General features: G+C 41.1%; 33 protein-coding genes, 1 long non-coding RNA gene and 1 other non-coding gene across 63 annotated transcripts; 16 read left to right on the plus strand and 19 right to left on the minus strand.

Annotated features, from left to right (window-relative positions):
• Positions 1–3,473: 3,473 nt before the first annotated feature.
• LOC119737175 (ubiquitin carboxyl-terminal hydrolase CYLD-like) lies at positions 3,474–32,361 on the minus strand. 4 transcript variants are annotated; one of them, XM_038211348.1, is made up of 20 exons: positions 32,311–32,361; positions 29,493–30,367; positions 28,698–29,021; positions 27,481–27,604; positions 25,836–26,054; positions 25,416–25,544; positions 24,517–24,747; positions 23,497–23,751; positions 21,602–21,859; positions 21,175–21,423; positions 20,146–20,484; positions 19,119–19,363; positions 18,421–18,589; positions 14,410–14,668; positions 13,711–13,869; positions 12,924–13,059; positions 8,887–8,995; positions 8,191–8,312; positions 7,508–7,775; positions 3,474–6,165 (listed from the first exon to the last, which is right to left on the minus strand). In XM_038211348.1, the coding sequence occupies exons 2-20, from the start codon at positions 29,994–29,996 to the stop codon at positions 5,978–5,980; spliced, it is 4,287 nt and encodes a 1,428-aa protein (XP_038067276.1). In that variant the 5' UTR covers positions 29,997–30,367; positions 32,311–32,361; the 3' UTR covers positions 3,474–5,977. The 4 variants fall into 4 exon arrangements, with proteins under 4 accessions (XP_038067276.1, XP_038067275.1, XP_038067277.1 ...); XM_038211347.1 differs by having other exon boundaries at positions 32,053–32,312; XM_038211349.1 differs by lacking the exon at positions 25,416–25,544 and having other exon boundaries at positions 32,053–32,311.
• A 624-nt stretch (positions 32,362–32,985) lies between these two features.
• Positions 32,986–33,714, plus strand: LOC119736555 (protein transport protein sec31-like). The gene has a single exon (XM_038210569.1). The coding sequence runs from the start codon at positions 32,986–32,988 to the stop codon at positions 33,712–33,714; it is 729 nt and encodes a 242-aa protein (XP_038066497.1).
• A 1,176-nt stretch (positions 33,715–34,890) lies between these two features.
• Positions 34,891–36,303, plus strand: LOC119736556. Its single transcript, XM_038210570.1, has one exon. It carries the CDS (start codon positions 34,891–34,893, stop codon positions 36,301–36,303), a length of 1,413 nt encoding a protein of 470 aa, XP_038066498.1.
• Positions 36,304–41,246: 4,943 nt separating this feature from the next.
• On the minus strand, positions 41,247–46,958 carry LOC119738225 (peptidase M20 domain-containing protein 2-like). Its single transcript, XM_038213010.1, has 3 exons — positions 46,485–46,958; positions 43,058–43,349; positions 41,247–41,911 (listed from the first exon to the last, which is right to left on the minus strand). Exons 1-3 carry the CDS (start codon positions 46,866–46,868, stop codon positions 41,358–41,360), a joined length of 1,230 nt encoding a protein of 409 aa, XP_038068938.1. The 5' UTR covers positions 46,869–46,958; the 3' UTR covers positions 41,247–41,357.
• Positions 46,959–50,664: 3,706 nt separating this feature from the next.
• LOC119737375 (ubiquitin carboxyl-terminal hydrolase CYLD-like) lies at positions 50,665–79,182 on the plus strand. 2 transcript variants are annotated; one of them, XM_038211687.1, is made up of 21 exons: positions 50,666–50,805; positions 52,733–53,658; positions 54,437–54,760; positions 56,114–56,234; positions 57,275–57,481; positions 57,768–57,896; positions 58,566–58,769; positions 59,319–59,579; positions 60,306–60,563; positions 60,748–60,996; positions 61,691–62,026; positions 62,829–63,101; positions 71,186–71,418; positions 71,944–72,112; positions 72,435–72,693; positions 73,197–73,355; positions 74,077–74,212; positions 74,694–74,802; positions 75,447–75,571; positions 75,824–76,091; positions 76,425–79,182. In XM_038211687.1, the coding sequence occupies exons 2-21, from the start codon at positions 52,777–52,779 to the stop codon at positions 76,610–76,612; spliced, it is 4,890 nt and encodes a 1,629-aa protein (XP_038067615.1). In that variant the 5' UTR covers positions 50,666–50,805; positions 52,733–52,776; the 3' UTR covers positions 76,613–79,182. The 2 variants fall into 2 exon arrangements, with proteins under 2 accessions (XP_038067617.1, XP_038067615.1); XM_038211689.1 differs by lacking the exon at positions 57,768–57,896 and having other exon boundaries at positions 50,665–50,805.
• Positions 79,183–81,320: 2,138 nt separating this feature from the next.
• On the minus strand, positions 81,321–89,318 carry LOC119737377 (repressor of RNA polymerase III transcription MAF1 homolog). Of its 2 annotated transcripts, none has more exons than XM_038211696.1 (6): positions 88,632–89,312; positions 87,234–87,524; positions 86,513–86,683; positions 85,709–85,828; positions 84,997–85,146; positions 81,321–84,196 (listed from the first exon to the last, which is right to left on the minus strand). In XM_038211696.1, exons 1-6 carry the CDS (start codon positions 88,712–88,714, stop codon positions 84,175–84,177), a joined length of 837 nt encoding a protein of 278 aa, XP_038067624.1. In that variant the 5' UTR covers positions 88,715–89,312; the 3' UTR covers positions 81,321–84,174. The 2 variants fall into 2 exon arrangements, with proteins under 2 accessions (XP_038067624.1, XP_038067623.1); XM_038211695.1 differs by having other exon boundaries at positions 84,182–84,225; positions 88,632–89,318.
• Positions 89,319–89,795: 477 nt separating this feature from the next.
• LOC119737376 (ranBP-type and C3HC4-type zinc finger-containing protein 1-like) lies at positions 89,796–116,501 on the plus strand. 5 transcript variants are annotated; one of them, XM_038211691.1, is made up of 16 exons: positions 89,796–90,472; positions 91,001–91,261; positions 94,124–94,307; positions 97,819–97,899; positions 101,236–101,325; positions 104,122–104,214; positions 105,285–105,435; positions 105,740–105,836; positions 106,164–106,368; positions 107,282–107,478; positions 108,361–108,540; positions 112,342–112,523; positions 113,148–113,259; positions 113,700–113,978; positions 115,104–115,247; positions 116,040–116,501. In XM_038211691.1, exons 2-16 carry the CDS (start codon positions 91,085–91,087, stop codon positions 116,118–116,120), a joined length of 2,253 nt encoding a protein of 750 aa, XP_038067619.1. In that variant the 5' UTR covers positions 89,796–90,472; positions 91,001–91,084; the 3' UTR covers positions 116,121–116,501. The 5 variants fall into 5 exon arrangements, with proteins under 5 accessions (XP_038067619.1, XP_038067620.1, XP_038067621.1 ...); XM_038211690.1 differs by lacking the exon at positions 89,796–90,472 and adding an exon at positions 90,511–90,802 and having other exon boundaries at positions 116,040–116,177; XM_038211692.1 differs by lacking the exon at positions 101,236–101,325 and having other exon boundaries at positions 116,040–116,177.
• A 2,348-nt stretch (positions 116,502–118,849) lies between these two features.
• Positions 118,850–124,268, plus strand: LOC119738463. The gene is made up of 3 exons (XM_038213363.1): positions 118,850–119,417; positions 119,818–120,155; positions 121,742–124,268. Exons 2-3 carry the CDS (start codon positions 119,933–119,935, stop codon positions 123,649–123,651), a joined length of 2,133 nt encoding a protein of 710 aa, XP_038069291.1. The 5' UTR covers positions 118,850–119,417; positions 119,818–119,932; the 3' UTR covers positions 123,652–124,268.
• Positions 124,269–124,580: 312 nt separating this feature from the next.
• Positions 124,581–142,122, minus strand: LOC119737890 (differentially expressed in FDCP 8-like). The gene is given in 16 exon segments (XM_038212535.1): positions 124,581–127,129; positions 127,131–127,179; positions 128,041–128,150; positions 129,169–129,309; positions 130,134–130,214; positions 131,122–131,235; positions 132,153–132,280; positions 132,434–132,530; positions 135,010–135,066; positions 135,768–135,794; positions 136,780–136,844; positions 137,784–137,925; positions 138,572–138,721; positions 138,960–139,096; positions 140,891–141,568; positions 141,958–142,122. Coding segments are annotated over 16 exon segments (2,055 nt in total). The 5' UTR covers positions 141,977–142,122; the 3' UTR covers positions 124,581–127,069.
• A 6,665-nt stretch (positions 142,123–148,787) lies between these two features.
• Positions 148,788–153,794, minus strand: LOC119737891 (tubulin beta-4B chain). The gene is made up of 3 exons (XM_038212536.1): positions 153,626–153,794; positions 150,321–150,656; positions 148,788–150,190 (listed from the first exon to the last, which is right to left on the minus strand). Exons 1-3 carry the CDS (start codon positions 153,680–153,682, stop codon positions 149,240–149,242), a joined length of 1,344 nt encoding a protein of 447 aa, XP_038068464.1. The 5' UTR covers positions 153,683–153,794; the 3' UTR covers positions 148,788–149,239.
• LOC119737893 lies at positions 149,593–158,449 on the plus strand. The gene is made up of 2 exons (XR_005272413.1): positions 149,593–149,653; positions 158,318–158,449. It is a non-coding gene; the product is annotated as an uncharacterized LOC119737893 (long non-coding RNA).
• LOC119737892 (tubulin beta chain-like) lies at positions 157,269–161,272 on the minus strand. The gene is made up of 3 exons (XM_038212538.1): positions 161,104–161,272; positions 159,017–159,352; positions 157,269–158,854 (listed from the first exon to the last, which is right to left on the minus strand). Exons 1-3 carry the CDS (start codon positions 161,158–161,160, stop codon positions 157,907–157,909), a joined length of 1,341 nt encoding a protein of 446 aa, XP_038068466.1. The 5' UTR covers positions 161,161–161,272; the 3' UTR covers positions 157,269–157,906.
• Positions 161,273–163,316: 2,044 nt separating this feature from the next.
• Positions 163,317–186,572, minus strand: LOC119737894 (tubulin beta-4 chain-like). Of its 2 annotated transcripts, none has more exons than XM_038212540.1 (3): positions 186,428–186,572; positions 166,281–166,616; positions 163,317–165,822 (listed from the first exon to the last, which is right to left on the minus strand). In XM_038212540.1, exons 1-3 carry the CDS (start codon positions 186,482–186,484, stop codon positions 164,875–164,877), a joined length of 1,341 nt encoding a protein of 446 aa, XP_038068468.1. In that variant the 5' UTR covers positions 186,485–186,572; the 3' UTR covers positions 163,317–164,874. The 2 variants fall into 2 exon arrangements, with proteins under 2 accessions (XP_038068468.1, XP_038068467.1); XM_038212539.1 differs by lacking the exon at positions 186,428–186,572 and adding an exon at positions 167,465–167,623.
• On the minus strand, positions 169,516–178,967 carry LOC119737898 (putative aldolase class 2 protein CC_1201). Its single transcript, XM_038212546.1, has 5 exons — positions 178,845–178,967; positions 173,900–174,086; positions 173,227–173,392; positions 172,572–172,816; positions 169,516–169,921 (listed from the first exon to the last, which is right to left on the minus strand). Exons 1-5 carry the CDS (start codon positions 178,862–178,864, stop codon positions 169,760–169,762), a joined length of 780 nt encoding a protein of 259 aa, XP_038068474.1. The 5' UTR covers positions 178,865–178,967; the 3' UTR covers positions 169,516–169,759.
• On the minus strand, positions 180,653–201,513 carry LOC119737897 (tubulin beta-4B chain-like). Of its 2 annotated transcripts, none has more exons than XM_038212543.1 (3): positions 201,382–201,508; positions 182,601–182,936; positions 180,653–182,447 (listed from the first exon to the last, which is right to left on the minus strand). In XM_038212543.1, the coding sequence occupies exons 1-3, from the start codon at positions 201,436–201,438 to the stop codon at positions 181,497–181,499; spliced, it is 1,344 nt and encodes a 447-aa protein (XP_038068471.1). In that variant the 5' UTR covers positions 201,439–201,508; the 3' UTR covers positions 180,653–181,496. The 2 variants fall into 2 exon arrangements, with proteins under 2 accessions (XP_038068471.1, XP_038068472.1); XM_038212544.1 differs by lacking the exons at positions 180,653–182,447; positions 182,601–182,936 and adding exons at positions 196,172–197,406; positions 197,560–197,895 and having other exon boundaries at positions 201,382–201,513.
• Positions 201,514–202,984: 1,471 nt separating this feature from the next.
• Positions 202,985–204,795, plus strand: LOC119737895. The gene is made up of 2 exons (XM_038212541.1): positions 202,985–204,258; positions 204,366–204,795. Exons 1-2 carry the CDS (start codon positions 203,497–203,499, stop codon positions 204,708–204,710), a joined length of 1,107 nt encoding a protein of 368 aa, XP_038068469.1. The 5' UTR covers positions 202,985–203,496; the 3' UTR covers positions 204,711–204,795.
• An 889-nt stretch (positions 204,796–205,684) lies between these two features.
• LOC119737896 (tubulin beta chain-like) lies at positions 205,685–209,916 on the minus strand. The gene is made up of 3 exons (XM_038212542.1): positions 209,765–209,916; positions 207,908–208,243; positions 205,685–207,798 (listed from the first exon to the last, which is right to left on the minus strand). The coding sequence occupies exons 1-3, from the start codon at positions 209,819–209,821 to the stop codon at positions 206,848–206,850; spliced, it is 1,344 nt and encodes a 447-aa protein (XP_038068470.1). The 5' UTR covers positions 209,822–209,916; the 3' UTR covers positions 205,685–206,847.
• Positions 209,917–212,704: 2,788 nt separating this feature from the next.
• Positions 212,705–227,218, minus strand: LOC119737866 (tubulin beta chain-like). Of its 2 annotated transcripts, XM_038212497.1 has the most exons (7): positions 227,129–227,218; positions 225,501–225,742; positions 223,891–223,973; positions 222,913–223,021; positions 216,630–216,856; positions 213,061–214,069; positions 212,705–213,017 (listed from the first exon to the last, which is right to left on the minus strand). In XM_038212497.1, exons 3-6 carry the CDS (start codon positions 223,945–223,947, stop codon positions 213,104–213,106), a joined length of 1,359 nt encoding a protein of 452 aa, XP_038068425.1. In that variant the 5' UTR covers positions 223,948–223,973; positions 225,501–225,742; positions 227,129–227,218; the 3' UTR covers positions 212,705–213,017; positions 213,061–213,103. The 2 variants fall into 2 exon arrangements, with proteins under 2 accessions (XP_038068425.1, XP_038068424.1); XM_038212496.1 differs by having other exon boundaries at positions 212,705–214,069.
• A 239-nt stretch (positions 227,219–227,457) lies between these two features.
• LOC119737686 (proteasome assembly chaperone 4-like) lies at positions 227,458–230,783 on the plus strand. The gene is made up of 4 exons (XM_038212223.1): positions 227,458–227,586; positions 228,650–228,866; positions 229,039–229,114; positions 229,703–230,783. The coding sequence occupies exons 2-4, from the start codon at positions 228,663–228,665 to the stop codon at positions 229,825–229,827; spliced, it is 405 nt and encodes a 134-aa protein (XP_038068151.1). The 5' UTR covers positions 227,458–227,586; positions 228,650–228,662; the 3' UTR covers positions 229,828–230,783.
• Positions 230,784–230,994: 211 nt separating this feature from the next.
• Positions 230,995–237,209, minus strand: LOC119737685. The gene is made up of 5 exons (XM_038212222.1): positions 236,592–237,209; positions 234,775–234,917; positions 234,162–234,393; positions 233,622–233,756; positions 230,995–232,273 (listed from the first exon to the last, which is right to left on the minus strand). The coding sequence occupies exons 1-5, from the start codon at positions 236,671–236,673 to the stop codon at positions 231,342–231,344; spliced, it is 1,524 nt and encodes a 507-aa protein (XP_038068150.1). The 5' UTR covers positions 236,674–237,209; the 3' UTR covers positions 230,995–231,341.
• An 8,139-nt stretch (positions 237,210–245,348) lies between these two features.
• Positions 245,349–258,484, plus strand: LOC119737687 (trace amine-associated receptor 8b-like). Its single transcript, XM_038212224.1, has 2 exons — positions 245,349–245,657; positions 255,563–258,484. The coding sequence occupies exon 2, from the start codon at positions 255,866–255,868 to the stop codon at positions 257,015–257,017; it is 1,152 nt and encodes a 383-aa protein (XP_038068152.1). The 5' UTR covers positions 245,349–245,657; positions 255,563–255,865; the 3' UTR covers positions 257,018–258,484.
• A 3,540-nt stretch (positions 258,485–262,024) lies between these two features.
• LOC119737908 (zinc finger protein ZFAT-like) lies at positions 262,025–271,141 on the plus strand. Of its 3 annotated transcripts, none has more exons than XM_038212557.1 (7): positions 262,025–262,119; positions 263,414–263,506; positions 263,726–263,915; positions 265,180–268,136; positions 268,992–269,066; positions 269,545–269,711; positions 270,362–271,141. In XM_038212557.1, the coding sequence occupies exons 2-7, from the start codon at positions 263,417–263,419 to the stop codon at positions 270,474–270,476; spliced, it is 3,594 nt and encodes a 1,197-aa protein (XP_038068485.1). In that variant the 5' UTR covers positions 262,025–262,119; positions 263,414–263,416; the 3' UTR covers positions 270,477–271,141. The 3 variants fall into 3 exon arrangements, with proteins under 3 accessions (XP_038068485.1, XP_038068483.1, XP_038068484.1); XM_038212555.1 differs by lacking the exon at positions 262,025–262,119 and adding an exon at positions 262,555–262,644; XM_038212556.1 differs by lacking the exon at positions 262,025–262,119 and adding an exon at positions 262,555–262,644 and having other exon boundaries at positions 265,183–268,136.
• A 409-nt stretch (positions 271,142–271,550) lies between these two features.
• LOC119738300 (phenylalanine--tRNA ligase, mitochondrial-like) lies at positions 271,551–277,795 on the plus strand. 2 transcript variants are annotated; one of them, XM_038213143.1, is made up of 8 exons: positions 271,551–271,640; positions 272,626–273,124; positions 273,789–273,957; positions 274,550–274,712; positions 274,929–275,060; positions 276,041–276,198; positions 277,122–277,288; positions 277,487–277,795. In XM_038213143.1, the coding sequence occupies exons 2-8, from the start codon at positions 272,661–272,663 to the stop codon at positions 277,608–277,610; spliced, it is 1,377 nt and encodes a 458-aa protein (XP_038069071.1). In that variant the 5' UTR covers positions 271,551–271,640; positions 272,626–272,660; the 3' UTR covers positions 277,611–277,795. The 2 variants fall into 2 exon arrangements, with proteins under 2 accessions (XP_038069071.1, XP_038069072.1); XM_038213144.1 differs by lacking the exon at positions 271,551–271,640 and adding an exon at positions 272,248–272,340.
• A 2,496-nt stretch (positions 277,796–280,291) lies between these two features.
• Positions 280,292–285,341, minus strand: LOC119737553 (enoyl-CoA delta isomerase 2, peroxisomal-like). Of its 2 annotated transcripts, none has more exons than XM_038211996.1 (6): positions 285,316–285,341; positions 284,447–284,599; positions 283,434–283,612; positions 282,740–282,875; positions 281,515–281,699; positions 280,292–280,674 (listed from the first exon to the last, which is right to left on the minus strand). In XM_038211996.1, exons 2-6 carry the CDS (start codon positions 284,581–284,583, stop codon positions 280,505–280,507), a joined length of 807 nt encoding a protein of 268 aa, XP_038067924.1. In that variant the 5' UTR covers positions 284,584–284,599; positions 285,316–285,341; the 3' UTR covers positions 280,292–280,504. The 2 variants fall into 2 exon arrangements, with proteins under 2 accessions (XP_038067924.1, XP_038067925.1); XM_038211997.1 differs by having other exon boundaries at positions 280,294–280,674; positions 281,515–281,669.
• An 890-nt stretch (positions 285,342–286,231) lies between these two features.
• On the minus strand, positions 286,232–296,272 carry LOC119737554 (beta-catenin-like protein 1). The gene is made up of 12 exons (XM_038211998.1): positions 296,151–296,272; positions 294,665–294,859; positions 294,008–294,114; positions 293,001–293,238; positions 292,211–292,304; positions 291,379–291,543; positions 290,576–290,634; positions 290,142–290,290; positions 289,372–289,550; positions 288,957–289,135; positions 287,774–287,987; positions 286,232–287,288 (listed from the first exon to the last, which is right to left on the minus strand). The coding sequence occupies exons 1-12, from the start codon at positions 296,178–296,180 to the stop codon at positions 287,200–287,202; spliced, it is 1,698 nt and encodes a 565-aa protein (XP_038067926.1). The 5' UTR covers positions 296,181–296,272; the 3' UTR covers positions 286,232–287,199.
• A 26-nt stretch (positions 296,273–296,298) lies between these two features.
• LOC119737555 (transcription and mRNA export factor ENY2-like) lies at positions 296,299–299,707 on the plus strand. Its single transcript, XM_038211999.1, has 5 exons — positions 296,299–296,378; positions 296,734–296,854; positions 297,652–297,722; positions 297,824–297,898; positions 298,177–299,707. The coding sequence occupies exons 1-5, from the start codon at positions 296,354–296,356 to the stop codon at positions 298,251–298,253; spliced, it is 369 nt and encodes a 122-aa protein (XP_038067927.1). The 5' UTR covers positions 296,299–296,353; the 3' UTR covers positions 298,254–299,707.
• A 1,608-nt stretch (positions 299,708–301,315) lies between these two features.
• On the minus strand, positions 301,316–322,663 carry LOC119738083 (protein FAN-like). 2 transcript variants are annotated; one of them, XM_038212817.1, is made up of 24 exons: positions 322,584–322,663; positions 321,092–321,190; positions 320,503–320,581; positions 317,799–317,854; positions 317,213–317,306; positions 316,726–316,839; positions 315,711–315,896; positions 315,140–315,211; positions 314,884–314,992; positions 314,106–314,199; positions 313,343–313,505; positions 312,822–312,976; positions 311,852–312,027; positions 310,884–311,015; positions 310,215–310,353; positions 309,752–309,912; positions 308,390–308,483; positions 307,482–307,540; positions 307,210–307,345; positions 305,730–305,946; positions 304,709–304,859; positions 304,087–304,189; positions 303,088–303,197; positions 301,316–302,356 (listed from the first exon to the last, which is right to left on the minus strand). In XM_038212817.1, the coding sequence occupies exons 1-24, from the start codon at positions 322,619–322,621 to the stop codon at positions 302,265–302,267; spliced, it is 2,829 nt and encodes a 942-aa protein (XP_038068745.1). In that variant the 5' UTR covers positions 322,622–322,663; the 3' UTR covers positions 301,316–302,264. The 2 variants fall into 2 exon arrangements, with proteins under 2 accessions (XP_038068745.1, XP_038068746.1); XM_038212818.1 differs by lacking the exon at positions 321,092–321,190 and having other exon boundaries at positions 322,584–322,636.
• Positions 322,654–326,403, plus strand: LOC119738084 (COX assembly mitochondrial protein 2 homolog). Its single transcript, XM_038212819.1, has 4 exons — positions 322,654–322,720; positions 323,628–323,858; positions 324,416–324,487; positions 324,978–326,403. The coding sequence occupies exons 2-4, from the start codon at positions 323,778–323,780 to the stop codon at positions 325,053–325,055; spliced, it is 231 nt and encodes a 76-aa protein (XP_038068747.1). The 5' UTR covers positions 322,654–322,720; positions 323,628–323,777; the 3' UTR covers positions 325,056–326,403.
• On the minus strand, positions 326,161–416,351 carry LOC119738081 (zonadhesin-like). Of its 9 annotated transcripts, none has more exons than XM_038212810.1 (70): positions 416,107–416,351; positions 414,211–414,330; positions 412,786–413,151; positions 412,017–412,100; positions 411,353–411,448; positions 407,854–407,916; positions 406,588–406,782; positions 404,887–405,139; positions 403,342–403,520; positions 402,375–402,575; positions 401,544–401,678; positions 399,587–399,766; positions 397,650–397,847; positions 396,174–396,377; positions 395,025–395,210; positions 392,686–392,886; positions 391,552–391,740; positions 390,111–390,305; positions 389,548–389,739; positions 388,250–388,435; positions 387,843–388,016; positions 385,872–386,054; positions 384,777–384,959; positions 383,030–383,212; positions 381,702–381,887; positions 380,457–380,645; positions 379,461–379,643; positions 378,524–378,730; positions 377,518–377,700; positions 376,420–376,611; positions 374,595–374,783; positions 373,676–373,861; positions 372,731–372,922; positions 371,290–371,469; positions 369,431–369,613; positions 368,584–368,766; positions 367,193–367,375; positions 366,215–366,409; positions 364,554–364,736; positions 363,716–363,910; positions 362,938–363,120; positions 362,427–362,624; positions 361,646–361,825; positions 360,696–360,884; positions 359,853–360,047; positions 359,515–359,703; positions 356,684–356,872; positions 355,377–355,577; positions 354,825–355,010; positions 354,059–354,247; positions 353,184–353,369; positions 352,587–352,778; positions 351,547–351,732; positions 350,907–351,095; positions 350,203–350,388; positions 348,983–349,171; positions 348,054–348,239; positions 347,085–347,273; positions 345,644–345,829; positions 345,085–345,282; positions 342,944–343,141; positions 341,733–341,909; positions 340,979–341,167; positions 339,438–339,626; positions 338,409–338,609; positions 337,488–337,667; positions 335,961–336,152; positions 334,996–335,181; positions 333,774–333,950; positions 326,161–327,939 (listed from the first exon to the last, which is right to left on the minus strand). In XM_038212810.1, the coding sequence occupies exons 1-70, from the start codon at positions 416,261–416,263 to the stop codon at positions 327,536–327,538; spliced, it is 13,191 nt and encodes a 4,396-aa protein (XP_038068738.1). In that variant the 5' UTR covers positions 416,264–416,351; the 3' UTR covers positions 326,161–327,535. The 9 variants fall into 9 exon arrangements, with proteins under 9 accessions (XP_038068738.1, XP_038068737.1, XP_038068736.1 ...); XM_038212809.1 differs by having other exon boundaries at positions 350,203–350,393; positions 350,912–351,095; positions 378,524–378,733; XM_038212808.1 differs by having other exon boundaries at positions 378,524–378,733.
• Positions 362,033–362,105, plus strand: Trnaa-ggc. Its single transcript has one exon. It is a non-coding gene; the product is annotated as a tRNA-Ala (tRNA).
• Positions 416,352–431,302: 14,951 nt separating the features above from the next.
• LOC119738195 (L-methionine gamma-lyase-like) lies at positions 431,303–443,114 on the minus strand. 3 transcript variants are annotated; one of them, XM_038212953.1, is made up of 10 exons: positions 443,037–443,114; positions 440,866–441,169; positions 439,036–439,194; positions 437,715–437,849; positions 436,357–436,529; positions 435,727–435,838; positions 434,904–435,017; positions 434,664–434,798; positions 434,188–434,333; positions 433,463–433,526 (listed from the first exon to the last, which is right to left on the minus strand). In XM_038212953.1, the coding sequence occupies exons 2-10, from the start codon at positions 441,118–441,120 to the stop codon at positions 433,463–433,465; spliced, it is 1,293 nt and encodes a 430-aa protein (XP_038068881.1). In that variant the 5' UTR covers positions 441,121–441,169; positions 443,037–443,114. The 3 variants fall into 3 exon arrangements, with proteins under 3 accessions (XP_038068880.1, XP_038068881.1, XP_038068882.1); XM_038212952.1 differs by lacking the exon at positions 443,037–443,114 and having other exon boundaries at positions 431,303–433,526; positions 440,866–441,120; XM_038212954.1 differs by lacking the exon at positions 433,463–433,526 and having other exon boundaries at positions 434,242–434,356.
• Positions 443,115–479,825: 36,711 nt separating this feature from the next.
• Positions 479,826–499,612, plus strand: LOC119736558. The gene is made up of 4 exons (XM_038210571.1): positions 479,826–480,056; positions 480,554–480,754; positions 490,160–490,373; positions 499,168–499,612. The coding sequence occupies exons 1-4, from the start codon at positions 479,826–479,828 to the stop codon at positions 499,350–499,352; spliced, it is 831 nt and encodes a 276-aa protein (XP_038066499.1). The 3' UTR covers positions 499,353–499,612.
• A 2,406-nt stretch (positions 499,613–502,018) lies between these two features.
• On the minus strand, positions 502,019–506,405 carry LOC119737141 (60S ribosomal protein L13-like). 2 transcript variants are annotated; one of them, XM_038211258.1, is made up of 4 exons: positions 506,277–506,405; positions 504,527–504,780; positions 503,532–503,705; positions 502,019–502,595 (listed from the first exon to the last, which is right to left on the minus strand). In XM_038211258.1, exons 2-4 carry the CDS (start codon positions 504,770–504,772, stop codon positions 502,371–502,373), a joined length of 645 nt encoding a protein of 214 aa, XP_038067186.1. In that variant the 5' UTR covers positions 504,773–504,780; positions 506,277–506,405; the 3' UTR covers positions 502,019–502,370. The 2 variants fall into 2 exon arrangements, with proteins under 2 accessions (XP_038067186.1, XP_038067187.1); XM_038211259.1 differs by lacking the exon at positions 506,277–506,405 and adding an exon at positions 506,218–506,242.
• A 176-nt stretch (positions 506,406–506,581) lies between these two features.
• Positions 506,582–520,519, plus strand: LOC119736559 (probable leucine--tRNA ligase, mitochondrial). Its single transcript, XM_038210572.1, has 19 exons — positions 506,582–506,653; positions 507,626–507,746; positions 507,956–508,051; positions 508,665–508,793; positions 509,714–509,805; positions 510,294–510,354; positions 510,460–510,600; positions 511,390–511,482; positions 511,722–511,832; positions 512,609–512,789; positions 514,465–514,682; positions 514,957–515,121; positions 515,250–515,535; positions 516,661–516,834; positions 517,509–517,691; positions 518,013–518,173; positions 518,524–518,754; positions 519,773–519,856; positions 520,212–520,519. Exons 2-19 carry the CDS (start codon positions 507,636–507,638, stop codon positions 520,395–520,397), a joined length of 2,703 nt encoding a protein of 900 aa, XP_038066500.1. The 5' UTR covers positions 506,582–506,653; positions 507,626–507,635; the 3' UTR covers positions 520,398–520,519.
• On the minus strand, positions 520,428–529,302 carry LOC119737140 (RNA pseudouridylate synthase domain-containing protein 2-like). Its single transcript, XM_038211257.1, has 11 exons — positions 528,864–529,302; positions 527,833–527,920; positions 526,919–527,040; positions 525,590–525,778; positions 524,624–524,702; positions 523,775–523,823; positions 523,473–523,565; positions 523,142–523,278; positions 522,599–522,744; positions 521,311–521,955; positions 520,428–520,874 (listed from the first exon to the last, which is right to left on the minus strand). The coding sequence occupies exons 1-11, from the start codon at positions 529,185–529,187 to the stop codon at positions 520,797–520,799; spliced, it is 1,950 nt and encodes a 649-aa protein (XP_038067185.1). The 5' UTR covers positions 529,188–529,302; the 3' UTR covers positions 520,428–520,796.
• Positions 529,303–532,667: the final 3,365 nt, after the last annotated feature.

Genomic DNA, 532,667 nt, shown 5'->3' on the forward strand with positions numbered 1-532,667 from the left:
ATTTAAAAGTAATAAAATTAACATGTAACAGTACAACTGGCCATTGCATCAAGTTTACACTAAAATCATTTGTGCGTTTACCTTTATCCAGAATCCTGGAAATGTTTATCCTGAATTTGTTCCTGCATGTACACTCCATTCAAGTTCTTATTAAATATATGGCCACAACTGAAAAATACTTCAGACGGCCTAGGAAATATTCATTATTTTAAAAGATAACAGGTTCGGAGTTGGCCTGCAACTCTTCTTATTTGTCAATGTAAAAACATGAAGCGAATCAAATAATCCAGGATTATAGCTTTGTAAAGGTTTTTTATTTTAGGATAATGGGGCAGCCATAAAATAAATCGAAGTCTTAAACAAAATCAGGTTTTCCTCAATTGAGAGACTGAGATTTTTTTCTCTTCCATAGAATTAACATGGATTGTTTTTCATGATAGTGGAGAAGAGTTCAAACCAAGGATTTTTTTCAAGTAAACTGTATTCCCCAACAGTAATCAAAATCAATATTTTTTTAGTTTTAGCCCTTTTAAAAAACAAACAAAAAAACAGCATTATTTCCTTTAGAAACTTATTTCACCCTTCCTATAGAGACTAACATTACAGAGAGAAATATGATGCAAGTATTGAATGAGGTCACTGAAAGCCATCAGCCTTATTTTTAGTATAATAATTGTTCAATTATTAGATTAATTAATCTTAAACAGGCCAATTAAATATGTTAGAGATTCAACATGAATGAAATGCACTTATTGTGATGTACGTGATACCCCCGTCACACTGGAGGCGCGGTGCCACTACGGTTTTTGGTCAAAACCGCCATCACCGTAGTGACACCGGCAGTAGTTTTTCATAGTTTTCCCCTACCCGTCATACCCCCATCACACCGGAGGTGCGGTGCCACTGGGGTGCTTGTACTGCATAAACCGCAGTCGCCAATTAAATATGTTAGAGATTCAACATAAAATGCACTTATTGTGATGTACGTGAGTAACCACTTGCATGTCACTTCCTCAACATGCTCAACGTCCGAAATATTTAAACACCTAGCCTTAAGTTTGGAAATCTCAGATCTACGGTAAATGGCGATTGCGTATTTATGGGCCCAGTTCCAAAGGGAACAAAACCCACTTAAAATTTTTGACCTATCAAACTAGTTGGCGACATTGAAAATATAGATGTAGAGGGCAGGGTTTTGAATTTTCTATGGCGATCACCGCGTGATATACCGTGAATGCGCCAGTCGCGCTTCACAGCACCAACCGGACTGTAAACTTGGTAGGAAAATCGTAATTTCTACCCCAAGAAACTGTTTAAAAATGTAAAAATGGTGTCATTGCATTGAGAGAAGTCTGCTTTAGGCTGACATAAACAATGTCAGTTTTTAGTAATTAAAAAAAAATCTTGATTCTAGTTTGATAGAAAAAACAAACAAACATGGGCCCTACACTACACGATCGCCCAGTTTACGCGACAGGATTGGTAATGCTTTGCATGCGATTGCGAACACCGGGCTTTGTGAATCAATGCACATCGCCATGATCGCAACCGTATGCGCTTCTTTCCCAGCTAAATACTCACGACCGGACCATGGCATGGACGTCTTGCAGTTTTTCAGGTTTTTATAACATTGGGTTGACGGCGGACAAAACCACCTCACAGGTCAGCAGAAATACAACCATAACAACAGCTCCAGTTCCATGACATTAATCATTATTAACATGGCGACAGTGCGGCGAGACAACCTTTAAAAAATGGCGGGCTTCAGCATGACAGCCATTCCATTGTAGTCGTAATCTGTTCGTAGCACACGTGCAATGCAGAACAGATCCCATTCATTTCGCATGCCTCTCACAAAACAGCAACACCTGTGCGCACGACAGGTGTAGTGTGAATATCCGACTCCATGAAATGTGGACTCATTGGTAGTACTGCGCACGCGCGAGTCCGATACTATGCTATTTTTAGGATCGTTTTCGGAGAGTGACCTGTCACGTGCGAGGGATCAACCAATAATAGGGAAATAGGGGTCCGATTTTCATAGGAGTCGGATTTTCATGTGACAACGGCAGTGGACAGTGTGATGCGCATACCTTCGGATTTTGAGCAAACGTGGGTTTCGTTTGAAACTGGGCTTTCACTTCCAGAGTATTTGTCACTTTCGCGATATACTGGTATTGGTTTTTGTTCTGCTTTGAAAGCATTGAATAATTGTTGACAGTCCAAATGTTACAGTTGCTAATCCATTTTTCTTCTTGGTTCAAATCAAACAAACTTTCTCGTAATCCAGGTAAAACCAAATTCATGCTCTTCAGTAAATCCAATACTCACCTTATTCTTCCTCTTCCTGTTTGCATTGACGGCGAACCTCTTTCGCAGGTACATTCAACTAAATTTCTTGGAGTTCTAATCAATGATAAATTGACGTGGAATGACCATATCTCTTCTATTACTAAAATCACTTCTAGGTACACTGGTGTTCTCTCCAAACTTCGATCGTTTCTTCCCGCCTCTTACTCTCCATCTACAATGCTCTCATTCTTATCTCAACTACTCCAACATTGTCTGGGCGCGCTCTAGTAAGTCAACTGTATTCTCTTATTACCATCCAAAAAAAAACAAGCCATTACAATCTGCACCCTCTCTTCTCCCAGTTTGCTCCTCAGTTTAATGTTATTTTTTTAATGGACTCATTGTGCATTTTGTGTCAGCAATATTGAAATAAATGTTTGTATGAATGAATGAATGAATGAATGAATGAATGAATGAATGAATGAATAAGACATCTGGTGCACTAGAAAGCAGGAGGTCGTGGGTTCGAGTCCCACCCGAATGATTTCTCCAACTTTCACTCGGGAGGTAACACAGTAAACAGTGTCTAAACGTCGGTGAAGGGCAAACCTTAATTTGATTTATCTAGAGCTATCGTCTAGGGCTCTGGCAATAAGTACATGTACACGGACAAATGCTGACAATAGACGTAGCCGTAGCTCTGGATGCCTGTTTTAGACACTGCGCCTTATTTTACATCTAGGGAGGTGCAAAAAGAAGAAAACCCACTTTTGACAGGAATTTTAACCTACTGTATTAATACCTAACTTATTTGAACTGGTGTTTTTTTTTATAACGTAGTGAAGTACAACTCTTCAACCATACGAAACTTCAAAAGGTTAGATTTTGAACATTCTTCTTTTGGATTTGAGTGGTGCTATTATTGGAAAAGAACAAAATGCATGAAAAGCAAATGAGGTTTAAGGATTGAGCTGATGGTTTCATAGCACCTTTACAGAAAAATATTGATATTTTTTTTTGGTAATTTGGTTGCTACACAGTTCTGCAGTTGTGTCTGCTGTGTGAAGTGAAGGACTGAGGGGAGAGAGTTGTTAGCGATAGAAAGGCTGGTGGTGATAACGGAAAAGCCTTGAGAACTGAAGACATGCAGTTGATGTAATAAAACAGACTTTTGAAGTTGATATAAGTATGCACTAGAATGGTTTAATTTGTTTTGTTTGCCTGTCTGGGACAGCAAGAGGGTTAATTATACATTTTCATATAATTATACAGTTTTTAAAATGTCATTTAATGACAAGATACAAAAAGTTATTGATAAATTTCATGCAGTTTTTTTAGGAAACAGTTTACAGTAGTGATTGACTGATTTTTTATCCTCATCTGCTTTAAGTAAGTACTGTAACTCCAAACTCATTCTTTCTTGCAGCATTGTCAGCTATTTCATACACCACCTCATTTCAGTAATTGTAAATATGCTCTACATTGTCTTGCTTATGTAAATAAAGCTTAATTGATATTTTAAACCGAGGCAGTAGTTTGTTGGTTTTTTTCTCCATACAATTGCAACACAAATGATATTTGACTGATATAAGCTCTATAGAATAACTTTACCTGGTACATTTTTAAAAAATTAAAGGAGACAATATTAATTACCCTCCCTCTCTTAGTGACAATCTGTAGTGAGTAACCCAACAAGTCAAAATCTATCAGGTTACAGTTTTGAACAGGTCTGTAAACTGGCTTCATGTTGGTACAATTGACAGGTTAAATTACTGCAACACAAGCTGTACCAGTATTAATAGTCACCCTATCTATCAAACCACTTAAACAGGTTTTGGCAGTTATACGGTGCAATCCTGAGGGATTTGTGGCAGTTGTTGACCAGCCTGTACAAAAGCTACCCAGATGAGGTAGGCGTTAGATTATTTGGCAGTTTGTGAAAGTTATAAGTACAGGAGGGTTTTAAAAGCACAAACAGAATCGGAATTTATGCTTCATTTCCCTGGACAAGAAAATCAGCAGAACAGTGACAAAATAAGAATGGAGGGCAACGGAACAGGACAATACGATTTCAACAGCAAAAACTAAACAAAAACAGAAAATTAACATCAAAACAGGACAATCAGTAGAATAAACGTACCGGTACATGTTTTGATAAGTATCAAAATTAGGTTTTCTATCAACTTCTGCTATTTGTAAATGATGATAGCCAAGAAAATATTAAAGGGGGAAGGTTTCCCTTGTCTGAGTATCCGATAAAAGTATACAAAACCGATTACCCATCAGAAACATCAAAACCAGTTTGGCCCTTGACCTCAACTTGACCAATCTCAATGTGGTAAAAAAACACATATAAATCCAACAATATGTGAGCAATGGTCGTTACAGTAATAAAGATTTGCATTTCTAAGACACTTTTCATGTATCACCTTTAACTCTATCAAATACACCAATAACTCAAGAAAAACAAAAACAATACCACCACCAACGCATAATACATGTACAGGTACATGTACGTGAGATCTTTTTAACACAAAAACATAAAGTTCTGACAAAATGTGGATCTGAAACTAATTTGTAGGATACTGCAACTGCTATCAACAAAAGTATCCAGCCCTAAGTTGGCACTCCTCGATTTTCTTTTCAAGGCAATCTGTGTAACTTACAAGTAAAGAAATGTAATGAGTACATATAATATCAAGTATTTCAGTATTACAAGTATTTCAAACTATAATGTAAACGTGGATTACTTGATTCATTAATTCAATTCTTAAGTCAGTTAAGAAAAAAAGTGTTTCAGATCAATGGGAGTGGAACGCTATAAATGTACATTACCAAACTGTTGAAACATCTACTTTTTTGTGTGGCCTGCTGAACAGGGGTAATATTGAGTTATATAGAGAAAATGTTGTGTGTGACTGCATGCGCCTATGAGATGTATGCTTCACTGGTTGCAAATATGCCACGCAGTGTCATCAACAGTTCCTATGCAGCACTCCCACAATACAGTGGTGTAGCTAGGAGGGGGAATGCGGGGATGGGGGTATCATGTCAACCCACCCCCCCCCCCCTCCCCTTTTAACTTATGCCCTACCCAGATTTTGGGGAAGATGATCCAGCCGTTAACTGCAGTAACGACCGAGGTGATTGGCTGAGTACGTAGCAGCACCTTCAGCTCCCCTATATTTACATAAAGGTCCTTGGATAGGTTGCTAAACTGTGTCCATTATTTGAACAACTAGTAGAGAATTACAGCTTCAAAAAACTTGCACTTTACGCCAATCATTTGCTAAACTCCAAACCAAATTTCTGCAATTTGAGCCTATCTGAGCTGGAGCAAATTATTTGCAATGCTTCCCGGCCTTAGACACTGCAGTAACATTTCAGTGACCTTAACCCGATTTCTTGGCTCTGCTTACCGCTGGGGAAAAACTCCGCTTACTGTAGCAGAAAATTCAAAGCTTACAGTCAGCATATTTCACGGGTAAGCGAGGAATTTTGGCTTCTGCGCATGCGTACATCCCGTAGATAAGGATTTTGTGCTTACAGGGTGAGCGCAGAATTTATCGGCTAGCGCTGTTAGTGCGAAATGGTGATCGTAAGCGGGGAATTCTGTGGTTGGCAGAGCCTTGAAATTGGGCCTAGATTGGGCCTAGATTCATTCATTGACCAATCAACGGGGCAGTTATACGTAAGTCTGGTGGCATTGCTCGCTATCTGAGTACATGCAGATGTATGCGTCTCCCAGTAACCTCTCCATAATCTCAGTCAGTTGCTTGGCCTCGATGCGGGCCTTGATGTGATCCACGTCCACCCATTTCCGGAAATCCTTGAGGAGTGTGATCTGAGGGATGTAATAACCCTGCTGGTCACCTTAAAAAGAAAAAAATACATAAACAAAAAAAATCAATAAATAAAATATTTTTTCTACACATGTTACGACTAACCCTATTTTTTTACCATCAGTTGCAGCTATCCAAAAAGTAAATGACCAATTTATTGTTAAAAAGCTTACTTGGTTTAAAGATAGTAATGGCACTAAACTCCCTGTGAAATTATTCCTTCTGGCATGCTGTCATTTTGAAGAAAACCATTAAAAAAGGTCATTTCCAATGATTGGAAATTCCATTAGTAGTTGGTTTTGTAATTGGGTGAACCTGCATGTGAATGGGTGCGTGCAAGCGATGACAGGACACGTGTGCATGTGGTTCCTATTATTTGTCGATTCAGTGCGTAATATCATTCACGTACATTCTCAATCGGTTGAATGAGAACGTGTTCCCGATGCTGATTTTGGGCGCAATTCAAAATATGGCTCGATCGGCGACTATTGAATTAAAATCTAGATCTTAAAATAATGTTTTCTCAGAATATACAACATTCACAGAGTTAAAACTTCATCAGGTTAGTTGTTAAGTACCCTTTAGACTTGGAGCCCTTTTGTTGCTTTAAACAAAACATATGCACAAATGACAAATGATCTTCTCTACCTTTAAAGCTAAAATTGTGATTGGTTATAAGGACATTTAGAAATAATTTTCATGATGTCTGTGAACATTTCTTTATGAAAAAAATAAGTGCTTTAATAACCAAATTCTAAAACATGGTTCCACAGTACCCTGATGTACTGAATCTGAGTACTGAACAAAAAGTGCTGAAACAATTCAAAAGAATACCCAGATGTGACTCCAGCCCATGACCTCTTACTTACAAGTACAGTAATTAAAAAACGTCGGTGAAGGGCAAAACCTAATTTGAAGTACAGTAATTGTTATACGCATCTGCACATTTTTATGCAAATCTGCACATTATAAATGTTTTCATTATTATACTCGCAAAAAGTACCATTCGAGAAACGCCTTAGCATCAGAAGTTATACCTTTGGGAGACGGGGGCAATATGGAGACAATTCAATGTCGCCCTAATACCTGAGCTCCTAATTAGAGGAAAAATGTTACTGTCACAAATACGCTAGATCGATTGCTCATGGTCCAATACATAAATGTACCAAAGTGTTTGGGGGTAGGATAAGGTAACATTGGGGTTAGAGGTCATTAAAGTTGGAAAACTTTACAGCAAAACTCTATGGGAATGTCCCCCTAAGGTACATCTTCGGCATTATTATTATCATTATGCCTGAATCTAACCACTGAGCTATCCCGCTGCTGCTTGGCAGATTCCTAGTCCAATTTTTTTTTTTTTGTCACATGCTTACCCTGCCGATCGGCCATACTGTCAAAGAACACCCATTCCGAATCCTTCTCCCTTCCAGCTTTGACAAACGCTACGTAGTGACTGGTCCGGATGCAGATGACTGCAAACAGGTCCATCAGCTTGGTAGGCAGTAGTCTCTGACGGTGCTGGTCCACTACCAATTCCGAGAAACCTTTCTCCATTGTCTTGGAGAAGAATTCCTTCAGGAAATGGTCTGGGACGGTCAGGAAGCTGGGCTTGTGGTGTTCTCGATGGGTGCCTCCATGCATCTGGTTTGTGGGAAAGAAGATATGAATACGAGGATTCACAATACAGAATGGAAATCTGCTTTATCCGCTAAAAAGTATACTTCACAATTCATAAAATTTACAATTTGAAAAAGAAATTGAGACACAGTGGTTTTTTTCCATGTCATAGGTATTTAAATTTTTATCCAGCCGGAAAAGCTCCAATCAGTGTTGGCCTAGGTGTTTCTACCATAGCGACACTCCATTAACGACTGGTGAAAGAGATTAAAATGTATTATTTAAATAAAATCACAAATTGTGGAAAATCATTAAAACATATTTTGTGGGACAAATTGTAAAGCAATCGGATAGTTCATTGGAAAAGTCAAATAGTTGGATTTCCGACTAAAATCGGAAACGTTTCATCTCTGTGTAAAGGCCATTGACTGTGACTTACCATGAGGAAACAGTTTTCACAGAAGTTCTTGATAAGTGTGGTATCTTCCAAAGCTTCCTCCGTTTTGCACTCACTGCACTCAAAGACAGCCAGGTTGCCGCACACTAAACACTGCCTGGGATCTGTCATGCAAAACAGTAAAATGATGACAGTTTTGAAACAACCATGTTGTCCTATCCAATTCTGGCATTCAAGCCAATCAATTTTAAGTCTGATCACATGTAATAAGGGATAAACAAGGACACAGAAATGCTTTTGTCGCGGTTCATTTGAATTGCATGTGACTTGACTTCGGACGAGATGACTAGTGATGGACTTGTGATGGACTTTCAATGACTAACATCAAGTTGTGATCAAACTCCATTATGACTGCTACCTGTGAAGAAAGACCAACAGACTGAAAGACTGGAACGTCTTATTGTTCAGAATCAGAAATATGCTTTACATCACATTCTGCTGCCCAAACTTTTTTTTTCACAAAATTCCAGAGCATAATATAGCCAGAACATGAATTCCTGTGTTCAAGACAGAAAGCTTTGGTGGTTGTGTTGCTAAAAGTCATCTGTACTTCCAAGTGGCAAATCATGGGTTTGAACCCCCCCCCCCCCAAGCCATGAGTGATTTTCTGGAGTAAGCAACTTTACCCTTTATACCAAGAGACATACACAAATTTGCAGAGGTTGAGTCTTTACTTACATTCTTCAATGATATTAGTGACATCGAGCTGAAGCGATGGCAAAATGCGATTGTACATTTTGTAGTCTTTGCCAAATCTTGGCATCTGCACAATCAAGCATGACGGGGCCTGCAAAGAGAAAAACATACAGAAATATGGAATGACTACATAGATTCTTTGCTTAAACTTGACCTCATAATACCAGGTACATATCACCACACTTGTTCTGTTATGTCAGCCATGTGTCCCAGAGTTGTGCTGAACAATATTTTTTATGAATATTAGAATTTATTAGAAACGACTACACGTGAACGATCAACCGTCGCAGTTCTTTGAATTGACTCCAACTTCAGAAAGCATAAAGCCTAAATCCTCCCAGATCTTTCAAAATGCACCAGGGATTCCGAAGGATTATGCAGGATACAGGAAAGAAGAGCTCAGTCACAATTACTTGATGAAGAGGTGGATGTACCTTTTATCCACAAATAATGTGCCATTTGGGTTCCTACAAAGTGTTTTTTTTTTGTTTTGAGGATGCATAAAAGAAAGATTCCCATATCTGACCACCACTTGTCACCCTGAGCACATTCGTATGAGACTGGTCTGAAAATGTCTAAGGGTGCATACCTGCAAATAAACTCCCATAGACACTAGTGCTAAATGACCATACTTCAAAATTCTTTTAAAAATACTCAAAACTCTCACAGGTATTCAAGCTGCACAGAAAAATGATGATCAATGTGTCATCTTTCATTTTCTTTTCAATTTATGGTGGGTTGACCATTGACTTTTCGAGATATTTTCACGCAAAGAAGACGACCCCTATTTTCCCCAAAGTGGAAAAGTAGCCATCTTGAAAAACGATCCCTCCACAACATGGCAAAATAGCACCACTTTCGAGCCCAATAGCATCCAAAATGCTCAGAATTGGAAGCCCCAAGTCCGGGCCAGAGGTTCACTACCATATCTCTTCAATTCCCCAATTTTACGGCGCTCAGAACTCTCTAATATAGAATATTTTGAGGGTATAACTTTTATTCATGAGCTTGGCGGATCGATTTACCGGTGTGCACCCTTTAATAGCAGGCAACTTTTAAATTTTAGCACAAAATCACATTCAGGACAAGCAGAATATCTCCAAAGTCAATATTTTGAAAAAAAAAATGAAAGAAAAATATTATCCGAGGTCGATATTAAGCCCGAAAATAGTGATTGTTTTGCCCCTGCTAAGCTGTAGAGCGCCCCCAGCGACAATAAATTGAGTTCCAGCTACTTTTAAGCTCAAAATGCCCCCCCCCCCTTTTCAACTATCAATTGTTGTAATCGGGTGATAGCCTACTGCTCCCTTATGATTTGGAAGCATCCGTTACGGAAACAAACCTTGTTGATACCTTTAAAACACTTTGTCCCCCTCCCCGTAGGTTCCGCCCACTGAAAAGACCACTGCCGCGGCACAGCGCATGCGCGAAACGGCCATCTTTGTGATTCTTTATAGGGTGCATACCTGCAAATAAACTCCCATAGACACTAGTGCTAAATGACCATACTTCAAAATTCTTTTAAAAATACTCAAAACTCTCACAGGTATTCAAGCTGCACAGAAAAATGATGATCAATGTGTCATCTTTCATTTTCTTTTCAATTTATGGTGGGTTGACCATTGACTTTTCGAGATATTTTCACGCAAAGAAGACGACCCCTATTTTCCCCAAAGTGGAAAAGTAGCCATCTTGAAAAACGATCCCTCCACAACATGGCAAAATAGCGCCACTTTCGAGCCCAATAGCATCCAAAATGCTCAGAATTGGAAGCCCCAAGTCCGGGCCAGAGGTTCACTACCATATCTCTTCAATTCCCCAATTTTACGGCGCTCAGAACTCTCTAATATAGAATATTTTGAGGGTATAACTTTTATTCATGAGCTTGGCGGATCGATTTACCGGTGTGCACCCTTTAATAGCAGGCAACTTTTAAATTTTAGCACAAAATCACATTCAGGACAAGCAGAATATCTCCAAAGTCAATATTTTGAAAAAAAAAAATGAAAGAAAAATATTATCCGAGGTCGATATTAAGCCCGAAAATAGTGATTGTTTTGCCCCTGCTAAGCTGTAGAGCGCCCCCAGCGACAATAAATTGAGTTCCAGCTACTTTTAAGCTCAAAATGCCCCCCCCCCCCTTTTCAACTATCAATTGTTGTAATCGGGTGATAGCCTACTGCTCCCTTATGATTTGGAAGCATCCGTTACGGAAACAAACCTTGTTGATACCTTTAAAACACTTTGTCCCCCTCCCCGTAGGTTCCGCCCACTGAAAAGACCACTGCCGCGGCACAGCGCATGCGCGAAACGGCCATCTTTGTGATTCTTTATAGGGTGCATACCTGCAAATAAACTCCCATAGACACTAGTGCTAAATGACCATACTTCAAAATTCTTTTAAAAATACTCAAAACTCTCACAGGTATTCAAGCTGCACAGAAAAATGATGATCAATGTGTCATCTTTCATTTTCTTTTCAATTTATGGTGGGTTGACCATTGACTTTTCGAGATATTTTCACGCAAAGAAGACGACCCCTATTTTCCCCAAAGTGGAAAAGTAGCCATCTTGAAAAACGATCCCTCCACAACATGGCAAAATAGCGCCACTTTCGAGCCCAATAGCATCCAAAATGCTCAGAATTGGAAGCCCCAAGTCCGGGCCAGAGGTTCACTACCATATCTCTTCAATTCCCCAATTTTACGGCGCTCAGAACTCTCTAATATAGAATATTTTGAGGGTATAACTTTTATTCATGAGCTTGGCGGATCGATTTACCGGTGTGCACCCCTAAGTGTTTTCTCAGTATGTCCCTGCTAAAGTCGACTTTTTAGGACATATTATCACTTTCTGATGGCTGATAGGTCCCTGAAGGGAAAAATTAGTGGTGACCAGATATGGGAATCTTTCCTGCAGAAAGTTTCTTAGAACAAAGTCAGGGATAAGGGATCAATCTGAGCTCAGTGGCGTAGCCACCGGGGGGGCATGGGGGGGGGGGGGGGCCGACCGCCCCCCCATGAAACCTTGTCGCCCCCCCACTGAGATTTTGAGTTTCTCAAAAAAATTATCATTGATCTACATGACGCCATGGGCCCTATTATGTACTACAATGTATCTTTTGCTTAGAAAATATTGGTTAAAGTGGTCAGAAATTGCCTCAGATAGCACCAAAATTTTTCGGGGCCCTTAAGCGGGCCCCGAACCCCACGCCTATAGCTCAGAATTCTGGTAGCTGATTCAATGACTCCAACCTCGAAAACAATGTTCACAAAATTTTCTTGTGCCTTTAGCTGAGAAAACCTCGAAAATTATGTTTAAATTATTATCTTTTGTGCTAAGATAATTATTGGTTAAAGTGGTAAGAAATTGCCTCAGATCACACCACAGAGCATCAAAAATCCATTTTTTTTTTCGGGGCCCTTAAACGGGCCCCGAACCCCACGCCAATAGCTCAGAATACTGATAGCTGATTCAATGCCTCCAACCTCGAAAACGATGTTCAAATAATTATCTTTTGCCATGAAAATATTAGTTAAAGCATGGAGGAAAGTCGTAAGAAATTGCTTCAAATCACACCACAGAGCATCGAAAATCCAATTTTGTTTGGGCCCCTTAAGCGGGCCCCGAACCCCACGCCGTAAGGGCTTCGCGCTTCGCGCTTGCATCAGTTATGATCAAGGTATGTCCCCCCCCCCCCACTTTTGAGAAGCGAGTGACGCCCCTGCTTGATGCCCCCCCATGAAATGTTCCAGCCCCCCCAGCGCCCCCCCACTAAAAAATTCCTGGCTACCCCACTGTCTGAGCTTGAGGTTAAACTTTTGAATTCAACTTTCTGAAGTACTGGGGAGGTGTCCTTAAAACAATTAGGTAGGAAAATTGTTCTGAAAGCAGTAGCACATGCCTATCAATGCAGCCCCTCCTCACATCCAAAGCTGGATCTGCACCTGACATTTGATGACCCACCAGCTGCGACAACTGACCAAGGCAAGAGGCCCCTTATGACTTGATTGACTTACCTCTACTAGTTTGAGGTCATGTTCCTGAAATGACTGCAGTAATAGCTGCTCTACCGTCGGGAGTGTCAAGGACTCATCTTTCTCTAGGAATATCTGATGAATGTTGGACTCATCCACTTCTTCGTTAGCCCCGTGCCTTTGTAATAAAATGGTTTAAGCAATCAATAAGGGGTTATTTTATTAGAAGTTGGTCACAGTCACCTCATCACAGTCATCTCGTCCCAGTCACCTTGTCACATTAACCTCATCAGTCGCCTTGTAACAGTCACCTCATCACAGTAACTTTGTCACAGTCACCTCATCACAGTCACCTCGCCACAGTCACCTTGTCACAGTCAACTCGTCACAGTCACCTCATCACAGTAACCTCGTGATAGTAACTTAGTCAGTCACTTCGTCATAGTCATCTCATCGAAGTTACCTCGTTACAGCCACCTCGTCACAGTCACCTCATCAAAGTCAAATTGTCACAGTCACCTCTTAGAAGTCACCTCGTCACAGTAACAGTTGTTTCATCACAGCCTCCGAGACACAGTCTTCTCTTCATGTCACAGTAACCTTGTCAAAGTCATTGCATCACAGTCACCTAATCACAATCACCTTGTAACAGTCACCTCATCACAATCATCTAGTAACAGTCACCTTGTCACAGTAACCTTGTCACAGTCATCTCATCACAGTCACCTAATCACAATCACCTTGTAACAGTCACCTTGTCACAGTCATCTTGTCCCAGCCACCTTGCCACAGTGCTTGATGCAACTCACTCCAAATAGATGCAACTCACCTGATCTTCAGGAGGGGTCGAGACTTGAAGACCTCTGACAGCAAGGTATGTAGGAACTCTTCCGGATCTTTCTCTTCACTCATGAGACCCTTGGTTGTGCCTAACTGATCCAGGTGCTCCCTCAGCTGAAGAATACGATCAGCTCGAACGAAGCCATTCCTGTTATCAAAATCAAGTATAAGGTTGACAACATTATATACAACCAAGGCAGTAAATAAGTTGTTCATGTGTATGGCAGCGATTATTATGTCAAGCTTATTATTGTTTGATCCAAACCAGATAGACTTTTGCTCTTGACCTTGAAGAAATCAAAATCCGTCAGTCAAATTTCAGCCCAATTTTATAACTCGACCTGATGCATATTCATTGCGACAGGTCAGCCAATCTGCCTAAGCACTTTGACTTCTAAGTTTTTCAGTTTAGCAGATCCATAAATTTCTTGGTACGGACTTAAACCTTCAAACCATTGTCAAGAGGTAGACTAAGACTGAAAACTGAAAATCCTCTCAAAATGGACCTAAATCTTTCCAATTTTGGTCCTGTGTTGGCAAAGTAAAGGCATTCAAGTTTAGGTTAATTGTTATGTAAAACTCTCAAAATCAGTCATAGAATTCACTTAGAGGATTCAATTCACTTTGTTACGTCAGAATTCCTTCTCATCGAAACGTCCCATCCTTCCCGATACAAAACGAGACTCACTTTCTCAAGGGGTTGACAATGCTCTCTCTGAGAGTCTTCTGGACTTTCTCGTACTCCTGAAGATCGCCCTGGCCCTGCATGCGTTGCAGGAGCGGATCGAAGACGCCGTTGTAGGCAAACATACTGAAGAGTGTGCTGTCCAGGTAGCAAGAGTTCTGATCCCCCTGGATGCCCTTCTGCATGCCCACGAACTCCGGTCTGAGATGGAGTGGGGGGTCGACGAAACCCTCCACTAACGGCGACGCAAAACCCCCAAAATCTTTAGAAGGGCAAAATCAGGAATAATAATAATAACATTGCATTTTTATAAAGCGCATGTATCCACAATTATTGTATTACCCATGCTCAACGGGCCAATAAAACATCCCGAGCCCGTCTCAGTTCCCTGAGGGGGAGTACAAGAACTGATTTTAACTGACTATTTTGTTCAGTTATCTTTTCTTCTTCGTTGTTGAAATCAACTTCTGCAAGATGTTTCTTTTCTTCAAATATTTCAAGATCAAATATTTCAGGGATGTGTTTATCAACAAAGGAATAATATAAGCGGAGCAATGGTTAAGATTGTGAGTATAAGAAGCTTAATATGCGAGAAAGAAGGGTTAAGATTATATACAGGAAAGCCAGGTTAATGTGAGCCAAATTTTCCACCATAGAATAATGGGACACACAAATCGGGATGCGTTGGCAATCTCCTTTTTTGTTTACTTTTATAACAGAACAGGTCTGATGATTGGCGTCACACGGTTAAGCCCCTGTCACACCTTTGCGTACCTTAATTCCTTATGAGTTCCTTATCAAAAATTTTCAATACGCAGCCGTACGCTCAATTAACGTTGAAATGTTTTGAGATGCGTATGAGTTGCGTATGCAGTGCACAACATTATTTTTCGGGCTGCAAATAGGTCAGTATGCAGTGCGCATGCCGAGCGTATTCCGGACGCACCCGACTTATGCTGACCGCATGCTTGACGCACTTCTGAGCGTATTTCCGCCGCTCGCCGTTCAGCGTGCGCCTCATCTGCGCTGCAAGTACGCTATGTATACGTCCAATACAGGCGGCTCATATGCTGACAGGGTGCGTCACGAACACATAGCGTACTCGTAACGCACTCGACCGATGCGGGACCGATGCGCTGCGTATTTATAACCTATGACCTGCGTAACAGGGTACGCAGCGTAGTTTTGTGCATGCCCAAAACTATCCTGCGTACTGGGCCGTACCATGCGTATATCTGCGTACATAAAACCTACACAAAACGATAGAGATGCATATGAGGTGAGTATTGTGCGTACGACTGCGTATGAAAAAAATGTCAATGCGCAACTCATAAGGAATTAATTACGCAGAAGTGTGACAGGGCCCTTACACCAAAAACCCTGTAAAAAAACATACGAAAAACAAAATTACAATAAAATAATAAAAATCAACAGAATTGGTATCACTTAAGAATTTCATTTTAACAATTGATCATTTACTGATCTGTCCCTGTTAAAATGTAACATCAATACAAATCATGACTTCAATCAACCAGATACATAAACATGATCTCAGAACAAAGAGTCAATTTTCACTGGCCAAAGCAATATTCTGACACTGCATCAACAACAACATCAGCTGGAACAGTTTAAGTTTTTCAGTGAAAGTCTTGTCCTCAACCACAGGTCAAAAGCATAAATCACAATTAAGCATAAAACAAAGAAATAATTAAGTACACAGAGTACTTAATCAGTTAGAAGACTAAACATACCCCATTCAGCCTCTAGGGGTACTTTTACGACCCTCCCAGGCCAGTGGCACCAAGGCCAACTGGTTGGCTTGCCTGCCTGAGCTTACTCTCCACCTGTTCTCAGGTCTCACCCTATTATAAGGTCAAAAGATTCACAAACAAACCACAATAAAGGTCTAGCTTGTAACCTACGAAATACGCAGAAATAACATATGACTGGCAAAATGAGTCAACTTTACAATTGATTTCGTCATCTGACCAATTCAGTCAAATCTTTCAGGCAAATCCCCCTTATTACGACACTTAAACCATAACAAACAAAAGTACCTATCGAGTACCTATAGACCAATATAGCAAAGAAAAGGGAGAATTTCCTCAGCAATGAAGCTGAAATTCAACAACTGTTACATATACATTGTGCCATTTAATCTTAATCACCGGCTCCACCGTAAGAACTTAAGAGCAACAATTATATTTTATACTCAAAAAGCCTCTTTCTCCTTGCAATACTCTCATCAGATCAAAATTAAATTTATCCTTGTTTTTCATATTCAGCAATCCAAATACCATGACATAAACTATAGATAAAACGTGAAAACAAAATGATTTCGGGCGCTCTCTTTCTTTGTCAAAGAATTCTGAGAACTACCACTTATAAAGCATAAATCTCACTGCTGCTTTATAGAACTAAAAGTATCAAAAGATATGGACATTATTTACCTTATCCGTTGATTAATACAAATCCGGAAAACTTGAAAACCCAGCGCTTAGCTTTGAAGAGGTGGTTCAAGGGCTGGAACATGGTGCTTGCATAGAGAATGGCTGATCCCAAAGTGGTCTGCTGAGTCTGGACTTATTGCCCACGCCCAGTAACAGAGGCAAGCACGTACCCTGAGGTCTCCCATCACACGTGACACCAGACCTGCAGTGGCCAAGGCTGCATGCTCATGAAATTTATGGAAACTGCACAAATTTGACTGCATCCAGGGATCTGGGCGAGACCATGAGGTTTTACAGCACACAACTGAGGTAAATTGGAGAAAACTTTACAGGTTAGTATGTTAGTAAGATATGGAAATGCAACAGACTATATAGGGACTAACTACACAAATACAGCAGTAACACTTGCGCATCCCCCTGGCATGCTGCCAGTTTGCATATGTACAGGCATGACAGGCAGTTAGTACGGACAATTTTCAGTGTTCCTAACCAAAACATAAATCATTTGCTACCTATAGGACCAAGGTCTGTGGAGGTCATGACCATGTTGCCTGATGAGTCTAATCACTTTACCAGATATAATAACCTCATATCAAGTTTGGTTGAGATTGATGACTGAGCTTACAGTGAACCTTACCAAAGCTGCATGGCTGGCTCCATTCTGCAGTTGGTACTGCATGCATACACACACGGACATGCAGTCGTGAATTTCTATACGCTCGAGGACAATGCTTTGTGTTTCCCTTTGTCTCTGTAATATAAAACTCTCCCATAGACTAAGCGCATAACCGTACGATCGAGGACCGGTTTCAACAAAAGACCCAACTCCCGAGGACTGAAAGGATCTTTTGTTCTTTTGTGTGTCTGTCCTCTATTGTAAAGCCATACAAGAGCACACACACAAACGTGTGTTCACCGTCTATCGTGGACGTCCTATTGTCCCTCTTTTGTTTGTAACCCATAGGTTTTGTACACGACCCCAATCACGAACGTATGCTGGGAATCGTGGACGATATTGTTCTCTTTTGTTCTCTGGTATTTTTCGTCCACAGTTTGAAAAGATGAACACATACACCCACCCACGGAAGGGCAAGGCGGAAAAAGTAAACACAATAAGATACAAGGGGCTCTAATTCACCCCGTTACATTAAGATTGCGGGAAAGGAGGTTAAGATTGCGGGAAAGGAAGGTTAAGATTGCAGGAATGGAAGGTTAAAATTACGGGAAACGAAGGTTAAGATTGCGGGAAAGTATGGTTAAGATTGCGGGAAAGGAAGGTTAAGATTATGGGAAAGGAAGGTTAAGATTATGGGAAAGGAAAAGATGCAAGTCAGTTGTCATATCTGGGCTCTGACCTTACATGTTGCATGTGTCTTATTAGAGGATATTCTTTGTCATTTTAATGTGTTAACAATGATGCCTATCCTAGCGTAGTGCTACAAAACCATTGCCCTCTAACTTCGTCTCTGTGCATATGGTCTGTCCATTTGCGTGACGTGTGTTAAGGCTGAAGACCATACACATTAAGGCAGAGTTAGAGGGCAGGGGGGATCAAAATACCCACCTTGGCTAGTCTGGCACTTCGTCGAGCTGAAAGTCTGCGCCTGAGACAGGACGTGAGAATCGGGTCGGCATTTGGATAAGTAGACAAATATGGCCTTGTTAGGCTCACACTGGAAGTAGCGCTGCTTGTTGAAAGTGCCGTCTGTTGCTCCGTAGTCAATCGAAGACTCCTTGTTTTCATTAAAAAAGCACAAACAATAGCACAATAGGAAAGCTTGAACCAATTAGAAATCATACAAGTGATAAATGTTTACCATTCTGGATAAATTTACTCTCTGCGCATTTTACCTTCCTAAATTCTCCAAAGTTATGACCCTGGCAAAAGCTGATGGCACATTATTTGTTCTTAAATTTCAAGGGATATCAAGCATCATGAAAAGCATTAGTAGCTGGATTCAACTACCTTCCTTGATCCTACAAAATCCTTAAAAAAAAAATTCTTGGTTGGTTTCGACAAATCTGCATGCGCAAAAAAAAGTAAGAAAAAGTGGCAAATTTCATGGAGCAAAGGCATAGAAATTAGCTTACTGAAAAAAACCCATTTACTTAGCAGAAACAGGTTACCAACCAAAATGCCATACTTTGTATATTGCTTGTGACAGGTTACCAGTGAATGTTTTGTTACAACTTAAGATTTGGTAAGCAATCTTTTCTGCTTAATAGCTCGGTGAAGTTGGGCCCTGGTGTTTATCCACCTACCAGTTCAATGCCGGCAACAGGCTTGTTACTCTTGCTTACTGCTGGCACACCTATCCAGCGTATGACCCCAAACAGGGTCTTGTCTGAGGGCTTAACCTCAACCATAGAGTTGACCTCGAGGTCAGGGTAACAGGGTTCGTCCTGGGGTTCGTCCTGGGGCTCATCAGGCAGGGTGGGGAAGGTGAAACTGGTGTACTCTGATGGGAGTTGCTTCATTGGATTGACTTCCTCCTTGTCATCGGCAGCTGCCAAATGTCATCAGAGACAAAGATAATCAATGGTTTGCCGAAATAATTTTTAAGAATTAAATTTCTCGGTTGACGGTTCCTGCCAAACTATCTACGATATCAATCAAAAATGTGAAGCTTAAAAACAACACATCCACTTTTTCGTCTGAAATGTGCTTTCCTCATGTAAATTCTTCCTGTAATTTGTGAATTTTTATGTTGTCATATTTCATATCTGACAATTGTAGACGATAATAATGTAAAAGTTCATAAAAGTAGAATGAAACGTTAACATATCAATCAATGCATGTACAGCATGTATACATGTATTCCTATCTACTGACAGAAATTCTCACGAAATATCAATGGAAAAACACAACATCTTTTTTCTACATTAATAAAAGTAGCTGATGTGAATGATGTGAAGGTTACAACAAAAAGGAATAAACAGAGATGGGCAGGACACCTGGCAAGAAAAGAGGATGACAGATGGAGCCGACTTACAAGAGAATGGCAAGCACTATATGGCAAAGAGAGGGAGGCTTCAGTCAAGATGTTGGTGTTGGTTGTGAAAATGAGGACAGCAGCCTGGCAGAGACATACATGTACCAGAGATAAAGAGATATGGCTTGCAATGACAGAGACCTTTGCCAAGCAGTGGGATTATAAAGGCTGATCATGATGATGATGAGCAAATAATTTTTTTAAACAGAGGCCACTTCAATATCTAAGTTTGTTGACAAGAATTCTGACAAATGACATTAATAATTCATTATAAAGACAAGCTACAGAAACTTTACCTTTGTCTTTGGCATATCCAGGGTATTCTTCTGTCTTTGCACAAGGAGCAACCTTCTTAGACTGCTCCACTCTACGTCTATCTTCTTCCATTGACTCGGCGAGGTTGCCCAAGTCACAAGCCCTCAGTGCCTCCATGAGGAAACCAAACCGGTCCCTGGTGTAGTCATGGCGCTCCCTCCATTTGGTAAGCATGTTGAGGATGGTGGTGGTGGTTTCAGAAAACTTGTCACTTTTGAGTTCCGCGAGTTCCTCCTCAGTGAATCCCAGATGCAGAGCGATGACCTCCCACTTGTCTCCTATCATCATAGCTAGCTTGTAGAGCATTTCATCAGTGACTCCTGCCACATCACATAAACAAATATACAAAGCCACTTTGTGGTTTATGTGGTTTACATGGTAAAGATGTTAAAACAGACTCAACAGTGTTGAAGTAAAGTCCATCACAAGAAGTCTGTTGCAATCAAATCCCCCAGATACTAAATCCTACAGACACTAATTGCGAAATACTAAGATGCTGCCTTCTTTACTTGCTTCAAAAGGGAATATGAATGTTTAAGTTTATATGATTTGTGTTGTAGTCAGGTCCATCACAACTCTGATGACAAGTCCAGGCATAAGTAAATCTATAGTCAATTCACAAGTCTGGCAGCGACAGGACCTGTGCAATAACAAAGGAACGCCTGAGTTGCAGCTGCAACTTGACATGGGGCTGGAGGGCTAGTGATTGACTTGTAATGGACTTATGACTTCTTGTGATCCATCATAATCACATCAAGTCTACAACTACTTCATTGAGCATTACATGGTCTCCGTGCACAATTACCATCCTCAATGGTAAGAAATAGAGAGTTGAGGAGACCACTGGGAGAGACATTTGAACCCATTACTGATGAGGCCTGATGCTGTCATAAACAACACGCAATAGCTATGTGCACATTCAGAATAAAATAAGTTGAGCTACTTCAGGCCCTCGAAAGTGGAAATAAAGTTCCTTCTCTTGTTCACGCATAGAGCCCATAAGCATGTACCTTGCACGAGGCCGTATGCTAGATCAAGGAGTCCACTCTCCCGTAGTCCCTTGGCCAGAGCACCCAGCACATCCACGCTGCGATGTTGTCTCCTCCGCCACAACATCAGCATCTGATAGGGCTGCTTGTCCTCAGAGAAATCCTCCAACTGCTGGATGTCTTTGACGTCGAGACGAAGAGTCTTTGCAAGATTCTTCCAGCCTTGGCCAATTTGGACGGCAAACGAGAGCATGATGTCGTCATCCAGGCCTTAAATGGAGTGCAAAATAGAGGGTTTGCATTAGTCAAGGCATTTTGCTACTAGTCCCAACTGCCAAAACCAATGGGGACCTGTGGTTTAGGGGCTATTAAATCGGTAAATAGCAGTAAATCTTCAATATAAATCTGCAGGAATGTTTAATATATTTTTGTTTTCATTCTAGCTCACCTCTGGCAACCTCCAGCGCCAACTGCCTGAGCCCACAGCTCTGCAGTGTGTTACTCAGCAGCATGATCTTGTCCGAGTTATGAGACTGCCTGGTCCGCCATTTGGCCAGCATGAAGCGCACACGGGCCAGTGTGTGCGGTGCCTTGGCATCAAAATAGTCTAGTTCCTCATCGGAGAAATTCAGGAACGTGCCAAATGGTCGGGCTTTCTCCGGGGGTATGCCACATGCTATCTTGCACAACAATGTCTCGTCCAAGCCTGTTGGGATTTGTTTATAATACTTTCAATGCCATCACTTGGTATGACAGTTCACAACAAACTCAACATAAACTTAAGCAAAAGCTTTCAGACCATTTTAGGCAAGTGTTCCACACAGGTGGTTCAGACAGGTGAATTTAATTTTTTTCTAAGATATAAATCAGGTTAAACATTTCAATAAATTTGAAGTAACTTCCCATACAAGTCTTCAAAAGATTGACTTTTGCAGTCATATGGAACCACACAAAGTCAACTGAAAATTAATATTTGCCTGTCTGAAATGGGTAAAAGACACAACAGCACAACTTAAAGGAATAAATGTGTTTGGCTGGTTTTAAATACTCTGTTTAAGACTGGTTGGAGTCTGGATGCTGATAATTACTCAAGCTGAAGGCATGAGTAATTATCAGTATCCAGACTCCAACCGGTCTTAAACAAAGTGTTCAATACATATTTATTCCAATTCATAAAAAATAACTTTTTGGTTAAATAATCAAAACGTTTCAGTCCATAAGTCAAACAAGTAAAAATTATACATTTCTAACGATTTTGTTCAACAACTGTACCTCAGGTTTTTCAGGCCTCCCTCTAATTATATTATGGTATGTCCAGTGTTGCGAGCGTCGTAAACAACTCCACATTGGCATCCACATCGCACATACTGGGCAATGTGGCATACTCAATACTGGTAGTATTGAGTATGCCTACATGAGAATTGTGAACGTTCAACCAATGGCAAAAGGCACCAGCACCCGATTTCACGAAGCGCTGTGACGCGTCTCAACTCGAGTTACGATGTGTAACACGTCGCAACTCGCGACGCGTCGTATCTTCCATTTCATGAAAGTTGCGATGTGTTGAACCATTTCTCCATGGTTGAACGCGTCGTAAGTTCCTTGACAACGGCTTAAAACACGTCGCAAGTTAAGACGTGCCTTGTGGTCGTCGCAAAATAAGAAGAGTCATTTCTAAGCCAGTTTTATGCCATAAACACTACATTAACGAGATTATAATACCGAGGCAATGTGTGTAAAGTTGTAAATAGAAAATTCATTGAATAATTATGAATTAGACCGGAATATTAGAATTTAAATTTCAAAGTAGTTATACAGTCCAATGTGAGTTTGTTTTCCTTCAAAATAGCATCGCACGGCCGCCATTTTGTTTTACGTTTTAACAAATTTTGAGCTGAGATCCGACGACTCTTTGTTGATTTACTGTACGCTGACTAAATACATAAAACAGTCACCGAGTTGTGCTATAAATACACCTACGATGCGTCGCACTTACGACGTGTTTTGTGAAATGGATCGCAGGACGCGTCGCAGCTGCGAGGCATCGTAGAGATACGACGCGTCGCATCGCTGCCATGCATCGTAAGTTACGAAGAGTTTGATGAAATCGGGTGCTGATATCATAGGAGTCCAAATTTCAAGTGACACTTGAAAAGTGTTTAAGTCCAGCCAGCTGGTCTTTATTAACTATATAAGACCGGCCACGTGACCGAAAAGCATTCATCAGCCATTTAAGGCCAGCCACGTGACGGGCCCTCAACCAATATGAATGGGTAAACTGTCTTCGGTATTTATGAATATTTGAAAATGGTACATATAATTGCAAACCAGATAATATATTACCTTGTTCCAATTTATTGGCAAGTTCATCAAAGTGACAGCTCCGACAAGCCTCAGCCAGTCGGGAAATATTATTATATCCAGTTGTTTTCCTCTGCCAGGCTCTGAGCATTTCTGCTGTGCGGTCTTTCTCCGTCTCACAGTCTGCTGCAATTCTGTCAATTTCTTCTCTGCTCAGATATAGAGAAAAGCCAACTGTCCTCCAGTCCTTGTAAATTGTCTTCGCGACTTCTTCAACCACATCCTCCTCAAGAAAATCTGTTTTATGAATAAAGCAGCTGACTGTAATTGAGTTCATGTCTTATTTGTTTAAACAGTGCCAATGTGAAAAAAACATTTGTGCACATTCTGTTGAAAAACATTGTCTCATGTGAACCCTGCATTAGTTGGTCTACAAAATCTCAGTGACCAGGATGTGAAGTTTGAGTTTCAAGAAAACAGAAGTAAAGTTCAACAGAAGTGGCTTCCCATCAACTATGCATGCACGTCAAGTGTCTCTGTGCACTTGCCGTGTTGTAGTCAAGTGCATTACAAGTCTGTCTGAAGTTCCGGCAAAAGTAAATCACAAAACCTTTCACAAGGCCAGTCATAGGTAGCAGGGGATGAACTTGAACAATAACAAAGGAATGTCTTTGTTCTAGTTCACTTGAATAGCTTGTGACTTGACTTGACTTGAGATTGGAGGACTTGTGCTGGACTTGTGAGGATATCTGATGGACTTGACTACAACGCTCATGTACCGAGCACACTAGGGTTCCAGACCAGTAAATAAACTTCCATTGACCCCAACGATACATGCTCCCAGTCCTGTACACGGCTTCCACCCATATTTTTTACAAACCTTCCAGTGCATGGCCCACAGTATGCTCAAATACTGAAGATTTTGAGGGCATGCAAATCGTGATTTGGCCGGCGTAGGCAATTTCGGACCGATTTACTGGTCTGCAACCCTAGGGCTCTCATGAGTGTTCTCACAGAGCCATCTAGTGTTCCCAAGCAGAGTTGACTGGATGCCAGACTCACTTGTGTCTAGGTAGCTTCCTCGAGCCACATCTCCCGGCCCGTTGTAGTTCTCCGTGTACCAGGAGGTTTTGGTAGTTTCCTCATCTTTGCCCCCACTGCTCCATTTGCTCTTCATCTTGTTCACGAATCCAGAAAAGCTCTTGCGTTTGGATTTGCTTCCTTCGTGACCTGAGGCAAATTGGAGGTCGTCAGATGAATCCTGATGCATATCTGTCTTGCGTGCTTGGGATGCTGACAATGATACAAAAACATTAGGAAAGTGTGAAAGATAAAATGTGGAGGCTAGGTACACATGCAATAGAACGTGCAAAGAGAAGTCTTTCAAGGATGATAACTTTCCCAAATAAGTTTGTCCCACTGATATTTCAGTTGATTACTTGTGTGAAAAGAATTTGAAAATTGTTATTATCACTTTGAACCAAAACTGAGTCTGAAACGCTTTGGTTCTGGACAAACTGTCTGAGACTTGTTGGGGATTAAATTTTAGACATTTGGTCACCGTTTCAAACATTTTGTTTAAAATCCTTTTACAAATCTGATTTTTCGAAGGTCTGAAACAAAAACCTGTTACAACTTCTCACTTTTTAGACATTCTGTTCACCTCAAAATATCTTAAATGTCAGCCTATGTCAAGAAACCTGCTAGGTTTCAGAAATTTCCATTTAAAGGCTTAAATTTCAGACCATCAAAATGTCCGAAACGTAAGAAGGGATTAAAACAAATCTGGCATTTGGTCCAAAACAAAAGCATTTTGACACTTCTGGTTCACAGGGTTTTGCTAGTATAATTTATGGTAACAAAAACAAGGATTTTTTTTAAACCCAAAGTAAACATAACAAATCCAAGGGCCTTGGTTAAAATAAATACAAGTTCAAACATTTCTGTTGTGTTTTACTGACCTGGATAAAAGCTATCGCTCACATCACGTTTGCCACCAGATGGATTGTGGCTTCCCTTATCAAGCTTTTCGCTGCTACCGTACGGAGAGGGTGTCTTACGTGGCTTGTTGTTGGCTGCAAAGAACGATTCTGGGCAAAAAAAAGGCAAGTTAACATATTTCCTGTCCAGGCAAAAATTCCAGTTGAAACCAGCTGTACTGGAAATTGGTGACTGCTTTTGAACTAGTTTACCTAGTTTTAAACTGGATTACCTGGTTTGAACTAGTTTAACTGGTTCAAAACCAGTTCGTACCAGTTCAAAACCAGTAAAACTAGTTGAAACCAGTCATCAATTGCCAATCTAACTGGTCCAATTGAAACCACATGAACCAGTTGAACTAGTTTTGAGTTGAATTTTCACCTGGGTAATGTCTCACTGACCTGGGTTATAGTTATCGCTCACATCACGGCTGCCACCAGATGGCTTGTGGCTTCTTTTATCTAGCTTCTCGCTGCTACCGTACGGAGAGGGTGTCTTGCGTGGCTTGGCGTTGGCTGCCCAGAACGGTTCTGAAGATTTCTTTCCTTTGTTTTTCGCCTTCGAAGGCGGAGTTTGGGATGGCTCCTTTGGGATGGCTCCTGTGTATAAATCCTGGTATTCTAGCATCAAGACAAAAGAACAATGTCCACTGTATTGTTGTGTAGAAACCCTGTCTAATGCAACAACACACAGATCCAACAAGTCAATAATTCCATAGCCCAAACTGCCTCAGAGTCTGTAGTTGCCAACTGCAGCAGGATTCAACTGTGGCATTGTTCAATGGGACTAGCTCTCATTGAATCAGAACTGGCCGTTCATACTTGGTGTTGACAGCCTAATGCAACAAGGTGTCATAGACTTTTACACCTGTCGTATTGTGTTAAATGGAAGGGTTTGGATTTCTGGTTGGATATTTACAGACAGTCAAATAGTGAGTTCACTTTCTTTTCATTGTCTTATACACACGCTACCTAGTCACCAAACTAAGCAACACACGTATACAGTAGTATGACTTAGTCAGATTCAGTCAACATTCAGCAGGCAACCGGTACATTTAAAGCTTGCATACCAATCGCCTGGAGTCAAAGCATGGCTGTATCAAGTAACATCAACAACCACAGCCAGTCTATCTCGCTCATGTAGGCTTAGCAATTCTAACAAGCAAAACCAGTCACTCGAGTGAAATCTGACTATACAGACAGATTCGTTCCTCTTTGTCAGAGAGCAAGTGAAAGTAAATATTTTGGAACAATTTAATAAGTCACAAGTCTTCGGACTAGAAGAAAACTTGGTTACGAGCAAATATTGTATCAGTGGCTTCTTTCACCAGGACTTTTGGAAATATTGTAGAAAAAGACAAGACAACCTAGTAAAGCAGGTCTCACAGTGCACAAACTTGTATTCAATCGATTCGGGAATTTCTACTCAATGCAAGTCTTTTCATGCATCTGGTCTACACAATGGGCCGGTTTTAGCCCATTCATTGGCATTATGGGGGTAATCCTATACAACAGAACTGCCCGGCCCACAAGCAACAGTCAATGGGGGAGTGAGTCAATCATTCAGTCAGTCAGGTAACAAGGCTGACCCTCTGGGACTATCGGTCGCATAGCTATGGACTGGTTACCGCATTTTCATCATGTCTTCGAAATTGGCCCCTGCGCGGCGCGGCGGGAACCAGTCGTCGCCACGTGATTATAGTCGCCGTGACATCGCATTGCGAAGTAGCTATATCGCGAAGCGAATTTGTAAAAATAACGGAGGTTTCTTTTGAAATAAAGCGAATGTAAGTAAGAAAACAAATAAATACAAGCATTTTTTTATGCAAAAGGGTTGTTGAGAGGTATTTTGTGAAGACAGAAAAGACAACAAAATTTTATTTTTATTTATTCAATCTTTTTTTTTTTTTTTTTTTTTAATTGCCGATAAAATTTTTAGGGTCGTAGCCTAAAAATAGGGTCGGTCGGGTAACCGGAAGCAGAACTATTCTTTTTTTTTGCCTAACCTTAATTAGGCTCATTTTTAATGATTTCAGTAGGAACTTACCTTCGGGGGCACGTGTTGTCAAATTGTTGACCGGTACAAACGTTGTGAAGACATCATTTCTAGGAGTGAACACACGATACCCCCTGTGTATTCCATTCCACATCATATCACCCTCTTGTTTGGGCTTTAAAAATGCCAAAGAAAAACATACATGACATTGTATTACATGCTTAGGTTAAACTTTTTTTTTTTTTAAATTCCACTTTTAAAATGAAAAATCGAAGGGCTCCATGCTAAGTGACGTGCCACATTAAGTATTACAACACCTCAACCCTATTATTGACAGTCACTGTGACCGCAGCCCATTGTGGTGTGGCCAACGTACGTACTATCAAGTTCCCACGGTATTAATTTCTCCAGTCGGAACGGGACTGACAGTGAAATAGATCGTAACAGTTTTCATGATACTAAACGGAGTTACTCTCGATCAACCCACTGAGTATGATAGATAGAGACGATGGTTTTGCATAAGAATTCATGCCACGTGGGTAAAGGCAGGCACAAAAAAGTAATCACTTTGTCCAAGCCAGATATTCAGGGTTTTTTTCGGGTCGGTTCGGGTTCTGGTCGGTTTTACCTTATTTTTTGTCGGGTCGGGTAGGGTCGGTTTAAGGGAGTTAAGATCGGTTTCGGTTCGGATTCGGTTTATATCTCTAATGTTTCGGGTCAGTTTGGCCTGGTAAACCCGACCCAAAGCACATCATTATTGCGCCCGTATTGTTCCCAAGCGCTAGTGCACTACAGAGACGGGTTCAAACATTGCGTGAAGGGGTGGTTTGGAAAAGTGCAGGTAATTTTTCAACTGATTTCGTATTTATCAAATTAGGTTTTGCTCTTCACCGACGTTTCAACACTGTATACATGTACTCAGTGTGTTACCTCCCGAGTGAAAGTTGGAAAAAATCACTCGGGTGGGACTCGAACCCACGACCTCCTGCTTTCTAGTGCAGATGTCTTACCACTCGACCACCGAGCTAACGGGATCGGTTGGCTGGTTCGAATCTGACGTACATAGCAGCGGGTACCGCATAAACTATTATAAGATGGAATTTTGCATCGAGGTATTTTTTTACTATCAACGATATTGTACAAAATATTTACAACTGGAAAAATGCATGTGTACTCCGTCGTGTCTGATGTAAACAACCGGGTTTTTTTTTTTAATCTTTTCTCGGATACGGTAAGACAAAAATGCACATACGAATACATTTATGTACCATTTCCACGACAGCATAAGGCTCAGTCTCCTTATGCGGGACAATCATATAGACCACTCTTCCCCTTCTCGTGCCGTTACCGACTTGCAAGTATACAGTCGTCCCCTTTATAATATCCCCGACACTCGGCAGTTCTGATGGCTGATTGGGCAGCTCCTGTTTGGATCGTGGGACATTCTCGTACAAATGAGTGGTTCCCTGCGACGTGGACGGTGGGACCAGTTTGCTGATGGGCACAAAGACGGCACAATCAGGATCTGTCTGGAAGTAACGGCACTTTCCAAAGACACCATCTGATGTTCCTTGGCCTCTATAAGCATTATCCTGAAAGTATGACCACATGGAGAAGATTTTTTAAATATCTAAAAAAGGTTTTGACTGTTCTGTTGTCAGACGTTTGACACAGAGGTAAAAGGAAAACATGCCTTATTGGGTTAAAATGGCTCTCTGTTGATCAAAGCTCCTACGCAACAATCCATTTGTTGTCAATAATAGTAATAAATGTGAGTGAAAAATGAAGTTTTGGAAATAACGTATACACTAACCGCAAATGGAAAAATTATGCAGACTTGTGTGAAATCCCAATTTGTAAAAAAAAACATCATCAGTAATTACACAAAGTTTCATACAAAAAACTTGGCTATGTTGGCCACAACGCTTCAATTCTCTTTGAACTCAAGAGTTGTGATTTCATTGACTTTCTGTGACTTCAGGTAAAAGTAAGCAATGGTTGGAAGAATATACTCATTTAACACACAAAAATTACTTGATAGATGCATGTGCATATGGACTTACCATCAGCTCCAAACCAAAATATGTTCCCATTTCCGTTTCAGACAATGGTCCGATGTACCGAACGAGGGCAGCAACTTCCTCATAGGGTGAGGTGCTGTCGTTTCTATGTCTCACTATCACCGACGACCCTTCCTTCAGGCCTAATGCATACGGTATGAGGTCCTCATCCTGGTAAATATTAAAACGATCTGAGTTCGTGGAAATAGCTCGCAGAAGATCCCTCTCTGGAACTGTGATTCGGCCGATTTCCCAGCTTCTGCATTGAAACTGCATGTCCCCACTGAGCGGTTTGACTACAAATCGTTTCGCATCTGCCCTCTTACTGCCTTTGACTACGTCTCCATAACTCTGGCCTCCTCCTGGCAACACCTCGTTACCTTGAAGCAAGGAGCCTTTGAGAATTCTCTTGGAAGAAGGTGCATGACGCTGATTTAAAAGCGAGTCGCTTGCCGAGCCTTGTACTTCTTTGTCCACAAGAAGAATGAAGCATATTGGTTCAGCCATTGCAGAGGCTTCAGAGATGGTGGCAGAAGTGGTAAACAGATGAGATGGCTTGGTTGTTAGTGTTGAGGTGACATTTCCTGTGACTCCTTGAGTGGCTACGGGTGTTGAGCCAGTGGCTCTAGCATATCTCTGCTACTGCCTGGCCCAGTAGCTGAAGACCCTTTACCAGTCATCGGATATCCACCTGCCTTGCCACTCCGACTAGAATGCGCAGCTAATTCTGGTAACTCTGCCTGTTGCTGTTACGCTTGTTGCTGCAGTATTTCTGCCAAGATTCATTACATTTCTGCTGTCAAGTGCTGCCGCTGTTGCGAGCTGCCATGTTGCCAGCAGGGTACATGGTGTACATTTGTATGTAATTCAACTTTCATCTGCAGGAGAAAAAAAGAAGAAAAAAAGATGACTTGATTTTCATTCATTAAAACCTACTGCAGTGTTGGCGTTTAATGTATCAAAGCAAAATGGCTGATACAAGGGGATTCTTAATAATGTTTTTACAGCATTAAGTCCCAGTTTATTTCATTTAATATATCTTTCTGTTTCATAAAGACTAACAAATTTGATTATTTCATTACTTGTCACACGGCAAGGTCTTTGTCATGTCAAAACAAGGACAGACATCCAAATAACGAAAACTTCAGTGTTAAATCATTTCATTTATTCATTTAAAATTTTCCACATTTCAAAATGGCAGTGTATATTTAACTGTGAACAAGTTCCCGATTACTTTTTCTTTCTACAAGCCGGCACTGCACTAAACATGCATGTTTAATGTTTTTAGGACTTGAACATTTTTGCCATGACTAATCTTGACGAATCATCCAACATTTAACAAAATGAAATCTCTTTAATTGTGGCGACAATCAGGGAATTCCAAAGTGTGCAGTTTTGGCGATGTAGAAAAAAAATCCTGCCTAATTCTACGCAGTGGATGCTTCATGGAAAATCTGTGCTGCCTGGGCTGGATGTTCCTCAAGATAATTTTTTTTTTAATAACTTAGACTTCTTGGCTTTAGGAAAATATATGTCCTTGAGCTTTTCAAACATATTTTCTTTCTTTTTCCCTTCTTTTTTTTCAATACCAATACACTTTTCATAATTTCAAGATTATTTTCAATATACTAATGGTTGAATCATTACAAAGGTCTATATTTTCATTTACATAAGGCCAAAAAAAAAATCTCCGGTTTCTGGTATGGAGCTTGCCCAAAAAGTGGTGTGGCGACGCGGCTTTTTTTTTTTTTATCTGATTTTTTTTCGCTTCAAATGTCGGCTGATGACTGCAAATGGTGCCGGACTAAACTTAGTGCAAATATATGGGAGTCCAGAGAGGCCACATAAAGCTTTTTCTCGACCACAACCCCATCTAAAAACACGTTAATATTGTGCAGCAGCAGGATTCCAGTCAAACCAGTGAGTTTGGCGGGTTTGAGACATCATCTTTTAAAAAAAATTTCCTAAATACATTTTATACATATTTACCTATTAAATGTAGAGGAAAGATTTCCATATACGAAGTTCACTCAACACCCTGTGTACAAACCCTATGAGATTGGACAGAAAAATTCTAAGTGTTTTCTAAGAAAATGCTTGTATTTTCTCACTGCTCAAATTGACTTTGATGACATGAAATTGCTATCTGGGGGCTTGTTAGTCAATATAGAGGAAAATTAATGAACTTCGTATATGGAAATCTTTCCAAAAAGACTGTAAGTTTTACATCCGTGAGAAAATGCAAAATATTATCTATGACATCTTAACTTTGATACTGATGACAGTGGTAGACCAAGAAAAGCCACCGTACGGTCATATTTTCGACTTCTGCAGGCCCGGAAGCATCTGTCTGCATTTGTACTTGTAAAAGTTGTACTATTGTAGTAAAATACCGGTAGCTTTAAAAAGCAGATTGTTTTCATTTTTTGCCTGAATTCCAGGGAAAGCCATCAATGTCCACATTTGCTCGGCTGCTGGTTAAAGTTCGTGCATCAAAGTATACCATCCCAGTGAAACTTTGTCATTTTTTTTTAAGATGCATACCTTGCAAAAAATAACTTACACTACGGGCGAGTGCGCAGAAATAGAAGCGCGTTGCTACTTCAAGGGATTTCCGGATGTCCGACGACAAATTGTAAAATAGACAAAGTGTGTGGTATTTTTTCATTGCTGACTACTGTTAACGATTTAAAACTCCTCTAAAACGTCCATGCTGACAGATAGAAATGATTCAAATCTATGTCTTAGTCTTACAGGTTCATGACCCAAAATCTTCATGTTTCGCACAAACCATGGAGGAATAAGGAACACAGAAACTCACCTGATGAATCTGGACTCCACAGGGGAATACCCTGAAGTAATACATTTAATAGAGGGCGCTATTCGGATAATGTGATGGGATGGGCGCACAGCGGTAGTCGAAGTTGAACTTTGATTATATTACGCCAATTCCGGAGAGACTCACCCTGTATAATTGTACCTTGTATTGCAATCTAACCACCCTTTGAAGCTAATGGAATAGTCCTCATTAGGTATTCAAAGTTCGAAGAATAGCGCTCTATTCAAACTTGAAGAATAGCTTGCTATGTGCATGTGTACTCCTCGCTCGAGTGCTGGATCGTCTTTTGTTTTTTGTGTCGCAATCTGATCACATCGTATACGTATACACGCCCGTATAGTGCTTTTCGTTGGATTTTTACCGTGATTCGTAGGAAATGTCAACCCGTCGCCCTCGATTTTCCACGGCTCCAGCCACCGTCTCGAGGCCCCCAGATGAGCCTCCAGCATCTGTAGACATCCTAGCCATGGCTACCAGAGAAATAGGAGACGAGGAGGACCTAGCGGTCCGGGTGAAGGGTCGTCATGCCCGAAACCCACGACTGACCGCCATGCCTCAGCACCGTTATGGGCTGATGGCAGTTCGGGTGGAGGGTTATTATACCCAAAACCCAATGCAGGCTCCGGTCCAGCTCCGAAGTCGACTCCGTCCAGCGACATGCATCAACCAGTATCTGCCGATCCTACTCCAACAAGAGCAGAGCCTACTCCATCGGCACCGCCATACGGTACCGGCACCGCCCATGGCCCGTCGTTCGGGCCTACAGGAAACCCGGCTGGGTATATTTCAGCCTGGTCGCAGCCGCAGACATTTTTCAGTCCGGCCACGCCGGCCTGGAACCCGGGCCCCTGGGGTAATCCTCGGTTTCCCACGACTGCAAACTCGGCACCTATGCCGCCATGCTACTACAACTCCTGGGGTTTTCCTACCCAGTGGTTTCCACAGATGCCTCCATCGGCATATCCGCAATCGTCAGGCGCTGTCCCGACAACTGCACCTACTGGTTCACGAGCACAGTCATCATCTGCTGGTAGCGTGCCGTCTCACACCGACGCCGTTATTACGGTCGTCAGTGACATCAGCGACGAGGAGAGCTCGGAAATTTCTAACGCAGGAACTTCAACGAGTTCCCTTCCTGCTTCGAAGGGGATCCTCCGTAACCCCCACAAAAAGGACAAAGGAAATCCCATTTCGGATGAGGTGATGAAATGGTGGGAAGAACTTAGAACTCATAAACTTTCACCGGAAGACCACAAAGAGGAGTTGTCATCCTTTGCGGTTCCCGAAGAGCAGGATAAATATTTCTCTGCTCCGGAGTTGCCTGCCGGTATCAAGAAAGTATTCAAACAGGTAAATCCGTCCATGTTGCTCAAGATGACAGACTAAAAACTGCTCAAGGTTACGCCCTGAAGGCAGCTTTGCCACTTCTTCACTTATTTGAGGCAGCTGCCGATCCCGAAGGTCCCAGTGAAATGAACAAGGATATGATTATGGACGTAATTTCTTCAGGCCTAATTCTGTTAGGTTCTGCCAACCAAGGCCTCGCAACAACCCGCCAACGTGCCTTTGATGACATCGTTGATAAGAAATTCGACGCCCTTAAGCGGAACCAACCTTCCATGGGTGATCTCTTCGGTTCTTCGCTGATGAAAGATATCGAGGAGATGGAGAAAGCCAATAAGCTAGCCGCGAAAGTTACCAGTGGTAAGAGCCATCCTACAAATTCCTCCAAAGAGAAGCGCTTCTCGCCTTACCAAGCTGTGTATAGAGCGTCAAGAAACCGCCGATTTTCGACACCCTACAAGCCGACATACAAGGGGTTTGCTGGTCGACAATCTTACAAGTCGTCTTCAAACCGAGGAAGAGCGGGTAGGCAGCTTAATGCTTCAGATAACGCATCCTCTAAAAACTAACTGTGTTTAATTTTCCAGTCAGTTCCCCAGCATCTTCTGCAAATCTACTTCTCGCAGGTCGTCTTCAACACTTCCAGCACCATTGGTTACTTGTTACACATGACCCATGGATCATTGATTCCATTTCAGGCTACCGCTTGGAATTTTTGTCAGAGCCCTTTCAGAGTAAAGTCCCCATTACACGAGCCCAATCTCGTCATCACGCGAGTATTTTTGATATAGAGGTGCAGAAGATGCTGGAGAAAGGAGCGATAACTGTTGTACAGCCACTAAAAGGTCAGTTTCTGTCTTCACTTTTCATGGTACCCAAGAAAAACGGAGATCTCCGTCCCGTCATCAACCTCAGACCGTTAAATCGGTTCATTCCATACCAACACTTCAAAATGGAGAACATTACAGCAGTCAAACATCTGTTAATTTCGGACGACTGGTTAACGACCATCGATCTCAAGGATGCCTATTTTACAGTGCCGATTCATCAGTCTCACAGAAAGTTCCTCCGCTTCTGTTGGAAAGACGTCATTTACCAGTTTTCATGCATGGCCTGTGCAGTGCACCGAGAACATTTACCAAAATCCTGAAACCAGTTGCATCGTCACTCCGGGAAAAAGGGATTCGTTGCGTCTTTTATCTGGACGACATCTTAATCATGGGAACTTCAGCCCGGGATTGTTTGAACAGTACCAATCTTGCCGTCAACTTGCTCCAGGACTTGGGATTTATCGTGAACAAGGAGAAATCCAATCTGATTCCAACACAGCAAGTCGAGTACCTGGGATTTGTTATAAATTCCAAGAACATGACTCTTTCCCTAAATCAGGGGAAGATAAACAACATCATCAGCCACTGCAGAGAGGTTTTGTCAGCACACACAACTTCAGTCCGCGATCTTGCCAGTTTGATCGGGAAGATGTCAGCGACCATACAAGCAGTATTCCCAGCCCCGTTATTCTACCGGCACCTTCAGTTGGAAAAGATAGCGTCCCTGCGGGAACACTACAACTACGAGACAGAGGTCACCTTGTCAAAAGAGGCAAGGGACGAGCTCCGGACATGGACTCAATACCTACAGGCATGGAACGGTCGGGGGATCGTTCTGCAGACTCCAGATCTAACTATCCAAACAGACGCGTCATTGAGCGGTTGGGGAGCCTGCCTGGGAAATCAACGAGTCGGGGGTCGCTGGACACCGCAGGAAAAGATAAATCACATCAATTATCTCGAAGTGTTGGCAGCCTTTTATGCACTCAGAACACTACTAAAGGACCGTCAAAATGTGCATGTTCGGCTACAGATGGACAACTCTACGGCGATTTCTTACATAAACCACAAGGGTGGAACACGCTCCGTAAGTCTTGTTCAACTTGCACTCAAGATTTGGTTATGGTGTCTCCAAAGAAGTCTCATCTTGACGGCAGAACACCTGCCAGGCTCGATGAATGTCACAGCGGACAACCTATCCCGTGTGTTCAACGATCGGTCGGAATGGCAGCTAAACGTTCGGATATTTCGCAGGATTATGAACAGACTAGGTTTCTCCCCAGACGTGGATCTGTTTGCAACTCGACTCAACACTCAACTCCAGATGTTCGTGTCATGGCAACCAGATCCCATGGCATGGAGAGTAGACGCTCTACTTCTGAACTGGAGGGAGATAAAGGGTTATGCCTTTCCTCCCTTTGCGCTTCTGCCCAGGTGTTTGAGCAAGATCAGCGAGGAACAGGCCACGATTGTGCTCATCGCCCCCGTCTGGCGCACGCAGATCTGGTACCCCAGACTTCTGGAGATGGCCGTTCAAAATCCCGTTATTCTACCCAGGGGAAGAGATCTTCTCCAATTGCCTCACAACCGAACACTTGTCCATCCATTGGCAGATCTAATGTTGTTAGCCGCGTGGAAGCTGTCAGGGAAAACCTTCGCTCAGAGGGAATTTCTCAGTCAGTGTCCTTCACAGTCATGTCATCATGGAGGGACAAGTCCAAGAAGCAGTATGATTCAGCTTGGAATCGATGGGCCAGCTGGTGTCTTCAGAGGCAAGCAGATCCTGTTCGAGCACCTATAGCGGTATGTTTATCCTTTCTTCAAGATTTGTTAGATTCAGGGTTGCTATACAGAACTATCAATGTATACAGATCGGCAATTTCCTCAGCCCACGTCTTTATAGACGGAGCACCAGTTGGACAACATCACTTAGTTAAACGTTTCTTCAAGGGTGTTCTTAATTTGCGTCCTCCACAGCCACGATACAATGCAACATGGAATGTGGCAACTGTGTTGACTTATTTCAAGTCTTTACCTGACAATCGTAGATTATCTATCAGACAGTTAACTCTTAAATTAACTATGCTAATTGCACTAGTTACAGCTAGTCGCTGTTCGTCACTCACAGCTATCGATATCGATCATATGTCAAGGTCCTCAGATGGCAGTTTTTATTTTTGGTTGGTAAAACCTTCTAAACGTGTGTCAGTTAACAAACCCTTCCACGATATAGAAATTGCTCGCTTTCAAGCTAACAGAAACCTTTGCCCAGTACGCACTTTGCAGGAATACCTCAACAGGACTTCTCATATTAGAACAAATGGGAACTCTAGCATGACTCAGCTCCTGCTGTCACACTCCAAACCCTACCACCCGGTAGTGTCATCCACAGTCTCCAGATGGTTAAAAGATGTACTCAAAGAAGCTGGCGTTGATACTTCATGTTTCAAGGCCCATTCAACCAGGGGTGCATCTACCTCTGCAGCTGCAAGTGCAGGGGTAACAACTCAAGACATCCTGAAAACGGCAGACTGGTCATCCGTGACTACTTTTGCCAACTTCTACAACAGAAGATCATCTCAGATGGAGTTTGGTCAAGCAGTTCTGGCATCGGCACCTTGATGACCGGCTTTGAAGTATACAGGGTGAGTCTCTCCGGAATTGGCGTAATATAATTCCCCAATTATGTAAAGTACTTACCTGCAATATAATTGGAATTATATAAGACAATGGAGGAGAGACTCAGTCTCCCTCCCTTTTTATGTTTTGTGTGCATTTTTACAGGCACTTTGACTCCCGCCCGAGAACTAAATCAGGTCACAGGTCGCCTCCGCCAGTCATCATTGCTCCTCAAGCTTCAAAAAGACGATCCAGCACTCGAGCGAGGGGTACACATGCACATAGCAAGCTATTCTTCAAGTTTGAATAGAGCGCTATTCTTCGAACTTTGAATACCTAATGAGGACTATTCCATTAGCTTCAAAGGGTGGTTAGATTGCAATACAAGGTACAATTATACAGGGTGAGTCTCTCCTCCATTGTCTTATATAATTCCAATTATATTGCAGGTAAGTACTTTACATAATTGGGGAATTTGTAGGTATACCACCAGTACCAACAGATCCGCTATACCCTGTTCAAAATGTCTTGTAAGTTGTATTCAACCACAATCCCCAACTAACTCTGCTTTTATTAAATTTGGAACTCCGGAAAAATCCTGACAAGTCTTGCACTCTGGGAAAATGCTATTCTTGAGAATGCAGGGTTGGAGAATTGATTTTTTTTTTACGGAATTTATTGCGCCTGCTTGCCCCTTTCTATAACCAACCTAGAATCTGGGACATTCAATTCATATGGAGCTGGAAAAACACAAATAAAGGAAAACAAACAAATGTTACTTTTTTTCTGGTATTTTTTTTGCCAATGAAGTATCTATCTACACGACTTTAATAACAATTTCAGATTATTATTATAAAATGTTTAATTTCGCGCAAATAATTATTTTGTTAAATTAGTATTAAATTAATTTTTGGTTGGTCTATGTATTTTGAGAATTGTCAACATCTGTCTGAGTAATGCCGCATCCAAATAAATGTCAACAAATGCAAACTAAAAGTAATAAAACTCAATGAAACAAATGTTCACTTATCTTTACATATATACTGCTGCTAAGATTAGGAAAGTTATACTCCACAGAATCTCTTGCCAAAATGCAAACTTCAAGTCTGCATCCAAATGTCTTATCTAGAGCTGTCGTCTAGGGCTTTGGCAATAAGCCTTTGTACTAATGACGTCACACTTTGTTTACATGTGCACTTTCTTATGGAGCCAGTGGGGGCCCATGGTCCACTGAGCACCATAGGAAAGCACACACGTAAACAAAGTGTGACGTCATTAGTAATCAGGCTTATAATGCACCTGCACGGGATACATCGTGCTGACTTGGCCGTAGCTCTGGAAGCCTGTTTTAGACACCGTGCCTTATTCTATACTGATCTGTGCAAACTTCTGCTCACCAAATAGTGAGGCACAAAGTAGTTAGGGCCAAGCCACACAAGACAAAAATTCACAGGCCACTTATATGCAATCCCATAGACTACGATCTAGGAACCTTCGCCATGAACAAATTACAGTTTCCCAACAGGTCATGGCTAATCCATACAACATTACATAAAATTTCGAAATTTCCCCTTCGTTTACTTCTGGGAGATTGCCCTGATCAAGTTGCCTGTAAATTGCCTCGGGTGTCATGGCCCTTAGATTAAATTTGGTCAAAGTGATACGGGTAACACAGTACTATCACCCAAGTCCAAAAATTGTGGACTTTCAATTCTGTGTATGAGAGTCCCCCAACTTTAGGTACTGAAAACATACATTGCAAGAAAATAGACCGGCACATGAAACAACCAGTCCAACAACTCTTCAGTACTGCGGCACTAATCAACCGTTTCACCAAAAACTTTTGGTACCGGTCTATATTTCTACACATCTCTCCATAGTCTGACACCAGACTACTGAAGAGGTCAGTCTCTTCAAAAGTTGAACATGTACCAATCTAGCCTCGGAAATGACTCTGAAATCACTTGGCTTCACTGTTGGGTGCAAAATTTTGCAAAATACTGAAGAAAAGTCTACTTAAATATCTGAATTGAGATTTCAAACTTGGCTGGTGAAATACTGCGGATCTTGCCTTTGCCTCATGAAAATTTTGGAGAATTCTGTCTGCTAAAGATTGAGTAAAGTTGGCCTGATCTTGTTTTGCATGCTTTTTTTCTGCTCTCAAGCTCCCAGTCTGCCATCACCTGTGCATGAAAAACATATCACGGCAGAGACTATGAATTGACTTATATTTCAGTGCAAAAACCAAAATGTGCTTTAAGCAAAATATGCTTGAATATATACTTTTTACGTTCATCTCTTTTCTCTCTCTCTCTGATGAAATATTCTTTTATGTCATCAATTACAACTTGTTTTACTGAAGTAGTTTTAGCTGCATAATTTTGACTAGCTTAGGAGGTTTAAAGTTGTATGTTTTTCCATCTGTTTCTAACTTCAACTTCAGTTGACATGTCTTTGTGTTGCAAAGCTTACGCTTTAAGGTTTGCTCATTCTGATTTTGCTTATTTGGTAATCAAATACACAATAACATAATTTCAAAACAATTCTAACATGGATAAATGAACATTTAGAAAACACTGCAGCAGTTCTTAGAATACTTATATATAATATAAACATTATATGCATGTGCATGTATTGATTCTGCTTTCACGTCCTGTAGGAGCATTTCATATTTTGCACTTTTAACACACTTTTTATGATCTTGACTTCCTCAGCTTTTGTAGTCACAAGAACCTTTCAAAATCCACCCAAACCCAATACAGTTTTGTGACAAAATGGTAATTTCTTCGTGCTAAATGAAACTGGAGCACCAAGCTGTATTGAAGGTAACAGCAACATCCCCAAATTAAAATCCACCCAAATTAAGCAGAACAACGTGATGGATTTTAGAAAAAAATTAGGCAATGTACAACTTTGTCTCCACAATAAGAGGATTAGCATAATGCTGAAATGGGAAGCCTATTACTGTGCAAATTAGCTTCTATCACTAAACATAGTTTTTTTGGGAATAATTTCATTATTTAGTAACTCCACCATGCAAAGCCTCAAATCTTACTTATAGTTTTTTTGGTTAAGAGTGTATATATTACTTAAGACAAAGAATGAAAGCAATGGAAAAATTAATTTGTACATAATTGTCCAATTACTTCTTTTAGCAATCAAAAGAATAAACGTGAATTTATAATAATTTTGCAAATAATCTGCAGCATATATACTGGAAATATTGGACATACGCTTGGATAAACATCATCAAACCTTTTGTTGTTTTCGCACTAGTTATTAAACATGCAATGATATATAATACCTGACCTGTATTATACTTAAGCAACTGTGTAAATATTTTCAGTGGTCACTTTTTAAAACTTGAAAAACTGTTATTCCATAGATGTATTTGGTAGCAGAAAAATCTGAGAATGAAGTATGTAAACTTATACATACATGTATGTATGAAGTATTGTCAGGTAGCCTTTACATCCAGGGTAAAAAGTGCTTCAAACAATAGTAGTGTACATCATTTGCAGCTATTCAAAAAGTAACTGACAAAATTATAGTTGAAAAGCATACTTGGTTTAAAGATAGCAATGGCACTTACTCCCTGTGAAATTATTCTTTCTGGCATTGCTGTCATTTTGAAAAAAACATTAAACGAAGGTCATTTCCAAAGATGCGTCTAAAGACGCATTTTTTTCTGGAAATTTCCGTTAGTAGTTCGTTTTTAATTTGAAGAAGCCACGAATGGGTGAGCGCTAGCGTTGACACGACGCACACGCGCCATGTGTGCTGTTGCTATAACTCTTCCGTTCAGAGTGTGACATCGCGTAGCTGCAATTGGCTGAATGAGAACGTGTCCCTGACGCTGATTTTTGGTGCAATTCAAAACATGACTCAGCAACTTTTGAATTGAAACCGAGATCTTAGAATATTGTTTTTTCGGAATTTACAGCATTCACTGAGCTAAAACTTCACCAGATTAGTCATGTTAGTTGTTAAGCAGCTGTCTTTAGATTTTGAGCACTTTTTTTGCTTCAAACGAAAAAAATGCACAAATGACAAATGATGTACTCTACCTTTAAGGTTTGAGTAAATTTACTCCACCCACAAATAAACTGTTATTTCCTTTCTTTCTGGCTTCCTCATTTTCCTGAGGCAATCTATTGACTGCAAACACTGTTCCAAGAAAATAGAAGGAATATTTGGTGAAATTTGGATGTCCACATTGTAGGTCAAACATTGCATTCAGTTCCAACTGGTCAGAGCAGTGGAATCCCCATGAACAGCTGTGAAGTCTTCCCTGACTTTGTTTATTACAGCTATGTCATTCATAGCCTCAATGGCCGTCATGGCTAAGGCTTTGGCTACACGTATTGAGCTGGAGTGGGCAGCCTCCTCCCCTGCAGCCGCTGTGAATTCCGAGGTGTGGTTGACAACACCGCCCTCTACGTCGAAGGCTGGCACGATGCAGGGCACGACATGGGAGACGTTGCCGGCGTCGGAGGAGCCAACGGGCGTGGTCAGAAGATCGCATTTTGTTGTGAACTCCACACCCATGGACTCGGCGTGTTTTTGGTAAGACTTGGCCAAAGCGTCGTTGGAGAGAAGATTGGAGTAGGGGTGGTCGGTGAAGTTGAACTCGATCTCGCAGTGGGTGGCCTTGGCCGCCGCGACGAAGGCAGCATTTGCTCGCTGTTGGAGGAAGGCCATGTCAATGTGGTCCCTGGCCCGCAGGTAGAACTTCATCTCTGTGTTCTCAGGGATGATGTTTGGTTTGACGCCCCCACTGGTGATCACACCTGCAATGAAACGACAACCAATGTAAATCCAGCTTGAGATGCTCAGCTTAACTAAATATTTCAAGAGTTTAGCCGCAAGAGTCTGTGATTGGAAAGGAATGACCCACTGACGTAAATTGATTTAGCAGACAAAACAAAGCTACAAGTTAAATGTAGAGATAGCTCAAATGATCAATAAATGCCATTGTTGACTGAAGCACAACAATTTAAATCTATCCACATCATTTTACATAAGGCTTGATTCCCAATTAAGCCAAATTCAATATGGGTTTTGCCCTTCACCAACGTATTTCTTAAACACTGTGGTCCGAAGTGATTGTGAGAAAAAAAAATCACTCGGGCGGGACTCGAACTTACGACCTCCTGCTTACAAGTGCAGACATTTTAACACTCAACCGCTGAGCGTGCCGGGAATGGCTGGCTGGTTGCAATCTGATATAGCAACAGGTACTGCAACCAACTATTCATAAGATGGACTTTGCGACAGAGTGATGTAAATTCATCAACCTGAGGCAAATTCCATCTTGTGAAAAATAAGAAGCAAAAGGAATGTGCCATGTTTTTGCTGCACAGTGTTCATTCTAGAGCATTAAGGTTTCTCCCTGGCAAAAAAGTGCAGAGTTTGGCTAAACCCTTGTATTTTGGTTAGAAACCCTGCCCAACACGACGACAGGTTAGAAGCCTGCCCAATGTCACAAGATCCAAGGGTAAACAATTCTAACTGTCTAAATCCTAACCGTCAAACTGCCTGTAAGTCTGAGGTTGCCTATTTGAACACGATCAAACAATGACATCGTTCAATTGGTCTAGCTCTCATTGCCTGCAGCAAGGGGCCCCAGACGTTTACACCAGGGCCCAATTTCACGGCGCTGCTAAGCACAAACATTTGCTAGGCACAAAAAACGTCTGGCTTAAAAGCAGGTTACAAGCCAAAACTCCATGTAATTTTCATGCTAAGCAAACAACAGCTGAATACTAATCACAAGCAATATACATCACGTGGAGTTTTGGCTGGTAAACTGCTTTTATATTAAAGCCAGAATAATGTTTTGCTAAGCACATTTTTGTGCTTAGCAGCGCCGTGAAGTTGGCCCTGGGTCCACTGAGGTGCCCCTGGCAGGGTTTAGGGTTAGGGTTAATCCTTACCATGGATCTGCATGTGGGGTTTCAGCTGCTGCCGCATAACGGATATATTGTTATAGCACAGCACGGCCGCGTCCAGGGCGTTGCGGCCTTCCCAGGGCTGGGCTGAGGCGTGCGCCGTTTTCCCGTGGTACGACAACGTGACACGCATGATGGTCAGCATGGTGGGCTTGCTGATGTTGGCGCTGTAAGGTGTGACAGTCATGGCGAGGTCGATGTCCTTGAAGAAGTCCTGGTTGATTGCATCGATTTTGGTGCCGTTGCCTTCTTGGTCGGGGCATCCCAGGACAGTCACCTGGAGATAATTTGGAAATTAGAAAAATTGATTGAAGGGAATATAAATCATTTGCTTTTGCTGTAATTTTCAGAAATGGATGGAATTGGGGGGTTGGAAATATATAGCAAATATAGTTACATTGACTTTTTTGAGGTTTTGGGTTCGAAAATGCTATAAAAACCAAGAAAGACAATCATTTTCCTGTAGTCTGGTTCCCTGACTCCATATTAGAAGAAACAGAGCAGTTTACATACATTGGGAATTGTAAGGTCAGGGAACCAGTCTAGCTGGCTCGTACCCGTTCATAGGTTTGTAATCGATTGCAAACAAGTGCGATGGTCAATTGGGGCCAGTATTTGAAAAAAAAACACAGTTTTTTCCAACGCAGATGGGCCGATCAGCGTTGGAAATTGATACAAAAATACCACTTTTCTTGAAAATGACAGTATACCAGGTGCCATGATTTTACAGGATGCTTTACACTGTCATTCACTAACAGTCCAGCAAGGTATTTCGAAATGATTTTGTAGTTTTACTTTTTGATGTTTGCAATGAATCTTTTCTGTTGAACATATTTTGTGCAATTTTCTACTCCTCCTAAATGTATGAAACCTATTTGATATCCCTTTTTGGTTAATTTTATTGAAAAAGGCACTTTTTGAAACATTACAAATTTCCCATGCGTTTTCTGACAAATGAGGGCGCTATTGCTGTGATGTCATTTCAGGAAGACACTGTTCACTTTAGGGGTTTTCTGTTCAAATTGCAAACCCAAAATTTGCTCATTGAAAACATTTGAGAGAAAACTTTGCTCACTGGCTTTAACTGAAACAATGAATCACCAAAAGGAATCAAAAATTTACGCCAGCAAATTATCTAAAATTTTGACAAATTTTTTTACTGAAATACATAACATTGAAGTTTCCGCCTGTAATGACATCACACTTTTAGTCATGAATATGGAAATTTACATTAGCATTAAAACCAAAAAAAAGTACCAAAATGCCCTTTAAAAATGACAAAATGAAAATTGAAAGTATGGTTAAATAGGACACAAAGGTGCATTTTCAAAATGTTTGGGATAATCAAAAAATGTATTTGAAACCTTGTTCAACCCTGCTATTTGTAAACCATATCATATTTCTTTCCTTTGAAATTTTGGAAAGAATTCCATACCTGGACATCACTTGACACCCTGTGTACAAACCCTATGAGACTGGTGTGAAAAATTCTTATTTTAAGTGTTTTCTCAGTAAGGCCCCACAACAACAAAAATAGTCGGTCTCTGGTCAGACTGAAGTTCCGGAATTGATGCGGCGACGCGGTTCTTGGGGTTTTTTTGTGGCTTTTTTTGTTTGTTTCAAGCTTGAATTGCACAGACAAGGTGGGTACTATGCTTTTTTTGTGTCCTCACTATACATTGGTGTCCTCCATAATTTGCCTTGGTGCCCTTTATCATTTTCCTTGGTACAATTTCCCCATTCCTTGGTGCTCCTTGGTACAAAAATTTGAGGAAGTGCGGCAATAGAGGGCGCTGTTGTAGCTTCCGTGTTAATTTGAAGAAAAAAAAGGTTGACGCGCATGATTAAAATCAACGCATGCGCTGATCAGAGAACGAGTATTTTTTTTTGGGGGGGGGGCCTAAATGCTTCAATATTTTCCCTGCTAAAGTTGAATTTTTAAGGACATGTTATCGCTTTCTGATGGCTGTTAGTAACTGCAGGGAAAAATTAGTGCTGTCCATGTACGGAATCCTTTCCAAATTCTTTATGGAAAAATATATTAGGGTGGTTGTTGTCGTATGCGTTCAGCACGCTCTCTCCGCCAGCCACTCCAGGGCAGCTTCCTCGCAGTTGTGTAGGGCTTCGATTCCTCTGTCTAGTCTGGTAATGGGACAGTCATTCACTATGTGATTAATTGTTTGAATCTCTCCACAATCACAGCTTGGAGATTGTGGAGAGATTCAAACAATGAATAATATAGACATTGTATGGCTGATTGTGACAAACAATTTACATTCATTTTCATAAACACCTGAGCAGCACCCTTTTTTGTCATGGTGGAAAATTTTCCCCCACGTGGTGACATTTGCTTGTTGCATCCATGATCATGCTGGAAACACGTGAAATCACTTTCCACATTCAACCCTCTACTGAGTTGAGGTCACCTTCAGTGCATTGTGAGTCCACACGACAGCTCGTGAATACTGTATTCAGAGCTATGTGTGTATGCAATGGTACAAAAGGAACTAGTTCACAAAAGGCAGGATGTGAATTGAAAATTAGCAGACCGCAAATCTGACCTCAGCCCAAACGTTCCCGCTAAATTTCAAAGATGAAGCAAATGCACAAAGCACGACTGCATGTGTGCTGCAGTGCAGTTTCATTTGTAATCAATGAGTGGTTCAGCGCAAATAATTGGGATGATAGAATTTTGACAAAGCAGTATTTTTCCAAGCAAATGCTTTTTAAACAATTGAATTATGCTGAAATTACTACAGTACAGCTAGATATATGCTACAATACATGACTAGTCATGATATTAACTATTGTTATTGGGTTGCCCCACTAGTAAGAAAGTAAATCAGTTATCACTTTTGAGATTACAAACACAGCAGAACATGCAGAATAACAATAATCTGACAAAATTTGCAACGGAAAAAATCCATACGCCTACTGGGCCACCACTCATATTCCTTAATATGACCTGAAAAGTACCAAAAGTTGTAAATCTGATGAAGAAACACTGTTCAAGGAGTGCAAAAATTCTTTGATAATAATACTTTAAAATGTTCTGTCATGGCCCATAGACTTTGTGCAGGAGCTCTGAGTGGTGGCCCGGTATGGATTTTTTTCCTCAGATGATATCACATGTATCACAATAATTATAAAATATATATTTCAATAAACACATTTTTGGGAGGAGGGCTAGTTTGTCCTTGCTGCCTTTAATATTATGATTCATGACATTACCAAATCATGTTCATATGTTTTTAGTTTAACAACAGAAATACACGTACTCCTAGAACTATGAGGCTCCGCGGAGCCTCAGTTCTAGGAGTAGCCTCGTACAGAAAAATTAGCTTCGCCAAAATTTCCCCCCGAATTTGGTTTTTACACTTTTAGGCCGACCTAAAATTTAAGTTTTACACACCTTTCCCAGTCGTTTGCCGTTGCTGTTCTTCTCGATCACCGCCTTGATTCCCAAAGCGGCAGCCACAGTGGCCTCAGCGATGAGATTCCTGCCCGATGCATGACCCAGCTCCGGCAAAGCATCGTACTCGCACAGCAGACAGACGTGGAGTTTGCCCGTGGACTCCCGGTCCACCGCACCAAACGACGCGCGGAAGCCCGTCGGGGCGATGTACTGCTCCTCCACCTCGAAACCACGCTCCCGTAAGAACGACGTCAACAGTCGGTGAGCGTGGAACTCCTGGCGGCCCAGCTCGGGATTCCGCCAGATTTCGTGGCCCAGGTCCCACAGCTGCTTTTCCTGGTCATCGATGGACTGTTTGGCGTTTTCGAAATAAACCTCCATGATTTCTTCGGTACTTTCAGACCAAAAAATCGCCAAATGTCTTCACCGCACTGCTGACAAGTTCAGTTGCACTGCATATAGCGCTGTCAACTCAATCCCCGCGTAATTTTCCATTCACGCGCGATATTACAGAGTCGACTTGATGAGTAGTCGCATGACATAACCATTTAGTATAGCACGCCAATTCTACCATATCTGATGGGATTCTCCCATAGAGCTTAAAGCTTTTACAAAGATTTTTCCTTCTGATGCAGTATCCACATCACCTTTATCATTTATTATGGCTCAAAATAAATTAAAATGGACAGGTGTTGATCAGTACAATGTCAAAAAGATGAATAATTAAACTGCAAGGTTGTCATGCTGAATCTTTGCTGCATTTGCTCTCCATACAAATTCAGAAACAGGATCCACGTGCATGTTGCAGGTGGAACGTACCATAACAAGTGGTGGGGTCCGGCCACGTAATGAACAATCGGCTCACCTATGATTTTGTACCATGTATTACAATCTAACCACCCTAAGATAATAGAATGGTCCTCATTGGGTATTGATATAAAATAATATATAAAGTTCGAAGAGTAGCGCTCTATTCAAAGTTGAAAAAAAGAGCCTTGTGTACGTGATCTGTTAATGTACACGGTATCCTCTAGAGACGCATGTGCAGCCCCAGGGAACAAAAGATTGTACATGAATTTCAGTATGGGTGTACAACCCAGATATATAGTTTATAGCTCCATGATCTATTGAAAATGAAGCTTGTGAATTATGAAGAGAATGACTGGCGAAGCTTAGGCGACCATGGGCGTCAATGGGGGGGGGGGGGGGGGACCAAGTCCCCCACTTTTTTTGGGGGGGGGGATATCATATCGTTCCCCCCCCCCTACTGTTTTCGTCCCCCAATAAAAATTGTAGCCAACTTAATGGTTCTATATCTCAGAATAGCTGATTCAATTACTTCAAACTCAAAAATAATATAAAAAGATGATCTTTTGCTCACCAAAAAAATAGCTCCATTGTTTAAGTGGTCAGAAATTGCCTCAGATCGCACCACGGAGCGTCTATCTAGACCCCACGCCGTTATGGCTTAGCGCTAGCTTCGCACTCGCATTAGTGATGATCAAGGTATGTCCCCCCCCCCCCCACACACACACACACTTTTGAGAAGAGATTGACGCCCTTGAAGGCGACACACGTTTAGAAGGTTCTAGTCAACCAGTGAAAACTTCCATCTGAAGATCTTGACATAATGATTGATAATCGATTAATTGAGTGACGAACAGCGGTTAGCTGTAAGAAGTGAGATAAGCACAGTAAATACATTTCTATTGAATAAAATTCCATATTTAAAAGTTCTAAACAACACAAATATTGTAGTCCACACATCTGGATTTAACTCGTGAAACTATGGACAGATTGAAGGTCTCAAGCTTTTTTTCCTGAATAAAGTCACGAAATGGATATAATAATGCCTCATGAAACTTGTGTCCATTTACAAGTGATTTATATTTCATTCACTTACTCATCTGTGCTTGATAACTTTGATCTTCAATTAATTTATTGAACTGTGTCATTTTAGACTTTTTCCAATCAGTGCAAATATAAACTGTAAGTAGCGGTCATTTTGAGGTTTGAAATGGCTCCAGTTTGAGAGTACTGTCAAGGAGGTCATCATTGTATTCAGGATACAGTAAAAAAGATCAAAACATAAATGTCTCAAAAGCCGATGGATTATTTTGCCAATTTACATGTGTACAATATGTAAGATAAATGTTTAAATGGCTGCCATTTGGAAATTCAACATGGCAACCCCAGGGGCGTTGCAAAAATTGGACTATTTTGCGGGTTTTTTTGGACTTGTGGAGGCATCCATAAATTAATTAGGCCCTATGTGATCCTGAGAGTTTCAAAGAATAAATGTGTGCCTGAGTGCATATTGGCTCCCGCAAGCCTAATTTTGGAATATGCCCCTTTTTATGAAAAAAAGTGAGACAAAACCCCAAAGAGGAACAGTTTCTTTGATGATTGACAGGTAAACATTCTGTCGACCCGGTTAACTGTACTGGATGGAAACAAAAAAACCCAAACACCAAAACAACACCAAAACAAAAACAAACAAAAAACGCTGCAGGTTGATTTTTTGTTAATGACAGTTCCCTCCGCTTTTTTAAATGTGACCCAACCCCCAAAGAGGCAAAAATCTGGATTTTTTCCTCCTCATGTAGCTCTTGGATGAGCTGTCCAAACGCTTCAAAGAAAAGAGAAGTTATCTGAATCATATTTTTGGCACACGAAGCCCCCACATGGCCCCGTCCATAAATGGGTCAGAAAAATGGCATCAACTGGTTTTGTACTTCTTGATATATCTATTAGTGATCCTGAGAGTTTCAAAGAAAATGCATATAATGAGATGTTTAATTCGGACATTTTTAAGTAATTTGAACTGGTAACATGCAATATTCCTTACGTTACTAATTTCCAGGCTTAGAAAGTACAAGCCGGCAACCCAGTCGGTAGAGTGACGTTCTTCGATCATCAATCTTGGGGTCGGAGGTTCGTCTGCGCCAAGGTTATCAACAACGACATTTTTTCCGTCAGAGCGAAGGCGGTGGGTTGGGAACTGACGATGACACGTTACTTTTGACGTCACCACAATTTGCAATCGGAGATATTATAAATTCCCTGCTTGGTAAGTTCCGGCCGGTAGCTCAGTCAGTAGAGTGACGTTCTTCAATCGTCAGTCGTGGGGTTGGAGGTTTGAGCCCCAGCATGCATGTCTCTTCCGACATTTATTTTTTCTTTTTTTCGTCAGAGCGAAGGGAATGGGGTGGAGAACTGACGACGACACGTGACTTTTGACGCCACCCTTTGCAATCGGAGCTTTATTAAATATTCCAACTTTGGTAAGTGCGAGCCGCCAGCCCAGTCAGTAGATTGACGTTAATTATTCGATCGTCAGTCTTGGGGTTGGAGGTTCGAGCCCCAGCATGTCTCTTTGGACATCTATTTTTTTCGTCAGGGGGTGGGCTGGAGCACTGACGACGACACGTGACTTTTGACGTCACCACCCATTGCAATCGGAGGTATATATATATTATAAATTCCCTGTTTGGTAAGTTCTGGCCGGTAGCTCATAGAGTAACGTTCTTCGATCGTCAGTCGTGGGTTGTTTTTTTTCGTCAGAGCGAAGGGGTGGGCTGGAGGACTGAAGACGACACGTGACTTTTAACGTCACCACCCTTTGTAATCAGAGGTATATATTATAAATTCCATGCTTGGTGAGTGCGAGCCGGTAGCTCAGTCAGTAGAGTAACGTTCTCCGATCGTCAGTCGTGGGGTTGGACGTTCGAGCCCCAGCATGCATGTCTCTTTGGACATTTATATGTATTTTCGTCAGGGGGTGGGCTGGAGGGCTGGAGGGCTGACGATGACACGTGACCTTTGACGTCACCACCCTTTGCAATTGGATAAATTCCCTGCTTGGTAAGTGCAGGCCGTTCGCTCAGACAATGGAGTGACGTTCTTCGATCGTCAGTCGTGGGGTTGGAGGTTCGAGCCCCAGCATGTGTCTTTGGACATTTTTTTTTTTCGTCAGGGGGTGGGGTGGAGGACTGAAGACGACACGTGACCTTTAGGGGGTACGAAGTTACAAACAAACTTTGCAGGGCGGGGGTACGAGAAAAAAAAAATAGCGCCCTCGACCGATTCAAACTGCGCAGCGAGTGCCGAGTGGTGGCAACCTCGTACCCAGGGTACGGTACGAGCGCCCTCGACCGATTCAAGCTACTGCGCAGCGAGTGCCGAGTGGTGGCGCATCACATCTGATAGCGCCCTCTGTCTGGCAAATGCATTACATCAGGGTCTTCCCCTGTGGGGAAATTTTTTTGGAGTAGATTTTTGGCTTATATTTAGTAAAACAGTTGTTTTCCGTATTCAGGTGAGTTTCTTCGAAATATCAAGATTTTGGGTCATGAACACTGTAAGAGATTGATGGGAAAGCATATAGGGAAAGGGAATGTTGCATCCTGACGCCACTTCAGCAGTTGTGTACAAAATCTATGGAGAGTCTAGACTAGAAAAAAGTAGAATAATTTCTAAGAAAAGTATTTTATTAACAAAATTAGAAATGTTTCCCAGTCCCATAGGCCCAGATTCATGTCATTTCAAAATGTTTGCAAATGACTGACCTTAATTGAGATGATATATGAAGAAAAAATGGCGTCACTCGGGTTGCAGCATTCTTTCCACGTTTTAGTTTTAGTTTTACCCCTCTAACATGTCTAATGTCATGAATGTGTTACAAGTTCCGTTCATTAAATCAAAACTTGTAACTCTTTCCACAAATTGATGCTTGCTGATATTTGAACATGGTATCTTATAAATTTAGTGAACTGTTTATTCCAAACACATAAACGCATCTCCTGCTTGTTGTATCATCGCCAAATGTGATGCGATCAAGCTAGATGAGTCGTTTGTCGGGAATTTTTATTTGGAGATGCAGGCCAAAAGAGGGCCACTTCATCACATCACTTACTCATAGTTAATGTCATCTCTTGGTTTTCCAACTTTCATAATTTTGAACTAAAGATGGTATCAGCATGCAGTTTTCACAGCAGTGATGCTGAGATGGTGCTCTTTTTAATCTGTTATAAAACATTTTTTGACCAGGGTCAACAAACGACTCGTGTAGCTTGATAGCATCACAAATGTTTTATTGAGATGTTATTATTAAGTCCCAAAACATAACAGAGTCTTTTCATTCTCTTAAAATAGGAACAGGATCCTAAACTACACCATTACCACAACTGCAGACTGTATTTTCCTATAAAAATAATCATGCAGAGCAAAAGCAGGCAAATAATAAAAGAAGACCATTCTTATTTCAATACGGATTTCAAAAACATCAGTCACATTGGGACTCGAACTCGATCCGCGTTGCTTGTTTGATGGGTGCACTATCCACTTGGCCTCACGTTTGCTTGACGAAATATGGTAATTTAATATCTTAAATATAGTGTAGACCTGCTGGTACCCATGCATTAGGGTGCCATATGATCTGCCGACTTAACATGCTTAAAAACGGAGAAAAATGCGAGACCGGTTTACAGCTAAATGAACACTTGGTACATGATTCCCTTCACAAATTTTCCAAACCTTTAGACATTTCAGATCATCAATTCGACATTTATTTTCACATTGACATCCTCGGTAACAATTCAGACAGAAAACAGTATATATATGTATAAACAAAACATTCTTCAGAGACAGTATGTAATTAAGTGTAAATATTAAATGATGTCAACATAAAGGGAAAAGGTGAAGCACTGCTTTTGTACCTTTCCCTGGGACAGGACAAAACTTAAATAACTACAAACGGACTAAGATATTGGCACATAGCTTAAAACATGACAATTGGAACTTGGCATCATCCTATTGTTACATATAATGTGGTCTATCTCAACTGAAAACCCAATGTAGATTGAATTGTGGAAAATATGGAATGAATGAATGAAAGGTTTTATCACATTTGTTTTTATCATGTGGACATCTGTCATTTTTGGCCACGACCTATTACCTTGCCATTAGACAAGTAATGAAATAATCTAATTTCATTAAAAATATAAAACTGAGGAAAATCTGAACTGAAAATTACAAACTCAAATTTAAAATAGATGCAAAATGTGAGAACTCTTTTTTTCAGTTTACCATGGTTTGAACTACGAAACTTCGACTTCAACAGCTGTGTATAAAAACATTAAGAATTCCCAAAATTTAAACTCCAACACTTTCTGCATTTTGTTTGTATTTGTTTTGATAATAGGTCTAGGTTTAGGTTTTTTCTGTTCTTCTTTTTTCACGTACAGATGAGGAAAATTAAACTACGTACATGCGGCCTCCTTAATTAGAGATGTTCTCTGCAAGCAACATGGCAGGTCGCAACAGTGGCAGCAGTGCCAGCAGAAATGTAACAAATACTGGCAGAAACACTGCAGCAACAAGCACAGCAGCAACAGGCAGAGTTACCAGAAGTAAAGCAGCAGCACCTTCAGCTGCTGCGCATTATGGTCGGAGTGACCAGGGAGGTGGATATACGATGACTGGGGAGGCTTTAGCAGCCACTGGTAAAGGGTCTTCAGCTACTGGGCCAGGCAGTGGCAGAGATGCTAGAGCCACTGGCTCAACAGCCCTGGCCACCCAAGGAGGCACAAGGAATGTTACCTCAACACTAACAAACATGCCGTCTCGTTTGTATACAACTACTGCCACCATCTCTGAACCCTCTACACCGGCTGAACCAACATGCTTCATTCTTCTTGTGGACAAAGAAGTACAAATCTCGGGGAGCGACTCCCTTCTATATCAGCGTCATGCACCTTCTTCCAAGAGAATTCTCAAAGGCTCCTTGCTTCAAGGTCATGAGGTGCCGCCAGCTGGAGGCCAGAGTTATGGAGACGTAGTCAAAGGCAGTAAGAGGGCAGATGCGAAACGATATGTAGTCAAACCGCTCAGTGGGGACATGCAGTTTCAATGCAGCAGCTCAGAAATCGCCCGAATCACAGGTGCAGAGAGGGAGCTTCTGCGAGCCCTTTCCACAGACTCACAACGCTTGAATATTTACCAGGATAGAGACCTCATACAGTATGCACTCGGCCTGAAGGAAGGGTCGCCGGTGATTGTGAGACATAGAAACGACAGCACCTCACCCTATGAGGAAGTTGCTGCCATCGTTCGGTACATCGGACCGTTGTCTGAAACTGAGATGGGAACACAATTTGGTTTGGAACTGATAGTAAGTCCATTATGTCCCTATCAAGTCGTTTTATTGTTTGTAACAAGTATTCTTTCAAACCCTTGCTTACTTCCGTAAGTCACAACTCTCAATTCAAAGATAATTGAAGAGTTATTGCCAAGCTTTTTTGTATGAAACTTTAAATTTGTGTAATTACTGAGAATGCACATGTAATTGACAGAACCAATATGAAGGAAATCTGATGCTTTGCATTCACCTCTGTTGATGATATGTTTTATGGTCATATCAAAAAGATATCAAACAAAATTGCACTTCAGTCTCATCAAATCCGGGTTTCCATTATTAAGTTTGTATATTTGTCAATTTGCAGTAGGTAAGTGTATAGTTTTTTCCCCAAGACTTCATGTTTCACGTAGATGAACTGCCAAACCGAAGTAAAATTCGCTGAACATAACACTCCAAAATGAAATCCACGTAGGCCTACATGTACGTGCAGTCATTCAGTAATGGCAGCAATCATGGATGAGCTAGCAACTAGCATGGTTGATCATTGACTGAGCAACAATGTGGCAATGTGCACTGAGCGCTCACTTTCAGCACTAGTTTCACTCACATATGTTAACATTATTGACATGATTATTTATGGATTGTTGCGTAGAAACTAAGATCAGCAGAGAGCCATTTTACCCCAGTAAGGCACGTTTTCCTTTCCCTTTATGTGTTTAACGTCTTGCAACAAAACAGTCCAACACTTCATAACTTTTCAGACATTTTATGGCTGATTTTAAATATCTTCTCTATGTGGTCATACTTTCAGGATAATGCTTACAGAGGCCAAGGAACGTCAGATGGGGTCTTTGGAAAGTACCGTTACTTCCAGACAGATCCTGATTGTGCCCTCTTTGTACCAATCAGCAAACTGGTCCCACGGCCCACATCGCAGGAAACCACCTATTTGTACGAGAACGTCTCACTACAAAAACAGGAGCTGCCCAATCAGCCATCAGAACTGACGAGTGTCGGTGATATTAAAAAGGGGACAACTGTATACTTGCAAGTCGGTAACGGCACACGAAGGGGAAGAGTGGTGTACATGACTGTCCCGCATAAGGAGACCGAGCCTTATGCTGTCGTGGAAATGGTATGTTCCAGTGTTGTGGTACTTGTACTCGGAACTCTTGACCTACCATGGCCGTATTAAATTTATCGATACTTTCAGTTTAAAATGGTTGATTGGCTTGCGGAGAAATTGAAGTTTCTTGATTTTCCTCTGTGCATGTCTGGATAAACACATTTAACAGCTAGCCGTGAGTGGGTCTGTATATTGGTCCGACTGGGCCTGGGCTCATACTCGTACTCGGAAGTACATGCACAAGTACTAGTACTCTGAGACCTGTACTTGTACTCAAAAGTACAAGTACTCGTACTCGGTTACCTAAGTACTCGGCATTACTCTGGTACATTCACGTATATTTGTATATATGCACAGTTTTTTTCCATGAAGTTTTAAGCAATTTACGCATTAATTTTTTTTTCAACCGTAAGCAGAAGAAAAAGTCAACTTAACACGTAAATGGAGATAAGAGTGAAAATAAATCGTAGACATAAAATGAAATTGGAAGAAACAAGACCCAACCACACAATTGAAAATTAATTACCAGTCATAGGTAGCCTTGGCTTGTTGATTGTAGATACTGAAATTGAACTTTGGATCAAAAGTAAATATCAGGTAAACATTAACCCTAACCCTTGGGTATTTGTACTAGAGAGTATGCTGAATCCACCAAAATCCATCATTTTTTTTCATGCCAAAAAATGCTGGTGTCCTGAGTCCATCAGAATTTCCCCGTGTAGTACATACATGTATGTATACCCCATACACACCAAACATATAGCCAAAGAGTTAAACTGTCGAGATTCTGAATCCATGAAGTCCCCCAACTGCTTCATATGGAGGTATCCTGAATCCATCAAATCCTGCAGTGCCGCTATGTTTACTGTCTGAATCCATCAAAATCTCCCAATTTGTTCAATATGGAGGTATCCTGATTCCGCCGAAATACTCCAAAACAGGCTATGGATTTTAATGACTTCATGAATTCAAAGACCTTATGCAATATGGCGCAGTTAAAGGGAATGGTTATTGCGTGGATAGTAAACATTTTGCACAATCGTTGATACTGAATAAATATTCCAAATAATACCCTCTGGGACACCTGTATTTCATAAGGTCTATTAGGGAACAAAACAGTATTCTCTACATAAAAATAGTAAAAGAAAAATATTTATGAATACACAATGTACTTTTTCCGTGTATTATTAATGACACTTCTAAACGTAACATGAAGGCCGTTTGATTTCACTATTTTAATCAAAGGTGAAATGAAAAAAGAGATGTTTTAATTTTGACCCAAGCTTAATATTAAAGAACTTCATTGTTTCTTGTACATGTTGTGTAATAAAACATGTATGTTTTTCTTTGTATTTTTTAAAGCCCAAACAAGATGGCCCAATGTGGAATGGAATGCATAAGGGGTATTATGTGTACACTCCTAGAAATGATGTCTTCACAACGTTTGTACCGGTCAACAATTTGACAACACGTGCCCCTGAAGGTAAGTTTTTACGGAAATCATTAAAATGAGCCTCATTAAGGCTGGTCCTAGAGGGTCAGCCTAGTGTCCTCTTGTTACCTGACTCACTGATTGACTGACTCACTGTTGACTGTTGCTTGTGGGCCGGGCAGTTCTGTTGTATAGGATTACCCCCATAATGCCAATGAATGGGCTGAAACCGGCCCATTGTGTAGACCAAATGCGTGAAAAGACTTGCATTGAGTAGAAATTCCTGAATCAATTGAATACAAGTTTGTGCACTTTGGGACCTGCTTTACTAGGTTGCCTTGTCTTTTTCTACAATATTTCTAAAAGTCCTGGTAAAAGAAGCCACTGATACCATATTTGCTCTGACTGAGCCAAGTTTTCTTCTAGTCCGAAGACTTGTGACTTATATTACACTTTTCCAAAATGTTTACTTTCACTTGCTCTCTCACATAAAGGAACGAATCTGTCTATCCAGTCAGATTTCACTCAAGTGACTGGGTTTGATTGTTAGAATTGCTAAGCCTACATGAGGGAGATAGACTGGCTGTGGTTGTTGATGTTACTTGATGCTGCCATGCTTTGACTCCAGGCGATTGGTATGCCAGCTTTAAATGTACCGATTGCCTGCTGAATGTTGACTGAATCTGACTAAGTCATACAACTGTATACGAATGTTGCTTAATTTGGTGACTAGGTAGCTTGTGTGTAAGGCAATGCTAAGAAAATGAACTGACTATTTGACTGTCTGTAAATATCCAACCAGAAACCCAAACCCTTCCATTTAACACAGTACGACAGGTGTAAAAGTCTGTGGGACCTTGCTTCATTGGGCCATCAATACCAAGTATAAAAGGCCAGTTCTGATTCAATGAGATCTAGTCCCATTGAACAATGCCACAGTTGCATTCTGCTGCAGTTGGCAACTACAGACTCTGAGGCAGTTTGGCCTATGGAATAATTGACTTGTTGGATCTTGTTACACTGTGTGTTGTTGCATTAGGCAGGGTTTCTATACAAAAGTACAGTGGACATTGTTTTTTGTCTGATGCTAGAATACCAGGATTTATACACAAAGGAGCCATCCCCAAATCTGCCATCGAAGGCGAAAAACAAGGGAAAGAAATCCTCAGAGCCATACTGGGCAGCCAACAACAAGCAACACAAGACACCTTCTCCGTACGGTAGCAGCGAGAAGCTTGATAAGGGAAGCCACAAGCCATCTGGTGGCAGACGTGATGTGAGCGATAACTATAACCCAGGTCAGTGAGACATCACCCAGGTGAAAATTCCACTCAAAACTAGTTCAACTGGTTCAACTGGTTTCAACTGGACTAGTTGAATTGGCAGTTGATGACTGGTTTCAACTAGTTTTACTGGTTTTGAAATGGTACAACCTGGTTTTGAACCAGTTAAACCAGTTCAAAACCTGGTAAACTAGTTTAAAACTAGGTAAACTAGGTCAAAGCAATCACCAATTTCCAATGAAACTGGTTTGAACTGTAATGGTAAAAAAGGAAATTATTTAACTTGCTATTTTTTACCCAGAATCGTTCTTTGAAGCCAACAACAAGCCCCGCAAGACACGCTCTCCGTATGCCAGTAGCGAGAAGCTTGATAAAGGAAGCCACAAGCCATCTGGTGGCAAACGTGATGTGAGCGATAACTATAACCCAGGTCAGTGAAACATCACCCAGGTGAAAATTCAACTCAAAACTAGTTCAACTGGTTCAATTGGTTTTAATTGGACCAGATGAATCGGCAATTGATGGCTGGTTTTGAAATAGTTTTACTGGTTTGTTCAAAACCAGGTAAACCAGTTTAAAACTAGGTAAACCAGTTCAAAAGCAGTCACCAATTTCCAGTACAGCTGGTTTCAACTGGAATTTTTGCCACGGCAAGGAATTTTTTAACTTGGCTTTTGTTTTTGCCCAGGGCCTTTGGAGAACCGTTTTAAGGGTCAGTACAGGGCATGCATGGTAACAGGATTGTGTGCGGGTCTAAAAATACCCAAAACAGGTCTTGGTTCAATAGGCTAGTTTTCACTGCTCGCTTACAGTATTCACGTACAAGAAGTTTCACCTCTCTACGGGTTCCTTCATGCTTGCTGGTACCACAGGCCCTTTTAAAGAATCCTTGGTTTCATTACCGGAATAACAACAACAATATAACATTGTCAAGCACTTTTCACTCAGGTTATCAAATGGAATATCAGTGGGACACATTATGGTGGAAGTTATCATCCCTGAAAGACTTTACTCTTTACTTGCTTACGGAAATGTATCTTCCATTGCCCAGCGTACAAATATCTTTCACACATTCTTCATGTTTTTGTATCATTTTCAGCATCCCACGCACACAAGACATTTAGTCGTCAGGATACATCAGAAGACCTCCAATTTGCCTCGGGCCACTACAGCGAGGGAAGTAAATCCAAACACGACAGCTTGGTTGGCATCATGAAGGGGAAATATGACAAGTTCAAAAACAAATTGAACAATGGGAGCAAAGATGAGGAAACTTCCAGATCCTCCTGGTTCACGGACACAAGTGAGTCATGTATCATGTGAACTCAGATTGGGAACACTAGATGTCTCTGTAAGAGCATCATTGGGAGCTGTAGTGTGCTCGGTACCTGGCGTTGTAGTCAAGTCCATCAGATAGTCTCACAAGTCCTGCACAAGTCCTGCAATCTCAAGTCAGGTCACAAGCTGTTCGAGTGAATTATGACAAAAGCATTCTTCTGTTATTGTTCAAGTTCATCCCCTGCTAACTATGACTGGACCTGTGAAAGAATTTGGGATTAACTTTTGACAGACTTGTAATGGACTTGACTACAATACAGCAACTGCAGAGAGACACTTGACATGCAGGATTTATGGGAAACCACTTTTGTTGACTTGTACTTCTGTTTTCTTGAAACTCAAACTTCACATCCGGGTCACTGAGATTTTTGTAGACCAACTTGCAGGGTTCACATGAGACCATGTTTTACATCAGAATGTGCACAAACATTTTTGCACATCCATGGGTACTGTTTAAATAATTAAGGCATAAACTCAATTACAATCAGCTGCTCTATTCATAATTTTTTTACAGAAGCAGATTTTCTTGAGGAGGACCTGGTTAAAGAAGTCGTTAACAAAATTTACAAGGACTGGAGGACAGTTGGCTATTGTCTGTATCTGACCAAAGAAGAAATAAGCAGAATTGAGGCAAAGTGTCCAATGGAGAAAGACCGCACAGCAGAAATGCTGAGAGCCTGGCAGAGGAAAGGAACTGGATATGATAATATTACCCGACTGGCTGAGGCTTGTCGGAGATGTAACTTAAGTGAACTTGCCAATGAGTTGGAACAAGGTAATTAATACCCTAACAATCACCACCTTCCTTTTTGAGCCCGTGGGAGGACAGGTACTGTTAAAATCTAGACAAAGCTCCTTGAGGTTGGGTTGAGATGAGCCTCTGTTCTGATGATGTCACACTTTGTTTACATATGTACTTTTTTATTGAAGCCTGGTGGAGGCCTGAGGGTTCGTACCTCCTTAAAAAAAGCGCACTTGTAAACAAAGTGTGATGTCGTCAGTACAGAGGCTTATTCCTTCACCAAAGTGTCAAAAGAAAATTTGAATTTTTTTTGGGGGGGGGGGGATCAATACGGGCGATTCCCAATAGTGCGCCTCCAAGAGTTTGCAATGCGTTGGCCAATCACAATGCGCAAAATTTGTCGACCCAATGCGCGTTTGGAAAAGGTCAACTGATTTCGCGCATTGTGATTGGCCAACGCGTTGCAAACTCTTGGAGGCGCACTATTGGGAATCGCCCGTATTACCTGGTTTACAGGTATGGATACACATGATAAAGTAAGAAAACCAAGTGACTGCAAAAGTCAATCGATGACTTGTATGGGAAGTCGCTTCAAATTGATTCAAACATCCACCCTAATTTGAATATTAGGAAGAATTTTGATTTGCGTGAACACCTGTCTGAAACGGTCTGAAAGCTTTGCTTAAAATAATTTTGATTTTGTTGTGAGCGGTCAAAACAAGTGGTGGCATTTAAACTCTGATAAATAAATCTCAACAGGCTTGGATGAGACATTACTGTTTAAGATAGCCAGTGGCATACCCCAAGGGAAAGCCCGACCTTTTGGCACGTTCCTGAATTTCTCTGAAGAAGAAATGGATCTGTTTGAGGCTGAGACACCACACACGCTGCCCCGTGTGCGCTTCATGCTGGCCAAATGGCGGACCAGGCAGTCTCATAACTCAGACAAGATCATGCTGCTGAGTAACGCACTGCAGACCTGTGGGCTCAGGCAGTTGGCGCTGGAGGTTGCTAGAGGTGAGCTAGAATGAAAACAAAAATATATTAAACCTTTCCATAGATTGATATTGAAGATTTACTGCTATTTATTAGTTTGGTGGCCCCTAAACTAGATGTCCCCAGCCCCGTTGGATTTGGCAGTTGAGACTAGTAGCAAAATGCCTTGTATAATGCTGCCCTCTTTTTTTGCGCTCCATTTAAGGCCTGGATGACGACATCATGCTCTCGTTTGCCGTCCAAATCGGCCACAACTGGAAGATTCTTGCCACAATGCTGCGTCTAGACGTCGAAGACATCCAGCAGTTGGAGGATTTCTCTGCGGACAAGCAGCCCTATCAGATGCTGATGTTGTGGCGGAGGAGACAGAATCGCAGGGTGGATGTGCTGGGTGCTCTGGCCAAGGGACTACGGGAGAGTGGGCTCCCTGATCTAGCATACGGCCTGGTGCAAGGTACATGCTTATGGGCTCCCTGCTTGAACAAGAGAAAGAACTTTATTTCCACTTTCGAGGGCCCGAAGTAGCTCAACTTATTTTATTCTGAATGTGCACATAGCTATTGCGTTTTTATGACAGCATCAGGCCTCATCAGTAATGGGTTCAAATGTCTCTCCCAGTGGTCTCCTCAACTCTCTATTTCTTACCATTGAGGGTGGTAATTGTGCACGGAGACCATGTAATGCTCAATGAAGTAGTTGTAGACTTGAGGTGATTATGATGATCACAAGAAGTCATAAGTTCATCACAAGTCAATCACTAGCCCTCCAGTCCCAAGTCAAGTTGCAGCTGCAACTAAGGCGTTCCTTTGTTATTGCACAGGTCCTGTCGCTGCCAGACTTGTGAATTGACTTTAGATTTACTTGTGTCTGGACTTGTCATCAGAGTTGTGATGGACCTGACTACAACACAGATCATATAAACTTACACATTCATATTATTAACTTTCCACCTGAAGCAAGTAAAGAAGGCAGCATCTTAGTATTTTGCAATTAGTGTCTGTAGGATTTAGAATCTGGGGGATTTGATTGCAACAGACTTCTTGTGATGGACTTTACTTCAATACTGTTGAGTCTGTTTTAACATCTTTACCATGTAAACCACATAAACCACAAATTGGCTTTGTTTTTTTGTTTATGTGATGTGGCAGGTGTCACTGATGAAATGCTCTACAAGCTAGCCATAATGATAGGAGACAAGTGGGAGGCCATTGCTCTGCATCTGGGATTCACTGAGGAGGAACTCAAGGAACTCAAGAGTGAAACAAATTCTGAAACTGTCATCATCACCAACATGTTAACAAAGTGGAGGGAGCGCCATGACTACACCAAGGAACGGTTTGGCTTCCTCATGGAGGCACTGAGGGCCTGCGGCCTGGGCAACCTCGCCGAGTCAATGGAAGAAGATAGACGTGGAGTGGAGCAGTCTAACAAGGTTGCGCCTAATGTGAAGATGGAAGAGTACCCTGAAAATGCCAAAGACAAAGGTGAACTTTTATTTACTTGTGTATTTAATGAAATATTTATTATTATTTGTCAGAATTCTTGTCAATAAACTTAGATATGGAGAAAGGTCCATGTTGAATGTCAAAAAGGTGGTAAATGGAAACAAATGTTGCCATATTTTCCATTTTTTGGTCTCGCCTGAACTTTGTTGAGGAAAGCGACTATGCATTCACTATGTCTGTCCGCATGTATGTCTGTGGTATTTTGGTTAAAGTTTCGTAAAATTGGTCTCATTTCAAAAGTTGAAGTCCCATTGGAACCAGACCTGGGTCATAGATGCAACATGGGAACCTTCATATGATAATGATGTCAAAGGTTACATACCAAGGTCAAAGGTCACCTGAGGTCAAGTTGAAAAATAGGCTGAACATGTAAAATTGGTCTCATTTCAAAAATTGAAGTCCCATTGGAACCAGACCTGGGTCATATATGCAACATGGCAACCTCCAAATGATAATGATGTCAAAGGTCACACACCAAGGTCAAAGGTCACTCTTTACAGATAATGGTGAAAGCAGGCGAGACGCATGGTTCAAGAACCATCTTATTTATTAAGAATTTCTGTCGGTCGATACGAAAACATTTATACAAGCTGTATCGATTGATATGTTAATGTTTCAATCAACTTGTATGAACGTTTACATTATTTATTCTTGTGCATATTGTCTGCAATTGTAAGAGGAAAATGAAACTTAATTCTTAACATTAGAAAAGGAATTTCCAAACAAAACAAGTGGATGTGTTGTTTTTAAACTTACGTCACATATTTTGTTGATATTGTAGATTGTTTGGCAGGAACCGTCGACCGAGAAATCCTGGTGAAAGTCTCCCAGCATGTTAAGTTCAGTGAGTTGTGTAGGGTCTTTGCCTTACCCACGGCAGATGTGATTGAAATTGAAAACTCCTACTATCGAAATGAGCAGAGAGTTTTCCAAGTGCTGGACTGTTGGAAACGCCGCGGGGAGGGAGGAAATCGAAGCATCAGTGAACTGTATCAAGTCCTAGCTCACCTGGAATGCAAACCAGCTGTCATTGATGAAATCATGAGGAAAGATGGTAAGGTTTTTTAAATTCTTTTGCACTTGACTAGGGCTGTCCCAAATATACCGAATATTCAAATATTCAAATATTCGTTCATCAACTGTTTGAGTATTCAAAAACAAAAAAAACCTACGCAAATACACACAGACTATGATGCTATTTTATTGTAAAGTTGCGACGTTCTATTTTCAGGTGCCAACTTTTTTTTGATATTACAATTTTTGTCAACGGCGGTTCATTGTTCCGATCCTTTTAGCAAGTTAAAGCCCTTGACAGTCATAAAATACTTAACTGCAAACAAACACTCCAGCGGCCCACATCGATAGCCGCACGCAAACTTAACTGGCACGATCGGCGTGCAACTTTTGACAGGTGTGGCACGCAGAACTGGCAGTTCGAATATCCCAATATTCGGTCAAGTGCAGTTTTGAGTAATCGAATGCTAAATTATTTGAAAATTGGCAGCCCTACACTAAACCAATCTTGAAAGATTAAAGATGTATTGTTAGTGCTCTTCGACAAATACAATTTTTGTTCCTAATGATGAATGTTCAACTTGTACATGTGTGTTCTTGTTTTTAAAAAGAGACTCCTTCTTTCCTTCAATTTGTGGCTTCTGCAACCATTAACGCAGGCTTTTATTTGGGTTGCTTTTGCGTGCATACAGATTCACCCTGTAAGCAGGCTGGTTCCTTGTCCGTATCAGTCCTGATAGGGGGCAGGAACCACGCCTTGAATTATTGTTGGGCTACAGATATTGAAATAATTATTCCACAACTAAGGGCGTCCCTTCTTATTCTATGGTTCTCGTATTATTTTTCATATGAAGATCTGTTTATCGTTGTGTAAAATATCATGAGTTGATATAACTGAACAAAATAATGAAGCCATTAAGATGTAGTTGACATAATTATGGTACATGTAAACTATAGACCCTTAATATGATGAGAGGCAACACCCTCACATTGTCTGGGACTGCATTGGTTACACTTTATGCCGTAAACTTGGATATTATTTTCCATAACTTTTCATATAAAACAGAACCTGATTACCTGAATGTGGTATTCTTTTTTTCCCTTTCTTTTATCTATATTTTGTTTGTTTGTGGGGGAGTTCAGACAGGGTCGGCAGAAATAAAGAAGTTTTTTGCTTGGGTCAGGAGTCCAAAAATTACGTCGTTCAGAAATAAGAACCAAAGAATAAAAATAGATGCTCTAACATTGGCAATAATTTTTTTGTACCGGTAATTATTCTTTTTTTTTTTTTTTCAACTGTCAAATTTTGTTCAGTTTTAAATATTATTATAGATAATGCACCTAGTCAGTTACCCTTTGTGGTTTATTCAAAAATTCATTCAAAACTTAAAATTTTGAAGTACTTAAAAAAAGTAAAATTAAAAAAATAAATCAATACCTTTCGGGATGAAAAAATAGGCATGGACAGAACAGCTTTAAGACCAATCCTTGAAGTCTTTACCCATGATGATGGACCAGTCAAGCCACGATTGCACAACCAATTAGGTATCTGACGAGTTTTTGACATGCCTTTTGGCTGGGAAATTTGGGCTGAGAAAGTGTAATGTTTTTGCAAACGTGTGTGTGAGTTTGTTTCTGCATTCAATAGGGGCCGTTGAACAATAGAGGACAATAGGGTCCCCAATTCCCGAAGGTCCCCAATTTGGCGATGTGTACAAAACATATGGGAGGTCTTTCTAAAAAGTTACAGTTTAAGTACAAACAAAAGAGGGACAATAGGGGGTCCCTGATTGCAGGCAAATACACACTTGCGTGAGTGCGTTTTCATTTACCAGCGTTTTCAACCTTAATGACATTTTTAGGGGTGTTGTCAGTTAAGGCTTTTGCAATTTCATTGTGTTGTTTTCTTTTTTATGGGGGGGGGGGGGAGGGAGGGGGACAGGCTTCTTTTAAATTTTAAAATTGCCGTAGTTTCAGAACAGCTGTGACATTGTCAAGTGAACTTAGCTACAGTGCCATTCTAGCTCTTTTTTTTTTTACATCTCTGTATTCCTGTTTTCTGTATTCCTGTTTCAGCAGAAAATCATTAAAAATGTATATTTGAAATCCGGGTTTTTTTTTATTGCAATGAAACACTTTCTAATATGTTCAGCTGGATGGAGGCACACTTTTAATCAGATTTTTAAACATTATGTTAAAAAAAACCCACAATTATACGTAAATTATTTCAGCATTGCCTATTGCACAATCTAGAAACCTCTGTATGTTTAGGTAATCGGTTTCGAATGTATAATCATCCATGATGTGTGTTTCATGGCATATGCCTTTCAAGTTCAAAGGTCACCATGTTGCTGAGGCTTCAAAAACAATGAACAGGAAATGATAAAGACTATTGTTGATGTGTTATGCTGTTGCTGCGGACACAATTTCTCAAGCATAACGTATACGTAGCCAACGTTGTAGAAATACCTAATGGAGATATTTTGGGTGCCAAAAATCCCCAGATCTGAAGTTATTGCCCAATGTTGTTGTGATTTACACAATTTATGCACCATTTCATGGGCACCTCGGCCCAAAAGTGGGCCCACGTACAGTTTTTCAAAGCAAAATCCACCCACTTGCATTTGAAAGAAAGCTGGCATCTACAGTACATGTAGCACCCACACAGTGCATTGAATTTGTTCACAAATATTGTGCATGCAGATCGTGTAAACGTGTACATACATGTATGTACATGTACATGTACACTGTGCCCTTGAACCTGTTGGACCATGCATGAATGACTCACTGTTGTTAAGATTTGCATAATTCATGCCTCTCTTCCTTCATGGCCAATCAGCATGGCTTCCACCCTTCCAACTATTGAATATTCATGACATGCACTACATTAAGCAATCATGCATTGGCCTTGCTCCTCTGCCCAGTGCATATTCAGTGTTAAGTTCAGGGATGTGTACACTCAGCTATTTTGGCCCCGCCTTCATGTATTGTCACGTATGATGAATGAATTTGATCGCGTAGGTCATGTGGGTGTGAATTGCACAGGGTTTACGTGACATGAAGTGTATGTGTTTAATCCCAGACACACTCATCCATGACTGTACCATTTTCCAAGTATATCGCTTGTCAAGTCCGTACATGTATGTACTTGTATGGTAAAGGATTTCCCAGTTGTTGTGCAGGACCCAAAGTTATTGCAGAATTTATTTCGTCCACCCACATGTCTCCCACACAGATTTCCAGGCATATTTCTCTGCTTAATATGCCCCAGCATTTCATAGACAATAATTTTCCCACTAATAAACTTTAGAACATGGCAAAATATATTCAATCCAAAAATGGATGGTTGGGAAAACCCAACATGTCTCAGCGTTCCTCGTGGGTGAACAAGATGGATATAAATGAAATGAGGATGGAGAGAGAGTGGCATTTGGTTTCTGGAGAACAGACAAGCAACAGAGAATTTGGGAATTATCGTCGGATAAAAAGCCTGAACTACACTCGAAGGATGAGATTGTTTTTCTCACACATCCAGTCCTTAAACTGTGGAGTCATGTCCAAGACTGGGCCTAGGGAAACTTGTGGTATGTGAAAACTTGAAATATGACCAAAATGGGAATCCCTCCTTTTTATTGAAATATTTGATTACTGTTTTGTTGCTGTGGCTTCACTTTAAATAATTGTTCTTTAAAAAAAAAAAAAAAAATAACATGATAATTTCACATTTAATTTTTAAAAAAAGTGTTAGATATTTTCATGAGTTTTGTGTGCATGTGTTCATAGTTGCATGTTTCTTCTTTAGGCTTCTTAACCAAAATGTAAACAAACAAACAATCCCAACAAACAAACAAAATAAATGTTTACTAGAACTTTCAAGCTGTGTCTGACCAATGATGGCATAAGCTTGGAAATTTCAAGAATGCTGAACAGCTGCAAACATGTGTACTTTATTGTTTGTATCATGGAGGGAATATTCTAGAAACAGAATCTGGTATGACATTGTCATGAGATTGTGATTTCTAATGACTTCATTGTCTGAAATTCAAGCCATTGGTTACGTCACTGTCGCCGTGATCATGTGACTATGTAGTCAGAGAATATAGTCGCCAGTCATCGCGTCCTGGAAACTGATATGGTCATACTTCCTACAACTTCCTGTGGTATCTATGGTGATGGTGTTGTCTTTGTATCTGTGTGGAATGCTGTGATAAGTTGTTGGAGTTAGGCGGTTTCCTTTTTGGGGAATCAAAAGTGATATACCGACAATAGCATGACAGTACATCTTCTTTGCATACAATTTATGTGTAGTCTGATCAAGGCAACGTCATTTTGTTTAACTATCGGATTCGATTTCGACTTCAAGCAATACCTTGGCCTGCTGGAATTGCTTTTGATTTCATTGTGAAATACATCATAGCAACTTGGAATATTTATTGTGTAGAGTTGCTATTTCTGTTGGAATTGAGGATTATATAGTAGGGGACAGTTTTGATCGGAGAAAGCTTCACAATTCAGGATGCCGATTCACAGGAAGGGTCCGTGGCCGCATGCCGTACTGAAATATTTAATGTCTGGCATATGTAAGTAGCAAGGACCATTATACAATTGAAACACACACATTTGTGGTTTTTAATTGCAAGCAAGTCTTTTAAGGGGACTGCTTAAACATGCATTTTAAACACCAACTTAAAAAAAATTGAAACTTGCGCTTTTCTGTGACACTTTAAACCAATGACATTGTACTCGGGTCACTCTATAAATTTAGGGTCCAAGGTGTGACATTTTTGTTCCTATCCCTGTTACATATGATACTCTGTAATTCTGTCATTAAAGTATCATTAATTAAGAATGACTTCAAACTTTTTATTTATTTGTTGGGTAGATAATTTTCTATTTATAATCAAAGTTGGAGGAGTTAACCAGTTAACACTGGAGGATATGTAAATACTATCTAGCAATGTAAATTTGCAGGGGGCAGGTGACGCGTTAAATCATCAAGCTATTATAAGATGGAATTGTGCGTGTCGGGGTGATATAAATCAAATTAGGTTTTGCCCTTCATCGACGTTTAAACGCTGTATACTCAGAGTATACAGACTGAGTATACAGTGTATAAACGTCGGTGAAGGGCAAAACCTAATTTGATTGATATCACCCCGGCGTAAAATTCCATCTTATAATAGTTTATGCGGTACCCGCTGCTATGTAGCTCAGATTCGAACCAGCCAAACGATCCTAGTAGCTCGGTGGTCGAGTGGTTAGACATCTGCACTAGAAAGCAGGAGGTCGTGGGTTCGAGTCCCACCCGAGTGATTTTTTTTTTCAACTTTCACTCGGGAGGTAACACACTGAGTATACAGTGTTTAAACGTCGGTGAAGGGCAAAACCTAATATGATTTAAATCATCAAGCTTTCCTCGAGTCTCCGCTGGTGGACGTGTATACACGTCAGTGGTTCTCATTGATGTTCTCATTTATGTACATGTACACACTGTGTTTTGAACTTGAACTTGGCAATCATCCACGGTGTCGTAGTAAATATCACTCCATGGCTGGGAGGGCTTCAGAGTACTAAATATGAAATTACGATTAGAAGGAATCAATCTGGTACAAATATTTTACAAATGACTCTCAAGATTCAGTTTTTGTTGTGTTTGACTTGAGTTTGTAATTTGGCCGATATCTTTTGTCTTTGTTCAAAAATGGTGTTATTGCCGGCCAAAAATAAAATTATAGACGCCAGATGTACACGTTATGTAGGAACAGGAGAAACAAAATGGACCCAAAATTCTATGTACATGTAATTATGAAATACACCATTGGCACAATGAAAGAAACAATACATGTACAAACAAAACAGTGAACAACCAGATAAAAAACAGGGATAATCAAATCCTGGTTTGAAACTTAGAGATCGTCTATTAGGTGCACATGTACCGGTAGATATGTACAGTGAAGCCAAATTGTTCACCACTTCAGTATCATGGTTTTACCTTGATGAGTTTGTGTTATTTTCTATACTGAAGTTGACTGCAGGTTTTCTCAGTACATTGGATGCATTCCAGCAGTTTACATGTTTGGAAAAATCCAGAAAGGCATTCAATTGTGCCTAATTCCATTTTTTTTCTCTCTTGAAATGTGACTCCATATTCATTAAATCTAATTTTTTTTTGTTGAAAATTACTTTTCAAGATGTACACGTGTAGTGAGACATTACATAATTCATACATGTATACTTAGAATGGGGAAGTACCATATGATGAAACACTTAAATCTCACTGCAGTGAGAAATACCTTTGTCATATGTTTCCCGCATGCAGAAAGATCACCTGATCAACCTTTTAACTGCCCCTCCATATACAGTTGACTAAATTTGGCTGAATTTTGGACCATACAGCCTGGCCACCAAATCTTACTGTACATTGGTCTTCATTCTCAAATTTTGTTTAAATGCAAATAATACCCCTGGATGACTGCATAGTGTTCAAGTTTGGCTGATTCGGGAATGTGTCCTTACAAAAAAAAAAAATTGGATTTTAGGGATAACTAGACATGCCATGTAAGTCATACTTTTTCTAATATATGAAAGGAATATGTTGCTTATGAATTGAGGTTTTTGAAACTATTATTATGGAATGCATTTGTTTGTTATGCATAAGTGAAAGATTTAGTCTCTGTTTATTATTAACATAATTTCATAGGATGAGAAAGGACAGTCACAGTTTATGTAAATGCCATTTTTTTTAAACGAATATTTATTCATTATAAACATGTTACTCATCAGTGTGGATTGCATTTCATCATTTTGCTCATTATGTTACCGTGTGTGAATATACATGTAAGACTACAGTGTTGTTTAGAAATGAGCCTCGGTTCTAAATAAAGATTGATGCAGTGTGCGTATGAATGAGGAGGTTGACCAGTGAATCACAGTGTGCAATAAGATGCTTGGTTGTAGTAAAGAATTGATTTGGTCTTTTCCAATCTTCAACTAGGGTGTTCTTTGTCCTAGAATGCTGAGGTCACAGCTGAACAAACTTGAAGGCGTGCATTCTTTGGGTTACAAAACTAACACTAAAAGTTGTAATTGGTAAGGGTTTTTTTGGTCTCAGTGATATCATCTCTCTGTTATACCAATTCATGGTGGCATTCCAGAACTTGGTTATTCAAAAAATGTTAATACATTGGATGTTTGAGCGAAAGGCAATGTGGTGCGCTCATGTGATGAGACAGGGATGTCTGACCTGTGCAATTATAGACGGTCTGCCTATGGGTACGAGACGTGGCAGAGGTCGGCCAAGCTGTGCAGGGTAGAAAATGTGACGAAGTGGAGTGGCAGCAGTGTGGAAGAGCTGAGAATAGCAGCAATTGAAAGAGAACAGGTGATGGCAGCGACCCATGGGATGCACCCCCATTACAATCTGAGGACAAAGCGGCCACGGATGCAAGTGTATACATGGGGAATTATGATATGGTGATGATGTTTGAAACCGTTTGTCTGACTTGCTGTGGTGGACTCTTCTGATGAGTGGATGGATGAGTAGGCAGGCAGGCGAGTATCTGCGATGAGTCGGATGTGCGAGGCACATTGTCTGCCACAGGTGCTACATGGCAAACTCTCCCTGGGTTGCATGTGCCCTGTTTCCTTCTCTTCTCTCCTCTCTCAGAAAAAAAAAATCGACAACCTCTTGGGGGGCTCAAGCCCCCCCCCCCCCCCTTGGGTGCACCACTGAAATCCAGGTATCGTCCATGCGAACAACAAAGCCTGATACACATGAAAGATTGACAATTTTAGTGGTGTAGGTGCCGGTGTTGCCCCCCCCCTCCCCCCCCTCCCCCCCCCCCCTTCCCCCCCCCCCCAAAAAAAAATTCCAACCTAACCCCAACCCTGCTCCATTATTAATATCCCCGCCCGAGTAAAAGATAAGATCAATATTAGGTTTTGCCCTTCACAAAACCTAATATTGATTTACATCACCGAAATTCCATATTATCAAAAGAAAATTAAGAAAAATTGAATATGAACAAAACACAATGATGTAAACAATGTTAAAAAGATGTGAAAAAAAAAAGAACTTAATTTTTGACAACACTGAATTATCTCTCTCTCTCTCTGATTTGGCAGCTGCCGATGACAAGGAGGAAGTCAATCCAATGAAGCAACTCCCAGCAGAGTACACCAATTTCAACTTCCCATCCCTGCCTGATGAGCCCCAGGATGAACCCTGTTACCCTGACCTCGAGGTCAACTCTATGGTTGAGGTCAAGCCCTCGGACAAGACCCTGTTTGGGGTCATACGCTGGATAGGTGTGCCAGCAGTAAGCAAGAGTAACAAGCCTGTTGCCGGCATTGAACTGGTAGGTGGATAAATACCAGGGGCCAATTTCACCGAGCTATTGAGCAGAAAAGATTGCTTACCAAATTTTAAGTGGTAACAAAACATTCGCTGGTAACCAGTCACAAGCAATATACAAAGCATGGCATTTTGGCTGGTAACCCGTTTCTGCTCAGCAAATTTTGTTGCTGAGCTTATTTTTGTGCTTAGCTTCTCCATAATCTGCCCCTGATTCTTACATTTTCAGCCCAAATCTTTCAAAATCCACCCGAGAGGTGTTTAAAAAAATGGATCGAGGAAGGTAGTTGAGCCCAACAACTATTAATTTTTGTGATTCTTGATGGCCCTGGAAAGTTTCGGACCAAAACATGTTCCATCCGCTTTGGCCTGTTTGATGATTGTAGAGAATTTTAATAGGAAGGTAAAACGCATGAGGAGTTTACACACGCAAATGTAGAGCAGTAAAAATTTTTTCACTTGTGTGATTTCTAATTGGTTCAGCGTTTCTTATTGTACGATTGTTTATGCTTTTCTTAATGAAAACAAGGAGTCTTCAATTGACCACGGAGCGACAGACGGCACTTTCAACAAGCAGCGCTGCTTCCAGTGTGAGCCTAACAAGGCCATTTTTGTCTACTTATCCAAATGCCGACCCGATTCCCGCTTCCCATCTCAGGCGCAAACTTTCAGCTCGACGAAGCGTCAGACTAGCGAAGGTAGGTATTTTCCTGATTGGAGGAATAAAGGCCTTATACAAAACAGAGAGTTAGAGGGCAACGGTTTTGTGTCGCTGGGATAGGCATATATACCTTGTGTGCATTCAATGTCAATAAATTACAATGATCTCGGAAGAAAGTGCTTGCAAACTTGATTGAAACAAAGACAATCGATCAAAAAAAACAATCGAACAAAACAGTCAGTTAAAATCGGTTCTTCACAGTATTCCACTCGCCGTTTCTACCCCAGAGAACTGAGATAGTCTTAGAATGTTTTAATATTACTTGTACTATTATTCTTCCCTATTGTGTCGTTCTAAAGATTTTGGGGGTTTTGCGTCACCATTAGTTGAAGGTTTCATCGACCCCCCACCCTGCCTCAGAACGGAGTTCGTGGGCATGCAGAAGGGCATCCAGGGGGATCAGAACTCTTGCTACCTGGACAGCACACTCTTCAGTATGTTTGCCTACAACGGCGTCTTCGATCCGCTCTTGCGACGCACGCAGGGTCAGGGCGATCTGCAGGAGTATGAGAAAGTCCAGAAGACTCTCAGAGAGAGCATTGTCAACCCCTTGAGAAAGTGAGTCTGGTTTTGTATCAGGAAGAATGAGAGAACTGCATGGGAAGGACTTTTGATTAAATGAACTGAACTGAATTTTTCTGAATTAATTCTGTGATTGATTTCGAGTTTCATGGAGCAAAATTGACCTTAACAAAAATGTCTCTGATTTATCAACATAGAACCAAAACAGTATTAAGAAAATGGGAAACATCTCCAGGGCTGCCTTTTTAAATTCAGGGGTCTTTAAAATTTCCAAGTTTTAAGTCTTCATTAGCAGTCTACCAATTGAAAACTGTTTAAAGTTTTAAGTTGATACCAAGATTTTCATTGATGGGTCTACTAAAGAGCTCATTAAAATGGGGCTGAAGGATTCTGTTTCTTTCAAGGTCCAGAGTAAAAGTGTGTATGGTTTTGGTCGAACAATGCTAATAACGAACAATGCTTATAATGCGACATAAATAACAACTTATTTACTGCCTTGGTTGTAACGTTGTCCACTTTGTGCTTGATTTTGATAACAGGAATGGTTTTGTTCGAGCTGATCGTATTCTTCAGCTGAGGGAGCACCTGGATCAGTTAGGCACAACCAAGGGTCTCATGAGTGAAGAGAAAGATCCGGAAGAGTTCCTACATACCTTGCTGTCAGAGGTCTTCAAGTCTCGACCACTCCTGAAAATCAGGTGAGTTGCATCAATTGGGAGTGAGTTGCATCACTGAGACGAGGTGACTGTGACCGTGACAGTAATTGTGACAATGACTTTGTCATAGTGACTGGAACTATGACTTTGACAAAGCGACTGGGACAATGACCATGACAAGGTGACCATGACAAGGTGACCATGACATCGACTATGACAAGGTGACGGTGACAATGATTTTGACAAGGGTACAGTGACCATGACTTTGACAAATTGACTGTGACAATGACTATGACAAGGTGACTGTAAAAATGACTTTGACAAGGTAACTGAAAAGGTAAAAATGACAGTGACAGGTTACGGTGACAATGACTTTGTCAAAGTGACTGTAACATTGACTTTGACCCAGGTGACTGACAAATATTACAAGGTGACTTATAGAGTGACAGTGGAGGTGACAATGACAGTGAGGAGCTATGACGGTGACAATGAAGCATTGTATTGTATCACAGTAATGATGACATTGATGGTGACCATAACCATGATTGTGACAGTGACTATCACAGTGATGCTGACAATAAAAGGTTGGATGTAATTGACAATAATTACAATAATAGGAGTGATAACGATGATGAAAAGGATGTCTACGATGACAATGATGAAAAAAATATAAAGAAATAAAAACATGTGTCAAACAGGCCAGACCAACTTCCTTAGAATAAATATGTGATTGATTGCTTATTTTAATGATTCTCTCCCCAAGGCACGGTGGTAACCAAGCAGTGGATGAGTCCAACATTCATCAGATATTCCTAGACAAAGACGAGTCGTTCACACTCCCGACGGTAGAGCAGCTATTACTGCAGTCATTTCAGGAACATGACCTCAAACTAGTAGAGGTAAGTCAATCAAGTCATTGGCTGCCTCTTTCCTTGGCTGCTTGTTGCAGCTGTTTGATTGTAAAAAGTTGAACCTTAACCGTGACTTTGATTTGCATCGAATCCTCTGAAAACAACCACTTTTCAGAAAGCTAGTTGCATATACTTTGTGCACAAACTTCAAGGTCATGAAGCCCCAAATTAAGTAATTGTGACTTAGCTCCGCCTTCCTGAATCCTGCAGAATCCTTTGGAATCCCTGGTGGATTTTGTAGGATCTGGGACGATAAGGCTTTAGACTGGTTTCTCAAGTTGGAGTCATTTCAAAGAACTGCAATAGTCTCTCCTAGTAATTTTCAATATTCACAAAAATTTTGTTCAGCACATCTCTGGGACGCATGGCTGACACGACAGAACAAGTGTGGTGATATGTATCGTCAGGTTTAAGTTAAAGCAAAGAATCTATGTAGTCATTCCATATTTCTGTGTTTTTCTCTTTGCAGGCACCGTCATGCTTGATTGTGCAGATGCCAAGATTTGGCAAAGACTACAAAATGTACAATCGCATTTTGCCATCGCTTCAGCTTGACGTCACAAATATCATTGAAGAATGTAAGTAAAGACTCAACCTCTGCAAATTTGTTTATTTCTCTTGGTATAAATAAGGGTTAATTTGCTTACACTATGAAATCACTCATAGGCTACTCAGTAGGGTTGCGAACCCATGATTTGCCCCTTGCAAGTACAGATGTCTTAGCAACACAACCACCAAAGCTTGCTGTCTTAAACACAGGAATATGGTCATATTTTGGACACTCTAAGCTCTGGTAATTTTAGAAAAACCTTTTAGGCACCAGAATGGGATTTAAAGCTTTTTAGAATGGGATTTAAAGCGTTAAGACATTCAGGATTTAATACTTGAATGGCTTAACAATAAGATATTCAAGTATTTCTGTCTTTCTTCACGAGACGCAGTTATAATTGAGGTTGATCACAAGTTAAGGCGAGTCATAAAAACGCCATCACAAGTCCATCACAAGTCATTCAGTCCCATGTGAACTCACAAGCTACTCAGATGAACTGTCACAAAAAACATTCCTTTGTCATTGTTTATCCCTTGTCACGTGTGATCTGACTTACAATTGGACTTATGATTGACTTGAATATCAGAACTGGATTGGACGACATTAATGTAAGGTCGTTTCAAAACTGCCACATTTTATCGTTTTGCATATGTGTGTGTATCTGTCTAACAGATCCTAGGACATGTACAGTGTGTGGCAACCTGGCTGTCTTTGAATGTAGTGAGTGCAAGTCAGAGGAAGCTTTAGAAGATGATACCATACCAATCAAGAACTTCTGTGATGACTGTTTCAATGTGGTAAGTCACATTCCATGATCTTTACTGTGAATCACACTGTCAATTACTGATTTTGTGCTGATTTGGATAGAACATCATAGGATATCAGTACTGGCGCTGGGTCAAACCCTGCTCCGGTCAAATTTCTTCTCTTTTTTTAATTTTAAATTTTTATGAATGTTGTTATAGCAAAGTCTACTTTTAGCAGAAAAGGTTTGATTTCTATTCTGTATTGTGAATCCTTGTATTCATTTCTTCTTTCCCACAAACCAGATGCATGTAGGTACCCGACGGGAACACCACAAGCCCACCCTTCTGACCGTCCCAGACTATTTCCTGAAGGATTTCTTCTCCAAGACAATGGAGAAAGGTTTCCCGGAACATGAAGTGGACGAGCACCGTCAGAGATTACTGACCCCCAAGCTGATGGACCTGTTTGCCGTCATCTGCATCCGGACCAGTCACTACGTAGCGTTTGTCAAAGCCGGAAGGGAGAAGGATTCGGAATGGGTGTTCTTTGACAGTATGGCCGATCGGCAGGGTAAGCATGAGACAAAAAGAATTGGACTAGGAATCGGCCAAGCGACAGCGAGATAGCTCAGTGGGGCATCTGTACTTGTAAGCAAGAGGTCATGGGTTCGAGCCCCACCTATGTATTGTTTTGAAATTTTGTCGCAGAAGTTCTCAGACAACATTCAGCACTCAGATCCGTCACGTCAGTGAAGAAGAAAACCCGTATTATGTTTTTCATAAAGAATTGTTCACAGACATCATGAAAATGATTTCTAAGTGTCCCCATGTCCAATCACAATTTTAGCTTGAAAATATGGTTTGAAATTTAATTTGTTGTTTATGTTTTTGTTTTTGTTTTTAGGTGACCTTCAGGGCTACAACATCCCTCAGATCACACACCTCAAGGATTTCCGGAAATGGGTGGACGCGGATCACATCAAGGCCCGCATCGAGGCCAAGCAACTGACTGAGATTATGGAGAGGTTACTGGGAGACGCATACATCTGCATGTACTCCGATAGCGAGCAATGCAACCAGACTTATGTATAAACTGCCCCGTTGATTGGTCAATGAATTAATAAAGACTGAAGTTGCTGCTACGTACTTCGGCCAATCAGCTGAGATGTTACTGAAGTGTCTAAGGCCGGGAAGCATTGCAAATATTTTGCTTGATGCTAGGGCTCAGGTTGTAGGAATTTGGTTTGGAGTTTGGCGGATGGTTTGCGTAAAGTGCAAGTTATATGAAGCTGTAATTCTCTACTTGCAAATGGGTGTCCATGTTTCTTCTGAAAGTACACACAAACGTACCCCAGCATGGGTGCACCCCAGATATGGTGCCCAGGTGTCGGTCAATGACAGTAAACTGGCCCGATGTAAATCAAGATTCCTAGGTATTCAAGAAATCATTCAATTTGGAAACTTCTGCATTGTTCTGATTGTTACTCTCGTGATAAAATAGATATGTTAGTTATCCTTCTTGCATCTTCTTGCAAGTTTCAAGTGCCACAAAGATCCAGCATACAAGCCGTGATCACCAATGAGTTGTTACCACTACACATGCTTGATCGATGCCGGAAAACGGCGCATCTTGGAATTGCTAGCAATATATGCATCATGCATATGTATTGTGCAATCCATAATTTTGACACCCCCTTGTTGCCATGGATCAACCAATCAGGCTCGAGGATTCAAGTTTGCTTGGAGATAAAAATTTTGCTATATGCACAGTGTACATACACACATTTGCATGCTATCTCTGAATACCACAATATTACCCATGTTCAGCAGGCCACGCAAAAAACCAAAAAGTTACAATAGTTAAAAAAAGTACATTTATAGAGTTGCTCTCCCATTAATCAGAAACACTTTTATTTGACCGAAATTAAAAATTAAGACATCAGAATTTAATTTATGATCGCAGCAGTCCATTTGTTTACATGATAGTTTATGATGAAGCACGAACTGAAATACATGTAAATAGAATCGTGAAGTTCACAAAAGATATAACACGTACTCAGTATATCGTTTTACTTGCAGTTACACAGATTTACTTGAGAAAAAAAATCAAGAAGTGCCAACTTGGGTCTGGATACCTCGGTTGGTACCAGTAAAGGTATCCCACAAATGACAGTTTCTCGGAGATCCATAATTTGTCAAGATTTCTTTGTTCGTATGTGTTGGTTGTGTAATTTTTGTAATTTTGAGAAATTGATGTATTTGGTTTATAGGTGATACCTCAGAAATGTCCTAAAAATGCTTTTATGTTGGGGGTGGGGGGGGGGGGGGGATATTCCCCGCCCCCATGTGTAGCTTTTGAGCCATTTTTCTGTTTGTAAACTATAGTATTCAAAACGGATCTTTGAGAAATAAGGCAATCTTTATTAATGTAATGACCATTGGCCACAGATTTTTTGCCTACACACATGTTATTTACCAGGTTGTGATTGGTTAGTCAAGCTGAGTTCAAAGGTCAAATAGGTTCTGATTTTTCTGCAGTTAATCAGTTTTGTATATTTTTATCAGATACTGAGAATAGGAAAAACCTTTCCCCTTTTGATATTTTCTTGGCTATCATCATAATTTACATATAAGGGGAAGTTGATGGAAAATCTAATTATGATAATTCTCAAAATATGTACAAGTTACAATTTATTTTACCAATGTCTAGTTAAATTTTCAATTTTTTGGGTGGTGTTTGGCCAAGTTATTTTACAGTTTGGGTAATTGTATTGTCCTGTCCTATTGTCATTTATCCTAATTATGTAGCTGTTTCATTGTTTGTCTGGCCGAATAGAAAGCATCAGAAGTTCTGCTTAACCTATTCCCCTCAGTCTGCTTACCATATTCCCTTCAGTCTGCTTACCATATTCCCTTCAGTCTGTTTACCATATTCCCTTCAGTCTGCTTACCATATTCCCTTCAGTCTGCTTACCATATTCCCTTTAGTCTGCTTAACATGTTCCCTTCAGTCTGCTTACCATATTCTATAAACATATTCTCTTCAGTTTGCGTAACATATTCCCTTCAATCACATTTTGAATACTCCAGATAATGTCCTGTTCAACTTAATGTTAAATGTACGGCAACGCTAGTATATAAAGCTTAGCAACAACAAAATTGCTCATTTTGCAATGAAACGAAAAAAAAAAATTCAAGCTACGTTTAGAAAGCCAGAGTTGATGACAAACATGATGTATGAAAAGGCCAACTGTAGTATTGTATAGAAATTGTGTACAAAAACAAATCTCTTTGTTTATTAAAGGTAATTTGGCATAAATTGTCTCAGATGGAAATCATCACCCAGTCGACAAGATGTATGAATTGTTTTGTAAATATTTAAATTTAGCCCATGTGATTGTATTAATAATGTACTGATACATGAATGGATGTGTATGCTACATGTACATGAATGAAAGGTCCTATATTTTGTGAAAATGATTTTTGTTAAAAAATATCATTTTAATAGTTTTTAGTTTTTCAGATTAAATTGAAATACCCCAAAAATAAGTCCTTTTTTTTTTGCATTTTTTTCATTTCAAGATATTCAATAAATGCTTGTAAATATCCATGTATATGCACCACGTGTGAAAAAAGTAAAATTATAATGGAGTTTCAATTAACATGTTAGAATGTTCCGTATTTCTAATTAACATTGACAAAACATTGACTGTTGATGATTTACCAATACATCATAAAAAAAGGACTGTTCTTTTCAATAAGCAAAAAAAAAGAGCTAAATTTCAAAAGTATTTCATTTTTTTTCAGTACACAGATTGGCTGACTGCACAATCAATTATTTTTTAACACTTTGCTCATGGACGGTACAATTTTCACAGTTAGACATGGATTCAGTTTTTAGAGGGAGGTGCCAGTGATGGGGGTGAGGGGGGGGGGGGGGGGGGGGGAGAGGGTGGAATGCACTTCTCAAACATGCAGATGCATACATTCACCAAAAATTCACAAATAAAAACCCAAAATGAATGTGGGTCAATTTTATGATCGGGGGTCACAGTAAACACTATGGCACTTGTAGTACACTTTAAATCCTTCAAGAATCCATAGGGCCATGTAGTGCTTGGGCAGCTAGTTTGGGGTGGTACAGGGACTAACACTGGCAGGGCAGTTTTGGGGTGACACAGGAAGTAACGGGCAGGGCAGTTTTGGGCAGTATAGGGTGTACCAGGCAGGGTATAGTACTGGGAGTAATGGACAGCGCAGTTTGGGGCAGTACATTGAGTAATAGGCAGGGTGGTTTGGGGCAGTACAGGGAGTAACAGGCAGGGCAGTTTTGGGCGGTACATGAAGTAACAGGCAGGGCAGTTTTGGGCGGTACATGAAGTAACGGGCTGGGTGGATGGGGCAGTATAGGGAGTGATGGGCAGGGGTTTTGGGCAGTACTGGGAGTAATGGGCAACGCGGTTTGGGGCAGTACATTGAGTAATAGGCAGGGCAGTTTTGGATGGTACAGGAAGTAACAGGCTAGGTGATTAGGGGCAGTATAGGGAGTGACAGGCAGGGCTGTTTGGGCAGTACAGGCAGTAATAGGCAGCGTGGTTTGGGCAGTACAGGCAGTAATAGGCAGTGTGGTTTGGGCAATACATTGAGTAATAGGCAGGGCGGTTTGGGGCGGTACAGGGACTAACAGGCAGGGCAGTTTTGGGCGGTACAGGAAATAATGGGTTGGGTGGTTTGGGGCAGTACATCAGAGACTAAGGGGTTTCAGCACTGCAATCTTACTGCAAAGATTATCGAAAATGCCATTCATGTTTCCAGTATTATTACATGTACTTTTGCAAGAGTTAGTTTTTGGGCAGGTTTTGCCAACTACAAAATAGTCACTCATGCTAACTACAGGACAAGATGGCAAAAACTATGGGCAGTGTTGTACGTATTTGTAATTCAGATGTTGTGGATACACATCTTGTATATGGCTTAAAGGCGCAGTAGTTAGGCAGAAGTCCAAAATGTGTAATGTAAAATCAAATGGCTTTATCAGCATGCAATGCTGTATGGACAGTTCACCTGATAGATTAAATGTTTGGGAGAAATTCCCCAAAATCTAGTGTCATTGCTTCAGATGGTTGTAACTTCTTTCAGTTTGTCTGGAGCTTTTAAGTTTCTGCCGTTTCCAATAAACATCCTCGCCACGTGAACACTGTACACTCTTTGAGGCCCCCTTCAATGGAGAAACCGTTGTGTACACTATTATACAAAGCAACTGCCCTGTGACAGATTATCTGTACAATAGCTGGCACAATGCTTGCGCCATTGAAGGGGGCCTCGGTGATAGAATGGACAGCAGGCCTGGATTTGTCTGCATGAAATCTGACAAGACAATTACTCATACATGTAAATGCTGCTTTTTCAAGTGTTAACTTGGTGTTGGACAGACAAAATGGTTTCAGTTATTTTCTCTTAGTTTAACTTCCAGTTGTTTTTTTTTAATCACTGAGGGAGAATTATTTACGTAAGGCCACAAATAAAATTATAGTTCTTCCGGTTACCCTACCTACCCTATTTTGACAGCCCCATCCCAATTTTTTTTTTCTGGGAAAAAAAAAGGGGAAAAAAAAGAGGGGAAAAACCCCCTAGAAAACCATTAATTACTACCTCTTGCCCTAGACTACACGGAGACTCCATATGATCAACACAAAAAAAATGCCTCGCCTCGGGGAAAAAAAAATGCCATGTAATCGGAAGTAGAGCTGGGTTGTTTTTTGCCTAATTGTTTTTAAAAAAAGGAGAAAACAATCTCATGTCGAACAACCATTTTCACTGTTTTTCACTTGAAAACCAAGTTTATTGTCATCTATCTGTAATGTACTTCTCAAACTGTCAACACTTCTGCATGTACATGTATAAACCGTCGTGAAAATGATCATGATACTATTTACACTGATTGTTTAACTTCTATACATTTTAAAACAATACAACACACCAACATTAACAATCATAATGGCAACAAACTAATATTCCAATTTCCCTTCAAGAACATTTCCCCAATATCATTTTACAATATTTTGTCCCAGTAAGGATGCATAACCCCTTAATATTTTCCTTCTTAACAAAATTATTTCAGATATATAAAGTCTACCACTTTCCCTGCACAAATATCTAGCACTTTCACTAGATAATGGCACTAACACAGAACCATAGTAAGGCTTGAATACACTTAAAAAGGAAACTAAAAAAACTGACACAATAACAACATTTACTGAACATTTTCTAAAACGTTCTAATAAAATAAGTGGATTTTTGTGTGCTTTACAAAAAGGTAGAATATGTCATTTTGAATTCTGATGGACTTCTATAATCACTATTTAGAAAGCACTTGCTAAGTTGAACAGTACATTAATGTTAAAGTAAAAAAAATCTTTTTCAAAAAAAATAATAACACAACGTTGGATGCATCTTAAATTAAAAAAACAATGCATACTGGCAATCTTTAATTCTACAAAATGCTTTGCCATGTATCTTGCAAACACAGCAAAACCTAATTATCAGGCATGCAACTTTCCTCAGATCCGCTGATTTCCTCGTTTGTTTACTTCTCACGAATGCCATTACAAATTGAAAAACACTGTACAAAGTCTTGAGTGGTTTAGAGTCATTTTCCCCTAAATTCCCCCAGTTGCATGTCCGAATTTTGTATTTCTTATTAAGCGCAGAAACTAAAGACAGACTTTTCATGGCAAGTATCTAAGCTTACGTCCCGAAACTTTCAACAGCTCGACAATTTTTAGCAGCCAGAGCTGTAAAAACAAAACGAAGACGACAATCTTTGGAAAGAATGTTGCAACCTGAGGCTACTTCAGTGGTTGTGTACAAAGTCTATGGAGAGTCAAGACAGAAGTACATTGTACTTCTTAACAAAATTGGAAATGTTTCTCAGTCCCAGATTCGTGTCTTATCATCATTTTTGCAACGACTGACCTTCACTGAGATGATTTATGAAGAATAAAGCAGCGTCAGGTTGCAACATTCTTTCCCAATCTTTCCCCCAACTTTGTTTCTTCAAAAGTTGGCTTTAAAACACACCAATTCAGAAACATTTGTCTGACTTACAAAGTGTCTCACAACTTTGAGTACATGCATTTGGGAAATTCTACTTCGCTGTTTGTTCAATTGTGCCTGTTCGCCTGTACACAACACCCTATCTATTTGTACATGGATGGGGTGATGGCAATTCTGTTTTCAGCTCGTACTGGATAGATTTTTTTGTTTTAACTGGCAACAAAAAGTCAACATAACATGTTCACACGGAATTTATGTGCATTGATCACGTTATTAAGTCATCTACAATGTTAAGTGTTTCCTTCACATTATTTTTATGAGTGAGATTAGCTATTACCAGCACTCCCATACAGTCAGTGGGTATGTGATCAGATTCTGTTTATTCAGAACAGTCTGGTAGTCCCCCTTGGAAACATTGGCTTGTAATTATGAACACTAACTGAACAAATCAAAGATTAGCCTTTCCCTGCTTGGAATATTCTGGAAACAGGGAGCCTTTCTATCAACAGCAAGACAGGTTTTTAAGAGCAGCAGTCCAATTTAAACAGAACTTTCCATGTTTTGAGACCCTTCAATAAGGGAAGAAATGTGTGCTTTGCTGGCTTTGAACACTATAAAGACTGGTTGGAGTCCGGATGCTGATAATTACGTGAGCCGAAGGCGAGGGATTTCATAGGAGTCAAAATTTCATGTGACACTGGAAAAGTTTTTAAGACCAGCCAGCCGGTCTTTATCAACCGTTTAAAACCGGCCATGTGACAGGCTCTTGACCAATAGGAATGGGTAAACTGTCTTACATGCATGTATTTATGCATCATTAAAAAAAACAACGTTAACACACTCTTTTTATTATATAATCTAAGAAACTAGAGATTCATCTGTTTAATTTATGTCTGTGATTATATACACTGTACACATAGGAATATTGATTATTGCAACCGGAAAGAGAAGAACGTTTAAAATTGGGAAGAAATAGCGACTCAATTTAATAAGCCCAATCGTAAGAGTTTTGTAAATTTATGGACTGGATAAAAGGAATTTCACAGCACAGAAAACTCTGAATGGTTTTGGATTGTTTTCGACACACTTGAAGCAGTTGGTTTTCGACTGTTGCTGAAGGGTGAATAAGAAAACCTTTTTGTGATAAGGGAATAGTGAAATGCTGATTGTGTTCAATCATGCAGTACAAAGTGCACCTGTCAAAAGCATGAACGAACATATTTTTGAGCAAAGGTAAAACCTTGATTCAACCAAATGGCAATGAAAGAATAACGACGAGTGAATTTGTATTATTTGTACAAGTACTATTAAAGCTGAAACTCAATTTTAATGTCATGTAAAAACAATACTTAAACACTGCAAGCGAAATCCAAAGGACTATTTTAACTCAATCCAAATGCAACGGTTATGAGCAAAATCAATCACCAAAAACGTTCTAATTTTCTGTTAGCTAGGATTACAAATACATTTTTTTTTAGCCAACCCTTACCATAGTCTGTGTTATAGGCCTTAACTGACATTCCTTGAAAATGGCTGTTCTGCTGACATGACTGCAACGCATACAGTAACTCACTGTAGAATCCATACAGCACTTGCATTCAGAACATCAATGGTGTTACACTAAACAAAGAAACATCAATGGTGTTACACTAAACAAAGAAAATGATGACAAAGTTATACTCCAACTTATAATATGATTTTAGGCTTTGCACGGTGGATTAGTTTCGGTTCGCGGTAACACCATGTGGTAATAAATACTGTTGCTTAGTAGAATTAGTTCTGATAAGAACATTCCTGTTTAGTTCTAAAAAAACTTGTCCTGCTTATAATTTACTTTCGCTGAGTAGGTTGGAAGGTGGTGGGACTTCTCGCAATTTTCTTCACTGAGGCTGAGAGATGAGTTTTGGTCTCAACGTTTTGACTAGCCTGCTTTTTCCCAATCCTTGCACAGCCTACTTAAGGAGCAGCATCTCCAACTCTCCTCAGTCTCCTGACGATGACTAGAGCAGGCTACAACTTGCTAGGTATTTTTGAGCAAGGGACTTCCTGAATCCTCCAAATTCACTACTATGTAAAACCCAATGGCACATCCTTTGTATTACTAATTGTCAAGAAGGCATCCAGGCCCATGTAAACCAATAATGACTTGGCTTTACTTTCTGGAAGATTTTGAAGGGTCGAGTAGGGAGGGGGGGGGGGAGGGTAAGATAATGGTTTGAGAGAAAACTAGAACAAAGCTCTTCATTACAAACACAGTTTAACCTTTCACATCTCTTCAGCTGAAGGGGTATGGAGGGTAAACAGTTCCGTTGAGACTTGAGCACAGTGTATGATGCTTTATGATCTTAGAATTAAAAGCTAGGTTTGGAAAACCAAACCTAGAGTGAAAATTTTAAACATGCGATAAAATGTTGAGTTACCTCTCATGCCTGTAGGCATCCTGCACGTACATGCTGTTGTCTTCTTCATCATCTTCATCGTTGTCATCGTAATCATCAGATATCTCTTCATCCAGCATCATGTCAAAGTCACCACCAATGCCAGAATCAGCACCAGCAGCCGAGGTTTTGCTGTTACCCAACATACAAACAAATCTTCAGTGGTTATTACTGGTAAAACAGCCAAATATCTTACATTTATATAGCAATTTTGTTTTGGTTAGCCAAGAAACAAAAACGTCTAAAGATGTTAACTATTATTGAATCCAAATTTTTGTTGTTAAGAATTCATTTTAAGTACACAAACTACAGTGTGGCCTAGCGATTAGAGTTTGTGACTCATGATCAGAAGGTCAGGGTTCGAATCCAGCTGCTGGCCATATGTTGTGTCCTTGGGCCAGCCACTTCACCACCACTTGCCTCTCTCCACCCAGGAGTATAACTGGGTACTGACATTAGCTGGAGAGTAACCTGCGATGGACTGGCATCCCATCCCGAGGGAGTAGATATATTCTCAGTCGTTTTATGCCAATGAAACCAGCCATAAACGTCAGCCTGACGGGCCATATTGGCTTACTTACACCCACTAAATGAAGTGCTTTACTTTCAAATTTTTGTGTAAAAATCATGAGCCACAATTGTGTGATGTCACTGGTTTCTTTTTAATGAAGAAAACCACAAAGCTCTCTCTTACCTACTGGCCTTGCAAGCAAAGAAAAGTATCCTCTTGAGCTTCTTGTTGAAGAAGAAGTAGTTGAAGGACCACAGGACACCCTCCTCACCAAATGGGTCTGATTCCAAGTCAGGGTTGTAGCTGATGTAATGAGATGGAGAAGTAAAATGAAAAATAACAAGACTCCATGTACTTCAAAAATCTCAGTTTAGTTCGGTCTGTTTTCTTGTTGTTTATACTTACATGACTTAACCCTCCTGCTCTTTGAACAGTCACAGACAGTAAAAAAAAACCCAATCCCTTCCCCTGCCACGCCTTTTACACAGGCTGGTCACCAACAGTCCGCTCATATTTCAAGCAAGCACTGTGACTAGTCAAATTCAGTCAACAGACAAAAGCAGGCAAGAAGTAGGCACAGCTGGCCTATCTATCACCTACAGTCAAAGCATAGCTGTATCAAGTTACATAAACAGTCACAGCTAGTCAATCCCGCTTTATGTAGGCTGGGAGCTCTTAACTATTGAAAACAGTCACTTGATTGATTTTGACTGAAAGGACAACTTGGCACAGAATGTATGTTTGCACAGGAGGGTTAATAGACAGACAGTTGGTCAGTGTCACAAAACAGAAGTCTATAGACCAAAATCTTTGTGTAGTTGGTGAGATAACAAGACTATGGCCTGTTTTTCTACCGTGTGAAAATCCCTCTATGTATCCCTGTTAGTCTCACTTTACAGAAAGATTCAGTTCAGAAAGATTTTTTAGCAAAACGGCTTCTGAGTCCGGGGTAAATACAACTTGATATTCAACAGAAGGTACATGTACCTGTAAATTTCGCACTCGTTGGGTGAGATCTCATCATTGATAGCGGCCCACAGTTTGGGGCGAATCTGAGCAGCGTAGGCGTCACCAGCCGTAGAGAACATGTTACTATCCACGGCATTGATGGTCCAATCCAGGCTGGGCTCTCGGCTAAACTCATGACTCTTTGCATCACTAAGGATTTGGTGACAAAGTCATTAAAATTTACTGAGTGTTTACAATCAATTTGGAGGAACGACACAAAGTCTTTGGTTGCTTTTAATATCAATAAATCAACTGTTTGTCAGAGGACACTCGGTATTTTGGCCATCCCATATTTGTATGCAAATGTTTTAAAAAGTAAAATCCTTCAGTAACTTTAGATGCCCTGTTTTTCAATTCATGGGAAAATTGTAAGCCGGCCACATTTTCAAATGTTCACTTTAATCCCCGAGTCAGAAATCAATTGTCAATAATGAGACTCTCAAAATGTGTTCTATTTTTTGAAAAGTTTTAAAATAATTACTTGCCCTCAGTTTTCAAAAGACGTTATACATGTACACCAGTACAAAAGTAGGGGAAAAAAATCTTCTGTTCAGAAGCAGTGCTGGTGTTTATCTAGTACACTGCACATTGTTGTTGCATTTGATGCATTCACAAGGGTCCACATTTCAGCTTTGCTGGATTTTTGTTGCAAAAAAACCCAACAAGGTCAGGGTTAAGGCCTTAATACTCGAAGAAATACCTGAAATCATAGTCTGGCTGGAACGAGGCGTTCAGCGTAGAAATGAGGTAGAAGATCATCTTGCGGCTGCAAGTGTGACAGAGAGGACCCTGGGTCTCCTCCCCGGAGCTGGTACCATAGGGACCCCCGGCCTGGGGACTGAACCCACCCCGGGGGCTCAGAGACAGTTGGCTCTGGGTCTGGGGAGGGGAGAGGGCCTGCAAGTCTTCAGGGGTGTGGCCGTTCTCCTGGCTGAGCAGCTTGAACAGGCGTTTGTCGTTGCCTGCCATCTTGCAAGAGTAACTCTCTAACCTTTATGTTCAAATGGTAATGAATGATGCTCATTGCTGGACTGAAAAAAAAACCTGCAAACTTTTGCATGTAATTGTCTCAATCAGTTTAAAATACTGTTGTTTCAATGCTAGTGTAGTATTATTTATTCTTATTATTCTTCAAGAATATTACATTTCTGTGTATTCTTAATATTTTATAAGTAGTAAGTACAATGAAAGTTTACAAAAATTTTAAAAACGTGAAAAAAGCACCACAGACTACATTCAAATGAAAAACATCTGTTTGACTGGTTAAAAACGGATGAAATTACTAAAAACATGAAAAACATATCTTCATTTTAAAAATTTTAATTTCAAAATAATAGTTTTTATCACCATTTTCTTCTCATTTATCATGTTTATATATTTTTATTATTATCACTCAGTTAAAAATAAAATTGTACTCCCTTACAGTTACAAACAAACAAACCAACCAAATTGAATAAAAATTAGATAGTGGATATTTTGCCGGAGGTAATGACGGCAAACTAACGATTACTAAAGGTTTGCCGGCGGCAATCCATATCAACAGAGGGCGCTGCACTCTTTAAAATAGGGCTGAATTATAACATGTATTAAATTCCCACCAAAAGTTGTGTAGCACGTTTGGTGTAGTGGTTAAGCAAAGGCTCTAGTAAGCGCGATGACTCGCGTTCGATTCCTACCGCACCACATTTTAAATTTTTTTTTTCATCCCCAAATAAATAAGAATATTCTTCTTTTATTATTTTAACATATCTCAAACATTTTTTGCAGAGTATTCCATTTTCTTTTTCAGATTTGTGGCTCTGAAGGATTTTTTTTAAAAGGGAAATAAAGTCCGAAATTATAAAATGGTCTGAATCCCATCTTGGGAATACGAGGTAACAACGATAATTTTGGCATGGAGCCAGACTAAAACTTGTCACCGGAAAATGTTTAAGTACAAAAAAACAGTAACTGCGCATGTTCAGTGCATATCTGGCAAACTAACGTTTACTAAAGGTTTGCCGTCTCCGGCAAAATATACACTGTCTAAAAATTATAAACAGGGTGATAAAGTGGGAAACAGAAAAATATTATAAAACTAGTAAAGAAACATATTTACCTTCCTGAAATCTTGCAATCACCAGTTTCGATGGTAAGGGCATTGCCAATGGCGTCAAGATTTGGATTTTCCAAAAGCTTCATTTTGCAGACGAGTCGACCAACTTCCGCAATACAGTAACAATTGACAGTCAGTGAGACGGCCTTGATTTATTTGCTTAGCCAGTCAGCTGATTCTGATTGACTGATTCCACTTAAATTTCCTCCTTTTCAAGCAAAAAATGACGCTCTACTACTCAAACACAAGTGACTGTTTGTAACTGCGATGACACAAATCGGTTGATGGGGGCAGTTCGATGGTGAGGATGGAGGTAAATCGAAGCAAGGATCGGACATTGACGTCGAGTTTCGTGTGTCAACAATCAACAAGCCCTCCATTGAAATTGCACAGTGACAGTAGCAGTTCAAAAACACAAACTGAACGACTAAAATATCGCTAAGAAATCCGCTTTGATACTATCCTTATCCCTCCAAATATAATATCCACAACCGCAGCGTACCTTGAAGCTCAATGCTATCGTACCTTGATGTACATGAGACGGCGAAAACGATGAATATAAGCCACTTTTCAATAGGAAGATATTCCTGTTCATACAAACATGACAAACCAAAATAGATTTTTGTTTCCTGAATACAAGTGTTGCCTGGTTGTCTGCTTGCGGTACCAGTAAAGCGTACGTGACGATATGGACGTACGCAGGATACCAGTGCCGATTGCCAAATTTAGTCTTCATTTCTAATAGGCTACATCTTGTGCAACCAAATCATTTAAAATTAAACTGGTAATGGTAAAACCAAAATACATTTACCCAAACGTTTGTTTTAATAGTTTCAAAATCATATGATATTTATGGAGATGATTATAATACTCCATTCTGTCGGTGTCTCACGAAGTTGGCACCTTGTAATGCCGGAGGGCAAAGCTGAAATGAAGCCAAGTTTTAAAAAACTAATTGCCCGAGTTCTTTTTAAATGCAATTTAGAAACAATTTCCCAAAATATAGAACAGTATCACGTTATTTAAAAGCAAAAGAGTTTATGCCATACCTTTGATGGACTTTTAACGAACGTATAGAATAATTCAGTGCTGGACAGTGCTTTTATTAGTTTTAATGGCAACTTGCTCCAAATCTCGCGCGAAATGACGAGAAACATTTGCACATGGCACGTCACGTCATTGGGGAATGCCCAAACCAAAGGCCTGTGATTGTGAAATCAGGGAATTTCCGGAACTCCTCTCATATGCAAATTATATATATTTATATGCAAATTATACGATTTCGACATTGTTCACTGTATTTCAAATATTTGTATAACTTGCGGGCCGGCTGGGTTTTAGTTCGTCAATGCGTCATCGTGCGCTGGCACTGCATACAGTGCATGATGAGCGCTCAGTCAGTGCATGCAGTGTATGAAGATTGCACAATTTGAATTCGCAAGATGGTGATTTGCAACATCATGTGACATATCTCTGTTGATCTCCGTTGATGCTTGTCAGCAGTTTTGTTTCCTGAAAATTGGGTGGACGGGAAATAGAAGCAAAAAAGCTTTTGAAATCAACATTTAAACTTTGAACTCTGGTGTTTTTAAGAAATATATTCCTCATCTGCAAGTGGTACATCTTTTGACTCTGAATGAAGTGACAAGATCTTAATATGGAGACAAGGACATACATGTACTTGATTGTGTGGACAAACTAAATCGAACGTGTTTACTCCAGTCCTGGTTTTTAGAATAGAACTTCAGGATTTGCTTCAAGTTCACCGTTTATTACATCAGCAAAATCAAGAAAGAACGTCGTATCAGCTTGAATTTGGAGAATGGATATGACTCGATCATCAGGTGTGTGTTCGTGGAGTCAAGATGGAGTTGAACCATTTGTCTTGCAAATGTATAATTTCCGTGGAAAAGAGGGATCACTGGAAATTAAACTTAGCTGCAGTACGTTATGTAAATTGTGTTCAAAAGGCACAAAGTCAAAGGCTGCAATCAACAATACAGCATAGCCGCACCCAACCTGATTTGATTGGCTGAATCAAGTGACCAATAAGGAGAGCTGGTCCCAACAAGCTGGCATTTTGCCAAGAATTTTGAATGCGCATGTGGTCACCATATGCGTGGTGTTATGTGTATTTAACCTGGAGGAATTGGCCAAGTGCCAAGTTTGGCTGGGTATTTATGGGTACCACTTGACAGAGTCAACATGTGTACCCAGTTGGCAAAATGCCAATTTTTTTATGGGTACCAAGTTGGCAAGGAGCCAATTCACTGTGTACACCCATTTTTTAACTGATTTTCAGTTTGACTTGAGATTGTCTTTGCTCAACTTATCTTATTTTTCATGAAAATCAAATGTTTCATTTTTTTCAGGTCAATGTCTGTGACACCTGCAGACAAGCCTACTGATAACTGAGAAAAACAAATTGTATTTAACAGTCAAGTGAACTGTTTAACATGAACACACCAACCAGGGAAGAAATTCTTCTGGTTTTGAGAGGATCATTTTGTGAATCATTCGACGAGTCCCTTGGAAAATGGAAAGGTCCCTTCACACCCGCCAAGTTCCAAATTTTGCAGAGTGAAAATGACTTTATGTTGAGAATTTCTACTGATATCGACAAACAGTCAGATGTGAGTATATGCCCCCCCCCCCCACCCCAACCAAAAAAAAAATCACCCACTATATTGCAATCTGTAAGGGTCAAAATATATTGCATTTATTTATGTTTGCACATGACCTATCCATCACAAGTCGTCCAGTACCAAGTCAAGTCACAAACTAAACGGTGACAAAGACAGTCCTCCTACTTGTAGATGCATGTTTATTTCATCCTGTTCCTTGTGGTCTGACATGTGAATTGACTTGTAACTAGTTATGAGTGGACATATGTGATGCATTCAACAACATAATAAATATAATTTAATAGTAAAACACTTAATTTTCACAAGGAAAAAGAACATGCTTCTCCTCGTGCTCAATAGAAGCATCAGAAGATGTAAAAGGTTCAAAGTTTCCTCAATCCTGGTAAGTTGTGCTTCCTACAAACGAAAGCAATGCCGTTACGTCCCCTTCTAACAAATTGATTGTTATCATCAGTCAGCAAGTTTCGGGCGAGGACCAGTAGTCGACTAGTGGTTGCATTTGTGAAGTAACGTTATCGCAACGTGCTCCATTGGTGGTTATGAACGTGTACGGCTAGTGCATGGTAACCACCAATGGAACCATGCCCCAAGCTCCGGCTCCATAAATAATCGACTCTAGTAGTTCACCCATCCTTTGTTCAAGTAACCGTTGTTGAACTATGAAGTTTGGGCGCAAACTTGCTCGGTACAAAGTCGTATTGTCAAAGGTAAACCAATCCCTGACCCAAACCATTCATGCGCATCACTCGCATACATTCATTCCAAAAAGTTTGCGGTTGCACAATATGACTTCACCATGCATACCTGATAAAGGGTTGTGCGTTCGCGGTGCTGTGAAGTGTGATGGTTCGTAACATGTGACAAGCACACCACATGCACATAACAGATCTGTGTTGGTTTCTGTTACTGTTAGCTCCAAAGCTGCCAAAATAAGGAGTGGCAGGACCAGGAACAAGTCTACGGTCACGCACTGCTCTTGAGCTTGGTCGGGAAATTCCAACCATTCCAATCCTGTTCAGTTGGATTGTCGAGACTATTAATAGCACCATAGAGCTAGGACCATTTGCTACATTAATTTGGGTGACATCATCTGTACAATTTACAAGGTTGTTAAAATCATTTCACCAGATCTCTGTCGATAGCAGCAATGGCCGTGTTCAACAATTGCAAGGGCCCGGATTGCGGACACCGACTTTTGATTGAACAAAAATTAAATGGATTGGTTGCAGAGCTAAAACCAAATAATGAACTCTGATAAACAATTTAACGTACCCTTGTACAGAACTGACAAGCATGTGCCTGTTGCTGCAGCATACTTCAATATGAGTAGAACAAGGTCCACACTACAGAAAATACATACATGTACCAGTTCATGGGTGATTCTCTAAATTTAGGGTCCAAATATATGTGAGTTTTTTCCCCGTCCCTGTTACCGGTTGGTACTTTTGTAATTTGCCATTCAAGTATCATTAAGAATGACTTCAAACGATGTTTTATCTGTTGGGTAGGTAGTTTGCGATTCATAATTAGCGGCGTAACTAGGGTTAAACTTCTGGGGGGGGGGGGGAGCACCTAGGGATACACCAATTTTTCAAGGGGGGCACTGAAGGCAATTGGTATCTTGTTTTTGTGCAATTCAAGATTTTAAGTTGGGGGGGGGGGAGTTGCACGAACCTCCCTTTTGACCCCTGTAATTACGTCACTATTCATAATCACTCTTGGAAGATGACTGCAGTAACCTTAACTTTAGTGTCTTTTACTAAGTAATGGACCAAGTCTGCCAAAATCCATCTCTGACCCTGCTTCACATAATGCTTCAGGACCAAATCCGCTGCACAAAATGGATTTTGATGGACTTGATACTCGTGGCTTGCCTGCCAAAATCCCCCAAATTGGGGAATAGATTTTGATCTAAGGAAGGTTAAGGTTATAAGGAGTGCGTCTGAGAATTACAAAATAAAAGACGTCAAAATGTAACAGGGACAGGAAAAAACTAGACCTTCAGTTTATAGAATGACCCACATGTAGTTGCATTGTAAATGGTATAAAACAAATTGTAAAGGTGTGAATTTTCGGGTACTACGGAATCCAGGTACCTGAATTAAAAAGAACAGGGATACCAGGGTACCCGTTAAAGAAACCCAACCTTTAAACTCAAATCTAGGTAGTTGCCATTCAGATTGTTGGTTAAGGTCCATAATACCACATCGGTGCGTCAATATGGCAATTGTTACAAGTGTACACATTTTAAGTGAACTTTATAGCTTATCTGTGTAAACTGCAACTTTTTCGAGCATCATAAATGTGAATATGTTTTATTTTCCATGTAGTCTGGTTTTCATTTTGAAAAATCCTCACAAACGACATTCAAAACCTTTAGTTTCAATTGTCTGAGAAGTTACTAAGTAATTCCTAAAGTTGGTTATGGGTACCTGATCCAGTGATCAGGAGCATGTTCTTGACAACAATGGCCGGGTACTCGAGTACCCGGTTCTGATGCACAGCCCTAAAACATTTTCTTTGCTACATACCCACCTTGAACATGTAGAACTTCATTTTTTTTTTCTTTCCCAGGATAAGTTCAGGGCATTGGCTTTTTTTTTTTTTTTTTCGTGCATGGGGTGGATTTAAGAAAAGTTCAACGGCTAGTCTAGTACTAGTAGTCTTTGTGGCAAATTTCAAGGCACAAAGGCAATGCAAGAAAGTTGTGTTGTTAGTGCACTTAAAATGATGATAACTTAAGGATAAAAATAACAATTTACACGAACCTTTACAGATGAAACTTCTTTTTGTGTGTGTCAGGAGTTTGCTCCTTATACGTTTCCATGTTTTTCCTTTTTTTCTGTATAGCCTCTGGTTTTCGTAAGCTGCAGGAAAATCAGTTCCGTCAAGAAACTCACTGAGGTACTGCTTCAGATCAACCTGAGGGGCACCCCCATCAGCGTCGCCTTCTGCATTCAGTTCACCGTTGCTAAAGACCAGAACCATTTCTTCCTTATCCTCAAGAATGCGGCCGAAGAACTCAAGTCCAGGGGTGAGTTCAGCAGAAAATATTAATTCGCAAAATTTTGTTTACGCTTAGCAAAATTCAGCTGGTAACCGGTGGCAAGCAATAGACAATCTTATGGAATTTCAACTGGAAACTTGCTTTTGCTGAGCCATTTTGTTTTTAGTTTCTTGAGGTAAGGTACACATGTAAGCTAATTGCAGACACACAACTTCAGGTAAAGGGACCTGTAATTTGGGAAAGTAGCTTGGGTGGCCTACCCATATTCTGCCTGACCATTTGAATTATTGACGCATAAATGAAACAAAAAATCCGAAATTTGCCATCCTTCCTAAACTTCTTAAACAATGTGTGCTAGCGCAATCCCATTGAGTTGTTTCATGCAGGGTGTTAAATTCCTTCAATAACTTAAATTATACTGTGTGTTTTGGGGGGAAAAGGGTACCCAGTCTCCTGATGATGAACAGAGCATATACTGTTTGAAACGTCGAGTTCATTACCAACTGGTTCTTCTCCGAACCACACATGTTACCGCATACCTCCCATTCATTGATCATGTCCACCATGCAAACCCAGAGTAAGTCTCATTTAACTACAATATTAGTGTGGATATTGTAGTCATCCAGGCATTTTAACCCATTGTGATGGTTCCGTTTGAAGTCAAGAGCGTAGAAACTCACACTTGTTAAAAAGTCAACCAGACGCGCCCGTGTGCATGCAGGGTACATACATGTATGTACCCACTGTTTGTCAAGCGGCGCGAAATGGGCTTCGGTGATATATCGGTGAACAAAGAATCTTATGAAGTAAAGATGCTGAAAATACCTTGAAAGCAATCAAGATAACAGTAAATATTTTGGGATCGTATCTGGTTGACAAGAATTTACCAAAGGATTTTGAGACGCTGTAAAAGCTTTTGCAAACTGGTATTTTGTTGAACTACTTACATTGGAAGTGAGAAAAGCAGACAGCGATTATAGTCCTATTACAAGAAGGCATCATAAGATTTCTTTCTTTCTGATCAAGTCAGCCTGATAAAAATACATGTAATAATAATACTATTGGATGGCTTTTTTTAAGGGATTAAAAAAAATATTGCACTCACTATAACAATATTACACTTGTGTTAGAGCACGTGCGATAGATTCTTGTAACTCCCTCAAAGCCATCCAATATTATACATGTACTTACATGTACAGTAGAACATTCATCCAAAAGAGTGTATTTTGTTACCGAAAACAGGAAATGAAATTTAACAAAAATTGCCGCATGTGTCATTCCAGCTGATACACTTGCAGATAAACATGGTTTTATAACCATATGTTAAATGACATGATATAGTCCCTTTACTGTACTTTGTTCATCTTGCAGCTCTTGGCTTCGACTGGCATTCACAGATTTCTGTCAAAAAGAAAAGCATGCATGTTGACTCCGCGGCCAAAAATCACTGCACATTTCCCTAATCGTAATGAATACCTTTGCATCCGGATTGTGCTTGCGTTAACACCCATTCAACCCTTATGTTCATGTCACTTGTACAAGTACAATGTACATGGATGTGCTGCACTTTATTTCTTACTTTCTTTTGGGGATTTTTGGAAGGTACTTCCTCATTTGCCTTACAGTGCATTTTTAAACAAGGAAATGACACACCGTGGGCTTATAAAGTCTTGTTTACTTCAAACAGGAACTTTTTAGAAAGTCATCAATTACATTTCTTCGTATCAAATAAACATTTTTTGTTACCAAAGTTTGCTTTTGTAGCTCCCAAGCATTTTTTCCTTACATTTTTCAGAGGATACATGTACATGTGTATGTTGTACAAAAGAGGACACAAATTGCAATATAAATCAAAGACATTGAACAAGCACTTTTCTGATTTGTTTGCACAAGGTGAACATATCACTGCACTTGGATTTCCAGGAAATTCTCTTGTACCGTACCAGCTCTAAACAAACATATTAAGCTGGGTTTTTTTTTAAGTTATGAACATAGAATTATCAGACACCACTACATGTACAGTTATTTGAACAACAAAAAAATACGCATTCCCCAAATTCTTCATTTTGTGTTTTTTTGTTTGTTTGTGCTCTGTTTGTGGAGTTATGATCTTTTCAAAGCCTTGTGTATTGAGATGTCTTTTGTGGTAAGAATCATTTCTCGATGAACTAACAGGAAAAAAAAACCCAACCAAACAACAAACAACAACGACGTCACTTCAGTCATTTCAGTGAGTGGGCGTAATAGTATTTATTGTTGGCTGGAAATCCCCAGGACCTAGCTTTTACATAGATATGCGCATTGATATGACGGCATTACATGTACCTGTAACTAGTACACTGCACGTAGATACTGTAAGGCTATAATTAGCAGCCAATCGGGGACGTCTCTTGAACTTGGAATGGTCCATTAAACAGGGTGAGTTTTCCACCAGAGGGGTTAATATTATTTGTGCATAGGTAACTGTATGGCTATACATGTAGTTATTAGCCAATATGACGTCCCTTGAACTTGGAAGGTCCACGAGAGGGTTTGACTTCATGATAAATGCTGCACACTTACCCAGCATGTGGGTTTGGCCAAACGGGTGCAAGCTTACACATCAGTTGTAAAATCTCGAACTGACAGCGCAGTCGTGGTTGCAGAAATATCAGTGTATACTTGTGCATGTGATTTGGAGTACCAGGGTTGTTTAGATGACTATATTTTGTTCTGTGTATTGGAGGTAAGCCAGCTATTTTGGACACATTTTTCACAGAGTGGATGATGGGTACATGTATACATACAGATGCCAGAATTTTGTATTTTGTACCACCTGATGAATGAAGTAAGCATTGTTAGTAAATAGTTGGAAATATGCGTGCAAGTTTTAAAACTTTTTATGTAAAGTTTGGAGATTCTTTTAGTGAATTGGATGTGTTTGGAATTTGGTAAATTTTCTTTTGTTAGGATATAATAGAAAAAATGTCATGTTTATGTCATAAATGTGTGTCTTCGTCGGAGTAAGATTCCCGTAAAGTTTGCAACACATTACCACATTATGCGGGTATGTGTTAGTGAAAAAAACCCTGTTCTGCTGCATAATTGTAAGATATCTGTTCTGCTTGCAGAGAATGTGAACAGTTTTTATCATGTAGCCTACAGTATTACTGTTCAAGCTTTCTAAATTAAGCTGTTGCACAGGTTCCTATATTCCAGTGAATTAGTTTATTAAAATGTAGAAGAACATTTTCTGATATACTCTTGAAGCACGAAGGAAAAGTTGATGCCACTGCATGTCTGGCCTAAATGTACATGTAACTCTTGAGAGCACATAGGTTTGACACGCAGTGTGTGCACCGGTCCTTGTGTGTGATTTTCTTGTATGTACATGCAGGGCCTACCACGTCACATTCAGAAAGTTTTAGTTTATCAGAATTTTGTTATTTTATCTGTAGGCCCTAAGCATAGGAAAGCAGTACAACAACTTGGAGGCACTATATTCAGACAGTTTGATTTTAATTTTGTTTTCTTGGGAATCACAAATGCATGCTTACAGCTTATGATCGAGGCATGTCAAACCAGCAACCAAACTCACCAGGATCAGCAGCAAAACCCAAACCCACTGATCAACTAGAAGGTACGCATGATCCTGTACTTTTAAGCCATTCAACCTGTTATTTATTATTTGTTTATTTGTTTATTTATTTGTTTCTGGTGATGAAACCAAAGATTCCTCAAAAGCGCCCTGGGCACTGTAGCTAGCAAGCCTGAAGAAACCTGTAGCGAGAATACAATATGAGAAGAAATTACAGTTTTAGAGGTGGGAGGAAAACCCCAGAAGAATATTTCTGAGTGGGGAAAACCCATGGAATCATCAGGTAGGGACGACTGAAACCAATCCTCATTTGGCCAGGGCGGGAATCAAACCAGGGTCACACATTAGAAGGCGAGGAAAGTACCGCTGCGCCGCCAGCCTGACTCCCATGTACCGCCCAATACTGCCCTGCCTGTTATTACCTGTACTGCCCCAACCCCAAACTTCCCGGCTTTATGGATTCATCACGGAATAAATACACTGTTGTACAACTGTGGATAGCCTTGGTCAAGGCGCTAGTTATTATTCATCCGGCCGTATCGCGGTAAATGATATCTTCGCTAGCGCTGTGCATGCAGTCATGTCTATGCATGCAGTGCATTAAAAATACAGCACGAACAGCGACCTCACGCGGCCACTATTTTTAAGCAAATCAGTTGGACCCAATCCAGCGCCTTGGTTCAGTCGTCCATGTGAGGTTTTGGGGGTGGTGCTCATTATGTTAATAGCCTTAGCTGACCTTAAATGTCGTTTTTTTATTGGTCGATCGTTGCGTGGAAACTTGCATAGTGAAACGTGGCACCATACATAATCCATACACGTACACGTTGTGTGTCTCTGCACACGGCACCAATGCACAAAAACTGTGGTTCCTGTCATGTCCGCAAAAGGCGAATAGCTGCAAATAATTTGATGACGTTCGGATTTACCAAGGTGTGATTGGACACTCCACATATTAGCCCCACCTACACTTATCTGTATTCGCATACGAGTTGTGCACTAGAAATCCAGCGCAAAATAAAGAAAAACATAAGCTTTTGCCGACGATTGAACCAAGGTGCTAGATTGGGTCCAACTGATTTGCATAGAAATGGTGGCCGTGTGAGGTCGCTGTTTGCACTGTATTTTTTAATGCACCGCATGCATAGCGCTAGTGAGGATACTCGTTTACTACGGCCGGGATGAATAACAACTAGCGCCTTGACCAAGGCTAAACTGTGGAGGAATAATATATACATGTATGTACTACGGTTATTTTGGGGTCAATTGTTCTGAACTGCAGATGTTTCACAACCATTTCCCCATTCTGCAACAAATTGTAAAGTACAATTAGATAGGCCTATATGTCACTTTTTTCTGTAAAATTACAGTTGTTTTTTGTTTTTGTTTTTGTTTTTGGGGGATTGTTTTGTTGAGTGGTCGGGCACAACCCGACCACTCTTTGGATTTGTTGCGATTAATCTTTCTTTCTTTCTTTCTTTTTTTTCTGCATAGCACGTTTCCGCGGGTTTTCTCCTAAACGGTATAAGATATGAACTTGTAACTTTAAACATATATTGACCCTCACTCGGAGTGGTGCATATTACACTGACGTCATAATGACGTCATCGGGTGTCAAATTACAAGCGATTTTCTTTGAATAAATGACGATCTTCTTTCATCTATAACTCTTCAACAAAATGATCAATTTTGCTCCAATCTTGTAAACAGATAGACCATATATTGATTAACATTTTTATCTCCTGTACATGAACTCACTTGACCTTTACTTCCGGGTCTACCGGAAGGTCAAAGTTAGGTGAATTCAAAATGAAGACATTAGCCTGAAATCAAAACAAAGCACAATTTCTTCCAAACGGTTTACGGTATGATCATAAAACCTTGTGTGAACTTGTACCTTGTTACGGAGATGTTATACATGTAACTGCTGTAACGTCATCATGACGTCATCAGGTATCAAATTACAAGCGATTTGATTGCACGATTTGACAAAATACTTTGACCTATATCTCTTGAACTAAATAGAGTATCATGTTCGTTTTTTTCGTGAGGTTGTAGACGGGGCCTTGAGCAACATTTCTTATTCCCGGGCACAAAACTGCTTGACCTTTACTTCCGGTGTTACCGGAAGTGCAATAGAAACTGAATCTAACTCTAAAACGGAAGCATTTTACTACAGACAAATACATTATGGAAGTGTTAAGTGAGGAATGCCAATCACAAAAACATTATTTTGACGTCATCCTCGAAAGGGCGCCCTTCAGCGGCACATAGAAAACAGTTTAATCTTTTAAAATGTTAAAACCCTTAATCAAATTTTTATGATATATTGCCCCTATGTATCCCGTGAGCAACCGCAAATGAATTCGCAAGGTTTCATAATCATGATGTCATCAGACCGGAAGTTACTGTAGGGAGAATTCAACAATAACCATGATTATTATTTTTAATTTATATCCATCATTTGATCCCTGTCTCATGACTATGTTTTTTGCCCCCCAAAAATGACATCTGTTACACTTAATATTGACCTTTTGCTTCCAAATACTGTGACATCATCAAACTGGAAGTTAGTATATTACATTCTCTTAATTTCCATATTTCCATACGTTATTTTTACTTAATGATAAACAAGTGTCCTCCCTTCCCTGTTTGACTGATGACGCCATCAAACCGGAAATAACTTGTACGCGTACCCAACTGTTTACTAAAATTTATCACACCTTAAAAGACGCATTCTTTTTGTACAAAATAATTGGTACTGGAAATGTTGAAGTTCTTGGTCCTTTTTTTCTGACATAAACATATTCATAACTTAATTGGACAATGTCTAATGAAATGGTTGTCTACCCGACCACTCTGCGTTTGTAACAACAAACGCGAACCTCTAGTTTTGTTTTGTTTTCTTTTGGGGGGGGGGGTGTTAGATAAGCAATACAAATTTTAAACAGTTTTGGGTCTGATGTGGTATTGGTTTTGAGATTATAGGTTTTTGATTTTTTTTTATATATTGCATTTTTAGCATTTTCTGCTGGGAGTTATTTGAAGAAAACGAAACGTTGGAAATAAAATGTATTAACAAGCAAAACAAATTATGCATTGCAAAGATCGGATAAAAGCAAACCAATTACAAGCTTTGCAACTGAATTGCAGAGGGACAAAATGGAATTACTCGAATTCGGATCATGCAACAAGATTCTTTGGGATCTCATGCTGCTGAGATTCGGTACTTAACTGTTCGCCATGGAACAGTTTTAAATTAGACAAACAAACAATTTGATATGAAGTCTTTTGGCCTACTTTGGTATGGAAACCTTGATCACTATTAATGCAACCTTTTGGGAGTTTGATCTAGTTAATTTGCAACAATGATTCCAGATCCACTATATTGTGATCGAATCGGCCCGTCGAGTCCTCAGCATCCGTTGCTTCCACCACTGCCACCAAGATCTCCTAGATATAAAACTGGTATAAATTGTGTTTGTTTGGAATTTTGTTTGTTTTTTTTTGTAAGATTTGATATCCTGAGCTAACTGCCTAATAATAATTCTGTTTATATTCAGACCCGAGAAATGAATGCTTGAAAAGATGCATGGGGCCCAGGGGAATTTATATGCTGTACATGTAATGGAGATCATCAGTTCACATGGGTGCATACCTACATTGTATGTTCCCCAATACCGATGTTCCCCGAAATCCTTACCATGTAACCCTAACCTTAACCCTAACCCTAATCCTAAGGATTTCGGGGAGCATCGGCATTGGAGAACATAGGTATTGGGGAACATCAGGTACCGGTAGACCCCGTTCACATTATCACTGCATTGCAATTAACCAACTGCTTTCTGCAATGAAACCTAGAGGACATGCTCACTTTAGCTATGCCAATTTATTGCTAATCAAGGGCGGACTTTGATGGAGGGTGTTTAGGAGACTAACCACTATCCTTCGCATTACATCTGATTAAATTTTATTGTTTACATATACTTTATATTGGGAAGAAAATGCCAAATTTCCCTTCTGGAAAACAAAGTCATAAATCTTGGTTGACTGCTTGAAAGGCCATATATTGTAGGTTGGTCTTTGTATATACCAGTATGTGTTTACAAGAATGTATGTACTTCACTCTCTCTCTCCCCCCCCCCCCCCTCCACCCCCCCCTCTCCACCCCCCCCCCCCCCCCCCCCCCCTTAGAAATCATGAACTTCAACACCTCAGCCTTTAGTCTTTAAAATTCCGGGATTTTTTTTTATGTCAATAAAACGTCCATGTTTAGATGCTCAAAAGCATCGTACAAAGTCCGGAAATTTGTACAAAGTCCGGGATTCGTTGTTTGGTTTGTCTATACATAAAAATTGTCTACATGTAGCATCATAAATTTTGTCGTAAACTGAATAAATGGACTTGTCTAAAATCACACTCTTAACTTGTTCCTGTAATGATAGTACATGTACATCATGTAAGTCATCTTTTATTGTTGTAAATTGCTTTTGGGTATAGAACCAAAGCAGTGCATGTGGCAAATTCAACCTTTCAGGCCATGTGTTATTATAATTCACAAGTTGAATTTATGAGAACCGACATGCTTGTCTGTATGTATTCAGTAATGTACTGTATAGCATGTTGTACGCTCCACTTTTACCCTACACAACCACCATTTTTCCAATTGGAAAATGTAGGCTTTAGTTTGAAATGTGGTGCTTGGACTACTTATTAGCTAGACGCCATGCATGTCACAGTAGATTGCGCTTTTGTGACCACTTCCAAGAGCCCCATAGCAGGGAGGGTACGGTGCATGGCGCATGCGCGTCCTGGTTTGTGCGTGTGGGCCTATACATGTATGTAGCACAAAGTCTAATTATAGTCTGAATGTGCACCAGCCCGTAACATATCTTCACGTGAACAATAAAGCGCTTTCAGCATAATTGCGTGCAGATGCCCCATCCAGTGTGGTTTTTCCCTTTCTCTCATTGGAACCGGTGACGGGGTACTTATTGTGCCGTGTCCACTCATGTAACCTATATAAAGGTACTTTTTTAGCCTCCACATTGCTTGCTGTTGGTGTCGCGTATGATCATCACATCAATGTGCATATTTTTACCTGTGTAACCTGTGACATCTTCACTTGATACATGTAGATAAATTCAATTCAAAAGTTTCTGTCTGCTTTCTGCACGGATGTTTTCAGCTTATGATTTTCCTCCCAGCAGATTAAGGTGCAGATTAAAAAGAGGTTCCCATTTTGAAATGGAAGTCAGCAAACATGACAGTGTGGGCGAGCCGTCATCCGGTTATGGGGAAGTTTTTTGTTTTTAGGCAAATTAGGACCGAGTTATGGGGACTTTCTGCTGTCCCCATTGGGTCTGTGGTCCCCATGTAGCACCATGGGGCAACTCGTGTGTAGTCCCCATAGCTACGGAACAAGTATGTGTGTATAAATACACTAAAGAACTTTAAAAAAAAAATAATAATAATATTAAACATTAAATTCTGGACCAGATTTGTTGGTTTTGAGCATTTTTGGTGCTTTTAAAAACAACATTAGCAGAAATGTTTGAGTAAAGAGTTTGTTCAGCAATTTTCAGTTGACATCCTTGACATGACATCAACACATAATGTGTTTGCGGTGTAACATTATACAGTGTAAAGTGTGTACAATTGCCTGTGAAAACAAGAGTAGGATTGCCATGTCAAAATGGACCCAGTGATCTCCAATTTAGGACATACACATGTATAATATATACTCAGTGACTCAGTTAGTGAAAGGACAATAAACTGGCTATAATGTGGCGTGCAGGAAGTGGAGAATTTTGACATGGAATATATTATGCTCGTCACGTACTATATAGGTCCCCTGTATTGGCAAAATGAAAGCTATTCATCAGCTGGGCGTGTGGGGCAAAGTGCGACATCTTGTTCCTGGAATAACGTGCAATATCTCTGTGCTAATCCTGTACATTGGTGCTCAGATGACTTACGTGTATGCTGTTGTGCTAACAAGCTCCATATATAACTGTGTAACATTTCGGAAAGAAGGCTGATTTTGTTCTCACCATAGCTAGATGTAGAGTAAAAAAATTTACAATATGTATAATTTGTAATTCTTTCTTTACAAGTGCAATAATGCCAAGATATTTATTTTCAAAAATGCATTTCTTTTCCATGCAATAATACTGCTCACCTTATTTAAACATCAGCTTAAATGGAAATAGGTAACTCAATACATTTATGTCACATGTTCTACTTATTCTTTTTTTTGCCTAGAAACATCACGAGCACCCATGGCAACCATGGTAGCTACTCATTTTGCCGGCGTGAGCAGCGGTTCGGAATCACCAGTAAAAGGGGCAGAAATGGGTATGTGAAATTAAGAATAGTAAAAATGCTTATAAATGTGACGTTATGAAGCATCGGGTCCATTGGCTCATATAAGCTGATTTTACTGCTGAGAGCAGCAATTGACCTATCCCGGTAGAATCGCGTCAACGCAGCTTGTGAAATATTGCCCAATTACATGTACATGACAAATGGACGTGGAACGTGAAACATCTGAGACAAACAAAACGTAGCGTACAAAAATTCCATAGGGTTGTCTAAGGGGCGTGGCTAACTCGCAAATGGCGATAGGTCAATTGATATGGGACTGGATTAAAGCCCTTTCACACTATCCAAAATCTCCCCCGGGTTGAACACAGGTCAAACCTGGGTGTTTTTGTAACCCCTTTCACACTAAAACAAGAAGCTACATGGCTTCTACACTGGCACTGTGTTCTACGCAGTGGCAGAAGATATTGGGCCCAGCCGGGGACAATTTCATAGCTCATGCTTTACAGATAGCAGAAAAGTTGAAAAGCTGCATATTGTAACCTACATGTAAGCACTATTTCATGGCGTGGATGTGCTAACGGTTGCGTGTGCATGAAGATTTCTGTTGTTACATCACTGATTTAAGCAAATTTTTCCTCTGAGGTAAGCGTGCCTTTGCTGTGCTTACTGCTTATGTCTCCATGAAATATACAGAGGCTCTGTTAGCAGAAAATTGTGTGCTTCAGTAGCAGAGCGCCGTGAAATCGGGCCCTAATTGGTTCCAGTGTTGAGTAGTTGTACCAGGATTAGTGCAAACTGTGTGTTTGTTTGATGGGTGTTCAATATGGGACCCAGTTCCGTTCACGGTGGGCCCATGTTGATTCCAACACAGGAAGGCAAGAGAATGGTTTGAATATAGGCTTCTTCAGGGTAATAGGGGGATTTGCTATTTGTTGGTGGAATTGTACATGTGCCTTTTTTTAAGTGTACTGACTAAATTATATATTACTGCTCCCTTAAAGGTAGAGAAGACCGTGTGTAATTTGTGATTTTTGGGGGTTAGATTTTTTTGTTTTTTTGATATCCACTTTAATTTGAATGTGCCACCTTTTGTCGGCCAGATGCTTTGATTGCCAACCTGCAGCGGCAAGTAGCCGCGGGTGACTCTGCAGGGGCCTGCGAAACCATCACAATCCTTGCGCAGAAGAAGACCAAACTCAGCATGAGTGTGGACGAGATTGGCGACTTGCCAGGAATTCGCAGTAAATTCAAGTGAGTGTGGCCCAATGTCATTGATTAACATAGCCTGAACGATTTGTGAAATGACTCAGATTTGTTAACTGTTTTTGATCAAATATCTATTTGGAAAGGGCAACAATAAAAAAAAAAAGACACCTCTTTTGAATACGTTCTTTTGAAGAGCACCATAGTAGAAGAAATGGTTTTTCATTTTTCCTGTATTTGAAAAATTATAGGCGATTAAAAACATGTTTGTTACAACAGCATGCATAAAAATATTTTAAAGTTGATCTTGTACGGAATGTGTTTTTAATTTTCCCTCTTTTTACTGTACTAGGCTTGAGGTGCATGTGGAGGATATTCAGTCATCGGGTGCCAAGATCAAACTGTCAGACGTGACCCCAAACATGACCATCGGATACCTCAAGAAACTGGTAAGAGTCAAACCTGCCCCACGGAAGAGACACAACAAAACTGGTGCAGTTTTCTTGAAATTGAGTTATGCATTTCTTGAACGGCTAGGTCTTTACAGATCATCAAAAAAAAAATCACCTCTAGAGGCAAAATTAGGGTCTAGAACTTTAACAGTATATTTTAAGCATATTTTTCATAGAATTGAAAAAAAATCTTCTTTTCTAGTTTTATGGTTGTATCTGGTAGTTCTGCCCAAAAGTTTTGTTTGGACAGAATACATTACAAATGGTGCAGGTGATAAAAAACAAAAAAACGAAACAGTAAAGATTTCTGTCTATCCTCAAAAGGTTTTCACGCAGTACAACTTCCCTGTGGAGGTCCAGTGTTGGATCATTGGCCGTAGGATCATCCGGGATTTTGAGACACTGATGGCGTGTCGTATCAACTCCAGCACGCCGGTCTTCCTATACCTGATCTCTGCTGAGAAGGCGGGGATCACACAGCAGCAAGCACAGATGAGCCGACAGGCCATGATGGCACAACCGATGCAGAGTGAGTATGGACCATAGAGTACCCCCACGGTAGGCACAGAACGGAAAGTTAGGGGACACCACAGCGGAGAGACATTGTATGCATTGGTGACAACGCCTGACGCTCACGTGGAGACTACATAGCTTTGTGCACTTTAAGAATAACATAGATGTGCAGACTTCAGAATATGCACACAAATCAGCATCCGCGCAGTGTATCCAGTTCACTGGGCTCCCTAAAGTGGTAAAAAGGCACCCCCTCTTGTTCGCGTACGCAGCCCATAAAAAAAACGAGATAATGTTGAGTTCAAAGTAATGGGAAGGGTTCGTATCCTCGTTATCCCGTTGCAGTGCTGTAGTCAAGTCCATCACAAGTCCATTCACAAGTCTGGTCACAGCAAGGGGAGATGAACATTAAATAGAAGACTGCTTTGTCACAGTTCATTTGCATAGCTTGTGACTTGACTTGGGCCTGATGACTAGTGAGGAACTTGTGAGGACTTATGATGGACTCGGCTACAGCATAACACTGCCTCTAAAGCCGGCTTTAGGTTAACCTTGCGACGACTCGGATCAGTCGGCGACTGACTTTTCAGGATCAAGCTGCGTCTGAGTTTGACCGTCGGGAACAACTCAGTCGCCGATTTTGGGCGACCTGAGTGTAACTGCGACGATATTAAAATGATCGGCATCAGTTGGCGCTAAAAAAAATCAAAAGTCGCAAGAGTAGAAAAATTCCAACTTCTGCGACGTGTTCCGCGACCATCACACGATTTCTCAGTTTTGTGAACTGGGCATTGTTTTTCTGCTTGATGCCGACGGTTCCGTCGTGGCGCAAGCAAATCATGGGTTGACCTGAGGCCGGCTTTAGTGTCTTATAAAAAATGCCTTCTGTGACTTCACCCTTTCTGAGCAAAAGACCCTTCATTTTTCAGTGGGGATGATGAGACAAGTCCCGGCCCCAATACCACCAAGGGATGCCCATCCAATACTAGCTGCTACTGCCAACCCCGGCCTCAGCCTACCTAGCAGATCCTCACAACGAGAACCAACCAGAGACATGCCTGTATTTTCTGCTGTCCCTCCGATCCCTCAGCCGCTACTGGCGCCTAGGAAGCCTACAGCCGAACAGGTTTGATAGAATTGTGAATTCTGCTAAACTAAAAAACAATTATGTGGTGCTTATATCATATAGCAAACTCTCACAGCTCTTTACAGGTCATTCATCAGGCCATGAGACTAGTTTTCTGCAGCAGCCCAAGGGTCGATTTAATCAATTCCGGATCGGATCAAAAACTGCTTCGCTCAAAAAATCACGCGAGAAAATTAATTTGTAGTCAGAACAACTCCGAATCAAGCATATTTTATTACATTTTTCGAAAAACAGTTAATTCAAGAGAATTCCAGCAAATTTTAAAAAGAAAATTAAAGTAAATGTTTTTGAAATTTTCTTCTTCATTGTGACTGCATGAACACACACAGACCGATAAAACCTTTGACCCATCACAGAACATGTCACATAAAATTGATTACTAGCATGTAGTTGGGTCCTATACGCACGTGATCCAGAACTACACAAAGACATACGTTCATTTTTTTGGCGAATTTTCAAATATTAGAGACTCTAACATTATTTTGATGCAAGAGTTCGTACAACTGTAGAGTACGAACAAAATTATTTGAAAACACATGTTCTGAGTGATGTTCGGAGCAGAAATTGTCAATTCCTGGCTCCCGTGATTTTCTACAAACCGTCCAAATAAATCAAAGTGCAAGTTAGAAATCTGGCTAAATTTCCTTTCCTATAGATTTATCAAAAAGATCTTTGTGTATCAAGAAGCTTACATTTTCCTTTTCAAAACAAACTTTGTCAGAAAAGATAGTATTGTTGACCAATCTAAAAGCTTAAGGTTTTTATTTGAAGCGATCCAGAACTTGGGAAAAATCCAGATCTAGAAAAACGACTGTACTATTACAACTGAAGTTATTTCCTTGTGATTGCTACCGGTGTTAGGTTGGATGGCATTGCCCCGCCTGTACCCTGATCAACCCCCCTACTGTGCCAGGCTGCAGGGTCTGCATGGAAGGAAGGCCCGCTAGTTACCAGGTACCTGCCCCAGACTCCTACATCATGGACCCAGAAGAGAAGGCTAAACAGGACGAGCTACTTCGCAACGAGAGACTCATCGAAGAGGTCAGTATAAATCAGCAGTGTTTTCAGCAGGTAAACCTTGATTTCTGGTCTGGTTCCAACACTCAAAAACAAAAACGTTTACCCAGCTTCTTAGCTGGATAACTAAAAAAAAAAGGGGAAGCAGATCAAATTTGGAGAGCATTTTTGGACTGATCCTGAATTTGTTTTTCTTGTTTTTGCTTTGTCCAGAGCCTTGCAATTGGTGGACTCCCGGAACCAGACCAGACAGGGTCCCTTGATGTATCCTTGGAGCCGCAGAATGATTGGACCTATAATGATCTTGAAAGTGACTAGTGACCTATTAAAAGGCCAGATATTGTACCTAATGATATTTAAAAAAAAAAAAAAAAACCACATTTCTCAATGTGCAATGGTCTATTCCCAGAGTAACTCCTAAATAAGGCAACATGTTATTTGCTACTTTTGAAAAAAGAATTACTCAACTTCATGTAAAACAACGTACATGAAATGTCAAGTATTTAAGCTTGGACATATTAAAGCCTCAACTTTAGGCTGAAGTGGGCAGGAAGAAGACTGTTTTGCCTTTCGGTAAAAAAAAAAGAGTTGGAAAGTGCACATTGCCTTCGATTTTGATTGTGTAGAACTTTCAACACCCAGTTCTGAAAAGTAACTCCTTGTTATATTTTGCTTTCAACCTACCTGCCTGGGCATTTTTGCGTGACAGTTTGCTGTCATCAAAATCTAAAACAAACAAATGGTATATTAATTTCTGTACACTTAAAATCAAAGTTGGACATCGGGTTTTGTGTAAAGAAGGCATGGCTAACAGGGCTTGATTAAGTCTTTCGTAGGCCCTAGGCACCAGTGTTCCGTAGGCCCTACTCCCCAGGCACCGGCTACAATTTCACGTTGGTGCTAAGGCCAAGTTCGGGCAAGGACCATTAGTCGACTAGTGGTTGATTTGTGACGTACCTTACGCCTGCGCACTAATAGCAAAGTGCGAACGTCTCTAGTCGAACGCTGGTCAAAATGTCATTGCAAAACGTCTGGATCCTGGCTCCCTGCTGTACGTTATGAACGCGCACGGCTATGGTTACCAGCGAAGCAACCAACCCCAGTAGGTTGGTTCCAAATAGTCGACTAGCGTAGTTAACCATCGTCGACTAGACAGAGTTCGGGCAAGCGTTAGTCGACCAATGGTTAACTATAGTCCTTGTGCGAACTTGCCCTAAGCTGAACAGAGCAAGCAAGGCCAAACTGGTAGCTCTAAATCCTGTTGGCACCGTGCTTCACAACAACAAATGTCACATGTTAATTTTATACGTTCATGTACATGCAGCTAAAGTGGAATCTTGATAAGTCAAAGCTCAAGGGAATTGGCTCAAAGTTTGAGTAAAGCAGAGTTTTGAGTTATCCAATGGATTTCTGTTCATCAGCAATTGACGGAAATAAGTTTTTACTTTCAGTTGGAAGGGTTTTGAGTTAACAGGTTTTGAATTACCTAGATATCACTGTACATCAGTGTCAGTTGGTAAAATCGAAAACTCTGAGAGAGACGCTAAACCTTTTAAAAAAATTTCTTGCGTTTGTGTGGGTGTTGGTGTAGTTGTGGCCTGTGTGTTTTATGGGACACTGCGGTATTTTTGTAGGCCCTCCGATTTTTCAGGCCCTAGACACAGTACCTACTGTGCTTATTGGATAATCTGGGCCTGATGGCTAGAATACACATGTACAGCCCTGATCATATCAATTTAACTGCAAAACCTAATGTTATATTTTGGAATATATAGGGAAGATCATGATAAATAAATAAGTTTTGGACTGGGGAACTATTATTTTCCCTTGACATCCAAAAATTGTGCTTTTACATGTTAACATTTTTGAAAATCAATTACGATGAACCATGTGTACATATATTCATGTAAGATGAAAACCTACGTGTATGCAAAAGGTTTAGATAACTTTGCTTATCCTCAAGTTAACTTGAATCCTCGATCCTGATTGGTTGATCCATGGCAACAAGCCATGCTATATATAACCATGTAGCATGGCCACGGTCCACACCGCACTCCGCGTATTGTGCTATTCTAAGATGCAAGGGCCATTCGGTACAACACGCACGTACGTGTAATAGAATAACCGCTGAAAGGTTTGTGTACTAGCTGCATGCGTGTTTAATTTGTTAAGTGCGTCAAGTTTGCTTGAAGATAAATTTGTTATCGCGCTCCCGCACATGGAACACGGAAAATGTAGTGCATCTGTGTGCTTCATATCCGTATTCCACTCACACTCGTGGAATAATTATATAATATTCCATCAATGCAGTGTGAAAAGTTTAATTGTGTACTGCTTTGGTCATTGGTACGTACTAGGTGCAATACGGATGAGATGTATTTTCCACTTCTTACTGGAAAACACTTTAAGAAAAATAAAAGCTGAAATTGCTAAATACTAAATTGAAAAATTGAAGCGTTCAGTATTTAGCAGCAGCAATTTAAGACTTTTGTTAAGGAAAATAAAGGTGTTAGTCAGATAAATACAGGTGAAATGTAAATTCTGGAACGATTCTAATGCATAAATTATCCGTATATTTATTGTTGATTTTCCATTTTGTTAAAAGCATTACACATTCTTAAAAATAAACTTACATCTCATGAGTTTTATATGAATAGCCCTTTCCTTGCTACATTCAACCTGGGCAAGACCTGTTTTAGCCATTGGATTTTGTTGTGCTGAGCAGGACTATCATATACACAAGTGTATTGGTTTTAGGATTCTGTTGTGTTAACCAGACTCTTAGAAGTAGTGTAAATACTGAAGTTTAAAACAAATGAGAAAACTTGAGAGTACATGTATAACTGGGGACCAAATAAAGCCTGCTGGACCCGAATTTCACGTACGTGTATTTTACTCTGATCAACATTTCCAAATACAACTTTTTTTCTGTGTACCGGAAATTGTATCCCCCCCCCCCCCATCCTGAAAAGAAAATAAATGCCACATGGATGTCTGACGTAGGAATGAAATACATGTATTGTAATGGTGTTGGGAGATAATCTCGCTCATTCAGATGTCACCAGCTTTGGATCTGTTGCATCGATAGCCCATGTTCATCCGTCCTCACAAGTCCTCACCCGTCCTGCAATTAAAGTCGATCACAACTCACTTACCATTAATAAGTCATAGTTTGTCAAGACAAGTGACAGGCTATTCGAATGACAAGGGCATTCCTTTGTCACTGTTCATCGCCTGTTACTTGATGTAAACTGACTTGTGATGGACTTGTTACATATGTCTATCCACTCCACACTGTTTGACCTGATCCCAAGCACTAGTGAGTATACACTCAGATCACCATTTTACTCAATAAAATCACAATGGAAAACGGAGGGTGGGGGAGGGGGGGGGGGGGGGGTAATGTACCTCTACAGCTATAAATTGTGTATTGCAACCATGAGATCACTGGTACACTGGGGGAGGGGGAGGCTTCAGGCTTCTTCCTGCCCCCCCCCCCCCCAAAAAAAAAAGGAGGTGGGAGAAAAAGAAAATAAGGAAAGAAGGAAACCTTAGCCAACAGAGTAATTGTTGTAAATTGCACAATAGAAAACACTGAAAATAGGGGCTAAAAGCATGACCATGGACAGTACATATTATCATAAACACTACCCCCCAGTGTCAGATTAGGTTGAGCTGGTTGAAAAATGAACTAAATGATGTCCCCAACGGAGACTTTTGGGTCTAGCCCAACAAGACCAGCCTACTCTTGTTTTCAAGGCTCAATTAAGGAGAAGTTAACATCCCTGGCACGATTTTCCCAGCTGTGTACAATAATTTCCTCAGATGGAGAGAAAACAGAAGTTGGACGCCGAGCTGAACCGAGACACCAACTACCAAGCCCTCCTGATGGCAGACACACCGGGTCTGATCCCCAATGCTGAGGAGTTTGAGTGTCTAATCTGTTATAGCGAAGTACCTGCAGGGGAAGGGGTCTTACTCAGAGAGTGCCTGCATACGTTCTGCAAGTGAGTCTTTGGATCAAGGCTAGAGTTGGTATTGTCCTGTCCTTGTTAAAGACTGCGTAAAGTGCAGCCTTTAGAGGGCACTATCAACAATATCAATCAGATCTTTTGGAAGTTTGACACCCTGAACTTAATTCATGAGTATCCCTCATAGGGGCGGATCTTTCGGGGGGGGGGGGGGTGATATGAAGGGGGGGGGGGTGAGTGGAGGCATGCCAAATGTATGCCCTAGCTGTTAGGGGGTGTGGGGTATGCCCCCCAGATAATTTTGAAATCTACGATACTTTGTCCTGCATTCTATGGAAATTTGAGAATATATTTAGAAACTTGGGGGGGGGGGGGCTGCAACACCCAAACCCTATCCCCCCCCATCAACTATAATACGTATGATCGGACTGTCTTCCAAAGATGGGAGTTTGAATCTAGCTGCTGGCTACTGTGTTGTGTCCTTTGGCAAGCCACTTTACCCCTAATTGTTCAACTCCAGGAGTACAGACTGGACTGGCATCCCATGATGGGGACAGAAATATTCTCAGCTGTCATTCTCAGTTTTACTGTTCGAGTGGTACTGTGGGGCCTTTTCAAACAGTCCGTTATGACCTTGTGATTTTTGTCTCTTTCAAACAGAGATTGTCTACAGGGCCATATATCTCACAACAGGGAACCAGTGATAATGTGTCCCTACAATGATGGAACATACACCTGCCCAGAGGCACTATTAGAGAGAGAAATAAAAGCGGTAGGTCAAGTTATCCAAAACAAACTAGTTTTCTTGAGATGGAACATTTTGCTGAACGGCTTTGGATGAATAACACAACTTTGTCAGATAGACATCAGAAAGATGTTATCATACAAAAATGAGCAGTACTTTTTTCTCAATTTTTCTTAAACAGTTTGTAGATCCTGAAGATTTATATTTCCACCTCGAGCAAAGGAATAGTAAAGTTTTTGTAACAAGTTTTAGTCTAGGGAAGTTGCATACAAAATATTTTTATACTGAAAAGAGCAATACAGCAGGCACTAAATGTTTCTAATGCTTGTTATTTTCTTTCAAACAGCTCACTATTCAATAAGTTTGGCCTCTACCTTAAGCATTAGAAGATTTATCAGAAATGGTTCTGTTGAGAAAAGAGAAACATTTCAGGAAACCAACTCTTTTGTGGTATTTATTCCAACCAGCTGGCCAGTCCAGAAGAGTTTGCCCACTACCTCCAGCGCGGTCTGACAGTGGCCGAGAGTCAAGACCCAAACAGCTTCCACTGTAAGACGCCGGACTGTGCTGGCTTCTGTTTCTACGACGACAACATCAACTTCTTCCAGTGTCCCATCTGCGGTAAGGAGAACTGCCTGACCTGCAAAGCCATCCACCAGGGATTGAACTGTAAGGAATATCAAGATGATCTGCAGAGGAGAGCGGCTAACGACAAGGCGGCGCTGATGACCAAAATGATGCTGGAGGTAATCAGACAGAGCGACAGACTGACAGACAAGTAGACAGGCAAAGAACTAGTGGTAGGGACAAACAGACTGCAATGAGTACCAAGAACATGCTGGAGGTAATCAGACAGAGCGACAGACTGACAGACAAGTAGACAGGCAAAGAACTAGTGGTAGAGACAAACAGACTGCAATGAGTACCAAGAACATGCTGGAGGTAATCAGACAGAGCGACAGACTGACAGACAATAGACAGACAAAGAACTAGTGGTAGGGACAAACAGACTGCAATGAGTTCCAAGAACATGCTGGAGGTAATCAGACAGAGGGACAGACTGACAAACAAGTAGACAGACAAAGAACTACTGATAGGGACAAACAGACTGCAATGGGTACCAAGAACATGCTGGAGGTAATCAGACAGAGCGACAGACTGACAGACAAGTAGACAGACAAAGAACTACTGATAGGGACAAACAGACTGCAATGAGTACCAAGAATATGCTAGAGGTAATCAGACAGAGCGACAGACTGACAGACAAGTAGACAGACAAAGAACTACTGATAGGGACAAACAGACTGGACGGACTACCAAGAACATACTATAAGTAATCAAACAGAGCGAAAAATGAGATTGAGTAAAAAGAATACCCCAACAATGAGAAAATATTGCCAAAAAAATTAGCATGGATGTAATAGAGATGAATTGATGAGGTCAGTCTTTAGGGGTCTCCTGAATATAAACAAAACAAAACAAAAACAAAATAACATTGACCAAATGTGTTCTGGCGTTTCGTAGTGACTAGGATCAATCATCTCTATAAGCAGAAGTCAACCTGCAATAGTTGTTCAGTCCGTTACACAGTACAGTTACCAAGGGCGGATCCAGGGGGGGGGGCTAAAGGGGGCCATGGCCCCCCCCAAAACGAAACCAATTTTTTTTTTTTTATGTGACATCGCAATAAAGGCAGGCAATGAGTACACCACCATCTTTTCCTCAAAAAAACATTGGTTAAAGTGGTCAGAAATTGCCTCAGATCGCACCACAGAGCATCTAGAATCCAAAATTTTTTTGGGCCCCCCCCAAAAAAATTGTGTTCTGGATCCGCCCTTGACAGTTACCGGTTAATGGATTTCTTTCAACAGAAAATGATTTCTAGCGGAGAAGCCATGAAATGTCCGCAGTGCAGTATCATCATGGTCAAGAAGGAGGGATGTGATTGGATCATGTGCTCCATGTGTAAACTGGAAGTGTGCTGGGTAACCAAGGGGCCGCGATGGGGACCAGCGGTAAGTCACTGGTACCCGGTGTCATCTATGTGTTCTAGCAAGACCTATGGTAAACCATCATTCCGGCACCTTTGCTTGAAACCCAAGTTAGTCAACTGTAGTTGGACGAGTCTAGTCTACTATTGAGGACCAGCTTAGAATTGTGTCAAGAACTTGTACTCGCTGAATGTAGTTATTGTACAACAGTGAAGCCCAAAACTCATCGGAAAAAAGTCAACAGATGAATACTGCAGAAAGCTTGATAGTCGACTTGAACTTGAACTTGTTGTGCCTCTGTAGGATTGGAGCAAGGCACCCGTAGGTGCAGGGCATATCTAGTTCTCGATTGATTTGTTGTTTTTTATAACCACTTCCCACTGGGATTATTTTTGCCGAAAATTTTGATTTTCACAAAAGGCAAAATTTTCCAGCCAACTTCTGATATACAGTCAAACGCCACAAATGCTGATTCGCAAGAGTCATTTCAACAGTATTTGTATGATATTTCTTGCCGAAACCTCATGTGTTTCAACACCCTGGAGAGTAAATTGTCAAACAATAAGTCGTGCACAACGGCCAATTAGAGATCAACTCACGGTCCGTCTCCACAGATTTCATGGATTTTGTGTGTGCATGTACAAAAGGCACAAGAGATTAGCGTGGTTAGACGTCACCCGGAGGCGAGTCGAGGCAATCTTGATGTTTTAACCCCTCAGCCGTGCCTGTGTATAAAAACAGCCAGTGTGTGTAACTGCATCCCCCGATGCGAACTGGTTAAACATATCTGTTGATTGTATTTTTTTCTGTCACCAGGGTAACGGAGACACAACCGGTGGATGCAAATGCCGTTTAAATGCCAAGCGATGTCATCCCAAGTGTCAGAATTGCCACTGATGTCAGGCAAGCAGTTTGCCTAGAGTGAGCTTCTCGTGCAAAAATACTACACTTCTAGCTGTCTGTCTTCTGTGAGATTTGCTGTGGATTTTGACACTCACATGACTGGTGCCTTGCGTTAATATTTGCGCACATTCAAGTGATATTTGGTCCTTCATGCTTGAACCTGCAGTCACATGAAGACTGGACTTCACCACAAACTGCTCTTGGATCCATATGAATTATCAGCTCACAAGCCAACCAAATATTTTGGTGTCCAACTTCAAAATACTAAGTACAAATAATTTAGTTATTATTAATTATTATTTCTGGTAATGAAACCAATCATTCCTAAAAAAGTGCCCTACGCACTGTAGCTCGCAAGCCTGAAAAATCCTGTAGCGAGGACACAATGAGAAGAAATTACACTTTGGTAGGAGGAAAACCCACAGAATCAGGCAGGGACTGAAAACCCAATCCACATATTGGCCCAGGCGGGATTCGAACCCAGGCCACAGCGATGGAAGGCGAGGAAAGTACCGCTTCGCCAACCTGATTCGCCATGAAAACATTTACAGGCAACTCAGAAATTATTTGTATAAATACTTTTCTTTTGGGCAATGGATCAGATGGTTTGGTACTTACACAGTTCAGATTTGTTTTTTGCTTCAACCAATTTAACTTTTCAGTTTATCGCTTTTTAATCTTGATCATTGAATTGCATAGAAAAATATTTTATCTAATTTTTTCCGTTGAAAATGCACCCAAAAATCTTCTTTTTCTTTGCAACAGTCATTTTTGATTAACGAACGCATTTCCATGATAGATCTGCTTTAAGAAAAACAATTGCTTTGATTTTTGTTTCAGACGAAAAAGGTAGTGGGGACGACGGTAAAAAAAATTCGACATAATTTTGTAATGAAGTTAGCAACCATCCAACAAAGTATTAGAGGAAACAATATTATCTTTAATATAAATTTTCTTGTAGGTTCTTTACAACTTTGCGATTTAAAGTTTTGCATTTGATGCTGCTGTTAAATATGTTTGATATTCATTAAACTTTACTTCTTGAACACTTCTTATTTCTTTTGGGGAATGTAAGCAAAGTAAAATCAGATGGGGTTAGATACTTGTGATTTTTAAACAGATAATACAAACGCATGTAAAAAAAAATCCCTCAATTCGGCGAAATTGAAAGAAATTACACAATTCCATGGTACATTCTGCTCATCCTACTACATGTACATGTATATGCGCAAAGCCTTTGCAAATGTTCCTCTCATGAATGCAAACAAATTATAAAATGTGATTCGCAAACATTTCTTGAATAAACTTACGCTTCAGAGTTCATGCAGTCATTCTGTTGTCTCGGCTGTGTTTTGAGCTAGTATAATTTAGGGAATTTTGGAGCCTTTCTCTTCGGGGGCACCAAGTTGTGTTTCGAGATTTGTCCAGACCTGTACTCTTGAGTCTCATTTGCTTTTGTTACATTTTGTTTACACATACTCTCAGTTTATGACGGATGTGCTACTGTTGCAATGTTACATGTAACTAGAATACCAGCATTGACCGGAGCTAGTATAATTTAGGGAATTTTGGAGCCTTTCTCTTCGGGGGCACCAAGTTGTGTTTTGAGATTTATTCAGGCCTGTACTCTTGTTGAGTCTCATTTGCTTTTGTTACATTTTGTTTACACATTTTACAGTGCTCCTTGCTGACTTAAGTTCGTTGGTTTGATAACGTTTGGTTTAAATTGTTTGAATGTTGCTTTGTAACTTTCTAAGCATGGAACGAAAATGGAACTGCTGTTTTTATCAAGATGCCGTCTTATCAGTCATTACACTATTACAATTATAATAAATTAAATAAGTTTGAATAAACCTCCTGCTACTTATATAAGAAACGTTTTTTTTAGAACAAATACAAGGCAACATTTAATAGCTTATATAAGATTTGAGGCTTTGCATGGTGGGGTATCAGTATCGTTTCGGTTTGCTTCTTTCTTCGTTCTGAAGGTAGTCAGTTCAGGCGCGGTTCTAGGGGGGGCTTTAGCCCCCCCAAAAATTTGTCTAGCCCCCCCAAAAAAATCCATGAAAAAAAAAATGCACTAGCAAAATGTAAGAATTTGACGTACATGGGAACGTTCTCCCCCTAAATGAGAAGGGTGCATTTGTACACTTTTAGTTAATATAGTGTGCCCCATTGTAGGATTTTATCAGCGCTCCCCATAGAAATATGACACGAGCCCGGTGTCGCAAGGTTGTTTTTTTTTCTAGAGGGGGCAAAGCACATTTTCCCCAAAAATCCCTGCTCTTTTCCAGCATATTCTCAGTTTATAATTTTTCGAGGGTGTTTTGGGGGGACGTTTGCCCACCCATTAAATTACCAGCAATATGACTTCGCACCTCTTTTTTTTCTTTCTTTTTCCCCTCCTTTTTTTAGGTGCTTTCCCGGGGGGGGGGGGGGGGGGCGTCCCCTTGACACCCCCTCCTCGAGACGCCCATGCCCATCCATCCCAACTTTAGATACTGACAACGGGTGACACTGAACCATTCCAACTTCACCGTCGGTCTAAATTTGCTATTTCAAATCCCGCTCTGCACCCTCCCCGACCAAACTGCTGGCTGACCAGCTTAGGTCAATGCAAGCACCGGTAACTTAGCAATGGTCGACGCTATTGATCCCCTTGTAACACAATTGATCTCTTCTATATACAAACCATTACTCTCATTGTGCGCCTGCAAGGTCTCACTAGTCTCACCGACCACTCTCAAAAAGTTCGATATTTGTCTTCTTTATTTGCTCCCCATTCAGTTGAATTTCATTCTCTTTGTTGCGACACGTTGAGCACGATCCATCGTGTAGTTTTGCTTGTTTGGCGGGTTGCCACCAGTTCGTCTACGGGAATATGACTTGCTCATGGAGACCGGTTATCGCCAACAATCTTCGGCACAGTACTCTCAGTTTATGACGGATGTGCTACTGTTCCAATGTTACATGTAACTAGAATACCAGCATTGACCGGAGCTAGTATAATTTAGGGAATTTTGGAACCTTTCTCTTCGGGGGCACCAAGTTGTTGTCTTGCGGTTTTTTTTTTATTGAATTGAATCTCCGATATATTGATCATTTGACTTTGAGTGAGTACCACCCATGGTACCAGCCGGCAAGAGCTTTAGAACACTCGATCGGTTAATCTGACCAGAAGTCGATGCATCTTGGAGGAGTTTTTATATTTGATCGGCGCCATACTCATAGTCATTTTGGCTAGATGATGGAGGATGCGGAACTTAATACCGTCTTCGTCTGAAAATCTTGGTAAGTTTATAATTTTACTTTACATGTGCGCGAGTGAGAACTCTGATCAAAGTTTTTTTAAGTTCCAAAAACAAAAAGTCATCCTTCGTGCAACTTGCAAGGTTTGTTTTCTTCAATCTGCTATCACACGAAAAGGAACCCTTCGTTGTGGGGTGCCATTGAGTAGGGTTTAAAACGGACAACTTTTTGGTCGTGTTTGTGTTCGCGTATGCATCAACTTCTCTATAGGAAATGCCAATAAAAAAAAACAATTTTTATTTCATGTAATCATTTTTACTTCGGCTTCAAACCTGTATAAGGGTAACCCGGTAATTTACATTTTGATTAAAATTATTCCGCCCTAAAACATTTATAGTTACCCTTTCAATTTTTTGTTCACAAAAAAATGTACCATTTATAGCACCGACTGGAACTCCGGGAACTTTATCTGACATGACTCTCCAACCGCACTACCCACCGCCCGGACTTCCTTAACAAGATGCACTGTTCATGCCTTCTCTCTCGGCAATGCCACGATGCCATGGACGACTAAGCAGACAAGCAGGAATTCCGAGAAAATACCGTGGACAGATGAGGCAAAGAACACCGGGAAAAGATCTGGGAGGGACCGGTATCGGTTGGACACAGGGCCCGTCTTAAGGCGGCGAAGTGAGACAAGAGTGGCCGCATTGGGGCCCATGACTAGATGGGCTGTAATGGTGTGGGTTTGCTGCGAGATGGCTGGCCCAACACAAGCAGGTGAGTGTCATTTATTTTTGTTGCAAGAAAGAAAGAAAAGAATGTTGCAATATTCTCATTATATTATATTGTATCAATAAAGGTCAGTCGTTGCAAAAATGTTGAAAAGACATTAAGCTGGGGCTGAGAAATATTTCCAATAAAACTCTGAAAATGCACTCGACTCTCCATACTTTGAGAAGTGGCGGCTAGATCTTACTACATTCTTTTCGGAAGAAAATATTTGTTCCCCATTTTCCTCGTATTTTTTTTCGGAAAGACTATTGACAGATTCATTTTTACAATTTATAGTTTGTTTATTGGAATAAGGTGTCAATTTTGTTGCCTCTATTTGTTTCATGGGGAAGACTGTAGGCCTACTGAAACAGCCATAGCAAAGGAAGGGAGAAAAAAAAGAGAGGAAAAATAGGAGTTTTGTAGGATCATTTCAGACTGAATATCAAGCTTGGGGACTCGACACCGTTTTTGTCCCCTTGTTCAAAGTACCCCACTTTCCCCCGACCGACCATTCATTACAATTTAAAGTTGCATCTTGTAAATTTATGCTAGGTTTGCCCTCCACTTATATTCACAAAAAAATTGAACCATAGACAAAATTGACATGTCTTTGATTAATTTTGTTGAAGAAAAACTCACTCGTTTCATTTACGCGGTTTTGCTTGGAAGCACTCTATAACGGATTAACAGGAATGTATCGGCGTTTTACCGAAGAAGTGTGTTATCCCACTGTCCCACCATTCACGACAAGAGACTTACAACGTGTAAAGATGCTTGTAAACCCTTTTCTTATAAGCTAAGCCTAAAATAAATCTTTCCACAGACCGAACAAACAGCAGTAGTAAGGTCGATTTAGGAAGCCTCACGCGTGAGGAAGAACGTCTGAAGATTTAAGCGCTAGGGACGACTATCTTGTTCGTCCACTCTCGACACGGGATCTGTGTAGTTTGGTTGTGTAAAGGAGATTTTCCGCCTGCTCACACAAACAGAATAAATCGCCGAATGAAACCCTAGAATTACCTTGGTGGATTTCGGGAAGTAAAGGGAATTTGCAAGTTTCAAATTTGGAGATCTAAGATGTTTTCTCCTTCATTCTAGTAAGGCAATTTGAAAATAAATTTGAGAACTTCAGCAGCACCAACCCCCCTCTCACTACTGGGCAGTCACGTCAATGAACACCACATGATTCTGAGGTTTTCCTCTCTATGTCCAACGAAATGATCTATTGCAAAAACTGAACGAAATGACGATTTTTTTTTAAACAAAGTAAATAACTTCTGGATACAAGTCAAAGGAGTGTAAAAATACAACACGCTAATTTAATTCGGTGAAAAAAAAATCCTTGAACTTTCTACCCTTTGTGAGAGCCTTGCGTCCAACAAAGGCATTCATAACTACAAACCTTTAAACATTCCTCAGCCATTTTTAATTGTTTTCTCTTGAAAGATGTAGAATAATGATAATAATATGCGCATTACAAGTACATGTAGATAGATTGCTTTGCTTGATATGTCATCAACAAAGATCATAAAACTCTAATCAACCGCGATTGAAGTTTGATTGAATTCTTCTTTTTCGCTTAAACCCAGATGCCGCACCGACAACTCCAACCGGTGATGTCTCATCCACATCCCAACCTGAAGGTGCCACCAACCCCTCCAACTACACGGAAGACAGATACAACAAGGCCTTCTTCACTATGCTCTTAGTCCTACTGGTGCCGCTGATCGCCTACGTGACGGCGATCATGATCAAGATCGTTTGTCCCGTGGACAAGGACCCCAGTACTTGGTGTGGCCGTGGGAGGGGGACTCACCCACGGATCGGTCCGGACAGCGCAGGGGGAGAGGATGAAACCGACAAGACATGGGGAGAGGAAAGAAGACTTAGAAATGCCGTCTTCATGCTGTTCTCTCTGGATAAGACTGAGGAGGAAGAACGCGAAGAAGAGCAAGAGAGCCAACAGATCGAGGCAGCCATGAGACGGCTACAGGCTAGGAGGATGAGCATGGCTGCTAGGCAGAGGTCTAGGGATGACATCCTGGGTGTAAATGGGCGGAGTGCAAAGACAGACAGTCTGTTGGGCCTTCTACCGGGAACGGCCGAACGCATACTGGAGGGTGATGCGGAGGATCTTGGAGATTCAGATGACAGGAGACAAGAGGGAGGGACAGGTGAGGACACAACCAGTGAGAAACCATCAAAGTCTGAAGATGATACTGATGAAAACGGGGATGTAGTGAAAAGCAACCCAAATGCAGTCTTGGAGGTAAACGGCTGTTGTGCTCACTCGACCAATTCGTCCCAAGAAAATCCCACGGCGACTGGACAAACAATTGTTGTCGTCAAAAGAGAAGACACACGTGCAGAAAAGACACCGGATTATGTTGAGGGCGTCACGCATAAGCAGCAGAGAGCAAATATTGACGCAGATCGGGTAAACATGGATGACACAAACACTGGGGAAAGTGCTGCCGATGATTCTGTAAAGCCGGCTTTGCCAGAGATGAGCAGCACGTTCGCTCATCATGACAGCTGTTCAAATGTTGGTGAAATCACCGGCAGCAAACAAGAGCTGAATAAACATGTTTGTTGTCCTGGTGCTAAGAACGTAGACGAAGCCGAGGTGAAGACTAGTGCTACCACGAATGTTTTACTTTTCTCACGAAGGCCCAACCGCTCTTCGACTGATGTTGATAATTGTGTCGAGAGTGCCTCAAAACAACCACACGAAAAGGTTTCAGAAGGTCCATCTTGCCCCGATTTGAAACAGAGTTTGGATGGATCGTTTAATAGCTCTTCTAATGTCGATCCTACCACCGTTAATGCAAAACAGTCACAGGGAAGGGCAAATGAAAATGTATCTTGCCTTGATTTAGAAGAGCCAAATGTTCCGTTAGAAAATCATCCAAGTGCATCAGTTACATTTGATTCCTTGGCTGATGATGATGATGATGATGATGACATCCCAACGTGTTCCGAAATCAAACAAGACTCAGGCGAATCCTTAAAAAGATATTGCAATGTTGTTACTAAAGTGAACAATGATAGTAAACCGCCACAGGAAAGGACTGCCAAAAAATCATCTTGCCTTGATGCGAAAGAACAGGATCCGAATGCGAGACCACTGCAAGACAATTCTCGTGCGGGTATCATTAATTATTGTAATGCCGACGTCTGTCATGAGAATAAACTTGCAGATGCTGACGAGTACAGCATCGGCAGTGACCGGCGGACTGACCACTCGGATGCTATGTCCACCGAGCAATCATCTCATGGCAACGCTGACCTGCAGAGCTGGGGATCGTATGGGGAGTTGGCTATCAGTCGACAACCGCCTGGGACCGCACCTCCGAGGAACGATAACCATGACGACCGGTCGTCCGTCGCATCACCAGGAGAGCAGTCCAGTAGCCCCGGAAGTCAACAGGCGCTACTTGGAGACAGGCGGTCGTCTCCTGCCAGTTTGAAGGGGTCTTTAGAAATCATCAGAATCTGATGAAGTAGAGGATTTGCTGAGATTTAGTTGTCCCGGGGTTATCTTTACATATCGGCTCTATTTACAAAGCTAAAAAGCAATATAAATGCTTTGTGTGCTTTTTTCGTAACAATGCCAGCGTTGAATTATTATTTGTCATCCGTAAGAAGAATTATTAAGTCTCATAATTTTTGTTTTCTGCTTCACGGCAAATTAAAAGTCAGCTGTCAATGGAAGGCATTTGTCTTGAAGCTTGCAGCGCCCTTTTTTGGCATGTATTGGACAATGACAGGCAAATAATGTATCCTCTTTGCATAAACGGTTCCATGTTTCATTCGTACTTATACCGTAGAATATAATTCTCATTCGTGCTTCATGAACAATTTTTTAGATGGCATAATACCAAAATATTCATGACACCAGATTTTTCCAGATTCCCCTGGAAAACGAACTTATTTTTTCATTCATATGTTGCTTCAAAATATTTACAGTGGCCCAAATACTACGATTTATGAATATCTTAACTCTATAACTGCTGCATCGAATCTATGCTGAATATAAATATATGCTCTATATTCCCAAGGTTATTTAGTTTCTACCATTAATTAAATATGTAAAAAAGAATATTTCATGAATTTGTGTATATACATTGCAGAAATAAATATTTAGAAGTATTCCGTCTTTGAAAAAAAAAAGTTCTATGGAATATCATTTGTTGTCCTTTTCATCTTCAATAAATCATGTTTTATAGGCGTCTCCCTTCACGCATTACAAGTCATGGAAATTCATCTTGGAAATTCATCGGAAAAGATTTTTTTCAGCCGACAAAGAAACAATTCTTACAACTGGGATTCGGACATGCAACCTTCAGAAAACTGCACAATGCTTTAACATGGATTACAGGGGAAAACAACTAGAGGCAAAAACAATATCAAACGGACTGCAAAACATCTGATAGATTCAGGAAACGGTTTATTCATCAGCACCAAAAACCACACCAATTTTGTTGTAACAATATAATACTGGAAATTCAAATATTTACGACAAAATTGTACAGATAACATGGACCAAGGAAGCAACATGATTGGTCAAGGGTTGAAATCACGCCGCAGAAATCACTTGATTATACTGCATCATTGCTTAAAACATGTATAAATATTGACTTCGTAAAAATGGATACTGAATCTAAAAAGATCCGTGATAAATAAATTAATCTTTAAGGTAAAAACAAATTACAGGGAAGGTTTTACACGAGTTGGAAAACATTGGTGAAAAGAAATTGTTCCCTTTCCCGTTTCATTGGCACCAAACCTCTCTGGAAAAGATCAAAACAAACACCCCCACCCAAAAATAAACCCCACCCAAATAACAAGTTCAAATTCAATCCAAATATTCACTACTTTGCCATTCCTGAGAACACTTGCAAGTAGTCAATAAATAATTGTAGATTAAAAGATATGTAAAAAAATAATTAAAATTAAAATTTCAAACACTTGTTCTGGCGATTTGTAAATAAGCTGGCATTCATTAATAAAAGTCTATTTTATAATTTACAATCCCTTCCCAAAAAAGGATAATTATTTTTGTTCACAGCATACGGTTGAAAACTGTTGGATCAAAAACATTATGCACTATCCACTTTTGAGCTGGTTCTATTTTTCTTAGCCTTCTTACAGACCTGGAAACATAGATTAAGGTACAAGAATTTTTAAAACCACAATGCAACAGATCGGCATCAAATTCAGAGAAAAATCACGAACATTTCTCATGCAACTAGATATTTTACTGTATTGGGAATAACATCAGATTGGCATCACAAGGGACATGGAATGTTACCTAAAAGATTCAATCCTTGTGTGTTTTTTTCCATCTCGAGAAAAAAAAGTCTTTTTTTCAATTGCCATTTTCCTAGCAATATATTTAAGTTATTAATTTGTGTACGAGACATCAAACGAAAAAAAATTGCACCAGCATTTACTGAGACCCCAATACACAGGGCTGCGACCTTTGGGCCTCCTTTGTGCGACCATAAAACTGGCCAGGTCGCCGTTGGAGGCTCAAAGGAGGCCGAATGGTTGCCGTCGATCTTGGCGATGCTTCTGCCTCCCTTGAGCCTCCTTTGGCCGATCAATATCGTGCATTGAACGATGACTGTGGCGACCGCTGTGCCTCCATTTGGCGACCACGAGCCACCATGGCCGTAGGTTGCACAATGGAAGCACAGCGGAGGCAGGCAAGTGGCTCAGTGGACGCACAGGTCGCTCGTAGCTCGACATGAAAATGCCCGAAAATTGCAGTTTTGGTGGTTCAAGGGAGGCACAAGGATCGCTGGAGCAGTTACATAGAAACAGGATTTTCTGGGTTTAGGCGACCATTGAGCGTCCTGGCCATTTTTGGTCGCTCATAGGTGGTACAAAGGTCGCAGCCCTGTGTAAAGGGGGCCTTATTGAATACTTTCTTCACAACCTTGAAATTTTTAGATGCCAGACAACAATTCTGCTCTCGCAGGGAGGGGGGGCATATGTGCACAAAATTAAAGAAGATTCCTGCTAAGAGGGTTGCAGACGCCCCAAAAAAGGGGGAAAAGTATTATTTTTTTTCTTGTTAAAACAAAACATACAAATTGAAACTTTATTAGGAGAACAAATCCTATGGGGCATGCATCTTTATTTGTAAAGTTTGGCTTTACATAATCACAAAGTTTCTTCAGATGATTGAAATCCCATTCAATAATTTACTGTTATCTAAATCATTTTGATTTTTTTTACATTTAAATACTCTCATGGACTAGGAAAAAAAGCTGGGGGTAAATACATTCTCGACTCTTTAAATCCAGCCTGATTGCGTGAATGCATAAAATAGAAGTAAATGTTTAAAAAGCCAAATGCTTTATAATTAGTATTGGTAAAAATGTAGTCAGCAAAAATACAGTTTTGGTACTGAGGTATTCCAAAAAAGAAATAAAAAAGGTATATAGTTTTTATTTTTTAAAATCCTAAATTACGTTAGCTTTTATACATGTGTACAACTTAAACAAATGCTTAGGTTTAAATCAAGCAGATAGGAAATATTGTTACACTCTTTAGGAAGTAAAAAGGGATTTCTGTTGCACTAAAATCCATTTATAAATCGGGGAGAAATTAAACAAAAGAACATTTGAAAACACTCCTCACGTTTGAAATTATAATAGAAAAAGGCAATTTAAAATATGAAGCTCTCAGCTCATTAGAAGAAAGGTTGACTCAGCTCAAACAATTAAAATTTCCAAATAACTTTTCGAGAATTTCAATATATCCCCATTTTTTTTTAATTTCTGATTAACTCTTTTTTTGGAGATTCATAAAAAATTAGTTTTGTTCATTCTATTGATGAGCTCAAGCTTGAAAAGATTTGGCATATAGTTTGGAATAATACATTTATTGATATACCGATATAAATGTCAGATTACATCATCTTGTCGCATCTTACTCTTATCTCCCCTCAGGCGACGTTCTTTTAGACAAGCGCTCGCACTTGGGGCATTCTCCAGAACACTTGTAGAAGCAATCCCTGCAAAAGAACCAATCCAAAGAGATGCAATGCGGAGAACAATCACAAATTGACACTCAGCGATTTGTGCAACTTTTTTTCCTGAAAATAAAGTTCACCTTCTGATGAAAAGATGGCAAATTTCAATTCACAAACTTGAATTCTAACAAGATTTTTTCAGAAAAATGAAAATTAATAGGAAAGCTGAAAACTGCTTGCCGACTGGATTGACCTGAAATAAAGGAATTATTGCGGCCAGACGTTGCAAACATAACAAGTTCTTCTTCAGAGGCAAAATGACGGAGGTACAAGAAACAAACATGTAGAAATTGACTGGAGCGGGATAATGTAGATTCAAACCCTGCTACAGTTAATTTCTTTGTTCAATCCGAAGGTGGCAGGTTCAAACCCCGCTCCGGTCAATTTCTTTGTTCAACTAAGAAACAATTACTACAATGCACCTAGTCATTTCCCTTCGTGGTTAAGTTGAAAGGATTTTTTTCAGGACATTTTACAACTAAACATTACATTCTGTGTAAGAAACATTACATTTTGAAGGATTTTGATCTCAAGCAAAATTAGCTGATGTTTTACAACATTAAGGTTGCATTCGTTATGGAAACATCGCAATGTCCTTACCTATGGAATACTTCTGAACAGTGTGAGCAGATGGTGGAATCATTATCAAATGGATACAGGACTTCATTAGAGTTTCAACATTAGGGTTGCATTTGTTATGGAAGCATCACAATGCTCTTACCTATGGAATACTGCTGAACAGTGTGAGCAGACGGTGGCAATCATATCAAAACAAGTACAGGACTTCATTAGAGTTGCAACATTAAGGTTGCATTTGTTATAGGAACATCGCAATGCCCTTACCTATGGAATACTGCTGAACAATGTGAGCAGACAGTGGCAATCATATCAAATGGGTACAGGACTTCATTAGAGTTGCACAACTCACAGATAAACCCTCTGGCTTGGCAAAGCTAGAATCAGATAGGAAATACAAGCAAGAAAGACAGAGTCTAAATTCTTCAGTTTTTGGTTCCAACTTTAAAAAATACTGCAAGTCAAACTTGCATGATCCCCCTGGCACGCTGGCAGTATTCATACAGTCAGTTAGTAAGCACACTTTTCAGTTGACCTAACCAAAATCAACAATGACCTAATTTGACCCCTAGATGACCTTTGACCTCAAATGTCGCAAGTCATCTGAAGTCCCCCTATCCAAAGATTATTGTCACCAAGTTTGGTTTTTAAGCCAAGAAAGTGGGATCTTTTCATATGACAGCACTAAACAGTTAACTTAACCAAAATGGAACACACACGGACACACACAGTCTTGTTGTGGGGACATACATTTGTCTCTACGAGGTATTTGTGGGGACTGAAAACGCTGTGGGGACAGCAGAAAGTCCCCATAACTCGGTCCTATTTTGCCTTACCATAAAATACTTCCCATAACGCGATGTAAGCCTACCCATACACATGGACACACAGAAGGAATACACTATTGCCAGATCCCCCTTTCTTGGCTTAAAAGTCAGGGGGATCAAAATAAAAGATATTGCCAGAGGTGAGATTGGGTGAAACGAAAAATCCACAAAACAATCGGCAGAGGGTTTGAGAATTGCTAAGGGCCCCAGAGCAACGTAGGGTCTATGGGTATAGGTTTGTATTTGCCTAAAGGCACCGCTTGCAATTCACATTTCTTTTGCTATATATAAAAATCCTAAAATCAGGAAAAATCCTGACACAAAAATAGCAACATCAGGCATAATCCAGAAAAAAAAATTCTGAAAAATCACTCCTGATTTGCGGCAACAAATATTCTTTGTTTCTTTGTCACAATAATTACACAAGACTCTTTCAAAGAAAGGACCAGTAATGATTCCTCAATGGTCAAGGAAATTTATTCTTTGTTGTTTTTCAGGTCAACTTAAAAAAGGTCACCAAGGATCGTATTTTCAGTAGTGAATTTCAAATTGTTATAGCAGTTCTTACCGGGCATTCTATCTTGATGTGGACAGCATAGTTGCCATGGATACCAGACAGTGTCCCTAAGAGAGTACCATCCTTAGCATCGATGAGATCCTGTAAGGAGTAGGTGTCTGGATTGTCTACAAAGTGAGGTCTGTTCTGCAACTGCGGGAGGAAATACAGGCCAAATTATACTCAACGTCTCAAGACATTTGCCAATGTTGAAATGTGTTTAACTGTTGTAAACTTGATAAACTTCCCAAGATTTCAATGATTCACGTTTGCAATGACTTTTGCGCCAAGCATGAATCTCATAAAAGAGTTGTATTAACCATAACCCTTAAGGCTTCATTTGAATTATCCAGAATCTTTGAAGTGAGCATGGTTAGGGTTAACGAGAGTTATAACAAACCTCACAGTTATCTTTAAGTCAGAATTTTGAGAGCACTTCACAAGAAACTATTACCCCAGATTGATAGGGATATACATTCCTGGATCCACCTCAAATTCCTAAGAAATACCAACAGAAGTCTTTAACCCTAACCCTGCCAGATGCAACACAGTGCATCCAGTGGAAAATCCTGGTGCACTTTGATGCATTCAGCTACCAACACCAGTGCATAAATGGCCACTTCTGAGACACTGAGAGCTAAGTCCCATTGAACATGCCACAGTTGTATCCTGCTGCATTCGGTGACCACAGACTCTGAGGCAGTTTGGCCTTTAGACTTTTGGCCTGATGGATCTTGCTACACTGGGCAGGCTTGTCATTTTGACAAGTGTTGCATGTTGCTGCGTTTAGCAGGGTTTCGAGCTAAAATGCCCTGGAGGGTTAGGGGTAAGGAATACTTTGAAAATCTGCCCAAACCATGTTCCCATGGTAATCCTCTGAACAGAAGAAACCCACATTCTCAAAGACTCGACCTGCGCCAGACACTTATTGATAGAGTTTCAGGAAAGCTAAGAAGTTGAATGAGTGCAGACCATACCTGCAGTAAGAGTTTGTCCTCCATGGCCTTCCTACAGGACAGAAAGTACATCTTCATGATAAGAATCTCCTCACGTAACTTCTGCAGGGAAAAATATTGAACATTGGCGTGATGATGAATTTTTTTATGGACTCCGGACGCAAGTGGTGAAAAAGAGTGCTAAAAGGACACTTAGTTTTCACTGCTGCTTTGTGTCTAACCTAAGGTGCATCTCATCTGCGAAGATGTTATGGGTTTGTGTACATTCAGCACCCAATTTCAAGAAGCCCTGCGACGCGAAACACATCTCAACTTGCAATGCATCGTATGATCCATTTCACAAACCTTAACGATGTGTTGAATGCGTCATAAGTTCCTTGACAACGGCTTAAAACATGTCGCAAGTTATGATGTATCTTGTGGTCATTGCAAAATAAGAAGCGTCATTTTCTTAGCCAGTTTTATGCCAATAAAATTACATAAACGAGACTATAAAACTGAGACAATGTGTGTGAAGTTGTAAATGGAAATGCATTGAAGTAACTATGAATTAGCCTGGAATATTACAGTTGAAATTGCAAAGTAGCTATACAGTCCATCGCAAGCTTGTTTTCCTTTAAACTACATCATATGTCTGCCATTTTGTTTTACGTTTTAACAACTTTTTGAGAGGAGACCCAACCACTCTTCTTTGCTGATAATCAGACAACTATTACTGTACGTTGAATAAATACATATAACAGTTACTGTGTTGTGCTATAAATACCCATACCATGCGTCACACTTACAACATGTTTTGTGAAATGAATCGCAGGATGCGTCGCAGCTTTGACGCATCGTAGGGATGTGACGCGTCGCAGCACTGCAATGCATCATAAGTTACAATGAGATTCATGAAATTGGGTGCAGATGAAGTGCACTCGGCGCCAAAAAGCACATGAACTTTTAGTCCAATGTAGTTGAAACAAACAAGTTCTGTGGTCCAGTCATTAGACACTGCACAACCCACCTTAATCTGACTGAGTTCTTCCACATAGTTAAACAGCATGGGGTTGAGGTCCTGTACACACAGTACTGCTCGCCGCTGCATCAGCTTCAGGTATTGCTTGGACTGCCGACACACCTATACCAACACACAAACAACAGTGGTTTAGCATAATCTTCTTGTTTTGGTTCTCAAGCTTATGAAACCATTAAACCTCCAATTTTAGCTCTCAAATTCTTTCAAAAAGTCCATTCATTCGTGTAGGTTGCTGGAGGGTGGGCCGATAATCCAAGAGGTCTGATTTCCTAAAGATAACTTTACTTGGCCTTATCCCTCCAAATCCCGGTTTTGGAAGATTGGGCAAGATTGAGGACAGTAGAGCTCAGCCACTCATCAATTAACAGTTCAAGTACAACGAACATGTCTTAGGCACAATGGTGGAGGATACAGAACATGTCTTGGGAGTTAGGTATATGGGGAGTTCACTAAACGGACACGGCAATTTTACCTTGACCTTTAATCCCCGAGAGTTTGAGATTGATTGAGGACGGTAGAGCTCAGCCACTCATCAATTAACAGTTCAAGTACAACGAACATGTCTTAGGCACAATCGTGGAGGATGCAGAACATGTCTTGGGAGTTAGGTATATGGGGAGTTCACTAAACGGACACGGCAATTTTACCTTGACCGTTAATCCCCGAGAGTTTCTGCTAGAAACCATCCTGCAAAATCCACCACTGTGGAAGAGCCCCATGGCAAATTCTTGATATTTACACTTTTAACGGGGCATCAAGCCCAATGTAAGGCAACAGTGACATGGCTGTACCTTCCTTCCACAACCTAACGGTGGATTTTGAAGGATTTTGAAGGGTAAGGTTCAATTAAGAGCATTATTAGCGGAAAGGTCACTTCAAGAGAGCATCCAGACAAAGATCACAGGGAATTAGGAAACTTTGTCTTTGCAGCACCAGAGACGTTGTCAAGAAAGTCTTGGAAAAAAAAAACCAAAACAAAGAGGATTGCAACAAGTTGATTCTTTGTAGAGAAAACTGACCTTTCTCGTGTCAAAGTCCCAGTTGTGGATGACCCTGGCAGGAATGACCTCCGTGTCATTCCAATGACACAGACTGCAGTAGTAATGACCGTCATAGTCACATTGCCTCGGCTCTGAGACGTCACCCTCTGATTAAAACCAATCAGGGAAATGAAACGAATCACAGAATATCTACTGTGGCTTGACACAAATGCATAATCAAGGAGAGCAGCAGGTTTGATTATTCCTAGTTATTCTTTCACAGGAAGATTGGATTGAAGTTGAACGTTCATATGACTTACTGAAAGACAGTTGCGTTCTGCATTCTGCGCAGCGATAATTCTGAGCTGCTAACCCTGATTCCGGACAAATATCCACGATATAACCGCGTTTAGATATCTGCCAACAAAACACAAAAATAATACAGCACATTTGAAATCTAGCAATGTCAATATGCATTTGTCCATTTGTTATTAGAAATGTTGTGTACAAGGTGAGTAAAAAAATACGAAACCCAAATGTTGGGACCATTGTTTTAGGGAAGTTTTGCATGTAGCATTTTCAAAATCTAGGATGTGAAAGCCCAATTCATAAGCTTTCTTTAAGTACAAGAATCATTCAAATCACTCATGTACTTTTGAAATTACGGAATTTTAAACACAACCACCATTTTAAGGTTCTGTCCACGGATCACAAAAAAGTTCATTGTTCTTTCAGCAAAACAAAAACAAATCACATAAGGATATGTGTGAATTGTTTTTGTTTTGCTGAAAGAACGCACACCTTTTTTGTGATCCATGGACAGAACCTGAAAACGCTGGTTGTGTTCAAAATTCTGTAACTGAAAAGTACAGGAGTGATTTGAATAATTCTTGTACTAAAAGAAAGCTTTTGAATTGGGCTTTCATATCCTAGATTTTGAAAGTGCTACATGCAGAACTTCACTAAAACATATTGGGTTTCGTTTTTTTTTTTTACTCACCCTGCAGTTAGTTTTACTATAAGAGACTACTACATGAGAGAAAATAGCCACAGGGAAGATTTGGCGACATCAAATATTGATATCAGGTCAAATACACACCAAAATTACTTTACTGATTAATTTACAATTTTAAAAATATTTTCTTTGCATTATCTTATGTGCCTCTTTTTCAAAACTCACATTAACTATTAATTATCTAATCCTGATTATAAACTTCCTTGTTCCCTTTTTTTTTTTTAAATCAAGCTCAGATTAACATAAAAACTGCACTTTTTCTTTCCGTTTCTTTTGCCTTGCTTTCACTTGTATCACTCTAATGACGGGAAGAAATAAAGAAAGCCAAAACATTTCCTTAGTCACTTAAATGATTATTATTATACCGGGGTGTCTTCCACTTTCACAACAATAGATATTACTATCGATTTCAGTACAGTACATTGTTAGCCATAATGTAACGGTGTTAGCCAAAATGTAAGGGATATATAGGTTCACTAGGAAAGTACTTTCAATTTTCTGTAGAACTTGAAATAAGAAAGGGGAAAAAATTGACTATTACAGTATATGTTACTGTACAAGACTATGAAATAGAGTGTTGCAACAGAGCTCATTTAACATAAATAAAATACATTGCTTGATTAAATTTATGAAAGTAGAAATATGGCTGCATAGTGAACATCCTTGCCATGACAATGAGATTGTGATTTCTACATTTTTCGCATAATGAGATGTGAACATTTAGTGCATGTCGTTTTTTTTCTTTGACCGAAATAATGTTGAAAAAGTTATTTAAAGTATCTAGTGAATCATATTCATATCCTTGCAAAATATTTTTACTTTTTTCAATTTTTTTTTTTTGGTAAGCCCCCTCGCAGTCTCGCACCCTCGCATAGCAAAATCATTTTCTCAAACAGAATAAGCTTATAATTGTATGTAGCAGCGCTGTTTTTTAAAATTTATTATGCATTTGGTTTCTTGCAAGAAAGGTTGAAGCATGAGTACCAGACATGGAGGGGTTTTACACATTCATGGTCATTCTAGTCAGTAACCAGAAATTAAAGTGTTCTGAACTGCTATTGAATAGTGTTGATGGATCCATTAATGTTAGGCCCGTTCCAGACACTGTGCTACTGCCATGCCTAACTCAATTAGTTTGCCTTTTTTTAAATTCGGCACGGCGATATCACAGCGTTTAGAACCACTTGGCTCGGTGAATTGAGTTCGGCACGGCACCATCCTTTGGCTCGACAGGGCTGCCGCGCTATCGTCATTCCGAACGGCAGTGGCACAGCAATATTCTAAACATCATGCCATTGCCGTGCCGAACTCAATTCAATTAGAAGTTGGGGGAAACAATTTAGGAATGCGCATGCTCACAATACCCTCTCTCACGTCTGTATCATGGGGAGTGAAATTGGCGGGTCTATTTTGATCGCGCTGAGGGTTCATTGAACTGCTTGAACTGCTTTCACCTGGCCCATTACTCCAGATGAAGATTCGACTAATACGTTCGGCATTTAGAGTACCTGCAGTGCTTTGACGAGCTGTTGCCACACTCTTTTCAATTAAGTTTGGCGCGGCGGTAGCACGGCGTCTAGAACGGGCATTAGTATAAGGTACAATTTTCCATGGCTTACGAGGCCGGATGTAATTTCTTGTGATTAGTTTCAATGGTTGATTGATACTAATTGCATATTAATTATTATTATGAATTTAGTTTTGTGCCAAAATTTGTTAATTTGTGCCAATGTAATGGAAAAATTATGATTTGAAGGTTGATTAAGTATTAGTATATATGCACGTTAATCCAAGAGTAGCGCAAGATGAAAATGACTTATGCTTGAAATACTTGAAATGATGAGAGCTTGGAACAGTGTAGGCATTCTACACAATTACTACCTGTGCTTTTGCAAGTGTGTTTTTGTTATCCATGGTAACGCTGGGTACTGGCCTAGCCTTTGTAATGCAATGCAAAATAAATACATTATAAAGCTATTAGAACATATGTTATGGTGTTGATAAAACAGTTCATTTTTCTGAAGCGTGCTGCAATTCATGGTTTTAGAGAGTTTTCATAGACATATGATACAAAGCTTCAGTTCACATCCGGGATGCGGACAAGTTGCAGATATTGTATCGGGTATAAGTTGCAGGATTCTGAACAACTTCCTTGCAATCTTCCTGCAATGAAGTTATCAGTATTGGTTAGTCAAGCAGTTGCTAATGAAAATGTCCCCGGAACATGTCGGGGACAAATGCAGAGCTTCTTTCAGACAAAGTGAATTATTCTACCCATAACTTGTCCAGAACTCGTCCCGGGTATGAACTGAGACGGGCCCTCACAATCCCTGAGTGGACAACAATCGTTAATTGCACAAGTATTGTGATCAGCAGAATTAAAAAGAATTATGATTAGTAAATGGTAAAGCAAATCTGTGATATTCGCTTTTATTACTATTGGTGTAAGGGAATATCACGTGACATTAGCCTTTTAATTTGATTGGTGGACAGCAAGCCATGTGACATTATCCTTTAGTGGGATTAGCGTACAGCATGTCATGTGACATGTCCTTCATAACAACAGGTGTGTATTTTTAAATGCAAAATGCTTAAAGGAATTAACACTGCAAAAACTCATCTGAACAAACCGCATTTACATGTGTTGTTAAAACTGGGTGCGTCACCTGAAATACAATTGACACACAAAGCATCCAGGTTTGGATTAAAAAAGCAACATGTAAACACTCACAGGTTGTTAAAGGTAGGTTAGATCACTTGTCATTTGTGCATTTTTGTTTGTTTGAAGCAACAAAAGTGCTCACAATCTGTAGACGGGTGCTTAATAACCTGATGAAGTTTTAGCTCAGTGAATGCTGTATATTCCGAGAAAACAATATTCTAGGATCTCGATTTCAATTCAAAAGTTGCCGAGTCATGTTTTGAATTGCGCCCGAAATCAGCATCCGGGACACGTTCTCCTTCAGCCGATTGTCACGCACTGAACCGACGAATGATGGCAACTGCGCGTGTGTGCGCATTGAATCAACGCTTGCGCACAACCATTCACAGATTTGCCGAATGACATACCAACTACTGATGGAAATTTCCAAAAATGTGTCAATTGACGCATCTTTGGAAATGGCCTTCTTTTATTTTTTTCTTCAAAATGACAGCATGCCAGAAAGAAAAATTTCACAGGGAGTTTATTGCCATTACTATCTTTAAACCAAGTCAGCTTTTCAACAATAATTGTGTCAGTTACTTTGTGGATAGCTGCAATGATCTAACTCTACCTTTAAAGAAAGCAAACTTTCTAACTGCAACATTTGGTTTTGAGTACATTGTTATTCTAGTAGAGTCAGGGTGGATAAAATCTGCCATAAATTTGTCTTGCTAAATTGTGTGGAAACACCCCCCATCCCCACCCTCAAAGCCCCCCCCCCAACCCCCTCCCCACCCCACCCCCTTCCCTAATGTTGGAACTTGTTTATAGTGTTTGCAAATATACATTGCCATAACCAAGTTTCAACTGCATATGTGCACATATCCATTGCATATGATTATTCGTTTTACTGTTTCCCAACAAAATAGCTTGCTCCATGAAATGCACAGAGACAACGAAAGCGCCTTCCATTGGGAAATGGTTGACCCACCCTACAAGGTACCCACCTTGGTGCTGGCACACTGCCGCTTGACGAAGTTGAGACATTTACTGTGGCAGCTGAACCCACATTCTGGTGAGGAAAGCAGGGGACAAAAAATAGGATTAGTATCTCAATTGTATAAATCTCAAGCCTGATTCATGCTTGCGATACTGTAAAACAGTTATTAGCAAAAAATTGCCAGAGTTAAACACAGGCATGCAACTGGGAATTTAGAAAAAAACGGAACCACACAAGACTTTGTACAGTGTTTTTCAATTTGTAATGGCATTCATGAGAAGGAAAAAACGAGAATATCAGCGGATCCGAAGAAAAGTTGCATGCCTGTAAACAGTGTTAAAGTGTAATCAATGTTTACATGTGCCTTCGACGTAAATCCATATTTCTATTCATAATCAGGGCTCAGGCTTACAATAACCCTAACCTTCCCAACTCCATCAAAATCCATCCCCCAATTTGGGCATTTTGGCAGATGAGCCATGATGAGTACCAAGTCCATCAAAATCCACCTATAGCAGTGGAAGATTTGTGGTGGATTTTGGCAGATTTGGTCCTGAAGCATTATTTGAAGCACAGTCGACGATGGATTTCGATGGACTTGGTACCGTTCTTAGTCAAACTCAGTAGGCAGGTAGGGTTAAGAGGGTGGGGTATACAAGATAACCAATGACTATCTCTTGGTTAACTTATTCATATATTCACGTACACTTTTTTTTTCAAAATACGGAGCACATCTGTTCAATTCTGAAAGCTTTTCAAACACACACAAAAATAAAGATGGAAAAATCTGACGAATCATTCAAGTATTGAAGTTGGCTACCAACAAATGGTTAATGCTAAAAATGGCTGAGAAACCATAGGCTTCTTCTCTTTAAATATTTGATGAGGAAAGGAGGCTACTTTTAGGATGGGTTTAGAATCTTGGCCATATTTCAGGTAGTTGATGAAAGCCCTTTTCTTAAACCCAATTTGTTTCTAGAGGTCAAGACAATTTTCCATGAGATTCCTCACCTATGCACCTGTGCCAGCTCTGCAGCATGCCCCAGATGATTGAGTTACAGGTCTCACATTGGTGGTTGGAACTCTTGCCTTTCCTCTTGACAAACTTGTGGCCTAGGACCTGCTTGATGTCGGGGTCGTCCTCGGGACCTTCCTAGAAAATACAAATCATAAGAGTAGTCGTAAGCTCTGGAAAGGCCGAGCTACAATGTAGTTCTGGACAGACAGTAGCAGAAACTGTCGATTTGTAGTAAAGTCTATCAAAAGTGACATCAAAAGCCAATTCGCAAAGTTCAGATCACAAATAACAATGGATATATCTACGGCAAAGAAATGTAATAATTTATCACCTGACTTGAGACTGGGTGACTTTTGATTGACTTGTGATTACTTGTCATAATTCGCCTTTGACTTAAGTTACTTGAGATCAGGGCCTTATTTCACGTCGCTGCTGACCAGTTTAGCAGAAAAGTTGTGCTTACTACAGTTGAAAATTGTATTAACCTTGAGCTCTTTTTCTTAGCGTGGATGTGCTAGCGGTCACGCACACATGGAGATTTCTATTACATTACTAAGTTAAGCACATATTTTCTCTGAGCTAAGCGTGCCTTTTGCTGTGCTTACTGCTTAAGGTCTCCATGAAATAGACGGAGGCTCTGTTAGCAGCAAATCATGTGCTTAGCAGAGCCATGAAATTGGGCCTCGACTTGTGACTGGACTTGTGATGGACTCTACTACACCACTGGTTGTGACCACTGGACGCTGAGGACAATATGAAGGGGAGTCTTGAATGATCTAACCTTGATTTCTAGTAGTTTCATGCGTAGCTGGACCAGCCTACTGATGAGTTCCCGCCGCTGCTCTGAATGCTCTCTAGTCTCCTTGACTGACTCCTTGCACAGCTCTATGGCAACCTCCAGCTCCTCAACCCGGGAGAACCCAAAACATCCCTGACCAAACAAACAAACAAATAAACAAACAAACAAATAAACAAATTCAGGACAGAATAAAACCCCAAATTATAAAGACAAGTCTGACCCTACAGTCCCTACAAAATACAACACACAGAGTGTCATGTTACATTCTTTTGTATACAAGAAAAGTAACATTTTTTCCCCAAACCATCAACCCGTTTTTTTTAACCATTACAAGGAATTTAAGGGACAAAAATAACAAACAAAGCCACACCTCGGGCTGTGAGAAGTGGTCTTCCGTGATGCCGAGATCTTCGTTGGTGATCAGTGCAAGATCCAGATCCTTGGATGGGAGACTGACTTCAGTGTCAGTGTCACTGGAGGTAGACTGATTCTCATGCCGTGGGGTACCTGGGAGAAAAAAAAAAGACTCTTTAAGTACCACATCAAAGCTGCTAGTCACTTTCTTTTCCTGCACTAGGGACACACATTTGTTCCAAAAAAAAGAGAGACTTGGTTAATGGTTCATAGAAAAGAAATAAGACAAAATGCTGTAAATGGTTATAAAATAGTGATAACAAAAAATTTGATGCATTTTGTTGAAGATAATTATTAACAATAATAAGGACAAAATAATGTGTCTTTATTTGTGCCCCTGGCCACACAAAAAATACCCCTCATCATTGATTCAACACCATTCACTCATAGAACAAGCGATCTGCGATCGCAAGTGTAGACTTTTTCCGCGGTCAATCCCTAGGCCTACATGTACATGTATATGTTTTGTGTTATTCTTGTTTCAAAAGGCCTAACCTCTAATGACCCCTACATGACCTTTGACCTCAGTAATCAGATGCACAATTGTGTCTTCCCACCCAAGTGTCACTGCATCCAAGTTTCATCAAAATCCATGAAAGCATGTAGAAGTTAGACAAAGGTCAAAATGTGAACAACATTTATATTAAATAAAAACTACATGTGTATGTATAGTCTGCATTGCTTAACAATAACACTTCAAAAGGGGTTTTTGAAACTTAAGTTTTGTGACCAGCTTCAGCTTTTAAAGGGAGATTTTTAGGCTCCTTATTTGGAGGAAATTTAGGTCCTTGTTCTGCATGAACATTAAATCCTATAACCTGAGGCTAATGTTTAGAATATTTCCGTTTGGTTTAGACACTGAAGGCTTTTTGTGATTCTTGAGCCAGAGATACCAGCTGATTTCTTCCCCAGAAAGTGAAAAAAGGATGATTAATTTTTATTACAGCTTTGAGGAAAGGCCAATGGTATCGCTGATGCTTTGCAGCAACCAGCATTTAAACACTATTCAAATTTACCATGCTTAAACAACACGGTCAAAGTAATAACGCTGTCAATATGAATGTGAATGCAAGGTCTGTCGGTAAAATGTGTACTTCAATAGAAGAGAAACACTTAAAAAAAAGTATTTTTGGCATAAAAGTTATTATATTTGACCATGTCTTTGTTTTGTGCAGAAAAAAAGAAATACATTTACATGTGTGAACACTTAAATATTCAAAACAGTCAGAACATTACACCTGCCCCCCCCCCCCTTTGGGTAATTTTTTGATGGGAACTTTATTGAGTCTACCAAGGTCTCATCCCATTGCTGTCTCCAAGAAGTTGGTTTATTTTAGGGTTAACATTATCTTCCCAATAAATAGCTTTTTTCCCAAAACAATTTACATTAACATGTGTGTGTTGCAAAGGTGAACATTTTTTTTTCTCAGGATTCCCACCGGAATTATAAAATGATATTCCACGACTTTTCCCTGGACTTTTCCAGGACAAAATTACGGCTTTCCATGACCAATTCCTACATGTACATGTACGTTGTTTTGGCATTTTTGTTTTGGAGCTTATTTACAATACACTAGCCAGTCATCACACTGAGGCAAGGGGTGCCACTCCCAACCAGCCTCCCAGTTTGACACAAGACCACTGAGCACCACAAAAGCATCACAATGGTGCAGTGAACATGCAACAAGTATAGAGCATACATAGTTAACTGGAATGCAAACTGGAAGACCCCCCCCCCAGGATTTTCCATGACTGTGAGAACTCTGTTTTATATTAGATCCAAAAAAGAATTCTCCTTTTAATTCAGCAAATGTGTAGGCAACCTCCTTCATATAAGATTAATTCAATTATATTTTCCAGGCATCAAGAATGGGTCTTTGAACTCACCAAAGTCGTCTCTATCTCCTGAAAAACTGGTGCCAGAGACGGACGGAAAACTAGACATGTTGTCAAAGTGGTCATCGTGGATGTAAGGGACCCTGTTGAATGGATTAAATCTCTCCCGATGTGTGCCCCTATCACTGCCTGTGCTTCGTGGAGAACCCTCAGCCTGCGATGAAACATTCTCTTTGGGTGAGGACGATAAGGAATTACCAGAAACTGTTTCTGCAGATGTTTCGGGAATGCAATCATTGCCTATAGTTGATTCTAGAACTGACGTTTTATTGAGTACTACTTGATTGGGACTACGTTCATTATCAGGCCTGATATCTGTTGATTCCTGTCCCGTTTCCGATACTCCATGGTTCTCCTCCCTTCTGAGACTCTGGGCTGTCTGTGAGTCGCTGTTGAACCCCGAGTCACTCTTCCAGCTTTCCTCCGTCCAGTTAGCTGTCGGCGTTGATTCCAAATCTGTCCTACTAGCGTTGGATTTGGAAGTGTCTGGTTGGCTTCCGTCAGGAAAGCTCTCCTCGTTAATTGGTTCGTCGTCTTCTTCTTCTTCGTCATTTTCCGAGGAGAAGCTGTCGGAGTCTGATCCGAGGCACGTCCCACTGAATTTGATCACAGCAGTAGAAGACTCAAAGGTCTGCGTGATCTGCGCAGGCGATGGAGTGTCTTCCTGATCTGGAGTTGTTTGAAATATAATGTGGCGAATGGTGAATTTTATGACAGGCCCATAACAAAATTTTGTCAATGTTCAAAGATGGAATTTGCGTTCGCCAGACCATGTCCAAATGTTAAAAAAGGCGATAAGTTGGGTCCAAGCTACTCGGACTAGTCATATTAAGGAATATGAGTGGTGGCCCAGTATGGAATTGTTCCACCTCTGCAATTTTGATATCATAGGAATGATGGTAACCAAATAATGAAATATGATGCATGGATCTGGAGGAAAGTATGGGCGGCCGGCAAAATGTAAACATAAAAAAGACAGTCAACACAAACAATGAAAAACAAAACTTAATTCACAAGTAGCCTACTCCATCATCATCATCAACAATCAGGATTTTTACCCTTTGTTTCTGCTTCCATTTTCACAGCAGTCCATGGAACATATTCTCAAAACAGGTCCATCGTCAGGTCCGGGATTTTCCAGTTCACTGTACCGTTTCATAAAAACAAATTTTATGCTGCCCCATGACATGAATGTCACTGAATGTTATTTATCAATTTGCAATAGCGCCCTCTAGGTTTTTTAATGAGTCACTTGACAACAGAGGGCGTGTGTCACTAAATCGACCTCCAGCCAGTTTCTACATTTTGGGAACGCAGTGTTCATATCATTTCTCATTTTAATTTTCGCGGTTTCTCACATTTGTAACAAAAACTCATCAAAACAAATTCAAATATGGTTGCTGCGTGGCGTCAAGCAGGAATGAGGTAGTATTTTGTGAATTAATGTTCATAATAAAACAATAAAAATTGCAATTTTCATGAGGACTTTTTTTTCAGCCGTCTCTCTCAAACTCAAAGTAACCTAGCCCTAGCTGAACCCCCTAGCTTGAGTAACTCCAGCTGATTCACCCTCCAGCTGACATGTTCCATATTCATTCACATGTGAATGAATATGGAACATGTCAGCTGGAGTTACTCAAGCTAACCTAGCCCCATAATGTGGCCAATTTATTACTGGACTACCTCCATAAATAAAGGCCACACTTCCACCATGTACAAAAACATGTCAAACTTTGTCAAATTTTGATTTACACATGATAGGCTTAGTTTGTAGTTTATTTTTACTTTAGAAGCATACTCGCCCTCTTTCTTCTTCTTCTTCCTTCTTACTAGTGCTGCCTTCATATGTTGAAGATAAACGCACTGGCTAATCAGAAAGTGCTGCCTTTTTCAGATGTCTAATTTTTGTAAAATTTCACATTGAAATTTTTGATACGCAAACGTGTGCAAACGAATCTGGAAATTTCACAAAAAAGAGACATCTGAAAAAGGAAGCACTTCCTGATTAGCCTATGAAGAGGGTGAGTATGCTTCTAAAGCAAAAATAAACTACAAACTAAGCCTAAATGTGAAAATCAAAATTTGACAAAGTTCTACATATTTTTGTACGTGGTGGAAGTGTGGTCTTTATTTACGGAGGTAGTCCAGTAAATTGGCCACATTTTATCTCAACCATGGAGCAAGGAACAGGAGTCAGAACTCCCCTACTTAAGTTATTATGATTGTGATACATTTTATACATGAATCCAAGACCATTGCTGAGACTGATGACTGAGAAACACTTAAGAAATGACTCTCCATAGACTTTGTACACAATCGCGGAAGTGGCGTCAGGTTGCAACATTTTTTCCTCGTACGTCAGTTTGGCCAAAAAAAATAATAGTTGTGCTTCCGATTACATGGCATTCCAAAATAGGGTAGGTAGGTAGGGATTTTAAATTTTTTTTGGCCAATTTTTGTTTGTGTACGATCATATGGAGGCGTCTGCGTGCAGTCAAGGGTAAAAGGTAGAAATTTGTGGGTTTGGATGGGTTTTTTTCCTCATTTTTCCCATAAAAAAAATTAGTGTCAAAATACGGTAGGTAGGGAAACCGGAAGCAGAACTATTATTTTGTTTGGCCTTATCTGCCAGTGGCAGTGCCACTAAATACTGTCATTGTTCACCTAATCTTGTGATTTTACCCAAGGCGAATCCAGGAAGCTCCGGCAATGTGAAGACATTTCAGGAAAAAATGTGTTTTTGGATACTGTAATTTCATTGGTCGAGAATGGCCATGTGCCCAGTCTGTAAAAACTCATGACCCATGTAGTGATGTACAATGGTCAACCTCATATACAACGCGCATTGCATATGCGCGCGTGTTGAGCCTGCACGCGCGCAGAGCCTGCACGCACGCTCGCGACTGAGAACTGCATGCAATGTGCAACCGCTCAGCCTCATGTCTGGCAGGAAAAGCTGCACTAAGGGTTACACAGCCCTGACAAATAACTGATTTAATTTCTTAGAACCATTATTCTTTTGACATATTGGCACGATTGTTTTTGCACCCTCGGTGTTAAAAACGGCATATCCCACATCACAGTAGTCAACATTTGTTAATTGTGTAGAAATAGAGACTGGGTACCAGATGCTTCTTTGGACACAGTTGATTGATGCAGCATAGTAATAAAGGGTGTTGGACTGGTTGTTTCATGCGCTAATTAACAATTGTTGACTGCTGTGATTTAAAACATGACTTTTTAAACACCTGAGGGGTGCTATGCGCCCCGCGGGGGTTAACAACGGCATATTCCACATCACAGCAGTCAACAGTTGTTTTGTATATCATGCCAATAACTCAGTAAAGATAAATGATTGTAACTTACTGTGTGAGAAATAAGTTTAATCACTGCGATGTAACCGTTGGTAACTGAAGGCGCAAAGCTATAGCATGTCGGTAGGCTCCACGCGCGTGCGCAATGCGAGCAATACACAGAATTAAGTGACCCAAATTTTCGGACTTAGTGCAGCCCAGTTAAAGAGGTTGTGGAATGCTCGAAGACATTTCCGTCATTTTTCGGGTATATGTAGCCTAAGGTGTGATGAAATAAAAACGACTATTGTGTCTGTCATGAAATGAGTAATGAGTACAAAAGGTACTTTTGAGAGCTGTTTTTCAGGTCCTGTTTCGAACCGAACGTGCAATTTGTGTAAAAGTCGTCGTTGGGGGCAGCAAACAAAACATAGTAAATCGTGACGTAATAAACAGGACTCCCGATGCAGCGTAGTATAAACGAGTCCTGTTTATTACGTCACGATTTACTATGTTTTGTTTGCTGCTCCCAACGACGACTTTTACACAAACTGCACATTCGGGTCGAAACAAGACCTGAAAAACAGCTCTCAAAAGTACCTTTTGTACTTGTTTCATGACAGAAACAATAGTCGTTTTTATTTCATCACACCTTAGGCTACATATACCCGAAAAATGACAGAAATGTCTTCGAGCATTCCACAACCTCTTTAACTAAGAGCATGTACATGTAGTATACTGGCATGGGCTGAATGCAACCCTCCAAAAAAGAAATTTAAGGGGCTGATCATTGAAAACTCTGAAATCCAGAGACTGATAGTGATAACCTTTCAGTATGCTTAACTGTTTTAGTTTTGTCACATTGTTAAACGAGATTGATCTTTCTTATTTTGCAGCTATATCCAGTACTCAGCGCTGTGTGCTCGACTACTGAGGCGTGCTCTGAAGCCTGAATACAAAGCCGAGGCGCTGAAGATAGAGGACACCGCTATGCGTGTCACGCAGTGGGAGAAAGGTGTACCCAGTAAGTATCATCTGCCACTGGATCATTGGTCGAGTCATGACAGGTGTCCCAAAATAACTATTGTGATTTGGACTGATTTTGAAGGATTGAAGATAAAAATTTGGTTGGTTTTGGAGGCATGGGAGCACTCTCAATAATTGTAGTTGAGTTGCAGATTGCAGGTCAAAGCACAAGTCCAATGCAATTCAAAATACTTGTCAACCACCAAAATTGTTTGTCTTCTATGCTGAATTTTTTTATCTTGATTATTTAATTTAGGTTACGAATGAAAGTAACGGAAAATGAAGGGATTAAATGAGAACTTACCTGGGCCCAATTTCACGGCGCTGCTTAACAGTTAGCAGAAAAGTTGTGTTTAGCATAGCAGAAAAATGTGCTAACCTTAAGCACTATTGCACAGCGTGTGTGTGCTAACGGTCGCACGTGCATGGAGATTTCTATTGTTACGTCACTAAGTTAAGCAAATTTTTCCTCCAAAGTAAGCGTGCCTTTTGCTGTGATTATGCTTATGGTCTCCATGAAATAGACGGAGGCTGTATTACCAGAAAATCGTGTGCTTAGCAGCGCCGTTGAAATTGGGCCCTATTTTTAATTTAACCCTAACTCCCTAGGCCTTTTTGCTAGGATGTAGCCTCAATCCTGCAAAATCCTCCAATTGGCCTCATGGAAAAATAGCATATAGCCTCAATCCTGCAAATTCCTCCGCTATTTCTTGAATATGGTCCATGGAGGGGTGACCACTGCCTGAATCCTGCAAAATCCTCCGGCTATGACTGTCAATAGGCTGAGGCAGAGGCAGTGACATCCTGGAGCAGTGTGGAGGATGTCAAGTATAATCAAGGGCTAAATTTATGCACGGCTGAGCATAAACAACACAAGGTCCGGCCCAAGACCTTGACACAGTGCGTACTCCGAAATCAGCAACCCACTTTTGCCATGTAACCTCAATCCTGCAAATTCCTCCAATTTGCAAAAAGGATTTTGGAGGATTCAGGGCGGTTAGAGTTAATCCTGATTTTGTGAGAAAGGGCGAGTGAGAGATTACGTGAAATCCTGCCACGCACATGCACAATCATTAAAATTATCAAAGTGAATCATGTGTGTGTAAATTTAGCCCATGTTGTTTAATGTGTTTTGCCTCTGTTGTCTTGATGCATATAATAAAAAAAAAATTAAAAAAACCATCTATGGGCTCCGTGCGCCAACAAAAGAGGGTGCGTTTTTACCTCTTTTGAGAGCTCCATGGACGGGACACACAGTGTGCGGCGGGTACTGTACGAGTACTGTACGCATGAGCATCAAGCGTCATCGGCGCGCAAATACGTTTGAATTGAACTTGCGATGGTCTCCCAGACTAATCCCCGCCTCCAAATAACTTTGGATCATTCGAAATACACAGTGCATGGACAAAGAACCAGTCTAGGTCACCCCCAACTCTCTTTTTTCTGGCTGTTGAAGGGGTACTTGTGCACGGATCTGTGCACGGATCCCATACAGTGTGCTAACCAAGTAAATTGTGTTCTTTATTTTCCTCTACATAAACTGTAGAACAGCTGAAAAGCCTGTGAATTTGGCTTTCTAACATTTGGTCTTTACTTTCTGTTATTTCAGAGGGACAAGCCAAGAAAGATTAGCCAGTTAGGACATTCGGACCTCCACACCTCCAACCTCAGATCAGGTCAAGCCAGGACAACATGGGATGTTCAATAAGTGACCTCACCGGCCATGTTTTCTTCTGTCTTGGGCACAGATGGATGTTCAGTGAATTGGATCTTTTGTACAGTGAATAATGGACTGATTGCGTGACTACATTTTTTGATGCTGTGAGGTTTTTACGTAGTTTTTGTGTTGTAAAAGAATGTTGCAATAAGATAATTATTGGATAGGACTAATCGGTTGCACAGGTGTCTCTAAAATGCCCTCTGCTCTGTCACTAGGCAACAAAATTCCATCTGCTATTCATGCAATTTCCACAATTTTGCAAATAATAGAAGAAATTCATATTTGTTTAAAATCAGTTTAATTTTAAAAAACAAATGTGGTTAATTGTTACCAGAAAAACTTTCTGTGGGTGAATTTTGCCAACTTGTTCCTTCCTGGGCCTGGGATGTTGAGGGGTAATGTTTTTTTGGTTAAAGCTGTATTTAACCCTTTAGTCACTGTAGCACCCAAAAACCACCCTGCCTGTTACTCACTGTATCGCCCGAAACCGCCCAAGCACTCTATGGTTTTGTTGATTCTGCAGTGAAAAAATACAGTGTAATACAATGAAGTTCAGGGGCTAATGGGTCAAGTTGACAAAATGAGAAAAATACAACATTCTTTTTGAACGAATTTTGGGAACCGTTTTCCCTTTCTGAGTGGCAAACTTCCGACATAATGTACTCCTGGAAAACTATAAAGGATGCAAGGAATAAACAGCCTTTGTGAAGTCATGGCTGCCATTAAACATGCAGGAGTGGAATGCCCTAAAAGTGGGCAAGACAAGTTGAAGCAAAATGCCTCACACAACAGCTTATAGGAAGCTTTTCCTTGGATATCTTCACTAAACATCAAACGGCTGTATGCAAGTTAATTTACAAGAAGCAAACACTTATTTGACACTGTTTGAATTTGTGCTGGAAAAATCTGAGTTACACATCCATGTTGTTTTACATTTGGTCATAGTGTTGCTGAATAAAACTTTCAAAGGAACAAGGTTTTCCTTTGAAATTATTGTTGTCAGTTGTCAGGAAATTTCATGACACAAAAATGTGTTTATTGTATGCAGGCCATTCATTTGTTAATTTTCCTCAAGATCCTGCTGTTAGCGATTGGCTTTCCAAAAAAAATGTTAGTTGTTGATATCATGCAGTGCTATTCATAATGTCCACCTTCCCAACAATTACTTTGCTTGCCAACTAATGGTCGAAAATACACAATAGGTTTACTCATGCCTATCCTAGCGATACAAAAGTTGCCCTCGAACTCTGCCTTTAAGCTATAGTCCATCATTTGCAGCTATCCGAAAAGTAACTGGCGTAATTATTGTTGAAAAACATACTTGGTTGAAAGATAGTAAGGGGACTAAACTCCCTGTGAAATTATTCTTTCTGGCAAGCTGTCATTTTGAAGTAATCAACGAAAGAAGGCCTTTCCAACGGTGCTTCTTAAGACGCACCGTAGGAAATTTAAATTAGTAGTTCGTTTTGTTATTCGGCGAAGCACGTGCAAGCATTGGCACGACGCACATGCGGTTGCTATAATTTGTCGGATCAGTGCGCGACATCGCGTAGCTGCAATCGGCTCAGTGAGAACGCGTCTCGGACGCTGAATTCGGGCCGAATTCAAAACATGATTGAGCAACTTTTGATTTGAAATTAAGATCCTAGAATGCTGTTTTTCTCGGAATATACAGCTGAAGCTGAGCCGACACTTCATCAGGTTAACTGTTCAGAACCCTTCTTTAGATTTTGAGCTCTTTTGTTGCTTCAAAAGAACTAAATACACAAATGATGGACTATATCTTTAATGCCCAAGGTCCATATTATAGGAAACATACAAACTAAATGATCACATGTGAATCATGCTGTTGAATTTTCATCACTTCTTGTTTTATTGTTTCAAACGTTTCAGGAACTTTCTGTAAGGCAAGACAACGGCAAGACAGAGTGGCATAAGTGAATACAATGGGACACACTGACAATTTTGATGTGCAGAAATACCAGTCATATTAGTGGCTGTTTTTCCCCAAGATGAACCAAAACTGGTAGAAATTGAGTTTTTGTGGTCTTTTGGTGCAAGTGTGTCCCATTGTATTAAGGGTCACTTTGACCCCCTTTTTTCAGTTGAAGTTATTTTTTGAATTTTGTTTCACTTTTCTGCAGAACAAAGTTTAGTTGAATTAAAAACAGTCCAATTTCTTTTACATTAACATTGACCACACTAAGTAATGAGCTGTTTGGTCCTAAACTTGTTTGTTTGATCCTAAACTTTTGTAGTATTTTTTGTTTAAGTGTGAGTTCCTGTTGTCAATCTGGATGTCTACTGCTCCTGGTCACCTTCTTCCTCTTCTTCATCAAACTCGCCTTCCTCCTCGGCTGTTGCATCCTGGTACTGCTGGTATTCAGACACCAAGTCGTTCATGTTGCTCTCAGCCTCAGTGAACTCCATCTCATCCATACCCTCACCGGTGTACCAATGCAAGAAAGCCTTCCGCCTGAACATAGCGGTGAATTGCTCAGAGATGCGCTTAAACAGCTCCTGGATGGCGGTGCTGTTCCCGATGAAGGTGACGGACATCTTGAGGCCTCGTGGTGGGATGTCGCAGACAGCGGTCTTGACGTTGTTGGGGATCCATTCCACGAAGTAGCTGCTGTTCTTGTTCTGCACGTTCAGCATCTGCTCATCAACTTCCTTCATGGACATGCGGCCACGGAACATAGCTGCAACGGTCAAGTAGCGGCCGTGACGCGGGTCGCAAGCAGCCATCATATTCTTGGCATCGAACATCTGCTGGGTCAGCTCGGGAACAGTCAGGGCACGGTACTGCTGGCTGCCTCTGCTGGTCAGAGGAGCAAAGCCAGGCATGAAGAAGTGGAGTCGTGGGAAAGGTACCATGTTAACTGCCAGCTTGCGAAGATCAGCATTGAGTTGACCAGGGAACCTCAGGCAGGTGGTAACACCACTCATGGTAGCAGACACAAGATGGTTGAGATCGCCATATGTTGGGGTGGTCAACTTCAAGGTGCGGAAACAGATGTCATACAGAGCTTCGTTATCAATGCAGTAGGTCTCATCTGTGTTCTCTACGAGCTGGTGGACAGAGAGAGTGGCATTGTAGGGCTCGACCACAGTGTCAGATACCTTGGGAGAAGGTACGACACTGAAGGTATTCATGATGCGGTCTGGGTACTCCTCACGGATCTTGCTGATGAGAAGTGTTCCCATTCCTGAGCCAGTGCCACCACCAAGGGAGTGTGTCAGTTGGAATCCCTGCAAGCAAAAAAAAGATCTATTTTAATTCTGCTACCTTATAATTTATCAAGTCTATAATTTATCACATCTCATTTTATACCAGCTATAAGCAAATAAAATATAATCTAAGGCATGCTGTATTACCCACCTGTAGGCAATCACAGCTCTCTGCCTCCTTGCGGACAACATCAAGAACCGAGTCTACCAGCTCAGCCCCCTCGGTGTAGTGACCCTTGGCCCAGTTGTTTCCAGCTCCACTCTGTCCGAAGACAAAGTTGTCTGGTCTGAAGATCTGACCAAATGGACCAGAGCGGACAGAGTCCATGGTGCCTGGCTCCAGGTCGACCAGTACAGCTCGGGGTACATATTTGCCTCCAGTAGCTTCATTGTAGTAAACGTTGATTCTCTCCAACTGCAAGTCGGAGTCGCCATGGTATGTGCCCGTTGGGTCGATGCCATGCTCATCAGAGATCACCTCCCAGAACTGCAAGTAATTATGAAATGAAATACATATAGGCCTACTGTTTGTATTATTTTGGGCTATTTCCACGAAAGGGCTCCATAATGTGTTTTTCATCAGTTACGGAATTGCAACATAACATTTATGAGGTTAAACATTTTCATAGCAATCGAAGCTCTTTGGTAGCTCAGGACAGTAGGATAGACCAAGTAAATGAGTTATCATTAAAGGGGCACTAGGTCCTGAAATCCCCGGAAATTTTATGTTTTGGATTATTTACTTATCCTATTTCAAACATCTGGTTGAAAGGAAACCAACCTAATGTCTTACCGTTCCCGAGAAAAGACGAAAAAAACCCGGTTGTTTACATCGGACACGACGGAGTACGAATACGTTTTTCGTGTCGTTCTCAGTGTACGATATACACATTGTGTGTCTCGGGAACAGCGGTGACCAATCACCAATGCAAAAATAGTGGTTTCTTCAACGTCCGCAAAAGTCGAATTCTTTTATGAATGAAATCACAACTAGCATCCAAACAGCTCGAATTTATGGGGTCGCAAAAGTGGACCCCGAATTTCGTTCTCGCACGCATAATACAGGAATAACACAAAAACGCCCAGTTTTGAAAGGATAGTTGTGTGGATGTTTATATCCTACTTTTAAATGTTATTTCCGATTAACATCATCTCGTTAAAAGCGCATTTTGTAGCCCAATTGGGCTGTTCCAGGACCTAGTGTCCCTTTTAATGACTTCTTTTTTTGGGGGGGGGGCATGGGCATAATGAAGGGCAACAGCGGATTGGGGGGGGGGGGGAGTGACGTCGCAAAAAAGGCAGCCACTGCATTCACCACCATCTTTTCCAAAAAAAAAAAGTTAAAGTGGTCAGAAATTGCCTCAGATCACACCACAGAGCATCTAGAATGAAAACAAATTCCGGGACCCTTAAGCCTAGGCTTGGACCCGAACCCCACACCGTACTTTTTTGGACGAAATTTTTTGGCGACCCACATTTTTTTGGCCCCCCCAAAAATTGTGTTCTGGATCCGCCCTGGGGGGGGGGGCATTTTTAAGTTGGTTTGTTTTCTTTTTAAATTTGGCTGAACAAAAATTTACAAATAAAACAAAAACAGTTAAAACACAACCATGACAACCCCCCCCCCCAAAAAAAACCTCAACTGACTAAGGCAAAGGCAGCTATTGCTAAGCATGCTATGACTGAGGCCCCTACTGAGTTTTAGGATCCAAAGAATGAGTTTTTAAACAAATCTTAACTTTTTCTGATCTCTCTTCTTTATTTGAAAAAAGGTCCCGGGGGGGGGGGGGGGGGGGGGGGGGGGGGGGGTAGGTCTAGCCCTGAATAAAGTTATCTAGGCTTTGCATGGTTGGTAAACAAATTGTAGGCTAGCTGTCATGGCTCATGCTGTACAGGGCCCACGGCCTATATACAAATCCATTCCTTCGTAAAATTGCAAGCAGAGGAAAGATGTCAGCTATTTTAGTTGAATGAATTAGGCACTAAGGCAGGTAGGCCTATAGCCCCACTAGTGTGGCCGTCGGTATGCTGCGCTGAACCTAAGGCCACACACCGTGGTCCGCGCACTACTGAGGACGTTTTCATAAAATTTGCAGGGAATTTCTTACATATGGTTGTATTCTACGATGTCCCATCTATCACTTCTGGGATGCTTAGGTGTAATGATGTTCAATTTTCCGAGATATTCTTGAATCTTTCTGGAGCCCATATGCACTCGTGAAACGTCCGGTGATGGCAGCCATTTTGAATGTGACAAGAGATGACCTCAAGCTGTGACGTCGCGTTTATGCAAATTGCTTGTCGAGCGAGGGCGCGAGTTGCAAATGCGACGGCTGTTTCCTGTGCCGTAGATCCTGAATAGAGATCAGTGCACGTGGCCCCCAGACGATAAATGCATGGTACAGGAAACAGCCATCGCATTTGCAACTCGCGCCCTCGCTCGACAAGCAATTTGCATAAACGCGACGTCACAGCTTGAGGTCATCTCTTGTCACATTCAAAATGGCTGCCATCACCGGACGTTTCACGAGTGCATATGGGCTCCAGAAAGATTCAAGAATATCTCGGAAAATTGAACATCATTACACCTAAGCATCCCAGAAGTGATAGATGGGACATCGTAGAATACAACCATATGTAAGAAATTCCCTGCAAATTTTATGAAAACGTCCTCAGTAGTGCGCGGACCACGGTGTGTGGCCTTGGGTTCAGCGCAGCATACCGACGGCCACACTAGTGGGGCTAGTACTGCCTAGGGCTAGCTGGAGTTACCCAGCCCTGAGTTTTATCATTGGGTTGTCTATAAAACTCAGGGCTGGGTAACTCCAGCTAGCCTAGGGCTAGGATTAGGAATTAGGAATGCAACAAAGAATGCAACATGCATGGAATCGGGCCCCGAACTTATCCTAAGCAGCATGCTAGGCCCCCTATTGCAAGACGTGACATGACCCTGTTGAATTTTATTTTGCCATTCTGACAATGTCTGACCACAGATTGCACAGTCATGAAAGTGTTCATATCCCTAACGTCATGATGAACGTTAAAATCAAAACACAAATATGAAGTCGAACTAAAACTTTAACTCCGACCTAACGTTCGTTGGGACAAAATGATCAGAATAAAACGTTTTATTCACATTGATTTGGCCCATGAGTGAGTGAGTGAGGATGAGCCTGGCCCTCGGACAAATGCTTTAAGCCCCCCTAATCAAAATTAACGTTAGGGCCTATTCCGTATTCGCGTTTTGTGCTGTCACAGTGTCAAACTCAATTCTCATCCTCAATCTCCAGATCTCAGTCATTCATGTCATTGACATTGTCACTGTCTAGGCCTATGTCATGACTGTCATGACTGTGGTCAGTGTCAAAAGTTCAACTTCAGCCTCAGCTCAGGAAAATTAGGGCTTACTTAGCCTACTGCCAAAAAAAAAGGCTTATGCAATAATGTATAGCTTACCTTGGCTCCAATCTGATTGCCGCACTGGCCTGCTTGGATGTGAACGATTTCACGCATTGTATGGTTTGGTGGATTTTATTTGTTAAGTTGAAAATTTCACAATGGTTGGAAGGTGCATGCACTTGCTGATTTGTCGAATGTTCGATGTGACGCGATTTTTCGAAGGCGGTCAAATTTAAAAACTTTTGTGCGTGTTCTTCCGCGTAACGCGCGACGTAAAGAGGGAACTACACTCCCAAATAACTTTAGTTTTATGTTTTTTCACAGTTAAAATTCAACATTTTCTAATTTATGCAGATGACTTGTGTTATCATTAATTATTTCAAAATCTTTAAAAGTTAGGAACAAAAATGCCCCCAAAACTTGAGATTGAAAATTGTTGACATTATTCTTCCGCGTTGTACACGGGTTGTTGGCTGGTTCCGAGAAACAGCCTTACGATTAATCAACCATTGTTTTTTTTATTGACGAGAACCAAGTAGATAACGCACCATATACAAATTGGCGGTGAAAAGGCTAACCTAGATACGCTGCCGCGCGCGCGGGAGAACTAGTGTTCTGTAAACAATACGCGTCGTTAGGCGCGCTCAATCTTGCGATTGGCTGATGACTTGTTCTTGTCGTTATCAGTGCTAGATAGTCCAGCGGATATGGGGAAAAAAATTGTGCACTTGCATCGATAGCATGAAATAACTTGCCACATGCGAGAAAATGTTTTAGATGTGGAGCCATCGCAAATTTACCCTTTTAGGGGCGTGGCAGCCATGTAAAAAAGGGGAGGGGGACTCATCATGCCCGCAGTGAAAACGGTTCTCAAAGACAAAATTACATGTATATAGATTATAAGTGTTTTCCAGATGTGGAGCCACCACAAAAGCACCTTTTGGGGGCGTGGCAGCCATTTAAAAAAAGAGGGGGGTAATTATTATGCCCACCTTGGGAAAAATTGTTCCCACATTTCATGAACAAATAAAACGTCCCACCAGACGTTTATATTCGTGGGAAAAAAAATCCAGATGTGGAGCCATCTCGAACACACTCTTTTACCGGCGTGGCACTTATAATCTTTATAATTATGTCTTTGTGAAGTTTCCTGCTTCTGTGACAAGTGGGAACAACCGTTTTCACTGCGGACATGATGAGTCCCGCCCCCTTTTTTTTTAAATGGATGCCACGCCCCTAAAAGGGTGACTTTGCAATGGCTCCACATCTAAAACATTTTCTGGCATGAATATGAACATCTGTGCCAAGTTTCACGCTTTATGCAAAAGTGCACAATTCATCAATATTTTGTCACATATCCGCTGGACTAAGAGGGCTAGGGATGTCCAATCAGTCAATGGTGACGTATGTGACTATGGGATGAACGGTGATGACTTTGGCTGCTTCATCATACCTGTTTGTTTTATAGGGGGGGGGGTAAGGGGGTATTTACCCCCCAATATTTTGTAACGACTGCCCTTTTCCATTCAAATGCCCTTTTTTTCACCAACGTTTACCCCCCCCCCTCCAAAAAAAAAGTTTTGTAAAGAGTGCCCCTTTTTTAAAGAAGTGCCTTTTTTCTGAACAAGTGCCCTTGTTAAAAAGAAGTTGTGCCCTTTGACATCGGCCGTCCCGGGTGCCTTTAAAAAAAAAAAAGAATTTCACGGATGTATCGCCCTGAAAAGCACCATACATGTATATTGTTCGTTAGTGTGCATAATCGTCGGTTTTAAACAGCGCCCCTATCCACAGATGGTAACCCCCCCCCCCCCCGTTTTTTGATTATACGGAGCCCAAGTGTACGGAGATAAAAATGTGTCTACATTTAACCGTGACGGATGTTACAACGCTACTAGAAGCAGTTACTGATGTACAATTTTTACATCATGTCAGTAACTTAACTGCTTTAGTAGCGTTGTAAAAGTGCAGCAGCACTTTATTATCAGCGTTTGAAAATAAGCTTTCATTACAAGTTGAAGGTGTGCAGGCGTGGATCCGGGGGGGGGGGGGAACCAGCTCCGTCGATTGTTAATTTTTTTTATAGAAATATAGCAAAACAAAAGTTGGGTTCTTTTTTTGGGGGGGGGGGGAGGGGCGGACAAGAAGTTTCATGTATGAGAAAGAAATTTCATATTTTGGGAAATGAGGAAGTCGGTTGAAATCGAACGCCGCCTACAAGGTTCCCATATCAAAAATCGGCAATCACCCGCACAGGAAATCGCCTCAACACTCCCTAGATTTAGGACACATGCTCCGTCTTGAAATTAATTCCAAACATCACATGGCAAAATAAAAGGAAATCATGGCTATCCTGCTGCAGTGGCTGACATTTGTTTATTTTTTAGAAGTCAATTTTTTTTTCAAAACATTTTGCCCAACATTTTTGGCCGCAGATTTTTTTTTTTTTTTTTTTTTTTTGGGGGGGGGGAACTATTTTGACATTGGTGGCGCCACTTGCACCCCTATTATACTACTCGGAAATAGGCCACATATCGCCAAGGTCAAATCGTGGGACTGGGACTAAAAAAAATATAAAAAGTTATATTTTGAAGATCTTAAATTTTTAGATGGTGCGGCAACTAAATAATTGCTTCATTTATAATGTGACATAACCCCCCCCCCCTATACACGCACATCGCCCTCATTTTTTGAATAATATTTCGCACGCATGACTCTTAATTAATTTGCTGGTGAAATGTGCATTTGGGTTATTCTGGAAATTTGGTACATCAGTCCCCGTTAACATGGTTGTAGTGGCGTAACTATACGGGGGCGGGGAGGGGAACCGGGCGGATGTGCCCCCCCCCCCCCCCGATGCCCCCATTCAAAATCTGGAATTGAACAAAAATATACACCACCCCCGCCACACCCCCCCTCAAATGACACATTAGTGCACCCCAAGTTGCCCCCCCCCCCAAGAAATTGAATAGTTACGCCACTGCATGGTTCTTTGTATTTGCTATTCAAATACAAGATGTATTGCATCACTAAAATTGACCTCAAACGATTTGGGTTTTGGAGGGTGGTTGGTAGTTTGCTATACATGTACAGTCGAGTCTCGTTAATACAAACTCGTTTGGACCTAGCCAACATGTTTGTTATATCAGAATTTCGTATTAAGAGGAACATCAGTCCCATTCATTGTGCATATAAATGCACAGTCGGGACCAAGGCCTTATGTTTGTTATAACCAGAATTTTGTATTAACAGAGTCTGTACTAACGAGAGTCGACTGTACTCATAATCACTCTTGAAGGACGACTCCAATGACAAGAGCATCCGAATTATAAAATCATAAAGTAAAATGTCACAGGGAAAGGACAAAAAGTGGACCCCAACTTTATAGAATGACCCATTTTATGAGTAATAAAGCTGAGGAAAGTTGTCCAGCTACTCAGGTCGCGCTATATTCACAATTTCACATTCGAAAGAAATCCGAAATCATATCGCCATAATTATGTGCTTCTGAATGATTTTTTTTTGGCAAATAGCAAAGTTTATTTCCCAAACCATGCGTCGATAAAAAAAAACCACCCCACAAATACCCACTAGCAGAAAATTGCAAAGCAGATGGTCCCGATAGCAATGAACACAAGCCGGCGAGACTTATTGATTATTGCGGGTACTAAAAGCGAGGGTATCGCCCACGTTTCATAAAACATAATTAGAAGGCAATGGCCGTCATTATCACCCGTATTTTTTCCAAATAAAACAATCGCGATGCATATCGCATATGCATTGCCGTCAACAACATAATGGTTTCTGTACTTATTTGTTCCAGGGTGTAAATACATTTTAAAAAAGTTTGCAAAAATTGGGGAATCAAGCATACTCTTTGGCAAAGAGGCAGTACTGACTTTAATTTAAAGTTACAGCACACTACATGTATAGTTTAATTTGCTTTTATTTGGTTAAAAACCTGAAGTTATAAGTTGCGGTAGATTTCAATATGTTGCAATAAAAACGATCAACGTTAATGTCTTTATTTATATACGTTATCTGAAATAACGTATATAAATATGTACGTTATCTGAAATACATGTATATACGTTATCTGAAATATATAGATTGGAGCTATAAAATCACTCATGATATAAGTCCAACGAGCCAGTTTGTTTGATTGAGTTTCTTGGTTGCGTATCCAACGCCGAAGCATGTGGGCGCAAAATTAATTTTCTTCATCCTCTTAAATATTTATAGAGATCTGAAGTATGGGTGATGAAAGCATGTACAAAGTAAAAATGCAGTTATCAGTCCAGTGAATTTTGTTTATTAATTTAGAGTGTCTTTGGTTGAAGTTTAGTTCTCTTCCTCCCCTTCTTCCTCCTCATCAAACTCGCCCTCCTCCTCGGCTGTCGCATCCTGGTACTGCTGGTACTCAGACACCAAGTCATTCATGTTGCTCTCGGCCTCAGTGAACTCCATCTCATCCATACCCTCACCGGTGTACCAATGCAAGAAAGCCTTGCGCCTGAACATAGCAGTGAACTGCTCAGAGATGCGCTTGAACAGCTCCTGGATGGCGGTGCTGTTGCCGACGAAGGTGGCAGACATCTTGAGGCCTCGTGGTGGGATGTCGCAGACAGCGATCTTGACGTTGTTAGGGATCCATTCCACGAAGTAGCTGCTGTTCTTGTTCTGCACGTTCAGCATCTGCTCATCAACTTCCTTCATGGACATACGTCCACGGAAGAGGGTAGCAACAGTCAGGTAGCGGCCATGACGAGGGTCGCAAGCAGCCATCATGTTCTTGGCATCGAACATCTGCTGGGTCAGCTCGGGAACGGTTAGGGCACGGTACTGCTGGCTGCCTCTGCTGGTCAGGGGAGCAAAGCCAGGCATGAAGAAGTGGAGACGTGGGAAAGGCACCATGTTGACTGCCAGCTTGCGAAGATCAGCATTGAGTTGACCAGGGAACCTCAGGCAAGTGGTAACACCACTCATGGTAGCGGACACAAGATGGTTGAGATCACCATATGTTGGGGTGGTCAACTTCAGGGTACGGAAACAGATGTCATACAGAGCTTCGTTGTCGATGCAGTAGGACTCATCAGTGTTTTCTACGAGCTGATGGACAGAGAGGGTAGCGTTGTATGGCTCAACAACAGTGTCAGATACTTTGGGAGAAGGCACTACACTGAAGGTGCACATCATGCGGTCTGGGTACTCCTCACGGATCTTGCTGATGAGAAGTGTTCCCATGCCTGAGCCAGTGCCTCCACCGAGGGAATGTGTGAGTTGAAAACCCTGCGGGGAAAAAAATCATTTTAATTAGTTCGGCAACACAATCAAACAGTTGAATAAAGTAATAAGCTGACTGTCCCTTCGTCTGTTTTTATTCTTCCCACTTAATCCTTTCAACCCTAAAAACATCTGTTTTAAGACCATCAATCATCGATCGCGACTTACCTGTAAACAGTCACAGCCCTCAGCCTCCTTGCGTACAACGTCCAAAACTGAGTCTACCAGCTCAGCCCCCTCGGTGTAGTGACCCTTGGCCCAGTTGTTTCCAGCTCCACTCTGTCCGAAGACAAAGTTGTCTGGTCTGAAGATCTGTCCAAATGGACCAGAGCGGACAGAGTCCATGGTGCCTGGCTCCAAGTCGACCAGTACAGCTCGGGGTACATATTTGCCTCCGGTAGCTTCATTGTAGTAAACGTTGATTCTCTCCAACTGCAAGTCGGAGTCGCCGTGGTATGTGCCGGTTGGGTCGACGCCATGCTCGTCAGAGATCACCTCCCAAAACTGTTTGTGAGAAACGAAGAAAATTTAATTTGCTTTGCTCATACAGAACTGAAAGAAGGGATCCTCAAGGGAATGTCTATCTATAAAAAATATACATAACATGTACTGGAAAATCTTTCTTATCATTTTTCGTTAGCAACTGAGATCTTTACAACAGCTGATAATTTAAATTTTGGGACATGTATTATGTTCTTGCACATTATGTTTTTCTTTCAGAAGGGCGATTCACAGAATAAACCTCAATGCCAAAATTGAAAAATAGTTTAAATGCCACAAACTGAAAAGTATATAATTCTGAAGCTTATTAGCTTTATTTCATTGAAATGTACATGAAGAGTTTATTTCTAACTATGTTCAACAGTTCGGCTGTTACTTCCAACTGAAAAAATAATTAATGGGTACAAAATAATTCAATTTGTTTGAGTACGTCCGACACCGTGGTGTTTCAAGCTGATTTCTACAACAGCAAACTAACGTCGGATGAATTCATTGTATTGTGAGTTACTGGTACTTTCTGATTATAACAGTTGCAATTATTTCCACTCTTGACCCGCAAAGACAATGATGAAATGCCTAGAAACTTTCATTAATATCATCACTTTATAGATGAACTGCAGGTCCGAGGTTTTCAAATTCGATAGTTCTGACTGTTCTCCCATTCGAAATTCCGCAAATTTGGAGCTTTTATTTCGACGAAAAAAAAATCCCTATACTTTAACAAAATTTGGGGACCTGAATTGTCGAATCGCGAATAATTCAAAATGTGTATACATGTAGGCTACAATACCTTTTTTTTATATAATACGCCGACGGATTATTTTCGTTCGAAACTACCATGGGACAGTCACTTTAAATTTATTTGCACTATTTGAATTTTGTACAGTCTTTTTTAATCCGTTCGGTTGGTACTGTTATCATTCACGAACGGCCACTAAGTCACTAAGTAAATATGAACTGGCCGACCCACGCAATAAGCGTCAGTTCGGTAGTTCAAATCTCGCTGCGTAGGCCTAACCATGTAGGGGCCTAACCGTTACATTCCACTGCGGATTATGGATACAAAGGTTGTCCGAAACGTGGACGGCCATTCTATTAATACAGTCCTTTGCAAGATCATTATTCCTCCATGAATACGTAGAAATGTCAAGCCCATAAACCCATGGTAAAATTACGTACATGAAAATGATGAATTTTTTTCATGCACACGAGTCACGTCATCTATGCCTAGCCTATGATCGTATATCGATCGATTCGACCGTACATCATCCTGACGAAAAATGACGGTCAGTAAAAAACTACAGTTCAAGGACACGCTAGCAAAATTTAATGTAGTTGCTTAGATGGTACGAACATGGACATGATGGATGAAGTTTTATTCCTACATGGTACAAAATAATTTTTTTTCGAAGTTCTACGTTCCGAAGTAGTGCACGGCATTTCGCACGGTAATCACGGCTCGGCAAAGTGCTCGGGAAATTCGCCAAACATGTCAAGTTTTTATGCAAGGATTGATGGATGTCATTATAGCCCGGGCCCATGATGTCATTATATGAAATAATCGTCAACATAGGGAGAACAGGCTGCATTAAAAAAAATACTAAAACAGTTTCTTCTATACAAATCAGTAATCATGATGTCCAGAGCAGCTATAGCTCCATGGTCTGATGGTATAGATCATGCAATCATGCAATTGACATAATTGATCAACTTCTGGTTCTGGTTGTGACATGACAGATTTTTGCCTCACTCACCTTAGCACCGATCTGGTTACCACACTGGCCGGCTTGCAGATGCACGATTTCACGCATTTTGTTAATTTATGGAATGTAATGTAATATAGAAATTTCACAGATCCTTCTCTGGTGGATGTTTAGTTGATACTGACGACAAGTCCTAACGGTCGTCAAGTATTAAATGAACATGAGTATTTGACTTACTGAGGCGTCCGCGACCAATAAAGTAGTGCGATCGAAACTTCAATGCATTTGGTCATTAACTCACCTGGATTTGATGGCAGCAACAAAAACCAAATTCGATTTTTGTTTGAAGTGAAGAATTTTAGACCGAAAAGTCTTGTATTTGGCATTAATTTTATATTTTGGGGTTTATTCATGCACGAAGAATAATATCAATCCGCATTGCTAACCGGTAAGGAGATGGTTCCCTGTCGATACGCTGTGTACTGTTCTTGCGGGGAACCAAGGAAATTTCTTGGAGTGACCCAGGCGGTTAATAGTCCCCCACACGGACTGCGGGTAGTGATACGTACAACAAATATTTTGTCGTCACAGTAACGCTCAGCCTAGTGCTTTGACAACGTGGTTGTTATATGCTTCAGTGATCTTCAAGGCTTTTGGTTACCCGTCGATCCTCTTCATAATGCATGCCGTTCATAGTGCTGGACCAACAACAGATCAATCAATCATTTATTGACACAACTGTTTGTCCAGGACTTTAAAAGAAAAACCAACGGCTCGGAGGCATGCAAAACATTTTTGAAAACTCTTTTAACCGACTCATGCTTTCACATTATCGTCTTTACTTTTTAAATATAAGTGTAAATTGTTTTGTCTACATTTTATTATTTTACACATGTTGTTATTTTGTTTTAGTTTTCATCTTCCCTTGTTGTCTTGAATTAAAAAGGAACACCTTTTAATATTTTTTTTTAAAGTTTGGATTTCATTGTTTTTGTCGTTGGTTTCATTGATTTTACTTATTTATTAATATATTGCAGTACAGCGGATTATTTTAAATATGTAAATAACTTTTTTTAAAGTTTAGATTGTTTATTTCTTTCTCATTTGATAAATAATTTTCCGGTTGTTTCAATAAATTCTGCCATGATTTAGTTCTATTTTCCCCCTTTTTTCCCCTTTTCTTTTTCCTCTCACTTACCGTGATACATTTTTTTTCTATTTTTTTTCTTCAGTTTATTGCAGTCTGATATCACTTTGCCATTGTCACTCATTATAATTTGTTCTTTCTTCTTTTTCTTCTGCTACAATATTAATCCATTTGAAAATGTATTTGTTTCGCTAGCTCTTCGCGTCGCCCAATCATTTAAAAAAAATTATTTGTTTGAGTATTTTTGTTTATTATCTTAACTATTCTTAAGTGTTTTTACAGAGACCTTAAAGATGTACGGACACCTTTAAGTGCTTAGGCCACCCTGTTAAAATAACACTGACAGTAAATTTCAATTGCTCATCCACATATTCAATTCCTTCTCCAAACTTTTGCAATCTGGAAACATCTTTGTTAATTTTGAATGATCATTTTTATTACCACTTTTTTAATACTACGCATCCGTTCAGTTCATTTTATACAAGCAGTACAAATTAATATGTTGATGAGTTAAATTATAAAATGATAGGGCTAGAAGATCCCCTAACCTTCAGTGAATAAATTATCAAGTCCAGATGAAACCCCACTTGCACTGAATCGCCATCTTGGAACAACAGTGAGCTATCATGGGCGTCGCTAGGACGGGGCAAGGGGGAGGGCGCTTGTTCCCCCTTTAAAAAGCCACACAAAAGAGGAAGAGAAAAAAAGGAGAGGTGTGAAGTCATATATTTGCTATTAATTTATGGGCGTCTGCAGGGGTGTCAATGGGGTGGGTAAATTTCCCCCGCCTTCCCTCGAAAAAATGGTAAATTGAGAATATGCTAGAGAAAGTACAAGGATTGGGGTGGGGGAAAGTGCTTTGCCCCCCCCCCCCGAAAAAAAATCCTGGCGACGCCCATGTGAGCTTTACAGGATAAAACATTCGAGTTGTTACGTACATGTTGCTTAGCCGTTACGTAAGATCCATTCTAGTTTGTCATCTCTATAGTATACTTCCACGTAGGCAACACTGATAAGACGGATTGCCGCGAATATACGCGTGATGAAGGGATAAGGGCAGTTCACCGCTCAGTCAAACTTCAGTACCAGTGATGCTATGTGGCATAATATGACATGATTTTGGATTTCCTTTCATTTAATTTTAAATAACAAAGGCAAAAAGAGGCTAATGTATGCTATTTTGAAAAAATAAAATATAATCCATTAATTTCCCCACGGAAATAGAAGCATTTTGTTCGCCCAAAACCGTGCGTATACAATGTATTTCCTACAAGCCTATATTACGATTTCTTTGACGACATTCGCGTTCAGCACGCACCAGATTCAAACACATGATAAGTTCATTGCAGCCACAACATTCGTTGTCGTCAAAATTAAGATGACTCGACACAGACTGACCGTCATTGTGACGTAATTTTAGTGGTTTCGAGGCTCTCAGAACACGTACGACAGACAACGGTACATGTATCGCATTACTATATCATTTCTTGTAAAGTATCTTTTTGTCCTTATTCTAAATAAAAATGGAATTAATGCTTGAATTTTACACAATATGCCAAAGCCCTCAACTTCAAATCCGAGACTTACTGTAGCCTACTGAAGCTCTCTGGTACATTGAAAATGAATAAGCTCGATCCCACCGGTGACATGGAAACGCAGAGGATTATGGGTAAACCTAGCTAACCTATGTATACTTCAACATAAAATAAAAAAAGAAAGCATTGAACGGCTCTTTTTTCTCGTATACTACAAGTGCCGTAATATCTAAAAAAAGAAAAAAAGAAATGAAAGACAGTGCCTTCATCTGTAAAAGCATTTTGTCATCACACACTGACTGGTGCCCTATCCCATAGGATCGATGATTTAGGGAGAAGGACCGAGAACCATTATAGCTGCAATGCATTTTGGGACTGTGATTTTGATGAGGCGCTCGGTCCAATTAGTAATTTGTCAGACTTCTGGGATAGTATCCCCCTCGCCTGTCCATCTACACCGCGAATAATGTATCATTTCCAGATATGGAGAGATAATGTAAATGAAAAAGCATGAGCAGGATAAAGTCCACTGATGACAGAAGATTAGTGAAGTCCAAACTTGTTTTTGTCGGTAGCCTACGCCTTAACAATTAAGCTGCCTTTAGTGAATGGCATTTTTCATCAAAACCTGAATTGCATACAAATATACGGCAATCGGTTTTTAAAGCCTCTCGCGGTATACAGATAAATTGAATTTTACTAAAGAATCTCAAGTCTGGTTACAAAATGAGCTATAGTGCAATCTTAACACCTGAACATCATGGGCGATAACATTCAAGATGAATGACGCATTCAAATTCAGCTTTTGAATATTTTTATCCAAGGTCTACGTCTCAGTACCATGTATTTTAGAGAAATATTCTGAAATTATCATTTTTCGAAGGAAATATTTTGTGACTTCCATTGATACTGTAGGGTTAAATGACAATAAGGGTTTGGATATAATAAATAGGCAAATCACAGCACGTTTCCACAAGATCTAAAGTATAGATCAGATCCAAAAAATAAGATCACAAATATACGGTCAACGAGTTTTGTTGATCAATTTCAGATACATGTTCCGTTTAAACACTGAAGAACAACGTTGGCACAAACCAATGTTCCTTTGATTTATTTTGCTGACTGTGGTTTCAATTATGGTTACGGCTCAACCTCCCCCTCTTCCCCCTCATCAAACTCGCCCTCCTCCTCAGCTGTTGCATCCTGGTACTGCTGGTACTCAGACACCAAGTCGTTCATGTTGCTCTCAGCCTCAGTGAACTCCATCTCATCCATACCCTCACCGGTGTACCAATGCAAGAAAGCCTTGCGCCTGAACATAGCGGTGAACTGCTCAGAGATGCGTTTGAACAGCTCCTGGATGGCGGTGCTGTTGCCGATGAAGGTGGCAGACATCTTGAGGCCTCGTGGTGGGATGTCGCAGACAGCGATCTTGACGTTGTTGGGGATCCATTCCACGAAGTAGCTGCTGTTCTTGTTCTGCACGTTCAGCATCTGCTCATCGACTTCCTTCATGGACATGCGACCGCGGAAAATTGCAGCGACGGTCAGGTAGCGGCCGTGACGAGGGTCGCAAGCAGCCATCATGTTCTTGGCATCGAAAATCTGCTGGGTCAACTCGGGAACAGTCACGGCACGGTACTGCTGGCTTCCTCTGCTGGTCAGGGGAGCAAAGCCAGGCATGAAGAAGTGGAGACGTGGGAAAGGTACCATGTTGACTGCTAGCTTGCGAAGATCAGCGTTGAGTTGACCAGGGAACCTCAGACAAGTGGTGACACCACTCATGGTAATCGACACGAGATGATTGAGATCACCGTATGTTGGGGTGGTCAATTTGAGTGTGCGGAAGCAGATGTCATACAGGGCCTCGTTGTCGATACAGAATGTCTCATCTGTATTCTCTACGAGCTGGTGGACAGAGAGGGTTGCGTTGTATGGCTCCACCACCGTGTCGGACACCTTGGGAGAAGGTACGACACTGAAGGTGCACATCATGCGGTCTGGGTACTCCTCACGGATCTTGCTGATGAGAAGTGTTCCCATTCCTGAACCAGTGCCACCACCAAGGGAGTGTGTCATTTGGAATCCCTGCATGGAGAAAAATAGGATTTATAAAAATATTATTTACTAACAGCTTCTTACCTTCTGTCCGGTAACACACTTACAGTGTTTATACGTCGGTAAAGGGCAAAACCTAATATTGAATTGACGCAAATTCCATCTTATGAATAGTTTCATTGCGGTACCCGCTGCTACATCTGATTCGAACCTGCCAACCGATCCCACAAGCTCGGTGGTCGAGTGGTAAGACGTCTGCACTAGAAAGCAGGAGGTCGTGGGTCCACCCGAGGGACTTTTTCTCACTTTCACTCGGGAGGTATAACACACTGAGTATACAGCGTTTATACGTCGGTGAAGGGCATACCTAATATTGAACTTTTGTCCGCGGTCATCATTATTGCATTTTCGCTAACACTAAAAGAAGCAAATGCGTCTCCATTTTTTTTTAAGATTAGGGAAGATCGAACTGAGCACACAATACTAACCTGTAGGCAATCACAGCTCTCTGCCTCCTTACGTACAACGTCCAATACGGTGTCTATGAGCTCAGCCCCCTCAGTGTAGTGACCCTTGGCCCAGTTGTTTCCAGCTCCACTCTGTCCGAAGACAAAGTTGTCTGGTCTGAAGATCTGACCAAATGGACCAGAGCGGACAGAGTCCATGGTGCCTGGCTCCAGGTCGATAAGCACAGCTCGGGGTACATATTTGCCTCCGGTAGCTTCATTGAAGTAAACGTTGATTCTCTCCAACTGCAAGTCGGAGTCACCGTGGTATGTGCCGGTTGGGTCGACGCCATGCTCGTCAGAGATCACCTCCCAGAACTATTGTAAAAAAGAAAGACAGAAAAAAGATATTTAGGAATAAAAAAAAAAAGCAATATGGAGAGTCTTGGAAAGCAGAAAAAAATAGGCCTACTATAAAAATATTTGGGGATGGATATTAATATTCCCGGTTGTCATGCAGTTTATTAAGTTGCTTCGTGAACTTTCATAAGATAAATTATGCTTTGAATCATTCCACAATACCATGTATATGTTGACATTCGTATGAAATTCTGGTGTTTAGGTCCCCGCGTCTGTTTAATAATTTTGTGTGCGGCTGCGCACGTTTTCGTTCCTATTGCCACTGCAAGTGCAACGCTGTTCGTATGATGTGCGCAGTCGATCCGTACGGCTGATGTACGGGTGACGTAAGTGCGCACACAGCGACAGAGCGGCATTGCCACTGTCATCGGCATAATTATAGATGTAGGCCTACATCAGGGGTTGTATTGTACACGAGAATGTCATTGCATACATGCAGACATAAAATTCCTGATAATCCTTTATGCTGCGACCCGTAACCTTACGGCAAATCACACGAGTTTTAAAATATTCCCACGGGTCGATCGCGTCTTAAAAAAACCTTTGTGATATGAAAACCATTGGGAAAACACGGAAATGCAGGTCATATAAACATAACACGTTCGTGCATGAACGTGTATTTCTGGTCAATTATTTATACACGATAGACAATTGAATAATTGAGTTTTGTATATTTTTTCATCATGCGACGACGAATATCTGGTTGATTTAATGGACATGCTGTATTGTGTTATAATCGTTTGTTTTTTGGCGGAAATTAATTAGTCCAGTTTGACCGAATTTTAATTTAAATCAAATCATCTTACCTTTGCACCGATCTGGTTGCCACACTGTCCGGCTTGAAGATGTACGATTTCACGCATTTTGAGATTAAGAATGTATCCTACACTCAAAATCACACGAGAGAAAAGGCCAACAGTTTGTCAATATAGACCTCAGTTCACCGAGGGATGCGGCGTTGTCACTGAAGGGAGCGGCCGTTAAAGAAAGATGATTTAGCCCGTTTGTGAAAAAAATCAAGACGTCCTCAGCCTGAAAAAATAGGGCGGTCGAAACAGTGATTGTTCATAAACACATTTTCACATTTCCAAGATTCAGGGCCTAATATCGGATTAATTAGATTTAACGATATATTAATGTTCCAGGAAGAAGGTTGATAGTGAATGTTATTCTTTATGTTGAAAATATATTATTTTGTCTCATGAGACTGATGACGAATTTTGAAGCCAAGAGTTTATTAATCCGCGCTGTAAGGCGGTGGTTCAGATGGGGACTCCTCGATGGTGCAGTGTCCCTGCTGCGAACAATGGAAGCTCCCTGCATGAAGCAAATTGCTGATGTCCCGCACGCTACACGCGCCTACTGAGCAACAGCCCTGCATGTCGGCAATACTCATTGTAGACAGATGCTTTTTTCTTGAAAATGTGTATTTATTTTCTGTATTAAATTGAAAAAAATATGGTTGCTAGTGTCTTGGAAAAATGGACACTGCACTATAGCACAGCGCAGAATAATAATCGTTGAGTCAAATACTATTGACCTTGAATGAGATTATATTTACATAAATAATTCAATTGCAGATCTGCGTGAAGGGTTTGCAGACAGCACCGAGCAAAAAAGTGTCATTGAATCAACACTATATTTAGGCAACACAATTAAGTCTCTGCCTCTGTGACCATCCTTCCAGCCTGTAGTACAAAAACAAAGTTTAGAATATAATAACAATATGATATAATTATTCAAATATTAAATAGAAACTCTCAACCTGCCTTCATCATATCCCAATACATTTGGGCCCACTGTGAATAAGTGCTTAATTTATGAGATCGAATAATAATAATAATAATAATAATAATAATGGCATTTACTATTGCGGAAAATGCATAAACTTATGTCATAATGCGCATTACAATACAAATTACTTGAAGAATAAAACCGTACTATGATAATGGTACTTTGGAAATTAACCCACAAGACACAAGTCATCGTAAATTGCGTATTAATAGCTTCAAGCTGATGAGGAGAATTCCCGCCTGCTATGTATTATCATAATGAGGTAAGGTCTGCAACGAATAAACATGCATAATGAGAAGTGAGCAATTACTTTCGGCATAAATTCACTGACCTGCTCAATTTGGACAAAAACCCCGAAAGATGCCAATTACATCGCAAAGCGCTAGGTGACGCCATATCGATAACGACGATGAGGCATAAACTCAACGCTACATTGATGAGTACGATTTGAGGCTATATTGATGCATAGAGCAGGGAACAGATACCACTTTTATGAACAGGGTATATAAACACTGGGATGGTATGATGAGACCCACTACTATAATATTTCGAACAGAACATTTTCATCGAACCTTTATCATTTCATTGTTGAGGTCACATGGTTGTATTAATGCGGTTTGCCTTTAATCGTGCGTTGGCAATTTCTGCCTCTAGAATGAATTTTAGCATGCAAAGAACGGTTGGTAATAGTTCCGGCTCAGCCCCTCCGGCAAGGTACGTGTACGACTTCGTAGATTGCTTGCATGTGTACGCTCTCGCTTTGCAATGCGGCTTGCGTCACTGACGGAGAGCACGAGCAAGACGCGTGCGTGATCATGCACGTACGTCCAAGCTGACTGGTGAGGTGTGTGTAAGTTTGCAATGCGTAAATTAATACAGAATCTGGAAAAGACTGTTGATTAAATCATTGTAGTAACTACATGTACATGCATGTACATGTATACAACATGTGAAAACGAACCCACTCCAAGAAAGCTCAACGGTGTGGTTCTAAGTAATATCAGAGATAATCAACCAACTTAAGCGGCCAGGATAGAAAGAAGGATGGTATTAACACATACACTTTAGGAAGGTTTTACTGATTTTAATGGACCTAATAATACATAGGAAACAAAACATTTTAACCTTAGCAAAGATTTCAGAATAAGAATTCATCTTATGGATCTTTACCTGTAATTAAAACCAGTCTGTGATATATTACTGGCTTAAGACAATATGACCGGTATTTAGATAAAAATGACTTTTTAAAAAAATATCCAGTCGTCTTCCCTGAACAAAGTGAAGCCACCGTTACATGTCTTGTTATCTTAAGAACGAAAATCGGGTTCCTTCTTTTCCAACACTTTCTTGATAGCCTCAAGGTGGTCAATTTTGAAGGAGTCCCCACAACTGTCAAAGTACTCGGCCACGCCCTTAGCAACCTCGTCGCTCACCTCGGCAAGCTCTTTTCCTGTTGCATCCGCTAGCATCTGTTCATGAGAGCAAAACGGGAAAATGCGGTATACAGGGTGGGTAACATAAAAAGGAAACCCAAATGGCAGGACCAAGTATTTAATGAAGTTCTGCATGTAGTACACTTTACAAATCTAGGAGTAATTCAATCCACTCATGTACTTTTGAAGTTACGAAATTTTGAACCCAAAAACCGTTTTAAAGTTCTGTCCACGGATAAAAAAAAAAGGTATTAAGTGTTCTTTCGGGAAAACGAAAACAATTCACACAGGAAATGGTCCTGACATTTGGGTTTCCTTTTTTTTTTTTACTCACCCTGTATTGCGAGAGTTTGGTAGTTCGTCAGTCCCCAGAAGAACGTTATAAATGAGAGTGTTATATTTATTAAACAATGGAAAACAAAATAGACATTTTATGGTGGGAAGGGTGCATGATGTTATAAGAGGATCAGGTTTTTTTTTTATTCCTCTACCTCTGTAATGAGCTGATGGCGGGCTCTGGATTGTTTTAAAGAACGTTCAAAGGTTCTTAGGTATTTATTCATAGATCTTAATTTTTGAATACCTGATTTCGTATAGGATTTGATTAATATAAAGAAGGGTTACAGGGACACAACAATTCCAGGTAATAATACAGAAATTGGAGCTATTTAAATTATTTACGGAATCTTGGGAAAATGTTGGGAATGGTTTTAAAAAAGAAACACTCCATCCCAACCGTTTTTAGAAGCGCTCCTCTCATGTGGAAGAAAACACTGAAGTTCTATAACGCTCCGAAACGCGTGCCATTCTCAAGGGTCATGAGATGATGTTTTCTTAGGAACTCATTTTGTGCAACTTTCTACTCCTAAAAGAATTTGACATCCCTTTTCGGTTAATTTAATTAAAAAGTGCACTTCTTTAAAAAAAAAAAAAAAAAAAAAAAATTCCACGCTTTCTGCATGGACAACTGAGGACGCTGTTGCTGTGATGTCATTTCAGGAAGACAGTGTTCAGTTAAGGAGTTTTCTGTTCAAAATGTGAACCCACAAATTTGATCATTGAAAACATTTTGGAGAAAGATGTGCTCATTGGTTTACTGCCTTTTACTGACACAACAACAAATCACCAATGAAAAGAAAATCTAGGATATGAAACCCCAAATAATAAGCTTTCTTGTAGTACAAGAGTAATTCAAATCACTCATGTACTTTTGAAGTTACGAAATTTTGAACCCAAAAACCGTTTTAAAGTTCTGTCCACGGATAAAAAAAAAAGGTAAGTGTTCTTTCGGCAAAACGAAAACAATTCACACAGGAAATGGTCCTGACATTTGGGTTTCCTTTTTTTTTTTTTTTACGCACCCTGTATTGCGAGAGTTTGGTAGTTCGTCAGTCCCCAGAAGAACGTTATAAATGAGAGTGTTATATTTATTAAACAATGGAAAACAAAATAGACTTTTTATGGTGGGAAGGGTGCATGATGTTATAAGAGGATCAGGTTTTTTTTTTATTCCTCTACCTCTGTAATGAGCTGATGGCGGGCTCTGGATTGTTTTTAAGAACGTTCAAAGGTTCTTAGGTATTTATTCATAGATCTTAATTTTTGAATACCTGATTGCGTATAGGATTTGATTAATATAAAGAAGGGTTACAGGGACACAACAATTCCAGGAAATAATACAGAAATTGGAGCTATTTAAATTATTTACGGAAACTTGGGAAAATGTTGGGAATGGTTTTAAAAAAGAAACACTCCATCCCAACCGTTTTTAGAAGCGCTCCTCTCATGTGGAAGAAAACACTGGAAGTTCTATAACGCTCCGAAACGCGGGCCATTCTCAAGGGTCATGAGATGATGTTTTCTTAGGAACTCATTTTGTGCAACTTTCTACTCCTAAAAGAATTTGACATCCCTTTTCGGTTAATTTAATTAAAAAGTGCACTTCTTTAAAAAAAAAAAAAAAAAAAATTCCACGCTTTCTGCATGGACAACTGAGGACGCTGTTGCTGTGATGTCATTTCAGGAAGACAGTGTTCAGTTAAGGAGTTTTCTGTTCAAAATGTGAACCCACAAATTTGATCATTGAAAACATTTTGGAGAAAGATGTGCTCATTGGTTTACTGCCTTTTACTGACACAACAACAAATCACCAATGAAAAGAAAGAAAATTCACGACAGCAAAATATCTAAAATTTTGGCAACTTTTGGAGCTGTTGTAACATTGAAGTTTCTGCCTGAAATGAGATCACACTTTTGCTAATGAATGTGGAAATTCTCATTAGCAAAAAAAAGAAAGAAAGTTACCAAAAATACTCCTGAATTGGCAAAAAGTTGAAAATAAGGTTGAATGCATGGGACACAAAGGTGCATTTTCAAGGATTGCATTAAAACAGTACATTTCATGGTCCCTGTAATTGCATGAGCCCTGTATGGGGGGCAAGGGGGCACTTGCCCCCCCCCCCCGGAAAACGAACAAAAAAAAGGAAAAAGGAAAAAGACGTGCGAAGCCATATTGCTGTTAATTTGATGGGGGGGGGGGTAGGGCAAATGCTCCCCTGCTCACGCTCGGAAAATGATAAATTGAGAATATAATGAAAAAGTTAAGGAATTTTGGGGGAACATTTGCTTCCCCCCGGAAAAAAATCCTGGCGACGCCCATGGCTACAAAGGGGATTTGTTTCCTCACCTGAGTCATGGCAGCCCTCTCAAAGTAGTAAAGATTATCGAAGACGGCGGCGGCCGACTTGCCGATTCCCATTATGCCGTGGTTGCCCATAACGAGGATCTGCTTTCCCGCCATCTTGCTAGCCAGCCTGACGCTTTCGTCACCCATGCAACCCGCGCCCCCGTACTCGGAGTCGTAGGCAACTTTGCCGTAGAATCGCATGCAGGTCTGGTGGATCATTTTCAGCCGAGGTTCCTTTAAGCAGCCTGCATAAAATGAAAGAAATAAAAAACCCATCGTTTGATTAATTGCTCATCAGCAACACAAAAATCAAACCTTCTTTTCAAGCACTTTACGGTATAAAACTACACACAAAAATAAGGGTTTAAAACAGAAAAACTCGTGACCTCATTAAGTTGTACTATACATCAAGCGTTCTGAATTCAGGAGAGCACTATTTGAAGAAAAGTTAAGAGCAGAAAATTAAAGCACATCTATTCTTGCTGCGTTTTTAATTCACTATGGGACCATTAATTTTCATCGGTTAATGAGAATCTTCTAATGGATGCCCCTTTTTCCAGCGGAAGCTACCAAGACCTGAAATCCAACTGTCAACGTACTCACATCGCAACATTGAAATGAATTTTTTATTTGGCTTTCAGGAAAAGTTACTCACAGAGAGCAGTGGCGTAAGGTGCGTGGATGTGCATAACGCAATTGATATCCTTCATAGCTCTGTGAATAGGCACGTGAATGGAGACGGCATTTTCTTCTCCAATTCCCTCACCCTCGACGACTTCTTCCGTTTGCATGTCAATACCTATCAGGCTGCTTGCCGTCATCTTCAGTACACATTTGTAAGAGGTGCAAATAAAAGGTGATCATAAAACACTATCAAGTTCCCAATAAATTGACAGACAGAATATCAGAATACGTCCAGTCATCGGTGACATCACTGTACAGAGGCACATACACATCAACAAATGTTCCAAGTAATTTTGTTATAAGGATAAGGATCAGTCCTTTGCAAGAAAAGGACTGGTTCGGATTCGATTTGTAATAGTAAACATTGTAGCATTATTTTAAAATTTGATTAATTATGGACTACGTGGCCGTGCATGAACAGTTAGATGATCTTTGGTGACCACTCTCGACAGCCCTAGTGGGAGGGGGAACGGCATTGGAGGGTGCTATGAGTACGTGACGTATTCTGAATGTGCACAGTGGTCTCCCCCAATCCTCCCTTTGTAACGATGGAGGAGGTACTTGTATACAAGGAGTCCATACAGAAGTCTGCCTTTCACTAAACTTCGAATCCTCCATGGTTCCTGAAAGGCATTGAGACCCACCTGGCTCCAATGTATCCCATACGGTACAAGCAGCATGACATCTCCCTTGCCATTGCGTGCCGGTGCCCTTAGTGATAGGTGATTGCATATGCCTTCTGCCAGCCCGTAGTATTCTAGACCACGATAGCTGGCCGCGAGGTTCTCTCTGGCCCGCTGGTTTGCTCGCTCCGCCTCGGTCTTCTGAAGGCTGTAGACAAATCATCAGTGCATGGATTTATCGACTCCGTGCATACACTAGAGGGCGTTTCGTCACCACACACGAGATAACTGCTATTATATACACTGACTGGATAGTTCATGACGGGAAGACAGCGTCTAAAAAGGACAACTTTACGTTTTCTAAAGGTTACATAATTTAGCAATATGTGACAGAGGGACAGTGGACACCCCCCTCTTTTGCGTTGGTCATTGTGTTACTCAGGAATTCTTTTGAGATATCGGGGGGGGGGGGGGTAGGTAGCAATGGTCTGGAGGTGTGTATGTGGAATGCGAACAACAGAACTTCCATGGACGGAGCATCACATGCACAAGAGAAAAAGATTAAAAAGATAAGACAGTTCCTTTTGGGAGCCTGACATGGTGAGGGAAAATTTGCAAGATAAGGAAAAAGTACAACTTTATCAAATATTAGTAAAAAGAACCAAAATGCGCGACATTTTTTACCCTTCTCTTTGTACAACTCGGCAGATGGTTCTTAGTTACGAAGTTCTTAGTTACGGAGTTGCGAAGACCCGAAGCGACTGGAGCAAAGCAGCCACGCACGAGTGACAAAGCCACGAGGCCTTTCCCAACTTGATTTTGTTGAATTATTCATAGTTTGTATGCAAATAAGAAGAGTGTTGAAGGCTAACCAATCACAATGCGGATTTTGCCTAGTCGCATCCATTTTTAAAAGAAGGACGAGTAAGGAAAACGTAAGTCAGAGCAAATATTACTGTAAGTTCAGATGAAAAATAAGTTCATACTCTCAAACAATTTCTTGAAATACTTTTATAAGTAAAGTTAAAATGAGATAATGTAAGAACAATTACGCGGTCACGATCTCGTGGAAAACTATAGACTCGCATTTTTTGTTTTTACTAAAAACGAATTCCTTTGGGGAACTTTTAGGGTTTTTGGTTGATGGAATAATGGAATACACACGATGTTGGTCGTACAGCAACTTTATTCTAACAATCGAACAACTAGACTACCGTATTTACAAGAGAGGATTTGGAGACATGTGTCTCGTTTGATGGTTGAAAGAAGAGTGAGCGAAGAAAGTAATAAAGGAGAGTGAGTGAAGAATCTAATAAGTAATGTGGGGCTGACTATCCAATTTAAAAGCAATAAAAACTAGAGACTGAAGGAATGTACTAATGGACTTTGTGGTTAGGTGATAAAATGTGGTAAGAGGGACAAAGTAATAAAAGTGGGGCTTGGCTCAGTAATAGTAATCAATCAATTAGGGAGATTGATACCATAGGGTCATAACTTTTACCCACCACTGGACTGTTGCTGGGGGCAATGTACGAGGGGTTAAAAGTTCACAAATTAAGCTATAATTATATGGAAGAAAACGCTACAGGAGCCCCCTTCCAGTGAGTGAGAAGTAACAAAAATTGATAAAACACTTAAGAACGAACGAATGTGACATAGCGTTTGGGCCAATGAACTGTGCGGCCTGAGCGGGTTGTACGAGGAGGTGGAATGTCTGAGGTTGGGATATTCTGCTCGGTATTTACAGGATTGGTTTGAACTATTGGGATAGAGTGGTTGGGTTTGGGAAGAGCAGAATGTGTAGCATGACCTATATCCAAATGGGCAGATTTAAGGCGATCTATGCTAACTGTGTCCTGACGATTGTTCAGTTCAATGACGAAATGTTTAGCTGAACGACTGAGTACTTTGAAAGGTCCGTCGTAAGGCGGTTGTAGAGGTTTGCGCACTGCGTCACGACGAACGAAAACATGAGTGCATGTCTGAAGTTCCTCGGGAACATGCACTGTGGGACGCTGCTGTGCGCGGGTTGTTGGTGGCTGAAGATCCTGCATGGCGCGTTTCAAGCGATGAACATAGTTCGTAGGCTCTAAGGCAGTGGCATCAGTGGTGTTGTCAAAGAATTCGCCAGGCAGGCGAAGTGTGGTGCCATAGACGCGTTCGGCAACACAGTGACCGAAGTCGGACTTGACCGCAGTTCGGATTCCCAAGAGAATCAGCGGCAAAGTCTCTGTCCATAGGCTTGCGTCTGGTTGTGCCCGTAGTGATGACTTCAGTTGGCGATGAAAACGTTCCACTAGTCCATTCGCGATTGGGTGATAGGCTGTGGTACGTATGCGGGTGGTACCAAGCAGATTTGTGAGTGCGCGAAAAAGTGCGGATTCAAACTGGGCACCGCGATCAGTGGTGATAACCGATGGAACACCAAATGAGGCAACCCATCGCGTTACAAAGGCACGAGCGACTGTTTCAGCTGTGATGTCCGGTAGAGGGATGGCTTCTGGCCAACGTGTGAAACGGTCAATACAGGTCAACATGTATACACATCCATTGGATGTGGGTAATTGTCCAACAAGATCAATGTGAACATGCGAAAATCGGGCATCTGGAGTAGAAAACTCAGACAGGGGTGCAAAGGTATGGCGATGGACCTTTGAGCGCTGACACTGTATGCATGATTTTGCCCATTGTCGCACATCACGGTTAACACATGGCCAAATGTAGCGGTCCGTGATGAGGCGTTGCGTAGCGCGAATTCCAGGGTGAGATAGGGAGTGTAGAGCGTCAAACACTGCACGACGCATCTCCACTGGAACAAATGGACGTGCGTTTGCAGTAGAAATGTCACAAGTTAATGTAATGTCACATGATGGTAGGGGAACTTGTTTGAACGTGAGCGAGGATGACGATGTGCGCAAGCGTTGAAGTTCCTCGCTGGTGTTCTGCAATTCCGCCATTTTGTGGAAATCGATGAGTGCAGTATGATCCGTGCGAAGAGCATTGAGTTCGACACGAGATAGGGCATCTGCGGCAGGGTTATCTCCACCTTTAACATGTCTGATATCACAGGTAAACTGGGAAACAAAATCGAGGTGGCGAATTTCGCGAGGGGAGTGTCTGTCCGTTGTGGTGCCGTGAGCATATGTGAGCGGTTTGTGGTCCGTTAGCACATGAAATTGACGACCCTCGAGTGAGTGACGAAAATGGCGGATGGCAAGGTATATGGCCAAAAGTTCGCGACCAAATGTGCTGTAACGTGTCTCTGCTGGTTGAAGTCGCTTTGAGAAGAAAGCGAGTGGTTGCCATGCATTGTCAATTCGTTGTTGAAGAACAGCTCCCACTGCGACATCCGAAGCGTCCGTCATGACGCACAGAGGCGCGTCTGGCTTTGGATGTGCAAGGAGAGTGGCGTTAGCGAGGGCAACTTTGATAGCGTGAAATGAAGCGGTGGCAGAGTCATTCCAAGGGAGTGGTGCCGACTTCTTTCCGGCATTAGAAAGTAGATCGGTGAGTGGTTGGAGGACCTGGGAACACTGGGGAATGAAACGGCGGTAGAAGTTGACGAGACCGAGAAATTCCCTGAGTTTGGTGAGAGTTGTAGTAATCAATCAATTAGGGAGATTGATACCATAGGGTCATAACTTTTACCCACCACTGGACTGTTGCTGGGGGCAATGTACGAGGGGTTAAAAGTTCACAAATTAAGCTATAATTATATGGAAGAAAACGCTACAAACTAACCCACCGGGCCGGTTTTTATGTGCAACCTCTATGAGAGAATGCGGCGAAAAATCATTAAAAACGGGCCTTTTTTCACATCTGTCGCCACCACTTCATTATTCTACAAGGTATACCTTAGATCTCACTACAGTGTGACCCTAACAATATACTCTTTCAGAAAATGAAAGAAAAACTGAATAAAACACTGAGTTTTACTCGCGTATTGATGTTAAACATTGAATTTTTAGTCAAAAATCTCCCTGTTTTGTGTGTAAACCACGCGTTCAGCCAAGAACTGGTCCATTAACATCATCATAACGTTAAATAGCGCCACCTGGGAGCTTAGATCTCTCGAGTCATTTTTCTTCGTCTCATCAGCTTTCCAACAATATAACCCTTATTGTGATTGGTTAAGGTTTAGGCTCGCGTGTATTCATTTACTAAAGAATTGTACATCTAAACTCCAATAAAATTTGCCGTTGCTCAATGGCTCAGCGCGTAGGGTCTGTTTATTGTACACGTGCTAGGCAGCGCTACTGTATATACACAGAGCCCGGGAGCTCTTATCTCTGTGTCCAAGGTCATCTGGCTGTGCGCTTTTGCCAGTTTACATGGGGGTCCTTTTGACCACAAAGGATTTGATATGAATTTTGTGCAAGCACCCAGGCGCGTCGACGCGTCCGGGTAATAGCCATGCACGCACGAAAAGGCTGATGATTGGTTGGAATTTTGCTACCCTTTTGGGGTAGCAAAAATCAAGATTATAAAGAAAAACATAAGAATTTCTCGACAAGTTAGGAAAGGTCCTCGCGGCTTCGCCACTCGCATGTGTGGTCTCCATCTCCAGTCACTTCGCTATTTCGCCACTTTGAATGCGGGCAAGTTAAGCCACGATGGCCTTGGTAAAAGGCTAGGGGCGTACTTCGCTATTTCGCCACTTTGAATGCGGGCAAGTTAAGCCACGATGGCCTTGGTAAAAGGCTAGGGGCGTACTGGCAACGTTAAAAGAGAAATTCCTGATACCGTAAATAATAGAGTTGCCGTCCTAGTAGAGTCGGGGAGGCCTACACCACACACGGCTACGGGTCAGCGAGGTCAGAGGTGGATGCATGGGCCACGTCAAATACTAATCGTCGGCAGTCGGCACACACACACACCGACTTAATTGACGAACCCAGCACCTGTGTCCTTTTTTCAATGACCGAGCATGAAGGAATAATCCACAGTTAACGAGTTAACATATTACCTGTCCAAACCGGTCGCCATGTCAAATATCTAGGAGTATGTGAAACTGTTTTTCATGCGGATGAGCGCAGCGAAGTAGCATGAAAATGTGCATGCGGTGTGGTCTGAACCGGTGTGCCGGTCACCATACGTATATCTGTTCTAGACTTGAACTCAAGTCGGTAATTGGCCGGGTTTTGTTCACCCTCTCCAAAGGGCATTTTCGAGTGCTTCTGCAGGGTAAAATGACTTAGATGTTTTCGTTTACAAATTGTAAAAAATGTACACAACAAGAAGCCTATACAAATACATTAAATTACATTTTTAAGAGCTTTTGTGTTTAACTCTAAAGTCTGAAAAACTTGTGTGCATTAAAACAAAGCGCTTGTCGATTTTACCTCAAAATGTGCATGCGGTGTGGTCTGAACCGGTGTGCCGGTCACCGTACGTATATCTGTTCTAGACTTGAACTCAAGTCGGTAATTGGCCGGGTTTTGTTCACCCTCTCCAAAGGGCATTTTCGAGTGCTTCTGCAGGGTAAAATGACTTAGATGTTTTCGTTTACAAATTGTAAAAAATGTACACAACAAGAAGCCTATACAAATACATTAAATTACATTTTTAAGAGCTTTTGTGTTTAACTCTAAAGTCTGAAAAACTTGTGTGCATTAAAACAAAGCGCTTGTCGATTTTACCTCAATTCTGCCTCGATATTGAATAAGCCCAATAACAAGGTGTTATGTGTGAGTAGTATATTTTGTATGCCAGGGTTTAAACCGGGGACGTTAAGCAAAATTTTGTGAAAGTTGAGTGTATACATGTTTGACGAGGGTACATTCGGAACGCAACGGTGCAGTGCATCGTTTAAGTACTGTGAGGTACAGAGAGAATTCCATCCCATCCCATCCCATCCTATCCCATCCCACCCATCCCACCCATACCATCCACTCCATCTCATCCCACCCACCCCATCCCATTCCATCTCATCCCACCTCACCCCACACTTCATCCCACCCTGCACCCCATCCCATTCCATCCCACCTCATCCCATCCCACCCCATCCCATCCCACCTCATCCCATCCCACCCCATCCCATCCCATCCCATTCCATCCCACCTCACCCCATTCCACCCCATCCCATCCCATCTCACCTCATCCCATCCCACCCCACACCATCCCATCCCATCCCATCCCATCCCACCTCATCCCATCCCACCCCATCCCACCCCACCCCACCCCATCCCATCCCACCCCACCCATCCCACCCCATCCCACCCCATCCCATCCCACCCACCCCATCCCATCCCATCTCATCCCACCTCACCCCACACCCCATTTCACCCCACCCCATCCCATCCCACCTCATCCCATCCCATCCCACCCCATCCCATCCCATCCCATCCCATCCCATCCTATCCCATCCCATCCCATCCCATCCCATCCCATCCCATCCCATCCCATCCCATCCCATCCCATCCCATCCCATCCCATCCTATCCCACCCACCCCATCCCATTCCATCTCATCCCACCTCACCCCACACCCCATTTCACCCCACCCCATCCCATCCCACCTCATCCCATCCCATCCCACCCCATCCCATCCCATCCCATCCCATCCCATCCCATCCCATCCCATCCCATCCCATCCCATCCCATCCCATCCTATCCCATCCCAACCCATCCCACCCCATCTCATCCCACCCCACCCATCCCACCCCAGAAATGGATATTTTCAAAATTGATATTAATTAAGCCAATTTAAAGTTGTAGCTTGCTGTCGATGTCATTTTATTTATCCACACATTCGCCACAAATACATTGAAAAATAAAATTTGACATTGATAGAAACACCTCAATCACATAATTAAAAAAATTATAAAAAAGTACACTTAAAAGTAAATTGCAGATTCCTGAAATGTTTGTTCTTTGGGCCTGAAGTCCGATTTGGGTAGGGGCGTAAATCCCAGGGGAGGGGGCCCGCTTTTCTTTTTTCTACGGCCGGGCAATTTTTTTTATTATGGTCATCCCCCATCCCCCCACTCGCTTGCACAGATTTACGCCACTGGATTTGGGGCTATTAAGACTGCTATGAAGAAATGTCAAGTTTTAAAAAAAAATTATTAGTCTTTACTAAAGGATGACGGATAATTACCTTGGGTAATCTTGGCTTGGCAGACTTTGCTTGAATTGAATAAAATCGGCAATGAATTGTGAAATACGTTTTGATGCCTTTGGTAGCAGCAGTTCGGGCTGAACCGTCGTTACTGAGTTTTTAAGTATTCATTACACAATCAAGTGATAACGTGCACTAAAGAATGATGACTTGAGAACCTGCTCCAATTTAAGTATTATTGTAGCATGTGGATAAGGTAATGGTATTCTTTAACGAACTGTCACTCTTCTTACTCACTTTTTCATTTTTTTTTAACAAACAAGGGACAAAACCTGAAGCTTGGACTTCAGGGCAATTACATATTGGGATACACCTATAACACCCATGCTCGTCTGTTGCCAATGAAAGGCTTGTACTTTTTTGTTTCATTAATTGATGTCAAGGAAGGCAAAGACGAGTGAGTTTTTGTATGTATTATGCAGATCATCGAAGCTAGTTTATGCTTAATTTAATGTATGCCATCGAAATTGAGTTCCATGTTGGTAATGCTTGATCAAGTTTTAAGCGTCTGCATCTTCGCCTTCTTCCTCCTCTTCGAAATCTCCCTCCTCCTCAGCTGTTGCATCCTGATACTGCTGGTACTCAGATACCAAGTCGTTCATGTTGCTCTCAGCCTCAGTGAACTCCATCTCATCCATACCCTCACCGGTGTACCAATGCAAGAAAGCCTTGCGCCTGAACATAGCAGTGAACTGCTCAGAGATGCGCTTGAACAGCTCCTGGATGGCGGTGCTGTTACCGATGAAGGTGACAGACATCTTTAGGCCTCGTGGTGGGATGTCGCAGACAGCGGTCTTGACGTTGTTGGGGATCCATTCCACGAAGTAGCTGCTGTTCTTGTTCTGCACGTTCAGCATCTGCTCATCAACCTCCTTCATGGACATACGTCCACGGAAGACGGCAGCAACGGTCAGGTAGCGGCCATGACGGGGGTCGCAAGCAGCCATCATGTTCTTAGAATCGAACATCTGCTGGGTCAGCTCTGGGACACTCAATGCACGGTACTGCTGGCTGCCTCTGCTGGTCAGGGGAGCAAAGCCAGGCATGAAGAAGTGGAGACGTGGGAAAGGTACCATGTTGACTGCCAGCTTGCGAAGATCAGCATTGAGTTGACCAGGGAACCTCAGACAAGTGGTGACACCACTCATGGTAATCGACACGAGATGATTGAGATCACCGTATGTTGGGGTGGTCAATTTTAGGGTGCGGAAGCAGATGTCATACAGGGCCTCGTTGTCGATACAGAATGTCTCGTCTGTATTCTCTACGAGCTGGTGGACTGATAGGGTGGCGTTGTATGGCTCCACCACGGTGTCGGACACCTTGGGAGAAGGTACGACACTGAAAGTTGCCATGATGCGGTCAGGGTACTCCTCACGGATCTTGCTGATGAGAAGTGTTCCCATTCCTGAGCCAGTGCCACCACCAAGGGAGTGTGTCAGTTGGAATCCCTGGGGAAAAAGAAGTCGAATACTTCAATTGAGGTATTTTTTCATTAATTGGTTCTGGCAACGATATTTGGGGGAGGGGGTTCTTTTAGGTTCCTCGTAATACTCGCTACAGGCCTAGTCTTTAAAAGAGACTCAGCCCATCCTTTAACTTACCTGTAGGCAATCGCACCCTTCAGCCTCTTTGCGCACAACATCAAGCACAGAGTCAACCAGCTCAGCCCCCTCGGTGTAGTGACCCTTGGCCCAGTTGTTTCCAGCTCCACTCTGTCCGAAGACAAAGTTGTCTGGTCTGAAGATCTGTCCAAATGGACCAGAGCGGACAGAGTCCATGGTGCCTGGCTCCAAGTCGACCAGTACAGCTCGGGGTACATATTTGCCTCCAGTAGCTTCATTATAGTAAACGTTGATTCGCTCCAACTGCAAGTCGGAGTCACCATGGTATGTGCCAGTTGGGTCGATGCCATGCTCGTCCGAGATCACCTCCCAGAACTGTCGAGATAAAGAAACGGGAGAGCGAAAGGTGAATGACCTCGGCACAGGGGTGAGGCACATCTTCCGTTCTATTTCTTCTGTTTTTATTTTAAGTCATTTTGCACATAGTATAGACTCATGGAGTTAAGAGTAGATGGCGTTAATGCTACGTGGATTCATAACGGCAGTCAGTGGAGGACACTCTTGCGCACCTTTGTGGTGTCGATCATAACACTACCAAGCAGCAATTGAAAAGTCCCGTATATAGCGTCCAGCTCCGTAGAGTGACCTGAGCAGTGCGAACACGGACACTATCAATGGCGATCAAGTGACCTGCAATATCGCCGTCCTTTTCTTAACCTTTGAATTGGATTGGACGGAATTTAAGAGGTTTCATTGAACCACAAAGAATAATAAAAATACACCTGCATAATTATAATGGTACAGTGCCTAGGACAGAAGTACTTATTCGGCTTAAAGGGAAAGTACATCATTGGCTTTTGCAGTAATTTTCAGAAATGAACTTTTTGAGGGGTTAGTATAATAGATCAAATATTGTTACACTGACATGTTTGAAGTTTTGTGTTCGAAAATGCTGGAAAAACCGAGAAAAACAAAAACGTTCAGATGGTCTGGTCTCTGACTCCACTAAAGATGAAATGGATCAATTTATAAATGCCGGAAAATTGTAAGGTAAGGGAACCAGTCTAGCTGGCCTGCACCCGTTCATGAACATGTAACCAATAGCAAACAAAATTTGGACAGAAAAAAAGTATATTTGGAGCAGTGGTTGAAAAATAGTTAGGTTTTTCCAACGGTGGTCGGCCGACCACTGTTCGGGAAATTTATACAAAAATACTACTTTTCTTGAAAATGAGTTCACACCAGGTGCCATAATTTTACAGGATACCTTAGATTGCCATTTACCAACATCCTAGTAAGGTATTTCTTTACAATTTGGTAGTTTTGTTTTTCGATGTTTGCAAATGTTGTATATTTCCTTTAACGATGAATTAGAATGATTAGCGAGCGCAGGTCGGTCACTTCATAATCGACACTGTTCCCACAAACTGGGGCTTATGCCTGTATCAATATTAAATTAATGTCAACCGGAAGCAGGTGAGCGGACAAATATTTTTCTTCGGTCTCTTTTAATGGAAATTAAGATGGATCTTCCTTTTAAGCCTTGTTTTTATTTCAGTGTTTTATTGGGGAGTCAGGTTGGCGCAGTGGTTACTGTCCTCGATTTCTGTAGCCTGGGTTCGATTGTCCTGGTCTACATGTTGATTTGGTTTTCAGTCCCTACCTGATTCCGTGTTTTTTCCCGAATATCTTCTGGGTTTTTACTCCCACCTCTAAGACTTTAATTTCTTCCCATTGTGTTCTCCCTACATGTTTCATCAGGCTTCCGAGCTATAGTGCTTGTAGCGGCACTTTTGAGCCTCTTGGTTTAATTACCAGAAATAAATAAATAAAGAAAAGAAAATAGAATAAAAATATTATGCCTCAGTCTCTGAATATAGTGGTTTTTAGGCCTGCCAAATCCTTTAACAAGTAAAGGATGCGTAAACGTATAAGCGCAAGCCTTAATTAGATAAATGTCCTGTCCGTACATTTTCCACTATGGGATAAAACCAGCATACTCTGTATATAGTACCCAGACGTTTTTTTCAAAACCCGACAAGAATTTCTATTCATTGTCGAAGAACTCTCTTCAAATGTTTTCTCACGAAAAAAACCCAGGTTATATTTTCACAAGCCCACCCAAAAAGAGTTGTGTTAACATTACAAGTAAAAACACCTAGATTTGACTAGAAAACAGTCAGACGCGCACCCAGCTGACTACAACAAGGGTCGGCTGTGAGCAACTTGGACTGATTTCTATAGTCAAATTTAACTAGAGTGTTTTAGAGTGTAGAAGCTGCATTGTGCACGATGCAGTCAACGTCATTGGAATTTCGCAGCAGCATGAATGCCGACGTACTCAACAGAAAATAATATTGAAAGTATCCCAGAACTGTGTCCTTTTTTGGCTACGATTCATTGCGAGAAGTTCTGCAAAAACATTCTTGGAGACTCGAGGCATGTTTCCCTGACAATGTGATCGAACATCGTTCCCCAATTTCTCATAATGTACACGCCGTATAAACAGTCTACACTCTACAAACACCTTTCTCAAAAATTGACTGGTTTTCCTAGTTACTGAAAATTGACTAGAAATGAGTTTAACATTAAAGTTTCATACTATGAATAGAAAAAGTAGTTGGGTTCGACTCCAATTTTAGTTATTTGCATAACTATTTTTCCAAAGTCAATTATATTGACTCGAAAAATCTAGTCAGATTGACTGAATTTCAGTTGCACCCAGCTGACCCTGAATGGCTAGTCAAATGTAACTGGTTTCTATTGTCAAATCTGACAGATGCTTTTTTTAGGCCCATATCTTTTTAAATGCTCTTCGAATATGTTAAACGCATCAGTATGATGTGTTTCATCTAGTCTCGACTTGCTGCTGCCTCAACCATAGAGAAATAAATGAATGCAGGCTGTCGTCTTCTGATCAGTTCCCAAACGAAAACAAGGAGGAGCCAGCGTGGTGCTCCATATGTTACATTTTATTGCACATGCATTGCTTTGTCATCCATTAAACACGTCTCAACGAGAGGACGAACAACCAAAAATGGTAACTGTACAGGAAAAAACTACAGTGCGTCTGTTCTTGATTACTCTATTTGCCATTTAGAAAATTTGTTTCCATTAAAGTATTCTCCAAAATCAACATAATTGCGAAATTTTGCTTAATTTTCATTGCATGCTTGTTCAATTTCATTATAATTGTTTGAACACGCTTCAGGTTATTACACACATTTTCTTATTCATCACCTATTAAACCGTAACCTAATTCAATCGTTATTCGAAATGGTAATTTAAAATTTCAAAAAATAGAGAACGTGGAAATACCCATATTCTTACACCTTTTTTTCAAATTAATGTGCCTGTACATGTCGTTTGACTCAATTTGGTCCTTTTACTAAATATAACACTATATCTGAATGTGGATGAATCGACAAAAATAGTTTACATATATTAAGCAACTGATATTCTTAAAGACATCAAGAGGGACAAGAAAATACTATCCCCTTTACTCAATCGATGACGGAGAATGCATGACAAACGCTGATGACTCACTCGATATACTTGTCAAGTAATGAATGTTAAATTATGCGGGATGGGCATAACCACAGTAAGAAACATGTCAAGATGGAAATAATCAGGTATTCTTAAATTCACAGTCTGGGCATCTTGCTGTATATCGGATCAAGTAATAAATTCAACTTCTTTCATCGAGAAATAAATTCAACTTCTTTCAAATTTTAAGCTTTCTGGGTTTTGTTCATGGGTTTCAAGCCACTAATTTACAACCAGTTGAAATATCTTTTACTATCAGATTTTCCCCCCCCAAAAAAAAAAATTCAAAAGAGGGATAAGTTTACAGGTTTTATACTCACCTTAGCACCGATCTGGTTTCCACACTGGCCGGCTTGGAGATGTACAATTTCGCGCATTTTGCTGATTTCTTTTCGGAGGGGAATGAAGTGATTGCCTTGGTCCACGCGCGAGCTCTGAGTCCCGAGTACTGATTTTGTCCTCCGCCGGCTTCTGAATCGTTAATGAAAGGAACGTCCCATGCGAACCGACTTGCGCAGTGATGACGTTGACCCTCCGCGCGGAATAAAGCAGTGCGCCGAACTACCATAAAAGGCAATTTATTATTCTTCTTTATTTTGATTTTTCTTAATCATTGTACATGCTTAAGGACATTTTGGGGAAAAAAAATACAAAAAAAATGATGATAGCATATAACGACTTTTTGAGATGCCTATAGCTTTGGCTTAGCTCTGTAACTATCAACAACAGTTTTGCTGATGTAAGAGTTCATCCGCGAGGATTCCACGGTCATCTTAGATGGTTCCCCATGATACAGCGGATACGAAATGTGCACAGTTGTCGACAGAGAGCCATGGAAACGTTGCCTCCGAGGAGGATTCTAATTTATCCCAGATGGGACAGGCGTGCCCATGGGCGTCACCAGGATTTTTTCTAGAGGGGGGCAAAAAAAAAAATTTGCCAAAAAAATGCTTGTATTTCTCAACACATTCTCGATTTATCAGTTTTAGAGGGGGGCAGGGACATTTCCCCCCCCCCCAACTCGTTACATTTACACCACTTTGTCTTCTCGCCTCTTTTTCTTTTCTTTTTTTCCCTTTTTTTTTTTTTTTTTTTTTGCTTTTCCAAGGGGGGGGGCAAGTGCCCCCCCTTGCCCCCCCCCCCTTGCGACGCCCATGGGCGTGCCTGCGCGATGCGGTCGCTGGACAGATTGGACCGTGCTATGTGCCTTCTTCAGCAAAATGTAGGGCCTTATAACAATGACGTAAAAGGGCTGGGGTGGGGCAAAAACATAATTTTCTCAGGAAAGTAAGGAATGGTACCAAATGTTAAAGGGAAAATACAACATTTGCAAACATCAAAAAATAAAACTACCAAATCATTTTGAAATACCTTGCTGGACTGTTAGTGAATGACAGTGTAAAGCATCCTGTAAAATCATGGCACCTGGTCTACTGTCATTTTCAAGAAAAGTGGTATTTTTGTATCAATTTCCAACGCTGATCGGCCGACCAGCGTTGGAAAAAAACTGGCTTTTTTTCAAATACTGGCCCCAGTTGACCATCGCACTTGTTTGCAATCGATTACACACCTATGAACGGTTACAAGCCAGCTAGATTGGTTCCCTGACCTTACAATTCCCCAATGTATGTACACTGCTTTGTTTCTTCTTAAATGGAGTCAGAGAAACCAGACTACAGGAAAATGATTGTTTTTCTTGGTTTTTATAGCATTTTCGAACCCAAAACCTCAAAAAAGTCAGTGTAACTATAGTTGCTTTAAATTTCCAACCCCCCAATTCCATCCATTTCTGAAAATTACAGCAAAAGCAAATGATGTTTATTCCCTTTAAATATATGCGATTTTTCGAAAATCTTAAGCTTGTTGAAAATTCAGTTCTATTTGTCAGTGAAACCATGGAGGTAGTCTACCTCCGTGGTGAAACCAAACTCGGCGTATGCGTAGAGCTGACGTCCCATTTATGAGCTTTGATTTTCTCTATACAAAATACCGCATTAGCAACTAATAAACCGTAAGCCAATGGATAGGCGATGTTCTCGAAATTTAAGTGTCTTTTGTAGACTTGGATGCAGGCGCGTACGCAGGGGGGGGGGGTGTTTTGGCTGTTCAACACCCCCCTTTGCCATGTAAAAATATGGAGGGAAAAGAGAGTTATGTGACTGAGCACGGAACAATTACAAATTATGTGCATGTTCTCAACTTTAAGCTTTGAATACAGAAGACACTTTATAAGAGCAAGAGTATATAGGCCTATATGTATTTGAAACAAATGAAACAAAATATCCCCTCATAATTTAAAAAACTTCTGCTAAAAAAACGGGGGAAAGTGGCCAGGAAACGCCTCAGGTTGCACCACAGAGCATCTACGATCCAAAATTTCCCGGGGCCCTTAAGCGGGCCCCGGACCCCACGCCGTAAGTGCTTCGCGCTCCGCGCTCGCATTGGTCCTCCGGCCAAATTAATCCCGGGACATACCGTTATTTCGTTTTATGTCTTTCTGGTCATTTATTCACCAAATAATTAATTTTGAATTACAGCATGACTTGTGGGGTTAAGGAGTCCTTTCCTAATTATTAAATATAACTTTCACTACATTAATACCTTAATGTTATCACATCTTTTGCTTTTGCTTTTTTAATACATAGAATACATACATAATTTAATCTGATTTATAAGATTATTCACCATTGTTAATCATCAAGTTTCTTCTGTTTACTTTCATCTCGATAGTTTGAAAATACCAGATGACAATTTTATTTGGTTAAAGACCTGTTGACGTTATGCCTTGTCAACTACCAAAACGTTTTAAATCAAGTAATTATTGTCGTGAGCTTTAATTATAATATTTAATTTAACCTTTATCTGTCATTTCCTTTGCACTTATTTTTCCTCGCATATTCATTGCAACTTAATTCATTATAAATTTACACCTTAAGAACTCCTGCCCCCAGGTGATGCTGTTTATAAAAGCTTTTGTGAGTGGACGGTGGGGCGGCGGCGGTGAAAATTTGAATCTGCAAAGCAGAAAATGGCTGCTGTCTTGTTGCAGGCACAACTATTACTGAAGCTTCACATGTCTCCCTGTACGTCTTGGTTGTACAGGCTTCAGTGCATTTTCCATTGTACTTATGATTTGCATTTTTCATGGTTATGTAACCACGTACTAAATGGGATTCAGCTTTCTGCTTTGTTCCCTGTGATTCTTTTGTAAGTACCATGTGCAGCCCACAACTCCTGTTGGGTTGTGGCGCACTCAATTGAATGACCGTTCATCCATAAATTTCATTAAGTGTTACTTAATATATTTATACTGTTTTGGATTTCCTCAAAAACAAAAACAGTAAACGAACCATTGACCGTTTTGTCGTTTTACAGTTTTGTAAAAAGGTCAAACGGTATTAAGTCACACACAAAAAATACTTTGTGTTGTTGTTTTTAATTGTAGAAAGCGTTAAACGGTTAGTTGCTTTATTTTTAGAGTGTTGTTTTACAAAATCATGACAATGACACAACGGTCAATAGTCTTGCCGACCATTTTTTTGATTTTAGGTTCGGCAATTAAGCAATGCACCGGAATGTTAATTAATGCGTCCTTGGGATCGAGTCATTGCCTGGGCCCCGCTCCTTACATTTCGTTCTCACGACAAAATTTGCGAATTGGCTATTGAAGAGCCGCGTCGACTTGAACCCCAGTTTCCTTCAAAATGTCTGCAACTTCATCAAACGTCTTATTACCATCCTGCTTCCATTGTGAAAAGTAATGTCCTCCCTTGAAGTTTTCCAGCGCCATTTTGCTTGGAACTCTTTAAGCCCCACCAACTTGACTGAATCGCATGAGAAAGGGGTCAGGGTCCGCGCTAGGAATCACATCACGCATTAATTATGCCGAGGTAACACTTCTTCGTGTAAAACATGGTCCCCCTCCACCCCCTTGCCCACCGCCACAAAATGCACCACGGACTGTTAACCATGACACTGGAATAAAAAAACAGTCTGTATTTGTGTAATCTGTAAAACAAAAATCATTGATCGTTATGCTATAATGAATTTTACTAAATTTATAAAACGGAGAAACCGTATTTATCTTAATACCGCTTGTCGTTTTATAACACTGTAAAACGACAAAACGGTCGATGATTCGTTTACTGTTTTTGTTTTTGAGGAAATCCAAAACGGTAAAACGAAATAACGGTATGTCCCGGGATTCAAATTCCCTCTATGCTATAATTTCACCCTAGCGGTGCCCCCACCATTTTGTACCTTCAGCAGCGAATGGCTCTACAAGTGGCATAAATCCCTTTCCAAAATAGAAAATTGTGAAAAAATACGGAGATGGAACATGGTTCTCAACTTTGAGTACGTAACAAACTTTATAAAAAAAAAAAAAAAAATAACAAATTTAAATGGAATTTTCGATGTTTAAAACGTTTTCTAAACGGTGGAAGTGGCCAGGAATCGCCTCAGATTGCGCCACAGAGCATCTAAAATCCAATTTTTTTCCGGGGCCCTTAAGCGGGCCCCGGACCCCACGCCGTAAGGGCTTCGCAGGTCCTGGACCCTTCATTACAATAATTCTAGGCCCCCCGGCAAATGGCAGTCTGAATCCGCTCCTGTGTCCAGAGCGCATATGTATCCTGTATCTGAAGTTTGGCCTTAGGGGTGGGGCGGTTTACACAAAGATTCCCAACGGATGAGAATCATGAGATCCAGGGGACGAAGCTGAGTGATTTTAGCCAATAACAAGAACAGATCCTAGCACTTCCGCAGCCAGTGTCACTTTTTTTCTTGAATTTCTTCTTTTTTTTGGTTTAAATGCTGTTGAGGGAGGGGACTGCCCACATTGACCCCTTTACTCATATGTTCATCATACTCTAAAGACACAGAACATTTTTTTCCCCGATTTACTATGCTTTAGCTCAAAAAGATAACTGATGGTCGTGGGTTCCCGGCCCTTCGAGTTTAACCCGTCCAAATATACCCTCTTTTATTTCTGGCGCCAACACAAACTCCTGACTTTTATTTTAGCGTAAAGTTTAGCCCACTGATACTATTTTTTATTTCTGGCGCCAACACAATTTACCATCTTCATTTCTAGCGTCATAAATGACGACATCCAATTTTGAAACACCCCCCTTGAAAAAATCCTGCGTACGCCACTGGTAGCCGATAAATTCGTGAAAGAGTTTGTGAGCCGGTATGGTGTGCCCGAGGTTCTACACTCCGACCAAGGTCGTAATTTTGAGTCCCAGGTCTTCGCGGAAATGTGTCGCCTACTAGGCATCGAGAAAACGCGAACGACGCCGTACAATCCGAAGAGTGATGGGATGATTGAGCGATTCAATCGCACACTGGTCACAATGGTTTCTATGATGATAGAGCCCCACAGACGACAGCGAGATTGGGATGAAAAGATTCCACTGGCAATGTTTGCCTATCGTGCCTCACCACAGGAGTCGACAGGTGAATCACCTAATATGCTGATGCTCGGACGCGAGGTGCGCCTTCCCATCGACTTGGCTGTTGAACAACCCCGTGACGACCAACAAGAGGTTGAAGGCGAAGAGACTGACTATGCGCAACAACTGAGGGAGCAGTTTAGACTCGCGCACGGTAGGGCACGTGAGTGTCTGAAGCGGAGCGCCAGAAGGCAGAAGACTCATTACGACAGACGATCTGTGAAGTATAACTTGGTGGCTGGAGATTTCGTGTGGCTGCACAATCCGGCAAAGAGGAAAGGCTTGTCGCCTAAATTGCAGTGCCGATGGGAGGGTCCGTATCTCATCGTGCACAAGCTGTCCGATGTCATCTTCCGAATTCAACGTAAAAAGGGTGGAAAGATGAAAGTTGTGCATCGGGACCGCTTGAAGTCCTACATAGGAAATCCCCTAGTCTCATGGATTGAGAACACAACAGAAGCCAATGCAGATAATACCAGCCAACAGCAGGAAACGAGCGTTCCAGCACAAGCGGAAGACAATTCCAGCGGGCAAATGGAGACGCCTACGACAGGGAGGCGAATTCCAAACCCAACCGCCCGTCCTTTCACCCCCAGAGTGTCACCAGAGGGCAATCACCCTACCCAGGAGACACCACCGATTGTGATTCCAAGTCCCAAAACCCCATTGAGGCCTGAAAACTTGGAAGGACAATCATGCCATACTGAGACCCCATTACCGCGTCGGAATCCCCCAGGCATCGCAGGGTGCCCCAGAGATATCGCTAGATGTGAAAGATTGTTGTGAGAGCGAGAGAAGGTGAAACACACATTAATGAAATGCACCACTTTTGCATTTTCCCTACAGAGTCTGTACATACTCGCCATGGGCCGAGACAGTCAAGAGAAGTCCAGAGATGAGGTGGACCAGGACCACACTAGGTGCCCCAAGTGCCACGTGAGACTTCACAAGAAAAGCCTAGAACGCCACCTAATTACCGAGCATGGGCAGCGATTGTACTACTGGTGTAGGCGCTGCGCCCACAAGAACAATCGCCGTACAATTTGAAGGCGCACTACCGCGACTCCCCCCCGACCGCATGGATGAAGTGGGCGAGATAAAGGGCGAGTCTCACGAGACCCGCGAAGACAGACGCCGAAGGGAAAGCAATGCCGAATCCAAGGACAAGGCCACATGCATCGGACAAGAAACGCAAGTATGAACAGGCAGAGGACTTTCCCAGCAAAGGTCGTGGCAAGGCTACGAAGAAGGCGAAGACTCCACAAAGCACGGTATCGAAGGCGCCAGCTGACGATGAACAGCCAAAGCTAGGCGAGGCTACGAAGAAGGCGAAGACTCCACAAAGCACGGTATCGAAGGCGCCAGCTGACGATGAACAGCCAAAGCTAGGCGAGGCTACGAAGAAGGCGAAGACTCCACAAAGAACGGTATCGAAGGCGCCAGCAGACGATGTACAGCCAAAGCTAGGCGAGGCTACGAAGAAGGCGAATACTCCACCTAGCACGGTATCGAAGGCGCCAGCTGACGAAGTAGGGCCAAAGCTAGGCAAGGCGACGCTTCACCCATTGGAGACAGTGTCCTCAGGCGAGCATGGAGAGCCTGCAGGGCAGGGCTCTTCCCAGCCAGAGTTTGATGCGGGACCGCTCCTAGCAAGTGAGGACATCCTCGAGATAGCGGTTTCGCCTACCTTATCCATGCTGTGGGACAGCATGCCGGAGGAAAATACGCCTAAGCCACAGACAGGAGGAAACCTTTGAGCCTGGTCCGGCAACTGCAGCAGGGCCCCGATGATGTCGAGTCGATGTGTAGCACTGCCACCAATTCAGAGGAGCCGATACGGCAACCAGGAGAGGTACCCCTTGGGAAGTGCTTTGCCGGGCAAGTCGTGAGGATCACCGAGAAGGAGAAGACAGATACTTACCTTGGTGAGATGCGTACCCTGCACGATTCTGCATCCTGTCACTACGATGTAGTCGTACTGAGAGAGGCAAGTGAGCCTGAGAAGGCGAGCCACACTTTTGAGTCGCCACCCCCGGTGAAGATTCGTAGGATCATCGTGGATAAGGACTCGAGGTCAGAAGGCGTGGGACCCTCCATGAACAACGCACAACTGGAAGGCTCCATGATTGGCAACGTGACAAAGATCACCGAGAGGAAGACCCGTAGTCTGTACCATGGAGGACTTTTGGGAAACCGAGCACGTTTTTGATGTTAATTTTAAAGCTGGGTTTTAAGTCCACAAGTTAACAGAAACCAGGAGTTTCACCTTAAACGCCTTTACATCTTTATAAGTTCACAAGTTAACAGAAACCAGGAGTTTCACCTTAAACGCCTTACACCTTGAAGTTTGCAAGTTGTTTAATTTAGTTTATCGATTAAGCTTAGGAGTTGTTTAAACTTAGTGTTTACATGTTAACTTTATTGAGGCCATAAGTTTAAGAAGTGTTTATAAAAGTCGAACAGTTTGAAGTTTAATGTTTATTGAAGTTATGCTGTATAGCTAGGAACCTATCTAGGACAAGGAAGTCCAGTAGAGATCACCTTATGTCAAAATTTAAGAGACTTTAGGTGGACCAATGTTTCTTTTATTTATTTGTGTATAAGTTTATTGGTCAAAGGGACTGACCAAACTTAAGGCGAGGGTGTGTAACGAAACATTGGACATAGTGCCATTCTAGGGTACTGGTACCCGCATCGGTGGTCTCCGCGCTGCTACTGTCTATGCACGCGCTGCCCGCGGGTATAAAAGTGTGCGTCAGCCGCGCGCGCGATACTCACTCACTCTGTCAGTCACAAGCTGAGTCACAAGCTGAAGCGCATGATACGAGTGAGTCGTCAGTCAGTTGCATGCAGGTCTGACAGCGCTGCGATTGATTATCTGCTAGCGAGTTAATCCAGAAGAGGGACCCACCGGATGGGCTGCCTTTACATCACTAGTTGGTGAGTTAACTGGCCAGGAAGAGTTAGAATAAGCAGCCAACATTGTGTCCACGTTAGAGTTAGCGATAGACGCCTATATAGGAGTCGCCTGTTAAGGCGCACACAATAAAACACCATTGTTAAGTTATATAAAGAGGACTGTGACTTAATCATTGTCTCCTGTGAGTTATTGAGCCAAATAGGGTGAGAGTGATTGATTGCGAGTATCTCTGGTCCACTGCAATGCCTGGGGGTATACTTCCTCCAAACGAAGTAACGTCCCGGGTTTCCCGGTAACCGCTCATCGGGAAAGCCTAATCCTGTCAGCGTCCGTCTGGCGGCATCTCCCGGCTGGAGGCAGGGACGAAGGGTCGGCGGACCGTTACAATATTAATTAAGCCAATTTAAAGTTGTAGCTTGCTGCCCATCCCACCCCACCCCATCCCATCCCACCCCATCCCATCTCATCCCACCTCACCCCACACCCCATTTCACCCCACCCCATCCCACCCCACCCCACCCCACCCCATCCCATCCCATCCCATCCCATCCCATCCCATCCCACCCCACCCCATCCCATACCATACCACCCCATCCCATCCCATTCCATCCCATCCCATCCCATCCCATCCCATCCCACACCCCATTTCACCCCACCCCATCCCACCCCACCCCACCCCATCCCATCCCATCCCATCCCATCCCATCCCATCCCATCCCATCCCATCCCATCCCATCCCATCCCATACCATACCACCCCATCCCATCCCATCCCATCCCATCCCATCCCATCCCATCCCATCCCATCCCATCCCATCCCATCCCATCCCATCCCATCCCATCCCATCCCACCTCATCCCATCCCATCCCATCCCACCCAACCCATCCCACCCCATCTCATCCCACCCCACCCCATCCCATCCCATCCCACCCACACCCATCCCACCCCAGAAATGGATATTTTCAAAATTGATATTAATTAAGCCAATTTAAAGTTGTAGCTTGCTGTCGATGTCATTTTATTTATCCACACATTCGCCACAAATACATTGAAAAATAAAAATTGACATTGATAGAAACACCTTAATCACATAATTAAAAAAATTATAAAAAAGTACACTTAAAAGTAAATTGCAATTCCTGAAATGTTTGTTCTTTGGGCCTGAAGTCCGATTTGGGTAGGGGCGTAAATCCCAGGGGAGGGGGCCCGCTTTTCTTTTTTCTACGGCCGGGCAATTTGTTTTTATTATGGTCATCCCCCATCCCCCCCCCCCCCCCCCCCCCCCCACTCGCTTGCACAGATTTACGCCACTGGATTCGGGGCTATTAAGACTGCTATGAAGAAATGTCAAGTTTAAAAAAAAAATTATTAGTCTTAACTAAAGGATGACGGATAATTACCTTGGGTATAAAAAATCTTGGCTGTGCAGACTTTGCTTGAATTGAATAAAATCGGCAGTTTTACGTTTTTAAATTTGACTTGTGAAATACGTTTTGATGCCTTTGGTAGCAGCAGTTCGGGCTGAACCGTCGTTACTGAGTTTTTAAGTATTCATTACACAATCAAGTGATAACGTGCACTAAAGAATGATGACTTGAGAACCTGCTCCAATTTAAGTATTATTGTAGCATGTGGATAAGGTAATAGTATTCTTTAACGAACTGTCACTCTTCTTATTCACTTGTTCATTTTTTTTTTACAAAAAAGGGACAAAACCTGAAGCTTGCTGCTTGCTTAGGGCCTTTCATGCTTGCAGACTTCAGAGCAATAACATATTGGGATACACCTATAACACCCATGCTCGTCTGTTGCCAATGAAAGGCTTGTACTTTTTTGTTTCATTAATTGATGTCAAGGAAGGCAAAGACGAGTGAGTTTTGTATGTATTATGCAGATCATCGAAGCTAGTTTATGCTTAATTTAATGTATGCCATCGAAATTGAGTTGCATGTGGGTAATGCTTGATCAAGTTTTAAGCGTCTGCATCTTCGCCTTCTTCCTCCTCTTCGAAATCTCCCTCCTCCTCAGCTGTTGCATCCTGATACTGCTGGTATTCAGATACCAAGTCATTCATGTTGCTCTCAGCCTCAGTGAACTCCATCTCATCCATACCCTCACCGGTGTACCAATGCAAGAAAGCCTTGCGCCTGAACATAGCAGTGAACTGCTCAGAGATGCGCTTGAACAGCTCCTGGATGGCGGTGCTGTTACCGATGAAGGTGACAGACATCTTTAGGCCTCGTGGTGGGATGTCGCAGACAGCGGTCTTGACGTTGTTGGGGATCCACTCCACGAAGTAGCTGCTGTTCTTGTTCTGCACGTTCAGCATCTGCTCATCAACCTCCTTCATGGACATACGTCCACGGAAGACGGCAGCAACGGTCAGGTAGCGGCCATGACGGGGGTCGCAAGCAGCCATCATGTTCTTAGAATCGAACATCTGCTGGGTCAGCTCTGGGACACTCAATGCACGGTACTGCTGGCTGCCTCTGCTGGTCAGGGGAGCAAAGCCAGGCATGAAGAAGTGGAGACGTGGGAAAGGTACCATGTTGACTGCTAGCTTGCGAAGATCAGCATTGAGTTGACCAGGGAACCTCAGACAAGTGGTGACACCACTCATGGTAATCGACACGAGATGATTGAGATCACCGTATGTTGGGGTGGTCAATTTTAGGGTGCGGAAGCAGATGTCATACAGGGCCTCGTTGTCGATACAGAATGTCTCATCTGTATTCTCTACGAGCTGGTGGACTGATAGGGTGGCGTTGTATGGCTCCACCACGGTGTCGGATACCTTGGGAGAAGGTACGACACTGAAAGTGCTCATGATGCGGTCTGGGTACTCCTCACGGATCTTGCTGATTAGAAGTGTTCCCATTCCTGAGCCAGTGCCACCACCAAGGGACTGTGTCAGTTGGAATCCCTGGGAAAAAAGAAGTCGAATACTTCAATTGAGGGATGTTTTCATTAATTGGTTCTGGCAACGATATTGGGGGGGGGGGGGTTCTTTTAGGTTCCTCGTAATACTTGCTACAGGCCTAGTCTTAAAAGAGACTCAGCCCATCCTTTAACTTACCTGTAGGCAATCGCACCCTTCAGCCTCTTTGCGCACAACATCAAGCACAGAGTCAACCAGCTCAGCCCCCTCGGTATAGTGACCCTTGGCCCAGTTGTTTCCTGCTCCACTCTGTCCGAAGACAAAGTTGTCTGGTCTGAAGATCTGTCCAAATGGACCAGAGCGGACAGAGTCCATGGTGCCTGGCTCCAAGTCGACCAGTACAGCTCGGGGTACATATTTGCCTCCAGTAGCTTCATTATAGTAAACGTTGATTCTCTCCAACTGCAAGTCGGAGTCACCATGGTATGTGCCGGTTGGGTCGATGCCATGCTCATCAGAGATCACCTCCCAGAACTGTCAAGATAAAGAAACAGAAGAGCGAAAGGTGAATGACCTCGGCACAGAAGGCACATCTTCAGTTCTATTTCTTCTGTATTTATTTTAAGTCATTTTGCACATAGTATAGACTCATGAAGTTAAGAGTAGATGGCGTTAATGTTACGTGGATTCATTGCGGCACAAGTGAAGGACACTGTTGCGCATTTTGCGGTGTCGATCATAATACTGCCAAGCAGCAATTGAAAAGTCCCGTATATAGCGTCCAGCTCCGTAGAGTGGACCTGAGCAGTGCGAACACGGACACTATGGCGATTAACCTGCAATATCGCCGTCCTTTTTTTAACCGTTGAATTTGATTGGATGGAATTTAAGAGATTTCATTGAGCCACAAAGAATTATAAACATACGCCTGCATATTTATAATGGTACAGTGCAGAAGTACTTATTCGGCTTAAAGGGAAAGTACATCATTGGCTTTTGCAGTAATTTTCAGAAATGAACTATTTGAGGGGTTAGTATAATAGATTAAATATTGTTACACTGACATGTTTGAAGTTTTGTGTTCGAAAATGCTGGAAAAACCGAGAAAACAAACGCTCAGATGGTCTGGTTCTCTGACTCCACTAAAGATGAAATGGATCAATTTATAAATGCCGGAAAATTGTAAGGTAAGGGAACCAGTCTAGCTGGCCTGCACCCGTTCATGAACATGTAACCAATAGCAAACAAAATTTGGACAGAAAAAAAAAGTATATTTGGAGCAGTGGTTGAAAAATAGTTAGGTTTTTCCAACGGTGGTCGGCCGACCACTGTTCGGGAAATTTATACAAAAATACTACTTTCTTGAAAATGAGTTCACACCAGGTGCCATAATTTTACATGATCCCTTAGATTGCCATTTACCAACATCCTAGTAAGGTATTTCTTTACAATTTGGTAGTTTTGTTTTTCGATGTTTGCAAATGTTGTATATTTCCTTTAACGAAGAATTAGAATGATTAGCGAGCGCAGGTCGGTCACTTCATAATCGACACTGGTCCCACAAACTGGGGCTTATGCCTGTATCAATATTAAATTAATGTCAATCGGAAGCAGGTGAGCGGATGAAAATTTGTCTTCGGTCTCTTTTAATGGAAATTAAGATGGATTTCCTTTTAAGCCTTGTTTTTATTTCAGTGTTTTATTGGGGAGTCAGGTTGGCGCAGTGGTTACTGTCCTCGATTTCTGTAGCCTGGGTTCGATTGTCCTGGTCTACATGTTGATTTGGTTTTCAGTCCCTACCTGATTCCGTGTTTTTTCCCGAATATCTTCTGGGGTTTTACTCCCACCTCTAAGACTTTAATTTCTTCCCATTGTGTTCTCCCTACATGTTTCGTCAGGCTTTCGAGCTATAGTGCTTGTAGCGGCACTTTTGAGCCTCTTGGTTTAATTACCAGAAATAAATAAAGAAAGAAAAGAAAATAGAATAAAAATATTATGCCTCAGTGAGGCTCAGTCTCTGAATATAGTGGTTTTTAGGCCTGCCAAATCATTTAACAAGTAAAGGATGCGTAAACGTATATAAGCGCAAGCCTTAATTAGATAAATGTCCTGTCCGTACATTTTCCACTATGGGATAAAACCAGCATACTCTGTATATAGTACCCAGACGTGTTTTTTTTTCAAAAACCGCACAAGTATTTCTTTTCATTGTCGAAGAACTCTCTTCAAATGTTTTCTCACGAAAAAAAATAAAACACCAAGGTTATATTTTCACAAGCCCACCCAAAAAGAGTTGTGGTAACATTGCAAGTCATGCATACACTGTAAAAACACCTAGTTAGATTTGACTAGAAAACAGTCAAACGCGCACCAAGCTGACTACAGCAAGGGTCAGCTGGGAGAAAATTTGAGTGATTTAGTCAAATTTAACTAGAGTGTTTTAGAGTGTAGAAGCTGCATTGTGCACGATGCAGTCAACGTCATTGGAATTTCGCAGCAGCATGAATGCCGACGTACTCAAACAGAAACTTATATTGAATAGCATCCCAGAATTGTGTCCTTTTTGGGCTACGATTCATTGCGAGAAGTTTTGCAAAAACATTCTTGGATACTCAGTTTCCGTGACAATGTGATCGAATATCGTTCCCCAATTTCTCATAATGTACACGCCGTATAAACAGTCTACACTCTACAAACAACTTTCTCAAAAATTGACTGGTTTTCCTAGTTACTGAAAATTGACTAGAAATGAGTTTAACTTTAAAGTTTCATACTATGAATAGAAAAAGTAGTTGGGTTCGACTCCAATTTCAGTTATTTGCATAACTATTTTTCCAAAGTCAATTATATTGACTCGAAAAATCTAGTCAGATTGATTGAATTTCAGTTGCACCCAGCTGACCCTGAATGGCTAGTCAAATGTAACCGTTCTATTGTCAAATCTGACAGATGCTTTTTTTAGGCCCATATCTTTTTAATTGCTCTTCGAATATGTTAAACGCATCAGTATGATGTGTTTCATCATCTAGTCTCGACTTGCTGCTGCCTCAACAATGGAGAAATAAATGAATGCAGGCTGTCGTCTTCTGATCAGTTCCCAAACGAAAACAAGGAGGAGCCAGCGTGGTGCTCCATATGTTACATTTTATTGCACATGCATGGCTTTGTCATCCATTAAACACGTCTCAACGAGGGGACGAACAACCAAAAAAGGTAACTGTACAGGAAAAAACTAACAGTGCGTCTGTTCTTGATTACTCTATTTGCTATTTAGAAAATTTGTTTCCATTAAAGTATTCTCCAAAATCAACATAATTGCGAAATTTTGCTTAATTTTCATTGCATGCTTGTTCAATTTCATTATAATTGAACACGCTTCATTATTACACACATTTTCTTATTTATAACCTATTAAACCGTAACCTAATTCATTCGTTATTCGAAATGGTAATTTTAACTTTCAAAAAATAGAGAACGTGGAAATACCCAAATTTTTACACTTTTTTTAAATTGATGTACATGTCGTTTGACTCAATTTGATCATTTTACTAAATATAACACTATATTTTGAATGTGGGTGAATCGACAAAAATAGTTTACATATATTAAGCAACTGATATTCTTAAAGACATCAAGAGGGACAAGAAAATACTTTCCCCTTTACTCAATCGATGACGGAGAATGCATGACAAATGCTGATGACTCACTCGATATACTTGTCAAGTAATGAATGTTAAATTATGCGGGATGGGCACAACCACAGTAAGAAACATGTCAAGATGGAAAGATTAAGCTTTTCTTAAATCCACAGTCTGGGCATCTTGCTCGTACATCAGATCAGATAATAAATTTAACTTCTTTCATCGAGAAATAAATTCAACTTCTTTCAAATATTAACCTTTCTGGATTTTGTTCATGGGTTTCAAGGTACTAATTTACAACCAGTTGAAATATCTTTTACTATCAGATTTCCCCCAAAAAAAATCAAAAGAGGGATAATTTTACAGATTTTAGACTCACCTTAGCACCGATCTGGTTGCCACACTGGCCGGCTTGGAGATGTACAATTTCACGCATTTTGGTGATTTCTTTTCGGAGGGGAATGTAGTGATTGCCTTGGTCCTTCTCCGCCGGCTTCTGAATCGTTAATGAAAGGAACGGCCCATGCGAACCGACTTGCGCAGTGATGACGTTGACCCTCCGCGCGGAATAAAGCAGTGCGCCGAAGTACCATAAAAGGCAATTTATTATTTTTCTTTATTTAGATTTTTCTCAATCATCCTACATCCTTAAAGACATTTTGGAAAAAATAATACCAAAAAAAAATGACAGTATATAACGACTTTTTGAGATGCCTATAGCTTTGGCTTAGCTCTGTAATTATCAACAACAGTTTTGCTGATGTAAGAGTTCATCCGCGAGGATTCCACGGTCATCTTAGATGGTTCCCCATGATACAGTGGATACGAAATGTGCACAGTTGTCGACAGAGAGCCATGGAAACGTTGCCTCCGAGGAGGATTCTAATTTATCCCAGATGGGACAGGCGTGCCTGCGCGATGCGGTCGCTGGACAGATTGGACCGTGCTATGTGCCTTCTTCAGCAAAATGTAGGGCCTAATAACAATGTAAAAGGGCTGGGGTGGGGCAAACACATGATTTTCTCAGGATAGTAAGGAATGGTACCAAATGTTAAATATATATGCAATTTTTAAAAATTCTTAAGCTTGTTCAAAATTCAGTTCTAATATTTGTCAGCGAGACCATGGAGGTAGTCTACCTCCATGGTGAAACCAAAGTCGGCGTATGCGTAGAGCTGACGTCCCATTTACAAGCTTTGATTTGCTCTATACAAAAGACCGCACTAGCAACTAATAAACCGTGAGCCGACGGACAGGCGATGTTCTTGAAATTTGAGTGTCTTTTGTAGCTTTCTTTCATCCGACTATATCGAAACGATTGATTGGATGTAACAACTGGCAGTATTTTCTTCTTTTTTTGTAGACAAAGGACATAATTTTTGAAGGAGCATGTCGGTATATATTATCCTATAAAAGGCAGACTTTGCACTGTCAAAGCATTATGCATAACATGAACACTGTAGGCCTATAGACCCGTATGGATTGAATTCTATGAGTCATCGCCCCGGTTATATTCATGAATGATTTCATTGGGCCGGGATGCATGTCTGCGTGGCCGGCAATGTGCAAGGCGTGCTATGATTGAATGAATGAGACACGTGCCGTGACCAAGATGCGAAATCATTTAGTGCGGATTGCATACATTATGGCCTATACTGGTGTCTATATTTGCAATAGTTTTCAGAGCGCTAGGAATATTGACTATGAAGCAAGCTGACAGAAGCGACAAACCTAAAAAAACAGCTTTTTTTTTTTTTTTTTTTACAGTCAACAGCTGCAGGTTAGTGAACTCGAAGGATGGACAATCTTTCAAGTTCCTTCACGATGTTTGTAGATGTCACCTGCAGAAATAATCGCCATGCAATTTTGACTTGGTCATTTAATTAGAAAACAAATTATTAATATGGAAACAATGCCTGCGTCTGGGCCTATATGCATTAGACCAATCTCAGTTTTTGTAAGACTCTGATGAGTGGCGTAAACTAGAGTTAAACTTCTCTGACCCTAGTCACACTAGAGGCGGAATGAGCCGGAATGCCGTCGGAATGAAAATTCTTTGTATATTCCTGAATGTTCGAAGTGCATTCTTAAACTTCTGACTGCATTCTGAGTGCATTCCAAATATTCGGGCCCATTTTTGTGGCCAGCCCGAATGTTTTGCTCATGCTCAAAACTTTCGAGGTGCATTCGAAGTGGAGAAATATCGAACGGCATTCGAAGTGTATTCTAACTGCACTCTGACTGCATTCTAAATATTCTTACGGCATTCCAACAGCATTCGAAACATTCTGATCGCATTCGAGGGAGAATCGAAAGGCCAAGCCACTTCAAATCCTGCCAGAATGTCCCGAATGCGCCTCGAATGAGCCGGAATGCACCTCGAATGCATCTCGATTGCTGCCGGAATCTATTTCGATATTAAAAGAATTCAGCTGGAATGCACTTCGAATGCCGTCAGAATTAATCTCTCGATTGCCGCTCGAATGCGGCTCGAATGCAGTCGGAACGTCCCGATTGGCCCTCGAATGAGTCCGGACGTAATTCAACGCCGAATCGCATAAAAACGCGGCCAGCTGCCGCTGGAACGTCAGTCTGCATTGAGAAGTCGCCTGGTCAACATCACGTCATGCCACCAAGGAAGAAGGGAGCCAAGGTCAAGAAATCCACCACTGGCCGCGGCCATGGACGGGGCAGGGGTGCTGCAGCCCAAGAAGCACATGAAGAGCCAGCTCCTGTTGTTGAAGATGCTCCAGCACCTTCAGAGTCTGAAGCTGAGTACACAGCCCCTGCCCTAGCTGCTTCCCAGATGGACATAGTGGCCGAGGTCCATCAGCCAGCAGCACAGTCCTCCTCTGACAGTGATGATGAGCTTCCTCCCAGTGAGGCTGCCAAGTCCCAGAAGAAGCTCAAGAGGGAGATGGTGACGGCTGACTTCACCGAGGAGCAGGAGCAGGAGATGGTTGACTGGCTCCAGGCCCCCGAGCAAGATTGCCTCCTCAACAAGAAGCACTCCAACTACATCAAGAAGGGCCTGAAGGACGCACTGTGGGAGCAGAAGGCCAGGGAGATGGGCAAGACCAGTGACCAGCTGAAGAAGTGGTACGCCAACATGAGATCAAGGTTTGGCAAGCTGAAGCAGACTCCCTCAGGTTCTGGCAACACTGAACTGACTGCAAGGGACCGCTGGATCCTGCGCCACTTCGAATTTCTCAGGCCCCACCTCATCGTCCAGGGCAAAAAGAGGGTCACTGTCAGTGTAAGTATTTTATTTCATTATTTTCGTGTTTTCATTTTGATGTTCCTGATGAAATTGCAACCATTGTCCACATGTTTTCACATTACTTATGATTGTTTCTTCTCCAGATGAAGGTCAAGGTCCAAGCCAGGGCAGCTCCGGCTGCAGCAGCAGGAGCTCCCCAGTCTGAGTCTGAGTCTGATGCCGCTGATCATCACCCCCCTGCAGCCGTTCAGTCTGATGCAGACACTTCCTTGGGGTCCAGGTCCAGGGCTACTGATAACAAGCTCTCCAAGGCTGAGAAGTCACCCCTGCAACGCCAGAAGGACACCTTTGCTGACTTCATGAAGGAGGTCACCTACACATTCCCTCCCCCCATGTGGCTGAGGTTCCAGAGTGAAGTCAACAGCCTGTTGCAGAAGTACCAGTTTGAGCTTCACCAGCAGCCTCCCATGCATACTCAGGGACACTAAAGGTGCATACATTTTTCAAGGGGGAACTGGAGGAAAATGATATACCTTTTTGTTCAATTCAATATTTAAAATGGGGTGAGGTGGGGGCAGCAGCTGGGGGGGGGGGGGGGGGGGGGGGCACGTGGTTTTCATATTTTGCAAAATTTACCAACAAAATTTAGCCGGATTACCAAATAGTACAATTTACACTCGAGGAAAAAATGATTTCATATGTATACGGTTTTTTTAAATTTAGTCCCACGATTTGACCTTGATGATATGTATGTGGCCTATTTTGAGTAATATAATAGGGGTATAAGTGGCGCCACCAACGTCAAAATAGTCCCCCCCCAAAAAAAAAAAATAAATAAATAAAATAAAAATAAATTCTATGGCAAAACATTTTGGGCAACATTTTTTGAAAAAAACTTTGAAAAAAATTGGGAAAAAAATTGTACCAGTTTGAGCTTCACCAGCAGCCTCCCATGCATACTCAGGGACACTAAAGGTGCATACATTTTTCAAGGGGGAACTGGAGGAAAATGATATACCTTTTTGCTCAATTCAATATTTAAAAAAAAAAATTCTATGGCAAAACATTTTGGGCAACATTTTTTGAAAAAAACTTTGAAAAAAATTGGAAAAAAAATTGTGATCCCCCGAAAGCTAAATCCTGGGTGCGCCATTGATGCAGGGAGCATGTGTCCTACTATTCCGGGGAGTGGCGATAAAAACGCTTACTGCACCATCCAAAATCTGACTGAATCAATATATAGGCTAGGCATCCAACTTCTTTTACATGTATATCAAACACGTTGGAATCAATCAAAGGCATACAGAGAATGTGCTCAAATTTGTTTTATGGGAAAAGGCGAGTCAAAAAAGTTTCATTCAAAATAGGACCGACAATCTCCACCAGTCGTTCATAAGGGGTTTGCGATCCGGGCTGGATATACTGCTCCTTAAAGTGTATGAGAAATTGTGCAACGTCAACATGCCATCTTTGAGTTGTTTTTATTTATTTATAACCCTCCACCACATCTTTCCATTATTAATAGCGTTGATCAGTATAATATTCCGACGCTTTTGTGTTTTTAAACTACACTGTCAAATGGTGCTATAGTTTAAACACTTTTGTACCCACTTTTATCACATGTTTAGTCTGAGACATGTTAGGATTTTGCACAATACGAAAGCTTGATAGTGCCAGTAACAATATCTTATGAAAAAAAGTTAACTATATGGTTTAATGTTCGTTTTTCTTAGACAAATAATGAAAGTGTGATAGAAGTGTGTAATTAGCCTGTCATTTACTTTTACAATTTATAGGCTACTTGATGGTACTGAATAAACGGATTTCGTGCGATGCCTAAACATGTCACAGACATCCCTAAACATAAGCATGTAGATTCAAACATAGACAAAAGTGAGTTCAATTAAATGTTTAGAGAGTTTAAGCTCTAAACACAGTTTTTACAGCTTACTCGAGGAAATACCAAAAAAGACGGCTGATTATACGTGTAGTCTGGAAATCATAACAGGTGAACTGCAGTTAATCTAAACATTGATTAAATCATAAAATATTTCACGGGCGACTACGTCAAGAAGAGTGAAATGTTCTTGCACAGCAATTTTTAACATTTTGAAACAATCAATAACAGCATTTAAGATATTGATAACGGATCATTATTTTGTTTAACATTATTTTGCTTACATCACCAATTGAAAGCACAAAAATAGCGTACATCAGGCCCTATATAGACCATTATCGTCTTTCAGCAATCTTGATTTTTCCCATTCAAATCAACGTATAACCAAAGCGAGACTGGAAGGAAAACTGGGTCTGGTTCCTTTTTGCACAAAAACCATTATCATTCAGTGATGTTATTGGATACAGGGAACATGACTGAAATGGTGGCATCATGATAAAGGTTTATAGGGTCTTTGGTTTTGAAAACAACAGAAAATGCTGTACACACTCGCAACACAACTCAAGACAGGCAACAATAATGCTTTGTTATTTGGAGGTTGTGCAGTTAGAAATGGTTATTATGTTATTATTGCTTGTGTCCCCACTACTATTATCATTAATCGTCATTTTAAAGTCTCGCATATTGTCCACGTTCTGGTTGATGTTTTTTGTTGGCTTTGGTTTCAGCTATTCCGGCTCACCCTCCCCCTCTTCCTCCTCATCAAACTCGCCCTCCTCCTCAGCTGTTGCGTCCTGGTACTGCTGGTACTCAGACACCAAGTCGTTCATGTTGCTCTCAGCCTCAGTGAACTCCATCTCATCCATACCCTCACCGGTGTACCAATGCAAGAAAGCCTTGCGCCTGAACATAGCGGTGAACTGCTCAGAGATGCGCTTGAACAGCTCCTGGATGGCAGTGCTGTTGCCGATGAAGGTGACAGCCATTTTAAGACCTCGTGGTGGGATGTCGCAGACAGCGGTCTTGACGTTGTTGGGGATCCATTCCACGAAGTAGCTGCTGTTCTTGTTCTGCACGTTCAGCATCTGCTCATCGACTTCCTTCATGGACATGCGACCACGAAACATAGCTGCTACAGTCAGGTAGCGGCCGTGACGAGGATCGCAGGCAGCCATCATATTCTTGGCATCGAACATCTGCTGGGTCAGCTCGGGAACGGTCAGGGCACGGTACTGCTGGCTGCCTCTACTGGTCAGGGGAGCAAAGCCAGGTATGAAGAAGTGGAGACGTGGGAAAGGTACCATGTTGACTGCCAGCTTGCGAAGATCAGCGTTGAGTTGGCCAGGGAACCTCAGACAAGTGGTGACACCACTCATGGTAGCGGACACAAGATGGTTGAGATCACCGTACGTTGGGGTGGTCAACTTCAAGGTGCGGAAACAGATGTCATACAGGGCCTCGTTGTCGATGCAGAATGTCTCATCTGTGTTTTCTACGAGCTGGTGGACAGACAGAGTGGCATTGTAGGGCTCAACGACAGTGTCCGATACTTTTGGAGATGGTACAACGCTGAAAGTTGCCATGATGCGGTCTGGGTACTCCTCACGGATCTTGCTGATGAGAAGTGTTCCCATGCCGGAGCCAGTGCCACCACCAAGGGAGTGTGTCAATTGAAACCCCTAAAAAATGAATACAAAATGCGTTGAGTAAAATGACTGTACCTATAGAGGTTTTGACTTGAATTGAATTTTGCCAAATTTTGGAAACTTTAAAGGATCGTAATATTACCTGTAGGCAATCACAGCTCTCTGCCTCCTTGCGCACAACGTCCAAAACCGAATCTACCAGCTCAGCCCCCTCGGTGTAGTGACCCTTGGCCCAGTTGTTTCCAGCTCCACTCTGCCCGAAGATAAAGTTGTCTGGTCTGAAGATCTGTCCGAATGGACCAGAGCGGACAGAGTCCATGGTGCCTGGCTCCAGGTCGATAAGTACAGCTCGGGGTACATATTTGCCTCCGGTAGCTTCATTGTAGTAAACGTTGATTCTCTCCAACTGCAAGTCGGAGTCGCCATGGTATGTGCCGGTTGGATCAATGCCATGCTCATCAGAGATCACCTCCCAGAACTGTCGGAGAAAAAAAGAAGAAAAGTTCGATTCGTAAAAGGCTATGCTTATCCAGAAAGTTATAAGTTTGAAGACCTTACCACAGAGGTTTATACCTTTGCCGATAAAATACCGGGAAAGGGTGTGTCAGACGACGGCGGCGCTTCGGCGATTAGCCGGCTACATAAAAAAGAGCCGCACAGGCAGCTCTCAACCTACCCTATGGTTTAGATTTCCGGGTGCACAATATAGGTCGCATAGGTCGTAGGTAACTAAAGGAAAATCAGTCCATTCTGCTTGCACCTGCAGTGCAGTGATACGGCTGAACTGTACACGATGGAATGAATTCCAAACATGGACTTTCCGTGTCTTTGCCCAAGAATTATGGTTGGGTTTCATTAAAGGCATGATGATTTACGTTGTATGCATTTTGTTCGTTTCCAATGACAACACCGCTCAAAATCCAAAGAAGAATTATCAAAACCTAACCTGCGTTCAGTGGATACTACACTTATTGAGGAAACAGTGAATAATCATGCGCAACGTTGATCACGAAACACAATTTCTTCTATAGATATGGGCGTCGCCATGATTTTTGTAGAGGGGTGGCAAAGCATGCACATCTCCCCCCCCCCCCCAAATCCCTGTACTTTTCCAGCATGTTCTCGATTGATAATTTTTCGAGGGTGGACAGGGACATTTGCCCCCCCCCCCCCCACCCATTAAATTAACAGCAATATGACTTCGCATCTCTTTTTATTTTTGTTTTTGTTTTGTTTTGCTTTTCCAGGGGGCACCCCCTTCCCCCCTCGCAACGCCCATGTCTATAGACATAGGTATATTTATTTCCAACTAAATTCAGTCAAGTGACTGATCGCTGGAAATTGGGTACATTTCTTGATTTCTTCTAAATGACTGCTAGCCAGAGGGAATAATAATTATCTCACGGGGTGTGTAGTAACAGAACGATCTCCAATCCAAGTAAGATTTTGATAATAATTCGGTAGGTTACTTTTGGGTCAATTGCAAATACATGTGATATGCCTTTAAGGTTAGTTAGAACCAACGTACTCTTTTTTCAGGGTTTGTTTCTATTTATTCTAATTCATTTCCTGGAGAATCAACTGTGTTTGCTAGGTTAAACAACTGTGACGATCGCGTGTGGGGGTGTTAAACCGAAATCTCAACATTATAGAAATAGAAATACGGGTCCGACCGCCCGACAGAATTAACAATTATTGCTTGTGATGGGGAAAACCGTCACACCAACCATTGGGGCAAAACGTACAAAATAACGTGAAGGTGTTTAGCTCTTTTTGCACTTTGGAAAAAAAAAAAGTCAATGCAATCATACCATTGGCAAATCGCATGCTCCAAACTCCAAAGTTGAATAAATTATGTTCTGCAGCGATACAGCAACACAGCACTGATGGCGGTATACATAGTACATGTACGTGTACACTCAATGTCATGGTTAATCATAACATGAAACAATATACGACTTTCCTCAGACTGTGATGCCGATATAAAAAGTGCACCTACCTTAGCACCGATCTGATTGCCACACTGCCCAGCTTGGAGATGCACAATTTCACGCATTTTGCTGATTTTAAAATTTCTGTCTGAAATATATAAGCTCGAAAAAATATCTTTCGACGACGTCAGTCTGCCAGGTTGGGAATGTTGAAACGCGAATGCATGACGTGCGGGGCGATTGCTTATTAGAATATGCACAACGATATAATTTCTTAAGTGCAAATCCGCATGAAGTAAAGTAGTGCATAGCGATTGCTTAAAACATCATTACTTTTAAATAGAGATAATGAAACACAGACGAATGAATAAAGAGACTCGTTGTAGGTCTATCGTGTGTTAAAAACAGAGAGGAGTTTTTACTAATAACACTGAGTAATAATGCGATAGATGTATTCATCCGCTCTGCTAGACGCCAAGGCATCCGCGCTTTAAAGATACACGCACAGACGAGTAGTAATGAAGATTCACATTGTGCACATTCCTAATAAGTGCGTATTTCGAGACTTTCCATGCTCAGATTGGTACAAAAACATCACTAGTCGCCAACGAGCAAGAGTGAGGTTTGAGTAAATGGTCCAAATTTTGTCTTTTTGATCAAACATGGTTCAAAATAGCGTCATCCGATGCTCACAATTGATGCATATTTTTCATTGACCTAAGACAATATTATAGCACTCAAGAATTTGATTGTCTATCTGTATGGTTTCTCTTTTAAGATTACAAATCCCCATAATTGAAAGTGAAAAGTAATCGACGATCGTGGAATTTATGCGCACAACGCTCGTTCACTGACTGAAATTTCCCTTTATGACCCACTGAAAGTAGAGACAAGATGAAGACAGTGTTTGCAAAAAGAATGTCTATTCGATATTAAAGAAATTTGTTAACAGAGTGATTTTCAGTTTCACTATTTGGAAAGAAAAAACACAATTATAAAACTGACAAAGTGCGGGGTATTTTGCAATTACTCCATTTTGAAGGAGGAAAAGGGGAAATCCCATCTTGGCCTCAATTTGGCTACCGCATCTGTGTCCAGCTTGAATGCGAAGAATTTCACGCATTTTTTGCCCCACATCATTCTTGCCTCCGTCTGAAAACTACTTTTCCTTCACGAAGACAAACGGGTGTACTCTCGCACTGTCTCCCTATGATCCCGTGTGTTATTGTGCGATGTGTTTCATGCATATGCCGTCTTGAGGCCGGGTTAGGATGCGGTGTAGCACAGGTAGTTGTGTTTTCCCGCAGAACGAAAATCTTCAAATTAGGAAAACACAGATCAAAAGGGACATCATAATGTCACTATTATGTGATACCCTCTAGTACGTTGACTGATCATGCAGCTAATGTGGAAGTAAAGTGCAACTTTACACATGGGCGTAGCCAGCGAGGGGGGGGGGGGAGTATTTACCCCCCCCCCCCCCAATATTTTGTACTTTTTAATTAATAGAAACCAAACCCCCACCCTAAAAACTCTACGATTGGGCAGACAATTCTTGTGAAGTAATGAATGCAGGTAGAACTATTTGCCTTTCACGTCGCACCGCCTCGTGCCAGGACCAGCAGTGGAACTATATAGAGTTAAACTCATATAGGGCGCACTTGGTGTGCACCAATTTTTCAAGGGGGCACTGAGACAATGTATATTGTTTGTGTGAAATTCAAGATTTCAAGGGGGGGGGGGCACGGGAGGGGGGTAATAAACTTATGTAGATCAACAAAATTGTGTTTCCCAAGTCCACTGTTGAAGGACTATCGAAGTTATTTCGGGCACCAGGCCGGCTGCGATGAGTCACTGAAACACGCAGCGTTGGCCACGCTGGAAACACCAACGTGTCTTTATTGTATGCGCGAACAATGCTGCCTCAGATCTTACAAACGGTCATTGGGCCAAAGTTCGTCGCTCCGATTTGGATATGACGTCGTGTGTCTCTTTCATTTTCACAACGATCAGCAACACTGTGGTAAAGTATCGCCAGAACGTTCCTGTAATTCGGGGGCATAGAGTCCGTGCTAGCAAATATACTTGATTTTCGTAGAATACATGTTTATTTTTCTAGAAGACCAGTACATATTTGTTTCTCATGGGGATAGATTCTGAAAAGCTAATGTTTGCAGGTTTTTTTTTTTTTTTTGCACATCATGAAGTCAAAGAAAATAGGAACACCGAAACATCAATTATACTCGGACTTTTGTTTACTCATTTCTTGGCACCAAGACTCTCTTGATTATTAAAGACTTTATATTAATTTGAAAAATATTTGTTATTGCACAGAAGATTATCATTGAAACAAAAGAAACCTCTTCAAATGGGCACAGCTCTCAGTTTTACAAGGAACTTGGTTTTGAAAGGCGGCATCAAAACAAAACTTGAACGTTTCCTATCAAAAGGAATTTATTTTGCTAAAACTTAATCCGGTCAAATTTAATTAAAACTGTTGAAAACATTTCTGGGTTGAATTGAAGAAGCATAATTCAATATCAAAAAGCTGAATTGAACACTATTATTGCACCAAATAATTGTGGCAAGCATTAATTCACCTCATCCATATCTTCAACCAATGGATGTCTATCTGGGGGTAAAATTATCAAGCTGGCAAAATACAATTGAACTGCATAAAGGAAAAATGAATTCCTGGAGTTGACCCTTGGTCAACGAACTCATGATTTTAGTTGTGCGTGTCAGATGTAGTAAAAATTGAATAGTCATTTCATTTCTGAAAACAAAAAAATAGATACAGTGGCGTATCCAGGGGGGGGGGGGGGGGTCCAAAACGATTGCAATGCGCCGTAAAAATTGGCGTATATTTTTCAGCATACATAATACGGGTCAGTTTTGAAAAGAGCCCCCCCCCCCTGGCTGTTTGAGTTTACGGAGGCCAAGTGTCTGGAGAAAAAAAACATGTCTACATTTCGGGGAAGCTGTGCGAGTGCAGTTGCCCCCCCCCCCCCCCCCTTGACATCAAAAGCTGGATACACCACTGCTTTGGGCACACCTTACTCAAAACCAACTGCTCTCACAAATTGCTTTCAAAGAGAAAATTTGCATTGCACATGCATCATACATTTTGGGGTTAAATGGCAAGGGTACTGCTCTGGCATCTAATAGATTTGTAGCTTCATTTTTAGTGATAAGTAATAGCGGTATTACACACTTCTTAATGTAACAGCGGAATGAAGAGCAAACAAATACATTTAAGAGGTCTAATAAGTTTGCAGAATTTATGTTTATAGAACCAATAGAGTCCATATTTCTTGATATGTGGATTACTGATCCATAACTGGATGATGGCATTTCTTGATATGTGGATTACTGATCCATAACTGGATGATGGCATCAAGAAGCGCTTAAGCCAAATCTTCATTCTCATCTTCCTCTTCTTCTTCTTCATCTTCGTAATCCCCGTCATCATCATCAGCTGTTGCTTCTTGATACTGCTGGTATTCAGACACCAAGTCGTTCATGTTGCTCTCAGCCTCAGTGAACTCCATCTCATCCATACCCTCACCTGTGTACCAATGCAAGAAAGCCTTGCGCCTGAACATAGCGGTGAACTGCTCAGAGATGCGCTTAAACAGCTCCTGGATGGCGGTGCTGTTGCCGATGAAGGTGGCAGACATCTTGAGGCCTCGTGGCGGGATGTCGCAGACAGCGGTCTTGACGTTGTTGGGGATCCATTCCACGAAGTAGCTGCTGTTCTTGTTCTGCACGTTCAGCATCTGCTCATCGACTTCCTTCATGGACATAATACCACGAAAGACGGCAGCAACTGTCAGGTAGCGGCCATGACGAGGGTCGCAAGCAGCCATCATGTTCTTGGCATCAAACATCTGCTGGGTCAGTTCTGAAACGGTCAGGGCACGATACTGCTGGCTGCCTCTGCTGGTTAGGGGAGCAAAGCCAGGCATGAAGAAGTGGAGACGTGGGAAAGGTACCATGTTGACTGCCAGCTTGCGAAGATCAGCATTGAGTTGACCAGGAAACCTCAGGCAGGTGGTAACACCACTCATGGTAGCAGACACAAGATGGTTGAGATCGCCATATGTTGGGGTGGTCAACTTCAAGGTGCGGAAACAGATGTCATACAGAGCTTCGTTGTCGATGCAGTAGGTCTCATCTGTGTTCTCTACCAGCTGGTGGACAGACAAAGTGGCATTGTAGGGCTCAACCACAGTGTCGGATACCTTAGGAGAAGGTACGACACTGAAGGTATTCATGATGCGGTCTGGATACTCCTCACGGATCTTGCTGATGAGAAGTGTTCCCATTCCTGAGCCAGTGCCACCACCAAGGGAGTGTGTCAGTTGGAATCCCTGCATGAAAAAAATAAGAAAAGTGCATTTTTAGGGCACTTCCTTAAACGAAACAAAAGTTGATCAAAAATGTGTTTACACTGTACTTGTACCTGGTCCTCCATCTGACCAGGTCTCATCTCTTCAAATTAATAAGTATACATGCATTATAAGACATCCACTGTTCATCTTTCTTAGCCAAGTGAGGTACAGGTTTGTGTAAACTCTGCACTACTTTTGTCCCCACTGAAGATGAACATCACTGTAAACTGGGCTGTTGGTACTGCCCTAAATGTATGCTGATAAACAGATGTTTTTAGATGGGGTTACGATCGAGTATATTTTTATGTGGCCTCTCTGGTCTCCCATATATTTTGTACTAAATTTAGTCTGGCACCATTTGCAGTCATCAGCCGACATTTGAATAAAAAAAAAGCAAAAAAAAAAAGAAGCTGCGTCGCCGCACCACTTTTGGGGCAAGCTCCATACCAGAAACCGGAGACTTTTTTTGGGCCTTATAGTCTCTTTCCTTTAATATCAAAAGGTCATGTGGGCAAATCATAATGTTGGAAAATATCATTGCACACGACTTCACTGAACATGACTTCATTGAAAAGGCAATGTCCAAAGTGCTTATTCTCTTGTGATATGGAAGCTATTTGAGAGATGATACAGTACTTTGAAACATTCTTGGAGAGGAATTTTGACAGTGTTCTATCCTGGGGCAAGGATGGCATCTTATGACTATGCAGGCATGTGACAGATAACATTGTTTGGGATCACATCATGAAACAGTTACTTTTTGGACTGACATTCCTGCATACTAAGACCATTGATCATTTCTGTGTGGAGGAATAGAAAAGTTCGAAGCAACCCTGAATATGTTCTTAAAAACATACATTTTCAGCAAGTGGCACAATCTACCATATTTTACGTGGATTTTAGCAAACTGACAATAGAGGAAATACACATGTTGTTTTTACAGCAGGAAATCCAATGACTTTTTTTTTAAATCTCTGCTTTATGTCACTTTTTTGTAAAAATCTTATTTTTGGCAAATTTATTGATTGAGGGCCATTTTAATAATTTAAATCAACTGATTCCACTTCATTGCCAAATGTAACATGTTGTTAACACATTCAAACACCCCTACTTCATCAGTATCAACTCAACTTAGGTTTTGCATAATTACACAAAATCATTGTTTTGATTAAAGTCAAGATCTGAGTTTCAAAGTTTTCTTCGAAGTTTGAACTTCAAAGACAGCACACTCATGTTTGCTTTAATCAATCCTTGGTCTGTTTACAGTAATATTGTGAATCAACTATAATAAAAAATATATAAAATAACTTTTAAAGGTGCAAGGCCTGATTTCTGTTCTGCACCTTGTATGAAGGACCATCAATCAAACACTATAAGTTACACAAGGATCAGTGCTGCCAGTTTTGAAATTAGAAGCATTCTTATGAAATCAACCTGCCCATGGAGAACTGTACTCTTATTTTTTTGTACCATAAATCAAGTTTTTCATTCATATCCACACACAACGTATCTCAGCTGTATCAATCATGCAATGCAACTTTAAAGTGTCTTCAGTATTAATGTACCCTTGAACCAATGATGCAGACTACATGTGGAAGGAATCAAGTGATTTTTTTTATAATCACCGATTCAAAAAAAAAAAATTCAAAAGCATTTATCAATTTATTGATTTTTGTGGATGATGGGCATTATAGGAACAGGTCTGTAAACTCCTTAGTGATGGGTGCAAGGGTGCACGGGGCAATTTAGACACATTTTTAGACATCAATATTTTGGAAGTTAAAAACATACAAAAAAAACCTGATTTAAATATAAACACATCTGATTTAAATCGTATGGATCCGTTTTTTTCCAATTTTAAAAAAAAATAAAAACAAATCGCAAACCCTGTTTTACAGAAGCTCTAAAATTCAAGCTTATTGAAAGCATCTTTATCTTTTTGAAGCTACAAATGTATGAGATTCACAATTTCATATGTACAAATTCCCAGGAGCTTTGTTTTATTAAAGATGATTCTACTCAAAATTCGATCATATTACAAAACAATACCCCAGCCTGCCGTACCGCATATGTAGGGATAAATTGAAACAATCAATATTGGGATACAAGCAAAACCAACAACATTGCAATTTTAAGGTAACAATGAGTCATAAATCAATGAAATCCAGGACCTTGCATCAATAGACATTTCATACAACAATAATGTTCTGACAGTATAACAACAATGACCAACAGCTTGGGACAAAAAAAAGCAGGGCTAACCTCTACCACAAACTGGCAAAATGCCAATACATGTAGTTCCATTCAGTTTGCTTTTAAAATGCAAATTTATTCTGTTCAAAAGACTTAACAATGAGAACAATTTCGAAGATTTATTCAAGGCAGTAAAAAAAAACAAGTGTCGAAAGAAACCAAACATAGTTGAAACATGAAAATTATTTGAAATTTACATCAACACGTTTCTATATAATCATTATTCCTTCTCCAAAAATCAAAAGAAATGAGTTTGATGAAAAAAATTCTTAATGACTTTTGCTACCTGTAGGCAGTCACAGCCTTCGGCCTCTTTGCGGACAACATCCAGAACCGAGTCGACCAGCTCAGCCCCCTCGGTGTAGTGACCCTTGGCCCAGTTGTTTCCAGCTCCACTCTGTCCGAAGACAAAGTTGTCTGGTCTGAAGATCTGTCCAAATGGACCAGAGCGGACAGAGTCCATGGTGCCTGGCTCCAGGTCGACCAGTACAGCTCGGGGTACATATTTGCCACCTACATGTGAAAGCGAAAAAGACAATTGTTAGGTTTTTAAATAATACTTAGGAAACTCTGAAATGTGAAACTTGAAATTATAACATTCTGTGATGATAAAATTATCAACTTCAATCCTACAAAGCAGGCGCAGAATTAGGGGGGGGGGGTGGTTTGGGGGTCGGAACCCCCCTCCCTGCTCTGACACTCAACACATTTTTAAAAATTATAAACAATTATAGTAATTATAATCAACTAGTATTATGTCTGCAACAATCGGACACAATTTTTTTAAGGAGCCCCCCCCCCCCCTGCAAAAATTCTGGGATCTGCTCCTGCAAAGACTCTAGAAAAAGATAACTTTGCTCTAGAAAAGTTTCCTTTTTCCTAGGAAAATCTAAAGCAAATTTAGAGAAATCTTGACTGGCTATATTCACATGCAGGATCTGTATTTAACCGAACATTTCAATTTACTCCACTTGACAAAGCTCAAAAGGCTACACCATTTTTTTTTTGTACATTAACAAATCTTTCACAAAATCTTATAAAACAATAAGGAATGCATAAATATTTCCCATGACCCTTCTTAAAAATATTCTTATATCTTACATTTTACTGTCTTAGACTTACAGTATTATCTCAGTATTCATAATTTTTCAGCCCACAATAACTGCACTAAGAGATCATAATCCTCATTAGTTTGGCCACATTGAAGGTTTTGTACCACAGGCTACTGTAAGTATAATAACAGATGGACCCCATCCCATCCCACAGACATATCATTATGCTTCAAAGATGCCCCTCATTCCTTCCGCAATGTCTTCCATAAATTCCCCCAAGTCACTTCAGATACATCAACCATACCTTAGGCCAAAAAAAAAAAGTCTCCGGTTTCTGGTATGGAGCTTGCCCAAAAAGTGGTGCGGCGACGCGGCTTTTTTTTTTTTACCTGATTTTTTTTGCTTCAAATGTCGGCTGATGACTGCAAATGGTGCCCGACTAAACTTAGTGCAAATATATGGGAGTCCAGAGAGGCCACATAAAGCTTTTTCTCGACCATAACCCAATCTAAAAATACGTTAAAATTGTGCAGCAGCAGGATTCCAGTCAAACCAGTGAGTTTGGCGGTTTTGAGACATCATCTTTCATTGAAAAAAAAACTGTTTCATTTTGCCGACGCGTATGGCTATGGCGACACGCGCGCATACCAGAAACCGGAATTTTTTTTTTTTTGGCCTTATTACATTATTTTTTTTCACTGCAGCCACACAGCCACATGGCTACAGGGAAAGCCTAACATAGCAACTAGGATTGCATCTCAATGATGCCTCATCAATGATGCGGCGCAGCATTCCCAATCCCTTCTCATCACAGTGATGTGGTCCGTGTCAGAGCATCATTCGATGACAGGACGATGAGTCATCAGGACACTGACTTGAGCTATCATGTTTCTTAATCTTCATGGCCTCATGTCTCCTCACACTACTCTTGCACTCCAGGCACTGTAATACATCTGCTCTATGCTACAAATTATTCACATGTTTAGGGTGAATAATTACCCAGTTATGCTTCAGCTGTTTTAATCTGGCTTTTTAATTCAATTTACCTTTAAAGTAGATAATTTATACTAAAGGTGTTCATCAGAGTTCAAAATACACACACACAAAAACTGAATAGAAACCATTTCATGCTTTGACAATGTGGTAATTACATGTACTTAGAACAAACATTTGCACACAAACAGCATGACCGTAAATATGCGATTTAAAATTTTCGTGGACATGTTCACGAAACACTGTGTAGAGCAATGACTCTTCTTTTAATAAAATTTCTTGATACGATATGTTTGAATTATTTAACAAATCAATTAGACACTTCAAAAGCTATTTTGCCCAAAATAAAAAATGGCATTTGCCATTATTCCGCAAGACTTGTAGTAGGGTGATTACTACAATTTTAATTGCCTGTTCATGGTCATGGGCAGGCTGAATATACAATCAAGTTCACAGCACTATATTTGTGTGTGTATTCACAAATAAGTGCGGCTGACGGTGAAGTTGCCATTAAAAAGTCATTATTATTTATCACGTGAGCAGGAGGCTTATATATTGCACGAAAAGAAATTCATCTGCATAATTGGGAATTCAGGGGCTACATATTATTAAGGACTAATCATTGTCAGGGAATTGACATCATCTGAAAAAAATACAGTAGTTTAAACAAATTTTGAAAAACACACACTAGATACAAACACCATACTGTACTAATGTAAAAAATAGCTGGGCTATAATAGCTGGGCAAACACATACATTATACATATACATTATCATATTTCACTTGTGATGCACGCAAATGTGCTGTCATTTGTGTGTATAAAAAAGCCACTTGCATAAGTTGCAGGCTTGTGGGTATAGTGTGCCCCCATGCGCTTCTGAAGTACCTTGCCCTTACAAAATAGAAGGTTATTGGAAGCGATATTGTGTAGAGTCATCATTTGTGTACAAAATATAGCCACTGTGGATATGGCATGGTTCACTCCAATTTCTGTTATTTTGAATAGCAAATCAAGCATAACACAAACAAACTGTAGTGTACTTCCATGGTAATAATGATATCTTCATTGTAATAATGACTGTGAGGATTTACAGGTGCATGTACATGACCTTCTTAAGTTCTACAATCATCAAGTTTTATGGCAATGACAATTTTTCTTCATCACAGTGCAAAATAACTGCAAAATATGATTGCGAAAATGAACGATGGCATTTCAAAACAGCTCAAGTGTATATTATGAGTTCACAAAATATCAGTAAGGGGTCATAGTCATACATGTATAACCCACAATATCAAAAGTAAACACTGACTCTACATTTAACTAGCTGTCTGCACACATACTTGAACCTTGCCACGGTGTTGATACCTAATCCAGTCCATTGTAATTTTACACAATGCCTGTCCCGGTATTTTATTTTCATGGAAAAAGGTGCGAGGAACATGTGTTAAGGGTTAGGCAAATATATGCAGTTGGGCTGCAAGAGTTCTCAGTTCTTTGAGCATTATAGCAAAGAACACCTTTTTTTTTTTAATTTTTTTTTTTTTACTAAATCCACTGCCAGGAAAACTTGAATGACTCACTAAACAAACATCATTATGTTAATTCAAACAGGCTTTGTAGTCTAGTAAACCCTGTCTGGATATTGATTACACGCCTCATTAGATTGTGCAATACAGTCTTCTCAAGAGAAATTTGAATTTTAATTGAATACAACACCACAGTTGATGATTACTGTCAAGTAACAAATACTTATGATACAAATAAAGCAGGAGGATTAGTTTGAATATTCTCATAATCTGTTTTTGGCCAGACATTTTGACACCGTATTTTCAGTTTTGGACATCTATTTACCATACATGTACATGTGACAACATGGGAACCAAATTTGTATTATGGTTTTCATTAAGTTTATATCGGTTAAAAAACACAGCATAACAATTTCATTGTCTGATACTTTATTTTATCAACTTATGACATGTATGAGGATCGAATTTGCAAAGTGCACTGTTTTTCATCCATGGTCTGTGATGCACAATGTCAGGTCATCGTGCGCAAATGCCTGCCACTCATGTTTGAACATAGTCATGATAATAAAAAGCACCCTCGCCAACTCTGAACACATCAAGTTAGGATACTTAGTTATGAACTGCGCATTATGATGAGTCATATGTCTACGTGCAGTAAGCATGTCCCATGAGATGTTGCACAGTTGACCTGGATATCTGAATAGATCATTTGCAAGCCTCTGCTCTGACTATACAGCCAAGCCTAGCATGACATGTCACAGCTTGTAAAATCTTTCCTAGTTTGGATAGATGTACTGTAAAACTTGATGACAATAACACATGTGTAAGGCATTAGATTTCTATGGTCTGTGAGTCTCTGGTACCCGTACATATCAGCTCATGAAATATGACAGACAACATTTTGAGAAGGTTTTGAAATTTATTGAGTGCACATTATTTCAAGGGTGTGTTACATTATTTCAAAGGATACAGGGCAGGGCCATTTGAAAGATTTCTTTCTTCCCTAAAAATGGCAGTTTAACCATTAAGTTCTCACACAATGTAAACACATTAATAGTGAGTAATACACATTATAAATATGATCATTCATTTGACTTTACGGTATACCACCCTTTCTCTATCAATGGGTCTCTTTTCAGAATTCTGAAAATTCTCTTGAAAATGGCAATTAAATGTACCAAATTGCTAAAAATCAAGGGCATAATTCCACTTTTGGCACAGTTATACGTGTAAACGGCAGGGTGCATAAATGATGTGTGGCCCATTATTGGAGAATTGTTTTTCTTGGCAAGTACATTTCACTCGTATTTTCACCATAAGAGGGCTTAAAGTGTCATTGTGTGAAAACAGTTGCTGAATATTCTTCATAGAAATCTTTTTTTATAAATGAATGAAGTGGGTTTGGGGGGGGGGGGGAGGAAGACAAAACAACCAGGTGTTATAACTGTGACACTGTGGCCACAGAATTAAGTGTGCCCTTGGGTCCCTAGAATGCCATACAATAGACATGCTGAGCCTTTGTCGACATTTCCAGATAAACTTTGTGTGTGACTGTACTGATTCAAACGCTGGTGGGAAAATATTTGGAGTTTTAAATCATCATTTCTGTATGTAAGGCATAGTAAAAAAAAAAGCATGTTTAGCATCCGTTTTTTTGAAGAAAAATTTATAGGTGGGTTTTATTTTTCCTTTTTTTTTCTCAAGATAGCGGACACATCCGTTGGTTTTTACACTGTTCAAAGATACAAAAAATGAAACAGACATGCTGGACAAGAGAATTAAACATATTTACAGTGTTTTTAATACTTTTCCAGCACGGTTTTAAAAGAATTAAAAAACACTGTCGCGTGGACATTCTTGTCGACGTCGAGGGTGGTTTGGAGATCGCAGGGTCGGTGTGGGAAGTGACCAATAGAGTCTAGAATTAGAAGTTCCGACTTGCAAGTATTTGATTTTACGATGGATCAGTTGACATATTTGCTTTTTTTTTCAATTTTTTTTTTTTTAAATGAGGCGGCCTCCAGAAAGGAAGTGGGTGGGGATGCTAAACATATATATTTTTTTAATTTATTCGCAATTGTCACAGTGTTTTGTTTTAAATTCATCAAATTAAGAAAATGATTAATTTTGTTTGCCTAAATGAGTCTAGTTCAGTATATCAATGTATCCACACACATCTACAGGAATAATTTAGTCTTTGCATAGGAAGATACTACATTATGCATGTCACTATAAATTGCACAATAACATGGCATGATAGACTGATATTATTGCAACCAGCTGACCAACAGAGGGCGCACTTCACTTTTTACTACATCATCTGTATAACCCACTATTTTGGGTAAGTGGCTTCCAGTTATTGCCTTAAAAACAGTTTACACTTCTACAACAGTTATCAACTTTTTTATGAGTGAAAAGTGTTTTAGCTGGGAACTATACGTCGTGCAATTGAAGACAAACTTTGATGTACTTGAACTAGAAATCAACTTTCTGAATATTTCATTCCACATTCTTCAACCTTATTTTCAGGGAAAAAAGCTGAAAATAAAATATTCATGCGAAAGGCCTGCTGTAGAAAAAAAAAACGTTTTTTTTTTTCAATTCTCTGATTTCGTTTTAACTACAAATGTATATGATACAGTGTAGGCTGTACTTATTTGAGGTCAAATTCTTGGAATTATGTAACTGCAAGCACATACATTTTGGCCACAAAATTTTTTTTTTTTAGGAAAACAAGATTAAAAGTGTGTTTGAGACTGTTTTTTTTTATCAATTTGCCAATCAGTATTATTTGATAAAGTGCTACATAGTTTGATAGCCCAATTGATAGGTACATATGTGAACATGCAGGTAAGTTGGGACACGTCCTAATGACTTGGCTATGGCTCGCGGTAACACATGGGTCTATGGGAAGTGGCTTCATCCGCTTCCATAGGCACATGTGTAATTGCAAGCCACAGCCAAGTCATTTGGATGTAAGCCTTAGACAGACCTACCTGTAGCTTGGTTGTAATAGACAGAGATTCGTTCTAGTTGTAATTTTGAGTCACCCACGTAGGTGCCGGTTGGGTCGATGCCGTGCTCATCAGAAATCACCTCCCAGAACTGTTAATATGACAACAATAAATGATAATGGATTTAAGAATGACTAGTAAAAACAAAGCAATCGAAAATCTATTATAAATGGGGGTGCCGAGAATGTTTTAGGCTCAAGAGGAGATAAAGAGTGGATTTACTTTCAACAAAAAACAGTTTGACCCAAGTTCTTTTGTTTAACTTTATGGATTTATAACATGTGCCGATCCAGGTTTGGATGAATAGGGGCGGTCAGCTCCCAAGAGGGGATTTTGGCATGTTCACATATTTGCTGAGTTTTTCTGCACGATTTTTCCTATTTTTTACGGCCCTAGACGTAGAGGAAGGTTGAGGCCCACCCCGCCCTGAAAATCAGCCACCCAGGGGGAAGGAGGAGGAGAGAAATATTTCCAAAATAAAAAGTGGATTACAAAGTGTTTTCTGTTGGGGGTGAATATGCTGTTCTTCAGCTGCAGTTTTAGTGGTGCATTTATAAAGTTACAAACAAACAGCAATCCTCATTTGAAGCAATCCTCAGTTCCTCAGCTCCAAGCTGAGGAACTGTACTGAACGGTGTCAAAGTCAGGACAACAGAATGGGTCGTCGAAATATCACTGAATTCTCACCAGTCACGGTCATGTTTGTAACACACACATCACATTTTCAGACATTTAAGTCTTGATACAATTTTGAGAATGCAGGCATGCAACTGGGAATAAGAAAAAAACGAGGAAACTCCAAATCACACAAGACTTTGTACAGTATTTTTTAAGTAAAAAAAAAAGACAATGAAATAAGCGGATCTGAGGAAAGGTTGCATGCCTGAGAAAGACTTTAGTTGAGTTTGGATCAGAAAATAAAAATTCTAAAAAAGGTTCAAGGAAGGTTTTTCTTCTCACCTTGGCTCCGATCTGGTTCCCGCACTGCCCAGCCTGAAGGTGCACAATCTCACGCATGATGAGGAGCAGCCACCGACTATCGACTACAAAAACAGACAAAGCAGTGGAATAACAAGCCCAAAAAACAATGAAAATCTTGAAGACGAACTAAGCAACCGACCCGAACCAACTGAGGGAGAATGTAAGAAAGAGCGAGTTCTGTGACGTGATCCAGGGTAGGGGGTTGCATGTCTGCCAGGAAGTGGTTTAATATTCTCTTGGTGTCAACAGGATGAGCGTGTTATCGTCTGATTGGTTGAGGAGCTAACAGTCGATGAGTCGTCCGTTTTCTAGGGCAGGAGGGCACGCTGGCTCACTTTCATTTTTTGAGCTTTGGTTTTTCATCTTTTATGTTTGATCATGTTCAATTTTAAAGTTAACACAAAAGTAATTTTATGGTAATTTGAAAGTGCTAGAAATGTGGGAATGACACTTAAACATTAAATGTGAGAATGAAACTTGGCATAAAACATCTGTAAAAAATATCAAACTAGTTTTCTTGCCAGCTGGATCCAATTTCAAAAACATGCCGAGCACCCAACTTTAGTGTTTTTGTGGGAACTTTAGTTTTGTGAAATTTGCATCGATTCCAGACCACTAGGATTGCTGCATATGTGTGCTTGTATTGAACAGACACTTTGTCACTAATTGCTTGTTCTACACATCTGCATGATGGGTTGTTGTCTTTGGGCGGTCATGTGCACTTCATACCTTCTTATTATTAAATGAGTAATGAAGAAAAAACAATTTGAAAAAAAAACCACCATTATACATAAAGTTGAATCTCGATCTATCAAACATAAAAATTACAAGTTGCATTTGTACAAAATTTGTCAATATCCTATCACCGGAAGTATGTTTGTTCAATTCAATTAAGTTTGATTATGTTATTAACCTCCTGCAGGGCAGACTGTACCATGATATATTGTTCAATATCACTTAGTCCTATTAAAAGCTAATGGGCCAAGCAGACTCAACATCACTTACTGATCAATACGAGCACCGAGTCTGAGGGAAAATAAATGAAAATCAATATGGGAAATAGGCAGGACGGCAGGGTTGGTTGTGTTTTCATTAGATCCCTGATGTGATGAGTGCTAGACATGATGAAGGCTTTGGATAGGATTGTTTAGATGATCTGGATTTAGCAGTCATTGCCCCTGCAATCAAAATGCTCTGTTTGCATGGAGACAACTAAAATTCTCTCAGAGTGAAATTGCTTTATCTGAAACCTAGTCAAGTTTGAAAGCTAAAATACTGTTTCCTTTTGATTATTAAGGAAAGGAAACGAGCTAATACGATTACAATAGAGAATGCCTGACTTTAGCAGATTGTCATCGTCAAAAAAGAAATATAGAATTTTTCAGGCCAACAAGCATGGCAAACTGACAGTGACACTCTTTCAAATCAATTTCCTCTGCATAAACTGTGATTGGATAACAAGGTCATACACATGTGAAGACAAACTCAAATGACAGATAACTTTGAGTTTTAAATCCCAAATCACTATTAGTATTACTGGGGGGGGGGGGGGGCCTACTGGGAATTGTGTCAATGTCTTTCAAGTATACCTGTGTCATTTTGAAGACCCTTTTATAGACCAGGTGAGTGGGGTGGAAGTCACATTTTTGGTGATGATATCCCATTTTTGACCCTTTTGTTGCGGCAAGATGTTGGTTCCAATTTTGCTGAATATTTCTCACAATGGTGGGTGCCAACTTTGCTTTCTGAGATCGAAGATCTTCAGTTTACGGTACCGTACTATTAAAGTACGTCATATATCCATGATTCATCCTTGTCCACTGAGCATTTCCTGCAAAACATAAAATTAAACATGGCATTTGGCAACATTTCATAGCAAGGAATAGTTAGTTTCTAGTATTAATGAAATGTTACTTGTAATTACTCCAATTTCTCCGTCTATTACGAGTGAGTTGTATGTGAGTCATTGAAATATTTACTCCAACAATTCATGGAAACATGAAGTCCAAGTAACTAGGACTCTACGGATCGCTTTTTTAACATTTGGACATGGTCGGGCAATAGTATCGCGATAGTATCGCCCGACCATGTCCAAATGTTAAAAAAGCGATCCGTAGAGTCCTAGTTACTCGGACTAGGAAACATGATGAAAAATTCTAATGCCAAACTGGACAAAGGCAAATAGATCTGGGTAAAAAGTGCATTGTACCATGAGGTGGAATAAAGTAAAGTAAAAAAGTAAAAAACTTGCTCCAGCGAAGAAACCTGGGGCATGACCATCTCGGTTTTTTTTTACCAGTACAACAACAGGTCTGGTAAAAAAAATACAATTGCCCATGCCATGGGGGATGGCCACAACCTTTTGACGTAGTTACGCCCCAACTATCGCATCGGTCCCAACTATATTTGGGACTGTCCCAACTATAGTGCGGCAGTTGGGTCCCCCAATTCCAACTGGAGTTGCGCCGGACGCTCGATAGAGGGTGTTAATGTTCCGAGGTGCTGGCACCATGTATTCGTCGTGCATGCATAGCGCATGCCGCAGGGCTGGCCGGCCACGTGGTACTGCCTAGTTGGATGAGTTGTCCAGCCAGCTGGGTTTTATAGTCCCTGCAGCAACATTTTTCATGCAAAATTCAAAGATTGGCTTGGCCCAGCTATAGATGGGTGCCACCCATAGCTAATGTCAAAGGTCCCAAGTAAAGTCGGACATGTAACAGAGCTGTAGGGAATGTTTTATAGTCGTACATCAATGTAAACTATAGTTGGGACCACAAAATAAATATATTAGAGTGGCCCAACTATAGATTGGCCCCATCAATAGCTAATTTCAATAGTAAAGTCTGACGTGTATCAGAGCTGTAGAGAATGTAAAGTTGTACATCAATCTAAACTATAGTTGGGACACCGCAAAATAAAAAGATTGGAGCGGCCCAACTATAGATGGGCCCCATTGATGACTCCCAACTATAGTTGGGCCAACGTCAATGAACTTCAATTTGGAGCACCTGGGCCTAGACCCAAGGGTCCACTGAATGTTTATGTTTGAAGAGTGCATGGTCGAGTGAACTGTAAAGATACTCTATGATCACACTGATAGTGATACAAAAACAAGCTCCCATGTTATTTTTCACAAGACAACAATTAATCAAGTCAAGACTGAGTTTTTGAATGTTATTCAAAATGAACTTTACGATAAAAATTCACATTTTCGTACCATCGATGGCCCAAACTTTTCAAATGTTTACGGTCTCTCAGTATAGCGCCCTCATATACAATTTTGAAAGTGATGAAATTTTACAGTCTTTGAGAATAGCGCCCTCTTGCGACATTTGGAATTGCGCCCTCTTGTGACATTTAAAAAAAAATCCATTTAGAGAAATAGCGTCCTCTCGTGACAATTTTGGGCGACTACAATAGCGCCCTCTTTTTTCCTTCGATTTTTGGCTGTTTTATGAATAGCGCCCTCTTCTCTCAATTTTTTTCACCGGTCTTTAAGTAGAGCGCCCTCTACGATTGAAGTCTGAAGAATTTTAACTTGTAGTTCGTACAACCAATCATTGCATTGGAACTATGCACAAATTCTACCTTTTTTACTGTCTGCTTAAAAATAAAAATATGCAAGATGGCTGCGCCCATGACTGTCATGTGAATTTCACCAAGGATAAGGTTCAGGTTTGTAGGCCTAGTACTCAACTTTGAATTATTTAAAGGAACTTAGGAAGACAATTTAATGTTGGCGAAACTGATTAATATCGTCCTAATTTTGGCATTTCCATGTATAGAGATGACCATGAGCTTGAGGCAGAGTGGTTGCAGAAACAAAGGCGATAGTGAAGTGTAGGTGTAGGGCCCCTGTTTGTTTGGGTTTGATCAAATTAGAGTCAAAAATGTTTATTATTGCTCAAAAATCACCTTTACAATCAAAAGCAGACTTTTCTCAATTCTAATGACACCCGTTTTGCAATTTTGAACAGATTCTTGGGGTAGAAATCACGATTTTCCTGCGTGGTTTGTGCCTTGCGATTCAGAGCGCTGTGCGTGCTCACGGTACATCGCGCGGTGATCGCCATCTTTATTTTCGGGTCTCGTGTTGTCACCGCGCTGTCATCGTCATTTTACCCCCAAATTTCTCTCAAAAAATCAAAACCCTGCCCTCTATCTATGACATACCTGTTTATTGTGAATGTCGCCAACTAGTTTGGTAGGTCCAATAATTATAAAGTGGATTTTGTTCCCTTATTATAGGAACCGGGGCCTACACTACACGATCGCCGAAACAAAAGGCACAAAATTGATTTTTACGCAGTGGAAATTTGACCGTGACCCGGTCTCCGATTTTTTTCTTTTTTAGTTATTTTAAACACTGCCTAGTAGTAGAACTGTGACCCTATGTGTATGAGGCTAAGTTAAATAAACCTGGTGACAGTGGTGAAAAATATAAAGATAAATGTTTGTGAAATAATTATTATTTTTTAGTTTTAATGAAATGTTAGGCAACTTATAGGCGGTAGCTTCTAGCACGTCTAGGCAATGTGGGCTGGGCAGAGCCTAGGATGAAAATCTAGAAAAGAAAAAAATTCTCATGCAATTAATGGTCTTATCATTCCCAAATGACTAATGCAACCTCAAGTATTATTAGTAATCTTCTTTTAAGTTTTATCTTTATCTCCAACGACCCTAGTTTTTGTAGTCTTGAACAGTGAGTTATTGTGAGAGGTGTATCATCTGTGCTTAGATCATCAATAAGGATGTCCTCAGAGCCAGAGACAGCCACCGGTACCGCCCCTAAGGAACCGTCACAATCTAGACTGTGTGTCCATAACTTCACTGAGACGATTTGCGAGCAGCAGATTCACTTCCATGTTCTCCGCCTGAAAGACAGCTTTTTGCTGTGGATCGGACAGCAGCCAGCAAACATGTCCAATCTAGCTGTTGCGCTTCACACAAATGTTGTAAGTATTATTTCAAATTTCCTCTAAAATTTAACAGGAAAATTGTTGTCACAAGAACTGAAGCTTGTGAGGGTGCATCTTTTGACATTCCAAATTTCAAAAACTACGTTGAGAATTTATAATTATGTGCTTAATGTTGTCACTTTACTTGTTGATTTTTAAATAATAACAGGACCCTATTCCAAGTGCATCGCTGTTAATGGGAGAAATAGCAGATCCGGTTTCAACAACACTAGCCCAGAAACTAGGTAAGTTAATTAATAATTATAGTAGAGTTTGTAATTAACTCGTGATTTTGTGTGAATACTAATGTGCAGAATATTGTTGTGGTATAGACTCAAAAGAAACCAGACACTTCACTTTTAAATATGGGATATTTTTTCTTTAGAACAAGTCGATAGTGTCCAACCAAACTATACTTGGGCCCAAAAAAATAACAGTTCTGTTTCCAATTACCCTACCTACCCTATTTCGACAGCCCCTACCATAATTTTTTTTTTGGGGGGGGGAGGGGGGAAACAAGGGGAAAAACCCGAAAACCATCAATTACTACCTTTTGCCCTTTACTTCACCTCCATATGATCGTACACAAAAAAAATTTGGCCCCCCCAAAAAAAAATCCCTACCTACCTACCCTATTTTCAAATGCCATGTAATCGGAAGGCGAAGTAATTTTTGTTTGGCCTTATTAGAGATCACTTCATTAGAATGCTCTATTGATGGGAAATCAATTTACATTGTACAAACTACAGGTCACACTAGAGGCAGCTGGGGGGGGGGGGGGGGGCTCCTCAATGGAAATGCACATTATTATTCATAATGTGGTGTTTTTGCAGCCAAACTCACCGGGAAACAAGTGTTTGTGAGCTGTGACCTGCCACAGGACCGGATGTTACTACCATTAGTGGAGGCAAGAATCACCAACGAACTCAAGGCTGCCCCGGACAAGTTCTACTTTTGATTGCCCGGCATGGACCAAACTTGAAAGATATCACAGGATTTAGCCTCTGGAAGGCCCCAATGGGTAGGTGGAACAATGGGGAAGGTAGTGGGAGCAGTGGTGTAACTAGGGTTAAGCTTCTAGGGGGAACCTCCCCCCCCCCCCCTCTTGGAGGCCAAACCCACTCAAATATTCTCGCCCATTTTTTTGCACCTTCTTGTATAGGGAGATATGCCCCTCCCACCAAAGTGAAAAAGATAACACTCCATTTCTGAATGTTTTCTCAGTGTTTGGGAATTCGCTATAAAGCAGAATCTGGGATCCATTTACACATTGGCGCCAGAACCTTTCGATGGCTGACAAACATTCCCACATAACATTTGACAAAATGGAAAATCCTTTTGTTGCTGTTAACAAATCAATTGTGTACATAAAAAGAAATAAGTAAATCATGGTTTGGTAAGAATTCCATACATGGACATCACTAATTTCTCCCTGCAGTGACCTATCAGCTATCAGAAAGCAATAAATGTCCTTTAAATTCAAATTTAGCAGGGAATATATTGAAGCGTTTACTGAGAAAACACTTTGAATTTTTCAGACCAGTCTCATAGGGTTTGTGCACAGGGTGTCAAGTGATGTCCAGGTATGGCACTCTTTCCCATGGTTCTGTTACTTTCAATACTTTCATGTTATACTCTCGTGAGTACTTTGAATATCATCAAGAAAGCAAGAGTTACGTGTTTTAAGTGTTTATTGTCATTTAACCTTCAAATGAAGTTACTGCAAAGGCTGCCGAGAAAACTAGGAGAAATTATTTCCCATCAAAACATTTCACCCCAAAGCACATCACACTGGAGTATTCTCTAATGCTGTCCTGAAAAAAAAGCTAACTTTGAGAGATTTTTATTTATAATTATCAGTTATTCTACTGAAATTCAAAATAAATAAACTTGTTAGAATGTTGTTTCTTAAAACGTCCTTGAATTGTATTTTTTATATATTATTGTTACCTGAGACAAGATAAATTGATCACACACATCAAATAATGCAGATGATGTCAATATTGTACATCTCTGCAGTGCTCTCACCAGCATTTTTTTCAACAGTGGTGGAAATCCATTGCAAATGTTTTTTTTTTAATTAAAAAGTAGTGGTAAATTTTTGAAGTGACCCAATTAGCAGTAACTTGACGACAACAAAAATGTTGATCCACCGTGTCAAGGGAGCTGTTAATTTTGAACATATCCTTTCAAAAACTGATTGATATCATGAAAAGTTACACACGGATGAGAGAGCCTCTCATTATATGTCTCATAATCAACAATAACAGTTGGAAAAAACAATACCAAGTCCAACTTTATGTTAATCCTTATTTTTGGTTGATTTATTTAAACTGAAAATGTTAATAACTGTGGCTGGCATAGTGACACTTAAAAGGAAACTTTTCAGGCACTCATTGTTCTGTAATGTGTACTCCAACTTGTCTATGATGCTAGTCACAGTCTTATCTCGGCATCCTCATTCCAAAGAACTTAATCATTACTCGCATCAGTGTCATTTGTTGTATCACTCCACTGAGACGATAATTCGTCATCAGAGGAACTTGGCTCACTCCTAAAACTCAGAGTGAGTTTGGACTTGTAGCTTTGGAGATCGGGGTACTTTGGGTCCTTCTTCAGGATTGAGCCCTGTCGCATTGAGGGTGTCTGGGCCACAGAGGAGTTGGGGGAGGAAGTGTCATCTTCATTGTGGAGCACAAATTTGACTTTTGACATGCGTCTGTCCAGGTCCTTGCCCCCTGTGTTCAAGACAAAGCCGACTTTAGGTCGTTTGATACTCTTTGTAGGGTCGGTGATGGCAAAAGATGTGACAGGAAATTGCAAGTTGCTGTTTTTGCTGGTAGTGTGGTCTTGAATTTTCTGTACATTGAATCGTCCAATGCTAACCCTCCGAGGCTCATTCTCAGCTTTTCCACTTGTTGCTTCTCCCCCCTCAATGGACACACTTTTTTGACTATTGTCTCTATCCTTTTGTTTTACATCATGTTCTATAGTGTTCTCATTAGCCTTGCTACTGTGAACTTTTTGCACGCTAAATCTTCCCAAAGTCATATTTGTTGTATTATTCTCAATTTTGTGCTCTTCTGTCGTCTGCTCTTCCTCCCTGCTACATGCCTCTGAAATCTGTCCTTTGTCATTTGAATAGAAAAAGTCGTTATTGCTTATATCTCGATCAACAATCTGTGTATCAACTTCCAGCGTCGAATCATCATGTCTGTTTTCCATTAATGAAACTTCCTCCCTCTGGGGTGGTTTGGATTGCCGGCACTTTTGCCATATGTAAGCACAGCTTTGCCAGAGTATCACTCCAAGGAGTAGACCAGTAAACAGAACACCCACGGTGCTGAAAACAGTCTTTGCAAGGTTCAATTCGTATGTGGATATTGCAGCACCTCCGTAAATATCTATAAAAAAAAATCAAATATAAATCAAATTGTATAATCAGTTTCATTTTTTACAAAGATATTTACTTGGGCTGGCCCATCTACAAAACTTGATTTTCCATTAAATTCTTTGTCAATCTGCATTTTGAGTTATTTCTATGGTTAGTGTCTTTAATTGTAGTTTATTAAAGCTTGGAGGAAGCGCAAGGATTGGGTCTGGATTGAAAAACTTTTTAAAGCTCTGGCAGGAGCTTCTACGTGTCACTTGGTGGTTGGTCGGTCAGTCGAATGGCCTGTCTGTCTGTCTGTCCCGAAAATTTACTCAAAGTATGATGTTCCATATGTGCCATCGGCGTCGTATGTTTCGGCGTCGCATTTTTCAGCTCTGGCAGGGATAATTTTGATCGATTTCATGCAAGACTTTCATGCAAGACTTCTCGCAATTGTGTGCTTGCACTTGTTTTAGATGTGGTAGCTCTATTAATTCTCAGTTGTCTGTGCCTGTTACCCTCCAAATAGCATCTGTTGCAATTTTGTTGGGCAAGTTTTGGTAGACATTCAGCCATAGTGTTTTCAATGGATTTGGGGTGTTTTTTAAAGGGGCATTGACCAATCAGTGACAGACCCTTAAGGCAAGTAAATATAGGCCTAGTAATGGAACAAACATCCTGTGAATAAATTCCTGGTAAGAATCGTGTAAATTCCTAGAAATCTGGGATTTTGGGCCGAAAATCCAGATCTCTTAAGGACTCAGATTCAGGTTTCAATGACGGAGCGGAAATGAGCACATAATATTTTATCCGCTTTGTCTAATTACAAGTAACATCGTATAAAACAGTGAGGTTGGCGGTCAATATCTGACGCAAACTATTAGAACGTTAATCCGGTATACTGAATGGTGCCCCCTTTACCATTATTCGATCATTTTCACCTTCGCACGTACGTATTCAAAACCCCGCTTTCGAGGAACTCCCGAACGGTGTTTTCGACCGCCGATCGATTACGATCAGAACGCCAAGTGCGTGCACCGAGTGCTGCTGCCCGCGAATTCAAGACGCCGAATTAAAGAAGAGAAAACTAATGATCTTATGAAAATAATTTAAAACCTGGAACACCCATTAAAAATGGCAAAGACAAGCCCACTCTAGTATTCATTACTTGCTCTTAATGAGTGTTTTCAATTTTGTGCACAAATTATGCAAATTGCGGTAAGTCCGCCATCTTTGTTCTTGACGTTCTTCATCTACTCCCCAATAATCGGGAGTTAAAATCCTGTTCGCGAACACCTTTCGCGTGTTGGCCCCGTCATTCGGAACCCCGTTCTGGTGTTGAATGAACACGCCCCATCGATGAACAACGAAGACACTACCTGTGCACGTGGCGTACGCAGTCTGCGCCTCATCCGATCCGTCTCCGCAGTGATCCACCGAATCGCACCTCAGACGTGATGAAATGCAGTCCCCGTTGGCGCATTTGAACATCCCAGGCTCGGTGCACGAAGTACCTAGCGGGACAGTGCAAACTGTCATGTTTATGTTTTTTAAAGGTTAGACATACAACTACAGATCTTTTTGCACACTGTGTACTCGAGAAGTAAGGCCGTGAGAATTCAAGGTGGTACATGTACTTTGGAAGAGTTCCTTGAAAAATACAAACAAACGAACAAATAACCCCCACCACCATCACCACCAACAAAAAAGACCCCCAAAACAAAACAGTTTTAAAAATTGTAGTCATTTTCCTCAGAGTTATCGCACAGACCGTCTTTTTTGAGGGGGAGGGGTTCTTATTGAACCAAATATGTCAACAAGGGCCGTTCTAGAAATTGCCTCAACTTTTTAGGTGAACCTATACTATTTTAGCAGAAGCTACACGATGTCGAAATGGTTGAGGTTTCGACAAAACAAACCTTGATAGATCGCAGTGAAAACCACGCGAAAACCTCTGCCGTGCTGTGCACCGTCGGACTTGAACTCGAGCTCAAGCCACGCCCCCGATGACGTCACATCATCACGTGGAGCTACCCGCCCACATAATACACGCCCTCGGCCTCCATGTGTTGCATGGGTTTTAGCTGCGCCACGAACCTCCAGGAAATTCTGTTTGCATGAATCGTCTGATGTTATGTCGAGATCCTTGAACTGTTGAGAAAAACCGACCAACAGTAGTTTTAAAAACACACCGTTTTTTAAAGAAAAAAGTTTAACTGTGTTCCACAAAGACAAGATTGTAAATCTAAAAAGAGACTTTTTCTTTTAAAATTGTATGTTCAATGATTGGAACATCGTAACAGTGCTTAAAACAATGCCGGACTCAAAAAAGCTCAAATTATCTCTTTATGAAAATTATGCAAAATGCCTCCGACGGCTCTTGATTGTTGCTAAAGTAACCAGGATTATATTCTGTAATTCTTCCATAAATGCACACTTTTTTTAGGAGTTTTAGCTGGGTGTTTCAGCCACGGCGCCCATTATTTCACAAACTCTGTCTTAAAACAAGAATCCTGACATTGTGATATTCACCTTTAGCCTGACTTTCTGGCGGCTGTCCGGTGCCACTAATTTTAGTGAGCATTCCGTTCTAGATTGGTAGTACAGCGACGTCTGCGAGATGATGACGTCACCATGTGACGTCACAGTATGGCCACATTGAGACTGCATGTATACTGGACGAGGCAAAAACAAAATGGTAGCGACAATTAAGCTTTGTTCTGTGATATTAAAGTTGCTGTAAAGAAATTACACATGTATACTACATAATGCATTTGTCATTATGTAAATTATTGTTGTTGGTTAAAAAACAAGGCTTAGGCAATGTGGATGTATGTGATAAGGCAGTGGTCCCAAATATAAAAAATACAAGGTCTCTGTTGGACAAAATATACCCTTAAAATTTGGCCAAACACTGCAATGGTGTTTTAAGGACTCCCATGCAGCTCCGAGTTGTTCCAAATGCAATAAAATTTGGTAAAATGGAAAGTGTATAGCGAAGAAAACGCCACATAACCACAGCGCCGTTATAGACATAATACTTAGGTATATTATCGTCCAATTTGCGCATTTTAAACCTATTGTTGGCGCTTAAAGTCTCGTTTTAAGTTTGATACAACAACATTTTTCCCCATCGAACACGACCCATGCATGTCACTTTAGATTCACATCATCCCAAGATATCTTTGAAGTAGCTTTAAGCTCTTCATTTAGGCCCTGCGTCATTTCATCCTAATGGCAATTATTGATGAGCGTTTTGTGTGTGTTTGTCTTGTCAATAGATTACCAAAGGTCGTTGGTACTTTTGACAGCATCGATGTATCGCACCCTAATGAGTTCCCGCCTGGAATATCATCAATTACTCCTTTTCTTCTTATGCAGTACATACAGTGCGCGTTCTTAAAGTGTGTGATGGAGTACATGTCTGAATGTTTCGCCGAGCTCGTACGTTCTTGAGATGAGGCAGCTCTGTCAAGCTTTGCGAGTAGCCAGTTTTCTGGTGTGGGATTATCACGAAGGTTATGGATGCGTTACAGACGATAAATGTGATTGTGACTGATAGACGATAACTCCGTATTTATAGCGACTATCCACAACATAAAGTCATGACTCTGCGTAGTTTTGCAAGAAGCTTTAACTCTGGCTGGAGGCAATGTGCATGTTGTAGACCTCTGGTCTAGCAACTTTTAAAATGTAAGAATATAAGTTGCGGAGTAATTGATTTTCTAAGCCGCAAGAGGGCGTTCCTACATGTATCCAGGGGCACGTTTTGGCGCTGTGACTGTAAACATGTTTCAGGTCACGGCTGTGACGTCAGAAACATGTTCCAGTTCAAGGGCCGCCAAAACGTGCTCCTGCTGTAGCCTAGACCAATTCCGAGCACGCTGCCAATTCTATCGCGAAACCCCCGCCGTTCCCCTACTGTGGCGAAAGCAGTGTGCTGGCAGACAGTTTGCACAACAGCCATTGATGGGGGCCGTAATGTGTGTGCGCCTCCCTTGATCACGTGCCCGGAATCTTTTATTGAGAATGAGATACAGGAGTGCACGGTTATAGTGGGAGCGAGAAAGGGGAAATCCCCATGTAACAAAGTACATGTATTCATAATGTTACACCTTGGTAATTGCATGACGGTAATGTAAATTTACCAGGTTCGTCTTATTTCCTATATTTTACGCGAGTTATAGGCCTACATTAATAGGCAAAAAGTTAGACTGAGCAATTTTAATACAATAAGGGGTTACCAAGTCATGTTGTTTTGTGATCCAAAGTTGGGTTCATTCTAAACTTTTCCCAACACCGCACTAGTCCGACTAATCACCGGGCGTAGCGAGGCGTGTCATACCTACCGATGGCCTCGCACCCCTGGGTCACTATCAGCACCGCCACGGTCAGCTGAAAAGAAGTACGGTACCACGGTAAATCACACATGCTGGCATCGTAACTATTGAGTCGCACAAAATGGACTTTCAAAAACTCGGGTCAGTTGGAAAGAAACAAGCGCAAGAATTCATCATTGTAGAGAATGACTATAAATGACCGTATAATGTAATGAATGCTAGTTCACTGTACTTGTGCAAGGCATGTTTTTGCTACTGGCTGTGTGAGAGAATCAATGTTGGACTTTGACATTCTGATAAGGACGCACAGCTGATGGACCGATGATTTCAAACACAAACGATTATTGACAACAAACAAGTCAACATGTTGTTCCCAAATGCGGTCAGCAACTTAATGCCATGATACCGCCCTCATTTTTATTCAGATACCCCCGAAAATGGGTTGGAGTAGGCCTACATAACGCGTATCTGGAAGTAGCATCTGTGAAGAGACCATTGTAAAGCTCTTCTCGTGTATTTTTCCTGCATTAGACATTAAATGTCAACCCTTTTAAAACACCCACGCGGTGCTGATTATGGAAACAGTTTGCTTAAAGTTGGCATCCAACACGCAATTCGATTCAAGTTAACAAAACTAATAATGAGTGTGACCAAACAGGGGTCAATCTCAACTGAAATGTCCAAAAAACTTTACCTGTCGTTGGCGTATTAGGCCTAGCAAGTAAAAATGTCATCACATGATGCAACAGGGTCGAACAAGCCTGCGAACATGTTGAAATGGTGTAGCTTTAGTATATTCAGTATCAATATCGCAATTTGGATGCACTTCGTGTAAGTCTATTTTGATTCCCATTGTATGTCATTGTCATTTGCGCACAGCATGTCCGTAGTTTTGTGCAATAAAATCAGACGTGATGAGTTCATTAATAATTGTCACGAGAAAAAACTGTGCACATGTCGCCAGTTTCATTAACGGAAACATGTGTATAATTCATTCTAAATTAAATATTTCCAGGCCTAATAATTTAATTAATCAACAATTGAGCCAGATAAGTCTGTATACGTATTCTCGTTCACCCTGGAAAGCTGACATATGGTGTACAAAATGTTCTTTTGGGTTTTTCCCCCAGGTACATATTTCACTTGATAACGGAACCAGATGCATACCAGATAACTCGCTGCCAGATAAGTTACTAATTATGAGTTCATCACGCCAGTCTCACAATGACGTGGCACAAACGCGAACAGCTTCATGATGTGTATGTCTGAATTTTATACCGTGTTCAAAATATACTTATACTGGGGGGAGTTCTTTTTCAATGACATCAAATTATTGATGAGACGAGCTGATTTACCCGATCATAGATCGGGTATAGGGCGTATTTGTGTTGGGGTTGAAAATGTGGGGAGTAATGTTAATCGGGGATTTACTTGAGAAGACATTCAGTTGTAGAAATGATGTTGTCTATAGGTACTAAAAGCATCTATTGGTAAGGCTATTGTTTAAGGTGTGTACATTTAAAACTGGTTCTATTCAATCAAATCTGGCGAAATCCTAATATTAAATAAATCAAATCTGGTTTGTTAAAAAGTAGCGGGTTTCTTTTTGCTCCATGTTTTTGAAGAATTATAGGTCGTGATGTGGAATGTCCTTTACGAATTCTTTGTGATTGACATGCACTATAAATTCTGAGCTTCAACTGGAACACTAAATGGAGATTATTTCATGCAAATGACACTCAAAAAAAGGATGACACCTGGACGGGTTGGGCAAAGTGAACTCCGTCCCTTATTGCTTTGGGTGCGCAGTGCCAGCTCGCATATGTACATGCTTGGCTCGACTCCTTAGTACATTTTACTCGTTGAACAAAAGTCCAGTCAGAAGCAGTCACATGATATAGTGTTGGGTTACTTATTTTGGACAAGCAACTATATCGCGTGCTTGGCAAATGATTGTGCTGATCCGTTCAATGAAATTGGCGCCAGCATTCACCTGTAGATGTCTTTACCGACAGGACATAGACCTATACCATCGAGCAGGGCCCGCGTGCCTATTTAGGTCGCAAGCAGTTGATGACGCGTTCCGTGACATTGGCCAGTCGGTTTTCTGAATTCCGTGGTTTCATTCACCGTGAACAGGTGCGGAAAGGTTCGGCGATTGTCAAAACTTATTGACTCAATGTTGAGTGTCCCCTGTCATCGTTCCTTTATAAAACATGATACGTGTACTAACTTTCCACAAGTGACTGCAACGATTTTGCGTTTAGGCGAAGTCCATCACGATGCACAAGTCCATCACAAGTCCGTTCGAAAGTATATCAGAAGTCTGTCCAGTCTAAAGTAACTGGGGATGAACAACAGAGTGGTGTTGAATATATAGAGTGGTTTTGAATATAGCTGTTGCCAGAGTGGTTTTGAATATAGCTGTGGCTTCATTCGAAAATGCAGGCATTGCCATTGATTTGTGAAGGACCTTAAAGACTTGACTTGTGATAGACTCTACAATGAAATCTATAAGATATTCTTTGCCCAGATTCTCAATTTCAGTTTTTAGGTTCATTTTTGTTTGCAAACCAGACAGTCTGCAGAGTAAAGTTATAACTGGATTCTCCAATTATAGGTGCCCCCCCCCCTTTAAACACATTTACCATTACGCATGCGCAGCTGAATGGTCGTGCTCCTGGAAGTAATTACATGAGAACAAGTTGAAGTCAGTCCGTACCCGTTGGTACCTGACTAAACCTTTAACCACGTGTACTTTTTTTCACAAAACCATCATTGCCAGGAAGAACAACGGACGCTTTACTGTATGTGCGAGTAAGAACTCATATATTATCCATTTACACTTTGAACAAGAGTATACAATATAGAGACAGCTGCTACGGGACTCGATTTTTTTTTTATCACAGATGACTTGTAAATGTTTACAAGAAAAACGAAAACAGCTGATTTGTCTGGTCCGTCTTCAGTCCCCGCGGGAAACCTCATTGAGTAAATGCAAAAAGATCCAAATATGTGCGCATTGTTTGAGTTGTGGGGTCTGTATGGAGACTTGGTGGCAGGTTCATGTTTGCGAGCAGGCGACAAAGACAGCGAATACACACATGTAAAGAGTGACACGTGAATTTGGAAATCGAAGATTCCCTGTCCCTTGGTGAGTAAAAAGTTCTAGTGAAGTTCTGCATGTAGCACTTTCAAAATCCAGGATATGAAAGCCCAATTCATAAGCTTTCTTTTAGTACAAGATTCATTCAAATCACCCATGTACTTTCCAAGTTAAGGAATTTTAAACAAAACCACCGCTTTAAGGTTCTGTCCACGGATTAGAAAAAAAGTTGAGTGTTCTTTCAGCAAAACGAAAACAAATCACATAGGGATGTGTGTGAATTCAAATGGGTGAAAGCGATGGGGAGCCGTGAACTCAACCCACATATTTTATTTTCTCTGCCCTTTCCACGTACAGTTTACTGCCGATTCTAAAACTTTAATGTTAGTACAGTTTCAACCTAAGAAAAACCCGAAGATTCGGAAAGAATTTGAAAGTGTCTTGCTGATGTACGTGTGTTATAGTTTTGAAAATCTTTTGTTATAAAAATTACACGTGGCCATTTTTTTCTGTTCAATACCCGTCTTTCCTTATACCTAGCTTGATTCAAGACGGGATAATTAGATTTTTTTTCTGAGACTTGTCAACATTCTTAAAACTTTTTATCCTCATCTGATCATCTCATAAAATATATTGAGATGATAAAATGAATATACAAAGTTGTAAGATTGAAGATAAAAAGTTTTAAGAATATTTTTTTTATTGTGCGCTCCAAAAATCCTTCAGATTACCGCGCTATGACCATCGACCCGCACCAGAAATATGAAACTGATTGATAGAGACGATAGTCGCGTGTCGTAATCCGATATGGATGTAATGGAAATATGAACGTCCTGTTCCCTGTGACGGTAATGCACGCATAACGTGCAACGGGGAAGGTCGTTTTATTGTAGACGTGATCGTGGGAACACGGATTCAGCTTTGGATTGGTGGTGGATGACGTGAATCGTCACAGCACATTTTTAAGTTGAGTGTTAATTGGTGTCAGGAGAGCATGTCGCGGTATAACTCAGTGGCGTAGAAGCGGGGATAAAGGGGGGGGGGGGTATTTACCCCCTCCCCCCCCAAAAAAAAAACCCAATTGTATTGTAGAGAGTGCCCTTTTTAACAAGTGCCCTTTAAAAAAAAATGCCCTTTTTTTACCAGCGGCCTTATAAACGAGTGCCTTTTTTTGCAATTTCGCGCGACCGTCGTAGTTGTGCCGCCCTGAAAAGCGCCACCCATTGCATGTCCGACAGTGTCCATCATGATCGTCCGGTTTAAACAGCCCCCCCCCTTACAAACAAACTTGTTGATTTGTTGGAGGCCACTTGTCTACATTTAGCACGGATGTGCCAGTGCCCTTTTCACGAACTTTTTACCCCCCCCCCCCATTAACAATGACCTTCTGTAAATTCCACCCAACATCAGTTCAGTATTAAAGTTCCATGGCCCTATAGAAAGGTAAGAATTGAAATTTCACCGTAACGAAATTTTTTTGTTGATTTTCACATGAATATGTATAGATCAATTAAAGTTTGTGTGATTTCACCATGATACAATGCCAGGGGCGGATGGAGGTTTTAACCATGGAGGGGATATAATCGCCAAGAGGGAGGTTTACTGTGTTTATCTGTACGATTTTCCTAATTTGTTTTTGCGTCTAAAGAGGGAGGGTTTAGAACACCCCCACCCTCCCATAACACCCCGTATTATAGATCCACCACTGCAGGCTTTTTCTCGCCACTGTCTTATGAAAGCTTGTCCAGAAAATTGTCCCATTTATAATTGAACTTGCCTTGTATTATCATAGTATTACAAAATACTGTCGCGACCTTGGCGGAGTGCAAATGACAAAGGCCCACGTTTTCCGAAGGGGAAACCGGCCTGGCGTCGAGAGAGACCAGAGTTGATGAAGGAATGTTCCGTCCTTGATCTCTCGGGTGTTGTATAGCTAAAGACGAATCCAGGCACTTAATATATCACTGTATGCACGCACAAGGCCCCCTTCAATGGTGAAAACATTGTGCAAGCTATAATTGTGCAAAGATAGCACAATGCTTTCGCCATTGAGGGGGGCCTTCCCAGCGTGCCCGCTTTAGTCTGCAGGGTTTAGCCTACTCCAACAAGACTGTGTTCCTCCCGAGATCTTCCGTGGCGTGGCGCGCTTTTACACGCTCGGTGTTCAAAGAAACAAAACTCAAAACTCCACAGACTGTGTAATATGAAACAAATAATGAATGTTTCACGTCCGTACAATGGAAAGAATCATTTCATTCGGTGACGATGAAATGTTCCATTCCACTCACATTTCATCTGTCACCTCATTGTTACCATTGCACTCACAATCATTCATTATTGTATACTATTGTTAATGTAAGTCAACATTTTGCTTTGTAGAGACTGGAGTTCGTGTGTTATAAACTCTTCGTATTTCGACCGAAAGACGTAGCAAGGGTATTAAAGGGTCAACGTATTTTGTATAGCATCCATCGCCGAAACCATGAATCCATCATGTTTGCCTTTTGTTGTGTGAGAAGGAAATATAGCATCAAACAGTTAAATTTGCTGGTTCATCTGGTAAAAAAAAAGAAAATAAATGAAGAGAAGTCTATAACTCAAAGTGAAATGAGAAACCCTGCAGGCTTACATCCGCAACACAAAATTAATTCCATCTTAGAAGATTTGTGAGAAATGTCCGCTGATGAAAATGCAATACCTGTTGGTGGTTTGTTTTCATTTTGGCCATGAATTTGATCCCTGGATACATGATTGTTACCTGATTGTATTCTTCTGTTGTTTTCAGTCTGTTGTTTCCGCAAGGTCGTGTATATCGGCGTCCAGGAAACATTTCTTGCAATCTGATACCCTCAGAGTGCGCCTGGACGTCAGGCCCGCGCGTGTCGTTCCGGAATGTGGTCAAAATGTGCACTTTCTCTTCTGTCAAAGTATTTAGTTGGGAGATCAAATTCTTCAAACAAACCAATCGGTTGGAAATCGATCAATCGATCCATTTTTAATATATAATCGATAAAACAGTTGAAAAGGACACCGGAGTAGAATCGACAGACGAACTGGCCACCCTCATGCTGGACCGAATTACTTGGAAAATCCATACTCGAGCCCGCCTGTGGGCGACCGAGTGAGTGAGAGAGTGAGGTCAAAGTCAATGTTTATGGTCGTTTCTCTCGATTGGTTGGCGAGTTGGTCGGTTCAAGTCATTTTAATCTGTCTCAGTGTTCCCTGTTCCCGATTCGTCGGTTTGTCGGTGTGTGGGTAATGGGTCGGCATTTGGTTGCTAGGCAATTGGCTACTGAAAATAATCAATAAGCATCAGTCAGATTAAAGTACTTTTGCTATCGTCTGCGTCACCGGTTAACCGATCACGTTTTTTAATCGCTTTTCACTTGCATCACACTGAAAGTCCAAAAGTCAAATGTTGCGTGTAGACCCACTCATTTCCGCTGCTTCAGTGAAGTGAATAGTTGTTTTTACAAATCATTTACTACGGTTTTCAAGGTGACATTAATATCCCCCGTAATTTCCTGTGCACAACATTTTGGCAGGAGATGCAAGGCCATGTCCTTGTATTTTGATGACTGAAATGTATTTTCAAACAAATGCGGAGAAATTACTTTCCCTAAGATATATATATATTTTAGTCGATATTTAAACGGCATCAGAATATTTTAAGTTCGGGACAAACGCCCATTCGTCCCAATTCATGCATTTCTTCTCGTATAGCGTCGCCCGTTTCTGCCTAAGACAGTTGCCCAAAAATTTAAACATTCAGTTTTTTTTCCCGCTGACGCAGTCTAGTTGTTGACCATCTTATATAATTACCCCCCCCCCCCCCGCATACAGAGGATCTCAAGAGGCACAATTCATCTCCATTATCCCCGCGAGCACTATCCCCCACAATCCAAAACTGTATTGTGAAACTATTTCCACCATCTCAAACTGTATACGGTCGTCCTCTGAGCACCATTGAGGCAAATAAATGTCATGATTTGGAGCGCCTTCAAGAAAATTTATGGGCTTGGATTTTTATTTTACACTATTGGTACAGTATGATTGGTTTTATTTTTAGACACGGATTTTTTTAAAATTTGGGCAATACATCACAAGAATGTGATCACGGCTGGCGTTTAAAGTGGCATAATTTGCGAGAGTCAATTTTCATTACCCATGTCGGTTCGAGACTACTCCGTATTTTATGTAGGGTCTTAACTTTTTTGGAAAGAAGCTGCATACTTGACAGTTCCCTAACTGGATTCCAATTTGGAGGAAGGTTAGCGAACAACAGACACCTGAAAAAGACCCACATTTTACAAAACAGCATGATTTTGCAAATTGCTATAATTCTGAGACTTTCACGCACGACAGCATTTAATCACAAATTCCTCGGGTCCAGCTGGTTAATGAGTAAATGCTTCAGCGCAAATTGGGAACTCAATTCGATTGGTTGATTATTTTTTTTAACGGTAATACGTCTTGCGTTCAGCGGGAGCCTGTCCAAACCTTCGCCCGGTAAACAAGCTGTATCGCCCGGCGGAGGGGTCCGATGCCTGTGATGGATTCACGGACGAAGTCCAACCCATACGTTGCAGCTTGATGATTTTATCGGCTCAAGTTGATTTGATAGGCCTGCGCCTCCTTCCGAAGTTTGGGCCAGGGCCTATACATTTGGTGGAGCTGATCACAAAATATAGTGTTTATCAATTTGTTTGAGTTACGATAAAAGGTCATTGTACCTGTCCAAAACTCTGAGTGTGGGAGGGGGACACAGGGAGGGGGAACACGTCTCGAAAGGAAGGTGAGTGTGGGAGGGGGCCCACAGGGAGGGGGAGGGGAGGAAAAGGGGCCGTGCCCCCCCCCCCCCCAAAAAAAAACCCCACCCCAATTGTTGTTTAAGTGACGTCGTAATAAAGGCAGGCAATCCATCTTTTCCTTAAAAAAAACATTGGATGAAGTGGTGAGAATTTGCCTCATATCAGATCGCACCACAGAGCAATCCACATTTTTTTTCGGGGCCCTTAAGCGAGCCCCGAACCCCACGCCATGATTTTTTACAAACTTTTTGGGTACAACAAAAATTGGATCCGACCTTGCCATAACTTTTCGGGCAGTATACTCTGCCCGTCGTCGTGAGACTTTCGGGTGTGGCTTCCCACTCCACCCCGGCCCCCTAGCCACTGGCCCTCGGCTTATTCCTCGCTCTATGGTTCGCGCACGGACCATTTACACAAGCTAGGATTTCTTTAAGCCTTTTGATAATGTAACCGTAAAAGATGAAGAAAAGATGGCTTCGCTCATTTCGCGGACTTGCCATGACTGGACCCAAAAAAAGGGCCGCACTTGCATTACAAAGACTCTTTTTTGATCTTGTCCTCGCGGTGATTCAGTGATATGAACCATTCAGGTTACCGTACCGTAATTGGCTAGTACGGCTCTTTTTGTTCCAACCCAAAATGTTCCGTTTGTCCAAATCAATAGACAAAACTTCCGGTTCAGTTTTACTTTGATGGGTCAGTGTCTGTTGTTGAAGTCTTAACAATGACGTGCCTCTATCTATAGTGCAAGGTTCTTCTTTGATGTTGACCGCAGTGTCGCCATGCAGGATGTAAATAAACCACGCCATCTGGCTATCGTAAGTTTCATTAATTAACTATTGAGAGAGAGAGAGAGAGATCTCAGCTTATTTGTGAAGCAACGCTGCTGGCGAAGTTACCGTAACGTTCGCTACACGAAAATGGACTCGTCCATTTTGGAGTGTGTGTGCTGTGGATGTGTGTAGCGTCACGGACAAGACTTTCTTGAATGAATGAGCCATCTCACCCCTTGCGCTGTGTGTGCGCAATGCGGATGCGTCGTTTTCTTTGTACACAATACACATTGCGTTTATACGACGTTCGATTAGGTACTCGCTGCCACAATACGGACCACGCAACGTCGACTGTATCTGCAAGCTGAGGAATTTCGAAAAAGTGGTAAGTTCAACTTTAGTTTTGATTAAAAGTGATTTTTCAATTTCCCGGGGTTTTGGCTCGTTGGATAAATTGGAAAGTCAATTTAGCAAGTTTTCATAAAACCAGTTGTTGAAGCTTGCGTTACATTCCCCCCCTTTTTTTTTGCTAAGAATAACCATGGAGGAATCCTCAATGGAATAACTGATATCCGACTTGGCTCTTATTCCTCATATTACCCCAAAGCAATACGGAGCTATAACTACAGCAAACCAGGCGCAGTTCTAGAGCCAATATTTGTTTTAGGGTGGGTGGGGGGAGGGGGCAGTAGGGCGGGGCAGCAGGGTAAATCCATAATTTTTTTCAGGGAGGCGTACTGAAATGTATTTTATACGGACACTTAAGCCTCCGAAAATCAATAGGTGGGGCCGGGGGGGGGGTTGCCATATTTTCAATGGGAAGCGATGATAAAATCCTGCAAACAGGCACACTATATTAAGTAAAAGTGTACAAATGCACCCTTCTCGCGACTATTTATTTAGGGGGAGACAATTCGCATGTACGTCACATTCTTATATTTTGCTAGTGCACTTTTTTGGGGGGTGGGTGGGCTAGACAATGCTAGACAATATTAAGCCCCCCCCCCCCCTCTAACCGCCAATGCAGCCAACTATAAGAGTAGATAATTCGGGATCGTCGATGAGTACAAGTATTGTCAGAAATGAAAGTAGGCCTATCCATGTAGTGCATCTTCAGAAGATTTGAAGCTTTGTGGCGGATGTGTCAACTTTTTAGAGGATTATCTGGGGAAAGTTCTCAGGAAGAATCGTTGTGCATGATAAACATCTTCTTACCGGGATGAGATTTTTCAGACTTTTGTCTTAAATCCGATTTTTTTTCGAGAAGGACATTATCAGTATAGAAAGAAATGCATCTGTCAGACCTTTCATTCAATGTTTCAGATTTTTGTGTTTATAAATTGACAATCTTATACCTGTTCCTAGTCTTGAGTTCATCTTTGGTTACTCCCTGACCGGTTCCCTATTCAACCCGACCGTGGCAATAACTCGGTGTCACCGCCACCCAAGACTTATAAAGTCTCACATTAATTGTTGTCTTGCCTTGAATTCTCCATCACCCAAGATTACCCGTCTTTGATCTTCCCGCGGATATCCCCATTAACAACCACGAACCCAAGCCCATGCAGTCCGCATTGTGACGGATTTTCAATAGCGCATTATATACTAAAGAATTGGCGGCGATTCTTCAAAGACCTTTTTTTTTTAAAGATGGGGTGAAGTTTTTCAACGATGGGATGTATTTCCTAGGAAGTCAGGTATGTGAACAGTGTAGTCTTGGGCCTAGTCTATTCCTACCTCCATGGTCAATATAAAGGGGTGCTTTTTGTAAGTGTGTTCTAAACAACTGTTTTATCTGTATATCCGAATAGAGGAGATGGCGGGTTGCAACTATTGAATGATTTTTTTCATCTTGACTCTAAATGTTCGATCTATATCCACCCGGATTTAAATCACAATTTTACGATTCGGCAACTTCTTGACAACAGCCTCACATGCCAGTTCTGGTTTAAAATGTCTAATTTTTTAAAGGATTCTGGTAGCATGCACGATCGAAGACGTCAGTGAAGCGTATATTACTGTTAATTATCCACCGTCAGACAGATCGGTGCAGGTCAACTCGGTCCCAAACCAATTCGCCGGTCTCGACCCGAGTCAACTCGGTCCCAAGTCAACTCAGTTGCAAGTCATCTCGGTCCCATAGTTATGTTCAACTAGGTCCCGAGTCAACTCGGTCCCAAGTCAACTCGTTCCTAGTTAAGTTAAATTCAACTCGGTCAAGTCAACTCGGTCCCTAGTAAGGAAATATTGTTCATGTACCCTAACGTAGCGCGACCCCTAGCTACTATGGCACAATTTGAATTTCGTCCCTAGTTTCTTGTTAGAGCATTTTCCTCTATGTATTTCACAGTTGACCTGGGAACAGAATTGCCGGCCAATGAACTAAAACAAAGTACAAATGTATAACGACGCCAAAACCACAAGAACAATCATACATATATAATGTTCCGTGTCATCATAAACAAACTTACACTAACATCTGTTTTTGTCATTATAACGGAACTAAAATAGATCTTGCGCATTGTGTATCACTGCGTGGATACCAAATTTTGGTTTGTTATTTTTTACAGGAAATTTGTCAGCGGACCGGTCAAGGCCTGGCCTGCCGCCTTCAGCGGCCATGTCTCTCTGTAATGTTGTGAAATATCGAGCTTATACGTTAAGAAATCATGAAAAATAAATCGCATATTTTATATTCAACTTAAATTTGTGATTTTAGTAAAGGCAGTGCCCCCCCCCCATAGAGGTCCTCGTCCATCTTTTCCTGCTCAGAATTTGGGAAAGGGAAAAACTTGTTATTTAATAATGTTAAAAAACCCCATTGAGTACCCCCTCCTAAAAACAAATGTAAACTTGACCACCTATGCAGTTACGATACTGCTTTGGATAATTTCAAGCATGAGATATAAGTCGCTAGTAATAGTATTTAGCTTGAAGAATTGAAACAGATTAAGAGTCCGCTGAACATTGGCAACACATATTCTAGGTTCGGAGACGTGAAAAGAAAACAAAATTGTAATATCTACGGCTAGTCAAACGTCATTTTGAAATGTTATATGCATCCATGACGTTTCTTTACGCCCACAGAAGAGTATTACTCAAATGGCCTTGTTGAACCGCAAAAAGGCCCCAAACGCTACGTACGCTCGAATAGTTACACTTTTTATTTAGAAATGATTTCACCATTTTCTTCACACGTTGCTCAACGTACCCGAGGTTGTTATTCTGATTCTTATTATTTCGGACAATGACAGATGGTACGTGTGAGAGTGACAGTTATTCAAGGTTGACCTTCGATAACCCTCACGCTAACTGGCCACGTGATTGCCATTCTTTCGACACAGTAATATTAGATTTCCTAATGAAGTAATCAGATATTCTCGTTTTATTAAAAATGAAAATTGTCAATTCAGGAATCAGCTCACATACAGACGCCAGATGTGTGTCTTTTAATCAATGTCACATCTGTCAGTATTTTGATATTGGCAGATTTGTGACTACCTGACTTCCTTCTGAATTGGACGATAAGCCCAAGTAAAAAGAAAAGTTGATCATTCGAGTTTTTTTCTCATAAGAGGAGGATGAGGGCCTTTCTATTTTGTATTTTTATTTGTTTCCAAGATGGCCGCCAAGTATTTAAATTCAAAATGGCCGCCAACCTCGGTTCAAAATGACAGCTAGCTTTTAATTAGCTATCCTAATAGTAATAGTCAAAATATTCATGTCAAACAAGCTCTATGTATTTTATTAAAGCCAAGTACAAGAAAAAGTTGCTTTTTGAGGTGAGGGGAAAAAACCCAAAAAGGATGCGGCTTCAAAAAAGGATGCGGGCGGGGACGATCAACTGGGTTTTTTTTGGCCTACGGAATTTTATGAAAATCAATTATAAGTGGACATTTTTACCCTTTGCTTGACCAGCTGTGGTGAAACAGTAGTTTTGTGAGAATGCAAAGTTGAAAGATTGGAACGTTTCTAATCAGTTTTGATAGCCCCCAATTATCAGAGTCGGTCGGGGTACTAGCTTGTCTGTGACGTCATTGGGACCATGGAAACCAAAATGTAATGGCGATTAAATTGTACCAGAAATGTAGTATACATTCTTAGTTCATAATAGTGGTGAGTAGCCGTGTAATAGTCAGGCAGATCACATGGGAAAGTACAACCATAAAAGTACAAATAATTTTTGGGTCATTCACTCTGTGTCTGCACTCTGTCTGAATTCGCCGCCTGCTCCATTCGCGTGTTACGTCAGAATGAAATTATTTTGTTACCAAACAACATAAATAACCTAATGCTTTGTGTCTTCCCTAAGAAATGGTATGTTAATCGAGTGAAATGCAAACACTTTGCGAGAGAAACTCAGTCACGATGATTGATGTTGTGAAAATGAGCAGGTTTAGGCCCCTACGCCAGTGCGAAAACTAATGTTGATTATTGCACACTTATTGTCATGGAAATCGTTTGACTCACTTTGTTTGAACCAAGAAATTGACGTGCCGGAGGATTCAGATTCAAACCCCGAACCAGGGAATTTCTTGTTTTGACTTGGCCTCATGTTTTTCGAATTCAGCAGTCATTCCACCTCCCACCACGATTACAACATGGAGGAATGTTAAACAAAAGAGCCAGTTAGTTGCTCCTATATCCAACATGATGAGGGTGTCATCTATTTCATCTCGGATGAATGTATTTCATTTTCGCGCCGTTCACCTCTTTCGATCATGACCAGGGACGTGGTCGCAGAATGTCAAGCCCAAACGCCATTTTGTCAGTAAAGACAGAAGTATGTCCAAGTCGTTTGCTTGTCAGAATGTCAGAAATGTTCATCGGCGTCGCCGGGGCGTGATCTATGCGCTAGGGTGAATTAAGTTCGTCCCTGGTGCGTGGCCATTTCTGATGCACCCTGCAAGAGATTAAAAGGGTTCTCCAGGCAAAATATTTATTCAACACTTCGGTTCCTGTGTTGGAAGTGTGCGGACACATCACTCATCGCAGTTATTTTTGGTCGGTTATGATTTTAGTTGGCAGGCTCACAGGCTTTTAAGTCGGGTAGATGACAAGATATGCGTGGTAGTTCACAATATCTCAAGTGCTTTAAAAGTAGCTTTCCTTCTAACTAGGCCAGATAATGTGTGGTTTCAATGCTGTTAAAACGTTACTGTTATGTGTAAGAGAGAAAATGCGGAGAATAGGAAAATAATTCTCGTGTGTGGTCACTGCAGTTATGACAATTCGCGTCAAACCATTTAGATTGGAATGAAGTTGCATCATTTTAGTGGAACACACTGCATGCATTCATCTGCTGAAGATGAATCTTCAGGAAATGAGTTCGGAAATACTGCCATCATTGTCAAACGCAAACTCTTGACCAATAGAGCGGAGGCTGTGAGTCATGTGACTTTCAAGGAAACCGTGTAATCACTCCACTGGAAAAAAAAAAACGTATAATAAACACCCTCGGCAAAATATTTTGGTAAAGTTACTGACAACAGCCAATGTAAATGGTTCAATTTTGGTAGTGTCTTCGATCCTGCGTGACATTTCTCATTTGGTTTATTTTGGTTTGGTCAATGTCTATAGTATGTCTCCGTCTCTCCGAAGTATGACAAGTTTTTATATACAACCGGATATTTAATAATTTGATGAGCCATATTAAAATATATTTGTACTTTGATTTTATATGATGGAGAGTAGGTTGATTGACCCACGTCACGTGAGGATAATATCCAGATGCAATTGTTTTTAATAAGTGATGAACCATTATACAATTAACAGATACGTTTCAAAATTGAGTGTTGACAATTTTGAGGTTTTGGGACGCAGTGAATATACTGACGGTTCAGTTAAGACGCACTTTGAATGGAATTGCGTTATTATTCAAGCAATAAGCTGATGCATTGGTACGACTTGTCGGAGGTTCAATGACAGGTGGCATGTTTGAACCGTGTCCTTTCAGATTTTCTTTTCGGTTTATTTTTTGCCCCGCACCTCAGTTACGTTTTTATCGTCAAAAGCTTATGAAAGCGAACACTTTTGACAAATGAAGAAAAATATTGGATGCATATAAGCGTCCGCATTTTCTTGTACATTTCACAGCGTAAATTCAGCAGAATGAATGAAAGTAGAAATTAACGTGACATCACAATTTGGTCACTCACCTCGTTAACCCATCGCAACTTGAAGCCCGGGTATTTTTTTTTTTTTACGATATGTGTGTTTTCATAGAACAAAGGACAATGTGTAGGTTCTATATAAAAAGGTAACGTTTTAAAATCATATTATCGATTTCACTTTTGTTTAAGATTATTTCAAATGTATTATCATTACAATATTTTAGCACTATTTTTTAAGTTAGTGTCGATGGAGTTATGGTTATTTGCGTTTCTTAAAAGCTCATTATTTTCTGCGCCTCCTCCGGTCGTTGTCTTCAAAAGAATCCTCTCCTTCGCTCCGTTCTTCCCCACCGGAAGCAGAGTTTGTTTTCTTAACCGAATCCAAAGAATGCGGCGAGATATTCTTAGAATAGCACCCAATCCGTCAGCAGATCCCTCCTCTTAAAGTCTCAAGGAGTCTTCCATGCTTCATCTTGCATCAAGTTGACAAGTCCAAACATCTGGCAAATTAAGAGAACTTGTGTTTTTGACTCTCGACCTGAGAGGCGTTCACCGCGCGTCCTTGTCCGTTCACGCAATTCAATTTCACGACTCTTTTTTTCTGATTCCCCTAAATCCGACTAATCGAAAGATGTGTTTTTAAATTGAGAGTTGTCAGCAGTTGCTAACAGAGTTCTTCTTTCACAGCTGTTTTCTCTCCGTGAACTTCGTTTTTGGTTCCGCGAATCCAATATAATGAGGTTGATTGAGGATAGTTGAAATGTCAACATCTGGGTTTTTTTTTCATTGAATGATATTGGTTTCAAAGTTATTTGCCGTCAAACGAAGAGTTGAGAGATTTCTAAAAAAAAACACACACCACAACCTGAGCATCAAGGCATCAAGCCATGAGAATATCTAACTGAGATTTCCGGAGAAAACAAATTAGTTGATCGCGCATAGCGACATTTCGGCGAAGACTTAAGAAAAAACGTCTGCATGTCACCCTTTTTCTCATCATTGCATCCTGTCATAGTAATGTAGAGAACATCTCTTACGTTTTCAATATGAGTCTTTACTTCTTTTCACGTTTCCTTACTATTGCACAAGACTGATGCAGTTCATGATATTCTCGAAAAAACAAAATGTCGTGGGCAGCAAATTAAATGTTAAGAGGACCGACTGATACCATAACATGGCCCGTGTTTTCGGCAGCTCATCCTGAATGACCAATATCAAGTCCATGTGTAATACTTAATCCATCAGAGTAACTTGATCTGATACCTCGAGTTAAGCTTTACTCGAAACAGCTGTCCCAATTTTAGGTTCCATGAAGTCTCATTAAATCAGGATCGTCAGGAAAATTGTCTTTGAAATGCCTTCCCTGAACCCATGGTATACCGTTGTTCGGGTGACGGTGGTGGGGAAAATATGAGTCGTCAAAATTGAAATCCCTTCGAGGAATCACCTATTACATGTCCCCTCCTTTTTTTTTGGGGGGGGGGGGGTAAGACTCATCTGAAAAGGTATAAACTGCTTCCCAATTGTGCATTTCAAACGTCCAATAGAAGAGCCGTCAAAGTAGCACTACTGCTGTCCTATATGGGTCAAATTAGCGTCCAAAGTGTGATTTCGTTCCTGTCCCTGTTACCTTGGTACTTTGTAATTTGCCATTCTTGCAAGTATCATTAATAGAATGACTTAAATGTTGGGTAGGCAGTTTGCTACGTTCATAATCACTCTTTGAGGACGGCTGCATTTCAGAATGACAGCCGGAAATCGAAATTCTAACAGCATTGTCATTGTTATAAACTTTCTGATGATACGTCAAACCAAAAGCTTGGAATAAACAATACACAAAGTATGTGCACCTTTTTCGGTACGTTAAAAAAATTCGTTAGCAGGAAGAAATCCGTCTTATTTTTTTAAATAAGTAATTGTTGTAGATCATGCTGCAACCTTTTCACGGAAGTGTACCCCTTCCCGGAAGTATTTTAATTGGTAACCAAGGTGAAATTCTTGCCCACATTTTCCGCTGCAATTGGCGCGTCTTCAATGCCGTTCTAAGATGGGCGCCTGATGATTGACCTATATCGGTGTCGCATCCATCTTCAGATCGTCTGTCTTCCGTTGCTCATTAAATTGGGTCGCCCAGGCGTCTTCCTTGCTTCCTTCGTAGATGCGTTTCCAAGGTGATGTTCATTTTGGCTACATATTATATGACCCATTTTGATGCCTCTCGTTCTCATTGAGTTCCTGTTGTGATTTAGTGTATGATGCAGACGTGGGACGGTGAGATCGAATTAAAGTAAAACAATTTTGAAAGATGACTTAATAATTGTATTGCCGGGGTGGACGATGGGCGGTATAATTTTGGCTCAGGCTGTCTGAAATGAGTTTGTTTCTGCATTCAATATGGGACGTTGAACAATAGAGGACAATAGGGTCCCCAATTCCTGAAGGTCCCCAATTTGGAGATCGTGCATCATAAGTATGAGAGATCTTCCCAAGAATTTGAAGTACAAACCACAGAGGGACAATAGGGGATCCCCGATTGCAGGCAAATACACACTTGCGTGCATCTGAACTGGTGGGTGAATATAGATATGATTTTGATGTTGAGTCTGAAATACTTCAAGTCGGCCATTAAAATGTTCCTGTTGCACGCCTCTGATCATCATTTCCCACGCACACCTCTTCCAGCAGTATAAGGGTACAAATTGTCTTTATTTGGGGCCACATGCCCCCTCCCCCCCCCCCCCCCGTGTACAACAGCTGAAAATTCTCAAAGAGAAAAAGTTCCTTCCGTTATCTCTGAATGCTGAGCCGATTGCCTCTCCAAGAATTTCTTGATGTCTTCTAAATGTCCTCCTATACTTGTGTTGTATACCCGTCAGGTTCATCAAACTTTTATTCTTCAAAAAATGTAAACCTCCCTGTCTTGTCAATTATCCGCTGTTCCGCTTTCCCATCCCATTTTCCGAAGAACAACCCCCCCCCCCCCAAAAAAAACACATCACATGCCTTATTAGCGCGTTTCCTGTGAATTGGTCAATTGGGCTGTTGTTTTTTCAGATAACGCATATCACGAGCTTTCCGACGTACAGTCCTGATAGTATAGTTTGGCCGACAGCTGGTTTTCCATTTTGACATTGTATATAAATTGAAATGGATGGGACCCGATTGAGACCGGCGACTATATCGATGGAGATACACGCGGTCGTTCACTCTGTCAGCTCCGTATATACACAGTCACCAAGTTGATTTGTTTACGAAAATGTTTTAAAAATAGCCGCTCTTGAAATAAATTTTGCCTTTGATAAATGTTGGAGGTTTAGATATACAGTGTAGCTTTTTTGTAGATGATAAAAGACGGGCTTTTTTAAGAAAAAGAAATCTGTCTTGGGTAAGTAAGTTCAAGAAACTGCTAAAGTCTGTAGTTACACTGTCATCATTGATAGGCCAATTGCTACCAACAAATCCTGATTGGTCAGTGGTCTCTAGTTACCTTTTATTCCGCACAGTCATTCAATTGTCCTCTGAATTCTGAACTTTTGCGCATGCGCGGTTTTAAGTACATTTGTGTAACCCGACTGGCTGTTTATCCTGCCCGAACATGTTTCGCAATGCAAGGCCGATGAAATGCACTATATGGGGTGTTTAGTCACCGAGAATGAATAAACATGACATTAAAAGTACTTTAGCAATCGCGTTTCAGCCCTGCGTGTTGTTTTGCTTGACTACATAACCTTGTTTTGTACCAAACAATTCTATCCAATAACACCCTCAGTTGTCAGCGATATTGGTCAATCCTCAACTTTCTTTCATCAACCTTTGAAATTTGCAGTCGAACTTGGTAAACAAGGTCATTTCACACTTACTATGGTAATTAATTAAGTTATTAATTTTCCCTGATCTTGGCATTCCGAAGACTCGATACACAGAAGAACCTTCACTTTGCCGCGTCACGCGCGTTCTTAAATCCTTCCACACCGTCACTTACCATCCGTGCTGACCCCATAAACACCTTCCGTCTTTCGGCCAAATTAAAATCAAATTAAACATAAACGATTGTCATGCCTGATTCCATCTATGGATCCCCAGGGGCCAAAGTACAAACTCACAAACAGGAAAGATCCCGCTGCAATACATATATTTTTTTGTTTCAATTTTTTTTCTTTTACTTGTTCCTCTTCAGGAAAGCTTGCGTGGTGACAAGGAGAGAGTACATTTCCTGTTGATATCACCTAACTGGCGCTATGACCGCAAGGTCATGATCTCTCACGGTGTTGACGCAGTCAGCCAATAACATTTGAACAGTCTGTCGATGACTGATCACGTTTCATCACACCGTGCAAGTATCGAGCGGACTATATAAAATATCCCCTGCACAGTGAGCTCACCATAAAAGCTGTGTCGGAGAAGAGTAACGCTGTGTTACTCAGGAAGCCTAACTTGAGACATCTTGCCATCGTTCAAAATTGTGTTCCGCACTGACAAAATGGAACTTGTTTCCAACGCATCTCCGTTCGGGGGTGTACTCACATCATCTAATACGTCTGGGAATGCATCTGGAGGCATGGGCCTACTGGTTGAATCAGAGTACGCAGGCCGATTCACTTACGGAGAACGGATCGTCCTGGCGGTCGCTATGAGCATCATCGCCGTGGTAGGCAGCGTGGGCAACGGCCTAGTCATCCTCTCCGTCGCGCTGAGTCGCAAACTCCGGACTGCCACCAACGTGTACGTGGTCAGCCTTAGCACTACGGACTTGCTCACCTGCCTGTGCTTACCGTGGCATGTCTTGGGAGCAGTAAGCATAGACGGCTGGCCCATCGGTATGTGGATCTGCTCGGCTTTTGGAGGCTTGACCATCATTTTCGTCGGGTCCAGCATCATCACCCTTGCCTTCATCGCTGTGAACAGACTCTTCCTAATCACTCAGCCGAGCACCAGATACCGAACCCTCTACACCCGTAAGATGCTCTTGGTGACCACGCTCGTGGCCTGGCTGCTACCGTTCGTGACGGTTACTCTCCCCCCTCTACTCGGAGTCGGTAAACTCGGCTATGATGAGAAGTACCTGCGATGCGGCCCTGTGCAGACATCGGGCGGCCCCCTATCCAACCCTTACGACATGATAGTCTCTGCGGTCCTGTACCCAATCCCCATGCTCGTCATCGTAGTAAGCTACGTTAAGATCTTCCTATACATCAAGCATCACACGAAAACTATCTTGACACCAAACATTGCACCGAGTGACCACTCCTCTTCCTCCTACCCCAAGAGCCCCACCGCCAACAACAACGGCACCCCGCACCCAGGGACACTCTCTCCTGTCAATTCAACCCGTAGACGTCTCAGCAGACGACAGGTCGAGATCACTAAGAACCTCTTCTACGTAGTCTGTGCCTTCGTCCTCTGCTTGACACCATACAGCGTGGGTCTTATGATACCAGCAGCCGATCACTTCACTCCGTACGCCGGTGTGATTCTCCTCCTAAACAGCTGCGTCAACCCGGTCATCTACGCAGCCAAACACCCGTACTTCAGGACCGTATTTGTCTGCATCGTCACCCTCAAGTTCTCCAAAATACCCGAGCCTTCGAGTTTTCTTCGATACGCACTTTCTCGTGATGACTTTTCGAAATGAAAGGAATTGTACTGTAGACAAGACGAAAGCTGTTATTAGCTGTGAAACACATGTAGGCGTTGAAGTTTGAACCACCGTCTTAAATTTGATTCCGTCACGCCAATATTGAAGAAGAGGCCGTGTTACAATAATGTAGTAACCAACGGATAACGTATCACCAACCGATAGGCCTAATGTCACAAAAATTTACCGATACTGTATCACTTACCGATAATGTAACAAACAGTTGACTGATATAGTGTACAGTAGTAAAATGAACGCTACATGATATCAGTCAATCGTTGTAACATTATTATAGTCCCAACCGATAATGCAACACAAATTTACCGATAAAGAGTGTAGTAAAAGTAACTACACTATCAGTTAATTTTGTGTGACCTTATTGGTTGGTGATACGTTATCCATCGGCGACTACATCAGTTGTAACATGCCGCTTTACTTCCAAACTTCTGAGCCCTAACGGAACGCCAAAAATACTGCGCTTGTACAAAGTGCCTTAACTGTAGCTTTGCCTTATTGCAATACCAATGATGATTTAAACCTTGAAATACCAAAGGGACCATCCATAATTATGCCAAATTGTACAAAATGTTTTCGTGTTAAAAGTAAGTTTTTCGATTTTCTTAATGCTTTGTAGATTTTTTCTACATTTCGGTTGAATATGAATTTGTGTCATTGTTATGTGCCTCTGTCAATGGATGATTGATCGCCAGATCATCGCCCGAACCCATTATAATTGGACCAAGAATAAAGGTTTTGAAATTGTATTATTATGATCGATAAAATAATTTTAGAAGTCAAACCCTGTACATACAAAGCTCTCGTTTTTACACCTTGTCTTTTTGAAAATGTGATATGCTACTGTTACGATTTTGCCTATACATGTAATGTGCTATATGCTCGAGCTGTTATCATTATTAACTTGAACATCAGAAGTCTTAGGTGTAAGGAGGGAAGGAAATCAGGTCCAAGTATCGTGAGAGGAACATGAACATTCTTGATTGGCATAAGTTGACAGACAGATAAGTCAATCTTTTTCAAATCTAGACAATCTAGAAGAGTACTGAATGTATTGCTTATGATGCGCTGGGGCGCATGCGCCCTATCCGTAATTGTATACAGTAGTATAAAAACTAAACTTAAAGCAACTTGTTTTGTTTATAACCCATGTAGGCTACCTCTTTAATAGAAAACCATGAGTTCTAGACAAGCCAAAGCCGTAAGAAATAAGACTCTGAAACTTATTAATACAATGTACATGTAAGAAATGAAAGTAGATTTACTGTACGTAAAAGTCGGAAGCTATTGGGATACACCTTTAAACGAGAGACAGTACTATCGCTAGGGTAATCTGTAACGACTGCGGTTTTAGCGTATTAAAACGTGGACAATAATAGTTGTGTGATTAAAATTATTTTGGTCTGTTTAAGCAACAATAAACCATGAGGATGTTCTTTGTTCAAATTATGTCTGTACGTTGTGGTTTTTCTAGTGTTACATTCATTTCAATGGTTCCCTGACTGGTTCACTCTGAATAATTGGCATGTCAAAGCAAGGAACATGCTCTGTGGTTTAACATAATTGTAAAGGACATTATTTCCGCATTTTGTTTTTCGGATAGAATTTTCTGCATGGTCATTGGTTTACAGCAAAGTTTGTTTTAAAGCCAAGACCACAACATAATCCCGATAAAATATAGCACATTAAAATTATTTCCAGAATTAAGAAGGAAAGTGTTCTAAATATTAAAGGGCAGCGATTATATATTATATAGGCCTGGTTGGGGTGCACATCAGACCAAAAAAAATTAGAAAATTTACATTGTATGTACAATTATTGCCTTTCAAAACTAAATTCAAGAAAACTGTCGTGCCTTTAGACTTCAACGGGTTTTATACAAAGCAAATATGATTTTGTGTGTGAATCCAGCGAATGACAAAAAGTTGAGGGATAACGCCCCTCGAAAAGCGCTAAAAGTGCCGTCGTGTCAAAACTTTGGGCCCTTCGAGCTTCTTTTTTTCATTTTGCGCATCTCACACATTCACTTTAATACTTTGACCTTGCCTCCGTCTTTTCCTGTTTTGTTAAACCCAAAACTTTAAAGAAGGATTAACATAGTCACATAGTTTTTAGTTTTAACATATATTTTTTTTGGGGGGGGGGGACAATTTTTTTTACCACCCTGTCATAAAAAGTAAAACCGACATTTACATATAGGGTTGGATCATTGGCGTCTCACATGATGATTGTGAAAATTTGCACATTGAGTAGTATGGCAATACAAATGGCAGCTAATAATGTTTTAAGGGATAATACTTAGGAAAACATCCTACTTGAGAAATACAAGATCGTATCATGGGTTTAAGATAAAAAAAGAAAAAAGAATATCACAATACTCAAAAATGTACTTCCTCGTGTGTCGTGTTGTTTGATTTGACCCACATTGCTTGGATGGTTTGGTCGATTTCCTGCGCGCGTTGTCATTCACTTATCGGTCCGATCTCAACTTCCTTTATCATATTCCTTTTATCGGGGGAGATGTTGGCTCAAATTTCAAGATTATGGTGTCATATGAGTTTGATCAGGGGTTCAGTTTAGTAACAGACACCAGTGGTTGAGTTCAGCATGAATGATACAATAAGATTTGATATGTTGATGCCAAGTACATGTACTGGTGATGAGATGACCGTGAGGCTAATGAGGAAGTAGCCTTTCACCAAGGCCACTTCGTGACTTCGAGATCGTGACCGCGCGTACTTGTTCTTACATTTTCTTATTTTAAGTTTACATATAAAAGTATTACAAGAAATTATTTGAGTGTATGAACTTATTTTTCATCTGAACTTATAGTTATTTGCTCTTACGTTTTCCTTACTCACCTTTCTTTTAAAAATGGAAGCGACTAGGCAAAATCCGCGTTGTGATTAGTTAACCTTCAGCACTCTTCTTATTTGCATAAAAACTATGAATAATTCAACAAAATCAAGTTGGGAAAGGCCTCGGTGGCTTTGCCACTCGTGCGTGCTGACTTAATCTTTGCTCCAGTCGCTTCGGGTCTTCGCAACTTCGCCTTTCTAAGCCACGATGGCCTTGGCGAAAGGCTAATGTGGAAGCCGCCAGTCCTTCTACAGACGCCCGCTTCGTTTGCTCAGCCGATCTCGCGTCATTTCGATCCGACTGATTGTAGAAGGCTCATTTACTCAAATAAGACGTTGTATTTCAAGACATCAAAGACTCGCAGAGTTAATTAAATTTAGTCTTGGCTTACTGTACACAGTTCAGCTATCAACCTACATTGTCAAATATTAATGCAAAAGCGCTCCCATGTTATTTGGACAAGACCTTTGGATCGTCAGTCTAAAACTTTGACTTTTAAACAAACTTCGTGTTTCAATTACATTGAAAAACGTGCAAGCACTATATAATTTCTCAATAAGAACAGTCTTGCAGAGAAGGTTTTTTAAAGGGAATATACATCATTTGCTTTTGCTGTAATTTTCAGAAATGGATGGAATTGGGGGGTTGGAAATATATAGCAAATATAGTTACACTGACTTTTTTGAGGTTTTGGGTTCGAGAATGCTATAAAAACCAAGAAAAACTATCATTTTCCTGTAGTCTGGTTCCCTGACTCCATATAAGAAGAAACAGATCAGTTTACATACATTGGGGAATTGTAAGGTCAGGGAACCAGTCTAGCTGGCTCGTACCCGTTCATAGGTTTGTAATCGATTGCAAACAAGTGCGATGGTCAATTGGGGCCAGTACTTGAAAAAAAGCCAGTTGTTTCCAACGCTGATCGGCCGATCAGCGTTGGAAATTGATACAAAAATACCACTTTTCTTGAAAATGACAGTATACCAAGTGCCATGATTTTACAGGATGCTTTACACTGTCATTCACTAACAGTCCAGCAAGGTATTTCAAAATGATTTGGTAGTTTTATTTTTGATGTTTGCAAATGTTGTATTTTCCCTTTAAATCATTAATTAAACTATTTGGTCCTGGTCAACACGAGGGACATATTATAAAGCAAACTGAACTTGAAGTTGACATCAGGAAGATTTTTTTTATGATTTCCTAATTAATAATATCGAGGACAAAGTACTTTATAAGCGAAAAGGCGGAGGGGGGGGGGCGGAAATTAATATCGGAGAGGGTTTGTATAATTTTTTTTTATTTAACCAAAGTATGTTCGAAATAATTTGTAACATTTTTTTTATCAAGTCTTCAAAACTGATGATTTTTTCACTTCCTTTATAATAAAGACCCCTTTCAAACACATTTTATAGAGACATTTTAGAAAGTATTGCGTTGGATAGCCTTTATCATTTGGAGGCTTTTCAAGTCGTAAGTATTATCATTTTTTTTTTATCAAAGCAATTATTGAATGAAACCTGACAGTGCTCTTTGTCTGGTACACTCGGCAATTAAGTTCACCTGTTATTCGTGAAATGTGAACGGAACCAAGAAAAAAGGCTACGGTCTTCCGGAAGTCGTTGGTCACTTCCGCCTTGATGTAGTCTAGTTAGCTTTCTCTTCAGGTATAATTTATTTGAACCATGGTGAACATGCGTTCATCACACCCCCCCCCCACCCCACCCAATGGTCAATATTTTTCTTGCAAATGTCAGCACACCAGGAGCCACGATTTTACAGGATGCTTTAGACTGTCATTCCCTAACAATACAGTAAGGTTTGTAGTGATAAATTTTGATCATTTCGTTTTGTGATGTTTGCAAATGTTGTATCTTCCCTTTAATGTATAAAGGCAACATGGGCGTCGAATTTTCCACGCACGGCCGGTGATTTCTCCTTTGTTTTGCTTCTGAGTTCTGGCATTTGCTCACCGGCCTCTGTGGCTGTCGCTTTGTCTACCAGCAAACAGACAGGAGGTCTCATTCAGAAAATCGTTAATTGAATAAAACAATTATACTTGCGACCGGATTTTGGGTGGATCTTTTTGACTGAAATCCCTCTCAGTATTAAAATACATGTTTTCGTGAAACTTGTTGAAACTTGTTGACACTAGAGGGCGCAATTCATGATGAAGAAACTTCTTCGAAACTGACGTTCACGACAATTAATGCAATTTCTTAATTGTAAGTTAACGTTTTATCCATGATTCACGTAGGTTTGATATTATGTAAAATTACCCTTTAACTATCCAAGCTTTACATGACCATGCTGGCTTTTCAAGTTTGTGGGAATGTGGCCAGCCAGCTCGCCAGGCCCTCTGAATTTTATGTACTTTGGTAGGCCTATCTAGTATCTATCATCAAGTATCATGTTAAAAATTTGATTCAAAAGTGTGAGACTATTGAGGGCGCTGTGCAATTTATTTTAAAAAGATTTGATTGGCATTTTGCTAAGGCTGCATCCGAATCAGTTGGCTAGAGCTAGGTCTAGGTCTGCGCCCATTGAAAATATGCGGGGACGCGCTGACAATAGACGTAGCCGTAGCTCTGGAAGCCCGTTTCGGACACGGCCTAATTTAGACCCTTCTTGTTTTAGACAGCCATTTTCATAGGTAAATTATATATGCGTGTTCAATGCCATCAAGTAGGGCCTACGTGTGCTCGCAGTGTGCAAAATCTAATGCGTGCATTAATTATTTAGGCTTAAAGGTAAAGTCCATCATTTGTAATTTTTGCATTTTTTTTCGTTGAATTGGAGCAACAAAAGTGCTCAAGATCTAAAGAAGGGTGCTGAACAACTAACCCGATGGTCAGCTTTAGCTGTATATTTTGAGAAAAACAATATTCTAGGATCTCGATTCAAATCGAAAGTTGCTGAATCATGTTTTGAATTTGGCCTGAATTCAGCATCCGAGACATGTTCTCACTAAGCCGATTGCAGCTACGCGATGTCGTGCACTGATCCGACGAATTATAGCGACCGTCGTGCCAATGCTTGCGCGTGCTTAACCGAATAACAACACGAACTACTAATTTGAATTTCCCACGGTGCTTCTTAAGAAGCACCTTTGGAAAGGCCTTCTTTTGTTGATTTCTTCAAAATGACAGCTTGCCAGAAAGAATAATTTCACAGGGAGTTTAGTTCCCTTACTATTTTTCAACCGTTGAGGAATAAAAACATGTTTTTATTCATCTATGATTCCTCCATGTTTCATTTTTTCAACCAAGTATGTTTTTCAACAATAATTACGCCAATAACTTTTTGGATAGCTGCAAATGATGGACTCTGGCTTTAAAATTTGTTCACACTTTATTTTAATGAATAAAAGGTACAGAGCAACCACTTACAGCATTTCAAAACTCCTTCACTCATGGTTGAAAGATGAACCATCTTTCAGACAACTTGAAATTTCTTTGTTTAGCCGAAACATTAAATTAAAATATATCTCTCTCCCTTTTATGTTTGTTTTTACAACAGTTGATGAACATGGATACTTCTACGTCCGGTTCATGCGGAGCAAGGTTTGCAAAGCTAGAGGACTATCTGTGCCACCAAAAACCTCCATGCAATGTAAGTTCAGCCATGTTTTTCTGCATCCTGCAGATTTCTTAATTGAGGAAGTTAGAATGAGATTTTGTTTCGCCCATAACAAAAGTTAAAACCTTTGCTAATTTGACATAATCTTATTTTTATATTTTGCATACAAAATTTACAATATTCCAGTGAATTAACCAGTAGCTGTCCAGCCTCAGATGAAATTCCACGTTGGTATAATTTTTTTGGTTGAAGGACGGCCAGGAATTCAATTCCACAGAATTGGAAAAGTCGTCTAGTTTGGTGCTGGGTGAGGGTGACCAGACCATAGCTTCAGACGAGAACGCTGTCATTGTGAGCACCGAGACTGACACAGTCACACTCCAGGAAGCTTTGGACGAGACGGAAGATGGGTTGCAGAAACAGGAACAAAGCGGACACAATGGTATGTTGTTCTGTTCAAAAGTGACTTTTGCAAATGACTGTCAATTTTCCAAAATGACTTTTGCCTCAAACAGTCTTTTTTTATTGAGATTTACTCTAGGTTCTTGTAATTTTAAATTAGTCATGTTAGTAGGCCTACTTTTGGAAGAAAATACGACTTGGCTTCAGGTGCTGCCGGTCATTATTTTACCCCTTAAGTTTCCTCATAATTGAAAACCCTGCCCTCTCTCTACAAAATTAAGGCTGCCGATATTCAATATGGTGTTTTAGCGAACTAAAAAATATAAAGTTACTTTTCCTGCTGGTAACAATTTTGGTAAGTTCTAAAACATAAAATTGTCTTTTCGTTAGATATGGAACAGGGTCCTAAATTACACGATTACTGTGTTAAAAATAATTCCCCTTCAGCGTTAACATCTTACAATTATTTTTTAGAAAAATCGCATATATACAGAAAATATCACTTTCATGCAGACAAAGTAAATCTACCGCCTCTCCTCCCTAAGGAAGCACAATTTTTTGTTTGTTTATATAATTTACAAACTGAAACAATTGTTGCAAGGCTGTCCTGATATGAAGTCCCAGACCTAGCAAGATTGTGAAATTCTTTCTGTACAGAAACCTTTTTTTTTGTGTACAGCACCTACATAATTATGTTATGTAATGGCAAAATGCAATATAATTCTTGATGCGAAAATCCATCTTACAAGATTTTACAGGATGAGTAAAAAAACGAAACCCAAATGTCGGGACTATTGTTTTAGTGAAGTTCTGCATGTAGCACTTTCAAAATCTAGGATATGAAAGCCCAATTCATAAACTTTGTTGTAGTACAAGAATCATTCAAATCACTCATGTACTTTTCAAGAAACGGAATTTTAAACACAACCACTGTTTTAAGGTTCTGTCCACGGATCACAAAAAGTTCAGGGTTCTTTCAGCAAAACGAAAACAAATCACATATGGATGTGTTTGAATTGTTTTCGTTTTGCTGAAAGAACGCACACCTTTTTTGAGATCTGTGGAGTGAACTGAACTTTAAAACGGTGGTTGTGTTTAAAATTCCGTAACTTGAAAAGTACATGAGTGATTTGAATGATTCTTATTCTAAAAGAACGCTTATGAATTGGGTTTTTATAGTCTAGATTTTCAAAGTGCTACATGAAGAACTTCACTAAAACAATAGTCTCGACATTTGGGTTTCATTTTTTTGGACTCACCCTGTATTGAAGATTTGTGTTGATTTTTTTAATTTGCTTTTCCAGCAGTTTTACCTGAGCCAGAGACAGAACTGGGGACCATTTTCATCTGCAAGGAGTGTAACAGATACACAGCCATCCTCGCAGATCTCAAGAAACACCTGCTGGAATTGCACAATATACCCCTGGACTCGGAAGGTGATATTTTACGCGTGCTGCCCCTTAATTCGCTGGTCAGAAGAAAAGATGTGGACAAAAACTCAGTGCCGAGAGAGAAGAGGAAAAGGGGGCGGCCAAAAAAATATCCCGGGAAAAACGTTGATATTCCTTTCACCAAGACTGGGCAAGTGATGCTGGAAGATTCAGAAGAACTTGCTGTTATGATGACAGCCACGACGGAAGAAAAATCAAACATTGGAAGTGGCGAAGGGGCACACCGTACAAAGAGGGGGCGACCGAGAAAGACAGAGGAACAGAGAGAACAAGAGAAGCAGATGATGATTGAGAGGATACAAAAGGAGTTGGAATGTGAGAGGAGTCAGACGTCAGAGGAGAAAATATGTCTGACCTGCGGAAGGGAATTTGCGAGGGCACGTCAACTCAAGAGCCATCGCTGCCAGGGTGGGGATCCCGAAAGCAAAAGCGACGCTGACGGTGAAGATGATGGTTTGGCCACACAAAACATAGAGAGTCTCTGCAATGGAGGGCCTGGAATGGATCTCCCTAACTTTGACCTTGGGAAAATACCCGAGAGGCTGGACTTAACTGAACGCACGATCCCACAGACCCTCAACGACAAGGCCTTACCGGACTTGCGGATCAACAAATCCCAAGCCCTGAAAGTTTACACCTGTCCTGTATGCAGGAAGGTCTACAAGACCAAGCCCAGCCTACTCGTACACTTGTCTACTCACACTAAGGAGAAACCCTTCAAGTGCAGCGAGTGTAGTTACAGCTCTTCTGTCAAGAGTAACTTGAAGATCCACATGAGGAAGCACACTAACGAACGGCTGCACTGCGACGTCTGCAACTACAGCTGCATCAGCAAAGGCAACTTGAAAAAACACAAGAGCACGCACGGCCCCAAGCAGACCCCTATTTACTGCAGGCTGTGCAGTCGTCGGGCCTACACGCACACTCACCTGCTACGCCACTTGGAGTCGGAGCACGACATCCAGTCTGATTCGATGGCTAAACGTTACTACGAGGAGCAGAAATTAAAATGTCGAGTTGGCCAACGGAATCTACTCTACCAGTGCCACGTCTGCAATCGTAAATTCAAAGACAGACGATCCCATGATGCACATGTGCTGTTGCATCGACCCACAAAGCCTTTCAAGTGTGCATTGTGCCCTTACGCGTCTGTCAGGTACGATGCCATTGAAGTGCATGCCAAGAGGCACTGGTTTATTTACACCTGCCATTTATGTCGCGCTAAAGTCTTGAGCGTTGAGCTCCTAAAAACTCATTTGCATACGCATGAAATTCCAGATGGTTCGAGCCAAGACGGCTTACTGGAGCAGAGCATCAGGACAAGTATGTACCAGACCGATCCCATAGAGAAAGAATTGGTGAATGAGCACAACAGAAGGAATGGACTTGCATTGGAAGGGAGGAACGAAAAGAGTCCTCACACAGAAAACTTTCAAGGAGACCAGGCGAATGACATGGGGAAGCAAACTGAATTCCTCAAGACGGAATACTTCAAAGTTCTGAGTACATCAGCCGTTGACTCGTCAGAATTGCAGGAAATCAGTGAAGCGTTCGCCAAGCTTAACTTCAAGAAATTAAGCTTGGACTTGCTCAGGGAGATTCATGCTTTATACGGCGACAACGAGTGTCCTGTCTGTGGTAAGCTATTCCGCTACCGTGCTCAGCTTAAAGTTCATGAGAAGACGCACGAAGATGAGAAAAACTTCAAGTGTAATCTTTGCCAATACTCGTCACACACCAAGCAAGGATTGAAGAGGCATGTGGATACGGTCCATGTCGGGACAAGGTTGAAGTGTCCGACATGTGACTTTGAGACCACAAGCAGCACCTACCTGTTGGCACATCGGAAGAAGCAGCACATGGACTCTGAGGTTTTTCAATGCACTCAGTGTGATATGTCTACGGCTAGCGAGAGAGAGATGAAAGATCACATAGCAGCTCATCATGCTGAGCTGCCCAAGTCAGAGCTGGAGAAGATCATGGGAAAACACATCCACATCCGTAGCCGATCTGGCAGTGTAGCGAGCCACCGGTGTAGGCTCTGTGGTGAAGTCTTCAGAAGGGTCTGCGATCTGCGTCGCCACCTCTGGTTCCACAGCGGCACCAACCCTTACAAGTGCCGGTTGTGCAGGTTTGTGGCTCGCACCGCGCAAAACCTGCAGATCCACATGCTCAAGCACTCAAATGCCCGGATGCATCTGTGCCACCACTGCGGCAAGATGTTCAAGATGAAGAGCGCCCTCAAGGCTCACTGCATGTCGCAGCACCCAGCAGACAAACTAGTCAGCTGTCCTCACTGCCAGTTCACGACCAACAACGAGAGCCTCTTGCAGCGCCACATGGGTGTCCACGTTAACCTGCCCTCCCAAACATTCCGCTGCTTCCAGTGTACACAGTATACAGACAGCAAAGACACCCTGCGAGAACATTACCAACAAGACCATCCAGACACTCCTTTTGAAGAGAGTCTTTCTTATGAAGTCCCGGAAGAGAAAATCACAACCCTCAACATCAGCATCAACCACAAGGACGGAGTCTTGCAGTACAAGTGCAGCCAGTGTGACGTTCTCCTCGTCAACAATGGTGAGTTGGGACAGCACCTACGTGACGTCCACGGCCTTGCGATCACCAGCATCGCTGAGGGGGAGGGAGGGGAGATGGACCCAGAGCAGCTTGCCACTGGGAATCTCACAGGCCAGGCAGACTTGAATGGTCTCACTCAGGAATCACACACTGTACAACTAGCCGATCATGCAGAGGATGAGAGCACCAGTGCTATGCAGTTACTTCAACATATCATCGATATACAGGTATGTACACTGCTCTCTTGGAATAGTGGGCGCTAAAGAAAGGGGCTTAAAAAAACGTTTGTCCATTGAAAATATTAGTATTCACCCTGACGGAAGATTTCAAAATCAGGAAAACTCAGGAAAGTAGAGATAAAGTGCCTTGCCAATGGACACAACTTATGGCCATCAGCTCGGTTCCAAGCCCTGACCCTTTCCTCATGAGTCATTAGACCCTAATCCCGTTGGGCTTCATTTATGAAACTTCTGAGCACAGAAATTTGTTAAAGGTAGAGTATATCATTTGCCGCTATCCAAACAGTAACTGATAAAATTATTGTTGAAAAGAATGCTTTGTTTAAAGATAGTAATAACACTCAAATCCCTGTGAAATTATTCTTTCTGGCATGCTGTCATTTCCAAAGATGCGTCTGAAGATGCATCTTTGGAAATTTTTTATTAGTAGTTCGTTTTTAATTCGGTGAAGCTGTAAATGGGTGCACGCAAGCGTTGACACGACGCACACGTGCGCGGTTGCTATGATTTGTTCGTTCAGTGCGTGACATCGCATAGCTGCAATCGGCTGAATGAAAACGTGCCTAGGATGCTTCAAACGAAAAAAAATGTACAAATGACATATGATATACTCTACTTTTATAATCACATTAAATATTCGCTGAGCAAATATAGTTTATCAGCCAAACCATGATGTTGCTTGTGAGTGGTTTTCGGCTAATTTATACTTGGCACGTAAATTTGCTAAGCCATATTTTCTGCGAAGTTATATAGAATTAGGCCAGGCCACACCCGCTCATGCCCAGTTAATAAGAGGTTTAATAACACTGATTTTTCAATTTTTATATTTTTTTTACAAAACAGAAAATAGCTGAAGCAGACAGAGCCATAGGTGACACCAACCAGGCACAGCCATACACTGCAGAAGATAACAATCAGGTATGTAAGTGCAAGATTTCTGGACTGTTAAAAATTCCTTTACTTTATAAAAACGTCATCTGTGGTAGATAGTCACCTCCTTCAACATAGGCAGAAAGTATGAATACGTTATCCTATAAATCTGGATTGAGATTTGAAATGTTTGAGATTTGGGGTTGTGATCGAGCTTTGAATCTCCAAATTACATGATTTTGTCCAGCATCAAATGATGTTTTGCCCCTAAACCTTCATTAACTTCCATCCAGAGTCAATCAGAATAAAGTACACATGATTACTTCCCCAAAAATATAAGGACCTTATATTTTTGGGGAAGTGATCAGGTGTACTTTATTCTGGTTGACAGTGGAAGGAAGTTAATGAAGGATTTACATTCGAGATTTTGGATATATTGTAAACAGGCTTTGGGCATCTGCATTACGTACACCATTTTACACCGAATTTCCAATCAGTAGTTTTGTTCTCCCTTATTTTTTGTCAGGGGAGTGAACATGACAGGATCCCAGAATCCATTACTGCAGTTAACTACTTGACTGCATCAGAGAACCTGACTGACACACATGGTGACGGTTACACCCATCAGAGTCAACCCAACCTACAAGTTATAGAGAGTTGTCAAGTGATTGGCCAGCCCATCCAGCATGATGGGTGAGTTATATCGATTGCTTTCTGTTTGCTTTTCTTATTTTTTTTCATTGGGATCTTTTACGAAAGAGCACGCTAACAAAATTGCACATCGCGAAATTTAAATTGAGACTGGTTATTTACGGTATGTAACATAGGGTGATAAAACACTGAGCTTAGAAACCTGAGGTATTTTTTTTTCAAAGTGCCCTGCCATTAATCTGCATTGTGGCCAATCAGTGTGTTGGTGGTTATGATGTCATGGAGCCAACCATGCAGTCACCTGGTCACTGTAAACAGGTTTCAGCCATGCACTCATTGTTGCATAATCCTAAGGCCCGTAAACTTTATAATTACTTTATCATCTGTGCAGGCATCAGTTTTGCTGGCCGAATGGAAATAATCTTTTTAAATAGTTTTTTTTGTTAATTGTCGCACAGCTTGCCCAGCCCGTCAGACAAGCAGGACTTGTTGGACTTTATTTCAATGTCACTGGTTTATGCGCTGCCTACGTTTTCGAATATGGGGCATTTCAAGTTTTCCACTGACTTTCCTCATGCAGCATTGCCAAGCCTCTTTGTTGATATATTCAAATTCCTTCTATTATCCATTGTAGCCCATTCATTTAACTGTCTTTGTTTTTCACGTATGTGTTTTGTCTGACTTCCCTGCAGGTCATCTGAGGACATTCCAGTTGCTGTCTTTGAGCAGGAGGTCGCGGACGGGGTCACGCTGGAGCCTGAGGGTCACATAACCTACATTCTGTCTGAGGAGCAGCAACCGTCTTGATTAATTTGGAAGCTTGACCATTGTGATATTCATCAGTATAAAGTAGAAAGATGTGTGTGCTTTATGACTCTGGCATGGGCGTGTCCTGATAATATTTTAGCATTGAGGAACTGGGAGTGGCTAGATCATGGAAGGGAGGGGCAGGGTGGGGCAGAGAGATAAACCCCACCCATTTGTTGAAATTAGTTTATCTGAAGTGCTAAATTGCCTGTTATTAAAATTTTGGCGAATTTTGGCCCACACATTTTAGTATGCAAACCCCTACATTTGTACTCCACTCCGTTTTGGTAATTTTATTCCGCTTTTTCAAAACATTTTGGATCCCCCTTTCACTGTCAAGTTGTGGATGATCTAATTCTTTTGAATGGACTGACATGAAATTTCCTACTTGAAGATCTGTAAAGACAGTCTCCTTTCATATATAGCAATGATGGCAAAGAAACACGGGGTGGGGAGGGCACAGACCTCTGAGCAGGAGGCTTGCCCTCTGTGACTCCCTCTTCCTTTGGAGCACTCCAATAGCAACTTGATTGTTCAAGTTTGGAGATAATGTGAAAACCTGATTTGCAGGCTCTTCCTAATTAGAAAACTCTTTCAAAATTGTGAATAGGTGATTCTGATTTAAGAACAATAAAATGTTGGAAGTTATCCAAACTTGGAAGTTATCCTGGAATATCCTCGTGTGTTATTGGTTATACATTGTGCTTATTAATACATTGGTTAATTTCAGAATAATAAATTTTGTATGAGGAAGGACAAGGAAATTGAGCAAGACCCACAAAGTATCACAAAGAGAACTCAGTACAGATAATTAGAGGTGGCACTTTCGGTGTTTCTAAAACTGACATGTTTTAGGATTATTATTTGGCTACACTTTTCTGGGAACAGTATGTAAACAGTCCATAAACTATATTTTATAAATTTCTAGAGAGAAAACTGAGGTTCTGTTTTCCGAGCACCCATTGTCCAGGCACTCTTTTTAGGTCAGCATAACTGAAAGTGTAAAATGTATTTTGTCGTACCCATTGGCGTTTTAGCCCCGCCCCTCCAATTTAGACCAGCATGCACGACATTTTTCCGTCACTTGAGGGCGCCCTTAAAACTTACGGCCGCAGTCCACGACGATCGTCTGCACATGCACATTTTCGCGGGGGATGGGTTTAAGTAAGCAGAATTTTTCCCTTTTTACCATCATAATTGTTAATTATTGTGTCTGATTATTGAAGATTCATAAATGCTTTGTAGCCTAAATATGACGAGATAATATCAGGTGGCCTACATGTATGATGTACTAGTACTAGTAGTTTGTTTTCCTGAGAGTGAGACTTTTTATTGGGCATGTTGGGAGCCTTGGCCCATGTTGGGGCGGGCGTTGGGCAACTGTCGGGGGGTTCACTTACTCTCACGGGTAATCCTTATCTTTAGTTTAGGACACCTCTATTTTTTACGAGTTCTGTTCAACTGACTTTTGCAGATGACTGTCCAGTACCAAAGTGCCTTTTGCAGGCTAAAGCAGTCTTTTTGCTTCAGATAAACTCATGTTAGTTGTAATTTTGAAAGCACTTTCAAAGAAAATGTGACTTTCCTACCTTTTTTAGCAGTTCGCCATCTTTCTTTTTTAGTTTATTTTCTGTTTGTCATCGTCGTCTTTTACCCCTTAATTTCCCTAAAAAAACTAAGCCCTGCCCTCTGTCCACAAATTAAACCTGCTGATATTCAAGAAGAAGTCATTGCCAACTGTTCAAATGTGTCGAGAAATATCAGAATGTCACTTTTATTTATCCTTGCAGCAAAGAATCAACTCAAAATGAGAATAAGATCAATTCGAACCAGATAAAAAGAGGTATTTTCGGTGCAACTCCAGGTGTGTACAACTGCTCCCCGACCAAAATGTATCTACTGTTGTTAACGTACACACACATGAAGCACGTCGTGCCTGGGTTATGGCCATATCACATGCGGGGAAAAAAAATCACATTCTGGGATCAGAACAGCCAATCACAAAGTGCCTTGATCATTTATGCTGAGTACGGCACCTAACAGCCATTAGAGGGGCCTAGTTATAGTTAGTTAAAGTTTACACTAAGACCCTTATTCTAAATTCATATTGCCTAGAGCCAGCTAATTCCCAATTTTGTTTCTTTTACAGACTGCACCACCAAACTTTAAAAACTTCACTCAACAATGGCGCTAACAAGAGAGATGTGCAGATGCCTACGGCATAACAGCAGCAGATGCAGCACCCTCAGAAAGAGTTTATTTACAAATGTGAATTTTGCCAATAACCAGGCCATACGATTGCCATGCAAACATGCCAGATATGCATCATCAGTGGCAAACTCTAACCCCGATACCATCTTCGTTGACGGCCGGTCGTTTCAAAGAGACGACATGACGACAGTCACTCCTAAGATTATATCCCGCGTGGGCCAAAACCTCCACAACCAAAAACACCACCCTTTGTGCCTCATCAAAGAACGCATCACCGACTTCTTCTATGGAGCCTATTTGAATCGCCGTGGCAACCCGTTGTTCTCCGTCTATGACAACATCTCGCCAGTGGTAACTATGCAGCAAAACTTTGACAGCCTCACTACTCCCAAGGATCACATCAGCAGACAAAAGGGAGATAACTATTACATAAACAGGTATCCATTAATTAAAAAAGCCAATATTTGGTTTGAAAAAAAAATTGTCGAGAACAGGATTTGAACCTTGGACAGCCAGAACACTGTTCCAGTTGAACAAAATTGGAACAAAGTAATAGTGAGTGTGCTGTCCTCATTCTTACAAAATCCTTTAATACAATTTGAAAGATTTTTTTCAAAATCTTGAAAGAGTGTTAACCCTCCTACAGTTTTAACAGTCACAGACAGTCAAAAATTCCATCCACTTCCACTGCCATGCCTTTTCTTTTACACAGGCTAGTCACAAATAGTCAGATCATATTTCATGAACGCACTCTGACTAGTCAAATTCAGTCAACAGACAAAAGCAGGAAACTGGTGGCACAGATATCTTATCAATCACCTACAGTCGAGCACAGGTGTATCAAGTTACATATACACTCACAGCCAGTCAATCTTGCTCTGTGTAGGCTCTTAACTGTTGAAAACAGTCACTTGATTGATAGTGACTGAAAGAACTGAAAGGACAGGAGGATTTAAAACGCAGATTTATTTTCCATTGGACGGTAAAATGTCCTCAGCCCCAAACACTGCCTTTTTCAAATTTTACCTGCCTTTTCCAGTACGATTTAAGTTGTGATCTCAAGTATTTTGTTCTCTTTTGTGTGATTATGTTTGCTTTAAGGGATTACATGCTTCGAGCACACACCTCGGCCCACGAGCATGAGTTGGTCAAGGCTGGTCTCGATGCCTTCTTGGTCACTGGCGATGTGTACCGCAGGGATGAGATCGACGCTAGTCACTACCCTGTCTTCCATCAGCTAGAAGCGGTCCGACTGTATACGCCGCACGAGGTTGGATAATTAATATTTGGTGTTCCAAACCCCGTTTTCACCTGTAGCTTAGTCTTCAGGCTCCAGTTTCGTGATTTTTTCCCTGTTGCAATAAAAACGACTCATTATTGGATCCATTTTCTGGTAATGAACACCCAATCATGATATTAACCCAAAGGTTTGTGTAAGTTCTGTTGGTTTCAAACAAATTAAACTTAAGGCTTGAAAAATATTGTCGAACTGAAGACAGAAGCCAAAGCTTGATAAAACTTGAAGGTTTGGAACACCTCCAGGAATTAAAGAGATTCTAGGAATTGGATTTATAATCTTCTATTATAAAATTCATGTGCAAAAGTATTCCTACAGCAGTGCAAAAGTGAACTGTCACTGAATGATACTTGGTGTGCAGTGATGTTCATCTTGTGAAAATAGTGAACCCCGAGCTCTCTCCTCTGGACTGTATCTCGCCCCCTCTTATCTTAATTCTTTTGGTTTTAATCAAGGGGCCCAGAACCAGCCTAGTAAACACTCACTTTGAGACAAAATATTCGGACATGCGGTTTTCAGGCTAAGGTGTTGATATATTCAGGTGATTGCCTGATACTCATTTCAGTTATTTGACAAGTGCGACGACAAGAACCTGAGACTGTTTGAGAGTTCACCGGGCTGTCGGACCGTGGAGAAGCAGGGTCAACACACACTGGAAGCTGTCAAGCTGGTTGAGTATGAACTCAAGAACACGCTGGTCAGCTGTATGAAGCATCTCTTCAGAGAAGGTGGGAATCCACAGACAATAAAGAAAAGAAGACAAACAGACCAATGAACCAGGAAGCGAAATTGACACAATTATATTACATAAAGCTGGTAAAATTGGCTTGAGATGGAGGACACTTCTGAAAAATCCAAATAAAGGAAATTGAATGGTTTTTAAAGCTAATTAAGGTAAATTTACTTTGATTTAAAATGTAAGAACTTTGGTTTTGTTCCTCCAGATCTGGAGAGTCGCTGGATAGAGGCAGAGTTTCCGTTTACTCACCCCTCCTGGGAGCTGGAGATCAAATTCCAAGGAGAGTGGTTGGAGGTTCTTGGCAGCGGGATTATGTCACACCAGCTGCTGGATTCAGGTGGGTCTACCTGTCTTTATTGTATTTAGTGGCTAAGCACAGGGAAATTTGTTGGACAGAAAAAAGGGTCTGCGGCTAAAGTGTTGGGTGATGTTTATTGCTATTCTGTGTTGATTTTTGGCCTAGCACACCCTCCAGAAAGAACGTTGCATCCCCACGCCACTTTTTTTCCACCATATATTATATCCATGAAGGTCAGTCATCACAAAAATGTGGAAAAGACATGGATCTGGGTCCGAGAGAAACATTTCCAATTTTGTTAGAAAATAATTTAAAAATGCATGCAACTTTCCATAGACTTTATACACCAACGCTCCTGCTGTCTGAATGGTCACAGACAAAAAAAAATTCATCTCCCCCTGCCATGCCTTTTACACAGGCTAGTCAGCAACAGTGTGATCATATTTCAAGCAAGCACTGTGACTAGTCAAATTCGGTCAACAGACAAAAGCAGGCAAGTGGTAGGCACAGCTGGCTTATCAATCACCCACAGTCAAAGCACAGCTGTATCAAGTTACATAAACAGTCACAGCCAGTCAATCCTGCTTTATGTTGGCTTTGGCTGGGAGCTCTGTACAGTCAATCAATTGATTTTGAATGAAAGAACAAATTTGCAAAGACTTGAATGCATGTTTGCATAGGAGGATTAATTTGCTGTGTGCAATATTGTTTGGTTAATAGTACATCTATGAAATAGGGCTTAGGATTCTTATTCTTATTCTTTATCTGGTCCTAGCACAGTACTGTGCTGGACATTTTAATTTATTGGGTCTTGGCTTGACCTGGAGGCCAGTCCCAAACAATCAAATAAAGTAGTCCAACTATCGTCAACTAGCCTGTATTTGAGGAAGTTTTTTTGAAATCTGGTTAACTGCCTTTCTGTGGATTGCTAACAGAAGGCTCCTCTATAGTTCCTTCACAGATCCTCAGAAGCTGATTGTTAAAACTTTGCTTCTGTTGTCTTGATTTCCTGAATGCAGCCGGAGCTGGTGACAAAATTGGCTATGCCTTTGGTGTAGGCCTGGAGCGTCTAGCCATGATACTCTATGACATCCCTGACATCAGGCTCTTCTGGAGTGAAGATGAAAGATTTCTGTCACAATTTAAAGTCCAGGACCCTACTAAAGTCAAATTTAAGGTTTGTGCACTTTTCACTTGATTCTGTTTAGTAAAAACCAAATTACATGTGGGTTTTTTTTGGTATAGTAACTATCAACGATTTGATTGGATCTGTCTTGGTTGAGATTAGAAGAGAAAGTGAACGAATTGTTTGATTCCTGTGAGTTTTCATTTAAACAAAAGCTAGACTTGATTTATCGGGGACAGACTGTTCTAAATTGTGGGCATAGACCAACCCTTCCTTCCTGCCTTCCTTCCTTGAAAGTGCAGCCTCATATGTACGAGGATAAACGCACTGCCAGAAACACCAGGGTGAACCCCTTCTCTTAGGTTTACGGGGTTCTTTCACGTGCTATACAACGCACGGGACCTACGGCTTTATGTCCCATCCAAAGAACAAAGCAATAATGGTTAAGTGTCTTGCTTAAGGACACAAGTGTCAAGACCAGGACTCGAACCCACACTCTGCTGATCAGAAAAACCAGAGTTCGAGTCCAGTGCTCTGAACCACTCGGCCATGACACTCCACTTTCAAGTGATGTTTTTTTTGTATAGTTACTGTCGATGATTTGATTGGACATGTCTCATTTGAGGTTAGCAGAGAAAGGGATGGAACTTGTTGAAGTCTGTGCCTTTGTCAATGATTTGATTGGAATTGTCTCACTTGAGATGAGCAGAGAAAGGAATCTTTGGTTTGTGTACATTAATCTCAGTGCAAGTGGCCAAGTTTGACCAAGTTACTGTGATCACCTCACCAAAAGTCATGAGACATAATGACGACAGACTTTATTTACATATGCGCTTTCTTATGGGAGCTTGGTGGCACTTGTCCCCACCTGGCTCCCATAGGAAACAGATCTCGACGCCATTTGGTCTCAGGTCTGTTGGTTGATTGACAGGCAAATAATCCAATGACTTTCCCTGTACTTTAATTATACTCAGCCCTTCAGCAAGTACCCGCCCCTCATTCAAGACCTGTCCTTCTGGTGTCCGGACGAGTACACATCAAATGACTTCTACGACCTAGTCCGGACCGTGGCCGGCGACCTCGTCGAGCAAGTCAGCCTGGTGGATGAGTTCCAGCATCCAAAGACGGAGCGGACCAGCAGGTACTTTAGATCTGATGTTTTCATGTTCGAGTGTTTAAACGAAAAAATGTTTAATGTTTAATGTTGAGTGCTCCTCCTTCATGTGACTAAACTTTCGCTGGGGCAGACACAAGCCTTTGTAATGTTTTGCCTGAATATTTAAGTAATTATGTGTGAAGGTTTTTGCTAAATATTTAAAATATGCATTTCCATCCTTAGGTGTTACCGCATCGTCTACCGTAGCATGGAGAAGACATTGACGAAGGAGGAGGCAGGAGACATGCACATTAGTATTGGGAGGACAGCCCAGGAGAGACTGGGATTAGAGATGAGGATGAAATGAGCGGGGATTATTCTTAAACCAAAATTCTGCAGTTCAGTGATGTAGTTGAGACCTATTGTTGAGACCTCATGCAGATGCTCGTATAACATCGGACTTCATTTGGTCCGTGAGTGAAGGCTTTAAATGCTTCCAGTCAGTTTACAAATCATTCAGCTTGCTTTAGTTAAGACTCTAAAATTATTATTTTATTGTGGTAATGGGTCCCTGTAAGATTCTGAAAGGTCTCCAGACAGTTTAGATTTGAAAAAAACTTATTATCACCTGATATAAAGAAAGTTTACTCAAATATCAGGCTTTCCTTCCACAAGTAATGAAAATGTAAAAGCTAGCTTTTGTAAACTTATTTTGTCTCGCAAAATTAAATACTTGATCAAAAACAAGGTTTCGAATGGTCTTGGAAAAGTCTTGACTACAACTGCTTGTTTTGAAAGTTTGTTTACTGTATCACATGTTGTTAAGGGCATCAGTTACTGAATCTGGGGAAAGAATGTACATGTAGTTTCCAGACGCCACTTTAGCGGTTGTGTACAAAGTCAATGGAGAGTGAAGTAAATTTTGTAAGTATACCTAACAAAATTGGAAGTGTTTTTCAGTCCCAGATTCATGTCTTTTCAACATTTTTGCAATGACTGACCTTTTTTTCACAGGGTTTTAGCTGAGGTTAATTTGACAGTTTTGTACTAGACTCATGCTCTCATTATAATCTGGTCGCAATTATTACAACAAATTAAAGGGAATATACATCATTTGCTTTTGCTGTAATTTTCAGAAATGGATGGAATTGGGGGGTTGGAAATATAAAGCAAATATAGTTACACTGACTTTTTGGAGGTTTTGGGTTCGAAAATGCTATAAAAACCAAGAAAAACGATCATTTTCCTGTAGTCTGGCTCCCTGACTCCATATAAGAAGAAACAGAGCAGTTTACATACATTGGGGAATTGTAAGGTCAGGGAACCAGTCTAGCTGGCTCGTACCCGTTCATAGGTTTGTAATCGATTGCAAACAAGTGCAATGGTCAATTGGGGCCAGTATTTGAAAAAAAGCCAGTTGTTTCCAACGCTGATCGGCCGATCAGCGTTGGAAATTGATACAAAAATACCACTTTTCTTGAAAATGACAGTATACCAGGTGCCATAATTTTTCAGGATGCTTTAGACTGTCATTTACCAACATCCTATTAAGGTATTTCGCAAAAACTTGGTAGTTTTATTTTTCGATGTTTGCAAATGTTGTATATTCCCTTTAAAGAGTTGTTGGTAAAAAAAAACAGTTAAAAACTTCAAATACAAAATTATGAATGGTGAATAACACATCCCAATTTTTTTTTTTTATGATTTGTTTTATTCAGTTTGAATATGCAGTGCAAGACATAATTATATAAAATATATTTGTACAATTTTTTTTTACAATTGTATAAAATTTACATTTTCTTTGAAAATTATGCACATGAAAATACATCGAGTTTACAAGCTGCAATCCCTTTTGTCAAGAATTATTTTGAAACAATAAAATTGTTTTAATGACAGGTTTACAACTTTACTACTGTAAGCATTTGGCCCTTTTGAAAATAAAATAGACTATGAAATTTTAAGGTGTTTTTAATGTTTCATTAACTTATGGTTGCTCAGTTTATTTAAAAAAAATTTTTTTCGAGATGTAAAAACTACCACGATGAAATCAATCACCTGTATGAAACTATGGAAACTATGCGCAAAGCACATTAAAATTTCCCTTTGCAGCTTAAAACATGATGCTGAATTTTTTTTTTATAATTAACAGATTAGGTTAATTATTCATGACCATCACTTCATCTTATGGGATTGTTACCTATGACGGCCTTTCTGCAATAGCTACTAAAAGTGCAAAACCTACTTTCCTTTTATTAGTGAACCTGCTAATGTCATTGCATCATTTAATTGTGTGTGTTTATACTTGACAATTTTTAAAAAGCACAGCGTTTTTTTAAAAAAACTTTTAAGATGTGCAGGTATATTGATCTACTGTATTTCATACTTAGACTGATTTCATCAGGTTTTGGCATTTGACTTTTTTGTTGTTATGGTTTACAATATGGAAGTCCAGTGGATATGCGAGTATTTCTTTTGGGTGTATACCATAGAGCTATATTAAATTACTAGAGCGCTAACTCCTCCTCCTTGCGTGCGGGACGCTTTGTAGCTGCTCTAGGCGTAGACATTTTGAATTTATGTGCATGTTTGTAGAACACAATCAAAATAGATGGATTGAATTTTAAAAGTGTACTCTAAATGCAACGCGCAAGTAGAAGATACGCAAACAACTTAAGCGCGTCATGACAAATCAAAAACGTCACGGCGAAAAGCATCTGCAGCGGAGGGACCCGCACGCGTTGCGCTGTTTGCGTAGAGCAAAATGAAACGCTCATTTGCTGATTGTGCGTTTCGGTTTTGGGCGTATCGCCTTCGGTGACGCACCGGTATGGAATACAAACGCAGATATGCAAATAGCCGTACAAAAGCCGTACAAAATTTCGAGTTTTCCATAGGTTTGTGCATAAACATGGATGCGCTCAGGCATTACGTTGTACATCGAGTTAGCGCTCTAGTAATGTAATATAGCTCTATGGTGTATACTGACGATATGCAGGGGGCAGGGAATTGTTTAGCCTTGGCGGAGGTTTTGCGCTCTCTGAGTGCTTTCTAGTTTGGATTTGTTTTTTTGATTGAGTCACTCGGAAGTTAATCACAAGTCCCGTCACAAATCATGTCACCAAATAACAATGACAAAGGAGTGCCTTTGTCACTACTTCTGATGACTTGATTACGATTCTGCATTATTTAAAATCAAGCCACTTGAGCTCATAAATTCCACAGACCACAAGTACGCTCGCCTCCAGTGGAAATCTCTGGTGGTTAGAGCCTTGCCTTGCCTTGCCTTGCATCATGGGCCCGTTTCAATTGCTCCTGTGTGTCCAGCTTTCCGGCGGCGGCACCACTGATATCCCTCTTTGACTTCTCGACGATGATCCCGTACAGGTTATGCTTCATCAGATGCACTGTGGTCCTGTCAAAACCATCCGCACCTGAGGAAAGGAAATGGATCATGGAATAGAATATTAAAAAACAGAAACTTTAAAGGGAATATACAACATTTGCAAACATCGAAAAATAAAACTACCAAGTTTTTACGAAATACCTTACTAGGATGTTGGTAAATGACAGTCTCAAGCATCTTGTAAAATTATAGCACCTGGTGTGAAGTCGTTTTCAAGAAAATTGTATTTTTGTAAACATTTCCAACGGTGGTCGGCCGACCAGCGTTGGAAAAACCTAACTATTTTTCAACTACTGCTCCAAATTTACCATTTTTTCAGTCCAAATTTTGTTTGCTATTGGTTACATGTTCATGAACGGGTGCAAGCCAGCTAGACTGGTTCCCTTGCCCTACAATTTTCCATCATCTATAAATTGACACATTTTATCTTTTGTGGAGTCAGGGAACCAGACTGCTGTAACATTTTTGTTTTTCTTGGTTTTTCCAACCTTTTCGAACACAAAACTTCAAAAATGTCAGTGTAACAATATTTGATCTATTATACTAACCTCTCAAATTGTTCATTTCTGAAAATTAGAGCAAAAGCCAATGATGTACATTCCCTTTAAGATGTTAATTATGAAGTTGGGTTGCGTGATCCAAATGTTGTTTTAACTACACCCTCTGTATTCAACAGTTATCTTTGAGGTGTTTTGATTTTAATTCAGCGATAATAAATAAAACAAAAGCACATGCCTCTAAGATGACTGCAATACAAGGGATCTGTGGGATTTTATCTTTTACTTAGGGAACTAATCACTAGGACAATGTGCCGAGGATGTTTGATTGATATCACATTTACAAAAGGAAATTGTAAATTGACCGTTACCAATGCGCTCCCTTGTGAAGGCTATTGCAGTGTCCATCAGGTCCTTCATGTCCACGCATTTGTCCACCACACCTTTCTCTTTGGCCTCCTCACCGGTCACTCGCTGACCGTACATCACCAAATCCCGGAAGACTAAATTATCCCGAATCTTCATCCTACATGCACACACAATACTGCATTGTACTCTATACCGAGTGTCCCAAAAAAGGAGGGTGTATCAGAATTCTCGTAATTTATGAAAATTGGCAAATTCAATTATAGACTTGATGAGCCCAAACATTATTTTCTTTCTTATGTGAAGTTTTTGTTGGATTGGGCCCAGTCGTTTTGAAACAAAGGCCATTATGTAACACCAGTCTATTTTGCTTCATTCCAAGTTTGACAATACATACATTGAGAGCGTACACAATGTGTTTCTCTGCAAGTAATTTATTTTAACATTACAGGTTTACTTTTGTTGGTGTCAGTATTTTTATTGCAACTTATTAATCATAAATCGTCGTGTGCCCGGCAGAAGGGCATATGTGCATATGCCCTTATGCAATAGCGCGTAATGACCAAAATGTTCCCAGCAAAAGGGCATATGCAGAAAACTGCCTCCATTTGAATGAAATTTAAACATTTTCATCAGAAATTAATACAAGTTGATCCAAAACTTATGATTCATACGTGTGACAAATTTCAAATTCGTATGATTCGTGTGGGAGAACATTGGATACATAATGCGGCGTTGCGCGCGGGGGAACAATGGAACCTTTCAATGCAATTTTCTTGAAAATGATTTTTGCATCAGAACGCTCATATGCCCTTCTGCCGGGCACCCGACGAAATAATATTATCATTGACTACATAAATTAAGGTTCATAACAGTCAACAATAAGAAGTGTCAACAATAGTATTCCTCCTCTTTAGTTGATTAATTTAATCAAAAAGCCATTTTAGGCTTAACGTAAAACTTGGAATGGTGCAAAGTAGTACTGTGTTTATATGGAAAAGTGGTGAACTGAATCCGACGGAAATTTTTACAGAAAATTGTACAATAAATATGCTTCACAATTGCAATTATGTAAGGAAAAGTAGAAATAACATTTCATTTTTTGCCGAATTCTGCTACAACTCTGATGAGAGGGACATTTATTTGAGGACACCCTGTAGAAGGGAACAGCATACGTCAATTATTAACATAAAGGTCAAAGTGGGAAGTATTTTAATCTTATTTAAATACCTGATCATCTCCACTGTTGGGGGCTGCAAGGGTAATTTGATGTTGATCTCTGGGAAGCAGAACCATCCACGCTGGGTCCTCATGATGCGATAGTCACAAGCCACAGCCATAAAGCCACCAGCAGCGTAGGCATGACCTGCAGATCACAAGGTAAACAAGTTTTAAAATTGTGTGCCCTTTCTTTGGAACCGTTCATCCCATGTTGCTTGTGGCCTGTTGATTTGACTTGTGGTTGAGTGGGACAGGACTTGTGATTGACTGGGACAGGGCTTGTGATTGACTGGGACAGGACTTGTGATCGACTGGGACAGGACTTGTGATTGACTGGGACAGGATTTGTGATTGACTGGGACAGGACTTGTGATCGACTGGGACAGGAATTGTGATCGACTGGGACAGGACTTGTGATTGACTGGGACAGGACTTGTGATCGACTGGGACAGGACTTGTGATTGACTGGGACAGGACTTGTGATTGACATGGACAGTACTTGTGACTTGTGATGGACAGGGACAGGACTTGTGATTGACTGGGACAGGACTTGTGATTGACTGGGACAGGACTCTGCTACAGCTCTCTGCAGGTAACTTCTATAGGCTAATATTCTAAAATAAAGAGTCTTGCAGTCTGAGCAATTACCAACTTTCGATTTCCACTTTTCCTACAGACAATGTTCTCCATTGGGAAAACTTACCATTAATGGCTGCCACTGTCGGCATAGGGTAGACAAGCAATCTAGCCAAGAACTGATCAAACGCTGAAAAGAATGTTGTTAGAGTGTCATCATCTTGCTTGCTCAGCCAAGCCAGGTCCAGACCACAGCTGAAGTATTTGCCAACTCCAGTGATGATCAAGGCTTTTGTAGATTCATTGCTTGTTTGCAAAGAAAAGAAAGACATAAGAATCCACTTGCTATTATTGCTACTTCAGGTAACTACAAACTTCCATAGGGTTGTCTTAGGGGCGTGGCTAACTTGCAAACTGCGATAGGTCAAATAGACTCCACATGGTTCTATTGGTGCGTTGTTTTACCTCATTACATATTTCTCAAATAAGGCCAAGTAAAAAAAAAAACTAGTTGATCGTCCTCGCCCGCATCCTTTTTTGAAGTGGCATCCTTTTAAAAAAAAAATGTTCTCACCTCAAAAGCTACTTTTTTCTTGTCTTTCGCTTTAATAAAATACATAGAAAATGTTAACATTAACATTTTGAATTTAAATACTTGGCGGCCATCTTGGAGAAAAAATTAAAAATATAAAATAAAAAATGCCCTCATCCTCCTCTTTTTAAAAAAAACCAGACGATTAACTGGTTTTTTTTTTACTTGGCCTAATAGATAAAAAATAAGCACTTGCTTACATTATAAGCAAGTGCTGGCATCTGTCAACTTCTAACATCATCTTTAATTAACCCTAACTCCCTAGGCCTTTTTGTTAAAATGTAGCCTCAATCCTGCAAATTCCTCCATTTTTTCTTGAATATGGTGGTATAAACAACACAAGGTCCGGCCCAAAACCGTGACAAAGTGCATCCAATGAAATCAGTAACGCACTTTTGCCATGTAACCTCAATCCTCCAAATTCCTCCACTTTGGCAGAGAGGATCTTGAAGGATTCAGGGCGGTTAGGGTTAATCTAGTTCTAGGTTAAATGTCTTCAATCTGAATTGCTCACAAGTCTGGCACACACAGCACATCCAACTCTTTACCTTTCAACTTGGTCCAACACAGCATTCATAGCACGCAGCGAGTTAATGTTCAATCTGTTCTCCCCGTTGTTGAGCCACATCACAGCGATGTCATCGACAAAGCGGAGATGTATCCCAGCAGGCACAGCTTCAGCCATGATGATTCTGGTGTGTCTGACAAATATAAACGTGTGCAAGTAAGAACAAACACAAAACCATTTTCTCGACGGGACTGTTTGAAAAAAAGGAGGCAGCCTTATTTTTTCCTCCCAGATTTTTTGAGATGGCGGATGGACTCTTCCATTTTCTCAACCCTTTTGCTGAGGCAGTTTTGTGTCAAAAGGAGCTGTCACCTTGGAAAGAATGTAGTATCCAGACGCCACTTCAGCGGTTGTGTACAAAGTCTATGGAGAGTCAACAAAGTATTTCCAAACAAATTGGAAATGTTTCTCAGTCCCAGATTCATGTCTTTTCAACATTTTTTCAATGACTGACCTTTGTTAACACTAATACTAGTCATGACAGTACATGTTCTAGGACTTTACTTCTCTTAAAAAGACATGCATTCAATCCGTCAAACGTATATAAATCTCAAGTATGCAATGCAAATAATACATACAACCATGCGCATTTTCAGACATGTAGGACACAAGGAGCAAGTTTAGATGGGGGCACTCGGTCATGTCACTCTTTGTCACTCAGTCCAACTTTCAACTTTAACTTTGCAATAAAATTAAAAAGTTCACTTGTCTTATTGTACGAAAAACATGAAAACGGTAGTAATAGAATGCTGTACCCAACAATATCACAAATAATGAATAAATTATTCAAGTAATAATATATTTAAGCCATTCATTAATATAAACGCCTCGAAAAAGGAGAATATTGACCACTCTTCAGAGAGTCGTCTGCTCTCCAACCTCGTCCCCAGGGTGTCGAGCAGTACGCGCCCACCACTACCTGCTCTCTCACCCTGGTATTGGATCATATTTTGCATGTGCAAGATTTTTGCACACGTATGCAAATGAGGAACAGTCTGGTGCCTGAATATGCGTTACACATTAGCATTTGTTTTTGTATGCGGTGTCTGGGGTAAAAACAGAGTCAATTCGTAGCAGCGCGAACACGGCGTGAGTTACGAAAACACGATTTTTGAAATCAAACTGTTACGATCTTATCGAGACAACATGCAGTATCATATTTCATATTAATATGAGCAAATTGGAAAGGAAATTAGTATTTTCGAGAAGGCGTGGACGAATGATCGCGAAAACACGTACTGCACGTTGTGAATATATAGCACCAAGTACACGATAAAAATCCATTACTAGCCAATTGCGGTATCCAATCAGGATACAGGAAGAAAGTTTCCTATCCAGGGTTTACTATTGGAAACGCGGTTGGAAATAAAGTAAGCACTGGGGACGAGGTTGTCTGCTCTCTCGAATGTTATGTTTTGGCAGTGGATCAAACCTGGACTCCAACTCGTTTACTAACAAGGTTGCAATAACTGGGGTACCTGACTATCAGTGAAAGAAAATTAACCAACAGTAGAGGGCGCTTCTCGCATTTTTTTGTGTCAAACTATATTTTGACCTTTGAGAACACTGAAACAGAATGAACATGCAACTTTATTATCACAATGAGATAATCTGCTAAAAATAGTCACTTATATCATCGGTCACAGTTTTGAGCACTCAGTTCCATCTTTGTTCAGTTATATATATAAACGTTATCAAAATTCTATTGATTCTTTTGGTCATCTTTGCTTCAATATGATTTATTTGGTATGCACTTTATGGCTAACAATTTCAGTTAAGTTTAATAGCAAAGTAATGTAGTTATTGATATTTTTTCAACAAAAAAAATGCACACAAATACTTGACAAAATAATAATGAATACCTGGGACAAGTGTGTTTGGTGCAGGGGTGAAGGGAATTTACTTGATAATTCCCTAGATTTTGTTCAAGATAACACTCAAAGCAACACCAAGCAACACAGACTTCAGGAAAATTATTTGTAAAAATTGCTGACAAGCCATTTTTTATTTCAAAAACTGGGAGGGAATTTTCAAATATTACAGACATGCTTATACATGTATATAGGACATGAGATGTCTGGTGCATAAAAAGAACAAAATGCAGGCAGTTACAGGCACGGATTCGAGTGGGGGGGGGGTCGAAATGCTATTGTTATCGCAAAAAAAATAAAACTTTACGACAAAGTTCTACCAATGTGAATCCCACAACAAAAATCTGAATGTTGCACTTGGTTCAAAGTACTAGTACACCTCTGTAAGAAGACAATAGTCTGGAAACCATTCAGGAACATTGTTTGGGATAGTTCTCATTATTGTTTGGGATAGTTATCATTATAGTCTGGTCATGTGCTGTGAGTCTTTCAATGTTAAAAGTCTCAAAACATTAAATTTGGTGCCAGAAACAAGCGACAGAAATCCCCAAGTTCAGGCCTTTCCAGAAACAATGGCTTCATCGACAGCTTTGGATCCAGCTGATTTAGACGGGTGACTATGAGGACTCTGGCTCAATGTGTGTCCGTTTGACTTCGAAAACCAGACACTGTCTCATAATGGGCACGCTTTCCGACATGGTAACATCATATCATACACATGAAGCTAATAAGTCTTTAGCGGGTTCCCAATAGTTTTGCATTGAGAGTTGCGCCTCAGGTTTTGGATGAAGCTGAAAAACGGTTCAAGTCAGTCCAAGACTGATAAAGTCAGGAAAAATGAAGAAAGTTTGATGGGTGGATCTCAGAATTTATCCACCAATGTCATGAGTTTTTCTCTCTCTGCTGAGGCTGTGTCTTGGTTGTTCTCATCTCCGATGTTGCCGGCATATTCTGAAAAAAAAAAAAAAAAAATATATGTCTTCAAATAGCAATCATTAAACCGCTTTTATTATGACTGTCTAATATCCAATGTCATAGATAGCAACCAGTGACAAAGCAAGATTTTTTTTTGGGGGGGGGGAGGGGATTACCTATTCCAAAGTAGGATGCACATACTAAAAAAACAGCAAATAAATCAATACATTCAATTCTTTTTGATTGAAAAATTCCAAAAGACTTCTTGTAAATGCACATTGGCCAAAGGACTGTTCTTGGGATAAAACTTGAAGAGGAAAATTGAAGTAATGTCTAGGTTTAGAGGCGGAAAGAAATATCCAAAGAAATATTGCCAAGAAACCTACTGGATAAAAGGAAACACCGAAAAATAAAAATAAAAAACACAATGAAAACCAGCCCCCCCCCCCAACCCAAACAAATCCTTGGCCACAATTCAAGAGATGCTGTTGCCATGGTATCATGCTGCCATGGTAACCTACCTCTGACCGTGTTCCGTATGGCCGCGATGGTTCCCCCGTGCATGTTGAGTAGCTGCAAGACCCTCTGTTTGACAGTGGGCATCCCCGAGCTACAGCTCAGGTCCAGGATGATGTAGTCCACCAGCTGTAAGGTGAAGAGACCCGCCTCCAGACGCCGGAGGTAGTACTCGTCCTCTTGGTCATCGTCGATGATGTCGCCCTCGCGGACCCTTCTCTGAAGGGCAAAAAAAAGGAATGAAATGACTCACTCGTATTAAACAGGATATGGGAAAGAGTTGTCAATGTTAACAGGCCAAAGCTTGGTGTACTACGTCATTTGTTGTGGACATTAGACTTGGTGTACTACGTCATTTGTTGTGGACATTAGACTTAATGATTCTTCAGCTAAAGATGAAGTCAGAGCCAGAGCCACATGGCCTTTGCTCCCCACCATCCTACATCCCACAGTTTTTCAAGAGCTTCGTCAACGAGCTTGATCTCATATCACTCTCCTAGTCTCCTTCCTTTGTCAAGAGTCTGTTTGGACCATAGGTGCTCCCTGCCTCTTCTTGGCATTATGTACTATTAATAATAATGGTGGGTATTTGTAAAGTGCACGTATCCACCAGGACTGGTGCTCAAGGCGCTACATCATTATTACCCCTGCTCACTGGGCCAATGAAATATTCCAAATACCATCTCAGCTCCCTGGGAAGTATACATCTTGATGCTGCCATTTTGGCGCAAAGCAGCTAAATCAACCACCATAACCACCTCTGCCCTCACATGTACCCAATTTACTCCTGGGTGGAGAGAAGCAATGAGTGACAAAGTGCCTTGCGCAAGGGCACATGCACCATGACCCCGAGCTGGACTCGAACCCACAACCTGCAGCTTTACACGCAGACCACGAATCCAATGCCCTAAACCATGAGGCCACAGCACTCCACACTAAAAACAAAATGATTAGACTCTATAGTGCCATCAACAGGTCCTGCAATTTTAGCTGAAACACATTTGATAAGTTATTCAGTTAATTTTTTTAAGCAAATAAAGAAAACATTCAGAAACTGTAAAAACAACAAAAGAAAGGGTATGGCACCTATCAGTAATAAAACATTGCTGTATCGCTTATTTGATTGGGGTTTTGTGACTTTGTGCAGGGTTCTGTCATGTTAGGTTTTTATAAAGACTCTTTACTTACCTGCTTTTCTCTCTCTATCCTGTCGTCACAGACTTGTACCCTGTTCAGATAGCTGAAGTGAAGCTCCATCAACCTGTCCACTTTGATGTGGTCATTTTCCGTGAACTTGTTGATGAGTCTCTGTCTGTGGGTACTGGTACAGTTCTTCAGCAAAGCGGCCATGATGGAGCAGATGTGTTCTAAAGCCAAAACAAATGCACACCTTCAAATAAATTTAAATATTGGGTTTTGCCCTCACCACGAGAGCGTGTAAGTAAGTACCAAGACGTTCATGTTTACACGTTTTACGAACATTAGAAGTACTGGATGTTCAGTTATAATCATGTGAACCAGTGTGCATGCAAATGTCACAGAGGACCATTTACTGTTCATGCACGCTGTCTGTTGACTCGTGCCGTGCATTCTATCATCATACCTTCATGTTCCTGCGGACTGGAGCTTTTCTTCCTAATCTTGGGGGTCTTCATGAAGAGCGGGAACAGACTGCGTAGTCCCAGGATGTCAATGAACTTGGTGCAGTTCTCGGTTCCCTCTGGCCCTGTCATGGCATGATCCAAAACCTTTAAGGCGCTGTGGCGTGACAACTTCTTTTCTCTGCGGAACAAAGAAATAATGCCCATGAAAGTAAAAGCCATGAGATGCATCCTTTCCAGTTTGTAATTGACTGCGTCACACACACGCCATATCACTGATTACTAGCGCCCTTTCGCTAAACACGCATTTTGTACTACATGTTCTTCCGGTTCCAATGGTTCCAATGCTACTCATGTGCAGTGGGCGTGGTTTAAGTTGAAATGATGTCGCACATACGAACCAGATTGGTACCACACTTTGAACCATATAATTAATCATTTCTGGTAATGAAACCAAGGATAAACCCAACAACAAGTTTGTCAAAAAATTATGTGATTTTTTGGGGGCGCATTTTAAAAGAGTTCATTGTGCACTCCAAAATTTAATGGGAAAATCACGGCAAAATAAAGTTTCTCTTAACTCTGTAATGGGTAGGTTTAATTAAGTTTAATGAATAGGAATGTTTAGAGCTTGATGAAATTTCAATTTCTGTGAAATTTGAGGTCAGTTGTTAAGCACCCGTCTTTAGATTTTGAGCTTTTTTGTTGCCTCAAACGAGACAAATGCACAAATGACAAATGATCTATTCTACCTTTAACCAATCCTGCCTACCTGAGCATGAGGTTCATAAGCTGCACCCCCTCGCCCCGCAGGAACCGCCCCTTGTTGCTAGGCAACATGAGCGCCGAGCACAGACAGTTGAACATGTTCTCCATCATCTCGTTCTCTTCTGTGCTGGATGGATCATGTCTCTTGTACACCTACAGAAAGATACAATTTATATGACTTCTTAAGAAATCAGATATGAAATTTTCAAGTAACCCTTACCAGAGGGTATAATAAGATACAAAAGCTGCTCATCAGCAAGAAATATTTTGGCAGTCAGCCGCACAGCTGTCTGGCTTAGCTCTAATCGACAGGCAACCAGTCACAACCAATAAACCTTACATGAAATCTGAGTTGGTAGCAAGAATTTGCTTAACAGCTTAGAAGCAGTTTTTTGGGCCAAGAGAAAAGGACTGATGATTATTCTTGTTGGTACTTACAGCAAGCTGTTGCAGGAGTGTATCGATGCCGTCCAACTCACCCAGTAACTCTCTGTTTTCTATAGTGATTGGACACACATTATACAAATAATCTTAAAAATCACATGCAAAACTAGATGAGGAGGTAGGAATGTTTGAAAACTTTTGCCTATGAGTAACAGGGATCTTGTCAGATCCTCTTTTAAGTCTCTGATTTATCTTAAGGAATGACGCAGTGAAATGGTAGAGAATGTTAAACATGAATTCCCTATTCCGACCACTGGGCAATTTTTAGGAAGCATTTTTCCTGAATCTACCAAATTCAGCACTGTATAGTAACCCAATGGCACATTATATTGCTTAACCCTAACCTTCCCAAATCCTCTGCTCTTTGCAAAATGGAGGATTTTGCAGGATTGAGGCTATATGGCAAAAGAGTGCGGCTGATTTTGGAGGATGCATTGTTTCAAGGTCTTGGGCCGGGCCTTGTATTGTTTATGCCCAGCCGTGCATAAATGTAGGCCCAGATTAAACTCCTCCGCACTGCTCCATGTCACTGGCTCTGCCTCAACATATTGACAGTGATTGCTGGAGGATTTTGCAGGATTGAGGCAGTGGTCACCCCTCCAAGGACCACATTCAAGGAATAATGGAGGCTTTTGCAAGTTTGAGGCTGTATGCAATTTTTGCAAGGAGGCAGATGGAGGATTTTGCAGGATTGATGCTGCATCCTAGCAAAAATGCCCAGGGAGTTAGTGTTAACCAATTCAGGATATGAAATTGATCTAGGATGTTTCATAGAAAATCAATCCAGTGAGACTTGCCTTCTGTGTCTTGTAGTAGTATTGCTAGTATCTCGCTACAGTACAGCTTATTGGCTTCAAAGGGAACCTTAGGTTTGAGTCTCTTGAGCAGCCATTGCATCAGGTTCTGCTGGGCGGCCTCCCCACACATCTCTGGCCGGAACTCGGTCATATTCTCAATGATACCTAGCAAGGACAAAAAGTTCAAACTGGGTTTTAAATATGTAAATGAGAGTTTGTAAAACTGTTTAGAAAAAAAAAGGAAAGAAGAATTTTTTTCTAGGAAGGAATACTTTTTCAATGCGTTAAAAAAAATTTGGGTTCAGAAATATTTTAATTGGTTCCAGAAAGATAAATAAGAAATTATGAACACAGTAAATAATAACTAGAGGTCTATGTCCGTTTGAGAACAGAACATAGGGCTTTTCCGCATTATGATTGTTTTACGAGTTGATGTTTTGTTGGCCATGTTGAGTCTTGTAAACGATAATTTCGCGAAGAAAATGCATTTTATTATTAAAATGCAGTTGATGACGTCATCTTAATGTCATTTTAGAGACAAAATTGAGGAGCTAAAGAGAGGATGGAACATAGTGAGAATGGGTACAGTTCAGTTTTGAGCAATTTCTTGAATTTGAAGAGCAGATGTTACAGGGAATAATACTGTAGGCATTATATATCTGAAGGCACCACGCCCGACAGTTCTACAGGGGTAGCCTGGGTGAGTGGATCATGTAGGGACCTAAGTCTGCTGTCACGCTGATCAAATGTTAAAGAGTGCAGAGAGGTAAGATGGGGCTTGGATCAATGTGATCTATCACCTTTGACCCTGACCTCTGACCCAGTGACCTACCTAGTGTGTTGTGGATCCCCTCTGATTCCTCTTTCACGCTGTCGTCCAATCTGTCCATGTTCTGTACCAAAGTTGCAACAATCTGCTCATCAAGCTGTATTCGTAAAAAGAAGAAAAAATCAAGCTTTGTTTGACAGAAACAGTATATTTCCCCGAGAAATTTCCAAAATTCCATGAGAAATATTTTCACTGTAACCATTTCATGCCGGGATTATTTTGTCAAGAATGGAACAAGGCGCAAGATTACTTTTCACTCGACCTCAAGCCTCGGGCAGCACACTCATATTTCTTATCTGTTTCCGAAAACTGCAAAACATTTGCGTGTATACATGGCCTCCGGCGCAAACCCGTTAACAAGGTTGCTGGAAAGTCAAGAGGTAGTTGCAGCAAAGCAACTCAGATACCGATAATACACAGGCAGCTTGTTGACAAGCGATGGCCTCCTTTTCCCCTGATAGCCATCCTTTCCTCACCATATGCAACAGAGATGCACATACGCCAAACTGGCAAAAAAACCTTTCCCTTCCAAGTCACTGGCTTAACTTAGTCTACTTCCCTGAGTTTTTCCTGATGTTTTGTGTTTTTTTCTTGAGTTCCCCGAGTTTTCCCCGACTGAAAAAAATGGAAACTCTTTTTCAAGGTTTCCCCTGAGTGGCTGGGAATCCAGACATTATTGTCTTTGATATTCCTGAATCCATGCAAGAGTTCCCCAAGTCAGGGGTCTAAAAAGCACCTGAAACCAAAGCTACAGGCAGAACCCAGGTTTTGAAAATCCCCGTTGTGTCCCTACCAGTGCATCAACGAGGGCGCCAGCACTATCCTCACTCTCATTCAGTGTGTCCACATCCGTCAGCTCATGGAGCAGGTCGATGACCGCGATGGAGATGTCTGTGTTCTCGTGCGACACCAGCTGCATCAGGGATTTGATAGTGTTCAGCTCAACCAGGTGGTGGTACATGTCTGGATTAGTGGCGATGACGTGAAGTTCTTGAATGGTGTCGTTCAGTTCTACTTCTGATTCCATGAATCTGTGAGTAAAAGAATATGATTTGACTTAAAGCTGTATACCTGTGTTCTACTAAAAAAAAATGTACTGGACAGTTTTGGAAATGCACACAAATGTGCTCACCCTGTTGGTGTGTTGAGTGGAAGCACATTAATCGAGCGATTTTAAAATTGTGCGATGTTGACAAAATGTGTCCAACACTGAAGATAGGTTTGTGGGTGATTTATCCCGCACACATAATCTGAAATATGCATTTTGTTGTTTATTTTAAATGGTTACATTTATGCTGTTACCTATTAATTCAATCTTTAATCATGAAGTTACCTTAACCCTAACCCCCTTGATTGGTTTACTAGGAACCTTCCTCACTCCTGCAGATTCCAACACCATATGGTAACTCAACATCCAAACTGTTGGACTCTGATTATTGGTGGTATGCCTGACCCTATGTAAAGTATAATCAGTTTACTAGTGCAGTACTCACTCCAACAGATTCCAACAAACTCTGGTGTTGGAATTTGACTGGATGGGGATTGTTAGGATTAAATTAATAATCTTTGGGGGGAAGGATATGATGTTGCTTTCATTGTTGTGAACAATGTGCAAAAGGAGTCGTGAAAAGTATTTTCTAACATACCTGGAAACGCTTTTCATTTCTAAATTCATGTTTTTTTTACAACATATTTGCAAGGACAGACCACTAAGGTAAAAAATGGGGAGCAAATAGTGTCGTGATACTACATTCTCCCCTTTTTTTCTCCTTAATTTTTTGAATGTTTTGGATGTCTTACTTTTCAGGACTGTCAGGGTATTTGATTCTCATTTCTTGGTTTCTGTGCACTTTCTTCTCAAAGGAAAGGATCAACTTGCGAAGGCCGGCATCATCTAAGCTTGGCATCTAACAAAAGAGAAATTAAAAGAAAAACAGGCTCAATCAAATAAAAATAAATCAAAATTTATCTTCTTCTTTTTTTAAACTGAGAGACTACTGCATGTAGCTCATCTCATTTTTTGTCAACTCTTAAAATATTTTTTTTTCACAAAACTGTTTTCAATGTCACATTAGAAAGCAATGAATCTGTGCTACAAATAATATTTTCAAAATTAAAATGGCGTTTTGGCGGTTACTGATCTTGAAATCAAAACTTACTTTAAAAGTTGATGTTGATTGAAGGATTTGGAAAAAAAGTCATTCTATGGTCATGAGTATGTTTTCTCACTAAACAAATACTGGACCTATACCTCATTTTCTATTAATTTTTCCTTGATTACTGAAACCTCTGAATTTTTTCACTAGCAGATAACTTCAACTTTCAAAGAGCATCAAATCCCATGTAAAGTGTTCCTGAAAAATCCTCTAAATTTTCACGGAGTATGAAGGATTTGAGAGCATTATGCCTCATAGAACCTGTCTGGGTTGCTGACATAAGATAACATTTCTTATATACCTCCGGTTCTTGCTCCACCATTTGGAGGATTCTCTCCCGCTCCTCATCTGTCATTCCTCCCTCTGGTGTTGCTGACTCCGCCTTCCCCTCCCATCCCTTCATCTTTGTGGGTAGTGACGCTCTGTTGCCATCTTCGTCATCATTGTTTATGTTGTTTTCAGCTCCCCTCTTGCGTTTCAGGTTTGGCTTGTCAGGCTGTCAATTAAACCAAATGAAATATAAAAAATAGGCTATTCTTTTTTGTTGTTTATATCTTAAATTAGCTAGGATGATCCTAGCGTTATGTTTATGCATAACGCTAGGAAACTCACAATAGCAAAACTGGCAATTTTTTTTTCAGACACGAAAAAGTTTGTAATATATTCAATATTGAAGTATTATACTAATACAGTATGAAGTATAGACCTATAATGCACCAAATGTTGAAAAGATGAATAGTAAAATACTGACAACTCACGTTTTTCCAGATAATTTTTGGAGTTCTGTTTTTATCAACCCACACTGAAGCACACTCGAAATGACTGTCGAGTGTAAACACATGTCACAGGTCAATGCAGGTACTTTGCATTAAGTAGCACGCATTGTTTACCAGTGCTAAGCCATGGTCGGGTGCGCTTCCACCGCCAATATTTTCAATGCCAACCTCGTCCTTAGGATGTCGAGCAGAACGCGCCCATCACTACCTGCTCTCTACTATTGGGAACCGCGTTGGAAATAAAGTAAGCACTGGGGACGAGATTGTTTCAATGCTGAATATGTATACCAGACGACTGTTACATGTTACTATTAGTTGAGATGAGTATCGCAACACATGGCAGGGGACCACAATAAATATATCAAAATGTGACATAAAACAGTCGTATACAATATGTGGGGTTGGGGACACGATCCAAATATCTTGAAGTGACCGCATGGTGGCGACGTTTAAGTCAGGAAGAAAATGTGTATGCATGAGGCAATGAAAAGGCAGTCGTATTTGTTGACATGTTGGTAACAAAGGTCTCCTCAGTTTTAGCCAAAATATCCGTAAGTAGTGAACATTTGTGGTTTTATTTATCAGTCAAGTACTGGAAAAAGTTCAGCAACTATTATTATCCAGGTTTTAAAACAATTCTCGCCGTTTTGGGGAATATATTGCAAAGGACATGGTTCTGAAAGAGATGTGCAATAGCTAATCTTAAATATGCCCTCTTGTATTTGTAATTGTATGAATCATGTTTGAATGTAAATAGCCATAATGCTCTTCTAGTAGGCCTATGAGGTCAAACAAGCTTGGTTAAAAATGCAAACAAATTTTCAAATACATTGAGTGATTGATTGTACTTGATAATTTTTTTCACGAAATTCGTGCAGTGCATTACAAATAGGACAACATGTTGCATTTTTAAATTCACTTTTTGATTCGTTTATGAAACTCAGTTTGTATCTTCGACGAAGAAGAATTGTTCAATTAATAAAAGCTTATTGTTTTGGTTAATGTACGTACCTGGAAGGAGAGTAATTCAACAACATCCATTGTATTTGTAACGTTGATTCACGTTTTTCGTTTTTCAACACAGCAAAAACACAAATAGTCTGGTACCACAATTTCGGCATTCGAAGAGGTACATACGAGGTTGGGTGAAAGACTTGTTATAACTGTCTTTTTTTAGACGTTGGGGGCGGCATTTATCAAAATATTTCTTGCTGATGATTGAACCAGTGTGTTGTGTTGGTGGGTTTTCTTTTTTTTTTCTCGTTTCATTTGATGGTTTATTTTTAAACTCTAACTGAAAGTTACCCTGGTCTTTGTGATCAGTTAAGGAAGAGATTCATGTGGTTGAAATGTGTGAATGAATGATGAAGCTTAATTATTATTATTTATAATCTAGGGTTTGGGAAATGCAGCACCCTGGACACCACTTCTGTACAAAGTCTATGGGAAAATTGTTAAAACCTTTGTAACAAAACTAACATGTTATTTAAAACTTTTATTTCCAATTTTTTTTTTTAAATTTGAACATACAATTACTTAGCAGTATTTACGTTATGGTGAAATAGTGCAATGATCATTTTCTGTCGTCATACAGCTGACAGACGGAGGGAAAAAGTACACCAGAATATCAAAATGGATCTCAGCTGGAAAGTCAAAGATGTTCAGATGCGAGCAGTCATCAATCAAAAGTTGATTGAAACCGGGGAGAAAGAAAGGTAGAGTTGTAAGACATTTTAAGGAATATTTTTCAACTAGAACCCTAACCACCCTGAATCCTTCAAAATCCTCTTTGCCAGAGTGGAGAAATTTGGAGGATTGAGTAACAGGGCAAAAGTGCGTTACTGATTTCGTAGGATGCACTTTGTCAAGGTCTTAGGCCGGACCTTGTGTTTTGTTTTTGCTCAGCCATGCATACATATAGGCCTGGATTATGCTTGAAATCCTCCGCACTGCTCCAGGATGTCACTGGCCAAGCCTCAACATGTTGACAGTCACTGCTGCAGGATTTTGCAGGATTCAGGCAGTGGTTACCCCTCCACGGACCATATTCAAGAAATAATGGAGGAAGTTGCAGGATCGAGGCTACATCCTAGCAAAAAGGCCTAGGGAGTTAGGGTGATTCCAAAAAATTCAGAACTTGAAATGCAGGGACAAGTATTACAGACCTGATGGAGAAAAATTAAAACCAGATGAAAACCAGTCACAGGTAAATCATCACAGTGAAATGCTAGCTGGTTTCCTCTAAGCGTTTTTTTTTGCTGTGCTTAATTGCAGTTTCATGCTTAATAACAGTTGCATGAAATTGGTACAACGTCTTGAGAGATCTTTTGATGGATTTAATGATAACCAAATAAAAAATTTGCTGGAAGGATTTTTGCTCACGTCACAATATTGTCCGAAGAATGTGTTGAATGTGCAAATATTTTTAAATTTTTGCACATTAAATAAGGTAAGCATAAAAAGAGATTTATTTTGACATTCAAAAGATAAAAAATCTTCTTTTGTTCCGCAGGTTGAAAGAACTTCTACGGAACAAGCTTATAGAGTGCGGTTGGCGGGACCAGTTGAAGGCACATTGTAAAGGTATGGTATTGTGTCATCCTATGCTTGTGCAGAATTAAGGTTCAGGACGTTTTGCAACTTATGCCTATTCAGTTCTCTTTGATTTTTTTCTACCCCTGCAGATGTTGTCAGAAGGAAAGGTATAGAACACGTGACAGTTGATGACCTAGTGGCGGAGTTAACACCAAAAGGAAGAGGTATAAACTGCAAATCAGAACACAGTTTTTTTACCCCAGCCAAAAATTACCATGCATACAACACTTTGTAAGTTTTGCAGAATGGCTTGTAAGTTGTGTCTTTCTCTACATCGAAGCTAAAGTTACAGTGCACTGTAGTGCCTGTCACTAGAACTAGAATTCCCCCAGCAGTTTACATGGCTGCTTACATACACATACATTATAGCTTGACAAGAAGAGGGCTTCTTGGAAAATTTTGTAATTTTACGTTTTGATGCCTTTTTTTTCTCTTTTCCCAGAGCTAGTCCCCGATGACGTGAAGAAGGAGCTCCTGCAGAGAATAAAAGCATTCCTGGCCCAGCAGGCCAGCATTTGATGATTGACCAATCAGAATAGGAAGTACCAACTCATGCATCAATCAGGCATGCAACTGAGAATTGAGAAAAAAACGAGGAAACTCCAAACCACACAAGACTTTGTACAGTATTTTTCAATTTGTAATGGCATTCATGAGAAGTAAACAAACAAGGAAAATCAGCAGATCTGAGGAAAGTTGCATGCCTGATTAATTAGGGACACGTCGACGGGATCTACACTTGTTGCACATTTAAAACTGTCCTGTTGTGTCAGTGGATAGATTTCCCACTGAAGGTCAAAATAATTTTCCTAGTTACCACTGGGTCTGTGGGCTTAGTAAACTACTTTACATTGTTAAGCAAAGGGCCGTACGTAGTTATGCAAGTCTGGGTCAGCAGAGATATCAAACTTGATAGACCCACTGAAGCTATGGTAGTATTGAAAACGAAGACCCCTAAAACGAAGACCAAAGACCAAAGACCCACTCGAAAACAAAGAACCACTCGAAAACAAAGACCCTCTTGAAAACAAAGACCCACTCAAAAACGAAGACCCACTCGAAAATGAAGACCTACATTTTCGAGTGGGTCTTCAGTCTTTGTTTTAGGGGTCTTCGTTTTCGATACTACCCTGAAGCCATCTGCCTTTGACTGATCCAGCTCTTGTATCAGGGAATCTCAACTAAAAGACATTGGCATTTTGCACACTCTGCAAAGCATGCATTACATGTATTCAGTAGGGAAACAGCCATTAGCAATTGTATTACATTGTATTTATTCCTCGAATCTACTAAACCATAGTGCTGGGGCGGTACAGGGATCAGTGGGTTAAAATAACACGTGCACTTGACCGAACAGGTGTCGGATCAGGTGTCAGGGAGTGTGCAGACCAGTCAGTCCTTAACAACTGCAAACTAATTGACCTGTCGCCGTTTGCGAGTTAGCCACGCCCCTTAGATAACCCTATGGAATTTTTGTACACCAAATTGTGTTTGTCTCAGATGTTGCGCGTTCCGCAACCATTTGTATATCATGTAATTGGACAATATTTCACAAGCTGCGCTGACGCGATTCTAGAGTGATTGGTCAATTCAGTCTGAAGACTTGTTATTGGAAACTTGCCCTCAAGGAAAGTGTGTGCTGTAATATGGATCCATTTGTAAACCTTCAGTAAAACCATATTTTTTTACAATCATACTATTTCACTCCCGATCTTTGTCGTTTAAAGAATTCTAAATAAGAAAACTTTGTGTTTTGTGTGAACGTCCCACTAGTTGTTCAGTCATTATTTTTCGTCCTGGCAAAAATGCCAGGTGGGGCCGACAGTTCAATATGTCTGAACAGGTATTTTTCTGCAAGAACCATTCCGTACTGTAAGAGTCAGTACTCCTATTTGTAAATACTCGTTGCATTTTACAATTGACAATTCATTATTTGTTCATTAAAAAAGCTGCACTCAAATCATTGAAATGTAGATTGGAATTGTGCCATGTGGATTGTTCTTTGATTGTTAACCCTTTTTAAAAGTTGATTTAAAGGTAATATACAATTGCTTTTGCTGTGATTTTCAGAAATGGATGGATTTGGGGGTTAGCATTTTATAGCAAACATTGTTATGCTGCCCTGTTTAAAGTTTTGTGTTCATGAAAAACCAAGAAAAAAATGATGTTCTTGTAGTCTGGCTCCCTGAGCCTACTTCAGATGGAATGGAGCAATTTATAGGGCAGTTTATAGGGAACCAGACTAGCTGGCTTGCACCTGTTCCAGGATGTGTACTAACTACATTTGGTAAATTGGGGGCAGTATTTGTAAACGATGTGTACCAACCATCGTTGGAACTTAATACAAAAATTTCATTTTCTTGAAGATGACAGCACACCAGTTGCCATGATTTCACAGGATGCTTGAGACTATTATTCACTTACAGTCAAGTAAGGTATTTCATAATAATTTGGTAGGTTAGTTTTTGGATGTTTGCAAATGCTGTTTATTACCTTTAAATGTACCTTTCAAGCTGTTCAAGCTTGAACAGGGTGTTTGACAAATGACAATTTATGATCGATGATCAAACTCAAGTTGCAAAAAGCAAGTTACCGATAAGTTTCGGAAGATGATGTGGGTACCAAAATATCCATTTAGGTACAAACTAGTTAAAGTAAAAGATACAAATTCAGGGACTTTTTTTGGATATTAATTTTATTTTTATTCTGTTGTGTACAGAAGGAAAACGAATGTAGAAATAAACATTCACGTGAATTAAAAAAAAAATTAAATTGAGGTACTTGAGATGTGTATTTGTTATTGTCAAATGTTGTGTACAATTGTAGTGAAGTGTTCTCAAAGGGAATACAATGTACATGACAATTTTACTGACAAATGTTTAATTAAACAAACGATCAGAAATATTTAACAATTGTTGACTGCTGTGCTGTGGGATATGCTGTTGTTTAACACCGAAGTGGCGCATAGCACCCCAGGCGAAAACGACATATCCCACATCACAGCAGTCAACAATTGTTTTGTTGTATCGTACCAATAAGTCAAAGAGATAAATGATTGTCCATTGTAAGTTGCTATGCGAGAAATTAATGAAATCACTACAATGCAACCTTTGATAACTGCGGGCTTTCCTGCCGGATGCGAAACTTAGCGGCGGTTGCAGTTCTCAGTGGCGAGCGCACGGGTAATTTATATGCCGAGCATATGAAGCCCAGTGTACAGTGTATATGCATTTTTACAGACTGGACACGTGGCCATTGCAGATCAATGAGTATTACAGTATCCAAGCACACGATATAACAAACATGCATAACGTACTGAAAGATGTAAAGATTAATTTGTAAGCCTAAAATCTTAACAAAAGTAATAACTTTCATAGCCATTAATTTTCATGTTATTAGTGTAGGGATATTTAATCATTTCATCAAAAATATTCGTATTGGTCAGACACAGATTTTTGGGGGGGTTGGAATTGAAATCCCAACCCCCCCCCCTCCCAAAAAAAACCACGCCAAAATCTGTGTATTTTTTTTATACCATTTATACCAAATATTTGTTAAATGCTCTATCCAGGAATACCATATTAACATCCAAAATGGCCCACATTTCAATGAGCTGTTGTTTTAATATTTCAGTTGTCGCAAAGTTTGTCTCAAGTCTGACACCAAACTAGACACAAAAATGAAAAGCACCAAAAACACAAATTAGGATTAGAGACTTTCAAAGTAGCTCCAAACTCGGTTTCTGAAGATACTTGGCCCCTCCCTGCCAATAGAAATTTTCAATTAACACGATCACCTTTATAGTTACATTGCATTCAATTTGATACAAAACATCCATTTAATTCATAGCAGTTAATTTCAATTTTCCAAAAATCAACAATCTGTACAGAGTATTGTGCCAATAAATTAAAAAAAAACTTGATAATTCAAAAAAATTGAAAGTAAACTGTTTTTTGTATTTTTTTTGTACAAATTCTATTCTACTTAAATATTTATCATCCAGTACAGTAATATACTCATTAAATTATATATTTTTTTATATGTGCAAAATTGAGCTGTGATCCCAAACAGTAACAAAAACTGTTTTCCAAAAAATATATTTTAATAAAAACCAACTAAAAAGAGTTCAAAGAGTTAAGTACCAAATTAAAACAATTTTAACCCAAAAATGGGAAAATTAAAAAGAAAAACGTGAAATCTAATAAGAAAAAAAATTCCAATAAAAATGACTCCAAAGCCTTCAAATATCTGTAACAATGCCCATTCATGTTATTCAGCATTCCTTTTTTTTGTGTTAAGACGGACACAAATTAAATACAAACTACAATTTTCACTTTACTTGTGCATCACAAGGAAATCTTTTCCTTCGCAAAAAAATTCTCGATTTGCAAAACTTTTAATTGGCAAGACAACTTTATTGCATTGCTTTTTTTCTTCAAGTAAATTTTATTTAGTCTGAGTTCTCATGAACTTTGACCTTTGTGATTTGCTATCGGTTGACCTTATTGCCCTCTGACCTCATCGGTCGGGTCACCTGACCTTCCACACGATGACCTTTTTGTCGGTTCCCCCGGTAACCACTGTGTGTCCATCGCTCGTTGCTTGTATACAACTGATGGCATCTGTAGGTAAAACATGTATAAATAAAAATGGAAAAAAATAATAACAATTTCTGATGCCAAAATATTTTAGAAGACTTTGGTTTTTGTGGTCTTACTAACACTCAGACAATAAACTGATTGTTTGCATTTTTACTGGCATTGCTACCCCGCAGATACCACAACACTAAATATATACACCAGAGATGAATTTTTTCCCGATTTTAATCAGAAATCCGACTTTTTCAAATTTATTTCTAAAATTCCGATTTTTTGACAATCTTTTCCACGCATAAGTCTGATTTTTGTAATTAAATTTCAACGAATTTGAAGAAACCTGTTCTACCAGTCGTCAGTGTACTAATTATATGGTAGACGCACATAAGTAAGTCCAGATTGGAGAAGTTTACAGCTGGAAAATAAGTCTAAGCATTAACATAATGATTGAAACTATAGTAGCTAGCTAGCTACGTACAGAGCTACAAGGCTGTTGCACGTGGAGTTCAACTGCAATAAAAGCCACATGTTTCAGATTGAGTTGTACAAAATGCAATGCTATAAATTTCGTTTTGATCTAAAATACAATAGGAGACAGTGTCTGGAAATTGGGCATGAAGTGTATTGTAAATAGGTATATGTACATGTACATGTGTAACTGCAGCACGGCCAAGATTTTGTACACAGATTTTTGTTCGGCATATTTTTTTAAAAAAAATTCCCCATAGGCCAGTTTCATGTCTGCTACACTGACTTACCGTCATGCCCAGGAATGGTAGCTGTGAGCTGAGCCTTGACCATATCCCAGACCAACAGTTCCCCACTGGAGCTCCCTGCTAACACCGTATTCTCTCTCCAACAAACACATCTGAACACATCAGACCAATGAAAAAAAAGATGCAAACAGGCAAATTAAACACTGAAAAGCTGTTGCTCTGGGGAAAAAAACCCAAATAACCACTTCCACCCCCCATATTATAGTGAATTCGTAATGGAATGATAAAAACGGTAAAAACTCCATGCTTTTTTTTAACCGTCATTTCTGTGTTGGGTGTAACTGTTAATTTTCTCAACAGGCCATTTTCTTTATGCAACTGAGGACACTTTAAGCCTAACTCCCAAGGCCTTTTTGCTAGGATGTAGCCTCAATCTTGCAAAATCCTCCAATTGGCCTCATGAAAAAATAGCATATAGCCTCAATCCTGCAAATTCCTCCATTATTTCTTGAATATGGTCCGTGGAGGGGTGACCACTGCCTGAATCCTGCAAAATCCTGCAGCAGTGACTGTCAATATGTGGAGGCTTGGCACGTGACATCCTGGAGCAGTACGAAGGATTTCAAGCATAATCCAGGCCTATATTTATGCATGGCTGAGCAAAAACAACACAAGGTCCGGCCCAAGACCTTGACAAAGTGCATCCTACGAAATCAGTAACGCACTTTTGCCATGTAACCTCAATCCTCCAAATTCCTCCACTTTGGCAAAGAGGATTTTGAAGGATTCAGGGCGGTTAGGGTTAATGAAGCCATGGGTTATTGCCGTAAATTCACATGTTGCTATAAATCAGAAATTACATTCTTAAATTGTAGATTGAAAGAGGATTGAAGTAATGTTTATAAATTGTTTCAACGTCATACTTCTACAGTTTGTACCCAGTAATTGGCATTATTACAGTGCCCACATTTGCTCAATGATATGGCCTATTTTGTAGTAGAAACTAAACCATTTTTGTAGCAGTTGAAGTGATTCCATTACCTTATTTCGTGTTCAGTCTCCTTGGCAAATACTTCCGTTCCAGTCCCAACATCGACCACTCTCATGAAGCGATCCTCCCCAGCGGACAAAATCATCTTCCCATCTGTGGAAACAAACCGAACAATATATACATCTCTCAGACGCAAATTTATGTTGTTCCATTCTAGTTAATAGTCAAGCATGAGGACAAAGCTCAATCAGAAAATGAACTGCAAAACCCATCTCACCACAGAGTCTTAGATGGTCTGAATATATTTCAATAATGCCAACTTAAAAGAGTGTAAAAGTGTTTTTGTCTTACTAAAAAATGATTCATATTATCTTAAAATGACAATGTGTGGTGATCACACATTTTCAAAAAAACGTACAGCTAGAGATTCCTAACAATGGTGGACATGAACAGGCTAAGCTTTCCGGTGGAGCTCAGCTTTATCAAAATGCTCAGATTCTGGCAACCTGGCAAACTACCAGGAATCGGAAAGAACCTGTAAATTGGATAAAGATACCCTCCCTTACAGATTGAGGCAGTCTTTAGGTTAGGTTGCACCAGGCTTTGCTTCGCACACCAAGTTATCGCTCGAATAAATTTAAACATGAATCTATATGTTAACAATATTTTTACCTGGGCTAAACTTGACATCATGCACCATACCAGTGTGGCTCATGCTAGATCTAAGCACGGACTGAGAGCCGACATCCCATATGTACACTGCACCGTCTTTTGTCCCAGATAAGACTAACGAATTATCACCGTTCACGTCCAGACAGCTCACCTGTAACACAAAGCCAAGAAATACATACATATCTGCACATTGCCTACCCGCTCCGTTCACAAGCACCCCCTCAACGGCAAAGAAAGTACAGTTGGGGGTGACCGACCGACGCCATCTTGCCTGACTGCAATTTTGCCGCGACGCGCGGCCGTACCACTGCGTGTACATAATACAAATCCCCTGCAGCTGCTGGTGTAGGTGCGTCACACACAAGGAACGGTGCGCGTCAACCAGCTAAATGTCCCACCCATGGGACGTCGTTGCTAGGTAAAAGGGCACCCTCTTTCGCTGGCGCACGGAGCCCATTGGCTACTAAATTTACCTTCATGACAATCTGTGATTGAATTAACGCTTTTTTGACAACAATTTGAATATGAGGTAAGACTTGGAGCTTTGCATGGTTGAGAGCCAACAAGTCATGAAGTTTGCGGTCACACTATATACATGAATTTGTGCGGGCCTGAAAGAGTTAGCCGAGAATGCTCTGTCTGTCTTCAGGACTGTCTTCATATGAGCACGGTGCTACCATGATCTCCATGACTCACTTGTGTGCAAAAATCTTAAACTTCAAAATCTTAAACGTAAACATTGTAAATTTCATCAGTTGCCTTATAAACAATAGGCCTGTTCAAAATGTGAATACAAACAGAAAGATAGATAGGAGAGATAGGAAGTTGTTTGAACAATTGTTTGGTAGATTTTCAAAAATTTACAAATTTAACTTGGAAGGTGCAAACGATGCTTGATGTTGTGAGATAAACTTTTGTTAACAACACTTGCTTCAAACAGCATTATTGTGCAGAAAAGAAAACACTGAGGTCTCTCAACTATGACCCTTTTACAGAGAGTTTCACAGACTAATAAGCCTACCCCCGTTTCATGATCGAACTCAGCGGTCATCTGTACGCTGTTCAACCTGACCGTCCCGTTGCTCTGGCCGCACAGGTCCTCCACTGTCCAGACCTTGACCGTGGAGTCCCAGGATGCAGTGACCAAGACCTCGCCTTGTAGATGCAGCGCCGACACCGCATCGTCGTGAGCCATCAGCTTGTCAACGATGCGGCCATACTCGATGGAGTACAAGTATCTGGGAATTGATGTGATCATGCAAGATATTGGTACATCAGATTCCACCCGGCCAGCCAGCGAATTTTCTTTTCCCAAACTACATCCACATACATGGTTGTTTAGCGCACTCTATGATACTTTTTATGATACGTACGCAGGTATGTAATTACTTTTTTCCCCAGGACTTGTCGTGCAGTGCGATAGCTCAGTCGAGAGGGTCGTGATTTTGCACCGCGAGGTTGTGGGTTTCGGACGATTTTTTTTTAAAGGGAAATAAGTCAGAATTTCATTTACCTTCGAATTTGTTTCTTTTTTCCAATTTTATATTTTCTTCTCATGTTTTTAGAGAAGTCCTTTTTTTTTTAGAGAAGTCCAAAACGCCATAGCGTACACCCATATGCGGATGTCGTTTGGGAAAAAAAAATTGCGGCCAGCCAAACCCAAGCAAGCTCAATGGTCAAATGGTAAAAGGGCCCATGTAAATTTATTTTTTAAATGCCATCCTTGTAAATGTACCTTTGTGTTCCATTTAACCTGATTTTCAATTGTCATTTTGCAGTTTTTACGGACATTTCGGTGCTTTTTGGTTTATAAGCTAATGAGAATTTACATATTCATGATCAAAAGTGTGATGTCATTTCAGGCAGAAACTTTAATGTTACAGCTATTTCAGCACAATAATTTGCAAGAAGTTATGATAATTTGCTGCCGTAAACGCTATGTTCTTTGGTGATTTTTGTTGTTGTGTCAGTACACGACAGTAGGCCAATGAGCAAAGTTTCCTAAAAAATATTTTCAAGGAGTAAATTTTGGGTTCACAATTTTGGGATCAACAACAGAAAACCTTAAACTGACCAGTGTCTTCCTGAAATGAAATACGGCAACAGCGCCCTCATTTGTCAGGAAAAGCATTGCAAATTTTAAAGAAAAGCATTTTTCAATAAAATTAACCAAATAGGGATGTCAAATAGTTTTCAAACATTTAAGAGTAGAAAGTTGAACAAAATAATGTTCCCAAGTAAAATTCAAGTCATGGGCCCTTTAAGATGTCTGCACTAGTAAGCAGGAGGTCATGGGTTCGAGTCCCACCTGAGTCAGCTTGTGATTGTTTTCCTTGCACGCTCGCAGACAGCACATGGTGTTCAGTGCTCATAACATACAACGGTGTGAGGACAAAACCTAATATTGAAAAGTAAAATGTCCCTGTTTCAAAATTTCCATCACTGCGATTTCTTCAGAAATTAGAACATGAATATCCAGGAAGTATTTTTCTAACGCTTACAATGAGTCGTCCCATGATCCTACGAGTACTGTCTTCCCATCAGGCATTGCACTCAGCGATGACAGCGGCATGCTGGATATACTGATGCTACGTCGCTGTCGCTGGTCCTCAAGTGAGTACAACTTCAAACTAGTGTCTATACAAAAAAAAGTACATGTAGTGATCAATCCTTTTACTGCCTTTACGTAACTATAAGTTCTGTGCCCGAATAATGCTTCAACCATGACAAAGAGACATATTTCTTGACAAAGAGACAACAGAATTTCCGTTACCTTGAGACACGGAGAATACCGTTTTCCCATCGTCTGAGACCTGGACATCTTTGACGGTACTGGACAGAAAAAGGTGAAGTCAAATAGTTATGTATTAAGCAGGTGTAGAAATGAGGGATAGACCTTTTCTCTGAGAAGAAGTCTGCCTGAGGTAGATGTAATTTTTTTGTATTTGGTTTTGCCCGAGTGGGCTTGTAAATTTTTGTTGTGTGGGTTCTTGGGCGATGCCGAGTGTGCAGTGTTTATAAAAATACATCTTCAGGTGGGGGGGGGGGGGACCTCGATATGAAAAAGAGATAACCTGTTTTGAAATGTGATCAGATGACAGAAAGCTGCACTCATTTTCTTATTCGAGGATTGCATTTCTTGGAGTGGACGCCAGCGCAATCTTGGCGGACATTGAAGATCCATGAATTAAAACATAGGTATTTTGTTTAGATAACTGAGTTTGGCAGCACAGTACACCTGGAAGCATTATCTTATTGCTATTGATGTGATTAAGTACTAAAGATATTAGCACTTGTAAGCAGGAGGTCGTGGGTTCGAGCTCTGCCTCAGAGTAGAAAGTGCTAATGAAGAAATGTTTGTAAATGTGATGCAATCAAGCTAGATAAGTTGTTTTTCGACCCTGGTCAATTTTTTTTTACAGATTTGGAAAGAGCACCATCTCAGCATTCCTGCTGTGAAAACCGCATGCTGATACCATCTTTAGTTCAAAAATTATGGAAGTCGGAATACCAAGAGATGTGATGAAGTGATGTGATGAAGTGGTCCTATTTTGGCCTGTATCTCCAAATGAAATTTCCCGACAAACCACTCATTTAGCTTGATCGTAAAACCCATCATCACAATTTAAATCTCCCTGACCAAAAAAAAAAAATTGTGAAAAAAATAAACAAATATCTCACTCTTTGTGTAGTTTGTGTTGACAGGCTGGTTGCAACTGATCCATACGATCCCACTGATGCGACAACAGTGAACCTTTCCTTTGTATGGCACTTGCTGCAGACCGACAAAAAAACCAATGTCTAAATTTCACTCAACCTGAGTGCAAATCCTGCTTAGCTAATTGCATGGCAGACCCAGGTGAAAAACTAGAACAGTAGCATCAAAAAAATACAAATAATAAACACCAGGACAAAAGTAGGACTTTGGAGGACAAAATCAGGATAAAAGTAGGCTTTTTTACGGGCTTTCGGGAGCAGTTTTCTTTGATAATCACCCATGTCAACAGCACCATTAGCCTCATTTGGCATGTTCTGTATTCACAACACTTGTGCTCCATCCTCAACTAAGCTCTTGGAAGTACAGTTGCAGTACTCCTGCGCCCAAGCCCTTCATTGTGTGATTTACATATGACAGTGTGTAACACTGTTATTTAAAAAATAAACGGAAAGAGTGCCATACCTGGACATCACTTGAAGCCCTGTGCACAAACCCTATGAGACTGGTCTGAAATTTGTTAAGTGTTTTCTCAGTAAATGCTTCAATATTTTTCCTGCTAAATTTGACTTTTTAAAGATATGTTATCGTTTTCTGATAGCTGATAGATCACTGCAGGGAAAAAATAGTGATGTCCATGTATGGAATTCTTTCCCCCCCAAAAACAATGAGATTTCATTTTTAAGGAGTTGTGGGAAAAAAAAGTAGGAAAAAGTAGAAATTTCAAGAAAAAAGTAGGAAAAGTAGGAGCAAGTTAAAAAAACACTAGGCAAAAGTAGGAAAAGTAGTAATTCTTGAAAGCCAGTTATATGCTTAGCAGAAATGAGCTGAGAACCAGTCACACACAGTAAACACTGCATGATATTTTAGCTGGTAACCTTTATCTGAAAAGCATACTTTCTTACTAAGCAATATGTTTTAAGTTAAGCACAGTGTTGTACTTAGCCCCTCCCAGTATCCGTTGGAGTGTGATGGCCTAGCGGTTAAGGACACCGGACTCATGTTCTGGTGTTTCAGAGGCAACAGTGACGTGGGTTCGAGCCTGCCAGCGGACACTTGTGCTCTTAAGCAAGGCACTTAACCATTATTGCTTCGTCCTTCGGATGGGACGTTAAGCCGTAGGTCCCGTGTGTTGTATAAATGCACGTAAAAGAACCCAGTAAACACTTATCGCTAAGAGAAGGGGTTTGCCCCGGTGTTTCTGGCCTCCTGTATAAACTCCCACGTGGAGTATTTAGGAGAAGAACCAACCAAGAACCACCAAGAACCATGAAATTAGCGCCAGAAAGGGAGAAAATTGGAAAATGTGTGTGTTTTTTTTTTTTTACCTGTGTCCTCCTCGAGATCTTGTGTGTCTGTGTGAGTGTCTGTGAAGGCATCAGAGTCAGATCTTAACCTTTCGTTTGCACTTTCCTCTTCGACGGGTTGTGGGACTGGAACTGGACTGCTGTTGTTGGAATGTCTTGACACTGGCACGGCAGGGGAAAATCTATTGGTGAGAAAGCATTTACAGCAGTGGTTTGTTAACCATTTTTCTCAACTTGGCACACAGGTTAGAAATTTTTCTGCCAACTGTACTTAAATTCTCTTTCGAAAGACAGAATGACGTCACGCTTTGTTTACGTGTGTGCTTTTCTATGGGAGCCAGGTAGGGACGAGATCCACCAAGCTCCCATAAGAAAGCGTACATGCAAACAAAGCGTGACATCCATTAGGTCTCAGGTCTGTTGGAAGAAAGGATGGCCAAATGTCATTTTACTTGTTCTGGTCGGACACTATTTCTCGACCAACCTGCTTGGGTGTGGCTTGGTGAAGAGTTGTTTTGGCGTCTGTCCAAACTCCATGATCTGCACCTTGACCGACGCTTGCTCGTTGGGGTCCTTGATGCTGTCTAGATCAACAGCGCCCTCATAGGTCAGGTAGTAAAACACTGCGCAGGGTAACAAAACAAAGCGTAATGAAACGTGAATGGATTGTTTAAAAAAAATCACAGTGTTAATTAGGAGAACGCCAAAATAAAACTTGATATTGGTACAGTGCTGATATGGAGGTCTGAGGTTCAAATCCCCCTCCAGACAATTTCTTTGTCCAACCTCATATTTATTGAAGGTAAACCTTCTCAGTTTCCCTTTTGTGATTTGGAAAAAAACTCTCTCTTTAAGAAAGCCTCAAAAGACTTTGTTATAATTAAGAAAGAATTTTACTCGCTTATATCTAAAATTTCACAATTTCTTTTTTATTTTTAGTTTTTTCCTCTTGCAAATTCTGGAAAAATACATTCTTTTCTCAAGAAATTACTAAACCATTTCATCATATACCCCCAATTCCCAAATTCAATTTTTGTTCTTAATCAAATTAGCCTCAAGTCCTACAAATTGTTCGCCTTAGTTTTTAGCCCCTATTCCACAATTCTCTGTCTTAAACCACAGCTGAAGTGTTTACCAAGAGAAAATGACCCACCATTATCAGCTTCGTCAGCCTCAGGTCCCCGCTGCTTGTACCCAAAGATGAGATCGATCCAATGATGAAGATGGTTTGAAACATGATCACTCTCCAGAGCCTTGCGACACTTCCGACAAAAGTCCACCTCGTCTGAAGAATCAAGAAAATTATTAACTCTCTATACATAATGTGTTTAGATTATTGTTTAGATGCCTTTGCAAAACCCAAGCCCACTGCTAACATGCATACATAAGCTCTACATGAGAGCCCTTGGCACTCATGTAGTTAATTCAAATCGTGCTTACCCTCTCCATTGAGAGTTAAAATATTAGCAAAGTCAAACTTTTATTGAAGGAACTTTCAATTTTAAATAGCTTTTGGATTCTCTATCCAGGAAAAGCCTCTCAACGCTGGTCGCGTAATTTTTTTTCCTAGGAGGGTTAGGGGCAATGTCATGAATAATTCAGTTTTTCCTTTGAATCATTGCAAGACTTAGGTTCTCGTTCTATTTTCCCCTTAATTTAAAATTATCTCAGTGATAAATTTGGAGAAGAAAAATAGCTGATGAAAATGAGCAGCGACGACGTGGATTCGAACCAGGGATCTTTGTATCCATAAGCTCATCTCGCTATCCACTAGGCTACTGTGTGGTAGCTCGACGACAACCGATCTTTAAAATGCTTTAATGTATTGTAACTAGTTGAGTAACTAACAACAATGCTGTTGATGTCATTGTCCGTTCTCATGGATAAACATGAATTATTCATGACATTGCCCCTAACCCTCCTAGGAATAAAAATTACGCACCCTGGTCCTGACCAGGGTTGGATTTTACCCGTGTAGAGAAGCCATGTTGGATTCTTGCTTACGTGAAAGACGTTCCAGAAATCTTGGGGTTCAACCCAGGCCAAACACATAGACTTTGAATAGCATGAAAAGGTTTATTAGACAAATTATAAGCTCAAATGAACAAAATTGGCCATTACCATCTGCCCAAGGCGGCAACTCCACTCGGTTAACCTTTGACCCATCCTGCTGCACCCCTAGGTTCAACCCGCTGCGATTGATGAGGAAATCGGCCATTTCCGGCTGGTAGAACTCGGGGATGAGCTCCTTGACATCAGAAGGCAGGGATAAGACGTTGCTCCATGTCTCTGCAACACTGGGGAGATAAAGAGATGAAAGTCAATAATCTGCACGAATACAATTTGCCAGGAAATCGTTTTTTTCTTAGCCAAAAAGAAAACACATTTGCTGAAACTTTCGCAAATTTCTGAGCTTAGAAAGTCCATAAAATTGGCCCCTGGTTTCCGTGATTTTATGTGTGTATTATTAAAGGTAGCGTCCATCATTTGTAATTTGTGTTTGTTTGAAGCAACAAAAGTGCTCAAAATCTAAAGAGGGGTGCTGAACAACTAACCTGATGACGTTTCAGCTCAGTGAATGCTGTATATTCCGAGAAAACAATATTCTAGGATCTCAATTTCAAGTCAAAAGTTGCTGAGTCATGTTTTGAATTGGGCCTGAATTCAGCGCCCGAGACACGTTCTCACTGTGCCGATTGCAGCTACGCGATGTCGCGCACTGAACCGACGAATTATAGCAACTGCACGTGCATGTGCATCGTGCCAACATTTGGGCCATTTTTGCGTGCGTTTCACCGAATAAAAAAAACAAAATACTAACGGAAATTTCAAACGAAACGTCTCAAAATGTTATACAATTATTCTCCCGTTCATCAGGACCACGCGGCAGCTGATGTCAGTGCACATTCAGTCCTCTACCCTCCCAGGTACCCATTTATACTCCTAGGTGGAGAGAGGCAATTGTAGTTAAGTGTCTTGCCCAAGGGCACAAACACCATGTTCCTGGCAGGGTTCGAACCCACGCACCATCATACGTGAGTCAGACACCGTAACCACTGGACCATGGCATTCTACATATTGATTGGGGTACCTTTTAAAAAGTCTGTCCGGTTGGTCAAACCGGCCGTTCTGCAGACACAGCGCATATTCCGGAGCTACTCGCAGTAAGTAGTACAACACGTAGCCAGGGGTAGAGTAGTGGGAACCGTAGAGAAACTTGGGCTCTGGCATGTCAACCTTCCGTTCCTAGCATTAATAAAAAGAGTAAATTTCAATTTTTGAATTTTGGTTTTACCAAATGCATTTCTACGCTCTGGCATTTTAAAGTGATTGAATATGAACAATGCATAACTTTGAGGAGACAGGTTGACACTGTGGCATTTTCCTCGCCTTACAACCTTTCCCGTGTAAATTGGGTTTTCAGCCCCTACCTGATTCTGGGATTTTCCCCAAATATCAAACAAGGAATTTCTTTCCCCATCTTACAATTCAACAGTTTCTTCAGTCTTGTGAGCTACAGTGCATGTGCACAATTAAAAAACTCTTGGCTTCATTATCAGAAAGACTGAGAAAAAAAAATCATAAGTCAATAAATAAAAGTGACATGCTCACTTTGAAGCGTTCTAATCTCTGTGGGTTGAGTGCCCCGATGGGCTTGCTCAGGTCTCGGAACGTCTCCGGGTTCGTCAGGTCCAACTCCTCACTGATATAGTCTGCAATGACCCATGGGAAGACTGGATACTGGGTCAGGTCATTGAAGCTCCTGTCTGCTTGGCTGTGGGTCAAAGGTCAAGAATATAGGGGTTTATGAAATCTGGGCTTTGACTCAAGCTTCGGCTTCAGCGGCACGGTTTAGTCCCAGACTTAACAGACTACAGGACAATAATTGGTCCATTCTCTACGGTCGAGACACCAAATCCTGTCCCAAAAGGCCAATGGTTGTTGTGTAGTTTCTTGGACTTGAACATTCATTCATTCATTCGTTAGACATAAGCATTTGCCCGTGGTCTCCTCCTCAAATTATACACAGTTGGGATCACTGGCTCCGCTCCCACCACAGCCCGTCTTTCCAGTGCTGCTGCTTTTAGTTCGTTGGTGTCACACCCAGACCATTCACTTGAACATGGCAGGATTTTTAATGAATCTTTGGCTGAAGATGAAGCCAATGCTACAGTTGAAGCCAGGATTTCATAAACCCCTTTAGTTTTATCAGCTCTTAAACCTCTGATTTCCCCATCCTGATATCATTAAAATGTCATACGCCCTCAGATCCGGCACTTGGTATGGCCGAGTGTGCACACAAATTGTGATGTAAAATGTGTTTAATGGGGCAGGAAGAGAGGAAATATTGGACAGATCAATGTGGGAGCGTTACCTGTTCAGGTACAGCAGGTAGTCAAAGTTTGAGATGACGCCGTTCTGCCACAGCAGTGTCATGTTTTCCTGAGCTGACTCCTTCAAAGAAACACCTAAAACATGGATGCAAATGAGTCAGGCTGGTTTTATATAAAATGAAAAAGTATGATCACTGGAACCATATGCTAAATTTACCCCTAGATTCTGGGGCCAATTTCATAGAACTGATTAAGTACAAATTTTGCTTAAGCACAAAAAAACCTTGCTTAATATAATCAGGTTACCAGCCAAAACTCCATGCGATGTACACTGCTTTTGACTGGTATTTAGCTGTTGTTCACTTTAGCATAACAATCACATGAAGTTTTTTTCCGGTAACCTGATTTTACTAAGCAAGATTTTTGTGTGCTCAAGCAAATTTTGTGCTTAAGCAGCTCTATGAAATTGGCCCCTCAGGACTAGACTTCAGGAGCAGTAAACGGCTTAATTCACGAGTTGTAATAAATAACAAAACATCCTCAAGTCGATCACAAGTTCAGAAGAGGACAATCACAAATCATCTAATCTCATGTCAGGAGACAAGTGACACATGACAAGTGAGATATCACAAGCGACAAAAGAAATTTCTAAGTCATTGTATATTTTATCATTTTTTTTACCTGACTTTTGAGTGAAATTTTGATTGACTAGTTATCTACCTATGACCCAATTGCAACTAAAAAAAAATTGGTAGTCGACTTTATGTTGAATGATGGGGTGAATGTCACTTCTTAATGGCAACTGAGTTATCTTCATACCTTCCTGGGCAAGTATGTTCTTGTAAAGCTTATTCCTGTCTTCCGGCTTTGAGAATGCCAGGAACATGTCCGACTTGAAAGATCCCTCTGTGCAAAAGATTTCAAGGCCCTGAAAAAACAACCCACAAAACAGTATCGTCATTTCTTTTGATTCTGCTCTGTCGCCATGGGAAATTATAAAGAATCCATCAAAATGTACCAGGCACAGACATATTTTTTTAATAACTTAAAGAAAGACAAAGAATTATTTAGCTACCACTTCTCTGAGGAGGAATCTTCTCTTGGTTAGTCTCTTGATGTCCGACAACTTGATTTTGATAACAGGGACCTGGTAAGAATACAAACGTTTACAATTTACAAATATAGTGCAAGTTTACTGTCAACAGTAACAGCACACTTTGTATGGTACTCAAGTCCAACACAAGTCGAATCACAAGTCGAATCACAAGTCAAATCACAAGTCCATCACAAGTCAGCCACAAGTCAATCACAAGTCAGTCACAAGTCAATCACAAGTCAATCACAAGTCAATCAAAACTCAATCACAAGTTAATCACAAGTCAATCACGAGTCAAATCACAAGTCAAATCACAAGTCAATCACAAGTTAAATCACAAGTCAATCACGAGTCAAATCACAAGTCAAATCACAAGTCAGCCACAAATCAAATCACATGTCAATCACAAGTATGGTTACAAGTTACAAAAGACAACAATCACAATGGACTCAGTCAAATTTGGTCACAATCGCTGCAAGATATGTGCAGAAACCAAAGGTGGGCGGGGCTTACTGCCCGAAGCATGCCACAGAGTGTGATTTGCACTGACCGATTCCACGTTGTTGAAGGGTTGGAAGTACAGTCGGGACGAGGTCAGCATGATGCGACCCGGGTTGACCACCAGTGGCGTGATGTGGTCCCCCACTGTCTCCATGACGATCTGCTCGTACAGCGTCTCCAGCCAGCTGGTGTTGAACTTGGTCCGGTTGTAGCAGGAGTAAACGATGGCTGCAATCTGCACAAACGGAGACAGCATGTCATCTCATTGGATGATTGAAAATAAGAGTTGTGATTTAAACCCTTTCCACACTGGCATTCTAGAGTCATGCTAAACCAGAATAGAATTAGGAACAAGTCGAGTCAACACAAATAGATTTTGGTTTCTGACAGGGAAATGTTATGTATCAATTTTTCATTGACTAGTCTCTCGAGTTGTCCTGAATGACTGCAGTGGTCGATCTTTCAATAAATTGCCTTTAACTGTTTCGAATGACAAACTTTTCATGTAGTGTATTTAATTTTAATCTCTCGAAAAAATTGGTCTGGCATGACTCTGGAATACCTGGGGCAAATTCTGTGAAGGTGATTAGCACACAAAACAATTTGCTAACTGTCGAAAATACTTACTTAGCAAAAACTGGTGACCAATTAATATTTTCATGTGGTGCATTTTTTATTAGTGGCTGGTTTTCTGTCTATTTTGATTTGCTAATAGTACTTTTTTTCTGCCTAGTAGCTCCACAAAATTGAGCCTTGGTTTGAACATTTGAGACTCTCAATATTGTGCACTGATTACTAAGAAAATTTTTTGTTACAAACTTGCTAAGGTGGGGCTCGAACCCATTTCCTTTTGCTTACTAGTGCAGAAGTCTTTCTCACTTGACCAGACTGCTTTCTGGGCTCAGCTGTCCGCTTCAAACATATAACAGATCAATGCCTTTTTGGTTGAATTTTGAATCGGGGAGTCTTAAAGTTTTACAGCTGGGTTTTGGCTCTCACAAACTTTTGAACAAGCTTGCTCGGGTGGGATTTGAACCCACAAAATGATTTAACTGTCAACCTACCATGCCTGCTTCATCAGCCAGTGGTAAGGTAGATGCTCTGTGTAGCTGACACATCATTTGTAGCACGTCATCAGGGGTGACGTAATTCAACGAAAACAGGTGTTTGGTGGTTTCCTAAATGACAAAATGAGTTACAAATTCAGTTTATTTCTTTCTCATATTTTGACCTGTTATACTGGCTTTTATGCATCTCTCAAGAAAATTCCAATATTTCAAGTTTGTCTTATTTTTAATAAAAGAAATTCAGAACTATTCTTTCACTATTTGTTGTCCAAGACAGTTTCCCCAAAAATTGTTTCAGAATTTTCGGAAATTCTATAAACAGTTTACTGTTTGTCCTTTCTATTGACTTTTGGTTCATTTAGCGAGTTTTCTTTGACTTGTCAAAAAATGCTCACACTTTGGCAGACTGAGGTCACAAATTTAAGTCAAAGGTCCAAAGGTTAAAAGTTGTGAGAAATTCAATGTAAAAAGATCATAATTATACCTTTTTAAATTCATAAGAACCGATGATGTTGTTCGCCTTCATTTCAATCTTCTGCTTACATTGGATGACAATGACGTCCCCACGGTTGCCAAGTCTGAAAAAAAAATTGCAAAGATTCTTTTGATTTGGGTCATTCTATAAATTTAAGGTCCAAAGTGTGACACTTTTTCCTGACCTCGTTACCTTGTCATTTATATTTTCCATTCAAGTACCATTCAGAAGGACTTCAAATTTTTTTTTTATTTGTGGAGTGGGTAGTTCACTATTCATAATCACTCATGGAGGGCGGCTGCATTAAGAAAAGCATCAGAATTATAAACTCATAGATGTCAGATGTAACAGGGACAGGAAAAAAGTGGACCCCAAATTTATAGAATGACGCATATCAGAATGTTACACACAAAATTATATATTATAAACACAGAAGTAACTTTTACAAAGTATATATGCATTTCCTGCACATCAATTGTTCTCTCCTTTCTGGTTTGAAATTTTCATTGAATTGAAAAAAAAAAGTACAAAGAATACTTTCTATCAACCGAAGTTTAAATGCTCTTTATTTGATTATATCACATTATACACAAACCTGGATAGAAGTGGGCCTGTCCATTTGTCTATCTGGATGCACTCTCGTAATGGAAACTGAAGACAAGAAAAAAATGAGATATGTAAGGGGAAGATGAAAAAGGCACTGTTCTTGCAATAACAGTTTAGAAATAATACCACTCCTTCATTCAGAGATGAAACTGGCATATGGCCAAAAAATCGGAAAATATGCCATAGAAAAATACGTGTCCGAAATCTGGGCCGCGCTGCATCACACACATGTACATGTACATGCATGTACAATACACTTCATGCCCAATTTCCGGACAACTACTCCTGCTTTATTTTTGATTCAAACAAAATTTTACGATGAAAACAATGGTCAGTGTTTTCATTGCATAAAATGCCCGAATTACTGTTAGAGTAATGGAGTCATCAATAAAGAAGTTCACTTCTTACTTGAGAAAGTCTAGGGAAAAGTCCGAAAGACAAGGGCACCGTTCATGGTGCTTCAATCATCTGATCATGTCCATTCAACCATACAACTCCACTACTCCACTTGCATTCATACGTGGGGAAAATCAGGTATTATCGTCTTTCTCTTCTAACAAATGCCAGTGAAATGTTTCGCTAATGCTTTCTTCGCTATCCTCGAGATAATCATCACGATTTCTAAAGCATTGCATTTAGTATAACTAAATTTGAAACCTCCGAAAATCGCACAACATAATGATTTTATCCACTAGATCGTTCACAAGGCTACCCGTTCCGACCGGCCATGTGCTAGCGGACGGCGCGGTGTACGGTGCAGTGGTACGGTACGCTACGCTGGTACCATTGCATATTCGCACGCACGTGCGACACAGTGATTTTTCCATGTCGCCTGTCAATGTTTTAACCTTTTGTCCAGCCGGAGAAGGTCCGATCAGTGTTATGCCCCGTGTTTCTACCGTTGAAACACTCCAATAACGACTGGTGAAAGAGATTACAACTACGTTCGCGATGATTTTAACGTGCCATTTCCATCGACTTTTCATCAACTTTTTTTCGAAATTATGATTGAAATAAAATGACATTTTGTGAGAAAAATCCTTACAAAATCAAATTTTGTGGGACACACTGTAAAAAAATCGGAAATTTCGTTGGAAAATTCAAAAAGTCGGTTTTCCGATTAAAATCGGAAAAGTTTCATCTCTGTTCATTAGACTCGTAGGTTTTCAAGGTGGACATGAGCAAAGAATGGAAGGTTTGCGGTAACACATGTGAATACTAGTGGGGGTTTGCGGTAACACCATGTGGAAGAATCTCTTTTGAGAGGATGTGTGGTTCTGAAAAGAACCGGTTGGTTGTAAAACTCGATGTTTCAGAACCACACGTCTTCTCCAAAGAGATTCTTCCTCCACATGGTTTTACCGCAAACCCTCACTAGTTAACACTACCACCATGCAAAGTTACAAATCTTAACCATGTGAATAATATCTGTTTTGAGTTCTGCGGTTCTGAAAAGAAAAAGAACCAGTTGTTTTAACTCAATGTTTTCAACAAGAATTTGGCAGTTGTTTATGAAGTGGATGCTTGGATTCAGCACCAGGGTGACTAGTTCAGTGGATTGTTAATGTGAAATGTACAATTTTAAGGGGAATATACAACATTTGCAAACATCGAAAAATAAAACTACAAAGTTTTTGCGAAATACCTTAATAGGATGTTGGTAAATGACAGTCTAAAGCATCCTGTAAAATTATGGCACCTGGTATACTGTTATTTCAAGAAAAGTGGTATTTTTGTATCAATTTCCAACGCTGATCGGCCGATCAGCGTTGGAAACAACTGGCTTTTTTTTCAAATACTGGCCCCAATTGACCATTGCACTTGTTTGCAATCGATTACAAACCTATGAACGGGTACGAGCCAGCTAGACTGGTTCCCTGACCTTACAATTCCCCAATGTATGTAAACTGCTCTGTTTCTTCTTATATGGAGTCAGGGAACCAGACTACAGGAAAATGATCGTTTTTCTAGGTTTTTATAGCATTTTTCGAACCCAAAACCTCCAAAAAGTCAGTGTAACTATATTTGCTTTATATTTCCAACCCCCAATTCCATCCATTTCTGAAAATTACAGCAAAAGCAAATGATGTATATTCTCTTTAAGGAACCCTTGTCCTAAAAGTGTTGGAGTAATGCAGTTGAGTTTGTCACAAGTGCATCACAAGTGCATCACAAGTGCATCACAAGTGCATCACAAGTGCATCACAAGTGCATCACAAGTCCATCACAAGTCCATCACAAGCCCATCACAAGTCCATCACAAGTCCGTCACTAGTCCATCACAAGTCCATCACAAGTCCATCACAAGTCCGTCACTAGTCCATCACAAGTCCATCACAAGTCCATCACAAGTCCATCACTAGTCCATCACAAGTCCATCACAAGTCCATCACAAGTCCATCACAAGTCCCTCCCAAGTCCATCACAAGTCCGTCACTAGTCATCCAGGCACAAGTCAAGTCACAAGCTATTCAAATGAACTGTGAGAAAAGCATTCCTTTGTGTTCATCCCTTATTACTTCATACTTGCTACTAGACTTGTGACCGGATTTGGGATGGTCTCGTGATTGAATCAACAAACAAAATGTTGTCCAGTGGTTATTGATTGGGCATGTTGTTAGTTGCAGGAATATATTTTACTTTTTTTTGAGTAAATGGTAAAATGTTCTAATGGAAGATGCAAGATGTCCTACCTTGACGACAGGTTGCGAGACGTCTTGAGGATCAAACACAATGGATTTGGAGCAAACCTTCAACCGTCCTCGTGTTCTTCTGTCAACAAAATGACACTTGGGAAAATAAACCAATCATACACAAACATAATATATTAAAATGTCACTGTCCAATGTTAATGAAATATTTTCTTCAACTATAAAATATAAAAACATATTGCCACATAAGGATGATAATTCAATTATGATTATAATAATGTGGAAAGTGGTTAACACCATGTTTGTACAAGTAATCCAATAATAGCTCCACCAACTAATGGTGAATACTGGTAAATTTCAAATTCAAATTGTTTTATTTTTGCTTACTGTTAATTTGTTTACTGTCTATACTGCATGTTTTACTGTCCACTGATATACTAATTACTAACAAATACTGATTCTGCATTGTTTAATTTATTGCCTTTGTTTATTTGTTTAACTGTCTAAATTGCATTCGCTTATTCACTATTTACCATACTAATGATTAATTAGCATTAATTTTACACTGTGTATTTGACATATTGCTCTGTTTATTTATTTAACATTTAGATATTTTCTATCTACTCTTTACCTCCTGATAGCCTCTTCCTCTGGAAGATCAGATGGATAGAAGAAGACGCTGAAATCCTCAAAGTAAATTTCTCCAGGTTCCAGTAGTAAGAGGGAGAATCTGTGGGGTTAAAGTTTATACCAAACTTATTTGACATTCCCATTGCATCATAGGCATGGATGACAAACAAGCCCTCGGTCGCACCACGAAGTAACGAATAGTGTGCAGAAAGTCCATAGACGATACGTCACTTCGTGGTGCACCCGACAAAGCAATTGATGCAGTTTTTGCACAAACCTATGAGGTACAGGAACCAGTCAAGCTTTAACTCTGTTGTATGCAACAGGTTTGAATAATTTGTAATTAATCCGTCATTTTTCCGTTAAACATTTTCATACTCCAGCAGTTCCCTAATGTAGCTAAAAAGCATTTTGAGTGCCCCTTGAACTTTTGACTCAGAACTTAAGAAATATAATTTGTAAATAAAATTAAGTTTTTAACTTTAGAAATCAAATTAGGTTTTGCCCTTCACCAACGTTTAAACACTGTATACTCAGTGTGTTACCTCCCGAGTGAAAGTTGGAAAAAATCACTCGGGTGGGACTCGAATCCACGACCTCCTACTTTCTAGTGCACATGTCCTAACACTCGACCACCGAGATAACGGGATCGGTTGGCCGGTTCGAATCTGATGTATGTCATAGATAGAGGGCAGGGTTTTGAAATTTTAAGGGAAATTTGGGGGTAAAATCACAATGACAACGACAAAACGCAACACGAAAATAAAGATGGCGATGTACCGTAAACATGCACCGCGGGCTGACTCGAACAGCAACAACCGTAAATCGCATAGGAAAATCGTAATTTTTACCCCAAGAAACTGTTGAAAATTACAAAAAGGTGTCATTATAATTAATTGAGAGAAGTTTGCTTTGGGCATGTTATTGTTAGGTTGAAATTGAAAAGAAAAGATCACTTTTGGGTAATAAAAAAACACTCTTAACTCTAATTTGATCAAAACTAAACAGGGGCCCTACACTACACCGTATACGATCGCCCATCATTCTACTAGTACTAGATACATGTAGGCTTTAAAAATTGATTTTCAAATGATTTGTAGGCCCTAATTAATGTTTCAAATTGCAACATTGTGTGAACAAAATAATCACTAAATTCTTGATATAAAATGTGGAGGAATCAAATGAAAGTTAAAACTGATAATCTGCGCCATCAGTTTGTGCACATATTGCCTGGTTTATTTGTCATCCAATCCCAATATGCATTGCGAATATCGAAATGTTTTTTTTCCCGAAAATGATGCAGTGGTCAGAGGGCATACCCAGTGGGAAACGATATAAACATGATAAAGGAAGTGGGCCATTTATTGTAATTTAATCATCAGCACTGTTCCCAATACTACATTAACATGATTAAGAATGAAAAGGAGACCTGTTTGGCCCTCCCTGATTTTTTTTCTAAACGGTTTGAAGATAATAAAAGGAATAAATCTCACCGTTCCTTTTGCAGAGAAACCTCGCTGAGGAACGCCATCTTGAAGAACAGCGCCCTCTTTCAGGCTATTACGTAAATGTTATTTCCCAGTAATTCAGTCGAGGTTTGTGAATGTGAGATTTGTTGCATGTATTTTCTGTAAGTTCGTTAGATTTCTTCTCTTTTTTTATTCAGAGCAATTTGTAACTGTCATGACTATAAATCCTATAGTAGTACTAGTAGAGTTACGAAATTTTAGTTGACTTGGGATACAGATTTTGGCTTGACAAAGTTGGTGGGTTGGTTAGCCCATGGAGGAATAAGTCTTCATTGCAATACGACTAGTCCACCAGGGCTAGTGGGTTGGTGTTGGTTTGTTGGTGTGCGCAGTTGGTACCGGCAATTTCATTGTGTCGGCAACACTTGAAACTGCACCAACCAAGTAGGCTACATGTTTAGTTGCTGTACATGTAGTACCAATTAGAATTGAGGCAGTCCCAACTAGTGTCAGAGATATGTGTTTCTCCAATGGCAATTAGCCTATAGCATGCTAATTTTCTGTGTTTGCCTAAATGAAATGTTTAAAATTTTGCTAGTAATCATGGTAATGTATTAACACAATTTCAACTGCTATCATTGCATTTAACGGCCTAGTTTCATTTACTTTTATGTTTTTAATCAAATCCTACTTTATTATTTTTTTTAAGTAGATTTCATTTTCTGCTTTATAATCCATGGCTGTGGAGGATTTAAAAAAAGGAAAATAAAGTCCAAGAACCATTTGGTTGATAGTCTGGTTCTAAGTGCCAAGGATCCTGATTCCTGACGTTGAATATATTGTCAGGTCAGGGAACCAGATAGCAGTTGAAAATTGCATTACAGCTGCTGTAAAAATAGCTAGGGCATTTAAGTTTTCTCCATAGAATGAAACACCTGAAAAACAAAGAAACAAACGTAACCCGACAAAAGAATGAACTTCACAACCCCAACAACCAAAAAATTGTGATACATTTCATTTTTGGTGCTTTCGTTAATGACATCTTTTCTTTTCTTTTTTATTATGTAGGGACCAGCTAGAACTCCTCGTCTCCTGCAAGCAGTACAGCATACCTTGCTGATACAGATTTGGTGTTTGTTTAGAATAGGGGGAATCCCGAGCATTGCCCGATGTGTTGACGCCATTGACGTAATTCTTGCTGTAGTACAAACCTTCAAGATGCATCCTGATCTATCCTCTCATCTCCACACAGAGGAGTGCAACATCCTCATCAGAAAACTGCTGCAGTGCCACAAAGATGTGAGGAAAAAGATTTTTCTTTCTCCGAACCTAGCACTTTCCTTAGAATCACCAACATCTCTTAAGTGCCCCTTGTCAAACAGGTCTACATTTTCCTTCTCAAAAAGATTGTCACTCTCAATGTTCTAATTTGCCTTTTCTTTAAGATGTTTTCTCCCCATCCCTACTTAATTATATCTCGACTTTCTTCCCATCCTACCCAGTCCCCTTTTCAAGACAGTCTTCAACCTCCCTTTATCCCCCCCCCCCCCCCATCGTCTTATCCAATGACATGACATTTACCTATGTTTTATTGAATGTGACCAAATTTCCAAAAAAGATACAGTGAAATCTAGGTAAGTCAAACCTCAAGGGAACAGGGTTGAAATGCGACTTAAGCAGAGTTTTGAGTTAATCAGGGTTGTATATTGTTATACTACTGAAGGGAATTGATTCTTTGTTTGACTATTAAATCAGTTGTTTGGAGTTATCAGAGTTTGACTTATCGAGATTTCACTGTATACCCAAAATATAAAGTTTTCAATATAGTGTACTTTCTTTGATGTTACACTTTCTAGAATCCATTCAAGAAGTTCACGGGTGTGTGCAATCAAGAGGACACAGATCTACGAAGCTGTTTAAACAGAGAGGTAGGCAAACTTGTAGTTGATCCTCACAAGTCTTCACAAGTCATTCCTTGTCATTACAGATCTCCACTTGCTAGTCACAAGTCCTCACTTAAATAATTTATAAATTATGAAGTTTGAGGGTAACACCATGTGGAAAGAAATCTCTTTTTGGAAGAAGTGTGGTTCTGAAAAGAACCGGTTGGTTGAGTGGTCAAGTTATATATAAGTCCTCGCTTGTCATCAAAAGTCCTCACTTGTCATCACAAGTCCTAAAAAATCTGCACAAGTCCCCACTCATGTCACAAGCCCTCACTTATCCTCACTTGTCAGTCGCAAGTCCTTTCATCATCACAAGTCATCTGTTGTAAGTCATCACAAGTCCCTCATAAGTCATCCAGTTTAAGCTCAAGAGCAACAGATTATTCAATTTATATGTGATGTGTGACAGAGGCAAGACAAGCTGTAACCCGACTGAAATTGCTCCTTGCTTTTGTTATTTTCTTCATTCCAGTACCACCAGCGGCTGGAAGCTAACAAGATGAAGACAAATGAGCGCAGACGAAGAATGGGCCTCGTGGAGCAATTGTGACGTCTCATAGTTTGCTGGACAAGTGAAACATTCATCGCCACATAACATGTACATGTCTAGTGTGCTATGGCAATCAACAATCCACATTGCTCAAGCCTGATCATTGGTCAAACGAGACGGAAACAGTGCAACTACTTGTATAGAGTTGACAGTTGTGTGGCCCATTCGAGGGAGAATCTATGTAGGAAATGTCGCATTGTGGTCATGCACTATTCTACTTATGACATGGAGAGAATGCCCAACTGTTTTTTTCATTTCAGAGTAGGCTTGGCATAGTTTGCGTTGTGTACATCTGGCATGATGTACTACAAAGTTTGGCCATAGGGTTTTTTTTCGGGGGGGGGGGGGGGGGAGGCGTTGTCATGGTACTTTTCAGACGGCCTGTTTTGTATGTGTATGTTTGATTATCTTCAAACTTTTGAGTATAATCAAATTAAGGGTAGAGTAGATCATTTGCAGCTATTCAAAAAGTAGATGAAGAAAAGCTTACTTGGTTTAAAGATGGTAATGGCACGAAACTCCCTGTGAAATCTTTCTGGCATGCTCTCATTTTGAAGAAAACAAAAGTTTTGGAAAATTCTGTCAGTAGTTGGTTTGTAATTCGGCGAATTCGTGAATGGGTGTGCTAAAGCATTGACACAACGCACACACAGTTGCGATAATTCAGTTCAGAGCGTGACATCGCGTAGCTGCAATCAGCTGAATAAGAATGTGTCCTGGATGCTGATTTTGGGTGCAATTCAAAACATGACTCGACAACTTTTGAATTGACACCAAGATCCTTGAAAATTGTTTTCTCGGAATATAAAGCATTCACAGAGCTGAAGCTTCATCAGGTAAATTGTTGAGCACCTTTGTTGCTTCAAATAAAAGAAAATCGTAAATGATCTACCCCACCTCTGAACATGTGATCTACATGTGTAAGCTAAAAAAACAAGATCATGCAAATATGTTTTCAAGGAATTGGAGTTTGACGAGCAAGCTTGGGAAAAAGGCAGTTGGTGGTTTTTGTTTTGAAGAAGAAAAATTAGCTTTAAATTAATTTCTAATTTGTCCTGGACTGCTGTGAACTCTGGAGCATCCAATTGCAAGTACAACATTTTTCTCTCTTCAAAATCTATTATTTATTTCATTAACAAACACAACTATTACATTCATACAAAAAAAACTGAGTACAGTTTTATAATTAAAAATGACATTAAAATACGTACTGGAACTTATTCTCCTGTACTGATATCTATTCAGCATACCGTGTAGCAAGACCATGTACACATAAGTGGGCGAATTTTTGAAACTGGGGTGCAAGGAACAGATGTTGTTTTTTAATAAAATGAATATGAAAATGTAACATTGTTGCCTTTTTTTGTACTGTTCACTTCTTTAGTGCAGTTTCTGAAGTTTGATCACATAACGTCAAGTTAATCAACATGAGATTATTCATCCAACTTTCTGCTTCTAAGAAAAAGATAGAAAAAGATTTTCCTGTTTTGAAATGTATAGAAACTCTCCAAAAGTTCTCTCGTTTTGGAAGGTTCAAGACTCTAGTCTTTTCCTTGCCCGAGAATTACGATTCTTCTTCCTCCCTAAAGCTTTCCTCGTTTCAACGTACGTTCTTTACAACTTTGGTTCTAGAACAAACCACGGCAAGCTTTAGACATAAAAGTTTTGTCTTGAACGCTTTGCAAAAGGAATTGCGTTGTTTCAAGTGATGACACCTAAGGTATCTAGAAATATTGGCATAAAATGAATCAGATAGGCTATTTTTGTGTCATTACAAAGATTAAGAAACTAATTGGGAGCAAAGTGGATCAAATTAAAAGTAACAAATAAGAACACCGACAAGAACTGATCTACACATCTACGGTTAAAACTCAACTGACACTGTCGCACTATATGCTGTTTAAGAAAAACTGGAAGCATGGTTTCTTGCGGATTTTCAAATTACAAAACTTGGTCTGAACAGATTATTTAAGTACCTAAAATAAAACCAAATACATTGAAGATATTATCCAAGGTGGATCAGCAAACTTAATAAAAAACTGGTTCTTCATTTTGTAAACTGTCTCTGTGTATCTGACCAGTGTGTAGCGGCTTCATTTGTTAACTTTTAAAGTCAAAGTTTTCTCGTTAATGTTTTGTTAGACTTGACACGCCAGAAGAGTGTTAACAATTTCGAACGGCCCAAACAGTGGTGTACGGCAGCTGAAGACATATGAAAGAACAAAACTCTTTAATTAATTCTATCATTATTTTACCTGAAACAAACTAAACTGTGTCTTAACGATAGTATAGCACTCGGGCATGCAACTTAGAAGTTGCAACAAATTGAGCAATTTCCAAGCTTTACAAGACAGTCTACAGTCTTTTAAATTTTCACCGACATACACGGTAAGTTTTTAAAGAATGAGGATATCAGGTGGTTTTTGGAAAAGTTCATGCCTGATCGTTAAAAAGTTTCGAGGTTTGGAGTTGTGTTCAATTTATCCACATGCTGGAAGGCAAGCTGTACTGATCGGCTCGCCGAACGTGGTGGAGGTGGTGTATTCGTCGAAGCCGTCACGAGTCATTAAGAACTCGGCGCAGACGTACGGGAAGGCCGAGCAGGGCAGGTTACCCAAGTCCCGCTGGTACTCCAAGCGTTGGAAGTGGAGCTGGGTGTCTGTGGTGCTGATGGTCTGGCTATATTGCTCCTTGTTCAGGGCCTGCTTGAGGAAGGCCATCTTGCGTCCGGTGCCATCATCACGGGTGGCGCTCCACATGCGGACCCGCCAGAGTTGGCGACCTTGGATGGGACGCTCAGCGTTAATAATGCCGATGGTATAGTCTAGGAAGTAGTTGTCGACGGTGCCGTACAACTGTGCTTGAGCGCCGCCGAAGGAAATATCTTGAACAAAAAGAAGAGATTCACATCACATAAATGACAAATACTAGATCTTTATGCTAACTCCTTGATATATTAAGTAGTATCCTGTGCCATTTTTTTTAATTAAGGAAATAACCTGAATGGCTACAAAAGTGTTAGAAACCAAGAAACATTATTAATTTTGTAATAAAATACGTAGAAACTTTTCACTTGGTATTTGTACGGTACAGCTTGACCCAAGATTGCCAAGTATACCTTATCCTTACTTTCTTCAGCCCAATTACACAGAGCGTCTAAGCAGAAAGTATTGCTTAGCCTCAGCCGGGGACACAATTTTGCTTAGCGAAACGGACACGCTGAGAAATTTACCCCAAAAAATTGCCCACTAAAATAATTAAGCCATTTGCAGGTTAAATTTGAATAAAATCTGGAACGCTGACTTACTCCAATGCTTTGCACGTTTTAACTTTGCATTCTCCCGACCAAAAAGACTGTTACTGTATCACGTGATTCGGGGCAAGCCCTATGCTAGCGACCCCCAGCTCCGGCATGGTCTGGTGTCTTTGTGCCATTCTCACCCATTGTGAACAATGTATTGATGCTGAGCGTCTCTTACGTAACTATGCAAGAGCTTGCCCCGAATCATGTGATTAGCAACAGTGTCTTTGGTCTGGAGAATTCAAAGCTAAAATGTTCCAAGCATTCTGAGCAAGTCAGTGTACCAGATGTTTTTCAAATTTAAATCCCAAAGGGAATAGGTCACTCGCAAATGGCTTATTGACCCAACATCTGTTACCATAAAATGCCATTTTGATGTATTTTGTTTTTGTTTTTAATACAAAATAGTAAAATAAACATGGAACATTAACTGAGGAATGACATACTATTTCAGTGTTCAAATTGATTACATTTAATGATTACATCCAGACAAAAGTAAACAAGTCTTCATCAACACTCTCCAAATGCAACACATAATCTTTACCACTGTACAAAAGAATTTGTAATGAAATACTGTAAGAGCGAGCCTGAGTATAGAGACTCAAAACTATAGGGGAATGAATAGTTAAAGTCAATAAAAAAAAACACAACTAACACTCCTGGTAATTGCTGAAAGCACTTGCGAATACGAGTACATTGGCAGGGCTTGGAGGCAGGATTTCCCTGTTTGAGTCCCCAATGATTACACACTTGCTTCAGAATGGCATGCCAAATTCGTGCGCCCAAAGCGGCCCAACCAAATCATTCCCAAGATTTGAATGAAGTTTGACATTTTGAATACTTTGGAGTGACTGTGCCGAAAGACGCAGGGAAAGAATGCTGCATCGCGGTGCCACGTTTTACATCATATATTATCTCAAAGAAGGACAGTCATTCCAAACATGTTGAAGCGACATGAATCTGGAACTGAGAAACATTTCCAATTTTGTCAGAAAATACTTTAAATGCTCTTGACTCTCGGTAGAATTTGTACACAACCAAAGAAGTGTCATCTGGGAGCATTCTTTCCAGATGCAGTTCTTGGCCTGTCTGAAAGCAAATCTGTTTTGGTTGACCGAGTCAACGCTCCTTATACTACAGGGTGAGTAAAAAAACAACGCATATTTTGATCAAAGATTCAAAGTCAATTTTCTCACAAATAGAATATGGGTGGCCAAATTATTTTACCAGAATTATGTCACGGCTAATCTGAAGAAAAAAAATCGTTCAAATTTCATTAGCTGTGACATAATTCTTGTAAAAAAAATGTTGGCCGACCTACATCCATTTCTGAGAAAATTGACTTTTTTAAAAATTTTTTACTCACATTGTATATATGCATGTATATTGGTGTGAATCTAGAACGCCAGTGTGAAAGGGGTGAACAACTTAAGCCCTTGAAGTAGGTATGGTGAATACTTGATTGTTGTTTATAGTACAGTGGAACGTCGCTATACCGAACACCGCTATACCGAACATTCGGCTGTACCGAACATCATCCTGATGGCTCCCGATTTTTGTGTACAAAACGTACCGAACATTGTTGTTGAAAAATGTCAACAGATGAGCGACAAGTGGCTATTATCTCCCCAAGGAATAGAAGGGGAAAGCCACCCATTGATGAAGGTAGTAAACCAAAAAACTGTGTAACTACATTTGTCAATAGTCGGCACGTGTTCAAAGTTGTCTTTCGGTAACTACCAGGGCGTGCAGGGTGAAGTTATGAAGGGGGCTATTTATTGAAAAGCGAGTACCGCAGCACCAGCAGCTAAAAATCGCTATAGCGAATGATCGCTATTACGAACAATATCTGTGGATCCTGCAAGGTTCCTTATAGCCGCGTTCCACTGTATTAATTATGCAGTAATATACACAACCCTCTAGCATATTGCTTGGCACATAATAAGCAGCATTTCTTACACTGTAAAGTAGAATTTAATCAAAATCAATTTACAAGTCCAGTCGCAAGTCCAGTCATCATGGTCACTGACAAAGGAGTGGCTTTCTTACAATTCAGGTAAATTGTTTGTGACTTGACTTGTGATTGACTTGCGTCTCGTCAGAACTTGATTAATTACCAACTCTAGAATGTACTAGAATGTTCTAAGCATTTAAACTTTGCTCATTATGTTAACTTCATTTTGAAAAAAGCATAATTAAAAAAAACAAAAACAATTTCAGCTATTCGCCATGTATCTAAAGTGCCAAATTTCTTTAACATACACTATAACTACACTCATGTACATTTTTTTAACATACACTACATTCATGTAAATTTTTTCAAGGTTCATAAATTTCAAATACAGTTTAAGCATTAATATGAAGTGATTATCTAACTATAAGCTTTGTTAATAAAGTCTGCTTTTAATTGAAAGCGAAGCATGGAGGTTTGAAGCTTGCAAGCCAGCGACCTTGGGTAACCTATGACCTCATGACCTGACCCGCTGCCCCTTGACCTCTGAGCCTCAGTTTTAAGGACCTGAAGTTCACGAAAAGGGATAAATAATGAAGGATCTTCGATTAGATTAAAAAAAAAAAGATATTTATTTTTGGGGGGCTTGTTTTTGATGTTTTTTAATATGAGCTCAAAATGAAATTCTTAACCACAACGCTTTTACATCACTCTTAATGTTGGCCAATCAGCATTAGGGTCTTATTGGTCATATTGGTCATTGTCAATGAGGCCATAGATTCTCCAACGTTATTGGTTCACTCGTAGTATTGCAGCCAATGGTAGCATGTTTAAGACAAGAAAAGAAAAAAACCGCACTTACACTTTCATGCAATCCCTATTGATTTGAGTGTGACAACTGCAGAATCGCCCAATTAGTGGCTTTTTTTGGGAATTATTCGTTCAAATATCAGCATATCTAGTTCTAAAAATTGTCCACACTGGGCTGAAATGGTATATCCCAACCACCAAACCCCCCTCCCCGCATAAACAACTTTTTAAAAAAAAAGTGAAAACAACCTAAGACACTTTTAAATAGTCAAGTTTCTGAAATACTCCCTCCACCACAAAGAAAAAGATTTCCCATGCATAAAAAAAATAAAAATAAAAGGAAACAAAACATAACAAAAACAAACAAGCAAACAAACAAATAAAAACTGATTTGGCTCCTCCAGGCAGCGGATGTGCTCAAGTAGCTTCCAGAAATCAACAAAATAAGCCCAATGGTATACAAATACTGAATGTTTGTGACAGATTCGGTGACAGATGAAATGTTCCATTCCACTCGGCTTCGCCTCGTGGAATGGAACATGAAATTATTCTTACCATTGCACGAACGTGAAACATTCATTATTTGTTTTATATAACGCCTGAATAAATCCTTGTCATCTGATTGGTTGAATTTTAATAGCCAATTAATCAGGCTAAAAACTGTTTAAAAGTTTGACAAGGTTATCATATTTAATTTATGGAAACTGTTCAACAGGTTTTGAGAACTATCATAGTCAATATAGCTTGATTTAAAACAGTGACACCACCGGCAGCAGTGACACAGTGCAATGGAAGTTCTATTCAGTGTGCAATGGAACTTCCATTGCACTGTGCGCCGCGCCGCGCGCGTTGGGACGAATAATTCAATGACATGTGATCAACGATCCACCAATCAGATGACGGGGATTTATTCAGGTGTTGTATAATAACTAATGTCTCATGCATGCTTAACTAATCTAAAAAAGCTGACAGTATGGCAAACAATGGGGAAGATTTGAAAACGTTAAAGGGCCCATGCAATGTAATTTTTCTTACTGCAATCCTTGAAAATGCACCTTTGTGACACATTTAACCTTGTTTTCAATTTTCGTCCTGCCATTTTCAAGGGTATTTTTGGCCCTTTTGTTTTTGAAGTTAATGCAAATGTTCTTATTCATTAGCAAAACTGTGATGTCATTCCAGCAGAAACCTCAATTATACAGCTAGTTCAGGAGAAAAATTTGCTACAATTTTGGATATCTTGCTGTCGTAAATTGTTGGTGATTCGTTGTTGTGTCGGTACATGGCAGTAAGCCAGCCAACGAGCAACCTTTGATCAAAAATGTTTTCAATAAGCACATTTTGGGTTCACAATTTAACTCTTTCAGTGCCAAAGTCGTACATGTACGAGGTATATTTGTTAGTTCGAAATCGCCAAACCTTGTACATGTACGAGGTAGAGTAAGTATGTTATCACAAGGGGGCGTTCTCGCTCTTTCTTATAATATCATTTTCATTCAGTTACGACCTGCATTTATTTGTTTCATTCGAGTTCTTGCGAGAGGCCGCAGCACTGACACTCGTATTTTCTGCAAAAAGTGCGGAATTCCCCTGTGTTCAGGCCAGTGTTTCAGGGTGTATCACTACGCTTGTGACTACTATTGACTTTCCAATATACCAAGGACATACCAGAGAGCAACAACAACAAATTTAGTGAGTAAAACTTATTTCCTTTTTTTTCTACAGAAATTTAAACAATTAACAAAAACGCTCGAAGTTGGGCACTTTTAATAGGGTTAAACTTTTCAAATTTCGCGGGCACTGATAGAGTTAAACAGAAAACCCCTTTACTGAACAGTGTCTTCCTGAAATGACATCACAGTAGTAGTGCCCTCTGGAACTTATACGAAAAAGAATGGAACATTTTAAATGCACTTTTCAATCAAATTAAACCCCCAAAAAAGGATGTCAATTAGTTTTCATATATTCAAGAGAAAGTTGCACAAAATGTGTTCCTGAGAAAAATTCACCGCATGGCTCCTTTAAATAGGTGAGTGGACCAAAGAAAATATAAAAATGTCTTGAACAAAAGCGAATTATAACTTAAATGTACACTAAAGATGCTGTAATTGTAGTTGAAATGATGAAGAAAAAAAAAAAACAGACATTAGGCCAAAAAAAAAAAGTCTCCGGTTTCTGGTATGGAGCTGGCCAAAAAGTGGTGCGGCGACGCGGCATTTTTTTTTTTACCTGATTTGTTTTGCCTCAAATGTCGGCTGATGACTGCAAATGGTGCCCAACTAAACTTAGTGCAAATATTATGGGAGTCCAGAGAGGCCACATAAAGCTTATTCTCGATCATAAACCCATCTAAAAACACGTTAAAATTGTGCAGCAGCAGAATTCCAGTCAAACCAGTGAGTTTGGCGGTTTTGAGGCATCATCTTTCATTGACAAAAAAACTTTTTCATTTTGCCGACGCGCGCATGGCTACGGCGACGCGCGCGCATACCAGAAACAGGAGACTTTTTGGGGGGGGGGGCCTTATCCAAATTACTTGGCTGCGGCTTATGGCTACACATGCATCTATGGGCAGCGGCTGAGACCAATTCCCATAGACGTGCGTTTCCCATAGAAATAGCCACGTCATTTGATGTGAGGAAAGACTAGGACTTACCTGGACACGTCGGACAGCATTCGCCGTCCTTGAGGCTACTGTCCAGACACCGAAGGGCCGGGCACTCCAGACCACACCTGACCAGGCCGTTCAGGCAGGTACACGTGAAGCACGTCTGTAAAGGGTCCTGCCACGTCTCGCCGTCCTGGAACTCTTGGTTAGAGTGGAAGCACTGAGCTGTTTCACGGAAATCAGTGGGGAAATTGTTTAAATACCTGGCCAGGCCTAGATGAGGTAGCATGAATATGCAAATCAAGAACATGCAGATGACGAATATGCAAATAATTGGCCCAGTGTAGTTAAGGATCTCAAAACTCATAAGATTGATGTACCTTCTGGGAATTGTCAATTGGAGGAAACAGGTTAAAAAAACATGGTAGGAAGTTGAAATAAATGGTGTCAAGTCGCCAAACTTGTGTCTTAGGAACCGTGACCATTCAGCCCTGGTATGAAAAGGGCCCCCCGGTACCCCGTTCGGTCCAAAGCCAGTCCGATCTTCAGCCAAGTCTCGTCCGGTACATGGTCCTGTCTGACCAGAAGTTTTGAAGTCAGTCAGGCGCATCAATTTATTGCCCTTCAGCGAACGTCCAGAGCAGAACAATAGCAGACTTACCGGATTAAAGATAAAATCCTTCCATAATGCCTTGGTAATTTACGGTCCCATTGTGCGCGAAACCCCATGGCAGGGGTTTTGATCTGTGCTGACGAAAGTGTTCTATTGTTTCGCGCTGAGAGATGAAAACCACAAGCGGGTTTCTTCTGGGATATATTACGTGTGTCAATACTTGCAAACAATAGACCCCAGGATAGAGGAGTTCCTGATTAGCAACAGGACCAGCTCCTGGGCCGGTAGCTGGGACGGTACGAGAGGACTTCTTGGGAAGGGATGAGCTAACCGGGGGGCCCTTTTCATACCGGGGCTGAATGGTCACGGGCCCTTACAGACATTTGTGACTTGAATGATCCTTTATTTCAACCACAACAGACAAATACTACAAATTTGATGTCACAACATATTCACAGATATATTTAACCGAGTAGAAATGGTTCCAATTATCAAAAATTTGTAGCTCAAATAATTACCTAAATGTTGTAAATTTGCTTTTGAGGATGAACCAGCCTTACGGCAGTTTTTCCAACAGTTTCCAAATCCTACTTTTTTTGTTTGTTTACAGTTAAGATTCACTCCACTGAACAAAGATTTTAGCTGAAGTATATTTACCTCCACATCTTGGACAGCATTCCCCTTGAGTCTGTATGGGGTTGGGACAGAACACAGCTGGGCATGCGACCGTTGGGGTACACGTCATTGCACCGTTGGAACACTCGCACGAAGAGCACTGCTCATCAATTCGCTCGCCGTTCTGGTAAGTACTGCCTTTGTAGGTGCAGGTTGTGGGTACTGGGACTGTTATGGGAGAGTATATCAAGTGATTCGTAATGATTATTTCTTTTGTTTAGTTTTTCTTTGTTTTTGCCTTTTCTTACATAGGGGAGATTTAAAGGTAAACTAGATTATTTTGCAGCTATCCAAAAAGTAACTGACAAAATTATCGTTGAATAGCCTAATTGGTTTAATGACAGTAAACTCCCTGTGAAATTATCCTTTCTGGCATGCTGTCATTTTGAAGAAAACAATAAAAGAAGGTCATTTCCAAAGATGCGCGTCAAGTGATGCAGTTTTTTGAAATTTCTGTAAAAACTTGGTTTGTAATTCAGTGAATCTGTGAACGGTTGCGCACAAGCCTTGACACAATGCAACGCGCGGTTGCTATTATTTGTCGGTTCGGTGAGCAACATCGCGTAGCTGCAACCGGCTGAATGAGAACGCGTCCCGGATGCTGATTTCCGGCCAAATTTAAAACGTGACTTAACTACTTTTGAATTGAAATCAAGCACCCATCTTTAGATTTGGAGCACTTTTGTTACTTCTTTTGGCAAAACAGTGCACCAATGACGAACGATCTACCTTAAAAACATTTGCTGTGGATTTCACAGGCTTTTGGGACCAAATGCGAAGAAATAAAAGTATGTACCTAGGCTCACAGGGACACCACCATTGCTGCAAACTGAAAAACTATCTAAATTCAATCTTGGGCAAAGACGAAGGAAATGAGTAATAGAGAAGAGGACACTTCATTTATTTTCTTTAAGTTACTTTTTGGCGAGAGGTTGACTTGTACTCACCATCATCACATGTCGGGCAGCACTGTCCCGGTATAACGGTGGGGTTCTGGCACTCTGGTTCTGGGCACCTGATGTGCTCGCAGCAGATGGCTGAATCGTCACAGAAGCAGTCCACGCAGATGTCGTCTGCCTTGATCCACCTGTCGCCATGGCTGTACATGCCGGCCTTGTCCATGCACGCACGGAAATCATCTGAAAAGATTGTCAAAAAAGTGGCTGGGGATAAGTAACTTTTCACGGTGGAGTCTATGAGTTATGCTTAGAATCTCTCAGGTCTGCTGTATTTTTCAAAAATCTAATCATCAAATTTTGATATTTGATATGCAATCAAATATCAAAATTTGATGATTAGATTTTTGAAAAATACAGCAGACCGGAGAGATTCTAAGCATAACTCATGCTTCTAAGCATAACTCAGGCACACATGCTTGAAGAGTGCTTATTAGTACCCCCTCAATCGTAAGAAAGGGAGAGTTGGGGGAGACCACTGGAAGAGATATTTGAATGCATTGCTGACGACGCCTGACACCCACGTGAAGATGCTATGTGTTTTTTTTTGCACAGGATTATATACGCACATCTACGCAAATGCGGTGTGTCATGTTCACTGGGCTTTTGAAAGTGGTGAAAAAAAAGCGCCCTTTTTTTATGTTCGAGCACGTCTGGATTTGTTTCATCTTGTTAACAGCGCCTTTGACTGTCGCAGCGGCGTGACTGCACTTGCCAGGGATCCAGGGACGTAGTTGAGTCAATCACAAGTCCATCACAAGTCCAGTCACAAGGAGGAATGGACCAACAATAACAAAGGAATGCCTTTGTCAAAGTCCAAGCTCATCTGAATAGCCTGTGAGTTGAGATGGAACTGGAGGATTTGTGATGGAATTGCAGGGACTTGTGATGGACTGGACTACATCCCTGCAGGGATTAGGACTGACCGTATCAAAGGGACACTGGGTCCTGGAACAGCCCAATTGGGCTACAAAACGCGCTTTGAACGAAATGATGTTTATCGGAAAGAACATTTAAAAGTAGGATATAAACATCCACACAACTATCCTTTAACAATTGGGCTTTTTTTGTGTTATTCCTGTATTATACGTGCGAGAACGAATTTCGGGGTCCACTTTGGCAACCCAAAAAAGTCGAGCTGTTTGGGTGCTAGGTGTGATTTCATTCGTAAAGTGTTCGCCTTTTGCGGACGTCGCAGAAAATATATTTTGTGCATTGGGGATTGGTCACCGCTGTTCCCGAGACAAACATGCATATCATTGTACAAACAGGGAACGACGGGAAAAACGTATTCGCGCTCCGTCGTGTCCGATGTAAACAAACAGGTTTTTTTTTCCCTTTCTCGGGAACGGTAAGACATTAGGTTGGTTTCCTTTCAACCAGATGTTTCAAATAGGATAAGTAAACAATCCAAACCATGAAATTTTCGGGGATTTCAGGATCTAGTGCCCCTTTAAGGGATCAACATCCCAATCTAGTCTGGGTGCCAGACTTAAGACCAACTGACTAATTCTGTACCTGGACATTCTGGACAGCAGCGTCCGGGGACCGTGATATGGTCAGTGGAGCATGGGCCGGCAGCGCAATCCTCAATGGCACAGACCACCATGCCGTCGCTGCACTCGCAGTGCTCGCAGTCCGACGCGTCCCATGTATCGCCGCTCTGATACAGCTTATTCTGGTACTCGCAAACTCCCTCTGTAGGATCAAACAGAGCAAAAAACAAATTACACAAATAATCGCTGTGGTATGGTCAAACTATACTATGGGGAGTTAAAACTAAAACTATGGGGAGTCAGGTTGGTGTAGCGGTACTTTCCTCGCCTTCCACCGCTGTGACCCGGGTTCGAATCCCGCCCGGGCCAATATGTGGATTGGGTTTTCAGTCCCTGCCGGTACCTGATCCTGTGGGTTTTCCCCAGAATATCTTCTGGGCTTTTCCTCCCACCTCTAAAACTGTAATTGCTTCTCAATGTCTTCTTTCTAAGTTGGTGTGATGTTTCCCCTGGGATGCTTTACCGACTATAACATACAGATACAGACCTAGCCGCTGAAGATGACCCGTGGACACTTTTTTTTTCAGAGGCGGAAACACCTTTAAGTACAAGCTGGTTCCCAACACACTCTGATAAACTGCAAATGAAATCCCAAATGCAGGTTACCAGTGAATGCTGGTTCCTGATACACACTAATGCATTTTGAATGAAAACCCTCACGAAAGGGGTACCAGTTACTTAACCGATAACTGGTTCCCAACACACCGATGCATCATGAATGAAATCTCCCCAGGACAGGGTACCAGTCATTCTACCTGGTTGCCTTGATACATATCACAACTGAAAATCCTCATATCAGGGTACCAGTTATACCTATATAGCTGCTTCCCGGTAACTAATCTTTGAATGACAACCCCCCATGACGGGGAGCCAGTTACCATACCTATACAGGACGGGCAGCATTCTCCATCCACTATGATAGGGGCAGCGCACTCCACCGGTGGGCAGGGTTCTCCTGGCTGTCCGCAGGTGACTTCACCCGTGTTGCAAACACACTTCAGACAATTGTCGGCGGGATCCTCGAAGGTCTCAGTGTTGCGGTAGACCACACCGTCCAATGTGCAGTCACCCTCGCCTACTGGGACTGTTAAAAGTTAAAAAAAGAAAACAAATATCGATTCAAGTTAACCGTCAAGATGTAAATTGTAATACAGGGTGAGTAAAAAAAAAAAACGAAACCTAAATGTCGGGTCCATTGTTTTAGTGAAGTTCTGCATGTAGCGCTTTCAGAATTTAGGATATGAAAGCCCACTTCATAAGCTTTCTTTGAGTGTAAGATTTATTCAAATCACTCATAAACTTTTCAAGTTACGGCATTTTAAACACAACCACCGTTTAAAAGTTCTGTCCACGGATCACAAAAAAAAGGTGTGCGTTCTTTCAGCGAAACGAAAACAATTCATACATATCCCTATGTGATTTGTTTACGTTTTGCTGAAAGAACACTTACCTTCTTGTGATCCGAGGACAGAACTTTTAAATTTTGTGTTTAAAATTTTGTAACTTAAAGTGCATAAGTGATTTGAATGATTCTTGTACTAAAAGAAAGCTTATGAATCAAGCTTTCTTATCCTAGATTTTGAAGGTGCTACATGCAGAACTTCACTAAAACAATGGTCACAACATTTGCGTTTCATTTCTTTTTTTTACTCACCCTTTTCTGTCCAAAACGTTGAGTTTCCCCCACTTCTTTTCTGAACCTCACAAACTCACAAAAGAATATTTGTCACATGGTGCTAGCGTAAATCTTTGTCTTATTGTATACCTTCACTATGCAAACCTTCAAATGTCATAGAGATGTGTTGGTGAATAGCAAATATTACAAGTGCTGGGAATAATATCCCGATACGAATTGCTGGGAAGTCGTGTATTCTGGTTCAATCTTGCTGATTTTCAAGCACACAGGACTTACTTGGGCACTCGGCGCAGCACTCTCCCTCTCGCTTGACGCTCTTGACGCAGTCCAGAGCCGGGCAGACCTCCTCGTTGCATTCCAAGAGGCCGTCGCTGCACGTGCAGGTGTTGCAGTTGTCCAGCTTCAATGTCTCGCCGTGGTTGATGCGGCGGTTGCGGCTGATGTCGCAGCCGTCAAAGTTGTCAGCTGCGTGCCGGTGGGAAAGAGGGAAAATGTTAGCATTTGAGCTTCAGGGCCGTCTGATCGATCTGTTAATTTCAAAGGCCCTGTGATCTATCCGTTAATTTCAAAGGCCCACGGGGTTCCAATTTCTTTGAATATTTTATCATTGCCTTTTTGGTTACAGTTTAGACGGCTAGTTGATTTTTTGGGGGGAGGGTTTTTTTTTAACCTAATGCCTGATTCAGATTGCAGTTCCAGTGTTGTGCCCAACAAACTTATTCCATGATTCGAGTCAAATTAGATGTTTTATGAGTCCAAAATCAAATGTTCAGACGTTTGGACCAACTTCAGAGTCTTGGAAAGCAGCCTTAATTTACAAAGTGGCTCTAATAGCTTGAAGCCAAAATAATTTAAATTAAACCAAAACAATGACCACTAATAAAAACAAATATTCAAACAACTTGTAAGCTAAGCAAATTTTTGTGGTGCTAAGATTTTTTTGTGTGCTTAGCCATGAAATCAGCTTAATATGGTTTACTAAAGAAAAAAGAAGGCTGCAGGTTACCTGTGACAAAATTATGCACCCTTTATTATATTGTTCCTTAATTTTACCTTATATTTCTCATTGTTTCTCATTGTAATATTTTATGGGCTAATGGATTTTCAAGTAATTTCAAGTAATATGGTTCATTTACAAAAGAAGGCTATCCGTGTAATTTCCAATAGTCATTTTAGAGCAAGCACCAACCCTTTATTCAAAAATTACAATCTCCTTCCTATCAATTAAGTCAACTTTTTTCAGCAACTGGTATTTATTTATGTACATTCCTTTAATCAACTTCCCCAACACTGTTAATATGGTTCAACCAAATTATAATGAACACAGCTATAGCTATAATGTGCCTATTTCCAAGTTCAGGACATCTGTCTTCAAACACAGCATTAGCCACTCGGGGCCACTTTACTGGAATGGATTCCCTTTAAGTAACGGAACAGCCAGAGCCTATTCAGTTTTTAACGTAATCTTAAGTCTTACCTTCTTCAAAAGTGATTTTATATTTATTCTTTACTTTTAAATCCATCCTTTAATACTTCTGTTATTTTTGGCAGTTGGACCAACCACTGCAATTGTGTTTGTACTTATTTTGTTTCTTTAATATGTACCGTTTGTGCTTTGTCAACTTAGTCTTTATTGTAGCGTTTGTAATCGTACGGGCACTTCCTAATACAAGCTGTGCTTCTCTGGTTGTGCCTCCAATTCAGATTCTTCTTATATTTATTTATATATTCCCATCGATTGTTGGAATGGGAAACAAATTTTGATGAAACTGAAACTGAAATGAAATTTCCCGAGTCTGAAAATTCCTGACACTTACTAGGACATACTGGGCAGCAGATGCCGGAAACTGACTGCGGGTCGTTACATGTCGGCTCAGTGTCGCACGTGATTGGACGGCACTGTGTCATGCCCGCGTCACATGTGCATTCCTCGCAGTTAGTCGGGCGCCAGAATTCTCCCGGGTTGCGCGTCGTGCCGTCGCCTTCTTTGCACTTCTTATAGTCAGCTGGGAACACAAAACATGATACCCACAATGATTTCAATGCCGAGTGTTGATTGGTTAGGTGAAACAAACAAAACATTCTGGACACTGATTGGTCAAACAAAATGTTGTTTTTCCAGTGAAAAATGGGAATTCTAAAGTGTTGTACATCATCAACGTGATAATTCGGTATTTTTTCTTTAGAAAATCACATCAAATAGTCATTTATTTTTTGGAAAAAGAATCAATTGTATGGAAATTAATAAATAGACATGTAAACAAAATATGTGATGCGATCACGCTAAATGAGTCGTTTGTCGACCCCTGGTCAATTTTTGTTGTTTTTACAGATTTGAAAAGGGCACAATCTCAGCATTACTGCTGTGAAAACCGCATGCTGGCACCATCTTCAGTTAAAAAATTATGGAAGTCGGAACACCAAGAGATGTGATGAAGTGATGTGATGAGGTGGCCATATTCTGGCCTGAATCGTCAAATGAACATTTCCAACAAATGACTTATTAAGCCTGATCGCATCACACATTATGTTTCAACGATCATTTCTGTAATTTTAAGGAGATGATCTTACTTGTACATCTCGGGCAGCATTCGCCAGCCGGTTTGTAGGTGGTGCAATCCAGCGTATCGCAGGTCTCTATCTGGCACTGAATCAGGCCGCTTCTGCAGGTACATGTGGAGCACGGCGTTGGCTGCCAGGTGTCACCCTCTTTGCGTGTGGAGGTGCAGTACTGGAGGGGCTTAATGACTGAAAACAAAAGTGACATTAAAAAAAAAAAAAAATCATTTACTCAGAAGTTCATCACAACAGTTTGATTTTCAATTTTGATTTAAACTTCTGCGTTCTACTCCCACCAAAGACGTTTGTTACGAGCAATGCACACCCAGTGACGTCTGAGGAAAATTTCACAAATTTGCTTAGGAACTGAACCCAGGACCTCTTGCTTACTGGTGCCGACATCTTACCCACCTGACTACCAAGCTTAACCCATTCGCACATGTACATCATTGCATTGCAAACAACGAAAACAAAGAAAGTCCTTACTCCTTGGAGGGGTCATCATTTTGAATCTTGTCGTCTTATGATGACGTCATTTATTTAGCTACATGGTGATACCTTGTTTGCTACCAAAGACTGTAAATTGTCCAAGACTGACAACGGTTTATGAAAAAGGATGCAGGTTGAAAAGTTGCAAATTTATAGATTAAGCGAGGAGAAATTGCTAAGCCTAAACACACACACATGTAATTGGCTCCCATCGACAGCACAGTGCAGGTAATTCAATTTCGCCTGCTCCCATGCGCACAAGCACTGTGCAATCGATATATCCTGCTGTTTGTTTCAAGGAATGTAACATTGTCACGCAGCCATTTCCACTTCCACTAAATCTGCAACTTTTCAAACTGCATCATTTTTCATAAACCTTTGTCAATGTCGGACGATTTACAGTCTTTGGTATCAAAATGTAGCTAACAACATTTCCTAAAGGTCTATATAGATGACGTCATCATAAGACGATCAGATTCAAAATAATGACCCCTCCAATGAGTGTGGACTTTCTTTTTTTGCGGTGTTTATTTAGTCACTGAAGAATCAATGAAAGGCAGGGCGGTTTCGGGCACTACAGTGACTAAAATTGTAAGTTAAAATTTGCTCTCTTTTATTTTTTTTATTGGCAGCTTCATAAAATCTGGTTTAGGAAAATCAAGGGAACGACAGATTGGGAAGCACACTTCGCGACAAGTCTGCGAACAAAATTTTTAAAAATGTCATATTCTTACTGGCAGTTGGATCGCACGTCATGCAGCACTGTCCTTCCACTGGTGCTGGATTGTCACAGTCCAGTGCAGGACAGTCCTTGGATGTACATCTGACACCACCCAGCTCGGTGCATTCACACTCCGTGCACGGATCTGGATTCCACTTCTCTCTAGGCATGTAGGTGTTGCCTTCTGCGTCTGAGCAGGCATTGTCTGGATCTGCAAGGGAGTAAGCAGAGAAAAGATATCTGGTAAGCAGAGAAGAGATATCTGGTAAGCAGAGAAGAGATATCTGGTAAGCAGAGAAGATATATCTGGTAAGCAGAGAAGAGATATCTGGTAGGCAGAGAAGAGATATCTGGTAAGTAGAGAAGAGATATCTAGTAGGCAGAGAAGAGATATCTAGTAAGCAGAGAAGAGATATCTGGTAAACAGACAAGAGATACCTAGTAAGCAGAGAAGAGATATCTAGTAAGCAGCGAAGAGATATCTAGTAGGCAGAGAAGAGATATCTAGTAAGCAGAGAAAAGATATCTGGTAAGCAGACAAGAGATACCTAGTAAGCAGACAAGAGATATCTAGTAAGCAGAGAAGAGATATCTAGTAGGCAGAGAAGAGATATCTAGTTAGCAGAGAAGAGATATCTGGTAAGCAGACAAGAGATACCTAGTAAGCAGAGAAGAGATATCTAGTAAGCAGAGAAGAGATATCTAGTAGGCAGAGAAGAGATATCTAGTAAGCAGAGAAAAGATATCTGGTAAGCAGACAAGAGATACCTAGTAAGCAGACAAGAGATATCTAGTAAGCAGAGAAGAGATATCTAGTAGGCAGAGAAGAGATATCTAGTAAGCAGAGAAGAGATATCTGGTAAGCAGACAAGAGATACCTAGTAAGCAGAGAGGAGATATCTAGTAAGCAGAGACGAGATATCTAGTAAGCAGAGAAGAGATATCTAGTGGCAGAGAAGAGATATCTAGTAAGCAGAGCAGAGATATCTAGTAAGCAGAGAAGAGATATCTAGTAAGCAGAAAAGAGATATCTTATAAGCAGAGGAATTAAAATCAGAGGTCCTCTAAACATAAAAAACATAACAATCACACCACACTTATGTAAGACATTTAAATGAATAAAATGCTGCTGCAAACTGCTAACTGGCTGAAATAACCTGAGCTATACAAATAGTAAAAAAATGAAGACAAGGCCCAATTTAATAGAGCTATAAGGCACAATGAAATTGCTAAGCACACATTTGCGCTTAGAAAAGATTGCCGAGAACCAGTCAGACAGTAAACACTCCATGACTTTTTTGGTTGGTAATCCATTTTTGGTAAGCAACTTATTTACACCCATACTGGAATTTGTATCTTTGTGGAGACATCTCTTTGTTCTCGTGTACTAAAATTTTAGAGTGTGAAAAGCTTGTTTTAAAATGCTCCTCTTTTAACCAGAATTAATTTCCTGGGCTGAAATTCAGACCAAATATCCCTTACATAAAATACTTCAATTTGCGACGGATAAATACACCTTGGAAATTCCTAGTTTTTGAGTAAAATCCATATATCTATTTCATGATAACTTTGTGAAGACATATTCACCTATAGAAATTGCCCTGTGGAGACCTTTACAATCTTTTGTTCCCTATTGTACACACGTCTCCATAAGGTAGTGAATTACAAAACAGTGTATGCATGACAAACTGTGATTCGTGTTGCATCATCATATAACTATTATAACATGCATTTTGGAAAATCAGGCTGCGTCCAACTAAACTGACATACAACTCGGAAAACCTACGGGAGGTAGATTCAGATGCTTCCTATAGGTCTATGTTTGTAACTGCCGGCTGAAGCCAAGTGATTTTCAAAACGACTAGCTTCGGCTTCGTCTTCGGTTTAATGACATTTTAGGCCCCCGACTTCGGAGAATTAAGCTACATTTTGATGCCTGTATGCTTTATGAACATTCAATCGGTTGATATGAAGGAAAAAGTTGGAATATTTTTGTTCAGTTTGCCTCTCAGTGATTTAGAAGAAGTAGACAAAGCCGAAGCTGAAGCCGAAGCAAAGGTTTCGAAAACCCCCTCAGTTTCATTCCATCCCTACTGCATGACCTAATGAATGACCTGGGAGTGACCCCGTATGACCTTTGCAATTATCACTGACCTGGTGGGCATTTGCGGCAGCATTCTTCAGGCACGCGTTTGAGCGGCTGGTCGCAGGGCAGGGCGGGACAGGTCTCCTTGTCGCAGCGTAGGTTGCCGTTGTCGCACGTGCAGACCTTGCACGGGTTCCGCTGCCATATCTCGCCGTGGCGCATCTTGCGGCCGGACTTCGTGGTGCAGCCCTTGGACACGCGATCCCCTGGACAGACGAGACATAAGGGAAAAAACTTGTCAATATGAAGTGAGCCCTCTTTGGGATAACAATGTCAGGGGATTTCAAAACTTGGGCTATGTTTACAGCTGTGGTTTCATCTCAGTCTTAAGTATAATTAAAGAGCCTCTTAAAGTTAACGGACACCTTTCGCAAAATGTGTTTTTCACGATTTAAGGAACAACAATACAATATATATGAAGCAGGGTATAAAAAAAACTAAACCTGTTGAATTTTACTCTCGGTAGATATTTTTGAGAAAAAAAAAATTGGTTGTGCACTGAACAGTGAATCCCTTATATTGTAGTAAAATATCTTGCTCAAGGGCACAAGGACGGACCCCACTTACCAGGGCAGGTGTCGCAGCACTTGCCCTCCTGGCTGAGAGGCTCGGCGCAGTCCAGCGCCTTGCACAGCTCAGTGTCGCACGTAATGACACTATTGTCGCAGTAGCACGTGGTGCAGTTGCTGTATTTGAGGCTAGTGCCGTGGTCGAACTCCCTGCCGTCGTCAAATGTGCACGATTTCAGTTGGTCTGTGAGAAGCAAGGTCGAAAACCAGGGATTACAACCACGATACCGGAACATTTTCAACGTTGGTTTTTCAAAGTTATGGACTCTGCACACGAACAGTAGACAGCATTTTTGTGACTACTTGTTTAGATTACACTTGACATGCTTGTATTCCATTTGTCCATTTGTCGTTGGCGCAGCAAAGAAATCAAACACTGGATTTGACTTTTGAATGTCATAACAGCAAGAGATAGTTGGACACCCAAGTATTACTTACAATGTCCAAAACCTTTTAATTTTTGGTCATTCTATAAATTTGGGGTCCAATAGTTTTTGGTGTCCTGGTTACATCTGACATGAGATTTTGTAATTTCAGAACACATTCTTTAATGCCTTCTACCTCCAAGAGTGATTATGTAATGCGAATTACCTGCTAAACAAATAAACAATAGTTTGAAGTCAATTTCAATTATATTTGCATGTCAAATTACACACAGGTCAGGTGTGACACGGACATCAAAATGTCACACTTTTGTGCTCAAATTTGTATCCTTGTGGAGACACGCACACAATAGGGAACAAAACATTGTAAAGGTCTCCACAAGGCAATTTCTATAGATGAATAGGTCTCCACAAGGTTTTCACGAAATAGATATATGGATTTTACTCAAAAACAAGGAATTTCCAAGGTGGGTTGATCTTTCGCAAATGGAAGAGTTTTAGTAAAGGGATATTAAGTCCGAATTTCAGCCAAGGAAATTAATTCTGGTTAAAATAAGAGCATTTTGAAACTTCACTTTCAAAATTGAAAACTTTACTACAAGAGAACAAAGAAATGTCTCCACAAGGATACAAATTTGAGAGTGTGGTGGACCCCAAATGTTTAGAATGACCCTTTTCGAAGTAAGCAGGCGCGCAACTGGAAATTTAGAAAAAAAACCGAGAAAACTCCAAACCATACAAGACTTTGTACAGTATTTTTCAATTTATAATGGCATTAATGAGAGGTACAAAAATGAGGAAATCAGCGGATTTGAGGAAAAATTTCATGCCTAAGTAAGACTGATGGTAATTGGTTTCATTTTAGCAGGTTCTGAACAAAAAAATTTACAAGGAAATTTAAAATTTATATTTACAAAGAAAAGTCTTGTGAATTGACTTACTCTACATTTAAAACATTGTTTAAAATTTCCGAAAGCAATCAACAACCTCTTTACGATGGACTGTAGTGCTTCATGAAATGGCCTCCCCCCCCCCCCCCCCCCCACCGTTTCCTACCTGGGCATTTCAGGCAGCACTCGCCCTTGACCCTCACAGGGTCGGCGCAGTCCAGCGCAGGGCACTGTGTGTTCTCACAGCTGACTTTGCTGTTCTCACAGCTGCAGGTCTTGCAGGGGCCTTTAGTCCAGGACTCGCCGCTCACGTAGCTCTTGTCCTTGAAGGTGCATGGGGCTGGCGCTGGCTCATCTAAGAAAGAAAGAACATAAATAAATAAGTAAATAAAAGCGAGGTGGTATGACAAAATCAGGCAGAATTGGCCAGAGCTATAAATAAAGTTGCAAAATGACATGGGGTGATTTTTCAGTGATTTTGAGAATTGTTTTTCTGGCAAACCCATAATAGGCAAGGTTATTTGCTTCTGTATGCCTATTGCTAAGGTAATATTGGTGTTTTATAATGACACCTTTTCTAAATAACTTTTTTGCTAAACTCAAACTTGAAAGGCCTATTTCTCAATTTTGACATTTCAAACAGTCTGATTTCAAAATTCAATAACTTCCCTTTGGAAGATCCAATTTCAAAAAGCAAAGCGGCGTTTGAAAGAGCAAGGTCTATATATTTACTTATATTGCAATAACTGAAAATTGACTTCTTGCCTAAAAGTGCCTGATTTTGACATACCATGAAAAAAAAAGTTATAGGAAAAGACGAGCGAAGCTGAGGAATTTAACATTGGCATTGACAGGTAAAAGGGAAAGCGGCAGCTGAATTAATATTAAAAACATCAACCAGGAAGAAAGATGATTCTCACTGTGCGAATCTAACACAGGGGTGCATATCGCCCGATGATTACCGAATAAGAAATTATGGAGCCTGATACCCGTCAGGATTTTTTACGAACTGCAGGACAATTTCAGGGAAGTTGTTCAGAATTCTGCGACAAAAATGACCCAATACAACATGGTCATTGCGGACAATCCTGTCAGTAACTTGTATCCCCGATATTGACTGAGAAGCATTCCTCACCTGGGCAGCGAGGGCAGCATTCGTCGCGTGCCTTGACCGCATTGTCGCACAGGGTCTCTGGGCAGACCGTCATGTCGCACTCCAGCGAGCCGAAGAAGCAGGTGCAGGTAGAGCAAGGGGATTGGCGGAATGTCTCGCCGGTCTGCAGGCGCCGACCGTCCACCGTGCAGCCCATGTCCGGCTCATCTAGGGTCAACCATGGAATAAAAATCATCGTATGTTTTAGGGTTTGACCTTAAAGCTAGAAGCTACTCGAGTTAGAGACTAACATAGGCAGGGAGGGATCGGGTAAAAATATCCTCCTTTTCCAAAATGGGTGTGTTCATGTTCTTACAGTAAAACTTGCAAACAGCTTCCTCATCAACATTTTTTTTTAGTTTTGAAAATTGTTCTCAGAATCAGAACTATTAGGATGGAAATTTAAAAATGAAATTTTTTTAACGATTGTAAGTCATATGTTTTGCTGAACAAACAGGCTGATTATTCCCCTTAGCTTAGCTGCTTAGCATGTATTCCGCTAAGCAGAAAATATCATGTATGAAACCAGCTGAAAACTACCCACAAGCAATATAAACTTGACTGAAATTTTCGAAAAAAATGTTGCAACCTGACGCCACTTTTTTTCTTCATATATCATCTCAATAAAGGTCAGTCATTGCAAAAATGATGACAAGACATGAATCTGGGACTGAGAAACATTTCCAATTTTGTTAGGAAATACTTACAAAATGTTCTTGACTCTCCATAGACTTTGTACACAACCGCTGAAGTGGCGCAGGTTACAATATTTTTTCCGAATTTTCTTCTGGTATCGTGCTTTTGCTGAGCAAAACAATTTCTAAGTTTTGGGTTACCGCTGCAAGAAATTCATCCTATTGACACCCTTACATTTGGGGATTCTATCTATTGCAAGGAAAGTATAGTCTTACCAATGCAGATTCGGCAGCACTCTCCGGCCACCTTGACAGAGTTGGGGCAAGTGAGTAGCGGGCAGGTCTCGGTGGAGCAGCCCACGATGCCGTTGTTGCATTGACAGGTCTTGCACGGGTTGATACGCCACCATTCGCCGCTGGGGACCTCATTGCCCTCGTACATGCAGGGAGCAGGGATTGGCTCACCTGCAAAATCAGGAGGAATAAACAGCAGTGTAAGACCAAACAACGCGGTAATATGTGTTGCGGTAAAATGCATTGCTCATGGACATAAGTTTGGCCTTACTAACACAATGTGGACAGTGAATCCTGTTTTTATGGTGGAAGTAATATTGCTCATTAGAGCAATTCCAAGCAAAAGTGAACAAGGCTGGAAAGTGAAACTGTATGAAATCTTCCAAACTACAAGCATCACAACAAATGTGGTGTCAAATTAAAGGGGACAACAAGAGCTTTCATTTTACTGGTATGCCAATGAGATGGAATGTAGTTAAAAGGGATTTTGGGTCCAAAAACTTGCTTTTTAAATAAAATCATGGATTTTTGGTAGTCGTTTTGGCACCTTGTTTTAACATGCAAAATGCCGTGAGTATTTTTGGGAGGTTTTTGTGTTTAAGGCAGAGAGAAAGGTTCATACATTATAAGAAAACAGTTTCATTATGTTGCAGTTCATCAAATTAGATTTTAAGCCGTGTTAGAAACCATGAAGAGGAAGTAACGTGAGTGACGTAACGTGAGTGACGGTACCTCCCTGTAATCTAATGTCCCTGGCATCTAAAATACACACTTATTTGATTGAAAATGGGTTTTTATATCTAGCTATAGTTTGAATGAAAGGTAAAACAATGTTACTTCTGTGTTGGCGACTACAGTTCGAGGAGATTTTAACAACAAAACTGCAGGAACATTTTCCATGTCCCTTTTTTTGGAATATGAGTGACAACCAAAAAAACACCTGTGTTTTAACAAAGTGAAGTAATAGGTTGAATTTTTCTTTCCATGTTTGAGTACCCCTTACCCCAAGGTTATTGTACGGCTGGTTTGATTCAGCTTGATCAAATACTTTTGAAGCAGTGAGAGGTCAAAGTAGCCTCATAGTAATGTAAGTGACGGTACTCACATTCATACATGTAGCCATTTTGACACAAACCAGACTGTTACTCCCTTCTATTGTTGTAAAACGGCTTGCCTATGGACACCAGTTTCGCCATACTAACCGGGGCATCGTGCGCAGCACTCGTCGCTGCGAGTGATGGGGTTCTCGCAGTCGGTCGGGTTGCAGTCCTTGGAGGTGCAGTACGTCTCCCCGTTGTAGCACTCACACGAGTTGCATGGGTCGGTGGAGAATTTCTCGCCGTGTTTGTAGGGGGTGCTGATATCGCTCAGGCAATCCTTGGCATCCTCTGTAAAACAAATGGATATATTGACCTCTGAACTCAGTGCTTGACCTGTGACCTAAGGGTCATTAATTTGAGTTAACCTTAGGGCACTGCATTCTGTATGAGCAAGTTGGAGTAGGCCAGTCACTCTATAAGTAGGGGAGGCATGATCAAGGTGCAAAGTAACCAATCAGATTTTGCTTCAGACATTCTGTTAACCTCACAGTATCTGAAAAGTAAGATAAACAAGAAACTGGCCTGTCAGTCACCTGAAAATGTTTGACACTAACATTGCCAGTTTCTTGATAAGCTTATGTTTGAGATATCTTGAGGTTAATAGAGAGTCTAAAACATAAGTGGTTTTAACAGGTGTATGTTTCAGACCTCCAATGGCTGAAACGGTGACTAAATGTCGGAAACATAATCGCCATTCTTCACTTTTCAGAATTTCGTCCGGACCGAGATTTTTCAAACATTTCTGGTTCACATCGAAAGAAACTTCCTGCAAGAACGCAGAACTCGACACAGATTACCAAACTGACCTTGACACCGTTGGCAGCATTCCCCTTTGACCTTGACCGTCTCGCTACAGGTCAGCGTCGGGCAGACGTTGGACTCGCAGTCGATGCGTCCGTTGGAGCAGCTGCAGGACTTGCAGGGACCTGACTGCCAGGTATCGCCATGGGGTACGACCTCGTCACCTCGCTTGCAGGACTTGGGGCTCGGGACGCCTGATCGCAAGAACACAAACGCAAAAACAGTTGCTTAAAAGGTACAGATTCATCCGTAGATCGCCAACATTTATCCATGGCTCAGTTGTGCATCCAGATTTCAGGTTCAGTTGGGGAGGGGGCAAAGTGACACAATTTTTACTTAAAAGTGACTCAATATTTTTTGTAAGTGTGTAAGGGAAAAGCGGTGTTGCAAAGCTATCCTCCAAGGCGATACATCTGATATGAGTTAATGAATTCTATGTTTTGGTATTTTTCAATACTGTTTATATCACCAATTAGCACATGTACTACGTTGGACATTGGATTTATTCCACGATGACTTCTTGGTTGGTTTGGGGTGATTTTCCATAACAAATTCTCGGTTGGTTTGGGGCGATACACGGAATAACTGGCAGGGCACTTTGGGGCGGTACAGAGACTACTAGCTTAATCCAGAAAGTAAGCTTACCTGGACACTGAGGGCAGCATTCGCCCTCTACAGCCGCCGGATTATCGCAGGTCGGCTTGGGACACAGTTTGTCCGTGCAGACGATGGTTCCCTCTTTGCACTCGCAGGTCTTGCATGCATCGGGCTGCCAGGTCTCACCGTGCTTGTATGTGACTCCCCCGGTCGCAAGGCAGGTTGGAATATCCTCTGAAAAGACATAATTATTACTAAGGTAGAATTTTTTCTCTTCATATTTTACAATTGTAGTCAAATTTGTAACGAGCCAATGTGTGATGCGATCAGGCTAAATGAGTCGTTTGTCGGGAATTTTCATTTGGAGATTCAGGCCAAAATACGACCACTTCATCACATTTCTTAATGTTCCGACTTCCATAATTTTTGAACTTAAGGTGGTACCAGCATGCGGTTTTCATAGCAGTAATGCTGAGATTCTGCTTTTTTCGAATCATATTGACCAGGGTCGACAGATGACTCATTTAGCTTGATCGTATCACATATGGCCCATCAGACCGGTGTTTATTTCCATTTTTTTGACACAAAACTGAGAGCATTTCTGTTCCCCCTGGATGGGATGATATTCCATCGCAGGTTACTTCCAAGCTTATCTCGGTACCCATTTATACTCCTGGGTGGAGAGAGGCAAGTGGGGGTGAAGTGGCTTGCCCAAGGACACAACATATGACCGACAGCAGGACTCAAACCCCTGACCCTCTGATACCTGTTATCTCCGGTTTCAGTAGCATGAAACGACAGAGGATATTTCTATTCCCCCTGGATGGGATGCCAGTCCATCGCAGGTTACTCCCCAGCTAAAGCCGGTACCCATTTCTACTCCTGGGTGGAGAGAGGCAAGTGGGGGTGAAGTGGCTTGCCCAAGGACACAACATATGGCCAGCAGCTGGATTCGAACTCCTGACCCTCCGATCGTGAATCACAAGCCCCAACCACTAAGCAACACTCCCGTTTGATTTTCCATGTGACAACCCAAAATTCACTTCAAATTGTGAACCTCCCAATACAACAGACAGCTTGTTGCATACCGGGGCACCTCTTGCAGCACTCGCCGACCACCTCCTCCGGGTCGCTGCAGCTCAGCAGCGGGCAGCTCTCCGTCTGACAGTTCTTGTTGCCGTTGTCGCAGCTGCAAGTCCGGCAGGGTCCCTTACGCCAGGACTGGCCTGAGATGTACTCCACGCCGCTCTTGAGACGACAGGTCTTCGGGGCTGGATCAGCTGGGATTCAAACGTAATTGAAATTTTGTATAAATTTGTCATCCTTTTGGTTGTGAAGAACCAATACTCACTGCAATGAGAATCCCAATCCCTATACTACTGAGCTACTGTAGGCCAGTTTTCTGTTTTTCTTGTGTCTTGTTATAACTTGATATTAATCAAGACTTGATATTTATCCTAAATTATTATGTTTGGTATGACTCAGTTTCTGACGTCCCTTTCTCGACAACAAAAAAGTTTCATTCCGTGTCAATCTAGTGATCTTTTGGACTTTTAAAGTTTTAACAATGTTTTTTTTCCAAGAAGACAACAAGGCCAAGATTTTTCCAAATTTCAGTGTCCTGATCGAACCTTCAAATCCCAACTTCAACATGGACCCAACTTATGACCCGCGATTGTTCTTACCTGGGCAGCGAGGGCAGCACTGCCCCTCGTCGCGGATCGTCGGCTTGCAGCCGAGGGCGGGGCACTTGAGGGTGTTGCAGGAGGTGGTGCCATCGTCGCAGGTACACGTCACGCAGTCGCTTGCCTTCCATTCATCGCCGTGATTGTATCGGGTGCCGTCTGCCGCCACGCACGTGCCAAAGTCCTCTGGAATAGGGAACATTCAAAATTAGCGGTTTGTCAGCGTTAAACATCCATGTGCGGCAAGATCAAGGTATTATTTTGAAAAACAAAATTAATTAGAACTTAAATTCACACCTGCTGGGCCTGCGACCATGCAATGGGTTGCACCGTAATACTCAAGGGCCCAAATGTCTTGGTGCTGCTTAACAGTTAACGGAAACGTTGTGCCAACTTTAAGCACTATTTCACGGCCTGGATGTGCTTACAGCAGTGCGCAAATGGAGATTTCTATTGTTACGTCACTATTAAGTTAAGCAACCTTTTCCTCCGAGGTAAGCGGTTGCTGCATGCGCTTACTGCTTACAGTTTTCATGAAATAGATTGAGGTTCTGTTAGCAGAAAATTGTGTGCTTGGCAGCCCGATGAAATTGGGCCCAAAAGCTTGGTTCAATTCAGACCCTCCCAATATCCCAAATGAAATGTAAAATCTCCATAATTACAGTAGGATAATGTTTTGTGGTGATTATATATGACCAGCGGCAAATTCCATGGAGCAGCTAGGCAAGCAAATTGCTTAGCACTGTGCACGGCAAGCTAAACAAAGGCGGAGAACCAGCCAACATACAATAAATATCACATGGCATGTTGGCCGGTAACCCTATATTCATAACCAAACTAGTTTGCTGCACATAGCAGTAGTAGACATCACTTACCGACGCAGACCCTGCAGCATTGACCTTTGACCTTGACTGGGTTGGAGCAGGTCAGTGCCGGGCAGGTCGGCGTCTCGCAATCCACTGCGCCGTCGGTGCACGAGCATGAAGTGCAGTGACTCTTGCCGTCCCATCTCTCGCCATGCTGGTACTCCTCGCCATTGTAGGTACAGGTCTCAAATGGTCGTCCTTCAAAAAAAACAAGGAGGAAAGGTTGTTGAACAGTTCAACCACAAAATCAAAGCGAAGATCTTCATTGACACAGACATTTCAGTATTAAGCAACTCAAAAGCTTTGTACAGCACCTTTTTACTCACACAGAACTGTTACTACAAGCAAAAGGAGATTCTGTTCCAATTTGGGTACTGATGACCAGTTTGGATTTTGTTTGCCCAAGAAAAGTTTGGGAGTTTCTTAAACTTTTGTTTCCTGATAACAAAATTCCAGTTGTAGTAGCCTCAAGGCTACACATTCAACAGAGCGAAAAAATTCTGACAGAGCATAAAACTTCCTGGCCCGATTTTGAGTGGGATTGTTTTATCCGAGTTTTTCTTAGGCATTTAACCTAACCCCCTTGATAGTGTTCAAAAGCTATGGGCTTTTAAAAGATTCATGGTGTAAGGATTGAGTGAAAAAAACGAACACTTAAAATCTCTTTCAGTTTACTCCTTAAAATCTGAAACTCAACACGTAACCCCATCTCTCATAGAAGTTTTGAAAGGAACCCTCCTGAAATCTGCAAAATTTGACATTTTGACTTTGATACCTTCACACTGCTTGCAGCACTGGCCTGGAACGGTGATAGGGTTACTGCAGGTCAGGCTTGGGCACGTTGTCTCGTCGCAATCGATACCGCCGTTGTTGCACTTACATCTCTTGCAGTCTCCGTCACGCCATGTCTCGCCGTGTTGGTACTCTACACTGTCGGCGGTGATGCAGACTTGGGCATCCTCTGAGGTAAAAAAAAAAAAAGAAGACGTCATTTACAAATTGCTTCAATATTGTGTTTGAAATCAACATATCCCTTTTATAGGCATTGTATAGATCAGGGCCCAAATTCTTGGCTCTGCTTACTGTTAGCTAAAAATCCCTGCTTAATGCAGCAGAAAATTGTGTGCTTACGGTAAGCGTATTTCACGGGTTAGCAGGAAATGCTGGCTTCTGTGCATGCGTACATCCGGTAACTAAGGATTCTGTGCTTACAGTGTTAGCACAGAATTTTAGCGGGGTAAGCACAAAATGGTGAGCGTAAGCACAGAATTCTGTGGTTAGCGTTGCCATGAAATTGGGCCCAGGAAAGCGAAACCAGTCTACCCACCTGGGCATCTCATGCAGCATTCGCCGGGCACCTTGATGGGGTCGGTGCAAGTCAGGGCACCACACGCCGGGGAGTCACAGTTGACTTTGCCGTTGTCACAGACGCACGACTTGCAGGCGTTCTTGTCCCAGCGTTCACCGTGCTGGTAGGTCTGACCTCCGACCTCGCAGGACTTCGCTGTGAGCGCCGGCGGTGCTACCTCTGCAGAACATCCAAGTAAGAGTGCACAGAATTATGTCAGTGGCATGGCTGAAAACATACGATGGGTTCGTGAGTGGCCTAGGTTTTCATTTTGGATGAGTGTGAAGTTGGGGTATCCACGTCAGTAGATAATAGGAAAACTTTTTATTTTCTGTTGAAATGTTGAATTTCCTCTGGTTTTTCTCTTGGAAAATGCCAAACTCACAAAAGAGATTTACATTCACACGGTGTCATTGCAAATTTACATTTGTTGCTGACTTCACCAAGCAAACCTTCAAATGTTATCTTTTTCAGTCTTCTTGATTTTCTTAAAGCAGATATGCACACCAGCTACGTGTTATGGACATTCAATGCTACACAATGGTTAGATATTCACAAGGCATAGAACTGAAATAACCTAGGATAGGGCATGACTCTTCTGACTCATAGCTCTGAAGGTTTTTTTTTTTAAACGACAATGTCTGAGAAAAGTGATGTTGAAAACTCCCGCTATAGACTATTATCACGTTGCAGCCGTTTGATTTTTTCCCATTCAAATCAGTGTAACCAAAGCAAGGCAGAAAGGAAACTTAGTCTGGTTCCTTTTTTTCACAAAAAAACCCATTAGCATTCAGTACTGCTATTGGATACAGGGAACATGACTGAAATGGTGGCAGCATGATAAAGGTCTATAGTCAATGACTATCGTTGGTTGCAGAAAAACAACCCTGAATAGTGTTCAAGCTTGTGGGAAAGTTTTCAGTTGACCAGATGCATGCTAGTTTTAACATCACATATCATCAAATTAGTTTTGCCCTTCACCGACGTATAAATACTGCATACTCAATGTGTTACCTCCCGAGTGAAAGTTGGAAAAAAATCACTCGGGTGGGATTCGAACCAGCTACCTGATCCCATTAACCCAGTGGTCGAGTGGTAAGACAGCTGTACTAGAAAGCAGGAGGTCGTGGGTTCGAGTCCCACCCGAGTGATTTTTTTCCAAATTTCACTCGGGAGGTAACACACTGAGTATATGCAGTGTTTATACGGTGAAGGGCAAAACCTAATGTGATTCACATCAACCTGACGCAAAAATCCCATCTTATGAACCACATATCACGGCTTACTGGGACAGACAGGGCAGCACTGGTTATCTGGCACAACGGCGTCTGCGCAGTCCACCTCCGGGCACGTCTGGGTGTCGCAGGACACCTTGCCGTCGTTACACTGGCACTTCTTGCAGTTGTTGACCCGCCATGTCTCAAGATGGTCCTTGACGTCTCCATTACCATCCAACTGGCACTGCTTCAACTCATCTGAAGCAAAAAAAAAATATAAAAAAATACACGTCTTGGTCAACTCAAGTATCTGAAAATTTTAAAAAGGGCCAACAACATCTGTTTTTTTTTACGTAGACTGAAATCCTTTGGTGTGGGCAGGCATATTTTGATTAATTTCTATAGATGTGTAATTGAATCTAGCTAGACCAGCTCTATTATTGTTTGATTCAATGTCACTCCTAAGTGTGAAATTGGTAGACTGAATCGGGTGGCTAAAAACGCGTGGTACATAATTCAAGTTAAGTTGGATGACATGATGACAATTTATGATAAGAGAATGATGAATTGTTTTCATTGTATGGTATTTTAAATTGAGTCAATTTTACTTTTCTGAGAGTCCAACATTACAAATTCATGTGATTGTTTTTTAATCATTGGCTGAATAAATCAGTCTTAAACTTAATCTTAATGATATATAGGCTATTGACATTTTTTACAATTCTGATAATGAACCTAAGGATTACTATAAGGTGCTCGTAGTACTGTGGCGCACAAGCCTGAAAAAATCTTTAGAGATCAGATTGTGAAGAAATTCCAGATTTAGAGGGGGGGGGGGGGGGGGGAAGAATACTGGAATAATTGGAATGTTCAGAGAAAACCCAGTAGGCACTGAAAAACAAATTCGCATCTAGGCAGGAATCGAACCTCGGACATAAAGATGAGGTATAACATACGCGTCAATCAGAAGTGGCTTCAGCCGCTCCCATAGATGTATGTGTGATTGCTAGCCGTAGCCAAGTAATTCACACACAGCCTTAATGGCTATGGCCAGCTCTAACACACGTGTCTATCAGAAGTGAATTCATCCCCTCCCATAGGTGTATGTGTGATTGCAAGCCGTAGCCAAGTAATTCAGACAGCCTTACTGGCTATGACCAGCTCTAACACATGTGTCTATCAGAAGTGGCTTCAGCCGCTCCCATAGGTGTATGTGTGATTGCTAGCCGTAGCCAAGTAATTCAGACAGCCTTACTGGCTATGGCCAGCTCTAACACACGTGTCAATCAGAAGTGGCTTCAGCCGCTCCCATAGATGTATGTGTGATTGCAAGCCGTAGCCAAGTAAGTCAGACACAGCCTTACTGGCTATGGCCAGCTCTAACACACGTGTCTATCAGAAGTGGCTTCAGCTGCTCCCATAGGTGTATGTGTGATTGCAAGCCGTAGCCAAGTAATTCAGACAGCCTTACTGGCTATGGCCAGCTCTAACACACGTGTCTATCAGAAGTGGCTTCAGCTGCTCCCATAGGTGTATGTGTGATTGCAAGCCGTAGCCAAGTAATTCAGACAGCCTTACTGGCTATGACCAGCTCTAACACATGTGTCTATCAGAAGTGGCTTCAGCCGCTCCCATAGGTGCATGTGTGATTGCAAGCCATAGCCAAGTAATTCACACACAGCCTTACTGGCTATGGCCAGCTCTAACACATGTGTCTATCAGAAGTGGCTTCAGCCGCTCCCATAGGTGCATGTGTGATTGCAAGCCATAGCCAAGTAATTCACACACAGCCTTTCTGGCTATGGCCAGCTCTAACACATGTGTCTATCAGAAGTGGCTTCAGCCGCTCCCATAGGTGTATGTGTGATTGCAAGCCGTAGCCAAGTAATTCACACACAGCCTTACTGGCTATGGCCAGCTCTAACACATGTGTCTATCAGAAGTGGCTTCAGCAGCTCTCATAGGTGTATGTGTGATTGCTAGCCGTAGCCAAGTAATTCACACACAGCCTTAATGGCTATGGCCAGCTCTAACACACGTGTCTATCAGAAGTGGCTTCAGCCGCTCCCATATGTGTATGTGTGATTGCTAGCCGTAGCCAAGTAATTCACACACAGCCTTAATGGCTATGGCCAGCTCTAACACACGTGTCTATCAGAAGTGGCTTCAGCCGCTCCCATAGGTGTATGTATGATTGCAAGCCGTAGCCAAGTAATTCAGACTAAGCCTTACTGGCTATGGCCAGTTCTAACACACGTGTCTATCAGACGTGGCTTCAGCAGCTCTCATAGGTGTATGTGTTATTGCGAGCCATAGCCAAGTAATTCACACACAGCCTTAATGGCTATGGCCAGCTCTAACACGCGTGTCTATCAGAAGTGGCTTCAGCCACTCCCATAGGTGTATGTGTGATTGCAAGCCGTAGCCAAGTAATTCAGCCGCAGCCTTACTGGCTATGGCCAGCTCTAACACATGTGTCTATCAGAAGTGGCTTCAGCCGCTCCCATAGGTGTGTGTGTGATTGCAAGCCGTAGCCAAGTAATTCAGCCGCAGCCTTACTGGCTATGGCCAGCTCTAACACATGTGTCTATCAGAAGTGGCTTCAGCAGCTCTCATAGGTGTATGTGTGATTGCGAGCCATAGCCAAGTAATTCACACACAGCCTTAATGGCTATGGCCAGTTCTAACACGCGTGTCTATCAGAAGTGGCTTCAGCCACTCCCATAGGTGTATGTGTGATTGCAAGCCGTAGCCAAGTAATTCAGCCGCAGCCTTACTGGCTATGGTCAGCTCTAATACATGTGTCCATCAGAAGTGGCTTCAGCCGCTCCCATAGGTGTATGTGTGATTGCAAGCCGTAGCCAAATAACTCTTTAATGGCTCACGGCCGACTGACTCACCTGGGCACTTCTTGCAGCATTCACCCTTGACCTTGACTGGGTTGTCGCAGGTCACACGAGGGCAGGTGTCCTTGGAGCAGAAGATGTCGCCGTCTGAGCAGGTACACTGGCTGCAGTCCGTGGGGTTCCAGACGTCGCCGTTTTTGTACTTCTGATTGCCAGCTCGGCAGGATTTCAGTGGGGCTATGCCTTTAGTGTCAGACAATGGAACAAATAAAGTGTGGTCAATGCGAAGATTGATATCTTCAAGATTTATAAAAACACCATGTCCAACATTACAGTTGCCAATGTCAATTGCTGTAGTTATTTTTTGGGGAGAAAAGTTTTGCAGGACTAACCGGGGCACGTTGGGCAGCATTCTCCTTCCAACACGGCCGCGTCGCTGCAATCGGGCACCGGGCAGCTCTGGTGATCGCAGACCACCGCGCCGTTGTCGCACTGGCATTCCACGCAGGCACTCTCGCTCCACTTTTCGCCGTGTTTGTATGTCACTTGGTCGTACATAAAGCCAACATCACAGGATTTGACATCCTCTGTTGAGAAGAAAGAAAAAACAAGGAAAAAAAGGCCCTCTTATAAAATCTTGAACCTTAAAGTCTTTTTTCGGCGCTTGTTTAATACTTTAAGCTGCAACCATTGATCTGTTAGCACCAGTACTACACTGTTTTACATTGTAATAATAATAATAATGGCTTCTTGTATAGCACTCATGTCCGTCACGAAGTGACGCTCCTGGTGCTCTATTAATTACCCTGGCTTTAGCACGGCTGCCAGTACGGCGCTCAAGCATTGAAGGAATTTCTTCCTACCAGGTACCCACTTACTACACCTGGGTGGAGAGAGGCAATCGTAGTAAAGTGCCTTGCCCAAGCGCACAAGCACCATGTTTCCCGTCAGGATTCGTACCCATGTACCACGGCACACGAGTCGAACACCGTAACCATTGGACCACAGCACCCCACGTTGTTCATTACCTGAGGAACTCCTAAAACCAATTCAAAGTCTGTGCCTAGGACTAAAGCCTCCATCAAGAGACTCATGACTTGGTTAGCAAATTGATTACTTCGAAACTCCACACTGAAAACTACAACAGCACAAGCCATGGCACCACAAATAACAAAAAGTCAAGGAATTTTTCTTTTTTCGCTTTAAGTAGAGGGTCCGATCGGAACGGTCATTACCTGGGCACTTCTTGCAGCATTCACCCTCGATGCTGACCGGGTCACTACAGCTCAGCGCAGGGCAGAGTTCCGTCTCGCAGGCCCATTCTCCATCCTCACAGGTGCATTGCTTGCAGTTATTCCCGCGCAGGATGTAACCATGCTTGTACTCCTTATCCTTGTAGGTGCATTTCTTGAATGCGGGGTCACCTGAAGGAAAGGTAGATGTCGGACAAATAAGCTAAGGTCATGGCTACGATGTTCAACCCTACAAGGGTGGGTGGGGGGGGGGGGCAGGCTTTCACATTTTTTCTGATTTCACTGCTGCACAATTTGTTTAGCATGGAGTCTTTATGAGATACTAGACTGATATCTTGAGGAGATTAATCAAATTGATACCACTTTTAAAAGAATGGGAGGTAGTGCTTACACAAAATGTCAAACTTTGATTGTACTCATTTACTTGTTTGCACTCATTCATGGTCAGAATTGTGAGAGATTAAAGATCATACTTACGATATGCTTCGTCCGATTGAGCTAAAACCTTGCACATGGCCTAAGCATGACTGTTTCTTCTAGCAAACTAAAATTTCATAACAATTGACCGTGGCATATCAGAGATACCTGATAGCATGGTTGTATGACTCACGACTCAGGAGAGGTGACTCGGACACGGATGTTTGGTTACTCAAATACAAGTCTACCTGAAAACTGCTTAGCATCAAACTTTACGCAGTACAGAAAATTGAAAACAGATAGCACTAGGGAGCTAGGATGTAGTCGAGTCCATCACAAGTCCATCACAAGTCCAGTCACAAGTAATTCATGAGTCCAGTCACAAGAAACAGTGGGTTAACAATAACAAAGGAATGTCTTTGTCAAAGCTCATTGGAGTAGCTTGTGATTTGAATTGGGACTGGAGGACTTGTGATGGACTCGACTCTGGTAGGGAGGAAGGAAGTGAAATCTACCTTTGCATTGTTTGCAGCACTGTCCCACATCTTCAGTCTCCTCGCATGCCAGCGCAGGGCAGACTTCTTGCTCACATGTCACGCTCTGGTCATTACAGGTGCAGTCAGTGCAGACAGACTTGGCCCAGGTGGTGCCGTGCTCGTAGGGGGTCTCACCGTCCATGCAGGGCTCGGCGTCAGCTGTGCAACAGCAAACACAAGAACAATTTCAATTCAATTCAATTTTAAAAAGCCGTATCCTCTCTGAGTGATCCCCGTTTGCTATTTCCCAGGTCTATATCGTGACTTTGGGTGTGATCCCTGGCTGTATGGCATATACGGGTTTATGGCTTCTGACTAGCGCCCCTTGAAGAAAGATATTGACAAATTGGGGAACTGCCAATATAGGGCTGGATAGCTCAGTTGGTAGAGCACCGGAACGGCAATCCGGAGGTCGCAGGTTCAAACCCCGCTCCAGTCAATTTTTTGGTTCAAATTTTCAAACAATTCAATTGGATTCAGATAAAATCAACAACAATATATACTGCATATAACAATACAGAGACAAGCAAACAAAGAACTATTGATTTAGTCTGGGATAGCCCAACAAAGCCAACCAACAGAGTCTTATCTCCAATTGGGGATTGGAAAATCTCAAGTCAATTATAAGTGCTGCAAGATGTTATCTGGAGAGCTTGGCAAAAATTCTAAAGTTTGAAAGAGGAAAAAGATTATTAAAGGCGTTGTCATTAAAAAAAAATAAGAATCAAACTTACTTTTATGAAGATAAATGAATTCTTACCAGGGCATGTCTTGCAGCACTTGCCCTCTTCCTGGATGGGCGTGCCTTCGCAGGTCAGGCGAGGGCAGGACACAAAGTTGCAGGCCAGGTCGCCGTCGATGCAAGTACAGGTCTTGCATTCGTCAACCTCCCACCACTCCCCGTCTGCGTATTCCTGGCCCTTGAAGGTGCAAGGCGCGCGGACTACGGCTGGCTCACCTGCAGGAATGACAACAAAAAGAGGCTTGCGTTACAGTACGTTCTACTTCTCAAAATCATGGATGTCACCACGTCAGTTTGCATGGGAGAGATCATGGACAGACAACAAGTGTCAGTAATAAAAGTTTAAAGGGCCTATGACATGAATATTACTTGAATCACATTGTGTGCAACTTTCCACTCTTCTTAAATGTATGAAACTATTTGACATCCCTTTTTGGTTAATCTTATTGAAAAGTGCACTTCTTTAAACATTTAAAAATTGTCCATGCTTTTCCTGACAAAACCTTTTTCAAACCAGCTGTTATCCTACCTGCACAACTGTCGCAGCACTGGCCTTCCACAGGTATGACGTTGTCGCACTCCGGGGTTGGGCAGAGACGTGTGTTGCACGAGACGTCACTGTTGAGGCAGGTACAGCGGGTACAGTCGTCGACCGACCAGCGGTCACCGTGATTGTAGTCATTAACGCCGTCAGTACACGGCTTGCTCTGATCTGAAGTTGAAGTTAACAAATTGACAAAACGATGGAATGATGTGCATAAGGGACATGTAAATACATTAAGCCAATACTGGTTTTGCCCTTCAATGAGATCACGAGAAAAAAGTTCACAAGCTTTCCCAGGTGGGACTCGAACCCATGACCTCCTGCTTGCTAATCGTCCGCTAGTTCTGAGCTTGTGATACAGCAACCAAATTTGTGGGGCTCACGATGGGTTCAAAAATATGTGCCCCTTGTTAAAAAGGTTTAAATTTTCTAAGTGCAGATAATGTTTACTTTAGCAAAAACCACATTACCAGTCCAAGAAACTTGTTAGGCAGTTTCGTGAAATGGGCCCTGATTCTAAACTGGGAAGAGAGGGCATTACTCTCTCCCAGTATGATTGGCCTTGTCCGAAACGGGCTTCCAGAGCTACGGCTACGTGTATTGTCAGCTCGTTCCCACGCAGTTGTTAAGGGCCAAGACCTAGACAATAGCTCTAGACAAGAAACTCGGATGCAGCCTTTGCTTAATAACAATAAACATATAACCAGTGCATGAGGTTCGCTAAGCACTTTTTTCCGCTCTGCAATTGGGCCCTGATTCTTACCTGGGCAGACAGGGCAGCATTCTCCTTCCAGTATGGTCTGTTCCTGGCTGGGGCACAAGATCTCCGGGCACTGGATGTCCTTACAGCTGACCGTGCCGTCGTTGCAGTTACACTGCGTGCAGACGTCGGGGTTCCAGCGGTAGCTGTGAGGGTAGAAGTTGTTCTTGTATTCACAGTCACGGGCTGGTGCAACCTCTGGGTTGGGAACAATCAGACAACCGATTTTAAAACATAGTATTTTTTGTAAAATATAAATATAGGTAGAATTAGGTAATATGCATTCAAGGGGCATTAAAGGGAAAATACAACATTTGCAAACATCAAAAAATAAAACTACCAAATCATCTTGAAATACCTTGCTGGACTGTTAGTGAATGACAGTGTTAAGCATCCTGTAAAATCATGGCACCTGGTATACTGTCATTCTCAAGAAAAGTGGTATTTTTGTATCAATTTCCAACGCTGATCGGCCGATCAGCGTTGGAAAAAACTGGCTTTTTTTCAAATACTGGCCCCAGTTGACCATCGCACTTGTTTGCAATCGATTACGCACCTATGAACGGGTACAAGCCAGCTAGACTGGTTCCCTGACCTTACAATTCCCCAATATATGTAAACTGCTCTGTTTCTTCTTAAATGGAGTCAGGGAATCAGACTACAGGAAAATGATTGTTTTTCTTGTTTTTTTATAGCATTTTTGAACCCAAAACCTCAAAAAGGTCAGTGTAACTATATTTGCTATATATTTCCAACCCCCCTATTCCATCCATTTCTGAAAATTACAGCAAAAGCAAATGATGTATATTCCCTTTAAGGCCCAAAATGACTTGTTACTTACCCGGGCACTGCAGGCAGCATTTGCCTTCCACCGTGATGGGGTTGTCGCAGTCTGGCGCTGTGCAGCCCTCCGTGTCGCAGCTGACCTGGGCGTTCTTGCAGCTGCAGACGCGGCAGTCGCCGTCCCGCCATGTCCTGCCGTGCTCGTAAGTTTCGCCGTCGACCTCACATTGCTGGGCTTCCTCTGTGAAAAAAACAACAACAGCAAGGCTGGAAACTTAACTTTAATGTTCACAGACTGCGATGTAGTGGACAATTTCAAAGTTGCAGCACTTATGGTAGATTACGAGCACATCAAAAGTCTGGGTCCCATTTCATAGTGCTGCTTAATAGCTGATTGGTGCTAACAGAGCCTAGGGATTTCATGGCGACTGTAAGCAGTAAGCGCAGTAAACACGCTTAACCCCAGAGGAAAAGTTGCTTAAATCAGTGACGTAACAATAGAAATCCCAATACATGTGCGCAACCATTAGCACATCCATGTCATGAAATCGTGCTTAAGCTCAGCAAGATTTTCTTCTATAGTAAGCATGACTGTTCTGCTCACTGTTAAGCAGCGCTAGCTGGTACCAAGTAAATCACAAGTCCATTTCATGAGTAAGTCCATTTCATGAGTGGAGTGCTGTGGCCTCGTGGTTAAGGGCACTGATTCATGGTCTGTGGGTAAAGCTGCAGGTTGTGGGTTCGAGTCCTGGCGGGGTCATGGTGCGTGTGCCCTTGAGCAAGGCACTTTGTCACTCATTGCTTCTCTCCACCCAGGGGTAAATGGGTACCTGTGAGGGCAGAGATGGTTATGTGATTGATTTAGCTTGCTTGCGCCTAACAGGCAGCATCAAGCTGTATACTCCCCAGGGAGCTGAGATGGTATTTGGAATGTTAAATTGGCCCAATGATCAGGGATAATAATAATACTGTAAGCGCTGTGATTTAGTGTACTAAAAAGAGCGTTCTTAAATGCCGATTATTATTAACACGGATGAACAATAACAAAGGACTACCTTTGTCACGGTTCATTTGAATAGCTTGGGCGTTGACTTAGGACTGGATGTCTCGTGACTTGACTTGTGAGAGAGGTGGTTGACCAGCCCTCCCTCCTTTGCCATTTTTGTTGGCAAAATGATTTGTCGTGTCATCAAAATGAGTATCAGAAGTAGCACAATCTTGAGAATAGGTAACATCAAAGCGACGTGACAAACATTGAGCTGTATTATGCAGTTTCACATTTATTACTTTGTACCAGGCCAGTGATGCTTTTGTGATTTGCTTATGAATGGACTGTGACCTGCTTGTGGCTGGAATTTTAATTGACTTATGATGGACCTTGTGATGTGCTTATGACTGGAATTGTGATGCTTGTGATGAAATTATGATGGACTTGTGATGCTTGTGATGAACTTATGATGGACTTGTGATGTACTTGTGATATTCTTGTGATGGACTTATGATGGACTTGTGATGTGCTTATTACTGGACTTGTGATGTTCTTATCAAAGGAATGAAATGCACTTGTGATGAACCTGTGATAAACTTGTGATGTACTTGTGACTGGACATGTGATGTACTTGTGACTGGACGTGCGGTGTACTTGTGACTGGACTTATGGTGTACTTGTGATATGCTTGTGATGAACTTGTGATGTACTTATGATGGTAAACTACTAACCTGGGCAGACCTTGCAGCACTGTCCCTCCTGCGCGACGGGTTCACCTCCCTCGCACTGCAGCACGGGGCAGTTCTCGGTGTTGCAGGTCACGATGCCGTCGTTGCAGCTGCAGGTGGTGCAGGCATCCCGACGCCATTCCTGCTGGTGTGAGTACGTCTGGTCCATGTCCATGCAAGTTTTGTAGACCAGCTCACCTGCACCATGGCAAAGTTAAAAAAAAATAAGATGGTTGGTTTTGTGCTGGGTGGGAGTGAATAAATAAATATAATCATAATTATTTGAGAAACTGCTCTCTAATCTAAAATGGACGTGAACTTTTTCTTCACAAAATAGTTCAGACTTGGCGCCAATTTCACGGACCTGCTAAGCACGTAAAGCTGCTTAACACTTAAAAAATATAGCTCCAGAGACAATAGTTTACAGCCATGCAATGTATTTTACTTGTGACTTCTTTTTAGTTGATTCTTGCATAGCAATATTCTGTGCTAAACAACCTCACCGGTCATTCTATACATTTGGGGTCCACTTTTTTTCCTGTTTATGTTACATCTGACATCTATAATTTTACAATTCTGATGCACTCCTTAATGCAGTTATCCTCCAAGAATGATAATGAATAGCAAAGTACTAAGTCATTTTTTTTTTAATGATACTTGAATCATAATTTACAAAGTACCATGGTAAGAGGGACAGGAACACAGGAAAAGTGTCACACTTTGCACCCGAAATTTGTAGAATGACCCTTATGAAATTCGGCCCTGTACTCTTCCTTCAAAAATAACTAACATGGGGCATGAATATCACGCTCGGAGTGGATACGTACTAAAATTAAAAAGATGGTGGGATCTGAACTATGGTCCACAGGTTGAAGGTAAAGAAGCTATCAATTCACAAACCTGAGCAACCCTTAGAAATATGGTCACTTGCAAGTAACTGTCAGGCTACTTTTAAGAGAAACAGAAATGAGCATGCTTTACCTGGGCATCTAGGGCAGCAGATGTCGTCCAGCTGAATAGGTTCCGGGCAGGTTAGCTCTGGGCAGGTCTGATCCGTGCAGACCACGGTGCCGTCGTTGCATTGGCAGTTGCGGCAGGGGGAGGGTTGCCACATCTCCTTGTGGGCGTAGGTGACGCCTCCCACTACGCATGATCGAGTCTCCGCTGGGAAAAAACAAACAAACAGAAAAGAGTGTTTTCTTTAGTACTGACGCTGGCTTTGAACTGGCAACTCGAGCAGGCTCTGTCAGTGAGTTTGTTTCTGCATTCAATATGGGACGTTGAACAATAGAGGACAATAGGGTCCCCAATTCCTGAAGGTCCCCAATTTGGCGATGTGTACAAAACATATAGGAGGTCTTCCTAAAAAGTTGAAGTACAAACAAAAGAGGGACAATAGGGGGTCCTCGATTGCAGGCAAATACACACTTGTAAGAGTTTGTAAGTGTTTGTAAGGAGTTTTATGCATATTTGCCCTGAACAAGGTTTCAAGCCACTCAAGGTACAGGGCCGCAAGAGAAATCAAAAGAAGAGTAGGTACTCAGGAAAACTGAAGGTATTAGAATTAACATTCCTCTTGAAACAGGACAGATCATAGGTATTACAGTTTCACGTACCAAGGTGTTTTGAGCTACAGTCTGTATAGAGGGGTAAGTTTTCAACAATGTAATTGTGGAGTCTGTCACAAGCCTTCACAAGTCCTTACAAATGGCGTCACAAGTCCATCACAAGTCCATCACAAGTCCTCCAGTCCCAATTCAAGTCATTAGCATTTCAAAAGAACCATGACAGCAGCATTCCTTTGTTACATGAATGGACTTGTGATTTTGAGACTAAATTTGCGATGGATTTGCGATGAACTCGATTATTATACTAGTTTTCTAAAGAAGTCTGGAAAAAAAAGGAAGATCTGGCAGGTATAGGAAAAGTACATGCGTGTCTATACTGGAATTGCACAATTCAAACTTAAGTTCCATGTATTTTTTTGTGTGCTTTACTGGACAAAAACAATATTTCCTCTGTTTGCAAACTGAAACTTCATCAATTCCCAGGTTTGCGGCATTGCTAATATTGCCAGCATCATGACATCGGGCGTGATCCCTCGCTACATGCATACGGGTTTATGGCTTCTGACTAGCACCCCTTGAACAAAGACACTGACAAAATGGGGAACCACCAACTTAGGGTTGGATAGCTCAGTTGGTGGATTGCCGGTATGGCAATCTGGAGGTCGCTGGTTCAAACCCTGCTCCAGTCAATTTCTTTTGTTCAAACCTCAACACCAAATGTTTAGTGTTGTCAAATTTGCTTCGTGTTCAAGTGTGGCACGAAGAGCAAACCGGTCTTTAAAACTTGCAAAGGAAGAAACTTACATGGGCATTTCCTGCAGCATTCTCCGACGACACTCTGTGGGTCGGCGCAGGTCAGCAGGGGGCACATTTCGTTGCGGCAATCCTCCTCCCCGTCCAGGCACGTACATGTGACGCATCTGAGTTGACGCCACGTCTCCCCCTGGCTGTACATGCCGCGCTCGGTGTCGCATGGTGGTGGGTCCCCTGTGAAAAGGCCAGCAAATTTAATAATACTAATAATAACTGAGAATTTATAAGGCGCACAGTATCTGGAGGACCGTTCAAAAAGGCGCCGGTCACTAGTAAATCACTGTGGTTCAAATGAAAGATTGAAAAGATGAGTCTTAAGATGGCATTTGAATGATGACAAAAAAAAACATTTATGAGATTTAAATAATTTTTTTTTATTCATATAAACAATTTTCACCGAAGCGATGAGTAGCAACTCTATCAGAAAACAAATAGAGAAAACAAAAACCAGAAAATTAAATCTTGAACCGGATTTAACCAGTAATCCCTTGATTGCCACATCACTGCCCAATTTCTTGGATCTGCTTACTATTTAAAAAAAATCCCCGCTTACTGTAGCAGAAAATTCTGTGCTTACGGTAAGCGTATTTCATGGATTAGAGAGGAATGTTGGCTTGTGCGCAGCGTACTTCCCATTACTAAGGATTCTGTGCTTACAGTGTTAGCACAAATGTTGTCTGCTAGCGTGGTTAACACCAAATGGCGATTGTAAGCCGAGAATGCTGTGGTTTAGCAGAGCCAAGATATTGTACCACATGTTGGTATGTGCAGTGGTATTGTAATCCAGAGGTGACTGGTTCGAATCCAGTTCATTTTTGGGGGGTTCTATTGTGTTTACCGGGGCAACGTCTGCAGCACTCTCCTGCCGCTTTGGTCGGGCTGTCGCAGGTGGTACCCGGACAGTTCTGGTAATCGCAGCTGACTGAACCGTCGTTGCACTGGCAGCGAGAGCAGGGGTCAGCCTGCCAGGACTCGCCGTTATTGTAGTCCACGCCGCCGTAGTTACAGACTTTGGTTTCGTCTGTTGGTGGGGATTAAATGGTTCAAAATCACAATCCAACAAGACCGAGGTTTGCAATAATTGCAAGTTTGCAGTGACACAAAGTGACAATACATATCATTTTGAGAGTTACGTGTTATTATAATCATAATAATGAAATTACTATAATTATAGGTGGAAAGGTACCACTAAGGAGACACGTTATCATAATTTCTTCCCACGATGGGAGACATCGGTCATTAGGGAGACATTTTGATGTCTCCCTAATGTCACAGCCCCCCTTTAGAGGCCCAATTCTATTGTTGCAATTAGATTATATTTGTTGCTCGTGGTCTAATTAGTAAACATACCGAAATTCGTAGAAAAAGGATAAGGAAATATGTATTGGGTTAGGGCACATTTAAGTTTGAAAAATTTTGTGCACAAGTCTATGGGGATGTCTCCCAAATGTCCAATCCAGGGTAATTGTTATTATTATAATCCTAATAATTATAATCATAACGAGGCTTTGCCTCACCCGCTACACGGGGGAAGCAAGGCTTCGCCACCAGTCGTCCACTGCACAGTTATCACCTGCTTCGCAGCTGAGGAACTTGTGAACACACATACTCACACACACACATGTTTTCTTCCTTATAGTATAACGACGATGTGGTGCTTATATAACGATTTAAACCTAAGGTTTCAAAGCGCTTTACAATTATTGCCCCTGTTCATCAGGAATGAGACCATTTTTCTGCAGCAGCTCGAGATCAGCGCAATTTGGTCTCTACTTGCGCAGGCACCCATTTATACTTGTGTGAGAAGAGTCTTGCCCAAGAACACAAGCACCATGTTCCCCGGTTGCAAATAGTTTCAACCTTACGCTCTAAATCTATGCACTGTTTGTTACCTGACGAGAAACATAGCATGTTGTTTGAAACTGTTGGTTTGCAAACTGCCAGTTATTCTTGCAAGACTGTACTGCAAAAGTTTCTGAGCTACTAAAGACAAAAATGAAAATCCATTTGATTTTAAAGTACCTTTTATGTTTCTCTGGTAAACTGAACAAGATTATGACATGTGAGTGTCAGATGATGTTGAATTTGTCACCTCCAGTCTACCTAGCAAATTATATAAAACCTTCGCTCATATGCCCTGCCCTGCAAACAGGACGCTGATGAATTTACACTCTGAATGGGTAGATTTTGCGTGACCTGTGACCTGTCATCATGGCCATGACCCTGCAAGGTTTTAAACGGCCGTTTCAGACTGAGTCATCACTGCTTTATTCCCACTCATAAAGGCTTTTTTTTTTGGTTGAAAAGCATAAAAATGTGGGAAAATCTGTAAAATGTATCTGTTTTGTAAATTTTCAATTCTTGTCACTTGCTCAGGCTCCGTTTCAAATTCACGATGGGTCAAATTGCGTATTATGTGACACTCAAAAGTTGTCCACATAGTCCGCAATGAAAAAGAAATCACATCCGGTATAGAATGTGTGCATTTCTATGGAAAAGGTTCCAGACAGCGTTTGCGCGCATTGGCTAACTGCGGTCTTAAACAGCGGCAGCCAGATGCTTTATACATAAGGTCATAATAAGTTACCCAGAATGCCATCCCCACTTCCTTCACAAGATTCTGTGAAGCTCATCAGCGTATCCCAGCCCTGTTTGCAGGGCGGGGGGTGCGAGCGAAATATAAGACCTGGCACTTACCGTTGCAGCGAGGGCAGCATTCGCCATCCACCTTGACCACCTCGGTGCAGGTCAGCACAGGGCAGGCCTCCGGGTCACACACAATGGTGCCGTTATAGCACTGGCACGTCGTACACTCATCCTTGTGCCCAAACTCCCCATGGACGTAGCGATAGTTCTTGTACACACAGGTATTATCATCTGAGGGAAAACGACAGTATTTGGAATCAGACCATCGTTGACCAAAATAGCTCATCGAAAGATCCAGCATTTTAAGGTCCAGAGAAACAAAATCTACAAATGGTTTCGTAAGAATGGGATTATATACTGAAACGAGACGGAAAAATCTTTCCTTGAGCCACGCCCCACACCCCCCCCCCCTCCTTTATGTGTCGTTATTCCCAATAAGGTCTATTTTATTACTTTTGGATTATGGAATTGCCGCCGAAAAAAATCTGAAACAAAAAAAAAACCTAAAAATTGCCACCCAAAAAATCTACTTTTGAATTAAAAAAAAAAAAAATATTTTTTCCTTCTAAGTAGTAACCACAAGCTTTTGATTCACTTTTAAATTTGAATTCCAGCGTCTAGCCCAAAAATAGAGAAAGGCGTGTTTTACATTTCAGCCCCGGTTCCCGTTACCAAAAATATAGGAAGAACGACCTGGATAGAAACAAGCTGCACTAGCACTAGTGGGCCATGCGACCATGCATCGCCTGATCAATGTACACGTGCTTTTTCGATATTTAGTGACGAAAACTAAACAAAAAGCAAACATCATTCGGAACAAGATAAGAAATGAAAGTCTGCAGAGTTGATTTCTCCTTGTTGATGTTTGTAATTTTTAAGTGATTTCGTGGGTTTTAACCCACGAAATCACTTTAAGTTCCTTTTTATAGTTCTGTCATGCACGTCAACATATGGCATTTCATGCTGTGCATGCTGCACTGCTAGGCTGATTCTGCCGCGGCGCGCTCCGTACAGGTGAGTTGTTCGGGCAAAATTTTCCTCTTTTTTCCAGCTCGATATAATTGTTACTTTTTATTTTTTTAAGTTAATTACTTTTTATTTTTAAAGTTTAATAACTTTACCCAGGCAACTTGTGATAAGTTTTACACAGTAAAACTGAATGACGACATTTCGTTTGAGCACTTTCGTATCTGAATTACCGTGTCCGAATACTGGGCACACCATTATAGGAGCGCTGTAACGGGCGCTCCTACACGTGTGGATTTTCTTTTTTTAAATTCCCGCTCGCTGCCCGACCTGGGGATCCAAAATAGCCGTAATCTAAATATTAAAAAAAAAAAAAAAAAAAAGGACCCAAAACGCAAAGCTTGTCTGATGTCCATTACTATGTACAGAACGCACTGTGTTAGTGTTGGGGGAGGGGTTGCTACTGAAAAAAAAAAAAGGCACCACCTCTTGATATGAATGAAAATGAAGTAAACTCGTTACTCACCAGGACAAGACTGGCAGCAGGAATCTTCATGCGAAACCGGATTCTCACAGTCTGGTGGCGGGCAGAAGTCCGTCACGCATTCGAGTTCACCGTTGGTACACTCGCACTGTTGGCACTTGTCGCCGGTGCGCACAACTCCCCAGAAGCCGTGGGGCTTGTCTTCGCCTTCCACTGAACAGGACTTCAGATCGTCTGAGGTTGCAGTAAACCAACGAAAAAAGTCAGGTAGGCTGGCCAATTGAAATTTGATTCAACAACAGGTAAAAGAGTCGACGATCTGCGATGGAATTTCTGCACCATGGAGGTGTAAAATTTTACAATCGATTTTTGTCTTTCAACACATAAAAAACAACCATCACAAATTAAAACAAAAAAACATGAAGTCTCCTGAAGACGGTCAGAGCTTACTGACCGGAACGTTGAGTTTATACCGCTGGTTTTTTTCAGAACCATTCTCTTTGTTGAGAAATTATTAGCACATGGTGTTTCCGCAAACCTTTCATTATTTATTATCTCCACCATGCAAAGCCTGAAATCTTACTTAAAAAAAACATGGTTTAAGATTGTGAAATTCTATTGGTTCAGGGCTAATCACGTGATGTATTTCAGAAGTTTATGCACGATGACCTAACGGATACGCGAGTACATCTCCTCCCAATTACATCACTTTGATTGTTCTCATAGATTTCTGAATATTTTCATCCTTTCTGCCTTGTGTAGCTACACTGGCCACAGGGTGCGCAATGTACCCTGGGATGTACGTCTGTAAACGCTGACCAGCGTAAACACCGAAGACGCGCCTATCAATGACCAAAAGCATTGGAGCTCAGAATTTCAATTACGGAAGGGGTTCAAAATGAAAGTCATGGACCTCGACTCACAAAAAAAACCCCAGTTGTCTACTTTGTCATAAGATTCATTACTCAAAAGAGGGCTCCCATATACCTGGACATTTTGGGCAGCATTCACCCTCGGGTAGCACAGGATTCTCACAGGTGGCGATGGGACATTCCTTCACTGTGCATGAGACTTGACCTTGCTCACATCGGCAGCTTTCACAGTTACCGCGGCGCCATTGCTGGCCGTCAGAGTACTTCAGGCCGTTGACCTCGCAGGCTCTCTTAGAATCACCTGGAAGACAAAATGTTTCAGAAACTTGTTTTTATATTTGCTTATTTGGGCACGTGTTGTCTAGCGGTGGAGCACAGGATTCATGATCGTGAGGTTGTTGGTTCGAGCCCCATCGTGGACATGCGTGTTGTGCCCTTGAGTAAGGCGCTTTACCTCAATTACTCCTCTCAACCCAGGTGTTAAATGGGTACCGCCATTATTCAATGCTGGGAAGGTAACAGACTCGCTGTGAAGGAGGTGTTGCAATCCCCCCACAGCAGCATAATGAGTCTGGCCCAATCGCTAACGAAAGAGAGATGGGCGCTCCGTTCCTGTGAACACAGGTTCGTCCCCCTTATTTGGAGAACAGTTAACTGTTAAGTCACTTTACCGTCCTAAACTGCCCAGCCTATTGCTAGTAACTCCACTACAGAAAAATGCACTTCATTGAAATAAATTAGAAACTTTTGTTCAGTTGTTGTACTTTGTTTTTACCACCTCCCCCTCCTGCTTGCCAAGGGCGCCAGTGACTTCTTTGATTTCTCAATGGATCAATGTTGATTACCAGTGACCTTGAGTCAATATTTCCACGTCTACGCAACACGTGCGCACGCAACACGTGCACACGCAACACGTGCACACGCAACACATGCTTCCGACAACGCTCAATGAATTTTGTGCTCCTTGTCAAAATCTTGGATGGGGCGGTGCATATTAAGCGAATGGCTGCACACAAGTTCGGACTGTCCCTTACCCTGACATTGAGGGCAGCATTCGCCCGTGACCAGGAAGGAATTGGCTCGGCTGCAGCTGAGGGCGGGGCAGTTATTCAGGGTGCATGTCTTGGCGCCGTTGTAGCACAGGCAATCCCGGCAACTCTCGTCACGGAACACCTCGCCGTGCTTGAAGATCTTGCCGTCAATCTCACAGGATTTGGCAACCTCTGAGGAAAAAAAAAAAAGAGGAAGTAACATCCATTTTAGAGAGTGGTTCAAGAGTCTTGCCGAGGAACATCGTTCCAAAGATTGGAATTATTAAAGTACATGAAAAGTTTGATGTTTGAAACTCCAATTAAGAGTGAATAAACTTGATTTTAATTCAAATTAGGTTTTGCCCTTCACTGATGTATAAATACTGTATACTCGGTATGTTACCTGCCGAGTGAAAGTTGGAAAAAATTACTCAGGTGGGACTCAACCCACGACCTCCTGCTTTCTAGTGCAGACGTCTTACCACTCGATCACCAAGCTAACGGGATCGGTTGGCTGGTTCGAATCTGATGTACATATATGGTATGGTATATTTTATTCACATTATCACATTGTAACCCGAAGGTCAACTTGCATGATAATTTACAATATTAAAAACATCAAAATCACAGTAAACATGAATTAAACAAATTAAGAAAAACCCATACAGGTTGGTTGAGAATCTAAAAATAATAAAATTAGTACATTGCACATACCTGTAGATTTGTCTGCCTCAAATATTTGAAGCGGGTTATTTCTTTGTGTAGTTGTTTTTTTTCTGCAGACCCATTGAATCTTACACAAATACTAACTGCCTCAAGTGATGTGGTAAAACTATTCCCCCATATGTTCTATGGTGCATTCTGTTTTTTTTCTCCCAAATTGAAGCCAAGGAAGAATAGAGTGCTCCACGGATCAGGGAGGCTAGTTTTACTGCCCCATAAGTTAAAGCAGTTTATAACGCACCTCTTGCACCTCTGACAAAACTCAAACTCAAAAATGTAATCCAGGGCAACTAAAAGTGTTCCTTTAATTGTTGAATTGCTTATAGAATCAAAACAGTTCAATGATAAAAACCCAGAGTTTTCTTTTCTTATTTTATATTTTGGAAAGAGGCGAGTTATAAAACACATATGGACTGGCATAATTCGGTCCCCAGTGCACGTCAAGAACCCCCTTCGGGCCTGTGAGTGACCAGAAGAGGGTCCTATTTCCCTCGGCCTTCAGCCCCAGGAAATAGGACCCTCTTCTGGTCACTCACAGTCCCTCGGGGCACATAAACTGTGCACTAGTGACCTCATTGTCAGTCTATATGTGTATACTATTTAATCGGCATGCAACTGGGAAGTCACAAAAAAAGAGGAAATTCTAATCTTTCCAAGACTTTGTACAGTGTTTTTCTATTTTCAATGGCACACATGGGAAATGAAAAAAGAGGAAATCAGCTGATCCGAGGAAAAGTTGCATTTTACAAGGCCTCAAACCAAGAATCTGCTCATTTTGTTTTTGGACAAAATGTAATTAATGAAATCAAAATCCAGTTTAAAGGTACTTCTTCCTCTGAAATTTACTTGCACTTTTCCAAATGACTGCTTCACAAAATGCTTGCACAATACTCTCTGAAGCATGAGAACAATAATATGCATATGTGCAGACCTGTGGTTGCTACATTGGTGTTATGTGTATATTGCTTTTCATTGCGAGGCAGCTGTGGTATAGTCTTTTTTGACTGGTACGGTAATTTAGTAAAATTACTGAATATCATGTAATGTGATCTTGGCCAATCAAGAGACGGAATGAGAGTTGGGGGAGGGGGCTAGGTACACTTACCTGGGCAGGCGCGGCAGCATTCACCCTTGACAGTCACTGGGTTATCGCAGTCCAGCGGCGGGCATTGGTCAGCCGTGCACTTGACCGTGCCGGCCGTGCACTCACACAGGGTGCATTTGTCCTTGCGCCACTGCTGTCCTTCCGTGTACTCCATGCCGTCGAATGTGCACGGGGGGCCGGCTGTCGGTGCAGCTAAAAAGCAGACGCAATGATAGCATTAAAACAAAAGAAAAGCCTGCGGAGTACAGATTTTTTTTTTAAAGGAAATCAGGCTACAAGCTGATCTAATCATGAGATATACATGTACAGAGTGTGCCAAAAAAAATTAGCATTCAGAAAACAAATAATTAAAACTGTTTAATGTTTGTTTTTCTTCATCATTAAGTATAACAATAAAGCCTGACTATTTCTCAATCCACACAATCGATTAATCGATTAAGCGAAAGGGTGTATTGCTTGGGCCTCTCTAACCTGTGATGTCACCAACTTCAATGCTTAACCTAGATTCAGCATGTCCAGGTCAGACTTAACTGATTGTATTTCTGGATTTATTTTAAGGACCCAAACTGAATGGGATAAAAAGGAGTGGATTGAGAAATAGTCGGGCTTAAATAAGGGAATAAATGTGTGCTTGGGAGGTTTTGAACACTCTGTTTAAGACCAGGTTGGAGTCTGGATGCTAATTACCCGAGCATCCAGACTCCAGCTGGTCTTAAACAGTATTTAATACCAACCAAGCACAAGTTTATTTTTATTCATAAATACCTTTTCGGTAAAAAAAAATCAATTCAAAAATACAAAACAATAACGATTTTGTGCAACGATTTCACTTCATGTTTTTCAAAACAACCCTCTAGCTTATAAAATGGAGTGTCTAGCTCACAAGTAAGTCGTAAACAACTCCTTTTATGGCGGTGCGTGTACTGCGCGATGTTGCGCAGAATGCAGCTGTGGCGGTGCGTTCATTTCATGTTTTAGTTTAAGTCACAAGTGGTTATTAAATGCAGGACAGTCTATGCAGCAAGTTGCCTCGTTGATGGCAAACCCTTAGCAGTGCAATAAATGTTCGAATCAGTCCAATTGGTTGATCTAGCATACCTGGACATGTCGGGCAACATTCGCCTTCGCTTTGGGTTGCATCCTCACAGGTCAGTTCTGGACATGTCAGGTCCGTGCACTTGACCACGCCGTTGTCGCAGTAGCACTCCTTGCAATCGCCGACACGCCATCTGTCGTCGTGCGAGTACGTCTCTCCCTTGACCACACACTTCTTGATATCAGCTGAGAAGAGGGTTGACCAAAACGAAACAACAAACAAAAAGGGACGAGGTAAGCCCGACTCTTCTTGAAAGCACAATGTCCACGCCACCCCACACAAGGCACGAGAAACTCCAATATTTTTTGGGAATCGATTCTGAGGCAGGCCAGGAGTCACGATCCTGTCCAGAATCGACTACAAATTTCCCCGTCCTGTCTTCCCCAAATGAAGTGCACCAAATTTATTTTAATCTAAAAGCTCCAAAGAATAGTTGTGAGTCGCTCTGGCAAAATGCACAGAGGTCAAAATGAGGGTTTGCGGGTATTAGGAAAGAGAATAACATTCTCATTTCAATATTGTTTGTTTCACTTCAATCGGACATTCAGTTGACAAGTTATGGCTGTTTAAAGTTTGCACCTATCGACACGTCAAAAAGTAAAATACTGATAAAACGGCCCTCGAGTTTTGTAGTCATGCAAATGAAAGATACCAATTGGTTTTCTTTAAAAACGCTTTTATTCTACGACTTTTCTACCATTTCTCTGAAATATGTGTGGTAGACATATCAAAGGTTATAAATATCAATAAATCTGAAAATCGAAAACAAAAATCACCCCATTCAGTTATTTGCATTTTCTCCACTAAGGCCTGTGCCCAGTTTGGCACCCATAAATTCATGTTGGTGTAAGCCTATCTTGATGCTTGAATCTCGGAAGACTAAACACATTTTACAGAGTTCAGTTATTGAGATAGGAGTAACTCTGGAATGGTATTTCACTGGATCTGTAAATTCCGAGTTGAACTGTTGACCTCTCAATGGCGACCTCTTAACCTTTCACCCCTTACATCTGCATCGGCTGCAGCACTCTCCCTCCAACGTGACCTCTCCCTCCGCGTCGCAGGCCTTGGCCTCGCAGGGCTCCCGGTTGCAGATGACAGTGCCGTTGTTGCAGGAGCAGAACAGGCACGGGTCGGTCTTGAAGAAGGTGCCGTGGGCGTAGACGCGGTCCTCTGGTATCATGCAGTCTGCAGCTTTGGGGCCAACTGCTGGGTCTTCTGCAGGGGAAACAAAACAATCAATTATTTTTTGGCTGTCCTTCTCATGTATGCTGTTAGGTCCATCTAACAGAGACGCAGTGTACATAGGCTTTCGTGACCGCACCACACAAGCAAGTTTGCCATTGTCTTCTACAGGTATGATGCTTTCAAAAAGAAAAAATATGTAAAGAAATTAGAGACTTTTTATGTGAGAGCCAAAATTTTGATTAAGTCTTTATTTTCTTCCTTTTTTAATTGATAACATTTTTTTCAGGAGGCAAAACAAACCCAGTTGCAGACTTCAACTTGACATTGTGATTGACTAAGGTTTGACTTGTGAGTGTTTGCGAGTTACTTGTGACTGAGAAGTGACTGACTTATGAGTGACTTGTGATTGACTTGTGATTGACTCATGATTGACTCGTGATTGACTTGTGATTGACTTGTGATTGATTTGTGATTGAATTGTGATTGACTTGGGATTGACTTGGGATTGACTTGTAATTGACTTGAGACTGACTTGAGCCTGACTTGGGATTGACTTGTGACTAACTTGCGATTAGTTTCAGATTGACTTACGAGTGCTTATGAGTGACTCGTGATCGAGTTGTAACTGGCTTGTAACTACCTTGTGACTGATATGTTTTTTGACTTATGAGTGACTCACAATTGATTCCATCGCAAGTCGGACTAAAAGTCAAAGCCTGTGAAAGATCTTAACAGCAGAGAACATGTTATGATTTACCTGGGCACTCCAGACAACATTTGCCTGGAGTCTTGACGGGATTCTCACAGGCCGGCTTGCGGCACACGCTGCCCCAGCAGTAGAAGGCACTCTCGTAGCACATGCAATCGTAGCATTCGTTGATACGGAAGACGGCTCGGTGTTCATAGGTGGTTCCGGCTAGGGTACAGGCCTTGGTATCCTCTGTGAAAGACAACAAGGAGAAAAGAAGTGTTTATGCAGTGCGTAAACAAAGTGTAGTATGTACAAAAAGTGTTTTTGTATTGTGTAATATTCACACTGCATAAACAGTGAAAAGCCACCATAGCCAGTCAGTCAATGGACACAACGTGGATACATGGCACAAGACGCACATACACCAAAGTGGTGAAGACTTAAGGTTCTGGGTCACTGTCAAATTGCCTGAGTTTACCCTGAATCATCAAAAATGATAAATAATGACAAAAGGGGAACATGTACATGTAATAGGATTTTTACGACTTAAATACATTTAAAACAGCTTTCTCGCAACGTAACTATGACTTTCCACCTCTTTTGTAGCAGTAAAAGGGAGAAATTTCAACGTTTAATTTTGTATGCTAATGAAAATTTTCATATTCATGAGCCAAAGCGTGATGTCATTCAAGGCAGAACAGTAGTGTCTCCATAGCTTTGTGAACAAATATATATCAAACTTTTCTTCATTTTCTTGCAGTAGGTGCCACTTTTTATTTGTTTATCATGTTAAAACAGCTTGTTTGGACAATAGTAGGGGCCATTATTTCTTCAAGACTTTTGTTGTGGGTAATTTTGAAGGACTAATTTTTGTACTGTTCATATGCACTTTTGACAAGAAGTTCCTTGTGTGACAAAAGCAAAATAGCGCCCTCTTACATGTATTGATGAAAGGATTTGCTAATAATTGAAAAACTACCACTTTCTCATCACTTCCAACGAAAACAAGCATTAAGATCTTGTATGCATCGTTCCTGCATGGTTGCTTTAATGAAGACCTACCGACACAGACAGGGCAACAGGCTCCAGCAGGCTTGACTTGGTTCTCGCATTGCAGCGGCTGGCAGAATTCCTCCACGCAGGACACGGCGCCATTCAGGCACGTGCAGTAGCCGCAGTTGCTGTACCATCGGGATCGGTGCTGGTAGGTCAGACCGGTGTCCGTGGGGCAGTTTGGGGGTGGGGGAGGCACTGTCAGGATAAATAAAAATTGCGAGATATACCTGTTAATGGTACCTTTGGGAGACATTTTTCATCATTTATCATACTTAGGGAGACACCGGACATTAGGGAGACATTTCAATGTCTCCCAAATTTCACAGCTTTTATTTAGATCGAGGCAAAATTTTACTGTCACAAATAGGCTAGAGCGATTGCTCGTGGTCCAAAACATAAACGTTGCTATTATTTACTTTTCTGTAATTTGACAGCGTTCTTGGGTGCTGCTCTACACAAAGCTTTGTCCTCTCGGAAGTCACCCCGATTCATATCATTATCCTACTCTTAGCACAACATTTGTTTAACCTATTTCGTTTATTCTATCATTTTGCGTGACAACTTTTTGCATGACAGGAAATTGAAACAAACAAATAACCAAACAAAAACAGCTGTGGTAGTCTGTATACAATCGCTTGGTTTGGGCGGCTCAATGTCCCCCATGATGGATTACGAGAATGATGATGATGATAGGTAAGGCCCCCCCCCCCCAAAAATCTCCCGTTTCTGGTATGTGCGCGCGTCGCCGTAGCCATGCGCGTCGGCAAACTTAAAAAAAAAAATTTTTCAATGTATGATGATGTTTCAAAACCACCAAACTCACTGGTTTTACTGGAATCCTGCTGCTGCACAATTTTAACGTGTTTTTAGATGGGGTTAGATTGAGTATTAGCTTTATGTGGCCTCTCTGGGCTCCAATACATTTTGCACTAAATTTAGTCGGGCACCATTTGCAGTCATCAGCCGACATTTGAAGGGAAAAAAGTTTAAAAAAAAGTAAAAAAAAAAAGCCGCGTCGCCGCACCACTTTGGGGCAAGCTCCATACCAGAAACCGGAGCCTTTTTTGGGGGGTCTAAGCGACCCATGTGCCAATATTTCTCATAGCAGCTCTATACCTTAAGTGGCTTTCAACCTCGGAACATGTGGAAATTGGCATCTTCCATTAAAAAAAAGTAGATAAACAACAATAAAACCACAATCCCTGTCATAAAAAAACAATTTCTGATGACTGAAGTACTTGTGCTTCTTACCCGCGCAGACCGGACAGCACTGGTCTGCTTCCTTGGTCACAGCGCTGCAGTCCCTGACGGGCATGCAGGCGATCCTAGCGCACCAGATCTTAGTATCCTGACACCAGCACTCCAGGCAGTCGTTGACTCGCCAACGGGCTCCCTCCGCGTAGGTCTGGTCCAGGAAGGTGCAGCTGGGCTGCGGCTCTGAAGACAGGGGAACATTTCCAAAGATGAAAAACAAACCGACTTTCGCTTTGCTACATTTGTTGCCAAACAAAGATTTGACCAAATCTATCGAAGCAAAGTTTTGATAAACTATTGAGTTTTGCACTTTTTCAATGTAATTTCGTATTCAGTTTATACTCGGGCCTGCAAGCAAAATTCACAAGCTTACTCGGGTGGGAATCGAACCCACGACCTGCTGCTTACAAGTGCAGACGTCTTATCACTCCACCAATAAGCTGCTGGTCGATTCTACTCGGGTTCATCAGCAGTAATTCCATCTTGCAAAACTCTTTCGATATTTTTAAGATCAAGTTCTCGCTCTGGAGAGGAGGTAGTTTAAAATTACTGGACCTAAGGACTAGTAGCAGTGCCTGCTCCAAAGCCAGACAATTTCCACTTCTCTGCTAACCACAACATTATTTGCTTACGTTCCCTATTTCCTGTGCTTATAGCACTAGCAAAGAAATTGTATACAAACCCTGTAAGCACAAATCCTCAGTTACGGGATGCACACATGCACAGTATATATGTGTACAGGTTTGTTTTTGGTGTAAATCAAAGATTTTCTATTGTTCCTCTTCCCTTTTCCTTTGTTTATACAATAACTTTTTTACAACAGCTCTCGTATTGCGTTTGTTTATAATGTAAATCGAGGACACACAGGTGCAGCATCATCGGTGAATTGAGAACAGGAACCAAATCGAGGACGACCTCGATTAGAAAACGTGTACAAAACCAATGAGAGCTGTTGCGAAAAAGTCTGAGTACAAACAAAGGAAAAGGGAAGAGGAGCAAAAGAGAATCCTTGATTTACACCATAAGCAAACGTGGGTGGTTTTGTATACGTTTTCTAATCAAGGTCGTCCTCGATTTGGTTCCTGTCCTCAATTCATTGATGATGTTGCATGTGTGTATCCTCGATTTTACACCACAAACCTACTCTTAAATTCCTCCTTGCTAATTCACAAAATATTTTTCACCGTCAGCAAAAATATCTTGTTGCAGTTCTCGGCTCACAGAGAAAGTAGTACTGGGGAACCAAGAACCACTGCAACTGGTGTGCAATGCGAATAAGGTTTCTAAAATATAACAAAATTCAATGTTTCTTTGGTCAGACAAACCTGCACAAGTTATACAGCACTCGCCCGGTTTCAGGACCAAGGATTCATGGGGGCAGCTCAGCAATGGACAGGGGACGCCGACACAGGAGGTGGCCCCGTCTTCACAGATGCAGTTGCTGCAAGGATCTGTCTTGAAAGTGGAGCCTTCAGGGTACACCTTGCCATTGAAAGTGCAGAATAAGTCTATAAAAAAAAGGGAGAAAAAAAAACATTCAAAAGGTTTGGGCCATGTTGGGAAGTGGTGGGTTAGGGTTATCCGTAAACCTCCTCAATCCTCCAAAATCCTCCTGCCAGTTTTGGATGATTTTAGAGGATTGAGGATGAATGGCAAAGATGTATCGCTTTTTTGTGGAGGATGCATGACATCAATCCAGTAGGCCATATCCTGCATTGGTTATGTTCAGCCATGCATAGATCAGCCCTGTGTTTTTCTCGTATTTCATCCACACTGCTTGTACGCGCCATTCACACTGCCTCAAACCATAGCAGTAATTGGCAGAGGATTTTGGAGGATTGAGGCAGTGGTCACCCTCCACAGACTAAATTCAAGAAATAACGGCTGATTTTGGAGGATTGAGGCCAAATCCATTTTTGTCTTGGTGGCAATTGGAGGATTTTGCAGGATCGAGGTTGCATCCTAGCCAGAGGTCCTAGGGGGTTAGGGTTAAGACAGATTTTACTCGTGTATCGAAATAATCTGAGGTAATCAATCACTAATAGGCAAAGATTAATTCTCGTTAATATTCAATGCCTCCAACGTTCTACATATGCTACTGTATCAACAGTAGCTTGAAAAAGGCTGAATGTCTGAGGCCACTATGGGTATGTTATTTCTTTCTGGCTAATTCGGATGAGTGTGTTAACTAAATATTGGTCTTCAATGGGACAATTTCTCAGAGCAGCTAAGCACAGAGGCTTCCCAAAACAAAGTTTTGCTCAGCCTAAATAGGCTACCAGCGGAAAATGCCACCTGATGTTCATTGCCTAACTGGTTCCCTGCTGATTTCTGCTGAGCATGAAAAACGCACTAAGCCAGCAGCGAAATATGGCCCAATTGGCACTTGAGCTTTAGTTGATAACAGTGTTGTAGTCGAGTACTTTTTTCCCGAGTACCGCCGAGTACTTAGGTTGCCGAGTATGAGTACGAGTACTTGTACCTCAGAGTACGAGAACAGGTCTCCGAGTATGAGTACTTGTACTTCCATGTAGGAGTATGAGTAATTGTACTTCCGAGTACAAGTACTTGTATTTCCGAATATGGCCATACGGCAAATGGTCCATTGTGTGTAATTGGCCCAGGCCCAGTCAGACCGATATACAGACCCACTCACGGCTAGCTGTTCAATGTGTTTGTCCGGACGTGCACAGAGGAAAATCAAAAAATTGATTTCTCCACAAGCCAATCAACCATTTCAAACTGAAAGTATTGATAAAATAAGGCCATGGTAAGTAAAGCTGTATACCATTTTTTCCCCGAGTACTGCTATTTAAGTACGAGTACTTTGATGATCGAGTACAATTTTGACATGTCGAGTACGAGTACTTTGCTGCCCGAGTACGAGTACCGTCATTTCGAGTACGAGCACTCTGACACTCAAATACGAGTACGAGTATGAGTACTCCAATAAAAGAGTACCGAGTACGAGTACTACAACACTGGTTGGTAATTGGGCGGTGATTAGCAATTGGTCCAGGTAAATCCTTCACTGGTCACTGGTAGGGTTTCATCATGACACATCGTTCTCACCTTGACAAGTTGGGCAACAGGCTCCCTCCAGCAAGATAGGGTCTGGACAGCTTGGAATGTCACAGCTGACCACTGCACAGGTGACGGTCAGCTCGGTGGAGCAATCGCAATTGATGCAAGCTGAAGGTTGGAAGGACTTCCCGGCAGGGTACTGCTGGTCTAAATACTCACAGAATCCCTCCTCTGTTCGAACAAAAAAATTGGTTGGGAAAAAAAAGCCACAATCAGTGATCTGAATCGATACATCAAAGCCTGAATCTATACATGTCCTATATTCGAATCCAAACTTACAATCAATACAGATTTCTTGGAAGCAGGGGCAAGGGTTCAAAGTCTTTATTCTGAGGAATAAATCAGGTCTCTTTCTTGAATGTTAAATTTCATATTTTAAGGAGGATGGACTTCAGCAAGGCAAAGTATATAAAGAAAAATAAAAAATTGAGAGTAGTTCAGCAGACAACTGAGAAAATATCCACCAATGCTTAGCGGAAAAAAGCTACCAGCCAAAAGGTCATGTGATATATTATCATTATTATACCTCTGTCTGGAATACTGTATTTTCATTGGCCTAGAACGATTACATTTTAAAAGTTTATAAATAGTCATGGCACACTCCCTGTGGGATATCACGTACGTGATATCCCACAGGGAGTGTGCTATGACTTGTTATGTACGGTACCGTACGGTGTGAAACGCCTGTATCGTTGGTACCCACGCTATTTTCACCATGTTTTCACACAGGAGTGGGGGCAGCGAACTAGCAGACGATCAGCTGTTTCGAGCACGCGACATGCATGTGAGTTGACGTTCGATTGTCATGATGTTTGTTGTCATGATTTTTACATCAAAATCCAAAGAATCCGAGACAGAGGTATAAAATTTGCCTTTGGTGCCTTGCGTCCCTCGGGTGTTCAAAAGGTCACGTCCCACATCACAGCAGTCAACAGTTGTTAACTAGTGACTGGTTCCCATCTAATGTTCACTAATTGACTCAGCAGTATTCACTGGTAAGCAACTATTCAGCAGTATTCACTGAAATTGGCACCTGTTTGAATGTAGACAGTAATGGGGGAAAAGCTTAACGGATAGAATTACCTTCGCAGACGGCACAACAGTCACCCTCGCGCCTGACAGGGTCGGCACAGGTCAGCAGTGGGCAGGAGGCTGGTACGCAGAAGATGCTGCCCCCTTCCTGACAGGAGCAGAACTCACAGGGACCTGATTTGAACCTCTGGTCCTTGACGTAGGTCTTGCCCTTGTATATGCAGGGGGTGTCACCTGAGCAGGTGAGCCAAATCGATTGATTCAAATCAATCAAATGAATAATAATAATAATAATAATAATATCGGAGTCTTATATAGCGCACGTATCTACCAACAATTAGGTACTCAAGGCGCTGGAGATATGTCTATTATTACAGAAAGGTCAATAAAGTTTATGAGAAATATGAGACCCATTAATGACCTTATAAGGGTTTACAAGGTGCTGCGGCGCATATTGCAGCCACTGCCAGAAACACCAAGGCAAAATCCTTCTCTATATCTATAATTCAAAATCTCTTTAACTATTTTGAGCTCTTACAATAAAGTATATCACTGAGCATTAGAAAGTTGGACAGTATTCAGAAACAAATGCCAGTGCATAATAAGCTCTGGCGAAAAATGCAACGCCGATGGCACATATTGAACACCATACTTTTGGTCAATTTTCATTTCCTCCTTCTGGATACCGTCCAACTACTGCACAAAATACCACATGACTATAACATTACTGCACATATCTTGCCTCCGTTTTACACAATTTTCATTAAACAACTTTAAGAATTGTTACATCCATTTTGTAGAGTGCATTTACTGACAATGCCATGGCATTTGATCAATTTTTGGTCAATTTTTGGTAAATTTCTGGGGACAGACATACGCAAAATGGACGGGCATGCACATTGATCGAGACATAGCGCGTTTTCCTGATAACTTTTAAGAGTGCATCTACTGACGATGCAAGCGCTGATCCAGAGGGGGGTTTTGGGGGTCTACCCCCCCCCCCCAGCTCTGTCAAAAAACATTCTCATAGAAATTCCCCCCAAAAATAAGTCGAAACCCCCTTTCCCCCCTGCTGGGACACCCCCCCTCCCCCCAAAAATATACTGGTCTAATGTCCGCCTGTTCAAAATACGGTACACCATTCTGTAATGAGTGTCAATAAACATCGAATTTGAACAGTGCCCCCTATTGAAGTTGGTACCAGCACCCCCCCTCCCCTCCCAGTTTTTGATTTTACGGAGGCCAAGTGTCCGGAGAAAAAAAAAGTGTGTACATTTTCAGATCTTATGGCTGATGAAAACACCCCCCCCCCCCCCCCCCCGCGAAAATTCCTGGATCCACCCCTGCGATGGCATGGCATTTGCTAAATTTTTGGTCAAATATTCTTTGTCAATTTTCGGGGACAGACAGACAGACGGACAGACCGACCGACCGACCACCAAGTGGCATGTAGAACTCCAGCCAGAGCTTTAAAACAATACCAAAATCCCAGTTATAAAAAGTTTAGACTATTCTCCAATGCTGTAGCAACTTTTTCTCTTCATTTGTGACCTGTTCTGTCAAAAGCAGACGCTTCTGGGCAGAGATTGAAATTGAGATATGGCCAAAAAACGCTGTGGGGGTGATTTTTATCGATTTTCAAATGTCTGCATATTTGTAATCCTGAACATGTCTAAAATATATTATAAAAGTTTGAAACCCTAATTTGAACTCTACATATACTATTTTTGATGATTTTGATAAGGTATATCAGTTAAAGAAATAACTGTTTTGTGACGTTCGTGGCCATTTTCTCCGTTTTCTACTTTTCAACACAATGAACTTCAAAATAGCATAACTCTGCCCAGGAATGACCGGTTTCAAAAATTAAACCACCTATTAAAAGGAAAACGAACATATGTTAACAATATGTAAAAATATCATTTTCGACCTTATGCCCAGAAAAGTCTGATTTTGACAAAACAGGTCACATTTTAACTGAAAAACCAACAATGGAGAAAACGAAAATCAGGTACATCATACCTGGGCACTGGTCGCAGCAAGCACCAGGCACATCTTCAGGTGTGCACGTCAGCTCAGGGCAGACCTGGGGTTCACAGGTGGTGACTCCCTGTACACACTGGCAAGTAGTGCACGTATCCGCTTCCCATTGGCTGCCATGGGGCCGGATACCAGACTTGGTGATACACGGTGCCTCTGGAAGAAGGACAAGAAAACTGGGGGCTGATTACCAGAGTTTTTACGACACTGATACTCGCTACTCTCTGAACAAAAAAGAAACCTTAAAAATTCATTCAAAAATTCATTCATTTATGTTTCTTTAGAATCTGCAAAAACAAAGTTGTCAATAACAGGCGTTTAATAACACAGAATGCATCACCTGTGACTGGTTCCCCGATAATAATTACTCACTAAGAAAATTTGTTTACCTGGACATTCCAAGCAGCATTTGTCCTCCCTCAGAATGGCATCGGGGCATGTGACAATCGCACAGGAAACCTGCGAACACTGGACGGTACCCTCGTTGCAGTGGCACGTTGTGCAGGCGTCGTTCTGAAACTGCTCGCCACTGTTGTACGTGTTGCCCTTGTGCATGCATTGTTGCCCAACGATAACTGACAAAAAAGGGCCATAAATAAGGGAATTAATATATGTGCTTGGTTGGTTTTAAACAAGTCTGTTTAAGACCAGGCCCCAAGCCGGTCTTAAACGGACTTGTTTAATACCAACCAAGCACATGTTTATTCCCATTCATAGATAGCTTTTCGGTCAAAAAGTCAAACAAGTAAAAAAAAAATTATATATTTCAAACGATGATGTTCAACAAATTTACTTAATGTTTTTTTTAAACACCCCTCTAGCTACGTTATGGTTCTTGCCTCTAGGGAGTAGTTGTTAACAACTCCTTATAATTGGTGCGAGTGTGGCGTGTACTGTGCAATGTGGCGCAGAATGCAGCAGTGCCAGTGCATTGTGAATTTAGGGCTATATGGACTTACCGTTAGTATTGTGCATGCCTAAGTGTGGATTGTGAACGTTCAACCGAAAAAAAGGGTAAAAGGGACCGGATTTCATAGGAGTCTAAGTTTCATGCGACACATGAAAAGTGCTTAAAACCATCCAGCCGGTGTTTCATCAACTGTTTAAGATCGGCCACGTGACGGGCTCTTAACCAATAGGAATGGGTCAACTGTCTTAGGTATTTATGAACGTGAATTATTATTATTATCATTACATTCGTTATTGCTCCCATTCACGCGCCAGTGCTCAAAAAGTCACAATCGCCCATAGGGAATGGGAAATACTATTCAACAGTTAGGATCACACTTGTTCCATGACGCTGTATTTGTGTGCAAATGCATGCTGGTGTGCGCGTTCAGCGTTGCACGTAGTGCATTTTGTTCAAAAGAGCCAGCGCTACAAACGTGGGTTCGAGCATTTTCGTGACGAGGAGGTTTGGAAGAGAGAAATGCATTTTCCAAGTAAAATTTCAAATATATCAATTGCCAAGGATCTATATGTCAGTTATATAAAACAAATATTGAGTGACTTTAAATTGTGAAATGGAGTGAATATTATCGCTCGGTAAAATCTGGACTTTTCCAGTTCACTCGGCTTCGCTTCGTGAAAAGTCCAGATTTTACCTTGCGATAATATTCCTCCCATTCCACTCAGAGCCACTCAATACTTGTACACTATACTAGTTTTTTTTCACATTAACGCTCACCTTCTGGTGCCTCAGGGCAAGACAGACAACACTCCCCGGGTTTGACGATGGGATTGTCGCACTGCGGCAAGGTGCACTGCTTGCGTGAGCAAGCCTTAACGCCTCGGACGCACTCACAGACCTGACAGGGTTCCTCGGTCCAAGTCTCACCGTGTTGGTACTCGGTTCCGTCCACAATACAAGACGGGTCCTCTGTTTCCAAAAATAAAAATCATATCAGAACAGTAAATTAAACACCACCTGAAACACATTTTCGGGATGATTTTCGTGGGAGCTGAAGACTGATCGTCGTTTTTTTTGGCCAGATGGATGAAGATTTCTAGATAAAGTAACGTGTTTTCTAACAGGTATGAGTTCCTCTACGACTAGGTACCCTAACTTAAGAAATGTCTGTCCTGGATGAGAAGATAATCTCCATCAAAATCGGTAGCAAAATCGCTACATCACTTTTTAGTGTGTAGGGGAGTGACGCCACTCCAGCCGCACTACAAGAGCTTGTGATGGTGCACGGCCAGAGGCAGTCAGGCTATAAGTTGGACTGCCCAGTGTAGATTAAGACTCACCAGGACAGGAGCCGCAGCATTGGCCAGCGGAAGGAGGGATCGGATTGGCGCACGGGAGGGCACAGTCACGAGAAAGACAGATGATGCTGCCATTGACACAGTTGCATGTCTGGCAGGCGTCTGGCCGCCACTGCTCCCCGCTCTGTCGGGTCGTAGCTCCGTCCACACAGGGGAGTAATTTCGCCTTGTCTGGGCCTACAGAAAGACCGACAAAAAGGGGGCAAAACTGAACAAACCATACAAATGCAGATTGTAGTAAACAAGCCACAAATAGGTTGTAGTTGCACACGTTGCTTTTGCAGTACATTATGATAAGCTAAACAAAAATATCAGTTCGTTGTTTTTTTTTTAGAGAATATGGAAAGATTGACAAATCAAAAAAATAGTGAATTTTAGTAGGTCAAATTCAAAGCCTGTGTGTATGGATTTCCAAGTTAATACCCCCAAACAATTATAACACTCTTTGCATGAATGATGCACTCTTTTCAAAAACTGAAATTTGGATTTGGTTGGGTCGGGTTGAGGTTGGTTGGATTGGGTTGGGTTCAGCTGGGTTGAGATGGATTGGGTTGATGAGGTAGTAGGGTTGGGTTGGGCTGGTTGAGGTGGGTTGGGTTGAGTTGGGTTGAGTTAGAATCAGGTTGAGGTGGGTTGGGTTGAGGTGCGATGGGTAGGGTTGGGATGGGTTGGTTTGGGTTGGGTTGAAGTGAGTTGGGTTGGGTTGGGTTGGGTTGGGTTGAGGTGCATTGGGTTGGGTTGAGATGGGTTGGGTAGGGTTGAGATGGGTTGGGTTGGTTTGGGTTGGGTTGAAGTGAGTTGGGTTGGGTTGGGTTGGGTTGGGTTGAGGTGCATTGGGTTGAGTTGAGATGGGTTGGGTAGGGTTGAGATGGGTTGGGTTGGTTTGGGTTGGGTTGAAGTGAGTTGGGTTGGGTTGGGTTGGGTTGGGTTGAGGTGCATTGGGTTGGGTTGAGATGGGTTGGGTAGGGTTGAGATGGGTTGGGTTGGTTTGGGTTGGGTTGAAGTGAGTTGGGTTGGGTTGGGTTGGGTTGGGTTGAGGTGCATTGGGTTGGGTTGAGATGGGTTGGGTAGGGTTGAGATGGGTTGGGTTGGTTTGGGTTGGGTTGAAGTGAGTTGGGTTGGGTTGGGTTGGGTTGGGTTGAGGTGCATTGGGTTGGGTTGAGATGGGTTGGGTTGGGTTGGGTTGGGCTGGGTTGAGGTGGGTTAAGTTGAGGTGGGTTGGCTTGGGTTGGCTTGGGTTGGTTTGGGATGGGTTGCGTTTAGTTGGTTTGGGTTGGGTTGGGTTGGGATGAGTTGGTTTGAGGTGGGTTGGGTTGGGTTTGATTAGGTACAGAACAGGTTGAACTATCCTAGATTGTTTTGAAGTCTCCCTCTGCCTCTATCATAGTTGAACTAGGCAAACTATAAGCTACGTAAACCGTACCATCAGCGCACACTTCGCAGCATTCGCCTTCAGGTATGTAGGTACTCGGACAGTCTGCTATCACTGCACATCGATCAGCCGCACATAGCAGGATGCCGTCCGCACAGTGGCACTCGCTACATACGTCTGGTTTGAAGGACTGCCGATTCTCGATCCTTTGGCCCGTGGCTTGGTCGGTACAGAATAGCTCTGGCAGGAGAGAAAGAAAGACAAACACATTTTTGTAGTCAAAACAAAGCTTATGTCTAATCTCTTCACAGACTCTGATTTTTTTCAAAAACCTTTGCTCCTTCTCCGGTTCTGACTTTCTGGCTCAAGCTTCTTGATTTCAGGTCGTCAAGAAACCCTCTGGTTCCACGGAGATGTAGTTTTAGTGGTTCTTTTTTGCAACAGAAACATCAGCTCAAGTAACGTGCCTCAAAATATTTGATTTGTTTCATTTTGTTCGAAACGCATCACCCCTGACGCAAATTCCTTCTCAAGAATAGTTCCAAGTGTAGAACTTTTGATGTGATTCTATATGAAGCCAAGACAAAGCCATACCTGGGACAAAGCCAGGATTTAGAAAATGGCCATCTACATCAGCTCTGCACCTGCACCGTGAAACGGACCGAGACAAATATGGTGGCAGCCAGTTTCTGCCCCGCGCGAGTCACGCTCAGGTAGTACGCACGCAATCAGGGCTCCTTGACCAATAGGAATCCCAAAAGGCACGTGTGCCTCGTCTTTAAGAATGCAAGCAGCATGCGCATGAGTGGGATACTGATTAAAATGTAAAAAAACTTATCGTGGAATTGACCCTATACATAATAAGCACAGACATTTGTTAAGCACAAAAACAAATCGCTTAGCAGAAACCGGTCACCAGGGAAAAGTGTAAAGCAATATATACACTACTTGTGACTGGTTCCCACAGGGATGAGACTGTCAATTTAATTTAAAAAAAAGTCTGAACATTGGATGAAAGGTCTGAAAGATGCATTTCTTTCTAAATTGGTATGTCTTTCTCTCATATTCAAAAAGCCTGACTTCAGACAAAAGTCTGAAAAAAATCTCATGCCTGTTCCCAGCAGATTTTCGCTATGTACCAAAATTTCTAACACAGTTGGGCCACATTTTTTGGGTTTTTTTTACCTGGGCATATACTACAGCATTCCTCGGGCACAGAGACGAGAGGCACCGAGCAGTTGACCTGAACACACAGGACGTCCTTGCACTGAACCAACTCATTCTGACAGCTACAGGAAGTGCAGGGATCGGGCTTGAAGGTCTCTCCCTCGGTGTAGACGGTGCCATCCTGGGTGCAGGTCTTGGGTACAACATCAGGTCCCTCAGCTGCAATAAACCCACGATAAATATGAAGACGAGTGTTTCCATTATCAGAGAGATATTGTCACAGAGAGGTTTTGCAATGAGACGCGCATTGGATAGGACATAGTCTGTGTGGACTTGAGATGTAGCCATAAGCCCGGTTCATACTCAACGGGAGTGCAAATGCGAAGCAAATTTGACGTCATGAAACGTTTGCTGCGAAATTCGCCGAGTTGAAATGTGCTCAACTTATACGAATTCGCAGCGCCAATACTTGACACGACGTCACAAATTCACGTTCGCTTTCGCTTTCGCTTTCGCGCCGAGTATGAACCGGGCTTAACTCATGTTCTCAGCATGGATATATGTGACCCGCTCCACAAAAACAGGTATTGTGTAGCAAAAAAAGTTGAGTTATGGTTGGAAAGCCCACAGCATATGCTTTCATTTGGTATAATTATAATAGAGCTCCATTGCGCCTCCTGTTCTGGAGATATGACATATTTGCATATTAATTACTTCCTTGGAGTTGGAATTATACAACTGAGAAAGCAGGCCTTGAAATACCTGGCTGTTGTAGATTTGGACACAACGCACTCAAAATTGTGGGTTTTCCCCTCACTTTATTCATCGAAATCAACATTTCTGTGAATGAACCCCGAAACTTTAGATGTCAGGGATACCAATCGCACAGTGGTTGCATGCATGGGAGCACGAAAATTGAATGACCCACGCTTTGTTTGGGCACTGTGCAGTCGCTAGGGCCCAACTACGGGCATGTGTGGTTACGCTTAGCATTTTCTCCTCGCATAATCTATAAACATTGCATATTTTTAGCTGCATCCATTTTTATAAACCGTTGTCTATCTTGGACGATTTACAGTCTTTGGTAGCAAACGGGGTATCAAAATGTCGCTAAAATGTCTATATAAAATGTCTATATAAATGATGTTATCATAAGACGATCAGATTAAAAATTATGACCCCTCCAATGAGTGTGAACTTCCTTTTTTGCGGTGTTTACAATGTAATTGGCCACAAAGTTCAATATATTTTTAACTCACGAAGGCTATCGGGGTTAAAACCAGTTACAGGGCGAGTCAAAAAAAAAGCAGAACCCTAACCCCAAGAAATACATTTCATATTTAACAAAATATGTAGCACCACACATAATAATGACTGGAAAGCAAATTTCATAAGCTACTTTTGGATGAAAAAAATTACTGAAATTGCTCTATCCGTTCAAAGAATATCACCATTTGGGTTCAGCATTTTTTGACTCGCCCTTTTATGACATTGTTGCCTAGCAGACTTATTTCGACTATAAATTCATAACCCCATGTGTGCGGGAAGCAGTCATGGCCGCGGCCGCTAATCCTCATTGGATTGCAGTTGCCAGCTGTGGTATGCCGTGGCACACGGCTAGTGGGTAGTTCCACAGCTGCTGCTTTTGTGCAGTCCCGCTACCACACAAAGGCTGTGCAGTCATGCGGGCCACTTGCTCTATGTGTGGAGGAATGTCCCCATTACACCCCGTCCTTAAAGCTATAGTCCATCATTTGTAATTAGTGCATTTTGTTCGTTTGAAGCAACAAAAAGTGTTTAAAATCTAATGAAGGATACTTATTACTTGATGAAGTTTCAGCTCAGCTTCAGCTTCATATTCCGAGAAAAACAGCATACTAGAATCTCAATTTCAAATCAAAAGTTGCTAAATCATGTTTCGAATTGTTTTGAATTGCAGCTTTACGCGATGTCGCCCACTGATCCGATGAATTATAGCAACCGCGCGCGCCTGTGCGTCGTTCCAATGCTTGTGCGCGCTGCGCCGAATAACAAAACGAACAACTAATTTAAATTTTCCTACGGTGCTTCTTAAGAAGCACCGTTGGAAATGCCTTCTTTCGTTGATTTCTTCAAAATGACAGCTTGCCAGAAAGGATAATTTCACAGGGAGTTTAGTCCCCTTACTATCTTTCAACCAAGTATGTTTTTTAACAATAATTATGCCCGTTACTTTTTTGGATAGCTGCAAATGATGGACTCTGGCTTTAAGGGGTTAACAACTACTTTATGCCAGCAATGAAATCTTGGAGAGGAGTCAGGATCGAGGCGGGGGTGATCATCCACATAAAACAAAGACAGTACTCTAGATTTCATACCGCAAACTGGGCAGCACTCCCCAGGGACCTGCACATACTCCGTGCAAAAGATGCCACAGACAATGGGGGTGCAGTCCACTGAGCCACCGGTGCAGTTACATGACAGGCAGGGTTCTGGGTTCCACACTTGGCCTTCCAGATACTCCACCCCACGGTGGTCGCAGAATCCCTCAACAAGTCCTGTCTCTGCACAGAAAACGAAGATCAAAAAGGAGATTTAATTATTACAAGGCCAAATGGAAAACTTGTTTTCTCCTCCGATATTTTCAAAAAAATACAGAGTGAGTAAAAAACAAAACAAAACCCACATGTTGGGACCATTGTTTTAGGGAAGTTCTGCATGTAGCATTTTCAAAATCTAGGATATGAAAGCCCAATTCATAAGCTTTCTTTAAGTACAAGAATCATTCAAATCACTCATGTACTTTTCAAGTTACGGAATTTTAAACACAACCACCGTTTTAAAATTCTGTCCACGAATCGCAAAAAAGTTCAGTGTTCTTTCAGCCAAACATAAAAAATCACATAGGGATGTGTGTGAATTGTTTTAGTTTTGCTGAAAAAACACTGAACTTTTTTGCGATCCATGGACAGAACCTTAAAACGGTGGTTGTGTTTAAAATTCCGTAACTTGAAAAGTACATGAGTGATTTGAATGATTCTTGAACTAAAAGAAAGCTTATGAATTGGGCTTTCATATCCAAGATTTTGAAAATGCTACATGCAGAACTTCCCTAAAACAATGGTCCCAATATTTGGGTTTTGGGTTGTTTTTTTACTCGCCCTGTACAGCTAAAGTTAGCTTGTACCAATATTTGGGTCATTCCATAAAATTGGGTCACCTTTTAGTCCTGTTTCAAGACGTTGAAACAGTGCATCCTCAAACATTAGCCGCACAAGTTTGCCATACAGCCTCAATCCTGCAAAATCCTCCATTTTGCAAAGAGGATTTTGGAGGAATGGGGAGGGTTACGGTTAATTACAAAGTACCAAGGTAACATGTACAGGGTTAATAACAAATTTGGATCCTAAATTTATCGAGAGACCCAGTTGGAATGGGCAAAAACCTAGACAACAGCTGCTAGACAAGAGTTCAGATGTGGCCTAAACTTAAATTTAAAGGCAAAAAAAAAATGATTGTGTAGTTACCGTTACAATACGGACAACATACGGTCGGGTCGTCGTAGATAACTCTTCCTGGGCAGTTGGGAATGCTGCAGTCCATGACAGCACAGATGACTTCGCTGTTGTGGCATTCACATTCGGTGCATTTGTCCACCTCCCATCGCGAGCCGTGCTTGTAGAGTCGGTTGTTTTGAGAGCAGGGTTTGCCGGGTATTTTTTCCCTCTGATCTGTTGGAATCAAAGGTGGAAGAAAGTGCATCGATGAAAGTACAACAATTGATCTTTTGTGGAGTGCCGCGGCCTCACGGTCTGGGGCACTGAATTTGTGGTCTGCGGGTAATTCTGCAGGTTGTGGGTTCGAGTCCAGCCTGGGGTCATGGTGCATGTGCCCTTGGGCAAGGCATTTTGTCACTCATAGCTTCTCTCCACCCAGGAGTAAATGTGTACCTGTGAGGGCAGAGATGGTTATTGTGATTGATTTTAGCTGCCTTGCGCCGAAATGGCAGCATCGAGCTGTATACTCCCCAGGGAGCTGAGATGGTATTTGGTATGTTTAACTGGCCCAATGAACAGGGGTAATAATGATCTAAAGCACTCCGATCCTAGTTAAAAGCGCTATATAAGAACCCGACATCATTATTATTAACAGAAGCGTGTTCAATTGATTGATCAATTTTATTTTCATGCATCTCATGGCTAAAAGGCCAATTTTTCATGTACAATTAAAGTATCAATATAAAAAAATATATTAGGATAAAGATAAACTAAAATTACAACTCAAAACTTAAAATGGCCCGATATTTCATCCTTAGCAAGCCTTCTCCACAGGCGAATGACAGAGGAACAAGACACAAACATGTAGGGGACACGCAAGCAGCAGGGTTGGAAGGAGAAACATAAAGGAGGGATTGGGGGAGGGGGGCAGATCAGCGTGGGCAAAGATCAAAGGGGATAAGGGAACAAAGGAGTGTGGTGGGAAAGGATCAAGAAGGGGTAGAAGGAAGGGTTGATGCATTTTGGGTTTTTTGGGTTAATTACAACTAAATTTAAAACAGAAGTTTATAAAAACATGTTGATGAGATACAGGGAAGTCTATGAATTCGCTCTTTTCACGCTCCGCCATTGGGCATGCACAGCCTCTATCTGGCAAATTTATACAATAAAAATAGCCGGTTCAGTGGTCTGAACCCCGACACGGGAATCACTGAACCGGCTATATTTATTGTGTTAAGTTGCCAGATCGAGGCTGTGCATGCCCATGGCGGAAGTGTGAAAAGAGCGAATTGACGTCTTACAGTTTTCTGAGAAAAAAAAATCATGAAAAAATGGCATACAGTATTGCAAATTCCAATTTGTTTGCTTGAGACCATTGGCCTCAATACATTTGTTTACCTCTGCCAGCCACCTTTGAAAAAGGGCCAAATATTCACAGAAGCACAATGTAAAATTCAAGTCCAGTCTCTATCCGAGACTACAGGCGTGACGGATTTATTGTCTAACCTTGGCAGATCATGCAGCACTCGCCCTCCACCAGAATGGGCTCCTCGGCGCAGTCCAGCGGCAGGCATTCGGTCTCGGCACAGCTGCTGTAGCCGTTGCTGCAGGCGCAGGTGATGCAGTCGTTGAGTTTCCATTCTTGGCCGTGGTAGTAGGTCTTGTCGCCTTGTTGGCAGGGTAGGGGCTCCGTGGGTGGATCGTCTGTGAGAAACAATACAGTACAACGGTTGGATACTACACGTAGTCTGAACATTGCCTGTATCCAAATGGCAATGGCCGCATCCAAATTGCTTGGCTATGGCTTCTATTTACCTGTGCGTTAGTGGAAGCACCTAGCCGTAACCAGTTAATTTGAACGCAGCCTTCACATCTCTCACTCACAGAGTCTGAGACAGGCCACTATGCTGTTGACCTTATGACCTCTGATGTAGGGATTAACTAAATGAAAATATCAAATCAGATATGAATGCAAGCTCAGGATGTACCACTTTGTGGCTGCACTGTACAAAACGAGCCTGAAGTTGCTGGAGCTACCTTTGAGTTGTAAGCCCCTTGAACAATTATTTCATCAATGTTATGTCCAAATTCATCAGAAACAAATCTTTAAAACGAGGAACTGAATTTAGTCTTTTTACTTTGCCAATTTCTGCTCAACACAAAAACTTGCTAAGCAGTATTTTCTGCTTCGCAGCTCCATAAAATTGGCCCCTTGGTCTAAGGCCAAAAAAAAAAATAAGTCGGTCTCTGGTCAGCGGCGGCGTCGATTTTAATCATGTGCGTCGATCTTTTTTTTCTCCAAAATGTTCCGCGGTAGCTCCAACAGCGCCCTCTATTTCAGCACCTCCTCAATTTTTTTTAACCAAAGAGCACCAAGGAATGGGAAATTGCACCAAGGCAAATGATCGAAAGCACCAAGGCAAATTATGGAGGACACCAATGTACATGAGGACACCAAAAAAGCAAAATAGTACCCACCTTTTCTGTACAATCCAAGCTTGAAGAAAATAAAAAAAAAAAAAAAAAAAAATAGCTGCGTGGCCGCGTAAATTCCGGAACTTTGGTCTGACCAGAGACCGAATACTATTTTTTTTGGGCCTAATATACAAATATACCATGATTTGAGGGTGCATAGTCAATATTACTATACCTCATACATATTCATGATCGAGAGCCAAATTATCACTGGTCCATTCGCCATCACGTGCCAGCCGCTATATTTGCTGTTTACCAAGCACGCACGTGAGTATTCATGCACAGGGTAAAGACGCATGTGTAGTAGACTTGTCTTACCCGTGCGATAGATGTAACCCATGCGATAGTCCACTACGCATGCGCTTTATCAAGCAATGGTGGAATTATCACGCGGGTGTATTACGCACCTGCGAACATCGCCCTAGCTACACATGAAAAGATAGCGGCACATGTAAATGTTAATCAGCATTATCCCGAGCTCAATGATACTGACTGGAGAACATTGTGGACAATGAAGATGCCGCCTCTGCTAAAACGGTTGCCCACAATGCGGTAGAAAATCTTTAAGAGCAACTGTTTTGCAAAAAAAACCACTGGAACTTTTCTGAGGTTGAACGATATTCTTCTGGTGAGCTGGACAAGTTTCTCCGAAAATTGTATGCAGAGGTGCATACTGCAATGGGAAAATTGGGCCACTGAACATGAATGAGGTATAGTAAAACAAATATAACGTGGTTTATTGCGGTATTGGAAGTTGACAAACTAGTTCCCTCGGCTTCGCCTAGGCAACTAGGGGAGCTTATATCGACTCTCCACCCTCAAACTATGCTACATTTGCATATTATTAGCTCCCCGAGGTACTAGAAGTTGACAAACTAGTTCCCACGGCGGAGCCCGATAAAGCCTAACGAGATTCCAGTGTTATTAGAGCTTTTGCAACTTCATTTTTCTGGGCTCTTCATTCTCACCTTTACATCTTGGGCAACAGTCGGTCTCTCCTTGCACGGTTTCGGCGCACTCCAGCGGGCTGCAAGGAATCGCTTCGCAGGATACCTCTCCCTCGGTGCACGTGCACCTGAGACAGTTGTTCTCAAACCACGTCTCGCCGTTCTTGTAGCCACCACAGTTCTTCTGTTCTTCCGGTGGTACTGGTTAACCACAAAAAATATATCGCATGAAGATTTCTGCATTTAGCTCAAGCTTTGAATTAAAAATCTGACAACATCTAAACAAACCGACTAAGAATTTTCTTTTTTGGCAATTCTTATTTGTCAACCACCCTCCAAGTACTTTGTTGTTAGTTATTAGTTCGTCTTTAAATCATTACAAAATATAGCCTTTCATGAAAACAGGCAAGCATCCATTGCTCACATTTGTTCTGTTCTCATTTTGAAAGAACATTACATAACCCCTCTGGACTTCTATGTTTTATGGGCATGAGAACCACAAAGGTCCATCGGAACTGTCAGTGCGGCAGAATTTTCAAGGGAATACAGTAAAACAATTCTAGGGGCAGTAACAGTAAAAAGTAGAGAGAAATGATGCATTTATTTCATTTTAAAGTTTGGAAGCTTTGCCTGGTCAAAAAAACAAAAAACTACGGACTGCTGGCAGTTTAAATACATCATAGACAGACGGCTTTCTTCTGCGATGAAAAAAAAATGACTTCGAAAGGAAGTTTTGAGTAAAATTGCTCAATGATTTGATCAGCATGCTCTGGCTGTATTCAGAAAGTCATTTCCAACCGAACGCTTCTTCGAAAGACAACCTGAGGTCACGGCCCATTCATATTTCAAGTGAATGGGAACACGAAGTAAATTTGACACAATGAAACATCCCAAACAAAACTCACCAGAGCAGATATTTGTTCATATTTGCGTTTAGCCAAATAAAACAAACTCTTAGTTTTAAAACCGCTAACATTTGTATTTGCCTGCTTACTTCCAGAACATTTTCACTTGGGGTAAGCATCGCCGATATCAGAATTTTATATAATCGATATATCAGAAATCCAATATCGAGAATATTTGATATATTGATTATCCCATCAAGAAAGTAAAAGACCATAAAGATGACACTCGATAACAAAAAAATCTAAAATCCCAATTTTTCAAGGTTTTCTCGAGCATGTTGCTGAAACATTTTTAAAACAAATCTCTGCACTGACAGTTTGTCAAGAACAAGGGGTTTCTTTTGAGGTTTTATATTCCGGAGACTGCGAATTTCAGCGAACGCATAGCACAAAGCGTTTCCGCTTGGCTTTTGCGATGTTTTTATTTTCAGTCACAAGCACAAGTTGACGCCGAATTTTATATCATTGTACAACAAGTATTAAGCACAAATGAGAGATATATATCTGCCCAAAATTTTTGATATTTCAATATGATTACAAAATTACTATCGGCAATATCGATATCAAAATAATATCAAATAATCGAGTAATATCAATATATCAACGGTGCTAAGCTTAATAAGCCATTTGCGAGTTAAATTTGAATAAAATCTGGAACACTGACTTAATCCAATGCTTTGCACATTTTAACTTTGCATTCTCCCGACCAAAGAGACTGTTACTACATCACGTGATTCGGGGCAAGCCTTATGCTAGCAACACCCAGCTCTGGCATGGTCTGGTGTCATTGTGCCATTCTCACCCATTGTGAGCGATGTATTGATGCTGAGCGTCTCTTACGTAACTATGCAAGAGCTTGCCCCGAATCATGTGATTAGCAACAGTGTCTTTGGTCTGGGAGAATTCAAAGTTAAAATGTGCCAAGCATTCTGAGCAAGTCAGTGTACCAGATGTTATTGAAATGTAAATCCCAAAGGGTATAGGTTACTCGCAAATGGCTTATTCGGGGTGATACCAACTACACTTTCCACAGTTTTTATTTTTTGGAGGGATTTTTGACAAGAGTGACTCACCTGGGCACTGGCATCCAAAGAACTCACAAGAAATACTTCCGTCCTCACAGTGGCAGTCGACGCAGTCGCTGATGGACCAGGAGGAACCAGTGTCTCTGGTCACTCCCTCATACACACACTTGCCCAGCTCCTCAACTATTGAATGAAATGTATTACCAACAAAAATTTCAAAAGAGATGATAAAAATATCACATATGCTACAGAGATAATCCTCGAGTCCAATCACAACATCAGTCCCAAGTTAATCGTAAATCAAATCACGAGTCAAACTGCAATAAATTATGATTGAAATTGCAATTAAAATCACAAGTATTACGCACAAGTCAAATCAATAAGTTGGGTTGCAGGATACGAACAATGACAAAGAAACGCGCTTATCACAGCTCACTTGAACAGCTTAGGAATTGACTTGGACTTGTGATTGGACTTGTGCTGGAATTGTGATGGTTTGTGATGGACTTGTGTTGGACTTGTGATGGTTTGTGATGGACTTGTGATAGCCAGTGATGGACTTGTGACGGCTTGTGATGAACTTGTGATGAACATGTGATGGTTTGTGATAGTTTGTGATAGCTTGTGATGAACTTGTGATGGCTTGTGATGGTTTGTGATCGCTTGTGATGGACTTGTGATGGACTTGTGATGGCTTGTGATGGTCTTGTGATGGTTTGTGATGACTTGTGATGTACTTGTGATGGATTTTGGCTTGTGATTGACTTGTGATGGATTAATTGTGATGGATTTGTGATGGCTTGTGCTGGCTTGTGATGGACCTGTTATGGACCAGTGATGGCACCAACTTTAACATGGTTTACTCTCTTCAGTACTCACCCAAGCATTGTGGGCAGCACTCGCCTTCCACCGGTCTGGTCTCGGTGCAGTCTAGCAGCGGACACTCCAGAGTAATGCAGTCTGTATGACCCGAGTGGCACGTGCAGCTGGTGCAGGGATCCTTATTCCACTGCTGTCCGTCCTGGTACTCCGCCATGCTGACATCGTCAGTGCAGGTCACGCTCATAGGTGGGGCCGGGCCTGGGGAATCACATGACCCACAAAAGCACCAATCAGAAACAAGCGGGCTGGTGTGTACTTTACCATAATCAGAACTCTGCTTGAACTTAAGTCGTGAAATCAACTCTAGGTTGTACAAAAATTACAGAGAAATGAATTCCATGTACATAACAGTGATCAGGGACTGAGCATTTCAAGCAATCCACATTGGATCTGTCCTTAGTTCTTTAAAGGTAATTTGTAATTTCTGCATTCTGTTCGTTTGAAGCAACAAAACTGCTCAAAATCTAAAGAAGGGGGCTGAACAACTAACCAGCTCAGCTTCAGCTGTATATTCCGAGAAAAACGGCATTCTAGGATCTCGATTTCAGATCAAAAGTTGCTGAATCATGTTTTGAATTGGGCCTGAATTCAGCGTTGGAGACATGTTCTCACTGAGACGATTGCAGCTACGTGATGTTGCGCACCGATCCGATGAATTATAGCAACTGCGCGCGCGTGTGCATCGTGCCAAAGCTTGCGCGCGCTACGCCGAATAAAAAAACGAACTACTAACGGAAATTTTCAACAGTGCGTCTTAAGACGAAGACGCACCGTTGGAAAGGCCCTCTTTCGTTGATTTCTTTAAAATGACACCTTCCCAGAAAGAATAAATTCACAGTGAGTTTAGTCCCCTTACTATCTTTCAACCAAGTATGTTGTTCAACAATAATTACGTCAGTTACTTTTTGGATAGCTGCAAATGATGGACTGTAGCTTTAAATACAAGCAATGAATGAATACTTACACTCAACAGCTTGGCAGGAGATGAGTACTTCTGGGTTGGGCTCGGGGACCAGTGTGTAGTCAGGATTAGCCTTGTCGCCTTTGTCGAATGTGGCGCACACTTCCTCGATATCTTCGCACCGTCGATCTGTCAGGTCCAAGTTGTACTTCAGCTTGTGGAACTTGAGTTTGTCACCTTGTCTGCAACAAAAAATGGAAGACGAAAAAGTTGTCTCTTGGACACAATTTCATGATTCTGCTTTACACTAAGAGACGTATCTCTGCTTACAAGAGCAGAAAGTTCCATGCTTACAGCGAATTTCACGGATTCAAGTACTTTTGCTTTGTACAAAGTGTTTTTCTTCTTTTTTGGCAAAAAATGAAAGAAATAAGTTCAAATTATGAAATTTATTTTGTTACATCTGAAAGGATGCAGCCCTTCAGTTATGGATGACTGAACACCGTTGAGGTCAAAACATAAGGTCAATACCACCTGTTGCTTAATTGGGCTGATTCGGAGCAGTGAGATGAACTAGACCCCGCCAAAAAAGAAAGAAAAAAGTCCACACTAATTGGAGGGGTCATAATTTTGAAATTGATCGTCTTATGATAACGTCATAGACCTTTGGTGCTACATAATGAGTCTCATATTTTCATATACTTCATTTACCTGTCTTTAAAAAATAGACACAATTATTAGCGCCTTGAGTACCAAATTGTTGGTAGATACGTGCGTTAAATAAGAGATGGTGTTATTATTATTATTATTATGTTGTTAGCTACATTTTTATACCATTTTCTACCAATGACTGTAAATTGGTTTGCAGTTTGAAAATGGTGCAAATTGAAATTGTGTACGCGTGTGTTTCACTGCCTGAAACGAATGGCATGGAGAATGGATCGCAAAGTGCCGGTAGGCATGGGAGCATGGGAGCACACGAAATTGAATTACCCGCGCTTTGTTCGGGCACTGTGCAGTCGATAGAGGCCAATTACAGGCATGTGTGTTTACGCTTAGCAATTACTCCTCGCGAAATCTTTAAATTTGCAATTTTCCAAACTGCATCATTTTTCATAAACCGTTGTCAATCTTGGACAATTTACAGTCTTTGGTCGCAAACGGGGTATCAAAATGTAGCTAATAACATTCCTCAAAGGTCTACACACATGTCGTCATAAGACGATCAGATTCAAAATTATGACCCCTCCAATGAGTGTGAACTTCCTCTTTTGTGGTGTTTACAATTTAATTGGCCTCAAAGTTCCATTTACTTTTAACTCAAGAAGGCTATTGGGGTTAAAACCAGTTATGGCATTGTTGCCTAGCAGACTAATTTTGACTAAACAAACTTCCCCAAAGGTCTATATACATGACGTCTTCATAAGACGATCAAATTCAAAATTATGACCCTTTTATTTTTAAGCGGTGTTTATCTAACCAAGGCACCGTCACTGAAGACTGTGTAAGTAGAAAGGGAATGTCGTAACAGTCCACAGGGAAGCGCACTGTTTGGCCAGCACGTGCCACAACTTAATCAGCCCACGATGAAAAAGTGGAAGTACTTACAGGAGTTTCTTGTTGGCCTTTCTCTTGTCCAAGATCTGCTCGTTGGCGGAGATTTGCCCTCCGCCGGCCTCTGCCTTCATCTTGGTGTACATGCCCACCTTCCAGAGGTTACTGCCGCTAAACTCTGCGCTGCTGCGCTCCATGTCGCGGCCCACGTCCACGTTGATGACCATCGCGTTGCTCTTGTGGCTGATGATAGAGCCACTGCTTCCACCGAAGCTAAACGAGACCTGGTTGACAAAGAGTCGCTTGGCTGTGGGACACCAAAAAAATAAATAACAAGTCAGGTGTGTTTACAAACACAAATGCCCCGCAACCGTGACTGTTCCCATGACATAACACCACTCTTTTAACATCAACTTACATGTACCTTGGTCACATGGAATGTTCATTGACAGCATTAGTGTCTTCTGTAGGTTTTATATGAATTAATCCCTAATCCCTATGATCTCAGAATAAATACAAGATTTCGATTGTTTTAGCCACTGTGACCTTGACCCTTGACCTTTTGGCCCCAAATGCAAAAGGCTTCTTAGGATTACCAAGGACAATCCACAAACCAAATTTGAAGTTCATATGTAAAGTATTTCTCAAGTTATCGCGCTGACAAAATTTCTTTTGTTTTAGCCACTGTGACCTTGACCCTTGACCTTTCGGCCCCAAATGCAATAGGCTTCTTAGGATTGCCAAGGACAATCCACAAACCAAATTTGAAGTTCATATGTAAAGTATATCTCAAGTTATCACGCTGACAAAATTTCTTTTGTTTTAGCCACTGTGACCTTGACCCTTGACCTTTCGGCCCCAAATGCAAAAGGTTTCTCAGGATTGCCAAGGACAATCCACAAACCAAATTTGAAGTTCATATGTAAAGTATTTCTCAAGTTATCGCGCTGACAAAATTTCTATTGTTTCAGCCACTGTGACCTTGACCCTTGACCTTTCGGCCCCAAATGCAATAGGCCTCTTAGGATTACCAAGAACAATACACAGACCAAATTTGAAGTTCATATGTTAAGTATTTCTCAAGTTATCGTGCTGACAAGATTTGTCCGGACACACACACCCACCCACACACACCCACACCCACCCATCCACCCACCCACCCACCCACGGAAGGACAAGGCGGAAACAGTATGCCCCTTCGGCTTCGCCGCGGGGCATAAAAATTCCATTATCTGAAGTGTTTTGAAACTACTAGTTCAGAATTATAGACAAAAGCATTTCACTTAGCTGTGCTCGAAGATCACTGATGCATATTATGCTCTATACAGGGTGACCCCCAAAACAGTTGTGCAAGCAGATATCATTCAATTTCTCAAAAAGTACCTAACATGAGTATTTCATTTTGATGGCAGCATTTATTATACTCTCGTGAATAATCAGTGAAAATATCATGGAAACCCATTCACGCAAACCAGAGCTGTAACAGATTATAGAAGGAAAGAGAACAATATCGTCAACGATTCCCAGCATACGTCCGCAATTGGGATCGTGTACAAAACCTAAGGGAGTCTTCCTAAAAAGTTAGAGTATAAACAAAAGAGGGACAATAGGACGTCCACGATCGATGGTGTGAACACAACTGGGTGTAGCGTGCTGTGTGTCCCACATTCATTCACTTGGCTTCATTTTGTTGCTGAAATTTCTGAACTTATTTTCTTCAACAAAGGTATAAAACAAAACCGTGTTTACACTCACGTGGGCACGTGTGGCAGCACTCGTTGTTATCCCTGATAGCTGGGATCTTGCACCTGACGTATGGGCATTGCTTGAACTCACAGCTACCCGTTCCATCCTTGCAGTTGCAGAAGGAGCAGGGCGTCATGTCCCATTCGAACCCATCAGCGTAGGTCTGGCCCTCAATGGTGCACTCTCTACCACCACCACCACCATCTGACAGGTGGACAATGAACAACAGGTGCCAATCAATTAATTAATGGGAACCGGAGGGTGTCTACAGTTTAATTCTTAATAGAAACTGAATCGCACGTTGACATTGAAGTTCTGAACATGTTAGGCGATTGGTTAATTGCAGGCCCCATTTCTATAGGTCTCTCTCACATGACGTCGCTTCCTTCAGATTGCCACGTGCATCGGCATTTTAGGCATCAAATTTTCGTGACGCGCACAGAAACTTTGAGCAACAGGTGCGCATGCTTAGAACACTGTGAGAGCATGTAATTTTCCTACAAAGATGGCGTCCTATGAGAGAGATAATCCACTGTTACGTCACTATATTGCACTCACCCAAGTAGCTCGGAATGTTTGAAAACAACAAGAATGTCATGTATAAAGGAAGAGTTTTAATTTTTAATAAGAACGTCTCTGGGTAAAGGGACGATGAAGACAGCGATTTATTTTAATACAATACAAAAATAAAGATGGCCGTCATTGCAATGCACCGTGACGGCATAAACCACATTGAGTTGCAGCATCAACTGAAAAATTTGTAAGGAAATTGCATTTGTTGCCAAACCATACTGTTCAAAATAACCAAAAAAATTAGGAAGACTGCAGCAAGAAGAAAACAAACATTGACAAGGGAGGGCCCGTAGACACAATCATCAGAAGTAACACGGGGATCAAACAAGAAGTAACAGATCTCCAGAAACAAACACAAAATACCTGTACAAAAAAACAACTGAAGGATTAAAACTCAAACACTCTGAAACTAAATTGCCTTAAAATTTGATCAAGTGAGAAGGTAAAATTGTGTTGGTTTATCAGAATTTCTGAAAGGTCACGCACGGTACCTTGAATCCTTTACGTGCAAAACAGTAGGAGCCCTCCAAGGTGCCCGTGCCCCTTCTACATTTTCAAATCCCAATTTTGGTAAAATTTTCACAACTGCTTTCATCAGACTTGACCTCTCGAGTTTTACTGCTTCAACAGTTTCTTGCTCGCACTCACTGAATAACAAGAACAACAGTACAAACAAAACACGGACGCTATTCTCAATCTTACTGGTCTTGTTGCTGAGCTGGTTGATGAAGTCCACCGCTATAATAGCTGGCCGCCATCGGTCTGCTAATGGGCACAAAAAAATGGAGCTGGGAACTTAGAAAAATCGAGGAAATCTCAAAGCACACAACTTGACTTTGTACAGTGTTTTCCAACAGTGGGCCAGTATCACGTCTACAATGGTTTCACTTTTAATACGATCTTTTATTTGTACATATCAATGGACCAGTATGTTTATTCATGAGAATAGAACAATGATATCAAGAGCATTGCTGTTAAAAGTCAACCCGTTACAAAAAGCATTTTTAAGAATGGTTGTTGACGTCGTCGAGCGACCACACAGTTGTCTAGTGGATAGCGAGATGAGATAAAGATCCCTGTTTCGAATCCACGTCGTCGCTGCTCACTAAGTCATTTTCATCGGGTAATTTTCTTCTCCGAGTTTATTCGTTGAGATAATGTGCCTATCAAATGCACTTGAGTTGCGGTAGTGGCGCTACCATTTTTCAATTTGCAATGGAATTTGTGAGAAGTAAAAAACGAGGGAATCAACGGATAAGAGGAAAAGTTGCACGCCTGAAAAATGTGTTTGCTGTCCTACCCACACGGGATGTGGTAAAACTTGAAAAGCACATTATTTGCATCTACACCATACAGAAGTCTGTTGTCACATGAAACAGCCGTCTACCTGTCGAAACATTAACATTTTGCACATAAAGGATTCAGTGTACCTTGCGTGACTTTTCGGAAAATTCCACATTGAAAACCATTTCTCCCCAAGTTTCTTGGGAATGATTGACAGATCCTGTGCTAATGGAAGTTCTTATCTTGGATAACCTTATATGTAAGAACTGAACCCACAGGTGCTAATTAAACTTCGCGATTGAAGGCGGAATATCATTATAAAGCAAACAATAAACTACTAGAAGCTCTACTTAGTGGAGCACTGGGACTACGGTACCCTCCGTTCCACTCAGTCACAGATTCATGTCTTATCGTCATTTTTGCAAAGACTGACATTCATTGAGATGATATATGAAAAAAAAGCAGCGTCAGGTTACAAAATTCTTTCTGATTCCTAAATCAGTATTGAAAATTTGAATATTTTGATGTGATTCGAAAATTGCTATCGGCGATGTTGCTATCAAAATAATATCGAATAATCGGGTAGGCTACTACCTACTTCTAGAATTAGAAGGCTCCGAGTTAGGAAAAAAGAAAAGCTAAAGTGTGACCCTGCCGTGATTTTTTTTCTCCCCAACGACATCGGCATATGGGTGTACGCTATGGCATTTTTGGACTTTACTTTTGTAAAAACATGAGAAGAAAATTTTTAAAAATTAGAAATAAAATGAATTCGAACGTAATGAAATTTGGACTTTATTTCCCTTTAAAAAAAAATCCTCCGAAGCCTCAGGTTGGAAAAGACAAAAAACTCGGGAACAAAATGGTGAAACGAACCCGCACCCTCGCGGTGCAAATTCACAACCCTGTATCGACTGAGCTATCGCACAGCTCACCAAATACCTGTGTACGTGTCATAAAGTATCGTAGAGGGCGCTAAACAACTGTGTATGCAAATGAACGTAGTTTGGGAAAAGAAAATTTGCGACATCTGCATATGGGTGTACGCTATGGCGTTTTGGACTTTACTTTTCTGAAATTAGTGAAAACATAAAAAGAACTTGTACCTCAAGTGGTGTATCTAGTTATTTGGAGGCCGTTTTGAGGGTAAAATTTGAAGTTTTTGTTCGGCAATGTTGGGTTTTTGGTTCGAGAACAGAATTGTGTCGAGCGATAGCAGCGGTTAAGCTTGGACCCTACTACCAGATCGCCAGCCGATGTCTGAATGTTAAAAAGGCGATAAGTTGGGTCCAAGTTATGCTCGGACTAACTCGAACCCAAAACCTCGCTGGGCAAAATCACGACCCTATCGACTGAGCTATCGCACTGATCGCCAAAACGTACGTGGGAAAAATAATTATAGACTTGCATACGTATCATAAAAGTATGGCAGTGTATATTTTGCCGGAGACGACAAACCTTTAGTAAACGTTAGTTTGCCAGATATGCACTGAACATGCGCAGTTACTGTTTTTTTGTACTTAAACATTTTCCGGTGACAAATTTTAGTCTGGCTCCATGCCAAAATTATCGTTGTAACCTCGTATTCACAAGATGGGATTCAGATCATTTTATAATTTCGGACTTTATTTCCCTTTTAAAAAAAATCCTCCAGAGCCACAAATCTGAAAAAGAAAATGTAATACTCTGCAAAAAAATGTTTGAGACATGTTAAAATAATAAAAGAAGAATATTCTTATTTATTTGGGGATGAGAAAAAAAAACTTAAAAATGTGCCGCGGTCGGAATCGAACCCGAGTCATCCCGCTTACTACTAGAGCCTTTGCTTAACCACTACACCAAACGTGCTACACAACTTTTGGTGGGAATTTAATACATCTTATAATTCAGCCCTATCTTAAAGAGTACAGCGCCCTCTGTTGATATGGATTGCCGCCGGCAAACCTTTAGTAAACGTTAGTTTGCCGTCATTACCTCTGGCAAAATATCCACTATCTAAAAGTATCATAGAGGGCGCTAAACAACCATGTACACACCCATGTGGATCAAACGTTTAGGAAAAGAAAATTCGCGACCTGGCCAGAGAATTCGGGCAATTCACAATGCAATGAGCTACCAAGACAAGTCACAGAGAGTTCATTTTTCGCAGTGCATTGTGGGAAATAGTGGACAAATTCACAGTGCGGGACATTTGAAATTGTTAGTTTTTCCGGTCAGTAGTTTCGTAAGCGTACTAATTATGGTTCGAGGATCTGTTTGTCCTTTTTCTTTTTTTTTTTGTCAATATGGTGTTTTTTGTTAGGCGGCAGAACGCTATGCCCGAAACTATAACAATAACATATTAGCTCACGTTGTCTACTAATAATATTACACTCATTCAAATGGGCCGTATTTTGTCGACTGTAAACTTGAAAAATGGACTCTCCGTGGCAAACTCTTGGTGGCGCACTGCATTGAGAATCGCCCTAAAATGACTGCAATCTTTTTTGGACAAACTTACTGCAAATTTTGCCTGCAAACAGGTCAACTAAACATCAACAGAAAACCTTTTTCCTGGTTATTTTCTTTCAACAAATATCAAATAAACACTGACCACATTCAAAGCCACCCTGAAGCTTAAGCGACCCAGCAAAATCGAAAAAACTCAGGTTTTTCCTGGAAGCATTCCACAAGTCGTTGCAGTAAAGTCCCTTGAATTTCCAGCCAAACGTTTTGAATAGCGCCCTCCATAGTTTAAGCGCCGCAAGCTTGAATTCGGCTCCGCCCCTAAATAAGTGTCATTTCGCTAAGGTAGTACTCGGTCAAAAAAAGTAATTTATTAAAAAAAAAAAAAAGCAATGATAATAAAAAAGAAATGCAAAGTTAAATTCTCCATGAAGGGTGTATGTATTTTATTAATCTCATAAATGATGCCCACCTATCGTGGTTTCCTTTGGCCCGCCCTCTGTTGTCTCCCCACCTCCAGTGGACACGATCTCCGGCGGCGAAGCACCATTTCCGTTATCAGTGGTCTCTGTTTAAAACAATAACAAGTAAAAACTCAGAGAATGCTTTTCCCATAGCCCACTTGACCCATCCATTGGGATATCTTATTGAAATATTCAAGATCCTAAATGGGGACATGGACTTCGCCATGTCAAACCAACCACAGGAGGCCTCAGTTCAAAGCTGTTTCAGAAAAGAATGCAGAAAGGTCTGCAGTTTAGAAAGCTCTTCTTCTCACAACGGGCGATTGACAACTGGAACGACTTGCCAGCCTACGTCGAGAAGGCCATGAATGTCAATCGATTCAAGAATGCCTTTGACAGATTGAATGAATGGATAATGGGGACCTTCAAAGGCTCCGAGCCCATAAATATTAATCCCATCAAATTTTAAGCGTAAGTGTAAGTGTATCCAAATAGACTGATTCCATTGACAACCAAGATGTCTACATACATGCGTGTCCCTGTTGAACGAATGCATGTACCGCAAACATGGCGCAATCGATCTAAGAAAGGCTCCTGAAACCAACTCTTGATCAATCCCCTCTAAAATAGCGCCATTCGAAACCTACTATTAATATTATCGTCACCACTTACCCTGACCTTCACAGGTGTAGGTGTATTCGCCGTCCACACACGTCTGGCCCATTCCGCATGGGTTGCTGAGGCATTCATCGCCATCTGCGTAAAATTAAGTAACAATTGCACAAACTGATGTTTATCATCAAGGTCTGAGTCTGTTCATGCATGGGAGGTGGCTCATGTGTCTATGAACGCCACCACCCTTAGTCTTAGCATTTCAATTGCATGTATTTTGCTCAGCTGGTAAGATTTTCAAAGTACTTTCCATTGCTTTACTAGAGTCGAAACAAAATCTTCTAGCAATTCAAAACGCTACTCAAAAGTTTTTAAAAAGACATTAAACGAAGAAATCCGTCCCATTGAATCAATTTGTGCATTAGAGGTGCAAAAGCAATCGAGAGTACAAGCTTTTTTTTAGGAGGTTGTAGGCGCCAACAAGGGGATTTTCTTATAATAATAAAAAAAAAATACAAGCCCGGTAGATTATTTCGGCGTTCTACTGTCCCCTCCCCCTTTCCATTATCTTCTTTACGTCATCTTCTTGTAACTTTTAACAATAATTCTAAATCAATTTGGCCTTTTGTGATTTTTAAAAATATAATTATTAAATTCTCTTCACTATATATAATTCTTGTCTGAATTCGGCAGATCGGCTCACTCAATGACTGCTATTCGATCATTCAATTCGAATCAATTTCATTCGATATCGATTTTGTTCAATTCGATTCGATTCGATTCTAATCGATCCCACACGACCAATTAACTTATAAACCATTCAACCTACCAACTCTATAGCTGATATTAAAGCCTTTGAACGGATTGTTGAAATCCGAGTAGAAGTTGAACCAGGTTCTGTCGCCCTCTAGCGTCAATGGGCCGGGCATTGTATCGTACTTCTCCTGATCGAACAGGTACTCGTAGCCGTTAGCATCATACAGCGATCCCGTGCCGATCGTCAGCTCGTCTTTGCCCTTCTCGAACGACAGGTCGTGGACGGTCAGCTCGAACTTCTTGGCGTCGGGGCTGCCGATGAAGTACGGGCAAGCCTGGGAGATCGGGTAGTTGGCCGGGTAGTTGGGCGAGGTCAGAGATCCCGACTTCTGGCCGTAGAAGTTGCGCTCGGCGGGGGAGCTGCATGAGTACCGTTGCCCTGAAACATTGAAAGGAGCTAGTTTTAAATAACTTCCTGCACGGGAGTTCCCTTACTGGATCAGGAACGAGGCTGGCCTTGCTAAACAAACTCTTTCATGTCGTTACTAGTACATGATAGTTTTTTCTTCTTCAGAACGGTGGCCGATGTTTAGCACAGTCTAGCCTCCCTCTGAACTTAATCACGCAAACGGCCAAAGGCCGGCACCTTAACAGCCAGCTAAAAATGCTAACTTAAGCAAGAATAATTGTTAATGCACACTTATCACGGAACCAACCTGCGACATTCTGGCAGACATTCTGCAAGTTTCAAATTTTGGTGCGGTGCTTCAGCTTTACAAATTTGATTTCTTCGTCGCCTGTGATGAGCAAGATGATGTGCGAAATTGGTCCCGTTAACTTGGAATATATACCAACCCGTCAAACAAGTACATCCAGAACGCCATAGCGGCGGCAAGTGTAGTAAACGTCGACAAGCTCAACATTTGGTTCATTTGTGTTGTAAATTGTTTTTCGTTGTCATCTTCAAGCAACGAGACAACTTCGAAATAATGGATGCAATTTTATGCCGCCATAGCAAAGTAAGTTTCCATTTCATTATAAATGCCGATTCCGTGAAATTTGGAAGTTTCTGTCAAGCGTTGAAAATGATGGGGGAAACTGCGTTTTCAAAATGCACAACTGTTTCCGGGACCCGTACTTGGGAATGTCAGAATTACTTCAACCATTCGAAAAGAATAGGCAAAACACTAACACTAAGGCCCCCCCCCCAAAAAAAAATTCGGTCTCTGGTCAAACCAAAGTTCCGGAATTGACGCGGCGACGCGGCTTTTTTTTTTTCTTCAAGAGGTGCGGCAATAGAGGGCGCTGTTGGAGCTACCCCGGAACATTTTGGAAAAAAAAATTGACGCGCATGATTAAAATCGACGCGCGCGCTGACCAGAGACCGACTTATTAATTTTTTTTGGCCTAACAGGAACTATTTATGTTCAATTCAACACATTGACTTTTTTTGCAAGTTCCATATTTTTCTGGCATGTGGATGGATGGAGTTACTTACGGTTAAATTTGGCACAGGTGTCTCCCTCGTAGTTCGGCGTGCAATAGCAGTACGGGGTGACCCCGTCAGGCTTCAGGTAGCAAGCCGTGCTGTGTTCACCGCAAGGGTTGTCTGTGCATTCTGATGAGGAGAAAAAAGTCCCAGCTATATCATCTTAGGAATGATGCCTTCTTGCATTTTTTTGTGCTGATTACAGAGAACCAGCCTCTTTTCTTTGTACATACCGCTGACTGACTCAGAGTGACTGTCACGTGTGGGAACCGGGCAGTGCTATCGTATATGATTACCCCGCACGCCCACGAACCGGGTAAATCCGGTCCACTGTATAGACCGGATGCATGTTTTAAAGGGTCCAGGCAAAGAATTTTGTGAAAGTTTCTATTCCTCTTAAATGTGTGAAAACTTTTTGATATCATCCCTTTTTGGTTAATTTTTATTGAAAAGTGAAAAGTTTTATTAAACCAAAGGTCACTTCTTTAGACATATGCAAAATTGTCCATGCTTTTCCGGACAACTAAGGGCGCTGTTGCTGTGATGTCATTTTAGGAAGACACTCTTCAGTTTATGTGTTTTCTGAATTGTGAATACAAAAATTTGCTCATTGAAAATATTTGTGAGAAATGTTTGCTCAACGGCTTACTCCGGGTTACTCCCATGTAGGCCAAACAACGAATCTACAACAATCCAAAAAAGGGCAAAAAATTCTGGCAACTTTTGGTGCAGAAATAACCGTTAACATACATTTCTGCCTGAAATGATAATACACTTTTGCTCATGAATATGGAAATTTGCGTTAGCATAAAAACCAAAAAGTCACCAAAATACCCTTGAAAATGGCAAACGAAAATTGAAAGTAGGGCTAAATGAGACACAAAGGTGCACTTTCAAGGATTGCATTAAAAATACATTACTACATGGCCCTTTAATCAATTGAATAGAATTTGTGCACGCTGGTATTAAGCTTGCTTGTCTTGTTTTTGTGACGGTCTTGACAAAAAATCATACAAAGAGTCAGACAATTTTTCGTATATCAGTTATATGATTTATAGTCTGGTAGTTTTACTTCGAGTCCGGTATAACTTGACAGTTTTTCTCCCCCTTGAAAAAAAAGGAAATGAAATATAGGCTGACTATTTTTACAGCCAGAAACATTCATGGCATCACGTGCGAAGCGCAGTAAATCACTAAGCCATGTTGTACAGATGGTTCATTCCTTTAGATGCTTTCTGAAATCTTGATACTTTGCACAATGCCAAGCGCGGACACCAGACTCACAAATCATTATCGTCTCCGCCTCCTCAACCCCACTCTTCCTCCAATTACTGACGCGCACAGATCGGAATCATATTTTGTAGGTCTCAATGTATTAGACGAGTGTCCTTAAAGTTAAGCGAACCGGATGATTTAGACGCGGCACTCCACACACCTCTAATCATCCAGGGTTACAACGCGTCCAATTTCAAAAGTCTCTGTCATTACTGATGCCAGTTTGCTTTCGTATTGAAGGAATATCTCTCCGAGTCTACAAGTACTTCTATCATTTTGTTGGTAGATTGAAAACATACTTTGGCATATACTCCTTGCTCATAAGCTTTTGTGGATAATACACTGTCGATGTCAAGGGCGACCCCGCCGATTTTTAATTAAAATTCCGGTTTTATTTTATTCTAAATACCGAATTACATACCACGACTAAGAGACAGAACAGAAACAACCATTAAACCATTACATAAACTCAAGCACTTTTGGAAGATGAAGGAATTTCTGTCCAACGTGAAATTGTTAGCTTGGGTATACTAACTTAGTCGATTATCCCAACATTAGCTTTGCCTTGACACCTTTTATCTATTCACTGGGAAAGTATTCTAAACTTCTAAAAAAAAGTTGAGAGCTTACCTTGTAATTGGCCGCTCGCAAGGGCTACGAGGCACAAAAGTGTTGCAATAACGAGCGACGTCATGATGGATGCGCTCTTTTGTTGCGGGCTGCGTTTAGCCCCTTTTGAAACAACGTTGAAATCCCTGAGAAACTGAGGTAAAATGAAGTCCCCCATAAAAAGTGGAGGGAAAACCTGAAAGCAAATTCACCCGAAGCGTCTGCTAAGGCTAGCCACGCTTAGGGTGCCTGGATGCCACTTGGGCCCTCCTTTTTAAACGGTCGTTAAGTCTCGACCGCCTGATACTTTTGGACCAATTAGAGTCGCGCGTGTCAGGGGCGTTGTTTCGTCCGGCGTCTCTGATTGGACGAAGTTAGCAGCAGACGACCTTTCTTGGGTGCTAGTGATTTCAGAAGTTTTTTTGGCGGACGTGTATGGTACACGTCCACGAACAAAAGAGAGGTATGGGTAAAACCGGGTACAAGTAATCGATACCAGTTATGTAAAACCTAATGATATAACAATTTTATGAAACAAATGATATAACAACTTTACGAAACATACTGATGTAACACTTTATGAAACAAAAAAATGTTCATATAATTTTTTTTCAAATGAAATTCAATTTTGGTACCTATACCGTTTCGCATCTTTGGCCCAATTTCTTGTCCTATACTATTGGTGATTTATTGTTATGTTGTTAACTGTTTTTTTTATGTGGCGTTTGTTTAAATTATGGAGTTTGGTCTTCAAAAAAGTACAATCAGGGTTTTTTGTTGTCTTGATTTTTTTTCTCAACCAATTCGTGTCTTGAAGGTTGTGGCTGACTTGGTAGCATCTGTTCATGCCATGTATATTAAATTTTGTTTTTTTAGTGCAGACCTAGGAAGTCGTGGCTGCTGATTTCTGGTTCGGTTTCGAGACAATTCAATTGTTGAGGGATGTGAAAGTTCGACGGGTGAAATTCTTCCTCGATCCTTAACCCCCAAATACCCTGGCTCGCCGACTAAAAGCCTCAAAAGCTTCGCTGAGTGAAATGCTCATTTATTTACACCCCGTTTGATCTACTGCAAATAAATCAGGATTAATTAGAAAGAGGGCAGCCAGGGTTCGCAAGAAGTGATAAAGGTAGAAGGGGGGAGTGGCGAAAAGATTTACGGGGGTGGTTTGAAATAACCAGAGCGAGCTATAGCAGACATGATGAAGAGAGAAAAAAGGCGGGAGCCGGACGGTGGACCGAACACTAAAATGCACACTCAGCGGTGATAGGTTCACGGTTATCAGGCCAGTCACCTCAGGTCAAAGGTTAAGGTTCAAAAAGTTCCCTGGGGAATGCTCTCAAGGCGTCGAGTCTAATTTCGCAATCAACCTTTTCAAGACGTAAAAGAGGTGTAATCTCTCTTTAGGCAGGCGATTGAAGGTCCTTAGTCAGTGCATGGATGGAATTTACATTACAAAATTAACCGTCAAGGTTGCATTCGGAGAAGGTAATTTTTGTTGTAATTGAGGCATAGGGACCCCTAAATCTTACAGTCACGTTTATATTATCTGCCCCACCGGACCCATAGCCTGCAAGGTGGTGTTAGGTCGCATCCAAAGGCCGGCAGTACCGGCATAGTACACGTGTATGAAAAAAACCTTGGCTTAAGCGGCTTCCATTGGTGCATGTGTATTATTGCAAGCCGTAGCAAAAAAAAATCGAACGTGGCTCATCTCGGGGTCTGACTATGATAACCATGCTCTATATATACCCACTTGGCCAAAACCCAAACTGGCGCCAGTTTCCTTCGAAGTGCCAATCTGAGATAGAAAAAAAAGAAATTATTTCCTCTTCCTAACCTCCACATTAGGCCTACCTCTAACTTTTCCCATTTTCAAGAGGCATCAAATTTGAACTCTTGTTTCTTCCCGGAAAGCTCGTCTTCCGATGATCGTGCCACTGCCAGTAGGCAGGCCTAGCTTGCCCGGCGCGAGCAGACCATGAAGGTCAATGGTTCGTCTTCCAGTGGTAAAATTTTATGACTCTTTATACGACCGGACAAGGCCACAGGCATTTAACTGTTCTTTGTTTCCCTATCACTGACTTCCCTCTTCGCTGCATCTGCGATTGTCGTTTCATTTTGTTTTACCGATAGAGCTTCGCAATAAAAAAAACAACTTGATGTTATCCCTCCCCCGCCCCCTCCCTCCAAAAATAAGTTATTACTAAAACAAAAGATCGTTTGTAACTTTGAGAGACGCCTTCCCCCCGAAAAACATTGCATGGCCCCACCTCTTACCTCTTCTGTGTTAGAGATCTAAATCTCCACTCCGAAGAAATGTTGTATGTGCATAGATTGAGAACTTCAAGGATTGATTTCGTTTAAAGCTGTACTCAGCTGCACTTTTAGGCGAAGGATTTACTGCATGCGAACGCTCCATACGTAAAATGGGTACTTGCTCCTCAAGCTTGACAATGATGAACGAATTTGGGCGAAAGAGTGGGATGGTTCATTGTGATTAAGCGGGTGGGGGGGGGAGGTATTTATTAATATGTACACCGACAGCTTTGCGTGATATGATAATTATTTCGTTGCGATAGATACTTGAGTATATCACACTGGACCACATGTACCAATTTTACTACATGTATACTACTGAGGACTCTTTAAATATTGTTTCCTTTCTTTTGTTCCAATGTAGCAATGGACAAAGTTTTCTTGCTATGTCCCAGAAGGTTTGTACACAAAAACTTTCCGAGGACTTGAACTCAGGTCATCGGGTTTATCGTTATCCCATCGTTCCAACTTCTCAGACATAAGGGCTACCAGGGCGGATCCAGCTTTCAGCCTGGAATGGAGGGGGGGGGGGGCTGAGACCGGTGAGTGAAGGTGTGCCTAATGCTCGTCTTGCTAGGGGCGGGGCTTGCGCCCTGGAGAATTTTGAAATCTACGATGTTTTCTTCTACATTCTAAGGCAATTTGAGAATAAATGTGGGAAATGTAGCACTCAATTTGTTATTTTTGGCCCAGTTTTACTGGTTTCATAACATTACTAATTCAACGGCTGGGGGGGGGGGGGGGGGTTGCGGCTCCCATATCCGCTACTGGGTACAGAAAAGCAAATTTATAGAGCAATCAAACGCCCATAAGTAAATGTTTCTTCAGACATTCAAATGGCGAAGTGACCTTCAAGCCAAGCACTCTGACCTAAATACTGACAAGGAACCAGACAAAGACTAAACATACTTCTTCTTTTTTTATTGTCTTGAGGGGAACAATTGGAAGGAATTATTGAAGGTCTAGTGGCAGCCAAACAGTCAAGGTGTCAGGAAAAGTAACATACTTCCTTGTTTAGAAAGGCTGACAAATAAAGAGTTAATGCACTTACCAGTGCCGAATTTCACGGCTTTACTTCCTGTAAGCGGAAAGTCGTCTTGAACAGAAAAATGCGCTAACGGTATACTGGTAAGCATATTTCATGGGTAAGCAAGGAAATGTGGCCCGTGCGCATATGCATGCATGTAGGCCTATGCATACATCCTGTGGTTCTATGCTTACAGGATAAGCACAGACTATTTATCCAACGTGATAAGCTTTATAGAATGATTGCCAAAAGCGCATAGATCATACTCCTCATAAAATTTGGTCTGGTACAGAACTTTCGGCTATACAGGATGGTGCAAAAAAGGAAACCCACTATTGACAGGAATTCTAACCTACTTATACTTAACTTATTTGAACTGTTTTTTTTAAATTATTATAAGGTAGTGAAGCATAGCTCTTCGACCATACATGGTGAAAAAATCTTTTAAAAAATCGAAAAAATAGTGTTATTATGCTAATTTGAAAACAGGTCACCAAAATCACTGTTGTCCACATGTAAGTCTATAGTGTAGTGTTTTTTCTTCTTCAAAATCAAGCTCCGGAGCTCAGTCAAGCAGATGGAATAAAGCCGTCCGTGGACAAACAGGTTTGGCACATAAAATATTTAGACTACAGTGCCATATTTCAGAGACAAAATATGCAGTTGCAATAACTTTTTCGCCACTTATGTTTAAAGATCAATATTTTAATACCATTAAATTGAAGTTTTGAAATATGCTCAACAAGTAGGGGAAAATTGCTGTCAAAAGTGGGTTTCCTTCTTTTGGCACCACACTGTATAACTAGGCCTATGGTTGTAATTGTGTGCATTGTCCAACCTTAGAAAGGGGCGTGGTCGTTAGGCGCTAAGGAGGCGGTTGGGAAGCCCCACCCTAATGCACGCTAAATCCCCCTATGTACTCCAGTGAAAGTAAATTCTTGGTTTTACACGCCTGCCATTTTCCCTATCAAACATGCTAAGTATAAATTATCAATCGCCCTCTCCGACAATGCTACAAAATTAATGTATTTAAACAAAGGTCTCAACACGCGATTGTTTGGGTGCATGTTCTTGCAAACAACTGCATTTCCTTTCAGCCAGCCCAAGTTGTCACGACACCAACCTTGCAAAGTAAACATCAATGTGCAAATAAATGTCTGGATTTCCCCGCGCCACTTTGAATATCATATCAATCACTATTGAAAGGAAACGTATGAGCTGGATTTTTAAGAGCTTTTCAGGCCGACAGAGTTATATCCTCTGTAACACCGTGCAGAGATTAAACTGTGAACTCTTTTTATACGACCATCAATCAAGACCCTTTACCCTTAACAATATTGAACATCTTTGGCGTCAACAGTTCAAGGTCGGGATCACGCGAGGTACAATAATGCACAACGTGTCTAGCACACCCGGGCCGACAACGGATGCTAATTGTTGGGGACCTTGAAAAATTCATTGAAAAGTTCTGAAATTATTTTATAGCTGTACGCGACGGCTTTTTGGTATAGATTCAATGATCCCGAATTCGTCACTTGCGCTCCAGCACCCAAAGCGTCATGAGCATAACAGCATACGTGAGTCGTTAATAAAAATCTGTTGTAAGCACCGCATACTTAAAAATCGTTCGATTTCATAATATTCTCCCCTCTTTGAATATGTTCATTTTCAGCAGATGTCAAAGACGTCAAAGCGTCAAAAGACTGACGTGGGCCCCCACCCCCTCCCCGCGCGCTTTTCGAATTCGCAGCACTTGCGGTGGCCTGGAAATTTTGGGGAAAATATTGTTGGGTCCGCTCTTGGTGCCCCCTCATAAAATGCTGTTGCCCCCTGTCCCCGCCCCCGCCCCCCGAACACTGACAAATTCTGGCTACGTCACTTATTATTCACAGTGCTACAACGGTTCAAGCCCGGTTCCGGACACTTGTGCCCTTGAGCAAGGCACTTAACCATTATTGCTTCGTCCTTCGGATTGGACGTGAAGCTGTAGGTCCCGTGTGTTGTATAAATGCACGTAAAAGAACCCAGCAAACACTTATCGGTAAGAGAAGGGGTTCGCCCCGGTGTTTCTGGCAGTTAAGTTATCCTCATACATACACCATGAGGCTGTACGCGATAGCCACACCAAGCGTTTGTACAGAAGCTAATAGATCCAGATACAGATACAACCCTCGTTTCCAGGGTCTACTTTCAACGTTGAGACAATATGAGAGAACAGCTAGTGGGAGCGTATTGCTCAACACCGTGTGGACAAGGTTGCAGTTCACCCTCCCAGGTACCTACGGTAGCCCTCAGGGGACATCAAGTTTCGACATAACGATTTTTCCTTATATCTTATGAAGACGCGTGAAAATTCGATTGAGAAAATCTCGATGTTACAAAATAAGCGAAAGTGAAAGAATTGTGAGGGCTAAATAAGATGCCTGGTCTGTGTCACCACAGGTTTTTCTTTTAGAAAGTTTTTTATAACCTAAGTTTACTTCGTAATCGCTCACTCCAAGCGATTAACAGCCAATCCAAGAAGGCCACCATCTTTTCCCATTCCACATGTACATATGGGTTATGTTGAATAAGAAATGTCCTTCACAATCACCGGTCCGTCAAAATATACCAGCACTATCATTGAAATGCCAGGCCCACCGAAACACATCATACCGCTGTCCAATATAATGCGTCCCCGCGGTCAAGAAAATAAGCAAAGGGTTTTAAATTTAATGTCACCTTGAATCGCCTCTAAAGCACAATGCTTTACTGTTTGTTTCCTTTAATTGGCAGGTAACAGTCGCATGCTGTCCGCTTTCCTCAAAACGAAATGATCAACTCATGCTCATAATATGCGATAAATTGAGGACTAAACATTCTGTTGATAGACAAATAAAACATGTTTTTTAATGGTTCGAACCGTTACTGTTGTTTCGCAACACGTTCTCACGCGTCGATCGTGAACACAATCCGGATTGGGGAAGGCGCTTTTGAGGGGCTGCAGCTTTCATAAAAATGTCTTCATAAAAATGTCTTCAGTGGCACCACAGGGCTATCATTTCCCGAGTTGTGCGTTATCGAAGAGCAACATTTTTTAAAGTATATTTTTATAACATGGAATTCACGTCGGGGCGATGTTAATCCAATATTGGGTTTTGCCCTTCACCGACGTATTTTCATAAACACTGTATACTCAGTGTTGTCCCGAGCGATTGTTGAGAAAAACTCAAAGTAATGTTTTGGCCTTTCATTTTGAACTTTCGGGAGATTTCAGAAATAATGGTTGAGTTTTTTTTTAAACTGGGCCTTTTGACTTTCTGCTTAAAAAAAGGTATAGGTCAAAGAAGTAATGTAAAAATCTCAAGGCCTTGGATATTTTACCGTCAACGTTGATATAAGAATTCTTCAAGCAACCAATGGTTTGGAGATATCGCTTACTCCCATATAGGAACGACCTTTTTCGAACTTTTAATCCGACCCTTGATCTTTAACCTTGGTGTTACGAAAGGTCGTCGTCGTGGCGCTTATTCCGTTGGCCATCCGTCGTTTGATGATGATGAAAAGTGGCCTTCAATAATTTCTAATGCAAACAGCCAAACTTTCGTTAATTCCTAGATTGCGAAACCAGGATATAGGACGCGCAATAACGCGAACACCACTCTGACACATTCGACAGATGCCCAGTGATATGCGGATTATAGTGGGTCAACAGGAAAGTGACCTGGATTAATGATTTTTTTTCTTCTTAAAAGCAATCACATTTGATGCACCAATGAAATACGTCTCAAAAGAGCATTTCTTCCACTCATGAAAAAAAGGATTACTGAAATTGATCCATGCCATTAGAAGTAAAACAACCTATATATATATTTTTTTTTATAGCTGTCCATGGAATTGAATGCCATTGGAAGCTATTGGTTAGATTACACGCAGGCATTCAAATACAAATGAGATTTTAATCACTTGAGTCGAGACAGAAACACTATTTTACTGTCAGATTTTGTGGTTTTTTATATGAAGAACAACTCCCCCACCCTGAAATATTGATGGCGATTTTTGTCTGTTTTCCTTTGCAAGTTTCCGTTCATACATGGAGGTGGAAAAACATCCCTGTTTCGTTGTATTTAATGGGTGTTCATCAGTTCGTAGAACGGTGATCAGTGGTGGTCAGCTGAATTTTGAGATCTGTTTTTTTTTTTTTTTAAATAAACATAACTTGGGAATAGAGTATGCAAATTACGTTAAATCTTCACAGTTACTAGTCAATAACATGTACTTAATCCCTATATTGTTTTTATGAAATGGAGCGAGCTACACATTTAAAAAAAATCTTTTTCTTTACAATTCGATCACTTTCTCTTTGACTAACCCTGTAGAATCAGCGCCCAATTTCAAACACAACAGAAAATACTGCTGAGCAAATGTTCTTGCTAGACTAAAATCTGCTGGGGGCCAGTCTAAAGCAATATACATCTATACAAAATATACATTTTGGCTGGTGACCTATTTTGGCTAAGCAATTATATATTGGCTTAGCATTATAGCGATCAGCTTCTGAAAATTAGGTACCATCGGGTGCCCGGCAGAAGGGCATATGAGCGTTCTGACGCAAAAATCATTTTCAAGAAAATTGCATTGAAAGGTTCCATTGTTCCCCCGCGCGTATCATGAATCCAATGTTCCCCCACACGTAATATAAATCGTACGAATTTGAAATTTGTCACACGTATGAATCATTAGTTTTGGAACAACTGGTAGTAATTTCTGACAAAAATGTTTAATTTTCATTAAAATAGAGGCAGTTTGCTGCATATGCCCTTTTGCTGGGAACATTTTGGTCATTACGCGCTATTGCATAAGGGCATATGCACATATGCCCTTCTGCCGGGCACACGACGCGTTGTCTGGGTATACGGAAGAGCATACGGAAGGTTTAGGTCCGGAACGGCAATACTTATAGATTTTTATTTTTATTTAAGAAATCTCAAAGTTTCTGTCTCTTGTCAAAGGGAAAGGGGAAAGGGAAAAGAACATAACTAGGTTTGTGTGCACAGAAAGATTTAAAAGTTCGGTTAACATTTTAGGTCTTAACATAAAAAGGGTTAACATCAAAAGTCCTCTCACACAATAAAAGCAAATTGCCTTGAAGTCCACGTACAGAAGCTTTACCGGGGCCCTCTTCATCACCGGGCGTGGGTGGCTCAGTTTTCCGGAAAGATTTGACTCCCAATGGAGATATAAGACAAGGACACCGTTCGAGGTCTTGATTTCATTGCCAGACGGTCCGGCCGACTTGCTACGGGTATAAGGGCTGCATGCTTGATCCGTCAAATGGCGTGATCTGTCCCACAACCTTGGTCCAGGCGCGGTTCTACGGGGGGGGGGGGGGGGGGGGGTGGGGGGGGGGGGGGGGCTAGGGGGGGGGGCTGTAAAGCCCCCCCCCCAAATAATTCCGTACAAAAAAAATTGCATTAGCAAAAAGAAGGATTGTGATGTACATGCGAACGGTATCCCCCTAAAGAAGAAATATAGCCGTGACAAGGGTGCATTAGTTAATATAGTGTGAATGATTTTATGATTTTATTGGCGCTCCCCATTGAAAATATGGCATGAGCCCCCCCCCCCCCCCCCCACACACTTATTGATTTTCGGAGGCCTAAGTGTCTGGAAAAATAACCGGTCAACATTTCAGCACGCCTCCCTGAAAATATTCTGGATCCACCGTGCTAGCCCCCCCCCCCCCCCCCAAAATATTGGTTCTAGAACCGCGCCTGCCTTGGTCGTTACACCAAAGCCGTCTTCTCGTACATCAAAAGAAAACTTGTGAAGTTGCATCTTTTTGGAAGTCCATGAGCACAAGTTGTTCAGTCTAGGTACCACATGGTCTGAAATTAACTCACCGCGATACTTGCAAGCAGAGTAATTTAAAAACCAAATAATAATCTTTTGGCGAAAGGAGACGCCACTCGTTAGCCGTTTAACTGGTTTTATAACGTTTTTCTTGAAAGAGGGGAGGGCCACTTCAGTGGCAGGAAAACAATACTGAACGCCTTCATCCTCAATGCTTTAATTTCAAAACGCTTTCCTCTTCACAAATTAATGAATTCATGACATACAATCTATGGCTAACAGTAACAACCACAACGTGCGAGTTTCAACCGGTTTTCATCCAATGTTCGGTTTATGTGCTTAGACTTTGGGAGTTCCGAAACCGTCTTCAGATTTAAATCTGTCTTCGTACTCATCAAATGAAACATTTCCCCCACAGTTGTCTGCTCAAGCTCTCAAAAGTCATCACAATGACTTCATTTTTAAAAAAATCTCCTAAAATACAACATGACCGGGTTGTAATCATATCAATCACAAGACGTCCGGTCTTCAGTCAAGACCCAATCAAGCTATCAAATGAACTGTTATTAGTGACAAAGGCATGTCTTTGTCGTTGTTCATTCCTTAATAGCAAGCGACCTTGCTTTTGATTGGAATTGTGGTTGAACCGACAACCCTATACACCATTATTTGACCTCAGCTGCTACAACCAATTTACTGAAGAACAAAGCAAGTGATGAAACATGTTCTACACGCATAAACAAAAACCTTCGAAGACCGCCAATTTGTCCAAATAATGGTGCTCTCTCGGGACTTGGTCTATAAAGTTGTTGGCTTTGAAGGAAAACACCTCCCATGTGACTTGTTCGTTTTATTGATTTATTGCTCCCCACAAAATTATTTTTCATGGGAAAAATGTATAGGCCAGAACACGAGCGCATGATAGCCTGTTGTAACCTCACCCAAAGAATATGTTCTAAAGAGATACTTGTTTGCAATTGTTTGCATTGTATCATGGAATTGAAGCAGTTGAACTTTATCTTCTAGTGAGAAGGTGGGGCACTCCCCCCCCCCCCCCTCCCCCGACGAGAGGGAGAGGGGCACACTTCTGAAAGAACAAATTTTAAGTAAGAATAATTATGGGGAAAGAATGTTGCAACCTGACGCCATTTTTTTTTTCATATGTCATCTCCATAATAAACGCCAGTCATTGCAAACATGTTGAAAATGAATCTGGGACTGAGAAACATTTCCAATTTTGTTAGGAAATACTTGGGAAAATTGTCTTGACTCTCCATAGACTTTGTACACAACCGCTTCAGTGGTGTCTGGATACTACATTCTTTCCGAATATGGAATCATAAACTTTAAAATGGTTTTTGTTTAAACAGTCAAAAAAATACCTTGCTTGCGCATAGTGCACTCGGGCTTATGGACAAAGACAAGGCCACATCAGTGAGGGCGCACTGTTCAAGCTGTCTATACCACTGGCTTCGCTTTCTAGGGAGAAGTATTTTTTTCAAGGGTATCTCAGCCCTTGAACCCCCCCCCCCCCCACTTTTATCGATCTGGGTTACAGGAAAATGTCCAGGGTTATACTGAAACTTCATCCTCGCGAGACAGGTATGGGAAATACATGCAATATAAAAGTTTCTTATCGAAAACCCACGTCTGTCTTTCAAAGGAATTAAGATATTTTTTTCAAGAAGCGATAATATCAGGTGGGCTTTTGATGGAGTTTCATTCTGTTGTGGCGTCAGATGGTGGCCCATCATTTGATTTCCAGATGCATATTTTCATAGGGTTGAGTAAATATTTATTTAGCAGTGGGGCAATGCTTATTTTTGCAAGTCGGATTTATAGGGCGGGGGAGCGCACTTTCATGTTTTGTGACAGTCATGTTCTAGCCGACCTATACATGGATGTTGTATAAACAGGCGTAGGGGCGCGATGAGGTCATGGGCCAGAAAGTGCGTGTAGACTGGTGGGATCATCGGGGGAAAAACTGCATACATTTTTGCAAAAAGATCACACCAGTTGAGATCTGTATATCAAACTGTTTTCCAAATGTTCAGAGAAATGAGTTCTCGACTTTTGAAAATAAATGCAAACAAACAAGACCAGACCACTAGTTTTTATCCTGGGGCCACTTGACCAGTTTTCCGCCCCAGCTTTACTAGATAAGCGCAATCTGATGTCTACCCAGGTACCCCATGTAATTGTTTTGTTATTTCTGATTTGATATAATTTTTGTTTGCGCCATGAGCGTCATTTATGGCGGATAATGGCGCGGTATAAATTTCCGTTATTATTATTATTATAATATAGAGAAAAGCTATGATCGTAGTAACGGATGTGAGACAAGGGATGGGTATATCCCCGCCTGACTAAACGGGGGGGGGGGGGGGGGCAAAAAAAGGAACCCGGCCCTTTTTTTCTTTTGAGTGACATCGCAATAAAGGCAGGCACTGCGTACACCACCATCAGTTCCTAAAACAAAATTGGTTAAAGTGGTCAGAAATTGCCTCAGATCGCACCACAGAGCGTATAAGCTATTGCGCCGATACGTAGCGTAACGGGATTTTTTTTTACAAAAAAATACAATGCGCATTTAGATATCGCACATTTTATGCTCAACAGCTCAAGGCGTTATATCTTTATGACCCCTGTTCATCGGGTCCATGAACCTTTGCCCACCTTTGCCCTCACACAGGTACCCATCCTGCGTGCATGGAGACGTGCAATCACTGCAAAGTGGAGAAAAATGTCTTGCCCAAGGACACACGTACACGCACCACGTAACCCCAGGCTGGACTCGGACCCACAACCTGCAGAATTACCGACAGAGGTTGCATGAGTTTGATGCTCCAGACCACGAGGCCAGGGCACTCCACGTTTTGAGTTGGCGCTTCTGTATACTGAACTGGAGAAAAATCTGGTGAGTTTAGAAAAGAAAAGAAGTTTGAGATGGAAAAACACAACTATAAAGGTGGCTGCTGACTCCAAGTCCCACAACTATTTTATAACTTAAATACGCGTTGTGTTTCGATATGGGTATTCAATTATCACTCCCCCTTTTCTTTTGACATATCTTCCAAGTTAAGCAATTACACGGAAAAAAGTTGGTACCCAACAGGAAAGTCCTATAATTACACATCGAGGGCATCCAGGGTCACATAAGGTCAGACAAGTCACCAGAAATGGACTAACCTTGCTGAGGGCCTTGGTATTTTCCCGGGGGTGTCAGACTTTATGAGCTAAATGACTTCCTTGGGCGGCTGAGAAAGCAAGGCCTTTTGTTTAACCCAAACGGGAGGACAAATATACAGGATGTCTAAAAAGACAACCTCAAAGCCCCCTCTTTTTCACCGCTTTAATACCTCGCAAAGTTAAAATTGAATATGTGGAGAGTATAGATAAATAGCTTTTTACCAACAGAAGAATCTTTCCAATCGGGTAAATATTTGTTGAGTTATGGCCCATTCAAAATTAGTGCCGATTTTTGTATCTGTCCATGGTCTAAATCAAGTTTAGTCTTTCGAACAATAAAACTGTAACAAAACCTTGTTTCTTTCTTCTAGCAAAAAAGGGATCATAACATGAAGCCTTTCCACCAATTTTAATATCAACAAACAAAATGCCAAGAGGGTCAACTTTCTTTTGCTCACATGTACTTTCAATCACGTATTGGCGACAACCCCCTCTCTTGACCTCCCACCTACATTTTTGTGTTCATCTTGGTTCCCGCCGCGCCCACATCACATCTTCTAAAAGCCACAAATCTGTTTTTAAGCCCAACATATCACGCAAGGTCGCACCAAAAAAAGTACAACCCTGAAATATGATGTTCAATTTGTAGTCACTTGGTGCTGAAAACGTTCCGTCGTCTCAGAGGTCAATTGGAAGGGCCTACATGTACACGCAACATTCTGTTTGTCCTCGCTCATTGTGTGGAAGTGCAACGTGGTCTTTTTTTATCAGGCATGCAACTTGGAAGAAACAAAAAAAAACGAAAATCCAAACTTTACAATACTTCGTTCAGTGTTTTTCAATTTTTAATGGCATGAAAAACGAGAAAATCAGCTGAACGTTGCATGCCTGTTTTGTGGATGGACCCTCTCGGTCTTTCCAAAAACTCGGCTTCGTTTCCAGCAGCTCTGGGCACGATTAGGCTTCAGAAACTTCTGGAAGCCTCTTGTGCATAAGCAAAATGAACATAATCTAACATGTGGCACATTTCTGTGTAACCGTCAAAATAACTTAATAAGGATCCAATATATACTAAGTCCAAACATGTGGTATTTACCTCAGGGTCCAGAAACTAGAACACAATGCATGGGTTTAGAAAACACCCAATAGGAAAAACGGGGCGATCAGGCAACATCAAGAGATTTTTCATGTTCTTAATTGAAAATCCATGTCAAACTGTTAGAATGCATATGGCAGACATTCCGGTAAGTTCCATGAAGGCAACCACATTCAATGACTCGAGGGGGATTATCAAGGGCGAGACTTAAAACTTCTCTAAGAGGCACGTGCATCGGGAATCGAAGTCATATATCGCGCTTTAAAGCTAAAACTGTTTCATTTTCTGTTGCATTTCCAAGTACGAAACTCCGTGTCATTTTGTGGCAAATATACAGTGAACAAGACAAAGGATGTATACAGTGGCGCACCCGGGGGGGGGGGGGGTGATCGGGGTGCTTGAAGCCCCTCCCCCCACCCCAAGCAGTTGTCAATTTTTTTTGTCCAACGATTTGACCTTGATGGCCGAGTAGTATAATAGGGTGTAAGTGGCGCCACCAACGTCAAAATAGTCCGCCCCCGAAAAAAAACCTTTTGAAAAAAATTGTGAGCCGCCCCCCCAAGTCAAAGCCTGGATGCGCTACTAGATGTATACAAGGAGCTTGACTTTAAAGTTTCCATTTTCGCAGATGGTGTGTAGACCCTATAGATAAAAGAACGCAGGGTTTCGCATATACACGCGTTATTAAACGTAGACTAAAAGCCTAGACAGAAATAGTCTTCATCAATATTTGAGCCAACTAGGTGCTCACCTTTGACATGAACCTGTAACCAGTGTCTGGTCTGAACAGCGGCGTAGCCAGGTTCTCATCACCATGAAGGGGGGGGGCTGAATGTTACGGGGCGGGATTTCTTAGACCCGTACTAAATGTAGTTACTTATTTTCCCGGGGCGACTGAGGAAGCCAAGATTTTTTTTTAAGGAGAGAGCGTGCGCCCATACGCCCCCCCCCCCCCGCCGCTCAGTGGTCTGAGTATTATAAAAGCGTCGGAAAATGCCAATTCATGCACGCTTTTACGAATCGTCCCACGTGTTAAAGCTATATAGCGCCCTCTTTAAGCCAACTTAGAGAAATCGCTGTAAATTGTGATCAGTTGCGGACGTGACGTACTGTATATGCTCTTATTGGATAAGAGTGGCAAGAGGGCGTAGCCGTATCTTGGTGCTTGCTTTCATTGGTTGATTGTGGTGCTCGTCGATTTGTCGTTGCCAAGTAGGCGTGGTCTCAAATTTGCCCGCTCTCGTTGGTTGGTTGGCAAGGCGGCGCGCAATTTATGTTGCCGAACTAGGCTATTCTTCGCTAAAAGTCCAATGGATAATTTACCATGAAAGGTACTTCGTATAATAGCATTAATTGTAGGTATAGTTTGGCGGATGTGTGGAGTATTTTGATGTCCTAATGAAACGCTTCATTCCACAGAATCAGAGTGAATCGACGTATTATTGTGTCAAGGGAACTACTTCAAAACGAACTTTTCCGAAAGCTGGTTCACAACGATAAACGGAAGTTTTCAGCTTGTAGGCCCCCATAGATTTTCTGGGAGTACACTATTTTGGACTGAAGCAACCTCTAAACCAGAGTTTTGAAAGAAGTACAGTGACCCAAAACTTGTTGGTGTAAATATTCAGCAGATTGAAAATGAGATATTCGCTTGATCCCGGGAACGAGGCTGGACTAAAAGTAGCCTATATGTTCCCCCAGACAAGGTGACAGTAAACTTTATAAACTGGAAATCATGAAGCCACATTAAAATGGACACTTCTTGCTGATTCTCTTTAATGGAAAATCAGCTTAAGGGTGCATAACCCCATTATTTCAATAATATTTTGAAAAACAAGATTTAAATATCAGGTCATATTTCATCATCGATGATTAAAATGGTTATTATAATTTGGAATAACTTTGATTACAATAAGTGGTTTCAAACTTCTTGTAAGTTCGACCTGTTTAAAAAAAAATGACAAAAATCTCTTACGCAACAATAGCCTGTCAAATAAAAAAAAATCATCAACAAATAACTTTGAATACAATAAAGTGTGTTCAAACTTCTTGTAAGTTGTACCCGTTTATAACAAAATGACAAAATCTCCTAGGTAAATAGACTGTCAAAAAAACCATAAACAAATAACTTTGAATACAATAAGTGTGTTCGACCTTCTTGTATGTTGGGCCCCATTACAAAAAAATTACAAATTCTCCTACGTAAATAGACGGTTACACAAGAAATTTCATAAAGAAATCAATAATCAAATTTTAGACGGGACATCATCTGGCATGCTTTGCATATTTTGTCTGAAATATACGGATAAGTAAAATCCATGAATTTAAAAATAACTATTACATGGAATATTACCTAGAACCGTATTTCATTTATAAATCTAATAAAAAGCAAATCTCTTAATGGTTCTTGACAAAGGGCACCGGATGAAAAATACAAAAGAATTTCAAGTTTTGAAGAAACAAAAAAAATGAAGAGGTTAAACTAAAAATGTTAACCGTTAGGTATCATACCGTCATACGGACATCCCCCCCCCCACCTCCCAGCGGATGGACTGTGCTAACCTTGGACCACTTGTGGAATACTCAGAACAAAGGGAACAGAACCCACTAGGAAAATCTTTAGAAGAAAAGGGGCACCCCACAACGAAATCTTTAGAAATAGGGACATACAGACAACAATTATGTTCCTGGAAGAATTTGAACAGACAGCACTCCTTAACAGCTGACCAGAAACCGAGTGTGTGGCTCCGGTATGTGGATGATATCTTCATCGTGTGGCTGCACGGCACTGAGAACCTCCATCTGTTTCCCAGCAGATGGGAGTTCTGGGGTAGGAGCATTGTTGTCCTTTTATCCCTTTTCTTAAAGATTTCACTTGTGGGGTACCGTTTTTCTAAAAATTTCACTTGTGGGGTGCCGTTCCCTTTGTACGAGTAACCCACAAGTACCTCTGGTGTGTTACGGTCATACAGTATTAAGGACTGGTTAGTGTCTCCAAAGGCTTCGTTTAGGCGACACAAAAATTACAAATTCTCCGACTTAAATATACTGTTAAACAAGACATTTCATAAACAAATAAATTTGAATACAATAAGTGTGTTCATGGGCCTACCTTTTGTAAGTTGGATGATCCGTTTACAAAAAAAAATAATACAAATTCTCCTACGTAAACAGACTGTTACACAAGAAATTTCATAAAGAAATCCCTAATCAAATTTCAGATTGCTTCGCATAATTCTAAAATAAGTAAAATCCATGAATTCAAAAATAAACACGATATCAATGTTTTTGTTATTACCTGGAACAGTATTTCACTTATCAATATAATAAAAAGAAAATATCTTAATGGTTCTACGCAAAGTGCACCGGAAGAAAATGTAACAAAATTAATTTTTTGAAGAAAAAAAAACCCTGATAAAATGATGTTGAAATATATCTTTTCCTTCCACCATTGAAAATATAAAATCCGATTTAAAAATATTGTGGAGATATGCGTTTCTCCTTTCCTGCAGAAGAATAAACTTAAGCTGCAGATTATTTCAAGAAAAAATACAGGGCTGAAAATTTTTTTTTTACACTTTTTCAGAGGCATATTTTTTCAAAATCGAAGAGACATGTTGAAATTGATTTAAAATATTCCTAAACTACAAGCTCTTGGTCATATGTGGTGAAAACGGCGTTGAAAATAAAGCTCAAGTTAAGAAAAAGCGGCTATATACAGAAGAATGGTCAAACATTTATTTGTCCATTTTTACGGCAGTCATGTAGACCTTATTACAATTGTTGCAGTTTGTGCGTGCTGTGCTATTGTGTTGACCACATCTCATAGGCATGGTTCAAAGAGATGACGAATGTAGCTTGTGCAATTTGTCCGTTTTGTTTTCTTCCATCAATCCAGACGTCATCTCTAGGGCCTAGACCTTGGCCAAAGCTTGCTCAAGATCCCGGATCAGGTCGTCGACATTCTCTATGCCAACACTGAAACAGAGAACAACATACGTTAATTGTAACTGAGAAGTGGGAAGCAACTCTCGATTTCAAAGATGGCACAATGTAAATCTAATGAAATTGGAGGTTTAAACGCCCCCCCCCCCTCCTTTTTATCACTCGGAATTGATTGTTGTTATGACATCTGGATGCTGTGTAGATGCATTCATGCTTAGAACAGATGCAAAGATCAGTGCAGTTGTTTATCCTTGTTCCACTGAAAACAAAGGATTTCTTCGGGACCCGATGAATAGATTTAACATCGCGCATGCTAAACCTAATCCTTAGATGGAATTTGCGTCGGGTGATGCAAATTTACGTTCACCGATGTATACTTTATACTCAGTGTGTTACCCCCTGAGTGAAAGTGGGAAAACATCACTCGGGTGGGACTCGAACCCACGACCTCCTGCTTTCTAGTGCAGACGTCTTACCACTTGATCACTGTGCTTGCCAGGGTCGGCTGGCTGCTTCGAATCTGATGTATTCAATCTTACAATCGGTGAAGGGCAAAACATAATACACTAAACCTGTTCTTTTATGAAATAGGTGTCAGTTTATCTGACTCCGCGTTGGTATTGGGAAAAAAGTACAGGTGACCCATTTGGGTTTAAACAATTGAAAGTCACAGGCATAACATTGACACCCTTACCTGAATCTGATGAGGCCGTCCGATATGCTCCCTTTCTGCCTGTCCTCGGATGTCATGAGGTAAGGACCGTGGGTCATAGTAGCCGGATGCTCGATGAGGGACTCGGTGGAGCCAAGGGACACAGCAAGGGTGATCAGCTTCACCGACTGAAAAGTCAAGTGATTAGGGCCTATAGTCTATTGACTTGTGGCGTTATAGTAATAATAATGATAATGTGGTGCTTATACAGCGCTTTATACGAAGGGTCTCAAAACACATTTAACCCCTTTTTACCGCAATTGTTACCCCTGTTCATCTGTTCATGAGGCCAGTTTTTTCCTCAACCAACTCGAGATGAGTGCAATTTGATCTGTACTTCCTTAGCGGAGAGAGGCGAGTGTAGTAAACTGTCTTGCCCAAGAACAACCGCACCATGTTCCTCCTCAAGGTTCGAGAGCAAGTGGCATTTTGCAGTCTCTTGTTGCACAGGAACTTACCTCGACCAGTGTCTTGGCGGCTTGCAGACCGTCTGCAACCTCGAAGACGACCATTCCACCGAAGGCCGACATCTGTTTCTTGGCTACCTCGTGTTGGGGATGGGACGGCAGGCCAGGGTAGTACACCTTGCTGATCTGAAGAAATGTCATGAAAAAGATATAGGTGGTAAAGCTTCCCAAAACACAGATAATACAACAGGCAAATAAGGGAAACGTGAAAAGGGAATGATCTTTAATTACCTTGGAATGCTGTTCAAGATACTGTGCAATCTTCAGTCCGTTTTGGCTGTGCTTCTCCATCCGTAGGGGCAGTGTGCGCACACCGCGCAGCAGCAGGAAAGCATCGAATGGCGACTGCGAGTGGAAGTTAAATAAGGCATAAGGCGGGGATTTTTATCTTAAATTAAAGACTACTCCCAGAACAAAATACGGAAATCACCAGAGTTGTAATAAAGTCACTTTAAAAGTCATCACAAGTCATCCAGTCTCAAGTCAAGCTATTCAAATGGACTGTGACAAAGGAATTTCTTTGCCATTGTTCATCTCTTGCGACTTGTGAATTGACTTGTCATTCAATTTGTGATTGACTTGTGATAGACATGATTACATCTCTAGAAATCATAGTACAGATGTCTCAAGTCTGGACATCATTTTGTAAAATCATCGCGTCAGTGCAACAAGGTCGTAACTCCATTCTGTAACAAAATCGTATCTCGCGCGAATACGCTCCGTGCAACAAGGTCGTATCTCGACATCTATTGACTTTGCGTATACATCCCGGTTATTTTAAGCGAGATACGACCTTTTGACCTTCTGAAACTTGCATTTTGCGATCATGCCATTTTAGGAGATACGACCTTGTTGCACTGACGCGACGAAATTTGAAAACAAACCAACCAAAAAATCTTAAAAAGTGGGTAATTTCATGCTATTGGTGTCACATTCTATTTGTTGAGGCCGCTTTTGTGGTTTGCCGAAAATTCAAGGAAAATTATTGAAGGGAGGAATTTGTAATACAGGACTGGAGCCCTCTACTAAAGCACCTTCGATCTGAGTGACTTACCAGACAGTTCCCTGTCTGCCTCAGGAACTCACCGACCCCAAACAGAATCTCCTCATCCCTGGTGCTCATGGAACCAGCCACGATGTCACTGTGACCTCCTATGTACTTGGTACTGAGGACATGGCAAGAAAACAAGGACTATAGGCAATAGACCATTATCATGTTGCGGCCATCTTGATTTTTGCCATTCAAATCACCGTTAACCAAAATGAGGCCAGAAGGTCAAGTAGTCTGGTTCCTTTTTGAACAAAAAACAAAATCATTCAGTACTGTTATTGGATACAGGGAACATGGCTGAAATGGTGGCAGCATGATAAAGGCCTACAGACCAAACCTTCAGCCCCCCCCCCCTCGTGGTGCTTTGGCCAACCACAACCGTGACTAATATCCGACATGTGTGCACAAAAATGCCGACATGGGTGCATGCGTGTATGATGCCCACTGCTGGAACATGCAGTGTGGCATTGGAAAGGCGCACCTGTTTGGGTGCACCTGTTCAGTTTGGTGGGCAGGGCTTCGGTCTATTGACCCCATACAGGATAGGTGATGACCACCCACAAGAGCTCCAGTGAAATTTAAAACAAATACATAAATATGAAAAATATACAAGCCAACAAGTCTGTCCCTTACCAACTGTTTATTGAAATGTCCACTCCAAACTCCAGAGGGCGCTGCACACACGGCGAGCCGAAGGTGGAGTCCACTACGCTGATCGCCAAGGGAACGGTCTTGGCGACATCAGCAAATGCCTTCAAGTCGAGGACGGCCAGGCAGGGATTGCATGGGGTCTCCCCGTAAAATATCTGAGGAAACAAAAGTTCAACAATTGCAAGAAAATGTTGGCTGAGCATTTGAGTTCACTATACAAACTTTGTTTTCCTGCCAACAACCTGTTAATGAAGTCTGAGGAAAAATATTTGAAAATTCCATGGAATATGGAATATTTTTGATAATATTGATTTTTTTGATTTGGATTATAAAAATGGGGGATTGATTTTCAATAACAGAGTAGCACTTTCTCATTGTAAGTAGCTGAAACTTTTAATTCATCAAATACTACATACAGGAGATATTTTTTTTATATATGTATGTTCTGTGCACTATAATTTACAAATATGTTTCTAAAAAGCAGATCAACATTTTCTTCCGGTATAAAACATGGACTTTTGCTTTTGCTCAAATAAAAATTGAATTCTAAAATTGAATTACTCAAACTCAGCATTGCTGAGATGGAAACATTCATCTCAATATAATACATGTAAATTTCTAATTTCTTTACATACCTAAGACATGAAATCCCTTTTTGTGGTTAATTTAATTGAACATTGCACTTCTTTAAACATTACAAAAATCTTCCATGCTATTCGGAATAACTGAGGGCGCTATCACTATGATGTAATTCCAGGAAGACACTGTTCAGTTTAGGAGTGTTTTGTTCAAATTATGAATCCAAAATTTGCTCATTGAAAACATTTGTGAGAAAGGGTTGCTCATTGGCTTACTGCCATGTCCTTGCACAACAACGAATCACCAACGAAAAGAAAATTTATTAACAGCAAAATATCCAAAATTGTAGCAACTTTTTGTGCTGAAATAGATGCAACATTGAGGTTTCTGCCCAGAACGACATTACAGTTTAGCTCAAGAATAATTGCCATTCGCATAAAAACCAAGAAGGCACCAAAATACCCTTTAAAATGGCAACACAAAAATTGAAAATAAGGTGAAATGGGACACAAGGGTGCATTTACAATGATTGCATTAACAAAAAATGACATTGCATGGGCCCTTTTAACCCTTGAAATAGAATGAGAATGACAAGATAAGTTTGCGGTGACACCATGTGAATAAATCTCTTTTGTGAGTACGTGTGGTTCTGAAAAGAACCAGAGGGACTCAACGTTTCGAACAGTGTGCTCTGCCCGTCGTCAGGAAAATGAGGACGAATGAGAATTAAAGAAATAGTGGGACACATGATTGATAATCACCTTGGTGTTGGGTTTGATGGCTTTTTTGTACTCCTCAATGTCGCATGCTTTGACGAACGTCACCTCGATGCCGTAGTTTGGCAGCACGCTTTTCATCATGGCATACGTACCAGAATAGGCTGAATCTGGTGCAATCTGAGATAGTTGTTCAAATAACAAACACTCAAAAATGAAATGATAAGCCATTGGGGAAAAAAGTTGCCATGGGTTGGTGATTAGATAAAATTTGATATCAAACCCTGAAGTACATGTGTGAGCAAAGCCAACAAGATGAAATCAACAGCTGCAAGCGCTTGGGTTACAGGCCGTTTTTAAAAAAATATAAATACTACAGCGTACTGTACATTCTTTCTATGGCATTGGAAAACTCATATGACATGTATGAGAAAAATATCATTGAGACTCAAGTTTGGGAGATCCAGACTCATTTCTCAAAACTTGTTTGGATCACACTATCAATCGAAAATAGAACCAAAAAATCTTCAAATGTACTTAAAATTGTTTGTCACTAATGCAAGAATTTTTAGATTTATTGTGAGCACTAGGTTTCTTACAATACACCATATATTTAGTTCCATCTCAACTTGAACATTTGAGGTAAATTGTGCTGGGAAAGGAAAACATTTCAAACTTTCTTCTCAGCACAAATGAAAAAGCCACACACAGATGTCTAAGCTTTAGGAGAAACAGGAGTGTGAAGGAATGTATAACATTAGTTATATAATTTCCCCTTAAAAATTGCTAGGCCCCAAAATGGCGCTTAAAACCACTTCGCGCCGGGATTATTTTTGCCCCAAATTTCAATTTTTCGCACAAGGCAAAATTTTCCAGCCAACTTCTGATGTAGGCTACAGCCAAACGCCACAAACATTAATTCGCAAGACTCATTTCAACAGGATTTGTACAATATTTCTTGCCGAAACCTCATGTTTCAAAACTCCGGGGTGTGCAATGGAGCGTAAATTATACAACAATAGGCCGTGTACAACGGCCAAATCAAGATCAACACACAGTCCGCCTCCACAGACTTCACAAACTTTGTGTGTGTGTACAAAAGACACGAGGGATTAGCATGTTTATGTGTCACAACCGGAGGCGAGTCGAGGCAATCTTGACGTCTTAACCGGTCAGTCGCACCTTAAGCCAGTGCGTGTTATCACGTCCTCTGCCGACACGAACTGGTTAAGGACTATGTGAGTGTATATTACTTCTGGATGGAAGGGCAATGTATTCGATTTCTGTACTTTCGAATGTTAAGCACACACAGGTCTTCATCAAATTATTAAAAGCCATAGGTCATTTAACTTTATATATACATTACCACATGGTCGCCGGTTTTAAGCAGAGCCAGTAGAGTAGTCGCGATGGCTCCCATGCCGCTTGAGAACACCAACGTGCCAACACCGCCCTCTAGTGAATTGATGGCATGAGCGGCTGAATCGCAGGAGTGGTTCGCTAGCCTGCTGTAGATATAGCCATCCTAATAATGAACATACCAGACATGCACTTATTTTTTATTGGCCTATGTGACCCAATTTTAAATTTTTTTGAGGAGGGTGGGGGAGATTGCTATTCAGGTCTGCTATGCTCTTTTCTTTTGCCCACCAGAATTTTGAACTTAAAAATCAATTATGGTCATGTAATTCACAACTTCTATTATTCCATAAATTCAACTCAGCAAAGCGAAGAACAACTTTGACGATCAAACTTAAATTGTGCTACCTACATTTTGCTGTAAAGCTTTTCAAGTTAAATTTTGCAAAATGTTATGCAAAACATGAATTGGGTTGATTTGCATGATATATTTGTACAATTTTGCCTTCCTGCTGAGCAGTCGAGCACAAAATAATATGTGCACTTGTAAGCCAGAACAGTTGGGTGACATTTTACAATGTATAAAACTACACCTTCAATATACAACGGACACTAAAATGAAAAGAAAGGTCCTGCTTATATTAAGAAAAAAAAATCAGTCTTTGTGTTATGTTGATTTTTTCCTTGCTTTTTTTTTTTGGAGTGGGGGGGGGGGGGAATGAGGTCCCAGATATGTTTGAAAACTGGGTCAGTACGTGTCTGAAAATGGGACTGTCTGAAAAAAAGAAAAAAAAACAGGTAGTTTTTTTTTCAGCCAAATCGTAATTAAATAATTGTCCATGCCATTGGCCAATGAATTTGTCTGTGTGCCTTGACTGATGCACCGACTTCACGAAGAATTTCCTGAAAACGCCAGATGTGCTGGAAACTACTTATGTCGAAAGTTCACTAACCACGATCAAAGTAATCAAAAATGATTATATATCAAACGAAATGATAACTAGTGGAAAGTAAATGCATTAAACAGCCAGCTGTACTGAATGCGTAAACAAGCTCCAGATCGGATCTTGGAGGCTGCGGGCTGTGACGAATGTGTGTTCACACTGATTGTTGGTTGGATGACTGTTAACATTTCTCTCACGAATTACCACATAATATATAATATACTTTGGCACTTGACCTTATTGTGACCTTTAACCCCATAGCTGTAGGTCAGATGAATAGGACACCATGGACATTTTTTAATGTATGACCAAGGCCAACATGTTGACACTTAAGGCCAAAAAAAAATAAGTCGGCCTCTGGTCAGCGTGCACGTCGATTTTAATCATGCGCGTCAATCTTTTTTTTTTCCAAAATGTTCCGCGGTAGCTCCAACAGCGCCCTTTATTTCCGCACCTCCTCAATTTTTTTACCGAAGAGCACCAAGGAATGGGAAATTGCACCAAGGCAAATGATCGAAAGCACCAAGGCAAATTATGGAGGACACCAATGTACATGAGGACACCAAAAAAGCAAAATAGTACCCCACCTTGTCTGTACAATCCAAGCTTGAAGAAAAAGCAAAAAAACCCCAAAAAAACGCGTAGCCGCGTCAATTCTGGAACTTTGGTCTGACCAGAGACCGAATATTTTTTTTTTGTGGTCTAACAGCACTTCTTTTGTCATTTGATTTTGTCTTGCATGTTTTTTTTGCACTCGAGGTCCTAGCCTGGGGTCTAACTTACAATTTACAACACAATTTGATGGCACTGCGCAGTTTTGCTGCAAGATACTGTGAGAGTTGAGCAGTGACAAGATGTTAGACCCAAGTCCCTGAATGAAAAAGACAGCTTACTCTCAAACATTCCATGTACTCGTCCACTTTGTTGATGCTAAACGTCGAGGCCACACTGATGGAAGGCACCAGGGGCGTAGTCAACTCCAGGCCCTTCAGCTTGGACTGGGAGCACACGGCCTTCGTCTCAAGACTCGTCTCCGAGTCAAACCTGTGCATCTCCTCATCCCGACGCAGCTCTGTCTTCGGGTCCTTGATTCCGCCCGAGTCTTGGAAGCTGGAGGGAACCCTCCGAGGTTTTGGAGCATCTTCCATCTTTGGGGTTTTCTGAATGAGTTTTATGCTGAGAGGTGCTCAAGACGATCTGCATTTTTTCATAAATATCAAAAGCCTCACTAGCATTGTCCATAAAATAGCTTTGAATACCTAGCTTTAATAGGCTCATTGGAGACAGTAGACTGACAAATATCCCATGTCATGAACCTAGAGCTAGTATTCCAATCTAGGGCCAAATACTTTCTGTGCGAAAAAAAATTTGGACTGAATTTGTTCCAAAAAAGGATGTTTACATGTATTCACACAATTTAACGTTGTAAAAAAGCCAATATTTAAACTAAAATAATCCCTAAAGAGTAAAGGTAAACTTGTAAGACAAAAGTCATCTGAAACTTGCAGAAAGAATGAAAAAAAAAACACCCTGAATAAGGCCAAAAAAAAAAATCGGTCTCTGGTCAGACCGAAGTTCCGGAATTGATGCGGCGACGCCCTTTTTTTTGTGGTTTTTTTTTTTTTTTTTTCAAGCTTGAATTGTACAGACAAGGTGGGTACTTTGCTTTTTTGTGCCCTCATTATACATTGGTGTTCTCCATAATTTGCCTTGGTGCTCTTTATCATTTGCCTTGGTGTAATTTCCCCATTCCTTGGTGCTCCTTGGTACAAAAATTTGAGGAGGTGCGACGATAGAGGCCGCTGTTGTAGCTTCCGTATTAATTTGAAGAAAAAAAAAAATCGCACGCGCGCTGACCAGAGACTGGAGTATTTTTTTTGGGGCCTAACTAAAGAAAAACACCTAGGCCTAATGCCTTTCCAAAAATTTTCGGAGGCAAATCTTAAAGTGTCATTCTCAGACATCCCTGCTATACTATAAAGAAAAAAGGGTTTACGTATTATAATGTGTGTGTACGTTCACGAGTTGTTCAGGCTGCCCATGGGCATGCCAACACCGCACTGCACGCTGCAATACACCCCCATGCACACACAACCAAGTGCACCCGCACCTGCTATCATGGACCCCTATTGTCCCTCTTTTGTTTGTACTCCAACTTTTTTTAGGAAGATCTCCCATATGTTTTGTACACGATCGTCAATTGTGGGACTTCGAGAATTGTGGACCCTATTGTCCTCTATTGTTCAACATCCCCTATTGAATTCAAAAACAAACTCACAGGACAGCCAACAGGCAATAAAATACACAGGCAATAGATGGCAATACAATATGTAGGGCACTGCCCAGTGCTGACCCGCAGCAAATGGCCATGAAATGCAGTCTGCAGTGGACGCCCACTTTGTTTTGGGGATATTTTTTACCAAAATATCCCCAACCCACACCCACGCACAGAAAGTTGACAGGACAATGAAAATGAACTCCAACCCGTCCCGCCCAACCCTCCCCCATGTCCCATATGTTTGTGCATCTAATTTCTCCGTCAAGGACAACCATAGCCCCATAAATGTGGCCTATTTACTGGACTGCCTATGTTTACGGAGGCAGTCCAGTAAATAGGCCACATTTATGGGGCTAGGACAACCATAGTACGTATTGCTGTCATGTCCCCAGTTTCCAGTACAAGTCATCATAATGGCTACAAATCATGCACGGATACGGGTACAACAAACTACAAAGTTATTCAAAATGCACTGTGGTAGGAATACTCCAAACTTGTTGCACTTCACACAGAAAAATAACTTTGATCAGGTACTCCTAGACCCGTGAACGTGGCTTGTAAACTACGCCACGTTCACGGGTCTAATCAGGTCCATACTCATGACGATACTGTTTACTTTTTGTTATCAACCTCCTCATTCGCTTCTAAAATAGTTTGCAACAAGACAGAACACACAGTGCCAATTGTATAAATTCGATCGAAAGGGAACTAAGCAACCTCAAACTCAAAGTATGGTACCATGGAGGAATGTGTTCTTATTCCTCCATGATGCATGATGGTACTTACCAAAAGTGCTAGTTGTGCAAGTGTAATGTGCTGTTGACCTAGTTGGGAACAAGCAGCTGGACGGCCGTGGCCGGCCGTGGGGCCGGGATCTTGCAAGGTCAGTAAATAATAGACTGGATTCCAGTCTCTCCATATACTTGTGAGCGTGGAGGAATAAGACATTCACGTAGACTAGCCTTGCTCAAGGCGTTCGGCCTTAGTGTCCCATGATCGATGATCGGCCGCTAAATACGTAGACCCCTAACACAGCATGTATAGGGTGAGTAAAAAAAAAAAAGGCGGATTCCCGGCGAACCACAAGAAAAATATTTCGTATTTTGAAAAAAATGTAGCACCAAAAATAATTACGACTGGTAAGCCAATTCAATACTACTTTTAGATGAAAAAAAAAAAACTTCAATTGCTCAATCCGTTCAAATTATATCACCATTTAAATTAACGAAATGACAAAAATCAGTTTCGTTAAAAAAAACCCAAAAAACAATTTATTGTGTGTTCTGAATGTTTGGAACAACAAAGAAAATGACAGAGATTTTTTGTTTCAACAACTGTTGTACATCATATCTTTACTAAAAACCCTGCCTTGGCTAACAATAGGATTTATAAAGTCCACTTTTTTTTTTAAAGACGGGCCTTCAAAAGGACTTTGTTGAATTTTTTTAACTTTTAAACTGAGGTCTCATCGCTGGTGATGCTCGAAGACAATTGTAGCGACAATTCTTGAAATCGCATTTTTGGACGAAACAAATTGATTGGTCAATTCGACTGACATGTTCAAGTTTTTGTAAAACAACAACGCCTTAGCTTAAAGGGCTCCATGACATGAATCTTACTTGGGAACATAATTATTTTGTGCAACTTTCTACTCCTCTTAAATATATGAAATCTATTTGACACCCCTTTTTAGTTAATTTTTATCTAAGAGTGCACTTTTTTTTAACATTAAAAAATGTCCATGCTTTTCACCAAGGCTAGTCTCACCACTGTAGTTATCAGGGGTAGTGCCCTCGAACTTTGCTTGGACCATTATCTCTTTTTTTGTAGATACACTTTGATTCTTTTTAGAGTAGGCTTATATATATAATAATAGTTTCTACTGTGTTGAAATGAATTTGTAACATCAGCGATTACGTCATTATGTTCAGCAGGACTTATGGGAGTTTGTAGTTTTATAGGCTTACAACCGCTCCTGCATGCCCAACTCTTGGGCCGACGGTCACTTGTCCAAAAGGAACTAAAGCAAACACACTGCATTCTTTATAGTAAGTTAATTTGATAGAATGTTTATTTTATTTTCTCCCTAAAATTCCCCGATTAACTAAAAAACAAATGTTTAGCTATAAACCAAGCCAAAGGTGAATGACAGACCGGTTGCGGAAAATGACCGGTATGTTTGTTTGGCCAAAACTTAGTATGCAACCCTGTACCAATATTGGCAAATACATCGATTGATCAACAAATAAGAATAATAAAGGAGTTTCGGAAAAGTTCGAAAAAGAACGACATAAGGGTTAAAGTAATCGGCCTGTGAACTTTTTTATTAGGCAGCCGTAAAGATTCGGATTTGAGCATAAACAAGATTTGTCGGTCGGTTGTATGTTAATAAATTACCGGTGTGGCAGGTAATTCTGTCCCCCGGTAAAAGTGTCCGGGGGGACAGAATTACCTAGGTAAAATTGTCCTCCCTGGCCCGTTAATTCTGTCCCCCTCCAGATAATTCTGTCCCCCCCCCCCCCAGGTAATTCTGTCCCCCTCTTTTAAAACCCGGAAGGTTATTGTTTTGATGAATTCACTCTACAAGGTATACATTTTGGACTTTTAGTCTGCCCTTCATGAATATAAAAATATTTAATTAAGTCTATTAGATGATACGTGAACACAATGTTTCGATTCGGAATACAGTGATTAAGAGTCTATCGCGATTCTACCGCGATAGTCCACACAGCGGCATTCGTATAGGTCAAAGTATAATATGCCCAAGTTTCAAATCGTGATTTGATATTTTTAAAAAACTCTTCGAACTCTAAATAGAAAAAGGGCTCATTTAAACGAGGTACGATCAGTGTTGTAAAGGGTTCCGTTTTGAAGGGGGGGGGGACTATAGGAGGCCTCATTTTCCTGAAGGGGAGGGGAGTATTTTATTGACGATAACAAAAACCCTCGCCTCGTTTATTGCCTCCCCTAAATGCTGAACTGAAGACCCAAGGAGAGGGGGCTCATGCTTCGAGTGGGGATTGGGGGGTGGGTCTCCCCATGGTCCTCCCAATACGCCACTGGATTCGGCATTGAATGATTTACAATTGCGCCCTCTGTTGATAAGATGTTCATCTTTTGCATTATTAGCGATGATGACATCTGTGGCCTTTTGCAATCGAAGGCCGCCCTCTGTTCTGGTCAGAGGCCTTGAAATTTGGCTCAGTGCTTCCTGCCTATCCAAGGGACCTCTAATTCCATTGATTGAAGCCAGGGATGAAAGTGAACCAGCGCGACTGTTTATTTCCTAAAACTTTATATTTTTCTTTACGTCGCCGTCGTGCATAAATTAATGATGCTTTAATCACACGGGAATGTCCAATTCTTGCAGCCACTTTGCTGTATGACTTCATCGAACTCGATCAGACCATCTATTGTTCTATTGTCTGTGGTGACTCCATTACATTAGCTGCCGAACGATTCAAATCTGTTTAAGATCTTTTACTTCCCCTGCGTTTCTTCATTGCCGAATATCGACTGCTGATTAAAATTATTAATCATACAATAAGCCACTTCGCTATTCCAACTGCGCATGTGCACATCAAGATTTGACGAGTTTTCTTTCGCGGTAAACATTTCATCGTATGCTAGCAAAAGCCTAGCGGGATACCAGCAAAATTGAAGAGAACGTCGTGTTCTGAAGTAACATTTAGCAAAGAAAAAGTTTGGACAGCGAAGTGTTTTTAGGTGTCTTGTGTGTCCAAACTTTTGTGCGAGAAAGTTTCCATCTCTTTTCGATTGCACGAACAATTACACAGAATGCAGATTCGGTTATCACGTCCCCCATAGCCTTGTGTGTATTTATCTGCCGCGTTTATCCCGAACAAAAATATCGTTGAATCTTGTTGTGCACCAGACTGTTTTGGAATACCGAACTGGCTTATTCTTTAATTGTTATATATAGCAGTAACGTATCAAGGTTTGGGGTCAATGTGGCAAAATGAGTAATTTTCCGAGAAAGTGACCCAAATTTGTTATCTTTTATTTTATAAAAATTGTAAAAGGGGGCGGTATTATGCTATCAGCAGCGGTTTTGCTTGCGCTTTCATTTCCTAAAATTGGCAAAACGTCGCCGGGGATTATTCTCCCCCACTCCTCGCTGGATGCGCTACTGTTTTCCCCCATATGTTTAATGTTTAAATGGTTTCTGTATTTCATACAATTGTGTATGCATGCAAACTTTGTAATCGCACATGCACTTTAAAGGGTAACAACATTTGAGATCCGCTATCGTTCTTCGTTTATTTCTTTGTTGATTTTGACTCCTTCAATCAATCAATGCCCCTCTGTTGTGGAAAACATTCCCTCGTTGGCAAAAGGCTAAGGACTGCAAGTAGCAGTACAGCAGTGAGCGGGGAGGTTTGCGGCGATTAACAAACACGAGCCCATCAATACAGCGATGACAGTGAGGCAAGCTCAATTAGCGAGGAGCTGGCGTCCACAGGATTTAATTCCATATAGTTGGACCGAGGAGAAGAGGCATGACAACGACCGGAAGACCACTAATTGCTCGTGGGGGAGATGCCCCGTGCATACGGTGGAGATGAGACGACTCGGGCCCGGTCAAAAAACAAGGCCAATCCTGAGTTAGCCATCAGAGCAATATCCATTTGACCGGTGAAAAATGATTTGTTTTATCTGCACTTAAGGATTTTTTTCCAGCATACACTCAAACCTCATCTTGCTTGCTGACAGCGTGCAAACTCAGAACGATCGCCGTTAAGTAACTGTCGAAGAAATGCTGGCTTCCACAATTATTACTGCGGTCGGTTTACCTTCTATAACTTCTTAAACTAAATAGCTCAAAAACTACCGAAGTACAGCCTGTACAGGATTGTTCTCATGTTAATCTTTCTATGTTATCCGAAGGAATCGAGGAAACACATACATTCTTAATTCTTGTGAAGGAGCGTCATCTAGACTAGTTTGCAACTACAAGTAAATCCAATGTGAACAGCGATGACAAAGCACAGCCGCAAAAATAGCAGAGCAACACCTTGCAGCAGCAACAGCAGCAGCGAGATTCACTTGACAAGTATTCAACTGCGATGAAAACAACTCTTTTATTCCAAACATCGGAGATGATAAACAAAATGGACCCGAACTTATTGAGACCTAAAGGCTTACGTGTCTCACTACACGCACAAAAACTAATGAGCAACAAAAACGTTCAATCACAGCAAACGCATGCAAAAAAGTCGTCCTAAAATTCTCCATCACACAGCTAACAGGAACTTCACACAGCTAACAGGAACTTCACCTCGTCAAAAGTGCGTAAATGACGCATTTCAACAGGGTCTTATGTGAGCGAGGGGTAGTCACTTAATGAGACAGACATCCATAAAGTGGTCATGCGCTTCGTATCTTGTGCTGATGGAGTTATAAGGAGGAAGCACCTCCTAATGACGTCACGTGCATCGTCTGCATCACGTGTGCATCCATCACTGGATGTTGGAGGAGGATGCACTGAGTCTGTGTTGACGTATGCGCGTGTGTGAACGAAGCCACTAATGCAACAACGTGCACAACAGCCACATGTGTACAATCAGCGCAGCAGAGAACGGACGTATATCTTGGCCGATCACTGTGTGCACGGCTCTATTATGGTCTCTTCACCTCCGGTATATGGTCTAGGCACCAGGCACCGCATACTTCGTGAGAATACTAACGGTGATGAAGGTCATCACGCACAGATGATGCGGCTTACCCCACCTGGGGCCTAATTACCAATCAATTCAACTGTCATCTGCGCAGGGGGAGGAGTGTGGACTTTTCATTTTTTTTCCCACAAGAAGACTGGATGTAACTAATGGACGCAGTGTATTTCAGCGCACGGTAAGCTGCGGCGAGATTAGCGGATGGTGCATTGCACCCGTGGTCTCACTTGAAGTCGATTTGAAGTGAATGATTTCCGATGTTCATTTCCTATCATGTACCAGCTCAACGACAGTGATATCCACGCTACAGCTGATGATCTGTCCTATTATCGTCTCTCCCCCACCGACGCCAGCAGCATGACCGGGCCGCAAGGGGACACCGGCGGGCTGGCCGAGGCGGCCAACGCCGCTGTCATCACCGCCTTGGTGGTCTTCTGTTTCGTGGTCTGCAAGAGCTCCTTCGACTGTTTCCGGCAGTGGCGGGTCCGGCTGAACGTGGTGGTCGTGGGTTCGGGTCCAATCGGCCTCTCGGCCGCCCTTATCGCCGCGAACAGCAAGAGAGTTCATCGAATCGTGGTCTACGAGGAGCTGAACCGGGCCCAGCTCATCTCTCGCCCCCAGCAGATCGCCCTGGACTCCCGCTCCGTGGCCTTCCTCCGGAAGTACCAAGTAGACTTTGATAACATGGAGGGGTGCTGGCACAAGGAACGGTTCTACACGAGGATAGGGATATTCCAGGAGTACATGATGAGTTACCTACAGAGGTCTGAAGCCAATGTAACCATTAAATTAGGAACCAAGGTAGGTATTCGAATTGAATTTTAACAATTATCTCCCTCTCCTGAAAAAATGAAGGTGTCTGAATTTACCGCACGAAATGCTCACCTTGTGAGTGACTTTATTATTTGCCACAGATGATACACTTGTATTGACGTTTTCGAATCAATGTCAACACAGCTTAATCGGTGTTCATGTTGACATTGTCCCCGCTATGATACAATCAACACTGTGTGTATATCCATCGGTTTCATTCAACAGTACTTCTGTTTATGTAGATTAGGTACTACGCTGGCACGCGCACGCTCAATTTCCACATACTTGTCTTGTACCCAGACACCCAAAATATGTAAAGAATTATTTTATGACAATGCATAATATACTTGTGCCAGTCCCGGGGCCAGCCAACATTCGTCTTTGTACCTATCTCACTGACTGACTGACTTGCTCCCCACTTAGGCTGGCTGTATAGGCGGGTGAAGATCACACTGCCGGGCAGTGCCATCATGTAGGATTACCAATGAATTGGCCGAATACAGCCACCTATTGTGGTCCACCAGATGCATAAAAAGACTTCCAGTCAATAGCTATTCTGAATCGAATAGAAATGTGTGCTCTGACTTCATAGACAGATCTCAGCTTTATAGTCTTGCCTATTCAGTCTTGTTACAGCTAGACACGCGCCATTCCAACTATTATTATTATTGCAAGCTCAAAATCTACAGTAAGGGGGCATACCAACGAATCAGAGACATTCTGACTCCCCGCTGTACACGTGGCAGTACTGTGCAGGTATGGTTACCTATAGGTACTGAGAAGATGCTTTGCATAAGTATCTTGGATGCTGCGACCTCATGCACTGCATCGTTAGACCAAATCTTCTCTTCAATGGCGTCTCCCGTCAATCTATACAGGAAGACATATTCGCTGTATAATTCTGGGAAGTTTTATCTGCTAAAAACCACTCGGGTTATTATAATTACATTTTTGAGTTTTGATAGCCATATCTATACCAATATGTACAAAATATTTCCCATGCCACTTTAGCAACAGCGTTAACTCGAGGGCGACCACGGTTCAAGTAAACCCTTCAACCACTTACTAAAAGCAAACAAATTGTGTGTAATATTTTAGCAGCGTTTCCGTAATGATATCAGAACAGATAACTGCGGATACTATTTTTTTTCTCTCTCTCTGGCCCTTTGACGTTGTTGTGAAAATGCTTCCGTAGATGGTGTTGATCTTTATCTTGTCTCTCTTGCAGCATATAGTGAAGGAATTAACCTTTTTTATTTCCGGGAATCGAGAAATGTATGTTTAATCGTCGGGCTGAACTTGGTATAGCAGAGGGAACGTTTATCTGTTATTGGTCCATAAATAGCTATTATTATTATTATTATTATTTATTCGGCCAAGATTTGCAACAGACATATACAGAGAATATGACAATGTAACTCCAGAGGAGACAAGATTACAAGTATAAGAAGTCATGAAACAATACAAATAAGTGTAAACAAATTAAAGCAAGGAGCTATGAATAAAGGCAGCAATGATAAAAGGCAAGGTTGTTACAGAATAAGACAAAACAAGAACATAACAAAACCCAAATTAAGATGGCCAGGATTAATAAAAGTGAACTTAAACACTATGACTCGAAAGTCTATCAATCCAATCCTAAAAGGGAACACGGAATAAATATTATGAAATCTGTGAACAGAGCAATAGTTAATAAAAACAACACACATTCATAACAGTATCATTACTTTTGGCAAGGAGCCTGTCATGTGGGCTGCACTACTCAGTTCTGGACAGACTGCTACGCTGATTTTGAATAGTGACAAATAACCGTCTCACAGTGGCGTAGCCTAGGGGGGGGGGCGTGGGGGGGGGGGGCGACAGCCCCCTATTAAACCTTGTCGCCCCCCAGTCGCCCCCCCCCACTGAGATTTTGAGTTTTTAAAAAAATTATCATTGATCTACATGACGCCCCCCATGAAATGTTCCAGCCCCCCCCAGCGCCCCCCCCCCCCACCCACTGAAAAATTCCTGGCTACGCCACTGCCGTCTCACAATACGCTATATACACGGCCATGCTTGAGGAACGACAGAGTACGAGCATATCGGCCAAACAAACGACTACCATTAAAGAAGAAGCTAAAAAAAACCAAGAATATCTGAAATCAATAGTCACTGCTCATATCGTTTGTCACTTGAATACGACGAAAGACACGCACCGACAAGATATTTTGCCAAACCCGTCTCAGTTTGCGACTAAAAACTTGTGTGAGTTTCGATAGCCAGGTCTAACCATTATTTACAAAGTATTTCCTATGCCACTTTAGCAACAGCGTTAACTCGAGGGCGTCCACGGTTCAAGTATACCCTTTAACCACTTATTAAAGCAAACAAATTGTGTGTAATAATAAGCAGCGTTTCCGTATTCAGAAGAGATAATTTTTTTATTTTGCGAATAAATATTTTCAGTTTCATTACTAATGTTCATAAATATTTTATGCCATCCCTGCGGATTGCTATATTATATTTTCTGTTCAAAAATATTAAAATTTATAAGCAGTCCTGAATTACTATACTCTAATATATCAGTGACAATACGCTGTTGCTATGAGCCGAAAGACTCTTACTGAAGACGCATCGATATCAGGACAAACAAAACTTGATATTTTCCCCAGAATGTATCTTTGTTGTAAGAGGTCGAGCCGGTCATGAACTACATACTGTCTCGTGCAGTGGTTGTTTTTTACATGTCAGTTGAGTTGGGCCCACGCAGTCTACGCTTATAAGGAGGCTTTAGTCCTAGTGATCCTCTCGGATTCTGCGTTGTCACGGCAACCAGTCTGTTACGATATCGCTTTCTGTAGCCTCGGCCAGACCGGGTTTAGAGTTTTTGTGAAGCTGAATGGCGTCTAGTGTGACTTCCGCGTGGATGTGTGAATCCGTGTGATTTGGAAGGGCAGATGCGTGAAATTGAGCCAGCTGTTTACGGGCGAACGAAGAAAAAGCTGGAAAGAAAATTGGAAATTATTTGGAACATTGGCGATGCACAGCCGGGAAAGACTCGGCATTGGTAATACATGTAATTCCATATTGCAAGGTTACTGTTGTTGCTTCAGTTGTGTTGCTATGCAGTACATGAAGTGATATTGTGTTATGTATGCCATACGTTGCCCATGTCAACATGAAGTCCAGTGAAGACGAAATGTAGAAAGCTATTAGCCTTCTTGAGATAAGGTCAGACTTGTATTCGAGTCACCAAACATTGAGTCCGAGTCCGAGTCACCTCTCCCGAGTCTGAGTCTGAGTCCCGAGTCGTGCAGGTCGAGACTGAGTCCGAGTCACGAGTCACAAAGGTCGAGTCCGAGTCCGCGTCACGAGTCACCTTCACTATTATTGGAAGTAAATTGTGAGCTACATGTACTGCTAAAACCACACATAAATGTTTCCATTTTGCACAGCTTTTCTCTTAGTTATTGAACTGGAAATAAAATACATGTATAACCAGGTTCTGGTAAGGATAATCTGGCACCGAACACTGTCAAGTTTGTTTACGATATATCAAGCATGGACGCTACATATATCGATAGCTGATTTCTCAAATCAATATATCGGAAACAAGCCAGCCATACGCGCTTTGTATGTACAGTACTTAATGCATTTCCTTTGCACCGCACTGACTGTATCGCTTGCTCATGAGAGGATCGTCTTCAAAATAATGTGTAATTAAATTGTTGAAAAAAAAGAAGTGATTTGTGGTAATTTTGTCAAGTCCCGAGTCACGCAGGTCGATGTCCAAGACCTAGTCGGAGTCATTCGTCATCCTGACTCGAGTCCGAGTCCGGGGCACGGAAAATGGGACTCGAGTCGGACTCGAGCCCGAGTCCGAGTCACGAGTCATACAAGTCTGGAAAAGGTGGACACAATATGGAGCACAATTAACAGTGAGTAAATTTGGCTCAATATAAAAGAGCTCACCCCCCCCCCCCCGGGAATAGCGCCCTCCTGTTGAGTCACTATCTCCAAAAAAGGTTTAAGGTCTCCCCCGGGAGATGAGCTTAGCTGAGCTCTTTCTTCACCAATCTTAGGGGACAATAATTGTAATAAGTACTCCATCGTGTACCTTTCTTTGTCAGGCAATACCTCATTTCCCAAAAGACTTTTTTGGGGGGATGTGCAGGCAAATAGCAGATACCCATTGCTTCACGCTATCCTCAAATATTTGCTCTTGAGACGAAAATGTCTTACAAGTGCCGCCGAGCTTGCAAAAAAAGGCAATATTTGCAGAATAATTCTCGTGCGATTTCGACATTTGCACGTACGGCCTTAGTGACAAAGAAACCGGCGCCTCTAGCAGGTGGAAAGGTATCAATAATGATTTTTTTTCCTCACAAAATTGACATTTGCTGAAGGATTTTATTACGTACCCCGGGGGTCATTGAAATCCTAAGGAAAGATGAGTCGCCTGTAAAAGATGAAATCGATTGATGGTCCAATGAGTGCGGACTTCCAGTGTGGTATTTATAGATTCCGCGGAACAAATCTGGGATTTATTTAGGAATGAGCTGCTCAAAATGTCGCACTGAATCTGTCCTGAAGGGAAGACTGAGCTTATAAAAACATAGTCGCTTACACAATGAGAAAGTGAGATTGTGAAGGTATATGGCCCCTATTTTGCAAAAAGTAGCTTATCTGATAATAGTAGAGGATGCCTATGAATAATTACGGTTTGAAAGCCAGTAATCTCCAACGCTGGTCTGCCGACTAGCATTGGAGAAATACAATTTCCTTGAAAATGACAGCACACCAGGAGCCGCGATTTTACAGGATGATTTAGACTGTCATTCCCTAACAATCTAGTAAGGTATTTCGTGATAATTTGATCATTTCGTTTTGTGATGTTTGCAAATGTTGTATCTTCCCTTTAACACAATGCCGTGCTTTGCCCAATTATGTGCTTACTAATTATGAACTATCTGCTTAACAGCCTAATTTCCGATTTCATTTTTGCTTTCCGTATTAACAATTTCTAAGTTTGTTGCGTCATTCCCCCCACTCCGGTACATCATGTGCCTGGGGCCATGATCACTGCGAGAGATTCCTTCATCCTTTTATGCCCCTTTCCGTACTCTGTGTCTTGTGTATCCGAGATCACCCTCTCGGTCTCATTGAACTGATCGTTAATATTTTAGACACATATTGTAGCTCGGATGTATGAGCTGAAGAAACCTGAAAAAAGTGGCTTGAATGCTGTGAAATGGACGAAAGGATTTGCACAGGTGTGCATAGGTACACTTCGATGTGCCGTCTGCGCCAAAACGCATGTAACCGAAGAACACTGTATGAGTTGAGTGGCAAATACGCGCCACTACGACAACATTCGAAGTACTTGTATGCGACCGCACGACGGGACGAAAATGGACCCCATCGTAATTTTCTGGCTTTCAGAGAGAACACATTTGTCACGTCAGCTTCTTGGGGAAAAAAAAGGAAAAGAGCTTCGTACAAAACAAGGATTCATTACGCTCTTCTGTAAGAGCGGATTTTGTTTTTTTGTTGGGAGTGAGAAAGCTTTCGGTTGTTTGCCTGGTTGCGCCGTTTTCCGTTGGGAAATCAGTTTCTGTCCTACTGCTGTTGAATTATAAAAGAGAAAAAGAAGAACAAATAGGGATAGTTTTCACATTTCCATCTTGGCTATAATTTAAAAAAAAAAGAGACGAATTGGTTCCCTTGAGTCGACTATGAGATAATCGTGAGTGAGCAATTTTTGTTTTGGTTTGAGTAGAGACTTGTTTTCACTGCAGATGTGCATTATGGAATGACATGATCGTAAAAGCATTTTGTTTTCAAACGCGTTTCCCTAATAATAATAACACACATCTACATGGCTTTTATTCATCACTAACCACAAATCAATAAAGTCTTTCAACGAAGCACGTCCGAAAATTAACTGAAATTCACCCGTTGCTACTGGTTACAATTTCAGTGGCCACAGATGTGTTTTGTTCAATTGTCGACATTTTGTTGACGAAAAAGTGTGGATTACAAAATCACAGACGTAGACGTTTTAGGATTCGTGCAGGTTCTATAACGTCATTTAAAGGGTCCATGCGATGAATGTTTCTGTGGTACGCACATGAGTACGAGTATTTTGCCATGAGTACGAGCATGAGTTTGGGTACTTTGTCATGAGTACGAGTATGAGTACTTTGCCAAGAGTACGAGCATGAGTACGGATACTTTGTCATGACGGTACGAGTACGAGTACTTTGCCATGAGTACGAGCATGAGTTTGGGTACTTTGTCATGAGTACGAGTATGAGTACTTTGCCAAGAGTACGGGCATGAGTACGGATACTTTGTCATGACGGTACGAGTACGAGTACTTTGCCATGAGTACGAGCATGAGTTTGGGTACTTTGTCATGAGTACGAGTATGAGTACTTTGCCAAGAGTACGGGCATGAGTACGGATAATTTGTCATGACGGTACGAGTACGAGTACTTTGCTATACGAGCATGAGAACAGGTACTTTGCCATGAGTACGATTATATGAGTATGAGCATGAGTACGGGTACTTTGTCATGAGTACGAGTAGGAGTACGGGTTCTTTGTCATGAGTACGAGTAGGAGTACGAGTACGAGTACAAGGCAATTTCTTCCGAGTACCAGTACGAGTACCAAATTATGTACTCGAATACGAGTACCAGTACGAGTACCAAATTATGTACTCGAGTACGAGTACCAGTACGAGTACCAAATTATGTACTCGAATACGAGTACCAGTACGAGTACCAAATTATGTCCTCGAGTACGAGTACCAGTACGAGTACCAAATTATGTACTCGAATACGAGTACCAGTACGAGTACCACATTATGTCCTCGAGTACGAGTACCAGTACGAGTACCAAATTATGTACTCGAATACCAGTACCAGTACGAGTACCAAATTATGTACTCGAATACGAGTACCAGTACGAGTACCAAATTATGTACTCGAGTACGAGTACCAGTGCGAGTACCAAATTATGTACTCGAATACGAGTACCAGTACGAGTACCAAATTATGTCCTCGAGTACGAGTACCAGTACGAGTACCAAATTATGTACTCGAATACGAGTACCAGTACGAGTACCAAATTATGTACTCGAGTACGAGTACCAGTACGAGTACCAAATTATGTACTCGAATACGAGTATCAGTACGAGTACCACATTATGTACTCGAGTACGAGTACCAAATTATGTACTCGAATACGAGTACCAGTACGAGTACCAAATTATGTACTCGCATATGAGTACCAGTACGAGTACAAAATTATGTACTCGAGTACGAGTACCAGTACGAGTACCAAATTATGTACTTAAGTGCGAGTACGAGTACTTTCCACGAGTAGGAGCAATTTCCAATGGGTACACGTGTTCTCAGAGGCTTTGTGCTGTCAAACTATAGCATTAAAAAAAATGCATGCAGAATCCTACCAAACAGTAGAAAACTGGTTCTTTTCCTGCATGTACCTCGTAAACATCTTTACGAGTATACGAGAACGAGTACGAGTATTTGTCACGAGTACGAGTACGAGTCATTTTTCTCTTTTTGGCACGAGTACACGTACGAGACTATACGAGTATTCTCATGAGTACGAGTACCAAATATGCACTCGAGATCGAGTACGAGTAAGAGTACGAGTTCTACAACACTGGGCCGAATACATCATCACAAAATCCAACAAAACCACACGAGAGATTTTGATGAAGTGTATAGCTCAAGTAGTGGTATTTTCCAATGTCTATACATTGGAAAATACGACTACTTGAGCTATACACTTGACTTCTCGTCGGTTCCCAATCCGCTCAGGGCACTCTCAAGCAAGCGTGCAAAGACTTCTTTCTTCTCGTGGATGAAATCTCTGGTTTCCGTTTATTCTTAATAAGAAGAATGCAATTTCTCCTTTTGCTCCATGGTTACCAGTGTGTGCGTTGCTGGTGTCTTATATAAAAGAGACGCAAGAACTCGGGGAAAATAAAAACCCCAAACAAACACGACCAAATAGCCGTGAAATTGAGACGTTTTAGCCTTTCACAAAGCGTCAGTTTACGGGAGATTCTCTTCAGTAATAAATAAACAAACGCTCAAGTTAAAAGAGAAGAAACTCTACCACTAGAACCCATTACTGTCTGGCAATTCAGACAAAAATGCCCCATGCCGTGATGCACGGAGGTGAATGTTCTCCGTTTCTCTTCTATAATCACAAGAAAGGAATAGAGCGGAGGCGCGATATTCAATTTCAGTCTCAATTCGTTGATTTCATCAAATGCGATTTGGAGGTGTGCCGGGGTCGCGTCGAGGCGAGATAAATTCCTCCTTGGAGGGAGGGCAAAAAGGAATGAAGGAGTTTCGACAGGGCTTCAGGTGAACTTATATCTCGCCATGGGTGGAATTACAGAACACGAGAAGCCGCGAATGCTATCGAGATGAAAATCATATTTCGTTGTTGAAGAAGGAAGAAAAAAAATGGCTGTTCCCGCCGAGGTTTTGGAAGACGAGACAGAAACCGGTCGCGTTGGTTTTCCCGCGCTTGACAACGGATATACGTGTCCATAAGATTATCGGATCGGTAACCGGAGAGTTGTGTTTTGTTGGTTGCATTGTTTAGGTTTCTTAAAGTTATTTTCTCCAAGACGAAGCAGGAGTCTCTGCTCAAGTTGACAGCTATACAGTAATTGGCCGGCTGTATCGCAATACGATATATTACAGTGATGAATGAGAATTCACACACAGCATATTTCGACAGTCTTGAATGCTGCATGAGAAATTAAATTATATTTTTCTTTCGAACGTTTATATTATGTAGTGTAATATCAAGGTTAAAGACCATTTTCAAAACTTTGAGGGCAACAGATGCGCCAGATCGGGAGCAAAATATGGTAACTGTTCACCAGTTTGTCGTAAAATATGATTTGAAGAGAAAACCTAAAAAATGAAACCGCTTAATTGAAGTTCACTCTGGTAAACATACATTTTGATGGAAGTCTAACTTAGAACTTATAATATTCGGTTACTGAAGTATGCAATCTCGGCAAAAGGAAATTCCACGACTTCGTTCTATCCTCGGTTCTGCAAACTAAAATAGTTTGCTAGAAAAAAAAAAACTTACAGGAAATTGAAGCTAAATCGCCCGCGAGGCATCAGCCCAAGTTTTAGGCTTATCGAAATTCCATCGTTATGATCCACCGTACGATCACGCATTTATGGGGATGATACAGCCACAAACTAGCTGTGAAGTCACAACTACACTTATCTCGTGAGGTCCTATAGCCCGAGAAAATGGAATAAAAATTGGGTCAGAGCTTTTAAACAATTTGGCACGGGACATTGTGGCTAATTCTGTCCAGAGGGAAGTGACCGGAGATATGCTGGAAAACGCGCCAACAATCAAACTGCTCACCAAGTGGAGAAAACAAGAAGAGAGACGACGTCTTGTTGTAGACGGGCTAATAGCGAGCGCTCAAATCTCGCGAGATTTGGCCGGCTTGAGTGGTTGATCTCGTGATGTCTCGGGAGGAAGCTCGTCAGAGAAGGGCCCAGTGGAGATTATTCACTGCTTGTTGTGTTGAAGTAGTGCTTTCCAACGGAATCAAGCCGTATCATCCCAGCTCATCCAATGCTGTGCTTTTTTTTTCTACTTTTTTTCTCCAAAAACACTCCTACAGGAAATTGAAGCATACCATGGTGTGCAGAGTATAAAGGTAATTACGGGGATAATTCCGCATTCCTGAAATCATGACGTCAGCAGCTAATGAAGGCCTTGTTCGCTGAACGTAATTAGGAAATTAAAATCACGCACAGCGGAAATGAATGTAATCACGGTACACATTCTTGATGACGCGCGTGAGAAAAACAACCTTCCAATCTCGCTGTTACGTAGAGTAAAATTTCCCGCGCAGTAAAATCGCAGTCATATGAATTCTGAAGATGCACGCCCAGCAGTAGCATCATACAATATGCAGTGCCGATGGCTCTATTCTGTCTGATCCATTGAGGTTTTGAAATAAAGGTAATGAAATATGCCCAAAAGGTAAAACATGAGAGCGTCATCGTAATGACAGAGTTCATCTCTTATCCAGGGCCTCAGTATTTTATGTCTTATATCACATTTCGCATTTTGCCGCGTGGGCATTGTCAGCCACTCCTCGCGCCCGAGCTGATTTCGTTTCGCCGGGGGCCGGTTCATATTAAACCGTCAATTTACCGGCCGGTCCGTGCGGCGCACTCCCGCGAAACCGCTCGTCGTATACGTCGCATCTGATTTGGAGCATTGTAAATCGCACGTCTCCATTTCAGAGGTGTTGTTTTTTTCCGTCGTTGTTTGAGGCACATAAACCTAAAGTCGTGACTGCTTGCATGTACGGCATATTACAGCTTGACTTGACTGGGTTGTTGGACAGCTTAATTAGCCGCTCCAGGCCCTGGGATGTCAGAAGCGAGACTGCATATGTCTGTTTGTACTTTCCTTGCAAAAACATGCATTGACATCGAAAATTGCTTTTCAGATTTTTGAGTTTACTTCGTGATTGGCGCCAAAATGTCAAAAATCGATCGACGGGAAAAATGCGTAACATTTTAATGTATACACTACATCACTTATAAAATGCTCGGTGTGTTGCAGCATTTTCTCTTGCGAGAATGATTTACCAATTAATTTGTGTTTACCTTTTGAAGCCAGAAAAAAAGAGTTATTCATTTACCGAACAGAGAAATACGTGTACGAAGTCTATGACTTAGCATGTTATGTTTGCTAGATATAAATTAAAGTTTAAAAATTCAAAAATCTTTTGAAATCACATCACGTCATCGTGACAGCACTTCAGTTTCTGCAAATAACATCCTAGTATGTATGCATCGGATTTATACAGCAACAAGATACAACCAAATTCCTAGCTTATCTGCATTATTTCCTTGATCTCTGTCTACACGTAAACACTATGATGTTGCACAAGTGAAGGACCTTTCCGCTCACGTGTGTGTTTGACGCAGCGAGAGTTGACGGCTGCAATTTTCCAGTTGTCCTACCTGCCATTGCACATCAGGCTGAATATTGATGCAAAGTTTTTCCGCAATGTATACGTGCGGTCGAAAAGGTCAGGTGGCCAAGAAAAGGTGCAACAGAACAGAAATGTCAGCCGGATTTACGGAGTTGCGGAAATTAATGTAGCGAAGATAATCCACCTACTGAAGCATAGCGATGCTAGTTACCTCAAAGGCATGCGTTTTACATCGCCTTCTGTTGTACGTGCTGTATCTCTATTTTATTTATTTAATTTTTTTTTTTTGGGGGGGGATGTTTTTGTATTTAAAACCTGATGTATAATGGGTGCACGAAATGGACCGTAAAAATTATGAAATTTGTGAAATTATGAAATTTGTGCAGAATGAAGAATGATTTCTCCCGGTTGTTCCGCCTCCTAAAAAGGGCAAACTCGTTTAGCAACCTGTCCACCTTTGGTCCAAATATCAACTGCCTACACCTTTGAGAGTATTACCAGCGTTGGTAAAACTTACTTGAATAAGCCAACATGCTTATCTTCGGCTAGAAAGGTCGCCCAAATGTTTTCATCAACTTTTTTAAACAGCTTAAGTTCATTTCGGCAAAATTATTGTCACTAGATAATAAATACCTTCAGAATTAACTCCCAATATATATACTTGTATATTCCAAAAGCATGATTTCAATTTTAAGAGTAAAGTTAACTCCCTTTTACGTAAACTGCGTAGAGTTGTCCATTTTAGTGTTCGATAATTCGAAAGTTCACACGTGCATAGTTTTTCTCTTTTCGAATATTGAGGCCGGCCAAAAACTACTCGAATATTCGATTGACGATTTAATATTCGAATATTCGGTATATTCAGGACAGCCCTAACACTGCGACTCGCGTAGGCAACTTACACCTGTTGTCGTGGGACACTTTTCAAAGTCCCCCCCCCCAAAGATTGAACAGCCAGACAACTCATCCGGTATGCGCAGTCATGCCGGCGAGAGGCTAGCTTCCCATCTTCGGATCTCTCTGCTTATTTGAACTAGACGGGAACACTTCATCTCCCCGGTCAATATTGGACTTGCTCTGGAAAAACACGGGAAGCCGGCCACTGAATCCTGTACAAACTGACAGACTTCACAGCTTAAAAAAAGCTCGTGCGGGCCTAGAACGGATACGGGGCTGGGAGGCCGGCCCGGGGTTCGATAATCACGCACGGGCGTTGTTTTGACAGGGATTTCGCGGCTGTAACATTACCGGTAACTCTCCATGGAAAAAAAAATGTGGAAGGAAATTGGAATTGTCTCATGTGAATTCCCGATATGCCAGAATTCCGCATGGATTGTGGTTGCATACCAAACTATTCATGAAATTCGGTTCCATCCAGAACATTTTGTTCATTTGCTGATTTTTTCTTCTCTTTTTAAATTTATGTTCTGTGTTGTCTCTGTCTTTTGTTGCAATTGTAGCGCTTGAAAAAAGAAAGAAAGCTTTAAGGTCAAATTTATACGACATTGGTTACATGACTGGTTGACATTTAGAATGCTTTTGGAGAAGATACATGACTCACTGGCAAAGATTCTTCCCAAGTCAATGCTGCTGGCTATGATATTATGAATGTGAATGACATGAAATGTGTTATGTTACAGTGCCGCTGTTGCCCCCTTGTCTGGACCAATTTCCATGACACTGGTTCTTAATACATGTATCCTCAAATAGCCTGAAGAACGCCAACATTATTCTGCTAATCTGAAGACCCATCTGTTACATGTTGTGTCGAGACATATTCCTGAAATAGTCGGTGTCGGACATAGTGTATTTTCGTCGATGCTTCTGGCCCTTTGTAATAATGTTATCGTACCACATTTTCCACATGTCTAGACAAATTTCTAAGTACAATTTATTCTATCTTGCCTACAACATCTTGTATAAAGTCGGTATACGCCCACCACATGATCATTACTCTGCCGCTGATGTACTGTAGGTTTATCATACGCTGGCCATGTTTTTGAACGGGTGAGAACACTGTACTCGCACGCCATTTTGAGGGTACACATGGGTAATAGACCTTTCTGCGCTTGGTTGGCAAACTGCATTTTTGCCAACCACGGCCTGCAAAACTATGGAAGGTCCGACACTGCAAAAATGAAGAAGAGTTATTACAGATCACCAAAATATTATTTGATACTTGAAAATACAACATTTTCAACAAAGCTACAAAATAATTCCTACACATGCCTTTTTACTATGTGTTGATGGCGTTATTAGGACTTTTTTTGGAAAAATATGTTGCCAACCACGGCTTCAATTTATGCGCTTACGGCAGCCCATACAAAATGGCGCCAATGTTTACAAACAAAAGAAAGGCCTATTGGCGTAAATTTATGTGATGCTTTTATTCAAAAAGTGCGTTTTTACAATCGTTAATAAACAGGATTGCTCTGTGGGCCTTATTCACAAATCGGCCATATTGGATTAAGAATGAGGTAAAATCTTCATTTTTGGAACTTGTGTAGAGAAATGAAAGCAACTTATAATTAATTCCAGGGTCTGCTTAAATGAATACTTTAAAATTTGTAATTAAACGTTCCCTAATGTTTAAAGCCAGATTAAAAAATGACAGTAAAAAACGGCTGCATTATGCTTGCAAAAAATAGTCTGGCGCCATCCCACTCAACAGTTAAGAATTAATGATATATGTTCAGGGAACTCAATAAAAATGGCCAACTCGTGAATGAGGCCCATTGTCTGTATAAGTAACATCAGCGGCGAAGTGAGGGTTCTCACCATCGGCTAGGTGTGTGGGTGAGTTTGTTTTTGCATTCAATGTAGGCTACGTTGAACAATAGAGGGAAATAGGGTCTCCAATGGCGGGAGGGGGAGGGGGTCTACGCCGCTGAATAAATACGTCTCAATAGCGTCCCCCATCTTCGCTCAAAAACAAGGCCTATTACACCACTACGAAATGCCGTCCATACTTTGTTTTGTATATTGTGCAGGTGCGCATAAGCAAGGAAAAAGGGAAAAATCACCTCAGGCTATTTTCAAGTCGTCATTCAGTCTTTCTGGTCACGTTCAATTCTCATCGAGTCTGGGGTAACTCTAGAACTAAAGGAAAGCGCCGTGGCATTTCGGGCCGGCGCGGGCCTCTTCCCAAAAGCTAAATTTAGACCACGAGTCAACACAAATTATGAAATCCCTCCATCCACCCCCAAGAAAAAATGCCTCGCAAGCACCATGCTCGTCGGGATGGCCTCCGATTTGATTTTGTTTTTATTGGTGGTATGACATTCCGATTGCCATTCAGGTCAGATCGATAAGAACAACACGCAATGTGTTTGTACTCTGAGGGAGGCAATAATGAGCACTGCCGGTAAATTGCCATGAAATTGGCACGAATTGGCAGTTACAGGTCGACGACGCATTCGTGACGACACGGAACGAGTAATTAAAATTATTCTTCCCGCTGCCGTAACTTGATTTCTGAAAAGCTTACCTAACATTGTAAACACATTTCCAGCATGCTGACAACATTTCTAAAAGCAAATATTTTGTTTCAAATCGAAACGTCATCTTTTATTCCCTAATGTAACCCCCCCCCAAAAAAAAACCCTCTCATATGATGCCTCTCATAGTTTCACAGTAACCCACTCACAGCAGGTTTTAGGGGAGAGTGACAAAGTGACTGGCGTTTGTGACTCATGATCAGAGGGTTATGGGTTCATATCCAGGTGCTGGTCATATGTTGTGTCCTTGGGCAAGCTATTTACCCTCATATGCCCCTCCCCACCCATGAGTACAAAACGGGTACCGGCACTAGATGGGGATCAATCTGCCATGGACTGGTATCCCATCCATGGAGAATAAAGTTATATTCTAAGTATTTTCCTTTTTGAAGAAACCCGAGCTGAACTTCGATAAGCCATAGTTAAGAGACAGCTTTTGCTTTCGCAATGTCAATATTTGATTATAATGATATCCGTTCATAACCTGGTATACGAGAGCGCCGCCTGCAGTATTAATTTCACGCTGATGCCAATGCGTTGATTTGCTATCTATACCATCGAAACATCTGCCGATGTGAACAGGTACATTCTCCTATAATGCAACTTGTTTCATTATTTTTTTTTAAAATCTAATGTTGGAGGGTTTTTGCAGAGGAATCACTGCAGGTCTGGGCTTAACACTCAGCCGAGCGCTTCGCGATGGAAGTTGACGCACTAAGACAAATCACCATGGTGATGATGAGAAAGTGACGTAAGCAGCTGCAGTCGCAGATTATATAATACATCTACCAAGGATTTCATATTAAAAAAAAGATGAGTCTTGGAGTACAGTACACCTGGCTATAACTTCTGCTTTCTGTGCACGTAGACAGGAGGGCAAATTTGTTTGGACTCAGATTGGTAAACTGTATCGATTGGGATTGACTCTGAAAAAAGTCCACGTACATTATTGTCTCTCTTAATTTGCAAAGCAATGGCTGCCATGTGGTCGTCAAACTTTAAAAAAAAAATGTCAATTTGGAAAAACAAAAATCTCCGCAGGATAATTTTCCCCTCGACTGTGCAGTGAACAGGTTGTCACACGTTTATTTTACAAGAAATCTCATAATCTGTTGATGACACTTACAAGGCAGAAATTCATCCCCCATCCACGAACGCGTCGATTTAATTACCGTTGACTTATTGTCTGCGGGTCACTGGGAAATTCCAGTCGGCAACTATACAGTCAACACCTTAATTGTATAGGAGCTACGGTTTCAGCTTCAAAATACCGACCCGTGAAACGCATGAGTTGCTGAGCGTGTTTGTGATATCCTGTGCTTTTGCTGGGCCTGTCGCGTATGGCTAAACATGTTAGACACGGAACTCTGGGTAATCTAGGATCCCGGTAGAAGTGCACTTCCTCTTGCCCTTGCCTAGGGCAATCTCCACACTAGTCTAACTGCGCATGTGCACATCATTATTTGACGGTTTCCAGTGTGGGGTAAGCACAACATAATGTACACGGCGACAATGGGCACCAAAATATGCAAGCAATTTTTGTGTTAAGCAATCTCAGAAAAATATCGTTCATGCATTAACTTCAAGAATAAACAAATAGTTAAATAAGGTGCAGTCTATTTAAAGTTTTCCGAAATTATGTATTTTACTTCGGAACCAGACCTATTCTTAAGCTTCGCCGGTACCTTGTATACTTTTGCACTCATGTGGCGGGTGGTTGTTTTTTTCCGAAATGAATAATTATCACCACAGCTGGCTTTCTGTAAACACTGACAATTTCAAATTCTAATTGAAAGGTCAATATGTTGACTTTAAAAAACATATTTTCCCCTTTCACTTTTATTTAAGTTCTCCCAAACTATATTATTGCACCTTCCCTACCCTAAAACACCTCTCTGCATCACCTTACACTCCTCCTCCTCGTCTTCTTCTACTACTTCTTCCCCCTTCCTCTCTCCTTGATAATTCCGTCGATTTTCTCGATTGACATCTGATAATCTCCGCCTCCGCTGTCTGCACACGGACGCTCGTTTGCATCGAACTCAAGCATCAGGAAGCGTTCACACGATTGCCATCTTGTGAGATTTTTCAAGCATGAAGAAAAAAAACTCATGGAATGCGATTTTTGTGGGTATAGTGTGCAAAGGGCCTTTCTTAGCGAGGACTGAGATAAATTCTTATCCAGGGATACTTATCATGATGGCATTTTCGTAAGATTTCTCAAGCACGAGAACAGTTCTCAAGCCTTGCAAATTTTTCTTTGGTGTCGTGAGAAGGGGGTCTTGGCCGTGTGTATCTCGGAGACCATTCCCAATCTTGTGCTGGAGGAAGAGTGTGAAGAGTCTACGGAAGATCATTACGGAAGCCGAGAATCGAACGCGAGAGCAGAGGCAGGATTTCATTTCTCGATTTCCGTCAGCGGTGTTCACCTTTTTTTCCTCCTACTTCGGAATTTGAAGTGCTCTCTAGCTTTCGCTCAAAGTTCACCCTGGCACAGTGGGTAAATACAAATCAGAATGAATATCTCTTGAATAAACACGGAGGGTCTTCAGACTATCTTTGGCAGACAACACTTCAAATGACTGAAAGTAGTGAATGTTTCAACCCATATCACCTATTCTGCGTAATCTGCACTGGCTCCCAGTCAAGAGGAGGATAATCTACAAAACCCTTCTCCTAACATACAAAATGTCTCCATCGTCTCGCCCCTACTTACCTCCAGCAATTAATCCATAAATATGAACCTCGTAGAAATCTTCGATCAAGCTCACAATCCCTGCTCGCCTCCTCCTCAACATCGACAAGGTCATACGGTCAGCGAGCGTTTTCATCTGCAGCCCCAACCCTCTGGAACAAACTACCCAATCACATCAAGGAAGCCCCAACCCTGGACATTTTCAAAGCTAATCTTAAAACCCATCTGTTCACTGCAAATGATATATAATATTAGTGTTTTCCTCTGTTAATTGTTCAGCGCATTGGGACCCCGTGTAAAATGCGCTTTATAAGAATGGTTTATTATTATTATTATTATTTTGTAAAATGCATAAGTTGCCAGTAAAAGCAATCCATATGGATTGCTTTTACTGGCAACTTATGCGTTTACTGGCAACTCAGTACGTTTTCGAAGTCCCGGTGTCATATGAAAATCGGACTCTTATGAAAACCGGACTCCTTTACCCTATTATTGGGTAAACCCTCTAAAAAACGTGACCGGTCACTTTCCTAATTATCATACTTAGGCATGCGCAATACTACCGATTTCATAAAGTCCTAACTTCACGCTACACCGGCTTCGTCTCATTCCAGAATAGTTTAGATGCTTCGTGTCAAACCTCAATGAAGTAATGCTTCCAAAATGGCGTTATAATTATGAGATAAAATGTTCCTGAACCATATTGATATATAAGCATATGGACGACCTATACTGAGCCGGGTGCCACCAAGTCCGGGACCTTAAATCTTTCAAAGCTAAAGATAATTTGTTTTTGATGAACCATTCAATAATACAAAATATATTATGAACTGTAAGTTATATGCTAAATGCATGCACTTACAGCCTTAACCTAAAGATATCCTTATCGATCGCCAATTGACAAGACGATCGCATATTTCACTCAGCATGGACGATTCGAAAGTCCAGTAATCCACGACTACAAGTCCCCGATCCTACATTAATTAATAGCAAGACTAATCACGCTGGACAGCGATCTTATAAAACAGTGCCGCCCGGTTAAGTGTTGTCATCGACCATCTACTGCAATATCACATCTGTGTGTGCAGTAGCTCAGCTTTTAAGCGGCTGTGTACACAGCACGCTTAATGGCTCGCTTAACTATACGGGTGAGCCAACAGACAGGGCCCATTAATGGATGCTGGCTTTCGCTGTGTCTTCGGGGTTAATTGGTTTCTACGACTTCTTGCTATAAAATGCTAGCGTTAACCTCACACAACCTCTCCCCCCTTCAGAAAAAAAACACACCATAATAAGCTATAGTGTGGTTGCATCAATAAGTATTATTTGAATCTCTGCAGTCCCAGATAACTGAGCACCATAATTTTCAAATGCGCTAAAATTCCTCTTTTACAAAACTGCATGACTTGATACAATTTGAAGTGAGCTGCATGCCCCTGAAATGAGAAGATTACCACTTATTATGGTGCAGATAGGGGGCATATTTGAGGGAATTGTGCTTTTGATGATACAAGCATGGCATTTGGCACAAGTCATGAGAAAGATATTTGGCTATAATGCCATTGCACATTTGTCTTTTGAAAAAAAAAGTAGATAGAATAATAAGCAATTTTCAAAATTTTCAAAATGGCTGCCACTGCTTGTTATTCTACCCATTCAACCAAGGGGTAATCTGGCATAAGTTGCAGAAAAGATGATCTTCAAAGGGCCCATAATATTAGTTTAAGTTGCAGGATTTTATAGTCACCTTTCCCGGAATCTTCTGGCTACAAAGTAATAACTTCATCGAGGGAAAATTCAGCAACCTATCGTAGATATCTAAAAGCATATGATATCATTTGCATTTATCCCAAAAGTAACCTACCGAATTATTATCGAAAAGCTGACTTGGATTAAAGACCGTATTAAACACCCCATGAAATTATTCCGTCTGGCTTGCTGTCATTTAGGAGAAATCAAGAAACGTGGGAGATTTCCAAAGATCAGTCAATTGACTGTATTTTGTTAAAAATATAATTAAACACACTGAATACTACTATGGGGCGACTTTCCTAAAGACTTGTGCACAAACCTAGCATATTACCTAACCCAAGTTCACCTTATCCTGCCTCTACGAATTTCGGTACACTTATGTTTTGGACCACGAGGAATCGAACAAGATGGTTTGCGACGATAAAATTCCTTGTCCTAAGGGTGGTTTTAACAAAAGGGCGACACCAATTTGTCGCCCCTAAAAAGAGTAACGCGCCCTCTTATAGCAATAATAAGCAAAATCTGTCGTCCGTACACAGTATTCAGAAGTTTAGACGAAATCATATTTCGTGATCAAACGGTTTGCATGGTTTTTCACTATTTTTTTCTCGAAAAGTGTAATATACTGAGCTGAAACGTCAACAGGTCAGGTTTTGAACATTCTTCTATTGGATCTTGAGTGGTGATATTATTGGAAACGGACGAAATGCATGAAAAGCAAATGATCCTATAATAATGGCTTTAAATATGACATCTCAAACCCTTCTTTGACCAAATTGACCTAATCCATGGATCAAACTAAGAAAGCAGTGCCATTACAACAATGTCAAAACAGTAAACCATACACTAAACTACAATATGCCCGCTGTAACCTTTTCATAATCCACCACTTTTATCACGGAACTCACGCCTACATCAGCCTTCGCATTAAAAACTAGGACGGGTTCGGTCCGGGATTGCATCCGGAAATTAGAGATTCCATGCAGTTGAAATCTGGCCGTTGCTTGAATTTTCATTAGTGGTATCATGATACGGGCCGTCAATATTATTCGTCTTCGGAGATGATTGCATTGTCACTGAAACCGTCTTCTTCAATTTTGGCGATAGTGCCTGAAAACGATATGATGCTCCTTAAGTGTTTTGAAGAGCTTGTGATGAGAAACTGCTGTTCTGTTAGCAGATTATATCATTTTTGAACAGTCGTCGGCTGCATAAATAGAAGCCTCATGCCCAATCTGCCGCATTATGACAGTAATAAGTTCGAATTGACTGTCGTCATTAGGTGTATTAAAGTATTATGTTATGCGCCTGCCATTAACTCAACGAAGCAGTACTGCGTGCCAGCCACTTTGTGGTTTTCACGGTGTTATAAGATAACATTCTTAATACAATGTATAGTATTGCTCATAATTTTATTCTTGGTTATCCAATACAATTGTGAAACAAAAATTTGATGGTAGCCAATATATCAATATGAATCTGAGATAAGTACAAGAGGAACTATACAAGCTGATATCGGCAAAAAACAAGGCTATTTTTGGTAAAGGAGCCCTTGATGCACATAGGCTTAAAAAAGTAGGCTAACGGTTTAGAAAATATGGAATCTGGCTTTAGGCGAAATAAATGTGCATCTTTGTTAAGGAGAATACACGAGAAAGTGTGGATTCGTAATTTAAGAATTCACGAGGCGCAAAGCGCCGAGTGAATTCGTCAATTAAGAATCCACACTTGCGAGTGTATTCTTCGACTTGAACCATTGCGTCAACAGAAGTATTGGAAAGAATGTTGCAACCTGACGCCACTTTTTTCTTCATATATCATCTCAATGAAGGTCATTCGTTGCAAATATGATGATAAGACATAAATTTGGGACTGAGAAATGTTTCCAATTTTGTTAAGAAATACTTGAAATGCCTCTTTATAGACTTTGTACACAAGCGCGGAAGTGGCGTCAGGTTGCAACATTTTTTTCCTGGCTTGTTTAGCATGATCGCCACAACCGTACAACCAAGTCATTTTGTGTTCCTTACGTCAAAATGGATATTTCAGACGACGATTTCTTTTCTGACTAAAAGTAGATTTTGCAGTGACAGCGGAGAATCTGACAGTGAAGATGCATTAGTAATTTTCGCCGAAGCAAATTTTCACGCAGACGGTCCTATTCATGCTCATTATGGAGAACAATATTATTGTCCGACGTGTTCGAAGTGTGGATTCGTAATTCCGAATCCACACTTTACTGAAGATTCGTCGTTCCGAATCCACACTTTGTGACCAGTGTAAGAGATTCGTAGATCCGAATCCACATTTTTAAGAATAGTGTGTCGTCATAGCAATGGTTTAATAAAGGCTAAGCAGTGTTTCAGGCTGTAACATGTGGTTGTCTTAATTAACTATTAATATTCGGTGGCAAGAACCTTCTAAGAATCTAGGGTCTTGCAACGGAGGGAAACAGGTGACACCAGAAGGATCCCGAAGAAGCAGGCACTGGCAACTACTCTCTCCAAGGTTCCACAACGGATAAAAGGGTTTTAATTAGATTGCTCATGTCTCTCCAGATCTGCTGACGACCATTTTCAAGAGGATAATGGAGGGAAGGCTGGCTAGAAACACCTGCCGAAAGACGCGGAGTGCTTCACGGTGTCCCTCCAATCAATGGTACATGAAACTCGAGGGCATATCTGGCTAATGGGGCCGCCCCTAGGGTCCTTCATACGCTACGCCCCTATAGTGCGCCCCCCCCCCCCCACGTAGAAAACCTCAGTGCAGGTGCATTGAAGATCTTCTGAGTTTTATTTCCCTTTTGGAATGTTCAATTTTTGCCTTTCAATGTGCATTGATTTTTAATACCACTTGAGGCGATATGTCTCCAGAGGTATATTGGCAAGGCATAGAGATGAAACCATGCACTGTTCTCCATTCAGCTCCTAAATGCAAGTTGTTGACAACTAAAGGAACCCGTCCTAGTATTTGCAAGAGAGCCTATATAGGCCAACACGTCGATTACAATATACTTTCAAATGCATTTACGGCTTCATTCGCCCGGTTTACCGGGCTAACTGTCGTGTCCCCAGCCCCCCTCGGGACTCGTTATGTTTTTTGTATCGGATCAGCAACGCACCTTGTAATTATGGGAGCTTTAGTCTGGCGCCGGCTCGTCTGGAAGAATCGCCGTCTGAACATTTGCCACCGCACTGAACATGTGTAATTGTTCCCCGTCCACAACTTGAAAAAGATCATGAAATGAATTCCGTATAAAGTAATGCTAAATGTTCAAAAGTTTCAATTCCCTGTTGGAAAATCTTGCTATTAGAGCTGAACATACTCATTCAATCATTTCATCAAAGTAATATGTCACATTTTTACTGGGCAAAAGTGCAAGATGAGTGAATCGTACAAATCGAAGTTTGAAAATGCGCATTTACATTCATTGCCGTAACTATAAACGATGTCTCAGTTCCGTACAATTTGTATTAATTTCTTATTTCCTCAACCCCCCGCGAACTTGCGTTCTTGGTACTCCCTTTCAGTCTTTTGTCAATCACTTCTTTTGGTAACATTAATTTAATGTTTATAATTATCATTTTAAAGAGATGTTAGTCAAGTCAATTTTAAGTCAAATCACAAATCATTTGCAAGTAAGATCGCAACAGGGGTTGAAATCATGACCAAAGAATGCCTTTCTAACAGTTCATCTGACAATGTTTGACTTTTGGGTGACTTTTGATGACCTGTGATTGGGTTCAGAGTCTAGATGACTTACGATGACCAGTGACTTGTGATTGGTTTGTGATGATGACTTGTAATTTGTTTGTGAATGAATCGTAATTACTTGATTACCTGAGGATTACAATTTTTTGTGTGATGTTATAATTATTAATGAATGCAACTCTTTTCACTTCTATTTAACTCATTTTCTGATGCTTTGAGAAGTTGTTTCAAGTTTTCCTAAACCTGGGGGGGGGGGGGGGGGAACAGACATTCTCCGACTTTAACATAAGTCAATGACGTCTGTTTATACTGTTCATAATTCGTAAACTGCTAAAAGCCTCGACCTAACATCGGGTGTCGATAGTCATTTGCCCTGCTTCCTGACGAAGCTTTTACGAGGTGAAAAAAAAATCGATTCCTCGCGTTTCGAAATAAATATTTCATGAATTCCGATCTCGGGATTGCGATAACAGCTTGATGCGCTAGCGACGGAATCGAAATGACCGAAAAAGCAAAAAAGAAAAAGAAAAAAAAAGATGACCTTTTCTACTCAAAGGCGACTCGTATTGGAAGTCGTAAGCCTATATATCATGAATGAGATTCGCAAGCTTCATTTCGTACGTAATGGTGATTTCCATTATCGGTCTTCAGTTGGTCCCGCAAGACACGCGCATGGGCCTAGCACGTGCATGAAAAGCGCGGGACCACGCAATCCGACCAATTCCACTGAAACGCGGAAATCAAAAACCTGCAATGCGAACAAGAACATAAAAGATTGAAACGCGAAACTGGGGAAATGCCCAGAGCAAGTGGAGTAATCTTGCCCTGCCTCTCCAATGGAAAAATAGCTATAATCTAAACAGGATGGGCGGCCGGAACACGCACCTTTCTGACGCTTTTTATTTCAATGAAAATATATATAAAAAAGGATCATATATCTCGGCAACTAGCAGATGAATCCAAGGTGATTGACATGTTATGCAGGCATGTTTGGCGCATTTTTTCCCCAGAAGTACGCTGACTGAGCCAGTCTTATAAGCCGTGTCTGACTTAATTGGCTACGGCTTGAAATTACACACTAGTCTATGGTAAGTGGCTCCAGCCGCTGCCGTATAGACGCGTGTGTAATGTCAAGCCGTGTATAGCGAGGTAACTCGCACACGGTGTAACATTAGTACTCTCAGTTGCCACAGACCCAACTCAACGTTTATACTATACGGCTAGCAGTAAACAATATATGGGAAGTGGATTCAGCCGAGTCCATAGGTGCATGCGTATAATCGTAATTAAGCCACAGCCAAGTATAATTTGGACGCGGCCAAATCAGGCCCGGATTAAGTATTTCGTAGGCCCTCAGGCACCAGTATTCCGTAGGCCCTACTCCGCCCTAGGCACCGGCACCAAATTCAGAGTACAAAGCACTGTACAAATCAAGCCCGGCCAAACTGGAATAGGTCTTAGCTCTAAAAGCCGGTTGGCACCAAGGGCGTCAATCGCTTCTCAACTGAACTGGGGGGGGGGGGGGGGGGGGGGTACATACATAATATGTATACTGATCAGAACTAATGCGAGTGCGATGCCTTAACGGCGTGGGGTTCGGGGTCCGCTTTAAGACCCCCAGAAAATTGATTTTGAACGCTCTGTGTTGCGATCTGAGGCAATTTCTGACTACTGGCAAGGTTTTAGCAAAAGATCATCATTTAAACATCATTTTCGAGTTCGGAGTCATTGAATCAGCTATTCTGAGCTACAGAATCAAAATATGTAGGCTACATTTCTTCAGGGACGCATAGTTGGGGGGGGGGACGACATGTCCCCCGTCCCCCACCGATCGACGCCCATGGTTGGCACCGTGCTTCAGAGCGACAGACTTTACACGTACGTAAGGCCTACATGACTTACTGTATATGCCTACATGCTGTACAGCGTCAGTTGGCGAAATCGAGAATTCTGTGAGAGAGACCCTAAAACGTTTTTAAAACTATTCTCTGCGCGTGGGCCCGGGTGCGTGTGTGGGTAGGCCTATATGGCGCACTGCGGTGTTTTCGTAGGCCCCCGAATTTTTCGTAGGCCCACGAATTTTTCGTAGGCCCTAGGCACAGTGCCTACTGTGCCTATTGGGTAAACCGGGCCTGCAAATAGGTACCTTGCCGAATTAGTGTCGGCTACATTGGAACAACAGACTGAATGAGCGTGCATATGCATTATAACATCTCTATCTATAATCTTGGGATTTCTTGGCCAATATTTTCGGACTGTCATGCTGTCCGATGCATTGATTCCTCATTTCCGTATTATGCACCCGAGGGCAGAGGGGTTGATTAAAACATCTAAGCGCCAACCGACCGAGTATAATTAATGTTTATTTTCGGATATAGGCATACATGCACTTCAAATATATCACAGACGAGTGACTGAGCTTCGATATTGCACATGCATGTAGAAAGCACAGGGACATGTCTCGTATTTAGAATATCTTGCCAATTCAAAGAGAAATACCCTATGTTATAATTCAACTACATGTATACCAACTATTCGAGAAAAAAAACACCGTTTTAACCCCAAGAGCAATAAACATAATACGAAAAAGTGAACTTCAGTATATATTAGTTCTTTGAAGGTCATTAACCATCAGCTATATCTATTGTTTAAACATATAATTCCATGCCGTACATTCATTAGGCCTGAACGATTAGTGTGATTAATCGATTATAATCGATTATTGAATGTTGGTATTCACACACCACTATAGTGTTCATGCCGTACACCATGTACTATGGGGCGATGTTATCGGACGCCATCGAGGGGGTTACAAATAGGAAGTAACTGTTTCATAACCTCACCGAGATTCCAAAAAATAACTCGAAAACGTGTAACACTTTCAATTGCCTACATTTCAAGAAATGCGCATACAAAATGTTTTAGTGAACGACGCCCTCATGGTTCCGACCAGCAATAACACCTCGGCTATACAATGTGCACAATGCATGACATAATCCATGTTTTTCTGAGAGGTGTCCCACATTTTGTTCCAGATTCGCCACACCAGTAGAAACGAAGTCAGTCAGTGGCCCTAAAAAAATGGTCCAGGTTCAGGTTTGGTTATTGGCTATTCCATCCAGGGGACCAGCGTTCATCCTGAATGTAAATGTATCCTAAAAAAGTTAAATCATTTAAAGTAGCGGACGGCGACAGATTGATGCATCCTTGTCATCAAACGGCCACAGAAAGTGGTTGTTGACAACTTATCCGATTCAGCATTTAATGGGTTTTCATTAACCGCCCATTATTGCTGTATTACGGAATCCGATACAGACTCGTAAAGTCATGTGGAAATCCTTTTAACTTATTATGGTGATTCCACCAATCAAGTTATTGCTTCTGGCCCTCAGTCTGCAGGCCGGAAAGGTTCTATACTGGATGTCTGAGAACGTACATCGTTATGTGACCGAATAGTGCACAACCGAAGTAATATTAAGTTTTTGACATATTTTGAGCTAATGATGACTGGTCAACGATGGTTGAACTAGTTTAGTCTCAATTTTGGAGTAGGCTAGGTGGTCGCATCGCTGGTAACCAATATTAGCATGAGACATGCACGCATGCGCAACAAACGTCACGAATCGACTTGCGTCTATAGAACTACGGCTATGTCCATTTTCAGTATGGTCCCACAAAGTTGTAATAAGGGAATAAATGGGTGCTTCGGAGGTTTTTATCACTCTGTTTAAGACCACTTAGAGTCTGGGTGCTGATAATTACCCGATAATTAAATACCTTTTCGGTAAGAAAAAATCATATAATTCGTTCAAAACATCCCGATTTTGTTCAACAAATTCACTTTATGCTTTTTGAAACATCCCTCTTGCAAAATAATGGAGTGTTCAGCTGGCGAGTAAGATGTAAACAACCCTTTTATGGAGATTGACGCGCGCGTATCATGTTCTGCGCGATGTCGCGCAGAACGCACCTGGCGCGTTGCGTTTTGAATTTAGAACTTTAAAATTCTGACTCCCTGGTAGTGTTGCGCATGCCTACGTGAGGATTGTGAACGTTCAACCAATGAAACGATAAGAGGCACTGGATTTTTAGGAGTCCACATTTTATTGTGACACTGGAAAAGTGTTAAAGACCAGCTAGCCATGTCTTTATCATTTGTTTAAGACCGGCCACGTGACGGGCTCTCGACCATAGGAATGCGTAAACTGTCTTAGGTATTTATGAATTGCTGTTAATACATAGATAAGAGATTGGGACGCAGCCTTAGTAGCCAGACCAGTGATTGAACTTGATCCTTGATTTGTCGAGCAGTACCCACAGCAGCGCTTAAGGGAGCGGATGCTGTCTGATTGCACTGTACTGACACCAGGCACTGTTTACTGCGATAATACAAAATTGAATACATCTCGTACAAGCGATATAATAAGGTTAGAAACGTATGCTGTTTGATAGCTTCCCAGGTCACAAAATTGAAAGTTAGTCAGAAATCGAAAGCTCATTTTCTAACCGCAGCTGCGTTTGCATGCGCTGCAGTGCTTGTGGGTTTTGTCCATGTGATGTCCTCGTTCAAAGATGCTGAAACACCCTCCCGTCTTAAAATTCATCTCGCTTGAGCGATACTTGTAAAGAACCGCATTGATCCGATGGTCCTACCATTCCTTCTTTGTGAGTTCAGCCAGGCAGAAGTTCCTACTCGTATACAAGAGCCGAAACTGAAGCTGCTCCAGGGTTTACCACGGCCATCAGGCGAGACCATACCGTCGGAAGCTCACAGAACACGGCATCGATTTTTGTTCGTGCGACACCTGCTGCGATCGGCGTTCCTGTGGTAACAAAATCCACTGCGCTCCATTTAATACTTCGCCGCGGTTATTTCTGTAGCTTTTTTTCGATCAAAGGGAAGAAGAAGAACCCCCCCCCTCCCAGATTAACTGGAGTTTGTTTCTGAGGAGTACCAGGTTAATTAAATCACCGAGAAGACGTTTTTAAATATACACAAGGAATGTTTGAGGGTTGTTGAATATGCCATAATGATTGCATGAGAGCGCTGTGGAACAACGCCATACAGGGGGTACAGACAGACCTGAATCCTGGGCTACTTACAGCAGTTTATCAATGCTATAGTTCGAAAATTACACAACTTATAAGTTTTTTAATTTAGATTGAAGCAAATTTGATACATTGCTTATGGCTTTAAAAATGTGGCGTATTAGAAGGGTCTTGGTGCGCAGCATTATATTTGAAAACAACGTTCACAGCTTTGTGCATGGATGACATTTGAACGCATGGCTTTAAAAACGGACTCTTACCATAAACCAGTAGGCAACATCGCCAGTGTCTCCACGAAGGCAACTTTCAAGCATTTCAACTGCATCGGTTACTGAAAAGTAGTGCCCCTCTCTGTATGGACAATTGCCAGAGACACTTTCGATTCAGCGAAAATCGAAGCTCATCACCACAAAAACTGCACATTAATTTTGTAGCCTTGTTGCCGATTTGCAATAGGCTGGTTCCGCGCTAACATCACTTTGTGATATTGTATTCATGGGGGGGGGGGGGGGGGGGGAATCAGACCAAGGCTAGTCCTGCATATAGTTTGCATACATTAGGAGGAAAACCGTGTAATGTATTCAGGATGAATGCTAGCCACCTCGGGGTCTACCCGATGTTCCCCAATACCGAGGTTCCCCGAAATCCTTAGGACTCTCAGGATAAGGGTCAAGGTTAGGGTTAGGGTAAGGATTTCGGGGAACATCGGTATTGGGGAGCATAGGCATTGGGGAATATAGGTATGCACCCGCTACCTTCCTATATTCGAGGTACGGAGGACACTCTCTAAATCCCAAAGAGTGAAATTAGGGACTAGACGTTTTAGAGTGAAAATCACTCTCATTTTCGATTGAAATAGTCTGAAAAAAGAACCACTTCAGTTGAAAGGTCGAGTGAAAACTCGATCTTTACGATTGAACAAATTTCACTCTAAAACGTCTAGTCCCCAGTTTCCGACTGTGGGAGTGAATCTTCACTCGAATGGAGTGCATTGTCACTCTTTGTAATTTAGAGAGCAATATGGAGGGACCGGGAACCAGTCTACAAGGAATGTTTAGACAATTACAGAGTGCTTTGATTAGAGTTCCGTTTAATGTCTTGCGATTCATCAGATCGCCTGACAACGGTGCCTCTGGAACAACATTGAAGTGCAGACGAGCCAAAACATACCGTATACAATCTTTGACATTTACGGCCGAGATCCGCCTGGCGTCACTCGTTATGTTTGGACGGCTCGAAATGTATCACTGAAAATTGCCTGAGAAATCCCGTTTGGCCATTTGGCTTGGTTTGAGTATAATTTGAAATGACTTGGCGCTCACTGTTGCGCCATAAACAAACACACAATGCTTCAAGTCCGCAAACAAGGATGGAGCTTTAAAAAAAGAAAGTGGCTATAACGTCAAAATCCGCGCATCCTCTCGGCTGGCGTTTGTTTGTTAACACTGAGCAATTTTGCCGCCTCACGACAATCCAGAGAATTAGAAACAAGTGCCATGTCTGTATACAGAGTGTGATGCGCGTTTTCAGTCCTTTGAAGTCCATAGAAAACCTGTACAGCATGCATTAATCCTCACCGCATTTTAATTGATGCACTTGACCGTAGCTGACCCATTATGGAAGTATAATAATATTGTTGACCCAAATCAAAACAACGCATTGCCTCAGCAAGCGATTACGATCAAACCAAACCTTCCCCCTAGTCGCAGCATTCCTACCCCAAGCTTCATATTGCCAAAGCCTGCTTAATGTCCTATTTCTTTTCAACCGGAGAATCACACCTATCTCAATTATCCTCAGTGTGCTGACGATCATTCAAGAGATACCGCGCGCGCCCAAGGAAGCTTCGCGCGGTCGCATCTTTCGTGGTACTTCGTATCAACCGAGATAATTATACTGCAGGGGGGCGAAAAACTCCGGGTGCATTTTATGAGCGACATACACAACTTGGAATTCCGTAGAGAATTACAGCCGTCCACCCAATATCTTGCCGGCATCTTTGCTGATTAGGAATAACAGGGTTATCGGCGCGGAATATCGGGGGGCTAGATGGGAAAACTCGACCGGGGAGTGCGAAGGATCGAGTTCCTATTACTCCGATAGTCCGTAGTGCGATCTGACAAGCCTCGCGTGCAAGGGTGGGTGGCAAAATTATAAATTTACGTGTCTCCTTGCATGCCGCGAGCTAGCTATTGCTAAAAGTTATTAACACAGTTCAGTGCCAAAAAAACCCACGGCTGAATACATAGCGCTAAACTGCACCAGAAGCATTTTACAAAGTTCTCTTTTAAAAAATCTTTTTACATCTTTTTAATGTACGGTCTGTTTAACAGGTAAATTTTCCACTCGCCGCCCGTACATTATTAACAAAAGGTTGAATCTTTCGGTGACACACCTTGACATAAATGCCTATTGTGGGTTATTTTCGGTTCTGAGAACCAGTGTGTAAAATCTTCGTAAAATCAACTTTACGAAAAGCATGTTCTATCCGTCGTTATCTGCGCATATACTGATGAGATGGTAGGATATACACTCTCCAAAAGCCAATGCACATAGGTTTGTGTGTGTGAGCTTGTCTTACATTCCCTATGTGGACTTGTGAACAAAAGATGTCCACATAATGCAGGTTGTGTTGACGTTAGGTGGACTAAGCCGTGTCCACATAACGTTTCGCCCTCTCTGGAAAACATGTTTAGAGGCATTTTTGGGTTAGGTTTATCTGTGGCAGAATGAAGAGAAACACTAAAGGGAATCATAGGGAAAAAATGGGTTGAAAGAGTTTTCACAGTTAAAGTAAAGTTATTTTCTGTACCGAGTTTTCTTAACTACACGAAAACAAAGGAATGTCCACATAGCGTATGTAAAACAAACATGCGTGTGTGTGTGTTTTTTAATATTCCTTGCTGCATACTGTTGTGTAATGCTAGAACTCCTTGTGGTTCTGAAGGATGTGCAGAAGTACCCTTATACGGATACTTGTATCGGTGCTCGGGTGCCGACTCGTGATGTGTGGCTTTTGTCATCCGATCCTAGCGAAGGGATCGTGGTGCACTCCATCCAGTGTCCATCGGCAAGATACTTGACTGCAATTGTTCTTCCTGTGCGAGGATAAGAAGCAGTCTTAAAGGGCATTACGACCTGGAAAGCGCCCAATTGGGCTACAAAACGCGTTGGAAACGAAATTATATTAATTAGAAAGGGCATATAAAAGTAGGATATAAACGTCCACACAACCATCCTTTAAAAACTGGGCGTTTTTGTGATTATTCTTGCGAAACCGAATCCATCAATTCCTCCATGCAATCGGATCCAGTCTAGTACCTGGAAAACGTTTATTGGATGGAGTATAAAGTTTATGCTAATATTTTTGTTGTTGTCTTATTCTCTTTACAGTTTAAAGAAGAAGTGGCTGCCTTGTGTGGTTCGCCGACCAGTCGGACTCTAGTCATCATAGCGGACGGCATCCACGGACAGAGCTGTAACCTACTCGGCGTCAGTGACGAGTTCGTCGTAGAGTCCTGCAAATCCTTCGGCGCTGCCTGCTCATTGGAAAGGCAAGACTTACCGCAGGTAACTCTTAGAAAAAAAATCCATTGAACAAGTGGAGGTTGCTTCGCTCAGGGATGGCCGGGGTACATGAAGGGGTGACGTCATGCGAAGGGAGTGATCCAAGTGGATGGGATGTAGGAGATGTCTTGTGATGCTTCATCTTCAACCGCCTCTTTCGAAAGTTCAGGGCTCAACAATCATAAACCTATGTCTCAGAAAACCACAAACTGAGCATAAAGTAAAAGTCAGCAGGGTGTGCTGTGCGGTAAATATTGCTTCACGAAATTGTGTGCTGAACAAACATTAGCTAAAACCAGTCACCATCAGATCACACTACACGAGATTCGGCTATAATGATTAGCATGTTTCTTATCCTGGACCCCAGATTGAAAAACGAGTATCTCTATAGCCAATCAAACAAGCTCCATTCAAATCCACAATTACCATATCTGGAATTGGAAAATCAGTCAAAAACACAAGTGCAGTACCGGTGTAATGAATGTTTGATTCACCAACAGGTGCCGTCGCCAGAGTTGCAGGTGAACAAGCTCAAGTTGGATCTGTCAGGCTTCGGCAACGAGTACCGTTTCCCGGACCTGAGCCGGGCTGCCTTCTATCTGAAGATCTTTGGCACATTTAGACATCGATACATCAGTCTCGTCTGCCACAAGTGCGATACCCACTTAGTCAGGCAGCTCAGAATAACGCCGGATACCATGGTAGGTGCAACTGAAGCTTGGGGTTATCATGACGGGTGGAGTCAAAATGCGAATGAAACCAAGTGTACAACAAGTGTATCTTGCAAGTGTTTTCATCCATATTTACCTTTCTGATGGGCATTAAAACAACACACGCATTGATACACACAATCACTCAAGCGTCTTCGCGGATAGTATACGAGCATTATACGGTGCAAACGCGTCCATTTTGGTTAGTCAGTTTGGCGCAGCGTACTTTCCTCGCCTTCCACCACTCTTTTTTTATTGGATTTTAATTTCCTAACACTCCGTGGGTTTTCCCTGGAATACCCTAAAGGAGTTTTTCCCCACCTCTAAAACCGAAAATTATTTTCTTCAGCGTTCTTCCCTCAGGGTTTCTTCAGACTTCCATGCAAACTGCAGTGTCTTGGCACTTTTGAATATAATAAACATCAAATCGCAATACATGAGGTGACATTAGATAGAATTATGTTGATTTTGGTACGACACTTAAGACTTTTACATTGTTTTGAGTCGGAGACGAAAAAATGGAGCCGAAGTTTGAAATACGCAAACGGGCTCTCGCGTGAGAAGGCCAGTCAACATCAATCACAGTTCTGGACACTGTTGAGGTGTCGCCTGCGAGTGGTTGGAGGAAGCTCCAAATGGTCCCGGATATGCAGAATTTACTGAATTTTAATGCTTTGTCTTTGTAGCTTTTAAACTACCGGATAGTATCGAGTGTGGACTGGAAATGTTTCCATGCAGAATCTCGAGTGTCGACAAGAGACATCGTCGTCAATCATTCTTGCAATATTTGAAAGGGAATCTAAAAAACAATGCCTCGTGAACCGGACGAAGTTTACACTACGAGAGCCCTTTTGCTTTTAGCTGGAAGCATTCACGTTGAAAGGATCCGGCACTTAGCGTTGCAGCACTCAGAAGTTGATGGAGTATTATTCAAAAACCCTTCCTGTCAAGTCCGGTATTCATTAATCACGCTACATTAGGAAGCAGACTCGCCAGGATGCGAATTAATCACAACTTGGCATCGAGGGGAAAGTGTTGAACATGACAGTTGACTTGAGCAGGGCAATATCGATTTTCTGTCGCGAAAAAAATAGTTTTTGGCTCTGTGTATCCCGAGCTTTGTCATTGTATCAATGAGATGTGCAGCCAGTTTAATTAATGTTTAGCTCATAATCGATCCATGTTGTCGGTACACCTGCCTTACCAGACAGATAAGGTATAATTAATGTCCACAACAATGAACGACAAATATCAAAACATCAGACAAATTCAGTGTTTATTTCCATTCGGTTCGTGAAAGAACCTCATTTGGTTAACTGATAAAGATCACTATACTGATGGAACGCTCTGTGTCATTTCCTAAATATAGGCTTTTACAACATTCGAAATGATGCCCAAACCCGCTAACTTCATGCCCTCCAATGTTCGTGAAATATTTCATTTACACAGAGGGCTCTATCTTATCTATAGGTCTATTTACAAGAAGATGGAAAAATGTACTTTGCCAACTGGTGCATTTGTATGCTTCATAATTGCACAGTATACAATGGAGGTTTGGGTCTTGGTCCCTGACGACCTCTTGAAAAGCCCAGTCTGCTGATGGATCTTATCGCATTCAACATTGGCATCGACTCCTTAAATTGAAACTACTTAAATCTACGGGTGTGTCGTGCTCTCAATTTGTGATTCCTGACGGGAAGGTATGTCTTTCACAGCTCGGATCGCATCTAAGGAAAGAGGGCCAAAAATGACCGATAACTATCAGCTCATGGCAGGAATTGATTTGATGAGGAGTCAACCGGGAACCGTCTAGGACTTGACCAGGAGCTGGGGTCTCCTCCCCGGGAGCTCCCCCTTAAACATGCCCGGTATATCGCTGGGGATTCATAATTCCCGGGCCAAGGAGTTCCCTTGCGCCCCTCAAAACTTGAGGCGTCAGCTCCGGTAAAGTGAAAGATGATCGCCCGGATAAGAAGTCATCATAGGGCGAGCTGAATTCTTGACTTCAAGCGCCTGGGGGCTTTTTTTTTTTTTTTATAAACAAACAGAAAACATTTGAAGGAGAGACGTTTGATGTTTGTGATGATGCCGATCTGAGGTCTTTCACACGGACCTTTTTTTGGGGGGCAACGACCTGAACCTAGCTGCAAGATGTTTTTGAGTCGAGCTTTGCATTTAAATCATGATATCTGTCATTTCTAAATTTAAAGTATGATTTTATCGGTCAAGGATTTAGGCTTCACCATGTTTTGTATACATTTTGAATAAATTAGAACGTTGGGCTTACTGAATTTATCGTCTATAATGATTTCAGAATGATGTTATAAACTACAACGCTGTATTTATCCGGTGTTAGAGTCAAATGACCCCCCCCCCCCCCAATATTGTGTTCATGGTCCCGTGTGGACATAAATGAGTTCAGTTATTGTATTTTTTTGACGAGACATTATTCCAGGACAAATATCGCCCTCCTTAACTGCGAAAATAAGTCCAACGAACTTAGTGGCAATTTTTCAAACCAAGACTAAAATGAACGTTGAGGAGAAGAGTTACCTACGTTCCTTTGGTAGCGATGTTGAGAGATTTTTTCCTCCAAGATTAAGAAAATATTGTTGAAAGCTCTGCACATCCGTAGGTAATCTGACATGCACATCGAGATAGAGTGAGATGTTTGGATTGGCGATACAGAGAGGGTTGGTTGGAGCGATTGACGGGCAGACTTGGACCGTAGGCGCGCTGACAAAAGGTCATTCTGGCAAGATGATTCTGAAGGAAACGCGCGTGAAAGCAATGAAGATGGTTGACAACAACTGCTGTGATGGCCTCAGCCTTCGGGTACACGAGAAGAGATCTCCTCAAAATTAAAAATTGTTTCGGGGAGGGGGAAAGGGAGATGTTCAAGTTGTCTTCGCGTAGTTTCATCCGTGGATGGATGGTACATGTAATAATTAAAGGCACGTCCTATGCTCTTTGGTTGCGATCATCCTGTGGCTGTATACACTGCCCGTGGGTGGGTGGAATGGACAGGGTCATCGAACGATTTAGCTGCGGAAATTGAGGCTTTCTTCTATCCATCTGAACTATAAAAGCACCTTACTGTCCATGGACAGTGGTATTCTTGGTGATGGCTTTTTATCTGAGGATCAGGGAGCATATTTTCGTCTGTGATAGCTGTGCCCTGGAGACTGGTGACAAGGGACCGTGGCTTGTTTACGACAAAACTAGCATCTAGCTGTTGCACATCTATAAAGCTTGTTTACGAAGACATGAACCTTGGTGAAAGCCTACTTTCCAGCAACACTAAATGCAGATCGCTCACGAAGGCATAAAGCAATTGCAGGTGCAATCCCGGCTTCAAGCATCGACAATTTTCCATTGCAAGTGTAGAGCTATAACGGGACATCGGAAGATGTAGGGCAAGTCGAAGGCTCTCATCAGGTTGTAGACCGAATAGCCTCCTCGGATTACCCGACCGTCACTTTCTTCGAACGAAATCCTTCCCTTAAATTCAATTCCCCGGCCCGGCGAGCGATTTCCCTTCATCCTTTTTCAACCGAGAAACGTGCCCGAACATCGCCAGCCGGGCACAGTCATTTTGATCGTTGATTGATTAACCAGTATCTGAGGCTTAACACTCCGATCAATCCGTTCTGTAGCTCAAAACTACCCTGCTCCATCAGCATGCACCCATGCGCGCTGAGCATATTTACTAGACTCCATGGGTTTTAGGCAGACGGGGAGCAGGCACGTTTCTCCGTTGAGTTCGTGCTCCCGTCAATGCGGGTGCTGATCCCTGATTGGGCCGATGCATCATCACCTTGTACCGGATTGATTGTAGCGCGTACAGAAAGATGATACGGGGTATTAAAGAACGCGGCGAGGATGTTGGAAGTGAAGAAGTTCGCAGGTAATAATTGCAGAATTGCTCGGGGACAGAGCAAAGGAATGTGCAACATAAACGGAAGAAGAACGGCTCTGTATTCTCCGCTTCATCTACAGAACCATTTCGATGTAAACTACGATGTAAACCAAACCGCAGCAGTTTGCAAGAGCTGTGAGGTTTTTGTATAATTCTCGGCAATACAGAGCAGTTAAAAGTCCTTTCTGTAAGTCAGAAAAAATAGCCTAGCACGTGGAAGAACATATTTGCGCAAATCTTTTAAAAGGTTGTCCACGTGTGTTTCTCGAGGCAGCTGTATTTGAGTCCATTTCGCACTTGAAAATATACTGCTTCGATCAGTCTTGTAAAATGTTGAAGGCCCATTTTAGCTTCACCATTTGCGGTGCTTTCACGCAGTAAACACGCTGCCCTGAAAAGGCAAATATACGTGGCTGTTATAACGAGGCCCTTGTTTGTGCATTGTGCTGTTATTAATGGAGCGAATAGTTGGAAGCTGTTCTGGAAACGAAACGGTTGTTAACACACGGTAATGGATGGGGACTATATCAACCGTACTTCGCCAAGTTGCTGCCACCCAACGTCAGAAAAAGTGTTCAGTACGTGAGGCGTTCCACTAAACTGCGCGCGAGAACTTTAAGAATGGGCTCTTTTTTACGCATTCTGCGGATTGTTTATCCCGAATAAGAAAATCGTTATTATAAGATGTGCCGGTATGTGCAGTTGGAATACCGAACTGGCTCATTCAGATGTCTGTAGTTCACATTAAAATTTTAAGAAAATAGGAGTAGTCTTGACTCCAGTTCAAAGTTCACATTTCACTGAGTTAGCCCCCTTGTAGGGCTCGAAAGTTATTGTTCAATGGCCCTTTGATAGTGGGGCGTAGGCGCGGCCTATACCGTGAGTGCGTCATCGGGTAAACCTGTCATGGACACCTCTGCAATACAGAATGTTTTGCGTCCTTCAACGCCTTGTAGCCGGATTTGAGAATCTGTTATTCAGGGCAAGGCGACAAATTCCAGCATAATTATGAGCTACTGTAGTATAGAAAAAAATATCGTACTCTTCGGTGCGTCTTTCGTTTTCTAGTCCTAATTCGAGCGATTTACCCCTACAGGGCGCCACCAAGCGTTTGTCTCGAGGATGCTTTTTCGACATTCAAAGTGCACACCCCGGATGGGCGCGGCCTATACTATTTTAAACCGGCAGTCTGGTTATTCACTTGCTCTTCGTTTGCTTACACTGCAGTACTACAAAATAAACAAGCCTTGTTCAAAGGAATTCATTGTGAGTCACACAAAACACTCCCCCAACTATAAAGGCTTCAATCGTGCGCGACAAAAACTTCCTCAAAATTGTCTGAGGGTAACGCAGGCTTTGCAGAGCATTTTTGAGTAGGTCATCGGACATAAACAGTACGTACACGTACATAAACGTGTACGCATATTTCGTGCGCATACGGAAGTGGTGATCGACCCCGGGTCACTGGCTATACAAAATTGTATCCGATGAGAACTCAAAGAAATTAGCGCCCTTTGTTAGGGCGGTGGGGACCAGGGAACATGGCTCGATCTGCAATTATTTAGCCTCTCGGTTGTATAATTTCTTGGTGGTGCGCCGTATAAATCACTCCCATTCCGCCGATTACTAATTGGTATACCTATTCCGGCCATCAGTTGTCTTGCATTGTTTGCATGTAGATGATAAGTCAACAAGGACAGTAGACCAAACATTTTCAGCTCCGTGGACGGTTTTGGTCCGACTGGTTTGTGTGCAAAGAGGAACCATTAAGGACATCGACACGCAGAACCATCCGGTAATGGTTTGCCTCAACAGTTGTTATATTCTGGGTTGTGTTAGCTCATCCATACTGGCGTGTCGCACAGTTATTGACACAAGCAAAATGGATTGGCGAGACATGGTTGCCCGGTAACGCTACTGGCACTTCAAACCAAACGCCATATTGGATGACGGTTGCTAGGCTTTTTTATGAGCAAAAGTGATCGGCGTACACGTAACAGCAATGTTTTGAAACTTTACTGCAACTATAGGCCTACGTGCATTTACGTCATCGGTTTGAAGCTTGATGCAATCAGCTACTTAGAATGACGAAGGGGCCAGCTTAGGCCGTTTCTTTGACCGTCAAGCCTTCTTGTTTTCGCTCACGATTTTTGAACGACTTTTGAACGGTCGTGTCTGTATTAAGGTAGCCATTAATGCAGTGATGTGCCCAGGCAACAAGCCCACAAGACATGTTTAGCATTCATAGAAGGAATGAAACCCGTGTCTTACTCGCCTCATCTTTGGTTCAGTGCCAACATAACGGTCAAGAACATTAGATTCTAATCAAGACACACTTGTACTTTGAGTAAACCGCAGAAGACGGCCTTCCGTACGGCCTTCCGTATCATGCAAGAACTGCATACTCAGCCGTCTCGATGCTTATCAACAACAAAATGCATCAGTAGTTGCGTTCATTTCTCCTCAGGATCGTGCATTAACGGTGCAAAAATGACGAACATAGCCCTGGCATTTACCGGGGTGTTTTTCCCGCTATAACAGGAAGATCGAACTACACACTGTCATCACTAGATGCTGATTTTCAATTGCATTATTCTTCAAGGTCCCTTCATAATAAATTCAGGAGGAAATTACATGTAATTTAATAATTATTGTAAGCATTTACGATGCACCGTTATACTGTTATGATGGTACAGCACTCAAAGTGCTGTATTGTCTGGTTAATAAATAGGGAGATTCTTCCCCCAGCTATAGAGGAAACATAATTCGAAGTTTTCACTGAACAGAATAATGTGAACTTGTTTATTACGACCTTGAGGTCTTTTATTTGTTATTAGAATTCAGTAACAGTGAATGCACACAATGTGTTCCCTTTTATCATTGTGGAAGAAATGCACTCACGCAAACATGGCTAATCTGCAAAAAAAAAAGAAACCTTTAGTAAGCTGATTCCTTGCTCTATGGTTAAATATTGTAATCGTGTTATGTTTATCGTCTTTTGTTTATGCATAGAAACACACCAAGAACGCTCACGCCTTCTTTACGCCATACAGCATGTGACATGAACCTTACACCAAGGAAACATACGCTTAGCACAAATACAGGTTACCAGCCAAGCTGCAATGCAATGTATATTGCTTAAGACTGGTTTCAGCCGACCCTTGCTCGGCGCATAAAACTAGCTGTAAGCAATATTTTTTTCTTCATAGCATGTACATGAAATTGCACCCGGGTGTTAAATCACAAAATGATAAATAAATTGATTAAAAAAGTCAGCCTCCTTCTGTTCGTGAAACTGAGATTGAACAAAAAAAAGAGGGTTGGTCATGCCAGTGCCGCGCGGTATATCAACTGTGATTTGCAAAAACAACTTCTTAAAAATCATCGCTTGGAGGACATTTTAAACCACCGACGACTCCCTCGGAGCTCATGGCGTTTATTACTGCAGAAATTGAGTTGTGGAGAAAGAGGCCCTGAAGAGGTTCCTCATTAAATGACGAGGTTAAATTTGAAGAAATAAAAAGTACCTTGAAATTGCCTGCGGAGGTGTGCGCGGTAATATGTTGGGGGATTTCTGCGATATGCCAAGGACCGTTGCAGCGCCACGCGCCGGGTTAGTTATTTCCAATCAAAACAACGGCTTGTCCAACGGCCCGTACGTAATTCGCCCACCCTTAGGGGGATGCACGGCTGCCAAATCCGTAGTTGTCGTTTTGAATTTCCCACTTGAATACCAAAAATGCTATATTTTGTAATGTAATTTTCAAAACGAACTTGAAAAATAAGCAGTTTGTCTTTTTGATTGAGAGATGTATTTATGTTATATTACCGTGCACTCTTCGGGTCACCGAAAACACACCACTTTCCTGCAATCTCATGTTTAAATAATTATAGTCGGCGGTAGACCATTTGCAATATAGAAGCCATCTTGGGGGTGTTTTTGTTGTTTTAACTTATAGATGAAAGCACAAAAGGCGTACTCATGCGCATCGCCATGGAACAAAAGCCCTGCCCTCAAAGATGGCTGTCAAAAGACATGCAGAGGGTCAATACATCATCTAATAAATTGTGCAGTGAATTACCAATGTTATGTCGCTATGCACCATTAGGTCTGGGAAAATTGATATTACCAAATGAAACATAATAAATTAGTGTTAAATTGGTTGATTTTGTTTCATTGACTTCAATAAACACCAGTCAATTAGAATCCATATTAAACTCTGCAAATATGAACGCACTCCAAAGCCTTTACTGTTTACGGTAATTTAACGCGCCAACAAAACCCTGTCGAGAAGTCGAAATTCGACGCCAAACTGTCTAGTCTACAGCGATCTCATCACCAATCGAATGTTATTATAAAAAAAAGTCCAAGTCTCACAGGCCCAGGATAGATTCTGTCAAAGCATTGAGAAAGGCATGTGTGTTTTTGTGTGTGTTTCACTAGGATTGGTCCCAATCAGAATGAACTGAAATGACCAGCATCTCATATTACCAATTTCAAGCTTTGCAGCTTGTCTTTCCCTGCACAGTCTAGTCATGCGTACGTCTCCTTGATCTAAAATTACATCATTATATTCTGCATTATTCTTTAAAAAAAAATCCTGTGCCTCCCGGTGTTGCAGGCTAGTCAATCACAAGTCCTGACAAGTCCATCACAAGTCATCCAGTTTCAAGTCAAGTCACGAGCTGTTCAAACGAACTACCAAAAAAAACCCCAAAGCATTCCTTTGTTACTCTTCGTTCACTGTTTGTGACCAGGGGATTTTTGATTTACTGTGACCGGACTGTATTGTTGATGTCCCCCGACGTGCCGGCGGGGTCCCTAAACGTTGCGCACTTTGATTTTTCGCCTCTAGTGCCTTGCAAAAGCAATACTTTTACCTCAAATTTCAGAGTAAAGAACATTTCATCAAGTTCTAAACATTCCCGTTCGTAAATCTTGAGTTTACGTACCAGCTATACGAAGTTCCAGATAAATTCTATTTAGGCGTGATTTTCCGATTTTATTTCGAAGTGCGCGCAATGAGCCCCTTTAAAATGCGCCCAAAATAAGAAATAATTTTCTGACTAACTTGTAGTTGGGTATGTGAGTGGAGACAATAATGATTTGTGAGAATTTATCAACTCTAAAAAATTCTGAAATGTTAACGTGGGATTTTCCGAGATTTGTTCAAGTGCACCACGTTAGGGAACACTCAGCCGAATTTGTGCCCAATTTCCGGACGCCACAGTTTTTAAATTTCGGACTTAATCTCATGAAACTGAAATTGTTCACAAAGGTTCAACAACAAACCTTATTAAAGTAATAATACCGGTATTTAACTGAATAAATTTAAGTTTTTCAACAAAGGGGTTTGGCAACACTGCATGAGGAAAGTCGGGGAAGCCGTCGAAGTGCGCCATGTTATAATTAGGGAACAACACTATACAACACTGATCCCTCTTTATTTCTCCCCTTCATATCACCCCTTTTGCAGATTATGCGGAACATATTCCAGGAGTCTTTCAACTCGTACCGGACGAAACGAGAACCCAAGATTTCGGATTCTGAGGCCTTCAACATCCAGTGCAACCAGCGCCTGGGCGAGGTAAAGCTGTCGTATCGACGGGAGAACGTGCTCTACATCCAGGAGGAGAATCTGGTGGTTACGGTGGAAGGCGACGCCGTACGGAGTCTGAATTTCAACTTAGGTAAATTAAACTGAGATGCGAGGGGTTTTAAAGGTGTCTTGTCCTCTGATATCCTTTTGATATTGCCAGGTAGCTCATTGGCTGATTGAATTGACGCCACCGTCCGCCATATTACCACTCCCATAACAATACAATTTATTGTGTTAAGGAAACCTATCGTAATTTCATTGTCATGTTCACCTTTTTTTGCAGAATGTATGGGTGTAAAACGATTGAATTTACCAATAAAATGCTTTCACGCTTCCGTACAGGCATATTTATTGCTCATTTGTTGTATTAAAAGCCTTAAGGCGTTGTGTCTCAAGTATAGCTATATCACTGGGACAAGCATGCAGGATCTGATACACCGTGCCCTCTGGAGACGTGCACACAATTATAGGGACTAAAGATTGTATACGTCTCCACAGGGCAATTTCTATAGATGAATACGTCTCCACAAGGTTTTCACGAAATAGATATATAGATTTTACTCAAAAACTAGGAATTTCCAAGGTGGGTTGATGCGTCGCAAATGGAAGAGTTTTAAAAAAGGGATATTAAGTCCGAATTTCAGCCAAGGAAATTAATTCTGGTTAAAATAAGAGCATTTTGAAACTTCACTTTCAAACTCGAAAACTTTACTACACGAGAACAAAGAAATGTCTCCACAGTGATACAAATTTCAGTATGTGTGCTTTGCCGCGTCGTATCGTATTTTTAGCTGCGGCATAGCAGCTCAACAAATCACCATGTCTCTCCGTTTGTTACTAACTAACGTACTAACGCGTTAGTCCGTTAGTTAGTAACAAACGTTGACATTGTCTATTGCTCCTACATATTTTGACCGATTTCAACCAAACTTTGTCAAAAGTATCGGTAGCCCAGCCCTAACATGTCACATGAACCAACATGTCATTTTGACCCCAACTGGGGTCAAAGGTCATCATGGGGTCACTGGGGTAAAAAGAAAAACCTGATTTTTTTTAAAACTCAAAACACTACTCCTTCCAGAAATTACATGGCACAGTCACGTGACTCATACTCGAATTCGTTGGCCCGCATGCAGCTTCCGAGATCCGATCGAGCGTGTTTGAATGAATGACGGCTTCCCGACCGTACCTATTATACAAGAGACGTCGGGGGATCGTCAGTTCAGGGAACCAGACTATTGCTTGATAGAGAGGCACTACACGTTATGCTTAATGAAACAGGTGCCTGTACGGGGTCCGGTTATATTCAGGCCTTGGAATCGCCCGAGGCATTTTGAGATACTCAGTCTCGCGCGTCACGGGGAAACTCGCACGTAATGCCGGACGTGATTTTTTTGTCTGTCTCGAAATAAAACCTGTTATTTTTATCTTGGCAAAATGTCTCCTTATGTTGAGTTTGATTTGACAAAAAAGAAGAAGTAATATTCACTCACATTTGATATAGTATAGATATATTTTGTTGTATTGTACACAAACTGTATATTGGAAACGTACCGGTATTCGCATTCAAAGCCGTTTTGATTCGCACATCACTTGCTTCGAATTTAACTGCGTTAAAAATTAAAAAGAAAAAAGAAAAAAGAAACCAAACAAAATGTAAAAACAAAAACAAAGTTAATTAAAAAAATTAGGAAAATATGTGGCAGGATATGGTTAACGTTCTTTGTGAATACTCGAACTCAACTAGCCCCCAAAATTCATTAAACAAAACAAATAAAATGTTTGTGATAAAAAAAACAGCAACGAGTCAAGGAAGAGGTCGATATTCAGAGCGGTGGGAAATCAACATTTCCCGCCGCGCGCTGATGCAAGAAAATTGTGGTTAATTTGGGGCAGGGGAGTCAATAGAACGCTGCGCTTTGAGGTTAACTGTCAAATTACATTGACGTCTCGGTCTCGGGGTTGCCTTTAACCGACGGCAAGCAGCCAGAAAAAAATCACTCGGTCGATCCTGCACTTATGTTTTACTTGTCTGTCTGTTTCTGGTGATACTAAAGGCTGTTTTCTTTGGAATACTGGCCGGTTTATGCTCCAAACAAATGCGAATGTACGGGATTTTTTTTGTTTTAACGTCACGAAAATATTTTCGGTAAAACATTGCGCTGGTGAGTTGAAATGGGTTGACTTTTTTTTTTTTTTTAAATCGCAGCTTGATTGCTTGCCATGACGTCACAAATTCGCATTAGCGTTTGTGCCGAGAAGAGATCAACATTATGGGCACAGCTTCTCCACAACTATTCATTAAGGCATTTTCTTCTAAGATGGGGATAACCAACCCAAAATCCGAAAGAGTTACATTTTTTTTGGATAAAATGTATTGGTCAACTGAGGATTACATTTTTTGTTGTTTTTGGTTACAAACCCTGGCTAAAGTTTTCCTAAATGGTATTTAAGAAAAGTACTTTAAAGTATAGTACCAGCTGATATTTACACATGAACACTTGCTTTTGGCTGTTTCTCTGCGATATTCTACTTAGTATGGACGCAGTTCGTGTAAATTGTAAATGCCATGCGAGAACAAGGATCAATACAAATTCCATTCCTAGACATCGGTAGCTCAGCCTATAGGCGGTAAATTTTTACATCTGTTTTGTAATCGACTCTAATTAAGTGCCCAAAGGCAACAATCTGAGAGAAAATAACGTGTCATTTACCTCAGTTTGTGGACGAAAGGGTATGAAAATAAATAAACATTGCGCTGGTGAGTTGAAATGGGTTGACTTTTTTTTTTAAATCGCAGCTTGATTGCTTGCCATGACGTCACAAATTCGCATTCGCGTTTGTGCCGAGAAGAGATCAACATTATGGGCACAGCTTCTCCACAACTATTCATCAAGGCATTTTCTTCGTAGATGGGGATAACCAACCCAAAATTCGAAAGAGTTCCGTTTTTTTGATAAAATTTATTGGTCGGCTGAGGATTACATTTTTTGGGTTTTTTTGGGTTACAAGCCCTGGCTAAAGTTTTCCTAAATGGTATTTAAGAAAAGTACTTTAAAGTATAGTACCAGCTGATATTTACACATGAATACTTGCTTGTTGCTGGTTCTCCGCGATATTCTACTTAGTATGGAAGCAGTTCGTGTAAATTGTCAATGCGAGAACTTTATACAAGGATCAATACAAATCCATTTCCGGACACAGGTAGCTCAGCCTATAGGCGGTAAATTTTACATCTGTTTTGTAATCGACTCTAATTAACTGCCCAAAGGCAACAATCTGAGAGAAAACAACGTGTCATTAAACCTCAGTTTGTGGACGAAAGGGTATAAAACATACATTGTAGAAAACCAAGCTTTAGTTCAAGGCTGATTTATTTTTAATAGCTCCTCCGTTGGGTGTACGAGCTTACATAACACTGAATATTGATAGGGTTTCAGAGACGCATATTAAATATGAAAAAGGCGAATGTCAGATGGAACACAGGCATTGTGGCTAAATGAATTAACAATGAATTTCTGCTCAACCGAAGCGATTAGGCAAGTCTAGTAGAGCTGGTCCCAGAGTGTATACATTCCAGGGTGACCGTTTAAGCCGATTTTCGGCTAAATTTGACAGAATTTTTGTTAAAAAACGAGTTTGACAGAATGGATTTTTTGGGCAGATTTCTGGCAGAATTCTGCAAAAATGGTTATTTGACAGAGAAAACAGCAAATTTGAGTGCATTTGTTTAAGAAAGCTTCAATCCTTTCAAACAAACCCTTGCATAATGGGACAGGCTGGCTGGGTGCTGAGGTTCACTGGGAAACGGACTTCGTCGTGGCCAGATCCACGTTTTGCCCGAAATGTACCAATAATTTCACATCTTTATGTGACTAGATTGTTTATTATGTAATTTGAATCTTAATTAAGGCAATACTACCCATCTGCATGTGATTTCAAGTGTTTATAGTGTATTTCGAGTAATTCTGGGGAATTTGGCAGATTTTTGATAAATCTGACAGATTTTTGATGTGCATTTAGCAGAATTTGGCTATGACCTTACGGTCAACCTGATACATTCTATTTGATTGACTCAGAGTGGCTATTCACTGAATGCCTTTTCGTGCACCTTGTCTACACAACGGGCCGGAGTTTATAGTAAATTCATTGGCGTTATACACGCGGTAACAATCCTATACGATAGAACTGCCCGGTTTGCAAGCGACAGTTAAGCCAGCCAGTCAGTTCGTCTGCAGTGAAACATGAGAAGGCCACTTGTACTATATACATCATCATGTATACAGGCGATATCGTGTACAGGATAGATGGGACGAAAATGGAGAAATCGAAGAAAAAAAAACAAGCTCAATCGGAAATATCTCGGCAGCTGCGGGTCAACAAATTCGTGTTCATGCATGAGTCACGTGATTGTGCCATGTAATTTCTGGAAGGAGTAGTGTTTTGAGTTTAAACCCCCCCCAGGTTTTTGACCCAAGTGACCCCATGATGACCTTTGACCCCAGTTTGGTCAAGTGACATGTTGAGGCTGGGCTACTGATACCTTTGAGAAAGTTTGGTTGAAGTCGGTCAAAATATGCAGGAGCAATAGACACTGTGAACGTTTGTTACTAACGAACTAACGGACTATAACGGAGAGACATGATGATTTGTTGAGCTGCTATCCCACAGCTAATAAAACATTGTGGGGAGTCTACTCGCAGACTAAATGCCATAGTAACAGTGACCGTTGCTCCGTCTGTTGCAACTGATATTTCCACCTCGTAAAATCATCTATTGACATTTGGAAATGTCTCTTAAGTCACATCCATACGCAATATAAACAAACCCAGCTGGGCCCCTGATACCCCTTCTGGGGGAAAAACCCCCAGAATGTCTCCCAACGGCGGGAAGAAACGCTGAGGAGTTGTGAGCTCATCATCTGCAAATCATTTAACACGGTGTATAATTGGGTGCGATAGATGTAAGAATGGCTCCGCGCTAAATACAGACTGTCCGTTTATATAATCAAGTGAAAAGGGCTGGGAAGGGACGGTTCGCCCAAGGCAGTTCACTGTTCCCCCTGGCACCAAAGCTCCTGCTGGCTCGGAACTACCCCGGAGGAAGTGGGTTACACTGAACCGGCTGCGAACTGGGGTTGGGAGATTCAATGCCAACATGCACCGCTGGAAACTCCGGGATTCACCGGCATGCACCTGTGGTGCAGATGAGCAGACGGCAGATCATATATTATACCACTGCCCCGACCTCCAACCTCCTGACGGGATGACTGATCTGTCGTGCCCAAAAGACGCACAAATCAACTGGCTTACGCAGCTCCAAGAAATAGCCTGATGTACAGTACTACTAACTCACACGAAAGAAGAAGAAGTATATAATCAAGTCAGAGAAGGTTAGAATAATAATAATAAACAGTGATGGCTAATTAACTGTTCGGATCGGTGGCATGCAGTAACAAAAAAAACAGCAAACGGTCTGTCGAAGAACTTGACACTTGCATGTTTTGTTTGATTTTGTATGCGTATTCTGCTCACACACAGCACGTGTTCTTCGCTATTCTGCCCGTGAGCAGCCACGCGTATTGCTTACGGTGGACCGTCATGTATCACGGAACTAATTTGTCAATTAAGGGAGAGGCGGGGAAAATCATCAAAAGATGGACCTCAAAAAATGTTCTTGTCAAAAAAGACGCGCCTGTCCTTAGTAATTCTTCACGGAGTAGGAGAAAATGAGGCAGATTTTTAAGTTTGAGTTCACAGTGTGGAATTTAATCTATCAAATCAACGTCCCCTTATATTGTCAGTTTAATTAAATAAAAATGTGAAGCAATGTCCTTATTCGGTTTCCAAGATTCGGGTACAGTGACAATCACAACAATATGGTTCGAAGAGAATACTCGTGAGAAATAATGTTAAAATTAGTAAACTAAGAAAAAATAATGGTAAAACTCTAGTTGCAAATGAATATGTACCCAATTCATCCAAAACAAACCCATTTATTAGGCCTATATGTTAATACATTGTAACAATAATGTGTATTTATAAAGCGCACGTACCAACCAATATTGGTGCTCAAGGCGCTTTATCATTATTATTACCCAATATCATCGTAGATTACTAAATTACATTATTCGATATGGAGCACATTTCTTATAAGGTAAACACACACGCAATGTATTCATTTTAAGGTAACAATATTTGGTTTTAGATTTTATTAATTTTGGAGTTACTCTGAATCTAATTTACTTCTTAACCACCCCCCCCCCAAAAAAAAAAGATTAATAATATTACTAATTCATGGTTGAAGGGACGAGCAAAAGCAGGGGGCGTTGTGTTTTTTAAATAATGTCTCGGATATTACATTTCAATTTCGCTTCGTCCCTCGATTGCAGATGGATCTAATCATGTTACACCAATAGCAACAGTCGGAACAACTTATTAAACGTTGTTGATGGTTATAGCATATGGCGAATTTACTCAAGCATAGCAAACTAGGTCATAGATTTATGCGATAACTGCTTGATAAGACAATGAAAGGGACACGTCGAGTCCGAGGAATACCAATGAAGTTAAGGTTATTTTTTTATTATTATATTACTGTCAATCCCTCAATCCCTGTTGCATATATCTGATTCATCTTCCTCATAATCCCATTTAAATGAGCATTCACACCGAGGTCCTCAATTTTCCCTTTGTGGAGAGGATTACAAAAGCAAACGGTCTCCAGTGTCTCATTATGGCTTAGCAATGATAGCCTCGGTTTGAATTTGTAATTCGTCCATTACCCTGACTTCGTCACTGGTCAAGTTCGCGCATCACAACTGGGGAAAAAAGGCAAATCGCAATACCAAAGCTGAAAGTTATGCACGAAGGGCAACCAACTTTTGAAGATTTGCGTTTGTGATCTGCGTTTCCTTCTCTCCAATTGTAATCTACAGTATGTCCCCCCAAGTGTCCGACGGCCTATTTTTGAAATAACTACAAAACCATGAAGTCAATTTAGAAATTTTTTGCTTGTGCAGATACTCATTATCCTAGGCCTATAAACCCCGACGAGTTTTCATTGAATATCAGCTACGCATCACTACACCGCAATTGATCACAACAACATTTTGGGCACCGTGACCTTAATCAGTTTCAGTGCTGTGTTATAATGTAAGTTGCATGTGTGAAATCCTTCATGTTGTGAAAAGGGCTGCGGTTGGGATTGGAATCATTTGCCTGGCTAGGCAGTCCTCATGGCAAGACCTCAGTTTAATGCTCAAGGGCAAATGATTCCAATCTCAAAACACATCAGCCTATTTTTCGCAACATGCAGGATTTTACATTGTGATCAGTATTGTGCAGTGAGGCGTGATGAAAATGAAATGAAACTCATAGGGGTTTAGGCCAAGGATAAGAAGTATCTGCATGATCAAAAAATGTTCAAACTTGACTTCATGGTTTGTAGTTATTTCAAAAATAGTCAGACGAACACTTTTTGGGGACATACTGTATAGGCCCGAACTTATATTCCCAGACGCGTCAAGTTTGCTGTTATAGCAGAAAATACTGCTCAGCAAAATGTATGTGCCATCAGGAATATTACTGAAAACAGCCACAGTCTATGTATGGCTATACATATTCACCCATTTTCAATAAGCATATTGTGTCTGTTCTTGGTAGACAGACAGGATAAGCAGCTTAGTGATGAAATTCGTCTCGGGTGACATTGACAAATTGCACGAACTTAATCCAATCAATTTTCCTTTCATACATGAACGTGATACGTGCTGCAATACATAGGCCCACTATACGGAATCAGCGCATGATGCATGACGACTGACAGTGATATATGTGGTGTGCATATTTAATTTCCGAAAACAAATTAAGGATTGCTATTAAATTTTCTGATGTAGAAAAAAACCCATTTCCTCCGGTCACGACTCACTCGCAGACCGCTCCTGATTACCTTAAAGCATTTCTTTCGGGTTTTTTTTTTTTTGGGGGGGGGGGGGGGGATAGCTCTGAAAGCGCGTTTACCACGACTTGAAATGATAATGAGTTGGATAGATAATTTAAACGTAGGATAGACGTGCACACAACTTGAAAATGTGTGGTTTTCGTGTAATTTTCGCAAGAAGGAATTCCGGATTCACAATAGTTCTCGAATATCAAGCCGTTGGAGTGCCGGTCTTGATTCAAATCAACAAATGTTTGTTTCGCAAATGTTGATTCAAACATGTATACCGCTTTTACCGCTACTAGTGTCATGCATTAGACGTGACACCAGTCTGACGTTGACAACTTTGGCACATAATACCGGTAGCTGTTTTCGCCTCTGGAAATACTTATAACAAACAGGGGTTTTCAATTTAGTATTGAGTTTTGCCCTTCACCGATGTAGGTTTTTAAACACCGTATGCTATTGTTTTCCCGAGGGCTTGTGAGAAAAAACCACCAACTTACTCGATGGGACTCGAACCCACGACCTCCTGCTAACTACAAGTGCATACGTCTCCATCACCTAGCTTGCCCGGGTCGGTTTGTCTGTTCGAATCTGATATAGCCTAGCAGCTGGTAACGCTGCATACTCGGTGTTGTCCTAATATCATTGGAAGAACTACTTTAATTCCTGTTAATGTATCCTGAAGGAGACATTTTTCGTCATTAGTTATACCTTATGGAGATACTTGACATTAGGCAGACATTTCAATGTCTCCCTAATGTCACAACTTCTATTAAGAGGCAAAACTTTTTTGTCGCAAATAGGCTAGATCGATTGCTCGATGGGTAGGATAAGGGAACAAAATTGTGCACAACCGCACAACCCTACGGTAATGTCTCCCTAAGGTATCATTTCCGGTAATAGCAATGTCTTTTCTTATCCTTCTCGTCCGTATACAGGCTTTGAAGTCAACATGGGCTTACGGGGCTTGGAATGCATGGGGACTTTCATCAACGACATCGTGACTGCAGACAGCCAGAGTGCCTTGGTCCGAGCCATGTCCGACAAGACTCGCTTCTCGCACCAAGTCAACCGGGAGGTCATTCACAGCAGGCTGTACAATACCCTTGGCTCACCAAAATAAATATGTATTATTTGTAAATTTTGCAGGGATGGATCCAAAGAAAAAGGAGTGTCAAAGGGTCCTGATACCCCCTTCTTCTTTTTTTAAATAAATGTTTTTAGAAAAGGTGGAACGTGCAATTAAGCCAGCGCCCTCAAGTGTTAAAAAACACCGTCATACCTAAGACTGCTATTGAGGTGTGCTGGGTATAGACCATTCTGCGCTTGGTTGGCACTATGCATTTTTGCCAACCACGGCCTGCAAAACTATGGAAGGTCCAACACTGTAAAAATGAAGAAGAGTTATTACAGATCCCCAAAATATTATTTTATACTTGAAAATACAACATTTTCAACAAAGCTACAAAATAATTCCTACATATGCCTTTTTACTATGTGTTGATGGGGTTATGGGGACTTTTTTGGAAAAATATGTTGCCAACCACGGCTTCAATTTATGCGCTTACGGCAGCCCATACAAAATGGCGCCAATGTTTACAAACAAAAGAAAGGCCTATAGCCTTTATTCCCGAGAAAGCCATTTTCGATCGTGTTCCCTGCATCTATTTTATCAATTGTAAACTGTTGAATGAGATGGTGCCAGACTATTTTATGATTGTAGTGCGTTCTAAGCCTCACTTTCATTTTTGTTTTAAATGTGGCTTTAAACATTAGGCTATGTTTAATCACAAATTTTTAATTATTCATCAGAGCAGACTGGTATTAACTTGCAATGAACTATTATTTCATTTCATTTGTACTCGCAAGTTCCAAAAACGAAGAGTTTACCTCACCTTCAATTTTTAATATGGCCGACTCGTGAAAAAAAGGTCTATACTATCGAAGTCCTGAACCCCATTCGTTTACATGTTTTTTTTTTTTTTAATTTTCCCCCGAATAATGGAAGCTTTTACGAACACGCATCGTGTAGTCTAATCAGCACCGTCCGCCTTCAAAACTAAACTGCGTAAAAATTACTCCTAAGGAGGGAAAGCAGCTGAACATAAAATCCTCCCTTCCAAGAATCCCGGATCCGCCCCTGCAAAGACACTACAGATTGATTATTTAGGCACTAAGAGCTGAATTCTTATTTATTATTAACGTAAGACGTCTTATTTTGCGTTATTTATCTTTTTTTGACCGATACTGTTTTGTAGTGTGGCACGCAAAAAAAACCGGAAAAAAAACCACACTGGTGGACCCGGCACAGATGTACACGTATTTATATATAATATTGTTATTGGAGTTGAGACCTGTTTTTGCATATTGTGGAAGTTGTTCCAGAGAAATATGGCATTTTCAGAAACTTCACACAAAAAATTATTTAAAAAAAAATGTGTTGCATATTTGTGTTACCTAACACTAGGTATATTTGAAGCCTTGCCTGTGCGTCTTTATATATTTTTTTTAAATCACTAAGAAACCGTTTCCGAGGAAATCATCCACTTAAATAAGAAAGCCACAAAAGTCACAAGATGTTATTATGAAAGTCGCATCGACAGACCCCGCCACAAACACCACCTCAAACCTCAAAGGCCTGCATTTTGTATTCACCGTGTACATTTGCTATGTAAGAAAAATGCTTGTAATTTTTGGCACTAAAGTTGTATATTTGTAAACAATTATTTGTTACACTCGGCAGCACGACTTTGTCTAAATTTATTGAATATTTGTCTTTCTTTGTGGTATTGCCGTATATGTTTATTGTGCTTGCTGGATCATATTAAATTCGACAGCCACTAAACCGATCGATCTGGTGGATAAGAGATACGTACGTCTTTCCAATTGTTTCAGTTAACTGAGAAACGTCAAAGTTCCGTTTCAAAGGGTTAGGCCTGAAAGCCTGTTTTAGTTGCGATTTGAAACTCGTCAAACCATTGAATTTGGCAAGAAACAGCCCATAAGTAGGTTTCTGAAGGCGTCACAATGTCCTATACGTTTGTCTATTCACATAAATTTATGAACATTATGTGCTGGTGTGCAGAATAAAAAACCTTGAATTTTGACACAGTATGAAGTTCCTGATCTGTGGCTTTTTTACGTCCCATGTTGTGTGGCACAAAAGGGGAATTTCTCCACGACACTAGTCTTTTAAACAACCCTCCCTGCCTCCTGACCAACTTAGTGGAGACAACGAAAAATATGTGGGAAAGGCAAAAACGAAATCGACAGGGCTTCAGGCAGGGAAATGATTCAAGCCTTAGTATTCAAGGTCAACAACTGCCATAGTAACCCATTTAAAAAGATGAAAATAATTATAATTTGCAAAGATCTACAATTACATCAGTCCGAGTATCAAACATTCACGTGTGCAGAGCACACAAACGAACGTCTCATATATTTTTACATGCAAATTTTATGTGACCCCGCTCGCCAGTCAATCAGTGAATTGGGGTCGACTTTAGAAACTGTTATATCATTTCGATTAGAAATGTAGAAGCTGTTGATTGGTCCGTTTTGCTCCCATGTTTTTTGTAAAACAAGAACGGGTTACGGAAGACTTGACAGAAGGCTCCTGCTGAATGGTCAGAATCTCGAGGTCAAGACGCAGTTTTGTTTTGCATAATTAAACGTTGAATCTGTGCAAATATCATAGACGCTTGTATGCAAACGACTATTTCATTGACTACAAATACATCTGACATCAAGTAAGACACCAAATGAAGTAAGACAGACACATCACAGAGCTGTTTTGAGGCTTAGATCTTTTTTTATTCCCTTAACAAAAGTTACAGGTTAGCGTGTTCCAACAGGTACAGGTTTCCAAACCTACAATCGCAGGTCCGGGAGAGTTTTGATTCAGAGGCCAATTTTCTGGAGATGCTAAGCACAAAAATTTTGCTGAGCAAACACGGGTTACCAGCCAAAAGGTCATGTGATCTTTATGCAACAAAGCTGGTTCCCAGCAAATTTAGGCTTAGCTGAAAAATTTTGGTGAGCAGTAATTTCTGCTTAGCAGCTCAACAAAAATGGACCCAAGCCAGGTCAAGGGTGATTACGGTGTGTCTTTGAGGAGAGCAAGCATGAACGTTTATCATCTCTACTTCTTGCGAGTGGCCTTTTCGCGTTCTTCTTCCTCCTTCTCCTTTCGTCTCTTGGTTCGGATGCCGTCCAGCTTGGCCCCCGTGCGCGCCATACGCAGGGCCTGGAACACGCTGTGTTTCTTCTCTTCCTCCGTGATGGCGCGGGCTTTCTCCGGCTTGAAGACCGGCTTGATGGGCATGACGGGACCCTCCAGCTGCTTGGCCAACTTCAGTTCAGCTTCCTGAAAATTGGGGGGGGGGGGGAGTAGATAACAATTTGGTTTTAATGTGACACCTGCATTAAACTTGGTCAAAATTTGGGACCAGGTTCAGAACTATTAACCCTAACAGTCCAGATCCTCCAATTTAATGGGAGTTTTCACACTTCCTAGTTGGTTAGGGTTACCCAGCACATTATGCACTGTTTTTTTAGGAATTGTCCTGAATCCTAGAAGTCACTCAATTGAGAAGGAATCCTTTGGGATATATTTTTTTGAATGAAAGTTTCTAGGGACATCAAGTTCTATAAAAGGCAACATTGGCTGGCCTAATCTTCCTCAATCCTCCAAAAGTCTCCCCAAATCACCTAGTGCTTTTTGAAGGATCTAAGAGAGAAAAAAAAACCAGTTCTGCTTCCTGTTACCCTACCTACCCTATTTTGACAGCCCCTACCCTAATTTTTTTGGGTAAAATGAGGGAACCCCCCCCCCCCCGAAAACCATCAATTACTACCTTTTACCCTTTACTACACGCAGACACCTCCATATGATCGTTCACCAAAAAAAATTTCCAAAAAAAAAACCCCACAAAAATTCCCTACCTTCCTACCCTACTTTCAAATGCCATGTAATCGGAAGCAGAACTATTTTGTTTTTTTGGTCCTACATGAAATATGAAAATTCAAAAGAATTCAGATTGGGAGGTCTAAGTTGGGGAATTCTGCAGACCTCTGATTCTGATGATGATTTTTGGACAAATAGGGTGTCCCTTCGATAACCCTTTTGCTTAATGTTTTCATGGGTGAGTGCCTCCAACAACAAAAAACATGAAACGACAACATGCTACAAATAATTGTAGTACTATGGCTTAACTGTGAATAATTCCTTATCAGTTTCCTCGCTTGATTCTGTACGAAGACCAAAATTTAGAGGGGGAATGCCAAGAAGAAAATTGCTCACCTCAGCATCACCCTTCATGGGCTTGCCGGCCTTCCTTGGGAACAGGATCAGCTTGGATTTGTACTCCTTGAGACGTTGGACGTTGGCTTGCAGACCCTCCACAGATGAGTTCCTTCTCCGATGGTCCACGGCGATACCAATGGTAGGGGCGTACCGCTTAAAAATCCCAGCAGCCTGAGAGAAGACAATGCAGTAAAAATTCCAATAGTGAGACCAACCAGCACGCAAGTCCTAAGTACTTCATTTAAGACAAGTACTCATCTATGACACAACTTTCTTTTCAGGTGTTGCCACACCAATTTTAATTGGGGAGGGGGGGGGGGTGATGACAAATAAGCCATTTGCCAGTGACCTATACCCTTTGGGATTTAAATTTGAAAAACATCTGGTACACTGACTTGCTCAGAATGCTTGGAACATTTCAACTGTAAATTCTCCAGACCAAAGACACGGTTGCTAATAACATGATTCGGGGCAAGCTCTTGCAAAGTTACGTAAGAGACGCTCATCGTTCACAATGGGTGAAAATGGCACAAAGATACCAGACAATGCCGGAGCTTGGGGTTGCTAGCATAAGGCTTGCCCCGAATCACGTGATATAGTAACAGTCTCCTATATAGTATTAAGTCACCGTTCCAGATTTTATTCAACTTTAACTCGCAAATGGCTTATTGGCAGCAAACTACTCCGGTTTCGGAAGGTAGCCAGATTTTGTTTACTCGGTCACCCAGCCCCCACAAAACGGACAAGTGGGAGGGCTGGAGACCATCTGACTACTGAGGGTAATGTGAAAAGCACATACTGCCCATTGAATGCTTCTCGAGTCTAGAGTGCTGAATGGTTACACACAGCAACTTATGAACACCTGAGTGCAATACAGCCAACACATATTTTTGAGACACAATAGAAATAGTTTGTTGTTGGATTTTGATAGATTCAACTTCAAAGCTTGATGTAACAAAAAACTAGGATGGGAAATTCAAGTCATTAGTCACCTTCAGTTCTTCCAGAGAGAAGCCTCGTCCTCCCCTGACCTTAGTGTGGTACCTGAAGGTCGGGCAGTGTACGATGGGACGCAGGGGTCCGGATGCGGGGCGAGGAGCAATCTTAAGAGCCTTCTTGACGCGGTTCTTGCGTCGGCGGGCTTTGCGCATGGGCTGGTCGAACCATGTCTTCACACGCTCCTGCCAGTTTTTGCGGAAGTGGGTGTTGGGGATGACGCTATTCCGTCGTTTCGTCATCTTGATACCTGTGGCATTCAGATGGAAAGATAAGTATTCATATGCAACTGATTTAAATCATGTCAAGTGATGTGTCAAGGAAAGGATGAAAATCTCACGCACAGGTGAGGATTGAACACCAAATTAGTCCCCCCTTTTCAGACGTCTATTTTGTGTGAAATTTTGTTTTGGAATTTAGATACGCTAACGTGTGCAAAATGAACCTGGAAATTACACAAAATGTATATGTCTGAAAAAGGGGGACTAATTTTCTATCGCTTTAAAGCGGGCGAGTGTGCTTCTTAAGCATAAATAAACTACAAACAAAGTCTAAATTTGAAAATAAAAACTTGACAATGTTCTACATTTTCAGGTAGTTGTTCCAAGTGTGGTCTTTATTTATACGGAGGTAGTCTAGTAAATTGGCCACATTTAGGGGGCTACCTTGACAATGACACTAATTTTATCGAAACTAAACAGGGGCCCGGAGCAACTATAGAATGCAGGGCCATGTTTTTTTGGTAGTTGGATGCGATGTGATGCATAGTACTAGAATGGCACTCTTTAGAGAACGCGTGATGTTGTTAGAATTGAATGATCATGGTACAAGTATCGAGTTGCCCTGAGTGGATGTATAGAGGGCGGTATAGAGAGTGAATGGGCATGAAGTAAATTGTAATAAATAGAGGGCGCTATAGAGAGTGAATTATTGACAAGTACGTGAATACTGATGAGTGAGACGGTTTGGGATGTCTTGGATGCGCAGATGCGGGGTGGGTGGGCGGGCATAAAGTAAATTGTCATCATTAGAGGATGTTTTATTTACCCTAGGAATCACTACTTTATTTTCCTATCTAAAACCAACCCTGACTTATCCACTCCGTCTTGGATGCGTGGATGCGGAGTCGGCATGAAGTAAATTGTAATCAATAGAGGGCGATTTATTGGATGCGTGGATGCGCAGATGTGGAGTGGGCGTGAAGTAAATTGTAATCAATAGAGGGAACTATAATACGAGAGCCAACTGCGCATCCACACAGCCATGGATGCGCGGGTATAGAATGGAGTGGCCCTGTCTGCCTGTGTTCAGAAAGAATTCCATACCACTGCACTGGGCCACCAACACGGCAACAGAATTTTTTCCCTATTTATTTGCAATAAGGCTTATGCTCATGGCCCAAGAATGTTTGTCTCGGTAAAAATCACAAAACACAGTCACTGCGCATGTTCAGTGACTATCCGGCAAAATATCGTTTACTTTTAGAAAGCCCGGCTTAATAATACACTGCCATCTAAAAACCCGAAACACATAACGTTACATACATTTTGATGTATGTGTATCGTGACCCAATGACCGACAGATAATGACTTATTACTGCCAATCCAGATCACGCTTTCACAAAATAAATACTGTAAAGAATTACTCAATATGTGCCCAACTAAAAAATATATTTATTTTATTTTACAATATTTGATGGTTGAAATATTTCTCAGATGCTGAAGGCTTCATTTCCCCTCAACTCACCGGGTCACAATTCACCCCACGAAGAGGATGATTGAAACCTGCAATACCAACACGAGAATCGTATTGTAGATTACACATGTGCCAAAATCATTAATCGGGGACCAGACTATACGGGATGTTGGCGCAATGATTTATGGGAAAATTTTGTCTCGAACGTAAAATAAATTACTTTTTTAATATTGTTTGTACACAAATGTGCATTATTTAGCTAAAATAATTTTTTCACATATATTTTTGAAGTTAATATTTTCATGGTACTTTCTTTAGTACTACAGTTTTTTGATGCAGAGCTGTAAAGTTCTCATTGTATTAAACATGTTGAACGAGTACAATATGGCAGCGCCCATGATGTACATCATGAGGTAACACTGCACTGGGTAAGTCGCTGTAATTAAAGGTCTCAAAAATTTAACTTTTTTGCACACTGAAAGTAACTTTTTATTTTTATTTATAGAAACGGGGTCCGCAACTACACAAACGCCCGCATAACACCTTCATTCACATCCGTGCAAGTAGTCCTAAATCAAATATACACTGCCGTTTTGATTAGCCCAAATCGTGTGGCCAATTTACTACGCTACCAGAAAGGCCACACTTGGAACATGTACCCGAATATGTAGAACTTTGACAAGTTTTTATTTTCACATTTATACTTTGTAGTTTATTTATGCTTTAGAAGCACACTCATCCTCTTTAAAACGTTCATTTTGCACATGTTTGCATATCTAAATTCCAACACGAAAGTACACAAAAAATAGACATCTGAAAAAGGGGGGACTAATTTTCTATCGCTTCATAGGGGGTGAGTGTGCTTCTGAAGCATAAATAAACTACAAACAAAGTCTAAATGTGAAAATAAAAACTTGACAAACATGACAAAGTTCTACTTCTACATTTTCGGGTACATGTTCCAAGTGTGGCCTTTATTTACGGAGGTAGTCCAGTAAATTGGCCACATTAATGGGGCTACCGACACCGTTTAATTAATTGGTGTGACTCTGCCAGATGGCGGGCAATGCTGTGCACGTTGCCAAAATTCAGCTAAAGTTAAAACCTAATTATCCTAATGTTTTGGATAACAGCCTAAATGAACATGTTAAGTGTCCCTGCCCACTTCCTTTTTGGAGGCCGCCTCCTTTATTTATTAATTTTTTTAACCAAAAAAACCCACATCATTTTTGCCTCTTTGTTTGTTACATCTAGCCCATATAAAGCTGGTATGTCATTTCTTGAGTCCAAGTGGCGGCCATTTAAAAAGAAAAGCTGGCGGCCATATCGGAAAAATAGCCTGGCCGGTTGTTTCGAAAAAAAAAGGACGCTAAACATGTTTTTTTTATTTGGCCTTAAAGGACAGTAACGATGGCTCTTTACCACCGACCTCTCTCAAGTCCACTAGTAAGAGTGAAGTTTTGCCATTTGAAGCTTTGGAGGAAACTGACTAGAAGTTTGTACAGCAAAACTGGAAAATGGGTAAGGAAGTGATAATCTAAAAAAAAATGTCATTATGAAAACACTAAAACAGAAACAGAAAAGATATTCTTCACTACATGGTTTATCATCAAACTCATCAGTAACTTGAATGCCCTGTGTGCCTTTTATATCATTTATGAACTTGAAGCCAGAACTCAACAAAAGATCTAACTACATTTCAAAAACTGTAACCATTCCTTAAATTTCAGGTGGACGAGTTTTCTTTGGAAACCCGTGAAGAGTTAGAGGCATTTTGGAAGGATAAACTACAGACGTACAGTAAAGAATTGACTCTCAACAAACAGGTAACAACATATAATTTCAGACAAGAGAAAGCATTTAGAGTCGAGTGTGGAGGGGGAAGCTGGTTGATAAAAAAGTTATACCTAACGCCGGCATTTCTGTCAACAAATCATATATATATGTTTCAATTCAGATTCAATTTAATTGAATGGACCCACATTACAAAATTGTTGAGAAATTCAGAAAAAGGTTTTTAGTTGCCTTAATGGGAGACTTTTGAGACGGTGGTGGCAGCAAACACACTGTCCTTTTTCCTTGGTACTTTGCGTCGTTTTGAGCATACACAGTTTAGCTTAAACATGACGTAAACAATTTAATAAAAAGGGATTCGTAGGGAGTTTGAGCCTCTGTAAAGAAAGGCGCAGCACCAAGTTTCTTCACCCCTCCTATAAGGGAAACCTCTGAAAACTAACCCATTCCAATTTAACAGCCACTGTTTTGAGATGACCATCAGGTGTCATATAATGCCCCAGCCTCTGAAAAAAACCTGAAACAAAAATGGACTAGTGCTCTAGAAACATGCAGCTGAAGTAATTTATACAAGGATCTTTGCAGAGCATTTCCTGACTTTAATATTCAACTATTTTTTGAACTTTCACTTTTCCTCCGTTGTAGGACGAGAGACCAAAGTATTATGTCCTGTCCATGTTCCCCTACCCCTCGGGGCGGCTGCACATGGGACACGTCCGAGTCTATACCATCAGCGACACCTTTGCCCACTTCCATCGTTTGAATGGCAAACAGGTCAGTGGTTTGAAAAGACTTTGGTAGAACTACCCCATAATGACCACGGTGGGGTCCACAAAAGATGGTTTGGCATTGTGGTCATTCGTTATTGTGAGTTTGGACTGCCAGCACTCTTACATTGGAGCCAAAGGGGAATGTCCGGTGTAGTTGCGTTTGTTATGGTGGCCTTTTTGCTGTAATTAAGGACACTTTACGTTCCAAGTCAGACTGAAAACTTGAGTGCTGAAAAACATGCAAAACTAAATCAGGCCAACTTTACTCACTCATTAGCCAGCAAAATTCTCCAAAATTGTCATTGGGCAAAGAAAAGATCCTCTGTATTTCACCAACCAAGTTTGCAGACTCAATTCAATTTGTAAAAGAGACTTTTCTTCAATATTTTGCACATGAGAGAGAAGTCAGGTGATTTCAAAATGAGGCTAAAGACTAGACTAGTACATGTCCAAACACCGGTGCAACTGTTTGAAAAGACTGACCTCTTCATTCATTGTCATGAGTCTGGTGGCTGACTATATACCTGACATCCTGGATATTTCTTTGGGCACAGTTGATTGATACAGTACTGAGGGGTTGTTGGACTGGTTGTTTCAGGTGCCAATTTTCTTGTATTGCATGTTTTCAATACCTTACGTTTTAGGACTCTCATACACAGTATAGTCACAACTGCACATAGTGTTTTTCTTTTGATTTCTTGTGGGTGGAACAAAGAAAGGTAGTCAGTTCAACATATGACTTGAAGCTTTGCACGACGAAATGAATACAAGAACGAGGCTTGCAGATGACATCAATTTAATATCAATATTTTCTATAAAAAAGTCTTATCTTGACTGTCAAACACAGAATACTCTGTCCATCCACAGGAGATGTGGACTCTGTAGAACATGGGCAAGGCTGATAGTAATTACTGTCTTATTCAGGTGCTGCATCCGATGGGATGGGATGCGTTTGGTCTTCCAGCTGAAAATGCCGCCATCGAAAGAAAACTCAAACCAGATGACTGGACTTACAGGTAACCTTCAGATGACGCAGGCTTGGGAAGTAGACTTTCATGATTCCCAAGTCTTGGTGAAGTCAAATTGCACATTTGTGTAATGATTTTGAACAAAAACTGCTCTGACTCTAACCCCCTAGGGAGTTTTTCTTGGAACTTTCTTCAATCCTTCAAATCCTGTACTTTGCAAAAATCTTAACGGCACATTTTTTGTTCTGTAACTTTTGTAGAGCATCAAGCTTGTTAAGTCCCATCAAGCCCCACAAAGTTATAGTACCTGGGCTAAACCTTTCTCGATCCCATTAACCCTCAAAACATCCGGGTTCATTTGAATGATCACGTAGGGTTAGGTTTCATCTTCGAATTTTTAATCACCCATGGGTCAAGAATGTTTTTCTCTTCTTTTGAGAATCTTCTGTGTAAAAGTAAATGCTTCTTGATGTTGATTGTTGTTTGTAGCTATGGTTATAAAACATAAGATCTTTTCACTTTGTTCTTCTCAACAGCAATATAGAATACATGAAAAAGCAGTTGACAGATCTGAGTATGTGTTTCAATTGGGATAGGGTAAGTTGACCCCTACAAAATATTATAATGGTTGTCATTTCATTAGTGTCTCATAAACCTGAACTCGGTCTCAAAATCTTTCTCTTTTTTTTCTTCTGGACATAGGAGGTAACTACTTGCAATCCAGATTACTATCGCTGGACGCAGAGCATCTTTGTCAAGTTGTACAGGGCGGGATTGGCCTATCAGAAAGAAGCGCTGGTCAACTGGGACCCGGTCGATCAAACCGTGCTCGCCAAGGAACAGGTCAAGAAGACAAACATTCATCTGATAGTTTTACCGATAGAGTCAAAGTCCTCTTTATATGTTGTGTGCATCAGTGCTCTATAACACTCAGTGCATATTTTATAAGGACCCATCCTGAGTCGTCTATAGTCCAGTCTGTCCAGGAAACTGCCGATTCTTTGTACTTGAGATTTCAAGGGGGATAAAATAAAAACTCCAGTGTAACCCATTAGACCGGCATTTATCTTTGGTTGCAGTAGCATGAAACAACCTGAGAATATTTCTATTCCCCCTGGATGGGATGCTAGTCCAGCTAAAGCCGGTACCCATTTATACTCCTGGGTGGAGAGAGGCAAGTGGGGGTGAAGTGGCTTGCCCAAGGACACAACATATGGCCAGCAGCTGGATTCGAACCCCTGACCCTCTGATCATGAGTCACCGACCGTAACCACTAGGCCACACTCCAAGGGGAATAAGCCCCATACAACTGCAACAGTTACTGGGCTCTACCTTCAGTCTAACAAAATCCTTTCAAACCTCCAGATGGATTGGGAGGACTAGGGTTAGGGAGAATTGAACAGTTGAAATATTCAGACTTTACTTTAGTTTCATTCAAATGTACAAATCACAATCTAGTGTTTCAATTTATTCACAATCATATTTCCGTATTGTGACCCTATTCAGATTTTTGTATTTAGAGCAGAATTCTACTGAATCAGAGATGAATGAACTTTGGTTTTACTGAAAAACACAACCTCTAACTGAAATTTTCCTTTTTCAGTTCTGTATTTTATACTTCTTTAAATTCAGGTTGACGAGAATGGATGCTCGTGGAGATCGGGAGCCATAGTCGAACAAAAGCTCCTGAAACAATGGTTCCTGAAAATGACACACTACTCCAAGGTTAGACAAAAAGGCAAAAATATTCACTTAGTAAAAGATTTTCAAGGGTGGATTCAGGAGAGTAAATGGCATAATTGTTCACACTTATGTTTAAAAAACAACTTAAATGTTTTTGTTGCTGATTGTGTTTTGTATCTGAAACACAAGATTTGTTATTGCTTCCTGTTTGTACTGTTTGATGCTGGAAGTTAGTTGTAGTTTCTAAATTTTTCTTTCAATTCTTTCTCCAAATCCTTCAGTCTTTGCTGGACGGGCTGGAGGACTTGCCCCACTGGCCAGCCGGTGTCAAGAGCATGCAGGCCAATTGGATAGGAGATTGCAGTGGCTGTGCCTTCAACTTCACACTGCAGGTACAATTCAGAAGATTGCTCTGTTATGTGAAAAAAAGAGTGACTTAAAGCTATAGTCCATCATTTGCAGCCATCTGAAAAGTAACTGGCGTAATTATTGTTGAATAACATACTTGGTTGAAAGATAGTAAGTGGACTAAACTCCCTGTGAAATTATTCTTTCTGGCAAGCTGTCATTTTGAAGTAATCAACGAAAGAAGGCCTTTCCAACGGTGCATCTTAAGACGCACCGTAGGAAAATTTAAATTAGTAGTTTGTTTTGTTATTCGGCGAAGCGCGCGCAAGCATTGGCACGACGCACACGCGCGCGCGGTTGCTATTATTCGTCGGATCTGTGCGCGACATCGCGTAGCTGCAATCGGCTCAGTGAGAACGTGTCTCGGACGCTGAATTCAGGCCCAATTCAAAACATGATTCAGCAACTTTTGATTTGAAATTGAGATCCTAGAATGCTGTTTTTCTCGGAATATACAGCTGAAGCTGAGCTGAAACTTCATCAGGTTAGTTGCTCAGTATCCTTCATTAGATTTTGAACACTTTTGTTGCTTCAACCGAACAAAATGCACAAATTACAAATGATGGACTATATCTTTAAAAACAGTTCATGAATTTCACTTGTAACTTCAAATGTGGACATTTTTCAACATGATCCACTGATGTTAAGATTTTAATGTTAATGTCAACTCATGTTTCTGTACGTATCACTACAATCCACTAATAGCCATGTCTACTGAGTCCACTAGAAATGTTTCCACATATTTCTTCGTAATCCACAGGACTCAACGCAGCATGTCAACACGGACCTCCCAATCCACACCGCACATCCTGAGCTCATCTACGGCGCATCGCACATCGTCTTAGCACCCACCCACATCCTGCTGAAGAAGAAGGAATTTCTCAACCGTCTGTCCCCTGCTGTGCGAGTGCAGTTGAAGCAGATCGAGTCTACAGAATTAGGTATGGATTCAGACTCTGAGCAGAAACATAAGATAGAACTGTGTGATTATGCACAAGAGCTCCGGTGGACAAGCATTACATCCACTGTGTGGACTTCCAAACAAAAGATGTCCACATAAACCAGGTAGCAGCGACGTTGTGTGGACTTGCCCACGTCCACACAAGGTTTTTTCCTCTCTGGAAAACAGGTTTAGAGGCATTTTTGGGTGAGGTTTATATGTGGCAAAATGAAGAGAAACACTAAAGGGAATCATAGAAAAAAAAATTGGGCTGAAAGAGTTTTCACAGTTTGAGAAAAATGAGTTTTTTTCACTGGTTTTTCTTAACTACACGAAAACAAAGGAATGTCCACACTAGGTATGTAAAACAAACACGGGTGTGTGTGTGTGATCTGATGCATCTACCTACTGCTTCAAATGCGTACAGATGAACTCTGCTATAATGAACACAGCTATAACACAATTATGCCAAGCATTCGCAGTTTAAATTTGCTATAGATGAATCCGGGCACGCGATCACTGTAGACTCTCGAGGCCCCCTTCAATGGAGAAACTATTGTGCATGCTCCGGTGCAAAGCTACTGCTCTGTCATGGATTATCTGAACAATTGCTAGCACAATGCTTCCGCCATTCAAGGGGGCCCTCGTGATACAAATGCTAACGTGCCCAGAATGGTCTACAATGAATGACCACTACACTGAAAAATCGTTCGTATAAAATTTTTTTTTTTTTTTTTTTGACGAGCTTAATTCTTTGTGCATATGCACGCTCCGGATTACAACACCTACCTTATAATACACACAGGGCCTATTCTAGCTGTATTGTACAAAGCAGTGGAGACGAAAAGATTCAAAGGTCTTTGAGAATGATCAAAGCTTTGTACCCAAGGTACATGAGGTGATGAACTCTGCGGAGTCCATCAGGTCGTTATACAGGGTGACCCAAAACAAATGCAACCCTAAAACATTTGCCTTTTAAAAAAAAAAGGATTGGTGGATTTTTATGTTTGGGTATCAGATTAAAGCTGAGAGCCTTTTCTTTCAAATACTGAAAAAAATCATGAAAATAGCACTTTGGGTTGCTGAGAAAATGCCAATTATGTAAAAGTAGTCATTTTTCATCCTGTACACAAGTACTTCAAACAGTGAAACATTTGACTGTAAGCCTACTGTGCAATTATCCTTCATTTGTGCAATTTCTTTGACATGTTTATGATGCTGAAAGGGTTTAAATAGGGCTAAACAGGATGAGATACCTGTTCAGGTGGAAAGTAAAAGGTATTTCCATCAAATTCATTTGTACTTTTATTATATTATGTGCTATGTTGTTTGTAAGTATTAGGATATGCACAAATAGGTACAGTGAAAATCCCTTTAATACTGTGGTATTTTTGTGTGTACATGATGAACAATGACTACAAATTTTACATAATTGGCATTATCTCAGCAACCCAAAGTGCTATTTTCATGATTTTTTTCAGTATTTGAAAGAAAAAGCTCTCAGCTTTAATCTAATACCAAAAACATAAAAATCCACCGCTCCCTTGTTTTTTTTTAAAAGGCAAATGTTTTAGGGTTGCATTTTTTGGGGGTCACCCTGTACATCAGCCGCTGAAATGAAATTTCACAATCTAATACCATAGTATAACAATTGTGCTTGCGTTTGTCTGTTCCAGACATCAATCTTGGCATCAGTGCCTTTCATCCTCTGACCCAGAAGTCGATCCCCGTCTTCGCCTCAAGCCGCCTCCCCTTCCAGGAGAACGTGGAGTCCTCGCTGGGAATCCCTTGCTTCTGCTGGGAGGATCGAGAGTTTGCTGAGCTGCACGGTGTCTCGTTTGAGACGGTCATCGATAGAGGAAGCGGGGAGGCCAGACTGATGAACTCAGATAAGGTGAAAGGTCGCCGGGTAACAAGTCGATAGCTTGCGGATAACAGTGAGCTTTCTTATTAATACTAGGCAAGACATATTTTGGGGGATAGTTGTTTTGGGGTAGCTGTGTTGAGTTCAGGTTTCAAGTCTGGTTGTTTCCAGTCTAGTACTCATCAGCTGTTCTAGTACTTGTGTCCATGAGCTGGATACGTTGTCATACTTGTTGTTCATTCGCCAGGGGTTGTTTATGAAAATGGTATCGATGTGCGGATTAAATCTTTCATTTTCTCTCCAGTTCACAGGATTGACAGTGGATGAAGCCAAGGCGGCCGTCATGCAGCATGCAAGGGATCTGAATGTAGGAGGTCACATGACAAGCCCCAGGCAGTTTGATTGGTTGATTTCCAGACAGCGTTACTGGGGCACTCCGATACCAATCATCAACTGTGACCAGTGTGGGGTAAGAGTTCACAAAGTACAATTAGTGGTATAGTTCTCCTTCATGCCAAGCTCCAAATCTTACTGAAATATATTAGTAAACCGACGTTTAAAAATAAGCTTCATTTTTTTTCTCTATAAATCATGAAGGCTGTTCCTGTTCCGGAAGGGGATCTTCCTGTAGTGCTGCCCAAACTAAACACCCTCACTGGAAAGGGAATGTCGCCCCTGGCAGAGGCGACAGACTGGGTCAACGTGAGGTGCCCTGAATGCAGTGGTGATGCGAAGCGGGAGACAGACACCATGGACACATTTGTGGACTCATCCTGGTATTTCTTGAGGTACACTGACGCAGCCAATGAGAAGGCAGCATTTGGGCAAGAGGCAGCTGATTGGCTGATGCCGGTTGATTTGTACATCGGAGGCAAAGAGCATGGTATGACAATAGTGTAATAAGGGAGCTTCTTAAAAACTATGTATTCATATCGAATCAAATCACAAGTTCATTATTTTCAATCAAGTCAATCACGAGTCAAGCATAAGTCCACCACAATTCAAATCACATGTCCATCACAAGTCAATCACAAACCAGGTCCCAAGTAGCAGGGGATGAACAGTGACAAAGGAATGCCTCGTTTTAGTTCATTGAAACAGGGCCCAATTTCACGGCGCTGCTAAGCACATGATTTGCTGCTAACAGAGCCTCCGTCTATTTCATGGAGACCGTAAGCAGTGAGCACAGCAAAAGGCACGCTTACCTCAGAGGAAAAATTTGCTTAAACCACTGACGTAACAATAGAAATCCCCATGCGCACACGACCGTTAGCACATCCACATCATGAAATAGTGCTCAAAGTTACCACATTTTTCTGCTAAAGTAAGCACAACTTTTCTGCTAACTGTTAAGCTGGGCCTTGACCTTACTTGAGAATAGATGACTTCTGACATCTTGACTACCTATCTGATGCTTTCTAAACAAACTTTTAAATGTTATTACACACAAGACACATTTCAAATTTGTCTCATAACCAAGAGCCGCAATGTTCTCTTTTGTTGAAGGGATTAAGGAACGCTGGCCTGGCTGCGAATTTTTTTCTCCTAAAGGACATCCGCATATGGGTGTACGCTATGGCGTTTTGGACTCAACTTTTACAAAGATGAGAAGAAAATATAAAACTAGAAGGAAAAAAATGAATTCGAATGTTTGAAATTCGGACTTTATTTCCCTTTTTAAAAAAAGTCCTCCAAAGCCTCAGGTTAGAAAAGAAAAAAAAATTCGGGTGCAAAACCGTGTTTCGAACCCGCAACCTCGCGGTGCAAAATCGCGACCCTGTATCGACCGAGCTATCGCACTGCTCGATAAAACGTGGGCAAAAAAATAATTATATACCTGCGTACGTATCATAAAAGTATCGTAGAGGGCACTAAATAACCATGTGTGCGGATGTCGTTTGGGAAAAGAAAATTCGCGGCCTGGCTACTATTTTGAAATTTGTCTCTAAGAAACCAATTTTCTCAGTTTTGGTTCACTTGCGATGTTTTCCTCTTGATGACTCTTCAGCCATCATGCATCTACTCTACGCCCGTTTCATCAACCACTTCCTCCACGACCAGGGCTTAGTGGCTCACAAGGAACCCTTCGCCTGTCTCCTGACCCAGGGACTAGTGATGGGACAGAGCTACAGGGTGGCATCCACAGGGCAGTACATCAGGCCACAGGAGGTGGAGTTCAAAGGTTAGTGGGTCAAATGTCAACCTTGGGATGCACAATTATCATATAGTCATATACATGAATGTATTTTTGTAGTGTAACACCTTTTCCAGTGTCTTCAAAATTAAAGGGTTCATGTGATCAATTTTTTTTGGAACACATTTTGTGCAACTTGCTACTCCTCTTAAATGTATGAAAACTATTTGACATCCCTTTTTGGTTCGTTTTCTTGAAAAGTGCACTTCTTTAAACATTTAACATTTTCCATGCTTTGCCAGACAATGGAGGGTGCTGTTGCTATGATGTCATCTCAGGAGGACACTGTTCAGTTTAGGGGTTTTTTGTTCCACTTGTGAACCAAAAATTGGTTCATTGTTATACTTATACAACAATGAATCGCCAAAGGAAAGAAAATTTATGACAGCAAAGTATCCTAAATTCTAGCAACTTTTTGTGCTGAAAAAGCTGTTTCTGTCCGTAATGACATCACCGTTTTGCTCATGAATATGGAAATGAACATCAGCATAAAAACCAAAAAGACACCAAAATACAATTCAAAATGGTAAAACAAAAATTGAAAATATGGTTAAATGGGACACAAAGGTGCATTTTCAAGGATAGCATTCAAAACATTACATTGCATGGACCCTTTAAGTTCAATTTTACTTAAATAATTAGTTAATGTTTTTCCCCAGAAGGTGAGGAACCAGTGCAGAAGGATACCGATGAGAAACTGATCGCCAAATGGGAGAAGATGAGCAAATCCAAGCACAACGGCGTTGACCCGGAGGAAACAGCGAAGCAATATGGGATTGATACAGTCCGGTTGTTCATCTTGAGTGGAATACCACCTGAGCATGACATGCCGTGGAACATTTCAAGTAAGACTTATTTTTGTTTGAACACTCTTCAATTTGTTATACCGTTGAACCAAAACTGTTGATGACGAAAGAGCGAATGTGGAGTAATAGGTGTTATTACAAATCACTGTACAATAAAACATTGAGAAAAGCTGTTCAGTAAAAGTAAAGTATTTCATAATAATTTGGTAGTTTTGTTTTTGATGTTTGCAAATGTTGTACATTCAAAGCAATGAAACAAAAAACTTTTCTTTTCTTTTTTGGAAAATTATTCAAAGCGACGATTTAAAACTGTTATCGTTTACAAATTTAGTTTGGCAAATATTCTAACATTTGCTTCAGCCATTTCCGGAGTGATGCGTTGGAAGAACAGATTGTGGTCTCTCGTCACAAGATTCATCAGACTAAGAAACCAACGGGAGTGGTCCCAAGAAGTCCCTGAAGTGAAGAGAAAGAAACATGAAACAAAGCTGGGAAAGCTGCGGAATACAGCCATTCAAGAGGTACAGTTGTCCATATAAGATTTAGTATAGTATTCAAGAAACTTGTGCTTTGCATGACTCTAGTTTTTTTGTTGCCATTGTCAGGAGAAGATTCTGCTCAATTATTCCCAAGAAGGATAGTGGAAAAGAAGAAAGAAACTTTGGAAGAGTTTTCTTTGAATTGAAATGAACAGAGGGGGCGGGATGAACAATACCTTTGTCTCAGTTCATTTTAAGGGCTTGAGACTTTCTTGAGAATGAATGACTTTTGTCTGACATGTGATTGACATGACAACTCAGAAACTTAATCAGAATATACTATAGTAATTTCGTTTTTTTCAATGGGATGAATTTTGTATGACTCCCAACAGGTAACAGAGCAGTTCACTACCGACTACATGCCCAGTGTTGCCATCACACGTCTCATGGAACTCACCAACACTCTACGGGGTTTTCCCGACGACGTCGTACGCAATAGCCGTGCTTTTGAAGACACTGTCTGTGCGCTGTGCATCATGACAGCACCCATGGCTCCAATGATCACATCGGAGCTATGGAGGGGCATTGCTGGGGCACCTTACCACTTGACTGGCTACCACTGGGTAGGTTGAAAACCCACCTCAATCCTCCAAAATCCTCATTTCAGTTTTGGAGGATTTTAGAGGATTGAGGATGAATGGTGTTTGAGAAACACAAGGATTTTGGAGGATTGAGGATGCATGGTGTTTGAAGAAGAGGAGGATTTTGGAGGATTGAGGATGAATGGTGTTTGAAGAAGAGGAGGATTTTGGAGGATTGAGGATGAATGCATTTTTTGAGGCAGGACTGTCTGATAATTTTGAAGGATTGAGGCGCTGGGTATCCTTCATTTGAACATAAGTGCACAATTTTGGGATGAGGATTTTGAAGGAATGGATTTTGAGGCAGGACTGTCTAACGATTTTGGAGGATTTTGGAGGATTGAGGATGGTTCCTGGCAAAAAAAGGCCTAGGGGGTTAGGGACTCATATTAAGCCCCTCCCCTTTGATGGTCTGACCAATCACAGCGGTGATCTGTAACAAAAGTTCAACATGCTTGTGCTTACACACTCCTTGTAAAAAAAAAACATGTCATACTTTTGATCCTAAATAACTACATTTTTTACAAATGGAATTAAGCCAAAATTTCAGATCATGTAAACAAGGCATGACAAAATTTTGTAGAGCAAATTCCATCAGCTTTGTGCAAGAGGGTGAGATTTAAATGCCATACGAAAAAACTACTCATATTCAGAATGTCGATGCAGCGCTGGAGACGGTGGCGGAAGGTGCGTGCTGCGGCCAAAAACTTCTGAAGGAATGCAGGGTCACCCCTGATGTCATTACACACCTTCTCGATCGTTTGGTGCAACACACGATCGGGGAGGTGTGCAATGACATCAGGGGTGATCCTGCATTCCTTGACTGTTGACTGTTCTTATGTGGGACATGACAATTTTTTTCCAGGGGGGGGGGGGTTGAGCTGGGTACCCAAGCTGGAGTTGAAACCTACGAGGTGGTGGTACCAATGGTGCCAATATTTTTAAAAAGATGAAAGTTCTGGCACAATTAGCTATGAACATATTTTGATTTGATTTCCAGGATAGAAATGTTTTACAGCAGTCGTGGCCGACACTGGAGCCAGAATCCCAGGAAAAGGCAGCATTTGTGAATGTCACTGTCAAGGTATGTTTCAAGTATATTATTATTTTTTTCTCAAATTGAAACGCAGAGAATATCCACTTTCAATTTAAAAAGACTTTTTAGAAAACTCTGTCACATTTTATTCCTGGATATTTCACCTAAAAAACTTGCATACGTCAATCACTGCACAACTCTCACTTAAAAATCATTGGTCCATCTTTTGTACTTTTGATAGTAATAATAAATCAAGGAAAGTTGCTTTTGTTGTTTGAATTCTAATAATCTATGATGTTCTGTTTGTATGACCTTAAAAAATAAGCTGACAACACAATCTCGACGTCTTTTTTTGGGGGGGGTACGTTATTTTTTTTTTTTTAATTTATTTTGTCTATTTTAGGTAAACAACCAGACCAAAGGAGAAGTCAGGGTCCGGAGTGAACTACTTCAAAACGAACATGAACTGAAGAGGCTGATACTAGACAGTGACCTGGGTCAGGAGGTCGTAGGTCAAAGTAGCATCAAAAGAATTATAGTTGCCGCAAAGGTTCCCTTAGTGAATTTTGTCCTGGAGGCCCCAAGGTGATAAGTGGAACAAAGAGACAAACTAGCAAAATCAACTGAAGTCGTGTATTTTATTACGCAGAAAAACTTGCCCTTGAGTAGCTTCATGTGATATTTCCAGGTCCTGGGTTTGAATCTTGCTCTGTATTTATCAGGTCGTAAAGACTGGAACAAAATATTGCAACAATTTATGCAGATCTTGTGCTACTTTATTTATCTTTTTTATCAAAATTTGTGTTACGAAACAAAGGAATCCTCAAAAGAGCACAAACACAATGCTCAGAAGCTTGAGATTGTATTGTTTGGGAAGCATTGCTTCTTGCGACACATTGGTTCTATTCCAAGTAATCGATGAAAGTTGTCATTGATAACATTGAAGATAAATCTCCATCATTAATTTCTGGCGATCAGTCCTTGGTCATCAGTCTCTTGCTGATGATCTCTGTATGTGTTCCTCTGCCCACTTTGGTAACGGAGTGCTGAACTCGAAGTCTGGTCCCTGAAAGAGTAATAAAAGATTTTTATACAGAACTGATCAGTGTATGTTGTTTTTATTTATTGTTTAAATATTGTTTCCTTAAATTAAAATGGGAAACATTTTTGTTTGGGGAGGGGGGGGGGGTTTGATATTTTTAAGCAACCTACACTTAAAACAGCAAATAATCAACTAAAAAAAACTCTTTCATGATAAAATGGAACATATTTTTCAATTTTCCACTGATCCAGACATCCAACATTTTCTGAAACTTTCTCACAAAAATGGACAAAGTTTGTACAGTGAACGTATCCAAAAATTCATGAAAGACGGTACTCGGCATGTAAATGTTTAAAACTGACTATTTCATTTTTTAAAACAATTTTAGAATCTAATATTACCCTTTGCTAATCTCCCTAAATAATGTTTTTATTAAATACATTTCAAGAAAATTCCAAACCTTGTAACTGAGTGCATGCAGATACATGATCATCTCATCTGGGGTAGGGTCTCGCAGCTTCAGCTTACACTCCCGGCACAGCCTCTGCACAAGTCTGTGCAACTCTGCCTCCGTTAGCTCACGCTCTGACTCAAGAGGGCTCTCTAATCCCTGTCCACTCCCCAACGAGGGCGGCTCGGACGACGCTTCAGAAGTCTCAAGTGACGATTCTGTTTGGTCATGGGATCCGGTTTTGCTAGTTTCAACCACTGTTAAATCAACTGTGTTGGTGGTCCCACGCTCACTTGTTGGATTGTTCGTGTTTTCGTTCCTCGCAGAATGCTCATCAGACACCAAACAAGCCGTGCTCCGCTTGTCGGAGGAATCACTTGTTAATTCCATTGCTGCATCAGTTTCGCCTTGCCTCTGACCCAAGTCCACGATGGCATCGCTCGTCGACTTGTCCAAATCGGTCGTACCAACCCCGTTACTACGCACAGCAGAAATCGCACTCGAAGTAGCGCCCTCGCTTGAGCTTCTGTCTTCATTTTCTGCGTCGTGGCCTGGGACGAGCTGATGTCTTGTGGTCTTGATGAACATGTCTGGGTCCTCGATAACCTGTGATTTCAGCTCTGCCGTGTGTTGCTTGATTAACTCAGTCAGTAGCTGCAACGACCAAAAAATGGATGAGAAATATGGAGCACTTCATTGTGTAAAACACGAACCATTAGCCTTAGCAGAACTCAACCCATCAAACCCCAATAGCATGTTTTGTTGGAATCTGTCAGGATGGGTACAGAACCCTAAAAGTGACAGTTTTTGCAATGGGTTGGCACACCTCCAGAAACAAAGTCAGAAATAGGTGTGTGCAGTTTCCTATATGGTGTTGGAATTTGCCAGGTTGGGTATGGTTCCTAGTAAAAAATGCTAGGGAGTTAATGAATTTTAAATCCTCGTCAATGCAAACCATTGACATTAACAAAATTGGTTGACATAAGCTGAGCGGATAAAACCTAAAACAGATCTAAGTCTGTTTTAGTAAGGTTTAAACACAAATGTGGGTAAGGGATTTGCTCTGCCTCTGCTTGCCAGGCCTGTAAATAGATCTAAGGCATGTGGACAAGAAAATAGACATCAAAGGTTTAGTGAATGGTAAACTTCTAGTTTAATTTTTAGATTCATGAGGAAAATGCTCCAATTAAAAAAAACACTAGCTCATCTGCTTTACGAATGAACCCATTTGGGTATGCATTTTGTACAACCAGAATGACTGATCAGAGAATACTCCGATGAGGGGAGTTTATCTTACATCTTCGTCTGTGTGCGGAATGTCCCCTCCTTTGCCAAGCTGCGTCCCCCAAACGGGGTTGTTGTACAGTGGGTCGTTCACAATGGGGTATCCTAGGTACTGTAGATGGACACGGATCTGGTGCATACGTCCTGTGTGTGGAGTACCTGTCGAATCAAGAATTTCACATCAAGAATTTCACACAAGCAATATTAATCCTTCGAACAATTTTATAGATTATCAAAGACTGAATATCTGCACATACAATTCTTGTTTTGGGAAAGAAAGGATTACATCTGGGGGAAAAAAAGATTGAGGGTTGAGTGCTATTCAATTTTTTGGTTGGCAAGTAAGAGTTACGATTTTGTGATTTTGTGGTAGAGTCTTTAAAGATGGCCTGCCAATCCCATATCAAGGGACGATTGTTTGTGTCCTTGGGCAAGGCACTTTACAAACATATTTCTCTCTCCATCCATTGGTAGCGTCTGGGCACCGGCAAAGATTATATAAGTGTAATACAACTGCTACTGGGTTTATACCATATCCTGAGACCCAAAAACTTACACTGCACGATGCTCGTGTGGCCGTCGTAGCTCAGACGCTTGAAGGATGTCTTGCACTGTTTGCCGTCTGGACCAACTTTGCAGACGCCAATCTTATGCGATACAGTACAGATCGGCTCCAAACATTCTACGGGCTCGCTACAACACAAAGAGAGAAAGGAGTTTTTAGGTCTGGAAGGCACAAAATATTTATGTGACAAGCCAAAATTACCCGAGTACCAGTCACAAGCAACATAAATTGAATGAACATTTGTTGGGTTACCTGTCTGTGTGTGTTTGAGTGTTTGGTAGCTCCGTGAAATTACCCCCTGGTGCAAGGATGGTTTACAAACCTGGGAAATTCTCCAGTGACTTTACAGACATACACTTTGGTGAGCCTTCTGTCCCGTACATAGGCATCCACCCTCTGGGAAACTTCACGAGTTCTGCAACAACAAAAAGACTTTAGGGTAAGGCTGTACTGAACTTTGGCAACATTTGCCAGAAATATTTACATACAATCACTTGTTATTTACACGTTGGTATTACACAAACAACCCTGAAAAATTACAGTTTAGACCAAATACTCCTTCATTTTTTTTGCTGTATTGGTCGGCTGTGGTTTGAAGTCTCAACTTGTTTAAAAGTTGCGTACCTTGCAAACATGAGTAGTCCTGATGTCAAGCGATCCAGGCGGTGTATTGCTGAAACAGGGTAGAAATATAAGAACAAAGCCAAGAAATCATGAACAAAAACCAAACATGACAACGACAAAAATAGCATGTACAACCAGACAGTTGAAATCAGATACAAAAACTGCTTCGAAAAATAGAATTACACAGTTCATTTTATCAGTTATTGCTGCAGTACAATTAAAGTAAAAAAAAACACTACACAAAACTGAATCATAACCAATTCAAACTGGCCTTTCCAGAGTTGCGATGAGCAAATAATTCTTAAAATAAGCCCATGTACTGACGCCACACTTCGTTTATGTGTGTGCTTTTCTATGGGGCTAAAAAACCATCGTCCCCACCATGCTCCCATAAGAAAGCACATGTGTAAACAAAGAGTGACGCCATCAGTACAGAGGCTTATTGGAATTAAGTACATGGAAAGTTGGACATTTGAAATACTTCTGAGCAATTAAGTCAAAAGATCGACTGTTGCAGCCATTTAGAGTGTTTCCTGATTAAAGTTCTCCTGTTTGGAAACAAAGTTATATTTGGCTCGACATAAGTTCCAGCATGATCCTGGAACAACGGGTAATTCGGTTAACCCCATGCGTACGGGAAGCGGTCATGGCCGCGGCCGCTAATCCTCATTGGAATGCAGTTGCCAGCTGTGGTATGCCGTGGCACACGGCTAGTGGGTAGTTCCACAGCTGCTGCTTTTGTGCAGTCCCGCTACCACACAAAGGCTGTGCAGTCATGCGGGCCACTTGCTCTATGTGTGGAGGAATGTTCCCATTACACCCCGTCCTTAAGGGGTTAACTGTACTTACTGTGTAGTCCAGTAAGGCCATGTTCCTTGCCCAACATGAAGATGATGGTGTTGTGACGGTATTTACCACAAGGATGAACCTGGAGAACAAGAAACAAAATTCAACTCATAATCAGCAGGCCGTACCGGAGAAATTCTCTCCCTCTCAACAAAATATTGTGATTGTGAATTCAGGTAAAGTTGTGATGTGTTTCCGACATTATTCAACTTGCACAAGTCATCTTTTGTTTTGCTGTGCGATACCAAATTACCACTTTGGAAAGTGCACCGTCTAAATCAAGAAGACACTTGTTCAAGTTTACTACTGGACAATGACGTCACAGTGTTTCCAGAAACCAGAATTACAACGTGAACAGGAGAGCCTGGTGTGATCGTCACATTAAACTGTTGTTTGAAAGCAGGATTTTGACATCAAACTTGAAGTGTGTATTATTTGATATCAAAGTTATGATGAGTAGAAATTAGGTTCAGAAAAAAAAAAAAAATTGCTTTGGAATTTGAGAATGAAGATGAAATCCTTATTGTCTTGGCTTTCTGAGAGAAAGGACTCCTGATGTTTAGGCCAAAAAAAAAAAAGTCTCCGGTTTCTGGTATGCTAGCGCGTCGCCGTAGCCATGCGCGTCGGCAAAATGAAAAAGCTTTTTTTTCTCAATGAAAGACTGGAATCCTGCTGCTGCACAATTTTAACGTGTTTTTAGATGGGGTTAGGATCGAGAATAAGCTTTACGTGGCCTCTCTGGTCTCCCATAATATTTGCACTAAGTTTAGTCGGGCACCATTTGCAGTCTTCAGCCGACATTTGAAGCAAAAAAAACCAGGTAAAAAAAAAAGCCGCGTCGCCGCACCACTTTTTGGGCAAGCTCCATACCAGAAACCAGAGACTTTTTTTTGTGGCCTTATTCACAGCAACACGAATCCTATAATACACTCGTGGGTATTAACATCACAAAACCTGACTAGTATTTACTGGGACAGAAGCCGGTTTGTTGATGACGACAAACTCCTCGTTGATGGTGAGGATGTCTAGAGGTTCACCGGTAACCGGTGGCTCGTGGCGGTGCACCATGGAGCGCAGGTACTCGTTGTTGCGTAGTATCTTGTCGGCTGAGACTCTCTGTCCGTTGATGGTGATCAGGCCATAACTTATCGCCTTTTTCTGCATCGGGAAAATAAATGACACTAATGACTTTGGAATTTTCTCCCTGATCACACTTAAAGGATTGAAATTGAGGTAAACAGTGACCAAATATTTTTTTGAATGTTCAGGGCAAGCTGTGGAATATACATAATAACATAATAACAATGTTTAAAAACTAAAAAAAAAAAACACACACACATTCCGATAATAATTATGACCCGACAATCATAGAACTTTTTTTCCCATTGTTTGACTAAAATCAGCATTAGTTTTCTCATTTGCTGTGGGAGTGGGAGGGGCGGATCGATGGGGGGGGGGGGGGGGGGGTTAGTTTCAAGGGGTTGCACCCCATGCCATGGTTCTTAAAATGAAAGTGTTAAAGTACATAACAGCCATACACACACCCCAGTGTGTATTTGCCTGCAATCGGGGAACCCCTATTGTCCCTCTTTTGTTTGTACCCTAACTTTTTAGGGAGACCTCCCATATGTTTTGTACACGATCGTCAATTCGGCGATTCACAATGCAGTGCGCCACCAAGAGTTTGCCACGGAAAGTTCATATTTCCCAGTGCGTTGTGGGAGATGGTCGACAAATTCGCAGCGCGGGACATTTGAAGCTGATTCGAGTATCTGTTTGCCCTTTTCTTTTCGTTTTATCAATATGGAGTTTTTTTGTAAGGCGGCAGAACGCTTTGCCCCAATCTATAACAAATAAGCTCAAGTTTTCTACTGACACTCGTTCAAATGGGCCATGTTTTGTCGACCGTGACCTTGAAAAACAAGCTCTCCGTGGCAAACTCTTAGTGGCGCACTGCATTGTGAATCGCCCGAATTAAAGGGCCTTCAGGCATTGGGGACCCTATTGTCCTCTATTGTTCAACGTCCCCTATTGTATGCAGAAACAACTCATACATAACATGCACTGTAGACAACACCCTTGTGCCACAAAATAGACCAATTTAAAAATTCTTCATTATAAATATATTTATAACCTGTTTCTAACCAGCTGCCAAGAAAAGTGTTTTGGATAGATCACATAACTGTTAGTTCCTAGGGGTCAAAAGGCAGACCCCCTTTCTCAAACTATTGGATCCCTGTCAGCCCCTGTGGGGCGGGGCTGACAGGTGTAAGAGGGGAACACGCTTTGACTGCTCACGTAGTATTCTGGCGTCTCCATCCTGAACTCTCCTTTGAAGACGTCAAGCACCGAGCGTCCCATCCATCGTCCTTTGATGTGTGTCTCGAAGACGTACACATATGGTGTCACCTTCCTCAAGCCTAAAAGATATTTAAATCAAACCTCATGTGTTAAAGGGAAAATACAACATTTGCAAACATCAAAAAAGAAAACTGCCAAATCATTTTGAAATACCTTGCTGGACTGTTAGTGAATGACAGTGTAAAGCATCCTGTAAAATCATGGCACCTGGTATACTGTCATTTTCAAGAAAAGTGGTATTTTTGTATAAATTTCCAACGCTGGTCAGCCGACCAGCGTTGGGAAAAACTGGCTTTTTTTCAAATACTGGCCCCAATTGACCATCGCACTTGTTTGCAATCGATTACACACCTATGAACGGGTACAAGCCAGCTAGACTGGTTCCCTGACCTTACAATTCCCCAATGTATGTAAAATGCTATGTTTCTTCTTATATGGAGCCAGGGAACCAGACTACAGGAAAATGATTGTTTTTCTTGGTTTTTATAGCATTTTCGAACCCAAAACCTCAAAAAAGTCAGTGTTACTATATTTGCTAAATATTTCCAACCCCCAATTCCATCCATTTCTGAAAATTACAGCAAAAGCAAATGATGTATATTCCCTTCAGGTCAAACTTCCTCTGAGAGGCGCTTCAGCCAAAATCTCTCAATGTGTAAGAAACAAAAGGTAATACCAATTAATTTCATTGTAATTGTATAATTTGGTTCATAAACCTGTTGAATGCAGCCATTTTGGATTATAAAAAATGCACCCCCAAGATGGCTGCCATGTCAAGGGTCAATACTGAGTTAAGAAAGGGACAGAGCAACTTATCCCACGACAGACTAAATTATTTTTTTTTTACTAACCATTATCAAAGTAGTATGTGGTTTCTTCGAACTTCTGATCATTTGAAAACTTCTGAACTTTCTTTGGGTGCTTGTCGAGCTTTTTCCCCTGTGAATCAAAGGAGAATGATACAGTTAGTTTTATTCCTAAACAATAATGTATTCTACCAAAAAAATATGGTCATATAAAAATCAAACTCAAACTTTAATCACTTAGCCCTAACGATCCCCATCCAGCCAAACTCCAACACAAGGATTTGGTGGAGTCCAACTGTTTATGTGTACAGTTTAATATGGTGTTGGAATTTGCAAGGGTGAGGAAGGTTCCTAGTAAATCACTGTAGGGGGTTAGGCTTAATGTATCATTGAACACTTGACATTAGATGTCCTTAGACACAACATTTAGATTGTTCCACCATGTTATGTAAAATTGTTGCAATAAAACGAGGTAACTTAACTTACAACAGAAAATTCTAAGTCTACAAACGAAAAATCCATTTACTGATAAAGATTGTTTGCACTGCAGCCAATAATATTTATGCCATAAATTATGGTGTGTGCTTTTTAAGTTTTGTTAAACAGGGATATATTACTACACATCTGCACATGATAATACCTCTGGAGCATTACTCAATAAGGAGTTTCGTGGTAATATGCGTCATCTTGCCGACACCGGGGCAATTTTACACGCGTTGCTGTGTAGGCATCATCAATGGAAAACTTTGGCGCTTCCAAGTCATCATGCGGTCATTCCAAAATGTACCCGCGTCTAGCAGCGCATGTTCTCTTTCAGTCTTTGCCCCATGAACAAGATGGCGCATATTACCCTGAAACACCTTGCGAGGAAACTTGGAAAAAATGTTGCAACCTGACTCCACTTCTCAGCGGTTGTGTACAAAGTCTATGGACATGATGGAGCGATGAAGAAAAAAATTGGAAATGTTTCTCAGTCCCAGATTCATGTCTTATCATCATTTTTGCAATGACTGACCTTCATTGAAAAAAAGTGGCGTCAGGTTGCAACATTTTTTCCGGAAGCTTAATATTATTACCTTTTTGGTTTTACCCGAAAATTCTTTTCTCTTCAAGTTCAACTGCATTCTGTCCGTTTTGGCCTCGCAATCAGTGTGAGCCTGGTGAGCTGTTTCCGATACGGATTCCAACCTCGACATCATCGGATTTGATTCCACAGTACCAGACTTGGCTTCTGCCATTTTCGGATCTCTTTCATAAACACCGGCACTCGGTCTGGTACAGATTGGATTCAAAACTTGCTTCCAATTTCCAGCGTTAAAAAGGGTATCAATGGAACGTATATTCTTAAATGCGATAGTCCTTGGGGTAAAACGCATATGCACTACTAGATTTATAACCATTTTATGACCATAATACCTTCAGGGACGGTTAAAGTAGGACTTTTTAATTGATCAAATTATTGCAAAAGTTTACCAATGGACGTCGCCATGTTGAATGTTACAAATTGGGCGCATGGTGGCGCTATACTCCTACTTCCCCGGGGGCGTGACGAGATTTTTGCCTGAATGAGGGTAGCATAAAATGGCACGACAGTAGAGCGCGTGATGAATATGCATGACTATGACGTCACTAGAAGCTCATGAGTAATATATCACGCACGGTACTGATAGATATACATGTAGATGCACACTGTATGTGCTGCATCCCACCGATGATATCACATTTAACAAGTCCTCTTTCTACTGTCGCGCCGCCACCCTCTAATGTCGTCCCACTTACCGATGATATCACATTTAACAAGTCCTCTTTCTACTGTCGCGCCGCCACCCTCTAGTGTCGTTCCACTTACCGATGATATCACATTTAACAAGTCCTCTTTCTACTGTCGCGCCGCCACCCTCTAGTGTCGTCCCACTTACCGATGATATCACATTTAACAAGTCCTCTTTCTACTGTCGCGCCGCCACCCTCTAGTGTCGTTCCACTTACCGATGATATTACATTTAACAAGTCCTCTTTCTACTGTCGCGCCGCCTCCTCTAGTGTCGTCCCACTTGATGATCATCGGTTTGTGGGGCAACAGTAGAGGGTGGCGGCGCGACAGTAGAAAGAGGACTTGTTAAATGTGATATCATCGGTTTGTGGGACGACACTAGAGGGTGGCGGCGCGACAGTAGAAAGAGTGACGTCATAGTCATGCACATTCATCACGCGCTCTACTGTCGTGCCATTTTATGCTACCCTGAATGAGTCCCGTTTGTCTCTGCCTGAATCCCCCCCCCCCCCCCCCCCCCACACACACACACTTGGAAAAATATTTTTATTGTCAAAATTTCTATTACAGTCTTGGGGTTGGAGTCTTGGAGACTTGTTCTCACGGGCGTCGCTAGACCATTTTGAATGGGGGGGGGGGGGGGGGTTGCAATGATCACAACATTAGTGCCCGGCCGACGGACGGACCGTCACGCAAAATGAGTGTATAATTGATAATTTACACCCAAAATATGATTCCTTTAACTCCATTTCTAATTACCGCCACAAATATATGAATGGTTAATTATGTTGATTTGAATAGATTTAATTTTTCAGTGCCACAAGTTCAACTTAATTCGAAAGGAAATCGTCAAAATTTGGCCCTATCATATTGAACTTGAAAAGTTTTGGACATTATTTTGCTCATTACAAAACTGCGTGTGCGTAAACGCTCAGTACGTGTGCACATACCTTGTTCAGGCCCGCCCCCTGATCACAGACTGGGAGGGGGGGGGGACCGGAGGGGGGGGGGGTCTTTTTGAAATCTAAAGCGGAACTTTATGCGAGTGCGGAGCGCGCAGCCCTGCGTGGGGTCCGGCCGCGGGCGGGCCCGCTTATATACAGGGCTCTGGGAAATGTTTGGATTCTAGATGCTCTGTGGTGCAATCTGAGGCATTTTCTGGTCACCCCCACCGTGACCGTGCTAGTGTTTATGGCGGTTGGGGTGGGTCATCAAAGATTATTACATCACAAACATCACATCAAAACTGTAGCTTAACTCTCTTTCGAGATTTGCCCTCTTTAGCTTGAGCCATGATTTTATGAGTCGTCACTAACAAGCCCGCGGGACTGCGGGGGGGGGGGGGGGGGGGGGGGTGCTGTGGGTGCTGCAGCCGGATTGGGGTGCTGGAAAATGCTTCAGCACCCCCTACTCCCGGGGAAAAAAATGTGTTCCAGCCAGCAGTGTTCTACGCCGATGAAATTGCGCCGCTACGCTATGAATTTCAACACCATGAAACTGATATAGTTTACAATGAAGTCGCCGTGAAACTTTTTTACACTGCCAAGTAAGCTCATTTTCACGATGCCAAACTGGGCCCCTCAGCAGGGGATAAGCTCACTGCAGTTTCACGGTGTTTTTACATGGGCCTTCTTGAGGTCCAAGGGTCTATTGTTATTCATAACTGTACAGCAGGACGAGCAGGTCCAGCTTTCCTCCACTGAAGGTCATTACAGACACACTCTCGGAAAAAATGGTCCGGATAACATTGTTAACTTATTTCTTATGATGGGACTGCGGTTTGGCCGAAGTCAATTGAGCGTGATCGGCTGACTGATAAGGTTTACGTACAAAACCCCGAGCCAACGAGGTTTTTGTATAGAAAGCTGCTGGACCACATTTTGCGAGAGTGTGTCCGTAATGCTTGAAGCCTACCGGTAATGCTGAGCCTGCATACTGCCAAAGTTACCAGTGGCATGCCTACATTTTCTCCTGCAAATAGGACCCATTTTTGGACCCTAATTTTATCAAATCTGCTCTTAGATAATAGCCCAAAAGCTAGGGAGATGATCCTCGGCTATATTCGCACGATTCCACCGATTTTTAAACTAGACGGTCTCGTTTTTTACAAAAAATTGTGGGGGGCACTTTTTATGCAAATTAACGCCTCGGACGCGTAGAAATTTTTGAAACCCTAATCAAAATTATTGCGCCCGCTGTCGGTCTTATTGCGCCATTCTGATATATCTTCTGTCTGGCACCCCCCCCCCCAGCTAGCCACTCCCCCCCCACCACCACACCCAAAAAATAATAGTAATTAAATACTGTTAAAAATGTGCTCGTTTATTCAGAAATCCATGAAGCATATTCAAACTGATTGGATTTTTCCAAAGTGTCTTTCCCATTTGCAAAAGTTCTTTTTAAAAGCCCATCAACCATTACAGACACACTCTCGGAAAAAATGGTCCAGATAACATTGTTAACTTATTTCTTATGATGGGACTGCGGTTTGCCCGAAGTCAATTGAGCGTGATCGGCTGACTGATAAGGTTTACGTACAAAACCCTGAGCCAACGAGGTTTTTGTATAGAAAGCTGCTGGACCACATTTTGCGAGAGTGTGTCCGTAATGGTGTGAGAACCACAGATTAACGGTCTAAGTGATTACAGGATTAGTGTGATTGACAGCTACACTTACTGCCCAACGCCCACTGCCCAAGTACACAAAAGCTACAAAGTGTCCTCCTACAAGTATCCAACAGCCTGTTTATCATGATCACCTAATTAAGATTGACAGGCAATGTGCCTTTTTATGAGGGGATTAGGCCCCAAAGTTGATAAACTGCTCAACGGATTAACGGAACCACGACGGTTAATGAGCTGGGCTCCACAGGAGGCGTCACTGCATTTTCACGATGTTTTTACTTGACCTAACATATGTTCTGTTTACGTGATGATTTTCAGGGCGATTTCACCAGATACTTGCAACAATAATATTTACATACGATGACATACATAATGATACAATTCCTTTTCCAGAATGAAATGGAGATAAAAATACAGGGTTCTCCACTTTTCAGTACAGTTAAACGTTTTAAGAGCAACAGTATATTCTAAACAAAATAATG

The sequence above is a fragment of the Patiria miniata genome, unplaced genomic scaffold, assembly GCF_015706575.1.
Source record: "Patiria miniata isolate m_02_andy unplaced genomic scaffold, ASM1570657v1 HiC_scaffold_3, whole genome shotgun sequence".
Lineage (NCBI taxonomy): Eukaryota > Metazoa > Echinodermata > Asteroidea > Valvatida > Asterinidae > Patiria > Patiria miniata.

Coding starts and splice junctions, on each gene's coding strand:
- LOC119737175 (XM_038211348.1), bottom strand. CDS start 29,996: ATGGCTGAACCAATATGCTTCATTCTTCTTGTGGACAAAGAAGTACAA. Junction 21,860..23,496: donor TGCCAATAAATTGGAACAAG/GTAATATATTAT, acceptor AAATCCCAACAG/GCTTGGACGAGACATTGTTG. Junction 19,364..20,145: donor TGGATATGCCAAAGACAAAG/GTAAAGTTTCTG, acceptor GACATTTGGCAG/CTGCCGATGACAAGGAGGAA.
- LOC119736555 (XM_038210569.1), top strand. CDS start 32,986: ATGCATCAACCAGTATCTGCCGATCCTACTCCAACAAGAGCAGAGCCT.
- LOC119736556 (XM_038210570.1), top strand. CDS start 34,891: ATGGGAACTTCAGCCCGGGATTGTTTGAACAGTACCAATCTTGCCGTC.
- LOC119738225 (XM_038213010.1), bottom strand. CDS start 46,868: ATGGAGGTTTATTTCGAAAACGCCAAACAGTCCATCGATGACCAGGAA. Junction 43,350..46,484: donor ACGGCAAACGACTGGGAAAG/GTGTGTAAAACT, acceptor AATTATCTCCAG/GTGACTGTCCTGGGATGCCC. Junction 41,912..43,057: donor ACCCCACATGCAGATCCATG/GTAAGGATTAAC, acceptor GTTTCATTGCAG/GTGTGATCACCAGTGGGGGC.
- LOC119737375 (XM_038211687.1), top strand. CDS start 52,777: ATGTTCTCTGCAAGCAACATGGCAGGTCGCAACAGTGGCAGCAGTGCC. Junction 59,580..60,305: donor TGCCAATGAGTTGGAACAAG/GTAATTAATACC, acceptor AAATCTCAACAG/GCTTGGATGAGACATTACTG. Junction 72,113..72,434: donor GAAGCGTCAGACTAGCGAAG/GTAGGTATTTTC, acceptor GTCGTTCTAAAG/ATTTTGGGGGTTTTGCGTCA.
- LOC119737377 (XM_038211695.1), bottom strand. CDS start 88,714: ATGAAGCTTTTGGAAAATCCAAATCTTGACGCCATTGGCAATGCCCTT. Junction 85,829..86,512: donor AACGAGTGCGAAATTTACAG/GTACATGTACCT, acceptor TCATTACATCAG/CTACAACCCTGACTTGGAAT. Junction 85,147..85,708: donor TTTGCTTGCAAGGCCAGTAG/GTAAGAGAGAGC, acceptor GTTGGGTAACAG/CAAAACCTCGGCTGCTGGTG.
- LOC119737376 (XM_038211691.1), top strand. CDS start 91,085: ATGAACACACCAACCAGGGAAGAAATTCTTCTGGTTTTGAGAGGATCA. Junction 112,524..113,147: donor TGCCTGCATACGTTCTGCAA/GTGAGTCTTTGG, acceptor TCTTTCAAACAG/AGATTGTCTACAGGGCCATA. Junction 113,260..113,699: donor TAGAGAGAGAAATAAAAGCG/GTAGGTCAAGTT, acceptor TATTCCAACCAG/CTGGCCAGTCCAGAAGAGTT.
- LOC119738463 (XM_038213363.1), top strand. CDS start 119,933: ATGCCATGGACGACTAAGCAGACAAGCAGGAATTCCGAGAAAATACCG. Junction 120,156..121,741: donor GGCTGGCCCAACACAAGCAG/GTGAGTGTCATT, acceptor GCTTAAACCCAG/ATGCCGCACCGACAACTCCA.
- LOC119737891 (XM_038212536.1), bottom strand. CDS start 153,682: ATGCGTGAAATCGTTCACATCCAAGCAGGCCAGTGCGGCAATCAGATT. Junction 150,657..153,625: donor GCAATCAGATTGGAGCCAAG/GTAAGCTATACA, acceptor AATTACTTGCAG/TTCTGGGAGGTGATCTCTGA. Junction 150,191..150,320: donor AGAGCTGTGATTGCCTACAG/GTGGGTAATACA, acceptor TTTTGCTTGCAG/GGATTCCAACTGACACACTC.
- LOC119737892 (XM_038212538.1), bottom strand. CDS start 161,160: ATGCGTGAAATCGTGCATCTGCAAGCCGGCCAGTGTGGTAACCAGATC. Junction 159,353..161,103: donor GTAACCAGATCGGTGCTAAG/GTGAGTGAGGCA, acceptor TCTCACAAACAG/TTTTGGGAGGTGATCTCTGA. Junction 158,855..159,016: donor AGGGCTGTGACTGTTTACAG/GTAAGTCGCGAT, acceptor TTTTCCCCGCAG/GGTTTTCAACTCACACATTC.
- LOC119737898 (XM_038212546.1), bottom strand. CDS start 178,864: ATGGCGACCGGTTTGGACAG. Junction 173,393..173,899: donor ATGGGATACATTGGAGCCAG/GTGGGTCTCAAT, acceptor TGTGTACTGAAG/ATGACGGCAAGCAGCCTGAT. Junction 172,817..173,226: donor ACCTTACGCCACTGCTCTCT/GTGAGTAACTTT, acceptor CATTTTATGCAG/GCTGCTTAAAGGAACCTCGG.
- LOC119737894 (XM_038212540.1), bottom strand. CDS start 186,484: ATGCGCGAAATTGTACATCTCCAAGCCGGCCAGTGTGGAAACCAGATC. Junction 166,617..186,427: donor GAAACCAGATCGGTGCTAAG/GTGAGTATAAAA, acceptor TTTTTACAATAG/TTCTGGGAGGTGATCTCTGA. Junction 165,823..166,280: donor AGAGCTGTGATTGCCTACAG/GTTAGTATTGTG, acceptor TTCTCCATGCAG/GGATTCCAAATGACACACTC.
- LOC119737897 (XM_038212543.1), bottom strand. CDS start 201,438: ATGCGTGAAATTGTACATCTCCAAGCCGGCCAGTGTGGCAACCAGATC. Junction 182,937..201,381: donor GCAACCAGATCGGTGCTAAG/GTGAGTCTAAAA, acceptor TTATCTCGACAG/TTCTGGGAGGTGATCTCGGA. Junction 182,448..182,600: donor AAGGGTGCGATTGCCTACAG/GTAAGTTAAAGG, acceptor CTTTTTCCCCAG/GGATTCCAACTGACACACTC.
- LOC119737895 (XM_038212541.1), top strand. CDS start 203,497: ATGCAGTCGGAACGTCCCGATTGGCCCTCGAATGAGTCCGGACGTAAT. Junction 204,259..204,365: donor AAAAGAGGGTCACTGTCAGT/GTAAGTATTTTA, acceptor TTTCTTCTCCAG/ATGAAGGTCAAGGTCCAAGC.
- LOC119737896 (XM_038212542.1), bottom strand. CDS start 209,821: ATGCGTGAAATTGTGCATCTCCAAGCTGGGCAGTGTGGCAATCAGATC. Junction 208,244..209,764: donor GCAATCAGATCGGTGCTAAG/GTAGGTGCACTT, acceptor TTTCTCCGACAG/TTCTGGGAGGTGATCTCTGA. Junction 207,799..207,907: donor AGAGCTGTGATTGCCTACAG/GTAATATTACGA, acceptor TTCATTTTTTAG/GGGTTTCAATTGACACACTC.
- LOC119737866 (XM_038212497.1), bottom strand. CDS start 223,947: ATGCGTGAGATTGTGCACCTTCAGGCTGGGCAGTGCGGGAACCAGATC. Junction 223,022..223,890: donor GGAACCAGATCGGAGCCAAG/GTGAGAAGAAAA, acceptor TCATATTAACAG/TTCTGGGAGGTGATTTCTGA. Junction 216,857..222,912: donor CTATTACAACCAAGCTACAG/GTAGGTCTGTCT, acceptor TTTCACATGTAG/GTGGCAAATATGTACCCCGA.
- LOC119737686 (XM_038212223.1), top strand. CDS start 228,663: ATGTCCTCAGAGCCAGAGACAGCCACCGGTACCGCCCCTAAGGAACCG. Junction 228,867..229,038: donor TTGCGCTTCACACAAATGTT/GTAAGTATTATT, acceptor AAATAATAACAG/GACCCTATTCCAAGTGCATC. Junction 229,115..229,702: donor AACACTAGCCCAGAAACTAG/GTAAGTTAATTA, acceptor GTGTTTTTGCAG/CCAAACTCACCGGGAAACAA.
- LOC119737685 (XM_038212222.1), bottom strand. CDS start 236,673: ATGTGTGATTTACCGTGGTACCGTACTTCTTTTCAGCTGACCGTGGCG. Junction 234,918..236,591: donor CCAGGGGTGCGAGGCCATCG/GTAGGTATGACA, acceptor TGCCTCGTCCAG/TATACATGCAGTCTCAATGT. Junction 233,757..234,161: donor TTTCACTGCGATCTATCAAG/GTTTGTTTTGTC, acceptor CTGTCCCGCTAG/GTACTTCGTGCACCGAGCCT.
- LOC119737687 (XM_038212224.1), top strand. CDS start 255,866: ATGGAACTTGTTTCCAACGCATCTCCGTTCGGGGGTGTACTCACATCA.
- LOC119737908 (XM_038212555.1), top strand. CDS start 262,570: ATGCCATCAAGTAGGGCCTACGTGTGCTCGCAGTGTGCAAAATCTAAT. Junction 268,137..268,991: donor AACATATCATCGATATACAG/GTATGTACACTG, acceptor TTTACAAAACAG/AAAATAGCTGAAGCAGACAG. Junction 269,712..270,361: donor CAGCCCATCCAGCATGATGG/GTGAGTTATATC, acceptor ACTTCCCTGCAG/GTCATCTGAGGACATTCCAG.
- LOC119738300 (XM_038213143.1), top strand. CDS start 272,661: ATGGCGCTAACAAGAGAGATGTGCAGATGCCTACGGCATAACAGCAGC. Junction 275,061..276,040: donor ACACCAGCTGCTGGATTCAG/GTGGGTCTACCT, acceptor TCCTGAATGCAG/CCGGAGCTGGTGACAAAATT. Junction 276,199..277,121: donor CTACTAAAGTCAAATTTAAG/GTTTGTGCACTT, acceptor AATTATACTCAG/CCCTTCAGCAAGTACCCGCC.
- LOC119737553 (XM_038211996.1), bottom strand. CDS start 284,583: ATGGCTGAAGCTGTGCCTGCTGGGATACATCTCCGCTTTGTCGATGAC. Junction 281,700..282,739: donor CCAACAGTGGAGATGATCAG/GTATTTAAATAA, acceptor CACTCGGTATAG/AGTACAATGCAGTATTGTGT. Junction 280,675..281,514: donor CTTCACAAGGGAGCGCATTG/GTAACGGTCAAT, acceptor TCCTTTCCTCAG/GTGCGGATGGTTTTGACAGG.
- LOC119737554 (XM_038211998.1), bottom strand. CDS start 296,180: ATGGATGTTGTTGAATTACTCTCCTTCCAG. Junction 293,239..294,007: donor TACCCTGACAGTCCTGAAAA/GTAAGACATCCA, acceptor TTTTACTCACAG/ATTCATGGAATCAGAAGTAG. Junction 290,291..290,575: donor CACTCCTGCAACAGCTTGCT/GTAAGTACCAAC, acceptor ATCTTTCTGTAG/GTGTACAAGAGACATGATCC.
- LOC119737555 (XM_038211999.1), top strand. CDS start 296,354: ATGATTGAACCAGTGTGTTGTGTTG. Junction 296,855..297,651: donor GAAACCGGGGAGAAAGAAAG/GTAGAGTTGTAA, acceptor TTTGTTCCGCAG/GTTGAAAGAACTTCTACGGA. Junction 297,899..298,176: donor GTTAACACCAAAAGGAAGAG/GTATAAACTGCA, acceptor CTCTTTTCCCAG/AGCTAGTCCCCGATGACGTG.
- LOC119738083 (XM_038212817.1), bottom strand. CDS start 322,621: ATGGCGTTCCTCAGCGAGGTTTCTCTGCAAAAGGAACG. Junction 307,541..308,389: donor CAACACAAACTACACAAAGA/GTGAGATATTTG, acceptor TTTTCTGTCCAG/TACCGTCAAAGATGTCCAGG. Junction 304,190..304,708: donor TGATGTCAAGTTTAGCCCAG/GTAAAAATATTG, acceptor TTGTTTCCACAG/ATGGGAAGATGATTTTGTCC.
- LOC119738084 (XM_038212819.1), top strand. CDS start 323,778: ATGCATCCTGATCTATCCTCTCATCTCCACACAGAGGAGTGCAACATC. Junction 323,859..324,415: donor TGCTGCAGTGCCACAAAGAT/GTGAGGAAAAAG, acceptor TACACTTTCTAG/AATCCATTCAAGAAGTTCAC. Junction 324,488..324,977: donor GAAGCTGTTTAAACAGAGAG/GTAGGCAAACTT, acceptor TCTTCATTCCAG/TACCACCAGCGGCTGGAAGC.
- LOC119738081 (XM_038212809.1), bottom strand. CDS start 416,263: ATGGGGGACTTCATTTTACCTCAGTTTCTCAGGGATTTCAACGTTGTT. Junction 373,862..374,594: donor ATGCTGCCCTCAATGTCAGG/GTAAGGGACAGT, acceptor TTTGTCTTCCAG/GTGATTCTAAGAGAGCCTGC. Junction 347,274..348,053: donor ATGCTGCCCTCGCTGCCCAG/GTGAGGAATGCT, acceptor TTTCTTTCTTAG/ATGAGCCAGCGCCAGCCCCA.
- LOC119738195 (XM_038212952.1), bottom strand. CDS start 441,120: ATGGAAGATGCTCCAAAACCTCGGAGGGTTCCCTCCAGCTTCCAAGAC. Junction 435,839..436,356: donor GACATTTCAATAAACAGTTG/GTAAGGGACAGA, acceptor CCATGTCCTCAG/TACCAAGTACATAGGAGGTC. Junction 433,527..434,187: donor GACGGCCTCATCAGATTCAG/GTAAGGGTGTCA, acceptor TCTCTGTTTCAG/TGTTGGCATAGAGAATGTCG.
- LOC119736558 (XM_038210571.1), top strand. CDS start 479,826: ATGGAGTATAAAGTTTATGCTAATATTTTTGTTGTTGTCTTATTCTCT. Junction 480,057..480,553: donor AAAGGCAAGACTTACCGCAG/GTAACTCTTAGA, acceptor ATTCACCAACAG/GTGCCGTCGCCAGAGTTGCA. Junction 480,755..490,159: donor GAATAACGCCGGATACCATG/GTAGGTGCAACT, acceptor CCCCTTTTGCAG/ATTATGCGGAACATATTCCA.
- LOC119737141 (XM_038211258.1), bottom strand. CDS start 504,772: ATGACGAAACGACGGAATAGCGTCATCCCCAACACCCACTTCCGCAAA. Junction 503,706..504,526: donor TCTCTCTGGAAGAACTGAAG/GTGACTAATGAC, acceptor GTCTTCTCTCAG/GCTGCTGGGATTTTTAAGCG. Junction 502,596..503,531: donor CCATGAAGGGTGATGCTGAG/GTGAGCAATTTT, acceptor CCCAATTTTCAG/GAAGCTGAACTGAAGTTGGC.
- LOC119736559 (XM_038210572.1), top strand. CDS start 507,636: ATGGCTCTTTACCACCGACCTCTCTCAAGTCCACTAGTAAGAGTGAAG. Junction 507,747..507,955: donor ACAGCAAAACTGGAAAATGG/GTAAGGAAGTGA, acceptor CTTAAATTTCAG/GTGGACGAGTTTTCTTTGGA. Junction 508,794..509,713: donor ATCGTTTGAATGGCAAACAG/GTCAGTGGTTTG, acceptor TGTCTTATTCAG/GTGCTGCATCCGATGGGATG.
- LOC119737140 (XM_038211257.1), bottom strand. CDS start 529,187: ATGGTTATAAATCTAGTAGTGCATATGCGTTTTACCCCAAGGACTATC. Junction 523,566..523,774: donor GGACTACTCATGTTTGCAAG/GTACGCAACTTT, acceptor TTGTTGTTGCAG/AACTCGTGAAGTTTCCCAGA. Junction 520,875..521,310: donor TGCATGCACTCAGTTACAAG/GTTTGGAATTTT, acceptor TTACTCTTTCAG/GGACCAGACTTCGAGTTCAG.